We start from the raw sequence: 576,716 nt of genomic DNA, 5'->3' as shown, positions 1-576,716 counted from the left end.
GCTGATAAAGAGAGAAGCCTCTTGTGAAATGAAGTTGTCAAGAGGGACAGGCCGGAAACTTTCCAGGCCGACAGGACCAGGGAGTTGTTCAGGATGAGATCGTGTTGCAAACCCTGAGGATTCAAAAGTAAATCATTGCAGCTCAGAAGGAGGACCGGAAAGTCCGCCACCATCTCCAAGAGGGACGGAAACCAAATTTGAGATTGCCAAAAGGGGACTACCAAGACCAGGGAGGTCGACTGACGACGTACCTGGGAAGGAACTCTGTTAATCATGAGAAAATGGGGGAAGGCATAGTTGAGTTGACGTGGCCAATCCTGGAGGAAGGCATCTGTAACCAGGGCCGAAGGATCTGGTCGCCAGCTGAAGAAACGGGGCAATTGAGTGTTGAGGCGAGAAGCGAACAGGTCGATGCAGAAAGGGCCCCATTTTTGGGAGAGGGATAGGAAGACGGATGGAAGAAGCTTCCAATCGCTGGAGTCCTGAAGAAAACGAGAGCGCCAGTCTGCCACAGAATTGAGATCTCCTGGCAGATATTCTGCTGTCAAGCAAAGTTGATTTGACAGGCAATACTCCCAAAGGCTCTTTGCCAGCGCTGCCAGAGGTTTGGACTTGGTGCCACCGAGATGGTTGATGTAACGAACCGCAGAAACATTGTCCATGCGAAGGAGGATAGAACACCGAACTCTGTTCTTTGAAAGGCTTTGGATTGCAAAGGAGCCTGCAAGCATCTCTAAACAGTTGATGTGTAGTTTCGACTCCTCTCAAGACCATGTACCGCCAGTCGATATTGGATCACAGCGGGCGCCCCAACCCGACAGACTGGCATCGGATTCTAACACAAGATCTGGGGCCGAAGCGAAAATAGTTCGCCCGTTCCACGCATCTAAATGGTCTATCCACCATTGAAGTTCTACGCGTGATTCTAGATCTAAGGCGATAAGGTCGGCGTAGGCCAAGCCTTGGCGCAGATGCCTGATTTTGAGACGTTGGAGGGCCCGATAATGTAGGGGACCCGGAAAGATGGCTTGAATGGAGGCCGAGAGGAGACCGACTATTCTTGCCAGTGATCTCAGAGAGATGAGAGAAGTCCGAAGGACGGAAGAAATCTCCGCTTTGATCGAGGAAACCTTCGACTGAGGAAGAAACAGAGAGGCTGCGACGGAATCTACTCTGTAGCCTAAGAATTCGATGCTCTGGGAAGGAAGAAGCATAGATTTCTCGAGATTGAGTAAGAACCCTAGTTCTCCGAGCAGGGACTGAGTGACGTGTAGATGGGAGAGAAGAAGCTGTTTGTCTGTATCCATGATTAAAATGTCGTCTAGATAGATGATCAGTCTGATCCCCAGGGAGCGCAGGAAAGCTACAACCGGCTTCAGGAGTTTTGTAAAGCACCATGGTGCTGAAGAAAGGCCAAAGGGAAGAGAGGTGAAACGGTAGGTCTCGCTTGACCACTGGAATTGGAGAAACTTGGAATGAGAAGGATGAATGGGAACCGTGAGATACGCATCCTGAAGGTCCAAAGGAACCATCCAGTCGTGTGGACGAAGGGTATCCCTTAAGTGTAGGATAGTCTCCATTTTGAAGTGGCGATAGACCACAAACTGATTGAACCATTTCAGATTGATCACGGGGCGCAATTTTTTGTTCTTTTTCCGGACAAGAAAAATGGAACTTAGGAAACCTGTGGGATCGAACGGGGAAATGACAATGGCTTGTTTTTGGAGGAGGGACTGAATTTCTAACGAAAGGAGGAGGAAAAACTGTTTGGAAAGGCGGTGAATAGAGCTCTATAAGATAACCTTGAACCGTGTTTAGGACCCAGGGATCTGAGGTAATCGTTACCTCTGTGTCCACGACCTTTGGGACCTCTACCCCGCTGCGAGTAGAATTGTGGTTTGTATTCCTGGGCGGGATTGTTGAAGGAGCCTCTGGAGCCTTGATTGTTGTAGGAGCGGCCAGAAGAGCGACTCCTACCTCTGCCGGCCCGTCCAAAAATCCGAGGGGAGAACACCTTTTTTATAGATAATTGGGCTTTTTCTAAAGACGCGAAGGTGGACACAAACCTACTGAGGTCCTTGACAAGAGAGTCTCCGAAGAGGAAACCGTTAGCCTTAGCACCAGGGTCCTGGGGAGCCAAATTGGCCAGTTTAGGGTCTAATTTGATGAGAAGTCCTTTACGCCGCTCATGGGTAATGGCGGCGTTAGCATTGCCGAGCAGACAAAAGGCACGTTGGACCCACAAGGAAACCTCCTCTGCCGATAAATCAGACCCGTCAAGGCGAGCAGCTTTGGCCATGTCAAAAATGCGTGCTAAGGGACCCACAACATCCAGAAATTTATCCTGGCAGGTGGACCAGGCCTTGTCTACTCCTTTGCGGGGATCCTTACCGAATTTGGAGAAGAAGGTAAGTAAGGGTTGGTCGATGGAAGGGACCAAGGTAACCTTATCAGGTAAAGAGGGGTTGGGGCACTCAGATTTTAAACGAGAGCGGACCGCCACATCCAAAGGGAGACGTAATCTTGCGGGAAATGTAGTCTGCCACATGAGAGGAACACAGCCATTCAGTAGAATTAGGATGACGAATGGAAGCCGGGTCAAACATGGGAACCCCTTCGGAATCATAAACTGGTTCAAAAGTGAAAGAATCAGATTTAGATTTTTTGGCAGGAGGAGAGGGAGGGTCAGAGACATCAAAAAGATCATCTGCGTCATTCAAGTCATCGTCAGTGTCCAATATGGTGGATATAACCAACTTTTTTGGTGACTCTGCATGCTTTAATTTATGTTTACGCTTGCCCTTGGAACCTAGAATCCCCTCCTGAACAGGAGGCCTGGGAGGAGCTTGGTCCTCAGTCAAGCTCGAGGAAACCCCGCTAGTCAAAAGTGACGCAGAATGAGAAGCATGACAAGAGACAGAGGAGACCACCTTTCTTTTTCTGCTATCCCCCGCAGAATGGGCCAGAGCTTTGGACAAAAGACTTAACATTGACGATTCCATACCCTTGGACATACGTCTCATTGACACCTCCACTGCATTTTCCACAGAGGAATTAATGAATTTGTTCAAATCCTTTTTAAAGGCTTCGCCTTCGTCATTGAGTTGTAATGGCTCAGGAGAGCTATCTACTTCCATAATAGACAATGAGCAAAGCAACCAGAGGACAGGAAAGAGTTAACTAAGAAGAGGAGAGAGGGGCGTGAGGAGGAAAACCTCCCAGGGGCGTGTCAAAATGAGGAAGGTCTCTGGAGCTGCTCGAAGCGGTCGTTACGAGAGACCGGGAGCTCCGTGTCACCTTAACAAGCGGCCGGATAATAACGGAGGCAGCAGAAACGCTCCGAGCGTGACACAAGTATAACGGTGAGCGCTGCGCGAGGAAAAACGAAAGCGGGAGGAAGTGCGCAACAGCGCGTCTCATTAGCGGCACAAACGCGGGGGGAGCGCGGCGCGAGACCGTGGATGCAAGAGAGCGCTGCAGGGGCACTGAGGACGATGTCGGCGATAAGCCGGAAGCGTTAATAAAAGACAAGCAATATCGTGTACATAAACATTAAAATAAATGGAGGCAAAAGATAAGGTCACTTATCTGACTGAGAGTAGCAAGAAAAGAGAAATCTCCGTATTCAGATGTGACGTTTTATTAGTGACTGGTTACTGATTGGTTATTGTTTTCGTTTTTACTGTGTTCCCATTGGCCAGCCTTTTCTCGCTTGGCACCCTGGGAACTGTAGTGTTTCACTTATCTTGGCTGCTGTGTAATAAAGCAAGATAAGAAAAGCATAATAGGAGCCTCCGGTAAAATGAAGGATGGAACAGACTAACAGACAGGAGTGGAGACTGCAACAGGCAGAACAGAGAGACATGGAGTTAGGGAGACATGGACAGACACCGACAGCAGAGCCAGGCGGAGACCTGTAGATTGAGAGACAGGGATATGCACGCTGTGCGATATAGACACACGGGGACAGACTCATGACAAAATAGGCCCAGACACAGAGGGAGAGGAGGACATGGAATGACATCCGTATTGAAAAACAATTAAAAAAATCCTGCAAAACACAGAGAATCATGATGCAACAATGGGAAACACTGGAGAAAACACAGACCATGTATAAATAAGCATTGGCAAAGGAAATAATGTAATGTGTTAATTCATACAGCATTGGAGCACTGGAATGAAGGTGGAGAGATACACCCAAACAGCCAATAGCATTAGGTGAGAGAGAAATATTCCACTGGGCTGAGTAATGACTTGATTGACAAAGTATCTCACCAATGGCTGAAATAGACTGTTTGGAAAAAAAATAATGGTTGAAAGGAGTGTGGCCAAAGCTCACACTATGGGGCCGATTACGATGAGGCTTGTAAAGCCTCCGACCGCTCTGACCTGCTGTCGGAGCCTTTACTGCCGCATTGAAATAGGCCATTCGGTTTCCTTTTCGACCGCCTCATTACGATGGAGGCGGTCAGAAAGGAAACCGTCTGGTCATTCGGACAGGCTTCCGATGGGCTCAAAGAGCCCGTCACCAGTTGGATCCGGCCTGTAATCTCAAGGGCGGGCCTTTCCGCCCTTGAGATTATGATGACAGTTTCCGGCATGGTTTCCATACTGTTCTGTCCGACATGGAAACCATGCCGGAAAGCGTGTTTAGGGGCCCACAGTAGGGCCCCCTTGGGTGCAAATCCTCTGGTTGGAGGCCAAGGGGGCACCTATGGTGCCTCCCCCACATGTTGATCCCTGCACCTTGTGGCAGGCACATTTAGGTGCCTGCCACTGAATGCAGGGATGAACTGCACCACCCATTTCACTATGGGAACATGCATTACGGCTGGTTTATGGTCAGAATGCATACTCCGAAAGTGAAATATACCGAACAGTGTTCGGTCGCATCCGAATGGGACAGTCGGGACCTCCGACCGGGTGTCGGTCGGTCCCAAGACCAAGTGAGTGTCAGGCAGAAGTGATTCCCCCCCAACATCGTAATGACCCCCTAACTATATTGTTAGCAATCGGTTTGTGTGACAACTGCACTGAAAAAAAACAAAGCTAAAAGGGGGAAAACAAAAACACTGGGCAAGACATGTACACTGGGAAACAAAATAGTGAAACACAGATACCAAGGAAAACAGAGTCACTGGGAGAACCACAGTCATAAGGGGAAACACATGCTGAGTACAACCATGGACACTGGCGAAAACACAAGCACTGGGGGAAACTGATACAGAGGAAACATTCGAACTGAGGAAAGGATTAGCTATATGCAGGACATAGACACAATGCAAATAGAAGCACCAGAGAAAGGGAAACAATGTGGAAACACTGGCACTAGGGAAACAGAGGATAAACCCTTGGGAACACAGAAACCATGGCTCAACGTAAACATGGGTGTCGGGATACCACAGAAAACTGGCAGAAACTCAAACACTAGGAAAACAACAGGAAAAGCTAGGTAATGGTGGAACACAAACACAGGGGAAAACATGAATAGTGAGGAAAGAGCTGATATGGGGGCAAAGCACAGAACCCCGAAAAACAGAGTCTGGGAGAAGATAGACACAGGAAAGATGAAAGCAGAAAAATGTGGACCATATGAAAACAGGGACCTATGGAAAACAGAGGCATTTTTAAAATATAAATTAAACATCAGAAAGCTTTGAGATAAGTAGACACGGTGGAAACCTTGACCCTAGGGGGAAACACAGTTGAACATGCACATTTGGGACGACATGGGATCTAATAGAAATATAGTCCCTGGCAAAAACTTGCACATTGAAGGGAAAGAAGGACACTTGCAGGGTATAGGCATGTGGTAAAAGAGACCGGTAAAACATGGACACAGGGGAAATCATTGACCCTGGGGAAAACACAGACAGTCGATGGGCAAAGACATGCAGAATATTAATGGATACTTGAAAGTAAGTGTTTTGGACTCCATTAAATTTTACATATAATAAAACATTACAGGCATCTATAGTGGCACTGCAATTCAGAACAATTTTAGCTGTAGTAGGTTTATCTAACATATCTAGAGGTAAGTAATTATGGCAAAGAGTTTTTATGTTATTGTGAAGGGAGGAATATTGGGCATTAAACTTCTTTTTTTCGTATAATAAAGATTATCATAAAAGTTTTAAGAAAGGTCTTGAAGCATCCCAGTTATTGACAACCGAGGTATCATTAGATTTATTAAGGTAAAAAAATCTTTATTAAAAATATTTAAATTCGTGTAAAAATAATTTTCAAATAGGAGATTATTGTGAAATCTCCATCTGCCTATTTTTAGGCCAACACCAGTAATATCTAAAGAAGCAATATCACAGGCATGAAAGAAAAAGAAAAATGAAGACCACTTTAGCATTTTGTAAATAGGATAATAAATGTTTACAGACTAAAATACAGCTGACACTAGAAAGGACGCCATGAGCATTAGTGAAGAAAGAACACTCGGAATGTTCAGGGTTGCAGGTTCTCCAAACAACAAATAATGCTCTTGAAGAAATTGCATCCCTATAAGACTTTACAAAACTTATCTGGTTTGAATTTCAAATTTATTTTCTGTCAAAAAACAGGTCAAGAATCTGTTTAAAATCTCCTCTCAAGAAATTAGTTGTGTTATGCTAGCTATTTTAGTCTTATTCTAATTATAGAATAATTTAACAGGACCATAAAAAATAAGGTCAATCATGTAGTCTCTTAAATAATAACATGTAACAGCCAGCGATCTTTCCATCAAAGATTAATGCAAATGGGAACGTTTTTATTTTTAACGTTATCTTGCAATCAGAATTGGAATCTCTATATATAAATAGATACCAATGAAAAGAAAATGTGTTTTATAAATCTTTAACACTCGACCTAGATTATCTTTCAAAGAAAAAATTGTTGGAGCCATGGGTGGATAGCGAGAGTGATCTGGGCAACTCACAATATTCCTCATTTGTTCCAGATACAAGACTTGGGCACATATTGCTGAGCTTTTGCTCAGTTTTTGTGTGGGCCATCTGTCTATTCCTGACATGCAATGGAAAAAAATCCACATTTCATGATTCACCGAAATGAATGAATATATAGGTGCATATTTTACTTCTTTGCTACCAATTTTGAAAACGTTGTCATATATATTTGAACCCATAGTTTCATATTAATTCTATAAGGAATGTAACGCCAAAGTGCAGGGCTGCAAGTTGGCCGCATCTGCATGAGGCTCTCTTGGCCAAGGCAATTATCCGCCACTTATCCGACATGTGCATGACCATCAATCTTTCGGGAAAATTTGCCTGTCCTGGCAACCCACCTAGGGACTTATTACAATGTCGGGTGGACAAACCGTGTCGTAAATGGGACCGTCCGACCTCTGGTCGGGCGGTCCCGCCTACCTCATTAGAATGCGACAGAACACTGTTGGGTCGCATTCCATTTCCCTATGGGAGCAAGCATTACAGCCTGTAATGCATGCTCCCATACAGAATTGGGAGGTGTTGATCCCTGCACCCCGTTGCAGGCAACTCAAGGTGCCGGCCACGGGGTGCAGGGGTCAAAAGGGGTGCACCATAGATGACTTCTCGGCCCCCAACCGGAGACCACACACACAAGGGGGCCCTACTGGGGGCCCCCAAACACGCTTTCTGACATGGATTCTATGTCAGACAGGCTGGCATGGAAGCCATGCCGGAAACTGTGCATCGTTATCCCAAGGGCAGAAAGGCTCGCCAATTGGGATTACAAGCCGGCTCCGACTGGCCGACAGGCTCCATGAGTCCGCCAGAAGCCAGCCGGAATGACCCGCCGGTTTCAATTCTGACCAGCTGATACATAAGCAGCCAGTCAAAATTGAACCGACGATGGGGGTCGGAAAGCCTCAGACCGAGATCGTAATTGGCCCACTAGTGTTAGATTCCCAAGTTAGGACCATGTAGCAAAGCAGTTTATTTCTTACATTGTCCTAGAAAATAACATTACAGCAGTGAACTTTTGCACACATTTGCATGCACGACAATGTTGGATTCGTTTCTCTGAAACTACTTTGTATTCAGATCCAGCTTCGCACAACATTATCACGACACCTTGAACATCATGTACTAGGTCTCTCTACGCACTAGGTACAAAAGTGATCCTATCTTCATCCACGAGGCGACACGCACATAGCGAAGGCTGCTTTTAATTATAAATAATAGGTATACTGCTCGATTGGTAGAGGAGGCACTTCTGCTGACACTGAGGGTCTGTGCGTGGTGAGAATACACCACACACTGGTCTGACATTCTGTGAGGAGTGTCCAACTCGAGACCAAGATGAGGTCCTTCACTCTATCCGATCAGGTAATGTGGTTGGTTCATCACTTGGGGATATTCTTGGCTCTACACTCAGACATACTCTAGGTACACTCAGAGTAGGGTCCGCATTGTAGGGGTACATTAGATTACCGTATTTTGCATATATGCCTGCACATATTCATTGCTTCAGCACCATGGTAGACATGTATCTACTGTTCACTCTTTCGGTGCTTGTAATCAAGTTCATCTGCTGCTGTCTAATAATCCTTGCAGCACATATATTTTATACAAGAATAACATTGGTTCAGGAAATATTATTGGTATTCTCTGTATATTTCTCTGAGAAGAAGAGAGCACAAGTGACTGAGCGAAAGGTTCTGTACTGTTTCCACGATTCCTGAGGAATCAGGGTTGTCATGTTCAGTGGTTGCCAGAAACCATTCGCCACCTGGTAAGGTTAGGGGGGGCTACGGTGTTACTGTGAGCTAGCTGGTCTATTGGCCAAAATATCCTGCGGGGTGTCTGGAATCAGTCTTGACACCAAGCCCTTAGTTGTTGTTGTCCAAACAATGCGCAGATCCTACGCATTAGCAGGAACAACACAACATAGTGCTGCCCACGTTGGTTAGGCACTTATTTAATGGTCAGATCTGAGTAGTTCAGTCGTGCTTTCTCAGAGACCCCTATTAACAACCCCCTACTAACAATTAACGGAGATGTCCGTCTTGGGAAAAGGGACTCCACGTCAGCTGAGTAGGTATGACCTATGTATTGGCTAAAGGTTTTATCAAGCTTGGATGATTAAAGATATTTTCCATATTGTGTAAACTGAATCTCAGTAAATTAATTTTTATAAAATACCTTTTTACAATTAGCTACTGTAAATATTTCAGAAAATTGCAGACAGGCAGTTACTATGAAATTATTACAACATGGCCTTCTGATAATAGGTGAAGATGTTACCTTCATGGTCGAGGCACGCGAAGCATTCAAGACTGAGGTATTCTATTATTGGGTAAGATTCCCAGTTGCAGACACATGCACACAATTGTTTCATACATTGAAGATGAGACACCAGATGAATACTTTCCATACATGGACATAGAAGTCCCGTTGACTTACCAAGAGCATATAAATTGGTTTAAAGGCACCCTCCCCTATACTATATAAAAAGTGAGGCTCAGTCTGCTTAGTAAAGAAAGAGCAACCTGCTGGTCATAGCTTCGTGTACACCACATCCAGACATTCACAAGTTACCAGCAGCAGAAAAGCGCACACAATACAAACATTTTGTAAAAATTTACAGAAATCTTGCACCCTTCATAATGTGAACACTTATAGTTCAGTGAGGGCTGCTCAGGCTGCACAACCTCAATTGGCTACTACGGGTATCAGCCCTCAAACGCTGAATGTCGTCATGGGAAAGATTCCCACAAACAAGCACCGTTCGGGATAGTTCAAAATACAGCACAGCTTGAAGCGGTTTTTCACCATACGGGCCCACTGAAAAAACACAGAATGTTAACAATTTGCTTGCCAATGGGGATGGCTCCCCTGATAGAAGATTGTGCCACTTGGGGTACAATCTACGCTGCCGTTTACACCAGAACTCATGGTATTCCTTCAATAGCATTAATACCAGATGTATTGAAACAAGTATAGATTGAGTACGGGGCAGAACCTGCCCTGGACATAGGGATAAAACATATAGGCAATTTTGCCCAAGTTACTGCAATTATGTTCAGTAACACAAAAATGGAGGCAGCCGGGATGGCTATACGCCAACACCTGAGGAAATTCACTCCTATACAACAGGAGAGGTAGTTACCTAAGAGTATCGCAGAAACATACGCTTCTATATGGGAGCCAAACCTGAGAAACCAGTGGTTAAGGGTAATTCTGAGAAAGATAAATCTAAGGAAGCACCCGATTCTTCAAAAAAGAAATGGGATAATAAAAATAATCAAAATAAACAACGATGAAGATTTTACCCAACCTTGATGGTCAGAAAATCTGGATTTTATTAAAGACACGGAGGCTAATATTATTGCAATCTTCTTTATTTAGCTAACCGCAGCCATGTTAAAGAACTTTAGAATGTTGCAAAACAAAGAATTCCAACCCAATAAAGGCTAGAACATATATAACTCTTCCTTCTTTTTTAAAACACCCTTCCACTAAGATAAAAATAAACCAGAAAAAGTCCAGAACGAATTGGATCCACATCAGCATCCAACAGGAGGAAACCCAACTTAGAGCAACTTTCCTTTTATTGTTGAGCACGACCTACAAAATAAGCAAAAGAAAATGAAAAAAGGGTGGGAATAATATTAGCCTCCGTGACTTTAATAAACTCCAGATTTTCTGACCATCAAGGTTGGGGAAAATCTACATTTTATGTCAAGACCGGAAGCTAATCTTATTACAAGTTTAAAGCATTAAAGCATTTTTAATAGACATGAAGCAGCATTTTCAACAGGCCTAAAATAAAACTTGCGAAACACCATATAATTTGACCAATCAGCATATTTTAGAATATCATTCAAAGAGCCTGTAGTGAAGACAGGGTTCTGCTTGCACACATTGCTATGTTAGCATAAGCGTATTAGAAGTTTAAACGCCATTTTGCCACTTGGCCGCTTTTGCACACGACACTACATGTAACTGTTATTGTAAGTTAAGCTGCTTGCTTTTCTTCGCATGAGAACGGTCTGTTTTTCACATCCCGACTTACACCGCGACCTCAGTCTGTACACTGTGTGCAGACATCTGCAAGGTCAAAAAACAATGTATGCTCTTGATTCAGGTTGATCAGCCCACGCTCTAGACACAACATGCACACAGCTGCAAATATCACTCGGGTGCCTTTAATATTGCATTGCATGCATGATGCTGGCACTTGGAGAACATCTTTCCATCTACAGAGAGTGTTGCTGATTCTGTGATGTGATTCACCTCAGCTGATCTTGGAGGTATGAGGTTCCCTGTTCAAACCTAGAGACCTTCTATTATTATAAAACTTAGCTCCTAGCCAGGGGAGGGTGGTACACAAGGCGCTATAAGACCTGTTTCCACTATCATTATAACATGATTTCTCCTTTGGTGTTTTATGGAATTGTAACAATGCTGATTGTTTTATTTCTAATCATTTGCCTGCTTATGTTAGCCAAAATACTGCATCTTAGAGCACGTAGTTAAAAATAAACATTTTACACTTTTCCGTGTCTCTGATTACTCACGTTGTGGACTGGTATGAGAATAAAAACGAAAGTGTTCTTGATTCCCACCATTCCTGAGAGAACCCTGAGTCGCTTGTTCTGGGTTGTCTAATCATTGGTAGCTTCGCTGTAGTACGGAGAACGAATGAGACACTGATGCTAGTCGGATAGGAGTTCTGGGTACTGAGGTGAGTTTTTTGGTACACTACAATTCACTGAGGTCCTGGTTTCCTCTGCATAGTTCTGTGCATGAGCAGAATGCCCGCAACAAGCTTCCTTGCAAAAAGGCTTGAGATGCAGAAGCACCACGGACAGAGTGTGCACCAAACATACTAATATCAACATAAGACATTTTCATCACTTCTTTAACCCATCTTGCCAAAGTTGAAGATGAAACACCTTTGTGAGGTTTCCTGAAAGAAATTAGTAACTGTTTGGCATTAGATCTTAATGGAATAGTTTTCCTTTCCTACTCTTTGACACATCTAACAACACACAAGTTCACCAAATCATCAAAATAAGGATAAGAATGTGTTTATGAGTTAGTTTTGGTTCTGCTGTTTAAATAAAAACATAGACCCTTGGGAGAAAAAACTCTATTAGAGATATATAAAGCTTTGACATCAGAAACTCTTCTAAAAGAGACTAAACAGAGGAGGGTCGACAATTTGAAAAAAAGTAATTTAAGAGATAACAAATCATTTGAACCCACACTATCTAAGAGCTTTAAGACTTTAGAAACGTCCCACAGAGAGTTGTACCTAGAAACCGGTGGTTTAGAAATCCTAATTCTTCTTAATAATCTCTTAATGAGTACATTCTGACCTACAGAGTAACCATTAACTAAAACATGGCCAGCAGCAATAGCAGAACGATGGACATTAATAGTTCTATAGGCTAGACCTCTTCCGAACAACTCTGATAGATAGTTGGCTATTTCAACTACATCCACTGAAATGGGATCAAATTCCTTCTGACACACCAGCAAACCCAGTTATGTCAAGCCAATCTATATATTTTACGTGTTCCTGGTGCTCAAGATTCCTTGATGAGGTTAGATGCCTCTTCAGAAAGTCCTGGCACCTCTCATAGATTCCTGAAATTTTCCATGCTATCATTCTCAATTCCCCTTGCAGAACTAGATTGTGCAGTTCTCCTGAAGGACCTAGTAGAATTTCCGGGAATACCGGTAGTAAAATTGGATAATCTTCCAGCATTCCAACAACATAGGATACCATACTTGAGACTTCCAATGGGGGGGGGGGGTCACTAGAACCAGAGAGACTTTCCATTTGCTAACCATTGAATCTACTCGAGTAATCATTGAAAAGGAATCCTCCAATCTTGTCTGAATGCATCCACTCCTGCAGCTTCTGGATGCCAACTGTAAAAAATCTCTAGTTGGGTATTGAGTCTGCCTGCAAACAGGTCTACATGACAAGGACCCCAAATGTCCATCAGACTTAGGAAAATTTCCATTTTCAGGCACTAATTGCTTGAATCCCTGTGATTCCCTGAAAACCAATCTGCCTGCACATTGTTCAAGCCAGGAATGTGTTCCGTTTGAACTACAATATTCTGTTTCAGACAATATTCCCAAAATACTTTGGCCAGATCCACTAAATCTTTCGATTTTGGTCCTCCTAACTTGTTGACATATTTTAATGCTGAGACATTGTCCATTCTCAAGAGAGTCGAACATCGCAGAGAGTCTTTCTTAAAGCTTTTTATTGCGAAAGAGCCTGCCAGGAGCTCCAAACAGTTTATATGTAAACTCTTTTTTTCTTCCGTCCATAGACCATCTGTAGAAATTGAACCACAGTTCGCTCCCCCGCCTGACATGCCCGCATCCGATTCTATTACCAGGTCTGGGAGAGATCCAAAAATCACTCTCCCATTCCATGCTTCCATATTTTTTAACCACCACTCTATTTCTTCCCTAGCTTCCTGAGAAAGGGTTACTTCCTCTGAATAACTCAAGCCATCTCTTAGGTCTTTGCTCTTCAAACATTGGAATGCTCGATAATTCAAGGGACCAGGAAAAATGGCTTGAACCGTAGAGGATAGCAAACCTATTACCCTTGCTAGCATTCGAAGAGATACTTTCCCCAGAATTAGGATGTTCTTTAGCTCCTTTTTTATGCGTTTCAATTTTTCTCTTGGGAGTTTCAGTTGACCTTGCACAGTGTCTATCATAAAACCTAGGAACTGAGTAATCTGGTTTGGGATTAGGCAATACTTCTGTCTGTTTACTACAAAACCTAGATCCTCCAAAAGGTTTATTACCAAAGTAGTGTGTTCTAACACCCTTGATTTCACTGGACCCATTATGAGAATGTCGTCTAGATAAATAATCAAACATACCCCTTGTTCTCTCAGATAAGCTGCCACTGGTCGGAGTACCTTGGTGAAACACCAAGTGGCTGAAGAGAGGCCGAAGGGTAGGCATACGAATTCCCACATCTTTCCTTCCCATCTAAAGCGGAGATATTTCTGCTGATCTTTGCAAATATGGATTGTTAAATATGCATCTTTTAGGTCTAACCTTGCTAGCCAATCCCCCAGTTGCAAAATATCCCTTATTAAGTGTAGACCTTCCATTTTGAAGTGATGGTATACAACTCAGTCATTGAGACTCTTTAAATTTATAACGGGTCTCAAACCTTTCTCTTTTTTCTGGACTAGAAAAATATTGCTTACAAAGCCTTTTGTGCACTCTAGTGATTCCCTTATTGCACCTTTCTCTAGTAGGTCTTGAACCTCTTTGTTGACTAGTTCTGACCTACGGGGCGCTGCTACTCTTGCCGTTGGCCTTACCTGGTGCACCCTGTGCCCTGTGCGCTTCGCCCTGCTGATCTCGCCGTCCTCCGCCGCCGCCTTTAGCAACAGCGGCCGCTGAGCGGGGACGATACCACCTGCACTACAACTCCCAGCAGCCCGAGAGGGGGAGAGACCTGCCATCAGCGTTTCCCGCGCCAGGAGGCGCTTAAAGAACCGGCACTTCCACCGCGTCGCGGGACGCGCGCGGGCGGCGCCGGGCTAAGCCCGGGCAAAGGGCGGGCCGTCTGTGGCCGTCCGGGGCTGGACAGGGCTGGGCTGGGCCACCCCCTTAACCAGCTTCCTCTGCATTCGGGGACTATCTGTTGTTGTCGCTGGACAAAGCCTGTTGTAAGGTTTGGTTAACAATTGTTTGATATGTTGTGTTAACTGTGGTCATAACTGCCCCAAGTGATTTGGCTTAGTACTAGCTATGGCAAATAACCGCAGTAAGGGCTCAACTGTAGCGGGATCAGGGACTTTAGATGCCTTCTTAAAAAAAGCTGAACATGCTGTCTCTAAAGAAATTGAGATCGTTGAGAAAAGGTTGTCTTTAGAGCCTCTTACCCAGCTTCTGATATCTGTGCCCTCCCAGGCACCTCATCCTATTTCTGCTGGGACTGTTTTAGAGTTTGGTCATTCTAGCGATCAACTTTTGTTGAATGTATCTAGTCCGTCAGTGTCCCCCCCTGCCTTCCGCTCGAGGCAATCAAAGCCCCCCTCTGTTGTCCCTGTTAAAATACCCAAGGGCAAGAGAAAAGCTATTCGTCCCCCTACTGGAAACTGCCAAAACGCCAAGCAACCCAGAAATAAAGATCCTGGTGAAGGGTTGATTCATCCGACAGGTAGTTCGATGGTGGAGGCTACCACTCATTTAGGAAACGGGTTTACTGAGCCCATTGCTCAAGGGAGCACTGCCACCATGAAAGACATGTCAGTTGACTTGATTAAACGATTGGATGAGAGTTTGAGTAAGTTCATTTCGCCAGTCTTGGATAGACTTAGCGAGATTGACAATAGACTCACTCTTATCGAACGCCACATCGCTGGTCAACGTACTCAGGAGTCAAGGCACACTCCCTCTGATTTATCTCCCCTGGGTGAAGTTACCGCTAGAGTGTCGGACATGGTCAATTGTATGGCAAGTTCTGTGGCAGGCCCCACAATCCCCTCACCACCTGTACGGAGCACTAGCTGTGTCAGACCAGGGCTGAGGGACACTACTGATAGTCGTCCAGCACAGGGACAGTTGGCACACAAGGAACGTCCATTAAACTTGCCACCAGAGGCATGCCCATATACGATCATCTTGGCTAATGTCCCGAAGACTTGTGACGGCAAGGAAGAGCACTGGTCTTCCCTGAAAAATAAAACTCTTCACTTTTTGACGGAGAAGACAGTGCTGGGGAGTCATCTCTTTGATAGCTTTAAAATGGTGAGAAGGGTTCCGTGGGTGGGGAAAACCAACAAGACTTTGAGGGGTGATTGCGTTGTTGTGAATTTTAGTTCCCCTGACATAGTCGATCACATTTTAAGACAAGCAGGGTCTTTGAGAATTCAACAGAACCATATCTACGTTCTTCCATTGGGCTTTTTTTACCCCCCACCTTTCTTAGGTCAGGTCATACAGAGAGAGCGCCCTTTTCTGCAAGTTCCTGTAAGTAACCCACTGGTTTTAAAAAACAGATTTGAAGCCCTTAGTACCTTAGACACAAATGATTGACTTAGGGTTAATGGAGTCTACTTACATAATGAGATTTTTAGTACACTTCCCTCTAACCCTTTTGGGCTTTCATCTGTTAGGTCATCTGCTGTGGACCACAACGTTATTTTCACCGCCCCGACAGTTACTAACTTACCTTCACAGACAGAGGTTGCCATTGATGTCACACAGAGAGGTTCCAAGGTAGTTCCCGCAGTAAAGAGAGGTACAACTCCCACTCTTAGCTCTGAGAATTTGGGTGTCGAATTGCCTTCTCATGGAGTAGAGGTTGAGTCATTATCCCCTTCATGTGATTTGGTCAATTGTTAGCGAACAAGCGGGTGTAGTGGAATTTCCAGCAATCAATTTAATTTCTGTTTTATCTTGGAATATTGCTGGTCTTCGCTCTAAACGTGGTGATCAAAACTGGAGGGCTTTCCTCTCTGCTCATCATATAATTGCTTTACAAGAAACATGGGAGGCCACTGATCCTTATTATCTGGATGGGTACCAATCTTTCATCAAATACGCTATGCCATCTGTTATGGGGAGACCACGTGGGGGTCTTTTGTTATTATTTAGCTTAAAGTTGTTATATAGCACTGAGCTGATAGTAACCAATTCTCCTCATATTTTAGCGGTGAAAATGGAATGTGTGAACTTACCATCATTCTTGGTGGTCAACTTGTATAACTCATTTACAAGGTCGGACGAGTTAGAGCATCTCAAAACACTGTTCAGTTTTCTGGATGAGTATGATGCAATTAATGTTAAACCTTATTTTCTTTTACTTTTTGGCGATTTTAACATCCATGTATGTAATCTTAACTGTTTTGTAAATAATTATCATGACTCATGCTTACAAGAGGCTATCCATTTTGAACATTCCAAGGGTGGGAATTTCTTAGAGAATATGGTATCGTCCTTTTACCTTCACATGCCTGTTCAAGATTTGTTGGTCCCGGTTCACACGTTTTCAGGTCAAGGTCACTGTAGCACAATTGACTATATTTTTGTACCACGTACAATGGTGAACCTATTGGGTACCCTTCGAGTCACGCATAATGTCTTAAGTGATCACAACCCACTCATGCTGGAGATTAAAGTCAAGGCATTGAGGAAAGATATTCTCCTGCCTCTGATTTCTAACATAAATCTTGAGTCTACCAGTCAGGGAAGACGACTGAGATGGGAAGTTATTAACCCGGCCGACTTCCTTGTTAAGTTATATGAACGTAAAAAAGAGGACTTTAGCTTGTGTTTTTCGACATCGGCTCAAGCGTTGGTTATTCTGGGCGCTTTTGACAGAATCACTAAACATGTTACGGGGAATCTTACCACTCATGGGAAACCCAGGCCCAAGAAATTTAAAAACTGGTTTGACCAGGCCTGTGTTAGTGCTCACTCTGCCCTTTTATCGGCTCTTAAAGAACGCGGCAATAACTCAAGTAAGTTAACTGAGGCCAGAAGAAACTATAAAAAAGCGACTAAGGCCAGGAAAAGTGAGCTAAAAAACAAGGCATGGGACGAGTTATCAGATGCAAGCACTCAGAAAAACAGCAGCCAGTTTTGGAAAGTGATAAATAGCCCCCTTTTTAATGAGCAGGAGAACACTATCAAAGAATGTTTTATCCCGCCTGATAAATGGGTGGCCCATTTTAGTGGTCTATACTCGGAGATACAGGATGATAACCCAATAAACTACGCAGACCACACATTAGCCTCAAGAATCCTTTTTAAGGAGGAGGAAGTCCTAGAGGCCATTGAGGCAATGGCTTTAGGCAAAGCCCCCGGACCGGACAGAGTGCCTGCGGACCTTTATAAGGCTGACCCAGGGTTTTGGGCGAAAGTTTTAACTCGCGTTGTTAACGCTGCCTCTGAGGCCGGAGCTCCAAGATCATGGGGCAAAGCTGTTATTGTCCCTCTTTTTAAAAAGGGTTCAAGAGAAGACCCGGCTTGCTACCGGCCCATTTCTCTCCTGGACTCCGCCGTGAAAGTTATGGGTAAAGTTGTTCTTGCCCGCTTAACATCGTGGTTGGAGGAGCATTCTATAATTTCTGACCTACAATATGGGTTCAGACAAGGAAGGGGAACAGTTGGCCAATGCCTTAACTTGCATTTGATCATAGGAAAGTACACGGTCGCTAAGCAGGGGGACCTCCATTTAGCCTTTATGGATTTGTCCACCGCTTTCGACCTTGTTAATCGACAAAAACTATGGGCCTTACTAGCCACTCTGGGGCTTGACACAGTTCTGATTTCTTTCCTGGCTGTTATCCATGAGGACACCACTGCAGTCGTTCGTTACAGTGAAGACGGAAGTCAGACTGATGCCTGGCAGGTAAAGCGTGGTGTAAGACAGGGGTGTATTCTTGCACCCCTTCTTTTCTCGCTTTACATCAATAACTTGGGTCCGGTCTTAATTGCAACTAGTAAAGACATTCCGAAAGCCGGCTCCAAAATGATCCCCGCATTGCTATACGCGGATGACACAGTTTTATTGGCCAGAACCGCGAGAGGACTACAAGCGCTTTTAAATGGTTTTTATGATTTTATGGTCTCTTTAGACTTATTAATTAATTTTAAAAAATCCCACTCTATGTCGATTGGCTCGGGGAGAGCAAAAAGGGTGAAATTCTTCTGTAATGGGCAGGAATTAACCAAAGTTCACTCCTTCCCTTATTTGGGGATTGTATTCGACGATAGATCATCTTGGGTTATACAACGTGCTCAGAAAAAGAACAATTTAGCCAGAGCTACTGGCGCATTGCTGGGCTTTGCAAAACGCATAGGGTGTAAACCGCTTCCTGCTCTATTAAAAATTTATAGCGCAAAGTGTTTGCCCATGGCACTTTATGGAAGCGAGGTCTGGGGTTACAAGGCTGCTCCTAGCATTCAAGTAGTCGAAAATAATTTCTTTCGGAAATTGTTGTCTCTCCCTCCCTCTGCTCCTATTTTTAACATTCATGAGGACTTGGGGATGGGATATGTTGCTGACCAAATAGCTGTTGCACCGCTATTAGGTTGGTTGAGGGTTTGGGCACAACAGCCACCAAACCTAAACCAACAAATTATCGAAGATTGTCTGTCCTTGGAAAAAGCCCTGTCTATCCCGTGGCTACTTTACATTAAAAACAATTTGAAATCACTCGGCTGTCTGGATTTGTTCACCAGCCCTTGTGTTTTAAGTAAAGAACAAATTAAGGCCATTAAGCATCAGTTTTTGTCCAGAGCAATGTTGTCAAGGGAAGGTGAGGAACTGGCGAAACCGTTAGTTAGGAGGTTTGTTATGTTAAGTTCAGGGAGTGAGATTCAGCCCTATTTAACCTTCATTAACAAACCTTTCCACATGTTTTTGCTCTTAAGGTTTAAGCATGGTTTGCTCCCTTGGCTCTTGGCTTACCCAAAAGGATTTTTTAAAGAGGGAACTTTGGGGCCCTGTCCTTGTGACAACATTTCTGAACAAAACTTGTTGCATATGTTATTTTTTTTGTAAATTTTACTCTTCTCAGCGCAAAAAATTTATTCTGCCGATCTTGAAGAATTGTCAATTTAAGCAAGCAAGGCCTGCACTGATCTATTTACAAATGTTGGACTCTCCTTTGACTTGTTTCGGGGTTGCTTGTTTTATTGTGGGTGCTTTAAGAGCTAGAAACAGGGCCCTGCTTACATAGTCATCCACTAATGAGCATTGCTCATAATATGTTGTTGCGGTCAGAGCCTTTTTAGAAGACATGATTTTTTAGAACGTTTATTATCGAATGAATGAATTAATTGAAAAACATACTTTTATTGTATATTGCGCCAAATAGTATTGTATTTAATTTTTGTGTTAATTATTTTCTGTAATTGCATTTGCCTGTATCATGTATTTCTGTCCTGTGCTTTGATGGTTTTAATATTTTAACCGAATAAAGCAAAATTTTGACTTTGACTTTGACTTTGACTAGTTCTGATATTTCTTCCTCGAATCTTATGATTTCTGGGATATGGTCTTGTATAGGTTCCTCCACAAACTCTATCTTATATCTCATAACGGTCTCCAACACCCAAGGGTCTTGTGTTATCGATAACCAATTTTTTGCAAATTGAGCCAGTCTCCCTCCTATCTTTATAGGGGTAACAGAAGGGTCTTGACTTACCTGAGCCTCTTGAACGACGATCACCTTGTGTTCCTCTTCCTCTAAACCCTTGCCTTTGAGGGTAAAAACCTGCATATGAGTTTTGGGATTGATAGAGGTTAGGTCTAAATCCTCTCTGAAAGGAGGTCCTTGAATTTACTTGCCCTCGGCCGGGGAATCGACCTCTTGATAGCTCGGCCCGCCAAAAACACATCTGTCGAAGACTTTCTTGATATCTCTTTGACATTTTTGTAAAGAGCTAAAAGGTCCCACATATTTGGACATCTCTTTGATGAAATCGTCCCCGAAAAGTAGCCCATCAGCTTCTTGCCCTCCATCATTGTTGGCTAGTTCCACCAATTTCTGGTCAATTTTAAGAAGGATGTTCTTCCGTCTTTCAACAGATATGGCAGTATTGGCATTGCCTAGGAGGCATACTTCCCTTTGTATCCATTGCCTTATCAAATCGTCATATCAAAAATCTTAGTCAAAGGGCCAGAAAGGTCTAAAAGCCTGTCTTGGCACATGCATAATCCTTTGTCTAGCCCTTTTTTGGGATCTCGACCACCTTTGGCAATAAAGGCAATTATTTTTGGATCCAAATCAGGTGTTTTAGTGACTTTATTGGGCAACAATGGTCTAGGGCATTCAGATCTGAGGCGAAGCCTCACGTCCTTGGAAATTTGCTACCTTAACCAGAACTGCATATAGTCCTCTGCGTAAGCAGCTAGTGACCATTCTGGAGATAAGGGGTGTTTTAGTAGAGAAGGGTCAAACATAAGGCCCCCGAAGGGGTCCGTTAATTCTCCAAAATCCTCATCCTCCAAAACAACTTTATTGTTGTTCTTTGGTGGTAGAACCTCAGATCCCTCTGAGTCAAAGTCAGAGGAACAACTCAATTCAACTTCAGCGCTCCCCGAGGAGTCTTCACAATGCACAACCTTGTGTTTGCGAACATTAATTATTTGTGTTTCTTATTCATTAGATGGACCCTTTCCAGGGTCCCCTTGTGTGTCTTCAACACCACCAATCTTCATATGAACAAATATTTTCTTTGAATCAGAAAATTTACTCCTTTTGTAACTTGGACCTGCTGGTTATAAATGTTTGTGCTTCCTATTAGCGTTACCTCCTTCCTTAATTAGGGGGTCTTAATTGGCTGAACAAAATCTCTCCTCATCCGAAACTCTATTTTTATCTAAGGTAATATTTTCTAGCTTCTTATCCATTTTCCTCTCTAGGTCTTTGGAAACGTTTTCCAGCATTTCTTATAATTTGTCATCAAGAGACTCTTGTAAAGTGCTTAGGGTTCCTTGATTTAGTATATCTTGTTGCTCCATGGCAAGGAATAAGGTAAAATGCCAAATGGTAAAAGGTTAAAACAACTGAATTAAGAGGGCAGGGCAAGAGTACAGAGATGTAGTAACAACGCAGTAACAGATTAACTGACGAACAGCTGTAGTTTGACAGGAGTAACTGTCAAAGTTTAAAACGTCAAGGAAATGTTAAGGGCATATTATTCAATGAAAGGCATCCCAAAGTCTTAAATTGGCTGCCGAGACTATGTACAGACATAGTCTCAGCGCCCGTGATAGTCCCCTTTCTATTGTTCCCCTTTTTAATTTTTTTTATTAGAACCGGAACGGAGGACAAAGGAGGAACGGAAAAATGGATTGCCACGCAAGGCAAAGGAGCAGTGTCAGGGTTGAATGCGCTCTCCGCTTTCAAGTCCTGCTTTCGTTTCAAGTTGAAGCATGGACGGCAAGATTAATGGATGATCTCAGCTCCGTTCAGAGCTTTATTGAAGCTCCTAGCAACGCGGTTGAGGTACGCAGTTGGTAACCAGAGAGGTTGCCATGGTGCTCATATCATTGTCACGAGGACAGAAGCGGTGAGTTTCAAAAGGAAACATCAATAGAATAAACAACCCTGAGTGAATCTATTCTTTTCTTGAGAAAGAGGGGTTAGCAGGGGGTGTTTGAAGAGGGGGCAAGCCGGTTAGGGAACAAGCGGATCTGTTTAAAGAAAATATAAATACGAACAGAAAGGTATACAAGTATGAAAAACCAAAAGGCAAAAGGTATGAAAGAGAGGGGGGGTAAGAAGAAATCTTATATCCCTGGTATAATAATTAGAAAGAATAATACAGTACAAATATAAGTAATAATACAGCAGAGGTTAAGAGAGAATACTTATCTTGACTGCGGCAGCCAAAAAAAGAAGGAAGAGTTATGTACTTCTAGCCCTTATTGGGTTGAAATGTTTTGTTTTGCAACATTCTAAAGTTCTTTAAAGTGACTATGGTTAACTAAATAAAGAAGATTGCAATAAGATTAGCCTCTGGTCTTGACATAAAATCATGGAGTAGGTCTCTTCAACAGGAATACATCGAAAAGAGATACAATCTCAGAAACTTTGATAATATTAGAAAACCTGACACATATCAGGATACTGATACACGTTCCTCTCGTTCCTTTCAGGATCATTCTGAGAAATGCTTGGAGAGAGGAGTCAAGCCGAAACGGGAGCCACATTGCATTCAAGACTACATCATCACACAAGAAGATAAACACAAATCAACGAAACCTCAATTCAAAAATAAAAAGGTAGCAGGGATTAAGATTAGAAATTCCTGTGCTGCTGAGGACACTGCTTCTGAACAGGGAATGGGCAGTGACGATGCTGGACAGCGTAGCAGAGGTAACAATAGCTCGCCAGAACCTGATGGATTTTCTGGAAGTAGTAGCTCTGAATGAGTATATCATGGTGGAAATACCTGATACAAGCTTTAGTGTGCCACATCGTTTACATAGAATAACACTCCAAATAGAGGGGGACATACAAAGGCTGGTGAAGGGTCTCTCTTGGGAGGACCTGACATATGGTTACGACATTCTTTTGACTGAAAAGGATTGGCCACCTGAGTTCATAATAGATTGCCAATGGGGGAAGAAGTAATTTTACCAGCTTTCTCTGACCTCTTATCAGAATCAGTCAAAAATGTATACGTGCAGGAGTGGATGTAAGCTTTAGCGCCTGCTCTATACCGCAATCATGTTGGGTGGGATGATGAGTCTCCTCATCATGAGATCCTGTTAAAAACAATCCTTCAACGGCAGAGACAATACCCAATTAAGCATGAAGCAAAGAAACAAGTCAGGGAGATCTTAGATCAACTTGAGTACCAGGGTGCAATCGAAAATTGCACCTCATCTATAAATAATCCTTTGTTTCCCGTAATGAAACCCGACAATTCTTATAGTCTATTAGATTACAGACATTTAAATGCTTCCACATGCACATTTGCAGTACAGAATGCATATAGTGCCGCACTAATGAAAAACATTGTGCTGAAGAAATACAAAACAACTCTAGACATCTCAAATGTTTTTTTCTGCCAGAATATAGCACCTGGAAGTAGATGTTTGACTGCATTTTCAGCGCTAGGGTCTCGGGAGCAATTTTGTTGTTTACCACAGGGGTATAAGAATAGCCCTGGGCTGTTTCCAGCCAGATTAACAGAGTTACTTCAAAGATTGATGAGGAGTCATTGTCCTATGTAGATGATATTTATCTGCTGGACGATGAATTAATGGAACATTTGGCTAGAGTGAACAACATAATAGTGGGGTTTGCTTACCTGGGCTACAAATTTAATTTCAAGAAATCAAAAATAACCCACCTGAGTGTCTTGTTTCTAGGCTACAAGTTATCAAGTGAAAGGAAAACCCTGGTGACAGATTCTTTAGAGAAATGTGCATTGCTCCAACCTCCAGCAACTCTGAAAATACTACAATCCATTTTAGGATTTTTGAATTTTGGCAGAACTTATATTTTGGATTATGCAGAAAGGGTTAAACCATTCAATGAATAATTAGACCTGACTTTTCGGTGCAACACTGGACACAGGAACACACTTATTTTTTGGGTTCCTTACAAGCTGACATGCTAGTTTCCAGGCATTTACACACACGTGTCAGCACAACTAACTTGGTGATCCACGTAGTCGCTGGACCAACCGGGAACACAGATATCACTTTCAATGAAGGTGATACGGTACCCAAAGCATATGATTAACATTTGCATATGAACGCTTAAATGCATTTTGCACCCACTGAAAAAATTCTCACAGCTGTACAAACTGCTGTAATGAGGGAGAGAGCGCTGGGAAAACACATTATTGTTGTTACCCCAGTACTGACCCTAGAGGCCATTACTAAAGCAAGCGTTTCAAATGCTGAAGTTCTACATCCAAGATGGATTCAATGGGTTAACTTTCTCACTGCAACAGATGTAGACTACAAATTTGACACTACATTGTAAACACAAGCATTCCTGCAGTACAAACAAGATTATCCTCTGTTGAATGAAATAATGCCTCCAGATCGATTTGAATGTATCATTTATACCGATGGATCTGCTCAACCTGCCGGAGGATCGAAACAGCAATATTTCGCGGCATACGCAATTGTGATAGGGCTCATGCAGGACGGAAAGTTTCTCCTTGAAACACACACAAACAGTCCCTAGGTGACTTTACAGCACAGCTGGCAGAATTAAATGCCCTGATGCTGGCACTACAAAATACGGATCGCGAATTCCCCAAACATATCATGTGTGAATCATTTTACTGAGTGCAATCTTATAATGAATACCTTCACTATTGGGGCCAAAATGGGTTTTGAGATTCCAAGGGTTGCACAATCAAGCACAGGATGCTTTGGGAACAAGTGGCAAAGCTGAAAGAAGGCCTGCCACGGGCTCATGTTATTCATACATTGAGTCATCAGCATGTTGGTGTTCACATTGAAGGGAATTCAATGGCAGATGAAGCCGCCAAGGCTACAGTTCGTACTGCGGCTGTTGCTGCAATCACTCGTTCTAGTACGAGGATAGATGTAAGTTTGGGTTGGCCTTGCAGTATTCCTCACCCTACCATCCTGAGGGAAATTTAGTCATTGAAAGAAAAAAACGGGACTTAAAGCAATCCTTAACAGCTAGGGTACTAGCCTTGGGTGGCAGTTGGGCCAACTATACGGGTCCAGAGGGCACTGTTTGTGGCGAGGCTGTGGGTACCAGACCTCAATAGTGTCAGCATTGTGGCGGCTGAAACTTCATTTGACATCAATGATCATTTGGATGTTTTAGAGGACCTAAAAGAATACAGAGCAACGTCCAAGTTAAACGCTCCACCACTGGGGAAGTGAAAGCAGTATCAGCAAGACCTGCCTGGGTCCTGAAGACTTGGGACTTGCTAAGAGAAAAATAAAATTGTAAATTGATACTTGTATAGCGCACTACTCACCCGCAAGGGTCTAAAGGCGCTTGTACGAATACCGCTGTGGAACCCATCCTGGCTTTCCCTGTGAGGCGTCCACTCCTGGGCACCCCCAAGGTGGAGGCCAGGCATCCTTAGCGTTGTGGGGGCCGTTGTGGAGATTAAGCAAGCTATTGCCCAGAGTTGCAGAGTGGGACTCCATGATTGGAATAGGCACCGAGGCGAGAATGATCAGATCCGTGGAATTTTTGAGCCCAAGACCCGCCGAGGCGGGGAATTAAACCCTGGTCCCGGGCCAGACCTCTGCATCAGGGTCTGCTGCTCTAATAATTGAGCCACACTTCTCCAGAAAGAATTTGGGCCATTTTACAGAGCATCTCTACCTGTCCTGGCTGTTGAGGGTACAAGAACTGTACTTCTTCCTCCTCTTGCTGGTCGCCGAGACAAAGGGTTTGTCAGCATCGATCTGATCAAACCACACTATGTGGGTGGTTCTCAACAGCAGGCCACGTGGGTGTGAGGAAGACCATGCCCTGCTCCCTAAATATAATTCATTACCCTGAAGGGACCCCAACCTGCCATCCAAATCTACCCTTAAATGACCTCTTTGCACGACGAGCAGCTTCAACAGCTCCTTCCCTGGAAAACAAAAGAGGAAGGGGTTAAGTTTCTCACCATAGATACACTGATGACATAAGAAGGCTGGTGTACGAACATCAGGAGCCAATTAAAAAGTCAGGCCTAGAGTAAAGAGGACGCAGCCGGATTGGAAGAGGTGGACAGCAGGCTGAGCCTGGAAGATGCCGGGGAGAGCAGCGTGGCTGCCAGACGGTGTCAGGGGAAGGAGACACATTCCTGTGCGACCGACCTGGAGGACGCAGAGGAAGCCAGTAACACCGCAAGGAGGGGTGAGTGAGACGGTACATCCTCCACCACAACAGAATTGATGACAGAGAGTGAAGAAGACGAGTCTCCAGAAGACTGGAGTAAAGAGTGGTAGTCGCCCCGGGAGGTGTAAACACCCCGCCGCAACTCAGGAGAGTTGTGGCTTCTGCGGTACCTGTCTGGGAAGGAGGGGGGAGGTGGGAAGGACGGTCTGGGTTAACTTAAGACTTGGCACCGCAACTAACGCTGGGGCAGCAGTGCACCGCGAAGGTCACAATTTCTTTTCTTTTTTTCTCTTTCTTTCTTTCGTTTGTTGTTTATTTGGACCATAAAATTTGATTCAAGCCTAATGTTTGGCCTAAGGTGAAGGCCAACTGAATTGTGTAATTGTAGGTTTACCAACCAATAGTGAAGATGTTTACTCCATGATAAGCATATCATACAGTGAAAACAGAAAAACTCCCAGTGACCGCAGTTGAAAAGGCAAGAGGGAAATAGTTATACAAGACAACCAGGAGAGGGAGTTGACTCGGCATGATTTCACTTACCTTCATTGTGCACAATCCCTTTCCAAACTCCTAAGTGCCATCACGAGCTCCAGAAAAATAAAACAACCTAACAGAGAGAGAGAGGGAAAAAGAGAAAGAAAGGAAGAGAAGGGCAGAAGGAGCATATGATCTAAGCTTCACCTGAACAGGCGATCTCTGTCCTTAATAGCAAACCATTAGTTCATTTTACTTACTGCTCTCTCTCCCTGTTTTTCATGCTATCCCGGGACGAACCACCAAGGAAGTTCAGAACTGAAAAACAAAAGGGAAGAAGGAGAAGAAGAACACTGTTGAGAGAAGAGAAGGATCGAAATCATATCCAAACAACCTCACACACCAATTGCATTATTTTCTGTTATTTTTTGTTTGTTGTTTGGACTTCTCCCAAATAAACACCAAAATTGAGAGACACATCGGGCCTCCCAGATTAATTTTTCGACCATCCTTCTCACAGTGGGCTCCTGGGTAGCCGCCGATCCCCTCTCGCTACTGTACAGGAAGTTCAGATGGAAGCTATAATATCAAATGAAGACTCCACTTTCCAGAGAGAAGCAGTATTCAACAATGAAATGATACTTCTGCCTATTGAAACAACTATAACTGTACAATAAACTAGTACAGAAATGTTAATTCGACAAATTGACAACATCTATGTGAATACAACACAGATCGGGGCATCTCCTGGTTCTACAAAACCTGCTGAGCTGCCAAAAATAGTCTGGACGGCGTCTGGCTACTTTGTGCATTATGGCGATATTTCATTGGATCCAAGTGAACTTGAATTGCCAGCACCATCACTCCCTTTCAAGCTATGAGTTCATTCTTTCTATCTTTGGCTAAAAAGACATACCTTGTGCTCCCTGGATACTTCTCTGGGCTACAATTGAATTACTTTTCCTGGTACTATGGATTGGTTTGGTAACTGTTTTTTTTCTACTTCTGAATGGATGCTATCTCCCAGACGCTCTCCAGTTCAACACGTGAACTTGGTTCTTAAACCAACTGCATCATCACACCGTGAACTAAGAGACTTGCCCCTGATGAACCTTACAGCTGTTTCACTTCCGGATGGAATATTTTGGGACAGGATATCGTATGATGTATATGGTCCTACTGAACTTTTGCAAATTCCGTATTTGTTTAAAATTTCTTTAAATGATATCCTCACCTCTAGTACATTCTCTGATGATTGGGACTTTGAAACTGTGCACAATTTGCTTTCAGATCTAGAGCAACCTTCTGTATTTTCTAATGATGAATTGTATGATGTTACATCTAATTTTGGCGACATGTTCTGTTATCAACATTATGGTCACCATTTTGTACACAAAGCTAGTATCCCACGTGCAGTCTATAATTACACCCAATGGGAACACTGCCCAACATCACCAAAAAGTAGTTGGAAAACATTGCACAAAGGTTTGCATATTTTTCAGGGTTTGACATCTCTGACCCAGCCTCTTATTACTATAGGTTCACACCTACACCAGCAAAGAAGAATATGCTAACAAACACCAAGCTGATTTACTCTGCTTCCTTTATTTCCCAACTGTCTATACAGGGTTAAAACTTTTGGAAATACACAATAGATATGAAATCTGTCTGGGGAACAAGAGATTGGCAGATTCAGGGACATGAGGCCTTATTCAGAGCATGCCTCATACCACATCAAATGATTTTCCTGAATAAAACAGTGCAACAGACTTCCTGTCTTGGTTTAGCTAAGGTGAAATACTTGAACATGCCTCTAATTCCCACATATACACGTTTTGAGCATTGGCAACAATACATGAAGTACAGTGAGGATACGTTAGAAGCTATGCTCCGCAATGGATCATACTATACATTAGACCCTGATTGCAGGGTTGGTTGGTTTTGCCCCTAGACACACATAAATGTGAGTCTAGATTCCTAGGTAACTCGGAAGGGTTTAAGATCAACATTCCTGACCTACACTATGTACAAACAGATCACGCAGGGGTGGTGACATCATATAGTGTTGGGAAGTTAGGCATAGATTGGCCAAAGACCTCAGCACTTTCCTAGGTGAACTAACACTTTTCCCTTCTTTCTAATGACCTGGATCTCAGGGATTTTTTATTGGGTCCCAGAAACCCACATCAAAAGTGCTTCTTGTATTTCTCAGCAGAAAGCTGCAGAGAGATTGCACGAGATCAACAGGGTTAATATGTAAAAGGCTTTGGCTGTAGTTGACAATGGTATGACCACATTATCATCCAGAATTTATTCACTGGGCAACACTGTGTCTTTGGCATTTGAGATAATTCAGCAGGACATGTCTATTTTGCGACATGGACAGTTACAATTACAATCAATAGTAATGCTGAGCTGGACATTACAAACACTATGTTCTAGCCTCATACTGTGGCATACATAAACACTACCAGCCTGTTTTCTGACTATGATCTGAAGGAAAGACAGATAACTATGGCACGCAGAGATGCGAAATGCTCCGTGTTGCACATTGAAAAAATGTGACCAATTACCTGTTACTATGGGAGAGACACCATCTATTGACTGGATTATCCATGGGTATATCACCCTACCGTTCACAACTTTCCAATTCCAATATTGGCTCCAAAACCAACAGGTAGGCAGATATGAAGCGCTAGGGGAAGGTTATGTGCATGAGTATTGGGAGTTACCGTTCAGGTTTAAATGCAGGAAAGGGGACACAGAAGTTTTTCTAAGTGGTTCCGACTGTGAGGAAGCCTTAAGTAGGTCCTTGGTTTGCAAAGTTATTTCTCTTCACAGGGCATGCAGTGCTTCTGTTGCAAACTTGTCCTGTTCTCTGAAGGGTTCCCCAGCTGCTGTGATCTATCCGGTTTTCAAATTACTCTTGAATGGGAGCTACTTGATGCTGAATGATCAAGGTTGCTGGGGAATGGAGCTGGGCATCGCTTATCTGGTGACGGTTAATTCCTTAGTCACTTCTTGTACACAAGTCCTGGTTCTACCTGACCGCAAACTTAGAGAGACACCGCTGTGCCTCCTAAATGTGTCCAACATATGCATTGATTACTTTAGCAGACTGAAATCCATGCTTTTTCAACAGGATGTGGCCTTAACTTTTGCCAAAGAGATTTTTGATCTCCAGGTTGTTTGGTCCTCGTCTGAGATACAGACACTACTCCACACTAACTTCCCACTGAATGTTGGGGAGCTAGTCCATCGTATCTTTAACATTTCTGATACTAAGGGACTAGTGCATTTTTTTGAAATGCATCTGCTTTGTACTGGTTAGCACCTTTCAGACAATATTAGGAGTTATTTCATCATTCATACACTTCGTGATGGGAAGCGTTTTGGAGGGCTCTTGCTTGTCCTGTTACTATTGTCAGGAATCCTAATTTTAATTTCTTTGCTCAGCAACGGACATCCCAGTTTGATTCGGAATGGAGACAGCACTGCTGTTGCTATGATGCCATGAGCACATGGTTCACACGTTTGGCACACTTCACTACGAGAACTGAACGAGCACTGGTTATTGTCCTTCAGACCTGTTTGGCTTAACTGCATACAACCTGTATTCTACTGCCTGCTTTGCGGTCATGAATGCATATTGGACATATGCCTAGCCTCACAATTGGTTACATCATTGGACATTGATATGCTGCTGGACACCATAACGGACCATGGGTATTGTTATCCCCAGCATCTTCCATTGCTGATGAATGCATTTCTTGAGCCACCCTAGGATGCTTCAGCTCCTAGTGACTTGGGCAACAGCTCTACGAGACGCATACAGGATGCAGTTTCTCCCTCAGCGGCTGCTGTGGGAATTGGATGGCATCACCTTTGCTCCATAAATCTGCTTTGAGGTGTGCCTCTGAGATTGTTGATTGTTGTGTCTGCCACTCGGAACACATGAAATAATTGGTCCTTTTCCATGTGGGAACAATTTGTCTTGTGTTTTCAATCAAAATTCATCCAAAACAGTTTTGTTTTATTTTATTTTTCTAGGCTCCATGGCTTTCGGAGTGCTTAGGATTTCAAATAGTATAATCACTTCAAGGCTTTTCTGAATATTTTAAAGGGAAACTTTCTTTTAGACAATGTTCAGAGTAGTTTTAACCTTTTATTCCATTGTATGATATGCTGGCTTTTAAGATGGCTTTTATATATCGACCCTTAGGGTGAGGAGTGGGTGTTATATTCTCGAGTTAGGCCAATGTAGCGAAGCAGCTTATTTCCTATATTGTCCTAGAAAATTACATTTCAGAAGTGAACCTTTGCACACATTTCCAATTTTCTATGCAAGAAAATGTTAGATTTGTTTCTTTGAAGCTACTTTGTGTGACAGTGCTATCTACATATCCATAACATCACTAATCTAATACGCACATTGTGAAGGCTGCTTTTTATTATGAATAATAGTCATCCCACTAGATTGGTAGAGGAGGCATTTCTGCAAGGGACTTTGCATGGTGAGAATCCACCACTGACATTCTGTGAATGGTGTCCAACTCGAGACCAAGATGGGGTCCTTCACTCTATCTAATCAGGTGATGGGGTTGGATCGTCCCTTGGGGGATTCTTGGCTCTACACCCATACATACTCTAGGTACACTCAGAGTAGGGTCTGCATCATAGGAGTATGTTAGATTACCTTATTTTGCATATATGCCTGCACATATTCATTGCTTCAGCACCATGGTAGAAATCTATCTACTGTTCACTCTTTTGGTGCTTGTAATCACGTTCATCTGCTTCTGTCTACTAATCACTGCAGCACATGTATTTCATACAAGAATAACATTGGTTCAATAAATATTATTGAAAACATCCCACTGTGTATTCTCTGTATATTTCTCTGAGAATAAGTGAGCACGAATTCCTGAGGAAACAGAATTGTCATGTTCAGTGGTTGTCAGAAACCATTCGCTCCCTGGTAAGGTTAGGGGGGCTTACGATGGCATTGTGTGCTAACTGGTCTATAGGCTAACCTATCCTGTGGGGGAGTCTTGAAACCAAGCCCTTAGTTTATGTTATCAAAACAATGCGCAGATCCTACGGATTAGTAGGAACTACATGACACTAGCAGTTCCTGAATATGACACAGCTCGGACAAACGCCCTCAGAATTTGAAACTGACAACCAGCACCTTCTCATCGGGGCATGGGAGGCACCTACTAACCGAACTGTATACCCCCAATGGGAGTGTGGGTTCACATAGCATTGTAGAGTAGCCACAACATTGCCAACCCCAGCATTATGGATTGGCAGTGGCAGGTAGGAGAGTATTCTGTGCATTGACAGAGTAGCTTGTCAAGTGCTGATGCAGGCGAGAAGCAGTGGTGTGTGTGGCTGTCGGCTTTGGCCTTACTGTGACTGTGTTGCCAGTTCTGGTCAGGAGCATGTTCTGTCTGCCTGTGGGAGTCCCTATTGTGGAGATGCCAGTAACTAGCTGTCTGGTGTGCTGCAGATGCCACTCCCCCATGGGATCTGCTTTGGCCTGACACCCTTGTGGTTTCAAAAAGCTGCCATCTAGTTATTGTGTGGGACTACTATGGGGATCTGCTTGTGGCTTCAGGTTACCAACATTACTAGCACTGTCAAGGGGAGTCGTGCCCCCAATGTATGACTGAAAACGTGCCATCTAGACCTCCAACATAGGGCCCCAGCCACTTGTTTAACACACCATACGAATCTTTGTTTCTATAAAGCACCATTGCCTGGTGAGTGAATGTGGTGACTAGGTGTGCAGAGAGTCGTGCTTCGCTCTCACGTGCCTCCTGCAAGGCGTCTCCTAAAATCTGGGGTATTCACTCTCACCTGCACCTGACTGTGCTCAAAACTGGCCTTCACCTTTGGAAAGCAATACAATAAACAATTCGAATAGACAAAGACAAAATGCATTTCAAGATTCGCAATAATGGACTTGCTTCCAGGGGAGGTTTCCTCTCAAACAGCAGCGAATGGTGTCCCTGTGCAGGGCTGAAGATACCTTTGTTTGGAAATGAAGCATAGCCTCTTAGCCATAGATTCCATATTAGACACTGTGACCGACAGGCTTGATCATATGAATTAACGTCTTGACAAGCATTCTGATCGCAGTCGCAACTGGGAACAACAGGTCTCAAATGTTGAATGCAGCATGACCATCTGCAATGAAAAGCTGTTATGTATGGAAAAAAACACTTGAAGTCGTAACAACCAAAAGCAAAGATCTTGATGCCTGATCGAGGTAGAAATATTTTCAAATATATGATCTTCCAGAATCAGCCGCCATGGGGAAGATCAAGGAATCATATATACTAAGTAACTACAAAAGTGAAACTGCTATACTTTGTGTACTACTAATGAGTGATACTAGTTCCAATATATATTATTTGAGTGGCTGTGTGACTGTGTGTATCTGTGTGAGTGGATGTCTGAGTGCTGCATAGGTGTGTGAGGGGCTGTATGGGTGAATAAGTGGGTGTGTAAGTAACTGTATGGATGTGGCTGTGTGACTAGCTTTATTAGTGAATGAGTGGGTATGTGAGTAGCTATATGGGTGAGTGAGGTTCTGTGTGAGTGGATGTATGGGTGAGTGAGTGGGTGTGTGAGTGGTTCGATGGATGAGTGCGTGGATGTGTGAGAGTCTGTATTGGTGAGTGAGGGGGTTATGAGTGGCTATAAGGGTGAGTGAGCGGCCGTATAAGTGGTTATATGGGCTTGTGAGTGGCTGTATCAGTGACCAAGTGGCTGTGTGAGTGGCTGTATGGATCAGTAACTGTGTAAGAGGCAGTATGGGTGACTGAGTGGCTGTTTGAGTGGGTGTTTGGTTAACTGATTGGTTGTCTGAGTAGCTGTATGGGTGAGTGAGTGACTGTTGAAAGGTTGTATGGGTGAGTAACTGGGTGTGTGAGTGGCTGTATGGGTGAATAAGTGGGTGTGTGAGTTACCGTATGGGTGAGTGAGTGGCTGTGTGAGTAGGTATACGGGAAGTGAGTTGCTGTATGGGTGAGCGGGTGTGTGATCGGCTCTATGGAGTGGGTGTGTGAGTGGTTGTATGGATATGTGTTAGAAGGTGGTTTTGACCATGTGAGCCACCCAGATTGTTCGCTTTTCGAACACCTAATTGTTGAGCTTTTACTGTGGGAGAGCCTCATAAGTTGGAACTCACCCCCGTGAACTAGTGATGAAGAAGACTGCATGTGGATTTTACCGGTGACCCCTTGTTGAGAGTAGGCCGCTGAACTGCAGCCGGAGTAAGGGGCATCGGGCTGGTTACATGCAGACACGTGTACATGCGTGTGCGCTTGTGTAGGGGCTGCGCAGGGGGGATTCCTGGCAGGTACAGATAGAATTGTGTGGCAGGAATTATGCAGAGCTGGGTGGTAACCTGGAATAGGCTTTATACAATGGGAAGAAACATGTAGGGGAAAGTAAGTATACTTTACTGTTTTCAGTAAATGACCACTCCATTATTCTCCTGTGAGGATGGGGATCACAGGGGATAGTGTCACTTCCTAGGGCATACATATTCCAGACACGTACTAAAGTCTACTGTAACTTAGGTGAGAAGAAGCATTCTGCTGAGTCTTAAGCCATATCTGTACTGCTTTTGGGTCATCCAGAAATGTCATATTCCTCTGACTCCGCTCATAAACAGAGCCTGGCTGGATTAATGACCTTCCTCCCCAAACTGAAGCATCAGAGGCCTAGCCCTTCACGGCAAGCCTTCCAAGGGCAAGGGTCTCCTCTCCAAAAGGGAGAGAAGGTGGGTGGAGCTGCAGGTTATCCATCAGCAGTTGTCACCTGGTGCCAGGCACCAAGCTGCTCTGGAAAGAAGGTAGCAAGAGGGGAAGGGGGCTTTTCAGAGACTATGTGGCATGAGACCCTTGGACAACACCATTTTGAACTATCCCAGAGGCCTGGGCAGGAAGGAGGGAACAGGGGCAGAGAGGTGATGTGTCGCTGCCTGATAGGACATGTAGAGCCCCCTGCCAGCCCCTCCAAATTCTTTTAAAAGAGCTTGCCTAGGAAGAGGAGCTCTCTCTGGGGTGTGGTCTACTGAGGAAGACTGGTGCTAGAGCCTGGCTCCATGGGCAGTTGGAAGGAGGAACCCCCTGACTGTCCCAAGACCCTGAATTGTGCCAGGAGGGAAGTTTAGGACCAGGACCAGGAAGCTGAAGCCTGGGCCTCTGCGCAAAGAGAAGAGCAGCCCAGGAGGAGAGCCAGGAGAGAGACTGGTGCAGGGAGCCAGTGAAGACAGCTCCCTGCTGAATTCACGCTCCTCGGGACCAGGAGGGCAAAGGAAAGTGCTCCCAGTGGCTGGGGCCTGCCACCAGGAGCAAGAGGAGGCCAACATGATGAAAATCAGCCACCTGGGGGCTGAGCTACGCCCCCCAGAAGGTAGGCAACCTTTGACCTCTGGCTGGACTGACGACGAAGCATGTGGGGCTCCACCGCCAGTCCTGACTGGGCCCCCGGGGTGGGGCAGGTCCCGGGGGCTACCCCCACAAGAAGTTAAGTCAGTGAGCGCTATCGCGCTCCCCGTGAAAATGCCCCAGCGGGGTGCCAGGAGCCCACCCTGGCCCCTGACGAAGAGAAAGTCAAGGAGCCTCGTCGCGCTCCCCGTTAAGAAGCCCAGGGGGTACCAGGATCCTACCCTTGCCCCGAAGAAGTGAAAGCTGGGGAGCGCCATCGCGCTCCCTGTGAAGTGAGATCCAGATGCCAGGGACCCCCAACTCCAGGCCCTGCCGAAGTTGAAGTCGGGGAGTGCCGTCGCGCTCCCCGTAAAGAGTTCTGGGCCCGGGACCCCCAAGTCTGGGCCCCGGTGGCTGCAGTATGGAGGGGGGAGCACCATCGCACTCCCCCGATCAAGTGAAGCCAAAGCCGGAGAGTGCTGTCGCCCCCCCCCCATAGACCTCCGTGGCGCCTGGGACCCCCAACTCTGGGCTCCAGTGATGCCAAGAGGAGGGGGAAGTGTCCCCGCACTCCCCCGCGGCAGGAGGAAGGCATGGGGAGTGCCTTCGCACTCCCCCGAAGACCAGCCAGTCAAGATGCAGCTGCCGTGTCTGCTCGCAGGAGTGGGCAGACCAGATGAGGAGCGCTGGCTCCCGCGGCCGCACACAAGGGTGCAGGCTGGACCGGGAGCCAGCCGGGGAGATGTTGGGGTTGGGCTCTCTGGGCTGCAATCACCTCCCCATGAACGAGAGATGCTGGGTGCCTGGGTAGGACCGAGCCCCCTCGAAGAGGAGAGAGGCGGTTGGAGCTGCCGAGGTTGGGCTCCCAGAGCTGCCATAACTCACCTGGGGGTCAAGGTGGGACCGGGCCCCCCCACAAGGAACTGAAGTGGCATGAGGCCGCTCACCGGGCAGCGCGGCTCTCTCGGGGGCAGCGGGGGAGCCGCTGCTCTGTTATGCAGAAAAAAGTGCCCCATAATGCCCTGCAGTGCTCGTGAAGGCCTTCTGAGAAAAGCAGCTTGTTCTCGGCTTGTGGTGGCCCCAGGAGGATGGGTTCACCCCCAAATGCCTACAAAGGTGCAGGGGTAGCTGCAGGAGTGAAGTACTGGGTATTTTAGTCCCAGCGGTGCAGGGGCACACACCCTATGACTTCTGGGTTCTCCCTGTTCCAGACCTACAGAAACACAGAGTCTTCTGGGTGAAGTCAAAGATTCATTTATTGGCTGCAGACCAATTACAGGTATCCTAGAAGTACAACAGCGTGTATGTTCTCAGGAGACTGCTAAAAATAATAGAAACTGACTTCTCCTTAAGTACAGTTTTTCCTGCCTCAGGCATACATTCCTAGGTTTATGATACGGCCATATACACGTGTACATTACAAACGAAAAGGCAGAGTCATGATGACCATCCCACATTCCAGCTAAGCCAGCCCACAATTATTTACACAGCAAGGTTCAGATCCCACATCAGATATCGATAGGCCCCAATAAAACACGGGCAGCTCTTGTTGATAGAAACAAGTCATAAAGCAGGAACAGTCAGGTGTGAAAGAGATTAGCCAGAGGCTTGTGTGGGATGAAAGGACTTTATGGCGTGTCAAGCCCTGATGCTAATCACAGGTGGCCGGAGGAAGGGGAGCTCGTGAAACCAGTTTGACCTGGGGCAGCAGAGCCAAGCTGCCCAGGTCACAGAAGAGTCATGGAAAGGCAAATGTGCTGTGAGGCCCGTATTTGCTTCATTATAGCCTATGTGAGGGCAATCACAAGATGGCCACTGCTTCCAAAATGGAACCCGCGTAGTGATGCAGAATAACGTGTACACAGTGCATTCATAGCTAGAACGGTATACAAAGCACTTGTACATACCGCATTAACCATTTGCGGTTCGCTAATACCAGGATAGACAGGGGTGGGGCCCTGTCCCCTATGCGGTCACAGAGATTAAAGTACGACAGACCCTCCTTTTGCCCTTACATAGGCAATCACTATACTCATCTTACTCCGAGTCTAGGTCAATGTTCACAAAGTCATTGAGATGTTGCTGTAGCATCATCCTATTACTTAGCTCGTCCCTCGATACAGGTTTCCTTACACATAAGGTAGCACAGAGGCCACATATCGCAGGAGCACACTGTATGCACAGACAGAACAGGAAAAGAATCGCTAAGATCATTCCAATGACCATCAGAACTTTCCAACCCCAGGCAGATATCAGTTCCCAGAACCACCCCACCAGTGACCAATCTCCTTTATCCACGTGTATGGACTCAGATATTTTATGGAGTCTGGAGATGGCTTGATAGACTGTTGGAGCGTTATCTGGTATGAAAATGCAACAACTGGATTGGATAACCTTACATACCCCACCGCGGTCTGCAAGAATAACGTCTAGAACCATGCGGTTCTGCAAAGTCATGAGGCGATCCGCTTGGAGCTCAGCTGTCAAATTACCGAGGGCACCAGCCGTTACATTGACAGTGGATTCAACCACACGAGTCAGTTGTCTCAGGTTCCTACTATTTACCATAGGACCCCAAAACGGCAGGAAACCCAAGAAGAAGTCTCCCGCTTCCTGACCGGCAGTATCCTCCTTACTAATTACGCCCCTCACAACTCTAGTCTTGTGATAGTCAGAGGCAGCAGTAAATGTTGGCGGTAGCAAGTTCGCAATATAACATGTGCCCGAAAAATCAGGGGGCAGCCATGTATATGCTCGGTCATTACAGATGAAATATGTGCCTTTGGCAGCCAAAAACGCAGGAGAAAACTGTGATCGGAAAGTGTACGTTTCAGTACAGTCACTTCTCCCTAGTTGAGCTCTAGGATTCTGACCATTACCCTGTAAGCAGAACCGACCTATGTGGGGTACGACCCAAATTGGGGATGAGATTTTTCGCTGTCTTTCACCCAGACTAATACTATACCCCGTTGCGTTCCATCCTACATAAGGTCTCAATTCTTCCTTGGGTATGGACGAGTATGCATCGATATCTCTGCTCATATCGGCAACTCCTTTCATCAAAGCCTTATTATTGGTGATAGGTCTGATGGAACGCGGCTGTCGAGGGGAGTATGTATCTAGAGCATAGAGAAACATGGTCTGGAATGCCCATGACGATCCATTGTAACTGTACGGCAACAGTAGATAGGGAATACCCTTATTAATGGTATGTGGCATTAACCCACACACCCAGCAATTAGTTGTATTCATTACTAGTTGGTGTTGGTGCAAGAGCTGAATAAACGAGTTATTTACAAATTCTGATCGTCTGGTTTGCTCATGTTCAGGAAGAGGGTGAAAAGAGTGTGAGGAGGCAGTAGAAAGAGGTATAGGCTGTACAGTGGGTGCAATGGGCTCTTGAGAGGAGAAAAATACAAATCCAACGATGAACATTATTATACTACATAGTATAAATAGGCACAAAAATACAAAACATTTACTCTTTATAATTTTACACATCCTTGCTTTAAAGTTCATTTCCTCAACGGGTCTCTCCATCTTAAAAAACTCCATCCTCTAATCGGGCCGCTCGCGGCGGATGAGTTTCTTCTGCTAAGGAGTACGCCTGTCAGTCCAGGGAAACGCCCTAGACCAACCAGAACCGTTGACCTAACGTCTTCGGCCTGTACCCCAAAGTCTTGGCACCGCGACCCTGCGGCTGAACCCGGATGGTGGTTCGAAAAACAAAAATCAAGAAAGTCCTTCAGATGGGAGAGCTTATAATGTCAAAAAGAAAAGATAGTAAGGAAATCTTTATTTGTCCATAGGCCTTGGTCTCAAATTATAACGGAGACGGCCAGGTGCTGTTTGATCCTGGAACAAAAGTTCAGGCTCTGTGGTGTCCAATCGACTTGATGGTGGCACAGCTTCTTGCAAAATATCGTTACTCTCTTGGTCTGAAACTGTGCCCTTTATGCGTGCATCACTGAATGGTACAAAACGAGGTACAGCGTCTGTTTCAGAGTCGGCGATACCCTCCTGGACCCACTGGTCATATGGCAGGGGCAAGGGGACTACCTTGCAGTGGGTGCCATGGACCCAATTCTTTCTCCCTTTCACCCGGACCGCTGATCTCGTTGACAGGAGTACAAGGTGGGGGCCGATCCAACGAGGCTCGTCGTTGCTCTTGCGCTGGAAGTTTCTAATCAGCACCCATGTGCCAGGGTCGATAGGGTGTCCAGGAGTTTCAGAAGCTTGGGGAAGAGTATCATGCACCTGTTGATGTAAAACACGTAGTTTAGCAGTCAAATCATACAAGTAATCGAGTAGTACTGGATGCTCGATCTCACTGAATTTCGTAGGCCTTGGTACACCCCATACGTTGGCCGGGCGGCCAAAAACCACTTCATAAGGACTAAGTCCCACTCGTGAGTGTACGGTCATTCTGGTGGACAGGAGTGCTAAAGGCAGAGCATCAGGCCATTTAAGACCGGTGCTCGCCTGGATTTTGGCCAGTTTAAGTTTTAGAGCGCCGTTGTAGCGCTCTACTAATCCAGCTGATTGGGGGTGATTTGCAGCGTGGAACTTCTGCCTAATACCTAGTCCCTCACACACATTCTTCATCACTTTACCCACAAACTCACTTCCATTATCACACCACATCATTCTTGGCATTCCAAACCTAGGGAAGAACTCTTTCACAAGGGCTTTGGCTGTGGATAGGGCAGTGTTATCCTTTAGAGGATAGGCCTCTACCCATTTTGAAAAATCGCAGACAACCACCAATACATATTTCAGGTTGTTGCACCTTTCCATGTGGATAAAGTCCAGCTGCAAAACTTCAAATGGGTATGATGGGGGTGCAAAATGACCAGCTGGAGTTGGGGTTCCCCTACCAGGGTTATACTTCAGACATATCATACAATTCTTGACCACATTCTCTGCACACTTGGGAATTCCAGCATTCTGCCATACTGGAGCCAACAACTTACAAATTCCTTTCGTACTGATATGTGCCATTCCATGTGCCATTGTAACTACTGGAAGCACATATGCATCAGGCAACAACCATCGCCTATGTTCTGTCAGAAATATCCAACAACCATTCTCATCCAACTTACCCACACTTTCTCTCCACTTGCTTAATTCTTTCTCTGTAGCTTCAGCTTGAAGCGACTTCACACTCTCTATCGTGTTTTCACACATTCCAACATCATCAACCCATCTTGCGGGGCCTGCAACATACATTCTAGTCTTTACATTCTGTGCTGTTTCTTTCGCGATCTCATCAGCAAACGCATTCCCACGTCCAACATCATCTGTGATTTTCCTGTGCGCACTGCATTTCATAATCGCAACTTGCAACGGTAGGTAGGGTCAGTGACTCAAGGAGATCATTCACCAACTTGCCATTCTGAATTTTAGCTCCATGCGACGTCAGGAACCCACGTTCTTTCCACAATCGCCCGAAACTATGAGCCACGCCAAAGGCGTACTGGCTATCGGTGTATATATTCACTCTCATTCCTTCAGACAACACGCATGCTCTTGTGAGGGCGATTAATTCTGCTGCTTGGGCCGAATTATGTGGCACTCGTGCAGTTTCCACAACCGTATGTAAAGTCGTGATAGCATATGCAGCAGTCGTGTCACCATTAGGGAGCTTGAAACACGAACCATCCACCCATAAAGTACCATCACACTCAGTCAGGGGAGTATCTTTTAGATCTACTCTCCCTTTCGTCTCTTCTTCTGTTCTGAACAGACAGTCATGTTGCTCATTCTCATCTAGGTCTGCTGGATTTGGCAATAACGTAGCTGGATTCAGCGTGTTGCATCTCTTTATGTGTATGTGGTTTGCTAACAGTGTGAGCTCATAGCCTGATAATCGCGCACTAGTCAAGTGTTGTGTCTTGGTTCTGTTTAATAATGTGTCTACAGCATGTGGAACCATAACGATCAATGTGTTGTCCATTACCAAACCAGCAGATTGTCGGATAGACATAGCTGCAGCAGCTGTCGCTCTCAGACAGCTTGGCAATGCCCTTGCTACAGGGTCCAAGGTTGATGAAAAATATGCGCATGGGCGCGGTCTGTCACCAAAAGGCTGTGTTAACACTGATAATGCACAACCATCTTTCTCGTGAACATACAATGTAAAAGGCTTGCTGTAGTCAGGGGTACCCAACACAGGAGCTGAACATAATGCGTTGCGCAATTCCACAAAACTTTTCTGGCACTCTTCAGACCATGGGATAGGATTCGGTGTGTCTTTGCATGTTAATGCTAACAAAGCTTTTGCCAACAGGGAAAAATTTGGGATCCAGTGCCTACAGTATGAGGTAATGCCCAAGAAAGCACGCACTTCTCTCTGTGTTCTTGGCACACTCAACTGTGCAATGGCTTGAATTCTTTCTGGGGTCAGCTTCCTTCCCTCCTTCGACAAGAGATGACCTAAGTAGGTCACTTCTTGTCGACAATATTGCAGCTTTGAGAGAGACACTTTGTGATGGAAAGCAGATAAATGACGTAACAATGATAATGTGGCTTCCTTGCAGATCTTCTCAGTATCCGCGGCAATTAGTAAATCGTCAACGTACTGAATCAGGATAGCGCCACTAGGTAAAACAAGTGCATCAAGCTGCGCTTTCAAAGCTTGGCTGTATATTGATGGACTTTCACAGTAGCCCTGGGGAGCGCGTTTGAAGCGGAAGCTTCGGCCTCCCAGACTGAAGCCAAAAATGTCTCTGCTCTCCTCTGCAATTGGGATGCTAAAGAAAGCATTCTTTAAATCGATCACTGAAAACCATGCAGCAGAGGCTGGAATCATCGTTAACAAGGCAGTTATATCAGGGACAACTGGAAACTGTGGCACAACAATCTTATTAACCTCTCTAAGATCAATCACAAATCTATAAACAGGTGGCTGTGAAGGGTCCGTTCGTTTTAAGACAGGTAAAATCGGACTATTGCAAACGTTGCCTCTTGTCTCTTCAATTACACCCTTATTAATCAAGTCGCTGACAATGTCTAACAATGCTTTCTGGCCTTCATTAGAGATCTTGTACTGGGGAATGCGTGGCAGTCTGACATTAGCCTTTAAAGTTACCACGTATGGCAGTATCTCCAAGAGGCCCACATCATTGGGACCAGTAGCCCAAAGGACATCCGGAAGGGATGACAATTCTGGCGGCATTGTATTTTTAGACAAGTACATCGGGGAAATCACTTTCCTGCCTAATGTAAGTTGTACTCCTGACGGTGAACAATACAGTGTAGCATGCAATCTTTTTAGCAAGTCTAATCCTAGCAAATTTTCACCACAACCTGTTGTTAGGATCAGGGGTGCTTTCAGCTCGCAAGGTCCAACAGAAAGTGACATGGGACTAGAAATCGGGTTTCTAACTGGGGCGCCAGAAAAACCTACTGAAACATTTATATCGCCAGACAAAGGTGCGCCAGGGAGTTTTGAATGCATGATTGAACTCTTTGCAGCACCAGTGTCTAGCAGAAAGGGCTCCGTTACATTTGCTGTAGTCACCTCAACATACGGTCCGCTCTGATCCACTGGCACTGAAACAACTCCCTCTCTCTGTCTACGGCTGTCCTAGTAATCATTATTTTCTGCATCGCCGTCCTCTGCATAATAATCATTATTGTAGTACTGAGCTGTATTACTAGTCGCGTTGGCTTGCTGATCAAAGCTATTGATGGTATTTTGAGGCGGAAGAGGACGCGCGTTCTGGGGAACATTTCCACGCCCTCTGCCTCTAGGAGCTTGCTGACCACCCCTCCCTCTTGCGCCATACATATTGCCGTTACGCTGCATCAATTTAGGGCAACTATATTTAAAATGACCTTCCTCTTTGCAGTATGAACATTGGTTGGGACCCACAGGGACACGTGGTTGATAATACCCATTCATTGGCTGATTGTTCTGAAATTGTTGGGGTTGGTGGTAGACACCTTGGGGTTGGCTATAATTATTCTGACCTCCACGTGGCGGATAGGCCTGCTGTAAAAGGACCTTTGTTTTTAGCTCTTTCGTTTTCTTTTCTGTTCTATCTTTCTCGTCTTTATCTCTGTTCTCATAATACTGTGCAGTAGCCAGTATTTGCGCTGAAGAAGAAACAGCCCAAGAACTTTCTGAATCTTTTAACTTTTTACACAGGTCAGGAAGTAAATTCTGCACAAATTTATCCACAAATAACCGTTGGCCACCCTCAGTACTCATATCTTGCCCACTGTGGTCAACAAACGTTTCTTCAAACCTGGTAAAGAAGTCTGACACTGTCTCATCTTTCTTCTGCTTGCATGCAGATAGCTTGTCCCAATTTACGCGCATCGCGGGCATTATTGTCTTCATATACGTGATGATTCTACCAGGGAGTTCTGCTATTAAAGGCTCTGGTTTCGCGCCACCAATCTGTCTAGCGTCAGCAGCGATGATGTTAGCCCATGTGTCCCCTAGTTCTGCAGCATGATCCATATTACGAATGGATCCCCACAAAGGCTGTGGAACCACATTCCCAAACAGCATATCTATGTCAGCCAGATTCATTACACAGGATTCTGCAGTTTGTGACAACTCCTTATAATAACCGGTAGGGTTTTTACGGGGATCAGGCAATGTCTGCTTAAGTGCTAGCACCTCAGATCTTTTCCATGGAACATGTACCCAAATACGCTGAAAATGTGCTAAGACAGGTGGATTAGCATTTGGTTCAGCAGGTCTCCAAACCGGGGGAACCTCACGCATCGGATATTGGCGTGCTTTTACCCTTTTTCCCACAGGGACATCAGGTTCAAACAACGACTGTTGACAATCATCATTCCTGAAGGATAATACAACCGCAACTGCTTTATCTACATCGCGATCCACAATGGTACCAGTTCCAAAGTCAAATCTCACTCGACACAATTCCTGCGGGCTTGGGTCTCTACCACTATCATCCAATTCCTCACAGAGAATTTCGCACATTTTCTCAAAGACATACCTCTGTTTTGGGGCATCCCATTGATGAAAAACGTTGACAACTGATTCCACATCATATAGTGAAGGGAAAACAATCCATCTACGCGCCATGCGATCTATTACCTTTTTCTCATCGGGGTTAGGCAATTGACTGCGCAATTGCTTACGCTGTAAGCCAGGAGTCGCACCGGATGACTCAAAGAGAGGTGACATTAACGTAGTAACCACATTAGCCAAACGCTGTCGCGCTGAAGGAGAAGTTGAGGCGAAAACAGGGGGAGAAACAGAGGGGAGAAAAGAGGATGCAGAAACAGGTACTGGAGTGGTGCAAGGGAGAGTGTCAGGGGAGGCAGCTACTGAATTAGACAAAGTCGCAGGAAGCGCGGGGGCAGTTGGAAACACAACTGGCGGCCCTTGAGAGGGCTGCGCTATAGGGATAGGAGCCGGCTGCGAAGCAGCTGGCGGTAGCGGCAAAGCTTGCAGAATATTAACTGGAGGTGGCATATTCACAAGCTGGGGAGGCACCATGGCATTTTGAGCATACGGGGGTGGCGAACTCAACAAATGCGACATCAGGGGATCTTTCTCCTTTTCTTCTAACTCATTCTGTTTAGAGTGCGGTAAAGCTGGGTAACATTTGTCGATCCCTAACTTACGCTGTCTGTGCAACTGCTCATTCATCTGCTCCTCCTCATTGTCTTTGAATTGTACAGCTGCTTGCATTACTGTCATACCTTTCTCTCTCTTATTCTTTTTCGCTAGCTTAATTTCCTTCTGTTTGGCTTCCTTCCGCCATAAGCGGAAAGAATCAAACATCGCCGGCCGGGCTTTCTTTTTAAACAATTTAATTTCCAAATTATCTAAAATATCGGTATCGAAACTACCATTTTGGGGCCATTTTAAAACACCGTCTTTTCTGGTGTATTGGATCCATACTTCGTTATATGCAATGGGGCCTACGCCATGTTTTACATAGAGCTCATAAGTTGGAGTTCCAACCGGAGGAACCGGACATGATTCCTCCAGCTGGAAATCTCTTCCACAACCTAAACAAAACAATCTACCAAATATTCTAGAACCAGGCATCTTCGCTCACTAGTCTAGACCCAAAACGTCAAAGGATTATCGATTACGATAGTCTCGTGAATACACGAGTCCTCTGGCTTTGGCGTTTGCAAACTCCAAATTTCCAAATCAAAACGATCCCGAGGGATACCAAACAAATGGGAGACGCTCCACTTATACTTAACTGAATATTGATGATCGATGGCGTCACCAGAAGCCTCTCTCGATTGTTTCGCTCTATCAAAACTCGTCAAGGGTCCAAAACAGGTCGATTAATCAGGGCAGCAGTCCTTCGTAGCCGTCGGGACGCGGAGAACCTCGCAGAAAAGACTTTCGGACCACGTCGACATGCAGGGGTCGATGAAGTGGCGGCCTTCCTCCGGAATTTCCACACGAAGCTCCTCACGAACCTCTGGCTTGGACTGGTACCGCTGAAATCGTCCCGAGTTGGGCGCCAAACTGAAGTACTGGGTATTTTAGTCCCAGCGGTGCAGGGGCACACACCCTATGACTTCTGGGTTCTCCCTGTTCCAGACCTACAGAAACACAGAGTCTTCTGGGTGAAGTCAAAGATTCATTTATTGGCTGCAGACCAATTACAGGTATGCTAGAAGTACAACAGCGTGTATGTTCTCAGGAGACTGCTAAAAATCATAGAAACGGACTTCTCCTTAAGTACAGTTTTTCCTGCCTCAGGCATACATTCCTAGGTTTATGATACGGCCATATACACGTGTACATTACAAACGAAAAGGCAGAGTCATGATGACCATCCCACATTCCAGCTAAGCCAGCCCACAATTATTTACACAGCAAGGTTCAGATCCCACATCAGATATCGATAGACCCCAATAAAACACGGGCAGCTCTTGTTGATAGAAACAAGTCATAAAGCAGGAACAGTCAGGTGTGAAAGAGATTAGCCAGAGGCTTGTGTGGGATGAAAGGACTTTATGGCGTGTCAAGCCCTGATGCTAATCACAGGTGGCCGGAGGAAGGGGAGCTCGTGAAACCAGTTTGACCTGGGGTAGCAGAGCCAAGCTGCCCAGGTCACAGAAGAGTCATGGAAAGGCAAATGTGCTGTGACGCCCGTATTTGCTTCATTATAGCCTATGTGAGGGCAATCACAAGATGGCCACTGCTTCCAAAATGGAACCCGCGTAGTGATGCAGAATAACGTGTACACAGTGCATTCATAGCTAGAACGGTATACAAAGCACTTGTACATACCGCATTAACCATTTGCGGTTCGCTAATACCAGGATAGACAGGGGTGGGGCCCTGTCCCCTATGCGGTCACAGAGATTAAAGTACGACAGGAGCAACGCAGTCTCCCCCAGCATGGAGATGTAAAGTCCCCCCTAAGTCTCTGGGGACTCCATAGAAATAACCCCTTAAGGGCTCAACCAGCAGTCAACAGTGTCCTGGGGATGGAACTTTTGTTCCACAGCTACGGGTGCTTTAGGGACTGCACCAAGGTATGAAGGGCTGAGCTGGGGATGTCTGGAGAAGCGGGGTTATGTTGCTGGACATTCCTGCTATGGTGCCTGGCTGTATATTCTTAATCCTGTGAATATAACTGAGATGCCTTTCAGGGGGTTTTATTGCAATGCATTATAATGCTTATTAGCTAAGATAAGTACTGTCATTTTAAGTGATGCCTAAACATATATTCTTGCTGCTGCGTTAGGTGAAGAACAACCCAGACTGTTAGCTCCTAAGATGTAGAGGTATATACTGTATGGTCAGTATGTGATACTCAGTCATGGTTATATGTCACCATGGCAGTCTTGCCCATTTTAAATGCTTTTTGAGATAAAGGGGGTGGGTTGCCACTGGGTTGGTGCCGATAAGCAAGGCCCTCGCTCCAGGTTATGTTCAACCTACTGCATGAGGGGGCAAGATGATGTGCATACATTGGAGTTGTGGTACTAGACCTCACCCCCCCCCCCCCGCGGGAGGGGTGGGAATATTATGCAATGTCACAAAGTAATTCCAACAGCTTATGTATATTTGTAAATTGGTGCATAGTATTGAGTAGTGTGTGTGTTTAATACATTTACTCTTCCTTTTATAAAGCAAAGTACAGACTGGACAATCAATTATTGAGTGTCATTTCTGACTTCTGGTAAAAGGCGATTACTAGTCCACACCACCTCCCTTGAGTAAGCCTTTGACTGCTGTGCAACGCTACCCTCTGAGAGTCAAGCGCTACAATTGGGTGTTTGGTTCCCAGTGAAGGGCAAATGTAGTCATGTTATTTGTGCAGGCCTCACAGATACTGCCTCGTTTTCCAACAATATGTGATTGGGTGTATGAGTTGTGTGAGTGATTCGGTGGATGATATCATCATTGATGTCATTTGAGATATCAGTGATGTAATCGGCGATGGCACTGACCATGCCATGAGTGATGTAATATGTGAGGTCATAAGCAGTGCATTGCGGGGGCGTAAGTTATAGTTGGATCAGGTAACTATTACTGTTAAATGTCTATGGTATACTATAACATTCCTGGAACCTTTGTATTTTTTGTGAATTTCAAAGATTTTTTAATTTTATTTCCTAACTGTAACCTATAACCTTTCAGAGTGAGTGTGTGAGTGGCTGTATAGGTTGGTGACTGGGTGTGTTAGTGGCTGTATGGATCTGGAACTGGGGGTGTGAGTGGCTGTGTGAGTGGCTGTGTGGGTGGGTGTGTGAGTGGGTTTGTGAGTGGCTTGTGAGTGGGTCTGTGAGTGGCTGTATGGGTCTGTACAGTGATGGAGAAAAGGGGAGGGGCCTCTGACCAGCTCTCAGCAGCCCCACTGTGTGAGACTTACTGGTGAAAACAGGAGGGTTTCTTTGCCCCAACGATATTCAGCATCCAAGGGGACTTCATCTCCCAACCAGTAGTGCACCATGAGGTGTATTTGCAGACTATTGGAGAAAGAGGGTGGGGCCTCCCATCAGCTCTCAGCCATCCCACTTTGTGGGAGTAGGTGGTAACAATAGGGTTTCTTGCCCCCCAGAGATCCTCAGCATCCAAGTGGACTTCATCCCCAACCAGTAGTGCACCGGGAGGCATGTTTGCAGAGTGCTGGACAAAGGGGTCAGGGCCTCCGATAACCTCTCAGCAAACCCGTTGTGTGGGACTTACTGGTGGTAACAGGAGGGGTTCCGGGCCCCCAAGGAATCTCAGCATCCAAGGGGACTTCATCCCCCAACTAGTAGTGCCCCAGGAGGCACATTTGCAGAGTGAGGGAGAAAGAGGACAGGATCTCTGAACAGCTCTTAGCAATCCCGTTGTGTGGGACTTACTGGAGGTAACTGTAGGGGTTTGTGGCCCCCAAGGACCCTCAGCATCCAAGGAGACTTCATCTCCCAACCAGTAGTGAACCAGGAAGCATGTTTGCCGAGTGGTGGAGAGAGGGGGCGGGGCCTCTGACAAGCTCTCAGCAATGCCATTGTGTGGGACTTACTGGAGGTAACAGGAGGGGTTCTTGGCCCCCAAGGACCCTCAGCATTATAGAGGACTTCATCCCCCAATCAGTGGTGCATCAGGAGGCACGTTTGCAGAGTGGTGGAGAAAGGGGCCTGTTATGTGCCTGAGTTAGGCCCATGTAGCAATGCTGCACATTTTCTTATATTGCCCTCTTTCTGCCCAATAACATTTTACAATGACCTTTTGCACATATTTGCGTGAGTGATAAGGTTGGATTAGTTTCTGTGAATCTTCTGTGCTTACACATTTCACCTCACGTAAAATTATCATGCTGCCTCGAACACGGAGTACAAGGTTGTTGTACATGCTGTATAATGTCATTCTATCTTCATCCACAGGGTGACAGGGCTATTTGCATACCCATAACAATGCTAATTTGTGTATACATAGCAAATATGCTTTTATTATAAATACATAAATATGCATTTCTGGGGTTAGCCAGAGGAGACAATTCTGCTGATATTGAGGGGTATCTGCCTGCTAATGCTTCGCCAAGCAGCTGCCTAATATCTCGGTGAGTGGTATCCAGTATACTATGGGGTGCTTGGAATCAGTCTGGCCACCTCACCCAAGGTTTATGTTGTCCACAAACGTACAGATCCTAATGATTAGTGGGAATTACATGACAGGGTGAAGCCTCCGATGAGCTCTCAGCATTCCAACTGTGTGGGACTTACGTGGGGTAACAGGAGGGGTTCTTGGCACCCAAGGATCCCTAGTATTCAAGGGGACTTCATCCCCCAACCAGTAGTGGACCAGAGGCGTGTTTGCAGAATGGTGTAGAAAGGGGGCGGGGCAACCGAGAAGCTCCAGCAATCCTGCTGTTTGGGACTTACTGGAGGTAACAGGAGAGATTTTGGCCCCCAAGGAGCCTCAGCAGCCAAGGGGACTTCATCCCCCAACAAATAATGCACCAGGAGGCACGTTTGCAGGGTGGTGGACAACGGGGGCAGGGCCTCTGATGATCTGCAACAGGATTCGGGGTTCTAGAGGGGACGGGATCACGCTAAGCACCGTGGGGGATCCATGGATTCCCATGTGTTGAGAAAAAAACATTATAAGGCAATTTATTGGCCTTTATGAGTCCCTCTGGGACACCTCTAATATACCCATGGATTCAAAGTACCTGTACCCTAACCCCTTTATTCCCTTTGCACAGATATTCTCAGCCCCGGAAACAGTTTTCTGAAAAAACAAAATGGCAGCCACAACTTTTCTGTGAAGGTGTGACCATCCAATTTGGGCTTTGCTTTAGCGAGTAGATTCGCTGATCCCCCACGGGTGGATTCATGGAGGATTCACATCCCTATATATACAGTTTAAATCAAGTTAATATCTCTACAACTACTGAAAGGACTTACACCAAATCACAAAAAGTGTGATCTGGGGTACAAAATCTACCTTTCTGCCAAATTTAGTGTATTTGCGTCCAGCAGTTTGGGCTTTAGTTGTGTTCAAAGTTCCTATGGGAATTAACATAGGGAAATCCTTTTTTCTCAGCCCCACTTCACAAATTATCCTGAAACTTTATAGGCAGCAAGCAGCTGAAGTGAGCGTTGAACGTTTTTGGAAAATTTTGTGAAGATTCGTCAACTGGTGCCAAAGATATAGGCAACTGATAATCGGCTTTTTAATTGAGCTTAAAATCGGCTTTTTAATAGAACTTAAGTCATAACTATAACTACTATATATATTCATAGAAAAAAACAAAGGTTACAGGTATGTTATAGTTAGAAATTTATCATGAACAGGAGCAGGAAATAAAACAAATGGTCCCCAAAGGGACACATTCAGTACAAGGAAACTGTAGTTGGCCGGTGCTCCTGAGCAAAAAACGGAAGTGATGTATAGGGAGCACCAACCAATAAAGATCCAGCAAAGAAGAGCGATGCAGGACTGAACTAATGGCAACCAGCAGGCGGGATTATACTCCATATAGAGATTACAGCAGGTCTTGCAGACAGTGCATGCGCATTGACGCTCAACCAAAAAACCATAGAAATTCACAGAAAAAAACAAAGGTTACAGGGAAGCTATAGTTGGGAATTAACATTTAAAAAATCCTTAGAAATTCACTGAAAAAACCAAAGGTTACAGAGACGTTATTATAATAATACCAGTATTTGTAAAGTGCAAACAATTACCCGAGGGTGTCAAGGCACTGGGGGCCGTTGGGAAGATTAAGCTAGCTATTGCCCAGAGTCACTTGGTGCTGGGCTAACCTGCTGCCGGTGCCGGGGATCGAACCATGAGCCCCCATGTTCTGGAGTCAGGTTTCACTCATACAAAACGAGAGAAATTCAGCATTTATAGTTAGCTGAGCTAACTATAACTCACGCCCCAGCAATGCACTGCTTCTGACCTCACATATTACATCACTCTTTGTATGGTCAGTGACATCACTGATGACATTTTAAATGACATTACGGGTGGCCTGACAGGATTACCAGCCCCACACACCTCCTGCACATATACCTCCATGCACCTCATCCTCATATAGAGTATCATTATGCATTTTAAACATTTCCATTTATGTTTTTGTCTGCATGTACCTCTTATAAATATATTTATTTCCTGTGCATTTTGACAGGGCGTTGGGAACTGGTTTCCTCTATTCATATTTAGTGGAGGTGGGTGGGCAACATGAATCTGTAATAGCCTCAAGCTACAAAACTAATGTTACATGTAAGTAAATTGAGACATAACAAAATGTGGTTGTAGGGCTGAAAGGAGAGATGCTGAACTAAAGTGTATTGATGACTTTCTCAGTTCTATTTTGTGCAAACTTGATCCAGAGCTATTTACCTCTCAGGAATCCTGCAATGTAGGACTTACAGGAGGTACCACAAAGGCTTCTTGGCCCCCAAGGTCCCTCAGGAGTAAAGTGGACTTCATCCCCCAACCAGTAGTGCACCACGAGCCATGTTTGCAGAGTGGAGGAGAAAGGGGTGTGGCCTCCGAAGACATCTTAGCAATCCCACTGTATGGGACTTATTGGAGATAACAGGAGGGTTAGTTGACTCCAAAGGACATCCTTGGGGGCCAACTACACCTCCTATTACCTCTAGTAAGTCCCACACAGCAGGATTGCTGACATCTAATAGGATTCCACATCCCCTTTCCCCACCACTCTACAAATGCACCTCCTGGTGCACTACTAGTTGGAGGAGGAAGTTTCCTTGGCTCTTGAGGGTCCTTGGGGGCAACTATCTCTCCTGTTACCTCCAGTGAGACCCACACAGCTGAATTACTGAGAGGTTGTCAGAGGCCATGCCCCCTTTCTCCACCACTCTGCAAATGCACCTCCTGGTGCACTGTTGCTTGCGGGAAGAAGTCCACTTTAGCCCTGAGGCCCTCAGGAAGCAAAAGGACCTCATCCCCCCACCAGCAGTTCACCGTTAGGCATGTTTGCAGAGTGGTAGAGAACGCGAGCGTGGCATCTGACCCCCTCTCAGCACTCCCACTGTGTGGGACTTGCTGGAGGTAACAGGAGGTCTTGTTGGCCCCTAAGGACCCTCAACAGCCAAGAGGACCTCATTCCCCAAATAGCAGCGTGCCAGGAAGTGCATTTGCAGAGTGGTGGAGAATGGGGACGGGGTCTCCTGCAAGTTGTTGGGGGATCTTTCTATTTTTTATGAAGAGGGGCCACATGTCCCCCCTTCCCTGGGCCATTTTGTGGCCCTGGGACCCCATCCCCAGGGGCCTGCCCCCTTTTGAATGTTTTGTTAATAAAAAAGAAAGTGGGTGGCTTCGTGGCCCCCCTCCTAGGCCAATATCGCCCCGGGGACCCCATTCCCCGGGGCCAGGCCTTTATTTATTTTAAAACAATGTGGAGGGGGGCCCACGCGGCCCTCCTTCCTGGGCCAACTTTAGCCCTGGGGACCACATCCCCTGGGGCCTGGCCTTTTCATTGGGGACCACAGGTCCCAACTGGCTCCCCGTCTCCTGAGGGAGCCAGCACTGCTTTGGGATCCAGGGAGCTGTTGAACATGCAGCTCCCTGAATCCCAAAGCAATGTCTGTTTCCCTGCTCGCTTTACAGCGGACAGGGAATCATACACTGCTCTGCTTTCAGTAAGCGAGAGTATTTTTTCACTCGCTTACTGAAAGCAGAGCAGGTTTGCTATGGCTTGGTGGGAGTGGTTCTCATGCCAAGCCATAGCAAATTGCAATGTCCCTTGGGTGGGCACCCCGGAACATTGTTGGAGCTGGGCCTGGGGAGTGGTGTCCCCAGGGCCATTTAGGGCTCCACGATAGAGGCTGCGTGGCCCTCCTCCCTTATAAAGTAAACCCCAGGGAGGTGGTGGTCCCTGGGCCGTTGGTGCTCAACAGACCCCCTTCCTTACTGTATTTGTACCCCGGGGAGGTGGCGGTACATGGGCCTCCCCATACTGTTTTTTAAAATTATGGAATGTATGTGGGCCAGGGAAGTGGCGGTCCTTGACTGCAGTGTGGGACCGAATGGGCCCCACAAATTTTTATACAACAGTGCTCCAGGTATGTAGTGGTCCCTGGGGCTGCGGGGAGGCCATAGGGCCTCCCTCACATATTTTTTATATAACATTTGTGCCCCAGGGAGGTGGCAGTCCACCGGGCAGCGGGAAAGGTGCGAGGCTGCCTCACATATATTAATGATGATACTGCCCCAGTGAGGTGGCGGTCCCTGGGGCTTTCAATTGCCCTAGGAGGGGGGCCCCATGCTTACATTTGCACAATGCCCCCAGGACCTGGCCCACTTGGGGGTTATTTTAAAGCAAGCATGGGAGCCCACGCTTGCTTTAAAAACCTTTCATTTTGCCACAAATCCATGGCAAAATTTTAAAAATAAGCTATTTACCCCTGGTAGTATCCCTCAGGGCCTTCCACCATATCTGTGGGGGGAGGGGGGGCAGGGATTTGCTACCCAGCCCCCCTTTCTTTGATTAAAAATGTTTTCTGGGACTCTGCTTCAAGCTGAGTCCCAAGATGGCTGCTAACACTTCCTGGTGGAAATGTTGACAGCCAATCAAATTTTAGTAGGATTCAAAAGTCCACTGTAAGGACTCGCAACTCCAAATATCTATATTTTTAAGAGATAGATATCTCAAAAACTACTGAAGGATTTACACCAAATCACAAAAAGCACGCTTTCTGGGATTACATCTAGCTTTCTGCCAAATTTGATGTAATTCCATTCAGCCACTTGGGCTTTAATCGAGTTCATAAAATGAAACATCACCATTGACTTAACATGTGGAAAGCGTGTTTTGGGACCCCCTTTTTTCTCAGCCCCCGCTTGACAGATCACCCCGAAACTTTCTAAACAGCAGCTGAACCAAAAAGGGTACGTTTTGTGAAACTTTCGCGGAGATTCGTCAAGCTGCGCCAACGTTTTTGTATTCACTGCAAAAATCAAAGGTTACAGGGATGTTATAGTTAGGCTCAGATTTCATTAGTACAAATCCATATAACTTGCGCCCCCCAATGCACTGCTTATAACCTCACATATAACATCACTCATAACATGGCCAGTGACATCACTGATTATATATTTATATATATATATATATATATCCCAAAGTTTGCAAAGCAATCCACGTGCGCTCTCAGGAGAAATACCACAAAACGAGAAATGCAAGAAAGGGTTGTTTAATCCACAACGCGTTTCAGCTAGAAAGCCTTGTTCACGTGGAAGATCGTGTGAGACAAGGTAACTGATAAAGTTGTAATGCATAGACATCAACATAGGACAAAAGGAAAACCAATGTAAACAAAATGAAACCTAGGCAGACATCTTGGAACGTTGTATGCTGAATAGCAAGTAACTAGATTACATTCAAGAATTGCCGCGAAACCTAGTTGAAGGTAAGTATTGATGCAGTAATGCAGTCAAAATGAAGGTAAAATACCATAGGGCAATGCAACACTTAAATGCATGAAAAAATCAAGATTTAACAAAATCGCTGCACTTATTTAAGTGAGGGTACTGCTCAGAGACCAGTGCTGACATGTTGAAAACAGGTGTATGACTGTTTCAAAATAAATGCATAGTGCAAAAGAATGCCAGTGCCTAATTGTGTCATAAGTATATAGAAACAATGTTGCGGTTTAAGTGGCAGTAATTGCAGCGACCCAAGTGAGTTACTGTAAGGTGGCGGACACACAAGACAAGTAACAGGAGTGTGCATGCCATGGATCTCGGTCAGGTGCCCAAGAAATGGGGGTTAAGAGTTCGGCTCTGCCACGGTCATCCAATTGTAATCACAAAAAAAACGAAGTTCATCAGTTACCGTGCTCAAAAGTGAAGGAACGGAAGGAAGGGTAGGTGGCCCATGTGAGGTGAGTGCCAGTGAGGGGGCACCTTCCTGTCTTCCTGAAATGAAAAGAAACAAAAGAAAACACAATGTTAAAATTGCTCGAGCAAATACTTAAAAAGGTACAAAGTACACAATCTGATGAAGAGAAGAAATACAACCTAGGGTCTGAAAGACATCATAAATAGGAAAAGGGGAGAGAAAGCAAAGTCACATGTCACGTGTGCATTTCATGATGATACATAATTGAAATACAGTTTTTCCTTTAAATGAACAGATAATTCCTCATCATGATTAAGGCCTCCCGGATGTTTGGTTTGGAATTCAACTATATATTTGGATTCACGCTGCCTCAGTTTAAGTACCCTGTTCCCTCCTCTAGGATTTTTTGTGATTTGTTCTAGGATGAAGAAAGTAAGGAGTTCAGGGTTAGAAAAATGTTTGTCTTTGAAGTGACGGGCCACTGGATATTTTTCGTCTTTGTGAATTATGGCTCTGTAATGTTCCAGGACACGTTTTTTGGCAGGAAGCGTGGTGCTTCCAATGTACCACAAGTGACAGGGACACTCAATTACATAAATGACAAAAGTAGTGCTACATGTCAAGAATTCCCTGATTACTTTGGTGATGTCATTGTAGTTGATTTTGGTGCGGAACTTGCTGTTCTTACAGGCTTTGCAGTGTCCGCAGGGGAAGAATCCCTCAAGGCCATGTTGTTGTCTAGTAGGATAAAGAGTGACATCACTTCTCACTACCATGTCTCTGATGCTCCTGCCTTTACGATAGGTGATGCTGGGTCTGTTAGGGATAGTCTCACCAATGATGTTGTCACACTTGAGGATATCCCAATTTTTGGCTACAATTTTGTGTATGTTGTTGGAGTCTGAATTGAAAGTCATAATCATCCTGGTGGTTTCATTAATGTCGTCAATGGTTTCAACTGGTTTGTCAGAGATGGTAAGATCCCTGGGTATGGCATCTGCTCTTTCTTTAGCTTTCCGGAGAACCCAATTGGGGTAACCCCTGAGTTTGAAACGTGACAACATCTCTCTGCTTGTGTTTTCGTATGCCACAGAGGTGCTACAATTCCTCTTTGCCCTCAACAGTTCACCGTAAGGAATACTCCATTTGAGTGTCTCAGGGTGACTGCTGAGGGCATGCAAGACACTATTTCCTGCAGTTGTTTTTCTGAACAGGGTTGTCTGTATGGTATCATCAATAATCTCAACTCTGACGTCAAGAAATTCCACATTGCTTTTGCTGATGTGACAAGTCAAGACAATGTTATTTTCATTGATGTTAAGTTTGTCAATAAAGTTGGTGGCTTGTTCTTCATTGCCATTCCATATGACGAACAAGTCATCGATGTAGCGCATCCATGAGGTGATCTGGTCGAGATCTTGTTTGTATTCAGGGTTGGAAAATACTTGCTCCTCCCACAATCCCATAAAGAGATTGGCCAGACTAGGGGCAAAGCAAGAACCCATGGCGATCCCGACTACCTGTCTATATAATTCACCATTAAACAGGAAAATATTGTTAGTGAGACAATAATGGATCATCTCAATAATCATAGTGCTGTGGTCTCTGAGGCGTAGGGGTCTGGTCTTGAGATAGTGTTCACAAGCCTCTATGCCTTGTTGGTGGTCAATAATGGTGTAAAGTGACTGCACGTCTAGAGTGATGAGGCAAGAGTTGGTTTCCCATGTGATGTCACCTAACTTTTTAGGGAAGTCTTTCGTATCCCTGATGTAACTGGGTAAATTGCTGACATAGTCTCTAAGAAAATGATCGATATATTTAGAGACATGTTCTGATACACTGCCTCTGGAGGAAACAATGGGGCGCCCAGGAGGATTAATGGGGTCCTTATGAAGTTTTGGTAAAAGGTACCAGGCAGGAAGGATGGGATGATCATTCTACAAATAGGTGTATTCTTCCCATTCGAGTAAGCCCTTCTCTCTCCAAGTGTTGAGCTTGTCCCACAAGAGTGTAATGCTAGTGTTGTATTTATCCACCTTTATGTGTTCGTAATATCTGGTGTCAGAGAATTGTCTTGTGGCTTCTGTAATGTAGCTGTCCCTGTCTAGAATGACGATGTTGCCACCCTTATCAGCAGGGCGAATGATGATGTTACTGTCTTCAGTCAATGATTTGAGTGACTGCCTTTGTGTGTATGTTAGATTGTTACAGTAGTTTTTCTTCTTTCTATGTCTTAAGGTACATAATGACTTGGTAACGCAGTCGTGAAAGGTGTCAATGGGATCATAGGGAGATGTGGGAAAGAAAGTGGATTTCGGTTTGAACCCTGAGGAGGCATGATTATCTGTGGTGAGACCTGCTATGTCTGCAACTTGTGTTATACTGAGCTGTTCTTCATTGTAGGTGGTATTAATACCAGAACTAAGATCCTGATCGAGATGTATCATATCAGTTAGTAAAATATCGAGTTTGTACGCATATATATATATATATATATATATTACCTACTGGCGGTCGCCAGTAGGTAGTTATAGTTAGGACCACGTTTCCATAGGAAAACCTCAACATTCTATTTTGAATAACTTTGGCGCCGGTCGACGAATCCTCGCGAATTTCTCAAAATAGGTGGGGCGCTACGCTCCGCTCCTACCCTGAAAGTCTCGGGGGGATCCGTCAAGCGGGGGCTGAGATAAAAGGGGGGTCCCAAAACGCGTTTTTCCCATGCATTTTTCCATAGGACCTTTAGAACGAGCTACAGCCCGAACGGCTGAACAGAATTACTCAAAATTTGGCAGAGAGGTAGTCCCTAGGTCAAGGAAGTGCCTTTTGTAGGTTTGGTGTAAATCTGTTCAGTAGATTCTGAGAAAATAGCCTTTAAATCAATATATATATCTGAGCCCGCTTACGGTACGCTTACCGTACGCTTACGGTAAGCGTACGGTGGCGTGCGCGAGCGCGATTCTGATTGGCTCTTAGATCTTAGTAAACATTCGAATCGGCCGAAACCAGGAAGCGGCGGCCGCCATTTTCTGTTTCACTCTGAAAAAAAAAAGAGTGAAAAGAAGAAAAGGGGGCAATGAGGAGAGTTACAGACCCCCTAACATTTGTAAGGGGGTCAAAGAAGGACAGAAAAGTACAAAAAAAACATTAATTGATTTTAAAAAAAATCACGGGGTACGCTTACGGTAAGCGTACGGTAAAAAAAAATAAAAAAAAAATAAATGAAAATCAGATTTAAGAGTTTAGAAATTAGGGAGCTCTAAAAAGAGCTGTTGTGTTTATGGAGTCATTTTTTTAGTGGTACCTACAAGTAAGTACCGATGCAGAGTCTAAGGTTCAAGAGGAAGACTCTGTTCCCTTCATCATTGAAGTGCACACCATCTCCTCTATAAATGTCTTGCATGTTGTAACGCAAGTTGTTGTGGTAAATGGCACCCATACCATAGTCACGGAGGAAAGCAGAAACAGATTTGTTGACGTGCTTTCTTGCTTTGTCAATCTGCGGACAGAAATGATTGGACCAGTTCCATTTTTGCCTTTGGCATATGTTGGAAAACACAAAGGCAGTTTTAGGGAAAAGTGAAAACAGTTGTGCAAAGGTGTCCTTCATAAGCATTTCCAGACCTACCCCAGTCAAAGTGCCTAGGTCATTTCCACCACAGTGCACTATTATGAGGTCAGGGTGTTGGTTTTGCATGAAGGATTTCACCAATGGCATCAATTGGTGCCACTTTAACCCTCTCTGACCAATCCATTTAATGTCTACATTTGGCAAAGCAAGGTCTCTCACCATATCTGTTTTCTCTGCAAACTTTTCACTCCAGAAGACATAGCTGTGCCCTACAATCCACACTGTGAACATCTTCAAAGGAGAACTGGATGCACTCAGGAGGTGTCTTTCAGTAGAATGGCAATATGAAAAGAAAGACAGTTTGGAAATGGAGGCATACATATTTTTTTCAAAACAAAAAGAACTGATTGGCTGTTTCATACCATTCTAGAATAAAAACTAGGCTGTATGTGAAAATTAATAGAAGCATGTTTTGTATTGGTACAAAAAAATGTGTAACCAAAGAACAGTACTATGGATTTGCTGTTAGGTTTGAAAAGTCAAGCACTCTTGCTCTGTGGAATTGAAACATTGTGTGTCGAACTTCTGACCTAACTGCACACAGCAGTGTTCCATGAGCTGTTGCTATGGTAGCAGGCAGAAGTCAAGTTGGGGGAAGGGTACTAGGCAGAAGTCAAGTTGGGGGAAGGGTACTTTTGGAAAAGGGTTCGTTTTCAACCAATAGAAATGTGTCATTACATTTGAAAAAAAGGGGGAAGCACTGAGATTTGAAACTTACATGTATATGTGTGGAAAAATAGAGGGAAAGTTTGCCATTATCTGGTTCTGCTGAGAGGAGAGAGGTGAACACAACAGAGATCCTGGCTCTGATAATCTGCTGTTTGAGTGCCACATTTCTTTCACAACTAACTAAATTAAAAGGTGAGTTTACAGTTTGAGAGGGGATGTATGTGGTAACTTAAGAAATGAATAATAGAAATGGGAATTGTTTTTGTTGTAGTTACATAATGTGTCAGTCTGTAAAAGTGATTTCAAATTGAAAAAAGAGATATACACTTGCCCCCGAAAAAAAAAGAGCAGTAAGTGTGCTTTCAAATTGGCAAAGAAATTTCGTTTTGGCACTAATGTGAAAACATGACTCTGTGTGCATAGAAGAATTATAGGCAGAAATGTATTGCGTCTTGCTCTGGTGATTTCACAGTTGCAGTAGATGGAAAAGAGGAGCGAATTTTTGGGGGAAGAAGCAGAGGTTTAGCACACACCCATGTGCTTGCCATGTATAGTCATGCACAGTAATTAGAAGCGAGTGGGGTTTTCAGGTTTAAGTCTGTAATGCAAATACATTCAGCATCACTAAGGCTGGTTGCCCCTGCTGGAGTGTAGGCAGTCACAGAGAATACACACGGTGGTGGTCTGAAAAAAAAACAGCTTGGACATGTGCATTTAAATAAATTTAAAAAAAAGGTTTCAGAATGTGTCAGTCTGTAAAAGTGATTTCAAAGTGTAAAAAGAGATTTTCACTTGGCCCGAAAAAAAAAGAGCAGTAAGTGTGCTTTCAAATTGGCAAAGAAATTTCGTTTTGGCACTAATGTGAAAACATGACTCTGTGTGCATAGAAGAATTATAGGCAGAAATGTATTGCGTCTTGCTCTGGTGATTTCACAGTTGCAGTAGATGGAAAAGAGGAGCGAATTTTTGGGGGAAGAAGCAGAGGTTTAGCACACACCCATGTGCTTGCCATGTATAGTCATGCACAGTAATTAGAAGCGAGTGGGGTTTTCAGGTTTAAGTCTGTAATGCAAATACATTCAGCATCACTAAGGCTGGTTGCCCCTGCTGGAGTGTAGGCAGTCACAGAGAATACACACGGTGGTGGTCTGAAAAAAAAACAGCTTGGACATGTGCATTTAAATAAATTTAAAAAAAAGGTTTCAGAATGTGTCAGTCTGTAAAAGTGATTTCAAAGTGTAAAAAGAGATTTTCACTTGGCCCGAAAAAAAAAGAGCAGTAAGTGTGCTTTCAAATTGGCAAAGAAATTTCGTTTTGGCACTAATGTGAAAACATGACTCTGTGTGCATAGAAGAATTATAGGCAGAAATGTATTGCGTCTTGCTCTGGTGATTTCACAGTTGCAGTAGATGGAAAAGAGGAGCGAATTTTTGGGGGAAGAAGCAGAGGTTTAGCACACACCCATGTGCTTGCCATGTATAGTCATGCACAGTAATTAGAAGCGAGTGGGGTTTTCAGGTTTAAGTCTGTAATGCAAATACATTCAGCATCACTAAGGCTGGTTGCCCCTGCTGGAGTGTAGGCAGTCACAGAGAATACACACGGTGGTGGTCTGAAAAAAAAACAGCTTGGACATGTGCATTTAAATAAATTTAAAAAAAAAGGTTTCAGAATGTGTCAGTCTGTAAAAGTGATTTCAAAGTGTAAAAAGAGATTTTCACTTGGCCCGAAAAAAAAAGAGCAGTAAGTGTGCTTTCAAATTGGCAAAGAAATTTCGTTTTGGCACTAATGTGAAAACATGACTCTGTGTGCATAGAGGAATTATAGGCAGAAATGTATTGCGTCTTGCTCTGGTGATTTCACAGTTGCAGTAGATGGAAAAGAGGTGCGAATTTTTGGGGGAAGAAGCAGAGGTTTAGCACACACCCATGTGCTTGCCATGTATAGTCATGCACAGTAATTAGAAGCGAGTGGGGTTTTCAGGTTTAAGTCTGTAATGCAAATACATTCAGCATCACTAAGGCTGTTTGCCCCTGCTGGAGTGTAGGCAGTCACAGAGAATACACACGGTGGTGGTCTGAAAAAAAAACTGCTTGGACATGTGCATTTAAATAAATTTAAAAAAAAGGTTTCAGAATGTGTCAGTCTGTAAAAGTGATTTCAAATTGAAAAAAGAGATATACACTTGCCCCCGAAAAAAAAAGAGCAGTAAGTGTGCTTTCAAATTGGCAAAGAAATTTCGTTTTGGCACTAATGTGAAAACATGACTCTGTGTGCATAGAAGAATTATAGGCAGAAATGTATTGCGTCTTGCTCTGGTGATTTCACAGTTGCAGTAGATGGAAAAGAGGAGCGAATTTTTGGGGGAAGAAGCAGAGGTTTAGCACACACCCATGTGCTTGCCATGTATAGTCATGCACAGTAATTAGAAGCGAGTGGGGTTTTCAGGTTTAAGTCTGTAATGCAAATACATTCAGCATCACTAAGGCTGGTTGCCCCTGCTGGAGTGTAGGCAGTCACAGAGAATACACACGGTGGTGGTCTGAAAAAAAAACAGCTTGGACATGTGCATTTAAATAAATTTAAAAAAAAAGGTTTCAGAATGTGTCAGTCTGTAAAAGTGATTTCAAAGTGTAAAAAGAGATTTTCACTTGGCCCGAAAAAAAAAGAGCAGTAAGTGTGCTTTCAAATTGGCAAAGAAATTTCGTTTTGGCACTAATGTGAAAACATGACTCTGTGTGCATAGAAGAATTATAGGCAGAAATGTATTGCGTCTTGCTCTGGTGATTTCACAGTTGCAGTAGATGGAAAAGAGGAGCGAATTTTTGGGGGAAGAAGCAGAGGTTTAGCACACACCCATGTGCTTGCCATGTATAGTCATGCACAGTAATTAGAAGCGAGTGGGGTTTTCAGGTTTAAGTCTGTAATGCAAATACATTCAGCATCACTAAGGCTGGTTGCCCCTGCTGGAGTGTAGGCAGTCACAGAGAATACACACGGTGGTGGTCTGAAAAAAAAACAGCTTGGACATGTGCATTTAAATAAATTTAAAAAAAAAGGTTTCAGAATGTGTCAGTCTGTAAAAGTGATTTCAAAGTGTAAAAAGAGATTTTCACTTGGCCCGAAAAAAAAAAGAGCAGTAAGTGTGCTTTCAAATTGGCAAAGAAATTTCGTTTTGGCACTAATGTGAAAACATGACTCTGTGTGCATAGAAGAATTATAGGCAGAAATGTATTGCGTCTTGCTCTGGTGATTTCACAGTTGCAGTAGATGGAAAAGAGGAGCGAATTTTTGGGGGAAGAAGCAGAGGTTTAGCACACACCCATGTGCTTGCCATGTATAGTCATGCACAGTAATTAGAAGCGAGTGGGGTTTTCAGGTTTAAGTCTGTAATGCAAATACATTCAGCATCACTAAGGCTGTTTGCCCCTGCTGGAGTGTAGGCAGTCACAGAGAATACACACGGTGGTGGTCTGAAAAAAAAACTGCTTGGACATGTGCATTTAAATAAATTTAAAAAAAAGGTTTCAGAATGTGTCAGTCTGTAAAAGTGATTTCAAATTGAAAAAAGAGATATACACTTGCCCCCGAAAAAAAAAGAGCAGTAAGTGTGCTTTCAAATTGGCAAAGAAATTTCGTTTTGGCACTAATGTGAAAACATGACTCTGTGTGCATAGAAGAATTATAGGCAGAAATGTATTGCGTCTTGCTCTGGTGATTTCACAGTTGCAGTAGATGGAAAAGAGGAGCGAATTTTTGGGGGAAGAAGCAGAGGTTTAGCACACACCCATGTGCTTGCCATGTATAGTCATGCACAGTAATTAGAAGCGAGTGGGGTTTTCAGGTTTAAGTCTGTAATGCAAATACATTCAGCATCACTAAGGCTGGTTGCCCCTGCTGGAGTGTAGGCAGTCACAGAGAATACACACGGTGGTGGTCTGAAAAAAAAACAGCTTGGACATGTGCATTTAAATAAATTTAAAAAAAAAGGTTTCAGAATGTGTCAGTCTGTAAAAGTAATTTCAAAGTGTAAAAAGAGATTTTCACTTGGCCCGAAAAAAAAAGAGCAGTAAGTGTGCTTTCAAATTGGCAAAGAAATTTCGTTTTGGCACTAATGTGAAAACATGACTCTGTGTGCATAGAAGAATTATAGGCAGAAATGTATTGCGTCTTGCTCTGGTGATTTCACAGTTGCAGTAGATGGAAAAGAGGAGCGAATTTTTGGGGGAAGAAGCAGAGGTTTAGCACACACCCATGTGCTTGCCATGTATAGTCATGCACAGTAATTAGAAGCGAGTGGGGTTTTCAGGTTTAAGTCTGTAATGCAAATACATTCAGCATCACTAAGGCTGGTTGCCCCTGCTGGAGTGTAGGCAGTCACAGAGAATACACACGGTGGTGGTCTGAAAAAAAAACAGCTTGGTTTCATAATGTGACAGTTTGTTATACAGATTTTCACTTGCCCAAAAAAAATGAGGAGTTTGTGTGCATTCAAATTGGCAAAGAAATTTCGTTTTGTGACTATTGTGAAAAGAAATGTAGTAATATATTTAAATACAATAAAGGATTTTTTTTTTAGTTTTTTTGCAGGTATTGCTGAAGAACAGTGAACAAAATTTAAGATGCCTACAAAATCTCGAGTTCAAAAAACGCTAAAAAAAAAACTATATTTGAAGACAACTGGAGGACCAAAGTTAGTAGAAGATGCTGATGTAGGGAAAAAGAAAAAATCTTCTGGTAAGCAAAAAAAACAATTTATAAACAAATTATTCAAAACAAAGAAAAATGTACAAAATGTCTGTTGTCGGAAAAATGTAAAAAAACCTACAGAACAGCAAAAAATTGAGGATTTAGTTAATGCAAATATACCTTCTGCAATTGAAAAGTTTAACATAAACAGAAAAACAGCATTTAAAGAGATACGTAGAAAAATGTTTCAGAGAAGAGTTATGTCCAATTTGATAAAGGATATAAAGAAATATAAGCAAAAGGCTAAATATTACAAGAGAAAAAAAGAAATTGAAGCCATTGCAGCAAAAGCATTAGAATTAAAAAGGAAACTATTCATATTAATTTTGAATAGGATGCGTACATTAGATAAAATGGTTAATGTACTGAAATCACAAAGCAAAAGCAAAAGAGTAGTGAACAGAACAAATTTTTGTAAAGTGTTTTTAGGAAAGTGGATGCATAGCTCAAGTAGTGAACCTTTTTTTAATGAAGAGAGCTATTTTCAAAGTAATAGTTTGCTGCATGCAGTTGACACCAGAGGTCGTTCATACGAAGTAAAAAATGGTTGCATAATGGAGAAGGAGATAATGGTTCCAAGAGATGAGGTACAAGTGATGGCAGATGAGGCAATGGGGAGACGTCCTAAAGCCCCAGTGTACACTTGGAATTGTAGTAGTATTTGCACTGTGCGTCAGGAATCTATTGACAGATTTCGAGAGTTTCTAAGAGAATATAGTAAAAAAAGTGTAAAACAAAAGATTAAGGTGCTTCAAAGTCTGGATCCATGCAGAGTGAGAGAGAATACTGGTTTGCAGGGTCATTCTCTTGCTTGTCTATCTAGAAAAGTGTGCAATAGTGTTTTCCATCATTTTAGGATGCTGGCTGTTCATCATACTGAAATGAGAAAGTTTGTGAGACGGTTGTATTTTGCCAAAAGTCCAGCAATAAAGTTAAATGAATTGAATAGGGCTCTGTTCCGAGGAACGGTATCAGATGTAGAGAAGGTTGTTGATGAAATTCAGTTTTGTTACTTTGGTCCTGAACAAAACAGTGCAGAGAAGGACACAGTAAATGAGGCAGAAGTGGAAGAGAATGTAGAACCTTGTGTAAGTAAGACATTTAATGATCACATAACAAAATTTGCAATAGTCTCTAATGAAAGACCAAATGTTACTTGTATTTGTTGCCGCAGAACTCATTATAGAAAACAAACTAGGAATGTTGATCTCTACAGAAAGAGTGAAAATGAAGATAATTATAAGTGGATGGATTTTGCAACATATATATTTCTTGAAAATTGTTTTGAATTGGGTGAAGATCAGCGTATTTGTAAATACTGCTACAACAAGTTAGAGGAAAATAGAATGCCGACCAGAGCTGTACATAATAATTTAGAATTGGATGCTATTCCTGCTGAACTTTCTGAATTAAATACATATGAGTCTATACTCATTCAATGTGTTCATCCGTTCCAGACCATAGTACGTATGGAGCCCAAAACTGGTAAATTACCTCCTTCAGATTTACTGAGAGGTTTAAAAGGTAGAGTGGTGTATTTGCCCTTGGATTTGAAAAAAAATATGGAAACTATTGATGCGGATACTTTGGAAACTGAACCATTAATTATTCTGGTTAATGGTGTACCTACAAAGAATAAGAAGATTTGGCAGGAGCTGGTAGATGTGCGGAAAGTACAAAGAGCAAATTTGTATTTGAAAAAAAATAACAAATGGTATGAATCAATTTATATAGTAGAAGAAGAAGAAGAAGAAGATTTACAAGGAGATACAGAAACACCAAGTGGACAAATTGAAAAAGTGGACAAGTCAAAGGAAGAAGAAATTTATGAACATTTTAGCATACATCCTCTCCATTCGAAAGAAGTTATGGGAGACAATATTGATCTCTTTCAGATGAAGAAAGCAAAAGGAAATCCCGTGAGTGTATGGGAGGAGAGCTTGGAAGCTCGATGTTTTCCCCAGCTGTTTCCTAAAGGAAAAGGAGGACGATACGATGAACGTCCGGAACAGATTCCAGCTTCTGAGTATCGGACTACAAGACTATATGCTGAAGATCCCAGATTTCGACAAAGTATCCCTTATTTGTTCCATCTTTTATTTGAAAGCGACTTGTCTGCACTGTCTTATGCAGTAAATCACATTTTAAAAAGTGGAGTACATTTACAAAATGTGTCTGCTAAGGATTTTATGGAGAAAGTGCAGCACCGAGATGATCATTTGGAAACACAACTGATCAATCTGATGGCTTGTCAGCGTGGGACAAATGAATATTGGTACCGACGCCATGGTGAACTAAAATGCATGTTACGCAATTTAGGAACACCAACATGGTTCCTTACCCTAAGCTGCGCCGAGTACGCTTGGGATGATTTACTGGATTTTCTACGAGAGGCCAATTCAAACATTGAAAACATCGAATACAAGACAGCAGGAGAACTGTGCTCATTGGATCCGGTTAATGTTTGCAGATATTTCAATCATAGATTTGAGGCTATGATGTCCTTCATCTGCAATAAAAAAAATCCACCCCTTGGAGAAGTAGTGGATTTCTTTTGGAGAAAAGAGTACCAGGCAAGAGGTGCTCCTCATATTCATATGCTGCTGTGGATCAAGGATGCCCCAAAGTTTGGAACAGATACTGATGAAGCAGTGTTATCTTACATTGAAGAATATGCAACATGTGCTATACCTAAAAGCACAGAAGAGTACAAGTTAAAGGAGCAAGTTCTACGTTTCCAAAGTCATCGGTGTGGAAAATACTGTCGACGGAAATACAAGAGCAAAGAAAAATACTACACTAAATGTCGATTTGGATTTCCTAGACCTGTTCTTACAAATGGAAGAGTCAACAGTTTTATGTCAGCTGTGAGACATACTATCACAAGAAAATCACCTAAGAATACCTACAACCTTAAAAGAAAAGAAGAATCAAAAAATATAAATGACTACAACCCAGTCATTTTATCCATGTGGAACGCTAACATGGATATACAGTATGTTGCTGACAATTCCATTGCTGTTGCTCGATATGTAACGTCTTACATTACGAAATCAGAAAAAACAGAATTGAAGGAAATGTGGGAAGAGATTTCTCACGAGAAGACTGTCAGTAAGAAGCTGTACAGTTTCAGTTTGAAGATGTTATCGCATCGAGAAATTGGATCCTACGAATGTTCAGATAGATTATCTTCTGCAAGTCTCTACTCGAAGTCAAGAAGAATAATTTGGGCAAGTTTAGGCCTTGCAGCAATGAGAAATCGGGTACTGAAATCTGTTGGAGAAATTGAATATTTGGCACAGTTCGAACCTGAAAGTACAGATATATTGAAAACAAACATGTTGGACACATATTATCCCAAGAGAAGTCATCATCTGGAGAACATGTGTCTCTATGAAGTGCTGCAGAACTACATTTATTCACGGAAAGCTGCAGAAGACATCAATAATGGAAAATATAAAGTCGTTGGTGAAGAAGGATGTTTGGTGAAGCAAACCAAAGGAAGTTTGATAAATCACCGGAAGCTGAGTTGCGACACTACCGACAAGAAAGAATTTTACTACTTGGCTCTTTTACAGTTGTTTAAACCATGGCGTTCAGAGGATGAACTACTGGGAGAATTCCAGAGCTATGAAGATTCTTTTAATGCTTGCAAAGACAGCATACAATGCAGTACATTCTCAACTTATCTGCAAATGTTAAATGAAGAAATTGAACAGGAAACTACAATTGCAGCAGAAATAGCTAGAGACAGTTCTCAGGACAGCCAAAGTTCAGGAACATACAGTCAAGATCCCCTAGGACAACCAATCGTTGAAAATGAAGCATCAATAGCCATGAATGAAGTGGAAACGGCTATGAATCAAGCTCAAGAAGAATTTATAGACTTAGAAAATTTGGAAAGACAACTGAATCAAGAGCAGCAACAAATTTATGAAGAGATCAAAAACAAAATTGATCACGGATTTCTACATGAAAAAAAAGAGTGCTCATGCACATCATTTCATCCAATCAGGATGTATGTAAGCGGACAAGCTGGCACTGGAAAAAGTTTCCTAATTAAAGTCATCAGAAGCTACCTAAAGCAAAAAACAGATTCTACTTTGTCTTGTGTGGTTACTGCTCCAACTGGGTTAGCAGCATATAACATAAAAGGAATCACCTTACATCGTTTGCTAATGTTACCAGTGGAGCATGAGAACAAAATACAATTCAACAAGCTAACTGGAGAAGCATGCTTGGAAGTTTCAAGAGTATTGAAGAAGATGCAAGTTCTCATTATTGATGAGGTGAGCATGGTATCAAACTTAATGCTTGCCTTTGTGCATTTAAGAATGCAGCAAATTTTGAAGACAGACTATGACGTGTTATTTGGTGGAAAACACGTCATAGTTTTTGGGGATCTTTTGCAACTTACTCCGGTTAAAGGACAACCAGTGTTTAATACTGTGACACATGAAGACACGAAGAAGTCATTGGGAAGCATTGGAAATACAAATATTTGGTCCTTCTTTGAGTACAAGGAACTTACAACTAATATGAGGCAAGCAAACGATGAAGAATATGGAAGTATTCTGAAAGATATCAGGATTGGACTACTCACAGAAGTTGGGAAAAAAGCATTACAGAGTCGGCTGTTACATAACTTATTTCCAAAGGAAGAAATAGTTGCAGAGAAAATATACAAGAATATTGCAGAAAACAAAAGTGTCATCTGCTTAATGCCAACTCTACGTGAATGCTCAATATTTAATGAGGAGCTTTTGAAATTGGAAAAGGAAGAGATCAGGAAATTGGAAGCAGTGGACAAAATTGAGGATGGAAGAATTACTGTCACAGTAACAGGCAAACTGAAAAATAAATTGGACTCACTAGAGAAGAACATCTCCAAAACAGCAGGATTAGAAAAAAATCTATATGTTTGCATGAACTGTAGAGTGTTTTTAAGGAGAAATTTGGATGTTGAAAAAGGCTTAGTAAATGGAGCGATGGGAAGAGTTGTGGGTTTTATTAATTATCAGAAAAAAGATGGAATTGAATGGTTAAAAATAAAATTTGATCAGATAGAGGAAGTTAAAGACATTTGTCGTTGTTCAGTTCGTTTCATGCTTGTGAAAGACTTATATGTACGTAGGAAGCAGTTTCCGTTTTCACTAGCATATGCTGTAACTATTCACAAGTCTCAAGGATTGACTGTAAATTGTGCATTTGTGAACATTGGATCTAGTGTGTTCAAAGAAGGTATGGCATATGTTGCTTTGTCACGAGTCAAAACATTATCAGGTTTATTCATGATAGACTTCGATGACTCAAAAGTTAGTGCTGATACAAACTGTGTAAAGGAGTATAATAGATTAAGAAGAAGCTATGCTCCTCATTTAGGTCAGTATCCTGTGTTGGAGAAACGTGTAGTTTCTCGTAAAAGGAGAAATGAGAATATCTGTAATGAAGATGTAGAGAGGAGGAAAAAAAAGAGGAGTGATGTAATTGCAAGCAGAAAGAATAAGGAAAATGAAGAACAGGTTGTAGGATGTCATTTTGAAAATAGCTCTGGTGTCAACTGCTACGCAAATGTAGTGCTGAATGTTGCTTTTTATCTGGAAAGTTTGCAAGAGCAGATAATAATAAATCAGGGAAAAAGATTCTGTTCAGAGCTCAGTCTCCTTTTTCAAAAGCTGAGTAAAGATAAAACTCAAATAGAAAGTGCTACTGATATTAGAAAACTTTTAGATGTATGTTCAGGACGAACACAGTTTTCTCAAAATGAACAGCAAGATGCTCACGAATTTTTGATGTATTTTCTTCAGGTAGTGGAAGAAGAAGGAGTTCCCATTGACATTTTTGGTCTCTCTTATAAATGGGAAAATAGTTGTGATAATTGTTATAATATAAGTGGTTCTATTGTTGATAATGAAAGGTTTATTTATTTGACATTGCCAGAGAGTAAAACAGTCACTTTTGCAAACTTAGTTAAAGATGCTAATCATAGCATGAAATGTGGTGAGTGTAATTCTGACATGTTATCAACATTAATTTTAAGGGAATACGGACAGTATGTAATTTTAATGATGCAACGATGTAGAGCTGATGGATCAAAATTGGATACTTTAATAAAGAAGTTTACAGGACAGCAATTATCAATTTCAGGAAAAACTTTTGTAACTGTTGCAATAATTTTCCATGATGGACCTACTGTTACTTCTGGACATTACACAGTTTATCTAAAATGTGAAAAAGGATGGACACTGTGTAATGATTCCCAATTGATTTTCAAACAACGTTTGCCTTTTGATTTAGCAAATTCCTATCTAATCTTCCTGAAACCTAAATTTTAGAGAGACTTGGCAAGATCTGGACAAAATAATTTTACCATTTTACTGGATTACCATTGCAATTTTGTAGAAAAAATATTTTTAAAATTATCATTTGGCCTAAAGGAAAGATAACCAATTGTAATGTGGACTTTTTAAATTTTTAATGCAATTTTGAAAAACCAATAATTTAGAGATTATCGGTAACTTCTGCACATTTTAAATTTTGGAATGTTATTGGACTGCCATTGGAAATTTTTTCAAAAATGATTTAAAAAATTACTATTTGGCCATGTGGAAAAGTAAGCAATTCTATTGTGGACTAAATAAATTATTCAAAAAATTTTCGTGAACCAAAATGTTACAGAGAATCGGTGAGATCTGGACAGATTAAACTTTAGAATTTTAATGGTTTTCCCTTGGAAATTTATTCCAGGGAAAGAATAAAAAATACTATTTGGCCTAAAGGAAATAAAATCAGATGTATTTTGGAGTTATTTGAGATATATTATTGTGAATGTACTTCTGAAACAAAAATATCAGACGGTATTTTAAAGAAAAAAGTATTGTTTTTAGATGACATTTTTTTAGAATAATATGCATTTCTGTAATGATAAGTTTAAATGAGAAGAGATTCTGGGCTTTTTTAATACAATCTTTGAGATTGTTAATTTTTTTTGCCCGCTGTAAAATGATGAATGCAATTGCTTTCACAATTTATAGTGAAATGCAATATATTCTGAAAACAGCAAAAATAAGGCAAAAATTATTTTTTGGTAAAAAATGTAAATATGTGTACTGTATTATAAATTGTTATAAAAATATTAATACTTTTTTCTTTTTTTCCAGATCGATATAGAAAATTTTCGTAAACTACAACCATTTTAAAAACTATTTTTTAAAAAAACAAATGAATAAATTTTTCTTTGAGTGAGTATGGTAAGTCAATAGTAATAATTGTAGTCTCTCAAAGACCTTGTAATGTGATAAATTATTTTTAGTGTTTTTTTTAAAAAAAAAAAAAAAATTACGCGTACCGTACGCGTACGGTAAAAAAAAAAATAAAAAAAGTTTTTAAAAACATGTAAAAAAAAGATGAAAGATAAGGTTGGCTCTTAAAAGAACCGTTGTGTTCATGCAGGGACAGAGGAAAGAAAGATTGGGAATATTAGACAGTACGACAAGTGTGCTGATCTATTTTACTGTTCACCAGGGAAACACTAGTCTCCCTATAAGTAATTAGATCGTGACAAGTGGCGCACCGTACTTCAACCCTCGCAAACCGAGGATTAATTTCCAGAGGGCCAGCAAAAGGAGATTCTCCCCCCACAGATGAAGGGCTCACCTGACCTGCAGAAGAAGGAGTCAGCCCTGCAGATGATGGTCCAGGCTGAGCTGCTGTGGATGTACTGGCTCGTCTTTCTGAAGAGTTACCTCCAAAAAGATGACCATGTGTCCTTCTGTGTACTTCTTTGAGGTGCCTCATCATGGTGTGATTCCCAAAGGAATACTTCCTGTCAGGATTACCTCTAGAAAGTACACGCTTACACAGAATGCAAGTAACTAAGGGTGCATTCACCTTTTGCTGGCCTTCTGGAAAAGTAAAATAATCCCAAACATAAGAAGGCTTTACTTTCCTCGCTCTCTGCCTCAAGACAGTGCTGCTGGTGCTAGCCTCACTCTCAGAAGGGCTCTGCTGTTCTGCCATCGTATCCCAAAGACAAACCAGCTCCTTCTCCTAAGGGATCACAAGCAGAAATGAGGGGAATGGGTGTGGTGTAGGAGAGTTCTAGAACTGAAAGTAGTTTCAACCAATCAAAAGTTGTGTTTCATGATCACATGACCTACCGTACGCTTACGGTACGCTTACGGTGCGCTTACGGCAAAAAGTACGCGTGCGCGTAAAAAAGACACACGCTTCCGCACATGCGCATAACAGTCACTCCCCGGCACTACCGCGTAACGTGCGCGTGTTGCGTAAGCGCGCACGCGTCCCACGCGCGGCTACGCAAAGTGCGTTACTCTACGCAACCAGCGTGGATAGATTACGGACGTTGCGTAAACCGTACGCTTACCGTAAGCTTACGGTACGCGTAATAAAAAAAAAAAATAGAATTACATTTTACTTGTTTATTTTAAAAATTATATATAAAAAAAATATTAATAAATTTTTAAAAAAAAGCATAGTCTTTATAAAAGATAAATAAATTAAATTAAAAATATGTTTGAAAAAAATGAAGAATAAAAAAAAAAAAAAGCATTTAAAAAACCTTGCAAATTCACTGAAAAAACCATGGGTTTCAAACACGTTATAGTTAGGAATTAGCATTTAAAAAACCTTGCAAATTCACTGAAAAAACCATGGGTTTCACACACGTTATAGTTAGGAATTAGCATTTAAAAAACCTTAGAAATTCACTGAAAAAACCATAGGTTTCACACACGTTATAGTTAGGAATTAGCATTTAAAAAACCTTAGAAATTCAGTGAAAAAACCATAGGTTTCACACACGTTATAGTTAGGAATTAGCATTTAAAAAACCTTAGAAATTCAGTGAAAAAACCATAGGTTTCACACATGTTATAGTTAGCTGGACATTTTACTCGTAAAAAACCAATGAAATTTCCCCGTTATAGTTAGTTCAGCTAACTATAACTCGCGCGCCCGCAATGCACTGCTGATGACGTCACATATTACATCACTCATGACATGGTCAGTGACATCACTCATGACATCACTGATGACATCTCAAATGACATCACTGATGACATCACTGATGACATCATCCTTGTGATAGAGTGGCAGACCTCCTCTCACCCTAATATAACCTTTGATACACACATTCAAAAATAGAGACTAAAATTTTCAAAACAATGGACATACCAATACCAGTTACAACAACCTCTTCAGGAATTCTAAGATCCACATACACATCCACTCATTCACCAATAGACCAATACAGTCACTCATACATATACTCACTCATCATATGTACTCATACACCTATACATCCTGTTACACAATGCCACACATCCATAGAGTTACTCACACACATAGTCACTCATGCTAATAAAGAATCAAACATACATTTACTTGCATATATAGTTATACACACACCACCATACTTACTTCTACGGAAACTTACACATACTTAGTCTTTTAAACAATCACTTATAGAAACACATACTTATTCATACAGGAACTCTTTCAATCTCTCACTCTCACATATACTCACATATATACACCAATAGTCACATATACTAGTTTAAAACATATGTAGTTACTCATAAAGACACTATTGAGACAGTCATTCACTCACTAACACACCCATACACACACTCATCCACCCATACAGTCCTGCACACATGCTGTGTTCAACACATACAAACAGTGAGTCACTCATTCATGCACCGATGCACTACGTAATACCCCCCACCGAACCATGCAGACACTCAGACTGATACTCAAAAAAACAACTAATAACCTAAATAGGCACCCATGTAGCTACTCACCAACCCATGCAGCCACTTATACACAAAGTGAGAGACTGATACAGATATATACACATTTAAACATTACTCACAAAGCCATGTATTCACTAAGATACACTTAATCAGTCAGTTACACAATCAATTTTTCAAAAACAAATCATCCATTTAGACACTTATATACCCATTTATTCTTCCATCAACCTTGAGTTATACATAAATAAAAAAAATATATAATTTTCACAAAAACACACAATCACTGGATGATGTCATCAGTGATGTCATCAGTGATGTCATTTGAGATGTCATCAGTGATGTCATGAGTGATGTCACTGACCATGTCATGAGTGATGTAATATGTGACGTCATCAGCAGTGCATTGCGGGCGCGCGAGTTATAGTTAGCTGAACTAACTATAACGGGGAAATTTCATTGGTTTTTTACGAGTAAAATGTCCAGCTAACTATAACATGTGTGAAACCTATGGTTTTTTCACTGAATTTCTAAGGTTTTTTAAATGCTAATTCCTAACTATAACGTGTGTGAAACCTATGGTTTTTTCACTGAATTTCTAAGGTTTTTTAAATGCTAATTCCTAACTATAACGTGTGTGAAACCTATGGTTTTTTCAGTGAATATATATATATATATATATATTTATTTATTTATTTATTACCTACTGGCGGTCGCCAATAGGTAGTTAGAACCAAGTTTCTATAGGAAAAGCATTTTTGGGTTTGCTAATAACTTTGGTGTCGTTTAACGAATCTTTGCGAAATTCTCCAAAACAAAAGTCTATCCAGGCCAGCTGTCAAATCAAGGATACGATCTCCCCAGGAGCAGATGATCAAGTCCTCAAATCCCTCTCACCAAAGCCAGTGACAGGTGATGACAACTGCCTCTGTATTTAGCCAAGGGGGAAAGGGGAAGTGGAAGACAAACAAAAGAGAGACTGCCTCTGGACACTGGTGCTTCTACTGCTTTTTCTTTTTCTCGTGAAGGAACCTGTAAACACAAGCACACCAATTAAGTCTTCCCTGCCTCTAGTACTGGCTGAAATGGATTTTTCTATTTAACATATCAATTACCTGTGATACCAGAGATTTTGCCTCCCTCTATATTTGTTAGTCTATTGCTTATTTGATCAGTCTTAAGGATTGTTGGTAGAGAACTCTCACTAGAATGTTTGCTCAGAGAGCTTATATCCGCCTCAGACTTTTAGAAGAGTTCTCTGCCTCTGATTCTTTTCTTTAATAAATACAAAAGTTATTGATGCTCAGTCTTATACTTATTGCCTTGGCGCTGATTCACAGTACATAAGGTAGCCAGATACACAGTTCACAGTCTTTTGATAACTCTCGCAGTTCTGGTAATCTCAGGTGCTTAATATCCAGAACTCTATATGCTCGAGAATTCAGCTGAGTAATCTGTGCCTCCGTTGCATTGCAATTCACTAAAAAACTGCTTGTTGATCCATAGTTGAAGAAATGAACACTCTTACTTGGAAATGGAGAAGTTTTCTCTTCACAGAACAACTTCTCCGAAGTGACTGCATCCGCTGTCTCGCCCACAGGATTTCCACCGAAGGTTTCTCGTCAAGTAGATTATTTGCTGACTGAGAATCCACTGTAAATACCAAAAGCACGTCAGAAAATCACCGCGCTAAAAACATGGAAGTTATCATAAATACTTCCCTAGGAATGCGGTTTGGGCCCCATGAATTGACTCTCTCTGCAATGATTCCCAGAAGAAACGGGCGCTCTGTGGAAAAGCGACCGTTTTCATGACTGAAAACAGTTGAAGTGCGCCGCGCGAACCTCGCGCATGCGCATTGAGCCCTGAGACGAGTCTCGAGTCTATAACAACTAGACCGAGAACTCTTCCAGGAAGTGTACTACTGAGTCTAATTGAGAATGGAAGAGACTCTCAATCCACATAGAAGGGATCTCAAAGACGTCTTCCAAGTTGGGGTTAATCTTCGCCAGCGCGGATATTTCAAAGGACACAGTCTTTTAGCAAGCAATTTAACACCTTCAGAATCGTAGTTTAGACTACTCGGTGGTGTTGTGACACCAGCTCCTATCCTGAAAGTTTGGGGGTGATTCATCAAGCGGGGGCTGAGAAAAAAGTGGGGTCCCAAAACGCGTTTTCTTCATGTTGAATTCCATGGGAGATTTTGAGACGGGCTACAGCCCGAACTGCTGAACGTAATTACCCCAAATTTGGCAAAAAGATAGAGCTTGATTCAGAAAGCGACCTTTTTTTTTATTTAAATGGTGTAAATCCGTTCAGTAGTTTTTGAGAAATTCAAAAAATAAGAGTAAAAAAAATCAATTTCCTATAGGAAACTTTGGACAAGGCTACAGCCGAAACTGCTGAACAGAATTACCCCAAATTTGGCAAAAAGGTAGTGCTTGGTTCAGAAAGCGACCTCTTTTTAAATGGTGTAAATCCGTTCAGTAGTTGCTGAGAAATTCAAAAAATAAAAGTTTCGATATCTAGGGCAGTGGTGGAGTCGGGACCCCTCCCGACCACGAGCTTCATTCTAATTGGCTGCCATGACCACGACCTTCATTCTAATTGGCTGTTAACACTCCAAACCAGGAAGTGTTGGCAGCCATCTTGTGACTCGGTAGAAGCGAGTCACCAGAAAACAGAGAAACAAAGATATAAAACAAGAGATGGGGGAAAGGTAGAAACACCCTGACTCTCTAGGCCTGCTCAGGGGTCCCAGAAGGAGCCCCAGGGCCAAAAAAAGCATTAAAAAAAAAATGTTGTTTCAATGTGCGCTGGGGTCGCGAATTCTGCCAAAACTGTTTAAAAACAATTGCTGTCGTGTGGGCTAGGTCCCGGGGGCATTTCTTAAAAAATAATAGCGGGGACTCGCTTGGGCCCCCGGAGCACCAGTAACCACCACCTCCCCGGGGCTTCACTCATGTTGAGAGGGGGGTGCGCGGCCCTCCTCCTGGAGCCCGTGATGGCACTGGGGACCGCCATTCCCCAGGGCCGGCTCCTGCAGTGTCCTGAGGTACCCAACCCTGGGACACTGCTGTTTCCTATGACAGGGCGGGAGCCACGTGGCTCCCGCCCTGTCTTAGCAAACTTGCTTTGGATTTTGGAAGTGAGAGCAGGGAAACCTGCTCTCGCTTCCAAAATCCAAAGCCGATTGCTTTTCCACACGGGAAGCTGCATGTCAGCAACTCTCCGTGTGGAAAAGCAATGCCGGCTCCCGCAGGACGTGGGGAGCCGGCGGGACCGTGGGGGTTCCCAACGGTGAGGCAAGGCATCGGGGGATGGGGTCCTTGGGGCCGGAATTGGCCATGGGATGGGGGCCTACACGGCCCTCTTCTTGTTTGATTTTTAAAAAAAAATAATGAACATGTCTGCATGCTTCGTGGGAATGTGTTCCCTGAGGCGAATGTAAATTAGTGAAAGTGGACGTTTAAAAAAAAAAAAAAAAGTTGCGGCTCTCAGCGCGGCACTCGAATACTTCTTAAGCCTTTCAAACACCGAGGGGTATATTCTAAAGGACACATCGCCGAGTTAACAGCACTTTATCGCAACCAAAATGGTGATAAATTTAACGCACCATTCACAAGCTGGAGCAAACAGCCCATATCACCAGTTTACCAGCGATAGCAGCCTCACATCGTCATGGATGACCCCGGCAAATATTGCTAATGAGATGTAGAGTAGGCGTTCATGTGCAAAAAGCAGCTAACACATCACTTCACAAGTTTCTCAACCGCCAGCAAGATCGTCGAAGAGAGTACAAAACAGGAGATAAGGTGTGTTAGTGGTAGGAAGTTTACGCCTGTTCTGAGCTGGTGTACAGTCGGACTACAACCTGCAACATGAAAGGGAACCCAGCCCAGAGCCACACCTGAATGACAACAGATGCAATGGAGCCAACGATCATGCAGCTCGGACACCCAACACTGCTCCGCCACCCCTGCCACCAGCCCTTTGTCCTCCATCCCCCCTCACCCCCACCCCCCACAAACAAATGTGACAGCAACCTTAGGAAATCTGGAACGTAACAAATTGGCTGATGTTGCAGAATTATAATAAAGAAGATGCATGTGAGGTTGGACAAATAAGAATCTCAGTCATCTATGGATTTACATATAAAACATTTTCTTTAAACAAAACAACAAAATAAAGTAGTTACAGGCATGGCGTGTCATCCCTCGACAATTTGTGAACCACAGCCTGCAAAAAAAAAAAGAAAGATGATTGTGCGTCATGCGTCCATCAAAGGAGAGAGAGAGAAAGAATGAGAGAGAGGAAGAGAGAGAGAAAGAAAGAAAGAGTGAGAGAGACAGGAAGACAGAGAGAGAGAGAAAGAAAGAATGAGAGAGAGAGGAAGAGACAGAAAGAGAGAACGAGTGTGAGAGAGAAAGGAAGAGATATAGAGTGAGAGAGAGAGAGAAGGAGTGTGAGTGACAGAAAGGAAGAGATGGAGAGGGAGAGTGAGTGTTGACACTGTGGAGAAAATCCTCACAGCTCACCTTTCTGCCACCGGTGAGTCTCCATCCACATGCCAGGACATAGTGCAGCCCTCAAGTTTAGTCATCTGAAACATAGTATAGAATCAGTAATGGCAGAGTACATACAACTGCACACACGTAATTCTCTGTTTTGCCCCTGCGCACCCAGGCTGCTGCACCCCATCGACTCCTGCCGCCCAGAGGGGTCTGTCCGCCCTGCGCACTAAGGCTGCTGCACCCCATCGACTCCTGCCGCCCAGAGGTGTCTGCCTGCTGCTGTGCACCCAGGCTGCTGCACCCCATCCACTTCCACTGCCTAGAGGTGTTTGTCCGCTCCTGTGCACCCAGGCTGCTGCACCCCATCCACTCCCACTGCTTGGAGGTGTCTGCCCGCTCTTATGCACCCAGGCTGCTGCACACTATCCATTCCCACCGTCCAGAGGTGACTGCCCGCTGCTGTGGAAACAAGCCTCTCTGCTCACCTTCTGCCACCGGCGTGTGTGTAAGAGGGTCCACCACGTGCTGAAGCAACCTTCTCAGCCGTTGCGTACACGCGGTCAAGCCGAGCTCACAATTCAGAGTGGGTGTTGATTGCCAGGATGGCCATGCATCATCGCAGGCTGCAGACACGTTCACCTCTGGTGGCACTAACTCAGTGGAACTGAAGTCATCACATCGTGGCGGGAGGTCCGTGTGGGGGGGTCGTCAATCTGTGAATCACAGCCTGCTAGACAAAAAGCAAGATAAGATTGTGCGTCATGCATCCATCAAAGGAGAGAGAGAGAAAGAGTGGGAGAGAGGAAGAGAGAAAGAAAGAAAGAGGGAGAGGAAGACAGAGAGAAACAGTGAGAGAGAAACAGTGAGAGAGAAGGAGAGAGAGAAAGAGAGAAACAGTGTGAGAAAGAGGAAGAGAGAAAGCGAGGAAGAGTGAGAGAGAGAAAAAGAGAGAGAGAAAGAGAGGGAGAAAGAGAAAAACAGTGTGAGGGAGAGGAATAGAGAGAGAAAGAGTGTGAGGGAGAGAAAGGAAGAGATGGAGAGGGACAGTGAGTGCCCACACTGTGGACAAAACCCTCACAGCTCACCTTTCCACCACCGGTGTGTCTCCAACCACGTGCCAGGACATAGTGGAGCCCTCAAGCTCACTCATCTGAAACATAGTACAGAATCAAAAATGGCAGAGTTCATGCGACTGCGCATGCCTAAATCGCTGTCCCGCCTTTGTGCTTCCAGGCTGCTGCACCCCATCCACTTCCACTGCCCAGAGGTTTCTGCCTGCCGCTGCGCACCCAGGCTGCTGTTCCCCATCCTCTTCCACTGCCCAGAGGTGTCTGCCCGCTGCTGCGCACCCAGGCTGCTGCACCCCATCCACTCCCAATGCCCGGAGGTGACTGCTTGCCGCTGCGCACCCAGGCTGCTGCACCACATCCATCCCACTGCCCGGAGATGACTGCCCGCTGCTGCGCACCCAGGCTGCTGCACCACATCCACTCCCACTGCCTGGCCTACCACGTGCCGCTGCAAGCCCGGGGCCCGCGGACAGAGCACCCTGCATATCATGCAGCCCAGCTCCGCAGGCCTCTAGGTCTCACATTTGGTGCTGCATCTTGATTTTACCATGGCAGAGGACATACCAGTGCACCCGCCATCATCGCAGGTTGCACACCCGCTCAGCCCTTGCGGTGCCACTAACTCTCTGACCAGTGAGGCCACGGCACGTGGCGGTGGCCCCCCAGTTCGATGGCTCAGGCCTACACTGTGGTCCAGTGGGGCACACAAAACCTGTCCTGTCCAGACCACCGGGACGGGGCATCATCGCAGGCTGCACACCCGCTCAGCACTTACAGTGCCCCTACCTCAGTTCACCGAAAGTCACCCTCCCGTGGCGGTGTGCCTGTGTCAGTCGCAGTGCATCCGGTGCCACCAAGTCTGAAATGAAAATGGCGTGGAGCAAGTGTGCCCGGTCCTTTTTATTGGCAGGGTCACGTGTCCTGTGACACCTGTGCTTGATGGGTGTGGTGTGGGTGTAAACCAGCTGTCAGGGAGTGGCTGTGGTGTACTGACAACTAGACCTGTGAGCAGCAGATCACTACAATGAAAATCTGGGCCATGTAGCGTTGTTGTCCCTCCCTGTATGCGTAAGCGGAGTGGGCTGGCCTGGCTTATGCCAGTCCTGCTTGAGGCTGTGAACAATTACTCCGGAGCTCTGGGCGTGGTCCCGTCCTGGGCTGTATGAGGAATCAACTGATGCGGGTGTCCCTGTTGTAGTGCTGCCGCCACCCGGGCCGTAAGCGCCAATGTGTCCCCCTGTGACCCAAGTCCCAAAACATGGCCAACATAAGGTAGGGGGAATCACTGACCCTACATTCATCCATACTTCCACACATGAAAGATCGAGCACATGACATATCTGTGTGAATATGAATGTTTATTGCACATTCAGTGGAGTGTTGTAGCTGTAGCAATACAGGGCCATGCAAAGCCCAAATTTCAGTTTTTGGCACATCAAATCCCAGTGGGTCCACTCAGCCTTTCATCCATGTGAGGTAGATAAAATGAGTACCATTGAGTTGGGTAACAATAAACATCTGTTATTCAGCGCCAAGAGACCTCTGGGTGAACGTGCGCATTACAATACACATGTTATGTTATGGCACATAAAGGGCAGCCAATTAGAGCCAAGCTTGTGCTTGGGGGGTTAGGCTCCGCCAACATATGTACTTATCCAATCACTCCGCCAATTCCGAAGCACTTATAAATTCACTATACACTCTCCTTGCAGTACTCTAATGATCCAGTCTTTACTTATGTACTTATACAATGACCGAGACAAAGTTACATAACCAAAGTTTTCCCCACTGCCAGAGGTAACATGGTTGGGAGTGCTGTCCACAGCAGAATGTAATGTGGTAAGGCCCAGGGGCAGCATCATGCATACATAATGAACACACAGACACAGTTAGATAGATAGTGGAACTGGGTACGGGCACGTGCGCTCGCCCCCTTTTTATTACCAGGGTCACATGTCCAGTGATGTCTGTGCTGGATGTGTGTGGGGTTAGTGTAAGCCAGCCCTCAGGGAATGGTTGGTGCTGGCAACAAGTAAAACAGTAATCATCGGATCACACACAAAGATTCTATCATAAAGGGTCCATTACTTGTGCTGCACTAAGGTAGGGGCACCAGATGTGAAATAATACACAAAAGATTCTATCGTAAAGGGTTCATGACTTGTGGTACTCTGAGATAGGGGCAGCAGATCTGAAATCATACACAAAAGATTCTATCATAAAGGGTCCATGAGGAGTTGTGGTGCACTGAGGTAGGGGCATCAGAAGCATTCTGCGTGTGCACAGCTAGCGAAGATGCGTGGTCCGGGAGGGCCGCACTGGTAGCAATGTCTGTTGCCTACTGGACTGCATCATCTGCAATCACAACTCGATCGGAATTGTGAGCCCTGCTGTCCGCAAAGTAGATCGAAGGCAGTAGTCAGCACAGACATTGACGAAGGCTTTTTGTCACTTCCTCTTGACAAAATCCGAGGACATAGAGTACAATTCTGTCTGCAAATAATAAATCATGTCTCAATGTAAATTGTGAGCTCTGCTGACCACGGTGTGGGCGTATGGAACAAAAGATGAAATATGTATGGACTATATTGTTGAAATATGTAGGTTTCAGGGACGTTATAGTTAGTTGACTACTGGACTCTGAAATTAATTAATCAAGACTGAATTTGAATTGTGAGCCCTGCGAACCGTAGTGTAGGCCAGAGGCAGCGGCCAGCAAGGGCAGACAGCCACGTGGCGTTGACTTGAGCTGCACAGTTAGTGGCATCAGAAGCATTCAGCGTGTGCGGAGCCTGCGATGATGCGTGGTCCGGGCGGGCCGCACTGGTAGCAATCTCTTTTGTCTAATTAATTCTGCCTTAATAAAGCCACGTGGCATTGACTTGTGGTGCACAGAGTTAGTGGGACCTCTGGCGCTCAGTGTGTATGCAGCCTGCGATGATGCGTGGTCCTGGCGGGCCGCACTGGGAGCAATGTGTCTTGCCTATTGGACTGCGTCATCTGCAATCACTTTGCGGTGCTGTGCCTCTGTGTTCGCAGGGGGCCTGTGTCGAGGAGGCCCGCGGTCATGGTGGCAGCCACGTGGCAGGGTGAGGGCCGCCACTCTGGCAGACACGTTGGCCTTCACACATGTGAACCACGCCCAGAGCCACGACCTATTTATTCACACTTCTACGCTGGAGTGGCGTACGTTGGACCAGCCCACTGCGCTTCCGCTTACAGGGGACGACGACACAGGTACATAACCGAGATCTTCCCCACTGCCTGAGGTAATATGGTTGCGTCCACTGTCCACAACACTACAAGCACCAGCAGTATATGTACACATGGAGGTTTGTGCTCTGCATAATGAGGTCTGTCCAGCACATCACCGCTACACTTGGTATTGTGTGCATTATTATTGGTGGGTGACTTGCGTCCTTCACACATGTTTGGTTGCCACATCTCGCAACATTCAGCTATTGTGTGGCTGAGGGGCCATGCCGTTTCTGGAAGGTCTGCTGTCCTGTTGTGCGCTGCCTCGGTGGTAGTAGGGGGAGTGGTCTGGGGGGGAGGTCCTGAGGGTGGTGGCAGTGGGTTTTGTGGCTTTCTTGGGTGCCGGAGGTGCATGATCAGTAGCTCTATGACATGTGTTGGTCTTCAGATGTGATTCTGGGCGGGGCTCTATTTCACACTGTAGGTAGTCGTCTTACTTTACACCAGTAAAAGGCAGATGTTACATTCCTACTGCTAATGCAGCTTATCGCCTGTTTTTGGATCGCACCGCAGATTTGGCTGCTCGTTGAAAATATCAGGAAGTGGTGTTTTTGTGTTATTTTTGCACAGGAACGCCTACTATGCATATTATTAGCGTTAGTTGTTGCTCTCATTTGTGGGGATTGTTTTTGACAGAAGCTATTGCTGGAAAACTGGCGATATCGGCTGTTTTCACCAGGTTGAGAAAGGAATGATAATTTAAAATCACTGAAAAAAACTATAGGTTTAATGAACATTATAATTAGAAATTATCATTTAAAAAACCTTTGAAATTCACTGAAAAAAACATAGGTTTCAGGGATGTTATAGTTAGAAATTAGCATTTAAAAAAACCTTAAAAATTCACTGAAAAAAACAATAGGTTTAAGGGATGTAATAGTTAGTTGTACATTTCACTCGTACAAAACCAGAGAAATTTGAACGTTATAGTTAGTAGAGCTAACTATAACTCGCGCCCCCGCAATGCACTGCTGATGACGTCACATATTACATCACTCATGACATGGTCAGTGATATCACTGATGATATCACTGATGACATCTCAAATGACATCACTGATGACATCATCCACGTGATAATCTGATGCACCTCCTCACACCCTAATATAACCTTTGATACACCCACTCTAAAATACAGACTACCATTTTCGAAACCATAGACAAATCAATAGCAGTTACTATATACCCACTGACTGATTCCTAGCTATACACACACATTCATTCATTCACCCATACAGTTACTCATACATGCAGTCACTCATCAATACAGCACTATTATATGTACTCATACACCTATACAAACACTCATACATCGTCACTCATCCATAGAGTTATTGACACACCTAGCTAGTCATGTAAAGAATCAATAACACTGCCATTTACTCACCTATACATTTATACATTCACTATCTAACCTATTCATACAGATACTAACATATACTTACTCTCTTGTATAATCACTGACACAAGCACACACTCATTTATACAGCCACTCTCACAATTACTCTCACATATAGTCATTTATTTACTCAAACACTCACATATACTGCCTTTCACATATGTAGTTACTCACACATTTACCAATGAGACATACATTCACTCACCAACACACTGATACACAAACTCACTCACCTATACAGCTATTTCCACATGCACTATTGAACCCATACAACCAGTAAATTATCCACTCACACATGTAGGCAGAAAGTCACACACTGCCCCCACCCACACACACAAACACTGAGGCACCCATACAGATACTCATGCAACCAATAAGTAACCCATATAGACAGTCATGAACCTAATCATCAACCCATGCAGCAGCTTACACAACAACTGAGAGACTGATACAGACATTCACACAGTTTAGTCACTAACCCATGCATTCAGTAAGACACATGTAACCACTAACTTATACAGTCAGTCACACACCTATTAAATCCTCCACCCACACACTTATACACCAACTCATTCTTCAATACACCTTCGCATTACCATATATAAAATATATTTAAACTTTACAGAAACACACATTCACTGGATGATGTCATCAGTGATGCCATTTGAGATGTAATCAGTGATGTCGCTGACCATGTCATGAGTAATGTAATATGTGACGTCATCCGCAGTGCATTGCAGGGACGCGAGTTATATATAGTTAGCTCTACTAACTATAACGTTCGAATTTCTCTGGTTTTGTACGAGTGAAATGTCAAATTAACTATAACGTCACTGAAACCTATGGTTTTTTCAGTGAATATATATATATTCCCAAACGTAAACACGGCTACAGCCCAAACTGTTGAATGCGACCCCTTCTGATCTTGTGCTGGGATCTGATTGGCTGCCAACACTTCAAACCAGGAAGTGTTGGCAACAATCTTGGGACTCAACTTGAGCCCCCTTTCTCCACCACTCTACAAACTTGCCTCCTGGTGCACAACTGGCTGGGGGATGAATTCCCATTGGCTGCCGAGGGTCCTTGGGGGCCAACTACCCTTACTGTTACCTCCGGTAAGTCCCACACAGCGGCATTGCTGAGAGGTTGTCAGAGGCCAGGCCCCCTTTTTCCATCACTCTTTAAACATGCCTTCTGGCAAACTACTGATTGGGGGATGAAGACCTCTTGAATGCTGAGGGACCTTGGGAGCCAAGAAGCCCTCCTGTTTCCCCAGTAAGTCCCTTACAGCAGGATTCCTGAAAGCTAGTCGGAGACCCTGTCCCCTTTCTATACAATTCTGCAAATTCGACTACTAGCTAAAAAAAATAGAAATTCACCTATAAAACCAAAGGTTACAAGGACGTTATTATTAGGAAATAGAATTTGAGAAACCTTAAAAATTCACTTTAAAAACAAAGGTTACAGGGATGTCATAGTTAGGAACTAGAATTTTTTTTTTAAACATAGAAATTCACTGAAAAAAACAAAGGTTACAGGAAAGCAGTGCTTAATTTGAGCTAGTGGTTTTCGGTGCTCAGCACCGGCACTTATTTGTCAACACCGGCACTTATGACAGCTGCCAAATGGTGGCGCTATTTGTGAAATATAGAGATGAGCACAACAACAGTTGTTTATTGATCAAATCAACATTAAAACAACTAATACCTGCCTCCCAAACCATTCTTATACCTTTGGGAGGCCTCGACCAGTCTGAAGTATCACACTTGTAGCAGAGTGATGGCTAGCAGTTGTGTATGTATTGTCATTGGCACCTATGGCAGTGGCAATGGGTCGTGCAAGCTGGGGTGGCCTCCTAACGAGGGTCCTGGCACCTAATATTTTACACAGATTAAGCACTGCAGGGACGTTATAGTTAAGCTCAGATTTCACTTGTACAAAACCAGTGAAATTCAGCAGTTACAGTTGCCTGAGCTCACTATAACTTACTCACACAGCTATTCAAGCACCCACTCACTCACCCAAACAGTTACTATGCATCCACTTACCCACCCATAGAGCCAGTGATACCGCCACTCACTCACCCATACAGCCACTGACATACCCACTCACTCACCAATACAGCCACTCACACAGCATTTTACTCACTCACCCACATAGCTACTCACACACCCACTTATAGACTTTGCTTTGTTCACCCTAAGTTGGTAGAGTATGCCCGAACGTGGGTCCCTTGCTCACTTTGCCACTGGATTCAAGCTAGCCTGGCTGAAGAGGGGTGTTTTCCCAAAACCGGTCCCAGGATGCTTGTTTCCGGTGCAGGGAAGACCTGGCTTGGCAGTTTGGGCTGGACTGTTCCCATGAGGCACAGGGTCAAGGCTGATTTGCATATTGCTGGGTCTCAGCTGAGGCGGCGAAGTGAGCTAAAGAACGATGATGGATTCAACCCAGATCTGTGACTGGGGGTGAGTGTTTGAAAAGTTTCAGCACTCCGTCCATCATCTCTTTGTGTTTGCTTTGTTTGCCCTAAGTTGGCAGGGTATGCCCGGACATGGGTCCCTTGAACACTTTGCCACTGGATTCAAGTTAGCCTGGCTGAAGAGGGGTGTTTTCCTGAAACCGGTCCCAGGATGCTTGTTTCCGGTGCAGGGAAGACTTGGCTTGGCAGTTCGGGCTGGACTGTTCCCATGAGGCACAGGGTCAAGGCTGATTTGCATATTGCTTGGTCTGAACTGAGGTGGAAAGTGAGCTAAAGAACGATGATGGATTCAACCCAGATCTGTGACTGGGGGTGAGTGTTTGAAAGTTTCAACACTCCATCCATCATCTCTTTGTGTTTGATATATACGTTTAACACCCATAAACTCTTAAAAAATGCTTACACTAACTTGATGATGCCATCAGTGATGTAATTTGAGATATCATCAGGGATGTCAGTGATGTCATCAGTGATGTCACTGACCATGTCATGAGTGATGTAATTTGTGAAGTCATAAGCAGTGCTTGCAGGGGCATAAGTTATAGTTAGCTCAAATAACTATAACTGCTGAATTTCACTGGTTTTGTACAAGTGAAATTTGAGTCTAACTATAACATCCCTGTAACCTTTGGTCTTTTCAGTGAATTTCTAAGGCTTTTAAACTCTGTTTCCTAACTATAACGTCCCTATAACCTTTTTTTTGTGTGAATATCTATATATATGTATATGTTAGGGGAAGGGCATTTTTAGGGTTTAGTATGGGAGTCGGTTCTTAGTTGAGATGGGAATTTTTTGGGTTTAGGGTGGGTGTATGTTTTTGGGTGGCAAGGTATTTCTTAGGGTTTAGGATGGGCATCGGTTTTTGGGCCACAAGGAAATTTTGGGGTTTCGGGTGGTTATTGGTTTTGGGTGGCAAGGGATTTTTTAGGGTTTAGGATGGGTATGGGTTTTTGGGTGGCAAGGGAATTTTTAGGGTTTAGGGTGAGTATTATTTTTTGGGTGGCAAGGGAAGTTTTAGATTTTTGGTGTAGGTATAAGCTTTTTTGGATGACAAGGGAATTTGTAGGGTTTAAGGTGGTTATGGGCTTTTGGGTAGCAAGGGAAAGTTTAGGGTTTAGGGTGGGTATGGGTTTTTGGTTGTCAAGGGAGTTTTTAGGGTTAGGGTGGGTATGGGTTTTTGGTAAGGGTGGGTGGCAAATTCCGTTCCGCTTGCAGGGCAGGATTCATTCTGGCACGATGCTCCTGTCACAAAAATTAAACCTCATCAGGAAGCACTTACAGATATAAATAAAGCAGGTGCCCGAGTTGAAGCTCAAATTCAGTAACGCATTAATCAGCCCAAAAAATTTGTGAGCTAGGTCGAGGCTGGGCAGGTGTGCTTTTCTCCCCATATCTACCGTCAAAAATTATCTGTGATCCTTGATGGAGCTCTGTGCATCCATGACTTTCTCGAGCGCAATCCCCGTTTAGTTCCTGTGACCAGGAGCTTCTTTCTCCTCATCTGCTGCTCTGATCAGTCTCTGACCCTTTATAAACAAGAGGCATGTGAACTCGCATAGAAGCCCCACCTGTTTGGCTCTGCCCCACATACACTAGCAGTATGCAACGGCTTCCCGCCCTTTCCCCACTATGATGGACAGCTCACTCAAGGGACCCCGGCGCCTTTCGGCGCGGTGGCAAAGTTACAGACACACATGGTCACAGGAGACTACTCTTCTGGCCCTTTACGCAGCTGTAGTGTAGGAAAAGCACTATACATTTACCCAACGAGGTAGCACACACATGGTCACGGGAGACAACTCTTCTGGCCGTTTACGCAGCTGTAGTGTAGGAAAAGCACTATACATTTACCCAACGAGGTAGCACTTACTGATTAGCCAGTAGAAAGTACTCCAGTTGAGTAGAGGTATTGCACAAAACAGTGGCATCTTCTTGGATAAATATGCAGGGCAGGATTCCTTCTGGCACAATTCTCCTGTCACAAAAATTAAACCTCAGCAGGAAGCACTTACAGGTATAAATAAAGCAGGTGCCCGAGTTTAAGCTCAAATTCTGTAACGCATTAATCAGCCCAAAAATTCGTGAGCGAGGTTTTGGCTATGTTGATGTGCCTTCTCTCCATTTCCACCCTGAAAAGATAGTTGCCTGTAATCCTTGCTGGAGGTCTTCGCATCCTTGAGTTTCTCGAGCGCAGTCCTCGTATAGAATTTGTGAGCGTGGCTAAGCAGATGTACGTTCTCTCCATTTCCACCATGAAAAGATAGCTGTAATCCTTGCTGGAGGTCTTCGCATCCTTGAGCTTCTCGAGCGCCATCCTCATGTAGAATTTGTGAGTGTGGCTAAGCAGATGTGCCTTCTCTCCATTCCACCCTGAAAAGTTAGCTGCAATCCTTGATAGAGGTCTTTGCATCTTTGATTTGCTCGAGCGCAATCCTCGTGTAGTAACTGTGACCAGGAGGTTCCTTCTCCTCGTCTGCCGCTCCTGCTCTGACCCTTTATAAACAAGAGGCATGTGAACTGGACCAGAAGCCCTGCTCGTTTGGCCCCGCCCCACATACACTAGCGGTATGCAACAGCTTTCCGCCCTTTCCCCAATATGTTGAACAGCTCACTCAAGGGACCCCGGTGCCTTTCAGCGCGGTGGCAAAGTTACAGACACACATTGTCACGGGAGACAACTCTTCTGGCCCTTTACGCAGCTGTAGTGTAGGAAAAGCACTATACATTTACCCAACGAGGTAGCACTTACTGATTAGCCAGTAGAAAGTACTCCAGTTGAGTAGAGGTATTGCACAAAATGGTGGCATCTGCTTGGATGAATATGCAGGGCAGGATTCATTCTGGCACGATCCTCCTGTCATAAAAATTAAACCTCAGCAGGAAGCACTTTACAGAAATAAAGCAAAGAAGCCCTACCCCCGAAATCTCCGCGAGCACGCGAAATTCCGCATGTTCGCAGAGATTTTTTGCAGTTTCAGCGAATTTTGCGAAAGGCAACTTCGCAAATTCAGCCCACCTGGCAAGGGAGTTTTTAGGGGTTAGGGTAGGTATGGGTTTTTGGGTGGCAAGGAAACTTTTAGGGTTTTGGGTGGGTATGGGATTAAGGATTGAGTGTTGATGAGGGCAAAATATATATAATATATATATATACATTTTAATACATATAAATATATGTATATATAACAATATGCATGTGTTATACACACGTGTATATATATATATATATAAAAATATATACATACTTATATGTATGCATGTATAAAAATACACACAAATATATACATTTTCTAAAACATCTATGCTTTTACCATGCATGCCTTTTCAAATAAAATGTAAGTATTTCGCAGATAACTGTCATGAGTCATGTAATATGTGATGTCATCAGCAGTGCATTGCGGGGGCGCGACTTATAGTTAGCTCAGCTAACTATAACGGCTGAATTACTCTGGTTTTGTATGAGTGAAATGTCAGCCTAACTACAATGGCCCTGAAACCTGTGTTTTTTCAGTGAATTTCTATGTTGTTTTAAAATGCTAATTACTTACTATAACGTCCCTGAAACCTCTGTTTTTTTCAGTGAATTTCTAAGTTTTTTTTAAATGCTAATGTCTAACTATGCCTACATAGGTAGGACATGTGCAGAAAAAGGAAGAGAGGTGCAGAAAGAAGCAAGAGAAGTGCAGAAACAGGCAAGAGAGGAGCAGAAAGAGGAAGAAAGGTGCAGAAAGAAGCAAGAGAAATGCAAAAAGAGGCAACAGAAGTCCAGAAAGAGGAAGAAAGGTGCAGAAAGACGCAAGAGAGGTATAGAAAGAAGCAAGGGAGGTAAAGAAAGAGGCCTACTTTGACTGTACCTTTCCAAAGACTCATGCAAAAAGTAGCCTAATCATTAATCCTCCTCCCAAGATGCCTTAAACCTTACTTTTTTCTTGAAGGTTCACTATTCATCAACTGTTCAGAATGTTAGGCCTACCAAATGTAAAACAGCAATACTAACCATATCACTGCTGTAAGTCTCATCAAGTTTGTGAAGGTATGCATGCGTGTATCTGCGCTTTTACCTAGTGACATGTTACATAAAAAGAAACATATAAATACTTGAATACCCGTGTTTCAAACAGCATACTCTTTAAATTTGTGTACAAGAAGATGTATGTATTTCTTTCTGCTCATAATACAGGGCACATGGGTATTCAATAGTATATTTGAGGGGCTCTATAACACCTATATACATAAGACATGTCTGCCTGTGCAACCGAATGACAGAGCAGAACTGAGAAGATTTGACCACCTATAGGAGAAGCTACCCACTTTTTAAGCTACCATCTTCAGGTGCATAAAACATGTGAGAATACATGTACAAATAGACATATACCTCAGTCACGAGAGCACAAAGACCTTTAAACTTTACAGCTTGCACTTTCCATTTGAGTACAACAAGAGGCAAGAGAAGTACAGAAAAAGGCAAGAGAAGTGCAGAAAGAAGCAACAGAAGTGCAGAAGGAGGCAAGAGTAGTGCAGAAAGAGGCAAGAGAGGTACATAAAGAAGCAAGTGCGATGCAGAAAGAAGCAAGGGAGGTACGGAACGAGGCAAGAATGGTACAGAAAGAAGCAAGAGAGGTACAGAAATAAGCAAGATAAGTGCAGAATGAAGGAGCAGAGGTGCAGAAAGAGGCAACAGAGGTGCAAAAAGAGGGAAGTGGGGTTCAGTAAGAGGTAAGGGGGTGAAGAAAGAAGCAAAAGAGGTGCAGAAAGAAGCAAGAGAAGTGCAGAAAGAACCAACAGAGGTGCAGAAAAAGGCAAGAGGGATGCAGAAAGAAGCAAGTGAAGTAGAGAAAGAAGCAACCGAGGTACAGAAAGAGACAAGAGAGTTATAGAAAGAGGCAAGAGAAGTGCAGAAGAAAGCAACAGAGGTGAAGAATGAGGCAAGAGAAGTGCAGAAACAGGCAAGAGAGGTGCAGAAACAGGCAAGAGAGGTACAGAAAGAGGGAAGAGGTGTGCAGAAAAAGGAAAGAGAGGGGCAGAAAGAGGGAAGAGGGTTGCAGAAATAGGCAAGAGGGGTGCAGAAAAAAGCAAGTGAGATGCAGAAAGAGTTGTAAGGTGCAGAAAGAGGCAACAGAGGTTCAGAAAGAGGCAAGCAAGGTACAGAAACAGGCTAAAGAAGTACAGAAAGAGGCAGGACAAGTGCTGAAAGAAACAACAGAGGTGCAGAAAGAAGCAAGAGAAATGATGAAAGAGACAAAAGAGTTGCACAAAAAAAGCGAGAGGTGGAGAAAGAGGCAAGAGAGGTGGAGAAAGAGGCAAGAGAGGTGGAGAAAGAGGCAAGAGAGGTGGAGAAAGTGGCAAGAGAGGTGGAGAAAGAGGCAAGCGAGGTGCAAAAACAGGCAAGAGAAGTGCAGAAAGAAGCAACAGAAGTGCAGAAGGAGGCAAGAGAACTGCAGAAAGAGGCAAGAGAGTTGCAGAAACAGACAAGAGAGGTACAGAAAGAGGGAACAGGAGTGCAGAACGAGATGAGAAATGTACAGAAAGAGGGAATAGGGGTACAGAAAGAGGCAAGAGAGGTGCAAAAAGAAGCAAGAGAGGTGCAGAAAGAAGCAAGAGAAGTACAAAAAGAAACAAGAGAAGTACAAAGAGAAGCAACAGAGGTGCAGAAAGACGCAAGAGGGGTCCAGAAAGAAGCAAGAGAAGTGCTGAAAGAAGCAACAGAAATGCAGAAAGAGGCAAGAGAAGTGTAGAAAGAAGCAACAGATGTGAAAAAAGAGGCAACAGAAGTGCATAAAGAGGCAAGAGAGATGCACAAAGAGACAAGAGAGGTGTACAAAGAGACAAGAGGAGTGCAGAAAGAAGCAGGGAAGTGCACAAAGAGACAAGAGAGGTGTACAAAGAGACAAGAGGGGTGCAGAAAGAAGCAAGAGAGGAGTAGAAAGAGGCCAGAGAGGTGCAGAAAGAGGACAGAGGGTGCAGAAAGAGGCAAGAGACGTGCAGAAAGAAGCAGCAGAGGTGCATAAAGAGATATGACAGATGCACAAAGAGACAAGAGAGGTGTACAAAGAGACAAAAGGGGTGCAGAAAGAGGGAAGAGGGGTGCAGAAAGAGGCAATAGAGGTGCAGAAAGACGCAAAAGGGATGCAGAAAGAAGCAAGCAAGGTGCAGAAAGAGGCAAGAGAAGTACAGAAAGAAGCAACAGAGGTGCATAAATAGGCAAGAGAGGTGAGGAAGAATGAACCAAGAGAGGTGCAGAAAGAGGCAAGAGGGATGCAGAAAGAGAGGGGTGCAGAAAGAAGCAACAGAGGTGCAAAAAGACACAAAAGGGATGCAGAAAGAAGCAAGGGAGGTACAGAAAGAAGCAAGGGAAGTACAGAAAGAAGAAAGCAAGGTGCAGAAAGAGGCAAGAGAAGTGAGGAATAAAGAAGCAAGAGAGGTGCAGAAAGAGGCAAGAGAGGTGCAGAAAGAGGCAAGAGGGGTGCAGAAAGAGGCAAGAAACATGCAGAAAGAAGCAAGAGAGGTGCAGAAAGAAGCAACTAAGGTAAAGAAAGACAAGATGGTTGCAGAAAGAGGCAAGAGAAGTGCAGAAAGAAGCAACAGACATGTTGAAAGAGGCAAGAGAAGTGCAGAAAGAAGCAACAGAAATGCAGAAAGAGGTAAGAGAAATAAAGAAAGGAGCAACAGAGGTGCAGAATGAGGCAAGAGAAGTGCAGAAACAGGCAAGAGGCACAGAAACAGGCAAGAGAGGTGCAGAAAGAGGGAGGAGGGGTGCAGAAAGAGGCAAGAGAGGGGCAGAAAGAGGGAAGAGGGGTGCAGAAATAGGCAAGAGAAGTGCAGAAAGAAGTAACAGAGGTACATAAAGAGACATGAGAGATGCACAAAGAGACAAGAGAGGTGTACAAAGAGACAAGAGGGGTGGAGAAAGAGGGAAGAGGTGTGCAGAAAGAAGCAACAGAGGTGCAGAAAGAAGCAACAGAGGTGCAGAAAGAGGCAAAAGGGATGCAGAAAGAAGCAAGCGAGGTACAGAAAGAAGCAAGGGAAGTGCAGAAAGAAGCAAGCGAGGTGCAGAAAGAGGCAAGAAAAGTGCAGAAAGAGGAAGAGAGGTATAGAAAGAGGATAGAGAGGTGCAGAAAGAGGACAGAGGGTGCAGAAAGAGGCAAGAGAAGTGCAGAAAGAAGCAACAAAGGTGCATAAAGTGGCAAGAGAGATGCACAAGAAAGAAGCAAGAGAGGTGAAGAAATAAGCAAGAGAGGTACAGAAAATGGAAGAGATGTGCAGAAAGAGGCAAGAGAAGTGCAGAAAAAGGAGGGGTGCAGAAATAAGCAAGATAAATGCAGAAAGAGGCAAGAGAGGTGCAGAAAGAGGCAAGAGTGGTTTGTGCACCATTAGTACCAATTTAACACCCACATTTAGCAGTAAGCAACAGGTGACCATTACAACTTTGTAAAGAGCCTTCCACCACGCTTTAACACTTGTTGCTGCATTTTTGGTAACGTTTGAGCCGTTCGAGCTGGAAACAAGGTTTTTTTTTGTTAGAATCTGCAGATTATGTGGCAAATGCAGAAAATGTATAATTATTTGAAAATCGGTGCAGCCGAACAATGGCATAATTCCAGTGGCCCTGCTCATACATCTGACTAGTTCCAGAAGTGCTCCACAGTGGTTCCTTTTTTTCTTTTTGTCTCATTGAGTTTATAATTTAGCTTCTATGGAAACGAGGAAGACTAAACCTGAGTTTACCATTCCACAACACAGACTACCACACCACATAATTACTCTCTATAACACATAATCCCACTATACATAATTCCTATACACTAAATACCATATTCTTTCTATCCACATAATTTCACTCCACAACATACCACATAATTCCACTATACACAACGTACATCCACTCCACTCCCAAAAATTAGTAAAATACTTTTACATTTACAACGCCAATAGCTCTAACGCGCCCAAATGCGAGACCTATTGCATTGCAAATGCTTCTTTAACTAGTAGTCGTGTTTGCAGAGTGGTGGAGAAAGGGGCTGGCCTGCGACCAACGCTTAGGAATTCCACTGTGTAGGACTTACAGGAGGTACCAGGAGGGCTTCTTGGCCCCCAAAGTCTCTCAGGAGTAAAGTGGACTTCATCCCCCACACAGTATTGTGCTAGAAGGTGCATTTGCAGAATGGTGGAGAAAGGGGGGGCATGGCCTCCGAAGACCTCTTAGCAATCCCACTGTTTGGGACTTACTGGAGGTAACAGGAGGGGTAGTTGGCTCCAAAGGACATCCTTGGGGGGCAACTACCCCTTCTATTACTTCCAGTAAGTCCCACACAGCAGGATTGCTAAGTTCTCATAGCAGGCCACGCCCCCTTTGCCCACTACTCTGCAAACGCTCTCCCTGGCATGCTCTCGGATCGGGATTGAAGTCCACTTCGCTGCTGGGGTTCCTTAGGGGCCAACTAGCCTACCTGTTACCTCCAGTAAGCCCCACACAGTGAGATTGCTGGTCACAGGCCACACCCACTTTCTCCACCACTCTGCAAACGCACCTCCTGGTGTGCTCTAGGTTGGGGGATGAAGTCCCTTTACCTCTTGAGGGTCCCTTGGGGCCAACTAGCCCTCCTGTTACCTCCAGTAAGCCCCACACAGCTGGATTGCAGAGAGGTAGTCAGAGGCCATGCCCCCATTTTACAGCACTCTGCAAACGCGGGTCCTGGTGCACTGTTGCTTGGGGGATGAAGCCCAGTTTAGTCCTGAGGTCCTCAGGACACAAGTGGACCTTATCGCCCCACCACCAGTGCGCCAAGAGTTGCCAGTTTCTTTTTCTATTTTTATTTCAGGAAGGGGGGCTGTGTGCCCCTTCCCTTAACCCTTTTGGGCCTTGGGGACCCCATCTCCCTGGGCCAGAGCCATTTTTTATTAAAAGTAAAATAAAAAAGGGAGGGGGGCGCATGGCCCCCCTCCCGGTGACCCCATCATCTGGGGCGTGGCCATTTATTGATTTTAATTTATTTTCAGGCCCCAGGGACCCCACCCCCCGATGCCCGGCCATTCAAATTATTTTTTTTTAAGTGAGGGGGCCCAGTGGCACCCCTATCGGGCCATTTTCGGCCCTGGGGACCCATCACCAGGGCTTGGCCTCTTTGTGGGAACCGCGGGGGGAGCCTCAGTGCCCCTGTGGTCCATGCCGGCTCCCTGCCTCTTGCAGGAGCCGGCATTGATTTTGGACAGGGGAAGCTGCTGACATGCAGCTCCCCTTGCCCAAAAGCAATTCTGCTTCGCTTCTTGGAAGCGATAGCAGTCTTCCTGCTCTCGCTTCCATGAAGCAAAGCAGATGTTTGCGATGGCATGGCGGGAGCAGTGCTCTCATCATGCTATAGCAAACTGCAGTGTCCTGGGGTGAGCACCCGGGACATTTCTGGAGCCAGCCCTGCTGGATGGTGGTCCCCGGGGCCATAGAGGGCTACTGGATGGGGCTTCCATCTTGTAGATAGGCCAGGGAAGGTGGTGGTGTGCAACAGATCCCCACATTTAAATAATTAGGTGCCCCTGGAGGTGGTGGTCCCCGGGAAAGTGTGGGAGGGCTCGAGCCCCCCACACTATAATTTTAAAGTGGTCCCCCGGGCTGCGGGCGGGATGCATGGCTCCCTTGCTTTTATTGTGTATTGCCCTGGGGAGGTGGCGGTCCCTGGGACTGTGGGGGCATGTAGCCCCTCCAAATTTCATAAAACAAGCCCAGGAGAGGTGGCGGTCCTCGGTGCTGTGGGGGCAGCGTGACCCTCGCGTATAATAATTATTGCCCCAAGGAGGTGCCGGTCCCTGGGGCTACATGGGGGGCAGGAGTCCCCCATGCATGTTTTTAATAAAATAAAGCGCCAGGAGGTGGCGATCCCCAGGGCTGCAGGGGGCTGCGTGCCCCCGCATTTAAATGAGTATCACCCCAGGGAGATGGTGGTCCCTGGGGCAGCGGGACGCCCCCCTACATAACTTCTCATTGCCCCCGGGATCTGGACCACCCGGGGCTTAAAACAAATAAAGCGCGGGAGTACGTACTTTGTTTTTTTTTAAAATTCTGCCGGATTTGCGGACCCTACGCAAATACCGGTGAAAATTGTAAAAAATAATGCTTTTGTTGGCCCTGGGGGGCCCTATGGGACCCCCTGAGCAGGCCTAGGGGGTCAGGGTGTTTCTACCCTGCCCCCTTTTCTTGTCTTTAATTTTTGTTTTACCTTTTCTCTTGTGACTCTGTTCAACCGAGTCACAAGATGGCTGCCAACACTTCCTGGTTTGAAGTGTTGGCAGTCAATCAAAGTCTAGCTCGAGATCGCGAGGGTTCACGGATCCACTGCAGCTACCAGACACTAATACTTCTAAATTTATGAATTTCACAGGAACTACTGAACGGATTTGCACCATTGAACAAAAAGGTCGCTTACTGAACCAAGAGCTATCTTTCTGCCAAATTTGGTGTAATTCTGTTCAGCAGGACGGGCTGCAGCCTTGTCTAAAGTTTCCTATGGAAATTAACATGGAGAAAACGTGTTTTGGGACCCCCTTTTTTCTTGGCCCCTGCTTGACGAATCACCCCAAAACTTTCAAGACAGGAGCTGACCTGAGCGGGCTATTAGTTTTGAAAATTTGGCAAAGATTCGCCAAACGGCACCAAAGATATAGGCAAAAGAAAAAAGCTTTTTAAATAGAAAACAGGTCCTAACATAACTACCTACTGGTGACCGCCAGTTAGTAATAGCTTTATACTTTCCTGTTAAATACTTACTTCTTCATTGTAAATAAATGCATTGTAAAGGCATGCGTGCTAGAGACACGGTTGTTGTAATGACCGCATTGTTATGGCATGCATTGTAACTGCATGTGTGGGTCCATCATACGACCATCCCACACATATGGAAACCCGGTGTTTGGCCTTATACAACATCACTTCTAAAGCCTGAAAGACCTACTGCTACACCTAAGTTTCTCGGCCTCACTTCTTGAATTCCACAAGATCCTGAAGACCTGGCTTTTCGAGTAGCCCCTCTAGGTCTTAGGTCTCCTTAGACTCACATCTGCTCTGCACCAAGATACCTTCCAGGTGACAATGAGCTTTACAAATCTGCATAACATGACATAACAAAACATATCTAATAGAATCATAGTGTATAGAAAGCACAGCATTTTTAAATTGTGTTTTTTAAATTTCATGGTCTTTTTCTTATTGCTTTACTCGGGAATCAAAAAATGACCACCCTATTGACTTTGACAATGCTCGTTTATTCTTGTTTTTCCTTTTATATGACTGGCATGAAGGTTGCCTGGAGGGTGCAGACATCCCTCAATATTTAAGTCCATTGAGAAACAAAAATAGAACGAGCAGTAATAATTATTATGCTTAGTAATCAGAACACTGCCCAAGGCATAGATCTAACGAAAAACATGGTAGAACATTGGATCCGGTTAGCATTTCTTTGAGTAAAATAGGTGATTTCATGTGTTTTTAGAGTTTTACTGTTGTGGTGTGGGATTTAGTCCCTAGGTGGAAATCATGTTGAAATGTATTTATAACTAGAAAAATATGAATTAATGTTATTGTGCCACACTCGTCTTTTCCCTCTTTTATTCTAGTTTGTGCAAGTTTTTTCAGATACAGCTCACAATATGTTATGTTATATTATGTCATTTCTATTTGTAGGGTGCGCATATCACCCATGAGGGCACTAGTACAGTGGGGAGTGCTGGATTGTCTGGGGGCCTATTGGAAAAGTCAGATTTTCAGAGTCTTCCAGAATGCAAGGACGGAGCTGGCGGCTCTGATGTGGTAGGGGAGTTTTTTCCAGGCTTTGGTGTGTTGTAGGAGAAAGCTCGAACTCCGACTCTTGCCCAGCAAATGTGGTGGACATGAGCAAGGAGCAGTTGAGCCTAGCAGAAGTGTCTGGCCAGAGTATGAATAAGAACTCTGTTGTTGAGGTATGCTGGGCCTTAGTTGTGCAGTGCTTTGTAGCTTTTTAGGTCTGTGTGAGGAGCTTGAAAAGGAAGCACTTGTGGATAGGAAGCCAATGGAGGTCTTTTAGGTGTTTGGATATTTGAGTGGTGTGTGATAGTTTGAGTGTGAAAATTGCGAATGTATTCTTTATAACTTGGGCTCTTTTGGTGAATTAGGCAGTGATGCCAACTTAGAGGGCATTGCATTGTCGAGCCTACTGGTGATGAAGACTTGCATCACAGATCTGCAGGTGCCCAAAGGGAGTCATTTGAAGACTCCCCTTAACATTTTGAGGGTGAGGAAGCAGGTGTACGTGACTGTGTTGACTTGATTTGTCATGAAAATTCCGCTGTCAATCATGATACCCTGGTTCTTGGCAGCACTGGATGGGTGATGAGTTGGGTGTAGCTCAGTGGGTCACTAGACTGGGGACCAGAGAAAGGTGGCTTTGCCAAAAAGGACAACTTCTGTGTGACGAGGGGGAATTGGTGAAGGACCCCGGGGGCACCAGGTCACCGCTGCCGGTACTGACTCTACTCATACCTGAGAGGAGGGGCTTGAAGGACACAAAACCACCGGAAGCGGACACAGAAGGAGAGGGATGTGCAGGGAGCGAGGAGCAGAGCGAGAGCGAGGAGCGGAGCGAGAGCGAGGAGCGGAGCGCAGAGCCCGCGAGGTCCCTCGTGGGTTGGTGGCACGTACAGTTGGCCTACTCAGGCTTATAGACAACCGCCGGTAGGGATAGTGAGTGGGCAGGCTTTAACCCATCTCCAACGGGACACACCTGACGATAAGGCCCCGGGGACGACGGAATCGAAAAGCCCACACCCTAGAGGGAATAAGGGGTTGGGTACCCCCGAAACGCAGTTGCAGAAAAGGGGAGGGAAACCAATAGGAGGGAAAGGACAGATACTAATTGCCCGGTGTTTCTTTTTTCCGAGGGGACGCCTGGCAGGACCACGCCCGAGGAAACCGCCGACGACGCGGGGAGGCAAAAGTAGCTGGAAGAGCTCCAAAAGACCCCTCCCTACCAGACGCCGCCCTTCTTGATCTCCTTTTCCCCTACCCCTGGACATGTGTCCGTGGCAAAAATAAAGCAGAGAATCAAACATAAGCAGTAGCCTCCTCTGGTCTGTGGGGCGGGGCGTGACAGTGGTGTCAGAAATGGGATCCAGGACCGAACCACCACGCCCGCGCATGACTAAAGTCGTACCCTTTAATCACGGAAAGCCGCCCGCCTACCACCATGACGCAGCCCATAGGTCTAAACGAAATGCTGGCCCAACTGGCTGAGGGACAACGCCATTTGCAACTGGTCGTCGAAGCCCACTCTACGGAAGCTAAAAAGGACAGGGAGGTGTTACAAGAGGCCCTGCAAGCCCAAGCAGGTCTCTTGGTACAAAATCAGGCCGTCCACGATACTGCCATCCAAAAACTGACAGACACTATCGCCAGCGCCAAGGTGCATCCGAACGTCTCCAGCTCAGTACTACAAAACTACAGAACCGGCGAAGACCCGGACTTCTTTTTTACAAACTTTGAGCGGGTGGCGAGTACGGCCCAGTGGCTTATGGAACGCTGGGGCCAGTACATCGCCCCACTACTGTCCGGCGAACTACAAACAGCCTATCAAGCCGCTAACCCCTCTTGTATCACGCCCTACGATACCATTAAAAAAAACATCCTAGAACGCCTCGGATGCGACTAAGAACAGTACCGTAGTCGATTCTGAAAAGAGAAATGGCAACCCCAAGACAACCCCAGAGCGTTTTTTTATCGGATACAAGATCTAGGAACTCGATGGCTTCAGCCCCATGCGAGTAGTAAGGAAGAATTAGTGGACAGGATCCTTTTGTAACAATACATAGACGGCCTCCATACGATGACCCGGGCCTGGGTAAAACAACATCCTAACCTAACCGTACCTCATGCTATAGAACTAGTCTGCGCCCACCAATGGTCACCAGAGGTTCGACCCTTCACACCCCAAATTCTCACCTCCATCATACACCACTGGAGGGCGACCATCCCTAGCCATGTTCCCTCAACCCCACGCTCTCTTATCGATCCCCGACTCATACCTCGACCAGAAGGGAAAGAGGGTAGTCAGGGACCCCAATGCTTTCATTGCGCAGAATGGGGCCATATTTCCCGCAACTGTCCGCAGAAACCCACTTCCATCGAACCCATGGAAGTCGGATACGCCAGAGGCAGGGTGCTATGGGCAGGAGAGGGTGATGAAGCCTATCATCTGACCCTTAAGGTGAACCCCACCGATACCCGGGTCCTCATTGACTCTGGGTGTCGTCATTCTGTGATCACACAGGAACGGGTACAGGCACATCAGTGACAAGAGGGGGAAGGAGTCGTTATTACATGTGTACATGGGGACCAGAAACGCTATCCTGTGGCGACGATGACCTTAGGGTTTGGAGAACAGAGCGCCGTGATCCGAGTAGGGGTCATCCCACACCTGGTCGAGGACATGATCATCGGTACTGATTATAGGGGATTCTCTGCTCTCTTATCCAGGGCGATAGAGGAGAGAGAGACCCAACGATGGCTTACGGAAGCTGCATTGTCAACCAAGGACATAGAACCAGGTGTGTGCAAAATAAAGAAAACGCGTCGAGAAAAGAGAGAGCAAAATAGGATCACTGTATTACACGGCCGAGCTAACATCCCTTCTACCCCCTCAGGCGCAGACGAAGAACCAGGACCTACTGGCAGCTTTAGGGCCGAGCAGAGAGAGGATCCAGCATTGGGACACGCATGGGCACGGGCCATAGACGACAAAGATGATCAGGTAGGCCCCTGTTTTGTGATATCAAAGGGGTTGCTATACAGGAAGGTAACGAAACCCGATGAAACCCTCCAACAGCTCCTAGTTCCCCTACCGTTTCGCACTCAGGTTCTCTACTTAGCCCACAACCAGGCGGGAGGGGGACACTATGGTAGGGAAAAAACGGAGGAATACCTCTTGCGACGGTTTTATTGGCCAGGGGTCTTCTCCGACATAAGGAGGTACTGCGCAGCCTGCGTAAGATGCCAGGTGTCCAACCCCCCCCATATACCCAAAGCGCCTTTATGCCCTCTTCCGGTTATTGATGTCCCTTTTTCCCGGGTGGGAATGGATTTGGTCGGTCCCCTTATCACCTCGACCCGGGGATATCAGTACATCCTAGTACTGGTCGATTATGCGACTTGGTACCCGGAGGCCATCCCCCTTACCAGCATTTCCACGAACAGCGTCGCCCAGGCCATGTTGACCTTCTTCAGCAGGGTGGGATTCCCTAAAGAGCTTCTCACCGACCAGGGGACCCCGTTTATGTCGAGGTTGATGGCCCAGATCTGCTCCCTGCTAGGGGTATGCCAAATACGCACCTTGGTCTACCACCCCCAAACAGACGGCCTAGTGGAAAGGTACAACCAGACCATAAAGAACATCCTTAAAAAAACAGTGTCAGAGACCGGACGAGACTGGGACCGACAACTACCCCTGACATTGTTTGCCATCCGAACTCATACCCACTCCTCTACGGGGTTTAGTCCCTTTGAATTGGTTTTTGGGAGGAAACCCCGGACATTAGTGGACATGGCAGCAGAAAGGTGGGAAGAAGAGGAGGACGAAACAGGGCTCTATTCGACTATGCGACACAACTCAAAGACAGGCTTTCTTCTCTCTGGGACAAGGTGAGGCGTAATTTAGATGCAGCGCAACAGAAACAGAAAAGACAATACGACAGACAAGTGGTTCTTCGACACTTCACGGTAGGCGACAAGGTTTTACTCCTCCTCCCCTCTTCTGACAACAAACTCCAAGCCCGCTGGCAGGGCCCTTATGTTGTGCTTCCACAGGTCACACTCGTCACTTACTGCATAGCTGTACCCCACTCAAGTAAAAAGGGACAAATATACCACGTCAACTTGTTGAAAAAGTGGACCGCTGACCCCGAAGACAGGATTCAAACCCCTACGAATCTGTTTATTACCGACAGCAAACCGCTAGAGATTCCCTTTCCCCAGGCAAACGACACCAAGAACATCAAAAATATCCCCAAAGGGTTCTGCTTGACACCAGCCCAGAAAACCGACCTCTGGTCCCTCCTCGAGTCCTATTTAAACGTGTTCTCAGCCAAACCTGGGAACACTCCCCTTGTGCAACCCGACATCCTCACAGACAGGGCAAGCCCGATCCGGCAAAGACCCTATAGGATCCCCGAGGCCAGACGACAAATAGTGGAAAAGGAGGTAGCGGATATGTTGGAGAATGGGATCATCGAACCTTCCCACAGTCCTTGGTGTTCCCCTATTGTACTGGTCCCAAAACCCAATGGCACAGTACGCTTCTGTGTGGACTTTAGGCGCCTCAACAGCGTCTCCCGCTTTGACTCATACCCCATGCCCTGTGTCGACGAACTTATCGAGAAGTTAGGGAAGGCCCGATACATCAGTACACTGGACTTAACCAAGGGATATTGGCAAATAGCGCTCACCCCTCAGGCCCAAGAGAAAACGGCATTCGCCACCCCCTCAGGCTTATACCACTTCCGGGTCCTCCCCTTCCGCCTCCATGGAGCCCCTTCCACCTTCCAGCGCCTCATGGACATAGTACTTAGACCCCATCAAGACTATGCTGCCGCATATTTAGACAACATAGTGATTTACAGTACCACCTGGGGGGACCACCTTAAGCATCTTCAGGCCATCTTCTCCAGTCTCCGGGAGGCAGGTCTGACTGCCAATCCCGACAAATGCATGATCACTACTGACAACGTTCGTTATCTGGGCTACCATATACAAAACCGACAGATCCGACCCCAGATAGATAAGGTCAAGGCCATCTCAACACTAGAGAAACCAACCACAAAAAGGGTATTAGAGCGTTCCTGGGCTTAGTGGGCTACTACAGGAGATTCATTCCCCACTTTGCTGAAGAAGCGGCCCCCCTCACGGACATGCTAAAAAAGACAGGCCCTAACACCTTTACCACATGGACCCCAAAGCAAACCCACAGTTTTGAATGCCTCAAAAAGAGACTTTGCAACAATCCGGTACTTACATGTCCTGACTTTACACGCCCCTTCACATTGCAGACAGACGCATCTGCCCGAGGTCTTGGGGCGGTCCTTTCGCAAACAACCTCATCAGGTGAGCTCCACCCAGTGGTATACCTCAGCCGCGAACTAGTACCCAGGGAACTCAAGTATTCCACCGTAGAAAAGGAATGCTTGGCTATCCGCTGGGCAGTCCAAGCCTTACAATACTATCTATTGGGTCGACCATTTACCCTGCTGACAGACCATGCCCCCCTTGTCTGGCTGGAGAGACATAAAGACACCAACCCTCGCATCCTCCGATGGTTCTTAGCCTTGCAGCTTTTTTCTTTCCAGGTCTCACATCGGCCCGGTGCATTGCAGACAAATGTCGACTTCCTCTCTCGCGGCCCGATGGCTACATGGCCCGAACAGCCATGCCTGGAAGGAAGGCACTGTGACGAGGGGGAATTGGTGAAGGACCCCGGGGGCACCAGGTCACCGCTGCCGGTACTGACTCTACTCACACCTGAGAGGAGGGGCTTGAAGGACCCAAAACCACGGAAGCCGACACAGAAGGAGAGGGTCGTGCAGAGAGCGAGGAGTGGAGTGAGGAGCGGAGCGAGAGCGAGGAGCGAGAGCGAGGAGCGGAGCGAGAGCGAGGAGCGGCGCGAGAGCGAGGAGCGGCGCGAGAGCGAGGAGCAGACCGAAGAGAGGAGCGAGGAGCGAGAGCGAGGAGCGAGGAGCGAGGAGTGAGGAGCGAGAGCGAGGAGTGAGGAGCGAGAGCAAGGAGCGAGAGCGAGGAGCGAGAGCGAGGAGTGGAGCGAGAGCGAGGAGAAAAGCGAGGAGAGGAGCGAAGGAGAGATAACGGCAGAAACCAGAGGCTACGCCCGGACGTGCCCCAAGGAAGGACCCAAGGACGAGGCAGCCGGGGCCCATGAGCCGGGTCCCGGCTTCAGGCAAGTGCTAGAGGAAACCCGGAGGTCCCTCGTGGGTTGGTGGCACGTACAGTTGGCCTACTCAGGCTTATAGACAACCGCCGGTAGGGATAGTGAGTGGGCGGGCTTTAACCCATCTCCAATGGGACACACCTGACGATAAGGCCCCGTGGACGACGGAATCAAAAAGCCCACACCCTAGAGGGAATAAGGGGTTGGGTACCCCCGACACGCAGTTGCAGAAAAGGGGAGGGAAACCAATAGGAGGGAGAGGACAGATACTAATTGCCCGGTGTTTCTTTTTTCCGAGGGGACGCCTGGCAGGACCACGCCCGAGGAAACCGCCGACGACGCGGGGAGGCAAAAGTAGCTGGAAGAGCTCCAAAAGACCCCTCCCTACCAAACTCCGCCCTTCTTGATCCCCTATTCCTCTACCCCTGGACATGTGTCCGTGGCAAAAATAAAGCCGAGAATCAAACATAAGCAGTAGCCTCCTCTGGTCTGTGGGGCGGGGCGGGACATTCTGTTTCGTTGCTGTTGAGTTTGAGCAGTTCATTTTCATTCAGTGTGCTGCAGAGGACATGCAGTCGATGAACTTTGCTTGAGTAGTGGAAGTATCTTCTGATAGAGAGAGGATGAGCTGACTGCTGTCTGCGGAGGAGATGATTCTGAAACCAAGGGAGCATATGATACGGACAAATGGCGGGGGGTCTTGTAAATATTGAACAGTCTGAGGATATGGGAAATGCCTTGTGGGAAGAGGCAGATCATAGTGGATCCCTTGGATGAGTAATGCTAGCCGACTATTTAGGTACGTCTTGAGAGGAAGGTACTGATCCATCATAGTGCTAGGCCTGAATTATGGCCTTGTGGAGGGGTTTGCAGAGGATGGGGTGCGAGACGGTGCTGAATGCTGCCACAAGGTCTAATATAATGAGGGCAACTGTGCCCCCTTTGTCCACGACGAGGCAGGTGTTGTTGGTGGCAGCAATGAGGGACGTCTTGGTGCTGTGATTGGGTCTGAATCCTGAATGGGTAGGATCCAGGAGGTAGTTGGCCTGCTGGGCATTGATCAACACCTCCTGGGCTGTGGCTGGGTAGGGGAGGAGGGATATGGGCCTTTAGTTGGCCATAGTCAGGGGGTCCACTGAAGGACTCCTGAGGAGCAGCAAGATTGTGGTATCTTTGTCCGAGAAGATGGCGTTAGAGATTAATATGTTGAGAATGGGTGTAAGGGCTGTGCAGATGGGATAAAGCCCTCTGGCAAAGATGTGGTGTGGGTAAGGATCCAATGATTCTCCAGAATGGATGGAGTGAAATGGAGTGAGGAGTTTCTGTCATGGTGAAGGCTGGACAAGCAGGTGAGTGCAGTTTCAGGGCTGGGTTGTTGCTATCGTTGAAGTGGAGAACCTTGAGGGTGGGGTGGTCCAGTTGGAGAGGCCAAGTTGTTGTAGTTGTGGTTGATTTTGTTTGGGCAGTAGTGGGACAGTTACATGCAGAGTTCCTGGGTTGGGCTGATGGCCCTGGAGGTAGTGGATTGTGCCATGAATTCCTTCACTATGGCGAAGATTTCTTTGGTGGACTGTTTTGGATTTGTTCAGTGAGAGCTGCGCTCTTGGTTATTTTGAGGTGCAGATGGAAAATTAAGAGAGACAGTTTGTATGAGTTTCTGTCCTTGCTGCCTTAGGAGCAAAGCCACCATTGTTCCTGCTATTTGTAGTAATGCCTCAAGAACCGGAGGCCCTCAGTGTAACAGTTGACCTGCTGCTTGGATTGGGGTATGCGGGTGGTTCTCATATGAGCCAGGAAGTCTGAGTAGGAGGTGATCCACTTGTTGAGGTTCATGGTGGAACTCTCTAGGCCTTTGCGGTGTGGCGAGACGTTGAGACTGGAGCTCGGAAATCCAGAAGTTCCTGGGGATTTTGTTCCATTGGCTTTGGGCAATTAGGTAGAAGCAGCTCAGGGCTGGTTGAACAGGTGCAAGCTGAAGCAAATAAAGGAGTGTCCCACCCGTGAGCAGGGTGAGCTTGTCTATCATGATGTTGGAGAAATATATAAAGATGGGATTGAGGTGGTGTCCAGCCATGTGGGTGGGGTTGTTCCCCTTTTGGGTGAGTTCTAAGATGCTGAGGTCTTCCTGGAGAGTGTTTCAGTTGGGGTCGGTCTAGTCCTCTAGGTAGACATTGAAGTGAACAAACTGAATTGAAGAGTTGGATACAAGGGCCTGAAGGGTGATGAGGTCTGCAAGAATTAAACTAAAATTGGATCTGGGTCTGGGAGAGCTCCTCCGAGGGTTATGGTGTTTGAGGTGGTAATTTTGAAGTGCATGTTGTCTAAGCAGTTGCTTTCCTCAATGTACATGATGGTGAGTCTGCCTCTGGGTTCTTTAGTCTGTCTTGTACTGTGATTTTGTGCCCAGGGGAGTGACCACTGCTCTGTCCAGACTGATGCCGGGTTAAGTTATGTTTCGGTGTGCAACAAGGGTCCGGAGAGAGGTCATGCAGGTGGTCCCAGTCTTATATGGCATGCTTGGTGAGGGAGCGAGAGTTGAGATGTAGGCAGGTGATGGAGCGTGATGTGTTGTGCACACTGGTGGCAGGCTTGGTGGTGTTGGTTGTTGATGTGCTGTTGTAGGGAAGGCGGTGAGTGAGGTTCAGGAGTGTGGCAGGTGGAGCAGGAAAACGCACCTTCTATCAGTGAGGGTAAAACTTAGGATAGTACAGGGACAGGCTTCATTGGTTGATGGTGCAGAGGGTTTACACCAAGTAGCATTAGGGCTGCAGTTGGTGGCTAGTGGACAAGGGGTTCTGGCACTGGGCACAGACGGATGTAGATGGGCCTGACGTTGTTGTGCCTTTGGCATGCCAACAGCATTCCCTACATGAGTCCACACAGAGGCTGCCACTAAGAAGCTGACTGGGAGGGGGAGGAGATGGTGGTCTAGCATTGCTGGAAAGTAACAGGGAGGAAAAGAAAGGACGGGAAAGTGGAGCAGGGCACGCAAGGGAAGAAGGGCAGAAAAGCAGGAAAAAAGAGCAGAAAGAGATAGAGATGCACAAAAGTAGAGATGATAAAAGGCACAGAAAGAGGGGCAGAAGGAAAAAAGAAGGTGCAAGATGAGATAGTAAGTGGAAAAAGCAGCACAAAAGGGCAGTAAGGAAGTAGAGGCACAAAGTAGAGACAGAAGCGAGTCAGTGAGATTCAAGAAGTGGCGACTTCTGGTAACAAAAGTGGTGGTGCAGCACGGAGGCAAAAATAATAATAACAAAAAAACACTTAACTGTTGCTGCCACTCCCGGTTCCGCTACCGGCCGCCTAGGTGCTCCTCTGCTTCCTGTGGCCACACAGCACTGGCTCCCAGACTCCCCACCCAATCCAGATGCTGTTCTCATGCTATTACCCTGCATGAGAGCAGCACCCGGGATTGGCCTGAGCGGGGCTGGTTTACACTCGCTCAGTCACAGGGAATCTTTGCCTTTTTTTCACCCGGATGTACAACACAGCTTGGTTGGAGAAATCTAAGTTTGCACGTCTGATTGGCTGTCTTAAGACGGCCAGCCAAACTGACATGCGCTCTGACAGTGCCCACCACTCCTCCTCCCTACTGTACATGGAGGATGGCCCCGCCCCACCCTGCCCTACACTCGTGGCATTGGCTCACCCAGTCAGGGAATTAAAAAATTATAATAAAATTGATTGTTGTATTGTCATTTTATTTTTAATTAGCTGCTGCTGAGCAGTGGGGCGATGCTCCTCTGCCATGACGGAGGAGCCGCCGCTTGATTCAAAGCGAGGCAAGAGAGCGGCAGGAAGAGGCAAAAACATGGCACAAAGAAAGGGAAAGTGAAAAACAAGAGGTACAAACCTAGAGATAGCAGGAATCAAAGCAAGCTACAAAAGATAAGGGGGGCTAGGGGAGCAGAAACGTCGCAAGTTCGAAAGGGCATGGAAGTCCTATTTGGAGGACCGAGACTGTGGTGGACTCCAAGGAAGCCCCACTTAAGCAGAAGGGTCAGACAGTCCGGTAACCTCTTCCAGTCCGCCTTTCCTATATCCATTTGTTAAAGCTCAAATTTATTTTGTGATTTTAATAAATTAATATACAAAATGATGACCAAAAATAGTGATAAAACAGAACGATCTTCCTACCTGTCATGGCATGTTTAATCAGAGAAAATCGAATGCACAGAGACCCCTGGACAGGATATTGAGTTTCAAATAGTGTGCTACCGAAATATCGTAGATATCGACTAACCAAGTTATAGATTTTTTATACTTACCTTCACTATTGTGAAGGTGGTACTATATATGTAAGTATGGATATTCTATGCCTACTTCGACATCTACAATCGTTGACGATGTTATGTATGTCCTAAGTATCTACCTCCCACCACTATATTTTGGTAGTGAGTATTCTGGTTATAACATTTAGCACTCAAGTGATTTATTGTGGGACTCGGTGTACTCGGCGCAAACATAAACTGCTTCTCATCTGCGCCATTGTCCCATTGTCGCTTGCGTCGCTCGCTCTTGGATCCTGAGGCGTATCCTCTCTGGCAGAAGGAAGCCACTGTTAGTCACAGAAATTGCTAGCCCTGTGACAAAGTGCGGCAATCTTGCCAAGGTATAGTGAGGCCAAATTGCTATAACATTTGCAGAATATCGTTCAAAAGGGTTTTCATCCTGCAAAGTGGTGCAGAGTGGACATGGTTCTGTCGCCGTGCCAGTGTCCGGAAGGTTTGTGTTGGTGCGGCCTCTTTTAAAAAACTGCTAGTTTTTTGCCAACTTTCTCCAATCCACTTAGTACCTTGAGCTGTCCCTGCGGTGTTGTACTCTTTGGGCAATACTCTTTGGACAGGATGGCGCCTGACTACATGTTCTAACAACAGTGGAGTAGTCGTGTCAACAGTTGGTGTTCTACATGCAGAGCTGTAGTATTGTTAAAACATTTTTGCGGTACCCTTGCCAACGTGATGAGGACTTGCCACAGTGCTCCTGTCCTGGCAGTGCAAGGTCGTCTTGCCGAAGTCGGCCTTCGACTAGTAATACTGTACTATTGAAAAGGTGGTGTACCCTTGCCAGTAAGTTGTCTTCTTGCCAAAGGGTTGTTCCTTGATCTACGTTTTCCATTCTGCCCAAGGTGCAGTTTCTCACCATCCGTTTAATTTTTAGTTAAAAGCTGCTGTGTTGACATATTGATACATTTTTATGAAGTTCTTTGACTCTGCCATCATAACATTTAGCACCTCTCAAAGTGAAGGAACTTTCCTTGGTAGTTTAAATGTGGGACAAACATTACCTTTATAAAAAAAAACCGGATATTTCCCATCTAACCAGTGCCCTGCTTATTATATTGGTGAAGTCATGTTGTCTTGCTAGCATGTTGTTTCCAGAGTGCTGGAAGTTTGCTAATGTGTTGTATTGGTTCCACACGGGTATTATCTTGCAAATGGGCTGAATTCTTGTTGAAGGGCTATCCCTCTTCCGTGGCTTTGTGCTTTCGCCGAAGTGCTCTATTCTTGCCGGTGATTTGGTCTGTTGTTGATTCATAATGAAAAGCTGTAGTTCCTCTAATATATTGCATCTGTGTGAAAATGTGGTAGACTTGCAAACCTTTCTCATCTTGCCATCTTGCAGATGTGTACTCTTAAGACCCCTAACAGGGCCCAAGCTTGAATGTGACTGATAAGGTTGGAAAGGGGCATACAATAAATGCATTTGCAAACACGCATTGCCAATGCCTATAGGGCTGATGTTGGTCACAAGCCTTTTGGTTTTATCAATGCTTGTTGGGATTTTTGAGAAACATTATTGTTTGGGAAACTGCCCGGCCGTATCAATCTAAAAAAGAAAACATTGGCTAAAAGCAAGGGTATTTCTGGCCTCAAAAAGCACACATTGTCCCTAGCACGTAAGTAAACTGCTTTGTGTGTGTATGTGCTCCTTGAGAAAGGAAGGAAAATTGTCTGTCAGAGTGAAGTTAGCCAAAGGCTGGAGGAGGCTTAGGGGCTTATTACGAGTCATATGGTATAGGGAGCGTCAAACTCACGGGGGCGCTGCAGTGGTGGTCTTCCGTCCACCCTATTAGGACCAGGGCGGTTGGGCGTCCCTGGGACCACAGCAACCACCAGGGTTCAGAGATCCCTGGCAGCTGTGTGAGGGTCTTGAGGCCGCAATATGCTTGGTGGGGCACTTATGATGGTGCGACCACCATGAAAAGTGTTGCGGTGAGGAAACAAAGTGGGCCCTACAGGGCCCCCCGGTCCCTCATGCCATGTGGATGCACATAAGGAGGCACAACATGTGCCCCCCCTGTGTGCATGCATACCAGTACCTGCATGACATGGGCTGCAGCAGTTCATGCCGTGCAGCTACTGCTTCTGATGTTCCCATTGCAGTGCCAATTTCGTAGGCACCGCCCTAGGAACGCCAAAGAACTGCCCGTCAGACAGGAGAAAATTCCTGATCTGACGGGCGATTACTACACGGGGTTGGCGGTGCGGGAGTGGGATGGTCCCGCTCCTGCACCACCAAGCTCATAATAAGGCCCTTTGTCACTACCCTATGCTGTAGTGGGGGGAATAACAATATACATGGCACAATAACAGACAAATGTATGAAGATGGCTGGCTGAAAGCCTTGGTAAGTAAGTATAAAATACATATAGTTATTATACAAATGTTCTGACTAATGCTAGACCTAATAAAACAGCTCAGCAGAAACATGATCTTTTCTTTTAACTGTCAGGCAGAGCAAGCATTGCTGGCTGCTATAATTTGACTCCTATTACTTAGACTGGCATACAGACACACTGCCACATACTGTGCCCTCTACAAGCAATGAATATGAGTCACTGCCAAGCCAGTATATACTTCATCTAAGTAATCCAGATATCCGTTTACATCTGCCCCCACTGCCTGTGCCCTATAAGGTGGTGCTAAAAAAGAGCCAGGATATGTCTTGAGTGACCTATTGGCCTTGAGGATAATACAGAATGTTTGACCTTCCCTTGTGGAATAATGTGCAGGCCACAGTATTGGTGGGGTTGGCGAGGCTGGGATGGGGAACTTTCTGAGAGCAGTTCTTATTTCTGTTCAAAATAAAATCTGCACCTTTATGGAGGTATGTTTTACCTGCTGCTCAGCCACTGTGACTGGGGTGGGAAATGTTGCTGTGTGATGATGTTGTGGAATGTGGAGGTTTGAGGGTGTCAGTTGGAGAATGGGCTGAGCAGCAGGAAGGCTGCTCCTGGTGGGGCTCTTCATGATAACAGCTTAATAAATCATCTTACCTAATCTACACCTGGACTACTGGACATCATCTATATCACTACATTTTGGCAACGAGGAGGGGATACCCACTATTGGTGTTGTGTTTGTGATGGCTTTATGAGGATAAGTCATTCAGGTCTACCACTGCCATGTGGTTGTGGGATGATGTAGGAACATCACCCACTGTTGGTGTTGTGTTTGGGATGACTTTATGAGGATAAGTCATTCAGGTCTTCCTCCATTATGTGGTTGTGGGAGGGTCGTAAGTGAATCTCCCACTTGTAAGTGTATTGGTGATGCTTAAGTGTGCTATGATTAAAAGGGCTTTACTCCTTTTTTTGTGCTATGGGGTGGTCCCTACTGCTCCTTCGGTGTTTCATGTCGGCCTTGCCAGCTGGCATGTTTGTGGCATTAGGGGTTTGGTGGAGGAGCTGTGTTGTGGATGAGTGTATGGTGTTTTGTTAATGGAAAGGGAGAAGATGTGTGAGGTGTGTGTGTTTTATTTATTGAGTGCATGATCATAGTGGCATGTTGATGTGTACCACCTCCCTATATTTATAATGGCAATATGCTTGCACTCAACAAGTTGCTATCATGTATTCAGATTCCATTTATTTCTTCATTTTTATTTTATGGTGATAAGCATGAATGGTCTTTTACAAGTAATAACCTTCAAGCAAGTTCCTATTACATTTTGATGTCGTGATGTGATACTCCTAGGGTCTCCAATCTTCCACCCGACCGTCAGAAACATTGTGAGGCATTAGCCATTTTCTTTGCGTCTAAAGTATCCAACATCTACTCTAGTTTTCCAATATCCCCACATACTCTTGATAAATTGGAGAGTGGGCTTGAAAGGCCGGAGGTGGTAGCTTCCAACTCATCTGGTGATCTCAAAGCCTTTCCACTATTAGATCTTGCTACTGTTGGAAAGCTCCTTAACAACTTAAAATCGGGCTCCCCCCAGGACGTCGCTCCTCCGGTGGTTCTTAAACAGGTTTCGGAAACAGTATGCCCGATGATAATGCAGGTCATTAATCTATCCTTGACCTCAGGAGTGGTACCCCCTAACTGGAAGAGAGCAAAGGTCCGGGCTTTATTAAAAAAGCCTAATCTGGACCCGGAAGATCTGGCCAATTACAGGCCTATTTCGCTGCTTCCCAGTCTTAGCAAAATAGCTGAAAAGCATGTCAACCAGGCTCTCTCGTCATTTGTTGAGTCTTCGGGCTCTCTACATTCCACCCAGACTGGTTTCAGAGCCAAGCAGGGAACCGAAACGGCGTTGGTGGCGGTAGTCGGGGCAACCAGGAGTATTGTGGTTGCGGGAGGCTGCGCTGCGGTGATCCTGCTGGACCTCAGCGCAGCCTTCGATACTGTAAACCACTCTCTCCTGTTGCTTCGGCTTCGCCTTGCAGGGGTTTCAGGATTGGCTCTTAAATGGCTGCACTCCTTCTTATCGGACAGATACTTCTCCGTTTTTGAGGATGAGGTGTCATCAAGCCAGCTGCAATTGAGTCACGGCGTTCCCCAGGGATCATCCCTCAGCCCTACACTATTTAACATTTATATGAGACCGTTGGCTGAGGTGGTGCTTCCTTGGGGAATTCAGCTTGTCACCTATGCCGATGACACGCAGCTGGTTGTGTCCTTGTCGAGGGACGACGACTTACATCAGAGGATCAACAAACTAACCCGTGATTCACCAAAGTCCTGGAATGGATGACCTCGTCCTGCTTAAAGCTAAATAGAGCCAAAACTGATATCATGATGTTGGGCTACAAAGTCCCAATCAACTTGGACCCCTGGTGGCCGAACTGTCTGGGACCTCCTCCGAAGCCTAAGACCAAAATAAAAAGCTTGGGGGTCTGGATGGATTCCACCCTTAATTTCCAACAGCAGGCGAATAAGGTGGCCGCAACCTGTTATGGTTTGATGAGATCCCTAAAAAAAGTACTAGACCTTCTTCCCTTCGAAGCCAGACGCGTATTGGTCCAGTCGCTGATTCTCTCGCGACTGGACTATGCTAAAATGCCATCTATTTGGGGACATCAGTAGCTACTATAAAAACTTTGCAAGCTGTGCAGAATTGCGCAGCCCGACTGCTTATGAAAGTGCCCAAACGATGCTCAGCAAAGGCCTCAATTCGATCGCTCCACTGGCTCCCAATTCAGGATAGGATTGTGTTTAAGGCTATGTGTCTGGCACACAAGTCCATTCACAATATGGGTCCTTCCATTTTGGATCCTCTGTTTCATCGCCATCAATCAGTCAGATCTCTTAGATCCAATCAACGTAATTTACTCGTAGTTACCAGGGTGAGGTTGGCCCGGATGGGCGGCCGGTTACTCTCTGTCCAAGCGGCGAAAGGTTGGAATAAACTCCCCGATAACATCAGGCTTGAAGCAAATCACATCGCTTTCAGGAAGCAACTAAAGACATTTTTGTTCAACAATGTCCTCTAATATCCTGTAGGTCTTACAGCGCTGGGATGCTCTAGGGTAGCCATGCGCTATATAAGAAAGTATTCATTCATTCATTCATGTGTACCATCCCTTATTTAAATTTGCAACATGTGTGTGACTTCTTTCCACCTGTTACTCCATGCACTTTTCTTGCTTCTTGTTCTGCTATTTTGTAGACATACATGGAGTAGTTGCTAATGTTATTCTAGTGTTTGTAAAGAAGGGGTATATGTTATACCCGCTGCTCAGTCAGTGTGACTGGGGTGTGGAATGTTGATGTGTGATGATGCTGTAGAATGTGGAGGTTTGAAGGAGTCAGTTGGAGAATGGGCTGAGTAGCAGGAAGGCTGTTCCTGGTGGGGCTCTTCAGGATAACAACTTCATAAATCATCTTAACTTATTTACACCCGGACTATTGGACATCATCTATATTACTAAAAGGTATTTAGTTGGCGGATACTTTGGCTCATCCAGCGTCTCAAGTTTTCCAGAAAGTGTAGGAGAGTGAAAGGTATAGTTGGGTTCATGGAAAATCTAGCACATATCTCAGAATATTTATCATATGATGGTTTGGCAGCTGCAGGTGTATGTTAAATCGCATGCAGGAGATAGATGACCCCTGGGGAGCCACACAGGAAGTAGGAGCCACTTTAGAGCTAAAGGATCCCATGCTGACTTTCTTTGAGCTACAAGTCATAAAGCACAAGAACTAAGTCAGTGTCTGGCATTGAGACTGGTCTGTCGAGAAGAATGTAATGGTTCACAGAAAGAGCTAGCATCACCAGCAGGCAGGCCCTCTACCTCATCTTTCATCCAGACAGAATCATCAAAAAAAAAAAAAAAATAATAATAATAACAGTCTAGGTGCCATGGGGGCGTGGCTAAGCACGCGATGAAAGCGGACGTGCCCGGGTAGAGCTCCCGATCGAGCCCTCCTGCCCCGGGCCGTTTCTCCGCTGCAATACTCCTAAACGTTGCGGATTTGGTCGGCGGGCCATCCACGGAGCCTTCTCCGCCACCTGGCCGAGTTTGCGGCGAATCGGCGGTGGAACACCGCGCCGGCCCCGCGGACGAGGCCGCGACCGCACTGCAGGACGCGCGGCCGCGGCTCGCGGCTACGCAAGACCGGGGCGCTGCCCTGTCCCTACGACTGCGGCGAGGGCGGCCTGGCGACGGGGAGGCCACGCTTGGACCCACCTGGGGGACCCCCCTGTGACACCACGGAAAAGACGGTGACGGACAACGGCACCCCCCTGAGACCGCGTGCCCGCACCACTGGCGACGGGTGGGCCTGCGCCTGAACCCCAACGACGACTGCCTGCACAGCACAGGTAGCTGCAGCGTCCTACGAGGACTGGAGGTGCCATAGGGGAGCAGCAGCGGCAACCCCCCGGATCTGGGGAAACACGCACGGACCTGCCTCCCCGCGCCACACTCTGCCGGGACAGGAGACGCACTGAGGCGGTTCTCCTCTTGGTGACCCTGGCGCTTCAGCAACACGACGCGCCAACACACGCTGCCACCGCCCGCGGAGCCCTGGAACCGCTGTGGAAGCGCCGACCTGGGCCTCCTTGGCACGCACACACAACGCGACCCCTACGCCACGCGCTAAGGTACGAGCCGACGCGGGAAGAAGGACTCAAGGGGGCCCTGCGGACTGGAAGAGAGACACTGAGAGCTGACCCGGCTGAGACTGAGCCCCCCACTGGCTGAGCCCCTGAACGCGCAGCGAAGGCGACACGGCCTGGCTGGCCGAGGCGGTGAGACAAGGAGAGGTGGGCCGCTCCCATTCCGCTGGAGCAGGGCATCAACGGAGCAACACCCCCCCTACCCCACGACGACGGGGGGGACGTCTTCCGCACGCCGCTGGCTCCATGCCTAGAGGAGCGCGAACCCGCTCCGGACCGGGGTCGACGGCGGAGAGGAGGCGCCACGAGCCACCGAGGCCCGCGATGGATACGGACCATGTGACGGCGAAACTAGACAGTGTCCTGGCAGCTATGGAGAGGATGGAGGAATCGCTGCAGCAGACGCGCACCTCCCTGGAGACCCGCATAGACAGTGTGGCAATTGACCTGACGCACCTCAGAGCCGACCATAAAAAGCTGCAAACGCGAACCACCGCGCTGGAAGACGCCATGGCGGAGGTCGAGCCGGCGACGAAACGGGCCGAAGCCGGAGTGAGCGAACTTCTACACCGGGTGGAACTACTAGAGGGACGGGCTGAGGATGCGGAAGGCCGGGCACGAAGGAACAACATCCGCCTGGTGGGCGTCCCGGAACGATGGGAAGGGGCGAATCCTGTCCGCAAGGTCGAGGACTGGCTACGAGACCTATTACCGGACAACACGCTCTCCCCGCACTTCGTGGTGGAAAGGGCCCATCGCGTCCCCGCGAAACCACCACCTCCGGGCTCTAACCCTCGGCCGTTTCTCCTCCGAGTCCTCAACTACAGGGACCGCGATGCCATCCTGCGAGGGGCCAGAAACCTAGGGGACATTACCATTGACAACGCGACGGTGATGTTTTTCCCGGACTACACGGCGCGAGTACAGCGGCAAAGACACTCTTTCCTGCCCATCAAACGACGGCTGCGTGAAGCGGCCCTCCAGTACTCGCTGCTCTTCCCAGCCAAACTGCGAGTGGTGGCGCACGACAAAACCCATTTCTTCACGAGTCCCGAAGACGCGGAGGCCTGGCTTGATGGCGGAATGCCAGCCGCGCCACGACGGATGACGGGGGCAGGCGCGATGGAAAGATCGAGGGGACCAAGACGACGACGCCACCGCGGGTCGCCCACGCCGCCGCCAACCGGCGGGACACCGAGCCACTCCCCGCCAGCGGACCTTGTTCATCAGGAGCAGCGGGACGCCCTGCGCAGGGTGGCAGAGATCAGCAACTCTCCGGCGTCGTCGGCTCGGCCGGACGCCAGCCCGACGGCCCACTCAACGGACGACGAGGCAATCTACGGCATCCCGGACACACAGGACTCTGGAGGACCCCCGGAGGTCACACCGCAAACGGCGGACCTCTTTGGCTGAGGTGCTCCGGAAATGGGCTGCCACCTGACGTACATTGCCAACCTCCCGAACCCCTGCGGGACGACCCCTCACGGAACTGAATCTGCTGGAAGGGCCCAGGCACCTATGCTGACAACGCCGCGGGGGGGCCCGCCCATGGGGCCGGACACTGTAAGTACAATCTCTACTTATGGCCGCAAGGCCTACACACACCTGATTTACAACCACGCAGAGACGCCTTTTAGTGCCGCGTGCTCGGCTTGCTGCGGCTACTGGGGGGTCGCGGGGGGGACCGTGCCCGCGTCCTCCCCCTTCCCCCCCCCCCTCTCCGGGGGCATTCCAGCCCCCCGCTGACCTGATGGCCGGGCACGCAACTGCTACGGCCTTGAACTATGGCCATCGGACGCCCGCCGGCCGGCAGCAGCATGTACACAACGCCTGGGAGACATGCGAGGCGCTTCCGAACCTGCATTGTTTCCGTTGTTGTTCAGAAGATACTTTACCCACCCCCCGAGACTGTCTAGTTCGTAAGCTCGCTTGAGTGTTTGGACGGCGACCTGTTGTGCAGCCGAACTTTTGGTATTCTACAAGTTCTTATCTCTCTTTATTTCGTTGCCATGTTTCGCCTTTCTATGCACCCTTTCTTCCCTCTCCCCACACCCTGTTGGAGATCACGACACTGCATGCACATCACTAGCTTTAGTACGGGCTGCTGGCCCCGGGGGGCCCTTAAGATGGGGGGATGCGCTCTTGGGGGCGGAGGGAGACCCCCACACACAGGACAGTAATGGCTAGTACCCAAATATGCACCTGGAATGTCAGGGGGATGCACACACCGGCTAGGCGCTACCATATTTATTCGTACCTAAAGCGGCACAGGATTAACGTAGCGCTGCTCCAGGAGACGCACCTGAACGGCGCTGAGGTGAGGGCACTACACCGTAGATGGCGGGGACAACTATACGCTACGGAATACTCCTCATTCGCGCGCGGAACACTGATATGGATCCGCCCGGGGACCCCGTGGGAGGCCACAGACACTGCGATAGACAGCGAGGGCAGATACACGGCCGCGCGAGGCAGGCTAGATGGCCATCCTATCACGCTGATATCCCTCTACTCCCCAAACATCGAACAAGCAGGCTTCCTGGCGCGGCTATCAACGACTATGGCGCCCTGGCATGACACTTCGTGGATTATAGGGGGCGATTATAATTGCACCTTAGACACCACGCTGGATCGCTCCTTTCCGCCCCCCGCGAACGCCCCTACCAGGGGAGCCACGAGGGCGTTGCTGGAGTGGGCTGCGCAATGGGGCTTACACGATGTCTGGCGACAGCGCAATCCGGGGACGCGGTCGTACTCCTATTACTCTGGCGCTCACGACTTATACGTCCGCCTAGACCGCTTCATGGTATCCACAGACCTTCTACCTCATGTGACGGACGCGCAATACATGGGCCGCACACACTCAGACCACAACCCACACTTCATGTCCGTAGCCTGGGCCCACCCACACCCCCCTGTACCCACATGGCGCCTGCAGCCAGCGCTGCTACTAGATGCGGCTTTTCGCGCTGCCCTACTCGAGCGTACCGCGCAGTACTTCGAGGACAACACTGGCACAGCAACTGACTCGAGGGTGGAGTGGGATGCCTTCAAAGCCGTGATACGGGGCCACTGTCTGCGCACCCAGGGGCAGATCAGACACCAACTAGAGGGAGATCTCACTAAGCTGGAAACAAGTTTACTTGCGCGGGAGGGGGAGGCGGCGGAGGGAGACGAGGGCCCGCTGCAGGACGCCCGCTCGGAGCATGCACGCCTCCTGGAGCGACTTCGCCATGTCAACTATGCGGTACACTCGGCGAGGACTCACCGCCTTGGTGACAGACCAGGCAAGCTTCTGGCGTGGCTGATTTCGCGGGATGCCCGCTCCCAGCCGGTGACGGCTATACTGGGCGAGGGTGGGGAACTGGAGTACACGCAAGCTGGTATCCATGATACTTTTACTGCCCACTATAGCGCATTGTACCGCTCCCGACTCGCGGTTCCCTACGCTGCTATTACAGACTATCTCTACCCCCTGCCGATGCCGCAACTGACTATCGCTCAGCAAGACGAACTCGGCGCTCCACTGGAGGCGGACGAGCTTAGAGAGGCCATCTTTCAGCTCTCCAACGGGAAAACTCCGGGCCCGGACGGGCTACCGGCTGAATTCTACAAGGCTGGCTCGGATATCTTAATCCCGGAGCTCCTGCGCATGTACGCGGCGGCGGCGGAGGGAGCTGCCCTGCCCCCAACATTGAACGAAGCCACGCTGGTCTCTATACTTAAGCCAGACAGGGACGGCACGCGGGTGGGCTCTTACCGTCCATTGGCTCTACTAAACACAGACTATAAGATCCTTGCTTCTGCACTGGCTAGGAGGCTGGCCCCTCACGTACCCACTCTTGTACACCGGGACCAAAATGGGTTCGTCCCAACACGCCATACCTCCCACAACATCCGCAGGCTCTTCCGGGTACAGGAATACGCCACGCGGCAGTGGCCCAGGGCGGGATGCCTGATACTGGACTTGGAGAAAGCCTTCGACTCCGTCGAGTGGCCATACCTAAGGGCAGTCACGGAGAAATACCAACTGGGGGGCGGCTATAACGCCATGATCGCCCTGCTTTACAGTGAGCCGACCGTCCGGGTCCGCACGGGCCGCATCCTCTCGACCGCCATCTGAGTCCGCAGAGGCACCCGCCAGGGCTGCCCGTTGTCGCCGTTGCTATTTGCACTGGCAATGGAACCCCTGGCTGCGACACTCCGAGCACACGGGCTGGAATGGGGAATTCCATTGCCGGACGGCCTACACACGGTGTCCCTATATGCAGATGACCTGCTGCTATATGTCAGAGACATGACCGCCATCCCTGCTTCCCTCGCTGACGTTTTCTGCACCTTCGAAGCACTGTCGGGCCTGAGGGTTAACTGGGCCAAGTCGGGAGCCTACCCCTTTGGCTCGGAGACACCTGAGTGTGACGTCCACCTGGGAGGAGACAGGCTGCGGTGGTACCCCACCACCTTCCGCTACCTGGGGATACGGGTCTACAGGACCCCGGCGGACGTCCTGGATGGGAACCTCCTCAGAGCAATCACGTCCGTGCGCACGCAGGTTGGCTACTGGAACACCCTGCCCCTCAGCGTGCCTAGCAGGGTAGCACTGACCAAAATGATAGTGCTGCCTCGCCTCTTGTACTACTTTGCAAACCTGCCCTTGTATGTGCCCGTCAGAATATTCCGCGACCTGGAGGTATTGCTGCGCACCCTAATCTGGAACAAGGGGAGGCCGCGGGTAGCACTGACCAAACTGTACATGCCTGCTGACTCTGGGGGGCTAGCGGTCCCCAATATGGAGCTATATTATCTAGCAGCGCAGATGCAATGGGTGGCGGGGTGGCTGAGCGGCAAGCAACTAGAGGACACTGCTTCGCACGCGGCTGCTTGGACGCGGACGCAAGTCCACGCGCTGTTCCATCCGCTGACTCGTGCGCCCTGCCCCACCCAGGTTTATCTGGCGGTAGCGCGCAGGTGTTTCCAGAGGTGCCTTCGCCTCACGCGCGCGACCACACCGTACGCTCCGGAGTTACCATTACTGGGCATGCCTAGCCCGACGGGACCCCTCACGGAGGCCCATTTGGCAGGGTGGGAACAGGCAGGTGTAGATACGCTAGGTGACCTGTATGAGGACGGCGACTTGCTGACGTTTGCCGCCCTGACGGACGGCACGGCGCTCCCAGCAGGACAGTTTCTCCTGCATGCCTCCCTCATGCAGACGCTCTCGGCCTCTTGGGGCGACATGACGACGGAGCTACCGACGCATACCTTCATCCAATATCTGCATATTATGGGCAATGGCGCACATGTCATACACTGGCTGGTGCAGGCACTCCTCGCACACTCACGACTGACCACCTCGACATTAAGGGAACGCTGGGCGACGGACAGGGGCAGAGACTGGACAGATAAAGAATGGGCGATGATACTGGCCAGCCCGGTTAACGTTCCACGCAACCCCCGCTTCAAGCTCATACAATATTACATATTGCAGCGAGCGTATCTCACTCCGGAGAAGATCAATAAATATTTCCTGCGGACGGATGCCGCCTGCCCACGGTGCTCGTCACCAGGAGCGGACCTCTTGCATATGCTCTGGCACTGTGCTGACGTGCAGACGTATTGGAGCGACGTGCTGTCACTGATCGAGCGCGGCGCGGATGGACGGCTGCCACGTACGTGGGAAGCGTGTGTCTTGGGCCTGTACAAGCGCACAAAAGCGAATAGAGTACAGGCGCGCTTTTGGGACATGGGACTTGTTACAGCCAAACGCTTGCTCACCAAGCACTGGAAGGCGACGGCCCCTCCGCACATCAGGCACTGGAGGGCGTCCTTCGTCAACTGGGCGCAGGCGGAAAGTGCAGTGCTCCTCCGTGAGGAAACTGCGGGACTCAGGCAGTACCCCATCGCTCACCTTTGGGATGGCCTCCTCGCCACCTTTCAGACGGCCTGCCGAACCCGTGGGATAACCTAAACACCAGGCGGACACTGATACACTACTAGATCGCTGGCGACATGTCTGAGACCCTGGTGCGGTTAGCTCCTGGCCCCCTCGACCTGCATATTCCCCTGACACATCTCCCATGCCACGCGACAGGCTACTACTGTCGGATACTTCTTGCGCTGTGCTCTGGCGCACGCGCGGGACTTACCGCCGCTGCTACCCGAGAAGGCGCGCACACTGACGAACCCCCCCCCTCCTCTTCTCCCCCCCCCCTCACGACCGGCCACTCGACGCGCTCCCCGAGCGGCCGGCTACGCCCTGCTGGACAGCCCCTATCTCCTCATACATTGCTGCACGCGGATCTCCACTTTCCCCCCCCCCCCCCCCCCCTCACCCTTCTTCTTCTGGCCCCTACCCGAGTTCTCGACCCTGACCTTGATCCCTAAAGTTTACGTTGCACACCCGGGGCACAATTCGGCGACTGACTACACTCCCTAGCAGAGAATGTGTTCCATCATAGCAACGGTCGCCACGCGCACCCTTGCGAACTACGCTGCAACCTCCTTGATGCGCTCCACCCCACGCTGCACGCGGGCCACTGGGACTCCGATGCCCACAAAGCAGGGCACTTGACGGGCAACCAAGCACCCAGCACACATCCTTATGTGAGCCCAGGAGCTAGCTGACAACGCTACGCAACGGGCGGATGCGAAGCGCCCCTCTCACACGCGGACAATGCGCTTTAGCTGAGAAACAACGCGACACATATCAGAAAAGCACCACCGATTCGCTTACACGCAATGTACACACCTGAATCCTCTATCTAGGTACAACTGAGATCCGCCGCCGGACCTCCGGGTTGTCGGCTAAACGGCTGTGTTTAAACATTTGACAGTATGTACTCGAACATTGCTGACCTGATGCTCTGTCGCAGAATTGTACATTGCCAATTGATGCAACTATGGTTAATAAAAGTTATCAAAAAAAAAAAAAAAATAACAGTCTAGGTGCCATAGCTTAGCTAATACCCTGATTGTATAAAGGAAAAGTAACTTGTGGTTTCCAAGAATTTCTTGACATTGTTGGCCCACAGTCTTCTCCAACACTAAGAGGTCAGAAATAGCCTGGAGAAAGGAGTGCAGACCAGATTGGGGTTTTTCTAAAGTGAGATGTCTTTTTTCATTTGGGAAGGAGAATGCTCTACAAAATAGACAGGTTATTTCCAATGGAGGGGGTGCAGCGGGATGGGGGTGTTGGGGGATTTTGGCAGGAGAGACACAGAAGGGGAAGCTTTTGTACTAGCCGTGTACGTTCAGAATCTTTTGGAAGAATCAGTTGGTTTACGGGATCTGATTAGCACCACACTTCTCTCTTTTGGGACTTGAGAGTTCTGCCCACTTCGCGCTCTGCTCAGTGCAGAGAATTTGGCAAAAACTCAGTTAACAGTGTGTCGGGGTGTTTACTGCCCAAATTCATGCCACGATTTGTCTGCAAAACTGAAGTCAGCATTCTAGTTCTTTTTTACAGCTTTCTGCTGATAGCGGTCATGTGATCTGATCCGGACGCATTTCAGTGAGTGCACGTGTCGTGGGCACCAAGGAGGCTGTGTGTGAGTGTGCTCACTGCTTCACTGAGTTCGCTCCCAGCCGTGTGCGTGTTGTTGGTGCTCACCTTAGTGAGCAGTCTTGAAAGGGGCCTTTTTCTTAATTTGACTAGGGACCATGATATCTAAGCTGCACTACTGCCCCATCCACTCCTTCAACCCCGCTCTTGAAGCTGCTCTAACACCGAGGAACAGTGTCTCCACTTCTCTTGTGACTGTTCCCAGCGACTGTGGTGAGTCTTGCGGCTTCCATGAATTTATTTATTGTGAGAGATTTTTACTGATTGCTTCCTGGAGTGTTTTCCTGTCCTGCTTGCCCTGCCTCCCGTTGGCAGCTCGTGGGATATTTATGGGTTTTTGGCTGTGAAAAATGGTAGGCATTCCTGACCTTATTATCATTCAAGTAGTGGGTATGTTAATGACTCAAGATCTGCTTAGGAACAGTATTGGTATTGAGGGAAGTGGCATTGAAGACCGAAAAAACTAATTTAATAGGATCACTAGATACGTTTCCAGCTTTACTGATGAAAGACTCTGAATGCTTCTTTTCTGTTGAATAGTAGCAAGATTCAATTTTTTAGTGCACATTAAAATGAATGGTGTAGTGTTTGTGATATTTTGCGCACTAGGACCCCCGCATTTCTAGGTGGACTCTAAAAAGGAATTACATAGTCCACTGGGAAGCCCGCTCTCCCTGAGAGTTTACTAGGTACAGCAAAGTGTTTGTGCATACCACGTGCACCTCAGATTGATGCAAAGCAATCTACGGTTGGCATATGTGGAGTCCAAGCCCTGCTCCAACCCATACACAGTCATCAAAGAAGTTGAAGGCCCTGCAGAGGAGCACATCCAAAAAAGCCTGCCAAACCCGCTGGTAAGGCTGAAAGAAGAGTGAGTGCTCTATGCCGTAACACAGAGCCATCATCCATACAAAGTAAACTCTAAAAGCAGTGACAACCAAGTACGAAGGCAGAAACGTACTTACCGGTACAGTCAATTAAAGCGCCGGTCGACCTCGAATCGGACGATATGACCTGTCTGAACAGCACATGCTTTCATTGGAGACAGAAGGGAGCTCAAAGTATGATGCTGCCGGGGTTCTGAAACCACCACCTCCATTCGGCACAGCGAAGAAATAGAACATTAGGGCCAGGTTGGCTTCATGGATCAAAACTTGTCTTCTCCACTCTCGCTGACGGGTCTAATTTACCGACCCAAGCCTCCGCACCAACAAATATCAAAAAGGGTACTTTCTTGGGCAAGAGTAGCCCAAAAAATAAGCTGGGCAAAACTCCTCCAAGGTGCACAGGAAAAGGAGCAGCAAAAGGCCCAGACGCCAAATTTAAATTACCAGCTTAACAGCTTAAAGAGCAAAGAGTGAAGCCCAAGCCATCACTCCTTCAATTCAAGATCAGTATCAACAGCAACTCCAGCAACAATAACTCAACTTCACTTATTACCACTCACTACCACTCATGACCATTGCCTATCAATAATACACCTATATTCACCAGTATTCACCAGTCAAAACAGAATTCAAATTAGAATCCAATGAGACCAACGTCTCAGGCAGGACAGCCAGAGCAGCTTGCGCCAGTCCAAATAGGAACTTGACAAAGCCATAGCCAAATGAGGCAGCAGAAATCAAGAGAGCGGGCCAAAGACTGGGCACGTAGGGTAACGCTGCAGGCTTCAGCATTCCACACCAACTGGAAATTCTCACACAAGATATTTGCGGCACGCAGGAATTGGACAACCATCAAGATTGCCTCTGGAAAAATGAAGTGCACAGGATCTGCCAATAACAAAACAAGAGTAAAGCAGCAACAAGGAACAGTAAGAGGACTGAAGAACTCGCTAGAATCGGGCAATCCCTCAATAGGGAGTCCCCCGATACATCAATATTTCACAAGGCTGAAGCCAGAATCCAAAGTTGACCGTACAGAGTGAAGGGAGGAGGAAGAGGAGATCACCATCAGCCCTGACCAGGAGGCAGCAACCCTGGGAGAAGACCCCCCCCTTATCTCAAACCAAACAGTCCAGGACAGCCTGGGAGAATCAATAATCACAGAGATGGCGAGACTTGCAGAGACAGCAGAAACGGTCACAGTCAGTAATGGCACCTTAAACACTGCCAGCAAATACAAAAATCCCAGCATGGCAGAACACTGGTTAGAGCAAACCGGGATTATTGAGATCTCTTCAACCTTAAATGAAGGCGGAGCACCTAACAAATCGTAGGGCCCAACATCACCTAGCCATTTTCATAATAATAACGCTACTGAAATAGAGGCCCACATCTATCATATAAATGGCCAGTACCGGGAAACACCGGACTTTTCTATAAACCTCTATGGTCCGGGGACTAAACAAAATTTCTCCACACCTTCTAACAATGTTGGAAGGTTACAAACACCACAAAAATTAGTCGATCTCTGTACCCCAGATCCATCATTAACCGAGCTATTAAAAACAAAAGCAAGCTCAGCCAGCAAACTGCAATCAATGACAGAGGAACCCACGGGAGCCGCCACTGGCCAATACCCTGGAACACAGTATGACCTTTATGACCTTCAAGACTCAATAAACAAGGACGGTCCGGAACTCATCTTAAATACAATAAATACATCACTACTGGCAGCAGTAAAGGCTCTCACATGTCAATGTTTACCACAAAGAGCCGCTCCTAGTGTGATAACCCAAACGAGTTACAAGAACGTCGTAAGTGTGGGCATCTCACAAAAAGTAACGGACTGGTCTCACACACCACCGGGTGTCATGCTTCATCATTGACTAGTCCTCGCCCTCTAAAACCTTCGTTTGATACAGGGCGGGCATACACTTGACGACAAGGATGCACTTTCTAAATGACTGAGTGGGGGCCCGTGAAATTGTGAGTGAGGTTAAAAATCATTATAGTAGTCAGAAGTGATTTTAATGTGATTGAAAACTATATGATATTAAAAAGTATGTGACAGTGAATGGGGTAATTAGTGTCCCCTAACCGTCTTGTGGGTGGTCAACATGTTTCTGCCGGAGTGGCCCTGTTGGGTCCATGGCATTCATCAGGACCTAATTATAAATGGGGGCTCCGTTCTTACCAGGTGCTGGTAAGACGCTACCACTATGTGAGTGTAGCGAAGGCCACACTTCACTTCCTAGAATGCTTCCAAGGGTGAAGCCTATGAAAAAAATATATGTGAGAAACAAAGGTTAGTAGGAACTCGTTGGGTCGAACGTACCTCTAAAGAAAAAGGAAATACAATGCATGCATTGATATCTAGGAGTGAGAAAAGTGTGTGTGACTTTGTGACACTCTATTTGTGTACACATTTGTGAAACTTTTGAGGCTGAAGGCAGACAATGCTGCCGCCAATCTTACCCTAATCAGACAGACAACTTGTCCCAAGGGGGGAAGGGGGACGGGAGTAATCCACTGTTTGTCACTTCTGTAGGAGAGAAACATAGAACCTAGGTCTCCATCAAAACGTACAGAAAAGTTGCTGCACAGACAGAGTATTAAGTCTATACAAAAGAACTCTTATTGAGCAAAATTCAATGGAAGACATAGAAAACACACAGTTGGTATTGTTGGTTTAGTCGTTTGGGTGGAAATACACATTTATACGCACGCACGCTCATTAGTCACTCGAAACACTCATACTCTTACTGTGACTCGAGGTAGAAAGCTCCTGTGTCCTATGCGTCTGCTCGATCCTCCCGATTGTGAGAAATGGAGGGAGCGGAGGCCGTCTTATATATGAAGTTCTATTGAGTTAATTGGTAAATTGAACACAAAACAAATTCAGGTGCGGGGTTCCCGGTGTCAGAAGAGCGCCAAGCCTGTGTTAAAGATGTCGGTTCAAGGCGTGAATGAAAGAAAGGGCCCCATTCGTGGTGAGGCCGAGGGTGTGTCAAACGTCCTTCTGCAATTGGAGGAGGCACTGGGAGGAGGAGGCCCGTGATCGGGAGGCGGAGTGGTTGAGGGGAAAGGAGCCCGGTCATAGGACGCGCCCATGCCTGCCTGAAGGATTCCGTTTGATGAGAAATCCTATAAGGGGTGAGGCTAGCCAAACAAAGAGTGTGATAGGCTGGCTCGCTATTGGGTGGAATTCTGCACGTTTTCGCCAGCGCAATAGTGAAGAGCTCTTGTTATGTGCCCGAGCGTCTGTTGTTGGCATGGAGACGCTGTGTAGAACTGCGTAAACCAATATGTACTAAAGGGGTGAGGTTGGCCTAACCAGGATCGTGATTGGCACGACATCGGGCCGGGTATAGCATGTTTACCGCCCGCACAGTGGGGAAGAGCTGTCGATCTGTGCCTGAGCGTCTGTTGTCATAAGGTAGCACGGAAACGCTATACAAAGTTGTGAAAGAGGCGCCGAGCGCAGGGGCAGCAGATGAGAGTTTGACTCAAATATAGTTAGTTAGTTCACATACCTCGCTCCCGGGGTGAATATTTATCCTACTACCTTTTCGTGTTTTTGTTTTTGTTGTTACACGGCGCAGTGCACCTGTAAGTATTGCAATGAAACAAAGCAAACACTTCTCCAGATATTTAGGGGATATATTACCCGTGTTACATGTGGTTGGCCCTGCGCAAAACGCCTTAAACATATGTGAGGAGAAATGTCGCAAAGATAAGCGGCTGTGATGTTGGGGTATGTTCATATGTATCCAACTGAACTGTTGTGTTGTATGTCAAGGGGATTAGCTTAGACCAATGAATAAAGGCATATGATATGGCTTTATAGTTATATTATCTAAAGGGCTTATACCCAATTCATATCCCCTTTCTTTATTGTGTCAGCTGCAGCCATGGGATGTCATCATTGAGGCCTTTTTCGTGAGAGCGTAGGCGGTACACCCAACGTTGCTCTCTCACGTGGCGGGCTTTGGTGAGGTCAAATTTCCTTTTCTTCATGACCTCAAGAATAGTCCAGCGCAGATCTGAGTCTGTATGATTTTTTTCAGAGAAATGCTGTGTTAGCTTTGTATTCGTTTTTTTGCACCTGATTGTACTACGGTGCTCGTTAATGCAGATTTTTATTTTCCTTGTGGTCATCCCCACGTATTGGAGTTTGCAAGGACATGTTAATAAGTATACCACATTTTCTGTGTTGCAGTTGCTGAATGATTTGAGCTGCCATGGTTTGTTTGTGCCAATGTCCACTTCTTTGGTGTTTCTTGTGAGATTACATGACTGGCATCCACCGCAGGAGAAATGGCCTACTACGGGTGGTTGGTCCCAGAGTCTGAGTTGTTCTGTGTTCTCATTAGTGGTCATCTGGGCGTGGACCAGTTCGTCCCGAAGATTTTTATTGCGTTTGAAGGCAAACAAAGGGGGTTCCCAATGTTTCCCAGCGCTGTTAAGTATGTGCCATCTTTTCCTGATAATTTTTTGAACAGAGTTCGATACTGGTGTAAATGTAGTAACGCAGACCGGTCTGTTGGTTTTTTCTTTCTCCACGTTCTCCAGAAGTGCCTCCCTTGGGTTGTTTTTTGCTCTTTTGTTTGCCTTTCTCACCATTTTTCTTGGATAATGGCGTTCAATTAATTTCTTCTCAAGATGTTCTGCCTGTTCTTTGTAGGTGTCTTTCTCTGAGCAGTTTCTCCTTATTCGGAGGAACTGGCCAACAGGTAAGTTCTGATTGAGGGCCTTAGGGTGATAACTCTCGTACAAGAGTAGGCTGTTCCTGTCCGTGGGTTTGTTATGGACCTTGGTTGTTATCCCCTCATTTGTGAGTGTGATATCCAGGTCCAAAAAGATTGCGTGATTTTTATTGATGGTGTGAGTGAATTTGAGATGACTGTCTTGCAAATTCACCCAGTGTACGAAGGCTATTGCGTTCTCTTCTGTTCCATTCCATACAATGAGTACGTCGTCTATGTAACGTTTCCAAATCTTTATGTGGCTTCGAAAAGGGTTCACATTGGGAACCCCCTTTGTTTGCCTTCAAACGCAATAAAAATCTTCGGGACGAACTGGTCCACGCCCAGATGACCACTAATGAGAACACAGAACAACTCAGACTCTGGGACCAACCACCCGTAGTAGGCCATTTCTCCTGCGGTGTATGCCAGTCATGTAATCTCACAAGAAACACCAAAGAAGTGGACATTGGCACAAACAAACCATGGCAGCTCAAATCATTCAGCAACTGCAACACAGAAAATGTGGTATACTTATTAACATGTCCTTGCAAACTCCAATACGTGGGGATGACCACAAGGAAAATAAAAATCCGCATTAACGAGCACCGTAGTACAATCAGGTGCAAAAAAACGAATACAAAGCTAACACGACATTTCTCTGAAAAAAATCATACAGACTCAGATCTGCGCTGGACTATTCTTGAGGTCATGAAGAAAAGGAAATTTGACCTCACCAAAGCCCTCCACGTGAGAGAGCAACGTTGGGTGTACCGCCTACGCTCTCACGAAAAAGGCCTCAATGATGACATCCCATGGCTGCAGCTGACACAATAAAGAAAGGGGATATGAATTGGGTATAAGCCCTTTAGATAATATAACTATAAAGCCATATCATATGCCTTTATTCATTGGTCCAAGCTAACCCCCTTGACATACAACACAACAGTTCAGTTGGATACATATGAACATACCCCAACATCACAGCCGCTTATCTTTGCGACATTTCTCCTCACATATGTTTAAGGCGTTTTGCGCAGGGCCAACCACATGTAACACGGGTAATATATCCCCTAAATATCTGGAGAAGTGTTTGCTTTGTTTCATTGAAATACTTACAGGTGCACTGCGCCGTGTAACAACAAAAACAAAAACACGAAAAGGTAGTAGGATAAATATTCACCCCGGGAGCGAGGTATGTGAACTAACTAACTATATTTGAGTCAAACTCTCATCTGCTGCCCCTGCGCTCGGGGCCTCTTTCACAACTTTGTATAGCGTTTCCGTGCTACCTTATGACAACAGACGCTCAGGCACAGATCGACAGCTCTTCCCCACTGTGCGGGCGGTAAACATGCTATACCCGGCCCGATGTCGTGCCAATCACGATCCTGGTTAGGCCAACCTCACCACCTTTAGTACATATTGGTTTACGCAGTTCTACACAGCGTCTCCATGCCAACAACAGACGCTCGGGCACATAACTAGAGCTCTTCACTATTGCGCTGGCAAAAACGTGCAGAATTCCACACAATAGCGAGCCAGCCTATCACACTCTTTGTTTGGCTAGCCTCACCGCCTATAGGATTTCTCATCACACGGAATCCTTCAGGCAGGCATGGGCGCGTCCTATGACCGGGCTCCTTTCCCCTCAACCACTCCGCCTCCCGATCACGGGCCTCCTCCTCCCAGTGCCTCCTCCAATTGCAGAAGGACGTTTGACACACCCTCGGCCTCACCACGAATGGGGCCCTTTCTTTCATTCACGCCTTGAACCGACATCTTTAACACAGGCTCGGCGCTCTTCTGACACCGGGAACCCCGCACCTGAATTTGTTTTGCGTTCAATTTACCAATTAACTCAATCGAACTTCATATATAAGACGGCACCCGCTCCCTCCATTTCTCACAATCGGGAGGATCGAGCGGACGCATAGGACACAGGAGCTTTCTACCTCGAGTCACAGTAAGAGTATGAGTGTTTCGAGTGACTAATGAGCATGCGTGCGTATAAATGTGTATTTCCACCCAAACGACTAAACCAACAATACCAACTGTGTGTTTTCTATGTCTTCCATTGATTTTTGCTCAATAAGAGTTCTTTTGTATAGACTTAATACTCTGTCTGTGCAGCAACTCTTCTGTACGTTTTGATGGAGACCTAGGTTCTATGTTTCTCTCCTACAGAAGTGAAAAACAATGGATTACTCCCGTCCCCCTTCCCCCCTTGGGACAAGTTGTCTGTCTGATTAGGGTAAGATTGGCGGCAGCATTGTCTGCCTTCAGCCTCAAAAGTTTCACAAATGTGTACACAAATAGAGTGTCACAAAGTCACATACACTTTTCTCACTCCTAGATATCAATGCATGCATTGTATTTCCTTTTTCTTTACAGGTACGTTCGACCCAACGAGTTCCTACTAACCTTTGTTTCTCACATATATTTTTTTCATAGGCTTCACCCTTGGAAGCATTCTAGGAAATGAAGTGTGGCCTTCGCTACACTCACACAGTGGTAGCGTCTTACCAGCACCTGGTAAGAACGGAGCCCCCATTCATAATTAGGTCCTGATGAATGCCATGGACGCAACAGGGCCACTCCGGCAGAAACATGTTGACCACCCACAAGACGGTTAGGGGACACTAATTACCCCATTCACCGTCACATACTTTTTAATATCATATAGTTTTCAATCACATTAAAATCACTTCTGACTACTATAATGATTTTTAACCTCACTCACAATTTCACGGGCCCCCACTCAGTCATTTAGAAAGTGCATCCTTGTCGTCAAGTGTATGCCCGCCCTCTATCAAACGAAGGTTTTAGAGGGCGAGGACTGGTCAATGATGAAGCATGACACCCGGTGGTGTGTGAGACCAGTCCGTTACTTTTTGTGAGATGCCCACACTTACGACGTTCTTGTAACTCGTTTGGGTTATCACACTAGGAGCGGCTCTTTGTGGTAAACAGTTATAGTGGAGGCTGCCAGCTCCTAGAACCCCATGCCTCTCGTTCCCCCTCCACGGATCCAGTGGAGTCTTTTTGTGTGTTATCTCACATGTCAATCTCACAAATTAGAGATACAGGTGGACTTAATACACATGCTTGCTTAAAGTGTTTTGACAATCAACAAAAAGGTGGACATGATAAACTCAAAAATGGACCAGTGGTCTATCAGAGAAAAAAGTCGAGGGGGGACCACAAGTCCAACAAAAAACTTTAGTAAAGCAATAGTGGAAAAATTAGCCACCCTGCCTGACTTGTTAACAACCTTAATAAACTGATGATTGGGGGAAACATGGCGGCGGCGAGTTGAGCTGCCGCGGTGCTCCGCTCTTGAGTTCCCGTCCCGGCGTTTTAATTCTTTAAATGCAGCCGTCCGCACGAAAATGAAGTCAGCCTGTCTTCTAATGTCCTAAGCATTTTTGGAAGTTTCATTCTTGAGTGTTTTTGGATATTTTTGCCGCTTTGTCGGATTACCTCGTACTACTACGCTGAGCCCCATGTGTGTGGACGGGGCGTGTCTCAACTTTCTTGAGGCGGCAGACCAGGTTTCCTCTCCGCGTCTCCTGCAGCCTTTGACCTTTTTGGAGCCACTGCAGGCTGTTACAAGCTTGTGGCATTGGAGCCTAGCCGCCTTGGAGCTGCGACGGGGGCGAAAGACCCGCAGCCTCATCCGGGATTCCCGCGGTGCAGCCGCCAGCTCCCGCGATAGTGTACTGTGTGGACCAGGAGAGAATGGTAATACGCCAACAACGCTGACAGGAGGTTCCAGGGGGGCCGACAACGATACGGTGGCTTGCCTTGGGTCTGCAGGTAACGGAGCCCTGGTGGAAGTTTCAGGGCAAACAAAGAAGGGCAAGGGCAAGCGTGGGTTAATTTGTAAGGGGGCTAAGAAGAACAAAAATATAGAGACTGTAGGAAGTGAGCATGGCCCTGGCTCTGATTTAAATAAAGAGGGCGAGCAGTCTCTCCCAGAGTCAAATTTTACAAGTCCATCAAATAAAAAGAAAGTTTATTTTCTGACTGGGCAGGTTAAAGCTAAGAGAGCATACACGGGCAAAGCAGTTGGGACCTCTAAAGGTCCTAAGTTCATTAACAACACCGGGTCAAAGATAACCCCGTCTCTCCGATCCTATTTCAAAATAGTTCCACAGGTTCTACATCTTGCGGAGCAGCATCCTGTGAAAGATCTTTCGGGAAATACGCTGATCTCTATGGCATCACTAGACCCCAATGAGGCGACTCCTGTGAATCCTGCGGCTATATCTCGGAGTATGGCAGTGGTTTTGGAAGCTAGCATAGTCACCGTAGATGTGGATACTTTGGATGGAGTAGTTGAGACGGCCGAAAGTGTGGATGTAATGGCAGATGGTGCTTTAAGAGTATGTGTGTCTCCTACCTTCACCTCTGTAATTTCGGAGCCTATGCATATTCTTCCTTCTCCTGCTCTAGCTTTAGAACCATCAGCCTTAGTGGTTCCACCTAACTCCCTATTGGGGTCACCTAGTAGAGGGACATTACAGGACTGCGTGTCTGCTCTCTCCGGCCCTCTGGCTGAGGGTTATGATAGTACATCACTAGTTAACTCCCTACAGGGTATGTTTACATCTTTGTCTGCAGACATTAAAAAAGGGTTTGAAACATCAGCAGTGAACCAGTCTGAAATAAGAAGCTTCTGTGAGTCTCTTGACAGTAAAATCAGCGGTCTGTCTACAAGAACAGAAGTATTGGAAGATACTGTAACAGAACTGTCCCTGTATCTAGATAAAGCAAGGGCAGATATTATTAAGCTTAAAAAAGAGGACCTGATGTTGGCCAAGAGGATGGAGACATTAGAAAATCACGCTCGACGCAATAACCTTCGCATTTTGAATGTCCCGGAAGATAGCGAAGGCTCAGATATTAAGAAATATATCATCTCGCTGTTGAAAGAATCCCTAAGATTAGATCAATCAGTGGAAGAGCTAACCTTAGACATTCAGCGCATTCATAGAGATCCTTTCAGGAAAAATCCTCAAAGAACTAAACCAAGGAAGATCTTGGTGAACTTTCATACATATTCTCTGAAGGAGGCTATTCTCAATCTGGCCCTCAAGCAGAAATCTGTGAGTGGGAAGGGGTATAATTTTCAGATCCGCTCTGATCTTTCCAGGACCACCCTAGATAAACAGTGGGAGTTCGGAAGGAGGCTCGAAGCTTTCAGAGGCTATGGTGCAGTGGCCCAATTAGTTTTTCCTGCTGCATTGAAAATCATGTATAAAAACAAAATGCACAATATTAGATCGGTGCTAGCAGCAGACAAGCTACTGATGACTATGGGGAAAGATAAAGGGGGTCAGTGTAGGTGTAGTGTAAGTGTAGTGTAAGTGTAGGAGAAACTTCTATGAGAACAGACACTTAAATAATACAGGGCTATGTATGTACGGGCTTCTATATTATAGTATGCAGTAAGCAGATGGCTATTTATCTCTGTGTAGTGATTCTTTATTATTATTATTATTATTTTTTTTTTTTTTTTGTGTTGTAGGACGGGAACTCAGTGAGGGGCACTACCTTCTGGAATTTCCAGATAGATAGGGTAAGGGTTTCCCATGGGAGGGTGTGGGGTAGAGTGGGGCACGGGAAGGGGCTGCAAGGGGTAAAAATAAAAAATGTTTCCTCATTTTCGTTCTTGTTTTAGTTTGTGTTTTGAAAAGTTGCCATTGCTGGAGAGTTATATGGTCACTTCTTTATTCTCTAGTGAAGAATGCTGCTGGGTTTGTTCCGTTTCTGCTTTTGGATTATTGGGCGATTGGTATGGGGATGGTGATGGTGATGGCGGGAGGATTCCTATGTTATGAGTAAGTTGAAGATTATCTCTTGCATTATTAATGGCCTGCGCACTAGTCCTAGGAAAAATAAGATAATGCAATATCTCCGTGACTCAGATGCGCAGGTTATCATACTCCAAGAGACCCATCTAACTGAATGTGAGTTGCTCTCTGTGGTTAAAAAGAATAGGTGGATTGACCTCTGCGTAACGACATCGCAAACAGCACACATTAGGGGTGTAGCAATTTTTTTAAAGAAATCTGTAAAGGCGAGATTAGTTTCTAAGATGGTGGACTCAGGGGGTAGATGGGTTATTGTATCTGTAATTATAGCTGGATCTCCTATTACTATAGTAGGATATTATGGCCCTAACTGCGATGATCCTTCAGTCTTGAAAACCATCTTCTCCCACCTGCTCTCGTTTCCAGAGCCGACCATCATGGCAGGGGACTTTAATATCGTTTTAGATCCCATATTGGACAAGTCCCCGACCAGCAGAGCTATAACTCTGTCTAAAATCAGGTTCCTTCTGCTTGATAATATGAAGCAGCTAGGTTATGTGGATATCTGGAGGGTAAAATCAGGGCAACAAAGAGGTGTCTCATACCGTAATTATAAGTAGGCCTGGGCTAAATTTCCGTTCCGCTCGCGGAAATTGCGATAATTTGACATTTTCACGTTCCGCGGAGAGCGCGAAAATGTCAAAATTTCCGCATTCCGCAGCTTAGCGATAATTTGTTTCTTGCTCGCGCTGTAAAATAATATATTCTCGCGCGCGCGCGATCGCCTTACCTGAATCCCCGCATTCGCCGACAAGTTTTCCCGATCTGGTCGTGTTCTCCACGAGATGTTGGATTGTTGGTAGCCATTTGCGCTGTCTCGCGACAGTTCGCGCCCACAGTAACGTCATGCGTCGCGCGATCACGTCTTTCTTCTCGCGATCATGCACCGTGAGAAGAGTGAAAACAAGATGACCGCGCCCGCGAGCAACCGCATGGGTAAGTTGGCGAGCCGCGACCACGCAGAAAATACCGCAAACGGGCAGGAAAAAAACTTCCGCATCTTCGCGATATTTCCGCGTGTTTGCGGAGATTTTTTACATTTTCACGATAATTTGCGAAAGTCACTTTCGCAAATTCCGCCCACCCCTAATTATAAGTACCATCATCAGTCGAGAATTGACTACATTTTGATTAGTCAAAAATTGGTTAACTTGGTGCAAATTATCTCTTACCTCCCATTCCATCTTTCGGACCACGCGGCCGTTTATTTAGAATTAGGGGGCTTTTCTAAAAGCCCCACGAGAAGATGGACCTTTGATCGCTCTTTGCTTTCGTCATCAGAGGTTATTAACTCTCTTAAAACTGAAGCTCAGAGTTTTCTGGATAACAACATTGGTTCGGCTTCCCCGGAGTGTGTATGGGATGCATTTAAGGCGTTTTTAAGGGGCCTGATAACGAACAAGGCCACATACAAGAAAAAGATCTACAGAGAAGCAGTAGCCTCTTTGGAGGCTGGGATGGCCAGAGTGTAAGCGGAAATAGTCTCGCACCCGGACGTCCTTGCTAACACTCTACAGGAGTGGCAGAACAAGCTAGTTACTCTAAGAGGGGAACTGGGTTCAACTTTGAATTCGCGGGTCCTTGAGAGGTGGGAGGCGAGCAAATTAGCTCACTTCCAATATGGAGAGGGGGCACGGAAGTTGTTATCCTGGAAGGCAAAAACCGACCAGTTCAGAAACAATATAGATTCAATCATTTCTGGTGGTGTAACATATTCTGCTGATGAGGATATTAGAGGAGCCTTTCGGGACTTATTTTGCAACATATATCATGAAGACAAACATATTGAGGAAGTGCAAGTGGAAGACTGGCTGAAGGGAGTACCCCTTCCTGTATTGTCTCCTGAACAGAGTACCTCTCTGGATCGGGAGATTGCGCAGGAAGAGGTTAGACTTGCTATTTTAAATTGCAAGAAGGGTAAGGCAACCGGCCCAGATGGCTTGCCGTCTGAAATTTATATGGCTCTGGAGACAACAATTCTCCCTTTTCTTACAGTTTTGTTTAACCAGATTCTTCGGGAAGGATTGTCTCCTCCTACTTCATGGAATAGTGCTTCCATAACCCTAATATTGAAACCAGGAAAACCAGCTACCTGTTGCAGTTCATATAGACCGATTTCCATCTTGAACTCTGATTACCAAGTCTTTGCGTTAGTTCTGGCAAATAGACTGGGAGCAATAGCAACGAGGATTTTGCATTCAGATCAGAAGGGTTTTGTGAGGGGCCGTCAGCTGTATGAGTTGACATATGATCTTATAGCAGCCATTGATATGGCAACTATGGAGTCTCTCCCATTGGCTGTACTTACATTGGACGCCACCAAGGCCTTCGATAGGGTGAACTGGGTGTACCTGTCGAGGGTCTTGGGTAGGTTTAACATCGGGGAGAGATTCCGGCGAGCTGTGAATATTCTCGTCTTTTCCTCAGAACTACGTACGGCTTTCCCCTCAGTAATTGCTTTGGCTCATGATTTTGGTAAAGTATCAGGTTACGAGATCAATGCCTCTAAAACTGATATTATGGTCTGGAACGATCCTGAACCTGTGGCAGGGGCTCAGTTGAGCTCTATCTTGCGCTATCTAGGCCTTAAGATTGTCAAGGATATAAATAAAATTGTATCATCAAATTTCTTTAATGTTGCCAAAGAATGTCGAAGACTTATGCGATCTTGGTCTTCGCTCCCCCTATCAATTTTGGGCAGAGTAAACTTAATAAAAATGTCTATTTTGCCAAAAATTTCTTTTTTGTTTAACAGCATTCCCCTATTTTTTTAACCTTCTCTGATAACTAAACTTCAGAGTGATATTAGTTCTTTCATATGGAATGACCACACACCTAGGATTGCTTGGAAAAAAAGTAGGCGGCGTGGAGAGAGAGGGGGGTTTGGCGGCGCCTGATTTGCAACTATATGTGTGGGCATTTCAATTCTCCAATGCTAGGATGCTGCTAAAAATGCCCACAAATTCTGGAATTGGATGCATGTTTGCAGCATTACTTAGAGGAGAAGGTGTGGCCCAGCAAGGTTTTTTGTTTAAATTTGGTGATCCGAAATTTAAAAAAAAAGTGAAACTGAAGGTGTTGCGAGGTATGGCAAAAACATGGGTGAAACTTAGGTGCTCTATAAAGATTGGTTATTTTGCAAGTAGGTCACCATTGTTGAACTCACCGGGTAGCCCGGATTGGCTTTTTGATAGTCTTGCAATACCATTGAGAGAGGCAGGTTTTGAGGCTTGGGGGGACTTATTTGTGGAAGGTTGTTTGCTTCCATGGGAGGCTTTGCTATCTAAAATTGGGCCGGGCTTCTCTAGGTTTAAGTTCCTTCAGATTGCAATGTTGGGCACACTCACAGATCTCTGCTAGGGGCAGATTCGTGTTAGGAGGAGACAGTAATCTAGTGACGCACTTACTGGATAAGCCACCAGACAGAAAGGAGGTTTCACTATGATATAAGCTACTACTGGAAGAAGTTGATGGCAAATTCCAACTGCCAGAGTTGTTGTGGGCTTCCTCCATTACTGACCAGAACATCGAGAATCTGTGGTTTACATCTTTTTAGATCATGTGGGATATAGTGAAACCTGCTTGGCTTGGTAGGAATCATCTTTTTACCCTACATAGGGCCTACTGTTCGCCACAGAGACTTTCAAAATTCTCAAAAGACTCCTCAGTGGCATGTCCTAAATGTGGGCTGATAGCTGCCTCAGATATGCACATGTTCTTTGAGTGCCCCCTTCTGCTCCCTTATTGGAATGCGATAAGTCTCTCACTTTCAACTGCTTTAGGCTTTGAAGTCTTGATAAGTTCTCCTCTCGTAATATTTGGAGTTTCACCTGAGATTCGGGGTCCAGCGAAAAATCTTCTCTTCTACTGCATATTGCTGGCTAGAAAATAAATTTGTAGAAAATGGAAGGATTCGTTACCACCTACCTTGCTGGACTGGCGCACTTCAGTTCTACAAACCTCTAAAGTAGATTTAACAAGAGCTGGTAATCCTGACAAGAGAAGTTTTTGGCTTCTGTTGAATTGGGCGTAATCGGTACATCGGTCTGTGGGGTATTTTTTTTCTTTTTTTCCCCCCATGGTCCAATGATTATGCTCTTTGGAAATTCCATGTGTTGGTATACCCATCAGGGCGCTCTCGACATCAGCAATGGGTATTTGACTGCAGCAATATCACTCTCTCTTTTCCTTTTTTTGGTTGTCTTAAGGGGGCGCTATTGGAGTACCGAGACAATACTGGGAGGTGAAACCTTATAAACAGGTCTGCACCTCCACCAGTTCTTCTGTGACAGTATGTCTCTCTTCTTGCGCCTCTATTTGGTAACCAAGGGTGAAAAATGAGGACCAAAAACAAAAAAAAACTTAATAAACTAATGCAGTCAAGCTCGGCCAAGCAACACACAAGACAAGAACAACCCTGAAAAAGGTGAACCTCATTCTGATAATAACACTGAATGAACCAGAAGCAACAGATGGCACAGCAACTACAATCGATAATATGCCTCTGGGCAAGGTTCGACATGATGGCAGGTCACCAGATCAAAGACCAACCGAAGGACAGCTCACCAGACGGCAAAAGAAAAAATTACGGAAATCTCTGAAAACAAACAAAAAGAAAAGTGCAATGACATTTATACAAAAAAAGAATGAAAGGTCTATCGCAGTCAGGCAAACCTGCAATCAGTCAGACACTGGCACAGTCAGCCCCGACAAGGGCCCAATGATCTATCCCATTTTCAAAATGAGAGACCACATTTTAGCCAAGGCTTCACCGGCGAGTAATAGCCAGGAAAATTCTCTACCTACGAGAAGCCAGAAGAGGGCCCCCTGAAGTCGACTCTCATGCTACCCAATACTCATACTGATATCAATCTCCAAACACAAACTTATGCTGAGTTGGTGAATGCCAACCATAATAATGTCACCAAAAGAATAGAAGGCCGGGAGGCAAAGGTACCACCCAAGACCAGTAAAAACACAAAAATAGGACATAAGGTCACGGAAACACAACTAAGCAAGAAGATAGAAAAGTCGACACTAGCATTTGCTCAGGAATCTTGCCTATTGAAAGTTTACCCACCCGCAATGGAAACACAATGCAATGGCCGAAACACAGCAGCAACACAATCCACATTAGCATGGAAGACACCGCTGGACGACCAAAGGGCCCAGATCTGCGAGCAATCATTTAACAATGATGTGGCTGGGAAAACGCAAGCCACTCCGTACTGGAATAACGGCCAAAAAGGACTCCTAGACTAAACAACTGTGTATGATGGGCAGAGCAATGTGCTCAAGGGAAACAACCCAGGAACCGGTCATCTGCCAGACATGGAGTACACAGTAATCCTTACGCCTGAATTCGAGACAAGAGGCCCGGGCGACATCTTAAATTGCTTAAACATCCTACATCTCCTGTCGTGCATTCCCTCACTGGCCTACCTAAAATCAACCCATCTTGAATCTGTGCATTTTAAAAATTACCCCTGGATAAGTCACAGGGAGTCAACCTTAACAGAGTGGACCAATAAGCTAGATATCCAAAACATCATGGCAGAAAAAGATCTACTCAGGGATTGGGGTAACCGGGTAGACAAATGTCCAATTGAAAAATATCCCCAAATACTACTACAGAGGTTGCTTAAACAAACAGCCACAGCACCACAGAAAAGTATTCTAAAAGGTATAAAATCGACCCGAGCCTACATTGTGACAATAACATAAAAATTAAGCTCATACAGGGGGACGAAACCAGACAATGCATGGAGATAAGAGCACATCAGGATGCCATTTCAGAAGACTGGACCAGGATCTCAACGGCTTTGCATAACAACAGGATGGTAAATTCCTAACATAGAAGAAACAAGAACCAATCTCAGAGTAATAAGCTGGAACGTGGCAGGTCTTAAATCGACCCTAGGGTACAAGGAAGCCACAAATCTGTTCAAAACAGGAGATATCCTGTGCCTACAGGAAACATGGATGGTAACACCAAACCCCATTAAAGGCTTCCAGGCAATACACACCTTGGCCGATAAGAAAAACATCTTAGGAAGGCCGATTGGTGGGGTATCAATCTTTGTACAATTAAACCTGCAAGTACAAATTGAGGCATGGCCTACAAATTCCCCTGATGTCCAGATCGCCACTATAAAGGGTATAATATTAGAGGGTACTCCAACTACAATTGAAGTAATTAACCTCTATATCAATCCAAACAACAAGGTAAAAATAGCAAACACAAGGAGGATTACAGGTCTAATTAGAGAATACCTCTATGAAAACCCCGGCCACGATGCATCATCACCGGGGATTTCAACATGAGTGCCACCCGGACCAACGGCAAGGAGATAAAAGTCGGAACATTATGGAAGCCTGCATCAACTAATTCAACCTGGAGTCCGTGAACCAAGTGGGGCAGCAAAATATGAAGCGTCATCAAACTTTCAAAAACATCTCCACGCTCGACTACATCTTTCTGAGCCAAATCTTACTTAGGAGATGTGAAGAATACAAGGTGACACATAATACCACGAGCAACCACCATCCAATATCAATCCTAGTCAATATAAGCACAATGATGCATATTGAACACTTAACTGCGGGTAAAAAGCTTCATTCATACAGTGATTCAGCACCGATAAAATGCATCAAAGCGGGACTGATAAGCCAAGCGAGATACAACAATTGGAAGCAGGCCATATGCATGACCAGTCCTCAGGTAAGATGGTCGGAAATCATCTCCTCGCTATCTAATGCACTGACCAAAGGAAGGCAATCGACACATAAAGGAAAATGTAGTAGAAACAGGCTAGCCAACCTCTCTGGCCTCAAAGAATTTAAAGAAAGTAAAAAGCTGTGTTAATCACAAAACGGTCGAGGCATACATAGGTATCCGTTACACATGCAATTGCAAAGTCAAAGTAAATGTAAATTCAAAAAGTCCACAAATAGATCCAGGATGTAATTCGATTTTCATTATTTATTTTTCTTTCTTGTAATTTCCAAATGACATTACATAGACATAACAGCCTTAAAAAGCTGTGTTGCCAGGCAGAGCAACAGCATAGGAGAGAAAAATACTCACGAACAGAATCACTTCTGAAAATAGCTAGAATATCTCACAAACAAACTGTCTGGAAGTTGAAACAAACCATCACAGATGACAATTGGAAATACATCCATGCATTGCTTGCTCCCAGCAAGAGCAGGGAATTTTGGAGTCATGTCAATGGACTTAATGGCAGAAGTTACATAACCAATGCGGTACCTGCCAACGAATGGGCAGCTCACGCAACAAGGCTATATGTGGATCAGGACAAATTGAGGGCAAAAACAATGGAGGCTGAAGGCTCCCACCCTGGTGAACATGAGATCGAGGATCTTATCCCCACAGAAAAAGAAATTTTGATCACATTGAAGGGAATCATGAAGGATGGGGCTCCAGGGCCTAATGGGCTACCAGGAAGTGTCTTCAATGAAGATCGAGACTTCTGGGCCCCCCACATGCGTTGTCTATTCAATCCCTGCTATAATACTTCAGGAGTACCTGACTCGTGGAAAGGCTCTATCCTGCAACCCATCTATAAGAAAGGGGATGCTTCACAGCTGGCGAACTATAGACTAATCCTACTACAAGATGTGGACGGGAAGGCATACGCAAAAGTGCTCCTGAAAGAACTAGAGACATGGATCACAGAAAACCAAATCATACCGTAATATCAGTCAGGATTTCGGCCAAACTCATCAACAATGGATAAAGCCATTGCTCTAGCATACCTGGCAAATAAGGCCATAGAGGGCGCCCTCCCCCCCCCTTTACTCATGCTTTGTCGACTACAGTGTCGCTTTTGATGGTATTGATCGCATTATACTGTGGGCAAAACTTGCAACGTCGGGCATCCCGAGGAAACTCCTGGCAGCCATCATGTCTCTCCACACCGGCACTTGGGTCTGCACTAAACTCACACAGGCATTTGCAACAGCCAAAATCTATACAAACAAAGGGCTAAAACAGGGCTGCGTGATTGCACCGACATTGTTCAACTTCTATACTGCGGACTTGGGAAATGCTCTTTTAAAAACCTATATCTTCCCACCCAAATTGGGCCACTTCAGATTACCAATCATGCAATATGCAGATGACCTTGTCCTATTAGACCAAACCAGAATAGGCATGAAAAGGGCATTGGAGACACTACACCTCTATAATATGGAACACAAACTCCAAGTCAATGCAACTAAAACTAAGGTAATGGTCTTTGGTCATAAACCCCAAAAATCCTTATTGGGCTGGCATCTCGGCCCATTAAGAATTGTCACAGCAAACAAGTATACCTACCTGGGATTACAATTCTCAGATACTGGCAGAACAACACTACAGACCAAAACACTGGTGGAAAAAGCGGCCAAGGTCACACATGCCCTATGCAGATTACATCAGAAGCTTGAAAGCCATTCAACGGAAGGCATACGACGAGTAATGCAAGCCAAGCTAATTCCAACACGGATCTATGGCCATCTTGCCTTCCCAGGCCTGTTGACCGACAAATTGGAGCATCTGCACATTATGGCCTTTAGAAAGGTATTTAGGCTGCCATATTCAACAAGACGCACAATGATTCGACTAGAGTTTAATTTAACAAAAATGGACATAGAATGTAAAAAAGATATAGTGAAATTATATCATCACGCGACTAAGGCAAGTCCTGGTACTTTCAGGGAAGCACTTCGAATAGTCTTCACCGACAATACAAGTCATTGGGCAAGGTACCTTGTGTCAGCCAATAATACACTGTGCCTGCCAGCTGATTCTCCAACGGACACTCAACTGTCAAAGGCCAGCTTAAAAAATCTGCTAAAAAAGCAGAGAAAGATCAGAGCCATTTGTGGTGCAGATGGCTTGGTCCACTCACACGAAGCTACTCTATGCTAACCATACCTGAAAGCAGGTCTCGGCAGGCAAGCTCTTCAGAATGTTTTGAACGTGTAAGAACATGCAAGAAGACTCTAATGTTCATCTATACCACCACAGTGCCAATGGAGCTTGCACGAGTTGGGAAGTTCTTTGCAGTAGCCGGAAAGACTCTATGCCAAATGCAAGAACAAAAGACAATTGTAAAATAACACACTAGCCACACATCTCCTGCTGGTGTGCATCACAACTCTACTACCATTATTGTATCACTTTGCATTATGGCTTACCTTTTAGATGCACTTATAACATTGCACGGATTCACAACGTAAAAGCCATCAGCTGTCTTTTACAATCCTTTTGATCTCTGTATCACTTTGCACTTTGACTTATCTTTTAGATGTATTAATAACATTACACTGTTTTACGATGTAAAAGTCATCAGCTGTTTTTACAATCCTTTTAGATTTCCTCTTTTTAACCTAACCAAATGTTTTTTCTTCTTTTAAAATTATGCACGTAATATGTATCGCATTTGTAAATGATTTTAAGTAATCATACAATAAAGAATTTTAGAGTTGATGGCTTCATAGATGTCCTCTTAGAAGAAGATGATAAGAAATCAAGTTCCTTGACTGCAATAATGAAGAAGCCATAAGGCTTGGAGCCATCGATGGTTGTCTAGACTCTTTCAGAAGAAACATGCTGAGAGAGACACTCAGTTTAGAGAAAATATTAATGGTTGCAAGGGAAGAAGAGCAAGCATTTTGGCAAGCTGCTGATATGGAAGCAGGAACAGCACCTAATGAGTCAGATTTGATCATGAAAACCAAGCATGATCACAAAATAGATACAGCTAAACTGCCGCTCTCTACCGAAACACCATACGGAGATTGCCATATTGCTCGAGGAGAAAAAACCCGACGCAATCTTCCTGACAGAAACATGGCTCACTGTCCACTCCGATCCAGACGTGGTGCGAGCACTACCCGTAGGTTATCACATTCTCAGAGTGGATAGACCGGTCGGCAGAGGCGGAGGTCTGGCGATCATTCTGAAAAACCAGTACCAATGCCGTTTATCGGCAGACACTATCCCTGATTGTGAAAGCGCAGCTTTCTGCTTAGAGTTCGATGCAAACAACTCCTTCTCAGGCACCCTGATTTATCGCCCCCCGGAACCTGCAAAACTGTTCCACAGGTCCCTTCCAGAAATCATTGCGGAAAGAACCCTCACATCAGCCAACCACACGATTTTGGGGGACCTCAATCTTCATTTTAATTCCACTGCTGATCATATCGCACAGGACTTACTAGAAGATCTGGAGGCCCTCCAACTCACCCAGTTGGTGGCGGCTCCGACCCATGGAAAAGGCAATTTGCTAGACCCCATTTTCAGCAACTGCCTGGACCTAACGGTTGACCAACCCATTCCCCTTCCGTGGTCAGACCACTTTCTGGTCCCTTTCTCGTGGGCCACTCATAAAAATCCCCAAGCACCCCCTCAAGTGACCATCAGGAGGAACTGGTCAAAACTCCCGTTGGAATCCTGGCTGCACCAACTGGATTCCACTTGCCCCTCACCCTGCTCGGATCCTAATGTGGGAAATGACATCTATAGAGACTGGATCACCCGCTCATTAGACTCCACTCTCCCGATGCGTAAATCCTCCTCTAAGAGACTTCATAAATCTGCCCCCTGGTTTTCTGACTCTCTAAAACAGCTCAAACGCACTTGCAGACAAAGAGAGAGAGCCTGGCGCCTAGATTTCCTCCCAGAAAAGAAGACCTATTATAAAGAGGCCATCAAGGTATATAAAGAAGGGATTAGAGCAGCCCAGGCTACCTATTTCTCAGAGAAAATAATGGAAGCGAAGTCCAAACCCAAGGAAATCTTCCAAATCATAAAACAATGCTCTAGCGCCACCACGGCTCCCCCCCCTATCAAATCCCAGAAGCAATGCAACGAGCTTGCAGATTTTTTCCATAACAAAGTTTTAAAAATCTATTCCACCTTTCCACCTGCAGCCACCCCCCCGGAAGCGTTCAAACCACCTCGCCTCAGACCACCTCCCCGTCCAGGCCAGCCGTCGCTCGAGCACTTTCTCCCCCTCGACCTCGACACTTTAAGCAAAGTGGCCCGTGCGGTCAAGTCAGGATCTCCCCGTGACCCTGCCCCTCCAGACATCCTGATGCAGGCAAGCAAAGCCACCCTGCCTGTAATCTTGGATCTCTTGAACTCGTCCATCTCTGCATGCTCTGTCCCTACAGCCTGGAAGCAGGCCATGGTACGGGCACTGCTAAAGAAACCTAGCCTAGACCCAAACGATCTGTCAAGTTACCGTCCCATCTCACTCCTTCCTTGGACGAGCAAGGTGCTAGAGAAGCACATAAATGCACAGCTGGTGCAGTTCCTGGAGGATCACTCGCTGTTACACATATCCCAGACAGGTTTTAGACCACAACACGGGACAGAAACCGCCTTATTAGCAGTCACCGAAGATACTAGAAGGATTCTGGACCAGGGAGGATCAGTAGCAGTGATCCTCCTTGATCTAAGTGCCGCATTCGATACGGTCAGCTACTCCACCTTGCTGGACCGTCTCCATAACATCGGAGTTTCAGGTGACGCTTTAAGGTGGCTGGAATCCTTTCTGTCTGGGAGGTCGTTTCAGATCTTCGACGGTGTAACAGTATCCTCAAGCAAACCCCTGAGCTGCGGAGTACCACAGGGCTCTTCCCTGAGCCCTGTGCTGTTTAACGTCTACATGAGGCCGCTGGCAAGTGTCGTCGAACCGCATGGCATCAAAATCGTGTCATACGCCGACGACACCCAGCTGGTGGTCTCGCTGGCCACCGAGAACAGCAAGTGCTCCCCTGCCGATCTGCTACACTGCCTAGAGGACATAAAGGGTTGGATGACCAACTCCTCCCTTAAATTAAATGGAGATAAGACGGAGCTCATGCTCCTAGGCCCACCTTCTCCAGTCCCATTCACCTCCCTGTGGCCTAATGCACTGGGTCCCCCCCCCACCCCAAAGGAAAGCGTGAAGAGCCTGGGAGTGTGGTTGGACAGCAAACTCTCCTTCTCCACCCAGGCCACAAAACTATCTGCCACATGCTTTGGCCTTCTAAGAACCTTGAGGAAGGTTCTTCCGCTGCTGCCACTAGAAGCCAAAAAGGTTGCGGTCCAAGGGCTAATCCAGTCTCGCCTTGACTCGAACAATGCCCTATACATGGGGGCACCTGAGTTTACACTTCGAAAACTGCAGGTTGTTCAAAACTGTGCAGCTCGTTCCTTGCTAGAAATCCCGCGCACTCAGTCTGCTAAACCTGCTCTAAAAATTCTCCACTGGCTGCCAGTGAGGCAGAGGATAGCCTTCAAAGCACTGTGCCTGGCGCACCGCACCTTCTGGAACACAAGCCCAGCGATCAACAGAAATCTTGTCACCCCCTATCATCCCAACAGGAACCTACGTTCAAAGGAGGCCTTCCTTGCCGTCATTCCCAGAGTAAAGCGAGCCAGAGCAGGGGGAAGAATGTTCTCGCTGAATACCGCCAGGCTCTGGAACGACCTTCCCCTCTCACTCCGGTCCAACTCAAATCTTCTATCATTCCGCAAAAACTTAAAAACATGGCTGTTTGACAAACCCACTGTACCATAGCACCTCCTCCGTCACTTTCTGGTCAGCTTAGCGCTTGGACGCCCACGGGCAGCAATCGCGCTCTACAAATACCATTACAATTACAATTACAATACAAGTTGACGTGTCCGAATGAAGAAAACACTATGCTGGCGATGTGGCTTTTCATTTCCCTGTGAATATAAATGTCCAGCTATAGGACAGATATGCAAAGGCTGCAGGAAAGAAAAACACTTCATAATGGTCTGCAAAGTGAAAGAGAAACCAAATGCGTCACAGCAAACACAGAAAATGGACATCAGAACATTCCAGCAGCATTCCACCACACCCACATGGCCAAAAGGCAACATCAGTTGTGACAAGTAAAAACCAACCACAGGGGATCATCATCAAGTTCATCACATAAAGGCTCTTCCACAACATTATCAAACACTATCGAAGAAGACGGATGTGCATTGATGATATCGACTAAGGAATGACATGCACATGTAGGATTAGCTGCTTGGAAAGAAGATCAAAAGTCAAAGAAGAATTGCCAAAAGAAGCAAATAAAATTCATTTGGACACTGTCCTAAAATTACATTAAAGGTGAGCAGGTGTCTCCTGAATGCCACCAAAGTTTCAAAGAAGTAAAACATACAATTGAGAATGCAAACTGAAATGGCCTATTTTGACCCCAAGTTACCTACTGAGATCACATTAGATGCGAGTTCGGTGTGTCTGGGAACAATCCTTGCTCAATACAATGGCCATCTGAATGCCCAGAGAGACATTGTGGCCTATGCCAGTAGTAGCTTGTCTGAAACAGAACGTGCCTACTCTCAGCCGGAGAAGGAGAGTCTGGCTGTATTGGGGGCCTGCAAACATTTTCATGTGTTTTATTATGGTAAACGTTTCACTATCATCACAGACCACCAGGCGTTGCTAACTATCTTTGGAAACCCGAATGTTAAGATGCCCCCTCACATCCAGAGGTGGGGGTTGCGACTACAAGAATACGACTATGCGATTGTTCACAAGCTGAGAAAGACCCAAACCCTGCAGATTACTTTTCACGAGTGCCGCTACCTTGCCTCAGTTCGTCATACAAAGACGCTGAAGAGGATCTCAGATTCATTGAAGACGGCTGAAATGCCAGAAACCGGTCCTAGGAAGCTTGTTTCCGGTCCAGGGAAGGCATGGCTTGGCAGTTCGGGCTGGACTGTTCCCATGAGGCACAGGGTGAGACTGATTTGCATATGGCCATGTCTGAACTGGGGTGGCAGAGTGGGCTAAAGAACGGTGATGGATCAAACCCAGATCTGTTGACTGGGTGTGTGTGTTTGATTGGTTCTGATGCTCCGTCCATCACCACCCCCTTTTGTACCGCTTTGTTCGCCATAAGTTGGCAGGGTATGCTCAGACGTGAGTCCCTTGCTCACTTTGCCACTGGATTCAAGCAAGCCTGGCTGAAGATGGCTGAAATGCCAGAAACCGGTCCTAGGAAGCTTGTTTCCGGTCCAGGGAAGGCATGGCTTGGCAGTTCGGGCTGGACTGTTCCCATGAGGCACAGGTTCAGACTGATTTGCATTTGGCCATGTCTGAACTGGGGTGGCAGAGTGGGCTAAAGAATGGTGATGGATCAAACCCAGATCTGTTGACTGGGTGTGAGTGTTTGATTGGTTCTGATGCTCCATCCATCACCACCCCCTTTTGTACCGCTTTGTTCGCCATAAGTTGGCAGGGTATGCTCAGACGTGAGTCCCTTGCTCACTTTGCCACTGGATTCAAGCAAGCCTGGCTGAAGACGGATGAAATGCCAGAAACCGGTCCTAGGAAGCTTGTTTCCGGTCCAGGGAAGGCATGGCCTGGCAGTTCGGGCTGGACTGTTCCCATGAGGCACAGGGTCAGACTGATTTGCATATGGCCATGTCTGAACTGGGGTGGCAGAGTGGGCTAAAGAACCGTGATAGATCAAACCCAGATCTGTTGACTGGGTGTGAGTGTTTGATTGGTTCAGATGCTCCGTCCATCACCACCCCCTTTTGTACCTCATTGTGAGGTCAAGCACCCCAGCAACTCTATCTATTGAACAGATTATTGCTGCTACCAATGCAGATAAAGGCATGCTCATCATCAAAGACCTCTTTCCAACACAATCTTGGAAGAAAACTTTTCGACCCTTTGCTGATGATGTTGAATTTCAAAAATTCAAAAATGTACAGTAAGAGCTATCCATCACCCGAGAGAGTATAATATTGAGGGGCTAGAGAATTGTCATACCTGAGAGCCTGAGACAACAAATGATTGTGCTAGCATATGAAGGACATCATGGCATTGTAGCCACCAAAAGAGCCCTAAAAGACCGAGTGTGGTCCCCTCGCCTAGATGAACAAGTTGAGAAAGAGCCGTAAGTGTGCCACCTTAGTAACTACTTATCCCCCAAGGTGACGCAGCACCCACTGAAAATGCCTGACCTTCCTGCGCATGTCTTGTAGAGAATTGCAGTTGATTACTTTGGGCCTGTAGGAAATAGGCATCATCTCATGGTAGTCATTGCTGAATATTTGCATTTTCCTTTGGTGGTAGACTTATCGACAACCCATGACAAAATCATCAAACGGCTTGATGACATATTTGTAGCGTGGGGCATCCCTGCTATTCTCAAGTCTGATAATGGCCCACCTTTCAAATGCAAAGAATTCAAGGAGTTTCTTGTTTGACTCAATGTAAAGCATCAAAAGAGTACACCTCTCTAGCCAAACGGCAATGGTGTTGTTGGACGATTTATGGGCACCCTCAAGAGTGTAATTCAGCGAGCATTGATGGAGGGAATCAATCTAATCCAAGCCATGTGTCAAGCCCTTCGTAAATATCGATCAACTCCTCACTCCACAACTGGTGAGAGTGCTGCCAGTGTGGTATTTGGGAGAGCCATCGGAACCAATCTATGAATGCCGATAAGATTGGTGTCACAGACACTTCTCGAAAGTGCAAAATGAAAACATATGCTAATCAGTGCTGACATACACAGGAAACAGTCTTCAATAAAGGGGACTGGGTACTGGTTAGACAAAAAAAAGCAGAAAATGGAAACTCTGTTTGCCGTCGACCCTTTGGGGTTTGTCACTTGCAAAGGACAAATGATAACTGCATCATCCTTGAATGTCCATCATATGGGACTCGTCACACTTTACCACCTACCTCAATGTTCGACGACTCATGAATGTTCAAACTAAACATCTTAACCTATGTCATCGGTGCCTAATAAAGGTACATCTTAACTACCTCATACCACACAAACTGGGAGACCAGTGCAAGCGCCTCAGTGACTGATTGAGGAAATAATATTGTCTGAACTTTTTATTTAACAAAGGGAGAAATGTAGTGTCTTTGATATTGTGTATGCTAGGACTCTCACGGTCCTAGGCGGACTCGAAACAGGTTTGGTTTAGGTTTAGGGATTTATAAAGCGCATGGCTACCCACAGGCATCCCAGCGCTATAACAGGTAAGGGCAACTATCTGGAAGGAGAGTTATGGGAACAGACAAGTTTTAAGTTTCTTTTTAAAGGACTGTTCATTTCTGATCAATCAGAGCTCTGGGTCCATACTGTTCCAAAGTTTGGGCACGAGATGAGAGAACGATCTTCCACCCCACCTTGACCTCTTAACTCTGGTGGTGTTCATCAAAACATTCGACCCTGATCTAAGACAGCGGCTGGCTGAGTAGTGGGATATCAAGGTTCGTAGCATGGCCGGGCCTCGCCCATACATGGCTCTATGTGCCAGGCATAGAGACCTAAATTTAATCCTGGTCTGAACGGGAAGCCAGTGTAGCTCTCAAAGATGCTCTAGCTGACTGATTCCTGGGTACCTTAAGAAGAAGTCTAGCTGCCGCATTCTGTACAACCTGTAACCTATTAGTGACGTATTTAGGTGACCCAAAGTATAGCAAGTTTCCACAATCAAGTCTTGAGACAACCAAGGCTTGCACCACCGTCCTTCTCGAGTTCTCTGGGAGTAGGCTAAGGATTTTCCTTAGCATCTGGAGGATGCCAAAACATGTACCCGCCAGTTTTTTGGCTTGCGTCTCCATTGTTAAATTCTGATCGAGCCACATACCCAGATTTTTTATGGCGCATTTAGGGGTTGTGGGAAGGCCTCAATTTGCTGGCCAAGGGATCTCTAAGCGAGGGTTGAAGTTGCTGCCCATGATCATAAGCTCGGTTTTGTCCCCGTTCAGCTTAAGACTGCAGTCAGCCATCCATGTTCCTATTTGTTCCAGACACAGGGTTAGTTGCCGATGGTCGGAATTCAGGGAGTCTGCTATTGACACAACTAGTTGGGTGTCATCGGCATATGACACAATGGAGAGTCCAAACTCCTGGACTATCTGAGCTAATGGGCTCAAATAGACATTAAAGAATGTCGGACTCAGGGAAGATCCCTTCGGTACTCCGCAAGGTGCTGAGAGGGCTTCCCGACAAAATGTCGGCCTCCATGCACTGAAAGAATCTGTCGCTCAGAAACGAGGCCACCCATTGGTTGGCTGTACCTCTAATTCCAATGTTTACGAGTCCATTGACAAGGATTTTGTGGTCTACCTTGTCAAAGGCCGCGCTTAGATCTAATAACACAATAGTAGCGGCCCTTCCCTAATCTAGTATGTTTTTTAATTTTTCGGTGACAATGAGTAGAGCTGACTCCGTATTATGCTCTGGCCGAAAACCCATCAGGGTCTGATGTAGAATACCATGATCTTCCAGAGACTGTGAGATAGCACTGTTCACATGTTCTCCGCGATCTTTCCCAAAATGGGCAATAATGAGATCGGGCGATAGTTTGCCATGACCGTGGGGTCTAATTGAGTATTTTTTTAGCAATGGTTTTACGATGGCAGGCTTCCACTCTTTTGGTACTATCCCTTTTTCAAGAGATACAGAGATGAGACTGGTGAGTTGAGTTAAAACACAGCCCCCCACCCCGTGAACGAGAATGTGGGGCAGTACAGGTTCTATAGGGGACCCTGATTTGATGTTCCATTTAAACAGGAGTTACATAATCTGCTAGGAGGTGCTACGGTGTGGTTATGAAATTTATATGATGCAATGTGGGCAGAATGTGATCGTATGTTGAAGAATAAAGACATATGTTACAGAGTTACATGTCTGCCATGTTCATTTGCATTCCCTCAGCCTGGGGAAGATGCTACAAAAGGCATTGTCCTGCTCTTTATGATGTTTACTCCATTCAGTTCCTGCTGTCGTGTGTGCTTCTTTCAAGCATTAGTGGATGCATATATGGGCTGTGGAACCTCTTTAGGAATTTCCCGAAGAAAGCAGCCTACCACAAGTATGCTTCTAGAAGAGGCTGCGAACATTCAGAAACATGCTTTTGAATCGCTACTGTTCTGTTGTTATTTTTCACAACTGCTGGATTACTCTGACATTGACATGGGTTTTAGACTGTTGTATTTATTAATATGACACTTAACATTTTAGCATGTCTGTTTTATTGTAATTGAATAACCACGCTTAATTGTTTTCAAATATTTTGTCAATGCTGTTTTAGTTGCAAGTGCAATTATGGTTCAAAATATCTTGCTTCATTTAATTGTTGAATTTCTTTTGTTTTTTTCCGTTTCAATTTTTTTTGTGTGAGCTTCATTCTAGTCTGTCTTACTTACATTATTATCTATATCTATCATATACATTATTTTTATGACTCATTATATTATTTATTTTGTTGACTCTATCACCTTAGCTATATTATTTGGCACATAAGTGTAAAAAAGATAAAACGAGACAAACCTAGGGTTCACAGCCCCTGAAATCCAAACATTCACGTTTAGCTTTTTTAAGTAAAGATAACTCTCCCAAATTGGAGTCAAACTTTTTAGTAACTTCACAGGCGGCCATTGGGATGAGCAAGAGACTCTTAAACGAGAGATGCTTAAAAACGAAAGAATCCGAGGGAGATGGTGGAGAACTGAAGGCAGCAAGGAGAGAGTTACAGAATATGTTGGTGGCAAGCGGGGTTGGAGACCCTTGGAGGGTAATGCCCAGATGACTGTACCTTAGGGTATGAGAGAGAGAAGTGAATGAACCATTGTTGTACGTGATGTAACGTACGCTCGTTTCCACCGTAGTCCTGTTTCTGCTTGCATGCCGCCTGACGTCACCGGCCAATCCGGTGTCGAGGATGGCTGTGACGTCGGGGGGCGGGCAGGCAGGCAGAAGAGCGCGAGGACGCGAGCCGGCGGTTGTTTTCCCCGCTGCTCCTCGTGGGCCGTAATTATGTGCTAAGATATAATAAAAGAACAAAGCACCTATCCTGTCTGGCCTCCCTCATTTCGGTAACACTACAAATGGCGACGAGGGTTTAACTCGGACATTACGGCCCGCGAGTGAATCGATTGATGCCAGAGGTCCTCACGTGCTGTTCCTCACGCTGGTCTCGCCTCGCTGTTTCCCGTGCGCCAGCTTGAGGCTTCTGCTTTCTGCTGCCTGCCTGTGCCTCCTGCCTCGAAGCCCTGCTGGTGTGCTGCTGGGGGCTGTCTGCTGACCTGTGGTGCTGTCTCGCCCCGACGACTTCGTGTGCTGCGCTGGTGAGCTGCGGTGGGGAAGCGCTTTCTCTGCTGATATCGGGAGCCTCCATCTCCTGAGGCCGTGTCTTGCTGCAGTGCCTGACGTCTACATCCCTGCAGTCGTGGTGGCCTTCCAAGTTCGGTGGGGAGTGTCCAGGATCTGCGTTGCTGCCCCACGTGTACCTGATCTCCTGCCATGGCGCAACCCATCAACATATGTGTGCCGCCCCTTTTTCTGGACTCGCCTGGTAAGCCATGTATGAAGTGGAAGGGGTGGCTGCGCGCATTTGAGAATTACATCGTCTCCATTGACGGCGAGGGCTATAGCGCTGCACGCAAGAAGTCGCTTCTGTTCGGACTGTTGGGGAAAGCAGGCCAGGAGGTTTTTGACAGTTTGCCCGTTTATACGGATCCTCCGGGGGCCCTTGCCCCTCTAGACGTGTACCAGGAGGCGGTTAAGCGGCTCGAACTGCAATACTCTGAGGAGGGGAATATCATGGTGGGGCGCCACAAATTTGCCTTACGGAAGCAGGAGGAAGGTGAAACTATCGAGGAGTATATTGCCTGTCTACGTGTGTTGGCACAGGACTGTGAATTCGGGGAGATGACTGATACTTACCTCAGGGACCAGGTGGTGTTCTACTGCCATTCCAAAAAGGTGCAGGAGCGGTTGCTTTCTTGCAGGAATCCGTCGCTGAAGGATGTGGTGGCCATTGCGAAGGCCGTTGAACGTTCCATGGTGTCCACGAAAGAACTTGCGAGCGCGAACCAGGCTTCTAATGTGTTCTTGGTGCAGGACAAACATAGAGGTGCATCCAGGACCCCAGACAGGGTGGCGAGCGAGAAAGGGGGGGGCAGGAAGCCACTCGCTTGTTTTAGGTGTGGGTCAAGGGATCACCTGGCGGATAGCAGGACATGCCCTGCACTGTCCAAGAGTTGTTCTAAGTGCAGGAGAGTGGGCCATTTCGCGGCAGTGTGCAAGGCCAGGAGACCTGGTGGGAGCGTGAAAGTGAGCTCGGTGAGCGACTGCGATGCCGATACTGATGCGGACATTGTATTGTCCATTGATGCTGAGGATGGGAGAGTGAAGGGGCCTATTGGCTCCGTTCTGATTGGTGCAGTTGAGCTGCCGTTTACGGCCGATTCTGGTTCCCCCATTACCTTGATTTCCGACACCACGTACGAGTTGAAGTGGCAAGGTGTGAAATTGCATGAGACGGATGTGAACCCGAAGGCTTTTGGGGAGAAAGACATAGAGATGATGGGGTACTTCTGGGACTTCCTCACCTTCAGGGGGCGAACAGTGAGAACGAAGATCTATGTGGCTGAGAAAGGGAGGAGCCTGGTGGGGTGGAAGGACCTGGCCAAGCTGGGGGTGATGCTAGTCCCGGGGGCGGATGATCCCATAGTCCTGAGGGAGGATTGGGTCGGCTACGTGCAGCCGGATGATTTACATGTGGGCCTAGCTGAGGTCCTCGGCAGGTTTGAGTCTGTGTTTGAAAACAAAGTAGGGTGCGTGAGAGGATTCGTGCACGCCATACGACTGAAAGAGGGTGCCGTGCCGATGAAACACAAGGTCAGGGCTGTTCCTCTCTCTGTCAGGGGGGAGCTAAAGGCTGTCCTGGATAAGTTGAAATCGGAGGGAGTGATAGAAGAAGCAGGCGCATCAGAGTGGGTGTCCGCAATCGTGGTGTCCAAGAAGAAGAGGACAGGGGACATCCGGCTATGTGTGGACCTGCGATCTTTGAACAGGAACATTCTGGTGAACTGCCACCCCCTACCCAACATCCAAGAGATCCTGTCTTCTACGTCTGGGTCGCGATTTTTCACCTTGATTGATCTGAAGTCCGCATACCACCAGGTGTGCCTCACGGAGGAGTCCAAGGCACTTACCACCTTTGTTACTCCGTTCGGTGCCTACAGGTACGTCCGCCTTCCGTTCGGCCTCGCCTCAGCTTCCGGTGTCTTCCAAAGGTTGATGGATTTGCTCTTCGGCGACATGAAGGGGGTTGAAGCCTTCCAGGACGACATTCTAGTCCACACGGCGAGTGAAGAGGAGCACCTGGAGCTGCTGGGAGAAGTGCTGGGCGTACTACGCGACAAAGGGATGACTGTCTCCAAGGACAAGTGCAAGTTCATGGAGGGCAGGATCGACTACTTGGGACACGTGCTGACCGCGGAGGGCATTGCGCCAAAAGATGACCTGGTGAGGGCCATACGTGATGCCCCGTGCCCCGGAGATAAGGACGCCCTACGATCGTTCCTGGGGCTCAGCGAGTATTACTCCAAATTCATGCAGGGATATGCGACCATTGTGGAGCCCCTAAGGAAGCTGCTGAGGAAGAATGAAAAATTCACGTGGGCGCATGCCCAACAAGCTGCTTTTGATGACGTCAAGCAGGCCATCGTGGCTGCTCCCGTGCTACAGCCATACAACAGGGCATTCCGGAATGTGATTACAGTCGACGCAAGCGCCAAGGGTATCGGTGCGGTGTTTTGCCAGTTCCATGGGAAAACTGAGAACACGGTCGCTTTCATTTCCCGGTCGCTGAGTGACGCGGAGAAGCATTACAGCACCATTGAGAGGGAGACGCTTGCATGCGTATGGGCCGTGGAGAAACTGAGGAACTATTTGTGGGGCATGGAGTTCGAACTGGTCACGGACCACAAGCCTTTAATCTACATGATGGACGGCGAAGGCCGCGGCAACGGGAAGGCCAGCTCGAGGCTTTTGCGGCTAATGTCCAGGCTGCAGGAGTATCATTTCACCATCAGACACATCAAGGGCGGCCTCAACTGCAGAGCGGATTGCTTGTCACGCTTGCCGGTCAGCGGCGAGGGGGACGGATCCATGGATGACACGGAGTGCGTAGTGGCGCTGGTGGATGCCACGGCCATATGCGAAGGATCCGTTTCGGAGGAGGAATGGATGGCGGCCCAAGAGAAAGACACGACTCTGCGTAGGGTGATGGATCACATTATGGCTCGCTGGCCCCCGATCCGGAACTTGAACGGTGCGCTCAGAAGATTCCAGCAGGTTAGCCCCGAACTCTCCATCGAGGGCGGCTTCGTGAAAAGACATGATCTGTTTGTGCCGCCGGAAGGATTGAGAGATAAATTAATCCGGTTAGCTCACAAGGGTCACCCGGGCGCTACCGCCACAAGGACCTTACTCAAGCAATACTATTGGTGGCCAGGGATGTGCGGCGAGGTCAACAGTTTTATCGACCGGTGCGGACCGTGTTTGAGGGCCGACAAGCACTGGAAGACGGCGAGAAGTGCGCTGCAGTTGGTGGACATTCCCGCTGGTCCATGGATCAAAGTCGCTATTGATTTCGCGGGTCCGTTTACCCTGCTGCCCGACGATTGCAGACATCTCATCGTCCTTACGGATTACTTTTCCAAATGGATCCACTACAAGTTCGTCAGGGAGGTTACCACCGAACGTGTGATCAGGGAGCTGAAAAAGGTCTTCGCAAATGAAGGACAGCCGAAGATTTTGATGTCCGACAACGGCACACAGTTGGTCTCCAGGCAGATGAAAGACTTCCTGTCCAGATTGGGGATCAAGCAGGAGAAAACCCCGCTGTACAGCCCAAGGAGCAATGGGCAGGTCGAGCGCATGAATAGGTTCTTGAAGGAGGGTGTGCAGCAGGCAATTGCCTCCAAGTTGGATGTCAAGGCATTTCTGGCGGACAAGGTACACACATTTCACAACACGCCCAATGCAGTCACGGGGCACACTCCGTTCTACCTGATGAGAGGGAGGAGGTGTATGAGCGAGCTTACCCCCAAACTTGATAGGTGGTATGACATGAGGGAGGTGCCTGAAGATGTATCCGATGAGAGGCTGAGAGTTAAGGAAAGGATTGTGGCCAAACAGGAAAGCAACAAGCGGTACGCTGATGAGGTGAATAGAGCCAAAGTCAAAGAGGTAGCGCAGGGGGATTGGGTGTTGGTGAAGAAACCAACCAAAGTGTTGAAGGGAGAGTCTGTTTTCCAGACCCCTGCACGAGTTCAGGAAGTGACTAAGGGAGCTGTCTGTTTGGAAGGTGGGGGATGGCGGAGCAAGGACGACATTGTCAGGCTCAAGGCAGGTCAAGAAGAGATCATCATGAGAGGCAGCCAGGTGCATGAGAATGAGGTCGATGATGGTATGTACGAATGGCAGGTGCAAGCGGACATTGATGGGACCACTGAGGATGGTACGAGTCCGTGCCACGGCCTAGCGGGCGTGGATAGCCAGGGCGACAGCAGTCCCGTGTCAGTGAGGGATGACAGTCGCAATGTGATGAGTGCGAGCCAAGGTGGTATGGGCAACCGCAGCGCGGGGGCCAACATGCAAATCACTCCCCGCAGACCTGCAAGGCATATCAGGGCACCTAAAAGGTTCGAAGATTTTGTTATGAGATGATTGTATGTATAGTTCTCTATTTTGTTTAGAAAGGGAGATGTTGTACGTGATGTAACGTACGCTCGTTTCCACCGTAGTCCTGTTTCTGCTTGCATGCCGCCTGACGTCACCGGCCAATCCGGTGTCGAGGATGGCTGTGACGTCGGGGGGCGGGCAGGCAGGCAGAAGAGCGCGAGGACGCGAGCCGGCGGTTGTTTTCCCCGCTGCTCCTCGTGGGCCGTAATTATGTGCTAAGATATAATAAAAGAACAAAGCACCTATCCTGTCTGGCCTCCCTCATTTCGGTAACACTACAACCATACAGGGTAAGAAGCCTGATTGATCCCTCAAAGGTGTGTGAGGCCGTAGGAGAGATGGAAAGAGCAGAGTTCTAGAACGTGAGAGGAGATTAAAACATGAATTGTAAGAGGTACGTTTGTTGCACCCTCGGAGTGAGGGGAGGATGGGTGAATTATTAAGAGTGAGAATGAGAAAGATCAACCTTAGCAGACTAACTAAATAGCTAACGACCGATTAGTGAGAAGGAGACCAAAGAATAGGAGTAACATGGCTGAACACTATACAAACAGAGAGATGAGTTCTGGATAGAAGGCAATGAATGAAGCGTTGAGAGTGAGGGAAACAGATGAACAACATGGGGTCGAAAAGAGATGCATGATCCAGCAAGGGTGCTAGTTCCTAACAAGTAAAGTAAACCTAGAGATTCGCTGGTGACTCTGGATCTTTGAATGCAGCTTTTATTGGCATTGACTCCTTCTAGAGGTCACAGTGAAATCTGAGTGCATAGAAACCTACTGAGATGAACCCAGGAATTAAAGAGCAGGGCTGAAACATACTAGGACACCACAGTCTTCTGTACGGCAAAAAACATTAAAGGGGGACCTACCTAATTAGACAACCCCATTAATCACTCATACATTACTCGTTTATTCAATGTAGCACCTCGTTTTCTTGAGTTCTTGTTGATTATCTAAAATATGAGACACATACTGCACAAGTTGCTTGCAGGTGTGTGAAGATACCCAATAATTTGTCTGCACTTTTATCCCTGCATTATGGTGTGAGCTTTTTGGTATTTACTCTTAAGTGTCACACACTTTCAATTGTGGCTCGAGGTTTTTGTTATTTATTTTGAGGTGCCACATGCTTTGAATTGTGGTCATTAGTGGCTGCCTGCTTTGTGATTCTAAGGTTGCACATCTGTGGCGCCTCCTTGTCCATTCAAATGTGCTCTGGTGGTGGTGAATCCTTGATTTGGGGCATGACTTCTGCATGATCTATCATTGTTTTGCTTTATTGAAGTTTAATATAACTTTGCCTATTGTTGGCTGTTTTAAATCAGATGGTCTATGCGCTACAAATGTGTGAATAGCTTGGTTTAGTTATGAATCTGATATATGTGTACGAAAGCTGCACCAATACATGTACTTGAAATGAAGAACAGAATGTATGAAATGAGGATATGGTTTTTGTGAGGAAGAACAAGGCTTTTTTACTTGGGCAAATTAATTATTAACCTCGAGTGCTAGAACAATTCTATTAAGCTAGGGACAAACTGTTAACATTTGAAACCCTACTACATTTATTTGATGGACTTGATAAAAGAAATGAGATTTCGAGTTGCAGCTTTCTTGTGTGCTTCTTGAGTTTTGTTAGGCATTACTAACTGTACCTGATTTGGAAATATGATTAAAATATATTTCCATTCATGAATACAAATTCATGTTATGATGCCATCCTTCTCTTTCCCTTCCTTCCCGCCTCCCCTTCTAGGTCGAAGCCTACCAGTGGGCATTCTAAAAGCTTCCCTGGGATTTCATTCCGCCCAATGCTTACCATTGACATTGTAGTTTGTAACTCACATTTATTTTCTTTCTATTTGCTGCCTTTATTTATGTTAGGCTGTCCAGTATGTCTTCGTCACTCTGCAGGAGCAAAGATTCTTCATCATTGCTCCTTGTATTCTTCCACGAGTCATCACATTCTGTAAATAAGCCTTTACATTTTGTTCTTATCTTCTCACATTTGCTGTGCATTCAAAGACAGAGGTCAGACGTCATGCTCTGTCTTCCGAGGGAGATTGGTGGTTACTTTTCTTTCTCTGACTTCAAAGTAAGAGGATTTATGTGTCAATCTTTCCTTTTTAGGGAAAAAAGTGGTTGTTTTCTAGCACACAACAAAATTTAAATGTCTATAAATGAACTTCACAAATATTACAGAATATATCAGAATTAGGAAAGCACACATGAATCAAATTATTTAGTTTTTTTGTAAACCAAGTATTTTAATACGATCAAAAAAAATCAGTACACTAGGTGGTCATTTCAACACATTATTGTTTGTGCGCTGTATAGTTTTATCAGTAAAACTGTATGTGCAAATGTAAAGGTCATTTAAATAAAAAATGTGTTATCTGTAATGGCAGTGCGCTACCACACCATGCATATTCCACTCAATGCCACTCCACTCTGTACCACTGCACTCTATGCCAATCCACTCTGGATGCTCTACCACACTCTACGACACTCTACTCCACTCCACTCTACAACACTCTGTGCCTCTTCACTCTAGGTCACTAGACGATACTCCACTCTACGACACACCACAGTACTCTTCGCCACTCCACTCTTCATCACTCCATTCTGTGCCAGTCTTCTCTACTCCACTCTACGCCCCTCCACTGTATGCCCCTCCACTCTACACCCCCTTTCCTCTGCGCTCTACTCCACTCTATGCCACTCCACCACACCACACTCCAATCTGCGAAACTCTACTCCACTCTATGCCACTTCTCGCCACTCCACTCTCTGCCACTTCCATCTAGGTCACTCTACTCAACAATTCCACTCTACTCTTTGCCACTCCACTCTATGACTCTACTCCACTCTACAACTTTGCTACACTCTACGCCACTCCACAACACACTATGACACTTATTGGGGTATAAGTCAGTATGAACAGCCACTCCCAGGATAGGGACACTTTCAGCACAATGGGACTTAAGTACAGCGCACAGTTCCCTCCTTCTTTTCAGAAGATTGCAGTGAGGTGAGCAGGGCACCTGCATCTAGAAGGTGGTGGTCCTCCCCTCATCAGGAAGTATTCAATGACATCATATAACACCTGGATCTAGAAACCAAGCACTGCCACTCACAGCCGCAGGTGTGTCCTAGACGTTTCTGGATCCTCTGTGTAGCCAAGGCTATCCCTAGAGCTGTAGCCAGCCATAGTCTCATTTAAAGATGGCTGTGCTCCCAGCTCTCTGGAACAGGACCAGAGATATATCGGATGCATGCATTTATCTCCATTACATTGGGTGGATTTATTAGTCCCTCTCAGCCCTGTCTTGACTGTGGGAAAGGAATGCCAAGTTCATGGTGGGAGCAGCACCCCCAGTCCGGCCAACTTACTCGAAGCCAGCAACGTGATGGCAGTCTTGTCTCTAGAGATATACACAGTCCATGGTGGGCAACGCTCCTTAAGTCACCCACAATGACATACATGCACACTCTGATTCCTTGTGTGCAGAAGACCGAGTCCCATGGATTCCTGAGCGTTGTGCAAACACAACAAAAAAGAGGAATCCAGATCTCACTGAGAGTAAAGTAATTGCTTGGCTTTGGAACCACAAGTCGTATGACCCTGATAGACTCCCATTAGGCTGCATTACCACGTGCTCACTCACACCATGACCTGACTGGTCGTCGCTGTTAATCCCTGATAAAGAGTTGTCACGGTGCACAAAACATTGTGCTACTCAGAATACCTTGTTTGTTCGCAACATTTTACTCTGGATCAGTACACATGGGGCTTAATTCTAGCCTACCAAGATGGTCTGAGGTAGGGATTTTCTGACAGAATGTATTGCTTCTGGAGGTCTAGGCCAATTACAGGACAACATGTGCACAGGGGATTTGTTGATCCTTTCGGAGGCTATGCCGAGCTTATTGTGGAGGCTCAGATTGCTGCAGGCAAGAGGCAGATCGTACCCACTGAGCTCACAAGTATGAATGATACTATCATTGGAAGATGTGTAAGCAGTCAATGCTTTATAAAATAATGTCCCCTCGTAATCCAGTCATTTCTTGTCATTGCAACGCAATTTCGTTAATATGAGAGTAGAAACTATGGGAAAACATGCCCCGTAAAATGTGCCACCGAATAAACATTTATATTGGTAATGTGCTTGCCTCTCAGCCTCCATCAGCTCTCTTACTAGTAGACCTTCCCCAGAAGGAAGTCAAGGATAAGGTTTTATGTAATAATTTTACATCCCGAGTGGAATGCTTTAAAGGTGGGTTTCTGTTGCTGTAAAAATGTTGCTCTGGAAAATACAAGTCTCGCAAAGGTTAGCGTTGTTATCTGAATGTGGAAGCATCACAACGAGAATAAATGTACATACGCGTACAAATCACAAACGGAATGGCCTTTTGGCACGTGAATAATTGATATTATTTTTACTGAAATCAGTGGTATATGTTGTATCAACCACCTACGAATGCAAACTGGTGATGTACGTCACACACAGATAAAAAAACGCTGGTCAACTCACTGACCTAACTTATTGGTACGTTGTCCCTCTTCCTCATCACAGACTACATTATGAGGATGAGTAATGGGCGGAAAAGAAGTATCCCACTAGGCCTTTACATTTAATTACATATTTTAAACTCTGCCCTTGCCAGGTAGACATATAGTGTATTGGGGACGAGTAGAGTTGTGCGACGTCCGAAATGTTGCCTCGGCAAAGGCGGGTAAGCCTTCTTGAATTAATCAAAGTAGATTTCCCCTGCGCTTAGCCTGCACAGCTGGGCACATTTTGTAGAGGATTGTACATCATGTTTTGGGGTGCGGGGGACAGGCATCTCGAGTGTTGGAGAGGCGGGTAGTTGGAAGCTTGCTGCACAAGATGATAGGGTGGGGGGATAATTTGGGTGCTAGGGGGAAGTTTGGAGCATGGCATACTTATGGAGTAGACACACATACACTAACAGCAGGCAGACTTGAACATTACACACAGACACTCCACATATATGATGCAAGGGAAAGAGGACACCTCATTGACCTTTCTGCTGTGGAATGTAAATGGGCTGTGCAATACAGGGAAGAGAGGGGTTTGTAACACAACATGCTCCAGACATCATGCTTTTGTAGGAGACCCACTTGTTAGGAAATAATTGTGGTTTCTTAGGGAGGGGAAAATACACTGTGCTGGTACATGTAGGCTTTTCTAGGGGTGCACGGGGTGCATGCACCATGATTCGAAAATGTGTACCCTTCCACATGTTAGGTACATGGGAGGGCTCCCAGGGCTAGTAGGTTGTGGTCTGTGGCACCTAGCAAGGGGAGGAGGTGTGGATCGCTTCTTGGTATCTTCTGTCAGGCCTACATCCAGACAGGCTAACGGCAATGGGGAAATGGATCCTGCAAGTGGCAGATGTTTTTGGTGGAGATTGATAATCTTACACTGTGGGGTGACCTGGACAGAGTTGTATGGAGAGAGGCACGGCCTCAGGCAGACATCAGATTGGGGACATTCTGGATGCTCTGGGGTTTGTTGGCCCATGGAGATCTACACACCCACACAAGCACTCTTACTCGACTAATAAAATGGCATCTCTATCCAGACTTGGTTACTTTCTGGTCTCGGCAGGATGCAAGTCATTGTTGCAACCTTGGGTACCTGCCACAAGGTATCTTGGACGACTCCCCCTTAACTTCACCAGTCCCATCCTCTTACTCACAGGGGTTGGTCGCTTGATCCCTGTATCTTGGCGTACTGGGCCTCCAAGTGTTTAGAGCAGGAGGCAACCAAATTATATATTTTGCAGAGAACAAAGAATCTGTGCCCTCCACCATTACTGTTTGGGAAGCCTATAAAACAGTGGTAAGGCACCAGTTGTTAGCGCAAGTGGAGGGGCAAAAACTGGAGAAAGAGGGGTGCGAGTTGGAGGAGCAGTTGATGGAAGGGAAACCCCAATATGTGGACCAGCCCAACCTGTGATTAGTGACTGCTACTGACAACAAACGGGAGCAATATTGCTGTCTCATGCACCAAGAGCCGGGGAAATCTTTTGAGAGTAACATCATAAATTATATGAGATGTGAAATAAGGCAGGGAAGTTGCTGGCATGGCTCACAAGTCAGGGGGCAGGGCAGAGGTGGGTACACAAGGTGGCTACACCTGCTGGACAAGAGGCGGAATCTTGGTTGAAATAGCACAAGCATTTGCTGATCACCTGAGGAATCTCTATGCTCCTCCATCTAGACACAAATGACTTGGGGGAATTTCTGTCTGTCTTCCCCCTACCAATGCTGGGAGAGGAGGTTGTGAAGCTTCTGGAGGAAGGAATCCGTAAGGAGAAGATTGCTGGGCTTTCTCTCAGATTAACAATGTGAAGGCCCCCCTAGACCAAGCAGCTTCCCCCCTGATTTTTTTTTATGTGTTAGGAGCCAGGTAGTGAAGCAGCTACGGGCTATGCTTTGCGCGTTCAAACAGAAGGGGTGACTGCCGGAGGATCTGTGGCAGGCAACTGTGGTTCTTATCCACAAGAAAGGGCACCCTCCCACCCAATGTTCCTCCTATGGCCCAATTTCACTCCTGAACATGGAAGTGAAATTAATGGTGAAGGTGTTGGTGAACTGCTTGATGTAGGTCCTACATGAGATAGTGAAGCAGAACCAATCCGGTTTTATGCCCTATAGGTCCACCAGGCACAATCTTCAGCATCTGTTCGGCTGTCTGGCGAGGGAGGGGGGACTGGGAGAACCTGCAGCACCATTGACCCTGGACACAGAGAAGGCGTTTGACTCAGTGGAATGACCTGATCTACAGGCATTATTGGAACTGATGGACTTCAGCCCTTCCTTCCGGGCCTGGGTACAAACGCTCTAAACAAACTGTATGGCCCGGGTGTGGGTCAATAGGGTGCTCTCAGCAGAGCTCTTCCTTTGGGAGAGAGACTCGACAGGGATATCTCCCGTCCCCTCTCCTCCTTGCAATAGCAGTAGAGCCAGTGGCCTGGGATTACAGTGGGACCACAATTTGAAGCATGTGGTGTTGCTTTATGCAGATGATGTCCTCTGTACCTGGCGGACCCAGAAGACTCACTCAACAGGATTCTGTAAACCTTCTGGGTGTTTGGGTGATATTCGGGCCCCCGAATAAATTGGACCAAGTCCTGTATCTACCCCATGGCGGGATGGGCCCCCAGGAAGGGTTGGACCTGCCCCCTACCGTGGTTAAAGGTAGGGTTTTGATACTTGGGTATATATGTCACGCGAGATAGGACAATCTTTTATTCCCACAACCTTGGGAGGATACTAGGGGAATAGAAAAGAGATGTGAGACAATGGAGATGCCTCCCGCTATCCCTGCTAGACTGGGCCACCCTATACATGATTTACTTACTGAAATTCCCTTATGCCCTGAAGAACTCCCTCTTTGAGGTCCCTGAACACTTCTTCAAAACAGTGGAGGTGAAAAACGCCTTCTGCTGTCGGTGGGAGTGGTGCCGTGCATTGTGCTGGAGACCCTCACACACAAGGTGGAGGAAAGGGGATTGCCTTGCCAAATCTCCAATTGTATTATTGGACGACACAATTGGTGGCATGCAGTGAATGTTCATTTGCAGATCAGACTGAGCCCTTTGTTGGGACCGACAGAAGGTCTTTGGAGCTAGGGGGGTTTATGAAGTGAATCTATGGGAAAGGGAGCCTGCAGGGACTGCCAGCTCCAACTGCCATGGTAGGCCGTACCTGGAAAAAGGCGACTGTACGGCTGGGTTGGAAGTGAGTGCTTACCCTGGCGACCTCATTGTGGGAGGCTAGGGGATGAATAGAATGGCTGACACATTGTGTCATTTCCGGAATTTAAATCCCAATTTGAACTAGCTGAGGGACAATGCCTGCGATACCTCCAGGTGTGATATCGCCTTACGGCTTTCACTACCCCCCCCCCCGACTGAGTTACAAGTAGAGAGCCCACTATAATATAGGGTCCTGGACATCCCTTTTTCACCAACATGTGATCTCTGCTCACTATGGCACACTTCTGGCCAAACGTGCTCTCCCACTGCTGAGGCTGTGTGAGAGATGGGAGAGTGACCTAGGTAGACTCGTGGACAACACATGGGGGAAAGCTTCTGGGTAAATGGGAGAAGTGGTGATTCCAGAGGGGTTTAGGCTGATTCAATTTAAGATGGTCACAGAACATAATGCACCAGAACTAGGCTGTTTACAATGGGCAGAACGGATTCGGATAACTGCCTGCGGGGCTGTGGGCAGTGGAGCACACTAGTGCACACGGTATGGGAATGCCCCAGGATCCCCAAGTTTTCGGAGGAGGTCTGTAGTAAGATTTCTCAGACCCTGGGAGAAACATTATAATTGAATGCCAAATGTAGCCCTGATGGTGACAGGAAGAGGCGCTATACAGAAATGGGGCAGTCAGGGGAGCCCAACGGGACAGCATTGGGACTCTAATATGAACTGGTGCATGAGGGCGAAGGAGCAAATATATTTTGCATATGGTTGCCCGAACAAATTCACTTAAGTATGGAGGTAATGGAAAGGAATGGATGGCGCCTTATCGGACAATTAATGAGTTGCAAGAAGAAATACTCCCACTGGAGTCACAGGACCCAAGCCTGGTACTATGGGATTTGTCTATCACATGCTGTGACTGGATTGTATGTTTTATATTCAGGGACTGTATGGGGGGTGTTGCCAATGGTGGGGGGGGGGCGGGTGGCAGTTGGTATGAGAATAACATTTTGTCGTTTGTGCTAAAATGTAATCAAAAAATATATTTTTAAGCTCCTATGGCATTATGAGGTAAAATGGAAAAAAACAGAGCTGTTCTGAGCAGGGGGTCCTAAATTATGCTTGGTCCAGAGCCCCCAACATCTTAAATATGTTCCTGCCCAGGACCCCGCAGCAATGAGAGTAGGCAGGGCTCCAAGAACAGTTCAATGAAGCCGGCAAGCGAAGGTACTCAAAGCACTGAGGGGCATCCCAGCCCCGGCACCCCAAATCCCCATCTTCGCCCTTTCGTTCCCATAACACTGCAGGGGAGAGGGTGACTAGGGCCCCCAAAACACTGAAAGCAAGAGTCGGCCCCAGAACACGATATGACAGTCATCCCCTACAACACTCAGGGTAAGAGTGGGCCACACAACATGGCTGAACGTCTGCATACAATGTCCAACTTTCCATTATCACGTCACACAACACTTTGTGAGTCTGCAGTCACAATGAGAAGGCGTTGACACTTAGAATGTGTTGAGACATCAGAAAATGTTTGTTGGGTAGCGGTTGGCAAGCAGTCATGCAGTTCATTGTTGGGTGCGTTTACTTCTAAATTACCCTCCTGTAAATCAGTCATGAAAAAGACATAGTTCAGATGGAGTTTGAGCTTAGCGAGTGCCGTTACTATGCACTCTATTTACCACTTCCTAGAATAAATTGGCTCTTCACTATTGCAAACTTTGAAAGACAGTTTTAAAAAAATGCGCCATCACTGGTATCCAAATGGAATAAAATAGTCTTGAGCATTGAAACACCAATTTTAAATATTATATGCCACATATTCTGTCCAGTAACCACTTACTGCCACAGGATCTGGTCCAGTGGGCATATTTTAGCGAGGGGTAATCCCAGTTTTCAATCTAATCGAATGGACTAAAAACAAACATTGCATTCTAAAGGAAGGCAGGACCACAACATTGGCATTCCCCAGGAAGGGCAGCACTTTAGCTTTACCATCAGAATCAGTGCCACTCTAATTGTTTGACTAGTTGAAAACTTGGAATCAGGAGACAAAGTTCTAATCCTGTCCTCCCATTTGGCCAAATGAACGTTACTTACCTTCAGTAACGATGCATCTGTACGAGACATAGGTTAGTTGTAGATCCCCTATCCCAAGAAGTACAGCTGAAGTGTTTTTTTTAGGTTTACAAGCAAAGTACTTTGCAAACCTTGCATAGGTTTAAAAAAAACCTACACGAAGCTGAATTTCTTGACTACACAATTTTGCATGCCTCTAAAAATCACAATATCTTTCACCATGTATTCATGTTTGACTGTGCCTCTGAGGTAGAATCTGTGCTCTCTATGCAGCTCCCTCTGCATCACTTCACTCTACTCTACTCTGTGACACACTACTCCACTCTACTCCACTACCCCACTCCACTCCACGCCACTCTACTCAACGACACTCCACTATATGACACTCCAACTATGAACTCCACTCTAGGCCACTCCACTTTACTCTACAACACTCTACTCCACTCTGTGCCACTCCAGTTTATGCCACTCCACTCCACTCTATGATACTCTACTAAACTCTACTCTACCCCCTTGACTCTACTCTACGCCACGACACTCTAGGACACTCTGTTCCATTCCTCTCAATGCCCTTTCAGTACACTACACCTAGCTCTACTCTCTCTACGACACTCCACTCTATGCCACTCGATCCACTCTATGCCTCTCCATGAACTACACTTTACTCCACTCTATGCCAGTCCACTCCACGCCACACTAGTCTCCTCCATGCCACTAACTTTTACCCATGCTGAAACGCAGCCACAATGTTGTACAGCATGGCTAAAATAGAGGCTAGACCTAGTAGCTTTGCCAATGATTGTTTCCAAGATTTGGAAGGAACGGTGAGGAAAGGAGGTGTCTGGAGCGGAGCAGAGTTTGGCGTGAGTGATGACCATGTCTGTGGTTTTACTAATTGGTGTGTTCGTGCAGAAGAGTGACTGTACCATGTTTATGTAATGCCTAAACGTTTACAGACATTTACTTGGAGACCCATTACAGGGCTTCTTATAAAGTATACAGACCCAAGAGGACTGATTTTAGGTAAGAAGCATTTAATGAAGACAAGAGAACAACAGGAAGCACCAGTCACCTCACATCTCATTACAGAAGCAACTGCCAAACACAGAGCCCTCGAAGCAGGTTCTACACATCAAGTACTATGCTTATGTCAGAACAGGCCACAATGAAATATGAGCCAACCATTAGACATAACACACCCCTCTCTCCTAATAAATCAACAAAATAAATTATTGTTTAGAAAAGAAAATCAATGTAAAAAAACAAAGCTAAACAATAAAACAGCATGTAACTGAGTATAAGCATTTCAAGTACAGAATAACTAATGTGAGCAACAAATAAGGAGCATATACACACATTTCAAAAGATTAATTTTCCAACCTTACAAATCTAGACATGCTCCTGACTACTTCAAATACCAATACCACAATGTTTCATTTCACCTTTTGAATAACAAATGGACCAATGAATCTCGGTGTCCCCTTCCTCACATGTCCCACTTTCTTTATCAAAATTTGATCACCAATTTTCTAGTCACATCCTGGGACTAAATTTAGCATCATACCTAGACTTGTAATTGTGCTGATTAATTTTCTGCCTGATGTTAGTGCAGGAATCATGATTTCACTACCCACTGTCCCTAGAGGTCAACCATGCAGGATTGAGTTTGATACTGGGATCATCTATCTCCAAGGGAGATAAATGTGGATTCCTGTGTAATTCAACTTGGCATGATGCTGTGAGCCCACCATGTTTCTCATAAAACATCAGCAAGAGAATCCTTGTCATCAGTAGCACTTTGTGGGCGATTCTTAACCACTCTGTTCATCCGCTCAGGTAACTTCCAAAATGAATCATTGTATAATTCTTATAGGTTGCAGCTGTAATGATAAGCCATTGAAGAAAGCCAGTGAAAAGAAGAGTAAGTATTCCCACAACTGCGTTATTACAGGTAGGCACGAGCTGCAGCTTTGTAAAAATATGGTAGTCAAGAACAGGAAGAGTCAGCCCAATCCAAAATGGCTGCTCTAAGGAGCAGTGTCAGGATAAAATGAGATGCTTCTCACAAGCTGTCCCAATCCAATATGGCTGCTCTGATATGCACCGTCGGAATGAGTGTGATAGTCGTAGCCCACGCAGAATGTGTCAGAGTGCATGGAAGATGCTCCACACAATCTTACAAGCTGATGCTTTAAAGTGTGCACAAGGTACAGCACAATCAAGTCATGGAAGACCATTAATAAAGAAAAAATACTTTCCACCTTCTACTTCCTTGAGGAGAAAGGTATGCTTCAGATTGAGCTGTTTCCAGGTTGTGAAAGATCTGCCATGTACAATGTAGTATTCCGGTTCCTGGTGCCATTCAGGTGGCAAACCAATGAGTTTGGAAACAAATGGTGATCCCCTGAGCCGGTGAGGCTCCAGGTCAGTATTATGTCTCCTTTCAATGCATACAGATTTCAGAGGACTCCAGACTTCAGGTAAGAAGCATTTAATGAAGATAGGAAGATAACAGGAACCACCAGCCACTTCACAGTTCACTACAGAAGCAACTGCCAAATATAGAACCTTCAAAGCAGGGTCTACATATCTGGTTCCATGCTTATGTCAGAACAGATCAGAATAACATACAAGACAACCAATAGCTGTAACACATTAGTTATGAAGTTGCTTCTTAGCTAAGTGGGGGACTTGGCTCTGCCAAATCTGGCTTAAGTGACAGGAAGCTGAGAGGATCTTTCTTTTGAGAGAACTTTAACAGCCAAGGGTCCTCTTACCTCAGGATGTGCTGGACCCTTAACCTTCCAGAGGGTGGCCTGTGTAATACTAGGTGAGGGAATGTAACTTGGATTTCGACAGATTCGGAAGCACAGCACACAGCATGGAAACACTGTTGGAGGAAGCACAGTGAGACGCTTGAGGCGAGGGGCCTGTCTCACTAGAGGGCTGAGGCAGGACAATACGGGTGCAGCTTAGGCTGCCCGCAGTGGGCCTGCATGAGTGCAGGGTATAAACTTGGGGAAGTATGTGGTTCGTTGAATATGGTGGAGTTCTGGCAAGGGAAGCAGACAGACTGAAAGGGTTTTTGGAGGCCCCCAGACCTCCACGGTTGGCAGAGAATTGCGCTAGGTCATTGGCAGCTGTATTGTTGGACGGCAATAAGAAAAATTGGATTCCAGCTCTGGAAGAGGCTAGGTGCTTGTGCTGTGGCAGAGCAACACCTACATCGTCACTCCACCATGTTGTGCCACCAGGTTTGCTTCCTCATCTGCACTCCTGGTCTCCTCTGCGTTGGTCAGTTGATGGTGAATGAGTGAGGCAGGAGGCTGCTAAGGGAGGGTCGTGGCCATGGTTAACTATTCAGGTTGAATAAAACAATACATCTCACAAAAAGAGAAGGAACAAACAAATTGCTGTATTAAACACACTACTAAGGAGCGAATAGTATCCTGGTAGGAGCAGAAGGGGTGTTGGAGAGGTAACTCCTCCTACACATCCAACACTTATTTTTAACCCTGTCAAGTGGGACCACAAATAAAATGAGCATATTGGTATCCACTTATGCAGTTTTATCACTTTCTTTTTCTGCATTTTGGCATCCCTCTTTAGGAGTACTATCTCCTCTTTCTCTTTCCTCTCTTCTTTCTTAAAAAAATCAGCGCTCCACCCTGAGTGTTGGTCTGCACCAGGGTGCCTGTAGTGGCCCAATGATGAATCATGCCACTACATAGTGGGTGAGGGCAGTCTTCAAAGAAACCTGTTGGCTTGTTCCAAAGATTCTGGTTTGTATTAACATTTCACCCTCATCTGGTTTTCCCCTCCCCTATAATGTACACCAATTCAAATATAATACATCTTTTTATGTGGATACTATTCATTCCTTAGTAGTCTGTTTTATACAACAATTGTTTGTTCCTTCTCTTTTTATGAGATTTATAGTCTGAGTCAGGAGAGGTGGGGAAAGCTCTTTCTCTTGCCTCTTATTTTGTGTGGACATGAATAAAACAATAAGACATCTTTAGCCTGGGAAAATGCTTTCTATAAGAGCTTGTACAATGACTAAACCCAACCCATTGCGAAACAATTCAGTGTACTTAAATGCAACGAAAGGCTGTAATTCCATTCTCACTTTTTTTCAGAAGAAGGGCTTGGGGGATGGTGGTATTGCCCAGCAAGTGGCTAAACAAGAAGACTCTCCTTCTAATCCGTCCTATCCCCCAGAACAGAGCCTTGCAAAGGATGTCTCGGAAGCTTTCCTGGAGCAGTATCAAGGAGTGTGCCCAGTTGAGGAAGAGGAAATCCTTCCACTCAGTGGAGATTTCACCCTACCATTCGTGGTTAGTGATGAGATAAATAAATTGAGAGAACAGCAACACTCCTCTGTAACACTTGCAATCCCTCAAAATACTCAAAAATCAATGCCGAAGCTCTTTACTAGCACTCCTAACTTGAAGTCGCTCATGGTATCAGAAACTTCTGCTACCCCAGACCTAGAGTTCCTTCTAAATTTCTCATACAAAATGCCAGGAACCTAGTCCAACACTCAGAATCACTCAAGGATCCTGTCGTCCAGTCTTGAAATGCTGGAAATAATAGTTAAAAACTCTGACCATGTCCAAGATTTTCTCTTAGCAATTCTCAACTCATAAGTGGACAAACAAAATGAGAGGAGAATTCGAAAAACATGGTTGTGCACTCTGATACTGAAAAGAGGAGTCTGGATAGCCCCAGTGGCTTTAAAACATGTTCCTCAAATCGAAACATGAGGGAGAAGCCCTTGCTTTGAGATGTTGGCATGCAAGTGGGTAAACCTTAATCCAAGAAATTCAGTAAGGGCAATATGAGTAATAACCCTATTAAAAAATGAAAGTGGTCAGATATATTCTCTGAAAAAGCCTTTTGAACCTTCAGCTTTGGATACTTTTGATCCGAACATACTAGAAGTGGCTTCCAGCTCAAAAAATCATGTCTTTGCAATTTTTAAGGGTAAAGAGACTCGCTCAGGGTGTTCATCTAGTTCTAATATCGATTTCCAGTCAAAAAGGAAAAAAACAGAAACATTTTATTCAGCAGAAAAAGAAACAACAACGAAGAATCTCAAAATATCGGCAACAAACAATTTGTTTTGAGAACATAGAGGAGCTGGCCTTAGCAACCAACAAAGAGGATAACACTGGTTTAAGGACTCATGAAGAAATGTCGAAAATTTTGAAGGCCTATGGATTCTACCCAGGTGATGATGCTACATGAGCATACTCCTTATAATGGTCATCATGCTCTTAATATGTCTTTAGGTGGCCTCAAGCTCTTAATATGTCTTTAGGTGGCCTCAGTTATTTCATTAAAATGTTTTCATATTCCACTGAAACAAATACAATTAATGGAAAGCTGCTAGCAGGACAAGCTACAACCATGCTAGATTTTATTGCCATATTTGATCATGAAATCAATTTGAATAGGTCCTTTTTAGGTGTCGCCTGAGCCAGCGCATGCGCTGCACTGCGAGACATTTAGTAAGTGGCTTTTAAAAGCGCTGCCACACGCTTTTGCTGGCCTAGCGCTCGCGGTTCGCGCGCGAGCATGCACGCAGCTGCCAGCTTTCAGCGCTCGATCAGGCGCCATCTGGCTTTTCTTTATGGCTTTCTTTTGCCGCGTGCACCACATGCCGCTCTGTAAAGGCAGCTTGCCACGCGCCCCCAGTCTGAGCGGGCAGAACCACTGCGGCGCAGAGGAGGTGGGAGGCTGCTTTGGGCCGTACCATAAGCAGAGTCAGGCCGTCGGTTACCAGGTTACGCTTCCCCTCACTGAACAGAGCCCTGACATCAAGGCGTGGGCGGCGAAGGAGCTGGAGCCCCTTCCTCTCCTTTTGCTTGTTTGCCAGGCAACCCGTACCTAGCAGCTGCCATGCATTCCTCCATTGCCACTCGAAGTAGCCGCCCCTCGGAGCAAGCATCGGAAACCGGCTGTGGAGATTCACCAGGCCCCATAGATATGATACCAGTGTCGTCGCCTTGTTTTATTTTTTTACTGTGCAACTGGCTTGCTTTCTGATTGCCTTGAACAAACTGAAAAAGCAATGGAGATTTTGGAGTTAGCGAGATTCATTACCAAGACATGAATTGAAATGGAGACTGCATAGCTGTATCTGCAGAGCTATGGATGGCGCATACTTTGTAAAAGGCAAAGGCGTTGATTGATTTTGGCGTGATGTAAACGGCCATGGTCTGCCAATGTTAATTGTCGAGTTGAGCCTGTCGCGCTGACCCGCAAGATGCGCAGATATAACCGGCAAGAATAGTCTGGCACCGTCGGTGCATTTCTGGAGATTTATATTTCAGTATTTTCAATGGGCTATGGTTCGCTGTGCAGCACATTTCTTATTCGTTCTGAGATGGCTTTGTGCTTGTTCAAAAACAATTAGATTCAGGGCAGATAATCTGGAAATCCGGCTGCCTCTTTGATGTATTTTTCCCAGATTTTCAGGTCGAGAAGTGATCATTTTCAGATAAAGGCTTGACTCTCGTAACCATCCCGTGATTCATTCACCAAGCATGGCTTATTACTCGGCGGGTGATTTCATAGAAATTATAAATGGCTTTCAGCCATGATGGACATTTGCGAATCGTTTCATTATATTCCAGATTCAACTCTGTGTTTGGTTTTCGAAGACTTAAATAGTAAGTAGCCCTGCTAATGGATTCGTGGCAGAGCTTACGTCATAAACAGGCAGTAGCCCCGTCACCTTTCTTAAATAATTTGCACATTGTGCTGAGGTACCCAGGTTCCTCCTGATAAGATCAGAGTCTCAATTTTTTTTAAAGATTCTGAAGCAACAGAATTGAGCAGATTCCACTTCCCAAGCACAAGAGCAGCTTTTCAGTGTATATTTTAGTTTTATGAATCATTTAAAAAAAAAAAAGTTTTTTCATTCAATTTTTTGGGCTCGGATGCCCATTTAAGGTAGGCAGTCCCTTTTCCTCGATCACTGATTGTATCAGGTGGCTCATGGCAGAGACTGTAGACGATATGACTTGTTTCACTGTATATTGACTGAGCACGTGGAAGAGACCGTAATAGAAGCAAGTTCATACAGTAGGCAGCAGATAAAACTGGGGATAGTTTGAGACATAACTGCTGCAAGGAACCCAGTTTAGTTTTATCTTTTTATTTTTTAGCTGCATTAAGTCATCAGAAAACGTAGGCTGGAGAGAACATTTGCTGTGTGATAAATGAAACATTTTGGAATGACTCCATGAAAACCCATCTGTTCACTAGTAGTCGTCCCTGATTGATAGTAGCTTTACCCACACCACTGTGTGCTGTTGTCCTTGCCCCTACAAGAGCACATCTGTGTTCTATAGTAGATGCCTTTGAGGTATCTTTCTGTTCTATATGTTTTGACCTATATGAAACCATCTGTGTTTTATAGTAAAATCCTATAAGAGCCTGTCTGTTCTATAGTAGGTGCCTTAGTCGAACCTGCCTCTATTAAATTATTGTTTGCACATGAACTTATGTATTTTTTGTTTTTCAGTGTAATTGTGCTACAAGAACCCATCCGTTATTTAGTGGTTGCCTTGTGATGTTTTGCCAAGAGCCAGAGTAGACGATTAGCCACCCTCCAAATGAAGTCTTTGTTAGCGTTGAGTGTTTGTTAAAGAAGATCCCATATCCCATATTTAAGTGGGATGTAAAGACTCAAGGTGGCTCTTTGTAGTACTTTCTCCAATGAACGATGCTCTCTAAACAGCTTCAGTACATACAGACTAGCCACATCTGTGAAATGCTGTTCCCTTCAATGTGGCTCACCTCTGGTCCCCATTCTCTTGAGCAGGAAGGCCTGGTTTTCTGGGAAAAGACTGCCTACAGGCTGAACTAAACTGTGCACCTGAAGTCATTATTGAAATTGTTGGTTTTGTTATTAATGAGAGATGAAATGCTGAGCATTGTGTAGCAGCTGCCAACTTTGGCTGATGCCTTTGACTTGGCCCCTTGCCAGCTCCGAACCGTCATGGCTGACACCGATCGGCAGCCACCATCAGCACTTGGGCTTTGACCTGTTAGAGCTCACCTGGGGCATCCGTAAACAGACTAGAGGAGGCCTGGGAAGCAGCTTGAGGCGAGCAAGATCAATAAGGAGTTCAGGTGCTTAGCATGCAGTTCTATGGAATTTCCAAATTTGCCGACCGTGGAGTTTTTGCACTTTTGTAACCTTCATCTGTGCTATTAGCGAATGGCGTGCTGATGATGAGGGCTTTGTTGATGAATTGATTTCACAGCTTGCTGAATACACACTTCGAAGACTTAGTTAAAGATTGAAGATAAAAAATGAAGAACAAAACGCTATTTGGAGGAGCGACAGACGGGGGATCAGCGGTTGAGCACACAGGAGTTCAAGTAAAAGCTGAGGAGAGATGGGAAGAAATGGGGGTAGGAGAGGTAGGAGAGTAGTTGGGTATGGTGCAAAAGAAAAAAAAAAAGAAGGCCTGTGTGCACAGAAAACAATTTCGGTTGACATTTGCTGCAATATGCTTTTTGCTTCAGTACTAACATCTTTAGACTTACTGACCAAAAAAATGAAGTAATTTCGAGGTTGCATAGTGGAAGTTATATATCATGTTTCAATGTAAAGGTTTATTGTGTGAGGTGCCACTGACTGCAGGCAAATGTAAACATGGGCCAATATTTCAAATATGCAAAATGTGACAGAAGGTCTGCTTGCAATAAATCTAACCAATGCCAATTGCTCAGGGTAATATTTTAACTTGTTGCTCTTTTTCCCACCATGCTACCTCAGTTTGGACATGCCACACGATGCCACATAATTTCAGTCAGTATAATTTCACTCAATGCCAAACACTTCCAAGCCACACAATTCAACTCTATATATTTCCTTTCCACACCACATTGTTTGACTACAAACCACATATTTCAACTCAACAACACAATTACACAACACACCACATACATCCAATCCACACCACAGAATTCCACAACATGCCACAAATTTCAACAACACACCACATAATTGAACTCCACAACATAACACTCCACAACACAAGATGCCATTCCACATATTTCCTCTCTATAACACACAATCCCACTCCACATAATTGCAGTACACTCAATACCACATAATTACTATCCACATATTTCCACTGCACACCATGTCACATAATTTCACTATATAAATCAACTCTTACAATTTCACCACACACAATTCCACAACTAACTATTCCAATCCAACCCACATAATTCCATTCCACACCACATATATCCACTACACTTCAATCCAAAACACATGGGTAAAAGACATTGTCATTTACATCGCCAATACCTCTAACTCTAAAAAATGCAAGACCAATTTGCATTGCAAATGCTTGTTTATCTTGTTTTATAAATAAAGAAGAATTTAAGAAGGTGCAAAGCAGTGACATCTCTCTAGTAAATACTATGCATTCTTGTCTGGTTAACAAAGCAAGAGTGGTATTTCAGTCTAGTGTGCTGTAAAATTTGACTCTGCAAAATAGTGATTATTTTCGGTGTAGGGAGGTTGATGTAATTCCAGTACCCCTTAGGAGCAGGTTCTAACGTGAGGCTAGGAACTTCTCCCTAGAAGGAGGATCTACCATGGAGGAGAAAGAGTTGTATGTGGAAAATTTTGAACATCTAGTATTATCCCTAGAGGAAGGTGGGAGACGGGTCTCCCTGCTAGAGACAGAGGCAAAGAGTGTCCTCCTAAAATGCCAGGTATCCTCAGTAGTAATTGGGCCCTGGGACCTTTGATTAATAGGCACAGTTAATGACAGCTTAAAAGTGGTTTCCAGCAATGCTGCTGGTTTGTTGAACTACCCTGATAAAATACATTTTTCAAATGTCACAAGACCTGAATGTGATCTGAATCCAGGAAACCTGGTGTTCAAATGATTTTGATCCCGGAACGGTATTTTGTGCTCAGTTGCAATCTTTTGAACCCCAGGTTTCCTGGATGCAGATCACATTCAGCTCTTATGACATTTGAGAAATGTATTTTATCAGGGCAGTTCAACAAACCAGCAGCATTGCTGGAACCCACTTTTAAGCTGTCATTACTAAGAGGGGCATGCTAGGCATGGTGTACCTGTTCTTTTGGGCATTAATTTTAGCTGGAACTAGTTTCTCAGATTCCTCGACTCTAATCCAAGCAGTAAAACTCTCCCCGGTGCAAGATAAGATCGTGGGAGAGTTTGTCTTTTTTTGGTAAATGAATACATTCTACCTGACCCTGCGTATAATGCTCTCCTTCCCGCCCTATTATAATTAATAAATGAAGTGGTAGACCAGGCAGACAGATCGTACTAGTTGGGGGACATGAATTGTGAAGCATCTAACTACACAATTAGCCTATTCACTGATTTAGAGAAAGAAAGAAGATGCCTTAAATTTTGCTCCAGCTTCTTTACCAGAAAATATAAAAATAGATAAAAGAGGATTCTTACTCTTGGGTTTACTCAAGTCTATTTTGGAAGGTACCATTACTGACAGCTGTCTTAGTGATCACAGAACAATATCTTTTTTGATAGAATTCTGTGCCCTGGCAGTGGGTTCATGGAAGTTTAATTGGAACTCAACCAGCTTTGGGAAATGGTCAGGTAGAACCCATTGGTGACCTGTTTTGACCAAGAGATTAAAAGGGCTGTTGGAAGAGGTTAATATTATCAGTAGGTAATCTTGGAATGTGGATGTACTTTTTCAATACACTCACATGCCATGAAACTGTTTTTAAGTCAGGATCATCAAAGAGAGAAGGCTGCCCATTTCCATCCCACGCAGCAACCAGTTTTGGCCTTGAATAAGGAAAAAAATAGATTAATTAGTGATCAATTTACTTCTTTTTCGGTGGAAAGAGGGAAATTAATAACTCTCCTCCTAAAGGAGAGATGAAGATGATTAAAGGAGAGATTATAAAAAGATGAGTATGATCGTAAATGGATAGAACTCAGAGAGGCAGCCTTCCGTAAGGACATGAGAAAATATTGTGAAATTAAGAAGAGCAGTAGAGTAGCTATATTACCAAGTCACATGCAGCAAATAATGAGAAGGCTCCATATACTCAACATGTTTTCCCTAGTTTCATATGGGAACTAGCAGCTTATAGCCCACCCTCACTCTAGCAAATCAAGGACTACATTAGCTCAATGAGAAACTCCGGTACAATGGGCCCGGATGAAGTCCCTATCTCTATTATAATAAGAGAGATTACATTTTGGGCAATATTTCTGGCTCCTGTTTTTTACACTTTTACTCTTTTGCCATAGTTCCCTTGTTGGGGATCGTCATCGTCCCATTACATCACAAGCATTGGCAAACTCAGTAGGTCTTGCCTATGTGAGAGCTACTGGCTTTGCAATGTCTTTTAGCCATGTTGTACAGCAGTGTGCAGTTGAGTGGAGTGCCGCAGAGCGGAGTGGCATAGAGTAGAGTGGTGTACAGTACTGTGGCATAGAGTGCCACAGAGTAGAGAGGCATAAAGTATTGTAAAGTGCCATTGTGTGAAGTGGAGGGTGTAGAGTAGAGTAGAGTGGAGGGAGGAAGGGAGCATAAAGTTGAGTGGAGTAGTGTGGCATAGAGTGGAGTGATGTGGAATGGTGTAGAGTGGAGTGGCGTAGAGTGCCATAGAGTGCTATTGTGTGGAGTGGTCGCGTGGTGTGGACTGGAGTTGTGGAGTAGAGTTGTGTAGTGAAGTGGCATAGATTTGAATGGTGTGAAGTAGAGTGGCACAGAGTGTGGTTCCTTGAGTGGTGTGGTATGGAGTGGCGTAGAGTAGAGTGTCATAGTAGAGTGGCGTAGGGTGGCATTGAGTGTGGTGACGTGGTGAAGAGTATCTAGAGTAGAGTAGAGTGGAGTAGAGTACAGTGGCTTACAATGGCATGAATTATAATCAATACATCTCACAGCAAACTGCATCTGCTGTGCATGAGAGACCTAAAAACAGGCTATGGGGCACTGTTGGGTACAAGAAGCCCATCATGGAATGAAGCATCTACCTTGGCCTGAGGCCCACTCAGGGGAAATGCCAGTGTGGCTGAAAGGCCAGCACACCATTGAGGAACAGGCACAATTCACCTCTTTCTCCTTAAGTAAATTCTCTCTTATTTTATCAAGAAGTGGCCATCTTACAATCAAAGTCCCAACATGCACAGGGTCTCATGGTGTCTCAGCGAAGCATCCCTACGTCCAGGCCTCTGCCATTGCTCTGCACTGCTAGGACACTTGCATCACATATCTGTGCTTCTAAATAGATAAAGCATAGAAGAAAAGAAGTGTTCCTGTGTAGAACAGCACCACAGACTTTCCTTTCTGATAATCTCCTCCATCACAAAATGGTAGGACTCCTGGGCACAGTTATCACTGTATGTGAGAAGGTTACCCACAACACCTGTCCTTTGAGCTACAAAGCAGCATAAGAAAGAATTTCCTACTTCTAGGCAGCTTTAGGTCTGATTTTCACCCAGGGTGTGTTTAATAGTGGCGGCCATCCTTGTGGAAGTGAGCCTTTTCAGGGGTCCACCAGTGCAGGGGTTCGCCCTTCTTTGTCCTTTAGTCCTCAGACCAACAAAAAAGAGATTGGCACGGAAGCTGTAATATCAAAACAATAGTTTATTATCACTCAGGAGTGGGACTACATCGATACAGAACCCTCAGGCAATGTATGAGGCAGTACATGGAATACAGAAACCAGGATGCTTTTATACACCTTGTGTTGCAGTGTAAGCATGGAGACTCAGAAAGAGGTTGTACATGTATACACAAGAATAGCTATTCACATATATGGACATACAAAAATCACTTGGTCAACAGAGTGGGAGGGGAAACTAAACTGCTTACATCAGTTGGAATAGCCTGACAGTTACACTCTAAACAGATGCATTCTAGCAGCTACAAGCCTTTCTGAGCATGTGCAGTGCTCTAGCTCAGTACTGAAGGAGTTAACTATAGTTGATGACTCAGGCAGAATAGCAAAGCAGGCGACAGTGAAGATGGAAGGAGCACATGGCGAGCACATGGCTAACTAAGATTGATGCTAAAACAAAATGGCTTCAGCTCATGCTAACAGCGATTTCTGTCGATTTCCACAGATGACCCTTTTAGCCTTAGCTGAAGACATCTCTATGATTTAGAAGGAACAAAGAAAACATCTTGCACATCAAGTTTCATCATATCGCTAACTTCTTGGTCTAATACACATTGGGTGTTCATATTTTTGACATTGTGTTTGGTGGGTATACAAGCAGAGATACAAAGGGAACAAAGCATCGGGCCACATTGTATGCATAGACAGCATGACAGTAGGATCGCAAATAATATACATAGAATTGTCAACAATTTCCAGCCCCAGGTAACAAACAATGACCATAACCAGCCAGTTAAAGTCCATGTTCCTGAATCGGGATGAATTTCAGCAGCTCTCTTATGTAATTTAGAGATTGCCTCAAAAACTGAAGGGCATGATAAAGGATATAGACACGACTGCTCTCGATGATGCGACATGCACCACCACGATCAGCCAACACGACGTGGAGGACGATTCTATTTTGGAGCGCCACAATCCTCGCAATTTGCAGCTCTTCTGTGATGTTTCCAAGTGCCATAGCTGTTTGGTTGGTTACAGCCTCTACAACACGTGTCAAGCGTCTGATTTTAGGCAGCACCAACAAAGAAGAAGAACCCCAAATTAAAGTGAACATATTGCTGCAGTGCAATGTCAGTCTGATCCACCTCACCATGATTTATTGTCCTCTTAAATCTTTTTTTGGAAACGTCATTAAACAGTTTATAGTCTTTATGGTAGGCTACAGGTGCCAAAAACACAGGTGGTAGTAAAAAGGACACATAGCAAGTTCCTGACCAGCCAATGGGTAAATGGTAGTATCCTTTATTCCCACAGATAAAGTATGTATTGTGCGATGACGTAAAACTGCTGTTATTTACTCCAGTAATATTCAATACCAGAGTACAGTCGCTTTTCCCCACGGGAATACTACCAATATTGTTCACACACAGGTCTGCTCGAGCTCTATTAACAGCTATAACAAAAGGTCCATTACCCTTGGCAGTTCGAGTGTTTGGGAAAACATAACGTATGGAGGAATTTCCTCGGCGATACTCCTCCTTTTCCCATACAGTTCCTTTGGCCTGTGGATCGCCTTCCTCATCAGGGTAACAGGCTCTGTTTAGCTGAAAGTTCAATCTTCCTACACCATAGTCAGTGATGTTAGCAGCATGAGTAGCCCATAGCAGCGCAAACCTGACTCTGCAGGAGCCGTTGTGTGAAAATGGCAGAGAAATAAAAGGCGTTTCTCCCTTCTGATGAGCTGGCATAATTCCACATACCCAACAGTTGGCAATGTTCGTAGCATTATGCGTGTGATGCAACATTTGAATGAAGGTGTTGTTGAGATAAGACTGTCTATGTTTCTGCTCATGATAAGGGAGGGTGAAGTAGTGGTGCTCAATGGGGACAGGAGTAGTAGCAGTCAGGAGATTTCGAGCAGGAACTACTCCCTCTCCAACCTATGTTATCGTAGCAATGATGATAACAATGGAAGTAAAAGAAACACAAGGGCACCCAAAGCCTATCCGGGATTGTCCGACCGCGCTGTCCTGCAGACCCCCACTGAACGCATCTCTTTCATTGTAACGAGATACCGCATCACCGTGTTGACTCGATTGTACCTTCATTGCCCAAGGCTCACTCCTTGGATTCCCTAATTCGCTCAGGTCATCGAACCCAGACGAATTTCCATCTTGTTTTAAACTCCGCCAACCCGAGGCCGATCCTTCGGAACCTTGATTCGCTCATGTCATTGGACCCAGACGAATCACCAATTTTTGTAACTCGTCTCCACCCGAGGCATTTTTTTAAAATTGGCAATTCATACTAATTAGTCCTGATGATGATCCTAAAATCCCCCCGTTAAGGATCGAAACGTCGTCGACTATGTGGTTCACCTTACACTTAAACAATCTATGTGTATAAAATGTGGTGAAGGTGGCAAGTTTTATACTAAGATGTTTCACTACCTAGTATTCTCTGACATAGAAACATCACTGCAATTGCCTGTATGTTTTTCCGAAATATTATGTCCTCTTGATATGTAAGCCACAGGATACAGGCTTGTGTCCCACCAACATTTTGCTTACATCCCTTTGATCACTGCTAACTATTGTTTCTTATTAAAGTTGCCTTGTCCGGCTGGACATAGGCTATAATATAGCACCACTTTTAGCTATATTCATTGTTTTTTGTGAATATTTCTCGTTTTCAGGGACCAGTGTCTCTTATAATACGTTAAAAACAATGGAACTAAGCCCAATGATAAACACAATCTTTCGATCGCAAACTTTTGCATTTTTTACTCGGCAGGCATGTTTATCACGGCGTTAAACAACAAAGCATATGGAACCCTAAAGTCCTGGGCAGCCATTGGTTTCTTCACTGAGTTTGAGACGAGTATCCCTTTGTAGCTCAGGCTTCAGTAACCCAGGACGGTGGCTCAACCAGTCACTTTCAACAAATGAACTTTCTCTTTTCCGGGGTCGCAGCTGATATAGAGATGCACCAGGGATCATGTGGTCCGGGAAGACTTCCTCAGGTTCTTCAGGTGATGTAGCTTGGCCTCTCTCTGTCCAGAATGTCACAATAGTCTTTCAGCACAGCAGGTTCCACCAAGGTGGACGGTACCTTCTTGCAGTGGGTGGACCCAGTTCTTCCAATTGGTCACTCGAACTGTAGTTCTGGTCGCCAAGAGCACCTGCTTAGGGCCGCACCACCTCGGGGCTAGGGAAGTGGCTCTCTGGAAGGACTTCATCACGACAAAATCACCTGGCTGCAGACCATGGCCCTCACCCTTCGACCTGTTAGGAAGAGCTTCTCGAACCTGTTGATAAATAGAAGACAAGCTGTCAGTTAACTGAGACAAGTAGTCAATCATCAATACAGAAGACACATCATGATTAGGGCGTGGTTTAGGATTCCCCCAAATATTCATAGACCTTCCGAAAACCACCTCATATGGTGTGAGGCCAGATCGTGTATGTGGCACCGATCTAATGGATAGCAAAGCCAAGGGCAGTGCATCAGGTCATTTCAAAGATGTGGAAGCCTGTATTTTAGCCAACTTAAGCTTGAGGGTAGAATTGTATCGTTCCACTAGCCCTGCTGATTGTGGATGGAAAGGAGCATGGAACTTCTGCTTAGTTCCCAATCCTTTTATAAGGTACTCAACAACTTGCCCAATGAAATGGGGTCTGTTGTCACTCCACAAACCTCGACAAACGCCGAATCTGGGGAAAAACTCCTTTAATAAGCACCTTTGCTGTAGTAAGAGCAGTATTATCTTTTGTAGCATATGCCTCTATCCATTTACTAAAGGCACAGACCACTACTAGAACATACTTCAAGTCATTACAGCGTTCCAGCTGGATATAATCCATTTGCAGAACCTCAAAAGGTGCAGTTGGTATTGCAAACCCTCCTGTTGGAGTTCATGTTCCCTTTCCAGGATTATACTGGAGACAAATCAGATAAGACTGGACTATCTTTTTAGCCGTGCCGGCAATATCTGGATGACTCCAAACTTGCGAAAGTAATTGCGTTGCGCTATGGAGGATGCTCCAACATGTGCCGGCCCATGTGCCATATAAATCATAGGGTGCAAATAGGCTGTGGGTAGTTTCCACCTGGTCAAGTCTTGATTTCTTCAACAGCCCCCATCATCCAGTGTTCACTCCTTGGACCATTGGTTTACTTCATCATCGGAGGCAGATCACTGCATGTCCAGCACTTCTTGCCTGGCACCATGCCAACGTTCAGCCTGTGACTTAACCACATACATAGATGTATTACTTCGCTGCATTGCAGTCTCACGGGCTGTCTGATTCGCGAAGGCATTGCCCTGTCCTAGTTTATCCGTCACGTTCTTATGCGCACTACACTTAACAATCGCTACTTTCTCAGGGTATGTCAAGGCAGTAAGGAGATTATGTACTAATTCTGCATGCACTATTTGTGTCCCGTGTGATGTAATGAAGCCTCTTTCCTTCCAGAGTAGCCCAAAACCGTGAGCCACTCCAAAGGCATATCGGCTATCGGTGTAGATGTTAACAGACAGATCTGTGCTAAGCTCACATGCTCTTGTCAGTGCTATCAACTCATCTGCCTGAGCTGACTTCTGTGGGATGCGAGCTGTCTCGACAACCGTCTGAAGTATCGTAATTGCATAAGCAGCTGATGTCGTGCCATCAGGCAACTTCAACCAAGACCCGTCAACTCACAACTCCCCATCAACTTCAGAAAGAGGCATATCTTGTAGGTCAACCCGACCCTTTGTTTGTTCCTCAGTAAGAAATACACAATCATGAGACTCTTGTGACTGAGGCTGAGTAGCTGGAAATGGCAATATTGTAGCGGGATTTGAAGTCGAACATCTTTTCAGTGTGATATGAGGGGCTAAAAGTGTCAGTTCATATCCTGTCAAGCGAGCACTAGTTAAATGCTGCGTTTTCATTTGGTTCAACAGGGCATCGACTGAATGAGGCACTAACACAAGCAATCTGTGTGATAAGACTATTCCCTCACTTTGACGTATGGACACAGCTGTTGCCGCCACCGCTCGGAAACACGCAGGCAACACACGGGCGACAGGATCAAGGACAGCTGAGAAATATGCACTATGACGCTGCTTATCACCGTGTGCCTGTACTAAAACTGAGAGAGTGCAACCGTCCCTCTCGTGTTCATAACGTGTGAAGGGCTTAGTGTAGTCTGGTTTTCTTAATACTGGTGCAGAACAAAGAGCTTGACGTAACTGCTGGAAAGCATCCTGACATTCAGTAGTCCATGAGAGGGGCATTGGAGTGTCTTTAGTCAAAAGGGTCAACAAGGGTTTGACAATGTAAGAAAAACTAGGAATCCACTGCCTACAAAAGGAAGTAAGAACAATCAGTGCATGAACATACTTCTGAGTACGGGGCACAGGTGTGTCTAAAATGGCTTGAATGTGGTCTGATGTGAGTGCACATCCCTCCTTAGACAGAAGGTGACCTAAATAGGTAACCTGCTGTCTACAAATTTGCAATTTCTTCCGAGAGACTTTGTGATGATGAGATGCAAGGAATGATAGCAATGACAATGTTCCTTCTTCACACCCCTTTCAGGAAAAGAATCAAGCTGTCTTTTCAATGCCTGGCTATAGATTTTTTTTTTTTATTATTGTATTTTATTATTTTAGTACAGATACAGTAAAATAACTCAAACATACAATAGACCGAAAGGAAAAGTGCAAAATCAAACAATAGAACAGTAATATGGATCGCTAAGATCAAAAACAAATATTATGTCGAGGGTTACAATAGAGAGCATGGGGACATGGAATGTAGTGGCAGTGAAAGCGCATATAGTATATTAATCACATAAACAGTACATCTGGCAGGTATTCTGGCAGGGCCAGGTTAACGCCAAGAGCTGCAAATGAGGTGGAGGTTATTCGTCAGAGAGAACCTGGATGATTGCATATGCAGAACTGTCCATTAAAGATATAAAGAATACATACAGTCACCACTTAGTCCCCAGGGACCTCTGGTGTAGCTCGACAAGCAGCGTGAGATTGCGCAAACATACCCCAAAAACTCTTTGGTTGATTACAAGGGGGGGAGCAATTCATTGTACACATCAGATTGGGTGTTGCAATACACCATGTCTTGCTCCCACTCCGCAACTGTAGGCACCGGACCCTCCAACCATCGCATCGCTAGTCGACGCTTTGCAAGTATGAGACCCATTGCCACCAATTTGCGTGCTGCTTTCTTAAGAGGTTTGGTGTAGCCAAGAAGTGCTAGCAGGGGATCCGGAACAAGGGATAGTCCTAAAATATCATTGAGCTTCTGGAAAATTAATTCCCAATAATGAAACACTGACGTGCATTGCCATGCTAGGTGGAAAAAATCTGCTTGCGGGGCATAGCATCTCTCACAATTGTCAGTTTCCCTCAGACCATACCTAAAGAGTCGTGAAGGGGAATAATAAACTCTGTTTAGAAATTTAAAATGGACAATGTGGTGGCGGCCATTTAGGGATATTTTTCTAGTGACCTCGCAACAATAAAACCAGGTGTCGTCTGTGATGGGAGCTCCTATATTAGAATGCCAAGCTTGCCTTACGTTGCTAAGGGAAGACACCCTCTCGCTTTGAGCAAGAGTATAGAGCTTGGAGATGATCTTACACGGGGACTGAGCGCTTAGTAAAGCTGTCAGAGGGGGAATTACCAAGGGTTCCTGCAAATTATCCCCTAACACTGCCCTTAAAGCGTGCCGAGTACGAAAAAAGTGAAACTTGGTGAGGGCTGAGTGTATGCTATCTGTGCCTGCCAACTCCTCCCAGGCGCCCAATCGTCCATTTGATGTATACTTAGTTTGCGAAGGGAATCCCGGTATCCCTATCCGAGCTAAGCGCAAACCACTGGCACCAATCAATATGCATACGGGGCGAATATAATTGCTCCCCCTCATATAGCCTCAGAAGCGTATCCCACGCATGTACTATGGAATTGATTGAGTCTAAAACACCACTCCGTCTAATAGGGGCCTGCGTTAAGAGACGAGGCAATGAGTGGGGGGCAGCGACAACTTTTCGAAGTGAAGGTGAGGCAAATTTTGAGGACCATGCACCCAGCGATGGGCATGAGAGGCTTGCACAGCTCTATAATACAATTCGAAATTCGGGGCCCATGCCAATTTGATAATCAGGTACCGCAGTTCGCGAAACAACTGTGGAGGGACCACGATGGGTATATTCAGAAATAAAAAACAGTAGGCGAGGTAGAACAACCATTTTCATTAAAGATACTCTGCCAGCCAAAGACAATGGGAGTCATATCCATCTGTCTACGTCATCCCCTATCTTCTATTAGTGTACCATAATTGGCTCAAGTACCTCTTCGGCATCGGAGTGAACCTGGATGCCTAGGTATCGCACCGGTTCAGTAGTCCACTGGAGTGGGAACTCAAGCGGAAACTGCACCGTGGTAGGAGTCAATGGGAACAAAATGGATTTATCCCAATTTATCCTTAGGCCAGATAACCCCCCGAAGCGTAGTACCTCCCTTATCACAGGGGATAGGTGAGTCTCAGGGTCCCTAATGTATAGAAGTGTGTCGTCCGCATATGCCGAGACAATGAGGTTATAATGAGGAAAGCAAAGCCCTATGTGACTGTGGTATTCGCGCAGTGCCCGCAACAGCGGCTCAACAGCTATCGCATACAGCAGCGGGGACAACAGGCAGCCTTGCCTCATGCCACGGCGGATTGAAAAGGGGGCAGAAACCACATCTTCCGTGTGAACCCGAGCCACTGGGTAGTTGTATAACACCGACACCATTTGTAGGAATTCCGCTCCGACCCCAATGCGACGCAACACCGCATACATGAATTTCCATTCGATGGAATCGAAAGCCTTTTCGGCATCGAGGAAAAGCGCGGCGGCTTTGACCTCCGGGCGAACATACTGCAGCGCTCCAAAAACCTTGCGGAGATTTTGTGTGAGCGTGAGACTCGGGATGAACCCAGCCTGTTCAGGACCAATTAGTTGTGGGAGGAGCGGAGAGAGATGGTTAGCAAGGACCTTCATGTACAGCTTAGTGTTCACATTGATCAGGGAGAGCGGATGGTAAGAGGGGCATCTACGGGGGTCCTTGTTGGGCTCCAAAAGAGTAATAGTTAATGCCTCGCGCATAGATGGGGCATAATGCTGTTCGCAGCCATGTCGTGGAACAAAGTTATTATATGTGGAATGAGGAGCTCGCTGAAGGCTTTATAAAAGGAGACTGTGAGGCCGTCAAGCCCAGGTGCACTGCCCTCGTGCATCGAACCCAGAGCAAGACAAATCTCCGCCGCTTCAATGGGCCGCATCAAAAACTCTCTGTGCCAATTTTGTAGCCAGGGAAGCTGTATATATTCCTAGTAATTAGTAATGTCGTCATCACTTGGGGCAAGTTTGGAGCTGTATAGTTCCTGGTAGTAAGATAGGAATTGCATATTAATGTCAGTGGGTTGAACAAGGGTCGACCCGTCATCACCCTCCACCTCGACAGCATCACGCGTGTCCAGTTGCCAGCGGGACATTGCCGCCAGGACTGAGCCAGGCCGATCAGTCTCACCATAAGCTCTAGCGGAAGCATATTTGCCCATGTGCTTGACCTCGCTATCCACTGCCTCATGGAATTCTGCCAACGTGTGGTCTTAAGCAGGTCTCGCAACTCAGGGTCATCAGAGTGAAGCAGACGGGACTCTATATCGGAGAGCCGAGTCTCCAGCAACGCAATCCGATCGCGAATAGCACGGAGTACGCCCGCATGTTTACTAATAGCAATACCCCTAATGAAAACTTTGAATGCTTCCCACACTGTCATAAAGGAATCGACTGACCCCACATTTGTCTCGAAGAACCCAGAAATAGCCTCAAGCAGCTCGGAGTTTAAAACAGAGTCCAGCAATGAATAGGGCGGGAACCGCCACAAGAACGGGGGTGGAATATGGGGAGGGACCGCAACCGTAACCATAATCGGGGAGTGATCAGAGAAAGAGCGAGCTAAGACTGAGCAATTCAGCACCTTAGGCAATAAGGATTGTGAGATAAACCAGTAATCAATACGCGTGTGGATATCATACTGTGCTGAGCAATGTGTGTACCCCCCACTAGTCGTAGAACGAGAACTCAAGACATGTGCCAATTGGAGCTGCAGGGCAATATCTTGCACCGCCTTCGCCGATGCAGAGAGTGGGCGGCCGGGGCCTCTGGAGCGATCCAGTGTCGTATCCATTATACAATTAAAGTCCCCCCCCAGAAAATGGGCAAAGCACAATGTTTTTTAATTAAATCAAAAAGGGATTGATAAAACCCGGGGTCAGCATAATTAGGACCCTAGGAGTTGACTACAAGGAACCCCCATTGTGGGCTGTGACAGTGGGAGATGACGAATCTACCCGCAGAATCAGTCAATAAAGGTGCTTTTTTGAAACTAGCCTTAGGGTTAAGCCAGGTTAAAACACCCCTAGCATGGGAGGTAAGGCAAGCAGCATGTGAGACCCCCGCTAACTTTTTGCTAGCAAGGAGCGCAGCGCCCGGGGGAAGGTGCGTCTCCTGAAGCAGCGCCACATCAACCTCCTTGCGCTTTAAATAAGCTATAACCTTCCTCACCTTGTGCTGGTCATTTAGACCTCGAAAATTCCACGTCACAAGGGTCAGACTAGCAGATGATTGGGGCCTAGTTTGATGGTCACTCATATTGAACACAGACGCCAGCAAGGTGAATCGCAACCTTCACCACATCAAGTTCGATATCGAACATACAGACACCATTCGGGCACGTACTCCATAAAGCAAGGGGAAAAGGAAAGAAATACATACCCACCACATACAAAGTAGGAAAATTAGCGATCCAAACATGAAAAAAAGAAAAAGAAGGAAAAACAATCCACAAACACTTACCACCCCCCACCCACGCCTTGCAAACCCCAACTCTGCAAAGGCAAGCTTCAACGCACCCGAACAACACAATAAGGCAACCCAAACGAGAGGCAAACCCACCTGCCACCTCCTGAGATCCCCAACCCATTGGAAGCAGATCAGCGGTTAATGCAGTGGGGCGGATGTTGCCCAGCTACACACACTGAGCCAACCCACCACTCAAACACCGCCTGCAAGTAACAAATCCACCGTGACCTCAAAGAGGCAATCATAAAAAAATAGCGAATAACCAGAGCAACTTTGCCCAAGAGGGCCCAAGCCAACAGTAATAGAGCAAGTCATTGTGGGGTAGTGTGGTAACCCGGCCACTCACACCCGAAAGTCATGAAGGCAAAAAAGGCAGCACCCCGCAAGGGGGAAGGAATTCCACGCATCAGCAGAGCAGCACTAAGAGCACCAGTCACGTAGCAGGGCCAACAGATTAACATATGGCCACACCATTAACAGTAATTAAGGGAGGCATATATAGCACACAAATAAGACACCACACGTCTCTCAGTTATTATCATCCAGGGACCCAGTAGCGGCATTCTGTGAGGAAGATGCTTGTTGACTGCTCAAAGTTTGTTGGCTTTTTCCCAATCGCGGAAGGCCTTTTGCAGGGATTGTGGGTCGGAGTAAATCCTGGGCTTCCCATCAAAGAGGACCTTCAGGCGTGCTGGATATAGCATGGCATTTTCAATGTGGTGGTCTTGCAGTTTGCGTTTCAGTGTAGTGAACTGCCGCCGTGCCTCCTGCACTTTTAAGGTGAAGTCAGGGAATAGGGAAATGTCCGATCCCTCATACCGCAAGGATCCCAGTTCACGTGCTTTGCGCAATGCAGCGTCCCTGTCCCGATAATTTAAAAGTTTAGCAATGATGGGCCGGGGAGGGGTGCCAGGTTGTGGCGGGCCTGAGGGAGCAATGCGCCCTCTCAACGACGAATAGGTGAGAAAAAGTGTCAGCGCCCAGAAGAGAGGTCAGCAGGCGCTCTACGAACTGCTCCATGTTCCCTGTTGCTGTGGTCTCCGCCAGGCCAGTAATGCGTAGATTGCAGCGGCGTGACCGGGCCTCCAAGTCCTCCGTCTTGTCATGTAGGGCTGCAAGAGCGTGCTCCATCCGCTTTCGTACATCTCCCGCATCAGTCTGGGTCTCCTCTACCTCAGTGATGTGGCGCTCCGCCATATCCAGGCGCTCAGCATGTTTATCGACCCGCTCAGAGACCCGATCCATTCTGTAGGCCAGCGTGTCAATCTTAGAGTCTATGGCAGTGAGGCCCCACTGCATGGATGCAATAATCTGTTTTATATCCCCCACAGGATCGTCAGTGGGGGCGCCAGTCTCAGGGGGGGCCCATCTGCTCCTTCTGCCCCTTCCTCGTTACGCTGTTCGAATTGTAGTTTGGGTTGGGTGCGATCAACTTTCCCCACAGTGGCGATAGGTAGAGCAGGTAAGCGCAAAGCAGAGGAGGGAGGCGGAGGATCTCCAGACTAGGTGGCCCAACTCACCAGCGCTCGTCAGCAGGTCCCATCACAGCAGGAGGGAATGGCACCTGAGGAGATCCCAGGGTCAGCTAAGTAAATGGACCACCGAAGACAGGCAGGCGCAGTCCAAGAAAGCAGTAGGAACAGAAAGCATGGGTGCCCACCTTCAGGAGCGTCGCCGGGCGCCCCGAGCCAAGGGGTCAGGTAGGCAGAGGGATCCAATGCGGCGATCAGGAGGCAGCACTCCGCAGCAGATCCAGGCGCCACGCACCATGCCTGGCTACAGTATACCCCTGTGGAGCTCTACAAAATCTGATGGAACGATTATTGAAAGTGAAGCCGAACGAATAACGGCTGTCAGGATGAATAGGTTTCAAGAAGAAAGCATTCTTCAAGTCGATCACACTGAATGTAGTTGCAGTCGAAGGAACCATAGTAAGAAGTGTTGTGATGTCAGAGACTACTGGGTATTGGCGCACTGCAGTCTTATTAACTTCTCGTAAGTCATTGATAAACCTTTATATTTTAGTATCAGTGTCTTTTTTCATGATGGGAAGGATAGGACTATTGCAAATATTGTAAGGGACTTCTTCCACAATCCCTACTTTAATCAGATCTTGAACAATACGTATTAGTGCCACTTCACCTTCTCGAGATATTTTATATTGAGGCGGTCGAGGCAATGAAGCGCCCTCCTTTACTTGAATATGGACTGGTGGGATAACCATTTGTCCTACTTCGGTATCTGATGTAGCCCACAAGGTACTAGGTAGTGATGCCAAAGCAATATCTTCTCTAATGAGACAAGACTTCTCAACCATAGGATAGTTATCATTCAAAATAACACACACACCTTCTGGGGAACAACGTATTGTAGTACGAATATGTTTGAGCATATCGAGACCCACAATGTTGTCCGGCGTGTTAGGGGAAAGCAAAAAAGGACATGCAACAGTGAATTTATCAATATGAAATGCAAGTGGCTGTGACAGTGGGCTAAGGGAAGGTCTCATAGAATCCAATTGATGTTATTGTTAAGCCAGACAGGGGAGCCCTAGGAACCAAATGTTTAGGTAGGGCGCTACGAGGAGCTCCTGTATCAACCAGAAACCAATCAGTAGAACCCAAGACGTTTGCATCGACATAGGGACCCTGCTGATCTACTGGGACTTCAACTGGTTCCTTACCCCATCCTAGGCATTCCTATGCATAATTAGAGTCCTTCAAATCATCGGTCGGATAATCAGTCATTTGATATTGATTTTGCCTGTCAAATGTATTAGAGGAATTTTGAGTATGCTCAACTGCCTCAAACCTAGTACGATCATTCATACCGCCCCTATTTCCTAAGTTCCCTGGGTGGCTTCTCACATGTCCTCTACCACGCTGATACTGCTGTCCTTGCAAAAGGGGGCACTGAAAACGCCAATGTCCAATCTCCTTACAATAAGCACACTGATCAGAAGACAAAGTTGCTCGAGAGAAAGGGGTGCACCAGGATGATATATTGCATGTCCGCCTCTACCACCACCTCTATAAGATAGACCATACACCTGAGCTAACATAACCTTTGTCTTTAAATCTTTAGCCTTTTTATCCTCATTACCCTTTGCTTCCAATTCCTGCCGTTCATAATACTGAGCCATAGTCAAAAGAGAGACTGGAGAAGATGTAGTCCATGAAATCTCGCTGGCCTTTAGGCGACTAGCTATTCCTGGCAACATATTCGCTACAAATTTGTCAACGAACAGATGCTTGTCCATGTCATCTGTCAATGACTGCCCACTAAAGTCATGGAATGTGTCCTCAAATCATGTAAAGAAATCAGAAACCGATTCGTCCACTTTCTGCTTACAAGACGCCAACATAGCCCAATCTATCTTTTTAGGAGGTATAAGAGTTTTCAACTTTGTTATTATAGCCTTTGAGAGGTCTAATATCTCTTGTTGCGGTTTCTGTGCAGGTTCTCATGCTGCGTCTAGTCTCTCTATTTCTATCCAATTATCTCCGAAAAAGTTGTACGATCGTCTACTTTCCAAATCGATCTCCACATATCAGGGGGTAAGATAAGCCCAAAAAACATGTCAATATCAGGCAAAGTCATAGTGCAAGAACTAATAGCTCCTTCAACTTCCTCATAAAAAGCAGCTGGATTTTCCGCGGGTCAGGCAAAGCAGCTTTAAGAGCCATGACATCCGCTCTTCTCCAAGGATTATAAACCCAATTATAAACAGAATATCCCTTCGCATCAGTTGAATCTTTGTCACTTGTACCCGCACCCCTAAGAGGAACATATAAAGGCGCAGCCTCACGCATTGGTTTCCCATGAACTACAGAAATACTGGTTTCCTTATCTGTCCCTGGATCTTCATCATGTGACATGGGGGTCTGAAATGTTTGATCAGCTGGAACTGTACCAGCTTTCTTTTTCTCCTCTCGCAAACGGAATGCATCAGTTCATAGTTTAACCACTCGTCTAATTAAATCAGCCACCTGGGAAGGGAGAAAAAGACCATCATCGCATTCAATTTTTTATAATCAGATTTTATATCGGCAGGCTCTAGATCATTGGAATATTTCCTAAAACTAAGTATTACTTCCCCTGTAAACGACTCTGCAAAATATAACTGCTCAGATTCTGGCCATTGCTGAACCATCGCTATAAGGTCTGGAGCAGAGGTGGTACCAAGAGCTGCTTTACGAGCAGCGGATCTAAGAGCGGCCGCACGCTCAGCAGACAACAGAGAGCGAGTCTGGTGTCTACCTTCTACATCTGTCCCTTTCTGACCTGAGAAAGATGTACCGATATCTAAATCGTCCTCAGGGGCAGAGGGAAAAGTATTTGGAGACGGGAGATCGATCAAACAAAATTCAATCATCCTGAGGTTCATTAAGTACAGGATAAAGGGGGCGCCGGACAGGGTATTGGCCATTTACCTCTAGACGACGCTCCCTATCCTCTTTCTCTTTTATTTCTTTCATCTCTTTATTTTTCAGTTCCAGCGCTTTCATATAGATATTTCTGTGCTGTTCTTTATCTGCTATTGCTTGCTCTTTTCTCACTCTCTCATGTGCTTCTTTCTCCCACATTCGTACTCAATAAAACATATCCTGTCTGCTTTTATGCTTGAACACACATTGTTCCACATACTGAATCTTTCTAAGATCAAATGACCCGTTTAGTGGCCATCGTAAATCGGGATCCTTTTTTGTGTATTTATTCCACAATGCACTATACATTATGGAAGAAATACAGTGTTTAACGTACATGTACCTATTCGGCGTCCCTTCAGGGGGAGCCGGCTGACTTCGTTCTAAATCCATTTTGCTACCTCCAAGAAAGCAACACATCTTACGAAGCATGCTAGAGACAGGCATGCCAAAAATATTATAGTAAATATAATATTATAACAAAATGGTACTAATCACAAATACAGTACCGTTCCAAAATTCAAAAGTTAGAGAAAAATCTCCTCATTGCCTGGCTATGTATGTTGCAACGTATATATTAACCAAACCAAGCCAGAATCTTGGCCAAGCAAACCAGAAATCAAGAGTGCCGCTATAGCGACCTTACCAAGCAAAAAGTCTCCAGCCTCCAACTGTCAAGTTCTGAATTCGACCTAATGGTCACTGTGAGACAAACGCCAAAGGGATCTCAGCCGGGGGCAGGTCACCACCTGGAGGATCAAATCGGGAAAATCGGAAAAGCACTTTGGTCTGCAAAGACCTGGGTCCCCTCGTGCAGCGTACGTCCTCAGCGAGATTCCAAACCTCCGTCAAGACCACTCCGTCGGGCCGCGTCTCCGATTAGCCCCACGTGGCGGGTGCCAATTTGTGGAAGTGAGCCTTTTCAGGGGCCCACCAGTGCAGGGGTTCGCCCCTCTTCGTCCTTTAGTCCTCAGACCAACAAAATAGAGATTGGCACGGAAGCTGTAATATCAAAACAATTGTTTATTATCACTCATGAGTGGGACTACATCGATACAAAACCCTCAGGCAATGTATGAGGCAGTACATGGAATACAGAAACCAGGGTGCTTTTATACACCTTTTGTTGCTGTGTAAGCATGGAGACTCAGAAAGAGGTTGTACAAGTATACACAAGAATAGCTATTCACATATATGAACATACAGAAATCACTTAGTCAACAGAGTGGGAGGGGAAACTAAACTGCTTACATCAGTTGGAATAGCCTGACAGTTACACTCTAAACAGCTGCATTCTAGCAGCTACAAGCCTTTCTGAGCTTGCGCAGTGCTCTGGCTTAGTACTGAAGGAGTTAACTATAGTTGATGACTCAGGCAGAATAGCAAAGCAGGCGACAGTGAAGATGGAAGGAGCACATGGTGAGCACATGGCTAACTAAAATGGATGCCAAAACAAAATGGCTTCAACTCATGCTAACAGCGATTTCTGTTGATTTCCACATCCTGAGGTCTTCAGTGCTGCCTGTGCATTGGACTTAAATGCAATTACTTGCTGTTTTCTGTTCTGTAATACACTGTGGACTGTATAGCAAGCCATCTCTTAATTGCACCGGGGTAACCATGCAAACAACATATTTTTGCCCATGCACTATCAACTGTTTTACAAGCCTCCTCCTGCTTTCCACCTACTTTACTTACTGCAGTGATTCTATGTACTTATGTCTTGATTGGGTAGAGAGCTCAGCAAGTTATGTGGTTGCTGCTGTTGAAAACTGGATTTGATATGCAGGTTGCAGATTGAAATCCAAGAAAGTTCATCTTGCCTTTCGTCCATAGGAGGTACCTAAAGTAGATGAGAGGAACTGCACAATATGCGTTTGAAATAAATGATGCGACAGAGACAACTAAGGAAAGATTCAATGTCGCTATATTTAGGAGAGGAAAGAAACACTACTGTGAGGTTTGTCACTACCAATGTAGTCTATCGGAAGACCCATTGTTATAGCTCTGTATTCATACCCCAGCAGTCACTTTTAATAGTTTACAGTGAAAGCCCATTGCTGCTTCATAAAGCCTACAATTGGCGTACAAACTGTGCCATCTTTTTCCACATCATTTGGCAACCGGACAAGCCACGGAGGGATGAAATATATTTCTGCTGCCATGGGTTGGGTTGGGCCACTTTAGGACAGGCGCCAATTCAGCATACAGGCTTGTCAAGATATTATCCTAAGATGAAGCGCAAACACTGACAGATGTAAGTGGCTGAAAAGATGCCCACCAAAACCTGGCACAACTGCGTATTCACTTCTGGAGATGCCTGCAAGGATCTCAGTGGAGGGTCCAGAATGTTTATATATTTATAAGTGCCTAAGTCTGCAGGAATGGAGTCTGACCAATGTGCACCATTTGTACCACCACGGGGAAGAGGGGGCATGGGCCAGGTTTAGCATGATGAACGGCAACGCCCAAGAGAGAGACTGCATCAGAGGAACTGTTTGTTGGCCCTGAGAGCCAAGTAGCTCTTGGAAAAGGCAGTAGGATGTCGCCCATCAATGAAGGGCCAAATGCAAAGATGGATTCTGTGCAGAGAGCCAGTGCACGAGCACTGCAAGAACATGTCAGAGGGAGTGAGGCCTAGAGTACTTGTTTATCCATTGATTGTTGATTGTATGCCTATAGCAAAATCAATAGTACTGTGCAAAGGGACACCCAACTCAGAAATTAGGAGCAAGGCATCAAGATTGGCTCACTGCCTAATAGTCACGACCAAAGGGTGTTTAGAAACACATACAAGAATATAAAATCACTATGGAGGGAGCAGTGGGAATGGGAGGGGAAAGAAATAGTACCTCGGTCATGTCGGGAGCAGCGGATGGGTACGGATCAACTTGAATCAAGCTATGCTTGTTACCTGTGCCACAGAATGGATTAGGAGTGACGTTAGGCCAGTACTGGTCAATTAAGGAGTCTGCAAAGAAGAGGGACGCTGCAGCCAACAAATGGTAAGCAATGGGTGGACCCCAGGTCCTTTTTGCAGACAATAGTGCCTTGCAAGTGAGACACATGCACTAACGCATGCTCTCTCAGGCTCTACCTTATAAAGCTGTGTCATAACTTACCAAATAATTATAGACAAATTGCCTGTCTGGATGCAGTGGGCAAAATCTTTGTGAAAAGCATTATGGAAGCATTAAGGATCATTTCAGTAGAGCAATCTAGCTTAAGGAAAAAATGACTCTACAATAGATAGTATCTCTGCTCTTCATCTTTTAACTGATAGATATGTGAAAATTTGAGATACCCGGCTATATGCAGCTTTTATTGACTTCTTCACAGCTTTCAACAAAGTTAACCGCCCTACATTGTGGAGAAAATTACATGATTTTGGCATGCAGAGGACTCTGTTACATTTAGTTATTGAACCACATTCTGCCACCTGGCGTCAAGTACTGATTGGGGAGGACAAATGGCTATCATCTGTAATCCCCACGGAAACATAGCCCCAATGTTATTCTATAGTTCTGACTTATCTTTTTATCTAGGCCATAGTTCTAGAGAAGCACCCAAAATTGGGGGCACCCGGTGCCTTGCCTGCTATCCGTAGATGACATTGTGATCCTGGATCTAACACCAAGGGCTTGTATAGACGACTGATGACACCTCCAAAATTTGTCAGTACCATTTTCTTAAAATCAATGTATCTAAAAGTAAGCTCCTGATATTTAAGGGAGCACATTTTCACAAATATTCTAAATAATGCTGGCACCTTGGTGATAAAAAATTAAAGGTAGTCAAGTTGTTTCCTTTTTGGGAGAAAATTATGTCGAGCAGCTTGAATGACTCTGGCCATATTTCCCACAGCATCAATAAGGCTACATCACAAGCGATGGGATTTTTATAATACAGTGGGGAGAAGGCTTTTTGTGCATCTACTTTCTGTGTATAGGGCGAAAATCCCTGCAACCTTGCTATGCAAAATTCAACTAATTGATGTGAGGAAATTGAATTTTTTAGATAAGACAGAACACTTAATTCTGAGGAGGATTTGTGGTGTTAACACACATGCAGGTACCCCAACAATCCGAGTAGAATTTGGGTTAAAGAGTGCCTTTGTACAAGGCCTCATGGCAGTCAGCCTTTGAGAAGTGACACAATGTCATTAAGGAACCTTGTCTTTGAAGTAAGAAATCAAAAGTCTTTGTTCAACAGAAATGTTGTTTATACTTTAATCACGTTTGACTTCAAGTAGGAGTATTTATGTGCCTGGTCTGAGCAGCATCGAAGATCTTTTATCAAGCATGCCTCCTCTAACCTCAGCTTTCGCTTAGATTCCGAATATTGTGCAGATAAAAATGCAAATTTAAAGTGATATTGAACTCTTTAATTCCGAGAAAGCCACAGCAGTATTTTACATGGAACATTGACTCTGGTATCAGACATTGTGGTCTCTATTGCACTTTGATATGTTGCCATTAAAAGCTATAGCTGCCAGTTGGTCTTACTCGGCTAACAAAGACAAGGTATGTCATTTGTGTAATTATGGTGCTCAAGATCTAAAACATGCATTATTTATCTGCCCTGCACGGCTTCTCTGTGTTGTTAAAATATCATGTCTGAACAGCTGATGAAGCCCTAAACTTATTGTTTTTCCCACCTAATGAAATGTTTTGCATGCGAGTTTTTACATCTTTTAAGTGTTTCTTACATTTGTATTCAATAGGATGTCAAATCCATCTGTAAATATTCTAATATTGCTTCATCTAATGAAATGTGTGAATTACACAATTTAAAATGTTTATATATTGTTGTAAAACATATATTTGTATATTTTTGATCATATGGACCTCGATTGAGTTTTAAATCTTGAAATAAAACTTCACTTGACTACGAGGCGAAGTCCAAGCCACGTGCAGTCATTGACACAGGCCATCCTCAACACCATGTGGGTTATTGGATAGAGAGAAGCCACGTGAATCCAGACTCAGTGTTTGATATGCAGTCAGTAACTGAGCGCGGTGTTGGGAAATTAGTACAAGCAGTGGATCCTGCTTCAATGTCTTGGAGGTAGGGCTTTGACCCACCACCACTGTCAAATGGATGATGCTGGCGAAAAAGGAATTCAAGGAATAGCACATTGGCTAGATGAGCCTCCAAGGCTCTTGGAGGACACTAATCCAACACAAATTGTTCCACTGCATTTCCAGCATTGATGTAGGACATAGCCAGGTAGTTAGATGGACATGCCCCTCCCCAGGGCAAAAGCTCTCCGGATTGTTACCTCGCTTGTATGATTATAAGCCACGAGGGCCAGTAAGCAAAGTTCCAAGTGATTATATATGGGATAAACTGCTCCCTGCCATACGTTATAATCATATTGCAAATACACAGAGCAGTTTATTTATAAGGTCATGGAACTCCGGAGAAACCTGCAATATCCTTGGAATGGACAGCAGAGGGGAATGTATTCCTTCTAATTACATGGTCATGCCCTTGCCTTTCCCACAAACTACTTAAATTCTTGATGCATTGCTCTTTAATATGAAAGAGATAGCATGTTTGAAAACATGAGGAACAAAAGTTGAAACTCTTGTGCTAAATTAAACACACCAAATATCAGTTCGATATTTGCTTAAAAATATACAAGAATATGTAGTGATGATTTGCTAAACGGTACCAAAGATATTAGCAAAACAAGTTCTTCCTATATAAACTCAGACTCAAGTATAACTGCAGAGTGGTGTGTAAGCTACTTCTGTGGCACCAATTCTCTGAAGAATAATGTGCATGGACCCTAAACAGTGATCAGTGGAGGGAGAATAAGTGGAGCTTTGTCCCTCGGGGCTTCATTTTATCACGGTTTTTTTTTTTAAAGAAAAAACTTACCTTCGCACTTTGCAAGCAGGCACCGTTTTTAACACAATTATAAAAAGCTGCATCTTCGCATGCATTATTATCTTGAAGTATGTGGGTACATTTTGAATTATACTCAGGGAAGTTATTGCAGTGATGGGTTTTACATTATGATGCGGGAATCCATCCGGAATAGAGAATACCCGGCTCGGTACGCCGGGATCAAAACCGCCGAACTAGTCATAAGGCCCTGAGTTATTTGGCAGCTCAGTGAGTGATGCGCTTACTGTAGAGCTGTGTAACCTGAAAGCCACGGCTTGACCCAAGCGATGCGGTGATTTCCTCTTTCCGAAGAGGATAAGCTGACTAAAATCGAGAATGGTCAAGTTGAGCCTATTATTTGAAATGCGGCAAAAATTAATACATACCAGGGAAAGGAATAAATCGTGTTTTCAAAAGCGCCAGATGCGGCCCAGGAGCCCTATGTGTTGTGCCGCTAAAGGGGATTTTGTTTGTTCATTTGTTTAAAGATGGCGGGGGTCACGGCGTTGCACAATGTGGCTCTGAGGGGCCATAAACCACCTGTGTTGTATCCTGCGGCCCAGCTGCCCGATGGGCTGGTTACTGACACATATGGGCACGAGCAGACACCACCCCGCGCGGGCTTCAGAGACACACCCGCAGGCGGGTGTCCTCTCTCTGTATGGCAGAGTATCTCCTGCCATTTTGGCTGGAGAGCCATGGACGCGCCCGGCTACCACTCCCTCCCCCTGCAGAGCAAAGATTACGTAACTGGGATGAATACCCTATTCCTAAAGAGAATACCGCGGGTTAACCAATATAAAAACACAAGACATCACGTTTAGCACTTCCTTAGCCAAAATAACATAAGGGGCAAACAAGGAGAGAGTCTGACAAGGAAGCTTGAAACTGCATCACACCGACCCCTCAGGGCTTCTGGTCAGTGTCGGATGCAGTGCTTAATTTGTAAAACAATAAGGGCCGGACCCCAAAGTTGTGCTCAATTACCCGCGGCCGGTGCTATCGAATGTCAGGGGTGCGGAAGGCTGCATTGTCTTGATTCCACCTCATGCCTCTTTTTGCCCACCACCAGACACCCACTGTCCAATTAGCTCCATATTTCAGGTTCCTTTTCATCACTGCTTTCTTTCTTGGTCACTGTCTTTCTCTCCTTCCTTACCCTTTTTGTGTTTTTCTCTCTCTTGCTCCTGATGAAAGTTTGATGAGAAAAAATAAATACTTGTCTCAAAAAATTTGCGCCTAGGGGCCCTAACGGTAACCCCCCTTCTCAAATTAAACACTGCCTCTGCCTTACCCAAAATTTCAACCAGAAAAATCCCCCAAAATACATAAGGGACAATGGCCTATAGGCGAGAGCTGTTGAGAGGCCCTTTTATGGCACTCCCCAGTTAGGATAATGTGATCTGCCCAGGAGAACCAACTGCTTGCGGCCAAACTGCAAAGTCTTCACAACCATGCTGCTAGGATGTGTTTAAAATTTCAGAAACACGGCCACATGAAACCAGCTTGAAAACTCTCCATAGGCACTTGGTGATCATTGTATTGTATTGTATTGTAGGTAAATTTATAAGGCGCACAGCTACCCACCATGGGGTCTTCCGGCGCCAACAATAGGGAGGCTTACTGGAATAATTGTCTACTGCGCAAAGAGCCAAGTTTTCAGATCCCTGCAAAACTGTGTAAAGATGGATTGACATTTTAAGGAAACAGGAAGGGAATTCCAAAGCCTAGGGGCCAGATAAGAAAAGGAGCAACCCCCCATTCTTGCCAATTTGAATCTGGGGATCACGTAATTGCCCTGAGAGGCAGATCTAAGAGCACGCGAAGGGACACAGGGATGGACCCTGGAACGCAAGTATTGAGGTGCCGAACCATGTTTAATTTTAAACATGACGCACAGAGCCTTAAATTTAATACGGCTCTCTATGCGCAGCCAATGTAAGTCCCGCAATCCTGCGGTGATAGAGGATCTCTTCGGGACCTTACATAAGAGCCGAGCTGCGGAGTTCTGCACCAACTGAAGCTTCTTGCGTACCTCTTGTGTGCACCCCAAGTAGAGTACATTACCGTAATCAAGGCGAGAAGTTACCAGAGCTTGGACCACGGTACGTCTTGTTGGAACAGGAAGAAGCCAAAGAATTTTACGAAGCCACCTTAAGATGGTGAAACAGGTGGCTGAAATGCTGACCACTTGTTGGCGCATAGATAACGAGTCGTCCAGCAAGAAGCCCAGGTTGCGTATATGTGTAGCTGGTTGAGGTAACGGACCCATTACCAAGGGCCAGTGATTAGGGCCCCAGAGATGTTTATCCTTGCCCAGAATGACTAACTCGGTTTTATCCCCATTAAGCTTTAACAGGTTAGCCTGCATCCACTCCGCAACACGACCAAGCCCCTCCTGAAGTGTTGAAGAGGGGCATTCCTTATTAGAGGAGAGAGAGAAAATGATCTGCTTGTCATCTGCATAAGAATAAAGGGATAAACCAGCCTCCTCCACTATTGAGGCCAGGGGTCGTACATAGATGTTAAAAAAGCATAGGGCTTAGTGTGGACCCCTGAGGAACCCCATAAGCAGTTGTACGAATGGAGGAGGAGCAGCTTGATGAATAGACCCGAAATGAGCGCTGACACAAGAACGAGGCTAGCCAAGCCAAAGCTGGCCCAACCACCCCCGCCTTTTTTAATGCGGTGATAAGAATGGAATGGGACACCGTATCAAAAGCGGCGCTCAAGTCAAGAAGTATCAGTGCCATGGTTTCACCTTGATTCAGATGACTACGCAGAGTCTCGGTAACCCCCAATAGAGTGGTTTCAGTTGAAAAATTAGCACGGAAGCCTGACTGAGAGGAATGCAGATAACCTGTTGCCTCTATGTGTGCAGTTAGATGAGTATTAACATGCTTCTCCAAAATTTTTGAAAACATAGGTAATAGGGATATGGGCCGAAAATTCGCAAAGATTTTGGGGTCCGCCCCCGGTTTTTTCAAAAGGGGGATCACCATCGCCCTCTTCCAGTCAACAGGGACAGTGGACTCCCGAAGGGAAGCATTAAGCAATTCTTGAATCACCAGAAGAGGAGCTGATGCGAGTAGTTCAAGAATAGTAGAGGGCACGGGGTCTAAAGGGGAGCCAGATTTCACCTTCAAAAAGCACAGGCGTAGGGACTCCTGGTCCAGTAGCGGCCATGCAGAGATCACTTCCTTGGGAGGAGGGCTCTCATCATACATAATGGGAGAAGACCTGCTCCCAGGCAGTGGTGTATTGACTGCCAAGGAATTGTGAATAGTTTCAACTTTAGTAACAAAGAAGTCAGCGATCTCATTACATTGGGCTTCATCAAGTATTGGAGGGGCTGGAGAAGTATCTGCCCCTGCCAACTTTTTTACCATAGAAAAAAGGGGCTTAGGACGATTGGTGGCCTTGGAAATGGATTCTGAGACGAAAGTCCCTTTTGTCTTCCTGCAGGCGAGATGATATAGTTTTAAAGCTGCCCTATAGGTTAATTTACTCTCTTCAGAATAAGTTTTCCTCCAACACCTTTCCAGGTGTTTGCACTTGGCCTTCATAATTTTAAGATCCTGCGTAAACCATGGCGCAGGAGGCAAGTGTTCAAGAGGACGCTTAGTGCGAAGAGGGAGATGATGCTCGATGGCAGATGACAACCACTGTGCCACCTCCAGGTTCAGAGAGGATAAAGGGCCAGAAGTATCTGGACAGGTGGATGACAGCTCGGCGTTGAACTTATCCAAGTTCAGTTTAGACCAAACTCTAAATTTGGTGGCATTAGAAGGAGGAACTGGTGAATCACCGCTAACTGCAATAAGACTAAACTGAACAGCAAAATGGTCGGACCAAGTAAGGGGGAGGGGTGAAATACTGCAATCCAGCGAGATATTAGATAAAATTGGATCAAGTAAATGCCCTGCCTGGTGGGTGGGTCCCTGATTGCATAGCACTAAATTAATTGCCTCACAGTCGACAAGAAACGCTTTGCACAATTTATCATTGGTGTCTTCTAAATGAAGGTTAAGATCACCCACAATAACAAAGTTTGCCGCCTTCAGCACATAAGGAGCAATCAGCTCTGAAAAAGAAAAAAGCCACTGAGTGGATTTATCTGGGGGACGATAAAGGAGAATCCCTGACATAGTCATGTGAGGTGACAGTGCTAATTTAAACAGCCCAGCTTCGCAGTCTGGGAATGGTAGGGATTCTAGCTGACATGTGTAGGTGTCTTTAAATATAATTGCAACCCCCCCACCTCTCCCGGAACTGCGGTCTATTCTCAATATAACACAGCCTGGTGGAAGAGCACTGGCCACATCTGCACAGGAACTGGCAGGAAGCCAAGTTTCTGTGAGAAATAGAGCGTCCGGGAGAGCGGTGCTTAGGAGGTCGAATATATGTTCCTTGTGTTTTGGGAGGGACCTACAATTAATGCTCCAGAATTTAAAAGTGGGATTTACTGTCCCCCGTGGGGCTATTGCTACGGAGGGTACAGCTTGTATTTTATCTCTTTTGTGATTAAATGTAAAGTTACAGCCTGTGCAATTAGTCAATGGTCTGGCTGACAAGTCAAATGGCCGGCCAACACATTCCTTACCCCGTAAGTGGTACAGCTCCCCAGCAGAGTAAATGCGGCGAAGACTACCATCCCCCTCACCAGAGACATAGTCTCTGGCCGCTGGGCGCTCGAGGGCGTGGACGGGCGCAGACGGGCTTGCCTCTGGCGCGCCACAGGCGCGCCCGCTGCGCGCGCGCTGCGCGCTTGCATCAGATGAAATAAATAACAGCCGGTGTAGCGGGGGACGTGGCCCAATACGGAAGCGACCCACCAATCACCTTCGCAAGTTAGGAGCGAGTGATTGTGGGCGGCTACACCGTAAAACACAGCAAATGTTTCCACGTAAGTCCCCACAGCCCCACACAATAGGCGCGTTTCTTAGGCGAGTGAAATGAAATAAGGAACAAGGTTCCTCTGATAAAAATTTTAAGTGCAGGTATGAGGGCAATGAAGTTAGCACAGCGGCAGCGGCAAAGATCACAGAGGACCGCTGCACGCTTGCATCAGCTGAAATGAATAACAGCCGGTGTAGCGGGGGGCGTGGCCCAATACAGAAGCGACCCACCAATCACCTTCGCAAGTTAGGAGCGAGTGATTGTGGGCGGCTACACCGTACAACACAGCAAATGTTTCCACGTAAGTCCCCACAGCCCCACACAATAGGCGCGTTTCTTAGGTGAGTTAAATGAAATAAGGAACAAGGTTCCTCTGATAAAAATTTTAAGTGCAGGTATGAGGGCAATGAAGTTAGCACAGCGGCAAAGATCACAGAGGACCGCTGCGCGCTTGCATCAGCTGAAATAAATAACAGCCGGTGTAGCGGGGGGCGTGGCCCAATACGGAAGCGACCCACCAATCACCTTCGCAAGTTAGGAGCGAGTGATTGTGGGCGGCTACACCGTACAACACAGCAAATGTTTCCACGTAAGTCCCCACAGCCCCACACAATAGGCGCGTTTCTTAGGCGAGTTAAATGAAATAAGGAACAAGGTTCCTCTGATAAAAATTTTAAGTGCAGGTATGAGGGCAATGAAGTTAGCACAGCGGCAGCGGCAAAGATCAAAGATGCTTCCCAGTATCAATTCTGAAACTCTGAACATTAAAACAAAGTTCCAAGAAGATGCAGAGAAAAAGCTGGTAGATCATTGCATTGCCAACATGATTTTTCATTGGCCACCTCTTAGTGAACCCTTATTTATTAAGTTTGGAAATTTCTATAGTACGAACAAGACACAAAGGGCATCTCTGTGATTTACATGTGAACAGTTGTTCCTGCATACACGCAGTTTAAAAGAGAATAGTTGACTAGGTTACAATAGAAAAATCAAAATATACTGCTGGAAACATAGAAAAAAACACAGTTTATAACAGAGGTATACAGTTGTACCAAGGAAGGAGATGGCCAAGGCAAGACAAGCAGGGTGGCCTTTTTTCAACCAACATGGCCACCAGGTTTATGGCAAGATTGAGATCAGGGCAGCTCATGGCATCTCGAATAGTCATACTGAAAGTGTTCCTGGGGAGATAAACTGACATATACCTTTCTGAGGGCCGACTCCAGAGGATTGGGCCTTCCCCCAAAAGGTCTGCCTTCCTGTGTCCCATATCAGTATACATCTAGCCACCGGCACCCGTGTATCCAGACATGACCCTTGCTGGCACTGAAGTGCAGTGGGGCCTGGCAGGGGAATCCAGATGGGGAGAACTGATGCTACCATCCTGGCTCCTCTCCACTTCCAAATAAGCTGCATCTGCTACCTTTGTGCTTCTCCATTGCCACTACAGAACCTCACCAATACCTCGCTTAAAGTCATGCAACAGGTGGCATCAGCTTTGCCAAACCCTTCAGACATCAATTTCATGGTGGTCTATAGCTGAGAGTCCCAAGCTAGGGTGACCAAACCCTCCCAATTTGTGTGAGTTTGTCCCATATTTGAGTGGTTTGATACTTTGCCCGAAATGGGCTAGTGTGGGACTGTGGTAATGAAGAAGTCACGTAGTCCATGTATTAAGCAGGTCGTTTTATTCAAGTAAAATTTTACCAGGTAGAGCCCCACCAGGAGCAGCCTTCCTGCTGCTCATCCCATCCTCCAACTGACACTCTCCACATCCAGGCATCCTCACATGCCAATACATCACCATGCACACCAACACAGCACATTCACACTGGCTGAGCAGCAGGTATACAGGGACGCCAAATGTCCCTTGTTTTGGAGCTTCCAGGACAAGTAACACAACAGTGCATCAGGAGGATTTAACCTACCTGGTGGAACACAACGAGCTTCTGGACAAGATGTCGGTATCCTTCTCTTCTATCAGTTCCATGTGAGCTGCTAAGAGTACAGCACAGGAGGGCCCCGACACAACTCCAATTCAGGATCATCTATGCTTCTAAAGGTATTAACAGGGAAAATGGGCACTTATAGTTAAACAGCCCTGAATGTGTGAATGCATTCATTTCATTTAATTTCATTAGTCTTTATTTTGATATTTCATCATAAAAGACATACAATAACAAGAGAACAGATAACATGACAATCAGTCAAAATTAAAAATACCATCCGATATAAACCAGTTTGTTCATAGAACATATTACCATACAATAAAATCCAGATTATTTAAAAACGAATATAAAAATAAGAATTAATAGTGATAATTCTCAATAAATAAAAACCACACAATTATTGTCAATTCAATGACATCAATTATCAATATGAGAACAGGAAAACAACTCTATTAGCAGCAATCCGGAAGACCCCAAACTAAATTATTGTTGTTGGTATATTCCCAGCCCCTATAATCCACATCCAACCGAGAAATTTAGCAACCGCTATAACCAGAGGTTCCTGAGTGTTAGTTCTCAAAATTCTCAGTGCTTCAGAACCAACACGTGTACCTAGATTCCGGCAAATAGGTATCAGCCACTTGTTACGTGGGGCAATATAGGCTGGACATACAAAAAATATATGGGCAATAGATTCTTTTTGGCCCATACACCATTTACAAACATCATCCTGCATGCCTTTCCAAAATTAGCTAAAGGTTTTGATTGGAAGGCTACCAACCCTGAATTGGTGATATCATTTACGGTCACAAGACCTAGTAATAATATCCCAGTAGTCCTCCATAAAGGGGACGATCTTGTGTTCAAAAAATAAACCAGTCAGGGAGGTGGCCTCAGTCTTCATTATATATTTGTGACACACTAATGCCCAGTATGTTTCTCTAAAAACTTTTTTGTAGGAAATTGGCTATTAACAGGGTCAAACCACAAGTTACTCATCCCCATATCCGCCAAGAACGTTCTAACTTCTTTGAACCATGGGATGTTTCCTGAACCTGCGATTGATCTAACATCCAGAATTGCCCTGGCAAATAAATCAAGTTCTGGAGTAGTCCATATCCGCCGCCAAAAGGCCAGCGGCCTATATTTATTTATTTATCTTGTATAGCGCACAGATACCCCAACGGGGTGTCCCGGCGCTTGTGTGAGAGCGGATACAATGCTAGCTATTGAGTGGAAATTAGCAGAAAAGAAAGGTTTTCAGGGCTCTCCGAAAGGGAAGTTCTTCCCGAATGATCCTAATGAACAAGGGTAACTTGTTCCAGTAGGAGGCAGCACAAACTTGGAACGTTTTCCCCCCAGATCGAGCCTTTTTGACCCTAGGGGTAAAAAGAAGATGTTGAGAGCTCGACCGGAGTGAACGAATGTTACTGTAAGGACGAAGGCATGAGGATAAGTGAGCAGAACCCTTCCCATTGATCGCGCGGTGGGCGAGGGTGAGAGCCTTACATTCCGCCCTTTTATGAACTGGAAGCCAATGCAGCCTGAGTCGGTGGGGGGTGATATGTTCCCTGAGGGGAAGACCACAGACCAGACGAACAGCGGCGTTTTGAACTGTTTGGAGACGACGCTGAAGACCTCTGGATAACCCTAGATACAGGCCATTAGCATAGTCAAGATGGGAAGTGATTAAGGCCTGCACAATCGTTTTTCTGGTTTGGTTAGGGATGAAGTTGATAAAGTTTTTCATCATCCTCATTTTGGAGAAGCAGGCCACAGATACAGACTGGATTTGCTTCTGAAAAGAAAGGTCACTATCCCAAATGACTCCTAAGTTTTTGACAGAATATTTAGGCAGGGGGGGGGGGGGGCACTCAAATCGAGAGGCCACCACAAGTTAGAGTCCAATGGAGAGGGCTGATGAAAAAATATAACTTCGGTTTTGCCAGCGTTAAGCCGGAGGCAGTTATTATCCATCCAGCTGGCGATATTCCGGAGACAATTTTTTAGTGGGTCAAAGGTAGACTGAGAAGGGGAATCATATGAGAACAGAAGCTGTATATCATCCGCATAAGATGTGGCCTGGATTCCAGATAGGGAGATGATCTCGGCCAGCGGGGAGAAATATACATTAAACAAAAGAGGGCTTAATGAAGAACCCTGAGGGACGCCCCACTTAAGGGGACGACTGCTTGAAGTAAAAGGGGGAGTGAATACAGCCTGAGTCCGATTGGACAGAAAGGAGGCAAGCCATTCCAAGGCCTTGCCCTGAATGCCTTTTGCCTGTAATCGATCAAGAAGGACAGGGTGAGAGACGGTGTTGAATGCTGCCGACAAGTCTAGCAGCACCAACACCGCTCTAGAGCCCTCGTCTAGTTTCCATCTGATGGCGTCAGCCATCTCCAAAAGGGCAGATTCGGTGCTATGACCCGACCTGAAGCCATGCTGGGAGATGTGGAAGGCGCCGCTCATCTCCAAGAAACCAGCCAGTTGACCGTGTACAAGTTTCTCCAGCACTTTAGCTGGGGCAGGGAGCAGAGAGATGGGGCGATAATTAGCTGGTTCAGAGGGGTCTGCGGTTTCCTTTTTAATGATGGGAACCAGTCTAGCGTGTTTCCAGGAGTCTGGAAAGATACCTGTCTGAAGGGAGTCGTTCCAGATTTTGTTAAATAAAGGATTAAGCAGAGGAGCAAGGGATTTATACTGCTTCGCTGGCCACGGGTCTAGGGGGGAACCAGATTTGTCTATAGCGTGCCACATCCTCAATGGAATAACATCCCAGATCCATTAAGAGAGGCTTTAGTGGGATGGAACCAGGGAGACCTATCAGATTCCTTAAGAATTTGTTTTGAACCTTAACCAACATGGATAGGTCAGAAAAGCCCCATAGTTCTGCTCCATACAGGATTGCAGAGCTAATCCTAGAATTGTAGATTTTAAGGGCAGGACCTATCCTTTTGGTCAAGGACAAACGCTGTTCTTTAATTAACCCCTTGTGTGCCCGTGACGAGCTGGACTCGTCATGGGCCGCGGTTGCGCTGTGCCCATGACGAGTCCAGCTCGTCATAAACCCCGCCCGCTAATGTAACGGCCGGCACAGGGCGGGGAAAGGGCGTGGCACACAAGGGGTTAAGCACCCTGTCAGCTGGGCAAACTTGAGGGAAAAAACATCAATCTGGGGTTTCCATTTTAATTTGGACTCTAAAGTGATACCTAAATAGGTCATTACGTTAGTCTGAGCTAACTTGATATTATTCATAGTTACAAAACCATCCACTTGCTTTTTCTTGGTAAGGATCATAAATTTGGTTTTGTCGACATTAACCTGTAGATCATTGTCGAAACAAAACTCTTCAAATTTATCCAGTGCCCGTTGCAATCCTATCTGGGTTTTAGATAATAAGAGAGTGTCATCCGCAAACATAAGTAACGGCATTTTGATGCCACCCAGGGATGGAGCATCCGTTGGAAAAGTAGAAAAATACTCCATTACCCTGTTGATAAACAACAGGAAAAGTGTTGGCGCTAAGACACATCCCTGTCTAACCCCACGTGACACAGTGAATTTGTTTGTAACCTGCCCTTGTAAACCCCAGCGAACACGTGCAAAATTTCCCTCATGTAGCTTGATAACTAGGGTCAATAAATCCGAAGGCATCCCCATTTCGCTCAATGCCCTCCATAACTTGCTCCTAGGCACCAAATCGAACGCAGACTTAAGGTCAATAAAGGTGGCATAGATGGTACCACCGCCCAAACTCACCACACGCCAGTATGTCAATAAAAACCTAAAAACTTGCTCAATTGTGTCTACACATGGTCGAAACCCAGCCTGTAATGGGGACAGTAAATCATCAAGCTCCATCCAACTCTGTATTCTTAAAAGAACCATCCTTGCAACTATTTTTTGTATGCAATCGATCAAGCTGATCGGGCGGTAATTTCCTGGATTGGAGCGGTCTCCCTTCTTGAAAATTGGCAGGATCTCGGCTTCCCGCCATGAATCTGGAATGTGTGCCCCAGTAGCCATTGCATTCGCAATAAATACTATATAGGGCACCCAATTGACAGTATCATATTTATAGAGATCCACCGGAACACAATCCATGCCTGAGGCCCTACCACTAGGGGCCTTATTAAGGGCATCCTCTGCCTCCTTACTGTCAAACGGTATAATTTGTTTCTTTGTTGGAGAACAAGAATTAAACTCCAATAATGAGGCCGGCAGCAAGGGATCAGTCCCGGCCCCTAACACGGAAAACTGAGCACCAAAATGATTAACCCAGTCATCTGGGGAAACCTAATTTGCGGGGGATTGTGATTGAATACCCTTACCCCATTTAACAATATGCCAAAACTTGGCCAAGTTAGTCAACCTGCTAGCATCGAGAAGATCTTTCCAATGCTGCTCGTCCCATTCTTTTTTAGCACAGTGCAAGGCTTTCCTATAATTTTGCCTGGCCATCTTGATATTAGGCATTTGTTTAGACCTTATTGCCAGGGACAAGAGTTTATAAGATTCACGGCATGACTTATTGTACCATGATTTATCTCTACTCTGGCTCATTATTTTCTGAGGTCTAGTGGGGTTAGAAAAATGGGATTTCAGACTTAGAAATAGGTCTTCATGAATATTAAGGATGCTATCATTAATTTCAGCCTGAGTATTAAAAGATCGCAATGTGGCCAATGACCGTGCAACCTCTGATCTTATATTTTCTAGGGCTTCCATATCGTCAAACACTCTTGCCCATCGAACCCTACGTAAATCATTTGTTAGTAGGGCATCAGCAGTGGCCACCACTGTTGGTTCATTTCCAGCCGACATTACAGTAAGGTTAATACTAAGAAGCAAAGGATTGTGCTCACTTTCAGGACGATCAAGGATCATCATGTCATCCAAAATGGACCAGTGCTCAATCTTGATTAGAATATAATCAATTCTACTTTTATGCAGACCATTGTCAAAAGTGGCCCTACCCATTTTGTCTGACGTTGATCGTCCGTTGGTTGCTCTAAAGCCATGTTCCAGACAAAAGCCCAACAATTTGTAATGATCGCGGATGTTCTGCAGGAGCGTCCGGAACGTTGGTGAAAGTCCACAGTCGTCCCCCACGTTCCTCCGACTCTATCAAACACTAGAGTACGAAGGACCCGCTGGGGAAAACAGGGAAACAAAACAAGGATAGGTGGGGGAACACAGGCAGGTCTTGAAGGATGATTCTGGCAGCCGAGATAGCAGGAAGGTGATGGTTCTTTATAGGAAGGAATAAACGAGCCCCTCCGCTGTAACACAAAGGCAGGTAAATCAATATAACTACAGCACTACCTTGGAGCTTTCTTCACTTCATTCCCATCCACACACCTACCGGATGTAACGTCAGCCTCCTGGATTATGGCCTGCAGGAATAAGTAGGTATACCTCTGCACGACCCCCTTATGATCGGTTCCCAGAGGAGGACTCAGATACACGATGTGTAAGTCACTTTACAGGCTGAGAACAACAAAGATAGGTTTCATAAAGGATGTAAGGGTGTGATTCCTCATATGCTTATACAAAGTGTAGGAAGGTCAAGTACCGTGACTATTATGTAGGTAGGTGGAAAACCTAATCCACTGCTCAATGGTCCTCGCAATAAATCACCCTAGGATGCCTGATATGGGTCTAAGAGAACATAGGGTAGGGACAAGTAGTGGATGCGCCAAGGAGGCTCTTGATGCTAGAACTGGGGTGAGAGCACCAAGTCTGACTCCAACTAATGTACAAGACGTGGAGTCGCTCCAACAGGAGGCGTAAACATAACACAATACAAGCCTGATTCTGGAAGTAGCAGGCTGACAAAAAACACGACACAACACAAGCCTGATAGGCAGGAGTAGGGTTTAACAGGCTTACATACAACATAACACAACTCTAGCCAGAGGGGTACATTCTGGAGAGGGATATCAGCAAAGGAGCAGTGCGGGCTATGGGAATCACTAACCGACAACTTCAAACTCCGAGGTTAGGAGAGACGAGTGACGGGCGACCCCCGCACTGCTAAGTAACACTAAGACCTTACTTGGCAAGGCGCAACACGCTTGGACGCTCTGATGGAAGGAGCGCCACTAAGTTTCACCAGCGGGAACAGCGGTAGTAATCCCGGAGCCGGGACGCGTCTGCTTCGACGCGTCCGCGGCTTCGCGCTGGAAAACAGGAAGTACGAGTAACCGGAAGGCAGGCAACAACGATCAAGATGGAACTGGGGCTCAGAGCTAGAACGCGAAGCGGCGTCTGCACGCCCTTCGTCGTTTAAATACACACTGCACCCAGGGGCCGGACCGCGGGGCATGACAGCACACTCCCCCCACAACGCCCTCCCCCTGGTTTGGGTTTATGAGGGTACCTAAGGTGAAACAGCCGCACCAACCGGGGAGCATGCACGTCAGAAGCTGATACCCAAGAGCGTTCCTCCACCCCGTATCCTTTCCAATGCACCAAATACTGGAGGGTCCTACCCGATAAGCGAGAATCAATGACCTCCTCAACCTCATACTCGCCAGTATCTTGAACGGAGAGAGGAGCGGGCCTCTTGGGGACACGCGTACCAGGTTCAACAGGTTTGAGCAATGACACGTGAAATACAGGGTGGATCTTAAGGGACGCAGGTAGTTCTATCTTCACTGCCACCGGATTGACCAGCTTTACCACCTTGTAGGGTCCGATGTATTTGGGATTGAATTTGCGAGGACCACTGAGTCTAATGTGTTTCGTGGAAAGCCACACCTTATCCCCTGGAGCGTATATAGGTTCCAACCTCCTGTGCAAATCAGCCCCCTCTTTGTATCTCACTTTGGCCAACTCCAGATCTGTCAATGACTGCTCATGTATGTCGTGTAACTTTTGTACCAAGTCAGTGGCAGCGGGAGTCGGGCTGTCAACAGGAATCCCTAGAGGTAAGAACCTGGGATGAAACCCTTGAGAGCAGAAAAAAGGGGTCAGTTGGGTGAAAGAATGAGGGCTGTTGTTATACGACATTTCTGCCATCCACACCCACTCATCCCACTCAGCTGCAGATTGTAAAGCTTGATTCCTCACATATTGTTCAAAGCACTGATTGACCCTCTCTGTTTGGCCATCCGACTGGGGATGATGACTGGAAGAGAGTCTAACATCGATCTGTAACATCCCACAGAGATTCCTCCAAAACCGAGACACAAATTGAGCCCCCCTATCAGAAATTAAGACCGAGGGAAGACCATGGAGACGGACAATATGTTGCAAGAAGACCGAGGCCAAGACTGCTGCTGTGGGTAACCCCGTCAAAGGGATAAAATGAGCGGTCTTTGTGAAATGATCCACCACCACCAGCAAGGTGTTATTAAGTTTTTTGGTCAGCGGTAGTTCCACGATGAAGTCAAGGGAAACTGTGTGCCACGGGCCGGGAGGAGAGGCGAGAGGGAGCAGCAGACCCACTGGTTGTAGATGAGAAACCTTGGATTGTGCGCAGACATGACATGATTTCACATACTGTTCTATGTCCCTCACCATATTGGGCCACCAAAAACTCTCACGTATAACCCTGGTAGTTTTCTTAATGCCTGGATGTCCTGACAAAGGGTGTGAGTGATACCACTCCAATACCTGAGTCTGCAAGTCAGAAGTGGGCAACACCACCCCTCCCCGAACACGCACAAAACCATCCGTCTGAACCCACTCTTCCGCCCCCACAAAATCACGCATATTCACAGAGAGTTGACATTCACGAAGCCTATCCCGAAAGACATCCTCCTTGAGCACCCCCCCTACGAAGCACCTCTCAGGGATGACCAGGGGCACGGCAGTGGGCACTTCGGGAAGCTGAAAACCCAACCGGGACAGGGCATCGGCCTTACCATTGCTTCTCCCAGGGCGGAATCTGATGGAGAAGTCGGACTCACAAAAGAACTGAGTCCATCGGAGTTGCCTCATGGACAGGGCTCTGGTTGACTTCAGATATTGGAGGTTGCGATGGTCCGTGTACACAACAACTGGGAAACGAGCACCTAATAGGTACTGCCGCCACTCATCAAAGGCTTTCTTGATTGCCAGGAGTTCCTTATCTCCCACCGCATAGTTATATTCTGCAGGAGTGAACTTATGAGAAATATAGGCTACGGGATGGCACGCCCCCGTCTCCGGATTGGTTTGACTCAGGACCCCTCCCACTGCCACTTGGGAAGCGTCAACCTCAACTACATAGGGCAAGGCTGGATCCGGATGACGTAAGATTGGAGCGCGCGTGAAGGCCTCCTTCAAACTCCGAAAGGACGAGTCAGCAGCAGCCGACCAGACATATGGAACCCCCTTCCGCAACAAGGTAGTAAGAGGATGTGCCAACTCTGAGTACCCTTGAATAAAACGCCGATAAAATTGGCGAAACCCAAGAATTTCTGCAGGTCTTTAACGGTACCCGGTGCCGGCCAGGAAAGGACAGCCTCGACCTTAACTGGATCCATGCGGAGTCCCTGTGGGGAGACAATAAAACCCAAAAATGGCACTTCACGCGTATGGAAGGTACATTTCTCTAGCTTGCAATATAAGTCATGTGCCTGCAACCGTTCCAGTACTTGTCGGACGTGGTCAACATGTTCGTCCATAGACGCGGAGAAGATCAATAAATCATCTATATAGGCGATGACATGGCGATCCAGCATATCCCAGAGTACTTCATTTATGAAGAACTGGAACGCAGCAGGAGCGTTACAAAGCCCAAAGGGCATTACTAAATACTCAAACAATCCGTATTTAGTACAGAAGGCAGTCTTCCATTCATCTCCCTCCTTGACACGCACTAGATGGTAGGCGCCACGCAAGTCCAGTTTGGTGAAATATTTGGCATTGCGTACTCTGTCAAGGAGGGAGGCAATCAGAGGCAAAGGGTATCTGTTCTTAATAGTGACCTCGTTCAATCTCCTATAATCAATGCAACACCGAAGACCCCCCTCACGCTTAGGAATAAAAAACAGTGAAGAGGAGGCTGGAGATCTGGAAGGCCTGATAAACCCTTTCTCCAACATCATATCTAGATATTCTCGGAGATATACATTTTCTTTCTCCGTGAGGGCGTACACTCTACTGCTCGGGATACGGGCTCCTGCCTCCAGATCTATCCGGCAGTCATATACCCTATGTGGTGGAAGAACGTCCGCCTCCTTGGCATCAAAGACGGCGCTCAAATCACTGTAGCAGAGGGGCAACTCAGGTATGGGTTCAGTCTGATCTTCTACTACGGTCGGGTGCGCAGGAGCTGCTGCAATCCTAGACTCAGTAAGTGCAATTCGCCGAAACGTGAGAGTGGCGGACTGCCAATCAATGATGGGGTTATGTGTCTGCAACCAGGGGATGCCTAAGAGCACTGGTATTTGAGGGGAATGGATCAAGTCAAATTCGAGAGTTTCCTGATGGTCGGGATCTATATGCATGTGGAGACAGACCGTCCTGTGGGTAACCGGGCCAGATACAAGAGAACGCCCATCTATCGTAAAGACCGTATTGGGCACCTCTTTCTTGATGCAGGGAACTAAATTGTCCCTTGCCCATCTTTCATCCATAAAGTTACCCGAGGCCCCAGAATCGATCATGATGGCTACATGTAACCCTAGCTGTGCTACCGAGAGATAGGCTGACACATATAAATGTGTAACAGGTCTGGGTTCTAGTTCGGAGGTGGAGACTGTCAATTCAGATTCGCCCAAGATTCCTGTCTCCATGCATCCCAGGCTTTCTAGTTTCCCGAACTCTTGGTAGACGTTGGTTTAACAGGGCAGGACCGCAAAAAGTGGCCGGCCTTCCCGCAGTAGAGACAAAGTCTGTTGGTTCGTCTTCTTTGTCTTTCCTCTGCTGTTAACGGCCCTCTCACTATCCCTATTTGCATAGGTTCGCTCTCATCCAGCCCTTTAACCGCCTCTACTACCTTGGTCTTGGTGGGAACATATCGTGACTCTCCCTTCCCCTTTTCTTGCTTCCGCTCCTGAATACGATGTTCTATTTTTACCACAAGGTCTATCAACTCAGGACAGGCAGTGGGGAGGTCCACTATTTGCGAAAGGGCATCCTTTAAATCATCACGCAGCCCTCTGTAAAATAGGGTACCTCGCTTTTCCTCAGGCCAATTGGACTCCACCACCAGTCTTTGGAAAGTAGTGATGTAGGATACCAGGTCTTGGCTACCCTGTTTCAAAGCCAGTAACTCAGAGTCTGCAGAGTGTGTATATGTGTGTTTATCAAATAGTTTGCGGAACTCCCTCTTGAAAGCTTGGTAATCATACAACAAAGGGTCGTCACGGTCTACTAGAGGTATGGCCCAGTCTGCGGCTGCCCCACTAAGATAGGAAATCATGAACGCGACCCGGGCCTGATCAGTGGGGAAGCAGGTGGCTTTACAAGAAAAATGTAACTGGCAGTGACTGAGAAAGGCAGCGCACCGAGAAGTATCCCCTGAGAATCTTTCTGGCGGAGCTAATGGGATGGAAGTAGGGGTGGTGACCTGTATCACAGGGTTGGTGGCGTCTACTCTCCCTCCCGCGGCCCCCATACCTTGACTGCGCTGGAGGTTATCTAGTCTAGCGGACAGGGCCTGGGTTTCTGCTTGCAAGTTGCCGAGCATGCCTGCAACATCAGCAAGCGTGACCACACCTAGTTCCATAACGCTCGGGCAGAATATTCTATTGGGCTTCGCGTTCTGTAATGATCGCGGATGTTCTGCAGGAGCGTCCGGAACGTTGGTGAAAGTCCACAGTCGTCCCCCACGTTACTCCGACTCTATCAAACACTAGAGTACGAAGGACCCGCTGGGGAAAACAGGGAAACAAAACAAGGATAGGTGGGGGAACACAGGCAGGTCTTGAAGGATGATTCTGGCAGCCGAGATAGCAGGAAGGTGATGGTTCTTTATAGGAAGGAATAAACGAGCCCCTCCGCTGTAACACAAAGGCAGGTAAATCAATATAACTACAGCACAACCTTGGAGCTTTCTTCACTTCATTCCCATCCACACACCTACCGGATGTAACGTCAGCCTCCTGGATTATGGCCTGCAGGAATAAGTAGGTATACCTCTGCACGACCCCCTTATGATCGGTTCCCAGAGGAGGACTCAGATACACGATGTGTAAGTCACTTTACAGGCTGAGAACAACAAAGATAGGTTTCATAAAGGATGTAAGGGTGTGATTCCTCATATGCTTATACAAAGTGTAGGAAGGTCAAGTACTGTGACTATTATGTAGGTAGGTGGAAAACCTAATCCACTGCTCAATGGTCCTCGCAATAAATCACCCTAGGATGCCTGATATGGGTCTAAGAGAACATAGGGTAGGGACAAGTAGTGGATGCGCCAAGGAGGCTCTTGATGCTAGAACTGGGGTGAGAGCACCAAGTCTGACTCCAACTAATGTACAAGACGTGGAGTCGCTCCAACAGGAGGCGTAAACATAACACAATACAAGCCTGATTCTGGAAGTAGCAGGCTGACAAAAAACACGACACAACACAAGCCTGATAGGCAGGAGTAGGGTTTAACAGGCTTACATACAACATAACACAACTCTAGCCAGAGGGGTACATTCTGGAGAGGGATATCAGCAAAGGAGCAGTGCGGGCTATGGGAATCACTAACCGACAACTTCAAACTCCGAGGTTAGGAGAGACGAGTGACGGGCGACCCCCGCACTGCTAAGTAACACTAAGACCTTACTTGGCAAGGCGCAACACGCTTGGACGCTCTGATGGAAGGAGCGCCACTAAGTTTCACCAGCGGGAACAGCGGTAGTAATCCCGGAGCCGGGACGCGTCTGCTTCGACTCGTCCGCGGCTTCGCGCTGGAAAACAGGAAGTACGAGTAACCGGAAGGCAGGCAACAACGATCAAGACGGAACTGGGGCTCAGAGCTAGAACGCGAAGCGGCGTCTGCACGCCCTTCGTCGTTTAAATACACACTGCACCCAGGGGCCGGACCGCGGGGCATGACACAATTGTACGGCCGATTCAGACCATCTTTTTATAGGTAATAAATCAAGCGGATGAATATTCCACTCGACATCCTCCTCATCCATAATATTTTCCCCTTCATAATTTAGAGGTTCAAATGTACAATTAAAATCCCCCGCTATGATTGTAATACAATCTTGCCCCACTATATCAAAGAGGGAGTCAAAGTCAGCAAAAGTTTTCGAACTCTGTCCCCCTGGCATCCCTCGCATATATACGTTTACAATAAGAATATCCTTTAAAGCAGGACGATGTAATTTGACGGCGAGGATATCAGGGCTATTTGTGGGGATCTCCTCCAGATTATAATTGGTTGATTGCCTAACCCAAAGAGTAAGGCCCCCCGAGGGCCTACCTAGTTTCCCTCTCACAGCTGCTTTAAAAAAAATTAAAAAACCTAATCGGGGGACCGGTTCGACAGCCCAAGTCTCTTGAAAAGCCCAAATATCATACTCCTCCACGAAGTCTGACCACTCTGTAACCGGGAGTCTACGCTGTAAACCTGCAATATTCCAGGAAGCAAACATAAACAAGGAAGGATAACTACTCTGGCCTGGCAAAAGGTGAACATCCACAGACTGAATAGGGGCTTCCAACACCGCTTCACCCTGTGATAATTCCCTTCCCAATCCCAAGTCACACATAGGGATCATAGTGTCCGGCCTTACTAAGTCACCCACGGTCACTTTGAAACCACCAGGAGTCTCGCCATCAATATTTTCCAGCCTATTACCACCCCCATCATCACAAAGAGCCATCCCAACATTGGGTTCTGGGCTCCCTATAGAGAGGGAAAGTCAATCCACCTGATCCAAAACTCCAAAACGGTTATTTATGGGAATGTTATATATACAATCATTTAACCACCCCCTATTTCGCTCCCTGTTATCATGCACTGGGGCCAACCATTTCTGCCTTCCCAAATAGTTTCCATGAGGGTAAAAATAGGAAAGAGGATGGGACTTGATCAGTGCTTAATTTGTAAATTATTAAGTCCAAGTGCTCAAATTTTTGTAGGAGGCCTCACCCACTTCCCCCAGCTCCACCCATTTCCTCGATTGGCACCACCCATGTACTATATTGGCTCCACCCACATCTTCATCTGGCACTACTGAAAGCCAGATGTAATACCCGATCTCAATTTCAGCAAGGGAGTCTTCCTCAAGTAAGATTTTGATAGGAGGTTCCCCCGCCCCGCGATCATTTTGAAGGATGAAATCGAAAGTGCATTTAAAGCACTATTTGGAACAAATTGGCTAAAATGACAATGCCATCACTGAAGTCATAGGATTGTGAAAAATCCAATCATCACACAAACAACAAGCATAGCAAATGAGCCTTGCCCATTTTGGCGGAGGTGAAGAGAGTGTGGTATGTATGCAGTGGAGCAATTTTAAAAACCATGGTTGCAAACATATTACTAAAGCATACTGTGGTAGCTCTCTGTCATTTATTGACAGCACATTTTCCATTGAAATTGCCAAAAAATCCCACTGACATTCAGATTTACTAATAAAACTATGTATCATTCAAACGATAATGAGTAGAAATTGGGATTCAGAAAATATTTACAATTTGCATATCACCAAGTAAGTTGTCTGAATTAATTTCGATCCTATTAAATCAGAATTACAAAATAACGTGCTTCACTTCTCTAAATGCTAATATACTTCGAAATATTTGTGCAGTTCCTTGACCTTTACAGATAGTTTGTTTTACAAAAGCCACTAACTTTACTGTCACGGGTTAAAGTAAATAAGACATTCCGTTTAAAAATATTGAACATCAATTTGTCAGATTACATAGCCTGCCAATTGACCTGTTTAAACCCACAGCAAACCTGACAAGATGAAAAGAAAAAACAATAAAGGCATTTTATTTTCCATTCGCCTTTTGAACTCTACCTTGATTATTTGGGGAGTGATGAAACGGCACCCACACCCCTATTTCAAGCACCCATGGCCCAGGGTAGAAAGTATTAAAATGGCCCACATTAAGGTCGGACAATGCAAACGTAGCAGGTCATACTCACCACCACCAGTCCGCTCTGCCTGTGCCACCCTCTATCCTCGTGGCTCGACGACACTGGAAAGAGCCTCACACAGTCTTGGTCCAAAACTCGAGGCCACAGAAGAGAAGCACCCGGGGAGCACTGTGCATGTGTGCAAGTCAAGGGGCAGTCAGTGATGGGTTACATATTGGAAGTGAGGGGCTCCTGCATACTGGGGAGTCCGGGCACGCATTTGCATATTATTTAAAGCTTATGCTTTGTGCCACCCAGAGCATGGGCACTAAATAATATGTAAATACGTGTCAAGATGAGAGCGAGGCATGGAAGGCAGGCCGCATAATATTTAATGCTTATGCTCTATGCATGGAGCACAAGCATTACATAATATGCAAATACGTGCCAGGGTGATGGCAAGGGCAGGGGCCACGGGGGCAAGGCAGACCAACCACCACCTGCGCAGTTAAATTTGTAGAGCTTTCGCGCTACTAGATTGAATGACGGCCCTGGGGGTGGGGTGATGTTTATTTTAAAAAGAGAAAAAAGCTGTGCAGGCTTCAGCACTTGTGAAGACTGAGCATGCCGAGCCTGCGCTCTACAATGTGCTTGCTGTGGCGCCGGACAGAAGGGACTGGAGAAGGGGACGCTGGCAGCATTTTGGGCTTGGTGCTAAACAAAATAGGCCCCCAGTAACAAAACGATACCCTTGTTTCGAAACCAGCCCCGCTCTTCCAGCCTCCCAGAGGCTTACCCGGAGCTCTGCATGTAAGTGTGATCGCTCCTCAGTCCTGCTAACAAGTTACAATAACGCAGCCTAACTAGACGTGTACTCACTGGTGCGAGGCCTCCCAGACGCACTTCCTCTGGGTTCCTTCCTACAGAGCTCTGCACCCAGACGTGGCACACGTTAAATGAATTACCATATTAATCAACAGTGTAAACCAGCCATAGCAACCAGGGGCACGCTGTAGGTTTGGTTCAACTGAACTGCCTTAATAATGCCGGTGCATAGTGTGAGTGTGTGTGCCTAATGTTAAGGCTACAGCGGCGAATTTTGAAAAGGTTATGCTTACGCTGCCGCAGCTGAACATAGGCTCAAATCCAGCCCAACCAGCGGTTCACCCACAGCAACACTAACTAAAGGCATGGGTTTATTTTACCGTGGACAGTATGAAGTGCCGATATTGTGTGACAGACGTTGCCACCATGCGAGTTGGCACTCAGGAATGTATAGACCCGGCCCTCATAAATAAGTGCCGGTGCTAAGCACCGGTAAGCACCGGCACAAATTAAGCACTGGACTTGATACACGATGCCATTCCCTCAGTTCCCTGTTCACAGATAAATTTCACGGCTCGATTATCTCTAAAGTTGAGGACAATACAGTCACCTGTAGAATCCTTCTTTCGAGACCCCACCCAACCTACTCTGCGCACATGGATGATCTCACTGAATACATGTAACGGTAAGGGTCTATGTTTGTTCAGCCAATGTAAAGATTTGTTCTTAAGTTCATCATAAGATTCCTGGGTATTACTACCAAGCTCTGGAACCCCCGACAAAACCACTACATAGGGTGCACAATCTGGGGGTAAGTCCAAAAGGAACCCATTGGCCTTTGGTGCGTTTCGAGCACTGCTCATATGGCTCCCAAATTCCAAGCAAACCTGGGGGCAGGAGGATGGGACCCCCTAATCTCATGAGATATAATATTTTCCGCTACATCGGAATTTACGGGTGCATCAACCAACCTCACAATAGAAATATTATTATTAGGAGATGGTAAAATACTTGTTTGCACAACTGGTAGCCCTGGGTTATTTAAAGAGGATTGCTGACATGGCACCAACATTGGTGCGGATAAACTCTCCACCTTTATTATGAGTTTGTTCACCGCATCGCCATACGAGCCCACCCTCGTATCAATGGCTGGGAGTTTTACTTCAATACACATTAACTGCTCATTTAAAGGAGAGACAATTGAAGAAACCAAATTTCCCATTTCTTCCCAGAAACTAGCACCCAAAGTTGGGGATAAAGCATCCCTTATTTCGTTGGGTGGGGGTATCAGTACCAAACCCGGGGTGGGATTATTTATAGGAGGATCTGGGGGGTCGCTATACTTCCCTTTCCCTTTTTTTGTACCTTTGTTTAATTTACCAACTTTGGCATTTGTCTGTCTCAATAAGCCTCCACCCTGTTTACGTTTACCTACATGGGCACCTAGGGGGGAGGACACAGATTTGTTTGGTAACAATTGCGGTGTAGATCTCGTTGACACCCGTGATATCACAGAATTTGAAACAGAACTCTGTGGTAATCCCACAGTTGCCGCGTGAACAGTCTGATCATATGGGGACAGAACTAAATCAGCCGAATGGGACTGAATTAGGTCAATAGGTGAGGATTGGACCGGGGAGGGAACTCTAGCCAATCTCCCCAGTGAAGAACGTTTGGTATGCTCCAGTTCGAGAGACACACGGCGTTCTGCTAATGTAATCTCTTTATCCAAGACCGAAGTAGCTCTTATAATAAAATTGTCTAAAGTCCCAAGAACACCAATATTAGAGCCTCTCCCAGTCATATCACGGCTAGCGGCCATAATCAAATGATATATGGTTGATCAAATAGAGAATACAAAAGCACAAAATACTATTAATAATAATAATACACACAACCCCTAGCACCAGGGCACAAACTAATGTTTAAATAGATCCACCCTTTGCCCAGGTTTTTTACACCAGCCCGCCGGCTAGAAGGCCTCTTAATAGAAAGACAATGGACGTTTGAGAATCCCAATTTCAGGTAGGTTTAGGTGTGGCGATCACAGGACTCCTGGGACTGTATGACCTACACAAGCCTCCTGCGCACTATCTCAGCAGACACCCCAATCAAGCAGCTTTTCCAGCAGCTTTTCCACCTAATATCACCCTGTTATCAATGCTGATGTTATGTGGATCCGTGTGCGATGTTTAGAATCCTCGCACACTGTGCAACAATCTCAACAGTCAGTCCTTAAGTCCTGATCAGTAGATTAACACTCCCACATACAAACAGCAAGGGTGGTCACAGTACCTTCTTCACGAATCTATGTGTCAGCACCGGAACTCATGGATTAGGGGGTGGCCCTGTCCTGGCTCTCTCTGGCGATGACGGGCAAGGACGGGCTCGCCCTTGGCCCGGGCTTCGCCCGGGCGCTTCCCGCGCACGTCCCGCGCTGCGGGGCACCTGTGGGTGATTTCCACTCCCCCGGCGCTGCCAGATGGCGTCAGAGGCAAGCGCCAGAGGTGGGCTGCTGGATGGTGTAGTTTCCTGGCCGTTCCCCTCACGGCGGTTGAATAATGCCTGGTGAAACGCTGCTTCAGCCCTTCCTAGCCGTTCCCCTCACGGCGGCAATCAATTGAGTATGTGGCAGAAAGTTAGAGTTTCGCTGACTGTCGCGTCCCGCGCTGGGGGGCACCTGTGGGTAATTTACACTCCCCCGGCGCTGCAAGATGGCGTCAGAGGCAAGCGCCAGAGGTGGGCTGCTAGATGGTGTAGTTTCCTGGCCGTTCCCCTCACGGCGGTTGAATAATGCCTGGTGAAACGCTGCTTCAGCCCTTCCTAGCCGTTCCCCTCACGGCGGCAATCAATTGAGTATGTGGCAGAAAGTTAGAGTTTCGCTGACTGTCACGTCCCCGTTTCGCTGACTGTCGCGTTCAATACTGAGGGTTGTGTTGGGAATGTGCCCTTGGTGGTTATTTCTTCCACTCAACATGATTTAAAGTGCTCACATATTGTCAGATTAGGGCACACAGGGAGTGTGATTTGCCCAAGATCAAATACTTTGATAAAGTAGGAGAACCAAGACTCTAACACAGTACTACTTTATGGAATGTATATCACTGAACCACTGTTAGCCACAGGTTTCTGAGACAACCACAGCAACAAGACCACCTTGGTCGCCTCCATGGATGACATCCACACCCTACTTGATAAAGGAGAATTGGTTGCTTTGATCCTTCTTGACCTCTCCTCAACCTTCGACAATGTTTCCTACCACACAATCATCAAGATACTGCACAAGATCGGAATCATGGGAGATGCACCCATATGGATTGCATCATTCCTCATGGGACGCATGCAGAGAATCTGCCTCCCGCCTTTCATCTAGGAATCCATGAGCATCATCTGCGATGTCGCTCAAGGCCCATCCTTCAGCCCCACCCTCTTCAACATCTACATGACGCCTCTAGCCAAGATCCTCAGAACCCACAATATCAACATCATATCCTATGCCGACGACACTTAGCTCATCCTCTCGCTCTCAGCAGACCCCACCACCACCAAGACCAGCTTCCACAACTGCATGAAGAACATTGCAGCCTTGATGAAGGAAACCGTCTGAAGCTCAATACAGACAAGACCAATGTGCTGATCTTTGGCCACCATGCTTACCTCTAGAACGACACCTGGTGGCCCGCTGAACTCGAACCCACACCCACACCAAAAGACCATGCCCGCAATTTCGGCATCATCCTGGACAGCAAACTCACCATGAAAAGACACATCAACACAATCTCCTCTGTCTGCTTCCACACACTCTGCATTCTTTGAAGAATCTTCAAATGTCTCCCCACAAGCATGAGAAAAAGAATCATGCAACTCCTAATCACCAGCTGTCTGGACTATGGCAACGCACAGTATGCAGGAACTACCACCAAACTCCGGAGGAGACTCGAGACAATACAGAATTCAGCAAGCAGATTGACCCTTAACTCGCCCAAATAAGCCCACATCACCCAACACCTGTGGAACCTTCACTGGCTCCTCGTCTAGAAAAGATCTCAATTCAAATTACTGACACATGCCTACAAAGCCCTCCACGACCAAGGACCAGCAAACATGAACCACTGCCTGAACTTCCACTAACCATCCAGAAGCCTTCACTCTGCCTCCCTTGCCCTTGCACAGACACCGTGCATCTGCCGTAGCCACAGAGGAGGCTGGTCCTTTTCCCACCTTGCCACTAAGTCATGGAACAGCTTTGGGAATCCAACTTTGGGGGTCCTTTCCGGCTTTAAACTTCACCCTTGCTGATGGACTTCAGGAAGAGACTCAAGACCTGGCTTTATGACTAAGCCCATCAACCTAGCGCCTGGATACCCTCATGGATGATAAGCCGTGGTATACAAGTACTGATTGATTGGTTGATTGACTATATCACAATTTGGTGAATTTTGGTGAATATGTTTGAAATTGGTTGCTGTCTAGCACCATAACCCCTCCCTCATCCATGCAATATCCAGTCTAGTTTTCTTTGTAATTAGACACATAATAAGACCTTTCAGATCAATTTGAAGTCTCTTAAGCTTAGTAAAAAAAAAATAGAGCAGGAGAATGAATTCAAAAAGTGGTCGCCCAAGAGATCGCAGTTTGGTCAAATGGGGAGGTCAGGATTAAAAACCACATCTTCTCATTCCACAGATTCCATCTAACCCACTAGACCTGTAATGGGCCGACAGTGGTTCTGGTGATATGGCCAAGGGACTACCTTTCTCAGGATAATGGTATTTGGGACTATTCACAAACTGCACTTTGTAGTACATGTAGTAGTAAGACAATGGTACCACTAAATTACTGTAAAATATGACTAATAAACCCACAAGTGTATATCTCCACCCCCACCTCTCCTATCTTTTCAATGGGTACATCCTTACACATGTGAGTTTACTACTTAGGGGCCGATTCCGATGCGGTTGGAAACGATAAGAACGTTGGTTGGAGCCGTTCCAACTGCATTGGAACTGCCAGTTCGTATTCCTTTCCGACCAACCCATTTTGATGAGGTCGGGCGAAACGGAATTTGAACTGGATTTCTGAATGGTCTGCGACGTGCTTGGAGAGCCCAGCTCCATTTGGGAAATCCTCCATCAATCCCTCGGGCAGCTTTTTCCGGCCGAGGGATTCCGATGGAAGATTCCCACAGCCTTTCTGTGCCATCCTTTCTGACACAGAAAGGCTTTGGGAATGCTACTTTGGGGGCCCCAGTAGGGCCCCCATTGGTGCAAGGCCTCTGAATGGCGGTCTAGGTGCCCACCTGTTGATCTCTGCACCCGGTGACAGGCACCTTGAGGTAGGGATGAACTGCACCTCTGTGTTTTGCAATGATAGCATGCTTTTTGTTTGGAATACATGCTCACATTGGAAAGAATAGGATTGCAACTGAACAGGGTTTGGTCGCATCCTACATCCTGGGCTGGAACCGACAGGAGGTCGTTCGGTTCCAGTTCCCAACCGATGCCGGACGGCCTCCGATTTGTCCGACATCGGAATTGGCCCCTAAGTAATAATTGTGGGAGAGACCAGGGAGAATGAATAGAAAAATGGGCATTCTTACTCCTAAACAGAAGGGGTTTAGGGGGACCAGAGAGGAACATGCAACCATCAACAAAAGAGTAAGTCCTTTGCTATTCACAAACAACATTTCTTAAGTTACTACAGCCAAACAAAGTCCAGCACTGCACATAGCCAGCCCATAATACTGTAACACCCTCCCATAGAAAATAATAGAGCTAGGGACTTGAAATGAAACCCCATAAGAAATAATGTTACATTAAATTATTTTAGATTTAGTTAAAATTGATGTTCAAAAATCTAAAAATACTAATATTTTAACAACTTTTTTCAATTGATACATTAATGTACCATTATTTTTATTAAAATATAATTAAATTACTTGTAATTCATTCTATACATTACATTTAATAATTAATAATGTATAGTAAAAATTTTGTTTTCTTTTAGGAGGGAATTAATTTTTAATGTAAACGCCTGAAAACTGTTTTATTTAATGTAATATATTTGAAATAAAAATGTAATAAAACATTAAGTGAATAGTGCTATGGCTTTTTACATTTTTTCTCTACATTTAAAATAAATATATAAAATAATTTTCCCTTAATATTTAACATAAAATACTTTTCTAGTTTACGAATGACCATTTTTACTTTTCACTATACTTTACGATAGGGAGATGCCTAGTTGTGGATAGATATCACCCTTTGGGAAAGTATGGGAAAAATGTTAAACATTTATTGCATTTTACAATAAATGAGTAAAAAATGTTTATGTTAAATAATTCAAATTAATTATATGTGTGTTTTATATGTAGAACAAAATAAAAGAGCTACATTACATTGAATAATTATTAAATTATTAATATTAAATTAGAATTATTTTTCTGACTTTCCCATTTAAAAATAAATTCCCACCTAAAGTAAAAAAAGTAAAGGGATTTTTATAATGCATTTTTAATGTATAAAAGTGATGTATAGAATTAAGATAAAGTAATTTATTTATATTTTAAGAAAAATGATTTTTTATTAATGTAGTGACTCAAAAAAGGTTATTTTTTTATAAACTTTATTTATTCAACTTTTCACACAAAACCTGAGCGGTCATACATAGAGCTTACCAAAAAAATAACATCCAGCTAATTTCCATTTTACCTCTGATTCCTGTACACATTTTGCACAAAAAGTTATTAAAATATTTTATAATTAAATAATAAATGTATATTTAGATATTTGTTAACATTAAATTAATTCGTATTTTAGTAGTGTAAATAATTGAATTAATCAATAAAATAATTACATTTTATTTAACATTATTTTCTATGGGATTTTATGTTGGGTCCCAGCTGCTATTATTTTCTATAGTGGGGTGTCACAGTACCAGGGGTTGCCCATGTTCGGTGCTGGACTTACTACTGTTTTTTTTTTGGCAGTAATAACTTACACTCGTAAATTTGGCCCTTGCGTCTTGTTTCAGGTGGTGGATACAGGTAAGTCTACACTTTTAAGTAACTTTAAACTTAGATTTTGTGAATAGCCAAAAGTAGCAAAGTTACTCAAAAATGTAAGATAAATTACTTGTGCAAATTACTCAAAAGTGTAAGTTACCTTTGTGAACAGTCCTAATTTTCTTGTGGGCCCTGACAGGATTTATAATACAGTGGCTATTTCCTGTATATTTAAGTAAATTGGTAGAACTGGAATTAGATGTCCGGTCTCATTGATCCATTAGTAAAACATTCCCTCTCGAGGACATGTAGTAGTGGTGTCTATCCCCTTCCAGTGAATTGCCAATCTTGTTAACAGTCCTGTCAAGCTCTTTTCATAGCACTTGCTATCTATACTGAGCCTCTTTCTAAGTTCCCCCAATTTTGTCATCTAATAGGGAAAAGAAATCAATAGATTGTGAAAAGTTTTCTTTGGGGCATTAAGTTGTAATTGGGCAGTTTACATGATGAGCACTGTTGTTCAATCACAAAATAAACACCTGAGTCTAATATAGAGAGTAAGGAAGAGGACAAAGGAGATGGAGATAGAGAATTGGTGTAACTCAAACTTGTTGAGTATTCCCTTTTAATGACGAATTACCTCACCCCCCAGATGTGGCATGCTTCATCATAGGGAACCTCCTCACACCGTGATGCCTAGTCACGGTGCGGGCTACTACCCCCTCACTAGAGGGAGGAGCTCAGGGATGTTTTCAGAGGTATAATAAATACCTTTCTAAATAGTGTGAAGTGGGAACAGCAGGGCGTGACTGCCGATTATGTTATCTAAAACTGGCTACAAGGTACCCAATATGACTTATTCATGCATCCTTGGTTCAGGATAAAAATCAAGCAGAGGGCCTGGTGGGCGAAAATACGTCTGCTGGATCTTTCCAGAAAAGTAGGTCAACATGTTTCAGCATAAGACCCTCCTTAGAGGTGTCGCTGCATTCTTCAGGACCTGTATAGTGAATGCTCCTGCAGAAGTGCTCAAAGTGATGTAACAGAAATTTATCAAAATACAAAACCAGTGGTCCGGATGTATGTTCAAAGTAGGGATCCACTAGTAGTCTCCTGTTAGCGTCGGGATTATGGCCTCAACTCGGGTCGTGGCGTGAGGCTCAGAGTATATTCTCCCCAGCTGTAACTGTACATGGGCAGTCAAACAACGCAGTGGACTGGAACTTACATCAGTCTCCTCCTGACTTATTGAATTCCATAAGAGGCTGAAGACTTGGCTCACTGAGTAATCCCCCACTCTAGGCAGACTGTGCTCCAGGACCGGTATAGTGCCAAGATATCCTATGGGTTGATAGCGCGGTCTACAAATAATTGTAACATAACGCATCTCTTATTCTGCCTCCCTCCTAAGGAAGGAGACAGGCAGTCAGCAAGTGCTTCAGTACTTGGGCCCAGTCCTCAGAACTAGCAGCAACAGCTGATACATGGAGTCTGTTCTGACAGGCAGGCTCTAGTGTATTTGATGGTCTTTGTCTGGTCATAGCCCCACATGAATCCTTCGGCTTCATGTTGGGTGGCGAGCTTCTGGTTCACAGATGACAGGTCCTCTGTGGGCACTTCTTTGACGGGGATGGTACAGCTACAACTCAGGTCACTTTGATCGGCATGGTGCACTAAGCTCTAGGCAGTCATCACAGCGGTGCACTCTACTTCGCCCTCACCCTGTTCAGTCACAATGTTCGATGTGCCTGCAGCACAGTCCGCTTGGGCACTCTTTAAGGTAGGCCACAGTGTAGGCCACTTCAGAATCGCAGTCTGCCATAGCGGAGGAGCCTCTCCTGGCAGCCACAACAGAGGCTCAAAGAGGGGTGAGCTTTCTGCACCTGTCTATCAATAGCCACACTGAACAGCATGAGACAAAATACAAGAAAGAAACAAAAGGCTGGCCTCACTTAAAGGTCCCTTCACACTCTAAACAAAAGGGAATGCTGTCCCACCCCTCATTCCCATCATCTACCAGATGGAAGTGTTCAGGAGGACTAACCAGCAGCCCCTCTAATCAAATTTGTAAAGGGAGCCCAATCACCTCTTTCCCCATTCTAGTGTCTGCGTCTGTTTCCTCCAGCTTCAGGAATGTCTGCAAAAATCTCAGTGGCGGCTCCTCGGCTAAGGCGGAGGAGCGTCGCCTCGCTGAACAAAAGGAAAAATAAAATGATAATAACTACAGTTATTATCATTTTATTTTTCTTATATACTTCAGTGGCTCTCGGCCGGGCTGGCGGAGCAGGAAGACGAGTGGTTTGCACTCCTGAAGTGTGCACGACAGCTTGGCCGGTCCTCTTGGGCTGGCCAAGCAGTCCTGCGCACTTTGTATCTTCCTCACCAGGTTGCATTACACAGCCTGTTGAGAAACATGCAAACCTTCCCAGTCCTCGTCTGAGCGCCGAACCACAATGCTCAGACCAATCACAACGCTACATTGCAGCATTGTGATTGGCTCAGGGGAGGCTGGGAGGAGGGTGGGTGCTTCATGCTGCTGGCAAAGAGTGCAGGAAGATGTCGGAGAGACGGAGGACGAAGGAGAGGCAGGGGCCAGCGGCCGATTCAGGTAAGTGGTTTTTGGTTAGATTTTTTTAGTTTTTTTTTTTTGCTCCCCCTTCCACCTCCCCCCGCCTCACCACCTGGGTCTGTAAGCAGCTGCTACTGAATACACTCCTACTGTCTAGGCAAGCAACCTCACCTCCATCTTGTGAACGTGGTGAGCCTGGAGCTCCCAAAATGAAACCCACAGGCCTCCCTCATTCTGGTTCACTCATACACACACACAGGCCATAAACATAAACACAAGTATAACATGCACTAGGCTGTTAGAACTAGGACGCGGCTTAGCATATATAAGAGGAACTTTACATGACTGGGCCGGAGAGTTTCCAATCCAGAGATACAGCTAACAAGTGTGTTTATAAGTACTGATTCGCAATACACGGTACACTACCACTCTACATGCTAAACCCAAGAGAGGGATGGAAGAGTAGTCCCCTGCCAAACAAACGAGGGCATACTTGGTGTGCCATTCTCAGTTTAGAACAGGTCCAGGACCTCACTCGTTTCAAGAAACAGGCCTAGACCTTTTCGCACAAACTGGATTAGCCTGAAGCCAAAATTTTAAAAAACGGATGCAAGATACAGATGTTCACTTAGGACAGTGGAACAAGAATGTGCACCATGCAGGGAACATTCCCACCCCAACACAGGTACTGGCAAAACCATTAGGTATGGCGTTGGTAAGACGGCAACGGGTATTTCTTCTTTTTGCTTTTTCTTTTGCAAACATGCAATAGGCATTAAAAGTTGAAAAGCCATGAAAAATTAAAATGAAATCCACCCTTTAGAGGTGGCTAGCATATGTTTCAAAGAAAGTAAAACACGTCCCTTTGCAAAAAGAAATTAAAGAAACGTGAAATAGAGCAGAAGGGACCAGATGCAAGACCGGTTTTCGGGGTCGCAAAGGGGTTTAAGGCTGGTTTGCAACCGCAAAAAATGTGTGGCCCATGTACCAACCCAATTTTGCGAGTCGCAAACAATTTGATATGTTCCCTTCCTAATAGCGACTTCAAAAGCTATGAAAGAATGTTATGGTGTCATTCTATAGGAGCCAATGATTTGCATATATTCTTCGAATGTCTGAAGCGGAGAGACTTTTGGGGTGGAATCGAGAATGCTCTTAGGGGGATATTTGGTAGAGAAATAACCCTGAACTTGGCACTTGTTTTATTTGGCGAAGATGGAATAATTAGTACGAGGCTTATGAATATACACAGAGGGCCAATGCTATATCTGATCCTGATAGCCCAGAGAGAAATCTGTATAGAATGGAAGGAACCCCTGCCTCCAAAGGTGGAAGATTGGGCTACGGCAGCCAGCAGAATTGCCCGTTTGGATCAGGCAGTAGGGAAGGAGAATAACCTCAATATGTGGCTGGACTGTTTGACATGGACTTGGGGCTCATATTTCCCTTCTCGCTTTCTTGATCCCATGATAACACCATGGCACCAACAAAGGTGTGGGTCTAGTAAGGTTTACAGACTGAAGCGAATGCAGAGGCCGAAGGGCGCACAGGTAAGAAGGGCGGCTATACAAAGTATTGCAGACGCTTTTTGGTGATATGAGAAAAAAAAAGAATGTTTTGCAACTGCAATTGCAGTCACAAAACACTCGCAGTTTACCACTCTTCTCAGAAGGATCATAAAGCACTCGCAAAATGGCCCCCTTCTGGAATGCATGCGCAAACATTTTTTAAGGGCAGGCAGTGGTACCATGGTCCACTGCCTGCCCTTAAAAAATAAAAATGAAAAGTAAAATTTTTCATTTTTAAATGCATCCTGTTTTCCTTTAAGGAAAATAGGCTGCATTTAAAACAAGCATTTACAATGCAATGGTCTCGGCAATATTATAGGTAGAGCTATTGGTATTGCTCATTATTTTTTTATTATTTTTGTATCCCTAAATAAATGGCATTGTCATTTCTATTGGCATTAGCTTTTTTTGCATATGTGATACCTATTGCATTAGCAGAGAGAGAGTAGGTAGTGAGATAGAGAGAGAGTGAGGTATTGAAATTGAGAGTGAGGTAGATAGAGAGTGAGGTAGTGAGATAGAGAGTGAGGTAGATAGAGAGTGAGGTAGTGAGAGAGTGAGGTAGTGAGAGAGTGAGGTAGTGAAAGAGTGAGGTAGTGAAAGAGTGAGGTAGTGAGGGAGAGGGATGTTGTGAGGTAGTGATATATAAGCATAGAGTGATGTTGTGATGTAGTGAGATAGAGAGAGAGGTAGTGAAAGAGAGAGTGAAAGTGAGGTAGTGAGATAGAGAGTGATTGAGGTAGTGAGTGAGAGAGAGTGAAGTTGTGAGGTTGTGAGCTAGAGAGTGAGGTAGTGATGTTTTGAGAGAGAGAAGTTGTGAGGTAGTGAGATAGAGTGGAGTAGTGAGGTAGAGAGAGTTATGTAGTGGGAAAGAGTGAGGTAGTGAAACAGTGCTGTAGTCTTACACATAGAACTACACCATACTCTTTTTCAAATATTCATTGGGCTGTTGGCCTTTCCAGCTGTTCTCTGTGAAGTAAGCCAGCCCATGTACAAGTAATAAATAAAACCGACGACTAAAATCTATAGTAGTCTATTTGCACAATATAAGCGTATTTCCTAGTTTTTTTCTTGAGCAAGACTTAGAGTGGACATGGGCATTGGGGTCTATGTAACAGGTTCTTTACATTTTCTGTTTGGTCTTCTACTCGAAGCAGGCTTGAGAAGTCACGATTCCAAGGTTAAACGCTCAGGCATTTAATAAGGGAATCTGCCATCGGAGGTTCTTTCTGAATTCCTGAGAGAGGAAGAGGTAGAAGAGAGAGAGGGGGGAGAGAGAAACTAGAACACAATTTTATATATAAAAAAGTGCTCAAGAGTTAGTAGTTTTTAAGGCATACCAACCAATCAGCCATGCATTTGACTGAAAACCCCACGCTAAAAATCATTTTATAGCTGAAAGGAAAAATGGTGCTCATACAAGAGTGAAAACTGCCTATTGCACTTTAAGAATTGCACACTGCCCCAGTCCATAATGCCCTGCAGAATAAGTCAGTTCGTTTTTACTCTTTCACATAGCTAGGATTCCCAAACTTTCTCAGAAGCTACTTTAAAGTTTATTTTTAGGTTTCAATATTTTCATGGTCAAACACAAATGGCCTGGCAGTCAAATACAAATCAGCCACCGCAAGCAGTGGCAATCCACCCATCGGGTGCTATGGTGCTGGCTTGCGAATGCTTTGCCTACTTCCCTCTCTAATTAGACTGCTTGACCTTACAGGTTTTACCGGAAAACAAATGTCACGGATAGTTTAGTTATGTGTGGCAGCTGATGGAGCAGAGGAATCAAACTGCTGGCTTCACTGGCACTGCGCAGGTAAGAAGAGAGTGATTGCTCACAGCCCCGCCTCACACATTCACAATACATAGCTGATACCTGCAATAGCCACAGGGAGCCCAGTATGAGCCATAGCAGAGTTTCAGGACTTGTCAATCAGGCGCCCTTGAGCCCCATGAAAAGCCAGGATTGATAAGGAGGTCCCGCCTCTAAGTGTATCCTGGCTGCTCATTTGTCAGAAGCTTGGGAACCTAATACAAGGAAAAGGTTCCAATCGGTGTAACTTCCGCTTGTTTTTTCTGGAATGCAGAGCAGTTTCCACCAGGTTAGTCGAGGTGCAGCACTGGGAAATTACAATAAATGACATGCTGCATATTAACACTTTTTCTTGTGTGGTCTCGGCAATATTCTAGGTAGAGCTATTGGTATTGATCACTATTTTTTTATGCACTTCGACAGCCACAATTGTAGATATATCAGCCGGCACTAAGACAGGAGAGGCCCCGGCAGCGCTGGACGTCACCTGGACGAGAAAGGCCTGCGAGCTCCGGAGCACATCAAGAAGGTGCGGCCCCACTTATCTCCATCGCGCTCACGCCCGCCGCTCCTCCCGCACAGTCACTGATTCTCCTGCGGCGGCCCCAGAAGAGACGCGGAGGCCAGCGGGTAAGCCGGCACAGCTGGGTGCACTACCAGTGGCTCACATAGCTTACTCGTTGGAAAAGCCTGCATTAGAGTGTGTGTACTCCTCCCTGGGCGATTGGCTAACAACGCCCTCTTCGCCCGTCTTGCCCCTCAATCTCGCCCGGGTGCTGAATGCCTTGTTCGAACTATGCCCGCGGCTGGCGGTGGAGAAAGCTATCTTTCTTGCGGCGACCCTGAAAAAAGAGAAATGCAACATTCCAGCTCAGTGCCATGCTCGACTTGTGGCCAGCAGGTGACGCTCGCGCTCCACGTTAGTGATTCCTGGCCCGAAATATTTAGCCAACACAACTGTGGCTACTCTGGTTTCGTAGAGACAAAACCCCCCGAAAGAATGCTGCGCCGGTGGCCTTGTTAGCCCGGTTAACGGCGAGGTAGGCTCAATCGTTTCATCCCCTGCTTGTCACGTTCCTATAGTATCCGGTGCAAACGTCTGAGGCGGCACCGCCCCGACAGGGCCCGCTGTTGCTGAATCTCGTCCCGCGGTGCTTTTTTGTCTCGAGCAGATAGGGGCGTGGGCTCGACGTACAGGCGAGGGGGCTCCTTTTGTGGTGGGGGCTTGCTGCTTAACATATGGTTCGTGCCCCTCTTTGATAAAGATAAGCCAAACAAGGACTCCAGTGACAAAAAAAACACAGGGGTAGGCAAACGTTCTCACACCGAAGCACTGGCGGAAAGACGGACGTGCACAGAGGCACGTGCGCATGGAGACTAACTGAAAGTCAAGCTTGTACAGTCAGATACACTCAGAGACAGACACCAGCACAACAACACGGCGCCGAACGGATGGATCGTCACGGGCAGACAGACGACAGCAGAAAAATGGCGGATGGGAGTTTCGAAACTTTTTCGGATTCGGGGGCGTGTTCCTGCTGTTGTAAAAGGGCGTGGCTAAAAAGTGGAAAGAACAGCAAGGAACACGCACCCGAATCTGAAAAAGACGGAGCCTATTTGGAGGGACGGCTCTCTCCTCCAATGGCTGGCCTCCGTTTAGGAAGCCAGCCAATGGAGGAGAAGCTAAAAGAGAGGCGGGCTAAATAGCCACTCTGGAAAACATTAAATCTCCGACTTCCGGTTCTGCCTTCGGCAGACCGGTAGTCCTCGACCTAACAACTGCTTTATTTAAAAGCAGTCCCAGATATGGAGGTCTGCTGACCCCAGCAGTCCACCATCCCTGGGAGTGCCAGCCATTCCCAATGGGGTCGCAAATTGCATCAGCCTCATTAATATACACGAGGCATGCAATTTGCGACCCCATTGGGAATCGCAAACAATGTCTCCGACACTGTTGTACATTGATGTTTGCGACTTGCAAATTGTGACTCGCAATTTAATGTCATTTGCGAGTCGCAAACATCAATGGTCATACATCTGGCCCTGGGTGGCTTAAGTGCTGTGGTACAGAATGACTACTTGTCAAGTGCATGTGTACAGGATCACAAACAAATGTCACATAAAGTGAAGAGAACTGATGGCCGAAGAGAGCTGGCCCATTTAGCCATGCTCTGGTGGGCTGAAACAAAATGCGATTTACACTCGAACAGATGATGAAAGAGGACAGAACCAAAGCCCTTGTATGTATATACATGTATGTGTTTTTATTCATGTTTTGGAAAACACGAGGCCGCTGAGACACATGTAGTTGTCTCTAAGCTAGACCTAAAAATGCATGACTATCATTGAAGAATGTCAGGTAAGAAGAACTTCCTCATATACACCTGGACTGTAACTGTCCTGAAGCAGTTATTCTTCTCTACATCTGAGTGCTCAGAGGTAGCTGTTTTGAAAACAACTACATTAATAAATGATACATGAATACTGTGGACTGTGAATCTGCACATAGGGCAAGGCTGCAGGCTCTGTGTGAGTGGTCCAAGCATGTCATTAGAAAACCCAAGAGATTAACTAACAAGGGTGGTTATGGTTCTCAATAAAGATAGCAGGGGAATCTGTGTTAATAAAAGAAAAAAGGAAATCTCTAAAATATCAACTGAAGGGACATTATAATTATCTGTTCCATTGCATTATCTATTCCATCTATTGCTTGGTGAGACTGTAGCCATTTCACAGAGTTTGGTTTTATTGTGATATTTTCCTGTGGATCGTTTCAGTCTGGTACTGTTTCGGTCAAATTCAGCATCGGGGAGATTTTGAATGGTCTGGGAGATTCTAGTGAGTTCAGGGAGACTCGTCTCTTTGCACGCATACCAGCAGATCAGGTATAATAAGTGGCATAAATAATAAAAATATTTTAAAGGTTTTAAACAGCCAATGTACTAGAAGATAATGTCTTGCTGTAAATGAGTAATTCTGTGTTATTACAAAACAATCTCAATAATATGGAGAGGAGAAAAACGAAAAACAAACCACTGTAATGTGAATCAGTGATAGTTATTCATAATGGTTATGTGAATGGCATCCAGCCCACACCATTCCTAGAACTAGTGGTTTGACCATAAACTGAATACAAATGTTCACTGAGGAATATGTATATTCTTTTGACTCCGTAATATCAATATAATCCAATGTTTCAAGAAATGGTGTGTGGCAACATAAAAATAAATTAGCCCATAAATGTAAAAAAGTTTTCATGTGCTAATAACTTTGATGTGTTTAATCAATCTACATGGAATTTTGGAGGCTGTCCGCACGGTAACCCCAGTGCAGGAATCTCAAGTTTCATGCAGATCCATACGGGATGGGCAGTGGGGGCCGACACAATGAAAAGGGGGTGGTTGGAGAGGGTGCGGGGGAACGCAGGGAGGGGTTAGTAATAAAAACAACAAAAAAAAACACGTGAAGCTGCCGGCTGCATCGCTCCTCGTGCCTTGTTGTTCTGCTGCTTCCTGGTTCCAGCAGACACTGGAACAGCAGCAGAGACTCCCTGTGCAATCCTGCTATGAGAGCAGCGCAGGGATTGGCCTGAGCAGGCTGGTCTGATGCTCTGCTCAGGACAGAGAGTCTGTGCTGTTTCTTCAACCCGACTGTTCAATATAAAACCCAAGTGCGCATGTGAGTTTGTCCAGCCTGAGACATGAACACTTATAAGTGCACAAACCAGTCCTCCTACCCCCTCTCATGTCCCTGGCCTAACCCCTCCCTGCAAACGCCGGCAAATTAAAAATAAAGCGATTATAGTATATAGTTTTATTTTTCACCTGCTGGTTCTGAGCCAGTGGGGTGACACTCCTCCGCCATTGCGGAGGAGCCACCCCTGCATATGAGGGAGGACAAAGTTAAAGCGGGGGAAGAGGGATCAAAATATTATTGATTTGCTTATAATACTGGCACACTTTTTCAGATCTGCACAATGCTTGACAGATACTTACCATGTTTAGCTTACTACTGATATTTTGAGCTTCATGCAGATCTGTCAAGGAGGAATTGCGTGAATGGGGGAGCCGAAAAAGGAGCATCTCTGATTTTAAGTCCCATAAAAACTTTTGCAGTGCCCTACAGAAATAAACACTAAGCAAAACTGGCATGGAACTATAATTTTACAGAGGAAAGTGCCTTTGGTTCTGTTAAGTGTAAATCCATACAGTACGTTTAGAGATATTAGCATTAGAAAATGTGTTGATGGACCGAAGGGTTAACAATTAGAGGTAAAATAAATCCCCCCTCACTAGAGGGAGCTTTTTGCACACCTATTTTATCCAGTTATATCTGTAGTGTCATCCTCTCAGTTCTTGCACTCCCGAGCTCTGAGGTTGTCCATTCTAAGATGTGAGTAGTTCATTCAATCCTGTAGATGGTGGTCTAGCACTCTCCGGCTCTTGAGCTACACCGCTTTTGGCCATAAACGCTTGACTACAAGTCCTGGGAAATCCATACCTCTCTGGGTGCTTCATTATTTCAAGAGTAACAGACAGTGCCTCCCCGTTTCAGAGCACCCAACAATCTGAGTTGGACAAGTCTTACACAACTCAGAAGGAAGAACACATCGCAAGACAGACACCTGTGTGACTGTGCACTGGTGCATATTTACTAGAAGCCCTAAAAAAAAAACAACTATGCAACATGGGGTATTGGGTCCAGAGTATCCCATGTTTTCTTCTTATTTGCAATCGTTACACGTTCTTAAAGTTGTCCATACACATAGACCATGGCTTGCACTCACTCGCTTAGTCTCTGGAGTAATCCTTCCAACTGCTGGAACCCGGATCGAGTGTCAGCCTTGGCTCAACATGCTGTGATGCTGTGATTCTGGACAAATCACGTAATCCCCTCGTTCCTAAGTAAAGAAAATTGAATTAATGTGTTGTTTAATCCAATTGGGGCTCATGTAAAGCACTCTAATACCTTCGGGACGAGTTTGCATTCTATCCAACTACAAAAAAACAACAACAGCAATAGGTCTCGCAACTGCTTGATTTTGATCCATTCATTGTGAATGTCAATGCCTTTTATAATATTAAAAGGCATTGTCATTTACAATACCAATCATTTAAAATTTTCCAAAAGCCATACCTGTTGCAGAATGTGGTGTCCGTTAAGTGGGCGCCGCGATCACTATTAAAGTAAAAACAAAAAAGAGACAGAGCGCGGTGTCCCTGAAGCAGACGCCACGCTCAGTGCTAAAGTAAAAAAAAAAAAACAAACAGAGCACGGTGTCCCTGAAGCGGGCGCCCCACTCAGTGTTAAAGTAATAAAAAAAAAAAAGAAACCGAGCTCGGAGTTCCTGAAGCGGGCACCGTGCTTAGTATGAAAGTTTAAAAAATAGATAAATAAAACAGAGCGCGATGTCCCTGAAACGGATGGCGTGGTCCACATGAAAGTTTAATTTTTAAAAAAATGTGAAACTGAGCGCTGTGTCCCAATAGCGGGTGCTGCGCTCAGCAGCGCTGCAAATACAAAAAAGCAGCCGCCATTGTACCCGTCAGTCTGAATAAACAAAATAGTATTCAACCACTAAATAAAGCAGACCGTGTAAAGAGCCAAGTAAAAGGTCCAGTCCTTATGGGAGGTAACATATGCAGACAAGGCGGTACCAAAGAGGGACTAACAAGCGTAATAATGAATGGGAAGTCAGTGTTTATGAAGGACAATGACACAAGACAATTACAAATAGTGCATACTCTACAACAGCATGCCTCGCAGAGCGCGCAGCGCATGCGTCCTGCTGCTAGGATCGATCTAAAAAATAACAACTAATAACCGAACTGCACAAGCAAGCTCCTGTTTGCAAGGCATGTACTCAGGTCCGGCCCTTGCTGCAATAGCGCCCTGGGCGGAAGGAAGTGTGCTACTCTCGCTACCACTGGTGAACATAAAAAAATTAGACTGCATCCCCTTTTCACAGGTCAGTCCTTCCTTGGCTATATCAAAGCAGCGATTTGCCTCTGAACACGCATCTTCGCAGGTCACCTTAATCACCCACAACTTAGCTCCCTCAGACTGGTTCCAATGTTTGTTGGGGAGGGGAGGGGGTGTTGATGTGTTGCGAAAGGGAGTGAGACGTAGATAGGAGGGCAAGGTATGGTGTTAAAAACAGCGACTGCAGCACATTAAAAACAATTAAGGTAGGGGGCGTTCCTGTGTGCAGACAGTTCTCTTCACCCCTTTGATGATTGGCGGCCTGGGCCCAGTTCTTCCATGCCAAAAGCCAACCCTCCAACCATGCATGCAAGCACTTCCTTGTATCATATGAGACGAGCCCAACAAGGCTTGCAAGTCCTTCCATGAAATAAATTGCAGAAGGCAACCAGGCTTGCAAGCTCTGGTTCGCATTAATTTGGACAAGGCCACTGCAATGTTGTAAGGTACTCCAAGTATAAAACAAATAGGGTATTTAACTTAAGCATCCATTATTGTGAATTTTGCTCCCTTCTCTCACTTCTCTTTTGACACAAATTTGCATTTGTGCAAAATCTGGATAGTGTAACACAGTTGGTGCACATCTCAGAACCTCACACACCACACCAGTGCCCCCGTAGGCCACACCTCAAACCATGTTCTGTACCAACCCCACACACAAGCTCCAGCTAAAATGTGTCAAGATAACCTTGCATTCAAGATCCTGCATGCACAAAATGGAATAAGACAACCAGGCATGCACACTCCAACTCTCTCTAAAGTGTACAAGGCCAACAAAATGCTATAAAGCCAAATTAGTGGCAGCAATGGACTAGCTGAAACATACACACACTCTCATAGAGTTCTTAAACAAAAAGAAAATGTGATTAATGGAATGACACATTAATACGTCCATGCTTTGAGACAAACACACAAAGAGAAAGGAAAGCCTATGGAAGCTGATGGATAAGTAAGCAAATAAGAGTGACAATGAAGCCAACCAATGGTAAGCAAGAGGCAGCCTATGAGGTATGAAAAGATCTTGCAAGAGCTCACAAATGCAACAACCTAACAACTGTTGCATGGATAAACACTTAGAAGGTCCCAAAGGCGAGACCTATTGGCTATGCCAATGCTTGGTGTGGTTGTGTGTGTGGTTGTGTGTGTGTGTGGTTGTGTGGGTGTGTGTATGGATGTGTGGTTGTGTGTGTGAGTGTGGTTGTGGTTGTGTGTGTGGTTGGGTGGTTGGTTGTGGGGTTGTGTGTGTGGTTGTGTGGTTGTATGGGTGTGTGGTTGTGTGTGTGTGGTTGTGTGTGTGGTTGTGTGTGGGGTTGTGTGTGTGGTTGTATGTGTGGTTGTGGTTGTGTGTGTGGTTGTGTGTGTCATTTTGTGTGTGGTTGTGTGTGTGGTTGTGCATGTGGTTGTGTGTGTGTGTGTGTGGTTGGGTGTGGTTGTGTGTGTGGTTGTGGGTGTGTGGTTGTGTGTGTGTGGTTGTGTGTGTGTGGTTGTGGGTGTGTGGTTAGGTGTAGTTGTGTGTGTGGTTGTGGTTGTGTGTGAGGTTGTGGTTGTTTGTGTGGTTGTGTGTGTGGTTGTGGTTGTTTGTGTGGTTGTGTGTGTTGTGTGTTCGTGTGGTTATGGGAGCAGGTGTGGTTGTGGGTGTGTGTGTGGATGTGTGGTTGGGTGTGGTTGTGTGCGTAGTCGTGTGTGTGGTTGTGGTTGTTTGTGTGGTTGTGGTTGTTTGTGTGGTTGTGTGTGTGATTGTTTGTGTGGTTGTGTGTGGTTGTGTGTATGGTGTGTGGGTGCAGTTGTGGGAGCAGGTGTGGTTGTGTGTGTGCGTGTGGATGTGTGGTTGGGTGTGGTTGTGTGTGTGTGGTTGTGTGTGTGTGTGGTTGGGTGTGGTTGTGTGTGGTTGTTTGTGTGGTTGTGTGTGTGGTTGTGTGTGTGGTTTGTGTGTGGTTGTGGCTGTGTGTGGTTGGGTGTAGTTGTGTGTGTGGTTGTTTGTATGGTTGTGGTTGTTTGTGTGGTTGTGGTTGTTTGTGTGGTTGTGTGTGTGGTTGTGTGTGTTGTTAGTGGGTGCGGTTGTGGGAGCAGGTGTGTTTTGTGTGTGTGTGTGGATGTGTGGGTGTGGTTATGTGTGTGTTCGTGTGTGTGGTTGTGTGTGTGGGGGGGTTGTTTGTGTGTGGTTGTGTGTGGGGGGTTGTGTGTGTGGTTGTGTGTGTGTGGTTGTGTGTGGTTGTGTGTGTGGTTGTGTGTGTGGTTGGGTGTAGTTGTGTGTGTGCTTGTGTGTGTGCTTGTGTGTGTGGTTGTGTGTGTGCTTGTGTGTGGGTGCGGTTGTGGGAGCGGGTGTGGTTGTGGGTGTGTGTGTGGATGTGTGGTTGTGTGTGTGTGGGGTTGTGTGTGTGTGGTTGTGTGGGTGGTTGGTTGTGTGTGTGTGTTTGGTTGTGTGTGTGTGTGGTCGTGTGTGGTTGTGGGTGTTTGTGTGTGTGGTTGTGGGTGTGTGGTTGGGGGTGTGGTTGTGTGGCTGGGTGTGGTTGTGTGTGGGTGTGGTTGTGTGTGGGTGTGGTTGTGTGTGGGTGTGGTGTGTGTGGTTGTGTGTGTTGTGTGTGTGGTTGTGTGTGTGGTGTGGGTTGTGGTTGTGTGTGTGGTTGTGGTTGTGGGTGTAGTTGGGTGTGGTTGTGGTTGGGTGTGGGTGTGGCTGTGGGTGTGGTTGTGTGTGTGTGTGTGTGGTTGTGTGTGTGGTTGGGTGTGGTTGTGGTTGTGTGGGTGTGGTTGTGTGTGTGTGGTTGTGTGTGTGGGGGTGTGTATGGTTGTGTGGGTGTGGTTGTGTGTGTGTGTGGTTGTGGCTGTGCGTGTGGTTGTGTGTGTGGTTTGTGTGGTTGTGTGTGTGTGGTTGTGTGTGTGTGTAATCGTGTGTGTGTGTGGTTGTGTGTGTGGTTGTGGTTGTGTGTGTGGTTGTGTGTGTGACAGTAATACTAAAAGCATCTCAAAATAAAGGAACACAAACATCGAGTTTGTGGAAAGAGAAAGCATGTTGTAAGTCAAACGGACGCAGCAAAGCATTAACACAACAACAAAACAAACAAGATCACTTAGCGAAGACTGAGTGCTGATAATGGATACACACAGCCCAACATCTTAAGAGTTCGATTGCAGCCAATGTGCACTCAAACCTGCCCCCTCCTTGTGAGTTGCACCCCATATTTCATGAGTTGTAACTGCTGCACCCACCATAGCGCTTTGAGATAGGTCTAATCGATTATCCAGTCGCCAACATGCTGTGCTTTTAAACAGAATGTGCCAAAAGTTTCCAGCTTCCTCATCATGTCCTCATGGAAGCGCCAACGAAAGGACTCCCTGAATGGTGCAACGGACATGAAGCAGCCACTGCGATCAGAAATAAACACTGTGAACGTTGTCCAGTTTCACAGTAACATTTCCTTAATGTTCTTTAAGTCACAAAACAGTAATACTAAAAGCATCTCAAAATAAAGGAACAAAACATCGAGTTTGTTGAAAGAGAAAGCACATTGTAAGTCAAACGGGCGCAGCAAAGCATTAACACAACATGTTCTTTGATGTTTGATGTTCTTTGAACGAGAACATCAAAGGGGCGCCGCGAAAGTGATCGCGGGCGCTTAATGAGCATGACGAGGTTTACCAGCCTCTGCTCCTAAGTGCACGCCCGCGCACATGCACTGTAGCTCTAGGCTGGCCATGGTAGCATTTTTTTGAGCCCTCACAAAAAGTATTGCCAGACCAGCGCATGCGCTGGGTCAGGCGAGACCTAAAAATGGCTCCATTCTTCCATGGCTATCCCTCAGCCTTCCAGAAGCAGCATGTTTACACTTAGTTGTCTTGGCTCCTCTGAGGCAGCTGTGTGTTAAAAGGCTGCTGTTGAAGAGGCTGAGGAAGCACACTTGAGACAATGGAGCTTTTTTTTTTTAAATCTCAGGTAAATAATAGCTCCGGCAGCACTCTCAATTTTTTAAGGGGTGTGGGTTATTAATAGTCTTATTGCCCTTACCTGCAGGGAAACAGCAGCTGTTAATTACCCCAATCCACTATTTATGCACTCTTGTCTTTGGGTCTGGCCCATTACTACTGGGAGGGTAATTAACGGCAATTGCCCGCAGGTAAAAAGGCTTAATTATTCAGTGCATTCCTCAAGATCTATTCACTTTTGGCGATAGGGTTTATTACCCAACAAAGTAGCACTCATTTGATCTACCACAGAAGGATGAAGGGCCAAGTCATCATTGTCAAGAGTCTATGTTTTGGCCTTCAAGTTTCTGGAAGAGCAATTATTGCACTAAATTTCCATATTATATAGCAATGTGTATGCTGACCTTTTTGAGCAACCTTTCCACAAGCAAGACTACCAACCCAGATGCATTTTTTTGTTTGTGTCTACCAAAGAGCGCCGTTGTCTGGTTCTGATAGACATATTGTGGGCTTGCCAAGATCATAGAGGAGCTTCCAACCTGCCCATTACTTACCACTGGTAGGCTTTACTACACTCTAATTTCCCTGATTCCTATTCAAAGAAAGGTTTGCCTTATCCATCTTGTGTCTGACCCTCTCCTGGAGCATTGTCAAATTAATTGTATCCTTCAACTGCTCACTTTTAGGAAACTATTTTTTTCTCTTGTCTTAAGCATTACATGACAATGCATTTGTTTTCCAGTGTGTTTCTATCCCCCTACATGCTGCTCTCTATTTGCCCTTGTGCTTCTCCCATGCCCCCTTCATGATGCACTGGGCCTTTTGCACTTCTCCCCTGTGTCGCTTTTTTGCCCGTGTGCTTCTCCCCCAGCTCTATGTTGCTATGTCTCACCTGTTTGCTTTTCTCCCTCCTGTACTACACATTGTTTCTTTCTATCTCAACTGTTTCACCCTCCAACTACACCCTCTGTATTGCTTACCCCACCCGTCACTCCATTTTGCTTCCCCCCACTTGTGCCCCTGTATTGCAACCCCTGTATTGCTTCTACCCATTGCCACTGACCAGGATGCTTCCACCAACCAGATTAAAAAAACAAAAAACTTTTGCATGCTTTGTTAGGTCTCGCCTTGCTATCGCGCAAGCGATCGCACAGCGAGACTATTGTAAGGGGCTCCCAAAAGTTCTCCGAAAAGCGGATTGCATGGCGAGCACGCGCACGAGCACGCGCACAATCACGCGCATCGTGCCGCCATGCAATCCGTTTGGCATCGCAGTTCAAAGGGTCTGCTCCCCCGTCTGGAATGCGCTCCCCCGCCCCTGCCAAGCGCGTGCGCCACGCTCCGCCTGGCTTATCTTGTTTTAATAGCTCATTAAGCCTTACAGCAGCGTGAATCCCCTCCCCTATGCCCTCCCTTCTCCCACTCCCTCCTCGTCAGCTTCATTTTCACTCCTCTCGCGTGCATCTGTCTCTTTCTTCTGCCTGTTCCTCTCTCTCATCTCTTATCTTTTTCACTCTTTCCTTTCACTTTCTCTTTGCGCTTGTTTTCTTTGTTTAAGCACTCTACAAAAGTAAGTGTTTCTCAGCTGCTCAGTCGAGTACTTCTGCCTCCTCTATGTTCCCTCCCCAGCCCCACCTTCACTCCCTCTGTGTCCTTGCCCAGTCCTCCCTGTGCTTGTCCCCCCCCACCCCCTATGGAAGTGTGTAATAATACAGGTGTGCGGCGCACCGCGCTGTGCTCTAGTTTCACTCAATTAATGAGCTGCTTATTCCTTATGAAGAAAACAGATGTAGCGTTTGTGTCATGTGATCTCTGTTCTCGTGGCCGCCCCGTGTTGCTGCAACAAAACACGGAAAGTCTGTTCTTTTTAATGTTGTTCGTGATTTTTTTTACATACCGTCTTGATTACATGTAAGGAAAAAAAGTAAACATTCACAGTATTTGTGTTTATCAATGGTGCCAGAATCAAATTTTGCTATTCTACAAAAAGGCTTTCAGGGTCAGATTTTGATAGATCCGTTTCATATTACAAAGACAGAGAAAAGAAGCAACATTGCACCAGTACAAAGTTTTTCTAATATGGTCCCACGTGTCAGCAACGGGTGCCCAACTCACTCAGCTGTAAATCCCCCAAAGTGGCATAGCCTCCTGATAATATTCACCTGTGAGAAATAAAGGGGCTCGTTTAAAAATAAAATAAAAAATAAAAAAAGAATTAAGGATTACTCAGATTCAAAATATTGCCTACAATAGTTATGCATCTTAACTTATTGCACGATTAAATATTTCTCAATTTGGAGCATTATTATTATCAGTAGTAGTAGTAGCATTAATACTATTATTTAGTAATAATATACTATCGTTCGTTTCTTGGTTCCATAACACTTTAAGTGAAATATTTAGGTATGCATGCTTGTATAAAACATCTCCACCTGAAAAATGTCTAGGCGCCTGATTCACAAGTATCTCACGTCTGTCTTTCAGTCGCCTGAGGTAGAAACTCTGATGACAAAACTCAATGTCAATTAGGCTGTTGGTCAGGGACTCGGAACCATGCTTTGCAACTCTCTGAACCGGAGCTTCTCCCAATTCTACTCCCTCGCAGCGCTTTCCCAAGGGCATTTCCATAAGCGCTTCTCAGTGACGTTAGTTATATATGAACCGTAGTGAGCCTTCTTTTCCAGATAGCAGTAGTGAAATATATTGCGTTTATAGCGCCTATGTGGCTCAATGAGTTGAACTCTGCCTGTGAACAGGTGCGGTCTCCTGCAGGCTACTAATTCGAATTCCTCTCAACCTAACATTCTTCCGAGGCCAGTAGTAAATAGAGCAGCATAAATGGTCTGATAGCGCCGTCTGTTCTTTACAGTGCTTAGAAACGGCAGATGTGAGGAATGCAGCGCTATGTAAAATAAAATATTATTTTTCAAATAAAGGTTCTAGTGGATGTAAATATTAACATACTGCATATGCCTGCTCTTGGCAATGATAGATAACCAATTGGAAATTAAGCGATTTGAAATGGACGTGCTAATGTCACGCCAATCCTGTGCAAATTGAGAATGTCATTAACAGTCTAAAAATACAGGGGCAGATTTACAAGCCCCTTGCGCCACTTATGCATCACTTTTCCCATGTTAAAAGTGACGCAAAAGTGGCTCAAGGGGCTTGTAAATCTGCCCCACAGTTTGTGTTACAAAACACTTTTCAGAGTGACCAGGACTGCGTAGAAATGCTGGCGTTTGTGGGAGCGCGGAGCCTGCGGTAACCGAGCACAGAGGGGGTAAGTCCGTCTCCTACTGTGTTCAGAATGGTTCACTGGAGGTCCGTAGCCTGTGAAGGGTATAGCATGCGTCCCGCCCCCCCCCCCTTGCAAACCCCAGACACAATAGCCAACCTTAAGTCGTGTAACAGACCGATTGGAAAGAACCCTGGGCCCTGAAGTCTGCTGCGATATTTCCTGCTCAGGAGAGGAATAACGCCCCCCCATCCCCCCCCCGCCCCAGTGTCTTGCAGTTTCTTCTGTATTGTTCATTATAAAAGAGCAGACGAACTTGGGAAGAGTTCAGCTTTTCACAAACCTTGATTGCCTTTTGTTCTAATAATAACTCCATATTCCATGCAGTTCTGCCGTTTCTAAGCACTGTAAATCACAGTGCTGTTCTGCCGCTCCTTGGCGCTATAACATAGCACTCCATTTGCCGAACTCTGAAAGATGGGTGGCTGAGTTGGCCTTTCCAGTATTTTATTTTGTGGCCTGTTTCAGCGGTGGCTGTTCAGTGTGATTAGGATCACATCACTCCCACCCTGATTGAGCTCCAAGTTCCCCTTTCCTGCTCGCACATCTTCAAAGCTAGCTGCATCCTATACAAACCCATCACCACCAGCGTCGTCCCTTATCTTACAAACAAGCTCAACAGCTCTGCTGGCTCTCGGCATCCCATGGGCCAGGTCCCCATCAGAATAAGAAGCATTTGCAATGCAATAGGTCTCGCATTTACTAGAGTTTGAGCTATTGGCATTGTAAATGACAATGCTTTTTATTTACTTGTTGATTTTTAAAACATAAATAAAATGCATTATTATTTACAATGCCAATAGCTTAAACTCTCACAAATGTGAGACCTATTGCGTTGCAAATGCCTGTTTAAACGACTCACGTATAGACAATTACCAGTACACAGCCGGGAGCAGGAGTGTGATCCAGGCAAACAAAAACACCTCCCAAGCTGCAGCTTCTGACAAACTTGGATGGCCGTAGACAATGTGAGACTGGCTTCTGCTGGTACTTTAAATGCATAACACAAGAAGGATGCAGGTTTTTCTGCTCCAGTATTTAAAAAAAATCATTGTTGCTTCTTCCTGCACACGATCAACTCATGGAAAGTTATCATCAATTCTACGCACAATCACAGCTCAAGGAAAGGTTAGACTCCAGCGAGACTTTGCCTCATAAGCTGCTCTGCCATTTTCAAAGGCCATTTAATTGTGAGCGCTGGGATACCTCGGGGGAGGGAGGGGCGGGAGAGAGCGCTCTGCTGGAAAAGGAAAGAAAAAAAAACATACAAAGTAGAAATGTCAACTCAGCAGTTCGTCACAGTATTAGCCACACTTGAAAATTGACAAATCTTTAAGCAAAAAAACGGGATGGCAGCAAACAAAGGAGGAGCAATTGTCACATGTGGGGCTTGAAGAGTCCAATATCTAAAGAGTTTTGAGAATGAAAATCCGTGAGAACTAAATGGAGTTGACATTTAAAGTAACAGCTGAGCCCCTTCTGGGCTGCATTGAAAGGATATTGAAAAATCTATAAACAATGCCATGCGGCCCACATGGAGTGTGTACTTCACATAGGTATGTGTCACGTAGCACAGCATAATCACTGCAGCACAATAGCCTTTAGAGGCAAAGTAAACAGCAAATATGTTTGGAGGAACGAAACACACATTTTCTGTGGTTTGCAATGCCGATTACACACATTTGATAACTGATAAAGGAACTTGAATCAAATACTACGAGAGTCATTGGCTTGAACCTTACATTGCAGAATCCCGCTAAATCATTAATGATTAACTAATGTGGAACAAGCAGCCGAGCGGCCGCGAAAGTGAAAGTGATCGCGATCAAACATCAAAGCGGCTGTGCGGCCGCGAAAGTGAAAGCAAATGGTGTGCAGGCTGCCAAATGGTGCGCGCGCCCGGCGCACATGCACTGTATTTGGAGGCCTGAAAGCACTCGTTTGCACTTCCAGATCCCCCATTTACAAAAGCTCTCGCGAGAGCAGCGCTAAAGCGCTGGCTCAGGCGAGACCTAAAAAGTGTAAAAAAGAACAAACATTGGCATAGCCAATAGGTCTCGCTTTTGGGACCTTATAAGTATTTAGCTATGCAGCACAATATCCTTGGTGCAACAACATCAACTGTTGCATGGCTAAACACTTATAAGGTCCCAAAAGCGAGACCTATTGGCTATGCCAATGCTTGTTTTCTATTTGCTTATCGATCCAACTCGGACCGGGAAACAAAAATATGAAAACCTGAGTCATTTTGTTGGCAAGCTCATGCATTGTGTGCACACAGCTAAAAATGAGACATCATAGACTTTTATTTTATTATTCTTTAGCCATACTGCACAGCATCGGGGATGCTGTTGAGCATTGCCAAAAACCATTAGCAAAGCCAATAGTAACCAAAGGTGAGACCTATTGACCTTGCCAATGCTTGTTCAACAAGGGTTTCTAGTAAAACATCATAATAAGATTAAAATCATAGTTTGAAGAACCAGCATGCAAAGGGCTGTGGTCTAAAGGGTAGGACTGGAAAAGGTGCTCATGATGACGCTGAAGAGTTGGCAGCTGTATGTGTACAATGCATTAAGTGGATAAGCCATGGTATTGATTAGCAATACTTTTCCAGTTTTTGTGGTCTCACTACGGAAAGCCACAGTACTCTTTCACAGACAGCATTGCATACAATACGCCACAGAGTCAACCCATGGACCTGATTAGATGTATTATTTGTAAGTCTCAAGTACCTGATTTTTATTGGTAGACTTCCTCTCCTTTCTGTTTGCCCGCCCGTTAGCATACCCTCGTTTTTGATTGGCTATGGCGCAACCTTTCACTGTTGACGTCATGGAACTACTATTCACGAACTGTTAAAATAATAACTTGATTAGCACTTCATGGGAGTGCACGTCTTTGTTTTCAGGCAATTGCATCGCTCGCCGCCACTGGCAAGCAAGACTGCCAGTGCTTGTTTGTTTGTTCTCCTGGATTTTCGCAGATCCCTGCCCTGCCTCCATATCCAGCAACAGTTCTAGAGGTCTTGCTTAACGCATCTGCTGACCTCCATGACTGCACCACTCCAGGCTGCATTGCACCTCTCATTAGCCGGCTCCTTTGTGGTGCATAAGCACAGCCTGCTGCGAGCCGGACCACTGGGCATTACACGCTTGGCTCGTTTTATGGCCTTCTCCTTCTGTTGTCCTTTTGTAAACCCGGATCTTCAGGGCAGTAAATACAATAAAACAAATCTCTGCTTCACAGATTCCATGTTACAATCTCTTTAGAACAGGACCTAGGCAGCAGCGCCTGCAGGCAGGTTTGTGCACCGAGACATTACCTCAAAACAAGGATTTAGAACGTCCTGTTTAGCACTCCTCCCCACACGCTCCCAATTAACCAGACCTTCCGCTTATCAAGGGGTGGCCTCACGTTTGTTCTCTGGGTTCATCTTTTTGGGCACATGTATGCCCCCTTGCCCCCCACAGTGTTGGTGAGCTGTTTGGCCTCTTGTTTTTCGGCTGGCGCAGACCATGCCCTCAATCGCTTGTGTAAACGGGCACAAGAGACAAAGCTCGCGACATTTATTAATGAAATGCTCTAAATATGGAAATCCCTCTCCCCATCACAGGGCTCGAGTGACACAGAGATTTATTCCCCTGAGTGTTCTTTTATAGTGCACTTAATCAACATTAGGAGGTCTGCGGCGGTACTAATATGAAGAGCTTTCACATTACATTGTTCTCAGTTCGGCGGTAAATGTTTCCATATTACACTATCAGGTTTTTGCTGTGGATTTACTACCTGTAATTAATACCACTGCTTCAGATGCTACTTTACAGCTTTCTGTGAAGCAGAGAGTGAGCTATAAACTGGATAGTTCATCCATTCTGAGTAAACTAGAGGAGTTTCATGAAAGAGATGCTTGGTTTAGGTATTACATCACTAGGACGCACTTGGTACCAGTGCTGTCAAGGTGTGCTGTACGATGCTTCATAATTGTGTAGTAATAGACACTGAGTTTCCATTTTTATTTTTTATAACTCTTTATTGAACAAAACAACAAAAGCACAGCAGGACAGTTAGTCTTGTGACAGTGTCTAGGCACAGTGTAGATACATCTCACTTTCCGTGCGGCAATTCTGAACATTTCTACTATCTTATATCTAACCCTCTGCGTTTGGCAAGTATTGGAGCCTCTCCACCCTCCTGCGAAGCTCGATTGTAGGGGACAGGCATATTTCGCCTCTGTGCATGCCACCCATTTACAATCCCATTTTTTAGGGCACCCTCTATTTTTGAAAATATCCTTCTCTGCAATCATGGCCCCATCCATGTCGATTACCCACCCTTTTAGTAGTGGTGGTTCCCCAATTCCCCATTTTTGTGCTATATTAAGCTTCACCAGGGCCCACCCCAATGAAGCCCATGATTGTTCAGTTTGGGTCAAGTCCGTGGCCTCCCACATATTTAATAGGCAAAGTTTCGGGGTGGGATTCAGTTTTGTCCCCCCCCCCCACGTTCTCGATTCGTGTTGAGACCGCTTTCCAGTATGTTTGAATGATTGGGCATTCCCATATGGTGCGGAAGAAGGTGCCCTCCAGAGTGCATCGCCGGAGGCAGTGAGTATCAGTCCTCCTTCCCATCTTTACCAGAACTCTCATGGCTAGGTCGACTCGGTGTAGGGTCTTAAGCTGAGCCAGTCTCAGTCTCATGGGGATGGCAGTTTCCTGGGGGAAGTCAGAGCGTCACACCAGTCGCCGTGCTCTAAGACACCCACATCTGCCTCCCATTGCTGCCTAAGTCGTGTCAATAGATCCGGCCGATTGTTAATCAGGTTTTTGTATGTTAGGGAGATGGCTTTCTTAGGCATGGGGTCTAATATCAATCCATCTTCGAGAGGGGATGCATCGGGTAGTGGGCCTCCCTCAGGTATCACTGCTTTGAGGGCATGGCTAATCTGTAGGTACCTAAACGTTTGGACTGTTCAAGTTGATATTCTTTCTGGTGGTCCACAAATTTGACCAATCCTTTTTTGTTCCACATATCTCCTACTGACGAAATGCCTATCAGGTCCCATTTATCAAACCCGGAGCAGGTACTCAATCGGCCCAGCCACTCTGGTTCACAGAGTTAGGTTGCTAGTGTGATTTTCTTGTCCTAGCCAAGTTTTTTGTTGACTAAATGCCAGATTTCTATTTTTCGGGCAGTGGGTCCCGTTGGACCTAGTCGTTTGGGGTTTGTATATAGTGCTCTGTGTTATCCTCCCTGCCCCATTAGCCACCAATCCGTGTGAAGGCTCGACTTGGGCACCATATACCCAGCGATTAATCACTGTTTACTGTGATACACTGTAATAAAGCTTAAGGTCGGGCAGTGCATTCCCACCATCGTACCATCCTGCCATTAACTTCTGCAACGCAATACGCGGTGCCTGCCCATCCCATAATAGAGTATGCACCGTAATGTAAATGTTTGAAAAGTAGGAATCTGGGACACTATAGGGGGTGTTTTGCAGTGCATATATGAAGCGGGGTAGAGCTAACATTTTGAAATTTGCTGCTCGACCTAACAGGGTCAGCGGGAGGCCCTGCCAGTGTCTGACATCGGTTCGCAGACGTGTCAAAGGACCATGTAGATTGGTTTCATAGAATTTTGTAGGGTCCATGGTTATAAATATTCCCAGATAACAGAAGCCATCTGTTGTGACTGGGATGCCATAGTCATTCCGTAGTTTGGGTCTAGGGCCGTGCACTGGGAATAGTTGAGACTTGGACCAATTTATTGTATATCAAGAGTGGTTACCAAATATGCGGAACATATGAAGAATGCAGTGGATTGAGGACGCTGGCCATGCCATGTATAATAATATTTGGTCCACATAAAGGGATATTCTGTCTTCATGTAGTTCCGTCCATTTAAGTCCCCGTATCAAAGGGTCACCCCTAACCCAGATTGCCAGGGGTGCCAACACCAATGCAAAAATGGCAATAGTGGGCACCCCTGTCTGGTTCCTCTGCCCAACTGAATCTGCCATGAAGTATGACCGTTTACCACGAATTGTGCTGTTCGGTCTGTGTATAAGAGCTCAATCCACTTTATGAATTTGGGCCCAAAACCCATTTGTACCAGTAGAGCAAAAACATAGGGCCACTTGATAGTATCAAAGGCTATTTTGGCATTTAATGATAGCAGGACTACATCCTCTCTTAATGTGTCTTTCCTACCCAGAACGCTGTGCAGACGACGTAGGTTTAAAGCAGTGTTTCGGCCGGGCATAAAGCCCGACTGATCCGGATGCACCAGGTTTGTGATCAGAGGGATGAGCCTATTAGCTAATACTTTCGCAAGTATTTTGGCCTTCACAGTAAGGAGGGAGATGGGTCTGTACGCCCTACAATCATTTGCTGGTTTGCCCTGCTTGTGTATTACCGCTATCATGGCTAATCAGATCTAGGCTGGCAGAAGATTTTTTTCATAACTCTATAGGTACATTTGGTGGAGGTGGGGCATCAACTTAGTTGCAGCCAGCTTAAAGAACTCGATCGGGAGCCCGTTTCATCCCATTGCCTTACCCGAGTGTATGTCTGGGATCGCAAGCTGTATCTCTTCCACTGTGGGGTCTCCCTCAAGAGATTCTCGCTCTTCCAGTGAGAGGCAGTTGACCTGGATAGTGGCCAAGAGGTTTTGGTGGTCTATGAATGTAGCTGCAGTTACAGAAGTCTAGACTGTTTTGAAGTGGGTAGCGAATGACTCTGCTATATCTTGTGGATGGATTATGTCCTCCCCCTCGGAACCCCTGAGCTGGTGGACCCACCTGCTCGCCTGCTCCCTTCTTTCAAGCCATGCCAATGGTTTGCCTGTTCCCTCCCAATGTTCATATATCCTATGGTATATATTCTTTTGTCTGGCTCTAGCTTTCTCTGTAAATAGCTGCTGTAATCTAGTCTCTTGACCGCTAGCGGTTGCTGGGATGTGTCATCGGTAATCTAGGTCAGGTTAATCTCGCCTGATAAGATCTCCTCCTCTAATCGTTCAATACGCTTAGTTAGTTATGTTTTGTGATTCACCATTAGTGCCAGCGCTCTCCCTTTCATAACGGCACCAAATGCTCCCCATAGGGTCTGGGACGAAGCAACGAGCCAACATTTTCCGGGAAAAATAGGTCTACGTCTTGTAACAGTTCTGTTTTGATGTGTGGGATTTGTAGTGTCCATGGATTGATTGTGAGTGTGGTGTGTCTAGATTGGAGACCCACCGTTATTCTAGTCAGTACTGGGGAGTGGTCGAGATACCTCTCACCAAACAACGGGCTTCAGTGAAGTCAGGAATATCAGCAGCGTGGGTAAGTATATAATCAATGCGGGATTGGCTGTTATGGGTCCCCAAGTGGAATTTAAATTGGCTGGCCGTAGGGTTGAGTTGCCGCCATACATCGACCAGGCTGAGGGCTGAGAGAAAATCCACCAATTTGGACCCAGTGCCTGCGTCTCGGAGAGGGGGCCGCCGGTCAAGCAACCCGTTTAGTGCCAGATTAATGTCGCCCCCTATCACCAAAGTACTGATTGGAAGGTCTAGGATGAACTTGCTCAGATCCTGCAGTGTAGTTTGTTGCAGAGCTGGGGGAACATATATTGATAGCATGGTTAAAGGTTTTCCCTCCCAAGTTCCAGTGGCTGCAGCGAATCAGCCCTGTTCATCCGCCCACGTTTTACTAATCATGTATGGGCAGCTCTTACGGAGAAGTATACCAGTTTCCCGGGAATTAGGGGTAAACCCTGCATGCGTTTCGAGTCGATAGCCTCATCTGTCTAATGCTTTACATGTATTGCCAATTAGATGTGTTTCTTGCACTAGAGCTATGTCTGAGAATTGCCTTTTTATACATTGGAGGACAATTTCTTCTTTAGTTTATCACCCAGCCCATTTACGTTCCATGTAAGGAACTTCAGGTCCCTACCTAAGTTTCTCGTCATTGCTTTGAGAATGTGTTATTCGATGGTGCATAGTGTGATACATACATGAATCTTCTTGTCTCGGGTGTGTGTCAAGTTTGTTTTGACTATGCTTATTATTTTTTAATTTAGGTATATTGACTTGTCCCACCTCTTAAAGCGCTTTGACCGTATAGAGCATTTGTATGACTCTCTTCCATCTCTGAGTTTTTGCGCCCTAAGAGTTTGCTGTTGTGTGCCCGACCCTGACCATGAATCATGCAGTTTGCTTCGTTGATGTGCTAACATAAAACACTTAACTATTTTATTCCCCCTTCCCAAAGCTCCCTCCATCCCCCAACCTGCCTCCTTGCATAACAGAATCCAATGGCCCGCTTCCCCAACTGTGCAGAGTGCCCGTCGCCCTCCCAACCCTGTGTGGAGGAGTCGTAGGCTCAACTTCTCCCCCGCCACCAAGACAATCGAACTGTCTGCTACATAAGTCATTACATACAGTTAATTTATACTCATCTAATCTTCCTTTTGTCCATTACGGAGTGTTGCATCTTCTTTTCTTCGTGAGGTTTAGTTTCTACAAGTTCTTTAAGGTTATTGGAGTTTCGGCTGTCTTTTTAGTCTGGCCTAATTTACCGCTCTTCAGGCGTAATTGACTAAATCTTCCCTTGCTGAGTGAGGGACCTTGCTTTAGTGGTAGTTTAAGACCTTTTGAGTTAGTTCACGATCCTCCGGCTGCGTGCTGGTCCCCGTCTTCCTGAGTGAGGTCTTGTCTTTTCTGCGGCTTCACGACTCGTCGCTCATGTCAGTCCGAGTTCCCTCTAACTCCCACTGTCTGCCATCCATGAAGCCAGTCTAGGGCCTCTTCTGGCTCTGCAAAAAGACAGGTTTTGCCCTCTGCCTCCACTCGTAGCTTTGCTGGAAAAAGCATGGCATATTTAATATTTTGCGCCCTGAGAGCTTTTTTGCACATTGGCGGTGAAGTCAGGAAAAAATTATATTGTGCTGTTCTCATATTTGGGGGGCGGGAGCACTTGGAGCTGTTTGAAGGATAACGTCTCTGTCTCTAAAGTTAAACACTCTTGCCAGGATGGGTCGGGGGTGCCCCTGACTTGGGCCTTCCCCCTGGTATTCGGTGGGCTCGCTCAATAGAGAAGCAGTTGAAGAGGTTCTTGGGTTGCAAGTGTTTAGTCACTAGGTCTTCAACAAATAGGTCCATTGCTAGTCCCTCCGCCCTCCCTGGTGCTCCTAGGATGCAGACGTTATTGCATCTGGATTTTCTTTCATGGTCGTCGAGCCGCATTGTTAATAATTTTGTGCAACTTTGCAAGTCCGAGACTTGCTTCTTTAGTGTTGACGTGTCAGTGACGAGGTCTTGGGTGCTGTCTTCCACCTCCTTAACTCTAGAGTCCATTTTCCTGAGGTCTGCCCTGAGCAGAGATATATCTGTGGAGACGGAGTCCATGCGCCCCTGTTATGTGGTGCGAATGCCGTTGGTCGCTGCAATGACATCCTGGAGCGTAGGGGAGTCTTGTTCAGCTGGTTTCTGTTGGTTTTCCTTGTCCACTCCAGAGCACGCTGGTCCCCCTTTTGCAACTTCTGCCACGTAAATTTATCAATCTTCAGTTGGTGTAAGCCACGACCCCCTTTATTTGTCGCCATTACTTAAATAGGACCAATGACTCGATATGGATGGTTACTCACCGCCGCCCACCTTGGTGACTCTCACGTGACCAGTAGGTCGCCCCCTTCCGTCAAGCCCCGGTTCCAGAGTAGTGGTTTGTAGGGGATGATCGCAGGAGCGTAGGGCCCTCCCTCCTTGTGAGCCTGCTGTTGGTTTGTATGACTGCATTCCCAGGTTTTGTTGTGTTTGTTGCTATGAGACGTGACCTTAGCTGGTTGTCCAGGTGAGTTCAGGGTTTATTTTCCCCCTCGAGGTATCACTGGTTGAGTTTGGCTCCTCCCGATACTTATTGTTCCCATGTATTTGTGTCAGCCTCCTCACCTCCAACACTTTATCTCAGACTGATTTTGCGGTGCTATTTAAGGTTTGGCGACATGCAGAGCAGTTCATAAGTTCAGCTTCTTTGTGGCGTGTATTCTTTCTGATGGCTCACGGGGCTGATGTTCCCTTGGGCTGGTTTCAGGTCTTAAGAACATGCCCCCTCACTAGCAGTCCTGGAAGACAGTCTATTTTGAGGGTGCCATACAGGAATGCCAGTATGGAATCAGATGCAGTCTGATACGCCTCACCGCGGTCAACCAACTGTGAGTGGGTTGTGTTGAAATGCGGAGCAATTCAGTGATGTAGGCCCTCTGTGTCGTGTTTCCTCTCGGATTATGAGTGGTTATGTGGGTGGCTTGTGGGGCTATTATTCTGGGCCAGATTCAGTTGAAAAAGTTATGTCCCCTCACGAGTTGTCCCGGCGGCCGGTCCGCTTAGGGGGTGTGGTGGTGAGGCACCAGAGTAAAATCCGAGGCCGTCCGATGCGTCTCACCGCGAATGGCTGAGTGCGCCACGGTGCCGGTCTGCAGCTGGTCTGCACGCTCTTCAGAGAAAGACACACTTACTTATTAAAGCTGCCGGGTGCGCACATCGTTGCTCTTCAGTTCGCCGTCGCACTGGATCCCTGCTTTCACCTGCGCTCCCAGGCGGTCTCAGGGGAGAGTTCAATTCACGCTGTTGTGCGCGCAGACGCGCCCACGCCGCTTGACCGGTCAATGCCTCTCACGGTCGGGGCACCTGTTCACTTGACTCCGCTGCCGCTTGCTATGGTTAGGCCAGGGCTTTACCGCGGTTACAGGATCGGGTCCCCAGGCTCATCACTCCTTCTCTGCCTGCTGTATGACTTTAGCAGCCGGATTTAGTACAGGATATACACTGGGAGAGGACGGTCGGGCCGGAGCTGCGCTAGTGCGCAGCCATTGTTCCCGGTTGTTGGCCACGCCCCAGAGTTTCTAAACTTTGAACCTGATTTACTAAGGTAAACTGAGATGAAAGACTAACTTTACGACTTTCGGTATTCACAAAGGGAATTTACGAGTAGTATAGTTAGATTTTTGTCTCATTTAAACTTAAGTTTACCTGAGACCAAAAAGTTAATCTTAAGATCAAAACTTAAGTTTAACTGAGACAAAAGTCTAACTTCACTACTTGTAAATGCCCTTTGTGAATACAGAAAGTCGTAAAGTTACATTTTCTTCTGAGTTTACCTTTGTGAATCGGGCCCTAAGAGTACACTTGTGCTGTTATAGGGCAGAAACACGTTGACATATAAGAGACTGGTCTGAGCCATAATCCTCTGTATACCCACACATTTTTGTTTTTAGATGTACATGGGGTCCTCACCAAAAAAGGTGAGTGTGGGAGGGATGGGTGAAACACGAATCTAGGAGGCCTGAGGTGCTTCTCTATTTTGGCGTTTATTTATTTTTGACAAAAAAATTATAACGCGAGTAGTATGTCTTAGGAGGAAAGCAAGATAGTCCTCGGATTGTCATTAGGGTCTCTGGGTTCTTCCTTTTCAATGGTAACCTTCTTCTCTGTTTTTCGTTTTCCTTTAGGAGCAGACTTCCGTGGTTGGTCATACCCGGTTGTTCCAGAAAAAATATAGGGAGAGTAAGGTAAGTAAAGGTCTGGAGTATTTCACTTATGAGGGATAGAGGCCATTGCCACACCCGTGGGCATTGGGTATTAATCTATCTTCTAGTGTGAGTTATGAATCCTAACTGCCCCCCCATCATTTCCTTGCGGGCCCTAATCTGGTTCTGTCGCTATTACTGGTTTGTGAGGATGAGGGAGTGCACAAAAAGATCAAGTAAATACGTGTTTTATCCTACAACCTCTCTTTAGGCTCTGACATCATCTATACCTCTATACCTATATTTCTCAGGGCCCTTTAGCGCTTATATTGTCCTTTTATAAGTTCCTCACTAGAGGCTGTCTCTTTTGTCCTGATGCCCCTTTCAAACAAAAAAAAAAAACCATCTAACGAGATTCCGGTGGGAAAATGAAATAAGGAAAGCAACAATAGAGACGCGATGTGACGCCTTTTCCTGATGGTCCAGATGCTGCCCGACCGCTTGGTGACTGCAAACCTTTTCCAAACCACGGGCTATGATAGATGCTTGCACGATTTCTGGTCCTTTGATAAAATTGGGGACTGTAACGTGCTGAGCAGAGGGCTTTGAACATTGAGCTTTGGCCTGCTTTATTCGGACAACTTACGACAAATTTGATTATGCAGAGCCAATGAATTAGAGGACCCCAGATAGCCAGATTAGGTAAATATGATGTTCTGTGATTTACTCAAATTGATCTAGAAATTCTAAACTTTGACGAAACAAATGAAAATATAAATCATTATGAAAATATAAACAAATATTGAAAACATGAGTTTGTGGTGTTTAATTAAGGGAAATAAGGATTCTGAATCTGAAATGTGTTTTAGCTGGTTCTGAATCACCATCAACCAATCCAACGAATTGGTCCGTCGACCAAGTGGGTGGAGTGCCTTGATGTTTAGGATTAGGGATCTGTAGGCGACGATTGCTAATGTATATCTGTAAAATAACTTTTCTCTCCCTATAGGTTATAAGGTGTTCCCCCCACATGTCCAGCGTAAGAATTATATCATCCCTCCTGTGTGCAGACTCGTGAGAGAGAGACGTATGAGTGTTGGTGTTATGGGCCCCACCAATGAATGCGTGTGAGAATGAGGTAATGTGACGGCGGGTCTGCGACGCAGGGAGGACGGTTGTGCTCTTTCTAGTTCCCCCGGCTTTTACGATGGATCAGTTTTTCTGGTAGCAGAGTTATGGTTTTATTGTTTTGGTTTGGTGATTATTGCTTATTGATCTGTTTATTGCTTATTGATTTCTCATTTTTTACTTATTGGTTATTGATTGCGGATGTTTGGATGAGTATTGGTTTATGTATTAACACTCTATGTTGAGTCGTGTTGAGTTCTATGTTGTTTGACGGCTTCTGGGATGTAGGAAGTTTGAAACGATTCTGTAGTAGAGCAGAGGTAAGTGCTGTTCTCTGGAAAGACAGAATTGTTGTTGTTGCCCTGTAGGTACACGGGGAAAACGTGTGACGATTAAAGTTGCACGGCGCATTGTCTGGGTTTGATGGGTAACATTGTCGTGTGTTGCCGCTAGGGACATTTTCTGTATGAGGTGTCTTAATTCTAGAGATACGGTTAGCTAATGCTTGTTAGAAGGGTAAGGTAGAGGGATGTGCTACTTTATCAACGGAAGTAACGATTCCGTAGTAGGGCAGAGGTAAGCGCTGCTCTCGGGAAAGACTGAATTCTTGTGAGAAAGGTCATTAACTATACTTTTGTTAGCGAAACAGATAATGGTGGCGTTTTTATGTCGTTACTAACAGATTTGTAAGTCAGAAAGAACGCAAGAAAGTTTGCCGATAAATTTTGTAAAGGAGGGGTCAGCAGAAGCAGGAGTAGTGAGAAAAGCTGACATCAGAAAGACCGCGCTGGGATTGGCCAGTTGTAAAACGACGTAGACGGTCCTGATTGGCGTGTTAGTGTACGCAGCGCTAGGATTGGAGAATTACAGGGTGACGTAGACACTCTGGATTGGTGCGTTAGTGTGAGCCGCGCTGGGATTGGAAAATTACAGAAGTGACATGAACGCTCTAGATATGTGCGTTAGTGTAATCCGCGCTACGATTGGTTAAACAACAGAATCGTCGTAGGGAAAATCTAGCGGTGAAATTATGTATTACGGTCCACCAGAAAAAGAGAAAAAGTCCTGGTTTGGAAAGATCAAAGGTCTATTTAAAAAGTACAAACCGATTGTGACTAGAGAGGGACAGTTGCTTCCTCCACCGAAATCGCCTGCATCCTTTCTGGTTGCGAAATACGGATATCATACATGTATTTGGTTGGACAATTGGGCAAAGTATACAAAAGATGATGGAGTTTTAGCATTCCCGGAACATGGTTCATTTAATTTAGCGGTTTTGAGAAATTTAAGAGAAACAATGATGAATTTAGTACCGAGACCTAGACCAACTCAGTTTGAAGCATTGACAGAATGGGAAGACGAGATGCATGACAGAGAAAGGCAGAGGAGTGGCGGAAGGTATAAGTATATGTTTGGTAGATCATATGGACAGGAGAATCATGATGACAGAATGAGGAGATGGCTAAGCGCAAATATGACTGATGGTTTGTTTCCTGTGGGACATGCTGAAGAGGTTAGCAGTAGGAAATGTATAGAAAAGAGAAATAATATAGAGTCTGGAGGGTATGGTGTGCATGAATCGGAGGATGATGTTCTTGATGACATGTTTTATAAAAATCCACCCCGTATCAATCAGATCCCACATTATTGACACCAAGTGCCCCAATGAAAGAGACACCACAAAATATAAAATTTGAATCAATATCACAAGAGGTAGGAAGAAATAATCCTTTCAGAGAAATAGAGAAAGAACAACATGGTAAAACAGGTAATGAAAATTCAGCTGAATTAGCAAAAACCACCTTAGAGTTAACTGAAAAGATTAGGGAATTGACCAAAAACTTAGAAGCTGTAACCGTTCCTATAGGATCTGTAATGCCTATTTTTGATAAACAAAAGGATAGTGAGCATTGTCTGATGATTCCTTATAACAGTAATAAACAGACGAGAGGCCAAGAAAGAGCTCGGATGAGAATCCATGGAGACAAACAGTAAGTATTTCAGAACAAAGTACGCCTAAAAACTTGACAGTAAATCAAAGTTTAGTGGACAGAATAATAATGACAACAGAATCAGTTCCAGGATCACCAAAGGGTTCAGAACAACCTAGTAGCGAGAAAAGTTCAGTGGGACCCACTACAGAAGAATTAAGCGAATGGTTGAGGAGCTTACAGCGGAAGGATACAGAACCCCAATCTATAGATGTGGCCAAGCTGAAAATTGTGTTGGAAGAATTAATAGTAGGGACTATCCCCCCAGAAAAGTTAAAAGCGTATCAAGATGAAGAGCTATTATTTTTATGCAAAAGTATAACCTGGAGAGCAAGGAATCTACATGAAAGATTAGAAGAAGTAGCAAATGAAATGGGTATAGACTTTGAAAAGGTAAAGTCTTTACAAAAACCATACCGAGTAGATTTTTCAGAAAAAGATATTGAAAATCTGAACACTACAGGATGAACAACCCAGATTAAAGACTTCATCATTTTATTAAGAAAATGGGGAAATGTAGGTGGTTTCGGAAACGAGGTGATATCTCAGACAAAATGTTTGCAGCTTTTCCAGTAAGAGAAAAGGAAAAGGTAGTAACAGAATGTCCCATGAGAGAAATTCCAGATGGAGGATATGTACATGTACCTTGGACTAGACAAGACATTTTGTCATTCAAAAATGATTTCCCTCGATTGCACGAAAAGCCAGTCGAGTGGTATAGACAGGTAGATAGGTTTGTGAAGTCATCAATAGTTCTATGGATTGATTTAAACAGTCTTTTTGACATAATAGTACCAGCAGACTTATGGACAGAATGTAAAATAATGATTAGCTGGCCTACACAAGAGTACCCTAGAGACCCAAAAACAGGTGCCCCTGACCCTGAAGTAATGAAAAATATGAACAGGTAATTACTTTTCTGAAAAACAAAATACCCCCTAAAGAAACTGATTGGGTAAAAATTGACCGAACTCATCAAGAAGCAAAGGAGTCGGTATATGCCTATTATGAAAAAGTTAATTCTTGCCTTCAAGCAGTTTTGTGGTGATGAAAATTTGAGTGAAAAGGATTTGAGTCATTTTGTACATCGATTTGTATATGGGCTACGACCAGAAATAAGTGAAATGATTAAACAGCATACAGTGGATTGGCAAAATAAGAAAATAGACGAAGTACTGAGACATGCTAAATATTTTAGTGATGAGATTGAAGCTAAGCAGCGTAAATTAAAAGAGAAAGCTATGTGGGCTCAGGTAAAAGTGGCAGAAACAGGCAAATGGTGCAGGTATGAAACCTACATTTAATGTTGGAAAAGGGAAGGGACATTTTAATATAGATGAAGCCAAAAAGAAATGGCCATGTCATAATTGCGGAAGAATAGGGCATTGGCAATCCGAGTGTAAATTTCCCCTGAGTGCTAATGATGATAATGCATCATTGAATTCACAGGTGCAGAAAGAGGTGAGTTGTCAACCACAGCGACAGCAACAGTTTGTTGCCCAACCGAATCAAGCGCCAAAACCACCTTTTCCACAGAGCGAAAATCCTCAGAAATACAGTAATGAGACAGGATTGTACAACGAAGAACAGGTAACTAAGCTGCCGCGCACTAGTGCTGTTTCACAGTATTGGCTACAACGCGATGAGAGTGAGTCAGACGAAAACTATTGACGGTGCCGAAAGGAGGAAGAGGAGTGCGTACTTGGCGCAACTCTAGAAGTAGACCAGACAGGCCCTTTTGTGGATGGAAAGGTTAATGATGAAAATATTACTTTCCTAGTAGATACTGGTGCTACTCGTTCAACTGTTAGGTCAGCTGATGTTAAAAATCTTCCTCTCTTGGACGAAACAATCCAAGTAGTTGGAGTGTCCAACAGACAGATAAAAACGTATCTCACCGATCCAGTCAAAGTTAAAATAGGGAAATTTTCTGAAATGCACCGCTTTGTTGTGTGCGATTCAAGCCCTGTAAATTTGTTAGGGAGAGATTTACTGTGCAAAATGAATTGCACTATATTTTGTACTCCCGATGGTATAGCATTTGAGACTCCAGGTGAAGATGTACTGTATAAAATGTCTATGGCTAATATGGAACTTGAGATTACTGAGGCATTTGCTGTATTTGATCCTAAGGAATTGCCTCAAGAATTGAAAAAGACAGTAAAACCACAAGTGTGGGATCCCGTAAAAATTGCTGTAAAGGAAGGAGTAAATTACCCAAATGTTCCACAGTATAAATAGACACCTGAGATAATCACTGGAGTTACCCCTATAAAAGGCAGAATGATCAAACAAGGTATTTTGAGAGAAATAATGAGCAGTCCATGTAATTCACCAATTATGGGTCTGAAAAAGCCTAATGGAACATTTAGAATAGTGCAAGACCTGAGAAAATTAAACAAAATTGTTGTGTCATGTTGTCCTGTTGTACCGAATCCATCTGTGATTTTGTACCAGATTCCTCATGATGCAGAATGGTATACAGTAATCGATCTGTGACATGCTTTCTTTTCTATCCCAGTGCATCATGACAGTCAACCGATTTTGCGTTCCGGTTCGGCGAACGTATTCTGGCATGGTGCCGAATCCCACAGGGGTATACAGAGAGCCCCTCAATATTCAATCAGATAATGAAAAAGTCCTTAGAAGATCTAAAGATGCCTGAGAGTTCAGTACTGGTGCAGTATATTGACGACCTACTTGTGGCGTCAAAAACTCGAGAAGCTTGTGTGGTAGATACCATAGCATTGCTAAATCATTTGGCAGATGGAGGACTTAAAGTATCTCCGTCAAAATGACAATTTTGTCAAAAGGAAGTACAATATTTAGGCCCCAAAACCGAAAAAGGATCGAGGAAAGTGACTGCAGATAGGATCAAAATAATTAAGGGAATGAGAGCCCCAATGACGCAAAGAGAAGTGAGAATGTTCCTCGGAATGGTGGGATATTGTCGTCAGTGGATAAGTAACTTTTCCCTGATTGCGAAACCTTTGGTAGACCAATTGCATATTTCTCAGCTATATTAGATCCCGTAGCTGTAGCATTGCCAGGTTGCCTGAAAGCCGCAGCAGCCACTTGCAAAAGTTTGGAACAAAGTGAAGGGATTGTGATGGGATATCCTGTGAGAGTGTTTGTACCTCATGATGTGGCAATCCTTTTAACAAGGAGCCGCACCCAGTTCATGACACACAGTCATCTAACTAAATATGAGAACGTTATCCTAGGTGCAACAAATGTGAGCCTGGTGAGATGTCTGAATGTGAATCCTTCAACGTTACTGCCTGATGCTGAGAATGTGGAAGATGTGGAAGTCAGAGATGATGTGGATCATGACTGTTTGGAAGTGCTTGATTTATGTACCAAACCACGTCCTGATATAAAAGATGTACCTTTGACAGAAAGTGATTATGTGATGTTTGTGGATGGATCATGTTTGAGAACGGATGATGGAATTCTAAGTGCAGCATATGCAGTTTGCACAGTAGCAGCAGTATTGGAAGCGTCATACCTGAAAGGAGTAAAATTAGCCCAAGTTACCGAACTGTTTGCTTTAACAAGAGCATGTAAGTTGGGAAAGAATGTGAGAGTGACTGTGATAACCGATAGTCAATACGGCTTCGGTGTAGTGCATGATTTTGGCCAGATCTGGTCGCAAAGAGGATTTTTGACATCAAGTGGAACTCCTATGAAGAATACTGAAGTGGTTGGAAAATTGCTTGAGGCGATACAGCTGCCTAGGCAATTGGCAGTTGTGAAGTGTGCAGCACACACACAGTCTAATGACTATGTGTCAGCTGGTAACCAATTCGCAAATGATATGGCTCAATATTGCGCACGCAATCAGAATTCGATCAATCGGCCAAGAGAAAAAGAAATGAATTCATGTCCCTTGTTGTTTACTAACATTGTGAATACATGGGAAGAAGTAAGACAGTTACAAGAGGAAGCAGGAGATGAGGAAATGAGACAGTGGGTAAAAGCAGATGTGCACCAAGGGAAACAGATCATGTGTGGGTCTATCGGGATGGTAGACCAGTTATGCCTGATAGCATGGTGTCCGCTATGGCACGAATGTATCATGGTCAAGCACATGTAGGAAGAAACGCAATGATTAGATTGTTCAAGCAAACATGGTATAATGAAAAATTCAGACTTGTAGCTGAAAGCCTTTGTCAAAGATGCCTTATATGTCAGCAGTTCAATCCCGGAAGAAAAACAGTGGTAAGTCTAGGAACGATAGGTCGAGAAGGAGGGCCTTTCACCAGAATGCAGATTGACTTCATTGAAATGCCTCCCTGTAACAGGTTGAGGTATGTTTTAGTGATGGTCTGTCTGTTTTATAGATGGGAAGAAGCATACCCCACAAGGAGTGATGGAATTACAGTGGCCAAACTACTATTGAGAGAGTTTATCCCTAGATTTGGGTTTCCAGTCACAGTTGAGTCAGATAGAGGAAAACATTTTCATAATGAAATCATGAAGCTAATTTGTTAAGCATTGAATGTACAACAGAAATTACATTGTGCCTATCGCCCAGAAGCTTCTGGTGTTGTGGAACAAGTAAATAGCACTATTAAAAACAGATTGGGAAAAATGTGTTTAGCCACAGGTTTGAAATGGCCTGATGTCTTGTCTCTGGTACTCGTGACTATTAGATCTATTCCAGATAGAAACATAGGTCTGAGTCTGCACGAAATTGTCATGGGAAGAGCCATGCGACATGTTTTCATACCAGTCAACAAACTGTTGCCTATATCTGATGACTTGGTGTTGGATTATTGCAAGAGGTTGGCTGATTCCGTTCATTCTGTGTTCCCTCAGGTTGGATCGGATGCCACCACCCTTGAAAAGAAGCCAGCTCATGATTTGAGCCCAGGGGAATGGGTGAGAATTAAGGTGCACAGAAGACGAAACTGTTTGGTCCTACGTTGGGGAAAACCACGTCAGGTGATCTTGACCACAACAACAGCAGTAAAATGTGCAGGAGTGAAGAATTGGATACATGCTAGTCACACCTTGCGAATTCCAAACCCAGTGGATAACAAAGAAGGAGAGTACTTCGAAGAATCAGATACCAGTTCTGAATCTGATACTGAGGACTCAAGAACAAGACAAACTCCTGAAAGGGGGGAATCAGAATCAAATCCAGTTGTTGCCCCAGAATATCTTCCATTAAGAAGAAAGTTGCAGATTTCTGATACCAGCTCGGAATCGGATACTGAACCAGTACGAGTACATGAAAAGAGAAAGATAAACGGTGAAGAGATTGTCAAAGACATTTTTGATAAGGAGATTCCAAGTGCGAGTTCAAGAGAAATTCCACCTGAAGTAATAACATTAGATGGTAAGGTGCCAGATACAGAGAGTGAGGGAAAGATTTTTGTGGAAGAACCCCGAGGAGTTGTAGGGAAATCACACATCCAGTTAGAGGAAGGGACAGTTAGTCAGCAGGAAGATTGTGTGGAAGAGACAACGAGGAGGGACAGAAGTAGGGAACAAAATAGAAGTGGTGGAAAGGAGAACAGTTGAAGGAAAAAGTCAAGTTGAAACTGAATTGGAAGACAGTGATGAAGAAGTACCAGAAGGTCGAGTCCTAAGAAAGAGAGCATGGAGAACTGAGAAAAAGGAAAAAGGAAATAAACTGAAGAGATCAGCAAGAGATGAAATTTGGCCAAATAAAATAAGAGACTGAGATACAGATTAATAAGAGTGAATTAATCTAGAGCTGAACAAGTGAATGAAGTATCAAGCCAAGAAAAATTGAAAGAAGGGGAAAAAGCAACAGTGGAAGAAAATAAGAGAACGAGAAAACCTAACCAGAAGTATAAGTCGCCGGAATGGTCATATGTGGCACTGCCTGAAATAAAAGAAAAGGCGGACAGCCAAGGAGATCCAGAGGTGACTGTACCAGAAGTGGTTGAGGAAGACGAAGAATCGGAAATCCTGAGAGTTATCTTATCCGATATTGGAGAAGAGACGGATGTTCAGGAAGTTCTGTACCAAGATTATGAAAGGAAAGTAAAAGACGATCAAATGCCAAACTGAGAAGACCAAAAGTGACCCAAGTGGGAAGACAATAAATTACTGAAAAAGACATAACTGATAGAACCAAGTAGGTGCTTAGAGCCTTGGGTTAGACAAAAATTAGTTGTGAAGTAGAAGAGGCTAAATCAAAAGACACTGTTCATTTTTCGAAATGGCAAACACAGAAAGTAGAAAAACTAAATGTGTATTTCTTAGAAGATGGTTTAAAATGTGTTGTTGTACAGGATTACTAATGCTTCTATGGAGTGTATTGGCTTTAATAGTTTCATTCAAGGTTACATTAGGAACAATAGAAGGATATAGTGAGAATAAAACTAATGTAGAAAAGATTCAGAAAGTATACCCGACTAAAATAGATAGAAATTATTTACATAAAGACAGGTCTATAAATGATTTCTCTAACAATGTATTTTCAAAATTACTATACGAATATGTAAAGACGATGGACGTGAGGGACTGGTACGTCTGTATGCAGTTACCTGCATTTGTTTCAGAGGGAGTGACCTATCATCACCTCCCAGTAACATATGGAATAACATGTAGTATAATAGCACGTTTGTTTTACAAAATAGGGAAATTAGAATATTATTTTTCAGATGTAGATAATGTATTCTCACAAGTACCTGTAATTAACAAGTTGACTAAAGTCAAACCTGCAAAAGTGTTAGGTGAATTTTTCTTAGAAACTAAAGAACTAACATTAGAGTCCATATTTAGAAATAATCTAACTTGCAGCTTAAAGAAGGAGGAGAAAGTTTTCTTGGATATGGTTGAAGAAAGGAGATTGAAAATGCAAAAGAAAGTACCTGAGGGAAAAGAAGAAAAGACAGTCTGGGATGTTGAAAAAGAGAAACATTCGAAAAGAGAAGCTAGTCCAACGATGGCTTTAGATTGGCTTCAGAAAGGGAAGTTGTGTATTAGAAGGAATCAAACTGCATATGATAATTATTTTGTAGGTACGAGTGATTGCCATGATACATATCGAATCATGGGTGAATGGGGATTTAAAGGAGGAAATGATCCAGTTTTTCCTGGATTATATTTTATCTGCGGGAGCAAAGCATATTATCGTTTGCCAGACCATTGGTATGGCACTTGTTATATAGGCCTGGTTTTCCCAAAGATATTCCATATGGGAAGAGGAAGAGATGGTGTACATAAGTTAGGTAGTCAACTAACTCGTAGAAAAAGAGAATCTTGGTCAGAACTTGCAGGAGACATATTTGGAGCATTGATACCAGCAGTGGGAATATCTCTGAATGCACACAAAATTAGAAAATTATCCACATTAGTGGATCGCTGTCAACAACCACCGCCGGAGGATTCTTATTGGTAAATACAGAAATGATTGCCATGCGTGCCATAGTAATGCAAAATCGACTTGCCCTTGATATAATTCTGGTTAAAGAGGGTGGAGTCTGTGGAATGCTGAAAGTTCAACATTGTTGTACTTACATTCCTGATGAAAGTCAAGATTTAAAGACATACACTAAAAATATAACTGATTTGCATGAAGAAATTGCACCACTGGAGGTTGAAGGTGTTTGGGAAAAGATTGGAAAGAAATTTTCCTCTATTAAAGATTTCCTATCAAAATTAGGTAGTACATTTTTAGGTAAGATCCTATTTCCATTAACATGAGTGATATTTTAAGACTAGGATGTTTATGTTACAAAAGAAAGAAAATACGGAAAAACATAAAAAGAGAAAATTTGAAGAAAAGAGAAAATAAAAGACGAGAAAGAGAATTTGAAGAAGTAGAATTAGAAGAAATGAAAGATAGTATGTATAAAAAGGCAAGAGAAGAAGAGACAGATGAAACAGAAATGTGAACTAATAAAGTTTTGGATTCATTTATTTTTTTAGAGTTACAAATTGTTTGGTAGTGTGGTGATATAATCACCAAAGGGGGAATTGATGGAGCAGGTAGTACAGAATTGTGTATACCTCCTCTATTTTGCATGGAAATACTAATTAGATAATCTATTAATTATAATATTATTAAATGAGTGCTGCATGTATATTAATTCAAGATTATTTATAACAAATTATACGTGGGAGACTGCTATTTGCATGGCTTAATAACTCATGTAACTAAAATCTGTACGCATATTAACAGTAGCATATGTGATAATTAGATATCGCATGCTTTATGTTGCTTTTGTAACGTTTGCACCTTCGTGGAGGATCAAAAAGGTGAATATGATTGCTTTAAATGTCGCTATATGCTACATAAATACAAACACATAAAGGGATTAGTAAGGGGTTAACATTAGAATCATCATTTCTATATATTAATTATTCTTTTGTGTTTGTTTCACTTAAATTTACATCTGGGCCTAATCCAAAATGGCCGCTGTCACCGTACCCAGAAGTGGCCACCGTCTCGTGAAGCGTGGAGTCAACTACGCATGTCCGGACGGAATCGTGAACTTCTTAGCAACCTTTATACATCATGTACCCGGTCAAGGATAACAGTTTGGTGGTCTGCCAAGATAAGGGAACAATCAAGCATACAACAGACAGGAACAAGCTGATACTAATGTGAACTAGTGACCTCACAATTCGGACTGAACTGAGGCACTGAGAATAAGAATCGGACGATCCCAACCAGCCAACCACCACTGTTCTAGGCCTAAAAATGTATCTTCTTAACCTGATTTTATTATAAAAAGGGTAGTAGAATAGAGACGCGATGCAACGCCTTTTCCTGATGGTCCAGATGCTGCCCGACCGCTTGATGACTGCAAACTTTTTCCAAATCCACGGGCTATGATAGATGCTTGCACGATTTCTGGTCCTTTGATAAAATTGGGGACTGTAACGTGCTGAGCAGAGGACTTTGAACATTGAGCTTTGGCCTGCTTTATTCGGACAATTTACAACAAATTTGATTATGCAGAGCCAATGAATTAGAGGACCCCAGATAGCCAGATTAGGTAAATATGATGTTCTATGATTTACTCAAATTGATCTAGAAATTCTAAACTTTGACGAAACAAATGAAAATATAAATCATTATGAGAATATAGATAAACAAATATTGAAAACATGAGTTTGTGGTGTTTCATTAAGGGAAATAAGGATTCTGAATCTTAAATGTGTTTTAGCTGGTTCTGAATCACCATCAACCAATCCAACTAATTGGTCCGTCGACCAAGTGGGTGGAGTGTCTTGATGTTTAGGATTAAGGATCTATAGGTGACGATTGCTAATGTATATTTGTAAAATAACTTTTCTCTCCCTATAGGTTATAAGGTGTTCCCCCCACATGTCCAGCGTAAGAATTATATCATCCCTCCTGTGTGCAGACTCGTGAGAGAGAGACGTATGAGTGTTGGTGTTTTGGGCCCCACCAATGAATGCGTGTGAGAATAAGGTAATGTGACGGCGGCTCTGCGACGCAGGGAGGACGGTTGTGCTCTTTCTATTTCCCCCGGCTTTTGCGCTGGATCAGTTACGTGTTACTGAATTACTTCATCACAATTTGGGTTTAATACATACCAAAATGTGTTTTGCTGTTGCAAATGGCCAGAATCTGTGAATCTGGCATTTTTCAACTATGCATACTGAGCAAGAAACTTCGCGAAGCTGGCATAGTTGTAAATTTTGCCTTCTGCAAATTTGTTAGAAATATATTATTAAAAATCTGGATTTTGTGACTCATTTTAATTAATTTTAGTATTTTTTTTGGGGGGGGGATATTCTTGCTGTTGAAAGGTGAGACCTTTATTTTCTTTGAAATAACCGCAAACCCTACGTAGATTTGAATATGTTTTAATAGAGAAGTGCTGATTTTCCAACACCTTAAAACTATAACAATTGTTTAACCTGCCATACCCGTTTTCAAACTTTTACATACATTTAAAACTTACAACTAAACCTGGGTCGGTTTTCTGAATATCCTGAAATAACTTCATTAGTCATTTTCATGTTAGTATTGGTTAGTAAATACAAAATAATCGAATAAACTTCTATACTAATTCTAGTTGTACATTTATGGAAGGCTTTGCGTCACACACTGTGAAAAATGAAAATCTTGCCAATAGAGCATAAAAGTTAAAAAAAAACATCAAATTTGCGCAATTACAGATTTTTCAATTAGTGCCTGTGGAAAATCTTCTGCACTTATCTTCCAAACTGTGCACGACCAGGAAGGGGGTGGCACAAAGGCTGGACTAATAATCCATTTTCCCTATTAAACAAAGCAGTGAAGCTGGGAACAGATCTGCTCGTGTGTGTGTGTACCGCCATGCCAGCCCGTTTTAATATATCACTTTACAATTAGTTGGTAGGTAAACAAAGACAGCATATGCCAGCCTATTGTGACAGATGGCAAGGACAGCGGGCACACTTTTTTGCTCTTCATTTTCAGAGGTTCTACAAAAATATGAATAACATTTGCCATGTGTAAATTAGCCCTACGTGAAAGTGATACATTTTAGCTAATTTAAATATACATTTCCTTGAATACTGTGCATACATTACACATGGTACAATATGTGCATGTAAACGTATTTCATTAAGAGAAAGAAAGATTATTTGAGTATTATGGCCAACACGATCCGGTCGTGAGCATGAGCTGTGATCATCCACATGACCAAGTACAATGAGAAAGTGCTGGTCATGTTTTTAAAGCTCCAGCAGAAAAATTCACTTTTTTTGATGGGCCACTGCTCCGTCTTCAAGAAAAAATATTAAGGGTCCACACTCGTTTTATCCCATTTGCCAAGGTAACCCGTATTCCAGTTTCGACTTAAAGCACTCTACTGCCAGGGACAACATCTGCAAATATTGTGCTTTCATTTCTAAATCACCACACCTACTGCGGGATTTTATCTTTTGTATGTGCAGCCCATTCTTTTCATTTTACTCCCTTAAGGTAATGGAGGCAGGTATAGTGTGCACAATGCACACGTATTTTGCAATTTCCACTTCGAATTTGTTTTATTGAACATTCACAAATGGTGCTGCTGTACATTATTACTACTTTCGCTCAGAGGTAAGGCTATCATTAGTGCTGCAGGTATAGTGGAACTGAGGCCTAGGTGTGGCATGGGCCTACAGCACTCCAATTAGATCTTTATTTTACTACCCAGTGGGGGAACCTTCATACATCACTGCTGGCTTTCTTCTCACGTCAACCAACCACCATAATAGCTAAATCTAAATCTCCCCAGGCATCACACATCAAATCCAATACAAAGTCTGGTATTCCAAAAACATAAGTAACCCCATCTCACAGCAAATCTCCTAAACCAGCCAATCAAATACACAGTCTCCATCTGATGCACCAATCTATCAGACTTTGAATGGTTCAAGATGCACCCCACCCACTTTGTGACACTGATTGCTGTGGCAGAACACCTCTACTCACCCCCCCCCCCCCAGCATGACCCATCTTCCAAACCTGAACTTTGGTGGCTCTCCGACAGAACCCTCTTTTTTGCCCGCCCAGATGGAGAAGGTTGCGCACAAGTGTCCTATAAACTATCTCAGGCCCTGACTCACCTACAACACAGTTTGTCAATAAACAAATACAGACTCCTTGCCCCAGAATAACATATTGTTCTACACTTGAATTTTTCCGATTGTGTATTGGGGCAAGTGCAAAATACAATTAATTCAACATTTTATTGTTGCAGTGCTCGTTGGCTAAAAATGCATCTTATTATCTTCCCTTTTAAATCAAAAGTACACACGGTCAATTTATCTCCTAATTTGATGGTCCTATGGCAAATGTTATGGGATTGAAACTACCCGCGGCCTCCAGAATCTCTTGGTTTGTTTAGTCTCATTCATGTGTCTCTCGAAGGTGTAAATGTTGATTACTTCTTACATTCATTTTTGAAAGTCAGGGATGATGGAGTCTTTCTAATGGTTGGCTGGCATTACCCATGCAATAGCTATTATCACAAATACAAATGCTGTTTAACATAGGCCGTGTATCCCAACATCATCAACTGAGTTTCATATCGCACTATCTGACCACACGTTAAACAAATCCTTTAAGAAATAAAGTCCCCATAGGGTTGTATCCTTGGGCAGCCAGTGACCATATGAATATGATCAGATGTAGGCTCTTAAAGCCATGGACAGCTAGAGAGATGCTATTTATGTATTTTAGCGGGTTTCATATAGATGTCATCTAGGTTACAATAGAGTAGTAATATGAATTTAACAATATATGTGGCTGTGATGCCCCCCTGCAGAGATTCACTAAAGGTCTCAAGTGTAAGAACCATGTCTAACCATGCTGAGCACTTGCCTGCCCATTGCTCTATCCTATCTTCTTCTTGTATCATCGATATTTGATAATATGCCCAGGGAGAGACGGCAATGGGTTGCATGAACATGACACACAGGTTTGACACTGCTTAAGGAACTGGCATTAGGCTGCTATCTAGAATGGAGGTTCTGATAAAGGTATTTAAAGATTTAAAAGCAAGCAACTTCAAATCTGTCAGAGATTTCTACAAAACTCTTTCGTGAACAGTGTGAATAGAGTTGATGTTAGAATTTAAGATCCGAATTAGTCAACTTCAAATGGACATGTCTGCTTATGGCTTTTAAAAGTAAAGGGTTATTCCATATAGGTTGATAACAATGTAGGAATGGCATTTAAAATATATACTAATATGTTCCCATATCAATATATAGGTCTTAATTATTTCAAACTTTGCAGGCATGATTCACAAATGTAGGTTACACTTTTGAATAAGTTTGCACTTTTGAATAAGTGTACAACTTTTTGGTACTCACAAAATGCATTTTTATAGTAACTTACAATTTTGAAGTAACTTACACTTTGGTAGACAGTCCAGCACTACACATGGCCAACCACTGGTACTGCAACACTCTCCCATAGTAAATAATGAAAGTATGGAATTAAAATAAAACCCCATAGGATACAATGTTAAATGAAATTAAATTATTTTAAATAGTTAACTATATAAATTAATATTAAAATAATATATATAAAACAGAATATACATTTCGTATTTAATATCAATATAATTAAATAATTATAGTTACATAATAAACATGTGCTATGTAAACTATAAATTGTAGTAATTCACTCCAAGGCGGTTTCTTTGAAGGGTGAATTTATTTATCGAGAGACTACACAGCTGTAGGTCGTCACCTGCCATGAACAGCCTGGCAGCAGCAAGAGAACAGTTACAGAGTCAGACCTTTGAATGATAACATTCTCAGCATGCACCAGACACTGTGACATCACGGCATCAGCAGAGCAGCATCTTAGAATACAACATAAATTAATGTTAAAATATATAGAAATACAACATTAATTTATTTATTATTATTTAATAATAAATAATAATAAATAATTATTTAATCATATATCTTTATTAACAATGATGTTACATTTCACTGGCAGTATCCATTTTCAACATCTTAGGTATTACAGTGACGGGATGTGGGTAATCTAGTTCCGTCAGCGTATGTAGCATCACAATAACATGTGGTTGAATAAAGCTGAAGTAGGCTAAGGGGCGTGCCATCAATCAATGCCCCATACCATCTGTCATTGTGGAAATGAAACACATATCGAATAAAGAAAAACAATCAACTCTGCTCATCTCCCCGTCCCCTGCTTCCCTTCGTCAGATTAAGTCAAACAACCATATCTCGTATCACCCCAGTGATTAGCAGTAACCCCTAATTAAATTGAACAATAGGCTTAACAGCTGAGATACATTATTGCGATCAGTAGGGGCAAGGATAGCATTCATTTTGGTCAAATACTCATTCCATTGTTTCATAAGATTTCAGTTCCCGTCCTGTGCTCTGGAACCCGAACCGAGAGCTCCACATTTGGCCATCAGTCTCCATCCCTCTGGTACACTACCACCGGAGTAGCAAGTACACTCCTCTAGGTCGTTGCGATATGTCTTTTTGTGAGTACCGATGCCAGTGTCTGGAACCCACGCAACAGTTTTGTTCATTTCGTCACCACTGCAGGATGTAGTAGACATAACACGGGGATTACGGCAGAATAGTTACAGTGACATCTGAGATACAGGAGAGAACCGCTTGCCAAAACACCAACCACACCATGTGAAGGAAGTCAGCAATAACCTGTGAACATCTAGGACACCCCACTACCATGCCCGGGAAAAAAAATCTATCCTGTCTGGGGAAAGGTATGTGTGATGTAAGTAATTAAATTGTGTAAATTGAAATCATGAATTTCGTGTGGTTGTTCTAATGGAGCCCAGACATTTCCGCCATGTGGAGTTCTGCATTTTCCTGTTCAATTTCTGCGTATAACATCTCTAGTTTCACCCTATGTCTCCTATGAAAGGCTTCTTCAGAATTAGTGGAAGTGCTGCTAATTAATATTTCATATAATAAATAAGTACTATTTTTATATAGTTTTTCACCCATGTGCGTTCTGCTGTCTTGTCCACGCTGCCTTCTCTTACCCGTTGCCTAACCTAATCCCTGCCCTCTATGCTGCTTCTGTCCCCAGACACTGCGTGTTGTTCCCCCTAAACATGCCCTCTGTGTTGTTTTCCCCAACTCTCATTCTTTGTGATGCTTCACCCTCCCTTGTCCTTTGTGATACTTCCACCACTTAGCTGTCCCGATTGTCCCCCTCATCAACTCTTAAAAAAACAAGCATTTGCAATTATTATTATTTATAAGTTTTATATAGCGCTAGCTAGACCCGGGGGTATCAGAGCGCTTTACATACATAGGTGCATAACATAGCATGACAGAGGGATGCATACAGATAAAAGCCAATCATTATAAGTAGTCGTACATTGCATAGCAGGACAGAACGGTGTATGAGGATATAAGCAACACATTATAATTAGGCATGCAGTGAAGGATATAGGGGGAGCTCACGAGGTTGAAAACTGTCCGGTCTCCACTTATTCATGATGGACAAATAAGCAGGGAGTCAACTAGATTATTGGAGTCTTGGTTCGTTTACTGGGGCGGTACGGTATTTCTTGAGGAGAATGAGTTTCAGGTCCCTTTTAAAGCACAGGAAGGAGGGGTTGCAATAGGTCTTGCATTTACGCAAGTTTGAGCTATTGGCATTGTAAATGACAATGCCTTTTATTTATGTTTGGTTTTTAAAACATAAATAAAAGACATTGTCATTTACAATGCCAATAGCGTCAACTCGCGTAAATTAGAGACTCATTGCATTGCAAATGCTTGTTTCATCCCAGCTACTTGGCACTGCCCTCCATGGGAATTCCTACCTGGAGAATGACAATGCTGTCCAGAACTGCCCATTCCTTCCTGACTTCAGTGACCTTGCATGGCCTTCACTTTTACCCTTAGTTTAAGAGTACCACAGAATCAGTACTTTGAGGTTATTTTTTGCCCAAATATTCTTCTGGGGGACAGTTCCATGGATTTACAACACAGTCAGTAAATCAAGGCCATTACACTACAAGTCTTTGCTCATAGGCAGGACCACTGGAATAACGCACTATTGTGGCCGCCGCATTCTCGGAGTATTTACATATTTTCCACACTTGCCGCATGATTCAGATCTTCTCTATCAGTTGCAAACATTGATTCTAGCTCAGATGGATCAAAAGAGCTTTAAAAAGCATCAGCCGTGGTCCCCTGGGGGGGCAGACGCTTTGCAAAGATTAACTGTCACCATTTCATTGCTGACGGCTGTATTCGGGTGTTAGAGTGCTGCTAATGAGAAGAAACGTTTGCCCAGACAGTACTACTGTGTTGTAAAATGACAAAATATTGTGACAGAATGTGCCATATTACGCTGCATCATTGCACCTCTTCTGTGTCTGATTACGTTTGTACCTCTCCAGTCCCTGCAGCACCTGTTCTGACCTGGGTCTCAGGCTCTACAACAGCTCTGCTGACCTGGTTCTCTGGCTCTACAGCAGCTCTGCTGACCTGGTTCTCGTGCTCTACAGCAGCTCTGCTGACCTGGTTCTCAGGCTCAACAGCAGCTCTGCTGACCTGTCTCTCAGGTTCTAGGGTGGCTCTGCTGATCTGGTTTTCTGGTTCTACAGCAGCTCTGCTGACCTGTTTCCCTGGCTCTACAGCAGCTCTGCTGACCTGGATCTTAGGCTCTACAACGGCTCTGCTGACCTGTTTCTCTGGCTCTACAGCGGCTCTTCTGACTCGGTTCTCTGGCTCTAGAGCGGCTCTGCTGACCTTGTTCTCCGGCTCTACAACGGCTCTGCTGACCTGGGTCTCAGGCTCTACAACGGCTCTGCTGACCTGGTTCTCCGGCTCTACAGCAGGAGTGCTGACCTGGTTCTCTGGCTCTACAGTGGCTCTGCTGACCTGGTTCTCTGGCTCTACTGCAGCTCTGCTGACCTGGTTCTCAGTCTCTACAGCCGCTCCACTGACCTGGTTCTCTGGCTCTAGAGCAGGTCTGCTGACCTGGTTCTCTGGATCTACAGCAGCTCTGCTGACCTGGTTCTCTGACTCTACAGCAGCTCTGCTGACCTGGTTCTCTGGTTCTAGAGCAGCTCTGCTGATCTGGTTCTCTGACTCCAGAGCAGCTTTGCTGACCTGGTTCTCTGGCTCTAGAGCAGCTCTGCTGGCCTGGTTCTCAGGGTTTACAACAGCTCTGCTGTCCCGGCTCTCTGGCTCTAGGGTGGCTCTGCCGACCTGACTCTCGGGCTCTAGAGCCACTCTGCTGGCCTGGTTCTCTGGCTCTACAACAACTCTGCTGACCTGGTTCTCTGGCTCTACAATGGCTCTGCTGACCTAGTTCTCAGGCTCTACAGCAGCATGCTGACCTGGTTCTCTGGTTCTAAAGTGGCTCTGCTGGCCTGGTTATTTGATTCTAGAGCGGCTCTGCTGACCTGGTTCTCTGGCTCTAGAGCGGCTCTGCTGGCCGTAGAGCGGCTCTGCTGACCTGGTTCACTGGCTCAAGAGCGGCTCTGCTGACCTGGTTCCCTGGGTCTAGAGCGGCTCTGCTGACCTGGTTCAATGGCTCTACAGCAGCTCTGCTGACCTGGGTCTCAGGCTCTACAACGGCTCTGCTGACCTGGTTCTCTGGCTCAACAGCTCTGCTGATCTGGTTCTCTGGCTCTAGAGCGGTTCTGCTGACCTGGTTCTCTGGCTCTAGAACAGCTCTGCTGACCTGTTCTCTGGCTCCAGAACAGCTCTGCTGACCTGGTTCCTTTGCTCTACAGGAGCTCTGCTGACCTGGTTCTCTGGCTATAGAGCAGCTTTGCTGACCTGGTTCTTTGGCTCTACAATGGCTCTGCTGACCGGGGTCTCTGGCTATACAGCAGCTTTGCTGACCTGGTTCTCTGGCTCTAGAGGAACTCTGCTGACCTGGTTCTCTGGCTCTACAACAGCTCTGCTGACCTGGTTCTATGGCTCTACAGCAGCTCTGCTGACCGGCTTCTCTGGCTCTAAAGCAGCTCTGCTGACCGGGTTCTCTGGCTCTACAGCAGCTCTGCTGATCTGGTTCTCTGGCTGTAGAGCAGCTCTGCTGACCTGGTTCTCTGGCTCTACAGCAGCTCTGCTGACTTGGTTCTCTGCCTCTAGAGCAGCTCCACTGACCTGGTTCTCTGGCTCTAGAGCGGCTCTGCTGGCCGTAGAGCGGCTCTGCTGACCTGGTTCACTGGCTCAAGAGCGGCTCTGCTGACCTGGTTCCCTGGGTCTAGAGCGGCTCTGCTGACCTGGTTCAATGGCTCTACAGCAGCTCTGCTGACCTGGGTCTCAGGCTCTACAACGGCTCTGCTGACCTGGTTCTCTGGCTCAACAGCTCTGCTGATCTGGTTCTCTGGCTCTAGAGCGGTTCTGCTGACCTGGTTCTCTGGCTCTAGAACAGCTCTGCTGACCTGTTCTCTGGCTCCAGAACAGCTCTGCTGACCTGGTTCCTTTGCTCTACAGGAGCTCTGCTGACCTGGTTCTCTGGCTATAGAGCAGCTTTGCTGACCTGGTTCTTTGGCTCTACAATGGCTCTGCTGACCGGGGTCTCTGGCTATACAGCAGCTTTGCTGACCTGGTTCTCTGGCTCTAGAGGAACTCTGCTGACCTGGTTCTCTGGCTCTACAACAGCTCTGCTGACCTGGTTCTATGGCTCTACAGCAGCTCTGCTGACCGGCTTCTCTGGCTCTAAAGCAGCTCTGCTGACCGGGTTCTCTGGCTCTACAGCAGCTCTGCTGATCTGGTTCTCTGGCTGTAGAGCAGCTCTGCTGACCTGGTTCTCTGGCTCTACAGCAGCTCTGCTGACTTGGTTCTCTGCCTCTAGAGCAGCTCCACTGACCTGGTTCTCTGGCTCTAGAGCGGCTCTGCTGGCCGTAGAGCGGCTCTGCTGACCTGGTTCACTGGCTCAAGAGCGGCTCTGCTGACCTGGTTCCCTGGGTCTAGAGCGGCTCTGCTGACCTGGTTCAATGGCTCTACAGCAGCTCTGCTGACCTGGGTCTCAGGCTCTACAACGGCTCTGCTGACCTGGTTCTCTGGCTCAACAGCTCTGCTGATCTGGTTCTCTGGCTCTAGAGCGGTTCTGCTGACCTGGTTCTCTGGCTCTAGAACAGCTCTGCTGACCTGTTCTCTGGCTCCAGAACAGCTCTGCTGACCTGGTTCCTTTGCTCTACAGGAGCTCTGCTGACCTGGTTCTCTGGCTATAGAGCAGCTTTGCTGACCTGGTTCTTTGGCTCTACAATGGCTCTGCTGACCGGGGTCTCTGGCTATACAGCAGCTTTGCTGACCTGGTTCTCTGGCTCTAGAGGAACTCTGCTGACCTGGTTCTCTGGCTCTACAACAGCTCTGCTGACCTGGTTCTATGGCTCTACAGCAGCTCTGCTGACCGGCTTCTCTGGCTCTAAAGCAGCTCTGCTGACCGGGTTCTCTGGCTCTACAGCAGCTCTGCTGATCTGGTTCTCTGGCTGTAGAGCAGCTCTGCTGACCTGGTTCTCTGGCTCTACAGCAGCTCTGCTGACTTGGTTCTCTGCCTCTAGAGCAGCTCCACTGACCTGGTTCTCTGGCTCTAGAGCAGCTCTGCCGTACCTGGTTTTCTGTCTCTAGAGCAGCTCTGCTGGCCTGGTACTCTGGCTCTACAACGGCTCTGCTGACCTGGTTCTCAGGCTCTACAGCCATGCGCTAAAACCCCGAATACAAATACCAGACAAGCTGTAGCCATTGTGAAAAAAAATAGTGCTTACCGACTAATGAAGGAGACAATGTAACGCCGCAAGTAAAAGATCCAGTCCTGATGGGCGGTCCCATAAGGAGACAGGGCGGTAACAAGGAGGGGCTAAGAAACCTCATTATCATTTGGAAGCCAGCATTCACCATGGACGATGATGCCAGCCGATAACGAATTTGGATGGGGCTTCCACACCACTCCTAAAATATACCCTAATACAGCATGCATCGCAATGCGTGCAGCGCATGCGCTGCAACGCTATGCTCGACCTAAAAAGCCTTCACAGCATGCAAAAACCACCTGATTGAAACTGTTACCTTAAGTGAAACCATCTAATGAGCAGATAGTAGAATCTTCTCACGAGAAACATTGCAAGCAGTCCTTCGAATTAGATAAAAAAAGGCAAATAAGCTCTGAGTTCTTCGACTTTCTCAAATCCACACTTGCTGTGCTAGATTTAAAACAAGGCAACACTTACTAAAAAATTCAGGAAATTATGCAATTGTCGGAAGTAAATATAATGGCTTCTACGCTTTACAAGCACATGAAATTAAACAGGCATGCTATGAATAATGCACTCGTTCAGTTAATAACAAAACAGAATTGAAATTCTAAAGTAAAATGTACCAGTATATGTTAAGGTAAATTCAGGTATTAACATATTGAAAAATATGGAATAAAATTATCCCTCTCTTGTTGGTTACAGGGAGGCAAACCGCATTAGAATATTTTGATTTCAAATAGAAAATATCGGCTTCCCAATGATCATCATCCTTATCAGTGGGGGACAGTAATTTTAGTAGGGAGGGGGGATGGGGCACACATACACACGCACACCCATGCATTCACACACGCGCTTTTACAGTCACACATCCATTCACAACATTCCTTACCAAATATTTAAACATGCACACACGCATCAAAATTTTTTTTTTTTTTTTACAAATCACACTTACCTGCAGCTCTGCCTCCAAGGTCCCAGGATGGTTGGGACTGCTGCTTTCCCTCATTGGCTGACCTAAGCTCAGTCAATGAGGAAAGTGACCTAAGGTCAGCTAATGAGGGAAGGCAGCAGTCCCTACGTCATCACAGAGTCAGGTGAGGTAGGGTAGCAGTGAGACTATTGACCCCACCCCAATCTGGGTGAAGTGTCACTGATTGACAATCGACCCTGACTGACACTCAACCCTTTTCCATCACGTTTCTCATCTTGTTGGGACCGGGAGGAATGTCACGATTTCCAGAGGTCCACACCAATTGAAGTGCTGGACGAGGGATGGATTTGTCCCCTCTTTCTTCATGCATCTGTCCGGACTGTAGGATACATAGGTCTGATGATTTTTACAATGGACGAGACATCAGACATTTCATGATTGTTTTTATCTTTGTGTTTCTCCTATTGGATGGACTATTGCAGGAATTGTAATTCTATTCCTGATATCAATAATGGACAGAATTAGAACCCTTACCTTTGGATGACAAATACAATTCTCAAATACCCTGTGCCCTGAAGAAGTCCACTTTCATGTGGACGAAATGCGTTTGATGGTTTTTCTTGACACATACCTATGAAGCAACAATAGAGTGAAGATTTCTAATGACCTCTGGAATTTTGTGGATATGCTTTGAATTAACACAGACTTTGCGAAAGTGATGCTCCTCTGTCTTTTATATTTATCTGTTTTCCCTAACTTAGGTTGGCATTCTTTGGGCAGAGGGTGTCTACTGGGAGTGCACACAGTTATAAACAGATTCTCTCATTTAAATTTTTTCGGGAGAGATATCATCCAACATCCACTTGTGGTCTACTGCCTACTTATCTTCCTTTTATCACTCGACCCAGGGCACTTCAAGGCTTAAAGATGAAGCACCCATGTGCAAGGTAATGAGTGATGCTACCCCTCTTCACTGAGGGGGAGGGTCTCCAGGACCTTTTCTGAGCTGAGGAGGTCACGCCCACAGGAGCTGTGACATCCTCACCCCATCCATCCGCTTGAACAGTCAGTAGCCTGCGCATTTAGCGCATGTCTAGCTCCTGGCTACCTGACCTGAAAGAAGTGTGTCTGTCAGGCCAACCTTTGCTCAGCCTGACAGACACTCTTCTTGAGGGGCAAAAGGTGAGGGGCATGGCCCCTCCTCCACAATGGACCAGTCACAGCTGATCTTCAGAATCCTCACATAATGTATTAGAATAATTGTGGAGGGGGCCTCTATTTGCACAAGTCCACATTAGTAACTTGATTTAATAAATACACTGTAACCATAATCAATATTATTTCAGTTATTATTTCAAAAATATTTATTCGCCAATTCTCAAAGATTCCCAAAAGCCAAGACCAAATACAGCTCAGGGCGAAATGTAACCCATTTTTAAATCTCAGATTTCTTAACACCCTCCTTATTGTGAGTTATCTTTTCATAAATGATGCAAGAGGTGTAAGGATAGAATGTGCAATAGTCAGTCCCTGCTATATAACCCAAACATACCCTTTTGATGCTAGGAGGCAATCTAAAACCATTCTGTTCTATAGGAATATAATTTTGTGGGCCTCTAATGAGGGTTTAGCGAACATGCTGAATTTGACTCGGCGGAATTCCACTGAGTTACATAAAAGCTCGGCGAGATTCTGCGGATTTCCACCAGCATACGGAAATAGGCACGTTGTGCTGCTCACACTGTGATTGTGCGCCGGCAGAGCATTCCACACTGAAAACTCCGCGCAAATGTCACCACGCAGTGTGGCAGAGGGCATAGATACTCGAGTTGCTTTTGCTGCCACTTGAGAATATTTTCTCCTTGAGTAGCAGCATTCTGATCACGAATGGTTGAGACCACACATGTACCACCCATATTAGAATAATCTTGCTCGATGTCCTCCTAGCGACTGGAAATCATGCTAGGGGATGCCAAATCCTGCTCGCGCTCACCAACTTACCCTTCTGGAGCAACTCGCATGAAAATGGTCCGCCACATGGCGATTGGTGGAATTTGGCCAGAACTTCACTTTACAAGTGTAATGCAGAGTTGCCAAAATTCTGCCAATTTCACAGGTGGAACAGAATATTGCACCCACCCCTACATCCAACTAGTCTGTGATTAGTCTGAGCTCAATTGTGTTTGTATTTGCAACTTCTTTAATATTTGCAGAATTGTGTCTCGTGTCTCAGCTAGCTTGATCTACAAAATAACTGGGAAAGAGAATGGATAAGAATTGTGAGTTTCAGAAACTTCACAGCATCCCCTCCATCTCTTGAGGGGATAGGCAGTCGAGTTTTTGATGGAAGGGTTGTGAGGCATCCATAGAAAGGCCCTACTTAAGCAAATTAAACGATCGTACTCCTCGTGATGATGATCTTGATGGAATACCATGACAGTGCAAAATCAGAATTCATACAGAGATGAGTCAAAGTCTGTAGTCTCTACAACAGAGTCACATTCACTTCACCCTACAAAAACACTCACAATGTTCTCTTTGTGTTTTTTTAAAACCATTCCTTGATCTGATACCAAGATGAGTAATATCAGGGTGGTGACGAGCAGGAATTTTTTTTTACTTCTCCATGCCTTAATTATACAGAGGTAGGATTCCATCACATTCTGGGATCCAGGGGCATAACACAGGCCCCTGCGTTGCCGGGGGGCCCCCGAGCTGCAGGAGGCACCCTCAGCACAGTACTCAGGCCTCCGGATTAGGGCCCCTCGCGTACCTTGCAGGGGGACCCCCTCAGTTTTTGTTACTCCACTACTGGGATCCTGTGCTTATGATACTATAGGTCAAGATATGTTTTGGCTCTCCAAGGGCAGCCTGATTAAAGGCATACTTTCCCCTACATCAACAGGCACATGAGTGCTGATCCAGCAAGAAGAAAGATTAATATTCTACCTGTATTTCTCAAACGGCAGCACATAGAGACACTGTTGACAAAAACAGAGTGGCAGCTCTGTCCAAGGACGGCTTCCGTACAGTTTGGCCACTAAAGCACTCCCCATTCCACAGCAAGAGTGTATCCAACCAGCAGCCAGATGCTCAAGACAGCAACAAATATAGCTAGCAAGACCCATGGATAGATCCGGTATCAGGGAGCAGGCCACTTACCTAGTACAGAGTTGTTAAAGATGAGAGGCACGGGGCACAGCATTGCGCAGTTGTGGGAAGGCAGACAGAGGGAATGAGCACAAGTGACTTGACCCATAGGCAGAAGATGCTAAGGTTGAAAGGGGAGTCTTACTAGAGGATCGGGCCAGGTGTAGGTCTGGAAGCTGATGAGGAAGAATTGTCATCTCAACAGGCGGGGCAGCTCCCTTGCACTAAGAGGAGTGAGTCCAGGTGTCCATTTGACAGCAGTGCCTGAGAGAAGAAGAACTTGATATGGACCACACCACTGTGGTTAAAAGGTAGTCTCCTCTAATAGACTTGTGTGTTAATCTAGTCACCGGGTTGGAAGGGAATGTCATGCTTCAGTGAGACACTCAGGTGAGGAGACTTGGACATGAGAATGAAAACTGAAGAGGCAACATATAGGCTTCCTGCAATATTCACAAACTGCATCATCATTCAATAGTATATCTAATTTAGCTAAAGAGACTAGATAGTTAAATGGCAATATCATGGGATGGCCCATCACGATCTTGCAAGGGCTCAGCTTTTTTCTGGGAAGATATGGCTCTGAGGGATCATAAAACTAAAGGTAGGGAATTGGGTAATTTAAAAAATGTTTGTGAACAAATCTATCTTAGTTTTAAGGATGCCATTGTTCCTTTCTACTTTTCCTATAGACTCTTCGTGGTGCACAAAAAGGAAATGCTTGTCGATCCCAAAGATTTGCAAAGCTCCCCGACTACTGTGTAAATGAAGTGTGTCACCCAATCACTCATAATGTGATTTGGAATATTGAACCACAGGATAAATTCCCTGAGAAGGCACTTTACTACTGTGATGGCATCTGCTGTCATACCAGCATATGCCTCTACCCGCCCCAAGAACATACAAACTATGGGCAAAATTTAGGAATAACATGTGCACCTCTGCAACTGGATAAAATCCACCTGGAGGAGTATTTAGGGGAGGGGGAGCAGTGGGGGTGGTCTTGATCCCTTTACCATATTATATCACTGGCACATGCCACAGGATTGGCAATGACTTTGGGCTATAGAAGAAAAGAGGGGTGCATCCTAGTGGTTTGCTGGAGTATGTATCATGACAACCCTACCGACATGGACAGAGTAATGATACAAGCTTGCAAGGTTGGGGAGTTGAAATTTTGGAGTTGCCACATGCCCCATGCTGTCACTACACACCCCCTTTACATTTCTCTTTCATCCAATAGTGCGTTTCACAATCTGAAGCCTGATCCTGCAATACTGACAATTCATTTAAAGAAGGTGCAGGGAATAAATCAGTTTCTACAACATACATGGCAACATCAGCACTTTCATACAAAGTGGCAGCTCAGTTAGCTGAATGAGCAAAAGCATTTCCTTTAGACACATCATTATTGGAACAATGGTAGGCAGGGTATTTAAATCACAGCCCTTCATTTGGGCTGCTGCAAAGCATTCAGAAGATTTCACACATACTGTGCATTTTTAATGGGGTCCCAGAAGAGTTCAAGAACCCTCTTTGCATCCAAAGGTACCCAAAATCATGTGTCACTCCAAATGCATATTTTATGTCTGGGTATATGGTAACTGTTAGACCTGTCAGCCTTAGGATGGTCTTCCCCCAAACCATTTGCCTTCTCCTCTCCTGTTTTGCTGAATCCATTTTTGTTGGCTTTTGACTCTCTGTACTTTACCACTGCTAACCAGTACTAAAGTGCTTGTGCTCACTCCCTAAAAATTACGGTAAAATTGGCTTACACCTGATTGGCATATTTAACTTACTTATAAGTCCCAAAGTGTATACCATATGCACAGGGCAGGTAAAATAAATGCTTCTATTGAGCCTCCAGCACTTATTGTGCCACCCACATAAGTAGCCTCTTAAAACATGTCTCAGGCCTGGCATTGCAGCCTGTAAGCAGTTTTAAACTGCCAATTCGATCTGGCAAAATAAACCTTTTGCCAAGGCTAAAACTTCCTTTTAAATACATATGAGCCATCCTTAGGATAGGCTCTAAACAGCCGATAGGTAGGGTGCATTGTATTTGAAAAGTTGGGCATGTACTTTTAAGTGTTACCTGCCCTGGTAGTGTAAACTCACAAATTTGCTATTCACCACTTTGAGGCCTACCGCTCCTATAGAATAACAGTGGGTTACCTTATTACATTTAATAAGTGATAACGTTTGTTCAAGAGCGGGTAGAAATATTGCGTTTGGCTTCTATAAAATTGCAATTTAAAATCCTCTTTAATGGTAAAGTTAGATTTTGAGTCACAATTCTAAAAATGCCACTTTTAGAAATTTGGCCTTTCCTTGTCCTAATCATTTGGTGCCTGCCATCTGTTTCCTGAGTCACATGACTAAGTGTAGTTAGCAGTAGAACTTTGCGTATTTGTCCCAAACAGCCACACGATAGAGAGGCAGGGTGTTTGCAGGATGGCCCATACAAGGTGGGATGGAGTGGCGGAGCTGGGCATAGCCCCACTCGCTCTACAAATACATTGCCTCATCACTCACAAAGAACTTCTCACTAGCCTATTATAACTGCAGACAGACTGGGACCAGGGCAGAGAGGCAGGAAATTCCAGGCACTTCTATAGGGGGAAAACTCCAGAAGTTTCTTCCATTTCAAAGGGAGCAGAAGATATAAAAATGGAACCCTCAGACACTCTCTGAAGTTTTCTTCTGGACCTGCAGAAGGACTCTCACAGGACTGTCCTGCTGTCCGTTACCTACTGTGTACCTCAGAGGACTGCCCTGTGGCACCAAGAGGACCGTCCTGCTTTCTGAAGCCTGCCATGTGCCCTGAGAGGACAGTTGTGCTGTTTGAGACCTGCTTTCCTATTTTGAAATGAAGAATTCCAGATTGATTCTAAGGGCTAGTTGACTAACTTCTGATCAGAGCCTCAGGAACAGAAGAGGCTCCAACCATCTTGAACCTAAACATGGACTCAGCAGTGCGTATGACCGCAAATAAAATTACTTCTAAGCTTCTGAAACACATGAAACTTAGCATAGTAAGTAAAATACTCATTCAGTTAATATCAAAAAGAAACTGAAATTCAAAAGTAAATGCTTCAGTACATATTTAGGCACATTCAGTAATTAGTGTATTAAAAATAGAGCAGTAAATAAAATATGGAAAGAAATTCTTACAATTTCTCAAAAGTAAGGGGAGATTTCTTTGTCATTACTTTAATTATATGACTGGGATTGGAAGGTATACCTAATGCCTTACCCAGCGGGTCTGATTTGATTACTTTCTGTCACTCTGCAAGCATAACTATACCTAACAAATGAATCCGTTTGAGTTTGTAAAAGAAGAGGCAATATAATATCAAATTATTGCTTGGTAGCCTGTTTTTCCATATGTTTGCCCATCATATACCTAGATAAGTTGACATAGTATTTGGAGAAAGTCTTCACTTGAAGAATAGTGTTATTGCATGACTAGATAGGTAAAATAAAAGCCCTGGTTTATCTTCCACATCATATCAATAGTATCTGGATGCACTAAATAGCTGGCTGCCTTTTTTTAGCGTATAGTGAATTCATTTGGATCTAGTGTGGGTTAATTCAGCCCATAATGTATTGCATGAGGGGTGTTGGGGTGGGATTGCAGTTGCTGGATTTGATGCTTCTCCGAAAAAGCTGTCTGCCTTCTGAGTGCAATGTCCTTGGTATTCCTCAATTTATATTGTTTAGAGGTATACTGTATTATAAATCCTCTAATGGCTGCTCTGTTGGTGTCCGAAATGTTCTGGTCTGTGTGAGCAATGTCTGCAAGGAATGTCTTGATTTATACCCTTAGTTTAATGCACACCTCATCTTTTAGCAACACTCCATTGAAGGTCCAATTTGACCTCTCTGCTTTGCCTATATCTACCATGATACCTAATATTACTGGGGAGTGAAATGACACCCACATTTGGTGATTTTTTATTGTTAAACTTTCTAACAAGGTATGACTGATTAAAAATAGTAAATTTAGACATTTTGTTGTTGAACGGTAGGATAGAAGGAAAAAGTGTTGTCCTCAGAGTGCCTCCACATCCAAGGATAGGTAATGTCAAGTATTTCAGTCTTTAACAAGATACTGTTTCTAACACAAGTCATGAATGTCTATCATTTGGTATTCGTGGTGTGTAAGAGAGGAGAGCTAATAAAATTAAAATCGCCAGCCAGTGGTGGTTACTAATTTTTCATGAATAGGAGTAAAGAGTGTCAAAGTACCTTAATTCGGACTATTTATGGTACAGATGTGTAGTTCTGAATTGCCCACATTGATGGTAATTGTGGCCTAGCAGACATGGGTATTAGTGCTATTCTGTGAGATAGTAGCTGCTTGAAGGGTTGTGTAAAATGATTTAACACTTGTTTTCTGCTAAACATTACAATCTTGGTAGATGATCCTACCTTCCAGGAGACAGAAAATATTAGGCATAGAATGCTTTATCTCTTGTTTAGTTTTATACTCTTTTGCACATGCATTTAGCCCTTGAACATTTAGTGACAGAATCCTCAAAGAGTCAATCATAAATTTGCTCTATGTGCTTTCTGATAGTGGCTACCCATGACTTGGGGTGTGAAACAATTCTTGACTTGTTTTCTCTTTATCTGCCCCCTTGGAATTCCCCATACTCCTCCTCCATCCTTACTCTGTGCACAATGAGACCCATTGGGAGCCAATAACTAGGTGGGTCTCATGCACCCTCATTGGTCCTTGGGGGGAATGCTAGTTTGCATTTTGGCAAGTGGCATGACTGCTTCTGCTATTATAGTTCATATATTCAGTTCCCGCCCTGGGATTTATGATGCTGTCCAAGAGTTTGATTGTCTGTTTGGACCTTCATCATGAATGTCCCAACCTCTTCTGCTTCATGGAAGACCTGGATCTCCCCTTGTCATGCAGTTTTCAGGCTTGTCAGTTGCACAAATAATGATGAGATCCCCATTTTCTTCAAGATCAAAGTGGCAGGTTCTCATTTCCTCGAATTTCTAGGCAGTCTTGAATGACTAATCTGGATGAATAGAGAACGAGTACCCTGTGCGGGGTTGAATGTTTCTCTTGGTCCTAGCTATCTAGCTATAGTCAATATTTTATATTTGATCTTGAAAATATGATTAATGTTCATGGTGGGATACCTTGTCTCAGAATTACACTGGGAACCCTACAAGCTCTAGCCAGTGTTAGTAGCTCAGGATAATGTTCTTTATCTTTTTCCAGGGTCTCTTCCCTCAGCAGTTGTGCAATTATTTTGATCATAGCCAGTCCATCTGTGGTCCTTCGGTTCTTTCCAGAATTCCCACTACCCTTATGTTATTATTGCATCTAAACTCTAACTTTAATTCCAGGTTAAGAATATGTGTGTTATGTCGGACATTTTATTCCTGCATTTTAGCTTTGATTTCAGCAACCCGTTCTTCTGTCTGGGTGTCTCACCAATTGTACCAACTTTTTCAAATAACATTGACTTTTTCTATTTAGGTGTACAAAATGATGTGTACTCCTCCTGTATCCTTTTGATTTCTGTAACTTCTTTTAATATCAACTTCATAATATCTTTCGCAAAGGTTTTGTCTGGTTCTTTGTTTTTAATCATCAGGAGATTATGTCCCTCCATTTTTTGGATGAGACGCTGTTTTTTCAATCTCACTGTGGATTGCCTTTTTTGCTTTTTGCACCTCTATTCCTCTAGGTCACTGTTAAAAAATTAAGTCTGTGGAAAGGTATAGCAGTCGATACTGGTAATCTTCCTGTGTAGGTATGCTTTGGCTGTGTGATGGTTTACAAGGGACTGCATCTGCTTTCTTGGTCTGCCAGAGTGTCAATATTTCTGTTTCCCTTTCAGTCGTATGACGTTGGGTTTCCAAAACTGCAGCACGGTTGGGGTTTCTATGATTGTGAGTCATCGTAACCCTGAGAATTGGTTTGGTGTGGATTAATTCTGCACTCTGCTTGAGCAGCTGTTCCCTATTTACTCTTTGCTTAACTCGGGGGATCTCGGGAGATTCACCTTGCTAGTTGGGTCCGCACCTTGGGGATCTGCCTGGTTAATGGAAAGTGTGGGTTTCAATGTTGGTTAGGTCTTAGAGAGTTCTATAACATATTTATGAATTATTTCATCTTAGTGAGTTTGATCAGGTGTGGATGTTTCTTGATTAATGTGTCCCGTTTCAATACCAATTATCTCACTGCCTATGGGATCTTTCGTCAGTAGGAGCCATATTCAGACTACTGTATATGGGAAACAGCCATAACACATGCCTTACATCGCATGCCTTTACAACGTGGTTGTTACAACCACTTGCTGTAGGGGGTGCACTGATGTTGGATTTAGAATCCAACGCCTTCCCTGCTGTTGCACAAACTGGAGTAGGAATAGTAAATTATAATATTCCTAAATCCAGCGTGCCCCATACAGCAAGTCATTGAAATGACTTGCGATGTAATAGTTTTCGTTGCAACAATGTGGCTGTTGTAACAACCGAGTTGTAAAGGCATGCGATGTACTGCATGCAAAGTAAAAGTATATATTCCTCTATATTGAACACAAATCATTACTGGCAGACATCGATCAAAATTTGTGAATCTTCTACTACTGGTATTCGCTCTCGTTTGGTTTCTCGTAGAGGTTCAGCTATCTTTAATAATTGTGCAGTTTTATATTGTTTTTGTTTAATCCTCAAGGGTTGATACTAGGTCTAGAGATCAACCCTCTTCCCCCCACTTCTGTTGTCATTGTCTTTGTTCTTGTGGATTCAGCCTCGGGGGATGGTCATTGAAAATGCTGCCTGATATTATCAGGTTGTGTGCAGATGCCCAGATTTAAATGGGAAAATATAGGACTGCTGCAGCGGTTGCAGTCTCGCCCTCTAATGCATATGCCAGTGTCCTACCAGTACCTTTATGTATGGTCACAGTAGAATGGAAAAGTAAGCTTTGAATTCTGAGGGAATTGATGGCACCAGAACATACATGAACACAAATACAAGGGGATACTGGGATCAATATACAGCTAGTATGTGAAAAGGTCATCAAACACTGGCTGATTTGGGAACTGCAGCAATTTCACGCGTCAGTTGCAGACGTGAAGATCAATTTGTTGCCGAAAAAATTATTTTGTTACATATGTTACCATTGCTCATAAACAGTTTTTAAAGTTGATGGGTATAAATTGATTACATTCTACGTTTTGAAACATTTTTAGCTTCTATTAGAGACAGTACTGACTACCCAATAGGATAAACATTCTACGTTTTGAAACATTTTTAGCTTCTATTAGAGACAGTACTGACTACCCTAATAGGATAACAAAGGACCGACCTTACTTGCAGCGTCCATGGACCCTGCACTCCCCCTCCCCATTGTGGACTGCAGCTGCTGCTTCCAGGACTGAGGCGGCAGGATCCAGCCGCTCGCTCCCTTCTGAGAAAGCCTCTCGCCTTACAGCTTGCCCTACTCCACAAACATAGGCAGCTAGAGGCATCACTGATGGATGCCAGCTGCTGTGATGCTAAAAGGTGGGCTTGAATAAGTTCGCTGAAACTTAAGGATGGTATGGCCCGGTGTGCAGTGAACGGATTCAGGCGAGATAACCTGCTTTGTCATTTAAAATTTTAAGTCATTCAACTTTGCAACTTTACACACCCCTCATTTTTATTTAACCATTACAATTTCTTTGATTCTTCTGTTCGACATATGTAGTCCATTATCCAAAAATCCATACCATGTAAATGCATCAACTTGAAACTATGGTTAGCTTGATAGCTGAAATTACCACCAGGGTTGCTCTTTTTTTTCTTCTATAGATGGACCCTTTGTTCTGTTGCATCTCTGAGGTGTCACAGGGAGCATAGACCTGTGGAAAGGAAACAAAGCTGTTTCCATGTCACAGTCGCAAGAGGCATTTTTAAAACGACTGGCAGTGTGAAATTCATCACTTCTCTGCGCTACTTGAATACAGGAGAGCTGGAGGTGGGCATTATGTCTTAGATGAACTCAGGGCCTAAATTGGGATGAGAAACCTTGGAGGTCTCTCAAAGGGGGGTGGCCAATGTAATTAAGGGCGTGCCTTTAAAACACGTAACTTAAAAATCTGTGTTTAGCATAGTGTGTCGCCCGACTTCTATTTGCTGTTTCTGTCATTGCATCAGATATATGATACAACAAGTAACATCAGAACTACAAAAAGTCAGGAGTATTGGCTTTGTCAATGGTTGTTAGTTGCATAAGATAAACAAGCAGCAACTATGGCTTGTATATAATATTGGAAAGACATCCACTTAAAGCCCATATGACACCATGACAATGTTAATGCTCCTGAGTTTCAAAAAGAGAAGGAAAATCCAGAGAGAAAATGACTCTCTTTAAAGGATATCCCTTCCCCTCACCTGGCATGACGTCATGCCGTAACTTCTCCAGGGGTGAGAAGTGAGCAGTGTGACCACGAACACATCGATGGGCCTGCTGTCACTGCAGTCCGGGAAAAAATGGATCGCCTGTGCCAGGGCACAAAACAGAGCCGACAGAGACCAGTTTTGAGGCCCCCTTAAAAAAAACTGCCGGTGCTCAGACCCGGTGAGTCCCAGCCCACTTAAAGCACTGGGCGAACTGTTAATTACATAAGCATACTGTTATATCTTAAGTGTGTGGTTTGACAAGTTTTGAGTGTGTGTGATTATTTGAGTGAGTCCCGTTTATATATGTGTTCTGTGCTGCCTCACAACATGAGAGGTGTGCTGTAATGCGCTGGCTGTTACTGTGTGTATATGTCACATGGCTCACCAGGAATGCTGGTTTTAGATGAAGAGCGCTGGGTGGACGTTGATGCAGAATTGAGAGGAACAGTTGTGAGGATGGATCAAGGAGCGATCCGTTCAGCGAGTTCAGCAACAACTGAATCAGACTTGCCTGTTGTGCCTCTGTCTTCCTAACACTGAGTATGAGTGCTGAACTCACCTGATCCACACGATCACTCAAAAGGATTTCGTCTTGTGAAGAAACTATTCAACACCGGAAGCAGCGAGCAGCAGACAAGCGAGGTCTTCAAACTGTGGGACGCGCCTCTCTGAGGGGGCGTGAATATTATCCCAGGGGGGTACAAAAGGGGGTGGTGATGGACGGAGCATCAGAACTAATCAAACACTCACACCCAGTCAACAGATCTGGGTTTGATCCATCACCGTTCTTTAGCCCACTCTGCCACCCCAGTTCAGACATGGCCATATGCAAATCAGTCTGACCCTGTGCCTCATGGGAACAGTCCAGCCCGAACTGCCAAGCCATGTCTTCCCTGGACCGGAAACAAGCTTCCTAGGACCGGTTTCTGAAAAGGGTGGAAAGGGTATGACCAGACGTGGGTCCCTTGCTCTCCATGCCACTGGAAATCAAGCAAGCCTGGCTGAAGACGGCTGAAATGCCAAAAACCGGTCCTAGGATGCTTGTTTCCAGTCCAGGGAGGACCTGGCTTGGCAGTTCGGGCTGGACTGTTCCCATGAGGCACAGGGTCAAGACTGATTTGCATATGGCTGGGTTCAAACTGGAACGGCATGGTGTGCAAAAAAACAATGGATTTAGGCCCAGATCCCTGTACTGGGGTGAATGTATGACATTGTTCTGCATTCTGTCCATCAATTGTTGTTTTTGCAATTGTCACCCCAAGTGGAAAGGGTATGCCCAGACGTGGGTCCCTTGCTCTCCATGCCACTGGAAATCAAGCAAGCCTGGCTGAAGACGGCTGAAATGACAGAAACCGGTCCTAGGATGCTTGTTTCCAGTCCAGGGAGGACCTGGCTTGGCAGTTCGGGCTGGACTGTTCCCATGAGGCACAGGGTCAAGACTGATTTGCATATGGCTGGGTTCAAACTGGAACGGCATGGTGAGCAAAAAAACGATGGATTTAGGCCCAGATCTCTGTACTGGGGTGAATGTATGACATTGTTCTGCATTCTGTCCATCAATTGTTGTTTTTGCTGTTATCCCAGGGGGGCGCCAATGAGTCTGCATCCTTGACTCCATGATTAAATTAGGTGCCAATGACTTCCGGAGAATCTGACAGAGAAGCAACATACTGAAATCAACAGGAGAGGAAGGGAACTAAACAGGAGCACTCCTACTCCCCTCAGATAAATCGAACAATCACCAAAGGAGTGTGTCAAATTAGTAGAAGAAGGGAAGAGCAAGCATGTAAATAGTCACAGTAAATCTCTACTGTAGAAAAAAACTCTAGTTTTTTTTTAAAAAAAGCCCTCACTCACCAACCTGGTTGGTGACATGCTTCATCATAGGGCCCCACCAGGAGTGGCCGAATGCCACCCTAGTGTGCTGCGAATGTTATCCCAGTGGGGCGCCAATGAGTCTGCATCCTTGACTCCGTGATTAAATTAGGTGCCAATGACTTCCGGAGAATCTGACAGAGGAGCAACATATACAACATATACATTTCTAGTCATCAGGAAGAAAGGTTTTCAATTCTAGGAAGGACAGACGGGAGGCTTACTCTCTCTTTCGTCACCTTCATGAGAATAGTTGTCATTTATTTAACCGTAAAATGATAGTTCTCAAGAACACATGTATATTTAATTACAATAAAATATATAGTCCACCAGTCATGGCAATCAGTCCCATACATTATCCTCAGTCTACTCTTCATTTTCCTCTTGCTTCATGCGAACAAGCTCTGTCCTCTCCTCTCACTGACCATTCTTCTGCTCCAAACCTCATAAGGCAACGCAAACCTGTTATGTTATCCAGTTCAATAGTAACTTCGTTATATATCAGCACGTCATGCCCTTTATCAATCGCTGTCAGCAGTGCATCCCGAAACAGATTGGCTTTTCCTTATTATTTTAGACACTTTCCATGTTTTCAAATCCTCTGCCTCCTGCCCCAGAGTCTTTCAGACCACGAGGGATACACAACTATCATCATTACAGTGACTCTGCTTTGGTTGGTCTAGCAAAGATGTACCAGGAATGGGCGAGATGGGCATCTTACTATTGTGCAACTGGGTTATATGTCTTTCCACTCTACTGTGCCTTTTCCGCGCTATTCTGTGTTTGTTGATTGTTTACATGCTAAGCTATAACTGTGATGCACTTATTTGTCATCTGTTACGTTAAACATGGCAGAGCTATGATACTAATTGATATTTTTCTGCTTTTCTTAAATGTCAATAAACATGTTTTTAAAAAAATCAATGCATCTTGTGAACTTATGAATAATAGTTTCATCAAGTATAATGATACAAATTCAGTTACGTCAATATCCTTTAATCTGAAAAAGCAACTCCTAATTACATCATTCACACAAAGAGAGAATCTTCATTATAAGGTTGGTGGGTAGGATAATTCTCACCTCATGTCTTTAATAGAACTGAAACTTTCCCTCTTGATAGGAAATGTTATATTCTATGTCAAAACTGGAGGTATGGACAATGCATGTTGAAAGCCTAGTTACCACCAAGGAGACTTGGCAGCAATTTGTGCGTCAACGCAGAGTGAAAGGACAGGAATGCACCATATTTCATAAATAAGGTGCAATCCTGCCCTTTCACATTGGCGTAGGGCAGCGCAGCAAGAAGACTTGCGGAGCTGCCCTACGTGAATGCCTCATAAAAGAGGCACATTGTTTTTAGCCACACCTTTGACCACGCCCCCCAAGCTCACTGACCTTTGGTTTGCTAAACATTGTTTGATTTATTTATTTATAGAACTTGGTCCTCCTCATCATTGCCACCTATCCAGCGGCGGCCGGCTCAGGTAAGCACGGTGAGGTGGGAAAGTCGACAGACGACAGAATAGGTATAATTAAATAAATAAATAATACCTAGTTTGTCTGCTTCCCCCTACGATGCTTACCTGAGCGGGCCGCCACGGGAAAGTTGAAAATGATGAGGAGGACCAAGTTCTATACATTTTTGTCAGGAGGGGGTCCTTACACCTAAAAAAGTTTGACAGGGGGTGGTCTCGGTATCAGAAAGTTTGAAGACCTCTGTGATAGGGTGACTAGGGGTCCAGGATTTGCCTGGACAGTCCCGGGTTTTCACCAGCTGTCCCGGCAAATGTCGGCAATTTTGGCTCATGTACCGGGTTTTAGAGGGGGTTGACTGTAAACAGTGAGAGCCATTTTGGGGTGTTCTAAAGCTGTGTTAGTTAGCAGCTGTTATAAGTAAGCAATTTAAATAATAGGTATGATATTGGTTGTAAAAAATACATTTTATTTATTTTCTTAGTGCCTCTTCTGTGATCCTATGTTGATGAGAACCCTATGTCCTGAGTAAATCATCCAATGCTTACCACACATGTAGAATGAAAGATAAGCTGTCAGGTTAGAGAAACTACCTGACCCGCAGGAAGCAAGGTACACTGGGAAACAGGGTTCTCGATATTCATAAACTAATCCTCTCTATCTAGCTTTCATCCATGCAAGTGTACCTGGGAAGTGAAGTCCTCAATTTTGATTTGGAGATTTATTTTCATCCAGGTGTCTTCAGAGAGAAGGTATGGTTTTTTTAAACAATTGTTGGTAGGCTGCCTCCTGGTATATTCGATGTAAAGTAATCTGAGAGATGCTGTACTGGAAGTAAGTAACATACATCTTGGGACTAGTTAATTAACTTATTTTCCCAAAAGAAGCCATTACCCTTAGGATTCTGATGGCATTTCATCAATACTTCAACATCTCTACTGGTGTATTTAACGTTGCTGGAGTGACTACTTTATTTCTCAACTAAATGTCTTTTCAACTACATGTTTGAGCATTATGGATGCCATGTCACCACCACCATCATGTGCAAAATCCCAGCAGAACCACATAGATCTTGGGAAAAACAGCATCACACATTTATTGTATATATAGGAGCTTTAGATGGTCATGGATTCAGAGCCAGCAGGAAAATGTTTATACATTAACATTGCAGAGGAGTGGAAGGTCAGAGGGTGTTTGCACATTCACCAGAAGTAGTACCAGCAGAAAGAGAAGACATGTATGAATACGAGGAAGCCATAAAGAAATTATAGAAGCAGTTTTGAACTCAAAAAAGTTTATTGAAGATTTAAGTTGTTCCCCAGGGAAAAAATGACATGAACAAGCATCGATACACATATTGCTACAGGCCTTTAGCAGCTCAAAGTGAATTTGGCCAACTAACTGAATCTCTTAGTAGGGATTAACTGGTTGTGAAATATTTTGATAGAAAATCCAGGAAAATTGTTATCTAAGGATACCTTGCTGTAAGAAGCAGTTGACGTTGCCATTAAAATTAAGTCATAGCAAGGTGAAGTCAGGGAAATTAATCACACAAATAAAATGCTAATTGCTGTTGTTAAAACTTCACACAAATGACATTAAGAAAGACAATTCACAGATGAAGTCAACTAACAATGCATATTTCAGGTGTGGCTGACTCAGACTTTAGCAAATTCTAAATTTTGTTCTGCCGTTGGCAAGATGCGCAGCATATGTGGTATTACAGGACATTTTGTCAGGTTGTGCAAAAATACAGGGAGAAAAACTAATGTACGAATATTTGAAGACGACAATGACTTTTGACAATGTGAACAATTGCGTGCCTTCCATATGTGTACATGAAGTTAGTAATGAGGCAAGTTGGACATGGTGAACGACATTAAAACAGAATTCATGGTTAATGGTGAGATGGTTGATGTTTTGATTGTTTCTGGTGACAAAGTTACAGTATTGTTGAAGAGCTCAGTTGATGAGTTATGGTCCAAATGTAAAATAGAACCATTTGATGTTACACCTAAGGCATACAATGTTCAATAGTTTGATCCAGAATGTTACTTCTGCACAAATATTGAGTACACAAGGAACCAAATTGTAGGTAAAGTTTATGTTACTAGAAAGGCTCCCAGTATTTTAGGATTGCAACATCAAGCTACGTTGAAACCAGGCAGACTCGTGCAAGTTATGGCAGAGAGAGAATGAAGTTGCGAGTGTTGTGGTTTTAGATGAAGAGAATGTAGTGAAAAAAGTGGTGGTTGTTGTAGATAAACCATTGAGGTGGAGAGAATTCTACATAGATTTAGTTTTAGAATGGAGCTACAGCAGTACGCAGTACAACATAAGCTAAGATCTGTTCCTTCAAGCCTAAGACCAGACCTGACACAGCATCAAAAATATGGAAAAGATGTGCATTACAAAGATAATGGAAACTATAGAGTCATCACTTTGGTTTCACTTATTGTCGTCACAAAAAAGAGGTTTGAATTAATTATGATCTTCCCCTACATAAAATTGAAGACATCTTAACTAGAGTAATGAAAGGGATTTATTTCACGAAGCTTGACATAATATCAGCACCTCACCATGTTCCTTTAGCAGAGCAGTCAGTGGCGGCTGCCTCTGTACGGGGGTGGTGCGGCGGAGGGGCGGGGAAAGACATAAAAAAAAAGTACCTTCGCTGCCGCACGTCTCTCCTCCATCCACGCTCTCTACCACTGTAAGCATCCAGGCTCCTGGACTTTCCCAGCCAATCAGAACGCTGCAGGAGCAGCATTGTGATTGGTCTGAGGTGCCATGGCCACTCAGACAGCACCTGGGAGGATGGGCATGTTCTCCACTGGGCTGTGAAACACAGCCCGGTGGAGAACATACTACGTGTGCATGACTGTTTGGCTGCCCCAGAGGGCCAGCCAAACCGTCATGCGCACTTAGGGAGTGAGTGCAAACCACTTCTGCTCCCTCTGACGGCGGCAAGCCCAGCCAAGCCCCGCCCCGCCCTACCTGCCTGGAGTCATGCAAAGAAAAATACAACGATAATAACTTTTTATTATTATCATTTTATTTTTACTTTTAAACTGCCTTAGCGGAGAAGCCGCCAATGAGAACAGTGTTGGTAACTAACCTTCTCTATAAGGCTTGGTAGCATTTTTCAGTTCTGCAGATTACCTTTTTGTATTGGCTTCAGTAGCTGCAATATTTCAGAGAATAAATTATTAATTTGTTTAAGAGGGGCAAACATGATTTCTTATTTCTCAGTATGATATTCTCATTTTTGGTAAGGATAGGGAAGAGCATAACAAGAGCATAACAATAGAATTGAAAGAAGTTTTGTGAATCCTGAAAGATAGTGGGTTGAGGTTGAGAAAGGAATGTATACTTGTGAAAGTGAGAAATGTAATATTTAGGACATGTTTTGACATAGTATTAAGACCAAGGACAGTTTGATTAAGGCCAGTTAGAATGCATCTAGTCCTACCTGCAAGTGTGTTGTTTTTTTAGCACTGTTTGAGTACTACTCAAAATATATTAATAATTTAGCAGATTTCACAGAGAATTCGCTGGAATTCAAGTGGAATGAAGACCAAGACCAGGCTTTTACCAACATTAAGAATGATGTATGCAGTACACCCCTTCTCGATAGATTTGATCGTAACAAGAAGATTTGTATTATAGTGGATGCCAGTGAGAAAGGGTTGAAAGCAGTAGGTACATGAAAGGGTTATGGTGTGGAATCCACAGTCACTTTTGAATCAAGGGTTCTGAAGTATGTAGAAAAGTACTACTCAGTTAATGAGCATACGTTACTAGCATGTACATGGACTGTAAATACGATTAAGAATTTTGTATGAGGTAACAAGTCTACACTGAGGACAGAGCACAAATCTTTTTTGTATAGTTTAAGTGGTTCTAAAGTTCACTCATCTAGAGCTACAGCTATGATTCTCAGGCTTGTTGCTAAATTTCTAGGGTATGATTTTAATGTTGAATATGCAATAGCTAAATGAAACATGAGAGCAGATTGTATGTCTAGGTTTTCTCTAATTGAGGGAGCTGATTTGGAAGATGATTCAACAGAGTAGTGGGAGTGTACTATAGCAAGGATATCAGAATATCGTGACAATGGTATCATGGAAGAAGAATGGCCTGAGGAGCTCAAGGAAGACAAAGTTCTTCAGAAGGTGATATCATTTACTACTTCTGGGTGGCCTGGACAAGGAACGTTAACATTAACAGGTGATCTACCGGCTTTTTCCAAGGCAAGTTCAGAGTTTTCAATAGAAAAAAGGGACTCTTGCAAAGAGCTAATAAATTTGTTCCACCAAGTGCAGTAAGGAGTAACTTACTGAATGTAGTGCACTGAAGACTTGTAGGAATGTCAAGCAACAAATATAGGTTGAAACGTTGATGTGAAAATAGACCAGAATTTACAATGTACTACAGAAGGAAAGGGCTAGTGTGTAGAAATAAACCAATGGTGAGTATCAAAGTATATCATAAACCATGAAACAAGCTAGCTGTGGAATTTTTGGGTCTGTTCACAGGACTGAAAAGACACACATATGCTATAATGATTATTGACTATTTTTCCACATAGAATGATGTTACATTTGTGAAAGTAGCTTCCGCTCTATGAGTGATGAATTTTCTGAAAGATTGATTGCAAGAGGGAGAACCACCTGGAGTGTTTGTCTCAGACAATTGAGTTCAGTTTGTGTCATGTGAGATGATGCAATTTTTTCAGAAGTATGGTATCATCCCAAGGGAACGGCATTAGCAGAGACAGACCTCAGATCACTAAGAAAGTGTGTAAGCATGGCTGTGAGGGTCATGTTGAGTATTTCTGACTGTATGAGACAGATGTTGGTTGTGTATCACAATACTCCACATTTGGTTACAAAGATAACTCTCCTTAGTGCTCTGAGAATGCGTAAGGAATTATCTGAATTTGTTTTATCATGGATGCATCTTGTAGATGTGTAATGAGGTATCCTCAAACTATATCTCAAATACAGTGCACATTAACTCCAAAAGAGTGCAAGAGGCAAATACATTACACTATCATCATAACATAAAGTTCACAAAAGATTTGAATGTAAGAGTGGCAGATAACGTAAGAGTCAAGTTATATAGACTGAATGTGAGTTAAGGGTAGGTTTAAATTTGACTCACCTGAGAGGCTGAAAGAAGTTTCTCCTTCAGCTGTTAAGGGAGAATCTAACATGTGGTGGAACACAAGTCAAGTGGTACTGATAAAGGACAGTAAGCAGTTAAACAAAGGATATTCAAGAGGCTGCCAACTGCAACTTTCTGGAGCAAGTAGGAGCCAGAACCAAGGGAAAAGTGGAACATTTAGAGGAATGGAAATACCCCAGGAGGGAATGGTTCTGGGATGGTCAAATTGATTGCGGGGGGAGTCCTGTGTGAAGGATGAGTTATGTGTTGCTGTACTGCGTTTGTGTGACACAATATTTGGAAAAGATGCGCACAAAGAAGATAATTGAAACTATAGAGTCTTCACTTTGGCTCCACCTATAGTCGTTAAAAGAAAAGGGGTTCGAATGAATTGGGAGTATGCATTGACTTTCCCAGTTCGAATAGAAAAATGTGGGTGGATGGTCATCCCCTACATGAAATTGAAGACTTATTAGCTAGAGTACAAGAAGGGAATTTTTCTCAAGTTTGACCTAAGGTCAGCATATCACCATGTTAATGTAGCACAACAGTGTCAGTACCTAACTGCATTTATGATGCCTTGCAGCATTTTTGTTTTCAGTTCTGTACATTACTTTTTGGATTGGCTTTAGCAGCTGCAATATTACAGAGAAAAAATTACTAATTTCTTTAAGGGGAAGAAACAATTGCTTATTTTTCAGGATGATAGTCTTATTTTTGGTAAGGATAGGGAAAGATCCCGACAGAGTTAAAGAAGTTTTGCAAATCCTGAAAGATTGTGGGTTCAGGTTGGGAAAGGGGAAATGTATTTTTGCAAAGGGAGAAATTGAATATTTAGCACACGTTTTGACATGGTATTAAGCACAATGGGAATTTGATTAAGGCCATTATAGATGCATCTAACCCTACCTGCATGGAGGAGGTAATGTCTTTTATAGCTCTGTGTGAGTACTACTCAAAATATATATAAGATAGAACCTACTTCCAAGTTATTAAAGAAAAAGTTCAAGTGGAATGATGACCAAGACAAGGCTTTTACCAATATTAGGAAAGATCTATGCAGTGCGCCTCTTTTCAATAGATTTGATCCTAATCAGAGTATTTGTATGGCGGTGGATGCCAGTGATAAAGGGTAGGGAGCAGTAGTTGCACAAAATGGTAATGGCGGTGAGTTCACTATTGTTCGAGGAAGAGTCCTGCGTGGAGGAAGCATTAATTGTAGCCTTACTGTTTTTGTGTATTCTGTTTATGCACAGTCATAGTGAAATGGGGGAGGTGTTTTATATCGTAATTTTACGGTTTGACATGTTCTGTTTGTGTGTCTGTGCTTGTGTTTGAGTACGAGCCATGTTTATATATGAGTTGTGTGAATCAGAATTCTCATGTCATGTACTATGTGTATACTTTATGTGGCTCATGAGGAATGTGGGTTATGGATGGAGAGTCCAGGGTGGCTGTTGATGCAGAGAAGAGACAACCAGATGTGAGAAAGGATCAAGGAAAGGAGTTCACTGTCACACTTACAGTTCTGTAACACATACGTCACCTGTAATTTATGAAAACAGGTTCTACTCATTTTGCATTTTCATTTTTTTAAGCTGCAATGCTTTTGCATAATTTGTCTCAACAGGAGACTGTTCCGAGTAGAAAATATCTCACAGGAACTGTGAAACTGAAGTGTGCTGCAGCTGCAAGACATTTTCTGCTTAAATGAGTCTCCCAGTGGTATCAATGTGATTTTTTGCACACAAGGTATATCCTAATGCTCACATTTCATATACGATACTGGTCAACAGCATTTCGCATAGTATGAGGAATTATGTGAAATCGTCTGCAAAAATTACACAACAAAAAAATCCTACTGTAGCCCTCTCTGCTATAAGTCACGAAAGATCTTTCACTAAACATCTGTCTTTGCTGTTTGGTAGTCACATTTGATCCCAATAGCCAGAGTTGTGCTGCTGCCTGAAACTTATTTTACTTACTACACTTTGTGACAAGATGGAGTACCTACGTATTATATGTATGATAGGTAGAACTTTGTGCAGAACACCCCAAAAGTCTCCTCAGTAAGTTTAACCACCCTAGGCAGTTTGTTAACAGGCCAAATGTTAGTTATTCTTCAACTCATTTGAATATAATATACCACTTCCATGCAAGACAAAGTGAAAACTGCAACACCACAGCTTGCTAAAACTCAAATGTTGAACACTCAGGAAACCACCAATACCACATCTCAACACCCAACACTGGCAAATACCACAGAGCACTCTAGACAAGCCAAAGCCATATTCTCCTGCAACCAGCACAACACCGATGGTCAAAGAGACAGCAATGTGTTACACTTTAACACCATTAAATAGATTCAAAACTCATCTAAACGTATATCACAAATATGTTATGCACCTCTGAGCCCTGACTTCAAGAGCCAACACAACCGATGCTAAGCACAGTTGGAAGTGGAACATTCGATTACTACATGTCTCCCAACAATGCTAAATTTGTAAAAAAACAAAAAAAGTTTACTCTGAAGGTCAGGGTGCTAAATACCAAGGCTGTGCTGTCTTGAATCCCCCTCATGCCTGTATAATCCAGCTGTAGACGCTCATGACCCATTATCTCACTCTTGCAGGTTGTTTTTCATCCCTGCTTTCCCCGTTTGTCACTGTTTTTAGGTCTCGCCTAGCTATTGCGTTTACGCAATCGCTATGCGAGACTCTAGTAAGGGGCATTACAAAGTGCTTCCAAAAGTGGATTGCATGGCGAGCACGCGCACAATCACGTGCATCGTGCCGCCATGCAATCCGTTTGGGGAAGCGCTTCAGCCCACTGGCGCCCTCGGCATCATACTTCAAAGGGTCCGCTCCCCTGCCTGGAATGCGCTCCCCCGCCCCTGCCAAGCGTGCGCGCCATGCTCCGCCGCGTCTCGCTTGTTTTTTTAAAGCAGCCTGGCAACCGAACTTTATCATTAGCATTCGCTTGTTTTTTAAGAGCACTGGGCTTTTCACATGCTCTACTGTCTACTTGGTTTTTTGTGCTGCGCTTTTTAAAACACTACTTTTTGTGCCTGTGCTGCTGATCTTGCTAGTCCTCGGATTAGCTGGTCACCTGGCAAACGATCCAGATATCCGAGCGCACATATAAAAGGATTTACAGCCGGCAGTAAGTGTTGCGGGAACTTCGGAGATGTCAGGCTGCGGTGGACGGGTCCCAGATACTGCGATGCAGCACAGAAATGTGCTAAATTTCAAACATGGCCACAGGTCTATTAATTAACAGCATCACCTGACTATGGATGAAGTTTGTGTGATACGTTTACTATGTTTAGGGCACTGCTCACACGGCTTGTGTTAGGCACTGCCACGGCAGCCCTTGACAGGACTGCCGAATCCCTGCTCATGGCGGGCAGCGATCACTGCCCTGCTGGAAGCAGCACATCCCCGTGCCGCTGAAGCAGAGGGACTGGCATAGAAAGCATGAACTTATGGCATTTTTAAATAGTGTATATTGGAGAGACGGGCCTATGTAAGGAAAAGCCGACGCAGCAAAGAGAGCCACAACACTCCTCTCTCCCGTAACCATTAGAACGTTTGTGCGGCTCTTTTAGTCACCAACAGACTGTTGTGCAGAGGCTAATTAATGCAAGCTTCTCTCGTCAATCCCGCTTCTTGTTAGGCATACAGCCCTAGATTATTTTTGTTCCACACATCCTAAACTACAACCTTTAAAGTAACAAGCATTTGCAATGCATTAGGTCTCGCATTTACGCGAGTTTGAGCTATTGACATTGCAAATAACAATGCCTATTGGCATTGTCATTTACAATGCCAATAGCTTTAACTTTTGTAACTGCGAGACCTATTGCATTGCAAATGCTTGTTAATATTAGTAAGGTGTTATATACACCATTTGAAGGCAAGCAATACAAGAGCTACTTTAAATGAATGAAAGCAAAATAAAGACGACAAACAGAGAATCGGCACAAAACAAATGCATATTATTACATTTCTTAGCACTACCAGGGAAAGGACGTCAACATTGTTTATGACGTCAGTGGAAAGCTCCCTCAGTCGCACGGAGGGGCTGGGTAATGGCCCAGTACTTCACCAAAAACTGCAGGCCCGTTCATTGTGGCATTACGGTAGCACCCATCTCTTGAAGTGCAGAGTAACGGAACTGTGGGGAAAGCCTAAATTCCAGCTGTTCATTTCTGTTTTAAAGAATGAAATACCTGTATGCATAATAGCAAGTGTTGATCTGACCCTTGTGTATGGGGGCATAACCATTTCAATTTGAAACGGAAAACGAAATCGAAAAAAAAAAAAAAGGTAGTGAGAGTGTGCGGTTAAAACATCATGATAAATATTGTGATTAAACTAGTTAAGGTACATGTGCAAATCGCTTGGGAGGAATGGTATGAAAAAAACAGGATCCAAACAAGGAATGAGACGTGACCAGGGCATCACAAATATTGCCCTACTGAATGTCTTGCATGCCTATGTATCCTTTGTTCTTTCCATGAACATCTGAGTGGTACTTAGTCAATGAGCATCATGGAATCTATGCATTAAAAATGATATCATTACAATTTCAATAATACTCTACTTTCTCAAGTGTCGGACTACCGGAAGTGCCCTCCTTCTCATGTCTAGCAAGTGACAGGGATCCCAAGTCATGATAAGTCAGAATAACTAAGGCTAAGTGACATGCATGCTAATAGGGTTGTTGTGTGTGTAACCTAGGTACTTACACATTTCAACATTAGGTAACCCACAATTGACTGAACTGTTGTGTCGACAGAGAGAGGTGATACACTTTTAACAGTGAAAAGCCAATCCAATGTTTTTAATAAAAATAGGTACGAAACAGGTATGAGAGCCTTACACCATCTTTATGTGTTGCATGATATTGTTATACGGAGGCTCAACGGTCCCGGCAGCGGGACGTGAATTTAGAGAAGCCGGGCAGAGGACCGATGCCGGGTATTCTTCCTGCATTCAGGTGTAGACAGACATTTCTCTGTGGTTCCTTGGTGGTGTGGTAAGGGTACCCTGGCACCAGTGTTTAAGTTACCATTTTACAGACCTTTGGTTCGGGTTGATAACTTCACTGCCGAAACTACAATGCTAATTCTTGACACTTTGGAGTACAGTTTGCTCGCATTCATGCAGCTTGCGCGGCCCTCTTGATAACAGCTCGCGCTCCAGCATTTATTTCTTCATAATTTGAGATGCCGTGATAGAAACGGCATTCTGTGATTTGTGCGTTTGTGTGTGTGACAGTAACGGTGTGCGAGGAATTCTGCTTAGGGCAATATTCTAAATGCCGAAGCAATTTTTAGAAACTGCACTTGAGTGATCTACTTTTGATTACAAGGTGACGAAGCAGTGTTTCAAAACGGCATGGAGTTTTCGGTACAGTAATCGGAATCCATTATTGCTATGTGGTCATGATGTAAATCGGCAACAAAATGTTATACTGTCCTTGGAATCTCTCTTTGATATCGCTTCATTCACATTTCTGGCTCTATGATATCAGTTGCACTTGCGATAACAGCCATGGGTATACTGATTAGTGAAGCATGCCTTTATTGATTCCGTATTTTCTCATTGTCTTGTAGTAACAAGGGAGGGCACATGGATCTTAAGGATTACCCCCTGTGAAGCATGATCAACAAGCAGGAAGTGGGATAAGGGAGGGGGTGGCAAATGGTGTGCACTTTCGCGGCCGCTTTGATGTTCTCAGTGGCCGCGCTGCTCACTGAGAACATCAAAGCGGCCGTGAAATGATCACGCAGGCTGCCAAATGGTGCGCGCGCCCGGCGCACATGCACTGTAGTTGGCGGCCTGAAAGCACTGGTTTGCACTTCCAAATCCCCCTTTTACAAAAGCTCTCGCGAGAGCAGCGCTAAAGCGCTGGCTCAGGCGAGACCTAAAAATAAATATTATTAAAAAAAGTGTTAAACAAATAAAGTAGCTGAGTTGAAGTAATGTTTAGGGCCCACGTAATAGCCTAAATTAGCTCAGTGATCTTTAAATCACACTTCTGTTGAGTTGGCCTCCACCTGCGTTCAACAGTTTTGATTCAAATGATCTTGGGAGCAGTGCGTTTTAAACCATAAAGTGAGTTGTGAGCAGCAGAGGGCTTTTAAACTAAAACCAAACATAGGTGCCAAGCTTTCAATTTAATTATGCCTGACATTTCTGTATATGCAATTTTAGATCATAAGCATGCTTGCAAAAACTGTTGAAATTTGTTTAAAAAAATAAGACAATTTTGCATACAGCCAAAAGACAGATGTTACCGAGATGGACTGAGAACATGCGACCTGTCTGGCAGGCTGCTTGCAAACTATCAAGGAATCATTTCATCACAGCCTGCCCTCCCCGTTTGTCACACTCCACTAAAATATTCCACACATATAGAAAGCAGGGTACGCATCTGGGCACCAGTATTTCTCACATAACCATATAATGTCAGTCTCCACAGCCATTAAATACTTCTAAGAGGTCAAAGGGCAGAGCACAAGATTGATGCAGAAAGCCATTCTGATGAACTCTTGTGGCACTGACCTTGTAAGACAGCTGCTGGGATTTCAAACACTGTCACTGTAAGTTATAGACATGAACAAGAGCATGCCGCAGGGAAGCCTCCATTGCAGTGTGTCCTAAACACGAGGCAATCCCATTAGCAGGGTCACCTACTGAATTATGCATTTAATGTGGGTTAAAAAATAAATTCCGCGGTGGAAACCACCAGTTGAGTAAACTAGCATTTGCAATGCAACAGGTCTCACATTTACACAAGTTTGAGCTATTGGCATTGTAAATGGCAATGCCTTTTATTTAGGTTTTAGTTTTTGAAACATAAGTAAAACGCATTGTCATTTACAATGTAAATAGCCTCAAATATATTAAAATATACACATGCAGAGGGCTTTGTGCCAGCCCTTGCTCTTAATTAGAGGACTTTCTTGTCTAATTAGTATTGTTTTTTTTTCCAATGGATGTCCTCTGCATTCTTAGTTTGTCTTGTCTCTGGAGCATTCCATTTCTGCCATGTTTTGATCTGATTACTTATGACCTTCCACTGCTTACATGCAGGGAAATACTTTTTTCTTTAAACACTCCAATGTGAGTGCATGTGTTTTTTAGCTCCGGCCACCACTCCACTGTGTGTTCTTTGCACTCGCCCACAAACTCTGTGCTCTCTGTACTAGTTTTATTCCAAGTCCAATGGCTTCCCTCATCCCTCGCCACCCATCTCTGTTTTTTAAACGCCCCTTACCCCAACCAATCTGTTGCGGACATGCTCTTTACTGTTTATGCCACCAGCGTAGCTCCTCCACAGTTTCCAATTTTTAATTTAATTTTATTAACTATTTGGCCAAGCATTTGCAATGAAATAGGTCTCGAATTTGACTGATTTTGCGCTTTTGGCATTATAAATTACAATGCTTTTTATTAAAAAAAAACCTGCAATAATAAAAGGCATTGTCATTAACAATACCAATAGGTCAAACCTTTGAAAATGCGAGACCTATTGCATTGCAAATGCTTGTTATATTTCTCTCATCCTCCTTCTTTCCCCTTTTGTGTTATTCTCTCTCTTGCTCTGAATCAAATAATTTAGAGAAAAATAAGGACTGGTCGCTGGAAATAAGTGCTGAAGTGCCCCACCTGCAACCACTAGCTCAAATTGAGCATTGCCTCTCAACACCACAAATAGAACAGAGCTGACTAGACGTACCTACCTCACATTCTCATGCGACTAATAGACTCCTGAAGACCAAACAAATGACATGTAAGTACCAGCAACAAATCCCACATTTAACAGGACTCATCAAACACATAAACAACACACTCTCAGTCAAGGAGCAGGCAGCACAGACTATACACATGCCAGTTTGTTTCTCTTTAATAGCACTAAGTATTTTCAAAATGACGGCGCCTACAATATAATTCTAGTGCTAAACAAGCTAGGAAGTTGGCCCGCCAACCCTGCTGATACAACTGAACCCTCTAGATGAACCAGCATCACACTCTTATGCTATCAACAGAGGACCATCCAGATCTAAACAGCCAGAGCACATCCCTCAAAGAAACATGATCCTAAGCAACAAAGGGTCCTTTCCACTATTAAAACGCACAAGCTGCATGGGTTACAGCAACACTTACTGAAAGGAATGCACCCCTCGCACATCCCATCTCATCTTCACCCATTGCAGCGCCATATTCCATCTCACTGGCAGTGTGCCTTTCTCTGCTGACCACTCACCCATTACTGGTCCATAGATATCAACACCTCAAGCTCCTTGCCCAGCACCTTTCCCGCCTCCCCAAAACCTTCTGGCAAGCAAACAATCACCACAGCACCAAATGCTGACTAATTGGAAATATACTGAACTCAAGTCAACACCACAACTCGAATGGCATATCACCCTGAGAACACACCACCTTAACAATTTTCCCACGCCTGCAACTCTACACTCCTAAGAAAGCATGTGCATGTATGTGTGCATGCTATGACATGCCTGGCATGTTGTATTGCATTGTATTGTAGTTGCATTTACGTAGTGCTTACTACCCTTGATGAGACATTAAAGCACTTTGCGACTGGTAGCACGTTACTCCAGGACTGAAGGCTAGTGGATAATCCAGTGGTTATTGGTTAGTACTGGTTGTCATTAGTTGTTGGAATAAGTCTTGCACTATCAAGGAAACCATTACACTCATTTACTACAATTTAATTTAAGATGACGTTATTAGACGTTAGATGTGATCATTAGTGCGAGAATGTGAGTTCATGTACTCTTGCTGGTAGTGAACCCACTAACCAGCCCCCAGTGACTCCTAGGCTCACCAATTTGTGTGGTTAGTTTATAAATAATGTGCCAACAAATTAGCTGCTGTTAATTCTTCTTTTAATAATGGATACAGTACATGTTATCCTTCTCCATAAACATTGCGGTAACACCTCATATCTCAACAAGATGAACATTTACATCAGTTGAATCTAATTGTGCCATCCAATGATTTCAAAGACCCAATGCATTAGAACCACAAATCATCCATTAACCCCTTCGCTGCTAGGCCTTTTCCCCTCCTGTGCTAAGCCTTTTTTGGGCTATTTGGGGTAGTGCGCGCTTAGGCCCCTGTAACTTTTTGACCACATTAGGTATCCACGCCAAATTTGCGTCCTTTTCTTCCAACATCATGGGGATTCTAAAGGTACCCAGGGTTTGTGGATTCTCTTAGAGGGTTCCCAGAAATTAGTCAAAATACAGCAAAATTTTGTTTTTTTTGTGAAAAATGGGGAAAAGTGGCTGCAAATGAAAGCGTCTGGGTTTTTCTCTGCAAATGATATCAAAAAAGGGTTTGTGGGGCTCAAATCACAATTTCTCCAGCTTTTAGGGAATGACAGATTTTTGTCAGAAATCCAACATTTTTTTCACAGTTTTGACATTTTTCTGGGACATACCCTATTTTTGCTATTTTTTGTGCTTTCAACCTCCTTCCAGATAATGGTAGAAATGGGTAGAAAAGCAATAATGGATCCTGGAACGCTATACATTTTTGAAAAGTAGACAAAATTCTGAATTCAGCAAGGGGTCATTTGTGTAGATCCATCAAGGTTTCCTTATAGAAACTAACAGGTAAATATAGGAAAAATTAATAATTTGTTGAAAAAAGCAGCCTTTTGAGTCAACGTTTTCACCTGTAACTTCTTCGAATTATGACATCTCTTTGAAAGCAATGTACTGTTACATTTGGTGGATCTTCCTGGTTGTGGGGATATATAGGACTTGTAGGTTCACCAAAAGCCCAACGAACCCAGAGTAAAAAACTGAGCAGCATTTTGTAATGTTTTTTTTTTTTGTTCCGGGTATATAGCAATTATTGTGGGAAAATGTGTACATGGAAAAATCGGTATGAAAGACACCTATGTATTTCTGAAATGGGAACAAATTACAGAGTTTAGAAACAGTGCATATTTGGACATTTTCGAAATTGGGAATACTCATACTTGCATGACAATTATTGGTCATTTTTCAAAATTACTTTTTTTTTACACAATGTCTTTCATTTGGGAGGGAGAAATGCATCAAAATCAATAGGTAATAACAGTTGCTTTACAAATCTGAACTACCCTAAGTCTCCCGATAAAAATGGTACCTCACTTGTGTGGGTAGGCATAGTGCCCACGACAGGAAGTGGCTCAAAACCTAAGGTGAACACACCACATTTTCACCCTGAAAATTAACACTTTTTTTGCGAAGAGTCTAGCTGTAGTTTTTGAACCCTAGCCCTGTCGGCACCTAAGAAAACCTAGCAAACCTATACATTTTTGAAAACTAGACACCCAGGGGAATCCAGGATGGGGTGACTTGACTGCCTCCCACCATGGTCTGTTACCCAGAATCCCTTGCAAACGTAAAAAATTGACACAAAAACACATTTTCCCCTAATTTCTGTGATGGAAAGTTCTGGAATCTGCGTGGATCCACAAATTTCCACCCACCCCGCGTTCCCCAAAGTCCTCCGAGAAAAATGGTACCTCACTTGTGCGGGTCGGCATAGTGGCCGCGACTGGAAACGGCGCAAAACGCTACGTGGTCACACCTCAATTTTGCAGTGAAAAATGACTCTTTTTTTGGCAAAGTGACTAGCTGTAGTTTTTTAACCCTAGCCCTGCCGGCACCTAGGGAAACCTAGCAAACCTATACATTTTTGAAAACTAGACACCCAGGGGAATCCAGGATGGGGTAACTTGACTGCCTCCCACCATGGTCTGTTACCCAGAATCCCTTGCAAACGTAAAACATTGACAAAAAAACGCATTTTCCCAACATTTCTGTGATGGAAAGTTCTGGAATCTGCGTGGATCCACAAATTTCCACCCACCCCGCGTTCCCCAAAGTCCTACGAGAAAAATGGTACATCACTTGTGCGGGTCGGCATAGTGCCCGCGACAGGAAACGGCGCAAAACGCAACGTGGTCACACCTCAATTTTGCAGTGAAAAATGACCCTTTTTTGGCAAAGTGACGAGCTGTAGTTTTTGAACCCTAGCTCTGCCGGCACCTAGGGAAACCTACCAAACCCACGCATTTATGAAAACTAGACACCTGGCGGCTTCCAGGGAGGTATGGCTTGCGTTGATCCCCCAACGTTTCCTTACCCAGAATCCCCTGCAAACCTCAATTTTTGCTGAAACAATCACTTTTTTCACACATTTTGGGGTGGGAAAGTTGTGGCATCACCGGGCTCACACAAATTTACCACCACCCAGCGTTCCCCCAGGTCTCCCGGTAAAAATGGTGCCTCACTTGTGTGGGAGGCCCAAGTACCCGCGGCAGGCAAGGGCCCAAAACGTAGTGAGGCGACATCAAAATGGCCTATCGCAAAACCACCTGGTTTTGCAAGGGGGGTCACTTGGGTTTTTGGCCCGGTGCTCGGCGGCCATCTAGGGAAACCTACCAAACCCACGCATTTCTGAAAACTAGACACCCGGCGGCTTCCAGGGAGGTATGGCTTGTGTGGATCCCCCAACGTTTCCTTACCCAGAATCCCCTGCAAACCTCAATTTTTGCTGAAAAAATCACTTTTTTCACACATTTTGGGGTGGGAAAGTTGTGGCATCACCGGGCTCACACAAATGTACCACCACCCAGCGTTCCCCCAGGTCTCCCGGTAAAAATGGCGCCTCACTTGTGTAGGAGGCGCAAGTACCCGTGGCAGGCAAGGGCCCAAAACGTAGTGAGGCGACATCAAAATGGCCTATCGCAAAACCTCCTGGTTTTGCAAAGGGGGTCACTTGGGTTTTTGGCCCGGTGCTCGGCGGCCATCTAGGGAAATGTTAGAAATGAGGGGGCTCTGGTTGACGCAGGTTTGAACCCACAACAAGCAGGGACCCTTTACTTCTTGTCAGGGCGAAGGATGACTCCCCAGAATAACCCCTGCTCACCCTCTAGGTGCGTGGCGCGAGCAGTCTAGGCTAAGTCTCAGGCGTACACGGTTAAGCAAATGCAATTACACATACAGAAAACCCCTTGCATGCACCACAAACGGACACCAGTCAGGTAGTATGTAAAAATAAGCTTTTATGTAGATTCAGCAGATTCAATACAAGGCCCAGTAACGTTGAACTGGTGGGGCCACAATTCTTAGGAATACGGTAAAGTTCTCTTTGTTACGGAAAGTTCTTTAGGCGGGCACAAGGTAACTGTAGGCCTCAGCGCACATCGTGCTGAGGCGGCGCCCGGGAAGCACGCGGCAGATGACAGGGAAATCAGAACGTTGCGGACCCTGGATCCGATGCGAGCTTGCGGTCGAGTTCGTAAGTACAGTACCTGGTTTCTTGACGCAAAGGTGGGTGCGGGATTTCAGCGGCTCTTCGACAGAAGGGCGAGGCGGCGTCCGAGGCTCCCACACTTCACGATGGGTGTCTGATCTTCAGGCTCACGACAAGAGCGGGGTGTTGCAGGTGGCGGGTGAACAAAGCGGGGCAGCCGGGCACGCAGATACGTCCGGGCCGTCCGAGGCTTGGAGATGCTCACAAACGCCGATTCCGGCGGGAGGGTGAAGGTGCACAGCGAGCCTCCAACGAGCGAGGTGACAGGGGCAGCCCAGCACAGCGTAGGGGGAGCGGCTCCGATCGAGCGAGGCTCTTCCCAAGGCGGGGGCGGCTAAGCAGTCCTGGTCACGGCTCAAGGAGGGACTGGGGCACGAGGGTCACAGCTCCGGCGAGGGAAAGGACACCACAGTCCAGCGGCAGGCGAGTGAAGATCAGGTAGAGCCCAATGGTCCTGGGGCCAGTTCAGGGGGCAAGCTCAGTTCCAAGCCCTTGGAGATCGTTTTGGAAAAGCACAAGTCTTGAAAGTAAAAGTAAAGTAAAAGTCTTCAGCAACAGTTTCTCTTCTCTCCTTTGGCAGCAAGGTCACCACTGCAGGCCAATCCCCCAGGATAGGGACAGTCTTCCTCCTACAGCTTTCCCGGTGCCTCCTCCTCAGGCAGAGATTCTTCTTGGTCAAAAGCGGATCTAGTTTCCCAGGAGCAGGGCTCCTCCATTTATACAGCAAATCTTTTGTTCTCCCAGGCCAGGGGGGCCCTTGCCTAGTTCAGTCCGGTTTCTGAGCACTTTGTTTACGCGATGTAGGCTTCTTCTTTCAGAGTGCAGGGCAGAGTCATCAGACGCTCCACAGGGGGCGGAGCCGGCATTGAGGTGGCAGAGCACTGTCCTATTCAGAGCCTAGGAGTACTCCTCCCCCCATCTACCTGTCGATCGTCCTATTCACCACCAGGCTACCTAGCCCCGCCCATCTGGGTTCCCCCAGCCCTGTCACTCACACCAGCCAGACATCAGATACACATCACGCAGAGGCGGGCTGAAATGTTTAGGCAAGCAAAGGCCAGCTTTCTAAAAGCGGCATTTGCAAACCCGGAATATTAAAATAAACCTTGGGAAAAGATGTACCTTATTATTCCGAGTTCAGGCATACTAAACTCGATCTCCTACCATGTTCCCTGGGTCGGTTAGGATCATAGTAACAATCCAGGCCGCCCATACTGGCCTATGAGAACAGGGTAGCCTTGCAGTAGTGAACAACAAGATGGCGGTAATTCACTACTAGGACATGCCACGCATCTAGGCTTGTCCTACCTTACGCTCACAACGCACCCTGCCCGTGGGCCTACCAGAGGGGTGACTAACATGCAGCTAAGGGAAGGTTTCAGGGACCGGCAAGTGTGGGCACCTGCCACTCAGCATGTCAGTACCAGACTGCACGCAGGTTCTGCGATGGCAGACCTTAGACGTATTTTACCGGCCGCTTCTGTGGGTGGCACAACCAGTGCTGCAAGCCCACCAGCGGTGTTTGCCTTTACATGCCCTGGCGCTCCTGGCGCACTTTACTGGGGTCTGACAGTAAACCAAACGATCCAATCATGGAATCCAACCAACATATCCAATTTACATAGGGAGCACTCGCACCGCGAAACTGGTTGGCAGTGGCACAGCGCGCTGAGCGGCCAACACCATAAAATCACATGAGGCACAGCGACAAAAAGAGGAAGGGAGACTCACGCCAGGGTGCCAGGTCTAACACGTGTCCCCTCCAGCTGAAAAGTGGGGAGAACTACCCTACCCCAGGGAGTTCCTCATCACTAAGGCGGAAAAATCTGGACAGACCGTCAGCATTGGCGTGATCTGTACCAGGGCGATGTTCCACCGTGAAATCCATACCCTGTAGGGAAATGGACCACCTCAACAGCTTTGGATTCTCACCCCTCATATGCATCAACCATCTGAGGGGCCTGTGGTCCGTCTGAACCCGGAAGTGAGACCCAAACAAGTAGGGTCTTAGCTTCTTCAGTGCCCAGACCACAGCAAATGCCTCACGCTCAACAGCACTCCACCTCTGTTCCCGTGGAAGTAACCTCCTGCTAAGAAAGGCTACGGGTTGATCTAGGCCCTCCTCATTAATCTGTGAAAGAACAGCCCCCACACCATGCTCTGAAGCGTCTGTCTGAATGATAAACTCTTTGGAGAAGTTGGGAGCCAAGAGCACGGGCGCCGTGCACATAGCAGTTTTCAAGGCCTCAAAAGCTTTCTGACAGGTGTCAGTCCAAATCACTTTCCTGGGCTGCTTCTTCGAAATCAGCGCTGTCAAGGGGGCAACCATGTTGCCATACCCCTTGACAAACCTCCTGTAGTACCCGGTGAGACCTAGGAAGGCTCTCACCTCCGTCTGGGTTTTGGGCGCCTCCCAATTCAGGATGGTTTCTATCTTGGGCTGAAGGGGTGCCACCTGGCCACTCCCAACTTGGTGTCCCAAGTACACCACGGAACCCTGCCCGATCTGGCACTTACTCGCCTTGATCGTGAGGCCTGCCTTGCGCAGCGCCATCAACACTTCCCAGAGGTGACGCAGGTGTTCCTCCCAAGTGGAGCTGAACACTGCGATGTCATCCAGGTAGGCTGCACTGAACGAATCCAGCCCAGCCAACACCTGGTTGACCAATCTCTGGAAGGTGGCAGGGGCATTCTTCATCCCAAAGGGCATAACCCGGAACTGGTAGTGCCCATCTGGGGTGGAAAATGCTGACCTCTCTTTGGCCCCCTCGGTCAAGGCGATCTGCCAATACCCCGACGTTAAATCAAACGTGCTGAGGTAATTGGCAGCCCCTAACCGATCGATGAGCTCATCAGCTCTGGGGATGGGGTGTGCGTCAGTCCTGGTGACTGAATTGAGTCCTCTGTAGTCCACAAAGATCCGGAGTTCGGGTGTGGCTCCCGGCGCTGCAGCATTTGGGACCAAGACCACGGGACTGGCCCAAGGACTGCTGGAAGACTCAATTACCCCGAGGGCAAACATCTTGGAGACCTCCTCCTTGATGCATGTCCTCACCCTGTCAGTCACCCTGTAGGCCTTGTGCCGCACAGGTGGACTATCCCCAGTGTCCACATCATGGACGCACCAATCAGTGACACCAGGGACCAGGGAAAACAGATCAGAAAATTGTCCCAGCAACTGGCGACAATCATTCTGTTGCTCAGGGGTCAGGGTGGAAGAGAGGATGACACCATCCACTGACCCATCTTGCTCCTTGGCTGACAGGAGGTCAGGAAGAGGTTCTGTCTCCTCTTCCATCCCAGCATCTGTTGCCAAGAGCATGCCCACTTGGGACCTCTCCAAGTGGGGCTTGAGGCGGTTGACATGTAGGACCCTTAAGGGGTTCCTAGGAGACTTCAGGTCCACCACGTAGGTAACCGGACTCTTGCACTCCACCACCTCAAAGGGACCGGTCCACTCATCCTGGAGCGCACACGGCTCCACGGGGGCCAAGACCCATACTTTCTGTCCAGGCTGAAGCTCTACCAGAGTGGCATTCTGGTCGTACCACCGCTTCATCTCCTCCTGGCTGGCTTCCAGATTTGCCTCAGCAAGTTGCCTGAATCGCCTAGTCTGATTCCTGAAGGCCAGCATGTAACTATATACATTCTGGGGAGGTTTCCTGGGAGATTGCTCCCAGCCTTCCTTGACCAGACTTAGAGGTCCTCTGACTGGGTGACCATACAGAAGCTCAAAGGGACTGAACCCCAGAGACTTCTGTGGCACCTCACGGTAAGCGAAGAGAAGGCATGGCAAGAGGACGTCCCACTTACGCCTCATGGGTCCTTCTAGGCCCATTATCATGCCTTTGAGGGTTCGGTTGAATCTCTCAACCAACCCGTTTCCTTGGGGGTGATAAGGTGTGGTGAACTTGTAGGTTACACCACACTCTTGCCAAAGAGATTTCATGTACTTGGACATGAAATTGGTACCTCGGTCAGACACCACCTCTAGAGGGAATCCCACTCGGGAGAAAATTCCCATCAGTGCCCGTCCCACCACGGGGGCCATCACTGTCCTCAGAGGAATGGCTTCCGGGTACCGGGTGGCATGGTCCACCAGGACCAGGATGAACCTATTGCCCATCGCTGTCCTGGGGTCCAGTGGCCCTACAATGTCAATCTCCACTCGCTGGAATGGGGTACCGACCACAGGGAATGGCTGGAGTGGAGCCTTCTGCTTCCTTCCACTCTTTCCACTTGCCTGGCAAGTCTGGCATGTCCTGCAGTGAGTATCTGAACTCCTGCGCATTTGAGGCCAATAAAAGTGGGTGACAAGCCTTTCAAAGGTCTTGTCCTGCCCCAAATGCCCTGCCAATGGCACATCGTGAGCCAGCCCCAGTAGGAAGGCTCTGAAGTCCTGGGGTACCACCAGCGCACGGGCTGACCCAGGCTCAGCAACCTTAGGCTCGGTATATAGGAGGTCGTTCTCCCAGTAAACGAAATGTGATCCTGACTGATCACCTGCGGCCTGGTCTTCAGCCTGCTGCCGCATACCCACGAGAGAAGGGCACTCCTTCTGTGCCTTACAAAAGTCCTCCCTGGTGGGACCCCCTTCCTGCTGCCAATGGGTCAGCTCCGGCAGGTCTCCCAGTTCAGCTATCTGCTCCCCTGTAGGCTCCAGGGCATCCCCCTCAAGGTCTGCTTCCTCCTGGACCGTGGGAACTTCAGGGGCCGGGTTCCCGCACCCCTTGCTCCTTCTCTCTGAGGCCGGTTCCTGGGCCTCCCTCTCAGGCTCCAGGACCTCTTGAGTCCCTCTACTGGCTGCCATGGACCGTGTGGTGACACTGAGGAAATATGAATTTTTATGATCAATTGTGTCCCCTATCTTAGACCCCAACGGCTCCATGTACATGCTACAAGTACATGTATGTTCCCTCCACTTCAAGCTATGAAGACGCAAATACAATTGTGTCCAACGTTAACATGTCCTCTTTCAGATCCACCATGAATGGGTCGAATATTCCGTTCCTAAGTATGCCTTGCCACCGTCTTTATATGGTATACTTTTCACGTTTTTCAGCTCTGGCAAGGTAGGCCCTGAATTCTGCCATCGAGCCTTTTCCTGCTTTCTGCCTCTGAATGCTCCAGCCTGGACCTGCATCTGTATCCATGACCTTTGTCTTACTTCCTGCGCGGCTAACGGTGCCTGGCCCGGCCTGTTGCCTGCCAAGACTGTATTCAGCCTTCAAGTTATCTGCTCCGCTCCTCGAGAAATGCATTCCTGTCTCGTAGTTTAGGTAAACATCCTTCCAGCTACAGAGCAAAGGGCCCGGCCTTACTGTCTCCGTGCAAGTAATTCATGGCTTCTGTTGCCATGGTAGGCCCATGCCCCCTCGCATCTCATGTAGACACATAGACGCTTATACACGCACTAGTAGTCAGTATAGGATAGCCTCTGCCTGAGAGACCTTTCCTTCCACATAATACAGTTCCTTAAACACAAGATATTAGATATGATTTGGGATTAGGTTGTTCTGACATCCCAGACTTCTGTCTCCTCATGTAGGGCTAAATGTCAAGTCCCCTTCACCCTCCAGTTACACGTCAATCACACGTCATGCTGCCATGTGCGCACCTTTGCTATGTATTTCTGCTTACTTTGCAGGATTCTCTTATGGATCCACCCACCTGTGTCATCATCATAATGACGTATCTGGTACACGCCTATTGTAACGCCTTTTTTCATTACGTATGTGTATTCCTATCTCTCTTCTCAACTGTCACGCCTTCTGCATATGTCTTTACTGTAATGCATTGACTATATATATGACAACCTGTCAATAAAGTATTGCTCTATCCCTTCCCGAACCTTCGTGGTGACGGAACCCGATTGCCTGGTTCGAACCAATTCCTTTGTAAGGAATAAACCCATTTTATAACCTCAAATACCACGGATTCTGCCTCTTATTTTTACTGAGTTATTCTTATTGAATTTTACCGCATAAATTAAGTCTAGGTAATTAAAATTTACCACATAATTGGCGCCCGAACAGGGACACCTTCCCCACCTCACGCGCCGGAGGTGCGTTGCAGACCCGGTCTCCTGCCACAGCCGGACGGACAACTACGCGTACCCGCAGGATTTCCTGTATCTCCCTCAGGCCAACGGAGGTGACTGAGGCTGCGATCAACACCCAGACGAGGCGGTGAGGAGTGCGGAGGATCCCGACCAGAGCCTAGCTGAGAGAGCAAGATCCGAGGTATACAGAGGCCCACCAGATTCCGAAGTTCCGAAGTAACTAAGTCACGAGTCGAGTCCAGTCCAGTCTGGTCTAGTCCAGTCCAGACTTCCGAGGCCTTCTGTTCCGTTCCGTGCTTCCCGGTGAGTACCGTTGCTGGGGACGCATCTAGACGTGCGCATTGGTTTGCGCCGGTCAAGACGGGTTTGGGTACACAGATCCGGTCTGCACTGTTTTAGCAGTGTATCTGTACTGTTTAGCAGTACATCTAGTATTATGCAGTTAACCAGTTTTATTCTAATTATTATTGTTCGTTTTAAAGTGTTTTAATATGTTTTAAATGTCGTGGTATGAGTGAGTGTTCGATCTTCAGTACTGTGTTTATTGTATTAATTGTGTTCAAGTCCGAGAAAGAATCAAGTAGCAAGGTTTAAGATGCCGTTATTCTCGAAATTAAGACAGATAAAAACTAGAAAAGGGATTCTCGAGGAAGCCGTTCCCATTCCACCTAGGGACACTCCAGGGTACTTTATGTACCATAAACATGGCCTAGACGCCGTATTATATCTCGAATTGTGGGTAGACTACACCAAGGATTTAGCAGAGAATCAGAGATGGCCCGCTGCTGGGACATGGGATGCAGATTGCATCATGAGAGTAGAAGAAGCATTATGGAAAAAGAAAGCCAGACAGTCACAGAAAGATGCCATTGAATTATGGCGTAAAGAATCGCATAGACGCACAGAGAAAGCGCTCAGAAAAGAAGAGAAAAGTAGGGAGGATTCAGACAAAACCCGAGAAAATGTATTAATTGAGGAAGGTATCCGAGCAAAAGCAGAACAAGTAGACAGACAACGAAACACTCTTATGAATGGTATGTATCCTCTTCTGGCCGAGGGTTTACCTAAAGCCACCCTAGAAGTACCAAAAGATCTGCCACCTCCACTGCTTCCGACTAAATTGCACCCCAAGACCGCAAAGGACATTTTCCTTTATTCCTATTTAGACGATGTAGCCCCCGAATATGTTAACACTCCGCCGCCATGCACACCACCTGCTAATGGCGCTCGACTCCGAGATAATCCGCCCCCACTTCCGCAGCAACATACTCCTTCTTCCGTTCCAAATCTTCCGCCCGTTCCTCCACTTCTTCCTGCACCTATTCTCCCTACCTTACACCCAACGAATCCTTTTGGACCTAGCACCTCAGGAGGTGCGGCAGGAAGTTTTCATACGCCGCCATCAGTGCGTCGATTGACTTATAGGGATTTAGCACACCAACGTACACCTCAAACAGCGAATTATGACATATTTAAAGAGCCTCTTACAGATTGTAGATATGATCCAGTACCCGGTAAAGACGACAGAATGATGCTATCATCAGTACGTCTACGACGAGTTGCGAACTATTTAATGATACTACCAGGAATGATTGATCATCTAGACAAAATATATCACTTTGTCCAAACAGGGCAAGGTCCTGAAAGTATTGGCGAGGCCATGGCATACCAGAAAGTGGACACGCAAAAACTGTTGTTACGCTTCTTCATAAACTGCCTGATAAGACACAGAGATAGGCCAGGTGTAGACGCGGAAGAAATGAGAGCACTTAACAAATGGGGTCAGAATATAGCAGACGGAAAACATGATAAACAGAATAGTATAGAAAGCATGTACCGAAGGATCCGAAAAACTGTAGAACAAATATGTGAAAGAGAACAGCCTGAAAGAGAAACAGATGCAGATGCAACCGAGTCCTCCGGGGAGGAGGAACACCTAGAAATGACAACAGGACAATTACAACTACCAGCTAGAGAAACGATAGCTTACGTAGGTAAGGGAAGATCCTTTAATAATTCAATACGTCCGATACGTCCAGAAAGTAAGAGAATTTTTCAAGCAGCCATGTCAAATCCAAAGACCCCTGAACACTTGTTTCAGGCTACTGATAGAATACTTCAAGAACGAATGGGGCACCATGTACTCGATTCTATGGATGAACAAGAATTAGCCAGGTCAGCAGTACAATGGGCTGACAGTTCTGATAAATATAGTGATGATGCGCTAGTACATACGTTTTTGAATCTTTCACCAGACGAACAGCGTTTAGCTGGTATCTACATGATACAACACCTCCTTATATTATATAAAGGCCAACACTCCGATCCTGGTCCCCTACCTGATATACTGATAGAACTACTGATGAATAAATGGAGAGGTCTAGGTACCGATCTAATTAAAGTAATTCTAGAATATCGACACAGATATAGTGCCTTTTTGTGTCCAGAGCATGATCCAGCTCCCTCCATGGAAAGAAAGACGTATTACTTAGACAGACAGAATCCCTTACGCGAAGTGCATCCAGTTAGAAATTATGATAATACTTTTAGACGCGTGTTTGTGTACACGCCTATAACTAAAATAGAATTATTGGAAATGAAAAAATTATTAGTGTATGAGGCAAGATGGCGGCCGCGTGATTCCGAGTGAAGGTCGCTCCCGTTGCCGGGTCTGAACTGCTGTCTCTCGCATACCCGATTATGGTTTAAAGACAAGTCTTTTCCCCGGTCTACTATTGCGATTACTTGCTATTGCCCTTGCCGACGGATACTTCATTATTGCCGACGGAGCTGTTATCTCGGACAGAGCAATTCATAACCCGGAGGGGGAAAAAACACTTCATGCTCACCGTTCTCTGGGTCCACAAGCCCTGGCTGCGGGCGGTCTCCACCTCTCTGAGCCGTGCACACCTGAAGGCCTGGCGGGTGTGGCTCGCGGCAGGAAGGAAGAATGAGGATCTCGGGTTTGGTAGGATGCCTACCCGTAAAGACGGAAATTCTGCTGCTGCTGCTACTAAACTGCCAAATGAGCTGCCGACGGCTGGTTCTGCTGCTGGGGGTAAGAAAAATCCGGCTGCTGATAGAAAGGGGAAATCGGCAGGAAAGACGCCAGGGGTGAGTGCTAGTACGAGTACGAGTAAAGCCGCCCTGGCTAAAGGAAAGCAAGGAGGCAATGCGGACAGAGCCGCTGAGAGACCACTCTGTGATAATCCTGCCAAGGCTGTTAATCTAATAGGAACAACACCCCCTATTTTTGAAAGCTCTGTGCTGGCGAAGCCGTTAACGGTTCCCGGGATGTTTACGGGGAAGAACAAGGTTGCCAAAAATCAGTTAGAAGTATTTTCAGTGCCTGCTACGCAAACTGCAGGCTTGCTAGCAGAGGGAAATGAAAGTACTCTGGGTTCGGTAATCGAAATGAAGGAAGGGGATGCTAAACCGGCTGGCGGTTTGGACAATCTTGAATGCCCTTCGGGATTACCAAAAGTTGATACTTTTCAAGCAAGCAGTGGAGCAATTAGGAAAGAGAGATATGAAGGGCTAGATGACTCTGCCACAAATTCTCATACATTTCAAACCCCCATAGGCGAGAGGGTGGAGAAAATCAAGGGCCTCCCGATGGAACTGGTCGATGGCGACAGCTTTTTCTCTGTTGCAGAAGAAACGGAGGCTGAGCCTGAGGGAGAGTCTGAGGGAGAGTTGTTAATTGAAAGTTCCATTTCCAGTAGTGAACCCGAGAGCCTCCCGAGAACTGTGAGCACTTCGAAGAAGGCTTCTACCCGGGGTAAAAATCTTAAAATGGCGTTAAAGAGCGGTATAGAGGATGAGGATACCGATGGCTCAGAGATCAGCAGCAAACTTCAGTGGGACTATTCTCAAGCCGCAATGAGTTTGGCAGCTGTGGGGGGGGACAAAAAAAATGAAGTTCATATGGAATTCAACTCTCCTCCCTCTAACTCTGCAATTTATGCTCTGTTAAAAACAATACAAGTGGAGGCTCGACAAGAACACAAAAGGGCTCAACTTGCTACTATGAAGATCCAGGGCGCTATCCGAAGAAATACTAAAGCATGCTCTGAGGTTATTGCCCGGACTACCGCATTGGAAGAAAGAATTGTCGACCTTGAGGCAGGATTACTAAAGACTGATACTAAAACTTCCTCAAATGATGATAAACTGGCTGACATAATGTGGAAACTCGAGGATTCAGAAAATAGGCTGCGAAGGAACAACCTAAGATTATTGGGGATAGAAGAGAATGTTGAGGGTGTGGATATCAGAGGTTTTGTTTTGAAATTATTTAAAGCCGCCTTTCCTGAACTCTCCCAATGGGCATGGGACTCGGAGATTCAGAGAGTCCACCGGTTTCCCTTAACTTTGAAAAAGAGCCCTGAACCGGGAGCAAAACTGAGAGCAATTTTGATTTTCTTTGGGAATTTTCTACTGAGGCAAGCTATCTTTGAGAAAGCCCGACCTGATGCCAAAAGATCTGCAGAAGGGCACACTTTTTTTGTTTGCCCTGATTTCTGCCACTCAACAGTTGAAAGGAGATGGCGACTCCGATCACTGATTACTCCTTTTCAAAAGAAAGGGTGCGAGGTGTTCTTAATGAACCCCGCCCGTCTGAAGGTTATATTTTCTGGCAGAACACGGGTGTTTACTTCAGAAATTAAGGCTGAAGAATATCTTAAGGGACTTGGGGAAGGCTAGAGATCTCATTTATGTATTATACACGGGGTTTGTTCATGTTTTTGTCTCTATGGTATGCTGAATAGGGGATGTTAGAGGCAGGGAGCGGCCTCGGGTCACTCGGGCAGGGCAAGGGAAGCCATCATATGGGTCATCCGACCTATTTTGCCTGTTTTTGGGGGGGTAGGGGGAAGCCTTTGAGGGGGGAAGGGCTGCGGACAGAGATTTGTTTTGGGAGAAATCAGGATTTGATGGTCATGATAATTCAACCAAAGTTGGTTCTGTATAAGGGGTTTAGAAACAACGACTGGATGTATCTTTTTCTTTTTTTTTCTGTATGGCTAACCTAAGAATCTTATCAATAAATATTTGTGGACTTAATAATCCGTCCAAGCGACGTCGGATAAGTGAAGATTTGCGCTTTTTGCGGGCGGATGTTCTCTGCCTACAGGAAACACATGTGGAGGCCAGCCAGCATAAAGTTATGAAGATTGAGGGATTTCAACTTGTGTCATGGACTAAGCTTGAGGCTAAGACCAAGGGTGTGGCAATTTTAGTTAGACCTGGAAAGGTTAATATTATTCGTTCTGCTGCGGACAACCTCGGTCGTTGGGTAATAGTACATGGTAACTTTCAGGGCAAAAATATTACACTTTGTTCTATTTATGGTTCTGTTCTGGATGACCCTACTTTAGTTAATTGGTTCAGCTTAGAGCTGATAGGCTGGCCATCTCCGTTTATTATTTGTGGAGATCTGAATATCAATATAGAGTCTGGCACTTTAAATCAGTTAGAGAGTGTCTATACGGGGAGGAAGCCTAGGGTATATCGTGCTCTAAAAAACTTAATAGATCTGCATGGTCTAACTGATGCATGGGCTTTTTTTTATCCGGCTGACCCTGGCTTTACATATTTTTCTGCACCTCATAGGATTTGTTCAAGGCTGGATTATTTTTTTGTTTCACCTGTATTACTTCAGGGCTCTGGTATTTTTAGATTTCCACGAGTAATGTCTGACCATAACCCGCTCTTGCTTGAAATAAACACTATGGTCTGTAGGACTCAAATTAACGCGTGGACGTTCAACCGTGCATTACTCAGGGACATAGGATATATCGATAATATGTCTGTATGGATTACAAGGTTTTTAGAAGAAAACATTGATAGCACAGATATACAGAATGTCTGGGATACATTAAAGGCAGGGGTTAGGGGTGAAACAACACGGTATGGCTGGGAATCTCAAAGGAAAGAAAAGGCGGAACTGCAGCGATTATATACAGCACTTGCAGAAGCAGAGCAGAATCTGGTTGGTCAGATAAGGACGGGTGGTGATAGCGATGCTGCCCAAAATCGGATTATTTTAGTAAAATCAGCTATAATTGAAATCTCTCAGGCTAAGGCAGCTAGTAAATTCTTAATATGGAAATCCAAAATGTTCGAAAATAGTGAGCGAGCAGGGCACTTGTTAGCTTCAAGAATCAAGGAAAGAGAAATAGCCACGCGTATTCAAAACATTCAAGATCCAGATATTGGTTTGGTGTCGGGGGATAAGGATATTTTGTATGCCTTTCAAAAATTTTATCAAAATTTGTATAGGGAAGATATAAGTGATAATGATCTGCATCAGAGGAAAATACAAGAGTATTTACGGGAGGTTGGGGTTGACACACTACCCCCGGAAGAACGTGATGCATTGGATGCTGAAATAAGTATGGAAGAACTTTTGCAAGCCTTAGATCTGCTCCCGGGCGGGAAAGCTGTTGGTCCAGATTACATACCAGGAGAGTTCTATAAAGTATTCCGTCTTCAATTGACTCCTGTTATGTTGGCTCTTTTTAAGACAGTCCAGATGGGGGAATCTTCCCCTGAGTCCTGGCAAAAGGCCCGAATTATAACTTTCTTAAAAAAAGATAAAAATCCTACAGACATGGGCTCATACCGTCCTATCACGCTTATTAATAGCGATGTTAAAATCTATGCTAAGGTGCTTGCCATGAGATTTTCTGGTGTGATTAAGTCACTGGTGTCTGTTTATCAACACGGCTTTGTCCCAGGTCGGGAAACAATTAATCACATTCGTCGCACTATCACTCTTTTTGATTACACTAGGGTTACAGGGGACCCTATGGCCTTAATCTTGCTAGATGCGGAGAAGGCGTTTGATAGGGTCTCCTGGCCCTTCTTATGGGCGGTTTTAAGATACTATGGGTTTGGAGAAAGATTTATTACTGCAATACAAATTATGTATCGACAACCCACCGCGCAAATTTCAATTATGGGCTCGCAATCGGGAACTATTAATATTGCAAGAGGCACTCGACAGGGCTGCCCCTGCTCCCCTTTATTATTTGCCATTTATATAGATCCCTTAATTAGGAAATTTCTTTTGAACAACCGGATCAGTCCAGTAAGATCTAAGGGTGGGGAAACTAAGATACTGGGCTATGCAGATGATCTTGCTATTTTAACAGATTCACCCGAAACTGCTTTAGTGGAAATTCAAAAATTGACATTTCAATTTGGTAAATTATCTGGCTATCATTTAAATGAATCCAAAACCCAAATTATATGTAATGATAAGATCGCACTGGTGGACTATAGGGTTACTGAGTCTGCTAAATACCTTGGGATTTTTATAAATCCAAATCCAGAGGTGATTGTGGAGATTAATTTGAATCCTTTGTTGGGTAAGATTGAAAAGGATGCCCGGCGGATGAATAATCTTTATCTAACACTTATGGGGAGATGCAATGTTATAAAGATGCTTTTTTTGCCAAAGATTTTGTATCTCCTCAGAGCTATCCCCATCCTATTTGATTTAATATGGTTTAAAAAAATCGAACGTATTATTTCATGGTTTCTTTGGGCAGGGAAAAGACCCAGACGAGCCTTTAAATTTATGACTTTACCTAGAGAAAGGGGTGGCTGGTCCGTGCCCAATTTTCAGATTTATTACTGGGCCATTACCTTGAGACATATTCCAGTATTGCTAGATTGCCCTGATTTTGAGGAGCGGGAAAACTCAATATATAAACTGGTGTATGGAGAGGAAATCTCAGGGGTTTTATTTAAGCATATAGATTTTGCATACTTTAAACGTGTGAGGTTTAAAGGTTTATTTGCGGCTTTCAAAATTTGGACATTTATCCGCAAACTATTTAAAATTGGTAGAATACACTTATATACTCCAGTTATTAGTAACACTCTTCTGCCCCAAATCTTTTCTGATGGATACTTTAGAGAATGGAGGTCCCACGGGGTCAATAGGCTAGGGGACTTGGTTTCAGAGGATGGGGTACGGACTTTTGAATACCTCAAACAGAAATTCACTCTCGGCAATCAACATTTTTTTAAGTTTTTACAGATTCGGGATTTTCTTTCTCGGAAGATGGTTAGCTGGACTGCTATTTCGTTACTTGAGGCTATTAAAGGTGGGCACTCCACCATATCTTCAATTTATAAAATGATTAACGAAAAAAGAAAAGATGATTTGGATAAGCATTTTGGCAGATGGCATACAGGATTGCAAGTTGGGCAGGAGATCTGTGAAAAATCACTACGGCTCAGCTACATTTCTACTATATCTGCAAATCTCCAAGTTCAATGCTTTAAAACCTGGCATAATTTGTATATAACCCCGCAGCGTATTCATCAATGGGGGGGGGACCATGGGAGTTAATTGTCCCAGATGTGGTGAGTTTGCGGTTGATATTATTCACATGTTCTCTTCGTGCCCCAATTTGCTTCCTCTGTTCAATAAAGTTGAACGATGGCTGGAGATATTGTTTCACCGCGTAGTTCCACTCTCATCACAGGCAGTTATATTAGGGGTAACTGAAGTGGATATGATGCCCCATGAGCAAAAGTTATTCTTTGTCTCAATGGCTGTACTTCGATTATTTTTAGCAACTGTTTGGCTAGATCCATCCCCTCCATCGGAACATGAATGGTTTAGCAAACTTCTAAATACAGGGAAGTGGGAGTTGTTGGTTTTTAGAAGGAGAGGCCCAAGAGCCCGTAGAAAGGGGGAATTGATTTGGGCTCCCTTGATTAATTGGTTGGATTGTGTTAATCATTGATTCTTGAAATGTAGTATGATAGTAATGTATATTAATTATGTTTGTATCATGTATATTATCTAATTAGTTATGAACTCTACGGGATGTTTTCTCTCTTATTTCTTTTTTTTTTCATTTCTAGCTCTCAGCCCTCAAGGGTAGCTGGGTGGGTTCAGGGTGGGGGGTGGGCTATTTTGTAAAAATCAGAGTCATGATGCAGATAAATGTATTTGATGAAAATTATGGTTGAATGTATGAAGGATCGCTGTGTCATGTACTCGTCAATAAAAAATTTAAAAAAAAAAAAAGGAAATGAAAAAATTAGTGCCCAGCCATGACAGAGATCCAGCAGGTTTCCACCGTGAAATAAAAGACATGTTACTCATGGGTGATTATACCTATCCTGACATTATGAAAATATTAAAAGTATTATTGCCTGCCGGTATTTACGAGAAACTCAAAGAAAAAGAATGGGAGGTGGGAGAACAAAAGATTGATTGGACAGCATTGGAAAACGAAGAAAATGCCCGAACTGCAGGCCTAGGGCTTGGGGAAAAAAACTAAAGCGTTACCAGGATTATTAGTACAAGTATTGCCACGTTTATTAACTACGAAAAAGGAAGACTGGGGAGCAATCTCAGCTTGCAAACAGAAACCCGATGAAGACACTAGTGATTTTTATTCCCGATTTGAAAAATGTTTTGGTATTAATAGCGGTCTGAAAGCAAGTAGCGATTCATATCCACATCTTTTTGTAACAAAACTAGTCGAGAATTCCTTGCCTCAGGTTAAGAACAGAGTATTGAAAGTAGAGAGCTCTTGGCAAGCTAATACCCCGTCACAAATGTTACAAATGTTACAGTACCACCAGAATAGAATTAGAGAAGAACAAGAACACGAACAAAGACGTATGAAAGACACGAAAATGAAAATGCTCGTCGCCCAGTCAGTTCCAGCTGACAGTCATAAAAAGGGTGCGACACAGTCCAACAATTCAGCAGTTCCTGTTAAAGGGACATGCAACTATTGTAAACAGCCAGGTCATTATATAAACGATTGTGCAGTTCTGAAACATAATATCTCTACGGGTAAAACCAAGGAGAGACCGCGTCCGCCTAGACAGGATCAGATCCAACAACAAGTACCTCAGAATGTACAGCCTATGCAAGCTGCACAACAGACCGTAGCGGTACCACAGCCACAGCCTATTGCCGCAACACAAAACACGACACAACAGATGTACCAGTATGCACAAAATGACTATCCAGATTATCAGCGATACACATGAAACAGCCTAGAGAGGGAAGTTGGCTTACCCCTTATTGAGGTTCCCGTAGATCAAGAGGGTCCTTATGTACATAGTCAAGTATTAGGGAAAGACAGAAAGTTCTTAATTGATACAGGGGCAAGCAGAACAACTATAAGTCACGACGAGGTACCAGGGGCACCCCTCTCAGGCTCACAGAATATTTCCCTTGGATTTTCAGGAAAGCCTATTGTTAATGAAGTATCGCAACCTCTTCCTCTTGCAGTTGGTCCATTGACACGGACTACAGATTTATTGCTTACAAAATCATGCCCAGAAAACTTGTTAGGTATAAAGACACTAAAAGCTCTAGGAGCTGTAATATGTTGTTCCCCGGAGGGGGTACGACTATTTTTGCGTGACTTTAAAGGTCACTATGTATTTAGAGACATGGATCACCGGTTACAGAATGTCCCTGCACATTTATGGGCACAAGGCCCCACTGATGTAGGTTGTATGCACATTACACCATATCGAGTCACACTCAAAGCAGGAGTGGTATTACCACGAATTCGACAATACAAGTTACCTCCAGATGCTGTAGTGGCTTTGCTGCAAATCATTGACGAGCTCATTGCACAAGGAGTGGTTGTGGAAACCGACTCCAATGTATGTAATTCTCCTATTATTCCAATTCTTAAACGAACTGATCCAAATGCACCCCCAGTTTATCGATTGATTATTGATCTGCGCGAATTGAATAAATGCATTGTACCACAATATCCCGTGGTTCCAGATATCTCTTCATTATTAACAGCTATTGATTCAGAAGCAACGTTCTTTACTGTAATTGACCTCAAGAACGCCTTCTTTAGCGTCCCAATCGATCCGGAAAGCCAATATTTGTTCGGATTTTGTTTAAATGGACGAAGCTTCAAATTTGCACGTGCACCTCAAGGATTCACAGAAAGCCCCAGCATCTATAGCCAAGCACTGAAAAGACAACTTGACAGTATCCACATGCCTGTTAACACTACCCTGCTTCAGTATGTCGATGATCTGCTGATCACCGCCCGAAGCGAGCCCGAATGTGAAAAAGCATCACTGACGGTTTTACATTTTCTGGCCGACAAGGGGCACAAGGTGTCCCCTTCGAAGCTGCAATTCTGTGTTCAGCAAGTTGTGTACCTTGGGCACTTGCTGTCCAAGGGGGGGAGACAGCTCACACCTGATCGCATCCAGTTAATTGTAAACATGCCACCACCCAAGACACAAAAGGAGGTGCGGGCCTTTATAGGTCTCACTTCGTACTGTAGACAATGGATTCCCCAATATGCATTTCTAGTAAAGCCACTCATTCAGTTGACAACCCAGGAGGCAGCGACTTCGACTGTCCTCCCTTGGACTCAGGCACATACACAAGCTTTTGAAGACTTAAAGAAAGCCTTATGTCAAGCACCTGTTTTAGCGACACCATGTTACAGTAAGCCTTTTACACTTTTCGTTACAGAACGCGAAGGTACTGCCTTGTCAGTACTCACTCAGGAACAAGCAGGTTCACACAAACCGTGTGCTTACTTTTCTAGCACATTAGATCCAGTAGCCCAGGCTCTGCCTACGTGCCTGAAATCAGTCGCAGCGACAGCTTTAGCGATCAGACAAAGCGATTCCATAGTATTAGGACATCAATTGACAGTGCAAGTTCCACATTCCGTGGAAGTTCTTCTAAACCGAACTCAGACTCAGCACTTGACTATAGCACGACTAACGGGCTACGAATTAACATTGTTTCAGCCACACATAGAAATCAGACGCTGTAGTACATTAAATCCTGCCACACTTTTGCCATTAAGTGGAACAGACCCATTGGCACATGATTGCATTGAAGTCATTACTATTACGACGAAACCCAGACAAGACTTGACAGACGTTCCGTTACCAGATCCAGACCTGACACTTTATGTGGATGGTTCATGCATGAGAACAAGTATAGGAGAGTTAGTGGCCGCTTACGCAGTCACGACAGACACCGAAGTTATTGAAACGAATTGTATTGACACATTGTCAGCTCAAGCAGCAGAGCTCATCGCTCTGACACAAGCCTGTATTCAAGCCAGAAATAAAAGAGTCAACATATACACAGATTCACGTTATGCATTCGGAGTTGTACACGACTTCGGAGCCCTTTGGCGAGAGAGAGGTTATTTGACTTCTCACGGTGCCAACATTCAACACGGTCCCCTCATTCAAGCTCTGTTAGATGCAATACATCTGCCTACTTCGATATCTATTATGAAGTGCAAGGCCCATACAAAAGTCACCGATATCATTTCCCAGGGTAACGACCTAGCAGACCGAACAGCTAAGCAAACAGCACAGAATAGGACTCATGCAACTGACTTGACAAAGCCAATAGTTCCGACATCGACACATTGCATGACAGTTAAGGATCCCGCCCCTGATGTAATTGACATACAGACACATGCTACACCAGTGGAAATCAAGAAATGGACTGAACTAGGAGGGATCCAAACAGATCAGGGATGGATGACGAAGGGAAAATCTACATGGTTTCTCCCCGACTCCATGGTTCAAGTTATCATTAACACAATACATAGTCCAGCACATCTAGGAGAGAAAGCTATGTTAGACAGTATTCAAAACATTTGGTTTAATAAACACTTACGAGCTGCAGCCAAACAGAAAGTGCGTACTTGCATGATTTGTTGTCAGTTCAACCCAGGTAAAGGCGTTCCTGTAGAGCAAGGTGGATTTCAACCTCCTGATCACCCTTTTGAAGTCCTCCAGATGGATTATATCCAGATGGAACGGTGTCGAGGATTCAAATATGTCCTCGTAGTTGTATGCGCTCTTTCCCGTTGGACGGAAGCATATCCAGTCTCAGATTACACTGCCCCGACCACTGCCAAGCAGCTGGTTCGTGAATTCTTCCCACGGTATGGTTTGCCCCGTATCGTGTATTCAGATAACGGCCAACCGTTCTCATCCGAGTTAATGAAACACATTTCACTCCTGTTAGGCTATCAATGGAAATTCCACTGTGTCCGGCATCCCAAGGCAGCAGGTCTCGTGGAACGTCACAACCAGACTCTGAAAATTCGACTTTCCAAAATCTGCAGAGAGAAAGGCGTCGACTGGATAGTAGCCTTACCAGTTGCACTCTTTTACATGAGAATGATAGCACATTCTCGAACAGGGCTATCCCCGTACGAGGTGGTCTTCGGTAGGCCACCAAATATGTGGGGGACGCCTATACCTCGTAAAATCACTGATGTTGATTGTAATATGCTGACAGATTACCTTGCTTCCTTGATGTCTGCACTACAATCTTGCCGTTCACAGGTAGCTGCAGCCTTTCCCGACAACACCGAGGTGAAGCCCCATGAAGTGGTTCCCGGAGATTTTGTTTTCATAAGAAATTTCGACAGGAGGAGCCCGCTGGAGCCTCGCTGGCAAACGCCGAAATTAGTACTCCTGACCACGAGGACAGCCGTGAAGATCGAGGGTCGCAAGGGTTGGCTACATTCGAGCCATATCAAGAAATTTCATGGACTGCCTTCTGATTTGAACTCTCAGCCCTACCCTCCTCCACAGACTGATTCAAAACTCCCCCTGGCCGAGAAAACCGCTGCCCAAGAATACAAACTGAAACTAAGGTCTAGCAAGTCAGACAATTTGATTGTTTAAGTCCTCTCCTAGGTGAATCGGTTAAATTAGTCTCTGACATGTATCCTCTAGACCGAAATCGAGAGAGAGATAGACAGAAACAGCTCAAGAAACGTGCATATTGTAAATCACTTCATAGTCACTGTATAGTGACATTGTTGATTATGTTTTTTCTAAATCTTTTGATTATTGCTGCAAGTATACTGTTGCACATATACTATCCTATTTTCAAGCGTGCTCATTCTGCTTACAATGTTACTGCCGAACACTCTTTTAGTGAATTACCTCCACATGAGTTGCCCTATAGACTTGCGCTGCGCAACAACACATTCATTAGTATGTTACATCACTCCCATCAGGCCAACAACGCTACCAATTGTTGGATATGTGGCCGACTCCCTCCCTATCAGAAATACAAGGGAGTTCTGCCCCTCTTTCCTTATCCATTCACACACAATGGTTCCTGTGGCGCATGGTTTAGTTTGATTAATTCTTTAGATTCGAATACCGTAGTTTACCAGAGCAACTGGGTATGGGGAAACCTGAACTTAGTTTTGCTTAAAGCCTGCTACCCTAACAAAGAGGGACTTCCCAAAAGGGCAGGAACTAATCTAGAAAATGAAGTATATGGATTAGGTAACTTTACACTTAACCTCATGATTCTGAATGTTGAATCCGAAGCTGCACCAGTCTTGCCTGCTATGTCAGTATTACCAGTCAAAGGTGAATTATGTATAAGAAAGAATGGTTCAGTACACCTGGGTCATAGTAAATGTACTACTGTGATCGAATTCAGTGATAAAGGCAAGTCTACATTTAGAGCTTCCCGTCAATCCTACTTCATTTGTGGTCATACCGCATATATACGTTTACCTCTAGATTGGGATGGTACCTGTTACATTGCATTCCTTCTGCCACCTGTTTTCCTAGCCCCTCCTGATTATCATAGAAATACCCATCTAGTACACAATAGACCCCAGAGAGATCTCCCGATTGTCGACTACACTGAAACAGCATGGGAACAATATACAGACTTCAATAAAGGTCTCTTTCCCTACATAGGTGTTGTCTCTAATAGTAAACTGATACGCAGATTAACCAGAACCCTTGAAGCAGTAGTGAATGAAACTACCTCTGCCCTAGGCAACTTAACAGAGGAGCAGTCTGCGATGCGGATTGTTGTTCTCCAAAATCGTCTTGTCCTTGACGTCATCCTGGCCGATAGGGGCGGAGCCTGTAGAGTCATCGGATCAAGTTGCTGTGTTTTCATTCCAGAAAACGCGCCATCCGCATATAAAGCCATAACTCGTCTTCATAAGATTGCAAACCAGATACATCAGAATCCAGGCACCTGGACGTGGTCCGGTTGGTTCTGGAGCGTGTTGTCAGCCTGGGGATGGAAAGTCCTATCCTTCCTAGGTATTGGCCTTCTCATAGTATTCAGTTGCTGCCTGTGTCTACCATGTGGACCAGCGATTTGCGGCCTGTGTGCCACATCATGTATTCCACGTTCAAGTTCTAATTCAAAATCCCGGAAGAAGAAAGAAGAGCAAATGATGTTACATGAACAGATTGATGGATTCCTGAGGATCGATATCTCATGAAGGGTCCGTAGGGGACAAGGAGGGAATGAGGAAATATGAATTTTTATGATCAATTGTGTCCCCTATCTTAGACCCCAACAGCTCCATGTACATGCTACAAGTACATGTATGTTCCCTCCACTTCAAGCTATGAAGACGCAAATACAATTGTGTCCAACGTTAACATGTCCTCTTTCAGATCCACCATGAATGGGTCGAATATTCCGTTCCTAAGTATGCCTTGCCACCGTCTTTATATGGTATACTTTTCACGTTTTTCAGCTCTGGCAAGGTAGGCCCTGAATTCTGCCATCGAGCCTTTTCCTGCTTTCTGCCTCTGAATGCTCCAGCCTGGACCTGCATCTGTATCCATGACCTTTGTCTTACTTCCTGTGCGGCTAACGGTGCCTGGCCCGGCCTGTTGCCTGCCAAGACTGTATTCAGCCTTCAAGTTATCTGCTCCGCTCCTCGAGAAATGCATTCCTGTCTAGTAGTTTAGGTAAACATCCTTCCAGCTACAGAGCAAAGGGCCCGGCCTTACTGTCTCCGTGCAAGTAATTCATGGCTTCTGTTGCCATGGTAGGCCCATGCCCCCTCGCATCTCATGTAGACACATAGACGCTTATACACGCACTAGTAGTCAGTATAGGATAGCCTCTGCCTGAGAGACCTTTCCTTCCAGATAATACAGTTCCTTAAACACAAGATATTAGATATGATTTGGGATTAGGTTGTTCTGACATCCCAGACTTCTGTCTCCTCATGTAGGGCTAAATGTCAAGTCCCCTTCACCCTCCAGTTACACGTCAATCACACGTCATGCTGCCATGTGCGCACCTCTGCTATGTATTTCTGCTTACTTTGCAGGATTCTCTTATGGATCCACCCACCTGTGTCATCATCATAATGACGTATCTGGTACACGCCTATTGTAACGCCTTTTTTCATTACGTATGTGTATTCCTATCTCTCTTCTCAACTGTCACGCCTTCTGCATATGTCTTTACTGTAATGCATTGACTATATATATGACAACCTGTCAATAAAGTATTGCTCTATCCCTTCCCGAACCTTCGTGGTGACGGAACCCGATTGCCTGGTTCGAACCAATTCCTTTGTAAGGAATAAACCCATTTTATAACCTCAAATACCACGGATTCTGCCTCTTATTTTTACTGAGTTATTCTTATTGAATTTTACCGCATAAATTAAGTCTAGGTAATTAAAATTTACCACAACACACGCCCAATCCGGCATACCCAACATCTCCAGGTGAGCACTCCGCTCCACCTTAGCCCAAGGTGAGCTCTCCACATCGTTCCCTAACAAACAGTCTACAGGCATGGCGGGCCTCACAGCTACCTGAAGAGTACCAGAGACCCCCCCCCACTCAAAGGGAACCTGAGCCACCTTGCAGTGTCTCTCTGTGTTGTCAGCGGCAACAACGGGGTAGAATGCATTGGGGACCACCTGCTCTTGAGACACCAGGTGACACCTGACAGCTGTCACACTGGCTCCTGTATCTCTAAGAGCTTCCACTCTATGGCCATTTATGGTCACCCACTGCCTGTACTTCTTAGTGTTCTCAGGCAGCTGGGTTGGAGGGACCACTTCACGGTCTCCTAGCGAGACCAGGGACATCTCTGCGGGACCCCACCCACCTTGGACATCCCTCTCCTCCCCCAAGGCTACACTAGTCACCTGCCGGGGTGGAGCACCAGTGGGTGCTGGTTTACCAAACAATGGACACTTTACATCAGAGGCAAAATGCCCCAAATTGTTACACCTGTAACATCTGACGGGCCCCTTCTGAACAGGAGGACCTGTCGGGGCCCCGGTCGGTTTCTGGGGTGGGGGAGGCTGAGAACCCTTCCCTTGGTTCCCTTGGGGACTATTTTGGGGCCCTTTCTGGAACTGCTTCTGTTTACCCCTGTCCCCCCCACTCTTCTGCTGGGGACCCTGCCCACCTTTGGCGGAATCTCCCACGGTACCCTTGTGGACCCTGGTACTGACCCAGCGGTCCCCCTCCTCAGCAAGCTTCCTCGGGTTAGTCAGCCTACTATCTATCAGGTGCTGGCGTAGCTCAGGAAAACAATTACTGGACAAGTGCTCCCATGCCATTAAATCAAGAAGCCCTTGATAATCATTTACCTTACTACCCTTTACCCAACCATCCAGCGCTCTGCAAAAGAAAGTCACATACTCCACATACGTACTATTGGGAATCTTAGTGCAACCCCTGAACCTCTGTCTATATAACTCAGGGGTCAACCCATACCTAGTCATCAATGCTTCCTTCATATGGGCATAAGAATTATGAACATCAGCAGGTAAATCTAGCAGTGTGTCCCGCCCCTCACTCAGGAACCGTCCCCACAACCCCGCTCCCCAATCTTTCTCAGGGACCCGGTGGGAAGACATGGCTACCTCGTAGGCTCTGAACCACTGCCCGATGTCGTCATTCTTGAAGAACTCCTTCACTACATCCTTGGGAATATAAACTCTTGGTTCCGCCTGTACTGGCGGTGTGCTGCCACCAGAGGGATTAAGCTCCAAACTTTTTGCTTTCAGCTCCAGCTCCCTCAGCTTCATGTCATGCTCTAATTGTAGTTTCTTTTCCTCCATGGCTAATCTTTGTTTTTCCATATCCATCTGCCCATGAAGTTTTGCCATCTCCACCTCGTGTGCCCGGGTGGCTGCCCTGTCTGCCAACTCTTCTGGCGACAGGCCTCTGCCAAACTCATGGACACTTTCTGGTGGAACCATTTCCACCTGATTCTCTGGTGCCTTTGACTCATACCAGGCCCTCAGCGCCTTCACGAGTTGTTCCTTCCTTTTCAATCCAGTTTGGGCAATTCTGAACTTGGAGCAAAAACCTTTCAATTCTTCATTGGTATAATTCTGAAGTGCGCTTTCTTCCCAATCTATGTCCTCAAATCCAGAGATTATAGAAGCTGCCCTTCCGGCGGGAAGTGAACCAGGCATGGTTCTAACAACGGAGATTCTTGGCAAAACAAAAACAGATGCTAGTCTTGTGGCTGTGTTACCGGTCTGCTCTCACTACGGGGTGATCAGTGGTTCACTATACGCAAACCGCAAATGCAAATCTGTAAATCCCACCGCTGCCACCAATGTTAGAAATGAGGGGGCTCTGGTTGACGCAGGTGTGAACCCACAACAAGCAGGGACCCTTTACTTCTTGTCAGGGCGAAGGATGACTCCCCAGAATAACCCCTGCTCACCCTCTAGGTGCGTGGCGGGAGCAGTCTAGGCTAAGTCTCAGGCGTACACGGTTAAGCAAATGCAATTACACATACAGTAAACCCCTTGCATGCACCACAAACGGACACCAGTCAGGTAGTATGTAAAAATAAGCTTTTATGTAGATTCAGCAGATTCAATACAAGGCCCAGTAACGTTGAACTGGTGGGGCCACAATTCTTGGGAATACGGTAAAGTTCTCTTTGTTACGGAAAGTTCTTTAGGCGGGCACAAGGTAACTGTAGGCCTCAGCGCACTTCGTGCTGAGGCGGCGCCTGGGAAGCACGCGGCAGATGACAGGGAAATCAGAACGTTGCGGACCCTGGATCCGATGCGAGCTCGCGGTCGAGTTCGTAAGTACAGTACCTTGTTTCTTGACGCGAAGGCGGGTGCGGGATTTCAGCGGCTCTTCGACAGAAGGGCGAGGCGGCGTCCGAGGCTCCCACACTTCACGATGGGTTTCTGATCTTCAGGCTCACGACAAGAGCGGGGTGTTGCAGGTGGCGGGTGAACAAAGCGGGGCAGCCGGGCACGCAGATACGTCCGGGCCGTCCGAGGCTTGGAGATGCTCACAAACGCCGATTCCGGCGGGAGGGTGAAGGTGCACAGCGAGCCTCCAACGAGCGAGGTGACAGGGGCAGCCCAGCACAGCGTAGGGGGAGCGGCTCCGATCGAGCGAGGCTCTTCCCAAGGCGGGGGCGGCTAAGCAGTCCTGGTCACGGCTCAAGGAGGGACTGGGGCACGAGGGTCACAGCTCCGGCGAGGGAAAGGACACCACAGTCCAGCGGCAGGCGAGTGAAGATCAGGTAGAGCCCAATGGTCCTGGGGCTCAGTTCAGGGGGAAAGCTCAGTTCCAAGCCCTTGGAGATCGTTTTGGAAAAGCACAAGTCTTGAAAGTAAAAGTAAAGTAAAAGTCTTCAGCAACAGTTTCTCTTCTCTCCTTTGGCAGCAAGGTCACCACTGCAGGCCAATCCCCCAGGATAGGGACAGTCTTCCTCCTACAGCTTTCCCGGTGCCTCCTCCTCAGGCAGAGATTCTTCTTGGTCAAAAGCGGATCTAGTTTCCCAGGAGCAGGGCTCCTCCATTTATACAGCAAATCTGTTGTTCTCCCAGGCCAGGGGGGCACTTGCCTAGTTCAGTCCGGTTTCTGAGCACTTTGTTTACGCGATGCAGGCTTCTTCTTTCAGAGTGCAGGGCAGAGTCATCAGACGCTCCACAGGGGGCGGAGCCGGCATTGAGGTGGCAGAGCACTGTCCTATTCAGAGCCTAGGAGTACTCCTTCCCCCCCATCTACCTGTCGATCGTCCTATTCACCACCAGGCTACCTAGCCCCGCCCATCTGGGTTCCCCCAGCCCTGTCACTCACACCAGCCAGACATCAGATACACATCACGCAGAGGCGGGCTGAAATGTTTAGGCAAGCAAAGGCCAGCTTTCTAAAAGCGGCATTTGCAAACCCGGAATATTAAAATAAACCTTGGGAAAAGATGTACCTTATTATTCCGAGTTCAGGCATACTAAACTCGATCTCCTACCATGTTCCCTGGGTCGGTTAGGATCATAGGGTGTAACAATCCAGGCCGCCCATACTGGCCTATGAGAACAGGGTAGCCTTGCAGTAGTGAACAAAAAGATGGTGGTAATTCACTACTAGGACATGCCACGCATCTAGGCTTGTCCTACCTTACGCTCACAACGCACCCTGCCCGTGGGCCTACCAGAGGGGTGACTAACATGCAGCTAAGGGAAGGTTTCAGGGACCGGCAAGTGTGGGCACCTGCCAGTCAGCATGTCAGTACCAGACTGCACGCAGGTTCTGCGATGGCAGACCTTAGACGTATTTTACCGGCCGCTTCTGTGGGTGGCACAACCAGTGCTGCAAGCCCACCAGCGGTGTTTGCCTTTACATGCCCTGGCGCTCCTGGCACACTTTACTGGGGTCTGACAGTAAACCAAACGATCCAATCATGGAATCCAACCAACATATCCAATTTACATAGGGAGCACTCGCACCGATACACTGGTTGGCAGTGTCACAGCGCGCTGAGCGGCCAACACCATAAAATCACATGAGGCACAGCGACAAAAAGAGGAAGGGAGACTCACGCCAAGGTGCCAGGTCTAACAGGAAACCTACCAAACCCACGCATTTCTAAAAACTAGACACCCAGCGGCTTCCAGGGAGGTATGACTTGCATGGATCCCTCAACGTTTCCTTACCCTGAATCCCCTGCAAACCTCAATTTTAGCGGAAAAAAACACTTTTTTCACAAATTTTGGGGTGGGAAAGTTGTGGCATCACCAGGCTCACACAAATTTACCACCACCCAGCGTTCCCCCAGGTCTCCCGGTAAAAATGGTGCCTCACTTGTGTGGGAGGCCCAAGTACCCGCGGCAGGCAAGGGCCCAAAACGTAGTGAGGCGACATCAAAATGGCCTATCGCTAAACCACCTGGTTGTGCAAGGGGGGTCACTTGGGTTTTTGGCCCGGTGCTCGGTGGCCATCTAGGGAAACCTACAAAACCCATGCATTTCTGAAAACTAGACACCCGGCGGCTTCCAGGGAGGTATGGCTTGCGTGGATCCCCCAAAGTTTCCTTACCCAGAATCCCCTGCAAACCTCAATTTTAGCTGAAAAAAACACTTTTTTCACACATTTTGGGGTGGGAAAGTTGTGGCATCACCGGGCTCACACAAATTTACCACCACCCAGCGTTCCCCCAGGTCTCCCGGTAAAAATGGTGCCTCACTTGTGTGTGAGGCCCAAGTAACCGCGGCAGGCAAGGGCCCAAAACGTAGTGAGGCGACATCATAATGGCGTATCGCAAAACCACCTGGTTTTGCAAGGGGGGTCACTTGGGTTTTTGGCCCGGTGCTCGGCGGCCATCTAGGGAAACCTACCAAACCCACACATTTCTGAAAACTAGACACCCGGCGGCTTCCAGGGAGGTATGGCTTGCGTGGATCCCCCAACGTTTCCTTACCCAGAATCCCCTGCAAACCTCCATTTTAGCTGATAAAAACACTTTTTTCACACATTTTGGGGTGGGAAAGTTGTGGCATCACGGGCTCACACAAATGTACCACCACCCAGCGTTCCCCCAGGTCTCCCGGTAAAAATGGTGCCTCACTTGTGTAGGAGGCCCAAGTACCCGCGGCAGGCAAGGGCCCAAAACGTATTGAGGCGACATCAAAATGGCCTATCGCAAAACCACCTGGTTTTGCAACGGGGGTCACTTGGGTTTTTGGCCCGGTGCTCGGCGGCCATCTAGGGAAACCTACCAAACCCATGCATTTCTAAAAACTAGACACCCGGCGGCTTCCAGGGAGGTATGACTTGCATGGATCCCCCAACGTTTCCTTACCCTGAATCCCCTGCAAACCTCAATTTTAGCGGAAAAAAACACTTATTTCACACATTTTGGGGTGGGAAAGTTGTGGCATCACCGGGCTCACACAAATTTACCACCACCCAGCGTTCCCCCAGGTCTCCCGGTAAAAATGGTGCCTCACTTGTGTGGGAGGCCCAAGTACCCGCGGCAGGCAAGGGCCCAAAACGTAGTGAGGCGACATCAAAATGGCCTCTCGCTAAACCACCTGGTTGTGCAAGGGGGGTCACTTGGGTTTTTGGCCCGGTGCTCGGTGGCCATCTAGGGAAACCTACAAAACCCATGCATTTCTGAAAACTAGACACCCGGCGGCTTCCAGGGAGGTATGGCTTGCGTGGATCCCCCAACGTTTCCTTACCCAGAATCCCCTGCAAACCTCAATTTTAGCTGAAAAAAACACTTTTTTCACACATTTTGTGGTGGGAAAGTTGTGGCATCACCGGGCTCACACAAATTTACCACCACCCAGCGTTCCCCCAGGTCTCCCGGTAAAAATGGTGCCTCACTTGTGTGGGAGGCCCAAGTACCCGCGGCAGGCAAGGGCCCAAAACGTAGTGAGGCGACATCAAAATGGCCTATCGCAAAACCACCTGGTTTTGCAAGGGGGGTCACTTGGGTTTTTGGCCCGGTGCTCGGCGGCCATCTAGGGAAACCTACCAAACCCATGCATTTCTGAAAACTAGACACCCGGTGGCTTCCAGGGAGGTATGGCTTGCATGGATCCCCCAACGTTTCCTTACCCAGAATCCCCTGTAAACCTCAATTTTAGCTGAAAAAAACACTTTTTTCATACATTTTGGGGTGGGAAAGTTGTGGCATCACCGGGCTCACACAAATTTACCACCACCCAGCGTTCCCCCAGGTCTCCCGGTAAAAATGGTGCCTCACTTGTGTGGGAGGCCCAAGTACCCGCGGCAGGCAACGGCCCAAAACGTAGTGAGGCGACATCAAAATGGCCTATCGCAAAACCACCTGGTTTTGCAAGGGGGTCACTTGGGTTTTTGGCCCGGTGCTCCGCGGCCATCTAGGGAAACCTACCAAACCCAAACATTTCTGAAAACTAGACACCCGGCGGCTTCCAGGGAGGTATGGCTTGCGTGGATCCCTCAACGTTTCCTTACCCAGAATCCCCAGCAAACCTCAATTTTAGCTGAAAAAAACACTTTTTTCACACATTTTGGGGTGGGAAAGTTGTGGCATCACCGGGCTCACACAAATTTACCACCACCCAGCGTTCCCCCAGGTCTCCCGGTAAAAATGGTGCCTCACTTGTGTAGGAGGCCCAAGTAACCGCGGCAGGCAAGGGCCCAAAACGTATTGAGGCGACATCAAAATGGCCTATCGCAAAACCACCTGGTTTTGCAACGGGGGTCACTTGGGTTTTTGGCCCGGTGCTCGGCGGCCATCTAGGGAAACCTACAAAACCCACGCATTTCTGAAAACTAGACACCCGGCGGCTTCCAGGGAGGTATGGCTTGCGTGGATCCCCCAAAGTTTCCTTACCCAGATTCCCCTGCAAACCTCAATTTTTGCAGAAAAAAATCACTTTTTTCACACATTTTGGGGTGGGAAAGTTGTGGCATCACCGGGCTCACACAAATGTACCACCACCCAGCGTTCCCCCAGGTCTCCCGGTAAAAATGGTGCCTCACTTGTGTAGGAGGCCCAAGTACCCGTGGCAGGCAAGGGCCCAAAACGTAGTGAGGCGACATCGAAATGGCCTATCGCAAAACCTCCTGGTTTTGCAAAGGGGGTCACTTGGGTTTTTGGCCCGGTGATCGGCGGACATCTAGGGAAACCTACCAAACCCACACATTTCTAAAAACTAGACACCCGGCGGCTTACAGGGAGGTATGGCTTGCGTGGATCCCCCAACGTTTCCTTACCCAGAATCCCCTGCAAACCTCAATTTTAGCTGAAAAAAACACTTTTTTTCACACATTTTGGGGTGGGAAAGTTGTGGCATCACCGGGCTCACACAAATTTACCACCACCCAGCATTCCCCCAGGTCTCCCGGTAAAAATGGTGCCTCACTTGTGTGGGAGGCCCAAGTACCCGCGGCAGGCAAGGGCCCAAAACGTAGTGAGACGACATCAAAATGGCCTATCGCAAAACCACCTGGTTTTGCAAGGGGGGTCACTTGGGTTTTTGGCCCGGTGCTCGTCAGCCATCTAGGGAACCTACCAAACCCACACATTTCTGAAAACTAGACACCTGGCGGCTTCCAGGGAGGTATGGCTTGTGTGGATCCCCCAACGTTTCCTTACCCAGAATCCCCTGCAAACCTCAATTTTTGCTGAAAAAATCACTTTTTTCACACATTTTGGGGTGGGAAAGTTGTGGCATCACCGGGCTCACACAAATTTACCACCACCCAGCGTTCCCCCAGGTCTCACAGTAAAAATGGTGCCTCACTTGTGTAGGAGGCCCAAGTACCCGCGGCAGCCAAGGGCCCAAAACGTAATGAGGCGACATCAAAATGGCCTATCGCAAAACCACCTGGTTTTGTAAGGGGGATCACTTGGGTTTTTGGTCCGGTGCTCGGCGGCCATCTAGGGAAACCTACCAAACTCACGCATTTCTGTAAACTAGACACCCGGCGGCTTCCAGGGATGTATGGCTTGCGTGGATCCCCCAACGTTTCCTTACCCAGAAACCCCTGCAAACCTCAATTTTAGCTGAAAAAAACACTTTTTTCATACATTTTGGGGTGGGAAAGTTGTGGCATCACCGGGCTCATACCAATTTACCACCACCCAGCGTTCTCCCAGGTCTCCCGGTAAAAATGGTGCCTCACTTGTGTGGGAGGCCCAAGTACCCGCGGCAGGCAAGGGCCCAAAACGTAGTAAGACGACATCAAAATGGCCTATCGCAAAACCACCTGGTTTTGCAAGGGGGGTCACTTGGGTTTTAGGCCCGGTGCTCGGCGGCCATCTAGGGAAACCTACCAAACCCACGCATTTCTGAAAACTAGACACCCGGCGGCTTCCAGGGAGGTATGGCTTGCGTGGATCCCCCAACGTTTCCTTACCCAGAATCCCCTGCAAACCTCAATTTTTGCTAAAAAAATCACTTTTTTCACACATTTTGGGGTGGGAAAGTTGTGGCATCACCGGGCTCACACAAATTTACCACCACCCAGCGTTCCCCCAGGTCTCCCGGTAAAAATGGTGCCTCACGTGTGTAGGAGGCCCAAGTACCCGTGGCAGGCAAGGGCCCAAAACGTAGTAAGGCGACATCAAAATGGCCTATCGCAAAACCACCTGGTTTTGCAAGGGGGGTCACTTGGGTTTTTGGTCCGGTACTCGGCGGCCATCTAGGGAAACCTACCAAACCCACGCATTTCTGAAAACTAGACACCCGGCGGCTTCCAGGGAGGTATGACTTGCGTGGATCCCCCAACGTTTCCTTACCCAGAATCCCCTGCAAACCTCAATTTTAGCGGAAAAAAACACTTTTTTCACACATTTTGGGGTGGGAAAGTTGTGGCATCACAGGGCTCACACAAATTTACCACCACCCAGCGTTCCCCCAGGTCTCCCAGTAAAAATGTCGCCTCACTTGTGTAGGAGGCCCAAGTACCCGTGGCAGGCAAGGGCCCAAAACGTAGTGAGGCGACATAAAAATGGCCTATCGCAAAACCACCTGGTTTTGCAAGGGGGGTCACTTGGGTTTTTGGCCCTGTGCTCGGCGGCCATCTAGGGAAACCTACCAAACCCACACATTTCTGAAAACTAGACACCCGGCGGCTTCCAGGGATGTATGGCTTGCGTGGATCCCCCAACGTTTCCTTACCCAGAATCCCCTGCAAACCTCAATTGTAGCTGAAAAAAACACTTTTTTCACACATTTTGGGGTGGGAAAGTTGTGGCATCACCGGGCTCACACAAATTTACCACCACCCAGCGTTCCCCCAGGTCTCCCGGTAAAAACTGGTGCCTCACTTGTGTAGGAGGCCCAAGTACCCGCGGCAGGCAAGGGCCCAAAACGTAGTGAGGCGACATCAAAATGGCCTATCGCAAAACCACCTGGTTTTGCAAGGGGGGTCACTTGGGTTTTTGGCCCGGTGCTCGGCGGCCATCTAGGGAAACCTACAAAACCCATGCATTTCTGAAAACTAGACACCCGGCGGCTTCCAGGGAGGTATGGCTTGCGTGGATCCCCCAACGTTTCCTTACCCAGAATCCCCTGCAAACCTCAATTTTAGCTGAAAAAAACACTTTTTTCACACATTTTGGGGTGGGAAAGTTGTGGCATCACCGGGCTCACACAAATTTACCACCACCCAGCGTTCCCCCAGGTCTCCCGGTAAAAATGGTGCCTCACTTGTGTGGGAGGCCCAAGTACCCACGGCAGCCAAGGGCCCAAAACGTAATGAGGCGACATCAAAATGGCCTATCGCAAAACCACCTGGTTTTGTAAGGGGGATCACTTGGGTTTTTGGTCCGGTGCTCGGCGGCCATCTAGGGAAACCTACCAAACCCACACATTTCTGAAAACTAGACACCCGGCGGCTTCCAGGGAGGTATGGCTTGCGTGGATCCCCAAACGTTTCCTTACCCAGAATCCCCTGCAAACCTCAATTTTAGCTGAAAAAAACACTTTTTTCACACATTTTGGGGTGGGAAAGTTGTGGCATCACCGGGCTCACACAAATTTACCACCACCCAGCGTTCCCACAGGTCTCCCGGTAAAAATGGTGCCTCACTTGTGTGGGAGGCCCAAGTACCCGCGGCAGGCAAGGGCCCAAAACGTAGTGAGGTGACATCATAATGGCCTATCGCAAAACCACCTGGTTTTGAAAGGGGAGTCACTTGGGTTTTTGGCCCGGTTTTGGCCCGGTGCTCGGCGGCCATCTAGGGAAACCTACCAAACTCACGCATTTCTGTAAACTAGACACCCGGCGGCTTCCAGGGATGTATGGCTTGCGTGGATCCCCCAACGTTTCCTTACCCAGAAACCCCTGCAAACCTCAATTTTAGCTGAAAAAAACACTTTTTTCACACATTTTGGGGTGGGAAAGTTGTGGCATCACCGGGCTCACACAAATGTACCACCACCCAGCGTTCCCCCAGGTCTCCCGGTAAAAATGGTGCCTCACTTGTGTAGGAGGCCCAAGTACCCGTGGCAGGCAAGGACCCAAAACGTAGTGAGGCGACATCAAAATGGCCTATCGCAAAACCACCTGGTTCTGCAAGGGGGGTCACTTGGGTTTTTGGCCCGGTGCTCGGCGGCCATCTAGGGAAACCTACCAAACCCATGCATTTCTGAAAACTAGACACCCGGCGGCTTCCAGGGAGGTATGGCTTGCGTGGATCCCCCAAAGTTTCCTTACCCAGATTCCCCTGCAAACCTCAATTTTTGCAGAAAAAAATCACTTTTTTCACACATTTTGGGGTGGGAAAGTTGTGGCATCACCGGGCTCACACAAATGTACCACCACCCAGCGTTCCCCCAGGTCTCCCGGTAATAATGGTGCCTCACTTGTGTAGGAGGCCCAAGTACCCGTGGCAGGCAAGGGCCCAAAATGTAGTGAGGCGACATCGAAATGGCCTATCGCAAAACCTGGTTTTGCAAAGGGGGTCACTTGGGTTTTTGGCCCGGTGATCGGCGGACATCTAGGGAAACCTACCAAACCCACACATTTCTAAAAACTAGACACCCGGCGGCTTACAGGGAGGTATGGCTTGCGTGGATCCCCCAACGTTTCCTTACCCAGAATCCCCTGCAAACCTCAATTTTAGCTGAAAAAAACACTTTTTTTCACACATTTTGGGGTGGGAAAGTTGTGGCATCACCGGGCTCACACAAATTTACCACCACCCAGCATTCCCCCAGGTCTCCCGGAAAAACTGGTGCCTCACTTGTGTGGGAGGCCCAAGTACCCGCGGCAGGCAAGGGCCCAAAACGTAGTGAGACGACATCAAAATGGCCTATCGCAAAACCACCTGGTTTTGCAAGGGGGGTCACTTGGGTTTTTGGCCCGGTGCTCGGCAGCCATCTAGGGAAACCTACCAAACCCACACATTTCTGAAAACTAGACACCTGGCGGCTTCCAGGGAGGTATGGCTTGCGTGGATCCCCCAACGTATCCTTACCCAGAATCCCCTGCAAACCTCAATTTTTGCTGAAAAAATCACTTTTTTCACACATTTTGGGGTGGGAAAGTTGTGGCATCACCGGGCTCACACAAATTTACCACCACCCAGCGTTCCCCCAGGTCTCCCAGTAAAAATGGCGCCTCAATTGTGTAGGAGGCCCAAGTACCCGTGGCAGGCAAGGGCCCAAAACGTAGTGAGGCGACATAAAAATGGCCTATCGCAAAACCACCTGGTTTTGCAAGGGGGGTCACTTGGGTTTTTGGCCCGGTGCTCGGCAGCCATCTAGGGAAACCTACCAAACCCACACATTTCTGAAAACTAGACACCCGGCGGCTTCCAGGGATGTATGGCTTGCGTGGATCCCCCAACGTTTCCTTACCCAGAATCCCCTGCAAACCTCAATTTCAGCTGAAAAAAACACTTTTTTCACACATTTTGGGGTGGGAAAGTTGTGGCATCATTGGGCTCACACAAATTTACCACCACCCAGCGTTCCCCCAGGTCTCCCGGTAAAAATGGTGCCTCACTTGTGTGGGAGGCCCAAGTACCCGCGGCAGCCAAGGGCCCAAAACGTAGTGAGGCGAAATCAAAATGGCCTATCGCAAAACCACCTGGTTTTGTAAGGGGGATCACTTGGGTTTTTGGTCTGGTGCTCGGCGGCCATCTAGGGAAACCTACCAAACCCACACATTTCTGAAAACTAGATACCCGGCGGCTTCCAGGGAGGTATGGCTTGCGTGGATCCCCAAACGTTTCCTTACCCAGAATCCCCTGCAAACCTCAATTTTAGCTGAAAAAAACACTTTTTTCACACATTTTGGGGTGGGAAAGTTTCGGCATCACCGGGCTCACACAAATTTACCACCACCCAGCGTTCCCACAGGTCTCCCGGTAAAAATGGTGCCTCACCGGTGTGGGAGGCCCAAGTACCCGCGGCAGGCAAGGGCCCAAAACGTAGTGAGGCGACATCATAATGGCCTATCGCAAAACCACCTGGTTTTGAAAGGGGAGTCACTTGGGTTTTTGGCCGGGTTTTGGCCCGGTGCTCGGCGGCCATCTAGGGAAACATACCAAACTCATGCATTTCTGTAAACTAGACACCCGGCGGCTTCCAGGGATGTATGGCTTGCGTGGATCCCCCAACGTTTCCTTACCCAGAAACCCCTGCAAACCTCAATTTTAGCTGAAAAAAACACTTTTTTCATACATTTTGGGGTGGGAAAGTTGTGGCATCACCAGGCTCACACAAATTTACCACCACCCAGCGTTCTCCCAGGTCTCCCGGTAAAAATGGTGCCTCACTTGTGTGGGAGGCTCAAGTACCCGCGGCAGGCAAGGGCCCAAAACGTAGTAAGACGACATCAAAATGGCCTATCGCAAAACCACCTGGTTTTGCAAGGGGGGTCACTTGGGTTTTTGGCCCGGTGCTCGGCGGCCATCTAGGGAAACCTACCAAACCCACGCATTTCTGAAAACTAGACACCCGGCGGCTTCCAGGGAGGTATGGCTTGCGTGGATCCCCCAACGTTTCCTTACCCAGAATCCCCTGCAAACCTCAATTTTTGCTAAAAAAATCACTTTTTTCACACATTTTGGGGTGGGAAAGTTGTGGCATCACCGGGCTCACACAAATTTACCACCACCCAGCGTTCCCCCAGGTCTCCCGGTCAAAATGGTGCCTCACTTGTGTAGGAGGCCCAAGTACCCGCGGCAGGCAAGGGCCCAAAACGTAGTGAGGCGACATCAAAATGGCCTATCGCAAAACCACCTGGTTTTGCAAGGGGGGTCACTTGGGTTTTTGGCCCGGTGCTCGGCGGCCATCTAGGGAAACCTACAAAACCCATGCATTTCTGAAAACTAGACACCCGGCGGCTTCCAGGGATGTATGGCTTGCGTGGATCCCCCAACGTTTCCTTACCCAGAATCCCCTGCAAACCTCAATTTCAGCTGAAAAAAACACTTTTTTCACACATTTTGGGGTGGGAAAGTTGTGGCATCATTGGGCTCACACAAATTTACCACCACCCAGCGTTCCCCCAGGTCTCCCGGTAAAAATGGTGCCTCACTTGTGTGGGAGGCCCAAGTACCCGCGGCAGCCAAGGGCCCAAAACGTAGTGAGGCGAAATCAAAATGGCCTATCGCAAAACCACCTGGTTTTGTAAGGGGGATCACTTGGGTTTTTGGTCTGGTGCTCGGCGGCCATCTAGGGAAACCTACCAAACCCACACATTTCTGAAAACTAGATACCCGGCGGCTTCCAGGGAGGTATGGCTTGCGTGGATCCCCAAACGTTTCCTTACCCAGAATCCCCTGCAAACCTCAATTTTAGCTGAAAAAAACACTTTTTTCACACATTTTGGGGTGGGAAAGTTTCGGCATCACCGGGCTCACACAAATTTACCACCACCCAGCGTTCCCACAGGTCTCCCGGTAAAAATGGTGCCTCACCGGTGTGGGAGGCCCAAGTACCCGCGGCAGGCAAGGGCCCAAAACGTAGTGAGGCGACATCATAATGGCCTATCGCAAAACCACCTGGTTTTGAAAGGGGAGTCACTTGGGTTTTTGGCCGGGTTTTGGCCCGGTGCTCGGCGGCCATCTAGGGAAACATACCAAACTCATGCATTTCTGTAAACTAGACACCCGGCGGCTTCCAGGGATGTATGGCTTGCGTGGATCCCCCAACGTTTCCTTACCCAGAAACCCCTGCAAACCTCAATTTTAGCTGAAAAAAACACTTTTTTCATACATTTTGGGGTGGGAAAGTTGTGGCATCACCGGGCTCACACAAATTTACCACCACCCAGCGTTCTCCCAGGTCTCCCGGTAAAAATGGTGCCTCACTTGTGTGGGAGGCTCAAGTACCCGCGGCAGGCAAGGGCCCAAAACGTAGTAAGACGACATCAAAATGGCCTATCGCAAAACCACCTGGTTTTGCAAGGGGGGTCACTTGGGTTTTTGGCCCGGTGCTCGGCGGCCATCTAGGGAAACCTACCAAACCCACGCATTTCTGAAAACTAGACACCCGGCGGCTTCCAGGGAGGTATGGCTTGCGTGGATCCCCCAACGTTTCCTTACCCAGAATCCCCTGCAAACCTCAATTTTTGCTAAAAAAATCACTTTTTTCACACATTTTGGGGTGGGAAAGTTGTGGCATCACCGGGCTCACACAAATTTACCACCACCCAGCGTTCCCCCAGGTCTCCCGGTAAAAATGGTGCCTCACGTGTGTAGGAGGCCCAAGTACCCGTGGCAGGCAAGGGCCCAAAACGTAGTAAGGCGACATCAAAATGGCCTATCGCAAAACCACCTGGTTTTGCAAGAGGGGGTCACTTGGGTTTTTGGTCCGGTACTCGGCAGCCATCTAGGGAAACCTACCAAACCCACACCTTTCTGAAAACTAGACACCCGGCGGCTTCCAGGGAGGTATGACTTGCGTGGATCCCCCAAAGTTTCCTTACCCAGAATCCCCTGCAAACCTCAATTTTAGCGGAAAAAAACACTTTTTTCACACATTTTGGGGTGGGAAAGTTGTGGCATCACCGGGCTCACACAAATTTACCACCACCCAGCGTTCCCCCAGGTCTCCCGGTAAAAATGGTGCCTCACTTGTGTAGGAGGCCCAAGTAACCGCGGCAGGCAAGGGCCCAAAACGTATTGAGGCGACATCAAAATGGTCTATCGCAAAACCACCTGGTTTTGCAACGGGGGTCACTTGGGTTTTTGGCCCGGTGCTCGGCGGCCATCTAGGGAAACCTACAAAACCCACGCATTTCTGAAAACTAGACACCCGGCGACTTCCAGGGAGGTATGGCTTGCGTGGATCCCCCAAAGTTTCCTTACCCAGATTCCCCTGCAAACCTCAATTTTTGCAGAAAAAAATCACTTTTTTCACACATTTTGGGGTGGGAAAGTTGTGGCATCACCGGGCTCACACAAATGTACCACCACCCAGCGTTCCCCCAGGTCTCCCGGTAAAAATGGTGCCTCACTTGTGTAGGAGGCCCAAGTACCCGTGGCAGGCAAGGGCCCAAAACGTAGTGAGGCGACATCGAAATGGCCTATCGCAAAACCTCCTGGTTTTGCAAAGGGGGTCACTTGGGTTTTTGGCCCGGTGATCGGCGGACATCTAGGGAAACCTACCAAACCCACACATTTCTAAAAACTAGACACCCGGCGGCTTACAGGGAGGTATGGCTTGCGTGGATCCCCCAACGTTTCCTTACCCAGAATCCCCTGCAAACCTCAATTTTAGCTGAAAAAAACACTTTTTTTCACACATTTTGGGGTGGGAAAGTTGTGGCATCACCGGGCTCACACAAATTTACCACCACCCAGCATTCCCCCAGGTCTCCCGGTAAAAATGGTGCCTCACTTGTGTGGGAGGCCCAAGTACCCGCGGCAGGCAAGGGCCCAAAACGTAGTGAGACGACATCAAAATGGCCTATCGCAAAACCACCTGGTTTTGCAAGGGGGGTCACTTGGGTTTTTGGCCCGGTGCTCGTCAGCCATCTAGGGAACCTACCAAACCCACACATTTCTGAAAACTAGACACCTGGCGGCTTCCAGGGAGGTATGGCTTGTGTAGATCCCCCAACGTTTCCTTACCCAGAATCCCCTGCAAACCTCAATTTTTGCTGAAAAAATCACTTTTTTCACACATTTTGGGGTGGGAAAGTTGTGGCATCACCGGGCTCACACAAATTTACCACCACCCAGCGTTCCCCCAGGTCTCACAGTAAAAATGGTGCCTCACTTGTGTAGGAGGCCCAAGTACCCGCGGCAGCCAAGGGCCCAAAACGTAATGAGGCGACATCAAAATGGCCTATCGCAAAACCACCTGGTTTTGTAAGGGGGATCACTTGGGTTTTTGGTCCGGTGCTCGGCGGCCATCTAGGGAAACCTACCAAACTCACGCATTTCTGTAAACTAGACACCCGGCGGCTTCCAGGGATGTATGGCTTGCGTGGATCCCCCAACGTTTCCTTACCCAGAAACCCCTGCAAACCTCAATTTTAGCTGAAAAAAACACTTTTTTCATACATTTTGGGGTGGGAAAGTTGTGGCATCACCGGGCTCATACCAATTTACCACCACCCAGCATTCTCCCAGGTCTCCCGGTAAAAATGGTGCCTCACTTGTGTGGGAGGCCCAAGTACCCGCGGCAGGCAAGGGCCCAAAACGTAGTAAGACGACATCAAAATGGCCTATCGCAAAACCACCTGGTTTTGCAAGGGGGGTCACTTGGGTTTTAGGCCCGGTGCTCGGCGGCCATCTAGGGAAACCTACCAAACCCACGCATTTCTGAAAACTAGACACCCGGCGGCTTCCAGGGAGGTATGGCTTGCGTGGATCCCCCAACGTTTCCTTACCCAGAATCCCCTGCAAACCTCAATTTTTGCTAAAAAAATCACTTTTTTCACACATTTTGGGGTGGGAAAGTTGTGGCATCACCGGGCTCACACAAATTTACCACCACCCAGCGTTCCCCCAGGTCTCCCGGTAAAAATGGTGCCTCACGTGTGTAGGAGGCCCAAGTACCCGTGGCAGGCAAGGGCCCAAAACGTAGTAAGGCGACATCAAAATGGCCTATCGCAAAACCACCTGGTTTTGCAAGGGGGGTCACTTGGGTTTTTGGTCCGGTACTCGGCGGCCATCTAGGGAAACCTACCAAACCCACGCATTTCTGAAAACTAGACACCCGGCGGCTTCCAGGGAGGTATGACTTGCGTGGATCCCCCAACGTTTCCTTACCCAGAATCCCCTGCAAACCTCAATTTTAGCGGAAAAAAACACTTTTTTCACACATTTTGGGGTGGGAAAGTTGTGGCATCACAGGGCTCACACAAATTTTCCACCACCCAGCGTTCCCCCAGGTCTCCCAGTAAAAATGTCGCCTCACTTGTGTAGGAGGCCCAAGTACCCGTGGCAGGCAAGGGCCCAAAACGTAGTGAGGCGACATAAAAATGGCCTATCGCAAAACCACCTGGTTTTGCAAGGGGGGTCACTTGGGTTTTTGGCCCTGTGCTCGGCGGCCATCTAGGGAAACCTACCAAACCCACACATTTCTGAAAACTAGACACCCGGCGGCTTCCAGGGATGTATGGCTTGCGTGGATCCCCCAACGTTTCCTTACCCAGAATCCCCTGCAAACCTCAATTTTACCTGAAAAAAACACTTTTTTCACACATTTTGGGGTGGGAAAGTTGTGGCATCACCGGGCTCACACAAATTTACCACCACCCAGCGTTCCCCCAGGTCTCCCGGTAAAAACTGGTGCCTCACTTGTGTAGGAGGCCCAAGTACCCGCGGCAGGCAAGGGCCCAAAACGTAGTGAGGCGACATCAAAATGGCCTATCGCAAAACCACCTGGTTTTGCAAGGGGGGTCACTTGGGTTTTTGGCCCGGTGCTCGGCGGCCATCTAGGGAAACCTACAAAACCCATGCATTTCTGAAAACTAGACACCCGGCGGTTTCCAGGGAGGTATGGCTTGCGTGGATCCCCCAACGTTTCCTTACCCAGAATCCCCTGCAAACCTCAATTTTAGCTGAAAAAAACACTTTTTTCACACATTTTGGGGTGGGAAAGTTGTGGCATCACCGGGCTCACACAAATTTACCACCACCCAGCGTTCCCCCAGGTCTCCCGGTAAAAATGGTGCCTCACTTGTGTGGGAGGCCCAAGTACCCGCGGCAGCCAAGGGCCCAAAACGTAATGAGGCGACATCAAAATGGCCTATCGCAAAACCACCTGGTTTTGTAAGGGGGATCACTTGGGTTTTTGGTCCGGTGCTCGGCGGCCATCTAGGGAAACCTACCAAACCCACACATTTCTGAAAACTAGACACCCGGCGGCTTCCAGGGAGGTATGGCTTGCGTGGATCCCCAAACGTTTCCTTACCCAGAATCCCCTGCAAACCTCAATTTTAGCTGAAAAAAACACTTTTTTCACACATTTTGGGGTGGGAAAGTTGTGGCATCACCGGGCTCACACAAATTTACCACCACCCAGCGTTCCCACAGGTCTCCCGGTAAAAATGGTGCCTCACTTGTGTGGGAGGCCCAAGTACCCGCGGCAGGCAAGGGCCCAAAACGTAGTGAGGTGACATCATAATGGCCTATCGCAAAACCACCTGGTTTTGAAAGGGGAGTCACGTGGGTTTTTGGCCCGGTTTTGGCCCGGTGCTCGGCGGCCATCTAGGGAAACCTACCAAACTCAAGCATTTCTGTAAACTAGACACCCGGCGGCTTCCAGGGATGTATGGCTTGCGTGGATCCCCCAACGTTTCCTTACCCAGAAACCCCTGCAAACCTCAATTTTAGCTGAAAAAAACACTTTTTTCACACATTTTGGGGTGGGAAAGTTGTGGCATCACCGGGCTCACACAAATGTACCACCACCCAGCGTTCCCCCAGGTCTCCCGGTAAAAATGGTGCCTCACTTGTGTAGGAGGCCCAAGTACCCGTGGCAGGCAAGGACCCAAAACGTAGTGAGGCGACATCAAAATGGCCTATCGCAAAACCACCTGGTTCTGCAAGGGGGGTCACTTGGGTTTTTGGCCCGGTGCTCGGCGGCCATCTAGGGAAACCTACCAAACCCATGCATTTCTGAAAACTAGACACCCGGCGGCTTCCAGGGAGGTATGGCTTGCGTGGATCCCCCAAAGTTTCCTTACCCAGATTCCCCTGCAAACCTCAATTTTTGCAGAAAAAAATCACTTTTTTCACACATTTTGGGGTGGGAAAGTTGTGGCATCACCGGGCTCACACAAATGTACCACCACCCAGCGTTCCCCCAGGTCTCCCGGTAATAATGGTGCCTCACTTGTGTAGGAGGCCCAAGTACCCGTGGCAGGCAAGGGCCCAAAATGTAGTGAGGCGACATCGAAATGGCCTATCGCAAAACCTCCTGGTTTTGCAAAGGGGGTCACTTGGGTTTTTGGCCCGGTGATCGGCGGACATCTAGGGAAACCTACCAAACCCACACATTTCTAAAAACTAGACACCCGGCGGCTTACAGGGAGGTATGGCTTGCATGGATCCCCCAACGTTTCCTTACCCAGAATCCCCTGCAAACCTCAATTTTAGCTGAAAAAAACACTTTTTTTCACACATTTTGGGGTGGGAAAGTTGTGGCATCACCGGGCTCACACAAATTTACCACCACCCAGCATTCCCCCAGGTCTCCCGGAAAAACTGGTGCCTCACTTGTGTGGGAGGCCCAAGTACCCGCGGCAGGCAAGGGCCCAAAACGTAGTGAGACGACATCAAAATGGCCTATCGCAAAACCACCTGGTTTTGCAAGGGGGGTCACTTGGGTTTTTGGCCCGGTGCTCGGCAGCCATCTAGGGAAACCTACCAAACCCACACATTTCTGAAAACTAGACACCTGGCGGCTTCCAGGGAGGTATGGCTTGCGTGGATCCCCCAACGTATCCTTACCCAGAATCCCCTGCAAACCTCAATTTTTGCTGAAAAAATCACTTTTTTCACACATTTTGGGGTGGGAAAGTTGTGGCATCACCGGGCTCACACAAATTTACCACCACCCAGCGTTCCCCCAGGTCTCCCAGTAAAAATGGCGCCTCAATTGTGTAGGAGGCCCAAGTACCCGTGGCAGGCAAGGGCCCAAAACGTAGTGAGGCGACATAAAAATGGCCTATCGCAAAACCACCTGGTTTTGCAAGGGGGGTCACTTGGGTTTTTGGCCCGGTGCTCGGCAGCCATCTAGGGAAACCTACCAAACCCACACATTTCTGAAAACTAGACACCCGGCGGCTTCCAGGGATGTATGGCTTGCGCGGATCCCCCAACGTTTCCTTACCCAGAATCCCCTGCAAACCTCAATTTTAGCTGAAAAAAACACTTTTTTCACACATTTTGGGGTGGGAAAGTTGTGGCATCACCGGGCTCACACAAATTTACCACCACCCAGCGTTCCCCCAGGTCTCCCGGTCAAAATGGTGCCTCACTTGTGTAGGAGGCCCAAGTACCCGCGGCAGGCAAGGGCCCAAAACGTAGTGAGGCGACATCAAAATGGCCTATCGCAAAACCACCTGGTTTTGCAAGGGGGGTCACTTGGGTTTTTGGCCCGGTGCTCGGCGGCCATCTAGGGAAACCTACAAAACCCATGCATTTCTGAAAACTAGACACCCGGCGGCTTCCAGGGATGTATGGCTTGCGTGGATCCCCCAACGTTTCCTTACCCAGAATCCCCTGCAAACCTCAATTTCAGCTGAAAAAAACACTTTTTTCACACATTTTGGGGTGGGAAAGTTGTGGCATCATTGGGCTCACACAAATTTACCACCACCCAGCGTTCCCCCAGGTCTCCCGGTAAAAATGGTGCCTCACTTGTGTGGGAGGCCCAAGTACCCGCGGCAGCCAAGGGCCCAAAACGTAGTGAGGCGACATCAAAATGGCCTATCGCAAAACCACCTGGTTTTGTAAGGGGGATCACTTGGGTTTTTGGTCTGGTGCTCGGCGGCCATCTAGGGAAACCTACCAAACCCACACATTTCTGAAAACTAGATACCCGGCGGCCTCCAGGGAGGTATGGCTTGCGTGGATCCCCAAACGTTTCCTTACCCAGAATCCCCTGCAAACCTCAATTTTAGCTGAAAAAAACACTTTTTTCACACATTTTGGGGTGGGAAAGTTGTGGCATCACCGGGCTCACACAAATTTACCACCTCCCAGCGTTCCCACAGGTCTCCCGGTAAAAATGGTGCCTCACCGGTGTGGGAGGCCCAAGTACCCGCGGCAGGCAAGGGCCCAAAACGTAGTGAGGCGACATCATAATGGCCTATCGCAAAACCACCTGGTTTTGAAAGGGGAGTCACTTGGGTTTTTGGCCGGGTTTTGGCCCGGTGCTCGGCGGCCATCTAGGGAAACATACCAAACTCATGCATTTCTGTAAACTAGACACCCGGCGGCTTCCAGGGATGTATGGCTTGCGTGGATCCCCCAACGTTTCCTTACCCAGAAACCCCTGCAAACCTCAATTTTAGCTGAAAAAAACACTTTTTTCATACATTTTGGGGTGGGAAAGTTGTGGCATCACCGGGCTCACACAAATTTACCACCACCCAGCGTTCTCCCAGGTCTCCCGGTAAAAATGGTGCCTCACTTGTGTGGGAGGCTCAAGTACCCGCGGCAGGCAAGGGCCCAAAACGTAGTAAGACGACATCAAAATGGCCTATCGCAAAACCACCTGGTTTTGCAAGGGGGGTCACTTGGGTTTTTGGCCCGGTGCTCGGCGGCCATCTAGGGAAACCTACCAAACCCACGCATTTCTGAAAACTAGACACCCGGCGGCTTCCAGGGAGGTATGGCTTGCGTGGATCCCCCAACGTTTCCTTACCCAGAATCCCCTGCAAACCTCAATTTTTGCTAAAAAAATCACTTTTTTCACACATTTTGGGGTGGGAAAGTTGTGGCATCACCGGGCTCACACAAATTTACCACCACCCAGCGTTCCCCCAGGTCTCCCGGTAAAAATGGTGCCTCACGTGTGTAGGAGGCCCAAGTACCCGTGGCAGGCAAGGGCCCAAAACGTAGTAAGGCGACATCAAAATGGCCTATCGCAAAACCACCTGGTTTTGCAAGGGGGGGTCACTTGGGTTTTTGGTCCGGTACTCGGCAGCCATCTAGGGAAACCTACCAAACCCACACCTTTCTGAAAACTAGACACCCGGCGGCTTCCAGGGAGGTATGACTTGCGTGGATCCCCCAAAGTTTCCTTACCCAGAATCCCCTGCAAACCTCAATTTTAGCGGAAAAAAACACTTTTTTCACACATTTTGGGGTGGGAAAGTTGTGGCATCACCGGGCTCACACAAATTTACCACCACCCACCGTTCCCCCAGGTCTCCCGGTAAAAATGGTGCCTCACTTGTGTGGGAGGCCCAAGTACCCGCGGCAGGCAAGGGCCCAAAACGTAGTGAGGCGACATCAAAATGGCCTATCGCAAAACCACCTGGTTTTGCAAGTGGGGTCACTTGGGTTTTTGGCCCGGTGCTCGGCGGCCATCGAGGGAAACCTACCAAACCCACACATTTCTGAAAACTAGACACCCGGCGGCTTCCAGGGAGGTATGGCTTGCGTGGATCCCCCAACGTTTCCTTACCCAGAATCCCCTGCAAACCTCAATTTTAGCTGAAAAAAACACTTTTTTCACACATTTTGGGGTGGGAAAGTTGTGGCATCACCGGGCTCACACAAATTTACCACCACCCAGCGTTCCCCCAAGTCTCCCGGTAAAAATGGTGCCTCACTTGTGTGGGAGGACCAAGTAACCGCGGCAGGCAAGGGCCCAAAACATAGTGAGGCGACATCATAATGGCGTATCGCAAAACCACCTGGTTTTGCAAGGGGGGTCACTTGGGTTTTTGGCCCGGTGCTCGGCGGCCATCTAGGGAAACCTACCAAACTCACGCATTTCTGAAAACTAGACACCCGGCGGCTTCCAGGGAGGTATGGCTTGCGTGGATCCCCCAACGTTTCCTTACCCAGAATCCCCTGCAAACCTCAATTTTAGCTGAAAAAAACACTTTTTTCACACATTTTGGGGTGGGAAAGTTGTGGCATCACCGGGCTCACACAAATTTACCACCACCCAGCGTTCCCCCAGGTCTCCCGGTAAAAATGGTGCCTCACTTGTGTGGGAGGCCCAAGTACCCGCGGCGGGCAAGGGCCCAAAACGTAGTGAGGCGACATCAAAATGGCCTATCACAAAACCACCTGGTTTTGCAAGGGGGGTCACTTGGGTTTTTGGTCCGGTGCTCGGCGGCCATCTAGGGAAACCTACCAAACCCACACATTTCTGAAAACTAGACACCCGGCGGCTTCCAGGGAGGTATGGTTTGCGTGGATCCCCCAACATTTCCTTACCCAGAATCCCCTGCAAACCTCAATTTTAGCTGAAAAAAACACTTTTTTCACACATTTTGGGGTGGGAAAGTTGTGGCATCACCGGGCTCATACAAATTTACCACCACCCAGCGTTCCCCCAGGTCTCCCGGTAAAAATGGTGCCTCACTTGTGTGGGAGGCCCAAGTACCCGCGGCAGGCAAGGACCCAAAACGTAGTGAGGCGACATCAAAATGGCCTATCGCAAAACCACCTGGTTTTGCAACGGGGGTCACTTGGGTTTTTGGCCCGGTGCTCGGCGGCCATCTAGGGAAACCTACCAAACCCACGCATTTCTGAAAACTAGACACCCGGCGGCTTCCAGGGAGGTATGGCTTGCGTGGATCCCCCAACGTTTCCTTACCCAGAATCCCCTGCAAACCTCAATTTTTGCTGAAAAAATCACTTTTTTCACACATTTTGGGGTGGGAAAGTTGTGGCATCACCGGGCTCACACAAATGTACCACCACCCAGCGTTCCCCCAGGTCTCCCGGTAAAAATGGTGCCTCACTTGTGTAGGAGGCCCAAGTACCCGTGGCAGGCAAGGGACCAAAACGTAGTGAGGCGACATCAAAATGGCCTATCGCAAAACCTCCTGGTTTTGCAAAGGGTGTCACTTGGGTTTTTGGCCCGATGCTCGGCAGCCATCTAGGGAAACCTACCAAACCCACGCATTTCTAAAAACTAGACACCCGGCGGCTTCCAGGGAGGTATGGCTTGCGTGGATCCCCCAACGTTTCCTTACCCAGAATCCCCTGCAAACCTCAATTTTAGCTGAAAAAAACACTTTTTTCATACATTTTGGGGTGGGAAAGTTGTGGCATCACCGGGCTCACACAAATTTACCACCACCCAGCGTTCTCCCAGGTCTCCCGGTAAAAATGGTGCCTCACTTGTGTGGGAGGCTCAAGTACCCGCGGCAGGCAAGGGCCCAAAACGTAGTAAGACAACATCAAAATGGCCTATCGCAAAACCACCTGGTTTTGCAAGGGGGGTCACTTGGGTTTTTGGCCCGGTGCTCGGCGGCCATCTAGGGAAACCTACCAAACCCACGCATTTCTGAAAACTAGACACCCGGCGGCTTCCAGGGAGGTATGGCTTGCGTGGATCCCCCAACGTTTCCTTACCCAGAATCCCCTGCAAACCTCAATTTTTGCTAAAAAAATCACTTTTTTCACACATTTTGGGGTGGGAAAGTTGTGGCATCACCGGGCTCACACAAATTTACCACCACCCAGCGTTCCCCCAGGTCTCCCGGTAAAAATGGTGCCTCACGTGTGTAGGAGGCCCAAGTACCCGTGGCAGGCAAGGGCCCAAAACGTAGTAAGGCGACATCAAAATGGCCTATCGCAAAACCACCTGGTTTTGCAAGGGGGGGTCACTTGGGTTTTTGGTCCGGTACTCGGCGGCCATCTAGGGAAACCTACCAAACCCACACCTTTCTGAAAACTAGACACCCGGCGGCTTCCAGGGAGGTATGACTTGCGTGGATCCCCCAAAGTTTCCTTACCCAGAATCCCCTGCAAACCTCAATTTTAGCGGAAAAAAACACTTTTTTCACACATTTTGGGGTGGGAAAGTTGTGGCATCACCGGGCTCACACAAATTTACCACCACCCACCGTTCCCCCAAGTCTCCCGGTAAAAATGGTGCCTCACTTGTGTGGGAGGCCCAAGTAACCGCGGCAGGCAAGGGCCCAAAACATAGTGAGGCGACATCATAATGGCGTATCGCAAAACCACCTGGTTTTGCAAGGGGGGTCACTTGGGTTTTTGGCCCGGTGCTCGGCGGCCATCTAGGGAAACCTACCAAACTCACGCATTTCTGAAAACTAGACACCCGGCGGCTTCCAGGGAGGTATGGCTTGCGTGGATCCCCCAACATTTCCTTACCCAGAATCCCCTGCAAACCTCAATTTTAGCTGAAAAAAACACTTTTTTCACACATTTTGGGGTGGGAAAGTTGTGGCATCACCGGGCTCATACAAATTTACCACCACCCAGCGTTCCCCCAGGTCTCCCGGTAAAAATGGTGCCTCACTTGTGTGGGAGGCCCAAGTACCCGCGGCAGGCAAGGACCCAAAACGTAGTGAGGCGACATCAAAATGGCCTATCGCAAAACCACCTGGTTTTGCAAGGGGGGTCACTTGGGTTTTTGGCCCGGTGCTCGACAGCCATCTAGGGAAACCTACCAAACCCACACATTTCTGAAAACTAGACACCTGGCGGCTTCCAGGGAGGTATGGCTTGCGTGGATCCCCCAACGTATCCTTACCCAGAATCCCCTGCAAACCTCAATTTTTGCTGAAAAAATCACTTTTTTCACACATTTTGGGGTGGGAAAGTTGTGGCATCACCGGGCTCACACAAATTTACCACCACCCAGCGTTCCCCCAGGTCTCCCAGTAAAAATGGCGCCTCAATTGTGTAGGAGGCCCAAGTACCCGTGGCAGGCAAGGGCCCAAAACGTAGTGAGGCGACATAAAAATGGCCTATCGCAAAACCACCTGGTTTTGCAAGGGGGGTCACTTGGGTTTTTGGCCCGGTGCTCGGCAGCCATCTAGGGAAACCTACCAAACCCACACATTTCTGAAAACTAGACACCCGGCGGCTTCCAGGGATGTATGGCTTGCGTGGATCCCCCAACGTTTCCTTACCCAGAATCCCCTGCAAACCTCAATTTTAGCTGAAAAAAACACTTTTTTCACACATTTTGGGGTGGGAAAGTTGTGGCATCACCGGGCTCACACAAATTTACCACCACCCAGCGTTCCCCCAGGTCTCCCGGTCAAAATGGTGCCTCACTTGTGTAGGAGGCCCAAGTACCCGCGGCAGGCAAGGGCCCAAAACGTAGTGAGGCGACATCAAAATGGCCTATCGCAAAACCACCTGGTTTTGCAAGGGGGGTCACTTGGGTTTTTGGCCCGGTGCTCGGCGGCCATCTAGGGAAACCTACAAAACCCATGCATTTCTGAAAACTAGACACCCGGCGGCTTCCAGGGATGTATGGCTTGCGTGGATCCCCCAACGTTTCCTTACCCAGAATCCCCTGCAAACCTCAATTTCAGCTGAAAAAAACACTTTTTTCACACATTTTGGGGTGGGAAAGTTGTGGCATCATTGGGCTCACACAAATTTACCACCACCCAGCGTTCCCCCAGGTCTCCCGGTAAAAATGGTGCCTCACTTGTGTGGGAGGCCCAAGTACCCGCGGCAGCCAAGGGCCCAAAACGTAGTGAGGCGACATCAAAATGGCCTATCGCAAAACCACCTGGTTTTGTAAGGGGGATCACTTGGGTTTTTGGTCTGGTGCTCGGCGGCCATCTAGGGAAACCTACCAAACCCACACATTTCTGAAAACTAGATACCCGGCGGCTTCCAGGGAGGTATGGCTTGCGTGGATCCCCAAACGTTTCCTTACCCAGAATCCCCTGCAAACCTCAATTTTAGCTGAAAAAAACACTTTTTTCACACATTTTGGGGTGGGAAAGTTGTGGCATCACCGGGCTCACACAAATTTACCACCACCCAGCGTTCCCACAGGTCTCCCGGTAAAAATGGTGCCTCACCGGTGTGGGAGGCCCAAGTACCCGCGGCAGGCAAGGGCCCAAAACGTAGTGAGGCGACATCATAATGGCCTATCGCAAAACCACCTGGTTTTGAAAGGGGAGTCACTTGGGTTTTTGGCCGGGTTTTGGCCCGGTGCTCGGCGGCCATCTAGGGAAACATACCAAACTCATGCATTTCTGTAAACTAGACACCCGGCGGCTTCCAGGGATGTATGGCTTGCGTGGATCCCCCAACGTTTCCTTACCCAGAAACCCCTGCAAACCTCAATTTTAGCTGAAAAAAACACTTTTTTCATACATTTTGGGGTGGGAAAGTTGTGGCATCACCGGGCTCACACAAATTTACCACCACCCAGCGTTCTCCCAGGTCTCCCGGTAAAAATGGTGCCTCACTTGTGTGGGAGGCTCAAGTACCCGCGGCAGGCAAGGGCCCAAAACGTAGTAAGACGACATCAAAATGGCCTATCGCAAAACCACCTGGTTTTGCAAGGGGGGTCACTTGGGTTTTTGGCCCGGTGCTCGGCGGACATCTAGGGAAACCTACCAAACCCACGCATTTCTGAAAACTAGACACCCGGCGGCTTCCAGGGAGGTATGGCTTGCGTGGATCCCCCAACGTTTCCTTACCCAGAATCCCCTGCAAACCTCAATTTTTGCTAAAAAAATCACTTTTTTCACACATTTTGGGGTGGGAAAGTTGTGGCATCACCGGGCTCACACAAATTTACCACCACCCAGCGTTCCCCCAGGTCTCCCGGTAAAAATGGTGCCTCACGTGTGTAGGAGGCCCAAGTACCCGTGGCAGGCAAGGGCCCAAAACGTAGTAAGGCGACATCAAAATGGCCTATCGCAAAACCACCTGGTTTTGCAAGGGGGGGTCACTTGGGTTTTTGGTCCGGTACTCGGCAGCCATCTAGGGAAACCTACCAAACCCACACCTTTCTGAAAACTAGACACCCGGCGGCTTCCAGGGAGGTATGACTTGCGTGGATCCCCCAAAGTTTCCTTACCCAGAATCCCCTGCAAACCTCAATTTTAGCGGAAAAAAACACTTTTTTCACACATTTTGGGGTGGGAAAGTTGTGGCATCACCGGGCTCACACAAATTTACCACCACCCACCGTTCCCCCAGGTCTCCCGGTAAAAATGGTGCCTCACTTGTGTGGGAGGCCCAAGTACCCGCGGCAGGCAAGGGCCCAAAACGTAGTGAGGCGACATCAAAATGGCCTATCGCAAAACCACCTGGTTTTGCAAGTGGGGTCACTTGGGTTTTTGGCCCGGTGCTCGGCGGCCATCGAGGGAAACCTACCAAACCCACACATTTCTGAAAACTAGACACCCGGCGGCTTCCAGGGAGGTATGGCTTGCGTGGATCCCCCAACGTTTCCTTACCCAGAATCCCCTGCAAACCTCAATTTTAGCTGAAAAAAACACTTTTTTCACACATTTTGGGGTGGGAAAGTTGTGGCATCACCGGGCTCACACAAATTTACCACCACCCAGCGTTCCCTCAAGTCTCCCGGTAAAAATGGTGCCTCACTTGTGTGGGAGGCCCAAGTAACCGCGGCAGGCAAGGGCCCAAAACATAGTGAGGCGACATCATAATGGCGTATCGCAAAACCACCTGGTTTTGCAAGGGGGGTCACTTGGGTTTTTGGCCCGGTGCTCAGCGGCCATCTAGGGAAACCTACCAAACTCACGCATTTCTGAAAACTAGACACCCGGCGGCTTCCAGGGAGGTATGGCTTGCGTGGATCCCCCAACGTTTCCTTACCCAGAATCCCCTGCAAACCTCAATTTTAGCTGAAAAAAACACTTTTTTCACACATTTTGGGGTGGGAAAGTTGTGGCATCACCGGGCTCACACAAATTCACCACCACCCAGCGTTCCCCCAGGTCTCCCGGTAAAAATGGTGCCTCACTTGTGTGGGAGGCCCAAGTACCCGCGGCGGGCAAGGGCCCAAAACGTAGTGAGGCGACATCAAAATGGCCTATCACAAAACCACCTGGTTTTGCAAGGGGGGTCACTTGGGTTTTTGGTCCGGTGCTCGGCGGCCATCTAGGGAAACCTACCAAACCCACACATTTCTGAAAACTAGACACCCGGCGGCTTCCAGGGAGGTATGGTTTGCGTGGATCCCCCAACATGTCCTTACCCAGAATCCCCTGCAAACCTCAATTTTAGCTGAAAAAAACACTTTTTTCACACATTTTGGGGTGGGAAAGTTGTGGCATCACCGGGCTCATACAAATTTACCACCACCCAGCGTTCCCCCAGGTCTCCCGGTAAAAATGGTGCCTCACTTGTGTGGGAGGCCCAAGTACCCGCGGCAGGCAAGGACCCAAAACGTAGTGAGGCAACATCAAAATGGCCTATCGCAAAACCACCTGGTTTTGCAACGGGGGTCACTTGGGTTTTTGGCCCGGTGCTCGGCGGCCATCTAGGGAAACCTACCAAACCCACGCATTTCTGAAAACTAGACACCCGGCGGCTTCCAGGGAGGTATGGCTTGCGTGGATCCCCCAACGTTTCCTTACCCAGAATCCCCTGCAAACCTCAATTTTTGCTGAAAAAATCACTTTTTTCACACATTTTGGGGTGGGAAAGTTGTGGCATCACCGGGCTCACACAAATGTACCACCACCCAGCGTTCCCCCAGGTCTCCCGGTAAAAATGGTGCCTCACTTGTGTAGGAGGCCCAAGTACCCGTGGCAGGCAAGGGACCAAAACGTAGTGAGGCGACATCAAAATGGCCTATCGCAAAACCTCCTGGTTTTGCAAAGGGGGTCACTTGGGTTTTTGGCCCGATGCTCGGCAGCCATCTAGGGAAACTTACCAAACCCACGCATTTCTAAAAACTAGACACCCGGCGGCTTCCAGGGAGGTATGGCTTGCGTGGATCCCCCAACGTTTCCTTACCCAGAATCCCCTGCAAACCTCAATTTTAGCTGAAAACAACACTTTTTTCATACATTTTGGGGTGGGAAAGTTGTGGCATCACCGGGCTCACACAAATTTACCACCACCCAGCGTTCTCCCAGGTCTCCCGGTAAAAATGGTGCCTCACTTGTGTGGGACGCTCAAGTACCCGCGGCAGGCAAGGGCCCAAAACGTAGTAAGACAACATCAAAATGGCCTATCGCAAAACCACCTGGTTTTGCAAGGGGGGTCACTTGGGTTTTTGGCCCGGTGCTCGGCGGCCATCTAGGGAAACCTACCAAACCCACGCATTTCTGAAAACTAGACACCCGGCGGCTTCCAGGGAGGTATGGCTTGCGTGGATCCCCCAACGTTTCCTTACCCAGAATCCCCTGCAAACCTCAATTTTTGCTAAAAAAATCACTTTTTTCACACATTTTGGGGTGGGAAAGTTGTGGCATCACCGGGCTCACACAAATTTACCACCACCCAGCGTTCCCCCAGGTCTCCCGGTAAAAATGGTGCCTCACGTGTGTAGGAGGCCCAAGTACCCGTGGCAGGCAAGGGCCCAAAACGTAGTAAGGCGACATCAAAATGGCCTATCGCAAAACCGCCTGGTTTTGCAAGGGGGGGTCACTTGGGTTTTTGGTCCGGTACTCGGCGGCCATCTAGGGAAACCTACCAAACCCACACCTTTCTGAAAACTAGACACCCGGCGGCTTCCAGGGAGGTATGACTTGCGTGGATCCCCCAAAGTTTCCTTACCCAGAATCCCCTGCAAACCTCAATTTTAGCGGAAAAAAACACTTTTTTCACACATTTTGGGGTGGGAAAGTTGTGGCATCACCGGGCTCACACAAATTTACCACCACCCACCGTTCCCCCAAGTCTCCCGGTAAAAATGGTGCCTCACTTGTGTGGGAGGCCCAAGTAACCGCGGCAGGCAAGGGCCCAAAACATAGTGAGGCGACATCATAATGGCGTATCGCAAAACCACCTGGTTTTGCAAGGGGGGTCACTTGGGTTTTTGGCCCGGTGCTCGGCGGCCATCTAGGGAAACCTACCAAACTCACGCATTTCTGAAAACTAGACACCCGGCGGCTTCCAGGGAGGTATGGCTTGCGTGGATCCCCCAACATTTCCTTACCCAGAATCCCCTGCAAACCTCAATTTTAGCTGAAAAAAACACTTTTTTCACACATTTTGGGGTGGGAAAGTTGTGGCATCACCGGGCTCATACAAATTTACCACCACCCAGCGTTCCCCCAGGTCTCCCGGTAAAAATGGTGCCTCACTTGTGTGGGAGGCCCAAGTACCCGCGGCAGGCAAGGACCCAAAACGTAGTGAGGCGACATCAAAATGGCCTATCGCAAAACCACCTGGTTTTGCAACGGGGGTCACTTGGGTTTTTGGCCCGTGCTCGGCGGCCATCTAGGGAAACCTACCAAACCCATGCATTTCTGAATACTAGACACCCGGCGGCTTCCAGGGAGGTATGGCTTGCGTGGATCCCCCAACGTTTCCTTACCCAGAATCCCCTGCAAACCTCAATTTTTGCTGAAAAAATCACTTTTTTCACACATTTTGGGGTGGGAAAGTTGTGGCATCACCGGGCTCACACAAATGTACCACCACCCAGCGTTCCCCCAGGTCTCCCGGTAAAAATGGTGCCTCACTTGTGTAGGAGGCCCAAGTACCCGTGGCAGGCAAGGGACCAAAACGTAGTGAGGCGACATCAAAATGGCCTATCGCAAAACCACCTGGTTTTGCAAGGGGGGTCACTTGGGTTTTTGGCCCGGTGCTCGGCGGCCATCTAGGGAAACCTACCAAACTCACGCATTTCTGAAAACTAGACACCCGGCGGCTTCCAGGGAGGTATGGCTTGCGTGGATCCCCCAACATTTCCTTACCCAGAATCCCCTGCAAACCTCAATTTTAGCTGAAAAAAACACTTTTTTCACACATTTTGGGGTGGGAAAGTTGTGGCATCACCGGGCTCATACAAATTTACCACCACCCAGCGTTCCCCCAGGTCTCCCGGTAAAAATGGTGCCTCACTTGTGTGGGAGGCCCAAGTACCCGCGGCAGGCAAGGACCCAAAACGTAGTGAGGCGACATCAAAATGGCCTATCGCAAAACCACCTGGTTTTGCAACGGGGGTCACTTGGGTTTTTGGCCCGGTGCTCGGCGGCCATCTAGGGAAACCTACCAAACCCACGCATTTCTGAAAACTAGACACCCGGCGGCATCCAGGGAGGTATGGCTTGCGTGGATACCCCAACGTTTCCTTACCCAGAATCCCCTGCAAACCTCAATTTTTGCTGAAAAAATCACTTTTTTCACACATTTTGGGGTGGGAAAGTTGTGGCATCACCGGGCTCACACAAATGTACCACCACCCAGCGTTCCCCCAGGTCTCCCGGTAAAAATGGTGCCTCACTTGTGTAGGAGGCCCAAGTACCCGTGGCAGGCAAGGGACCAAAACGTAGTGAGGCGACATCAAAATGGCCTATCGCAAAACCTCCTGGTTTTGCAAAGGGGGTCACTTGGGTTTTTGGCCCGATGCTCGGCAGCCATCTAGGGAAACCTACCAAACCCACGCATTTCTAAAAACTAGACACCCGGTGGCTTCCAGGGAGGTATGGCTTGCGTGGATCCCCCAACGTTTCCTTACCCAGAATCCCCTGCAAACCTCAATTTTAGCTGAAAAAAACACTTTTTTCACACATTTTGGGGTGGGAAAGTTGTGGCATCACCGGGCTCACACAAATTTACCACCACCCAGCGTTCCCCCAGGTCTCCCGGTAAAAATGGTGCCTCACTTGTGTGGGAGGCCCAAGTACCCGCGGCGGGCAAGGGCCCAAAACGTAGTGAGGCGACATCAAAATGGCCTATCACAAAACCACCTGGTTTTGCAAGGGGGGTCACTTGGGTTTTTGGTCCGGTGCTCGGCGGCCATCTAGGGAAACCTACCAAACCCACACATTTCTGAAAACAAGACACCCGGCGGCTTCCAGGGAGGTATGGCTTGCATGGATCCCCCAAGGTTTCCTTACCCAGAATCCCCTGCAAACCTCAATTTTTGCAGAAAAAATCACTTTTTTCTCACATTTTGGGGTGGGAAAGTTGTGGCATCACCGGGCTCACACAAATGTACCACCACCCAGCGTTCCCCCAGGTCTCCCGGTAAAAATGGTGCCTCACTTGTGTAGGAGGCCCAAGTACCCGTGGCAGGCAAGGGACCAAAACGTAGTGAGGCGACATCAAAATGGCCTATCGCAAAACCTCCTGGTTTTGCAAAGGGGGTCACTTGGGTTTTTGGCCGATGCTCGGCAGCCATCTAGGGAAATGTTAGACCTGGCACCTTGGCGTGAGTCTCCCTTCCTCTTTTTGTCGCTGTGCCTCATGTGTTTTTATGGTGTTGGCCGCTCAGCGCGCTGTGCCACTGCCAACCAGTGTCACGGTGCGAGTGCTCCCTATGTAAATTGTATATGTTGGTTGGATTCCATGATTGGATTGTTTGATTTACTGTCAGACCCCAGTAAAGTGCGCCGGGGGCGCCAGGGCATGTAAATGCGAACACCGCTGGTGGGCTTGCAGCACTGGTTGTGCCACCCACAGAAGCGGCCGGTAAAATATATCCGAGGTCTGCCATCGCAGAACCTGCGTGCAGTCTGGTACTGACATGCTGACCGGCAAGTGCCCACACTTGCCAGTCCCCAAAACCTTCCCTTAGCGGCATGTTAGTCACCCCTCTGGTAGGCCCGCGGGCAGGGTGCATTGTAAGCCTAAGGTAGGACAAGCCCGGATGCGTGGCATGTCCTAGTAGTGAATTGCCGCCATCTTGTTGTTCACTACTGCAAGGCTACCCTGTTCTCATAGGCCAGTATGGGCGGCCGGGATTATTACACCCTATGATCCTAACCGACCCAGGGAACATGGTAGGAGATCGAGTTTAGTATGCCTGAACTCGGAATAATAAGGTACATCTTTTCGCAAGGTTTATTTTAATATTCCGGGTTTGCAAATGCCGCTTTTAGAAAGTTGGCCTTTGCTTGCCTAAACCTTTCAGCCGCCTCTGCGTGTTGTGTATCTGATGTCTGGCTGGTGTGAGTGACAGGGCTGGGGGAACCCAGATGGGCAGGGCTAGGTAGCCTGGTATGAATAGGACGATCGACAGGTAGATGGGTGGGAGGAGTGCTCCTAGGTTCTGAATAGGACAGTGCTCCGCTACCTCGATGCCGGCTACACCCCCTGTGGAGCGTCTGATGACTCTGCCCTGCACTCTGAAAGGAGAAGCCTGCATCACGTAAACAAAGTGCTCAGAAACCGGACTGAACTAGGCAAGGGCCCCCCTGGCCTGGGAGAACAAAAGATTTGTGGTATAAATGGAGGAGCCCTGCTCCTAAGAAACTAGATCCGCTTTTGACCAAGAAGAATCTCTGCCTGAGGAGGAGGCACCGGGAAAGCTGTAGGAGGAAGACTGTCCCTATCCTGGGGGATTGGCCTGCAGTGGTGACCTTGCTGCCAAAGGAGAGAAGAGAAACTGTTGCTGAAGACTTTTACTTTACTTTTACTTTCAAGACTTGTGCCTTTCCAAAACGATCTCCAAGGGCTTGGAACTGAGCTTGCCCCCTGAACTGAGCCCCAGGACCATTGGGCTCTACCTGATCTTCACTCGGCTGCTGCTGGACTGTGGTGTCCTTTCCCTCGCCGGAGCTGTGACCCTCGTGCCCAGTCCCTCCCTGAGCCGTGACCAGGACTGCTTAGCCGCCCCCGCCTTGGGAAGAGCCTCGCTCGATCGGAGCCGCTCCCCCTACGCTGTGCTGGGCTGCCCCGTCACCTTGCTCGTTGGAGGCTCGCTGTGCACCTTCACCCTCCCGCCGGAATCGGCGTTTGTGAGCATCTCCAAGCCTCGGACGGCCCGGACGCATCTGCGTGCCCGGCTGCCCCGCTTTGTTCACCCACCACCTACAACACCCCGCTCTTGTCGTGAGCCTGAAGATCAGACACCCTCGTGAAGTGTAGGAGCCCCGGACGCCGCCTCGCTCTTCTGTCGAAGAGCCGCTGAAATCCCGCACCCGCCTTTGCGTCAAGAAACAAGGTACTGTACTTACGAACTCGACCGCGAGCTCGCATCGGATCCAGGGTCCGCAACGTTCTTATTTCCCTGTCATCTGCTGTGTGCTCCCTGGGCGCTGCCTCAGCACGAAGTGCGCTGAGGCCTACAGTTACCGTGTGCCCGCCTAAAGAACTTTCCGTAAAACCAAGAGAACTTGACCGTATTTCCAAGAATTGTGGCCCCATCAGTTCAACGTTACTGGGCCTTGTATTTGAATCTGCTGAAACTACATAAAAGCTTATTTTTATATACTTCCTGATTGGTGTCCGTTTGTGGTGCATGCAAGGGGTTTACTGTATGTGTAATTGCATTTGCTTAACCGTGTACGCCTGAGACTTAGCCTAGACTGCTCGCGCCACGCACCTAGAGGGTGAGCAGGGGTTATTCTGGGGAGTCATCCTTCGCCCTGACAAGAAGTAAAGGGTCCCTGCTTGTTGTGGGTTCACACCTGCGTCAACCAGAGCCCCCTCATTTCTAACATTGGTGGCAGCGGTGAGGATTTACGGATTTGCATTTGCGGTTTGCGTATAGTGAACCACTGATCACCACGTAGTGAGAGCAGACCAGTAACACAGCCACAAGGCTAGCATTTGTTTTTGTTTTGCCAAGAGTCTCCGTTGTTAGAGCCATGCCTGGTTCACTTTCCGCCGGAAGGGCGGCTTCCATAATCTCTGGATTTGAAGACGTAGATTGGGAAGAAGACGCACTTCTGAATCGTACCAATGAAGACTTGAAAGGTCTTTGCTCCAAGTTCAGGATTGCCCAAACTGGATTGAAAAAGAAGGAACAATTTGTGAAGGCGCTGAGGGCCTGGTATGAGTCAAAGGCACCAGAGAATCAGGTGGAAGTGGTTCCACCGGAAAGTGTCCATGAGTTTGGCAGATGCCTGTCGCCAGAAGAGTTGGCGGACAGGGCAGCAACCCGGGCACACGAGGTGGAAATGGCAAAACTTCATGGGCAGATGGATATGGAAAAACAAAGATTAGCCATGGAAGAAAAGAAACTACAATTAGAGCATGACATGAAGCTGAGGGAGCTGGAGCTGAAAGCAAAAAGTTTGGAGCTTAATCCCTCTGGTGGCAGCACACCGCCAGTACCGGCGGAACCAAGAGTTTATATTCCCAAGGATGTAGTGAAGGAGTTCTTCAGGAATGACGACATCGGGCAGTGGTTCAGAGCCTACGAGGTAGCCATGTCTTCCCACCGGGTCCCTGAGAAAGATTGGGGAGCGGGGTTGTGGGGAAGGTTCCTGAGTGAAGGGCGGGACACACTGTTAGATTTACCTGTTGATGTTCGTAATTCTTATGCCCATATGAAGGAAGCATTGATGGCTAGGTATGGGTTGACCCCTGAGTTATATAGACAGAGGTTCAGGGGTTGCACTAAGATTCCCAATAGTACGTATGTGGAGTATGTGACTTTCTTTTGCAGAGCGCTGGATGGTTGGGTAAAGGGTAGTAAGGTGAATGATTATCAAGGGCTTCTTGATCTAATGGCATGGGAGCACTTGTCCAGTAATTGTTTTCCTGAGCTACGCCAGCACCTGATAGATAGTAAGCTGACTAACCCGAGGAAGCTTGCTGAGGAGGCGGACCGCTGGGTCAGTACCAGGGTCCACAAGGGTACCGTGGGAGATTCCGCCAAAGGTGGGCAGGGTCCCCAGCAGAAGAGTGGGGGGGACAGGGGTAAACAGAAGCAGTTCCAAAAAGGGCCCCAAAATAGTCCCCAAGGGAACCAAGGGAAGGGTTCTCAGCCTCCCCCACCCCAGAAACCGACCGGGGCCCCGACAGGTCCTCCTGTTCAAAAGGGGCCCGTAAGATGTTACAGGTGTAACAATTTGGAGCATTTTGCCTCTGATGTAAAATGTCCATTGTTTGGTAAACCAGCACCCACTGGTGCTCCATCCCGGCAGGTGACTAGTGTAGCCTTGGGGGAGGAGAGGGATGTCCAAGGTGGGTGGGGTCCCGCAGAGATGTCCCTGGTCTCGCTAGGAGACCGTGAAGTGGTCCCTCCAACCCAGCTGCCTGAGAACACTAAGAAGTACAGGCAGTGGGTGACCATAAATGGCCATAGAGTGGAAGCTCTTAGAGATACAGGAGCCAGTGTGACAGCTGTCAGGTGTCACCTGGTGTCTCAGGAGCAGGTGGTCCCCAATGCATTCTATCCCGTTGTTGCCGCTGACAACACAGAGAGACACTGCAAGGTGGCTCAGGTTCCCTTTGAGTGGGGGGGGGTCTCTGGTACTCTTCAGGTAGCTGTGAGGCACGCCATGCCTGTAGACTGTTTGTTAGGGAACGATTTGGAGAGCTCACCTTGGGCTAAGGTGGAGCGGAGTGCTCACCTGGAGATGTTGGGTATGCCGGATTGGGCGTGTGTCACCACACGGTCCATGGCAGCCAGTAGAGGTACTCAAGAGGTCCTGGAGCCTGAGAGGGAGGCCCAGGAACCGGCCTCAGAGAGAAGGAGCAAGGGGCGCGGGAAGCCGGCCCCTGAAGTTCCCACGGTCCAGGAGGAAGCAGACCTTGAGGGGGATGCCCTGGAGCCTACAGGGGAGCAGATAGCTGAACTGGGAGACCTGCCGGAGCTGACCCATTGGCAGCAGGAAGGGGGTCCCACCAGGGAGGACTTTTGCAAGGCACAGAAGGAGTGCCCTTCTCTCGTGGGTATGCGGCAGCAGGCTGCAGACCAGGCCGCAGGTGATCAGTCAGGATCGCATTTCGTTTACTGGGAGAACGACCTCCTATATACAGAGCCTAAGGTTGCTGAGCCTGGGTCAGCCCGTGCGCTGGTGGTACCCCAGGACTTCAGAGCCTTCCTACTGGGGCTGGCTCACGATGTGCCATTGGCAGGGCATTTGGGGCAGGACAAGACCTTTGAAAGGCTTGTCACCCACTTTTATTGGCCTCAAATGCGCAGGAGTTCAGATACTCACTGCAGGACATGCCAGACTTGCCAGGCAAGTGGAAAGAGTGGAAGGAAGCAGAAGGCTCCACTCCAGCCATTCCCTGTGGTCGGTACCCCATTCCAGCGAGTGGGGATTGACATTGTAGGGCCACTGGACCCCAGGACAGCGATGGGCAATAGGTTCATCCTGGTCCTGGTGGACCATGCCACCCGGTACCCGGAAGCCATTCCTCTAAGGACAGTGACGGCCCCCGTGGTGGGACGGGCACTGATGGGAATTTTCTCCCGAGTGGGATTCCCTCTAGAAGTGGTGTCTGACCGGGGTACCAATTTCATGTCCAAGTACATGAAATCTCTTTGGCAAGAGTGTGGTGTAACCTACAAGTTCACCACCCCTTACCACCCCCAAGGAAACGGGTTGGTTGAGAGATTCAACCGAACCCTCAAAGGCATGATAATGGGCCTAGAAGGAGCCATGAGGCGTAAGTGGGACGTCCTCTTACCATGCCTTCTCTTCGCTTACCGTGAGGTGCCACAGAAGTCTCTGGGGTTCAGTCCCTTTTAGCTTCTGTATGGTCACCCAGTCAGAGGACCTCTAAGTCTGGTCAAAGAAGGCTGGGAGCAATCTCCCAGGAAGCCTCCCCAGAATGTATATAGTTACATGCTGGCCTTCAGGAATCAGACTAGGCGATTCAGGCAACTTGCTGAGGCAAATCTGGAAGCCAGCCAGGAGGAGATGAAGCGGTGGTACGACCAGAATGCCACTCTGGTAGAGCTTCAGCCTGGACAGAAAGTATGGGTCTTGGCCCCCGTGGAGCCGTGTGCGCTCCAGGATAAGTGGACCGGTCCCTTTGAGGTGGTGGAGCGCAAGAGTCCTGTTACCTACGTGGTGGACCTGAAGTCTCCTAGGAACCCCTTAAGGGTCCTACATGTCAACCGCCTCAAGCCCCACTTGGAGAGGTCCCAAGTGGGCATGCTCTTGGCAACAGATGCTGGAATGGAAGAGGAGACAGAACCTCTTCCTGACCTCCTGTCAGCCAAGGAGCAAGATGGGTCAGTGGATGGTGTCATCCTCTCTTCCACCCTGACCCCTGAGCAACAGAATGATTGTCGCCAGTTGCTGGAACAGTTTTCTGACCTGTTTTCCCTGGTCCCTGGTGTCACTGATTGGTGCGTCCATGATGTGGACACTGGGGATAGTCCACCTGTGCGGCACAAGGCCTACAGGGTGACTGACAGGGTGAGGACCTGCATCAAGGAGGAGGTCTCCAAGATGTTTGCCCTCGGGGTAATTGAGTCTTCTAGCAGTCCTTGGGCCAGCCCCGTGGTCTTGGTCCCAAAGGCTGCAGCGCCGGGAGCCACACCCGAACTCCGGTTCTGTGTGGACTACAGAGGACTCAATTCGGTCACTAGGACCGACGCACACCCCATCCCCAGAGCTGATGAGCTCATCGATCGGCTAGGGGCTGCCAACTACCTCAGCACGTTTGATTTAACGTCTGGGTATTGGCAGATCGCCTTGACCGAGGGGGCCAAAGAGAGGTCAGCATTTTCTACCCCAGATGGGCACTACCAGTTCCGGGTTATGCCATTTGGGATGAAGAATGCCCCTGCCACCTTCCAGAGATTGGTCAACCAGGTGTTGGCTGGGCTGGATTCGTTCAGTGCAGCCTACCTGGATGACATCGCAGTGTTCAGCTCCACTTGGGAGGAACACTTGCGTCACCTCTGGGAAGTGTTGATGGCGCTGCGCAAGGCAGGCCTCACGATCAAGGCGAGTAAGTGCCAGATCGGGCAGGGTTCCGTGGTGTACTTGGGACACCAAGTTGGTAGTGGCCAGGTGGCACCCCTTCAGCCCAAGATAGAAACCATCCTGAATTGGGAGGCGCCCAAAACCCAGACGGAGGTGAGAGCCTTCCTAGGTCTCACCGGGTACTACAGGAGGTTTGTCAAGGGGTATGGCAACATGGTTGCCCCCTTGACAGCGCTGACTTCGAAGAAGCAGCCCAGGAAAGTGATCTGGACTGACACCTGTCAGAAAGCTTTTGAGGCCTTGAAAACTGCTAGGTGCACGGCGCCCGTGCTCTTGGCTCCCAACTTCTCCAAAGAGTTTATCGTTCAGACAGACGCTTCAGAGCATGGTGTGGGGGCTGTTCTTTCACAGATTAATGAGGAGGGCCTAGATCAACCCGTAGCCTTTCTTAGCAGGAGGTTACTTCCACGGGAACAAAGGTGGAGTGCTATTGAGCGTGAGGCATTTGCTGTGGTCTGGGCGCTGAAGAAGCTAAGACCCTACTTGTTTGGGTCTCACTTCCGGGTTCAGACGGACCACAGGCCCCTCAGATGGTTGATGCATATGAGGGGTGAGAATCCAAAGCTGTTGAGGTGGTCCATTTCCCTACAGGGTATGGATTTCACGGTGGAACATCGCCCTGGTACAGATCACGCCAATGCTGACGGTCTGTCCAGATTTTTCCGCCTTAGTGATGAGGAACTCCCTGGGGTAGGGTAGTTCTCCCCACTTTTCAGCTGGAGGGGACACGTGTTAGACCTGGCACCTTGGCGTGAGTCTCCCTTCCTCTTTTTGTCGCTGTGCCTCATGTGTTTTTATGGTGTTGGCCGCTCAGCGCGCTGTGCCACTGCCAACCAGTGTCACGGTGCGAGTGCTCCCTATGTAAATTGTATATGTTGGTTGGATTCCATGATTGGATTGTTTGATTTACTGTCAGACCCCAGTAAAGTGCGCCGGGGGCGCCAGGGCATGTAAATGCGAACACCGCTGGTGGGCTTGCAGCACTGGTTGTGCCACCCACAGAAGCGGCCGGTAAAATATATCCGAGGTCTGCCATCGCAGAACCTGCGTGCAGTCTGGTACTGACATGCTGACCGGCAAGTGCCCACACTTGCCAGTCCCCAAAACCTTCCCTTAGCGGCATGTTAGTCACCCCTCTGGTAGGCCCGCGGGCAGGGTGCGTTGTAAGCCTAAGGTAGGACAAGCCCGGATGCGTGGCATGTCCTAGTAGTGAATTGCCGCCATCTTGTTGTTCACTACTGCAAGGCTACCCTGTTCTCATAGGCCAGTATGGGCGGCCGGGATTATTACACCCTATGATCCTAACCGACCCAGGGAACATGGTAGGAGATCGAGTTTAGTATGCCTGAACTCGGAATAATAAGGTACATCTTTTCGCAAGGTTTATTTTAATATTCCGGGTTTGCAAATGCCGCTTTTAGAAAGTTGGCCTTTGCTTGCCTAAACCTTTCAGCCGCCTCTGCGTGTTGTGTATCTGATGTCTGGCTGGTGTGAGTGACAGGGCTGGGGGAACCCAGATGGGCAGGGCTAGGTAGCCTGGTATGAATAGGACGATCGACAGGTAGATGGGTGGGAGGAGTGCTCCTAGGCTCTGAATAGGACAGTGCTCCGCTACCTCGATGCCGGCTCCACCCCCTGTGGAGCGTCTGATGACTCTGCCCTGCACTCTGAAAGGAGAAGCCTGCATCGCGTAAACAAAGTGCTCAGAAACCGGACTGAACTAGGCAAGGGCCCCCCTGGCCTGGGAGAACAAAAGATTTGTGGTATAAATGGAGGAGCCCTGCTCCTAAGAAACTAGATCCGCTTTTGACCAAGAAGAATCTCTGCCTGAGGAGGAGGCACCGGGAAAGCTGTAGGAGGAAGACTGTCCCTATCCTGGGGGATTGGCCTGCAGTGGTGACCTTGCTGCCAAAGGAGAGAAGAGAAACTGTTGCTGAAGACTTTTACTTTACTTTTACTTTCAAGACTTGTGCCTTTCCAAAACGATCTCCAAGGGCTTGGAACTGAGCTTGCCCCCTGAACTGAGCCCCAGGACCATTGGGCTCTACCTGATCTTCACTCGCCTGCTGCTGGACTGTGGTGTCCTTTCCCTCGCCGGAGCTGTGACCCTCGTGCCCAGTCCCTCCCTGAGCCGTGACCAGGACTGCTTAGCCGCCCCCGCCTTGGGAAGAGCCTCGCTCGATCGGAGCCGCTCCCCCTACGCTGTGCTGGGCTGCCCCGTCACCTCGCTCGTTGGAGGCTCGCTGTGCACCTTCACCCTCCCGCCGGAATCGGCGTTTGTGAGCATCTCCAAGCCTCGGACGGCCCGGACGCATCTGCGTGCCCGGCTGCCCCGCTTTGTTCACCCGCCACCTACAACACCCCGCTCTTGTCGTGAGCCTGAAGATCAGACACCCTCGTGAAGTGTGGGAGCCCCGGACGCCGCCTCGCTCTTCTGTCGAAGAGCCGCTGAAATCCCGCACCCGCCTTTGCGTCAAGAAACAAGGTACTGTACTTACGAACTCGACCGCGAGCTCGCATCGGATCCAGGGTCCGCAACGTTCTTATTTCCCTGTCATCTGCTGTGTGCTCCCTGGGCGCTGCCTCAGCACGAAGTGCGCTGAGGCCTACAGTTACCGTGTGCCCGCCTAAAGAACTTTCCGTAAAACCAAGAGAACTTGACCGTATTTCCAAAAATTGTGGCCCCATCAGTTCAACGTTACTGGGCCTTGTATTTGAATCTGCTGAAACTACATAAAAGCTTATTTTTATATACTTCCTGATTGGTGTCCGTTTGTGGTGCATGCAAGGGGTTTACTGTATGTGTAATTGCATTTGCTTAACCGTGTACGCCTGAGACTTAGCCTAGACTGCTCGCGCCACGCACCTAGAGGGTGAGCAGGGGTTATTCTGGGGAGTCATCCTTCGCCCTGACAAGAAGTAAAGGGTCCCTGCTTGTTGTGGGTTCACACCTGCGTCAACCAGAGCCCCCTCATTTCTAACAGGAAACCTACCAAACCCACGCATTTCTAAAAACTAGACACCCGGCGGCTTCCAGGGAGGTATGGCTTGCGTGGATCCCCCAACGTTTCCTTACCCAGAATCCCCTGCAAACCTCAATTTTTGCTGAAAAAATCACTTTTTTCACACATTTTGGGGTGGGAAAGTTATGGCATCACCGGGCTCACACAAATTTACCACCACCCAGCGTTCCCCCAGGTCTCCCGGTAAAAATGGTGCCTCACTTGTGTGGGAGGCCCAAGTACCCGCGGCGGGCAAAGGCCCAAAACGTAGTGAGGCGACATCAAAATGGCCTATCACAAAACCACCTGGTTTTGCAAGGGGGGTCACTTGGGTTTTTGGTCCGGTGCTCGGCGGCCATCTAGGGAAACCTACCAAACCCACGCATTTCTGAAAACTAGACACCCGGCGGCTTCCAGGGAGGTATGGTTTGCGTGGATCCCCCAACATTTCCTTACCCAGAATCCCCTGCAAACCTCAATTTTAGCTGAAAAAAACACTTTTTTCACACATTTTGGGGTGGGAAAGTTGTGGCATCACCGGGCTCATACAAATTTACCACCACCCAGCGTTCCCCCAGGTCTCCCGGTAAAAATGGTGCCTCACTTGTGTGGGAGGCCCAAGTACCCGCGGCAGGCAAGGACCCAAAACGTAGTGAGGCGACATCAAAATGGCCTATCGCAAAACCACCTGGTTTTGCAACGGGGGTCACTTGGGTTTTTGGCCCGGTGCTCGGCGGCCATCTAGGGAAACCTACCAAACCCATGCATTTCTGAAAACTAGACACCCGGCGGCTTCCAGGGAGGTATGGCTTGCGTGGATCCCCAAATGTTTCCTTACCCAGAATCCCCTGCAAACCTCAATTTTCGCTGAAAAAATCACTTTTTTCACACATTTTGGGGTGGGAAAGTTGTGGCATCACCGGGCTCACACAAATGTACCACCACCCAGCGTTTCCCCAGGTCTCCCGGTAAAAATGGTGCCTCACTTGTGTAGGAGGCCCAAGTACCCGTGGCAGGCAAGGGACCAAAACGTAGTGAGGCGACATCAAAATGGCCTATCGCAAAACCTCCTGGTTTTGCAAGGGGGGTCACTTGGGTTTTTGGCCCGATGCTCGGCAGCCATCTAGGGAAACCTACCAAACCCACGCATTTCTAAAAACTAGACACCCGGCAGCTTCCAGGGAGGTATGGCTTGCGTGGATCCCCCAACGTTTCCTTACCCAGAATCCCCTGCAAACCTCAATTTTAACTGAAAAAAACACTTTTTTCACACATTTTGGGGTGGGAAAGTTGTGGCATCACCGGGATCACACAAATTTACCACCACCCAGCGTTCCCCCAGGTCTCCCGGTAAAAATGGTGCCTCACTTGTGTGGGAGGCCCAAGTACCCGCGGCGGGCAAGGGCCCAAAACGTAGTGAGGCGACATCAAAATGGCCTATCACAAAACCACCTGGTTTTGCAAGGGGGGTCACTTGGGTTTTTGGTCCGGTGCTCGGCGGCCATCTAGGGAAACCTACCAAACCCACACATTTCTGAAAACAAGACACCCGGCGGCTTCCAGGGAGGTATGGCTTGCGTGGATCCCCCAACGTTTCCTTACCCAGAATCCCCTGCAAACCTCAATTTTAGCTGAAAAAAACACTTTTTTCACACATTTTGGGGTGGGAAAGTTGTGGCATCACCGGGCTCATACAAATTTACCACCACCCAGCCTTCCCCCAGGTCTCCCGGTAAAAATGGTGCCTCACTTGTGTGGGAGGCCCAAGTACCCGCGGCAGGCAAGGGCCCTAAACGTAGTGAGGCGACATCAAAATGGCCTATCGCAAAACCACCTGGTTTTGCAACGGGGGTCACTTGGGTTTTTGGCCCGATGCTCGGCAGCCATCTAGGGAAACCTACCAAACCCACGCATTTCTAAAAACTAGACACCCGGCGGCTTCCAGGGAGGTATGGCTTGCGTGGATCCCCCAACGTTTCCTTACCCAGAATCCCCTGCAAACCTCAATTTTTGCTGAAAAAATCACTTTTTTCACACATTTTGGGGTGGGAAAGTTATGGCATCACCGGGCTCACACAAATTTACCACCACCTAGCGTTCCCCCAGGTCTCCCGGTAAAAATGGTTCCTCACTTGTGTTGGAGGCCCAAGTACCCGTGGCAGGCAAGGGCCCAAAACGTAGTGAGGCGACATCAAAATGGCCTATCGCAAAACCACCTGGTTCTGCAAGGGGGGTCACTTGGGTTTTTGGCCCGGTGCTCGACGGCCATCTAGGGAAACCTACCAAACCCATGCATTTCTGAAAACTAGACACCCGGCGGCTTCCAGGGAGGTATGGCTTGCGTGGATCCCCCAACGTTTCCTTACCCAGAATCCCCTGCAAACCTCAATTTTTGCTGAAAAAATCACTTTTTTCACACATTTTGGGGTGGGAAAGTTGTGGCATCACCGGGCTCACACAAATGTACCACCACCCAGCGTTCCCCCAGGTCTCCCGGTAAAAATGGTGCCTCACTTGTGTAGGAGGCCCAAGTACCCGTGGCAGGCAAGGGCCCAAAACGTAGTGAGGCGACATCAAAATGGCCTATCGCAAAACCTCCTGGTTTTGCAAAGGGGGTCACTTGGGTTTTTGGCCCGGTGCTCGGCGGCCATCTAGGGAAACCTACCAAACCCACACATTTCTAAAAACTAGACACCCGGCGGCTTACAGGGAGGTATGGCTTGCGTGGATCCCCCAACGTTTCCTTACCCAGAATCCCCTGCAAACCTCAATTTTAGCTGAAAAAAACACTTTTTTTCACACATTTTGGGGTGGGAAAGTTGTGGCATCACCGGGCTCACACAAATTTACCACCACCCAGCATTCCCCCAGGTCTCCCGGTAAAAATGGTGCCTCACTTGTGTGGGAGGCCCAAGTACCCGCGGCAGGCAAGGGCCCAAAACGTAGTGAGACGACATCAAAATGGCCTATCGCAAAACCACCTGGTTTTGCAAGGGGGGTCACTTGGGTTTTTGGCCCGGTGCTCGGCAGCCATCTAGGGAAACCTACCAAACCCACACATTTCTGAAAACTAGACACCTGGCGGCTTCCAGGGAGGTATGGCTTGCGTGGATCCCCCAACGTTTCCTTACCCAGAATCCCCTGCAAACCTCAATTTTTGCTGAAAAAATCACTTTTTTCACACATTTTGGGGTGGGAAAGTTGTGGCATCACCGGGCTCACACAAATTTACCACCACCCAGCGTTCCCCCAGGTCTCCCAGTAAAAATGGTGCCTCACTTGTGTAGGAGGCCCAAGTACCCGTGGCAGGCAAGGGCCCAAAACGTAGTAAGGCGACATAAAAATGGCCTATCGCAAAACCACCTGGTTTTGCAAGGGGGGTCACTTGGGTTTTTGGCCCGGTGCTCGGCGGCCATCTAGGGAAACCTACCAAACCCACACATTTCTGAAAACTAGACACCCGGCGGCTTCCAGGGATGTATGGCTTGCGTGGATCCCCCAACGTTTCCTTACCCAGTATCCCCTGCAAACCTCAATTTTAGCTGAAAAAAACACTTTTTTCACACATTTTGGGGTGGGAAAGTTGTGGCATCACCGGGCTCACACAAATTTACCACCACCCAGCGTTCCCCCAGGTCTCCCGGTAAAAATGGTGCCTCACTTGTGTAGGAGGCCCAAGTACCCGCGGCAGGCAAGGGCCCAAAACGTAGTGAGGCGACATCAAAATGGCCTATCGCAAAACCACCTCGTTTTGCAAGGGGGGTCACTTAGGTTTTTCGCCCGGTGCTCGGGGGCCATCTAGGGAAACCTACCAAACCCATGCATTTCTGAAAACTAGACACCCGGCGGCTTCCAGAGAGGTATGGCTTGCATGGATCCCCCAACGTTTCCTTACCCAGAATCCCCTGCAAACCTCAATTTTAGCGGGAAAAAACACTTTTTTCACACATTTTGGGGTGGGAAAGTTGTGGCATCACCGGGCTCACACAAATTTACCACCACCCAGCGTTCCCCCAGGTCTCCCGGTAAAAATGGTGCCTCACTTGTGTGGGAGGCCCAAGTACCCGCGGCAGGCAAGGGCCCAAAACGTAGTGAGGCGACATCAAAATGGCCTATCGCAAAACCACCTGGTTTTGCAAGGGGGGTCACTTGGGTTTTTGGCCCGGTGCTCGGCGGCCATCTAGGGAAACCTACCAAACCCATGCATTTCTGAAAACTAGACACCCGGCGGCTTCCAGGGAGGTATGGCTTGCGTCAATCCCCCAACGTTTCCTTACCCAGAATCCCCTGCAAACCTCAATTTTAGTTGAAAAAAACACTTTTTTCACACATTTTGGGGTGGGAAAGTTGTGGTATCACCGGGCTCACACAAATTTACCACCACCCAGCGTTCCCCCAGGTCTCCCGGTAAAAATGGTGCCTCACTTGTGTGGGAGGCCCAAGTACCCGCGGCAGCCAAGGGCCCAAAACGTAGTGAGGCGACATCAAAATGGCCTATCGCAAAACCACCTGGTTTTGTAAGGGGGATCACTTGGGTTTTTGGTCCGGTGCTCGGCGGCCATCTAGGGAAACCTACCAAACCCACACATTTCTGAAAACTAGACACCCGGCGGCTTCCAGGGAGGTATGGCTTGCGTGGATCCCCAAACGTTTCCTTACCCAGAATCCCCTGCAAACCTCAAATTTAGCTGAAAAAAACACTTTTTTCACACATTTTGGGGTGGGAAAGTTGTGGCATCACCGGGCTCACACAAATTTACCACCACCCAGCGTTCCACAGGTCTCCCGGTAAAAATGGTGCCTCACTTGTGTGGGAGGCCCAAGTACCCGCGGCAGGCAAGGGCCCAAAACGCAGTGAGGCGACATCATAATGGCCTATCGCAAAACCACCTGGTTTTGAAAGGGGAGTCACTTGGGTTTTAGGCCCGGTTTTGGCCCGGTGCTCGGCGGCCATCTAGGGAAACCTACCAAACTCACGCATTTCTGTAAACTAGACACCCGGCGGCTTCCAGGGATGTATGGCTTGCGTGGATCCCCCAACGTTTCCTTACCCAGAAACCCCTGCAAACCTCAATTTTAGCTGAAAAAAACACTTTTTTCATACATTTTGGGGTGGGAAAGTTGTGGCATCACCAGGCTCACACAAATTTACCACCACCCAGCGTTCTCCCAGGTCTCCCGGTAAAAATGGTGCCTCACTTGTGTGGGAGGCCCAAGTACCCGCGGCAGGCAAGGGCCCAAAACGTAGTAAGACGACATCAAAATGGCCTATCGCAAAACCACCTGGTTTTGCAAGGGGGGTCACTTGGGTTTTTGGCCCGGTGCTCGGCGGCCATCTAGGGAAACCTACCAAACCCACGCATTTCTGAAAACTAGACACCCGGCGGCTTCCAGGGAGGTATGGCTTGCGTGGATCCCCCAACGTTTCCTTACCCAGAATCCCCTGCAAACCTCAATTTTAGCGGGAAAAAACACTTTTTTCACACATTTTGGGGTGGGAAAGTTGTGGCATCACCGGGCTCACACAAATTTACCACCACCCAGCGTTCCCCCAGGTCTCCCGGTAAAAATGGTGCCTCACTTGTGTGGGAGGCCCAAGTACCCGCGGCAGGCAAGGGCCCAAAACGTAGTGAGGCGACATCAAAATGGCCTATCGCAAAACCACCTGGTTTTGCAAGGGGGGTCACTTGGGTTTTTGGCCCGGTGCTCGGCGGCCATCTAGGGAAACCTACCAAACCCATGCATTTCTGAAAACTAGACACCCGGCGGCTTCCAGGGAGGTATGGCTTGCGTGGATCCCCCAACGTTTCCTTACCCAGAATCCCCTGCAAACCTCAATTTTAGTTGAAAAAAACACTTTTTTCACACATTTTGGGGTGGGAAAGTTGTGGCATCACCGGGCTCACACAAATTTACCACCACCCAGCGTTCCCCCAGGTCTCCCGGTAAAAATGGTGCCTCACTTGTGTGGGAGGCCCAAGTACCCGCGGCAGCCAAGGGCCCAAAACGTAGTGAGGCGACATCAAAATGGCCTATCGCAAAACCACCTGGTTTTGTAAGGGGGATCACTTGGGTTTTTGGTCCGGTGCTCGGCGGCCATCTAGGGAAACCTACCAAACCCACACATTTCTGAAAACTAGACACCCGGCGGCTTCCAGGGAGGTATGGCTTGCGTGGATCCCCAAACGTTTCCTTACCCAGAATCCCCTGCAAACCTCAATTTTAGCTGAAAAAAACACTTTTTTCACACATTTTGGGGTGGGAAAGTTGTGGCATCACCGGGCTCACACAAATTTACCACCACCCAGCGTTCCCCCAGGTCTACCGGTAAAAATGGTGCCTCACTTGTGTGGGAGGCCCAAGTACCCGCGGCAGGCAAGGGCCCAAAACGTAGTGAGGCGACATCAAAATGGCCTATCGCAAAACCACCTGGTTTTGCAAGGGGGGTCACTTGGGTTTTTGGCCCGGTGCTCGGCGGCCATCTAGGGAAACCTACCAAACCCATGCATTTCTGAAAACTAGACACCCGGCGGCTTCCAGGGAGGTATGGCTTGCGTCAATCCCCCAACGTTTCCTTACCCAGAATCCCCTGCAAACCTCAATTTTAGTTGAAAAAAACACTTTTTTCACACATTTTGGGGTGGGAAAGTTGTGGCATCACCGGGCTCACACAAATTTACCACCACCCATCGTTCCCCCAGGTCTCCCGGTAAAAATGGTGCCTCACTTGTGTGGGAGGCCCAAGTACCCGCGGCAGCCAAGGGCCCAAAACGTAGTGAGGCGACATCAAAATGGCCTATCGCAAAACCACCTGGTTTTGTAAGGGGGATCACTTGGGTTTTAGGCCCGGTTTTGGCCCGGTGCTCGGCGGCCATCTAGGGAAACCTACCAAACTCACGCATTTCTGTAAACTAGACACCCGGCGGCTTCCAGGGATGTATGGCTTGCGTGGATCCCCCAACGTTTCCTTACCCAGAAACCCCTGCAAACCTCAATTTTAGCTGAAAAAAACACTTTTTTCATACATTTTGGGGTGGGAAAGTTGTGGCATCACCGGGCTCACACAAATTTACCACCACCCAGCGTTCTCCCAGGTCTCCCGGTAAAAATGGTGCCTCACTTGTGTGGGAGGCCCAAGTACCCGCGGCAGGCAAGGGCCCAAAACGTAGTAAGACGACATCAAAATGGCCTATCGCAAAACCACCTGGTTTTGCAAGGGGGGTCACTTGGGTTTTTGGCCCGGTGCTCGGCGGCCATCTAGGGAAACCTACCAAACCCACGCATTTCTGAAAACTAGACACCCGGCGGCTTCCAGGGAGGTATGGCTTGCGTGGATCCCCCAACGTTTCCTTACCCAGAATCCCCTGCAAACCTCAATTTTTGCTGAAAAAATCACTTTTTTCACACATTTTGGGGTGGGAAAGTTATGGCATCACCGGGCTCACACAAATTTACCACCACCTAGCGTTCCCCCAGGTCTCCCGGTAAAAATGGTTCATCACTTGTGTAGGAGGCCCAAGTACCCGTGGCAGGCAAGGGCCCAAAACGTAGTGAGGCGACATCAAAATGGCCTATCGCAAAACCACCTGGTTCTGCAAGGGGGGTCACTTGGGTTTTTGGCCCGGTGCTCGGCGGCCATCTAGGGAAACCTACCAAACCCATGCATTTCTGAAAACTAGACACCCGGCGGCTTCCAGGGAGGTATAGCTTGCGTGGATCCCCCAACGTTTCCTTACCCAGAATCCCCTGCAAACCTCAATTTTTGCTGAAAAAATCACTTTTTTCACACATTTTGGGGTGGGAAAGTTGTGGCATCACCGGGCTCACACAAATTTACCACCACCCAGCATTCCCCCAGGTCTCCCGGTAAAAATGGTGCCTCACTTGTGTAGGAGGCCCAAGTACCCGCGGCAGGCATAGGCCCAAAACGTAGTGAGGCGACATCAAAATGGCCTATCGCAAAACCACCTGGTTTTGCAAGGGGGGTCACTTGGGTTTTTGGCCCGGTGCTCGGCGGCCATCTAGGGAAACCTACCAAACCCATGCATTTCTGAAAACTAGACACCCGGCGGCTTCCAGGGAGGTATGGCTTGCGTGGATCCCCCAAAGTTTCCTTACCCAGAATCCCCTGCAAACCTCAATTTTTGCTGAAAAAAATCACTTTTTTCACACATTTTGGGGTGGGAAAGTTGTGGCATCACCGGGCTCACACAAATGTACCACCACCCAGCGTTCCCCCAGGTCTCCCGGTAAAAATGGTGCCTCACTTGTGTAGGAGGCCCAAGTACCCGTGGCAGGCAAGGGCCCAAAACGTAGTGAGGCGACATCAAAATGGCCTATCGCAAAACCTCCTGGTTTTGCAAAGGGGGTCACTTGGGTTTTTGGCCCGGTGCTCGGCGGCCATCTAGGGAAACCTACCAAACCCACACATTTCTAAAAACTAGAAACCCGGCGGCTTGCAGGGAGGTATGGCTTGCGTGGATCCCCCAACGTTTCCTTACCCAGAATCCCCTGCAAACCTCAATTTTAGCTGAAAAAAACACTTTTTTTCACACATTTTGGGGTGGGAAAGTTGTGGCATCACCGGGCTCACACAAATTTACCACCACCCAGCATTCCCCCAGGTCTCCCGGTAAAAATGGTGCCTCACTTGTGTGGGAGGCCCAAGTACCCGCGGCAGGCAAGGGCCCAAAACGTAGTGAGACGACATCAAAATGGCCTATCGCAAAACCACCTGGTTTTGCAAGGGGGGTCACTTGGGTTTTTGGCCCGGTGCTCGGCAGCCATCTAGGGAAACCTACCAAACCCACACATTTCTGAAAACTAGACACCCGGCGGCTTCCAGGGATGTATGGCTTGCATGGATCCCCCAACGTTTCCTTACCCAGAATCCCCTGCAAACCTCAATTTTAGCTGAAAAAAACACTTTTTTCACACATTTTGGGGTGGGAAAGTTGTGGCATCACCGGGCTCACACAAATTTACCACCACCCAGCGTTCCCCCAGGTCTCCCGGTAAAAATGGTGCCTCACTTGTGTAGGAGGCCCAAGTACCCGCGGCAGGCAAGGGCCCAAAACGTAGTGAGGCGACATCAAAATGGCCTATCGCAAAACCACCTGGTTTTGCAAGGGGGGTCACTTAGGTTTTTTGCCCGGTGCTCGGCGGCCATCTAGGGAAACCTACCAAACCCACGCATTTCTGAAAACTAGACACCCGGCGGCTTCCAGGGAGGTATGGCTTGCGTGGATCCCCCAATGTTTCCTTACCCAGAATCCCCTGCAAACCTCAATTTTAGCGGGAAAAAACACTTTTTTCACACATTTTGGGGTGGGAAAGTTGTGGCATCACCGGGCTCACACAAATTTACCACCACCCAGCGTTCCCCCAGGTCTCCCGGTAAAAATGGTGCCTCACTTGTGTGGGAGGCCCAAGTACCCGCGGCAGGCAAGGGCCCAAAACGTAGTGAGGCGACATCAGAATGGCCTATCGCAAAACCACCTGGTTTTGCAAGGGGGGTCACTTGGGTTTTTGGCCCGGTGCTCGGCGGCCATCTAGGGAAACCTACCAAACCCATGCATTTCTGAAAACTAGACACCCGGCGGCTTCCAGGGAGGTATGGCTTGCGTGGATCCCCCAACGTTTCCTTACCCAGAATCCCCTGCAAACCTCAATTTTAGCTGAAAAAAACACTTTTTTCACACATTTTGGGGTGGGAAAGTTGTGGCATCACCGGGCTCACACAAATTTACCACCACCCAGCGTTCCCCCAGGTCTCCCGGTAAAAATGGTGCCTCACTTGTGTGGGAGGCCCAAGTACCCGCGGCAGCCAAGGGCCCAAAACGTAGTGAGGCGACATCAAAATGGCCTATCGCAAAACCACCTGGTTTTGAAAGGGGAGTCACTTGGGTTTTTGGCCCGGTTTTGGCCCGGTGCTCGGCGGCCATCTAGGGAAACCTACCAAACTCACGCATTTCTGTAAACTAGACACCCGGCGGCTTCCAGGGATGTATGGCTTGCGTGGATCCCCCAACGTTTCCTTACCCAGAAACCCCTGCAAACCTCAATTTTAGCTGAAAAAAACACTTTTTTCATGCATTTTGGGGTGGGAAAGTTATGGCATCACCGGGCTCACACAAATTTACCACCACCCAGCGTTCCCCCAGGTCTCCCGGTAAAAATGGTGCCTCACTTGTGTGGGAGGCCCAAGTACCCGCGGCGGGCAAAGGCCCAAAACGTAGTGAGGCGACATCAAAATGGCCTATCACAAAACCACCTGGTTTTGCAAGGGGGGTCACTTGGGTTTTTGGTCCGGTGCTCGGCGGCCATCTAGGGAAACCTACCAAACCCACGCATTTCTGAAAACTAGACACCCGGCGGCTTCCAGGGAGGTATGGTTTGCGTGGATCCCCCAACATTTCCTTACCCAGAATCCCCTGCAAACCTCAATTTTAGCTGAAAAAAACACTTTTTTCACACATTTTGGGGTGGGAAAGTTGTGGCATCACCGGGCTCATACAAATTTACCACCACCCAGCGTTCCCCAAGGTCTCCCGGTAAAAATGGTGCCTCACTTGTGTGGGAGGCCCAAGTACCCGCGGCAGGCAAGGACCCAAAACGTAGTGAGGCGACATCAAAATGGCCTATCGCAAAACCACCTGGTTTTGCAACGGGGGTCACTTGGGTTTTTGGCCCGGTGCTCGGCGGCCATCTAGGGAAACCTACCAAACCCATGCATTTCTGAAAACTAGACACCCGGCGGCTTCCAGGGAGGTATGGCTTGCGTGGATCCCCAAACGTTTCCTTACCCAGAATCCCCTGCAAACCTCAATTTTCGCTGAAAAAATCACTTTTTTCACACATTTTGGGGTGGGAAAGTTGTGGCATCACCGGGCTCACACAAATGTACCACCACCCAGCGTTCCCCCAGGTCTCCCGGTAAAAATGGTGCCTCACTTGTGTAGGAGGCCCAAGTACCCGCGGCGGGCAAAGGCCCAAAACGTAGTGAGGCGACATCAAAATGGCCTATCGCAAAACCACCTGGTTTTGCAAGGGGGGTCACTTGGGTTTTTTGCCCGGTGCTCGGCGGCCATCTAGGGAAACCTACCAAACCCATGCATTTCTGAAAACTAGACACCCGGCGGCTTCCAGGGAGGTATGGCTTGCGTGGATCCCCCAATGTTTCCTTACCCAGAATCCCCTGCAAACCTCAATTTTAGCGGGAAAAAACACTTTTTTCACACATTTTGGGGTGGGAAAGTTGTGGCATCACCGGGCTCACACAAATTTACCACCACCCAGCGTTCCCCCAGGTCTCCCGGTAAAAATGGTGCCTCACTTGTGTGGGAGGCCCAAGTACCCGCGGCAGGCAAGGGCCCAAAACGTAGTGAGGCGACATCAGAATGGCCTATCGCAAAACCACCTGGTTTTGCAAGGGGGGTCACTTGGGTTTTTGGCCCGGTGCTCGGCGGCCATCTAGGGAAACCTACCAAACCCATGCATTTCTGAAAACTAGACACCCGGCGGCTTCCAGGGAGGTATGGCTTGCGTGGATCCCCCAACGTTTCCTTACCCAGAATCCCCTGCAAACCTCAATTTTAGCTGAAAAAAACACTTTTTTCACACATTTTGGGGTGGGAAAGTTGTGGCATCACCGGGCTCACACAAATTTACCACCACCCAGCGTTCCCCCAGGTCTCCCGGTAAAAATGGTGCCTCACTTGTGTGGGAGGCCCAAGTACCCGCGGCAGCCAAGGGCCCAAAACGTAGTGAGGCGACATCAAAATGGCCTATCGCAAAACCACCTGGTTTTGAAAGGGGAGTCACTTGGGTTTTTGGCCCGGTTTTGGCCCGGTGCTCGGCGGCCATCTAGGGAAACCTACCAAACTCACGCATTTCTGTAAACTAGACACCCGGCGGCTTCCAGGGATGTATGGCTTGCGTGGATCCCCCAACGTTTCCTTACCCAGAAACCCCTGCAAACCTCAATTTTAGCTGAAAAAAACACTTTTTTCATGCATTTTGGGGTGGGAAAGTTATGGCATCACCGGGCTCACACAAATTTACCACCACCCAGCGTTCCCCCAGGTCTCCCGGTAAAAATGGTGCCTCACTTGTGTGGGAGGCCCAAGTACCCGCGGCGGGCAAAGGCCCAAAACGTAGTGAGGCGACATCAAAATGGCCTATCACAAAACCACCTGGTTTTGCAAGGGGGGTCACTTGGGTTTTTGGTCCGGTGCTCGGCGGCCATCTAGGGAAACCTACCAAACCCACGCATTTCTGAAAACTAGACACCCGGCGGCTTCCAGGGAGGTATGGTTTGCGTGGATCCCCCAACATTTCCTTACCCAGAATCCCCTGCAAACCTCAATTTTAGCTGAAAAAAACACTTTTTTCACACATTTTGGGGTGGGAAAGTTGTGGCATCACCGGGCTCATACAAATTTACCACCACCCAGCGTTCCCCCAGGTCTCCCGGTAAAAATGGTGCCTCACTTGTGTGGGAGGCCCAAGTACCCGCGGCAGGCAAGGACCCAAAACGTAGTGAGGCGACATCAAAATGGCCTATCGCAAAACCACCTGGTTTTGCAACGGGGGTCACTTGGGTTTTTGGCCCGGTGCTCGGCGGCCATCTAGGGAAACCTACCAAACCCATGCATTTCTGAAAACTAGATACCCGGCGGCTTCCAGGGAGGTATGGCTTGCGTGGATCCCCAAACGTTTCCTTACCCAGAATCCCCTGCAAACCTCAATTTTCGCTGAAAAAATCACTTTTTTCACACATTTTGGGGTGGGAAAGTTGTGGCATCACCGGGCTCACACAAATGTACCACCACCCAGCGTTCCCCCAGGTCTCCCGGTAAAAATGGTGCCTCACTTGTGTAGGAGGCCCAAGTACCCGTGGCAGGCAAGGGACCAAAACGTAGTGAGGCGACATCAAAATGGCCTATCGCAAAACCTCCTGGTTTTGCAAAGGGGGTCACTTGGGTTTCTGGCCCGATGCTCGGCAGCCATCTAGGGAAACCTACCAAACCCACGCATTTCTAAAAACTAGACACCCGGCAGCTTCCAGGGAGGTATGGCTTGCGTGGATCACCCAACGTTTCCTTACCCAGAATCCCCTGCAAACCTCAATTTTAGCTGAAAAAAACACTTTTTTCACACATTTTGGGGTGGGAAAGTTGTGGCATCACCGGGATCCCACAAATTTACCACCACCCAGCGTTCCCCCAGGTCTCCCGGTAAAAATGGTGCCTCACTTGTGTGGGAGGCCCAAGTACCCGCGGCGGGCAAGGGCCCAAAACGTAGTGAGGCGACATCAAAATGGCCTATCACAAAACCACCTGGTTTTGCAAGGGGGGTCACTTGGGTTTTTGGTCCGGTGCTCGGCGGCCATCTAGGGAAACCTACCAAACCCACACATTTCTGAAAACAAGACACCCGGCGGCTTACAGGGAGGTATGGCTTGCGTGGATCCCCCAACGTTTCCTTACCCAGAATCCCCTGCAAACCTCAATTTTAGCTGAAAAAAACACTTTTTTCACACATTTTGGGGTGGGAAAGTTGTGGCATCACCGGGCTCATACAAATTTACCACCACCCAGCGTTCCCCCAGGTCTCCCGGTAAAAATGGTGCCTCACTTGTGTGGAGGCCCAAGTACCCGCGGCAGGCAAGGGCCCTAAACGTAGTGAGGCGACATCAAAATGGCCTATCGCAAAACCACCTGGTTTTGCAACGGGAGTCACTTGGGTTTTTGGCCCGATGCTCGGCAGCCATCTAGGGAAACCTACCAAACCCATGCATTTCTAAAAACTAGACACCCGGCGGCTTCCAGGGAGGTATGGCTTGCGTGGATCCCCCAACGTTTCCTTACCCAGAATCCCCTGCAAACCTCAATTTTTGCTGAAAAAATCACTTTTTTCACACATTTTGGGGTGGGAAAGTTATGGCATCACCGGGCTCACACAAATTTACCACCACCTATCGTTCCCCCAGGTCTCCCGGTAAAAATGGTTCCTCACTTGTGTTGGAGGCCCAAGTACCCGTGGCAGGCAAGGGCCCAAAACGTAGTGAGGCGACATCAAAATGGCCTATCGCAAAACCACCTGGTTCTGCAAGGGGGGTCACTTGGGTTTTTGGCCCGGTGCTCGACGGCCATCTAGGGAAACCTACCAAACCCATGCATTTCTGAAAACTAGACACCCGGCGGCTTCCAGGGAGGTATGGCTTGCGTGGATCCCCCAACGTTTCCTTACCCAGAATCCCCTGCAAACCTCAATTTTTGCTGAAAAAATCACTTTTTTCACACATTTTGGGGTGGGAAAGTTGTGGCATCACCGGGCTCACACAAATGTACCACCACCCAGCGTTCCCCCAGGTCTCCCGGTAAAAATGGTGCCTCACTTGTGTAGGAGGCCCAAGTACCCGTGGCAGGCAAGGGCCCAAAACCTAGTGAGGCGACATCAAAATGGCCTATCGCAAAACCTCCTGGTTTTGCAAAGGGGGTCACTTGGGTTTTTGGCCCGGTGCTCGGCGGCCATCTAGGGAAACCTACCAAACCCACACATTTCTAAAAACTAGACACCCGGCGGCTTACAGGGAGGTATGGCTTGCGTGGATCCCCCAACGTTTCCTTACCCAGAATCCCCTGCAAACCTCAATTTTAGCTGAAAAAAACACTTTTTTTCACACATTTTGGGGTGGGAAAGTTGTGGCATCACCGGGCTCACACAAATTTACCACCACCCAGCATTCCCCCAGGTCTCCCGGTAAAAATGGTGCCTCACTTGTGTGGGAGGCCCAAGTACCCGCGGCAGGCAAGGGCCCAAAACGTAGTGAGACGACATCAAAATGGCCTATCGCAAAACCACCTGGTTTTGCAAGGGGGGTCACTTGGGTTTTTGGCCCGGTGCTCAGCAGCCATCTAGGGAAACCTACCAAACCCACACATTTCTGAAAACTAGACACCTGGCGGCTTCCAGGGAGGTATGGCTTGCGTGGATCCCCCAACGTTTCCTTACCCAGAATCCCCTGCAAACCTCAATTTTTGCTGAAAAAATCACTTTTTTCACACATTTTGGGGTGGGAAAGTTGTGGCATCACCGGGCTCACACAAATTTACCACCACCCAGCGTTCCCCCAGGTCTCCCAGTAAAAATGGTGCCTCACTTGTGTAGGAGGCCCAAGTACCCGTGGCAGGCAAGGGCCCAAAACGTAGTGAGGCGACATAAAAATGGCCTATCGCAAAACCACCTGGTTTTGCAAGGGGGGTCACTTGGGTTTTTGGCCCGGTGCTCGGCGGCCATCTAGGGAAACCTACCAAACCCACACATTTCTGAAAACTAGACACCCGGCGGCTTCCAGGGATGTATGGCTTGCGTGGATCCCCCAATGTTTCCTTACCCAGAATCCCCTGCAAACCTCAATTTTAGCTGAAAAAAACACTTTTTTCACACATTTTGGGGTGGGAAAGTTGTGGCATCACCGGGCTCACACAAATTTACCACCACCCAGCGTTCCCCCAGGTCTCCCGGTAAAAATGGTGCCTCACTTGTGTAGGAGGCCCAAGTACCCGCGGCAGGCAAGGGCCCAAAACGTAGTGAGGCGACATCAAAATGGCCTATCGCGGGGGAGGAGCCTAGCGCGCAACCAAGATGGCCGCGTAGGTGCGAGGCTCCCGAGGACCTCCGCGACCTCCTGAATTAATCCTGGCTATATCCTGTCTTTTTTGAGGGGACTGTGTCGGTGAACCCGAGCTGAGGCGCCACCCGTTTTCCGTGTTCGAATCGGACCCCGAACACCGGCGGGAGCGCCGATCGACGGTTGCGGCCTTCCCCGCGCCGGCCCCCCGGATTGGAGTAGTGGGGCGATCCGGGGACAAAGTGAACAACAGCGGCGGGCACGGCTGGGCGGCTCGCGTACCCCGCGCTTTCACTTTCACTTTTGCGCCCTCCTCGCCTCCAGCGAGGTAGGGTCGCGAAGCGGGGTGCGGCGGTGTGGTCTTGTCCAGGTGCCCGGCTGACCCGCCAGCTGTGGATCGTCCTGCGGTGCGGTGGCCGCCCTCCCCCCCCGGACCCAGTGAACGGGTCTATCGGCCCTCTTGAGGAGATTGGCACGACGGTGGGAGAGCAAGCATGTCCACCAAACAAGATGGCGACCGGGCGAAGGTGAAGACAACCCGCCGTGGCCCGGCGCACCAATCCAACAGTATGGACCGCTACACTCTCCAGAAGGGATCTCCGTAGACATCGCGCACGTCCCCGGCGGGCCTGACGGAGGCGCCTGCCCAGCCGGTGGACCTGACCCTCCGGGACGTCATGGGCGCCATCGCGGAGATGAAGGCCTCGGTGGACCAGCGCTTCGACACCCTAGCGCAAAAAATAGACTCGGTCCTTGTGGATGTGAGCCTGGTGCGGGCAGACCTGTCTAAGACGAATGACCGGGTCGATTCCCTGACCCACACCACAACGGGCCTCGAGACAGATGTGGCGGCCCTCCAAAAGGAGGTGCGCCGGCTTGGCCAGGCGAGCGCCCTGATGGACCGGCGACTGGAGGATTCCGAGGGTCGGGCCAGGAGGAATAATGTTCGGATTGTGGGGGTGCCGGAGGGACGAGAGGCGGAGGCCGCCGACCTTTTTGTGGAAGATCTAATCCTCACCCATCTGCAGCCCCGGGGCCTGAGTAAGCTTTTTGCGGTGGAGCGTGCTCACCGGGTCCCTGGTGGCAGGCCGAAGACCGGTGCCCCGCCGCGGCCTATCATTGCCCGGGTTTTTAACTTTCGGGACAGGGACGCTATCCTGCAGACCTCCAGGCAACAGGGACCGGTCAAGCTTGACAACATGGATGTGCGTTTCTACCCAGACTTTACTCCGACGGTCCAAAAGCAGAGACTGAGTTTTCTCGGTGTTAAACGTCGCCTGCGGGACCTGAACCTAAAGTACTCAATGCTTTTTCCAGCTAAGCTAAGGGTGGAGGTGGAAGGTCGCACGCACTTCTTTGATCGCCCCGAGGCGGCTGGGGACTGGTTGGACACTCTGCCTGATGATCTGGGCCGGGGGGGTGGGGGGGGTGCGGGCGGTGGAGAGGGCCTGCCGGATCAGAATTAAGGGGTGAATAATAGGCCCCGCTCGGGACAATATTTCCTTACCATTTTTCGATCGTGTATGTTCCCCTCCTATGGAGGTCGTACGGGGTCTGTTGGGGGCTTCCCTCCTCCTCTGGGGTACTAGTTAGTCTTTCTCTATGGGGCGACAGGCACACTGCACTTTGGGGGGGCTGACTGGGCTCATGCAGGGGTGCAGGGAGGGGGGAGTTCTGTTGGGATGGGGGGGTGGGGGGGGTGTGTTGTTTGTTCGCACCGCAAGGCAAACCCTTTACTGTATAGCTGTACTCGAAATGCTCTGTGGGGGACGACTGATTGCTACTATGTATGATGGGGGGTAGGGACTTGGCTGTGTTGTCCTGGAATGTTAACGGCCTGGGGGACCGGATTAAGCGTGGTGTGGTCCTGCAGTTCCTGAAACGCATATCGCCAGATGTTGTCTTTTTGCAGGAGACACACCTTATAGGTAACTCCTTCCATGCCATGAATCGGCGAGGCTATCGTTTGGTGGCCCACTCGGGCTTCACTTCGGGGTCGCGGGGGGTGGGTATCATGATCAAGAACTCGCTCCCGCTGGAGATTGATGAGGTGCGCCATGACGAGAGGGGACGCTACACTGTCCTGGTGGGTCGAATGGAGGGTAGAGTGATTGTTTTCATGTCAGTGTACGTCCCGCCTGGGTTACAAGCTACTACATTTGCGGACCTGGGGCGCCTCCTCTTGGACCTCCCGGGTGGCCTGCTGGTGGTTGGGGGGGACTTCAATGTGGTAGTTTCTGGGTCTATGGATCGTCACCCCCCTAGGGACCTCCCCCGGGCACAGGCGTGGCTGTCCGGCCTCTTAGACACACTGGGCCTGGTGGATTGCTGGCGACTAAAGCACCCTACGCAGCTGCAATACACTTTCCACTCGGGTGCCCATGGTAGCCTCTCTCGACTTGACTACATCCTGGTCCCGGCGGCCCACGCTGGGAGGGTAGGAGAGGTGTGCCATCTGGCGCGGGGTATTTCGGATCACTCCCCATTACTGTTACATTTTGATGTCTTCCCGAGGGGGGAGGGCAGGGTGGCCCCAATCAATGCATGGTACTTGCGAGACCCCACTATTCGTGCCGACTTGATCAAATCCTTACAGCGATATTTTGACGAGAATGTGGGGTCTGTCTCTTCGGCCATCTCCCTGTGGGAGGCCTTTAAGGTAGTCTTCAGAGGGGAGGCCCTCTCCTTTATCTCCCATGCCCGGAGGCGTGAGCGGGAGGAGGTGACCCGGGTGGAGGCCGAGATTGTGGAACTGGAGGGTGACCTGGGGAGCGGGGTAACGGACGCCAAGTTGCATGTTTTGCACCTCAAGCAGGCGGCCTATAGGGCCCTCGTCACGGAGGCGGCCAGGGGCCTCAGTAGAGAGCAACAGGGACGATTGTATGATGTGGGCGATAAGGCGGGTAAACTGATTGCGTGGTTGGATAAGAGGGAGAGAGCGAGTCGTGTGGTTCCTTTGATTGAGAGGATGGATGGTACGCGTGTCACCGAGCCAGAAGCTATCGTCTCCTGCTTCGCGGATTACTTCCGCGAGGTGTACTCCCCGGTTTCCCCCTGCTCGGAGGAGGATTCCCATTCCCTGCTTCGGGACATAGCGCTGCCCTCCCTTTCGGTGGAGGACAGGGATTCGCTGGACGCTCCTCCCACCTCGGACGAAATTGCCCTGGCTATTCGCTCGGTCGCGTCCGGCAAGGCCATGGGCCCTAATGGTCTCCCCATCGAGCTTTACAAGCTGCGCCCGGACGTACTAGCGCCCCACCTGCGCGCGATGTTCCTGGCGGCCCACTTGCAGGGTTCCCTCCCGCCGGACCAGCGTCTGGCCACGATCGTGGTGATACACAAGGAGGGGAGGCCCCGTGAGCGGGTCACATCCTACAGGCCAATTTCGCTCTTGAACGCGGAACCCAAAATCCTCGCCAAGGTGTTGGCCAACCGGTTGGTCGGTGTGGTGGGCGATTTGGTCCACCAAGACCAATCGGGATTTATACCCCATCGCAACACGGCTCTTAATCTGCGACGCTTGCACGGGGTGCTCGCGCGTGCCCCGTTTGTGCGGGAGCCGGCCATCTTGGCATCCTTAGACGCCACCATGGCGTTTGACACGCTTGAATGGCCATACATCTGGGCGATGCTGGCGAAATTCGGATTTGGCCCGGGGTTCATTAGCTGGGTCAAATTGTTGTATTCGGGCCCATTGGCGCAGGTGGTGGTGAATGGGCGAGTCTCGGCCCCATTCGAACTGGGGCGGGGCACGCGCCAGGGTTGCCCCTTGTCGCCGCTCCTGTTTGCACTGGCCTTGGAGCCCTTGGCGGAGTGGCTACGGTGGCACCCTTCTATCCGTGGTCTCCGCTGGACCCCTGAGTATGAGGACCGCGTGTCCCTCTACGCCGATGATATCCTTTTGTATCTGGCCTCCCCGCGCAAATCGCTGATTGTCCTGGTTGATGTTTTGCGCTCCTTCGGGCGTAACTCAGGCCTTGTCATCAACTGGGCGAAATCCTGCGTATATGTGCTTTCCGGGGAGGCTCCGGCCCTACCGCGTGACTGCCCGATCCAGATTGCCTCCCAGGGGTTCCGGTACCTGGGTATATATATCACTCTAGACCCGGAGGCCCGCTATGAGCGGAACTTGTTGCCCCCCCTCCAGCGCTTGCGAGAGGATGTGGCGCGTTGGCGGCGTCTTCCGCTCTCGCCACTCGGCCGAGCGGCCTTGTTTAAGATGATGTCCTTGCCGCGCTTTCTGTACGCCCTCCAGAACACTATGGACTTGGTACCAGCGCGCTACTTCCGCGAGGTGGAGGGCCTGCAACGGCGCCTGTTCTGGGACGGGAGGCCGCGTATTGCTCTGGCCAAATTGACGCTCCCGTGGTACGATGGGGGGGTCGCCCTCCCGGACATTAAGCGGTATTACTGGGCCTCCCAGCTAGCTGCAATTAATCATGGCCTTTACGGGCCCGCCTTGAACCCGGCATTTGAAATGGACAAGATGCTCCTGCCCGGTGGCGACTATAATCGAGCGCTCTACTCTGGCACGCCCGACTCCCGTCTGACGGGACCGACGCGTGTCATGGTGCGTGTATGGCACGCGGCTAATGCAGCTATGGGGTGGAAGGACCGTTTGACCCGGGCGTCACCGCTGTATGCGTCTGAGAGATTGGGCTCCCTGTGGACATCGAAGGGCTTCGAGAAGTGGGACACGATCGGAATCAGCACGGTGGGAGACCTCTGGACGAGGGGGGGTTTCAAGACTTTTGAGACTCTGCAGACGGAGTTTCAGCTGCGAGGCAGTGAGTACTTTCGATACTTGCAGGTCCGCCACGCGCTGGCCTCCGTCTTCCCGGATGTTGCGTCCATTCCGGAGTCTTCCCCCCTGGAGGACAGGGTGCTAGATGGCCATGTACCAGACAGCACGATCTCCCTTATATATAAAAAACTGATCAATGACAGATCGTGCCTGCTGAATGGCCTCCGCGAGGCCTGGGTTGCCGATGGGCTGGAGCTGGACGACGAGGACTGGATCTCCGCGGTGGCCTCTCCGAAGGAGGTGGCCATCCCGGCTCGCCTTCGCTTCGTCCAGCTTAAGATCCTTCACCGGGTTTACGTCACGGGGCCGAGGCTTCTACGTATGGGCTTTGCTGGTGACGGATTGTGTAAGTGCGGCTGTGGTGCTTTGGCAACTTTCATGCATATACTGTGGGAGTGCCCGAAAGTGGAGCGATTCTGGCGTGGTGTGCATGAGGTTTTGCGTGTGGTTACGCGTGTCGCATTGCTGCCTGAAGCGAGGAGATGCTTGCTGAATGTGTGGGAACCAAATGATTATTCGGTCCCGCAGACGCGGTGGGTGACTCTGGGATACATGATAGAGAAGCGTGACATTGCCCAATTGTGGGGATCCCAGAGGCCCCCGGCGGTGTTGGCCTGGAAAGAACATATGGATTGGTGTATGTTTCGTGAAAAAGTAGTGTATGTGGCGAGGGGTAAGCCTGGGGCGTGGGTGAAAATCTGGAGCCCCTGGAACGCCTACCGTGGGGGTATTTGTGAGCCGCCACTGCTACCGGTAGCCTCGCCGGCCCCATCTCCTTAGCCGACCCCCTCCCTCAGCCGTGGGCACGTGGCTCCCCAGTCCCTGCTATACTCCCATTCCCCTCTTCAGAGTTTTGCTGCTGGTTAGGATCCCCCATTTACGGAGCACGTACTGTCACTTGGTTCGCGGGTTGCCTTGCGGGTGTGGTTTTTTGTGTTGTTCTGTTTGACAAAAGGAAACCGCATTGTGGGCTAGGAGTTATGCGGCCTACGCCATTGATTTTACCTGCTTTGCCAATCTGCTCCGCCGAGAGACTCTCACTGTATGTATGCTATATGCCTTTTGCTACTCTAGCGGCCGGCCGGCCGGATGGTTGTAGGCCCATGCCTGTAATTTTTTCAACGTGCAATAAACAGTTTAAAAAAAAAAAAAAAAAAAAAAATGGCCTATCGCAAAACCACCTGGTTTTGCAAGGGGGGTCACTTAGGTTTTTCGCCCGGTGCTCGGGGGCCATCTAGGGAAACCTACCAAACCCATGCATTTCTGAAAACTAGACACCCGGCGGCTTCCAGAGAGGTATGGCTTGCATGGATCCCCCAACGTTTCCTTACCCAGAATCCCCTGCAAACCTCAATTTTAGCGGGAAAAAACACTTTTTTCACACATTTTGGGGTGGGAAAGTTGTGGCATCACCGGGCTCACACAAATTTACCACCACCCAGCGTTCCCCCAGGTCTCCCGGTAAAAATGGTGCCTCACTTGTGTGGGAGGCCCAAGTACCCGCGGCAGGCAAGGGCCCAAAACGTAGTGAGGCGACATCAAAATGGCCTATCGCAAAACCACCTGGTTTTGCAAGGGGGGTCACTTGGGTTTTTGGCCCGGTGCTCGGCGGCCATCTAGGGAAACCTACCAAACCCATGCATTTCTGAAAACTAGACACCCGGCGGCTTCCAGGGAGGTATGGCTTGCGTGGATCCCCCAACGTTTTCTTACCCAGAATCCCCTGCAAACCTCAATTTTAGTTGAAAAAAACACTTTTTTCACACATTTTGAGGTGGGAAAGTTGTGGCATCACCGGGCTCACACAAATTTACCACCACCCAGCGTTCCCCCAGGTCTCCCGGTAAAAATGGTGCCTCACTTGTGTGGGAGGCCCAAGTACCCGCGGCAGCCAAGGCCCCAAAACGTAGTGAGGCGACATCAAAATGGCCTATCGCAAAACCACCTGGTTTTGTAAGGGGGATCACTTGGGTTTTTGGTCCGGTGCTCGGCGGCCATCTAGGGAAACCTACCAAACCCACACATTTCTGAAAACTAGACACCCGGCGGCTTCCAGGGAGGTATGGCTTGCGTGGATCCCCAAACGTTTCCTTACCCAGAATCCCCTGCAAACCTCAATTTTAGCTGAAAAAAACACTTTTTTCACACATTTTGTGGGTGGGAAAGTTGTGGCATCACCGGGCTCACACAAATTTACCACCACCCAGCGTTCCCCCAGGTCTCCCGGTAAAAATGGTGCCTCACTTGTGTGGGAGGCCCAAGTACCCGCGGCAGGCAAGGGCCCAAAACGTAGTGAGGCGACATCAAAATGGCCTATCGCAAAACCACCTGGTTTTGCAAGGGGGGTCACTTGGGTTTTTGGCCCGGTGCTCGGCGGCCATCTAGGGAAACCTACCAAACCCATGCATTTCTGAAAACTAGACACCCGGCGGCTTCCAGGGAGGTATGGCTTGCGTCAATCCCCCAACGTTTCCTTACCCAGAATCCCCTGCAAACCTCAATTTTAGTTGAAAAAAACACTTTTTTCACACATTTTGGGGTGGGAAAGTTGTGGCATCACCGGGCTCACACAAATTTACCACCACCCAGCGTTCCCCCAGGTCTCCCGGTAAAAATGGTGCCTCACTTGTGTGGGAGGCCCAAGTACCCGCGGCAGCCAAGGGCCCAAAACGTAGTGAGGCGACATCAAAATGGCCTATCGCAAAACCACCTGGTTTTGTAAGGGGGATCACTTGGGTTTTTGGTCCGGTGCTCGGCGGCCATCTAGGGAAACCTACCAAACCCACACATTTCTGAAAACTAGACACCCGGCGGCTTCCAGGGAGGTATGGCTTGCGTGGATCCCCAAACGTTTCCTTACCCAGAATCCCCTGCAAACCTCAAATTTAGCTGAAAAAAACACTTTTTTCACACATTTTGGGGTGGGAAAGTTGTGGCATCACCGGGCTCACACAAATTTACCACCACCCAGCGTTCCCACAGGTCTCCCGGTAAAAATGGTGCCTCACTTGTGTGGGAGGCCTGTTGTATCTCAATTCCTCAGGTGCATCTTCTCCTTAGCTGCTCAGCCAAGTTAAATGTGATGTCTGCGTGGAATGTTGGAATGCTTGATGACAGAGAGACTGGAATGTTGGTGTGCCTGCTTGTGTGGTGAGACTGGCAGTTGGAGAGAGTGGGCTGAGCGGCAGAGATGCTGTTCCTGGTGGGTCCTGTAATATACTTCTACTAAACCAACCAATAAACCTTCTACTTCTGTTATACTTACTGGCTACCTCTGATCATCATTGAATCCAACCTATTTACATTACAACAATGGCGACGATCTGGAAGAAACCCTGCGTGCTTTGGCCACAAGACTACAGCAAGACTACAGCAAGTGAGGAAACTTACATATTTACAGAACTTTATTTTACAAGAAACTACTCAAAGCTAAGCAACTTGAAAAAGAAAGGAAAAGAACGCCCCCAAGGTCCCACCAGTGTCCTTCACCATCTGGACAGCCTACCCAGGGCGCTTCACATTCCTCATACTTATGGATTTTTACTTCAAAAGAAATTAGATACTGCGTCAATTAATATAAGTTTAAGACTGGCTTACTTTCAGAATCCTGCGTACCGAACCGTGAACTTTAAAAAAAAAGAAAGAAAATGTTCCACGATTTTTAAACTACTGCCTTCAGCAGTGCCTAGCTACGTGTCAAACATTTTGAGAGACTACATTTTGAGAAACTTGATGTGATTTATCTGATGTCAGAAGACACCGTTTTTTTTTCCTCTGGCAAGGCTGCGGATATCACCATGGACATTAGTGTGGCATTAGATAATTATTTTAAGGTGTTGGAGACAGGCGCTCGTTGACTGACTGACGCGCTGGGCTGCTGGACAAGTGTTACGTGACCATGTATGGTGCTCTACCTATGTATTAGGTGAGTTTTTGTCCGTGTTAGTATCTAAACTTTGAGCCTTGTTGAGGGGGTGAGCCGTTAGTAATGCGTGTTGCCGTTTGAAAATGTTGCGCGTGGCTTCCTCAGCGCGCTCGAACTCACCTGCGTTCCCTCGTGAAGTGTCTCTGCTTCCATGTCTGTCGGAGCTGCTCCTTGACGTTTGTCTGCACGGACGTACTGTGAGCCATCCGGCACTGCGTCATGCAGCGTGCCGCCATATTGCGTTTCCACCAGAGTTACTCACCTTAGCCATGCTGTCTTCTGCAGTTCATTCTGCGGTGCTCCTTCTGCCAACCACGTTTGGAGGACAATAAAGTTTTTTCTGGGAAAACACCAGGACATCGTATCCGGTTTATTCTCCTAATGCCTGTAAGCTTAGATGTTCGGCGGAAATCGACTAGTGCGGATTTATGGACAGTCGCTTTGGTAAAGGAAAAAAATCTTCTGAACTGATCTAATTATTTTTCAATGAGAAAGCAGAGAGCCAACAATTGAAGCACACAATGCCGAATGTTTCCAGTCTGAATGATTTGGTATCATTGCAGTGAAATATCCTTAAAAGTGGAACTACGGTGACAACGTTATTTATTTTAGTTTATTGTGTTATAATGGACATCGTATGCTATATTACAATGTTAGTGACATCTTACAGTTGTGTGTTGTTCACCCTTCATAATTTTACTTGATTATTACTGTTGATATTTACGTCTTTCCTTATTTGTTTTTACTGACTTAGATACTTTCAGGGTTTTATGCATTTTCTTCAGGGTATTTGTTGTTGGGAGCTGGTCTCCTTACTCTAGTTACATTCTTCAGTGGGGTAGTGCGCACACCCTTCACACTGATTTCACCCTACACAGTGTTACGCTTGCATTACCCTCTACATTGTTATCTTTCAGTGATTACTTGCGCAGTGGGGTGTACCCATCTTTTGTTAAAAGGCGCAGTGGGCAGTGTACCCACATTTTTCTTTAGAAACTAGTAACGGGCAGTGTACCCACCTTTAGTTTTAATGTGCGATGGGCTGTGTACTCATCTTTTATTTTAATGCGCAATGGGCAGTGTACCCATCTTAAGTTTAAGGCGCAATGGGCAGTGTACCCATCTTTTATTTTAATGCGCAATGGGCAGTGTACCCATCTTAAGTTTAAGGCGCAATGGGCAGTGTACCCAACTTTTATTTTGATGCGCAATGGGCAGTGTACCCATCTTAAGTTTAAGGCGCAATGGGCAGTGTACCCATCTGTTGTTTTAATGCGCTATGGGCAGTGTACCCATACTTGATTTAAAATGTGTAATGGGCAGTGTATTCATTTTGAGTTTAAATGCGCAATGGGCAGTGTTCCCATCTTTAGTTACAATGCGCAATGGACAGTGTATCCATACTTTATTTTGAGATTCATAAGGGGCAGTGTACCCATACGCAGTGAAATCTATATGTTCAATATTTTGTAACGTTTTTTCTATCGCCTTGCATTTTTTTTCTTACATCATTTTTTTTTTGCTTACTTTTACTTCTATATCACACTTTTAATTCCTTTATTGTCTATTTCTTTTTTTTTCTTTACTTTACTTGTATGATGCTATAATCGAGTGTTTAACACGCAGGTTTTACATGCAACGTTTTACATGCAATGGTTGAATTATTTCTATTAATTGTTTTCCCAAGGGAAGGGGATGTGCTATATCTTGAAGTTTTTCATGTGCTATATATTGAAGTTTTTCATGTGCTATATCTTGAAGCTTTTCACACTGTTTCACCCTCCTTTCATTCTAGTCACTTTCTACTACTTATTCTCATTTTTTCTAACCTGTCACTAGACTTTCATGCTTCCTCTAATGTTTATTGTGCGCAACGATGCAAGTACCATCTTTCATACTTTCATGCTGCAAGGTTGCAAATTATTGTTGTTTATTCTTCTCCAAAGAAAGGGGATGTGTTGTATCTCAATTCCTCAGGTGCATCTTCTCCTTAGCTGCTCAGCCAAGTTAAATGTGATGTCTGCGTGGAATGTTGGAATGCTTGATGACAGAGAGACTGGAATGTTGGTGTGCCTGCTTGTGTGGTGAGACTGGCAGTTGGAGAGAGTGGGCTGAGCGGCAGAGATGCTGTTCCTGGTGGGTCCTGTAATATACTTCTACTAAACCAACCAATAAACCTTCTACTTCTGTTATACTTACTGGCTACCTCTGATCATCATTGAATCCAACCTATTTACATTACAACAAGGCCCAAGTACCCGCGGCAGGCAAGGGCCCAAAACGCAGTGAGGCGACATCATAATGGCCTATCGCAAAACCACCTGGTTTTGAAAGGGGAGTCACTTGGGTTTTAGGCCCGGTTTTGGCCCGGTGCTCGGCGGCCATCTAGGGAAACCTACCAAACTCACGCATTTCTGTAAACTAGACACCCGGCGGCTTCCAGGGATGTATGGCTTGCGTGGATCCCCCAACGTTTCCTTACCCAGAAACCCCTGCAAACCTCAATTTTAGCTGAAAAAAACACTTTTTTCATACATTTTGGGGTGGGAAAGTTGTGGCATCACCGGGCTCACACAAATTTACCACCACCCAGCGTTCTCCCAGGTCTCCCGGTAAAAATGGTGCCTCACTTGTGTGGGAGGCCCAAGTACCCGCGGCAGGCAAGGGCCCAAAACGTAGTAAGACGACATCAAAATGGCCTATCGCAAAACCACCTGGTTTTGCAAGGGGGGTCACTTGGGTTTTTGGCCCGGTGCTCGGCGGCCATCTAGGGAAACCTACCAAACCCACGCATTTCTGAAAACTAGACACCCGGCGGCTTCCAGGGAGGTATGGCTTGCGTGGATCCCCCAACGTTTCCTTACCCAGAATCCCCTGCAAACCTCAATTTTAGCGGGAAAAAACACTTTTTTCACACATTTTGGGGTGGGAAAGTTGTGGCATCACCGGGCTCACACAAATTTACCACCACCCAGCGTTCCCCCAGGTCTCCCGGTAAAAATGGTGCCTCACTTGTGTGGGAGGCCCAAGTACCCGCGGCAGGCAAGGGCCCAAAACGTAGTGAGGCGACATCAAAATGGCCTATCGCAAAACCACCTGGTTTTGCAAGGGGGGTCACTTGGGTTTTTGGCCCGGTGCTCGGCGGCCATCTAGGGAAACCTACCAAACCCATGCATTTCTGAAAACTAGACACCCGGCGGCTTCCAGGGAGGTATGGCTTGCGTGGATCCCCCAACGTTTCCTTACCCAGAATGCCCTGCAAACCTCAATTTTAGCGGAAAAACCCACTTTTTTCACACATTTTAGGGTGGGAAAGTTGTGGCATCACCGGGCTCACACAAATTTACCACCCTCCTGGCGTTCCCCCAGGTCTCCTGGTAAAAATGGTGCCTCACTTGTCTGGGAGGCCCAAGTACCCGCGGCAGGCAAGGGCCCAAAACGTAGTGAGGCGATATCAAAATGGCCTATCGCAAAACCACCTGGTTTTGCAAGGGGGGTCACTTGGGTTTTTGGCCCGGTGCTCGGCGGCCATCTAGGGAAACCTACCAAACCCACACATTTCTGAAAACTAGACACCCGGCGGCTTCCAGGGAGGTATGGCTTGCGTGAATCCCCCAACGTTTCCTTACCCAGAATCCCCTGCAAACCTCAATTTTAGCTGAAAAAAACACTTTTTTCACACATTTTGGGGTGGGAAAGTTGTGGCATCACCGGGCTCACACAAATTTACCACCACCCAGCGTTCCCCCAGGTCTCCCGGTAAAAATGGTGCCTCACTTGTGTGAGAGGCCCAAGTACCCGCGGCAGGCAAGGGCCCAAAACGTTGTGAGGCGACATCAAAATGGCCTATCGCAAAACCACCTGGTTTTGCAAGGGGGGTCACTTGGGTTTTTGGCCCGGTGCTCGGCGGCCATCTAGGGAAACCTACCAAACCCATGCATTTCTGAAAACTAGACACCCGGCGGCTTCCAGGGAGGTATGGCTTGCGTGGATCCCCCAACGTTTCCTTACCCAGAATCCCCTGCAAACCTCAATTTTAGCTGAAGAAAACACTTTTTTCACACATTTTGGGGTGGGAAAGTTGTGGCATCACCGGGCTCACACAAATTTACCACCACCCAGCGTTCCCCCAGGTCTCCCGGTAAAAATGGTGCCTCACTTGTGTGGGAGGCCCAAGTACCCGCGGCAGCCAAGGGCCCAAAACGTAGTGAGGCGACATCAAAATGGCCTATCGCAAAACCACCTGGTTTTGTAAGGGGGATCACTTGGGTTTTTGGTCCGGTGCTCGGCGGCCATCTAGGGAAACCTACCAAACCCACACATTTCTGAAAACTAGACACCCGGCGGCTTCCAGGGAGGTATGGCTTGCGTGGATCCCCAAACGTTTCCTTACCCAGAATCCCCTGCAAACCTCAATTTTAGCTGAAAAAAACACTTTTTTCACACATTTTGGGGTGGGAAAGTTGTGGCATCACCGGGCTCACACAAATTTACCACCACCCAGCGTTCCCACAGGCCTCCCGGTAAAAATGGTGCCTCACTTGTGTGGGAGGCCCAAGTACCCGCGGCAGGCAAGGGCCCAAAACGCAGTGAGGCGACATCATAATGGCCTATCGCAAAACCACCTGGTTTTGAAAGGGGAGTCACTTGGGTTTTAGGCCCGGTTTTGGCCCGGTGCTCGGCGGCCATCTAGGGAAACCTACCAAACTCACGCATTTCTGTAAACTAGACACCCGGCGGCTTCCAGGGATGTATGGCTTGCGTGGATCCCCCAACGTTTCCTTACCCAGAAACCCCTGCAAACCTCAATTTTAGCTGAAAAAAACACTTTTTTCATACATTTTGGGGTGGGAAAGTTGTGGCATCACCGGGCTCACACAAATTTACCACCACCCAGCGTTCTCCCAGGTCTCCCGGTAAAAATGGTGCCTCACTTGTGTGGGAGGCCCAAGTACCCGCGGCAGGCAAGGGCCCAAAACGTAGTAAGACGACATCAAAATGGCCTATCGCAAAACCACCTGGTTTTGCAAGGGGGGTCACTTGGGTTTTTGGCCCGGTGCTCGGCGGCCATCTAGGGAAACCTACCAAACCCACGCATTTCTGAAAACTAGACACCCGGCGGCTTCCAGGGAGGTATGGCTTGCGTGGATCCCCCAACGTTTCCTTACCCAGAATCCCCTGCAAACCTCAATTTTTGCTGAAAAAATCACTTTTTTTCACACATTTTGGGGTGGGAAAGTTATGGCATCACCGGGCTCACACAAATTTACCACCACCTAGCGTTCCCCGAGGTCTCCCGGTAAAAATGGTTCCTCACTTGTGTAGGAGGCCCAAGTACCCGTGGCAGGCAAGGGCCCAAAACGTAGTGAGGCGACATCAAAATGGCCTATCGCAAAACCACCTGGTTCTGCAAGGGGGGTCACTTGGGTTTTTGGCCCGGTGCTCGGCGGCCATCTAGGGAAACCTACCAAACCCATGCATTTCTGAAAACTAGATACCCGGCGGCTTCCAGGGAGGTATAGCTTGCGTGGATCCCCCAACGTTTCCTTACCCAGAATCCCCTGCAAACCTCAATTTTTGCTGAAAAAATCACTTTTTTCACACATTTTGGGGTGGGAAAGTTGTGGCATCACCGGGCTCACACAAATTTACCACCACCCAGCATTCCCCCAGGTCTCCCGGTAAAAATGGTGCCTCACTTGTGTAGGAGGCCCAAGTACCCGCGGCAGGCATAGGCCCAAAACGTAGTGAGGGGACATCAAAATGGCCTATCGCAAAACCACCTGGTTTTGCAAGGGGGGTCACTTGGGTTTTTGGCCCGGTGCTCGGCGGCCATCTAGGGAAACCTACCAAACCCATGCATTTCTGAAAACTAGACACCCGGCGGCTTCCAGGGAGGTATGGCTTGCGTGGATCCCCCAAAGTTTCCTTACCCAGAATCCCCTGCAAACCTCAATTTTTGCTGAAAAAAATCACTTTTTTCACACATTTTGGGGTGGGAAAGTTGTGGCATCACCGGGCTCACACAAATGTACCACCACCCAGCGTTCCCCCAGGTCTCCCGGTAAAAATGGTGCCTCACTTGTGTAGGAGGCCTGTTAGAAATGAGGGGGCTCTGGTTGACGCAGGTGTGAACCCACAACAAGCAGGGACCCTTTACTTCTTGTCAGGGCGAAGGATGACTCCCCAGAATAACCCCTGCTCACCCTCTAGGTGCGTGGCGCGAGCAGTCTAGGCTAAGTCTCAGGCGTACACGGTTAAGCAAATGCAATTACACATACAGTAAACCCCTTGCATGCACCACAAATGGACACCAATCCGGTAGTATATAAAAATAAGCTTTTATGTAGTTTCAGCAGAGTTAAATACAAGGCCCAGTAACGTTGGACTGATGGGGCCACAATTCTTGGAAATACGGTCAAGTTCTCTTGGTGTTACGGAAAGTCCTTAGGCGGGCACAAGGTAACTGTAGGCCTCAGCGCACTTCGTGCTGAGGCAGCGCCCGGGGAGCACACAGCCGATGACAGGGAAATAAGAACGTTGCGGACCCTGGATCCGATGCGAGCTCGCGGTCGAGTTCGTAGTTACAGTACCTTGTTTCTTGACGCAAAGGCGGGGGCGAGATTTCAGCGGCTCTTCGACAGAAGAGCGAGGCGGCGTCCGGGGCTCCCACACTTCACGATGGGGGTCTGATCTTCAGGCTCACGACAGGAGCGGGTGTTGCAGGTGGCGGGTGAACAAAGCGGGGCAGCCGGGCACGCAGATACGTCCGGGCCGTCCGAGGCTTGGAGATGCTCACAAACGCCGATTCCGGCGGGAGGGTGAAGGTGCGCAGCGAGCCTCCAGCGAGCGAGGTGACAGGGGCAGCCCAGCACAGCGTAGGGGGAGCGGCTCCGATCGAGCGAGGCTCTTCCCAAGGCGGGGGCGGCTAAGCAGTCCTGGTCACGGCTCAGGGAGGGACTGGGCACGAGGGTCACAGCTCCGGCGAGGGAAAGGACACCACAGTCCAGCAGCAGGCGAGTGAAGATCAGGTAGAGCCCAATGGTCCTGGGGCTCAGTTCAGGGGGCAAGCTCAGTTCCAAGCCCTTGGAGATCGTTTTGGAAAAGCACAAGTCTTGAAAGTAAAAGTAAAAAGTCTTCAGCAACAGTTTCTCTTCTCTCCTTTGGCAGCAAGGTCACCACTGCAGGCCAATCCCCCAGGATAGGGACAGTCTTCCTCCTACAGCTTTCCCGGTGCCTCCTCCTCAGGCAGAGATTCTTCTTGGTCAAAAGCGGATCTAGTTTCTTAGGAGCAGGGCTCCTCCATTTATACCACAAATCTTTTGTTCTCCCAGGCCAGGGGGGCCCTTGCCTAGTTCAGTCCGGTTTCTGAGCACTTTGTTTACGTGATGCAGGCTTCTTCTTTCAGAGTGCAGGGCAGAGTCATCAGACGCTCCACAGGGGGTGGAGCCGGCATCGAGGTAGCGGAGCACTGTCCTATTCAGAGCCTAGGAACACTCCTCCCACCCATCTACCTGTCGATCGTCCTATTCATACCAGGCTACCTAGCCCTGCCCATCTGGGTTCCCCCAGCCCTGTCACTCACACCAGCCAGACATCAGATACACATCACGCAGAGGCGGCTGAGATGGTTAGGCAAGCAAAGGCCAACTTTCTAAAAAGTGACATTTGCAAACCCGGAATATTAAAATAAACCTTGCGAAAAGATGTACCTTATCATTCCGAGTTCAGGCATACTAAACTCGATCTCCTACCATGTTCCCTGGGTCGGTTAGGATCATAGGGTGTAATAATCCAGGCCGCCCATACTGGCCTATGAGAACAGGGTAGCCTTACAGTAGTGAACAACAAAATGGCGGTCATTCACTACCAGGACATGCCACGCATCTAGGCTTGTCCTACCTCAGGCTCACAATGCACCCTGCCCGTGGGCCTACCAGAGGGGTGACTAACATGCAGCTAAGGGAAGGTTTCGGGGACCGGCAAGTGTGGGCACTTGTCGGTCGGCGCGTCAGTACCAGACTGCACGCAGGCTCTGCGATGGCAGACCTTAGACGTATTTTACCGGCCGCTTCCGTGGGTGGCACAACCCGTGCTGCAAGCCCACCAGCGGCGTTTGCCTTTACATGCCCTGGCGCTCCTGGCGCACTTTACTGGGGTCTGATAGTAAATCAAACAATCCAATCATGGAATCCAACCAACACATACAATTTATAAAGGGAGCACTCGCACCGTGACACTGGTTGGCAGTGGCACAGCGCGCTGAGCGGCCAACACCATAAAATCACATGAGGCACAGCGACAAAAAGAGGAAGGGAGACTCACGCCAAGGTGCCAGGTCTAACACGTGTCCCCTCCAGCTGAAAGGTGGGGAGAACTACCCTACCCCAGGGAGTTCCTCACCACTAAGGCGGAAAAATCTGGACAGACCGTCAGCATTGGCGTGATCTGTACCAGGGCGATGTTCCACCGTGAAATCCATCCCCTGTAGGGAAATGGACCACCTCAACAGCTTTGGATTCTCACCCCTCATATGCATCAACCATCTGAGGGGCCTGTGGTCCGTCTGAACCCGGAAGTGAGACCCAAACAAGTAGGGTCTTAGCTTCTTCAGCGCCCAGACCACAGCAAATGCCTCACGCTCAATAGCACTCCATCTCTGTTCCCGTGGAAGTAACCTCCTGCTAATAAAGGCTACGGGTTGATCTAGGCCCTCCTCATTAATCTGTGAAAGAACAGCCCCCACACCATGCTCTGAAGCGTCTGTCTGAACGATAAACTCTTTGGAGAAGTTGGGAGCCAAGAGCACGGGCGCCGTGCACATAGCAGTTTTCAAGGCCTCAAAAGCTCTCTGACAGGTGTCAGTCCAGATCACCTTCCTGGGCTGCTTCTTCGAAGTCAGCGCTGTCAAGGGGGCAACCAGGTTGCCATACCCCTTGACAAACCTCCTGTAGTACCCGGTGAGACCTAGGAAGGCTCTCACCTCCGTCTGGGTTTTGGGCGCCTCCCAATTCAGGATGGTTTCTATCTTGGGCTGAAGGGGTGCCACCTGGCCACTCCCAACTTGGTGTCCCAAGTACACCACGGAACCCTGCCCGATCTGGCACTTACTCGCCTTGATCGTGAGGCCTGCCTTCCGCAGCGCCATCAACACTTCCCAGAGGTGTCGCAAGTGTTCCTCCCACGTGGAGCTGAACACGGCGATGTCATCCAGGTAGGCTGCACTGAACGAATCCAGCCCAGCCAACACCTGGTTGACCAATCTCTGGAAGGTGGCAGGGGCATTCTTCATCCCAAATGGCATAACCCGGAACTGGTAGTGCCCATCTGGGGTGGAAAATGCTGACCTCTCTTTGGCCCCCTCGGTCAAGGCGATCTGCCAATACCCAGACGTTAGATCAAACGTGCTGAGGTAGTTGGCAGCCCCTAGCCGATCGATGAGCTCATCAGCTCTGGGGATGGGGTGTGCGTCGGTCCTAGTGACTGAATTGAGTCCTCTGTAGTCCACACAGAACCGGAGTTCGGGTGTGGCTCCCGGCGCTGCAGCCTTTGGGACCAAGACCACGGGGCTGGCCCAAGGACTGCTAGAAGACTCAATTACCCCGAGTGCAAGCATCTTGGAGACCTCCTCCTTGATGCATGCCCTCACCCTGTCAGTCACCCTGTAGGCCTTGTGCCGCACAGGTGGACTATCCCCAGTGTCCACATCATGGACGCACCAATCAGTGACACCAGGGACCAGGGAAAACAGGTCAGAAAACTGTCCCAGCAACTGGCGACAATCATTCTGTTGCTCAGGGGTCAGGGTGGAAGAGAGGATGACACCATCCACTGACCCATCTTGCTCCTTGGCTGACAGGAGGTCCGGAAGAGGTTCGGTCTCCTCTTCCATCCCCGCATCTGTTGCCAAGAGCATGCCCACTTGGGACCTCTCCAAGTGGGGCTTGAGGCGGTTGACATGTAGGACCCGTAAGGGGTTCCTGGGAGTCTTCAGGTCCACCACGTAGGTAACAGGACTCTTTCGCTCCACCACCTCAAAGGGACCGGTCCACTTATCCTGGAGCGCACACGGCTCCACGGGGGCCAAGACCCATACTTTCTGCCCAGGCTGAAGCTCTACCAGAGTGGCATTCTGGTCGTACCACCGCTTCATCTCCTCCTGGCTGGCTTCCAGATTTGCCTCAGCAAGTTGCCTGAAACGCCTAGTCTGATTCCTGAAGGCCAGCATGTAGCTATATACATTCTGGGGAGGTTTCCTGGGAGATTGCTCCCAGCCTTCCTTGACCAGACTTAGAGGTCCTCTGACGGGGTGACCATACAGAAGCTCAAAGGGACTGAACCCCAGAGACTTCTGTGGCACCTCACGGTAAGCGAAGAGAAGGCATGGTAAGAGGACGTCCCACTTGCGCCTCATGGGTCCTTCTAGGCCCATTATCATGCCTTTGAGGGTTCGGTTGAATCTCTCAACCAACCCGTTTCCTTGGGGGTGGTAAGGTGTGGTGAACTTGTAGGTTACACCACACTCTTGCCAAAGAGATTTCATGTACTTGGACATGAAATTGGTACCTCGGTCAGACACCACCTCTAGAGGGAATCCCACTCGGGAGAAAATTCCCATCAGTGCACGTCCCACCACGGGGGCCGTCACTGTCCTCAGAGGAATGGCTTCCGGGTACCGGGTGGCATGGTCCACCAGGACCAGGATGAACCTATTGCCCATCGCTGTCTTGGGGTCCAGTGGCCCTACAATGTCGATCCCCACTCGCTGGAATGGAGTACCGACCACAGGGAATGGCTGGAGTGGAGCCTTCTGCTTCCTTCCACTCTTTCCACTTGCCTGGCAAGTCTGGCATGTCCTGCAGTGAGTATCCGAACTCCTGCGCATTTGAGGCCAATAAAAGTGGGTGACAAGCCTTTCAAAGGTCTTGTCCTGCCCCAAATGCCCTGCCAATGGCACATCGTGAGCCAGCCCCAGTAGGAAGGCTCTGAAGTCCTGGGGTACCACCAGCGCACGGGCTGACCCAGGCTCAGCAACCTTAGGCTCTGTATATAGGAGGTCGTTCTCCCAGTAAATGAAGTGCGATCCCGACTGATCACCTGCGGCCTGGGCTGCAGCCTGCTGCCGCATACCCACGAGAGAAGGGCACTCCTTCTGCGCCTTACAAAAGTCCTCCCTGGTGGGACCCCCTTCCTGCTGCCAATGGGTCAGCTCCGGCAGGTCTCCCAGTTCAGCTATTTGTTCCCCTGTAGGCTCCAGGGCATCCCCCTCAAGGTCTGCTTCCTCCTGGACCGTGGGAACTTCAGGGGCCGGCTTCCCGCGCCCCTTGCCCCTTCTCTCTGAGGCCGGCTCCTGGGCCTCCCTCTCAGGCTCCAGGACCTCTCGAGTACCTTTACTGGCTGCCATGGACCGTGTGGTCACACACGCCCAATCCGGCATACCCAACATCTCCAGGTGAGCACTCCGCTCCACCTGAGCCCAAGGTGAGCTCTCCAAATCGTTCCCTAACAAACAGTCTACAGGCATGGCGGGCCTCACAGCTACCTGAAGAGTACCAGAGACCCCCCCCCACTCGAAGGGAACCTGAGCCACCTTGCAGTGCCTCTCTGTGTTGTCAGCGGCAACAACGGGATAGAATGCATTGGGGACCACCTGCTCCTGAGACACCAGGTGACACCTGACAGCTGTCACACTGGCTCCTGTATCTCTAAGAGCTTCCACTCTATGGCCATTTATGGTCACCCACTGCCTGTACTTCTTAGTGTTCTCAGGCAGCTGGGTTGGAGGGACCACTTCACGGTCTCCTAGCGAGACCAGGGACATCTCTGCGGGACCCCACCCACCTTGGACATCCCTCTCCTCCCCCAAGGCTACACTAGTCACCTGCCGGGGTGGAGCACCAGTGGGTGCTGGTTTACCAAACATCGGACACTTCACATCAGAGGCAAAATGCCCCAAATTGTTACACCTGTAACATCTTACGGGCCCCTTCTGAACAGGAGGACCTGTCGGGGCCCCGGTCGGTTTCTGGGGTGGGGGAGGCTGAGAACCCTTCCCTTGGTTCCCGTGGGGATTATTTTGTGGCCCTTTTTGGAACTGCTTCTGTTTACCCCTGTCCCCCCCACTCTTCTGCTGGGGACCCTGCCCACCTTTGGCGGAATCTCCCACGGTACCCTTGTGGACCCTGGTACTGACCCAGCGGTCCGCCTCCTCAGCAAGCTTCCTCGGGTTAGTCAGCTTACTATCGATCAGGTGCTGGCGCAGCTCAGGAAAACAATTACTGGACAAGTGCTCCCATGCCATTAGATCAAGAAGCCCTTGATAATCAGTCACCTTACTACCCTTCACCCAACCATCCAGCGCTCTGCAAAAGAAAGTCACATACTCCACATACGTACTATTGGGAATCTTAGTGCAACCCCTGAACCTCTGTCTATATAACTCAGGGGTCAACCCATACCTAGTCATCAATGCTTCCTTCATATGGGGATAAGAATTACGAACATCAACAGGTAAGTCTAGCAGTGTGTCCCGCCCCTCACTCAGGAACCTTCCCCACAACCCCGCTCCCCAATCTTTCTCAGGGACCCGGTGGGAAGACATGGCTACCTCGTAGGCTCTGAACCACTGCCCGATGTCGTCATTCCTGAAGAACTCCTTCACTACATCCTTAGGAATATAAACTCTTGGTTCCGCCGATCCTGGCGGTGTGCTGCCACCAGAGGGATTAAGCTCCAAACTTTTGGCTTTCAGCTCCAGCTCCCTCAGCTTCATGTCATGCTCTAATTGTAGTTTCTTTTCTTCCATGGCTAATCTTTGTTTTTCCATATCCATCTGCCCATGAAGTTTCGCCATTTCCACCTCGTGTGCCCGGGTTGCTGCCCTGTCCGCCAACTCCTCTGGCGACAGGCATCTGCCGAACTCATGGACACTTTCTGGTGGAACCACTTCCACCTGATTCTCTGGTGCCTTTGACTCATACCAGGCCCTCAGCGCCTTTACGAGTTGCTCCTTCTTTTTCAATCCAGTTTGGGCAATCCTGAACTTGGAGCAAAGACCTTTCAAGTCTTCATTGGTACGATCATGAAGTGCGCCTTCCTCCCAATCTATGTCTTCAAATCCAGAGATTACGGAAGCCGCCCTTCCGGCGGAAAGTGAACCAGGCATGGCTCTAGCAACGGAGACTCTTGGCAAAACAAAAACAAATGCTAGCCTTGCGGCTGTGTTACTGGTCTGCTCTCACTACGTGGTGATCAGTGATTCACTATACGCAAACCACAAATGCAAATCCGTAAATCCTCACCGCTGCCACCAATGTTAGAAATGAGGGGGCTCTGGTTGACGCAGGTGTGAACCCACAACAAGCAGGGACCCTTTACTTCTTGTCAGGGCGAAGGATGACTCCCCAGAATAACCCCTGCTCACCCTCTAGGTGCGTGGCGCGAGCAGTCTAGGCTAAGTCTCAGGCGTACACGGTTAAGCAAATGCAATTACACATACAGTAAACCCCTTGCATGCACCACAAATGGACACCAATCCGGTAGTATATAAAAATAAGCTTTTATGTAGTTTCAGCAGAGTTAAATACAAGGCCCAGTAACGTTGGACTGATGGGGCCACAATTCTTGGAAATACGGTCAAGTTCTCTTGGTGTTACGGAAAGTCCTTAGGCGGGCACAAGGTAACTGTAGGCCTCAGCGCACTTCGTGCTGAGGCAGCGCCCGGGGAGCACACAGCCGATGACAGGGAAATAAGAACGTTGCGGACCCTGGATCCGATGCGAGCTCGCGGTCGAGTTCGTAGTTACAGTACCTTGTTTCTTGACGCAAAGGCGGGGGCGAGATTTCAGCGGCTCTTCGACAGAAGAGCGAGGCGGCGTCCGGGGCTCCCACACTTCACGATGGGGGTCTGATCTTCAGGCTCACGACAGGAGCGGGTGTTGCAGGTGGCGGGTGAACAAAGCGGGGCAGCCGGGCACGCAGATACGTCCGGGCCGTCCGAGGCTTGGAGATGCTCACAAACGCCGATTCCGGCGGGAGGGTGAAGGTGCGCAGCGAGCCTCCAGCGAGCGAGGTGACAGGGGCAGCCCAGCACAGCGTAGGGGGAGCGGCTCCGATCGAGCGAGGCTCTTCCCAAGGCGGGGGCGGCTAAGCAGTCCTGGTCACGGCTCAGGGAGGGACTGGGCACGAGGGTCACAGCTCCGGCGAGGGAAAGGACACCACAGTCCAGCAGCAGGCGAGTGAAGATCAGGTAGAGCCCAATGGTCCTGGGGCTCAGTTCAGGGGGCAAGCTCAGTTCCAAGCCCTTGGAGATCGTTTTGGAAAAGCACAAGTCTTGAAAGTAAAAGTAAAAAGTCTTCAGCAACAGTTTCTCTTCTCTCCTTTGGCAGCAAGGTCACCACTGCAGGCCAATCCCCCAGGATAGGGACAGTCTTCCTCCTACAGCTTTCCCGGTGCCTCCTCCTCAGGCAGAGATTCTTCTTGGTCAAAAGCGGATCTAGTTTCTTAGGAGCAGGGCTCCTCCATTTATACCACAAATCTTTTGTTCTCCCAGGCCAGGGGGGCCCTTGCCTAGTTCAGTCCGGTTTCTGAGCACTTTGTTTACGTGATGCAGGCTTCTTCTTTCAGAGTGCAGGGCAGAGTCATCAGACGCTCCACAGGGGGTGGAGCCGGCATCGAGGTAGCGGAGCACTGTCCTATTCAGAGCCTAGGAACACTCCTCCCACCCATCTACCTGTCGATCGTCCTATTCATACCAGGCTACCTAGCCCTGCCCATCTGGGTTCCCCCAGCCCTGTCACTCACACCAGCCAGACATCAGATACACATCACGCAGAGGCGGCTGAGATGGTTAGGCAAGCAAAGGCCAACTTTCTAAAAAGTGACATTTGCAAACCCGGAATATTAAAATAAACCTTGCGAAAAGATGTACCTTATCATTCCGAGTTCAGGCATACTAAACTCGATCTCCTACCATGTTCCCTGGGTCGGTTAGGATCATAGGGTGTAATAATCCAGGCCGCCCATACTGGCCTATGAGAACAGGGTAGCCTTACAGTAGTGAACAACAAAATGGCGGTCATTCACTACCAGGACATGCCACGCATCTAGGCTTGTCCTACCTCAGGCTCACAATGCACCCTGCCCGTGGGCCTACCAGAGGGGTGACTAACATGCAGCTAAGGGAAGGTTTCGGGGACCGGCAAGTGTGGGCACTTGTCGGTCGGCGCGTCAGTACCAGACTGCACGCAGGCTCTGCGATGGCAGACCTTAGACGTATTTTACCGGCCGCTTCCGTGGGTGGCACAACCCGTGCTGCAAGCCCACCAGCGGCGTTTGCCTTTACATGCCCTGGCGCTCCTGGCGCACTTTACTGGGGTCTGATAGTAAATCAAACAATCCAATCATGGAATCCAACCAACACATACAATTTATAAAGGGAGCACTCGCACCGTGACACTGGTTGGCAGTGGCACAGCGCGCTGAGCGGCCAACACCATAAAATCACATGAGGCACAGCGACAAAAAGAGGAAGGGAGACTCACGCCAAGGTGCCAGGTCTAACAAGGCCCAAGTACCCGTGGCAGGCAAGGGCCCAAAACGTAGTGAGGCGACATCAAAATGGCCTATCGCAAAACCTCCTGGTTTTGCAAAGGGGGTCACTTGGGTTTTTGGCCCGGTGCTCGGCGGCCATCTAGGGAAACCTACCAAACCCACACATTTCTAAAAACTAGAAACCCGGCGGCTTACAGGGAGGTATGGCTTGCGTGGATCCCCCAACGTTTCCTTACCCAGAATCCCCTGCAAACCTCAATTTTAGCTGAAAAAAACACTTTTTTTCACACATTTTGGGGTGGAAAAGTTGTGGCATCACCGGGCTCACACAAATTTACCACCACCCAGCATTCCCCCAGGTCTCCCGGTAAAAATGGTGCCTCACTTGTGTGGGAGGCCCAAGTACCCGCGGCAGGCAAGGGCCCAAAACGTAGTGAGACGACATCAAAATGGCCTATCGCAAAACCACCTGGTTTTGCAAGGGGGGTCACTTGGGTTTTTGGCCCGGTGCTCGGCAGCCATCTAGGGAAACCTACCAAACCCACACATTTCTGAAAACTAGACACCCGGCGGCTTCCAGGGATGTATGGCTTGCATGGATCCCCCAACGTTTCCTTACCCAGAATCCCCTGCAAACCTCAATTTTAGCTGAAAAAACCACTTTTTTCACACATTTTGGGGTGGGAAAGTTGTGGCATCACCGGGCTCACACAAATTTACCACCACCCAGCGTTCCCCCAGGTCTCCCGGTAAAAATGGTGCCTCACTTGTGTAGGAGGCCCAAGTACCCGCGGCAGGCAAGGGCCCAAAACGTAGTGAGGCGACATCAAAATGGCCAATCGCAAAACCACCTTGTTTTGCAAGGGGGGTCACTTAGGTTTTTTGCCCGGTGCTCGGCGGCCATCTAGGGAAACCTACCAAACCCACGCATTTCTGAAAACTAGACACCCGGCGGCTTCCAGGGAGGTATGGCTTGCGTGGATCCCCCAATGTTTCCTTACCCAGAATCCCCTGCAAACCTCAATTTTAGCGGGAAAAAACACTTTTTTCACACATTTTGGGGTGGGAAAGTTGTGGCATCACCGGGCTCACACAAATTTACCACCACCCAGCGTTCCCCCAGGTCTCCCGGTAAAAATGGTGCCTCACTTGTGTGGGAGGCCCAAGTACCCGCGGCAGGCAAGGGCCCAAAACATAGTGAGGCGACATCAGAATGGCCTATCGCAAAACCACCTGGTTTTGCAAGGGGGGTCACTTGGGTTTTTGGCCCGGTGCTCGGCGGCCATCTAGGGAAACCTACCAAACCCATGCATTTCTGAAAACTAGACACCCGGCGGCTTCCAGGGAGGTATGGCTTGCGTGGATCCCCCAACGTTTCCTTACCCAGAATCCCCTGCAAACCTCAATTTTAGCTGAAAAAAACACTTTTTTCACACATTTTGGGGTGGGAAAGTTGTGGCATCACCGGGCTCACACAAATTTACCACCACCCAGCGTTCCCCCAGGTCTCCCGGTAAAAATGGTGCCTCACTTGTGTGGGAGGCCCAAGTACCCGCGGCAGCCAAGGGCCCAAAACGTAGTGAGGCGACATCAAAATGGCCTATCGCAAAACCACCTGGTTTTGAAAGGGGAGTCACTTGGGTTTTTGGCCCGGTGCTCGGCGGCCATCTAGGGAAACCTACCAAACTCACGCATTTCTGTAAACTAGACACCCGGCGGCTTCCAGGGATGTATGGCTTGCGTGGATCCCCCAACGTTTCCTTACCCAGAAACCCCTGCAAACCTCAATTTTAGCTGAAAAAAACACTTTTTTCATGCATTTTGGGGTGGGAAAGTTGTGGCATCACCGGGCTCACACAAATTTACCACCACCCAGCGTTCTCCCAGGTCTCCCGGTAAAAATGGTGCCTCACTTGTGTGGGAGGCCCAAGTACCCGCGGCAGGCAAGGGCCCAAAACGTAGTAAGACGACATCAAAATGGCCTATCGCAAAACCACCTGGTTTTGCAAGGGGGGTCACTTGGGTTTTTGGCCCGGTGCTCGGCGGCCATCTAGGGAAACCTACCAAACCCACGCATTTCTGAAAACTAGACACCCAGCGGCTTCCAGGGAGGTATGACTTGCGTGGATCCCCCAACGTTTCCTTACCCAGAATCCCCTGCAAACCTCAATTTTAGCGGAAAAAAACACTTTTTTCACACATTTTGGGGTGGGAAAGTTGTGGCATCACCGGGCTCACACAAATTTACCACCACCCAGCGTTCCCCCAGGTCTCCCGGTAAAAATGGTGCCTCACTTGTGTGGGAGGCCCAAGTACCCGCGGCAGGCAAGGGCCCAAAACGTAGTGAGGCGACATCAAAATGGCCTATCGCAAAACCACCTGGTTTTGCAAGTGGGGTCACTTGGGTTTTTGGCCCGGTGCTCGGCGGCCATCGAGGGAAACCTACCAAACCCATGCATTTCTGAAAACTAGACACCCGGCGGCTTCCAGGGAGGTATGGCTTGCGTGGATCCCCCAACGTTTCCTTACCCAGAATCCCCTGCAAACCTCAATTCATGCTGAAAAAATCACTTTTTTCACACATTTTGGGGTGGGAAAGTTGTGGCATCACCGGGCTCACACAAATTTACCACCACCCAGCGTTCCCCCAGGTCTCCCGGTAAAAATGGTGCCTCACGTGTGTAGGAGGCCCAAGTACCCGTGGCAGGCAAGGGCCCAAAACGTGGTGAGGTGACATCAAAATGGCCTATCGCAAAACCACCTGGTTTTGCAAGGGGGGTCACTTGGGTTTTTGGTCCGGTACTCGGCGGCCATCTAGGGAAACCTACCGAACCCACGCATTTCTGAAAATTAGACACCCGGCGGCTTCCAGGGAGGTATGACTTGCGTGGATCCCCCAACGTTTCCTTACCCAGAATGCCCTGCAAACCTCAATTTTAGCGGAAAAACCCACTTTTTTCACACATTTTAGGGTGGGAAAGTTGTGGCATCACCGGGCTCACACAAATTTACCACCCTCCTGGCGTTCCCCCAGGTCTCCCGGTAAAAATGGTGCCTCACTTGTGTGGGAGGCCCAAGTACCCGCGGCAGGCAAGGGCCCAAAACGTAGTGAGGCGATATCAAAATGGCCTATCGCAAAACCACCTGGTTTTGCAAGGGGGGTCACTTGGGTTTTTGGCCCGGTGCTCGGCGGCCATCTAGGGAAACCTACCAAACCCACACATTTCTGAAAACTAGACACCCGGCGGCTTCCAGGGAGGTATGGCTTGCGTGAATCCCCCAACGTTTCCTTACCCAGAATCCCCTGCAAACCTCAATTTTAGCTGAAAAAAACACTTTTTTCACACATTTTGGGGTGGGAAAGTTGTGGCATCACCGGGCTCACACAAATTTACCACCACCCAGCGTTCCCCCAGGTCTCCCGGTAAAAATGGTGCCTCACTTGTGTGAGAGGCCCAAGTACCCGCGGCAGGCAAGGGCCCAAAACGTTGTGAGGCGACATCAAAATGGCCTATCGCAAAACCACCTGGTTTTGTAAGGGGGGTCACTTGGGTTTTTGGCCCGGTGCTCGGCGGCCATCTAGGGAAACGTACCAAACCCATGCATTTCTGAAAACTAGACACCCGGCGGCTTCCAGGGAGGTATGGCTTGCGTGGATCCCCCAACGTTTCCTTACCCAGAATCCCCTGCAAACCTCAATTTTAGCTGAAGAAAACACTTTTTTCACACATTTTGGGGTGGGAAAGTTGTGGCATCACCGGGCTCACACAAATTTACCACCACCCAGCATTCCCCCAGGTCTCCCGGTAAAAATGGTGCCTCACTTGTGTGGGAGGCCCAAGTACCCGCGGCAGGCAAGGGCCCAAAACGTAGTGAGGCGACATCAAAATGGCCTATCGCAAAACCACCTGGTTTTGCAAGGGGGGTCACTTGGGTTTTTGGCCCGGTGCTCGGCGGCCATCTAGGGAAACCTACCAAACCCATGCATTTCTGAAAACTAGACACCCGGCGGCTTCCAGGGAGGTATGGCTTGCGTGGATCCCCCAACGTTTCCTTACCCAGAATCCCCTGCAAACCCCAATTTTAGCTGAAGAAAACACTTTTTTCACACATTTTGGGGTGGGAAAGTTGTGGCATCACCGGGCTCACACAAATTTACCACCACCCAGCGTTCCCCCAGGTCTCCCGGTAAAAATGGGGCCTCACTTGTGTGGGAGGCCCAAGTACCCGCGGCAGGCAAGGGCCCAAAACGTAGTGAGGCAACATCAAAATGGCCTATCGCAAAACCACCTGGTTTTGCAAGGGGGGTCACTTGGGTTTTTGGTCCGGTGCTCGGCGGCCATCTAAGGAAACCTACCAAACCCACACATTTCTGAAAACTAGACACCCGGCAACTTCCAGGGAGGTATGGCTTGCGTGCATCCCCCAACGTTTCCTTATCCAGAATCCCCTGCAAACCTCAATTTTAGCTGAAAAAAACACTTTTATCACACATTTTGGGGTGGGAAAGTTGTGGCATCACCGGGCTCACACAAATTTACCACCACCCAGCGTTCCCCCAGGTCTCCCGGTAAAAATGGTGCCTCACTTGTGTGGGAGGCCCAAGTACCCGCGGCAGGCAAGGGCCCAAAACTTAGTGAGGCGACATCATAATGGCCTATCGCAAAACCACCTGGTTTTGCAAGGGGGGTCACTTGGGTTTTTGGCCCGGTGCTCGGCGGCCATCTAGGGAAACCTACCAAACCCATGCATTTCTGAAAACTAGACACCCGGCGGCTTCCAGGGAGGTATGGCTTGCGTGGATCCCCCAAAGTTTCCTTACCCAGAATCCCCTGCAAACCTCAATTTTTGCTGAAAAATCACTTTTTTCACACATTTTGGGGTGGGAAAGTTGTGGCATCACCGGGCTCACACAAATGTACCACCACCCAGCGTTTCCCCAGGTCTCCCGGTAAAAATGGTGCCTCACTTGTGTAGGAGGTCCAAGTACCCGTGGTAGGCAAGGGCCCAAAACGTAGTGAGGCGACATCAAAATGGCCTATAGCAAAACCTCCTGGTTTTGCAAGGGGGGTCACTTGGGTTTTTGGCCCGGTGCTCGGCAGCCATCTAGGGAAACCTACCCAACCCATGCATTTCTGAAAACTAGACACCCGGCGGCTTACAGGGAGGTATGGCTTGCATGGATCCCCCAACGTTTCCTTACCCAGAATCCCCTGCAAACCTCAATTTTAGCTGAAAAAAACACTTTTTTCACACATTTTGGGGTGGGAAAGTTGTGGCATCACCGGGCTCACACAAATTTACCACCACCCAGCGTTCCCCCAGGTCTCCCGGTAAAAATGGTGCCTCACTTGTGTGGGAGGCCCAAGTACCCGCGGCAGGCAAGGGCCCAAAACGTAGTGAGGCGACATCAAAATGGCCTATCGCAAAACCACCTGGTTTTGCAAGGGGGGTCACTTGGGTTTTTGGTCCGGTGCTCGGTGGCCATCTAGGGAAACCTACCAAACCCACACATTTCTGAAAACTAGACACCCAGCGGCTTCCAGGGAGGTATGGCTTGCGTGGATCCCCCAACGTTTCCTTACCCAGAATCCCCTGCAAACCTCAATTTTAGCTGAAAAAAACACTTTTTTCACACATTTTGGGGTGGGAATGTTGTGGCATCACCGGGCTCACACAAATTTACCACCACCCAGCGTTCCCCCAGGTCTCCCGGTAAAAATGGTGCCTCACTTGTGTGGGAGGCCCAAGTAACCGCGGCAGGCAAGGGCCCAAAACGTAGTGAGGCGACATCATAATGGCCTATCGCAAAACCACCTGGTTTTGCAAGGGGATCACTTGGGTTTTTGGCCCGGTGCTCGGCGGCCATCTAGGGAAACCTACCAAACTCACGCATTTCTGAAAACTAGACACCCGGCGGCTTCCAGGGAGGTATGGCTTGTGTGGATCCCCCAACGTTACCTTACCCTGAATCCACTGCAAACCTCAATTTTAGCTGAAAAAAACACTTTTTTCACACATTTTGGGGTGGGAAAGTTGTGGCATCACCGGGCTCACACAAATTTACCACCACCCAGCGTTCCCCCAAGTCTCCCGGTAAAAATGGTGCCTCACTTGTGTGGGAGGCCCAAGTACCCGCGGCAGGCAAGGGCCCAAAAAGTTTTCAGTATTAACTCTAGACCCTGGAACACCAGTAAACTCTGGCAATGCCGGCTGCACCATGCCAGGGGCAACCCAGAGGTCATCACTTTCAAAGGGAAGCCTTGCAGCCCCAGCCTGCAGCCCAGATGCCTCTTGCCGCACTACACCAACGGGAAGCCTTGCAGCCCCAAGCTGCAGCCGAGATGCCTCTTGCCGCACTATCGGCACATCAGTCTCCTCCTCTAACAAAGGCACTTCATCCGCACTAAGAGTATCTTCATCATCCGATGACTCCATACGGAGAGAAAACTCACTGCCAGAATCGTCCCCTGCCTCCTCTCCCTCAGATGCAGAGTCAGTCTCTGAACCATGGTCAGAGGAAGACTCAAACAGCAAACCAACAACCTGCTGAGCAGTAATCCTGCGGCTAGCCATTATACTTACTAAGATAGAAGACTGCACAAACAAGTCAACAACAACCAACAATGTGCCAACCAAGTAAGTAAAGAAATGTGTACCTTTATCACAAAGATCAATGTACTCAAAAACTATACAATTCAATTACAAGAGACAGCTGCACTCACCAGAAACCAACTCTGCAGTGACACAGCAAAAACCAACGATATCAAACTAGAAAGAAGAAAAAAAAAACGAATTACTCACAAGACAACAAAATACACATCGAGCATCAATGCAAAACAAACATACTGCTATTATTATACCATTTGCAAAAAAAATTCATGCAGAGAAATCAAACACATTTACATTGTACAAAAAAAAGTCTCTTACCAAACTACACAAACAGCAGAACCACCAGTAACAACACGGCAAACTGAAAAGAGCAAAAGCCTTCACCTAGAACAAAAAAGTTTTTAAAAAAACATTACTATTGCAATTCACAAAAAAAATAACAATAAACATTATAACATGCTATGTTACTACCCAAATGGTCAATCGGGTTGTGTGCCAGGTGGGGCAGAAAACAGCAGGAAAAAAAAGGCTACTCTGTCCCGGGGCGGGTGGGCCAAATACATATTATAAAAATTGCACCCTGGAAGCGACTCTTGCCAAAGGGGTCACTTCCATTTTTATTTACACTAATTCCCTGGTGTCTAGTGGGCTTTTCTGCCCCCCCTGGGGGCAGAAACGGACTAAAAGTCGACCGATATGCCCCCAGGGGGAGGGGCAGAAAAGTCTTACCATACATTATGCCCCCTAGGAAGCGACCCTTGCCCAAGGGGTCGCTTCCCAACTGAATAAAACGACATCCCTGGTGTCTAGTGGGCTTTTCTGAAACGGACCGAAAGTGGACCGATCTGCCCCCAGGGGGGGCAGAAAAGTCTGAGCACAAATGATTCCCCCTGGGAAGCGACCCTTGCCCAAGGGGTCGCTTCCCAAATCAATAAAATGACATCCCTGGTGTCTAGTGGGCTTTTCTGCCCCCCCTGGAGGCAGAAACGGACCGAAAGTGGACCGATCTGCCCCCAGGGGGGGGGCAGAAAAGTCTGAGCACAAATGATTCCCCCTGGGAAGCGACCCTTGCCCAAGGGGTCGCTTCCCAACTGACAAAATAGACATCCCTGGTGTCTAGTGGGGCATCCCTGCTCCACGATCGCGACGCTGTGCGCGATCGTGGGACAGGAATGCCCAGCATTGAGACATCAGGGGAGAGGAAATACTCTTTCCTCTCCCTCGATGCCTCAAGGCCTGCGAATTCCGCCCCCCCCCCCCCGCCACACCGCAGCAAAACACTTACCCTCCACGTTGGACGCGCTGGAAGAAATGAATTCCAGCGCGTCCAACGCTTCCTGATGACGTCTGCGCGCGCTGTGCGCGCTGACGTCATCAGGAAGCGTGGGAGGGCTCGGGGGTGGCAGCGGAAACTCTTCCGCTGCCTTCCCCCTCTGTGGGGGCACGATCGATGCCCCAGGGGGGGAGCGCCAGCGCTTCCCCCAGGGACTGTGCTCATGACAGAGCGGTTCCGTCATGAGCACAGCCCAACCGATGCTCATGACGGAACCGCTCCGTCATGAGCATCGAAGGGGTTAACAAAAGAGATATCCAGTGAACCAGGTGAGAGTGTAGTCAAGTTGGTGCTGGAACCTTTTGAGGAGATCCAAGATATGCAAAATATGTCAAAGTGTTTTCAGCGCCCTACGGGATCTCCCCAAACCTCACTGGTGTAGTAGCAAAAAAATCTTGGACTGAAGGGCCATGCACACATACACTAATAGAGTTAATCCAGCCCTGTGGGACTGAAACCAAAGCATCCCAACTGTGCAGCAAAGCACACACAAGTCAGCCCAGGATAATGTGTTTATGCTCCCAAGACTATCCACAAGCACTAACAGGCCAAAGAGGTGTCAGACTTGCACATTACACAAACTGGAAACAGCTTACTGGTATGATTTTCTGAATACTTCACATTTCGTTTTTTCATTCTGTAATGGGGTTGTCTAATAATGCCCAGTACAGGGACTACATGTTTGATAAGCATAGACCTGGATACTCCAAAAGCATAGAAATAGAACTATAATTTAGCTTTGATTGAGGGGAACAAAATGACTTGAATGACAGCATTCAACATCATGGAAAATACAGACAGTATGGAATTACATTAAACTATTACGCACAGAATCATCTGTATACATTAAATTGCCTTCTGTTAGGGGCTGCTAGCTAATTCAAATGGGGACATATGAAAACTTGCCTCATTCTGTGTACAGTCAATAGCTCCAGAACATGGGTTAAATTTACTGAAATTTGATGTCCTATGACTGTCCCGGCAAATCAGGATGTCTGGTCATCCTATCAGTGGGCGGATTTTAGCTAAACTCAGCTTTCACACAGGGTAGGATAACCAGATTTTGAAAACCAAAACTGGGACAAGCCTCATACACAGAAGCAGGACTACAATTTTAGATCGACTGGTGTGCACAAAACGACTGACTTGACAGCACTTAACAATCAGTGGCAGCTAGCATCAATAAATTATGGTGAGCAATGATGGATCACAACTCACCATAATTATAGAGTAGGAGCACGACACGTGCAGCACTTCTCTGCCGGAATCCTGATTGTCCACGAGCAGGAAAGGGAAGGACTTTCTTCCTGCTCAGTGGAACGCGATCCAACCAATCCTGAAGCTGCTTTCATGCTGACAGCAGATCCAGGATTGGTTGGAGCAGGCTAACCCAGTGCTCATTTTGAGCCTGAGGGCCTATCCCAGCAATTTCCAGGCTGTTTCACAGCCCTTGGATTGCTGGGTCTACAGTACGCACATTGAATAGGATGCCTGTAGCCATCCGGTCAATCCGAAATACACATAGTAGACCAGTGCAGTCAATTCAATTCAATTTCAATCTTTATTCGATCAGGTTAAAATGATCATAAAAGCACAGATAAATACATAATCATAAAATTTTAAAAACAGCAAATAATTCATCATAGATTATGGAATAAAGACCCTACTACAATAAAATAATTTCATATACTAAAAACTATACAGTGAAGTTATCCCCTGACAAGCTTGAGGCTCTTGGTGCCCCCCACCCCTTCCTCTTTCTCATGCAGGCCCATAAGAATGTAGCTACTTAATAACAAACCAGGGGATCGGGTAGTGATTTTAAGAAATATAGTGCCACCCGGAAATGGTTAAAATTCCCTTGCTTTAAATTTGGTTTAAGGTAGTGTTGTATACTGGTCTTTAGTGTAATGCACCTTTCCTGCATCTCTGCCTTGCTGCTCAGCCAGTATGGATGTTCTGTGGAATGCTTGTGCGTGGTGAGGTAATAGAATGTTGGTATGCCCGAGTTTGGTGTCAGTTGAGAGGATGGGCTGAGAAGCAAGGAAGCTGCTCCTGGTGGGGCTCTCTACTTTACTCTGTACTGAAGACCTATTCTACATCTGGTTCTGTACTCTATGCGTGATACTTACCTACAACTAAGAACTGTTTCAATAAAGCACACATCTTTGTACTACACCTCAACTACATGGACTTATTACAGGTAGTCATTCCTTTCTTTCCCAGGAGCCTGCAAAATAAAACTAAGTGCAATTCAGTTTGTGGTGAGAGGATATCACATGGACACACACTTAAATCCAAGTGGTTATATGTTTTTTCAGGGTAACCTAACATCAAAGGGATCATGTTCATGCAGAACCTCAATAATATAAATCTATGCTGCGGCCTGGTGACATTTACTAAATAGGAGTACCCCCCCCCCCATTAGTGGAGGGTTTTGGCGGTATATACACACCGCGGATTTCTCTCTGATATTCCTTTCGCTTATACTCACAGTGCAGTCATTTGCAGAATGCAGTCCCACCCTCGGGCTGTACACAGCACAAGCTGATGCAATGGTAAATAATTAAAATGGCATTGACATGGCATTTTATTTATTTGTGATTGCCGGCTGAGCTCGCAACAGGTGGGGTGATGCCTCTCCACTCTTTAAAAGGAGCAACCCCTGTTACCAACATAGAAAACACAGACTGTGATGCATTAAGGGAAATTGAATACAACTTTTATACACAGGAAAATCTTTAACTAAATTGCTATCTAATAGAGCTTGTAATTTAATCCTGCCCCAGAACACAGGAACACTTATTTTCCTCTATATTTAGTCAACTGTCTCTAAAAATAGGGACATACGCTAAAATTACAAACATTTACCAGGACAGATGTTGAAAAGCCAGGATTTTTCTAGCAAGATCTGAGACACCTGGTTACCCTAACATTGGGCATCGAAGCTTGCTGGACAGACACAACAGGCTTCTGACTGCATTATGGGTGCATTTTACCTTGAAAGAGACCATAAGGGAGAGCAGTTGTTGTTGCTGTTTAGATTAAAAATGATGTGTAAATGTGGATAGCCTTCCTTGCTTCAATTCCCAGCTTTGACTAAACTTTTTTTTTATATAGAGACGGCATCCCTTAAAAGTAATTGGCCAGTAATGACTCCACTGGTTAGTACTAGCAACATCTTGCAGCGCTGCTGAGAAGTGTTCAGTGTTTAGCAAGACTGAGGTAATGGGCTAGATCACCAAAAAATCTTGTCTAGCACCGTAAAATATAATTGGTGCTAAATAGGGTATTAGTTGGTGAAAACATCTTTCACCACTTTTTTTAGAAAAATAGACATGAGGAGGTGGTAATGTGTGAGAAAACTATTTGTGAATATTTGTTGTGTTACATTTAGTGAGGATGAGACAGATGGCCACAAAGGAAAAGTAAATAAATCATTAATTTCCCCTCATCTTCGTTTGTCGAATCCCCCCCTAACCCTCCCCACCGCTCTTACCTGCATGGGCTGCACCTGGTTCCAATGACAAGCAACCATTTACCATTATCCAAGGAGGTAAAGTAGTGCATTCCAGGTCTTTAACTATTTAACACACTGTGGCAGACACTATAGGCAATATCACATACATTGATCATAAGGAGAATTATGTAAAGACATACATACTCTCTGCTATTGATTGGGTCTGACTGGTGTCTTAAATAGTTGAAGAGCTAGAACTGCACTAATACCCTCCCCCCCACCCCCACTCCACAGTGGTAAATGGTGACTTGTCACAGGAACTTTCAAGGCATTTTCCTTATTTTGCCTCAAAATGCAGCAGCGTTTTTACATATCTAAAGAAAACAACTGAAAAGAATACTGTAGCATGCATAAAGCAGCACAAAAAACAGAACACCTCAACACAAAATGCCCCACTACAAATATGCATAAACATTCTTGTTCCGTATTATTGTATTGTATTGTAATTGCATTTATATAGAGTTTACTACCCTTGACGAGGCGTCCAAGCGCTTTTTCGTCGAGTAGCACCCTACTCCGGGGCCCATAAGGATTAGTTTTGAATTAGTATAGTGAAATATGAAAGTAATTTAAGTGGTGGTTAGGTTAGTCAGTCATTTGGATTCGGAAGGATAGTAGAAGGATAGAGGAGGAAAAAAGGTTTGTATTTATATAGCGCTTGCTACCCCTGATGGGGTTTTGAAGCTCTTTTTTGGCGAGTGCACGCTACTCTGGAACCCATAAGGATTAGTATTGAATTAGCATAGTGAAATATGGAAGTAATTTGAGTGGTGGATATGTTAGTCAGTTATTTGGATTGAGAATGCTTGGGGGGGTCAAAAAGGGAAAAAGGTTTGCTATTATATACCGCTTGTAGCCCTGATGGGGTGTTGAAGCGCTTTATTGGCAAGTGGCACGCTACTCTAAACCCATAAAGGATTAGTGGTGAATTAGTATGGAGGAATATGAAATTTGAGAAGTGAACATGTTAGTCTTGTATTTTGAATGAAAAGGATAGTGGAGGGATAGAAGAGTGAAGGATTTAGATTGGGGTTTTTTTGGAGGTCTTAGTAGTAGGAGGAGGCTTTTGGATGAGTAAAAAGGGGTTGTGGAGGGGAAGAGTCAGAGGAAAGAGTTTAGACAGGTTTGTTTTGGGGGATCAGTATAGTAAACGAGGTGTCAGATGATGCAAGGAGGGGTAGAGTAGGGGAGTGTCTAGAAAGGGTTATTTTGGGGATCATAGTAGTGGTATGGGTTTGGGATAAATGAGAGAGTGGATGTAGAGGATATATTGATAGATGTATAGGGTGAGAAATAGGGTACTGAATTTGGAAAGAGTAGTAGAAAGAAGTTTGAGCTAGAAGATATATTGAGAGAAGTATAGGCTGAGAAATAAGGTAGTGCATCGGAAATGCTAAATTAGAAGATAGTGATGAATATGTAGATCCATAAGTACATTGATAGTATATAGCTGCATAAAGGAGGTTTGTATATGTAGATTAAAGATATTGATAGAGGTACAGGATGAGAAATAGGGTAGTGCATTGGATGTGCTTATCTCCGAAATCCCGTTTTCATAGGGTGGTAAAAGGTATTTGGAGCAAGCACTCTCTTAACTTACCCATAATGACATGGAAAAGCACCAGTCAAAAATGTTTTGTGATCTGGCCCCTTGTCGCAAATAGCTTTTGCAATGCCACTTTGTGGTGAAGCCCAACCTTCCTTAAACCACCTCTGAAATCGATGACAATTCCAGAAAATTCGAGCCAGGTCCTTCAGAGTTCCCACCAACCCCATTCCTGTCCAGTAATACCTCTGTTTGGTCAGGGCTGGTTGCACTGCTCTGCAAAATGAGATTTCCCAATTGAACGGTGAAATGGAATTTTTAATACAAGGAGCTCGGCTCAATATCCTGTTATTCTGGGCAAATCGCTTAGCCTCTTTTTGTGCCTAAAACAATGTGTAGCTTTTGGCTGTTACATAAAATGCTTCAATGCACATGAGCCACGTTCTCGCTATATAAAAATGCAAAAACAAAAAAATGAAAAAACATAATGGGGAGGAAGGAATTCCAGCGATGGGAGATGGCGAGGAGAGATCAGAAGGGTGGGTGGCCGGTAGCGGCGGGGGTCCTGGGAGTAGGCGTCTCTGAGGGTGAGAGTAACATGTAAGAGGCGGGTTTGGGAGCAGACCGTGAAATTAAGCGAAACCGATAAGAAAGGGCAGAGGAAGGGTAGATGGAGATAAGCCACGGCAGTGTGTGAGTCTGCATTTACATGGAGGTTAATTGGCAGGAGGCCCGGGGCTCCCAGGCTGCACTTTTATGAGAACAACTGGCCAGCTGTAAGGGCAGTACAGATGTTAAGTCTCTAGAGTGTCAGAGGGCCGTTCGGGATAGTGAGCAAAATATAATACTCCCCATATAGTATTATATACTATTCCCCCTGGAAGTCAATCTCACAATTCTAAATCGCTTCCTTTCCCCTCACCCCCTGATACAAATATTTTAAAAGACTTAGAACACATCTACCAATACATCAAACCCTGCACTGTGGGGGCGCTGCACATGTGTAAACGGATATCGGAAATAAAAGTTTGGTGTCTTTAAAAACTGTTTCGCTAGCGAAAAGCAACAATCTACCCGTGTTAGTTTTATAACAAGATGGACAACGTCTGTCCTGAGTGAGGCTACTACAAAATCCTTTCAAACTACAGCAATTAAGATCTTCCTGATGGGTCTGCGACTTTGCGATTCATATGATTTTATGATTTGCAGTCTTTAAAACTCGTTTATTTGCCCGTTTTGTTGCCACCCCCTATGTGGTATTACTGCCTCGTTTGCAGAGTCGGGAGGGCCTAAAGAAGGGGGATCTGGCGTGGACAGATGGGCAAGTCTGCCAGGTGAGGGTGGTGGCCGGTTTTGTTGCTATGTGCAGGCCGGCTTTGTGGTGTGGTGGTTTTGTGGCAGTGTGAGCGCTGTGGTTGTAAACACCTGCAAATAAAGACTGGACGGCAGCACCGGGCAGGCTGGGTGCTGTTTTCTCACGGTATGCAGCGTGGAAGGACCAACACACATTGTGGGTGGAACAGTAGGGATGTGTTCAGTTATTCTCGTTATGCTTGGAAGGAACATCGTGAATCGCATATTTTTCTAAAATTATCACTCGCATTTCCCACATCAAACAAAAATACAATCGGTTCTCTCGGCATTAGAGATCACCGAGACAGAATATCTGAAAAAGTCTAGAGTTGCACAATTTAAAAATGCGGCCCACGTTTATGCACAATTTAAAAATGCGGCCCACGTTTATTTTTTTACTACCCAATTCTTGAATGTAAGACGCTTTTATTTTTTCCTACCCAATTCATGAATGTAGGCCTCTTTTAGTTTTGTTCTACCCAGTTTATGAATGTGAGCCACTTTTAATTTCGTGCAGGACCTATTTTCACCCAGTCCGGCCCTGCTCATTTGTAGGACATTAAGGAATTGCCTGCAAACTTTGCGATTAGTTACAGTTTCCAAACCTAAAACAGCCCTTCAAATGTCCTGAAAACTTTTATCCATATATTTGTAATATCTGCACTGCACCTGGATAAGTCCTATACAGATAAGTCATTGTCTCTAAAGAACGTAAACAAACGGACCAACAATTACACAGAGCCAGTGAGCGCCCTACGAAAACTAACCGGAGGTCCGCAGAATCTCGTCAATGGCTTCTTTTAACAAGCATTTACAATGCAACGGTCTCGGCATTGTTAAAGTTAGAGCTATTGGAATTGCTCATGACATTATTTTTGTTTATGTTTTTGTTTTTAAAACATTTAAAGAAACTGCATTGTTATTTACAATGTCAATAGATTAATCACTCTCAAATTAGTATGGACACTCCCTTGAACTAAAAATGTGCAGAAAGAGCCCATTTTGGAACTGCCCAAGACCCGAATGTGTATTTGTCCGAGAGACATATGGTTTGGATTTGGTAGCAAACATCTGATGCCAATATGCAGTCTGAGTTAAAAATGTACAACTGGCAGGCAGTGGCGGGCATTTGTGAAATCACACGGCTTTTATGCGTCGGATTGAGCAGCCATGAATCCGATGACTACATCCGAATGCTTGATAATATGCCCCCTCTTTTTTTGGTAAAACGCGCGATAATTCTCTCTTTGCAGATTTTTCGTGTATACACAAACCTGCATATGCACAGACACGCACCCCAACGGTACGCACACGTCACATGTCACAAATGTCACAACCCGGGAGTGCTCCCAAACTGCTAACTGCAGGATTTGTGCACCTGCTCTCTGGGCATTTTGCGGTTTCTTTGCCCTCCACGGAAGACCCTAAGTGATGGCTGGTAGATTGTTCGACTTCAAAATTGATTTGAGACCTAAGGCGGTCTGACAGCCTTCACCAACTCACACACAACTCACACACAACTCACACACAACTCACGTAACCAAGTACTTCAGCTATTGACGGACCATAGAAAACTAAAGTTATTGAGAAATCTAGCAGAACTCAGTAGGAAATGTCAGATTATGCAGTATAACCTGCAGTTCTAAGGACACTGAATAAGTAAATGCGAGAGGGAAGGAATATAAGAGAAAACACCCAATTTACTGGGAATGCTTGGGTGCGTAAATTTCATGTGCATTCGTGTGGGGATAACGGGACAGAAGGGCTTACTTAACATGTCAGCAGGGCCACTGAAGTACACAACATAGATGATCAAATTATGCTACAGGTTTGACTGACATGAAGCAAGAGAATGCACATTATGCTAAATTTCCTGTGACTGTATTTGGCAACTTTTTTTCCATTTTAACACAGAACACAGCTGTCTAACCAAATGCTTGACCCCCTTAGTAGCAGCTTAACACCCGAACACAACAATCCGCAATAGAAAGGTGAACACTTAACCTTCGCAAACACACCCACTCTTCCACTGCATATAAATATATTTTTAGTAACTTTCCATCTACGTAATGCAGAAACAAATTTTTGATATAGAAACATTTTTGTTAAAATCTGAAAGTTATGCTGCAGATGTGGCTAGTGCGATAAATCCTTAATCATGTGGAAAGCACTGCAGAATCACAACTTCTCCTGCATTACCCAATACACACTTTCGAATGAGACATTAACCTGAAGCCTACCCAAGCATGGAATCGGCCCCACCATCGCCACAGCTCTCGTTTCCGAGTCTCCTGCATGAGGTGGCCTTCCACAGGCCAGGTATTTCCTGTAAATCATGGCCATGAATTTTTAATGGAAGAAAAAAGGACAAGCATAAAGAAGCACATCTAAAAACCTGAATAGAGACAGCAGGAGGTAGTCACACAAACCTAAGAAATGCAAGTCTTCTGAATTGTACTTTAGGAAACAAGACTTCGGGGTGTGAGGTGTATCGCTCTCAGCCTTCATCTGGAACCTTTAGAAATGTCTCTAGGAGAGGGCAAGGGGTACATTTACCCCATTTCACCCATCCAGTGAGTGGAGCTTTGGAAAGGCTTAAAAAGTGAAGGGGGGTTCTAGAAGGGGCATCACATAACAAATATATCTTAGGAATGCTTTCCAAGAGGAAAGCATATGTAATAAAGAGTGTGGCCTTAAAGGAATACAATTCATCCTATCAGCATTTTGGTGCCGCTCAGAGGGCCCTGACTCGGAGCCTCTGCAGCCCTTGCAGGATACCCGCACTGGTGATTCTCATGATGGAGATCCCGCCACTAGGTCGGAGATCCTGCTATGACTGCGGAAGCTTTGTGAATTGGACTCCCGAGTTTTCCGATACTCTAACAAAATATATATCACAATAATACACGCATCTAAAATAAGTCAGACCTATTGGTTTTGCCAATGCTTGTTCACAGAATCAGTCAAATGAACAATTTACTTTGTTGTAAATAATTCGAGTTGAAAAGGTTTCAATTCTAAAAGTATATATTAAAGATGACTGAGGTCTGTTGACAGGGCAGAGGCCGGAGGAATATTGAAATCTCTCCTGTTTTTGCCTCTGTAGCCTCTCCGAGATGCATTCCTTTTCTCCCCATATCTTTCTGAAATCCTCCATCTGCACATTTCACACCTCCTCTTTCCTCTTCATCATTTTCGTTCATTCCTGCATGCACTTCCTTGCATCGCCTCTTCACCCTCCCAATACACACACTAAGCACCCATTTGGCTGTAAGCAGTACGTTTCCATTTACTTATCCACTGTAAATGGATAGACAGCTGTGTACCTCCTTTACCCACTTCGGCTTACAATCTCATTTGCAATTGGCACTTGATGACCATTGCACTGTGCGAGCTGCAGAGTGGCCTAGGACCAAGAGCTTGTATTCTGAACACCGTTAGGCCCCACTGACCGGCATGGAGAGAAAATCGAACTTCGCTTTGCTTCAGAGATCTCAAACGCGGCATTACACACCCATCAACAACCTGGGTCACAGTAGTATATAGCCTATACGACTGACACCTAAAGCCCACCAAGTTAGCATTATATAGCGCTGTAAAGCGCTCTGACACCTTCGGGTAATGTTCGCGCTATATAAAATCGCATTAAATAAAATAAATAGAAAGTATACTAAATACTATTAGAGTGTAATTGCTGCGTGAAAATAAAAATTAAAAAAACGCGAAAAAGCAACACTTGGGAAAATAAACTAGTTAAACAAAATATAAACATGAGCTCTCACTGACATGGGTTGTCTTAGTGGACTGTACAGCCATTTTTCAGAAACTGATACAGGTTTTCTCTGTAAAGCTAAAGGCAGAACATAGGCCACGTTTCGCGCCAGGTTTTAACTACTGCCGGTCCAGGGCACGAAGGGACCCGCCCCTCTTGAAGACTTGGGGCTGAAAACTATGTGTGGCTTGCAAAGTCGCGTTTTACTCCTGGACAGAGCTATAGGAAGGCAATTCATGTGGCGGAGCAGTGGGCCTCACTCGAAAGGTGTCTGACAAGCGACAACAACCTGTGACATGTACTACAACATCATTAGTCCCCAACCTTCCCCGCGCTCTAACCCATAAACCGTCTGTGGTTCTCGTTTACAGCATCCCCTGGACAGCATATATTGTAATGCCAGTACCCTGCACCCTATCACACGGGACTGGCTTTAGGTCGTAAAACTGACCCCCCAAATCCGTGGCCCCTGAATTCATTCACCTATGTTACCCCCTCAACACCTGTTAGCCCCGCCCACAATGGTTACCCGCTCTCTTACAGCGTTAAGGTTCTCCGCGTTTATTGGTCGGTCAAACAGACACAATATGCCACCCTTGCGGATTTTCGCGCCGTTCTTTTTGTAGCCTTCGGTACGTCTGCATCGGCCAATCTCGGCGCTGAGTATTAGCGCTGATTCCCATTGGATGGCCGACCGGAGCAGTAAGCGTCTCTGGAAAATATCGTTTTCCGAACATTTTCTTCTAGGAAGAGAGATGTGCCAGAGGTCCAGCAAAACTAATGACTGACAGAGCCACTCGGGCGCCTCTTGGGGTGAAAAAGTTGTTGCCGTGTTTCACGAATGGACAGCGGTAGTTTAAGCATCCACAGCACTGCTACCAGACAGTTGAAGGAGGGACAGTTCAAGGTTAGTTCCCCAAAATGAATAGGTGCAGAAAATGTCACGGGGGTTCACTCCAGCAATTCAGGTAGCAAGAACATACGGAGACACCACCGCCTTTCTCCGAGGTCAAGCAGAAATGCCTCGGAGAAACGCAGCGGCGTTTTCGGATTCGGGGGCATGTTTTTCTTTCTCTCCTCTTGCCATTGGCTGGAATGTTTACATTCCAGAGGAGAGAAAGAATCGAAAAAACATGCCCACGAATCCGAAAGAGACGGGGCTTGTTTGGAGAGACAAAGCTCTTCTCCAATGGCTGCCCAGCATTTAAGAGGACAGTCAATGGAGAAGAGGAGAGAAGAGGGGCGGGTTCAAGCCCCACTACTCCAAGTCATTAAATCTCACGAGTGAGACTGCGCAAGCGCAGCCTTCGCTAGCCGAGACCTAAAAAGGAAGTGAAAATAATCCTTATGAACAAGTTCTTGCCTTAATTGAACATGGCTTATTTGTCTCACTTACCGCCCTCGGACTAACCACTATATTAGACTATCACTTGTGAAGTCCAGAGTTGATTGGTTATACTCTCATAAGTTATGTGTGTTCTTCTCCCAGCACGCTTTGTATTATGTAAATGTGATGTCCTTGATACCCCCTTTGTCACTGTTTACTTGCATAAAATGACATTGGTTTGAATCCCTTTCATATTTACCACTCTTCAATTTGTGAAGCACTGTGATACACTTTTGGGTCTTGTTCGCGCTATACAAAACTTTCTAAATAAAATAAATAAACTATCCCCTTTGCACAGTCATCGGGTGAGGAGACACTATGGCATGGACTGCACACATTTTCCAGTTCATTTTGTGGTGTCTCCGTGCAGCTGAGGCTCATTCTGGGGTGGAAAACCTCCCCAGGACATCGGTGGCTCTTTTTTTTTGCTGTAGAAGGGGAGGAGTAAAAGTGCCTCAGGCTGTGCTCGACCCCAAGCCCTGGCTCACCCAATACACCTCCACCTCCTCACAAGTTAAAAAAAATTGTAGTTGGTAGATCAGTGTGAAAGTTTCTTATATTAAAAAAAACACCTGGGTTGACCAGTGACTGCTTGCCGTGCCTTTGACATCCACTAAGCTTTTTTTCAGGGACCTGAGCCAGACAGTATGCATCATGGGAACTGGTCCAGACACATCTATTGTCAACACTCCAGGGGCAGCTTGGATAAGCATCAGTGATTAGTCCAAGAGGTGGCAGTAAGTCTAAAACCCATAATAGCATGACAGAGTAATAACACACAGGTAAGCAGTTTCAGTTTCTCCCGCCAGGCTGCGTAGTTGCGAATGTGGTAGCAAACACATGGGGAGACCAGGAATCCAGCCCCAAATCTGTGAAGACTAGAAAGCCCGGACGATCAGGAGCTGCAGGAGCAAAAGGTAAGCGACCTAATCCAGAGCACAGGGAGAACCCGTATGGAACTGGAAGGAAAATGAAATAAAGCTGAGAGAACAAGAGGCACCACCTACATGCGTTCCAAAGATTTAATAGCTTGTAATGGTTTGTCAAGCATGTATGTTGGCTAAATGCTTGTCTTTAGTGTGATGTACTCTGAGATGTGAGCATGAATGGTGACCCGTATGTATGACAAAAAGTTCCTCCCTGGCAGGTGGGGACCTCTCTGCTTTTAGTGGAGCTGAAATTATGGTGAGTTCATGAAAGTTTTTGATTTTTTCAAAATACATTAATAAAGCAGGAGTTAATTTCTCAAAAGCTAAAAAAGAAAATGACATAGGGAGTTTTCTCCCTGTGCATGGGACCATTGGGTCATTTCCTATCATGGAGCCGTCATGTCTCACATAGCGGTCTAGGGAAGACAAATCTAGTGATTGTTGCCCGACCTCCATACTGTGGGATGACTGTGACTATGACCTGACTGGCCCGTGGCAAATGGGCCACCAGGTCACAAGTTTTTGACAGCAGAGCTATTGGAGGTTCCACCGTCAAAAAACTGTGCTCCACCTAGTCTGAAAGGAATGGGGAACTTAAAGTTTAGCAGATTGAGAGCAAAGCAGATTTACAGCATCGCTCCTGCCCTGCCAAAGTCCAAATGATACCCAGGTGTAAAAAGTAGGGCAATTAAAATAATTACCAGCCCAAAAAGCAAGACGGGCCTAGCACCTTCCAAAGAAAGACATTCTACTACAAATAGTTTTAGAGCGTTTCTCCAGTAAAGCGATCCAAATGCAATTCAACATAGTTGACTAAATACGATGTTATCATGTAGAGCCAACTTCAGACATTCAATTGATACTTGAAAACCCTCATAAAAATGATACAAGCTAACAAGTATGCAATGAGATATCTAAATGTTGTCCTAGTTTCTCATGGTTGCTGGGAGCTTGGGAAAGAAACTCGTGAGGTGTGAGTTGAGCAGAGGCAACTGAAAATGGCCAGAATGCATTAAAATATTGTAAACCGTCATGAATCCAGAACTCAAATGTGAACTGGGCTCCATATCACAGTGTAACATCAGATTTAGTATGTCCAAATGGTTTAGTTCAATGCCAAAGGTTTAGTACCTATTTAATAGGGTTATCAACGCCATGCTGTTTGGTAAGAAAGGAAGAGGGACATTGGAAATAGCTCGACAGTGCCATCAGTGATTTATCCAACAGGTCCCCCCTAGTCCAAATTCAAGTAGTGGCCTACAAGGGCTGGCAATGAGCTAAAATCCACATGCAGCCTCAGAAAACATACCACATTTTAGGGACCTGTATTTTATGAGCAGATAGCCACGGTGACATTTCTTGGATGGAGGTTTCACCCAAAAAACAAGGCCCACTTACTTGTTCCCTGCGGAGAAACTCATGTTTGGTGAAAGGTACAACTATCACTCCAAATGGTGCAACCTTTGGAACCAGGAGAAATGGTTTGAACAGTTCCACAATCAAGACAGTCATCCTCAACTAACAAGGTCCAGGGTGAGCGGGAAAGAACCAGCTGAAAATGAGATGATTCGGGCTCCCAAAAAATGGGGAATGGTAAGAAATTAGTCGACGTTCTACAGAGTCAATATTCAAGTAGCATTGGAAGTTTCCTACAGGTTTTTGACCCTCTCAAAAACCAGATGTCTTCAATTTGGTTAAGGTCAGCCTGACTGCCAAGTCTTCATGTCTCAGCGGGTCTGATTATCTCAAGCATAGACAGAAAGCCATGAACAATAGATTTCGAAACCTAGCTTCAAAAGCAGAATGCCAGGATGTAAGAGTCAATCAAGTTTAAAAAGCATAACCCCTGCCACATAAGGTAGATAGCATTTCATCTGGCCTTTTTTCCCTGCTTTCGCAAGGGAGGAGATGTGCAGGTACTTACTAGTTGAGAGAAAGTGGATTTCTAGGGAGGCTGTGCAAGCTCTCTGTTTGGGTGCACCGTGAATTCCTGAAAGTTATTGCCAGAGTACAAAAGAAGAGCCCACAAAAGACTGTAGGATGCAAGCTGGGACTCACATATCACAGTATGGTGAGAGGTGGGGAGTGGAGGTGTTGGCTTGAGTGTCACTTTGTTTTGAGTGGCCATCTGTCTTCCGGCCCGTCTGAAAGCTGGACTGTCTATGTAGTCAAACCTCTTTTGCTAGTCTCTATCTAAATTTCCATCTGTGATGAAGGCTAAATGAATGCACACTGTTTTTTATTGGTCTGATGCTTTTCATGGAAAATTTGCTGAACTGTTTGACATGTATAACTGTCAGAAACTAGTCAGGCTTTTCCAAAGTAACAGTGCAAACCCATGTGAGGCTTGAATTTGGTTTAATAAAACGAAAAATGTCTCTGAAGGTGCAGTTCATTATGATGTCTCTAATTGAGCTGGCAGGGAAGAAAACAAAATAAAACACATATGGGAGATGTTCACAATTCAATCTAAAGTTTCTCCTTATCAATATATAATATACCTAAAGAAGAGCTGAATAGGGTTACCTTATCAGGTATTTTATGTTGTTATGTTATAGGGATTTGTAGAGCACATGGCTGCCCAAAGGCTTCCCAGCGCTAAGCATAAAATACGGTACAGACAGCAGGAGAGGAGATTAGCAGAACTGGTGAAAAAAACAGGTCTTCAGACTTTTTCTGAAGGTCGATTCTGTAGCTACGAATCTGAGTTTCCGAGGTAGTGAATTCCATAGCTTGGGTGCCAGATGTGAAAAAGATCTTCCACCCCATCTGGCCCTTTTTTTTCTGGTTGTTTTTAATAGGCGCTTAGTGCCGGCTCTAAGATGTCTGTTGGGGAGATACAAGCCCACCAGATTTCTCATTTTACAAGTTCCCTTGTTATTTATGGCTCTTTGTGTTAGGCAGAGTGCATTGAATTTGACTCTAGCCGCAACCGGGAGCCAATATAGAGTTTGTCCATGCTTTCCCACTGGTTCCTGAATTGGTATCTTACACAGAAGTCTGACCGCAGCATTCTGCATGAACTGTAGTTTCTTGAAGACTTATTTAGGTGCTCCCAGAAAGAGAGAGTTGACATAATCCAAACGTGATGTGACTAGATCACGGAATACTGGGGTACAAACCCATCTCAACAGTCATTAAAGATCGTAATCAAGCAAAGCATCAGGCTCTGGTATTTTCATTCCGACAGGGCAAAACTATCTAGAAGGAGTCATCGTACTTATCAAGCACATTCTCATTTTTCTGGAAGCTTACGTTTATGGCCCTAAGGCTGGGCGAATGGCCTTTTTTAAAGCATCTGCCACAATGGCAGCGCCCCTGTGTCAGTATCGAATGCAGGGAGTGCAGCTACCACTCCGAAAGCATGGAGCACATAACCTCCACATGCCCCGCTTTTCTCAACGACAGAAGGATGTTATTGTGGGAGGAGTGGAACAAACTAGGGCCCGCACTTGTCGTCAGGCCATAATAGCTGCTATGAACCCAGAAAACACAAAGTTGAACATCCGGTTCACTAAGTTTGTCAGCAGAGCAGCTAAATCGCTGGAGAAAGACATGACAGCAAATCTTCCTCAGGTTGGCCAAACCATCTCATCACATTAAAACAATTTTGTGACCTCCGGCTTATCCAGTGTGGCCCACTAGAACATTGTTTTCAGCTTTCAAACTAATGTTCATGTTCACTCATCTCCTTTTTAGACTTCTAAAGCTATGCTGCGACTGTTTAATTACCCAAAACCTTGAATTATACAGGCAACAATCTAAATTTTGGGACATTTTTAACCATAACCCCTTTTTAAGTACGATTATTGCCCTGTTTTTGTATCAACTTGTTTTTAAAAAGCTATATGGTTTTAACACTGTTATTGTTTTTAGTAATCAAACAATAAACTTTGAATAGAATAGAGCATGTATAACTGTCTTTCTTATCTGCATTCAGAGCAACCCAAAGCAAGTACCTGCCACTTTGTTTCCTTGGGTCTCCATGGTCAGCTCTTTATCCATCCCAAATCCGATTTGTTATAGCAGTACTTGGGACTGATGCGATCCCTAAACAACTTGGCCATCTAGTTAGAAGCCTGGGGACTCCTGAGTATCTAAGGACCATCAGATCAGTTTTGTCCCCATTCAGTTTCAGGTAAAGGCTTAGATTATGGTTCTTCAAGAAGATTATGTCTCAAAATTCCACAAAATCGACTATTATGAACATGTGCTGTCATTTTACTAAAAATGTTCAGATGCTATACCTAACATCATCCGTTTACAATAAGATTAGGGGACAATGTATTATTATAGTATTTCTCTTGGTCCCTTTGGGGCAATTCAACGGGTCCTTGAAAGATTTAGCCTTGGGCGAAGGGTATAGCATCAAGTTCCAAGAAAAAGACGTTGGCTAAAACCAACATTCAAGATGGTGAGCATTAACTTCTGTACTAAAGCAATAAAGCTTTGCTTGATTGGTGAAAATTTGCAACATTGGGCCCAGATTGTTAGATTTAGCTAGTGGCTGTGAAGCTCTTAAAGGAAAAAAAGACCCTCGTACAGCAACCCGGTCTAAAGAATTATACCCCTTATTTTGAATTTTGAAGTTGCTTTTATGTGTTAGTTTTGTTATATTTATGGGGGCTATTTACAGAGCCGCAGGCCAAATAGTACATAATCTCCGCTATTTACCCAGCGACTGGCAAAATAGTACATAATCCCCGCTGTTTAGCCAGCAAAGGGCTAAATAGTAGAAATAATGCACTTTTTGACCAGCGGATGGATAAATAGTGTGAAGGAGTTCTTTATTTACCTGGCCATGCTACCTTGTAATGGGGATGCAGCATGGGAAAAGAATTTAAAAGTTAGTGCATTACAGATGGAAAAACATTTAAATACATTTTAAATAAAAACATTTGTGTTATTTTAATATTCAAATAAGAAATGTAGAACTTAGACTTCTGTTTTATGAGCTTCAGGCTATGACACGCAGGTGTTTTGCACTGCAGTCTAGTCGTTTTTGACTTTCGGCAAATAAAAATTAATTTGGTTACATAGCATGTTACACAAATGTTATATTCATTTATGAAAATTCATTGATTTTGTAATGCTCATGGTCCTCCTTTTGCTGCTTTTTGAGGGCTGAGCTATTTTTTGGGCTTCTTATGTAAGGCCTAGTGCGAGATGTAGACTTCTTTTTAAGGAGGATTGGGCTTGCTTAGTATTTTAGACCTGGCAACACAGCAGTAGTTTACAAACCGCAGCAAATGGAATGCAGAGAGTAAGTTGGTATCTGGGCTACAGAGGGAGTGATACTTGCAGCAGACAATAGGTGCTTTGAGACACTTGCAGGCAGTACATTGGGTGAGACACAATAATGGGATTTTTGCAGATTGGGGAAGTGAAAGCAGGAGACAGGTAAGTAATGCATCTGGGTAGTTCACTCTGATGCCTACTAAATAAACACACCTTTTCATAGTATTCAACCAGCAGAGTGGATTTCTTCCATAGATGCTTATTGGTCCCATGTCATGAGCGACCCCTTTAGCCCAGTAACATTTTAGTCACCCGTAAAATGTATCTTTGGAATGGTAGTTTTGATTTTTAAGGTGCTGAGCATTGTTTTAATTGGGTAAGATTATGTCCCTACGGAGCCCTAATTTCTGTCCTTGGCAGTGCTGGGAAGGGCTAGATTGGTAAAAAGAGCCAGGCAAAGGAAGACCTAATCCACAAGGACCAGGATTACCAATTGCAGAGAGGACCAGGAACAAATAGATGAGTAATTGCATAACCGGGATAAACAGTACTAGGGGTGCACTGGTCAGGGTGAGAAGGATCAGGAGGATGTGGAGCAGGGTGATCTGAACACAGTACACAAGGGTCCAAAAGAACAGAAGGATCAGTGGTAGAAGGAACAGAATGCCCTGGACCATAACAATGAGGAGGGCTAGGATGGCCGGAGTGTACCACCCAGGTTCAGAGGTACGAGGATGCCCATGGCCAGGAGTAGCATACCCAGACAGACAGACCAAAGTGTACCATTACCAAAAGATCAATGGAAAGAAATAGCAGCGACAGGATGACCAAGACCACAGAGATCAGATCAAGGAGGACCATGGCTCCAGAAGTGAATGTACCAGGATTGAGAAGACCATGGCTGGAAGGACCAAGGCTAGAAAGAAAGGAGATCCTAGATCAGAATGACCAGGAAGGGCATAAAGAGCCAGGAAGTCCATGCCAGTGCAACTAGGATCAGAAGGTCTATGACGGTCAGACTCCAGGGGATCTTGAACCAGGATCAAAAGAACTACATGAACCCGTGTGACCCACAACATGGGTACTAGGAACATGAGTGCCAGAAAGATGAGGTACACTAGACCCAGGAGGACCATTACTTGTAGCGCCATGATAGAAGGGACCATGGACAGTTGGACAAGAACAAAGTGGAACAGGCAAACCGGGAAGACTAGTAGGCCTATGAGTGGGCTGGAGGGGGGGGGGATTAGGAGAGCGAGGGAAACCAAGGCTAGCGGCATCAGCACCAGGAGATCCGATACATGGGGTCATACAAGTACCAGAACTAAAAGCAGGGCTACATGAACCAGGGGGACCAGGAGCATAAGGACTAGGAACAGGAAAACCAGGGGACTAGATAAACCTAGGGAGCAGGGCTAGGAAGACTGATGGATGAGAATCAGGGTGAGGAGGATTAAAAGGTTTCAGGAACAGGAGCCTGTGAAACTGGAGACCTAGGATCCACGGGACTAGGGTTAGCAGTACATGGGAATGACGACTAGATAGACAGGGACCAGGAAGCACAGGGCCAGGAAGTTCTTAGGCTAGCATGAACTGGAGGTCAAAGTACGTCAGAACTAGGAAAGACTAGGAAAAGAGAGCTTTAAGCTTTTTGTTCTAAGTTCCCCACCCAACCCCCAAATAAAATGTTTTGAAGTCAGTAACCCCCTCAAAACGTTTATGATAAGGATTGGGCAGGGCAATGGCTGATTACAAGTGCCAACAAAGATAATTGGTTGCAGTCCTAACTGGCCTGCTGCTCTTGTTGCGGAGCGAACCGGAGTCCTCGTGGTCATCTGGTTCGTTTTCCATACAATTTCTTATTACAAGATTTCCCTGAAGAAGGGCTATTGCCTTAATTCTGAAATGCATTGGGAAGAACTTTTCAGTTTTACAAGAAATGTTGACTGTCTTGCTTGTTGAATAAATACGAATTTGACGAGCCAAAGGTGGAGTTTGGTTGTTTCCCCCTCGAAGATGGGATTACTTTGAAATGGAAATTTACATTTCATCTTCTATTGTTTAAGTCTTTACACTGTTGTCTCAAGCGTTGTTTAAATTGTGTTTACACTCTTTGAGTGTCTTTTTGTAGTGCACACGCAGGCCAGGACTTGGTCCTAGGTTTTTCTGTTCCTATTCAAATCAGGAGGATTGGGTGGACCCTCCTCTGCTGGTGCATACATCACTATCTTACTGTCGTTTACATTGTTGATTGGGTTTACTGTTTCATTTTACCGAGCGCATTAGGCTATTTCTATTTCACACTTTATCAGCACTTTCTAAAAGTGGCATTTTCAAACATGCAATTTAAAAACCAACCCAACAAAAAGATGTATTTTTAAATTGTGAGTTCAGAGACCCCAAAACTTTATATCACCATTACACTTAAAAGATATTTTAAGACAATTCCCACGTTACCCTATTGGAGAGATAGGCCTTGCACTAGTGAAATATGAATTTAGCAGTATTTCACTATTAGGACATGTGAAGCACACCAGTACATGTCCTACATTTTAAATACACTGCACCCCGCCCATGGGGCTGGCTTGGGCCTACCTTTGGTGTGGCTTATATGTAATAAAAGGAAAGGTTTGGGCTTGGCAGGTGGGTGGGTGCACTTGCCGGGTCGAAATGGCAGTTTAAAACTGCACACACAGACATTGCAGTGGGAGGCCCGAGACAGTTTTACAGAGCTACTCGTGTGGGTGGCACAATCAGTGCTGCAGGCCACTAGTAGTTTAATTTACAGGACCTAGACACACCTGGTGCACTCTACTAGGGACTTACTAGTAAATCAAATATGCCAATCATGAATAACCCAATCCCCAATACAATATACACTGGGAGCACTGGTCAGCAGTGGTAAAGTGCCCAGAGTCCCGAAACCAGCAAAAATGAAGTCAAAATAATACAAGAGGAAGGCAAAAAAGGTGAAGTCCAACAAGAATTGAGCAGGAGACCACTATGTTGTGAGGCAAGGGTTCGGCAGCAGCGTGGTGCGTGGCATCCTAGATCAAGTGACAAAAGGAAGGCTGTGTGTGTGTGTGTGTGTGTGTGTGTGTGCGTGTGCGTCTCAAGTCTGCATAACCTCTCTCTCTCGTATTTAATTAGTTTTAAAGCATCACTCATACCAGTGTAGAGTATCAGAGCACTTTACATTACACAGAGTCAATCAGTTATAGGTGGGTAAATCAGTGTATTGGAAATGTTTTTGTTTTTTAAGTTTTCAAAAACCTTAATTGAGAGAATGCTCGCCATGCAATTACAGCAATCATTGCGGCAGTGTTACAGTCACATATGCACGTACAAGTACATTTCTCCATCACTTTGTAAGTTATTATTGCGACAATACAGCAGTCCCGTTGGCATGTACATTGGCAGTGCACGTTTAAAAAGAAAGGCAGAGTTAAGAGAAATGCTGCACCTCATTTAACATGTTTGCTATTACGACAATAATGTAATCCCAATCACACCACATATACGGTTCATGTATTAACAGAGGGAAGACAGACCAGGAGAGGCACGACACACATTTTGTCCCTGGAAGGTGGCAGTCAAGGTACAGCCGGAGAGGCACTTAAGGGTTGACCCAGTGAGAGGGCCGGTCTAACGACCCCATCCCCAGCGTCGAGCATGTCACGTCTGGGGGAGTTCGATGGGGGGTCATCCAGGGCAGGCAAGTGGTGTAAATAGGAGATGAGAGGAGCCCAAATGTCCGGGGATCTGCTGGCATCAGATTCCAAAATTCACCCAGCATTGTCTGGCAATGGGCTGCGTCGCCCAACCAATTCTTCACCGTGGGCACCGGTCTGCGCTCCCAGTGAATGGACACCCTGCGCTTAGCCAGGGTGAGCAGCATCGCAGTAAGTTTGTGGTTGGTGTCTGATGTGTGTTTAACATAACCCAGGAGGCACACCAGTGGGTCAGGAATGATGCGTTCGAGTGTGATGTCGCTAATGGTAGTGCATACACCCTGCCAAAAAGCAGAAGCCCTGGGGCAAAGCCATGCCAGGAGGGCGAAGTCTGTGCCAGGAGTGTACACATCTATCGTGATCAAGTAGGCCAATCGTATGAAATTACACAGGGGAGCGACAGAGTCGGTACAGGTATTTAAAATGTATGAGGTGCAGGCGATAAATGGGAGAGAGGCGCTTAGTTTGGTTGCAGCAATATAGTCCGTGTTCCTGAGGTATGTCCCTGCCCAGGTCTGCGCTCCAAGTGGTGTGGGCGCGCTCGGTGCTAATAGAGGATGCGGCCACTGTGAGGGCATATAATCTGGTGACCATCTTGTGCGGTGAGGTGAAGGTATAAACAACTTCAAGGGCAGCATTAACTTGAGGGGCCTGAGGGAACGCAGGGTTTGCCTCTTTACAGGTCGCTCTAATCTGATAATAATACAAAAGCTTGCCCAATCGGGTGATGTTGTCCTGAACGGTGAAGAACGCATTATCGGGATAAACGTCCGCCATGACATGGAGACCTAAAAGGGCTGCGCGGCGGGCCTGCCAGCTGTCTGCAGTGGTGGGAACTCAGGATTGCTAGCAAGGTGCATGGAGGGAGCGTACAAAGTGTCGGCGCCAGTGTATTTCCGCAGTCCTTCCCAAGCCCAACGCAGACGCTCAACCGTGTCAATCTCACAACGTGAAGGCTTCGGGGGCGAAAAAGCGCAGTTTGAAGTGGCCAAGGGGCCGCAAGGTCCGCCTCAACAGGGGCATGGGGTTGGAAGGGCCCCCCATCGAACTCCCCCAGATGGAGCCAGAAGTGGAGGAAGCTAGCCTTGGCGCACAGCGCATAGAGCTTGAAGTCCGGGGTACCCATACCTCCGTGGATCAAAGGCAGTGGGAGGATATCATAGGTAATTCATGGCTGGCACCCGGCCCAGACCAGAGTGATAATGTTGGAGCGCAGCTTACGGAAAAACTGCAACGTGAGTGGAACCGGAATGTTTAAAAAAAAGATATAAAAATTTTGGGAGCACCACCATTTTAGCGATGCCAATGCGCTCCGTAAGCGATAAAGGACGTTTTTGCCATATACCGATCTTGGTCTCAAGCCAGTCCATTGCCCGGCCAAAGTTAGACCTCCAGAGTTCGTCCAGATCTCTGCTCAGCCAAATGCCCAGGTACCTAGTCAGGCCAGATCCCTAAACAAAGGGGTAATCCAGAGTGAAGGGTCTGGTAGCATCCGTGAGGGGAAAAAGGACTGACTTACTACAGTTGACTTGGACACCAGATAGACAACCGAATCGCACCACCTGCCACGTCATGAGCGTGAGATTAATCTGAGGATCGCACACATAGACCGTGACATTGTCCGCATACATAGAAATGACTAGGGCGCGAGTCGAAAACCCAATGCCACGCTGGGTGTGATGTTGATGGAGACGGGCCGCCAAGGGCTCCATAGCGATGGCAAAAAGCAAGGGGGACAGGGGGCATCCCTGCCTGGTACCCCACGAGATGGGGATGGAGTCAGTGACCCGCCCGTTCACTCGGATGCGAGCAGGGGGGGGGCGGATATAATAGTCGAATCTTGCAGACAAAATCTGGGCTAAAGCCCAAGCGAGGGAGAAGATAAAAAAGGAAGGGCCACTCAAGGGTATCAAATGCTTTTGTGGCATCTAACAGGGCTGCCATCGTCGGGAGAGAGGGGTTGATCTGGTTAAGAACTGAAAAAATGGTCCGGATGTTGTGGGAGGTGGCATGTCCCGGGATAAAGCCAGATTGATCCGGGCAAGCAATTAGTGACATGAGAGGAAGAAGACGGGTGGCCAGCAGTTTGGCATAGATTTTGTTGTCGGTATTGATGAGTGACAGGGGGCGGTACGAGTTGCAACACTCAGGTGATTTGTCTGGCTTCAAAAGTAGGGTAAGCAAGCCCTCGCGGAGAGAAGGGGGAATCTTTCACGTTCAAGTGAGTCATTGTACATGGCGGCCAGGTGCGGTACAATGAGAGGAGCATATTGCTTGTAGAAAGCAGGGGTGAGACCATCGGATCCGGAAGCCTTGTCACCCGGGAGCCCCGCAATAACTGTGGAGATCTCCTCAGTGAAGGGCTCGTCCAGGTAAGCTCGGTGATTGTTACTCAGCCACAGGAGCTCAATGGTGTCAAAATATTGGTCCAGGACCTCAGTGGGGGTACCGCACTGGCGGAATATAACTGAGAATAGAAAGTAGAAATTCTATCATTGACTTTCATACGGGACGTCTTTCTGCCAGATGCTTTGTCCTGTAGGGCAGTAATATAGGAGGAGGCGTGTGGGTGCCTGAGAAGGCTGGCGAGAGTCTTGCCAGGGCGATCCCCCTCACCGTACCGGCGGGCGCGCACCTCACGGCCCAAAAAGGCAAACTTCCTATCCGCCTCCTCATGGAAGTCAGAAAGTTTAGTTCGGAGCAGTGCTAGGGTAGCTGGGCAGGGGTCTTGAGACCGCTGGCAATCTAGGGTTTTTTTTCATTCTCCAGATGCTCGAGAGTGCCACGGATAGGTCTCAAAACCCAGATTGTTTGGTGATACACTCTCCCGGATTACAAATTTAAAGCCTTCCCAGAGGGTAGAAGGAGAATCCACCAAGCCAACGTTATGGTCAAAGTAGGCAATAATGGTGGCGCGAATTTCGTCATGAAAAACCGCGTCGCGGAAGGCGTTGGGGGGCAAGTGCCAGAAGAACATCCGACGCAGCGTTTGCGGTAAACACAAGTGCAAGCACACGGGGGTATGGTCGGATAATGTGCGGGCCATATGGTCCACAGATGTGGTCCAGGAGTAAACATCTCGTGTGGTGATCCAAAGGTCGAGGCGAGGCCATGAGCCCCTGGGGCCAGAGACGCAAGTCCCCTCGCGCCCAGCGGGGTGAGATTGTCACCATGCATCCAGTAGGGAGTTGTCAGAGATAATGGAATCCAGGAGATAAGTGGCCTGGGGGTGCTGAGGGTGATCTCCAGAGCTATCCAGCACATGCGCGGGAGCAATATTGAAGTCGCCACCCCATATCAGGAAACAGGGTCCCAAAGAGGAGATGAGCTGCCAGACATGCGTAAAGAAGTCAGGAGTGTCTGAATTAGGGCCATATAGTGCCACCAGGGCAAGGGACTGATTGAAGAGAGCCAGCAAGAATGACGCATGTGCCCTCAGAATCAACGATGGAATGCGTGGTGCGCCAGGGGAGGCCTCTGCAGCAGAGGATGGAAACGCTGCGGGAATAATTGGAGTAGAAGGAGGAGTGAGACGCGCCCCAGTGACGCAAATGTAATCTGGAGGCAGTTGCTGGGAGGAGGTGAATCTCTTGGAGAAAGCAAATATCCACCTGATGTCTGATAAGGTGTGCGTGCATAAGACGGGCTTTATGAAAGTCATTTAGTCCTCTTACATTCCAGGTCCAGAACGTGGTGTCCGTCATGTGGTGTCTAGGGGGGAATGAGTAACGGATCGCATAAAAATCAATGCAAGAGCGATTGCAGAGAATAACATGGTGAGTAGTACATGAAGAGTCATGTGCCGCAGTAGCATATCAAAGACAGAGCATAACAGTGAAAAAAAAAGGCCTCCACAAAGGCTGGAAGGCCAGGAGTGAACCTCGCAGGGTGCACACAGAGCTGGAGGAGGTGCTGAGATGAGCACATGAGGTGCTGACATGGTCGGGGAGCAAGCCCCTCAAAAATGCCTGTAGAGATTGTCCAGGGCACTGTAGGTACTAGCACACTCTGCCGTACAGTCTGCGCTGTCGTTGTCTCGCAGGCCGCCTGGACACTACTGCCAGGGTCCCGGGGTCCAACAGCCTGGGACGCCAGGCATGCAGGGAGAGTTTATGCAAAGCAATGCCAAAGTCCCTCAGCAGGCAATGGTGGAGTCCGGCGGAGATGAAGGTAGTCCCGGAGAGGATCAGAGCTGAAATCAGGGCTGCGCGCCCAACGCTGCCTGCCGATGTTGCGCCCCACCTGTAGTTGCAGTCCTCGGGGAGCAGGGCGCACCTTAGAGGCAGAGTCCAGCGGAGAGACGTGGGAGGCGTGGCGCCCTGTCACAAGGTCTGAAGCTCGCAGAAGGAGGTCCCCGAGCAGCCGAGAGGAGACCGGGGCCTCCGTTGCAGCCTGCGGCTCCCAGGTCCTGCGGTGCGACTCCCCCGCACCCACTCCGCCTGAACACGCCTCACAAGCTGCGTGCCACACTTACTTGCTCTTGGTGGACGCCGGCGGGGCAGAAGGTGCGCTGATAGCGCTGGGCGTCGGGAGAGTGGTCACGGCTGATCAGGGCACTCCGCAGCCGAAGGAGCTCCACGTTCACACACAGGCCAAGGCCACCCGCCACGCGCCCGTTCCGTCCACTACGGCACTGCTGAACGCCGACAAACAAATTAACTTGTGCCCCAGAGTGCAGGAGACAGGAATCACTGTGCATGAGTAAGCAGTCTCACGCTGGTCCAAAGGATTATGACGGATTCTCTGGTTTGGCCGGCAGAGCACACTTAAGGTGCGGCCATCTTGCAGCCGGCTAAGCGTCGCCCCCCCCTGCTGTATTGGAAATGTTACATAAGACAGAGGACTACACAGTGTAGGAGTCACATGTCATCCATACTGGTAGGCAGGACAGTTTAAGAGTGCTTTACCTGGAGAAGCACAATTTAAAATGTAACACCATGGTTGGGGGTTCTCTTTTTTATTTTATTTTTATTTTTACAGTTTTATATAGCGCGAACCAGACCCGTGAGGGTATCAGAGCGCTTTACAGGATTATGGGGGGAGTAAGATGTAGGGACGGGAGGGATCACACTGGGAGAGAAAGGGATACAGGGGGAGATTCAATTTCAAGTTCAAGCTACCTGTGGGAGAAAAATTAAAGTATGCAGAGTAACAATACAAAACAAAGTTTCCAATCCACGAGGTGCATCCTAGCTGCAGTTGACGCTACAAATGGGATAACAAGTTTAAGCGGGCAGTTATAGGGCACACGTGGCAAGTCTGAAAGTAAGGGGTTCACTAGATGAGGTATTTTCCCATTAAGAAAGTTTTGGTCTCCCTCTTAAAGTGTGCCAAGGACGGGAGTCTTCTAACGGCGGGTGGGATAGAGTTCCAGATTCTTGGAGCGGCTCCAGAGAAGGCTCGGTTGTAGGTTTTTTTCTTCCGGAATTTTGCTGGCTGCAACAGCAGGTTTTTGGCAGATCGGGAATTTCTGGCCTGTCTGGATATCACGAGTTTATGTGCAAGAAATGTCGGTGAGTTCGCGTATAGAGCTTTGTGAGTTATGCAGGCCAGTTTAAATTGTATTCTGGCCTCCAGGGGCAGCCAGTTCAGAGCTTTGAGGTGGGGAGAGATGTGGTCAAATTTTTTTGAGCCCGTTATGAGTCTGGCAGCGGAGTTGAGGCAGGCTTTCAGTGGGGCCAGAGAGTTCTTGGGTAGCCCTGCGAGAGTAGAGCATCCATATTCAAGCCTGGAGATGACAAGGGCCTGGGTAGCCATTTTAAGGTCGGACCTCTCGAGGAAGGGTTTTAGGTTTCTTAGGTAGCTCAGGTGGAATCTAGCCGTTTTGGCCATCGCGTTTATATGGCTGTGCATATTCAAGCTGCCGTCAAGGGTTATTCCCAGGGATTTTGCAGAGTCAACAATGGTAGGCGGGCAGTTTAGTGCCGTGATTGTCTTGATCCATTCCTGGATGTCTGGGTTAGGTTTGGGTGGGGAGATCAGAAGGAATTCGGTTTTGTTGGCGTTGAGTTTAAGTTGGTTGGCAGTGAGCCAATGAACTGTTAGCTTCAGTGCCATGTTTAGGGAGAGAATGTCCTGGGGGGAAGAGATTTTAATGTAGACCTGTGTATCGTCGGCGTACATAAGGTATGAGATGTTGGCGGCACGCAGAACCTCGGTGAGAGGTTCGAGATAAAGGTTGAAGAGGGTAGGGGATAGGGTTGATCCTTGGGGGACTCCCACGGAAACTGGAGATGGGGCGGATAGATCGCCATTGATAAGGACTCTTTGTGATCGGTTTTGGAGGAAGGATCTAAACCATTCAAGGACGGTGCCCTCCAGCCCCATCCTGGATTTGAGGCGTTCAAGGAGAATTTCGTGGTTCACCGTATCAAAGGCGGAAGAGAGGTCTAGAAGGATTAGGAGACAGGTTTTGCCTAGATCTAGGGCTTGGAGAGCGTCATCAACAATGTGGAGGAGGGTGGTTTCTGTGCTGTGTCCCGGTCTGAAGCCTGATTGAAAGTCATCGATCAGGTGAAAGTTGTTGATGTGATGGCTTAGCTGCTGTTGCACACATTTTTCCAGAACTTTGGCAAGGAGTGGGATGTTGGAAATGGGTCTATAGTTCTCGGCGGAGGCAGGGTCCAGCGTAGGTTTTTTTAGGATGGGGACAACTTGACCCGCCTTGAGCGAGTCAGGAATTGAGCCCTGTAGGAGGGAGGCGTTGATTATTGAGGTCCAGGAAGGGATGATGGCCTTCGAGGCGGCAGCTAGGCAGTTAGAGGGGAGAGGATCGTTAAAATGATTGTTCGGTTTAAGGGAGGCAAGAATTTTAGAGACAGATTGAACGTCATATAGATTAAAATTGGACCAGTGTGCTAGGTTTTGGGGTGAGGTTTGGGTGGACAACACAGAAGAAGAAGGTGGAGCTGGATGATTTTGATTTTGGTGGAGGGTTGCAGATTTAAGCTCATTTCTTAGGGCCGAGATTTTTTCACAGAAGAAGGAAGAGAATTCCTCAGTTGATATTAAGGGTTTCGGTATTTCTTTGGCAGTTTTCACTAGTTTGTTGGATTGGTGTTTGACCAGGTTGAACAGCTTGCGGGGCCTATTTTTCGCATTTTCCAGTTCAGTTCTGAAGAATTCTTTTTTAGTGTTGAGTATTTTCTTGTTGTAGGCATTTCTGGCCTGGCGAAGGAGATTTAGATGTGCCGCAGATGGGTGTTTTTTCCAGATTCGTTCAGACTGTCGCAGGGATCTCCTCTCCTTGTTGAGGGATCCATTGAACCAGGGGTTTCTGTCTTTGATCTGTGTTCTTTTTAGTTTTAGCGGTGCCAGGTCATCGAGAATGTCGGATATGGTGGAGGAGTAGTGGTCCGCCAGGTTTGAGACCGTTGTGCACTGTGGAGGGGGGGGGAGGTCAGATTCACAACGGGCTGCCAGTTTCTCGTGGTCAAGGTTCTTGGTGTCTCTGACCCATCGTTTGGGAATCGCAGGTTGGGGGGCCCATGGTTTGCGAGTGTTGGGCAGGAGGAAGGTGATGGCGTGGTGGTGAAAGAATCATAACGCTCTAATTTATACCTTGCTGTTTGCATGCAGTTTTTTGATGACTGTTATTAGCTCACTGTTCTATGGTAGAATGATAACTTAAAGAAGCACATAGGATATTAATCGTAAATAGCCATGAATTGCTCTGTTCAGTAATACAAAGGGGTTAGGATTGGGTTACCCGAACAGCACCAGCTGACAATAGGTCATTTATCTCCAAAATAAAAAAAAAGAAAATCCACAAGAGTGCCCTTTCTTTAGTTATATGAGCTAGGCTAAAAATGCACATGTTAATTGACACTGACAAATTTGTATAGATCTCTCACTCTAGAAAAGCAGCCTTTTGAGCCTATCTAAACATTTTTATATGTACAATTCGTTACAAAAAGTAGATATTTGGTAGAATGTGTTCTTTATATGCCAAAATGTTTTTATGAATTAAAATAATCTGTTGTGAACTATTACCTACTGGCGGTCGCCAGTAGGTAGTTATAGTTAGGACCACGTTTCCATAGGAAATCCGCAACATTCTATTTTGAATAACTTTTGCGCCGGTCGACGAATCCTTGCGAATTTTTCAAAATAGGTGGGGCGCTACGCTCCGCTCCTACCCTGAAAGTCTCGGGGGGATTCGTCAAGCGGGGGCTGAGATAAAAGGGGGGTCCCAAAACGCGTTTTTCCCATGCATTTTTCCATAGGACCTTTAGACACAGCTACAGCCCGAACGGCTGAACAGAATTACTTGAAATTTGGCAGAGAGGTAGTCCTCAGGTCAAGGAAGTGCCTTTTGTAGGTTTGGTGTAAATCTGTTCAGTAGATTCCTAGAAAATAGCCTTTAAATCAATATATATATCTGAGCCAGCTTACGGTGCGCTTACGGTGCGCTTACCGTACGCGTACGGTGGCGTGCGCGAGCGCGATTCTGATTGGCCCTTAGATCTTAGTAAACATTCGAATCGGTCGAAACCAGGAAGCGGCGGCCGCCATTTTCTCTCTCGCACTCTGAGGGCGGAGCTGATAAACAAAAGCCAAAAACATATAAAGGGGCTGTTTAGACAGCGCCCATGCACATAACCATGTTAGTTGAGTCTTCAAAGATCCCCCAAGGCAAAAAACGGTAATTTTTTATTTTTCGAAAATTTTGCCGATTATGCTTACCGTACGCTTACCGTACGCGTACGGTCAAAAAATTATTTTAAAAAAAATCCACACTGTCTCCACCCCGTGTGCAAATGGTGGCCGAAGGCCACCATTTGTGCATGGCATATCAGAGCACAGCATTTCCCCAAAAAATTTCAACAGATTACCTATCACAAGGAAACGCATAATATGTCCTCCATATGCGCACGGTGCGCGAAGCGCATCGTGCGTACATGGCCCATCTAGCGTAACGTGGGCACGCGGTGCGCGTAGCGCACCGCGTGCCCACCGTGCGTGCACGGCACTAACTGCATAAAGTGGGCGCGCGGTGCGCGAAGCGCACCGCGTGCTCACTGTGCGTGCACGGTGCGCGAAGCGTTAACTGCGTTAAGTCGACGCGCACACCACGAATGGCGTAAAGTAACTTAGCATTTAAAAAAACGTACAAATTCACTGAAAAAACCATAGGTTTCACACACGTTATAGTTAGGAATTAGCATTTAAAAAACCTTGCAAATTCACTGAAAAAACCATAGGTTTCACACATGTTATAGTTAGCGGAAATTTTACTGATAAAAAACCAATGAAATTCCCCCGTTATAGTTAGTGCAGGAAACTATAACTCACGCGACCGCAATCTTCTGCTGATGACATATGTGTCTTTATGAAAAAAAAATATTTGTAATATATGTATAGCTAAAAATTTATGGAAGAAGACATGGGCAAATAAGTGTCTAAATACAGTATTAGCATCAGCAGAGGATTGCGGTCGCGTGAGTTATAGTTTCCTGCACTAACTATAACGGGGGAATTTCATTGGTTTTTTATCAGTAAAATTTCCGCTAACTATAACATGTGTGAAACCTATGGTTTTTTCAGTGAATATATATATATATTAGTGCCAAAGCCCAGTTCACAGTAACAACCAGCATTTATTCAAATGAAAATGGCTGCAGCACATAGTCTCCAATCCGTACGCGTTTCGGCAAAAATGCCTTGATCAAAGGTAAAATGGTGATTAACTGCTCAGGTGCTTATGAATTCACTGTCACGTGACTCATCAAATACTACATCTCGCACGATGCAATTTTCCTCGTACTGCAGTTAAATATAACTCCTGCGTAATAGCGTCAACTACTGCAGTGCTGGTTTCAAAATATATTATGTTGTTGTGGAAAAAAAATCTTGAGCATTTAACTGCAATAGGGTTTTTAAATGCAGGGAGTTTGGAACTTGTCAAGACGAGGTGCGTGTCTGTTGACTCCCTTTCTCACCTCCGAGTACGAGGAAAATTGCAGGACGGTGGACAGTCTGCAGCTGAACACCCTTCTGTCGCCTTTGGGGACCACACATTACATTCTTTGCATTGTGTTAATTGTAGTCCTACATTTACAATGAGGAAAGAAAAATTACAAGTGAATGAAAACACTGCATCCCGTAGGCTTACTGAAACCTCCATTCTACTTGGTCTGGCAGTCATTTCAAAAGATTAATTAGCTCTTTACATGTGGTCGGTCTTTGATCGCCGCTCTGATAACAGCACTCCCTGCTGTGATATGCCACAACCGCTCTGCCAACTTCCGACCCTACTGCCTGCCCATACCCCCTCAATCAGATCTTCCCACTGATCGGTTTCAGTCTGGAGATCAAAGGAGCCAATGCGGATCATTTGCTTTAAATGAGTTAGCTATCTTGAACGGAAGGTCATAAAATCCAATTACTACATTTTTGGAAGTCATTCCACTGTTTTTTTCAATCTCAATATGCCTATCCCTGAAATTTTGGAAGTTATTGTATTTTCTGTCAAAAACACAAGTAGTGGCAAAGCCAATCAGTCTCGCCTTTTCGGCTTTGGCGATGCTGAACGATTGGCTTTGTCAATTATTTTTGCCGATGCTATTCAACATCAGCAAAAGGAGAAAAAAAAACGAGCATTGGTAAAGTCAATGGGTGTAGCCTTGTGCACTAACTCAAAGTGAAGGGAGCTGATGGGTAAGTTGGCTGACCTACTTCTCCATACTGTATGCTGTGCTTGGTGGAAGTAACACGTGAAGGCCAATTGAACAGTCAACAGGTCTCTCCTTTTTGACGTATTGGCTTTGCCAATGCTATTTGCTGATGCTGTTCTTTCTGCCAATACTGTGCATCATCAGCAAACAAACAAAAAAATAAAAAAAGTGTGCTGCTTTAAATATGCACAGGCGTCATGATGCATGGTCATGCATGCACTATGACGCTGCAGTGGCCAGCAAGATGTCAAATGGATGTGAACAAATGCATTGCCACGCAAGCACACACACGTGATGAGTCAGCCGCCATTTTGTTAATTATTTCATTTACTGTTCCAAGACGGTGGAAGCCTTGGAGCGGTAAATAAAAATAAATCAGTTTAAATGTGTGCAAAACTGCTTTTGGAAAAACAGCAGGTTGGCAGACAATGCCAGCTGCTGGGCTGTACAAAAAAATTAAAAACAAACTTCTTATTATTAGATGGCACAGGTGGGGCATGGTAACTAGGGTGACCAACCGTCCGTAAATTTCACGGACCATCCGTAATTTGGACCTCACGTCCGTTGTCCGTGAGGATACTTTATACGGACGCCTTTTGTCCGTAATTTCAGGCATTGCAGGGAATAGCACTGTTCCCTGCATGAAGCCTCAACTCCCTGATGGGGCCGCCTTGCACTCCTCCTCGGAGCACAAGAGCAGCCCCACCCGCCCATTGACAATCTGTATGCGGCTGATTGACACATACAAAATGACAATGGACCAGTCTGGGCTGGTAAAGCATGTGATGGGCCTCAGTCTAGGGCAGGGCATTTTGTCACACAGAAGAAATGTGCAAAAGCGCAAATGCTGCTACATGAGAATCCAGTTCAAGAAAAGAAGCTGGTGAAAGAAGTTGAAATAAGCATTGGCATAGCCAATAGGTCTCGCCTTTGGGACCTCATAAGTGTTTAGCTATGCAATAGTTGATGTTTTTGCACCAAGGATATTGTGCTGCATAAGTAAGTAGTTGTAAAGTTGTGAAAGCGAGACCTATTAGCTATGCCAATGCTTGTTTAATTTGAGAGAGATAGTTAGTGATTGTGTGAAAGTTAGTTATTTAGTTAGTGCGAAAGTGAGTGAGTGATCTAGTTAGTTAGTGAGAGTGTTTGAGTGAGAGAGATAGTTTGTTATTTAGTGAGAGAGTGAGTGAGGTAGTAAGAGAGAGTTTGTTAGGTAGTGAGAGAGAGAGCGTTTGTTAGTGAAAGATATTTTAAAAGTTAGTTATTAATTGAGAGTGAGAGCGTTAGTGATTTAGAATGAGAGACTTAGTGAGAGGAAGAGAGTTAGTGAAGTAGTGTGAGTGAATATGTTTAATTTTTTATTGGAGGTGTATAAGTAATAAGAGGGTGAAGGTTAGTTTGTTAGTGCGAGTGTGAGTTACTTATTGAGAGAATTAGTGAGTGAGCGAGTTAGTTAGTGTGAGAGAGTTAGTTAGTTTGTGAGAGAGTTATTTATGCAGTTAGTGATTGAGTTAGTTAGTGATAGAGTTAGTTAGTTAGTGATAGAGTTAGTTAGTGTGAGTGAGTTAGTTAGTGAGAGTTAGGTCGTTTTTGTGAGTGAGAGAGCTTGTTAGTTATTTAGTTTTTGAGAGTGGGATATGTTTTTAGTTAGTTAGAGTGAGAGTTAGTTAGTGAGAGTGCGAGAGTTTATTAGTGAGAGTGAGAGAGCTAGTTATTTTTTTAGTTTTAGAGTGAGATTTGGTTACATAGTGAGAAAGTGAGTGAGTTAGGTAGTTAGTGAGTGAGATGGAGTGAGAGAGTTAGTTAGCTAGTGAGAGAGAGTGTGGTAGTGTTTGATAGACAGTGAGTTAGTGAGAGTGAGAGAGTTGGTAAGTGAAAGAGATTTAGAATTTTAGTAACTTATTAATGGAGATTGAGAATTTGTGAGTTAGAATGAGAGAGATAGTTAGTGAGAGTGATAGAGTTATTGAATTAGTGTGAGTGATAGAGTAAGTGAGCGTGTTAGTGAGAAAGTGTGAGTTAGTAAGTTAGTGAGAGTGAGAGAGTTGTTTATTTATTTAGTGAGAATTAGATAGTTATTTAGTTACTTAGTTATTGAGAGACTTAGTGAGTTATTGAGTGACAGTGAGAGAGTTAGTTTGGTAGTTATTTGTTAGGATGAGAATGTAAATTGTTATTTTGAGAGCTGTTTGAAGCGAAGAATGGAGGAAGCGCTGAGAGAGTGTGTGTATGTATGAATGTTTGGAGGGGCCAGTGTGGTGAGAGATGGAAGTGTGTGATGGTTATTTTGAACTGTAGTTATTGGTGAACGTGAAATAGCACTATTAGTAATGAGGGCCACAGAAGGAAATATGTGGCAGTGGGTATTGTTAGTTAAATGTGGAAGTTGGCTAGAATCCGTTGTAATGCAAAAGTAGCCTGAAGGCTAAAAATCCCAAAGTAAATTTTGAAATTGTTTGTTGATAAATAACTGACAAAAGTTTGTTAGGTAACTTTTTATTGTTATTTTTATTTTGCTTACATTTTGTAATATAAAGTAAGTGATTCTGTAAAAAAAAAAGGTAGATATGTCGTATATGTATGCATGTATTTTAAACATATTTATTCTGGTGCAATATCTTTTAATATTTTAATCACGCCATTGCAAAATATTATTTGCCTGGTTCATAATCACATTTCAGAATTATGGCGACTGAAAATTATTTTGTGATTATATTCAACACTGACTTCGTGTTTAACATAAACATATGCGCTGATCTGTTATTGAGTGGACTCCCCTGAAGAACTCTGTCAACAGAAATACTGCGATTTCTTAAAAACTTAAATTAGGAAGCCAAGCACACATTAGCACCCCAAGAGACACGGAAGACTTAAAGAAATGTGATTGAGACGAAAGAAAATGATATATAAATGCCATGGCGTGTAAAAAAAATAAAATCATAAATAACCATGATCTCAATTCACGTCAGGGCTTCTGTGAATGCAAGTTAAGAAGGCGGCGTCCCAGGGGTCTCGTCCTCTTTGTCTTCTTGGACCCCAGGGAAGCCGCAGGAGCGTTGTGAATGAGAGGAAGTGTGGCATGGTGGGTTTCAAGGAGGCCATGCATAGTGTTAAGTACATGGTGGTTGCTAGCTCAGTTAAGTAACCAAACAGTGCACATATCTCAAGTTTACGGGTTCGTTTCCCGCTTACGGGCCATTTTGCTTGCGCAACAGCTTTCATATAATTATAAAGGTTGTGTGAGGAAGGTGACGAAGCCGCGATGATGGCCAGGGGCCAAGGTGGGAAGCAGAGTAGATTGGGGTGGAGCTCCAGTTACAGAGCATCGTCTCCGGACCAGGATTTGTGCTGCGACGTTGCGCGCTTTCTTAAGGATGCGCTTTTGAGGAACGATACCCTTAGAGCCTGCAGGGTTCTATGTGCCCTCTAGAGTCAAGAATTTGGGGTTAGTGGACTAATGTTCTTGAAAGATTAAAGTTGAAAAGCGCCATTGCGCATTCATTTCATTCCTCGCCAACTGCTGCTGTAGTTGTCCTCTCAGCTAGCTGAAAAGAATGGAGGGTTGTTTTTCCTCTTCCTCAGTAAAGTGCTGTCTTCCCCCAGGGACAAAGTCCGTGCTATTTAAATACCTAAAGAATGAACATTTAACTTAATAAGGTGTGGCAATGTCTCTAAGCACGTTTGTAACCCATGGTGAGAAACGGAATCTCGCCAAGGAACGAAAAGGTAGGAGATATAAAAATATAGGCAAGAAGGACCTCCATCCAACTGGAAGAAGGAACATCTGACCAATTTTTTGAGTGACTGACAGAATGAATGCATTTATGATTATCTAGGTGGCTGGTTGGAATGTCTTTGCCAATCATTCCTTATAATCTTTCCAGCGTTAATTCAGCTGCTAGTGGTCGCTATTGGACCTGTATGCGTTTATTCCCACTACTCCCAAGGGCTTAGTGGAAGTAAACCGATAATTACTCATATCTGGTGAAAGATAATCGGTAATATGCATGGCACTTAACAGCTGCGATGGTTATAGCGGCAAGTGGTGGCAGAGGACTCGCGGGGAGGAGGGCCCGCTCTTGAGAGTAGAGCGTGTGGCTCAGAGTGTGGCTCAAGTTATTAAGCAGTCGACTGCGGGCCAGGGGCCCCGGGTTCAAGCCCCTATGTAGGTGGGACGCGGGGATATCTACAAGTGCAATTCGGTACTTGGCAAACTCAATTATGCGTGTGATATATGGGGAGAGGTGATATTGGTAAATGCAAATCGGTATGGCTCTTGTTCTTCTCGCAGTGTCGCAAGAGGCAGCCGAAATTCGCTTGTCAAACGGAAGCATGGATGTGGCTCATTATTGTATGTTGGCACTTTATTGTATTTTGATGCTAACTGTGGCGGGACCTCTTTCGCTTAGTTTTTCAGTTGGGTAATTGGTTTGTTTCGGAATACCAGCGGCGTCTTGGTGAGACCAGTCGCATCCATTGCCAGGTGGGGTCTGCCGTGAGAGTGCGCAATCATGTCGTTATGTGGGGGATGATCTAATTTCAGGCAGATTCAGTCCAGTTTATTGCAGAAGTGCTATAGCGGGAAAGTTGAAAACGGAGCAAAAGTGCAAGCTAAGCTGTTAAGAAGGAACAAAAAAGGGAAAATAAAAACAGCTGTTTTAAAGAACTCGTGCTTGTGCTAGCTGGCCCCTAGCGGGAGCAGCGGCGCACGGCCATGCTAATTAAAAACAAATGGTCGGTGCGCCGCTGCTCGCTTCCGCAAGGTGGATGCCACCACAAGCATGAGTGTGCTTGAAAAGGAGATGACCAATTTCTAAAGGTCATCTCCTAGTGCAGCGCATTCGCGCTGCCTAGGAGAGACCTAAAAAGGGGCTAGAGTGCTTTCAAAGTCTCGTCGTTTTAGTACTGGTGCATTTTCAGTATTATATTCAAGGAAGTCATTATTGCTACTTTTTTATTTTATGCAACTAACAACCATTGACAAAGCCAATAGTTCTGGCTTGTTGCAGGTGTAATGTTATTTGTTGTTATATATCTGGATACAATGACAGAAGAGGCAAAATACCAGTCAGGCGGTACACTATACTAAGCACAGAGTTTTAGCTTAGGTGGTTTAAGCCCCGCCCTTAATTACTTCGAACACTCCTTTGGGTAGACCCCCCAGTTTTTTCATCCCACAAAACCCTGGAAACAACACCATGTCACAGTCACCTCATGGCCTGACACTGTGCATCATGCATGAATCATGATTCAGATTGCCTATGTACAGGGGAATAGGGATCCCTCCCCCACCTCAGCCCTTCCTTTAGGAACTACAGCAAGGGTGAAATTATTGATGAGCCTCTTCGGTCAGCAAATCTGCAGACAAAGGCTCAACTCATAATTAATATGAAAAGGTGGGTGAGTGAGTAAGTGAAGGGATTGGAGGGTGGATGGCTGGATAGATTAGTGAAAGGGTGAATGGATGAATGAAAGGGTGAATGGATGGCTAATGAGAGAAAGGATGGATGAGTGAGTGAGTGGAAGGATGAATGAGAGAAAAGGTAAAAGATGGATGTATGGGTGGACAGGTAGAATGATGGGTAAAAGGGTGGATGGATGGGTAAAAGGGTGAATGGATGAGTGAGCGAAAGGGTGGAAGATGGGCAAGTGAATGGGTGGTTGGATGAGTGAAATGATGGATGGATTGATGAATTGATAAGTGAAGGGGTGAATGGATGGACGTATGAGTGAAAGGGTGGATGTAAGGATGGATGAGTGAGTGAAAGGGAGGGTAGATGGGCAAAAGGATGGATAGATGAGTGAAGGAGTGAAAGGGTGGATGGATGAGTGATAGGGTCAATGGATGAACTCATGAGTGGATTAGTAGATGGATGGGTGGAAGGAAGGATGGCTAACTGAAAGGGTCGATGGAGAGAGAAAGGGAGGATGGATTGATGACTGAAAGGCTGAATGAGTGGAAGGATGAGTGACTAGGTAGATGGATGAGTAAGTGAAAGGCTGGCTGGATGGGTAAAAGGCTGGATGGATGAGTGAATGGATGGATGGGTGGAAGAGTGGATGGATGAGTGTAGCAATGGATAGGGTGAAATGATGGATGGATGGATGAGTGAAAGGGTGGGTGGATGGAGGGATGGGTGAGTGAAATGATGGATGGAAGGATACATGATGGATAGGTTTGTAAATGATTGAGTATGTTTGGATATGGATGGGCTTAATTATATTCTATTGTGCAACCTCCTCTGATGTGTCTGTAAAACTTACCTGTTGTCCAGAAGTTATGTCCTGAATTTTGACCTCCTGTCTTGAATTTTTGTCCTGAATGTTTACCCTTTGTCATGAATTTTTACACTTACCTTCCTGAATTTGCACCCATGCCAGTTGGTCACCCTAATGGTAACAATGGAGGAGTATTTGAGGAATAGGTGAATGTGGTAAGTGCAACTGGGAGCAGGGAGAAGTGGAGGGACTTGAAGCTGGACCTGGGAGCTGTGGCGTGGCATAAGTTGAAAAAAGAAACAAGCACTGGCATAGCCAATAGGTCTCACCCTTCGGATCTTTTATGTGTTTAGCTAGAGCAATTGCACATAAATAATGAAATGAAAATGCTGCATAGCTGATATTACAAGTACAATCACAATATATGTTCGAAACTCAGCACGTGCCATCTCTGGCAGAGTCTAGGACGGGTCCTTGGCGCCCCAATCACATGGTGGTCCCTGACATTGGGCTGAAGCTGACCCCCCTTCCCCTCCTCGCACCCGTGGTGACGCTGCTCCCACAACAATGTGGGTTCTTCTTGGGATGCCGAGGAAGAGCGCGGCAGTGTCGTCTATGTTTATACTTTGTATTAATCTGTCGGCATTTCAGAATATTTTATACTCAAAGTGTCTCCTTCTTTGTACTGCAAAATGAATTAAACGTCTCAAAATGGAGAAAACATTTATAGCGCTAAGAAGCCTGACTCCAACAATATTCTGCCATTAGTAGCAGTAGCTCTGTTGCCCACGGCTGCAGCCCGCCGGCCCCTGTCACACTGATTGGACTACCACGCGCCTCTTAGCAGAAAACGGCGAACCCTACAATCCAGCGCCTTGAGCACTTTCTATGAGCTAACGCGCCCTCTTAGCAGCAAACGGCGAACCACGCAATCCAGTGCCTTGAATACCTTCTGCGAGCCAATTCTTATCGATAGCACAATAATAAATATCACGTACAAAATACAACAGAGGCACACAAATGGCGAAGGCTGAAGTATAAGCAACAGTAATAACGACGATAAAAATAATAACAATGCAAGGATACTACTACTGCTAGTCCTGCTACTACGACTAATCACAATAAAACTAAAAATAAGAACAATATAAGAATACTGCTACTGCTTCTAGCACTACTGCTACGACTAATAATAATAATAATACAACTAAAAATAATAACAATACAAGAAAAGTCTGATGATGAGGAAAGGAAGGGCGAAGAACAGTAATGTAATAATTATTTTACATAGAGCTTCTGGCATTCCCCTCATTTGGCACTCTTAACTAATTCCTTTCTCCAGATTAAGGACGTTTATAACCAGGAGTAATTCTTAGATGAAATTGAGCCTCCTCTAACTCGAAAACTGTATTTGCAGTTTAGGTACAGTACATTTCCGATCCTCTCCTTCACCGGCCAATGGGTTAACCAGCTGGGTTCCGCTGGGTGGACCTGCCCCATCTGTGGAGCGGATAGGGAGATAGAAGAGCATGTCTTATTTTTCTGCCCGGCATACCAAAGAGCAGGAAAAGGTGGATAATCCCTGTTTGCCAGCTATTAGGTGTCAGGGAACATCAAATTGCCCTCCCTATCTTAAAAGACTGATGCCAGACAATGCTGGTCTTTGCTGTATCCTGCTTTTCAGTAGCTACGTGGAGGATTAGACTAAGGGCGTGCCCATAAATGGCTGTTTTGATATTTTAGCAGTCTAGGTTTTAGCACTGTGTAACCTAACACTGTTTTGGGAGGGAGGGTGTTTAGGTACATCTATCTGCCATTGGATTTCTATTTTTAATAACTTGAATTTTATTGATATTTTAACTATATGTTAGTTAATACTTTATGTGCAGTATTTGTATGCATCACGTGATTTTATTTCTTTGCTTGCACTTGTATGGCATATTGCTGAAATACAGTATCGAAATTAAAACTAGAAATAAATAACACATTAAAGCTGCATATAAAGTAAACCGGGTCGTATCTCTGTGGGAAAACGAATGACCAGGACAAATTTAACGCAGTGCTTGAGAGAGGCCAACAGAGGTCGCTACTTGCAACAACTGCTATAGTCGCTGAGGGACCGTAAAGCATGGTTATCTGCAACCTCCCTGCTCCTGTGGATTCTTCCAGGCAGCGAGCAATCATTAAGGATCGGGTTTCTTGTAGCATGAAGCCACCAGTCACTGCTGGACTTTGTTAACTATTGTGAGTCCTACTAAGATACGCAGAAGTAGACGCTGAACAATATTTAGTGAATTTAAGCACTTAAAAAAATTCAATTCGGCTAATCGTCTGGTTGGAAACTTAAATCTAATATTCAGCCTTATTTCCATTTTTGCATTTAACTTGATATCCGGGTCAAGGCAGCTGAAAGTACTTCCTGAGCCCGCGAACTGCCAGGGTGTAAGCCCGGACGTTCCTGGTGCTGCACCGCTAAGAACGTGGCCTATCTCCCCCCGTCCCGGCACGAGATGACAACACCTCCTGCAATTAAAGAACACTGGAGTAAGAACAAGGGTGAAGAGCTAAGCGGAGCATCCTGATAGATCTGTGGCATGGGGGTGCCAAAAATGGGAGCTGGGTAGGGAGAGCTGTTTTACAAACTTTTGGCCAATGTTATTGCCTTGTACTTTGGCCTGAAATGTCCTGCCTGCAGCGGCGAGGGAGAGATTAGCTTGAATGCTATGCAGCATTTACCTTCTGTGACGAGTGGGGGAAGGAAAGGGCGACGCAGATATAGGCAGAAAGGAGGCCGAATTAGACAGGGCGCAGTCACTGACAATCAACCTATAGTCTTCCCATATATATGCTGATTTTTACCATCTTTAGACCCCAGACAAAGTGACAAGGAGAAATGCGCCAGTAAAACCGTACTAGCTTTCTACATTGTTGTAAAAAAGACTATATTTTAAGATCGCTTAACAGGTAAAAAAGAGAGATGCCGTCCCTGCTCCCGAGGTATGATCCGCAGCAGGACCCTCTGTGAGGGGGCGTGGAGAGCAGATAATACCTCTAATAGTGAAGGTATAAGGCAGAGAGCGCAGCACAGCCTTAGCAGTGGGATAGCAGCCAGGATAACATCGGAGCAGCCCCTGCGCCCGGCCTCAAAACAGTAAAGTCAACTCAAGAATGTAGATTTACGTGCATCCCGCGAGTGATGTGCGCAGCTGGGAAAAGAACAAACACCAACCTCGGAGAGCTGGTGGGGCAGGCAAACACAGCACAGGGAGACGCAATATAAATAAAACAACAGCCACTAACAGATTAAAAAAAAGCCCCTCCGTAGTGGATCAGTAAATAAAATCCAAACTCATCTGTATATGCAGCATCACACAACCCACATGCCAGTAATACTAAACAAAAAAGTGCAGAGGCTGTCATTAAAAAACAGACCGTCTCACGCCGCCAGTAATACATCCAGTCCGGGGGGGGCGGTGCCAAAAGTGAACAGGGTGGTAACCAGGAGGGGCTAAAAAGCGTCCCTTACAATCATCACACTCCGTTTACCATAACTTATGACGCGAACCAACCAAAATAACGGGCAGAGCCGAAAGCCCACTTCTAAAACTGTATTGATTCCAAGAAGCCCTTGCAGAGCGAGCAACGCATGGGTCGCTGCAACGCCCGGCGAGACCTAAAAAAGCCAGGCAGCTGTGGAGAGCAATCGACAAGCTGGGGGTGGGGTAATGGGGAGCAAAACAGAGGCCACAGGAGAGGTATTTGAGGGGGGTGGGAAGCCCATGTGGGACAGAGCTATAAAACACTTGCACTGTAATTCCCTGATTTTGAGCATTTGAAGGGTACAAATCATCCATTCAGATGGATGGCTAATAAACTGTGCTCCAGGGGAGGGACAAACACAAGAAGAGGAAACTAAGCCTTCCAATAAGAAGCAAGCAAATGAAAGTGATAAGAAAGCCAATCAGTTGTAGGCATACTGTGAATTTTTGGTACAGTCCATAAGAGGTCTTTCAACAACTTAAAAGCTGGCTATAGGTGAGACCTGAAAGGAGCAGCCCAGTTGCGAATTGGAGCTGCTGTGCTCTCATAAAAACCCTTTTTCAAACAAATGGGAAAGGATGGAAGTTCAAAGGAGGAAGGGGGTCATTTAAACAGGCGTGGAGTAATGGAGTAATGGGGTGGAGTTTTTCATTAAAAAAAAGCTTGGCAGGACACGGAGGAGTGGAGGAAGCAACAGACACGCAGGGTTGGGGGAGCAACACAAAGAGCGTGAGCGTGGGGTTATGATGGGGGAAGCAGCACACAGGAGAGAGCAAGAAAGCACAAAATAAAAAATAAAAAAAGTAGTTCCCTGATTATAAGCAGTTGAATGACATGTCATCTGACAAAAATGTAATAAAGAAGAAAAGCTCCAGAGGCATGATAAACAAATAATAGGGAGGAAAGCTATTAGATACGAAGAAGGGAAATTAGTTAGACAAATAAGACTTCAATCAAGAGAAAGGGGCTGACCAAAAGCCCACTCTATGTATATATATTTAAATTATTAGAGGCACTAGCTATTTGACAACAGAAAGCAAGTACTTATGGCGATGCATGCTCTCACATGCGTCATCACTCTTTTGTAGCCCTATTGTGATAATTCATGCATGTTTATGCATCATATGTGGCAGCCATTTTGTTTTATTATAAGTTACTGTTCCAAGATGGTGGACACCATTCATGGAACAGTTAAATAAAAAATGAAAACAAATTAGAAAGTGGCTGTCCAGCATGAAATGCAGCTCCTGGCACCCCCGAAAAGAGTTTACAAAAAAACTAAATTGCGAAGCAGTGGTGGTGCAGGGTTGGGGGTTAAGTGAATGCCAACAAGCGCCGGAAGCAGCAAGGGGAGAGGAGCAACAGAGGAGAAGCTTTAGGGGTGAGTTTTAATAATAAAAGTAAGAAGACAAAGCGAGTGGCATAGGAGAGGAAGGGGAAGCAATGAACAAGCTTTGGGGGCAGCAACACAGAGCACATGGGGAGGCAGTAAGAGGGAAGAAGGACACTCAGTGGAGAGCTGGAAACAGTGGCGGCCAGTGGTAAACTAAACAGGTGCAGTAAATATTTAACCCACTGACAGGCACTGGTAAAAAACAGCAGTGCCTTAAGACTCCATGCCAAAACTCTCAATCTTGGTCCATTTTAAACAGTGTTTATGACGGGCCAATATTGAGAGCTCTTGAGTTGAGGCTCAAAGCATTGCGTGTTTCTCACGGTGCCTGTCAGTGAGTGTTGTCCAACTCCTTTCTACCAATCCTGGCACTGCTCTCATGCTGCTCAGACAGCATGAGAGAAGCACCAGGACTGGTTGTAGCGCGCGGGTTCGACGCTCCTTTAGGGCATGGGCTTGCTCTAAACCCAGCTATCTAAGGGCCTGATTATGAGTTTGGAAGTTTGAAGCTTTGGAATATTGGCAATACAGAGGACCTGCATTTAGAACGTTCCTGGTTTGCTTTCAAGAGAACACAAAATCTCAAAGACATGCTGGTCCATACCAGAACTTCAACAGAAAAACTAACTAACCAGACCCCCCTATGGGAGCTTCCCTCTGTCAAGGGTGTGTTGAAACTGCAATGCACAGCCACACTAAGGACCTCAAGATAGGTGATCTGACCTGGACCCAACGGCAACATACCAACTTCAATACAAAGAATTGCATCTACTTAATCAGATGCCCATGTAACTTGTACTATGTGGGAATGACAACCAGACAAGTAACAATTCGAATCAATGAACACAAAAGCAACATTCGCTGCGGCTGCAGCATGACAAAAGTGAGTAATCACTTTATAGAACATAATCACACAATTGACCAACTCGCATGTACTATCTTGGAGGCCAATACTGCTTGGAACACCACTACCCTGTTCCGCCAATAACAACGGTGGGTGTTCCGACTATGTTCTAACATTAATGGACTAAACGATGAGATCCCTTTGATAGAACTACAGACCTGAACTCTATCCCTTCTAGCAACACGTGCTACACCTATGATTAATAATCGTACATTCTAAGCATAGCCACATCATAACCTCCACCTCTTTTTGGCTATGAACTTATAAGTTGTTTCTACCCTTATGGCCTCTCCGACTATGCTTCCCCATCATGCCTTTTTAACCATGACCTTACCACATCCCCTGGTTTTGGCAGAGAACTAGTAAATATCTCTTCTTGCCCCTATGGCCTCATGCTTACTACCATTATCGTTCCTGCACATTTCTCATACTACTTTTATTTTTCATATTTACCATTTTAATCACATACACTACGTGGCAACTTAGTAAAGGTCACGAAATACTATACGGCAGTTCTCATTGCCAACAAACCGCCTCTTTTCCATAGTAACATCATGTAATGTACTCCATTCCAAGATGGCGCTTCCAATTCGAACCCTTTCATCCACACACATGTGAGTACATCGTCGCGATCAGCGCGCACTCAGACACGCCCATCCTGCCTCACCGAGTGCCCAACACAAATATGGAAGGAACCGCAATGAACACCCTCCAAGGCGGCGAGAGGTCTGCTAAAACCGACGTAACTGTAAGTACCATTTTCCTCCTGTGCCCCGCTTCCTCCAGTAACACCTCGGTGTGTATGCCCTGACTAATGCTGATTTCTCTGCACAGATTGCGATGACATACCCTCAGCCAAACCTTATGGGACATTGCGCTCACATTGAATAGGTAAGCAGCATCTACTCAATCAACCTTCAGTCAGCACAGTGTGGTCTGAGGTCTTGGTTACCCATATTCGTTATTTTACCCTCAATACTTTCACGAGCCCCAGACGGCCTTTCCAGTCCTATTACACGTTAACTTTACCTACTCTGCATCACTCTAAGAACTATGTGCCGCATTATTCTGCATTAAGTGTTCTATGATACTAGTACCGACTTATAATATTAATTGACATCTACCTATGTGTTTGTTTGTCTGTCACAACTTTATTATACCAGCCCACACCTGTCACCTGGTAACTGCAGGACTGGGTGAAATGAGTAGTTGGCTGCACTGTGAGCTTATGGTCGACCAATGGGGGACTTGCCCTTCACACAGAGATAATGCCCCATGAATGGGTTCCTCTGCATTGACTGTATGTTTTCTTTTCTTGTTACCTTGTCGTTCTAGATAGAATAATTCTACAACTCCAATGAGTGGCACTACAACATTTTACTATGCCACTGCACTAGAACTCACTTCACTTTCTTTCTGGTCCTGAAGAAGCACATAGGATCTCCTCCTGAGACCACCACACTGCATGAAACATGTTGACCTTCTTCATGTCCTAAACAGACATTGCACTTGTCTAGCTACTGAGGGCCATCATCACCCTCTAGCAGCACTCAACCTTTTTGTTTTTTAATGATGACAGAGGGGTTTCTTCCTAATAAACCTACTTTTACTCCCCTCTAGCCATCTTTTAATAGTGCTCTTAACACCACTTCAACTCAGACCCACACCCACCCATACGGCTATATCATTCAAAAGATCTCCGAAAAAGTGACCCTTCGGGGGACCCATAGGGCATTTCAGCGCCGGCCCGACGAGGAGCACCGCCCAATGATGAAGCATGACATCCTTTGGGGTGTGTGAGGGCACCAAGAAAAGGACATACTATCCCCTGTTATTATTTTAAAAGAACGGCACCTATCTCTCTCTTCCTTACTCCTACTTAGGAACTGTGACTCCCCTTAGCAATGATACTACTTTTAAGGAGCACGAGTCACTGGACCAAGAGCCAGCTCATTGTCCCCCCTTCCCCCCTTGTGATCATCGTGGGACTGCCAAAGGACCGCCTGTCAAACCATGAGAAAACTCCAAATCTGGCAGGTGATTGAGTTTAACAGTGTGGGAGCAGGGTAAAGGTGTGGCAGGACACTCCCACACCCCCACACCCATAATCAAGCCCTAAGACAGCTCGGGTTGGAGTGTTTAAAGTGTTCATGTCAGGCTGTCCATCACACGACAGCTTGCCAAAGTGGCATGCGCACTTTAAACTGAAGTGCACACTGCCCCTCCCTGCTGCCGGCCCCACCCTCTCAGGCTCGGCTGCTGCCAGAATGGAAAGTAAAATGGTAATAAATGGTGTTTTTTTTTACAATAGATACATCTAAACAGCCAAAAGCATGATCTGAGCTTCATCTTGCTGTGTTTGGGATGAGAAGCCCCTTTTATATGTAATAATTAGTAAAATAAATATGCCAGATAGCTTAGGCTGCCTGTCGCCTGACCTAAAAACATGACCCTAATGCTGTTGATATATCAGATGTTGTGTTACAGACTGTGTGCAAACGTTTGCTCACAGGATGTAATGAGATGACTGACCTCTTTTTGTGCTAAGATGATGCACAAAATGTACATGCTCTCAGAATAGTCAACATATTTTGCACACTAATCTTCTTTACAAGTTGCTATTTTGAGCGGTCGTTCAACTATTTTAATCATGAATTTCATGGCATAAAAGAGCAAGAACATTTGAACATAGACAAATATGTTAGTGAGGTATCTGCTATATGGTACCTCCACCTAATAGCAATTTATTTGGTCCACCATTTCTTCTAAGCTCCACCATTGTGTCCTTCTGAATCCCTCTTCCCATTCTTGGGAGTTTCCCATGTGTTAACATTCTTCTCTAGTGTCCCTAGTGGCATGGTCTGTTCTTCTCCCAACCAGCTTTTGGAGAACTAGCGCATGTGATTCCAGAGCGTACTTTGCTGCTCTGCCACCCGGTAGATCCAGGCTGACTATTTTCAAGGACCAGTAGAGGTACAACTCTGTTGTGCTCTTTGTACAACTTTTTTCTGTCTGGGAGATCAGCCCTATCCTCCGTTAAAGGCACACACTGACCCATTCTTCTCACTTGTCTTTGTCTGTCCCCTTCAGGGCTCCCTCCAATTGCCTTTAGTCTTCTGTCCATTTTCTCGTAGCCAGTCACTGGACTTGCTGACTGAAACACTACTGTACAACCTCATGACATGAATTATCAAGATGTCGGGTACAACTACTCTTCAGGAATTTCAATAGTCCCTGTGTCAAAATCATTGTCTTATTTGTCCGATCCTAATGTGAAAGGGCCAGTAATTATCTTATTTTGAACAAATATACATAAAAAGGGAGTGCTTAGGAAGTCCCCCCCCCCCAAAAAAAATGTATATCTAATTTTAAATGAACTCAATACAATGTCAGTCCAAATTCGTATTTCAATCATGCAACCTCTTTTTTCAGGTCCAGCCAATGCACAAAAATTGCTTGGGAAGCCAAGTAAGTATTATTCACAATTTGGCTTGATGCAGTGATCATTCAAACACCGAGATTCTTCACATAGATTTCAATATAATACAGGAGCTAAGGTATGATATTTAAAAGCAAACTTATTCTTTGCAAAAGTCAGCAGTAGCCCAACCAACATGTTTCGTCCCTAACAGGAACTTCATCAGGGATTAGAAAAATTATTGTTCTTCTTTCTTTTAGTGACACTTTTCTGGATAGCGATATCCCCAGAAATGCAGGGGTAGAGTGAATGTATCCCCAGTGAGAACTGATACATTAAGCAGAATGGCATCAAATCCCATCTACACAAATCCTTATCGTATTTACTGCTACATTACTGCTATTTTTTCATTCCGGACTCTTTGTGGCTCAATATTGGCAAATTTATCCAAGAAACATGGGGTGTCAGGGGTGATTTAGACACTGGAGGACAATCCACAGGGCCACCAGTGGAGATCAGGCGATGGTCTCCTCCCCCTTGGTAGAGAACCGTCCATGTGCTTGGTGGGGATCTCAGCACTGTGAAGGAAGCCACTGCCACAGCAGCTCCCCTTACATCACTGAACATTTCCGAGCAGGTGCCATGTTTAAAATGGCCACTCTTCAAACATTTTTGTATTGAGAAAATAAACTCCCAAAGCGGGATGTTTGTTTTCTCATTATGAAAATCAAATGGCACAAAGAACAAATCATTTTCTCCCTGGAGATAGGGGCAATCCTACATTTTCCATATACAGAAGGGAAAATGAGTGACCGTCATCTCACCCTCAATAGTGCAGGACGACCATCATTTTGACCTAGTGGCCCCTTTGGTGGATGGGTCTCTACCTCAAAGGTTTATACTGGCTAGGAGGTATGAGGGCCAGTGCAGATGCAGCACAGAAAATCTACTGACCCACAAAAAAGTCGTGCCTACAACATTCAATTCTTAACTTCCATCCCACTATCTGCCCTTACCCAAGCTGTCCTCACACCATGAGCTCAATGAGAGTTGGGGCCAGTGCAGATACTTAGAGTTCTGGTCTGGCTGGCTGACTGTGCCTGGCCCTCTGCTGCATATTTCTATCGGCCAGTGCATGCCCTACAGCAATCTATTGCCCTATGTACTGGAGGCTGACATCAGCAAGCTAATGTCACCCTTCAAAAAACTGCTTTCACATCAACATCAGTAATGCCAACGTTTTAAATTAGGGTTTTACAGCTCCACCTTCCATCTTCATTAAACCCATTATCACCTCACTATTCACTAGCAAAACCCCTCAAAAACTCAGACACACCTTTATAACCTCATTCTTCAAAAAGCATATGCAGTTCCAGAGGTCATGTCTAACTATAAAGCTATCTATGGTCTCCCTGCATTCTAAAAACTCTTGAATCTGTGGTCACCTCTCAACCCTCTTCATATCTTGAATCTAATTGCTTGTTCAGAGACTCCCAGTCGAGCTTCCCCAAGCAATGAGGCACAAAAAAGTTTGGAAAGTTTGGGGTATGTCCATTGAAACTAACAGCGGAAGTAACCAACATTTTTTGCACATTGAAAGGACCTGCTATGATGGTAGTTTCTTTCAAAGTGCAGAGGTGTCTGCTGGGCTGGTGGACAACTTGCCTGGCGGAACACCCTTGGAATGATGAGGATAAAATTGTTCGCCATCTCAATGGACACTACTCTGTCCGCCAAACTCTAAATCAGCCTCCATGCTCCTTAACAGTATGGAAGAAATAATCACTGCAAGGGATGTAGCCTGGACTGCAATGTTTTCACTGTTAGCATTCAACCCTTATCACACTTTTAAGATTTCTACATTGGCTATCTATAACAAACATTGACAAAGCCAATGTGTCTCGCATATGGACCTACTGGCTTTGCCAGTGCTTTTTTGGCAAAACTGAGTAGCATCAGTAAAAAAACAATGTGTTTTGTCTGTGTTGTTTAGTATCGACCCAAACAAAGGAGATGCAATGATGCTGCACATTTTTGCCACGTCATTCTCTAGATGGAAGGATGTATCATCACACAGGCACATGCCTACAGAATGACGAGGACGCCATTTAAAAAATATATATATTTACCCATATTAGATAGCTAACACCATTTTGATCAGCCAATAAAAAAAAAGTTGTAAAAATGGTGGAGGTGGGATTGGAGGAATTGTTGCTGGAGTGGGTTAGGTGAAAGCTAGGGGGAATGGCCAGTGGCACGAGGGAGAGAGCAACACAGCGTGTGCCAGGGGAGAAGCATAAGATGGAAAGAGCAACACTGGCGTGGGGGAAAAGCACATGTGGGTGAGAGCAACACAATGTGCATTGGGAGTACTGGTGAGGGAGAAGTACAGAGGAGAAAGACCCAGCGCCCATGACAGACAGCAAGAAAGAGAGATTGAGAAAGAGCAAAACGCACAGCAAGGGACGGGTATTTTTAGGATGAGTTAAAACACTTGAGGAAGAGACCTGGAAAACACATGCACTCTGATGGAGTGCTTAATTGAAAAGAAAAAAGCTTTGTAAAAGTCAAGTGGCCAATCAAGAGGATGGTATGGAGGCTATGCTCGAGAGAAGGGACCAACACAAGATGGACAACTAAAGCCATCAAATAAGAAGCAAGCAAATATGAGTGACAATAGAGCCAACCAATGGTAAGCAATTGGCGGTCTATAAGCCTCCGTACATTTTAGGTAAGCCCACAGTACATCTTTCATAACCAGACTGCTTGCGCTGTCGTGTAGGCCCAACCTAAAATGAGATCCTTATTTAAGGCACAGTGTATGTTCGTAAATCTGTACATGCTTGTCTGCCTGGTTACTTGTTTAATGCTTTTTAGCCCTGTCATCAGAGATCCTTTCCTACAAAATATGTCTAATGACGCACCTTTTCCTCTCCATCTATGGCTTCAGATCTATTGACGTCAGTCATCCTCCAGCCTTTTCAATCCCATCCATTATGTTTAAAGCCAGTCAGATGCCTAACTGGTTGTTGCTTACTCTGCCTTCATTGTCAAGGCCTTTCCACTTTCTGAGTCATTATTGCTTCTCCCTTTGCACAATTTAACCTTAGCTATGGTGTTTCTGCATAGAGCTAGGCGACTAAACAAATTAATAGGAAGAGCCGAGTCAAGGGTAAACTCAGATTTTAGAGTCCATTCATGAGGCGAGCACTGAAAATGTTCACTGTGTAAATCATATAACAAACATATCGTAATATATGTCAATGCCTCATGTGTTTTGACATGTGGAAAATTTGACATTAATATGTTACTTTACAGCACTACACAGAGAATACCAGTTACGTTACAGCAGATCACATTGATTTTTTTAAGGCACAGGGAGATTAAGCCTAGAACCACAGTATGCTAAGCCAATGCCAAGGCTCGAACCTGGTTCGCCAGATCCAAAGTCGGCAGGTCTGCCAAAAAGTCACACTCTGGGTAGGGATAAGGTAGCAGACAGAAGTCACTTGCAAGTTCGGCTCGTTATAGGCTCGAGGTTCTAACAGGGTCTCAAGCTGAGCCAGAGACATGCTTCAGGCACAAACCTGGTTCGAGCTTTCAGTGGCTCGCCCATCTCTATTTCTGCATCGCCTACATTGCATTACCTGCGGTGTTTATTTATTTTTATTTATAAAGGGATCAATTACACAAAGCTTCATTGCGCTGAGACAAAAACACATGAAAACCAGCAGACAGTGCGATTCAAGAGCAATAACCAAAGATATATGTTTTAAGAGTCTTCCTAAATGCTATTCCCTGCCGTGACACTAAATGCTGAAAGGAACTCTTCCCTCACACTAAGAGTACACAGGGAGAGGGTGTGTGCCAAGCGAGACAACTTGGAGAATATTGCTGAAGAAGGTTGGAAAGTTCACATTTCTCCAGGCCACAGAAGATTTTGTGGACAAGGGAGAAGCCAGAAAATTAAAATACCCCCCACTTTGAACCAAAGCTCAGATGGAACCAAGAGAGCAAAACAGGTGAGCGCGACCCTCCCTATCAGAGCTCCCTTGTCTCTTACCAAACATCTATCAATGTATCAACCATCGCACCTTCACATCCGGTCATCCATCCATTCATTCTTTCATCCATCCATCATTCAGTCTTTGACCATTTAATCCATCCATCCTTTCACCATCTTTCCCATCCTTTCACCCATCCTGTCACCCATCCATCATGTCACTCTCACTCACCTAGGCATCCTTTCATCCACCCATTCATCTGTTCATCCACCCACGCATCCTTTTACCCATCCACCCTTTCACCCTTCTGTCACCCACGCATCCTTTTATCCATTCACCCACCCATGCATCCTTTCACCCATTTGCCCACCCATGTATCATTACATCCACACATTCTTCTTTCACCCATCAACCCTTTCACCCATCAACCCTTTCACACACCCACTTATCCCTTAACTCATCACCTGTTTTACCCATCCTTTCACCCATCCACGTTTCATTTCACCCACCAATACATCCTTTCATCATCTACACTTTCACCCATCCTTTCACCCAACCACCCTTTCACCCATTCTTTTACACATCTATCCCTTCACCCATTCTTTCACTCACTCATGCATCCTTTCACCCTTTCACCCATACTTTCACCCACACACATATTCTTTTGCCCTCCTTTCTCCAATTCACCCATAATTTCACCCATACACCCTTTCCCCCTCCCATGCATTCTTTCATCCACCCACTCTTTCACCCACCCATGCATCCTTTTACTCATCTACCCTTTCACACACCCATGCATCCTTTCATCCATCATTTTGCCCTAGCATGCATCCTTTCTCCCACCCACACATCCTTTCACCCACCCACACATCCTTTCACCCATCGACCCTTACATCCACCCATTTCACCCACCCATGCAGTCTTTCACTCATCCTTCATTTTAACGTTCCATCCTTCTTTCCTTTTCCTATCAACTCGTCTTTCTTTGGTTATTTAGGAGCTTTTGTCTGCCAAGTTGCAGACAGAAGAGGCCCATAAAAAACGACTGCTCTGTATCTTGTACAGGGGGGCGGAGTTTCACGACGCCCCTGTTTGTGAATCAGCTAGAGGCCTTTGAAGCTCACCTTTAACTTGAGTTCCAGTCAGTGAAGATGCCAGTAAGCTGCTGATACTTGACCGAATTTCGGCAGATTCATGACGATCCTAACAGCAATGCTTTAAACTGGCTGAAGGATTTTCAAAAGATAAACAGGCACGCTCATGTACTGCCTATTGCAATATTTAGGTCTAGAATAGGTGTAAACGCCTGAGGCATTATAGATGTTTGGGAGAAATGGGAAAAACATTGTATAGGAGGCGAAGCAGATGAAAACGCAATATGGACTCGCCACTGACTTGTTTGTTCAGAGAGACCCCCATTCAAATACAAAACCAGAGACTCAGAGGCACGTCATCTAGAGAACCCACAGGCCAATATCCCAGCGGTTGTTATTTCCTATACCAGTTTTACTGGTATCAAATTTCAGGGACACTTGGTTTTCTCAAACAAAGTCCTGCTTTGTAAGTTTGTAATAAAATAATATTCCGAATGGAGCCAAGCAAACGTTGCGCCACCTCGAACTAATGGGCCATTTTTACAATGAAGTAACACAGCACAGTGACGCAAGCCATTCGGCTGCACCGTGCTGCGTTTCTTCAGAAGAAAAGGGATACGCAGTATTTACAACAATATGACTTATCTCTGAGCCCTCGCCTCGCCTGCGCTGGCGCACAATTGCCTACCATGCGCCAACGCAGACACCCTTGCACCATGGTGCAAGGGTGTCTGCATTTCAGGGGAGATTGTTTTTGTGCAGGAAGGTGTCCCTTCCTGCACAAAAACAATCATGAGAGGTGAGTTCCTCTTTCTGTGTGTGCAGCAAAATGTGCCACCTGTGCGTCACAGAAAGTGACGTACCGGCGGCACAAGGGGCTTGTAAATAAGCCCCATTAGTCTGTATTCAGTGCAACTGCTGCACCGTTTTTTTCCTTCAATGGCAGAGAGAGATCACAGTCAGGCAGTCGAGAATCTCAAAATGGCGAGCAGCCCTTCACCGGCGGAGAAAAGGCTAGGGGTACCTGAAAACTGGTGTCTCATGGGCTGCACACAAGGGTCTAAATGCCCTGTTAGTCCATTACATACAGAGCCTTTACAATACGAGAACAAATAAAACATTTTTCCAAAAACGTTTCAAAAAACCATGCTGAATACTTTCCAAAAACTTGCTATTGAAAATGCAACAGCTGTTAACTAACAATTGGAATGCTTCTATTATATTTAATTACCAACAAAAAAATAATAAGGCTTTTACTAGTCAAGGATGGCTCACAGAGCCTAATACAAATGAGGGAAATACTAGGACTGCCTGCTGTAATCAACATCTTTGCTGACATCTTAGCACAGACCGCAACTACAGAGAAACACTCCACTCACATGCATGCTTCTAATAGAGCAGAGATATTTATTCTCACCAGTTCACGATAATTAATACAGAAATAATTAGTTTTGTGTTACATTTAACATTCAATAAGTAGATGAGAACATTAAACAGCTTAATGACGTGATAGTGTGATTAGATGATGTGATGATAACAATACAATAGAAATTTCTGATTGAGAGTTTCACATTTTACGTGTTAAGGATAAAATAGCATATTAGAATGTGTTAAGTTGGCACTGAAAATGACAAAAGAAAAGTAAGTGCTACACAAGATTATGTTAAAATTGCATTTCATAAACCTCTCCTTTGTTGCATTTTAAACATGTATGCTTTGTTAACATATAATGTGCAAAAGAAATCTTACAAAATATATGTGAATGATAGTGCTTTTTAAAAATGTATGGGTATTCCTTACTTTACGCAAGGTTAATCAGATTGTAATTCCAGCTGTCCAATTGTGCCAAATCCAGGCGTGATACTATATCAGATTCCATGTGAAGCTGAATGATTTTCAGTTATTGATTTGTGTCAAGCCTTCTTCTCCATTCGCTTACACCAGGATAGCCAATTTTTATATACATTCCAGTTCGGAAACCGTGTCTTGGCGCCGAGTTCCACAAGGGAGTACGGAGAGTCCTTCCAGCTTTAATCAGATATTGAAGAAGAACCTGGAGTCATCATTGGTAATGCCAAATCACTCCGTGCTGGTTCAGTACATTGAATATTTGTTGGTAGCATCAGGTACTTAGGAGGCTTTTTATGTGACACCATTGCATTACTGAATCATTAGGCGGTGAGTGGACATAAGGTGTACCCAACAAAGTTACAATTTTGTAGAAGGGAAGTCCATTACTTGGGACACCACATTGAGAAGAGAGCCAGAAAGGTGTCGCAGGATTGGCATACTGCCATCCTGCAGATGAATTCACCAAGCATAGAAAAGGACGTTCTCATGTTTTTAGGAATGGTCGGCTATTGCCGGCAATGGCGACCAAATTTTTCATTTACAGCCAAGCCACTTCAGAGGCTTGCACATAAAGATGTCAGAGCCAGTTCCATGGGATGATGAATGCATGCACTCTATTAACAAACTGCGAGAGCATTTGTGTCGAGCTCCAGCATTGGTAAATGCCCAACTTTAACAAGAGGTTCAATCTGTTTTGCAGTGAGCGCAAGGGCTGCACATTGTCAGTTTTAATGTAGATGCATGGAACTGCACGCAGACCTGTTGCATATGTAGATCTTCGAGCTGTGGCATTGCCTGGATGTTTAAAGGCTGTTGCTCCCACATGTGTGAGTTTGGAGCAGCGTGAAAGCATTGTGCTGGGTCATCCGCTGAAAGTGCATGTGCCACATTCTGTTAAGATTTTGCTTAATCGCATTCGAACACAACATCTCACAAGTAGCCGGTTAACGAAGTATGAACAAGTGATGTTGGGGGCTGAGAATGTGTCATTGGTATGGTGTACGGGTTTGAACCCGGCTGCATTGATGCTCTTTCCCGGAAATGAAGTTGTGATTGATGATGCAGATCATGATTGGATGTGACTGAATTGTGCACAAAGCCTCAACCGGATATTCTGGATGTTGCATTGCCTTAATAAGATCATGTGATGTTTCTGGAGGTTGCTGAGTTAATTGTACTGATCTGGGCTTGCAGCATTACTGAACAATTAAGAGTCACTATTTTCTCTGACAGCCAATATGGATTTGGAGTTGTCCACAATTTTGGGCAGTTGTGGTCTCAATGTGGGTTCATGACTTCTGCGTGTTCGCACATTCGAAACAGAGAGAGTGTGAAATATCTACTACTGTCATTACAACTGTCCGCCCAAGTTGCTGTTGTAAAGTGCCCAGCCAATCGTCAGGGAAATGATTATGTGACGGTCGGCATCCACTATGCGGATGAGACTACATGCTATTGCGCCATAAATTCTTACATCTTCAATGGGGATCCAATAAAAGAAAAAACTGATATCACAGAATGTAGGCTGATGTTTTTGGTTGTGGAAACATGGGAGGAAATAAAAGCTTTGCAGGATGAGGTGCCAGAAACCGAAAGACAGGGATGGGTCAAAGCGGGTTACACACACAGGCAGGAAGATGAGGTGTGGGTATATACAGATGGAGGACCAGTTTTCCCTGATAGTTTGTTGTCACCTATGGCAAGAAATACAACGGTCCTGCACATGTTGGGAGAGATGCTATGATGTGTCTCTTTCGACAGACCTGGTTTATTCCTCGGTTCCGAGCTGTCGCAGAGGTGCTGTGTCAAAGGTGTGTAATACCTCTGTAACAAAATGTGGGAAACAAAACGCTAGTTACAAGAGGTCATGTAGGAAGATCTGGAGAACCGTTTCTCTAACAGAAAGCAGCTCAATTTTTATCGAGATGCCCTCTTGCAATGGATTGAAATATGTTTTAGTAATTGTGTGTCTGTTCTCTCATAGGGTGGAAGCATATCCAGCCAGACACAATGACAGCTTGACGGTAGCTAAATTACTACCTAGAGAGCTTATACCACGGTTTGGATTTCCGACCTCTTTGGAATCGGATAGAGGGGCTCATTTTAATAATGAGGTGATGCAAATGCTTTGTGCAGCATTAGAAACTGAGCAGAAGTTGCATTGTGCATATCGACCAGAGGCATCTGGAGTGGTTGGATAGGTTAATAGAATGCTCAAGCCCAGACTGGCAAAGGTGTGTGCGCCCACGTCTCTGAAATGGACTGATGCTTTGCACTTGGTGTTGATGAGTTTGAGAAGTACCCCAGACAGAAGAACCGGATTGCCCCCACCCGAAATCAATATGGGGAGGGCTATGAGACCACCTACAGTCCCCGGCCAACCAGTGAATATTCCTGATGATTTGGAACTTGATTATTGTAAAGGATTGACTGATGTCGTCCGTTCTGCGTCTCAGCAGGTTGGGGAAGTTGCCACCTCACCTCAACAGAAGAAGTACCTTAACCTTTGTCCCGGTGATTGGTTCTTGGTGAAGAAACATGTGCGGAAATAGTGGTTTGAGCCTCGTTGACATGGGCAATATCAAGTGATTCTTGTTACCACAATTTTCTGTCAAATGTTGTGGTCTGCCTAATTGGGTGCATGCTGCCTACACTTGACGAGTCCCATGTCCCTTTGAAAATGCGGTACCTGTAGTGGATGTACCGGTGATTACAGCGAGAAACCCAACTCAGTCACATAGTAGAGGGGGCGCCTGCTACTGGGTCTCGAAGCACTGGTTCAAATGAGGGTCAGAGAAAGTCAGTCCCCATAGGTGTTGAGGGTCACAGGAAAAGGGACCTGACTGGGTGAAGTGTTGATCCAACTGATGTGAACAGTGCAAATGAAACGCGAGTGATAAGTGGATATCGTTGGCCCAAGAGAACTGACAGATTGAGGCGGATTCTGACGGAAGGCAAAGTACCCCCAACTGTTATCGAAGTCTCGAGTCAAGCTGAACAAAGTGATACTGACGATGACAGACCAACAATGCGAAAATCAAAAAGAGCTAGAGTACCAGATCGAAGATATACTGCACCTGAATGGACTTATTTAGCAGCAGCTAATGACTGGGAGAAAGCATATCAAGCCTTTTGCTTCAAGAATTAAATCTCACAAAAACCACTGTGGTGAAGCAGTTGCAATAACAATAGAGATATCTTCCAAGCAGAGAAACAAAAGAAAGGTCTATGAATAATTGAAGAGACGGATATACACCAAAATATGCCAAAACCTGAAACCTGTGAACTGTAACAGTGAGAAAAAATGAAGGACAACTGAAGTAAGAGTTCAACAGAAAATACTTGCTGCAAACCTACATCATATTAAGCATTCTCTACAAATTTAACAAAAAATATGAATTCCCTTTCTAGAGAAATGGGAGATCCAAACCCAGCATCTTTAAAACGTAAAGGCACATGTACTTGCTTTGTAGCTGCTTACTCAATAATTATTGTGGTGTTACTTATTATTTTAAATCTTCCTCATCATATTTATGTAAAGCATGATATTAACCTCACTTCTAATACTAAACCATTGGGAGAGAAAAATGATGTTGTAACTAACGACCTAACTGACAAAACCTTACTTCATGATCAATCTATTAATGATTTTTAGGTCTCGTCTGACCCAATGCATGCAGTGGTCTGGCGAGACTTTTTGAGAGGGCTCCAAAAAGTGCTACCAGGCCAGCCTAGAGCCACATTGCGCGGGCGCGCACGCCTCGCTTGACCGCGATTACTTTCACTTTTGCGGCCGCTTTGATGTTTGATCACGATAACTTTCGCGGCCGCTTGGCATAGCCAATAGGTCTCGCTTTTGGGACTTTATAAGTATTTAGTTATGCAACTGTTGCATAGCTAAACACTTATAAGGTCCCAAAGGCGAGACCTGTTGGCTATGCCAATGCTTGTTTTCTAAATGTCTTTACTAAACTCCTGTATGAATATGTAGACACAATGGATGCTAGAGACTGTTATGTGTGCATGCAATTACCTACCTCAGTTTCTGAGAGGGTGACTTACCATCACCTGCCTCTAACTAATGGTATTTCTTGTAGTGTAATAACTAGTTTGTTTTATTGCAAAGGGCAATTTCAATATTACTATTCAAGTTATGATTGGGTATTTTCAGAAGTACCAATTAAGAAAAATATGAACATTGTACCAGATACACTAACTGCTGAAATAATGGGTTGAACTTTTTCAACCAACATAAAATATGTGTATGTATGCACATAGACATAATTTGATCTGGTTTTTGCATAATGTAGGAAAAGACTTTATCAATTCAGTTGAAGATAGATGTGGGGAGATAAAGAAAAAGACTGAAACACAATCAAAAATTCCATCTTCGGCACATCAGGAGGGTGAAATGAAAAAGAGTGATGCACACTGTGTATTGGCTCTGGATTGGCAACATAAAGGAAAGCTATGTATATTAAGACGCAGAACTGAATTTAGCAATACATTTGTTGGTTCCAGTGAATGTGACAATACCTTCCAAATTATGGAAGGATGGGGTTCGCACCTTGGAGGGGTAGATCCTGTTTTTCCAGGAGTATATTATATTTGTTGGAAAAATGCTTATTTCAGGCTACCAGACATTGGTACGGATGCTGTTATATGGGGATAGAGTTTCAAAAAATGTATCGCATTGGACAAGCAAGTGGAACCCGTTTAAGAAGGGGAATAAGTGCTGCTGAAATAATTGGGGATACTGTTGGTGCAATTATACCATCAGTTGGAGTGATTCTAAATTGTCACAAAATTTGAAAACCTTCTACTGAGGTTGATCGCTACAGCAGGAGGATTCCTTGTCATAGATACTGAAATGGTTGCTATCAGATTTATGGTGCTACGAAACAGACTTGCATTAGACGCTCTACTCGCAAAAGTGGGTGGAGTCTGTTGAATGCTAAAAGTTCAAAAGTGTTGTACTTATAACCCTGACAAGAGTAAAGACCTGCAGAGATATATTAGCCCCATGACTAATCTGGGAAAATACTTGACTGAACTAAAAGCTGATGGGGGTTGGGAATCAATTGGTAAAAGATTTACCTCAGTGGGAAAAGGGTTTGCAAATCTGGGAGGTAGTCTACTGGGAAAAATATTAACACCTATTCTAACTATTGCTATTTGCACACTAATAATAATGATATTGTTTATCAAATTTTTAAAACGCATATAAACAGAAAAAAAGACTAGGGCATTAAAGAGAAAGAAATCAGAAATTAAATTAAAACAAAGACAGTATGGTTACTACGATGAATTGAAAGCTCTAGAACAATCTAGACTAAAACTCATGAAGCCGACATTACTATCAATGTGACATCAGATAAGAGAAAGATAAGAGTGTGATGGATAGATTTTCCAACAAAGAGGGAATTGATAGAGCAGAGATATTTCATCTCACCAGTTCATGATAATTAATACAGACAGAATTTGTGACACTACTACATGGAAATGACAAAACATGTGTTAACACCACGTTTCAAGAAACTGCATATGTAGTTCTAATTTAGATACGGCATCGTAAAAGCATGTAGAATGTTAGAACTAGTTTTGTGTTACATTTAACATTCAATAAGTAGATGAGAAAATTAAACAGCTAAATGACGTGATATTGTGATTAGATGGTGTGATGATAACAATAAAAATAGAAATTTCTATGTGGGAGTTTAACATTTTACATGTTAAGGATAAAATAGCCTAATAGAATGTGTAACGTGGGGACTGAAAATGACAAATGAAAAGTAAGTGCTACATGATATTATATTAAAATTGAATTTCGCAAACCTTTCCTTTGATGCGTTTTAAACAGGTATGATTTGTTAACATATGTGTAAAAGAACTCTTACAAAATATATGTGAATGACAGTGACATTTTTAACATTTATGGGTATTCCATACTAACATGAATTAATTGTGGTGTTATTGAAGTAATAATTATTAGTTTAATTGAAAGATTAATTCATTACTATATGTAAAGCGAGATTCATATCTTAGCACAAATCCATCGTACATGAGCTGTATTTCATGGATTCTTCAACTTTGCACCTGGAACTTTGCACCTGGAACTGGTGGAGTATAATAGCACAAAATTTGGACTTGATGGTTTGGCATCTATACCCATCCTGCAGAATGGAGACTGACAATTTTGGACTTCCAGAAACAACGTGAACTGTGACGACATACTGCCATCTGCTGCTGGCTGGTATGCTAGCATAGTACAACCTTTTCGGTTGAAAGGGTTTGCGTCAGAACAACTGCGGCGTTGATGCAGCTGTGATTGACAGAGGCAGAGATTCTGTCTGAAATGAACTGGAACTGATCATTGGGAATTTACTGAATATTCCAAAAGAGTTGGCATGCGATGCAACTGATTTTCCCCTTTGATCAAATTTTGTTAAGATAATAATCTCCCTTTACTGAGGAAGATCAATCTCTTTAAATACTGAACTCACAGAGTTTCGCTAATGCTATATTAAACCTGATCTCATTTGAATTTAGTGTTGTATGTCATTTACTTGAACTAAAATAGAATTCAAAGTTAAGTTTTTATTAACTCTGCTGATTGTGACTCATTTGATTGTGTCTAAATTCAAATGCTTTGGAGATTTCATCCTAAATAGATGTAGGATCTTTCAAGAGTCCAGTATACAATTGTATTTTAGCAATTATCTTAGTCCCGGTCCTCATTTGATAATTACCCATCCTCTAAGGATTCCAGTCTCTTTCAGCACAGAACAAGATCCATCGGAGGATCATAAAGGATTTGCAATCGTAACAGGGGTAAATTTGGGAGTAGGAAAATTTGACAGATGATAAAAAAAATGATAAGAAGGGCCCAACACGTTTCACGCTACCACACTACCATCATGGGAACTTGCAATAGTGGACTGATACTTTAACAAAGCAAGTGAAAGTTCTTGATGCCTGAAATGGACCTCTCTGGCTACAGATTTCTGGCTGAGAGTGTGACACAGATATAGAGGTTTACGATGTTAAATCTGGCTCACCTCATAAGCCTGCTTGAGGTTTGCAGGGTTCTTGGAATGCTAACATACAACTGGTATTTTATTCAAAACATGATGCCTTTGACAAAGCTACTGAGAGAGACCTGCTAATGGAAGATGCCACATGCAAACAGACTGATGATCAGATGTCTCAGTTTCAAAGAGAAAAGTTGCGCTATTTGCTGATACAACTTCGAATGATTCTCTGCGCCCAGCCCAATCATCAGACCTACCCCACAGCGCCTTTAGACCCTCATGGGTGAGTAGTCATGCCCTTCAAAATTACTCAGCAAATATTTACGCATTCACACTTTCATCTTGCTGTTTACCCTAAAAAAATTCCCCCTGCAGCACAAATACAGGCAAGCCATTTTTCATTTCTCATTCACTCATTCATCGCAGTCCTTCACTCTGTAGGACCTGCAAGACCAACATGAACAAGAGCTAGCAGAAGAAAAGCCTTGGTGTGCTGTTATGTTCATACTGCTGCCCTCTAGTAACGCCATACAGCAACTGCAGCATAATAATTAGACTGGAAAGAGGGCTGTCCTATGCAAATAATGTCCTCCCAGGCTTACTTTCTTTTGAGACGGTCGCCGGCTTTGACCCATGATACTGCCTCCAACACATGGTTATCAGAAAATTTCAAAAGTAGCCTATTTATCTTAGGCTAAGGGTTTGCCACTCGAAGTCCGCACATGGGGATGTAACCCTCATTTAGCAGGGTCCTAAATTGCTTGCAGCATCCTCAATTCAGAACCTGGGCGTTCGTGGGCGTTTGTGGGTGTCCTTCAAAGGAAGGAAGGGGGTGTTTAAAGCCCTAGTGCCAGCCCAACCCAGCGCAGTGCAGCACAGCGCTGTGCTGTGCCGTGCCATGCCGCGCCATGCCGCGATGTGATGCTCTATCCCTTCACCTGCTGCAGTAGGCATGATGCAGACCTGAAGAAGCAAAGTCCTGACTCTGCCCTTTTCTGCTTCTTGAAGAAAAAAAACTTTCTAGCTTCTTATTGCACCTAATAAAAAGACTTTCACTTGCCTCAAACTTTGCCCATCATTTCATTAGCCAGAGCTCATACTTGACCTTTATTCCTAACCAACCTCACAGGCACCAAACCACTGATTTGAGACATCAGCTCACACCAAAATGAAAAATTATCACCATACAACCTATTTTACTATCAGTGTCAATCAATCAATCAATCAAACATTTGTAGAGCGCACTACATACCCGTGAGGGTCTCAAGGCGCTGGGGGGAGTGCTACTGATCGAACAGCCAGGTCTTGAGTAGCCTCCAGAAGGTCAGCAGGTCTGTCGTAGGCTCAGTGGGAGGGTGTTCCAGGTCTTGGCGTTGAGGTGGGAGAAGGATCTCCCGCCAGTGGTTGTTCTTCTGATGCGCGGGACGGTGGCGAGTGCGAGGTCGGCGGAGCGGAGCTGGCAGTTGGGCCGGTCTTGTGGAGTGCCTTGTGTGCGTGGATGAGGAGCTTGAAGGATATCCTCTTGTTGACGGGCAGCCAGTGCAGGTTTCTCAGGTGGGGGTGATGTGGCCGTGGCGTGGTACATCGAGGATCAGTCGTGCCGAGGCGTTTTGGATGCGCTGCAGTCGTTTGATGAGCTTGGTCGGGGCTCCCGCGTTGAGGGCGCTTCCGTAGTTGAGTGCTGCTGACAAGGGCCTGGGTGACTGTTCTTCTTGTATCTGTCGGGATCCATCTGTAGATCTTGTGGAGCATGCGGAGGGTGTTGAAGCAGGAGGAGGAGACGGCATTGACTTGCTTGGTCATGGAGAGCGTTGAGTCGAGGATGATTCCCAGGTTGCGTGCGTGGTCGGTGGGTGTCGGGGCTGCCCCCAGTGCCATCGGCCACCAGGAGTCATCCCAGGCTGAAGGGTTGGAGCCAAGGATGAGGACCTCTGATTTGTCCGTATTCAGCTTCAGTCGGCTGATCTTCATCCAGTCGGTGACGACCCTCATTCCTTCGTGGAGGTTGGCTTTGGCGGTGATGGGGTCCTTGGTGAGGAAGAGGATCAGTTGAGTGTCGTCGGCATAGGAGATTATGTTGAGGTTGTGCTGTTGGGTGACGTGTGCGAGCGGGGCCATGTAAATGTTGAACAGTGTCGGGTTGAGGGAGGATCCCTGGGGTACGCCGCAGATGATCTCGGAGGCTTTGGATCGGAATAGCGGGAGGCGGACGCTCTGGGTTCTGCCGGAGAGGAAGGAGGTGGTCCATTCCAGGGCTTTGTCTCGGATCCCTACGACGTGGAGGCGTGCGCGTAGTGTGCGGTGGGAGATGGTGTCGAAGGTGGCAGAGAGGTCCAGGAGGATGAGGGCTGCGGTCTCACCATTGTCCAGCAGGGTCCTGATGTCGTCAGTGGCGGCCATGAGGGCGGTCTCGGTGCTATGGTTGCTGCGGAACCCTGACTGGGAAAGGTCCAGGATTCTGTTTTCTTCGAGGTATCGGGTTAGCTGTCTGTTGGCGATCTTCTCGATGACCTTGGCCGGGAGCTGGAGCAGAGAGATTGGCCGGAACTTCTTGAGGTGTCTAGGGTCTGCCTTGTTTTTTTTTAGTAGGGCATTGATCTCTGCATGTTTCCAGCTCTCTGGGAAGGTCGCGGTCTCGAGGGAGAGATTGATGACGTTGCGCAGGTGGGGTGTGATGGAGCTGCTAGCTTTGTTGAAGATGTGGTGCGGGAATGGGTCTGACGGGGAGCCGGAGTGGATTGTGCTCATGGTCTTGATGGTGTGTCATCGATGCTCACGCTGGTCCAGGCTAGCAGGGGGTCGTGGTCGATGGTGTGCGGAGAGTCTGTTGTGTTGATGACTGTTGGGGCTCTCTGGGTGTTGAAGCTGTCATGGATGTCTGTTATTTTGCGGTGGAAAAAAGTGGCGAGGGAGTCGCACAGGGCTTGCGACGGTGGGATGTCGTTAGTGTTGGGGCTGGGGTTGGAGATTTCCTTCACGATGTTGAAGAGCTCCTTGCTATTTTGTGCGTTGTTGTCGAGGCGGTCTTTGAAGGAGGTCCTCTTGGCAGTCCTGATGAGGTGATGTGGTTTCTGGAAGGAGAAGTGGATGCAGCGGTGGTCGGTCCAGAGATCAGTGGTGTGGCTAAAGGAGACGTGGGGGCTTGCGGAGAAGATGTGATCAAGTTTGTGGCCGGCGGAGTGGGTAGGCATTGTGACGAGTTGCCTCAGTCCGAGGTTGGCGAGGTTATCGATCAGGGTTGTCGAGTTGCTGTCGTTGTTGTTCTCAAGGTGAAAGTTCATGTCTCTGAAGAGGATGTAGTCGGTGGAGGTCAGGGCGTGCGTGCTGATGAAGTCAGCGATGGAGTCACTGAACTAGGTAGGGGTCCGGGGGGTCTGTAGACGAGGGTGCCTCTGAGGGTGGAGTTGGGGTCTGTGTGGATCTGGAAATGCATGTGTTTGACGGTGCTGAGAGTGTCGTCGGTGCTGGTCGAGACCCTGATGCTGTTCTTGTGGACGATGGCGATTCCTCCTCCGGCTCTGTTGGTGCGGTCTCTGCGGGTGGTCTTGTAGCCATCTGGGATGGCTATGGCGATGGCGGGGGCTGAGGAGTCGTTCATCCAGGTCTCTGTCTGGAAGGTGACGTCCGGGGATGATGTGTCGAGCAGGTCTCAGAGTTCGACAGCGTGCTTGCGTGCAAAGCAGGTGTTCAGTAGGATGCATCGGAGGTGGCTGAGGTCTTTCTTGGCAGGTTGTTTGGCGGCTCTGAGGCTGGTGTAGCTGCACTTCCGGCAGGTGAAGGGACCGTGTGTGCGTTTCGGGGCGGCCTTGAAGCAGGTGTGAGTCCGTCCTAGGTTGAGAGCATGGAGTGTGCTGGCATCGTATCGGTGGTGGTCGTCGTGGCAGGTACGGGGACCAGGGGTTCTGGCGCTGGGCGCGGTCCGGGCTTCGGCGTGCCAGCGGCAAGTCCGCTGCGCCGCCGCCATATATGGGGATGTGGGAGGGAGGAGCAGCTGGAAGGCAGGAGGCAGGGCCAGCGAATGGGCAGTGAGGGGGCAGGGCTGCAGGGAAAGCAGAGGTGGGAACAGGAGCGGCGAGGGCACCGAAGGCAACCGGTCACAATCAGGGGCAGCGAGGGGAACAGAAGGCAAGAAAAACGGGCACAGATAAGAATGCAGGCACAGGGGGGAGACAGGCAACAGCGGTCACAGACACCAGAAGACAGTATGGGCTGTACAGGGAAAGACAGACAGACAGCGACAATGATACAAACCTGAGGCCTACCACTGGCCACCAGGGATGAGGCGCAGGTGGTAGCCTGCAGGTGGAGGAGGGCCTCGACTTCTACAGCAGTGGCAGCTGGGGCAGGGTCAGGACACACAGGCGGAGCTGTGTGGTGGGGGAGCGACCTACCAACAGGGTCAAGGGTCAAGGTCAAGTGTAGCACTTTCCTTGCATTCTGCTGCTCAGTTTTACCCCTGGAGGCCACATTTGCCTCTACAATATACCGAATTTAAAGGAAAAAGAATTATACATTGAAAAAGGAATATAAGGCTTTGCCCCATCGCACCTACTTGAGAAGAAGGGGCGTTGGCAGAGGTTCATGAGGGAAAAGATTTGTAATTTTGGGGCACACGTGCCAAAACTGTCCTCAGTTTTTCCATGTGAAAATAATAAAGTTAGCAAATGAAAATAAAAGCACTGTTTGAAAATGTACCACCTTAGAATACTATGAGAGCATTGGCAGGACCCAAACCCCCATCCTGTGAGAGCCTTCACCACCAGAGGCATAAGTCTTACCATTGAGGTATAGCTCCTTGATGATAAAGGTAATTGCAGTAGTAACTATAAGCAACCTACAGGCCCTGGAGTCGTTGCCTGGGGCTTTTATTGCACATGAAAAGGGTTACCATGATATAGGGACGATTTGATAGGCTATTGATATGGAAACCAGTGTGGTCCTGGGGGTAATTGCCTGACTTCCAACCAGACAAGCAGGGTTAAAATCCTGTGTTCGGCAGCAGATGATTGAAGGTGGCACACAGTGGTAAGTTGGAGGTTGGCCAATTGGTAAGTAGTGTATGTGTGTTGTGTAAGAGTGGAGTGATGCCTGCCAAATAGTGGATTGCAGAGTGGTTGGTGGGTGTGGCCAGAGCAAGGGGCAGAAAGAGTGTGACAGGGGAACAGGTGTTGAGTGAGGTGGAGGGTAGAGTGAGGAAGGGGGGTGTCGGAGTAGCTGAGGCAGGTTGGGTGGGGTCAGCGAGGAGTAAAAGAGGTGTTAAGGGGATGATAGATGGGTGGGGTCTCAGTGACTAAAAAGGTGTTCCTAGATGGAGTAGGAGCCTGGGGCAATCATCAAGAGGAGAGCTAAACATGATCACACGTAAAGTGGTTCCCTAGCCCACAGATGGCTCAATTACATAGGATGAGACTTATGGTGGGGTATCCAAAATGTCTTTTGCTGCACCTCCCTACATTCCTTGATTTGGGTGGGGGGGCAGTCAAATTTGGGGGGGCAGTATTAAAAGGGGCTTGGGGTGCATTATGAAGGGTGTAGGGGGCACAGAAGGACATGGCTTCTGGGTAATGTTTGGGGGGCTAACCACAGTTTTTATTGTTCTCTTCCTCCATTATGGGGTGCACCCCAAAAGAATAGGGCAAACCAAGGGACTAGAGTACAAACGGGTTTGTTGAACCAATACAATGAGGGGAACCCCTGTAACATGAATGGAGGTAGAGATTCAGGGGAAAAGGCAAAATGAATACAAAGAGAGGGTCTCTACCTATAATTTTCCAAACGTACAATGTATCGTTTTTAAATAGATCAACACTAGGACTAAGACAAAAGGAAGAAACAAACTATTAAATCAGAACATAATCAAAAAACAAATTAATAAGTGTAATAATATTTTTTAATTTTTTTAATTAAATCAATTTCAAACAAATGAATTCAGTACATAAACTGATGAATAATTAATACAAAAGAGTTTTCAGAATAACAATGAAGGTACTCAGCAAGGTCCCAGGCGTACTCAGATACTCAACGACTTACACATTCATACCGGGATCAATCCACAACATCAGCACTCAAAACACACATTCACATATAAAAAGAATACTCAATTAAAGAACAGGGCTCAATATGTACACAAAATCATATGAACATTCAAAATCGTATTAGGCGACATATGTTCAAATTTGAGGAATTGGAACTTGGGTGGGCCACATGTAGACGCCGACGCGCGTTTCGGTGAAAGCACCGAAATGTTGGTGCCACCTTCCTCAGGGCGGACAGAACCAAGGTCTTAATATAAGTATGTGCTGGGACCTATCAAAAAGTAATAATATTATTATATTGGGTACTTTAATAACATTGCTTATCCAAGTCAAAAACATATGTTAACCAAAGTCATTAGTCGTAGGTGTTGACAGGACAACTGGCGATAAATAGAAATCTTGATCCCTACACAGAGGGATAATTAATAAAAGGTGGGTACACTAGATAAACCACAACACATAATCAAAAGGAGAGAAAGTGTTCTTTTTTCAAAGAAAAAAGCGGGGAAAGAGAGCTAGAAAGAGGGGGGATAAAAAAGGGAAGGGGGGGAAAGAAAAAGAGAGAGAGAGGGGAGGGGAAAGAAAGAGAGAGGGGCATCAGGGGTCATTTGCGCTCACCTGTGAGATCACATACAAAATAAATGCAGGATAGCTCAGGTAGTGGTCAATCAATGCGTGAGCTGGAATACTTCTGCCAAAGGAAACATACAGAAAAAGAACAAAGAACAAAATCATGAAAGAAAACAACAAAGTAGGGCGCACAGGCCTTAGAGGGTTCAAGCTGTCAGAGCAGGTCATTATGGTGAAGATTCAAAGGGTCTACAGTCTTTAGGTACGGTACAAAAAATATGTGAATAAACGATGCGATTTTATATGTCTGCAAAAATGCATCTAGGCTGCAGGGAGCGCGGCGCTTGGGGTCGCGTAGAAAATTAAAGAGAGTAACGAGACCTAAAATGTAAAGACACTGACAGGATACAAAAAACTGATGGAAGCACATAAGTAAAGGCAAGAATGTAAAAGGTTTACCTAATAATCGAATATGCGCTCTCGGAATCAAGTGCAAGATCCTAGTTAAAGGAATTCCGGGTGCGAGAAAAAAGGTCTGCCGATCCTGCAAGAATTTGGTGACAAAAAGAATTAAAGAAACGCGGGTGCATTGCAAACGAAAGGTGAAAGAATAAGAAAACCAAATAATAAAATCAAGCAGCCTCTACCTGAATACACTGGGCTTAGAGAGCCTTGGAGGGATGGAATAGCATCTTCTTCGTGGAATCCACGGGAAAGCTCCTCGTAGTGAGATGGGACTGGGCTATGGGAATATACGTGAAAGTATAAACAACAGATAAGGAATAGAACATAGCAAGCGTGCTGGTGAAGAGGAAGAAGGATCGCGTCTATAGGGCGTACCTAGTGCAGCGGGAGTAGGGCCGGAGAGATGTCGATCCAGCGGGCTCTGAGCAGTAGCAAAAGGTTCAGGAAGAAATCATCAGTCCGGAGAGCAAACGCGCAAGGCAGGCGCTGTTCAAATGGGCCAATAGGCTAACGCGTCAAGGGAGAGACGCGTTATGCGAGATCCAGAGGGCTCTGAGCAATAACAAAAGGCTCAGGTGGGAATCATCAGTCCGGAGAGCAACCGCGCAAAGTAGGCGCTGTTTAAATAGGCCAATAGGTAAACGCGTCATGAGAAGGACGCGTTGAACGGGATACGCAAAGGGGAGGGGAAAAGGAGAACGAGTCTTTCTGGGAGGAGATACGGGACAAAAAAGTAAACAAAGGCGTAAGCCCGGTAGTGGGTCAAAGAATATAAATTTAAATACTAATCGAAATAAGAAATGGAAATGAGTGACATAGCGAAGAAGAAGTAATGGGATGCTACAGAGACCAACTATAGATTGAGTACATGTATGGAAATACATATAATAATGCAAATAAAAAAAACACAAATATATAAGAAAAATAAAGGCAAACGACTAAAAATTTCAATAGGGAGCATAACAGAAGGATCTGTCAAAAGGCCAGAAGATGGTAATGGTAGCAGAGAAGTAGATGGCAAACACACATATAGTCTGGCTTCTATGTGTAAATTCTTATATAGCATTCATGAAACGGAAACACAGTCTGGGGAAGATTTAACATATGGCATTTTCCCAAGGGATGGATTCGTTTAGGCCCCTATCCTTGGATTTAAGAACAAAAATCCAGAAGACTTCTCGTTTCCTCCGTGCATTGTTGCTGTCCGTTCCTATTTGTACACGGATCTTTTCAAGAATTGTCCAGCGAAGGTCAGTTTCAGAGTGATTCTTTTGGGCCCAATGGTCAACTAGGGGGGCTCCATGTTTGGACCTTCTGATATTGGATTTATGCTCACCTATACGTATCCTTACCTCTCTAGCTGTTTCGCCTACATAGGTGAGAGAGCAGGGGCATTGGATGGCATAAATACAATTGGAAGTCCTGCAGTTGGTCATGTCTTTCATATTGACCTTTTAGTCATTTATGCAGATATTATCGCCAACTATGGCGTGGGCGCATGCATGGCAGGTGCCACACTTGTGGTTTCCTTTAATAGGAGCCGATCCCTCAATAGACTTTTGCATCCAATTTCTGGCTTCAGGCTGTTTAGCTTTGACTATCCAGTTTCGCAAGTTCTTATTCCTGCGGAATGCAAAGAGAGGTTTGGGGATATGGGCGTTTTCCGAATCTAGATTGAGCAGATGCCATTGTGAATTAATAATTTGCCTGATTTTGTCATTCATAACAGAGTGTTTAGTGACACAAACCAGCTTGTCTGGCTGGTTTTGTGGTTTAGGTAGAAACATGGCGTCACGGTTATAGTAACGGGCTCTCTTAAGGGCATTCCTGACCATTCTGCGAGGGTATCCTCTTTGGATGAACTTCTCTTTCATAGTTTCAGCATGGACGAGAAAATCGTCGATAGTAGTGCAGTTTCTACGCAAACGTAGAAACTGGCTGAAAGGTATTCCGTCCTTCTGACTTCTCGGGTGATAACTGTTGAAATGGAGGAGAGTGTTCCTGGCGGTAGGTTTTGTGTAGAGAGAGAAGCAAATTTTAGAATCCCGATGTTCCACCCAAACATCAAGGAATTCTAATTTGGTGGTACTTGTGTGAGCAGTGAATCTAAGGTTGACGTCTGCTAAATTAATCCATTCAATGTATTCTCCCAGAGATGTTTGGTCGCCGGTCCAAATGAAGAAAATATCGTCAATGTACCGGGACCAGAGACGCACGTTTTCAAAAAATGGGGCAATTTCATTATAGATGTTACATTGCTCGAAATGTCCCATATACAAGCAGGCCACGCTCGGGGCACAGGCCGCCCCCATGCTAACTCCCTGGACCTGTTGGTAGTATTTTCCATCATATTCAAAGAAATTTTCTTCCAAGACTATGTTTAAACATTGAACCAGGAAGTGAGCATAATGTAAGGTAGGATCTTTTTGGATAATGTTGGTCACAACCCTACATGCCTCTGTCTGGGGGATGTTTGAATACAGAGATTCAACATCCAGTGTGACCAAGATTTCCTGTTGGGGGTTGTACTGTAGTCCTTCTAGCTTCGAAATGAAGTGTCCTGTATCCTTTATATATGACTGCAAGGATTCCACCATGGGTTGCAAGAATTTGCCGATATATTTAGATAGTGGTTCGGTGGCAGAGCCAATGGTGGAAACTATAGGTCTCAGGGGAGGATTAGTTTGATCTTTGTGTGTCTTTGGGATTCCATAGATTATAGGGATTCGAGTGTGCATTGGGGTGAGAAATTGTGCTTCAAGGGTGCAAATTTCTTCTCTCTCAACCGCTGCTTCCACTACTTGTAGAATCCTACGTTTCACTCTAGGCTCTGGGTTAGACATGATCTTAAGATAGTGTCTCGGAGATCCAAGGAGATCTAACATTTTCTCATTGTAGTTTCGACTATCGAAAATCACAATATCCCCTCCCTTATCGCAGGGTTTAACAATAAGGTCCTTGTTGGTGCTAAGGGATTTGAATGCAATGTTTTCTTCTTTCGTGATGTTATGTGTGGGAGTGGGGACAAATTTGATCGCCTTCTGAACCTTGTTCAGGACAGCTTTTTCGAAAAGGCTGACCTCCATTCCGACCATGTCAAGTCCTGAAGTGAAGGAGGAAGGTGGTTTAAGGCCTGAGAAGTTCTCAGTGTCTGTATTCAGGTTCTTGTCTGCAAAGTATTTTTTCAATCTAACCTTGCGAAAAAAAGTGTGTAGGTCTTTTAGGAGTTCGAATTTATTGATGCCAACAGATGGTACAAAAGATAAGCCCTTAGAGAGCAAGGACAAAGTGGAACAATCCATGGATGCGGATGAAAGATTAAAGACAGGGATTTTGTCTATGTTCTCCAATACTGACGTTGGCGAGTCTGAATGTATCTTTGAGGAGGAGCTTGCTCCTGGTATTGATTCCTGTATTGTGGATTCGAGGACGGGTCCTGATATTGACCTCTGTAGGGGGAGTTTAGAGGTTGGTTTTGGAAGCGATTCTGGAATCTTGGGCGGAAGTTGCCCCGGCGATTGCCTAAAAAACGATTGTCTGATGTCGATCTATCAGTTACCTGTCTAGATTGCGGGTTGCTGTAAATGGGGCCTTCACTATCTGAATCAGTGGTGTCAGAAAAAGTAATGACCCTCTTATGTCCCCAGGAGGAGTACGTACTGTTAGCGGTATTGTCTGCGTTGTAGAAGTTCTCAGTTAAAAATGGGTACACGCGCTCCTGAGAGAAATTCCTAATGTCCTTTCTTAGTTTCTCAGTTTTTCTCTTGAGGAGATACTCATTGAAGGAGTCAAGTTCGATCTGGATTTCTTCTAGTTTCTTCTTACCTTCTTCTACGCTATGCGTTTGTTTGAGTTTCTCCTCTAGTTCGCTAATTTCCTTATTCAATAGTTCAATTACTTCTCTCGCTGTTTCTATTATCAAAATCATCCAGTCCCTGGAACATCTATTAGAAATAAGTGACCACTTTTCCAGGAAATGTCTGATTTCGACAAAAAGGCCTGGGATGTTTCTGACTCGTAGGCCGATAGGGATAGCACCAGCCTTTAGATATTCAAGCATGAACTTGGCATGCGACTCTGTGCGTCTAGTTTTTTTCTTTAAGTTAAAAAGCTTGGTCCATTCTTCATTGGGACCTCTAGAGAGAGTGAAGGAACAATCCCCTTCTAAGGTCTGTCCCAGAAGGCGAGCAAAGTCTTCGTCCGAAAAGCCGAAGGACTTAATGCTGTCCATGGAACAGATGCAGGAGAGGGGGAAAAAACAAGGGGGAGGGAAGGGAAAAGGAGCGAGCGCAGAGAGGGGGAAGAAAAAGGAAAAGAAAAGAAAGGAAAAGAAGAAAAGAGAACAAAGGGTAAACAAATAGGGAATCTAGTGTAACCGTACAGGAAAATTAATTACTTAATTCAAAGAGAAAAACCCCACGGCAACAAGGGCCGGGAAAACTGAACCAATACAACGAGGGGAACCCCTGTAACATGAATGGAGGTAGAGATTCAGGGGAAAAGGCAAAATGAATACAAAGAGAGGGTCTCTACCTATAATTTTCCAAACGTATAATGTATCGTTTTTAAATAGATCAACACTAGGACTAAGACAAAAGGAAGAAACAAACTATTAAATCAGAACATAATCAAAAAACAAATTAATAAGTGTAATAATATTTTTAAATTTTTTAAATTAAATCAATTTCAAACAAATGAATTCAGTACATAAACTGATGAATAATTAATACAAAAGAGTTTTCAGAATAACAATGAAGGTACTAAGCAAGGTCCCAGGCGTACTCAGATACTCAACGACTTACACATTCATACCGGGATCAATCCACAACATCAGCACTCAAAACACACATTCACATATAAAAAGAATACTCAGTTAAAGAACAGGGCTCAATATGTACACAAAATCATATGAACATTCAAAATCGTATTAGGCGACATATGTTCAAATTTGAGGAATTGGAACTTGGGTGGGCCACATGTAGACGCCGACGCGCGTTTCGGTGAAAGCACCGAAATGTTGGTGCCACCTTCCTCAGGGCGGACAGAACCAAGGTCTTAATATAAGTATGTGCTGGGACCTATCAAAAAGTAATAATATTATTATATTGGGTACTTTAATAACATTGCTTATCCAAGTCAAAAACATATGTTAACCAAAGTCATTAGTCGTAGGTGTTGACAGGACAACTGGCGATAAATAGAAATCTTGATCCCTACGCAGAGGGATAATTAATAAAAGGTGGGTACACTAGATAAACCACAACACATAATCAAAAGGAGAGAAAGTGTTCTTTTTTCAAAGAAAAAAGCGGGGAAAGAGAGCTAGAAAGAGGGAGGATAAAAAAGGGAAGGGGGGGAAAAGAAAAAGAGAGAGAGAGGGGAGGGGAAAGAAAGAGAGAGGGGCATCAGGGGTCATTTGCGCTCACCTGTGAGATCACATACAAAATAAATGCAGGATAGCTCAGGTAGTGGTCAATCAATGCGTGAGCTAGAATACTTCTGCCAAAGGAAACATACAGAAAAAGAACAAAGAACAAAATCATGAAAGAAAACAACAAAGTAGGGCGCACAGGCCTTAGAGGGTTCAAGCTGTCAGAGCAGGTCATTATGGTGAAGATTCAAAGGGTCTACAGTCTTTAGGTACGGTACAAAAAATATGTGAATAAACGATGCGATTTTATATGTCTGCAAAAATGCATCTAGGCTTCAGGGAGCTCGGCGCTGGGGGTCGCGTAGAAAATTAAAGAGAGTAACGAGACCTAAAATGTAAAGACACTGACAGGATACAAAAAACTGATGGAAGCGCATAAGTAAAGGCAAGAATGTAAATTGACCATTGGGCCCAAAAGAATCACTCTGAAACTGACCTTCACTGGACAATTCTTGAAAAGATCCGTGTACAAAGAGGAACGGACAGCAACAATGCACGGAGGAAACGAGAAGTCTTCTGGATTTTTGTTCTTAAATTCAAGGATAGGGGCCTGAATGAATCCATCCCTTGGGAAAATGCCATATGTTAAATCTTCCCCAGACTGTGTTTCCGTTTCATGAATGCTATATAAGAATTTACACATAGAAGCCAGACTATATGTGCTTTTGCCATCTACTTCTCTGCTACCATTACCATCTTCTGGCCTTTTGACAGATCCTTCTGTTATGCTCCCTATTGAAATTTTTAGTCGTTTGCCTTTATTTTTCTTATATATTTGTGTTTTTTTTATTTGCATTATTATATGTATTTCCATACATGTACTGAATCTATAGTTGGTCTCTGTAGCATCCCATTACTTCTTCTTCGCTATGTCACTCATTTCCATTTCTTATTTCGATTAGTATTTAAATTTATATTCTTTGACACACTACCGGGCTTACGCCTTTGTTTAATTTTTTGTCCCGTATCTCCTCCCAGAAAGACTCGTTCTCCTTTCCCCCTCCCCTTTGAGTATCCCGTTCAACGCGTCCTTCTCATGACGCGTTTACCTATTGGCCTATTTAAACAGCGCCTACTTTGCGCGGTTGCTCTCCGGACTGATGATTCCCACCTGAGCCTTTTGTTATTGCTCGGAGCCCTTTGGATCTGGCATAACGCGTCCCTCCCTTGACGCGTTAGCCTATTGGCCCATTTGAACAGCGCCTTCCTTGCGCGTTTGCTCTCTGGACTGATGATTTCTTCCTGAACCTTTTGCTACTGCTCGGAGCCCGCTGGATCGACATCTCTCCGGCCCTACTCCCGCTGCACTAGGTACGCCCTATAGACGCGATCCTTCTTCCTCTTCACCAGCACGCTTGCTATGTTCCATTCCTTATCTGTTGTTTATACTTTCACGTATATTCCCATAGCCCAGTCCCATCTCACTACGAGGAGCTTTCCCGTGGATTCCACGAAGAAGATGCTATTCCATCCCTCCAAGGCTCTCTAAGCCCAGTGTATTCAGCTAGAGACTGCTTGATTTTATTATTTGGTTTTCTTATTCTTTCACCTTTCGTTTGCAATGCACCCGCGTTTCTTTAATTCTTTTTGTCACCAAATTCTTGCAGGATCGGCAGACCTTTTTTCTCGCACCCCGGAATTCCTTTAACTATGATCTTGCACTTGATTCCGAGAGCGCATATTCGATTATTAGGTAAACCTTTTACATTCTTGCCTTTACTTATGCGCTTCCATCAGTTTTTTGTATCCTGTCAGTGTCTTTACATTTTAGGTCTCGTTACTCTCTTTAATTTTCTACGCGACCCCCAGCGCCGCGCTCCCTGAAGCCTAGATGCATTTTTGCAGACATATAAAATCGCATCGTTTATTCACATATTTTTTGTACCGTACCTAAAGACTGTAGACCCTTTGAATCTTCACCATAATGACCTGCTCTGACAGCTTGAACCCTCTAAGGCCTGTGCGCCCTACTTTGTTGTTTTCTTTCATGATTTTGTTCTTTGTTCTTTTTCAGTATGTTTCCTTTGGCAGAAGTATTCTAGCTCACGCATTGATTGACCACTACCTGAGCTATCCTGCATTTATTTTGTATGTGATCTCACAGGTGAGCGCAAATGACCCCTGATGCCCCTCTCTCTTTCTTTCCCCTCCCCCCTCTCTCTCTTTTTCTTTTCCCCCCCCTTCCCTTTTTTATCCCCCCTCTTTCTAGCTCTCTTTCCCCGCTTTTTTCTTTGAAAAAAGAACACTTTCTCTCCTTTTGATTATGTGTTGTGGTTTATCTAGTGTACCCACCTTTTATTAATTATCCCTCTGCGTAGGGATCAAGATTTCTATTTATCGCCAGTTGTCCTGTCAACACCTACGACTAATGACTTTGGTTAACATATGTTTTTGACTTGGATAAGCAATGTTATTAAAGTACCCAATATAATAATATTATTACTTTTTGATAGGTCCCAGCACATACTTATATTAAGACCTTGGTTCTGTCCGCCCTGAGGAAGGTGGCACCAACATTTCGGTGCTTTCACCGAAACGCGCGTCGGCGTCTACATGTGGCCCACCCAAGTTCCAATTCCTCAAATTTGAACATATGTCGCCTAATACGATTTTGAATGTTCATATGATTTTGTGTACATATTGAGCCCTGTTCTTTAATTGAGTATTCTTTTTATATGTGAATGTGTGTTTTGAGTGCTGATGTTGTGGATTGATCCCGGTATGAATGTGTAAGTCGTTGAGTATCTGAGTACGCCTGGGACCTTGCTTAGTACCTTCATTGTTATTCTGAAAACTCTTTTGTATTAATTATTCATCAGTTTATGTACTGAATTCATTTGTTTGAAATTGATTTAATTAAAAAAATATATATATATTATTACACTTATTAATTTGTTTTTTGATTATGTTCTGATTTAATAGTTTGTTTCTTCCTTTTGTCTTAGTCCTAGTGTTGATCTATTTAAAAACGATACATTGTACGTTTGGAAAATTATAGGTAGAGACCCGCTCTTTGTATACAAACGGGTTTGTGACAGTTTCTATTACCAGCCACAGGGAGGCACCATTGTATCCTACTGCGGTTATGGTATTGGAAGGTACAACAAAAGGCATGTGGTAGTATTTTCGAAGGGGGTCTCCCCAAGATTTTACTGCCTCCCCTCCCCGTGTGGCATGTTATAGGTACCCTTGGGAAATTTCACTCGAAAACAGATGGTATAGAAATTCCCCCTATGAAATCTGAGAGCACTAACTTTTTCTAAATGAAGGGGGCAGTGGAGCAGACGAATGGGACAGGGAAAGGGTACCTGTGGCAACTGGTTGTATGGGCCATAGAAAATAATAGGCATGCAAATAGGCAGCAGTCCATGGATTGGCAGTGTCTGTAGACAGTTTGGCGTATTTTTTCAATGTATTTGTCCTCCTTATGCTTGGCATGATACACAGAGGGAAGGCCAGGCCTAACTGTTAGGTAGAAAATGTATTTATGATTTAAAGAAGTGTAGTCTGGGTGTGCTGCGAGGGGCTGTACAGAGCGGTAAATGCCTGTACACCCGAGCAATGTACATCCAACAGGTCATTTAAGACTGAACAGTGAGAGAAGCAGCTGGGTTACTGACGGTATGTAAATGAAGGGCACATAGGGAGGGTGTTTGTTGTCAATCAAAGGATTGAAACGTGGTTGGTGCACTACCAAAGCTGTGGTACCAGGAGGGATGATTTGTGTGGTAATGAGATGGTGCTATCCAGAGGTCAAAAAAGGTGTCAGAGACACAGAGGAATGAGGATCCTTGTCCCACAGTGAGAGGGTGGTCAAAAGTTCCTGCTAAAGATTTCTGTCCAATGGTGACCAAATATTGTGCAGCCTGGCTCCCTCTGTAACTTTTTCCCAGAATCTTTCTACCTGCAGTTGGCTGAAGCAAGCTTCCCAAAGCTTTTCTTGGCTTCATTCCCCCAAAGGAGTGGCTGACATCTCGGGCCTCAGGATACTCCCAGAGGGTGTGCTACTGACATTCTGGGAAAAACCTCACTAACCATGCATATTTATGCACCAAACATTGGAAATCCTTACACCTGCAAAGCCTCAAATCACACTTGTCAGCTTTAAAGTGGTGTAAGTGTTTTTATTTGAGGGAAATATTAATCTGTGCTTCCTCTCCCATCTGAGGACCACAGAAGTGCTGTTCCTCTCTCACATGTCCCTTCAAAGAGACCGATGACACACTCACAATTACTCAGCACACATTTACGCATTCACACTTTCATCTTGCTGTTTACCCTCAAAAAATTCCCCCTGCAGCACAAATACAGGCAAGCCATTCTTCATTTCTCATTCACTCATTCATCGCAATCCTTCACTCTGTAGGACCTGCAAGACCAACATGAACAAGAGGTATGTCAGCTAGCAGAAGAAAAGCCTTGGTGTGCTGTTATGTTCATACTGCTGCCCTCTAGTAACGCCACACGGCAACTGCAGCATAATAATTGGACTGGAAAGAGGGCTGTCCTATGCAAATAATGTCCTCCCAGGCTTACTTTCTTTTGAGACGGTCGCCGGCTTTGACCCGTGATACTGCCTCCAACACATGGTCATCAGCCAAATTCAAAAGTAGCCTATTTATCTTAGGCTAAGGGTTTGCCACTCGAAGTTCGCACATGGGGATGTCACCCTCATTTAGCAGGGTCCTAAATTGCCTGCAGTCATCCTCTATACAGAACCTGGGCATTCCTGGGCATCCTTTAAAGGAAGGCCAGCGAAGCCCAGCCCAGGCCAGCCCAGCCCAGCCCATCCCAGTGCCGTGATGTGATGCTCCATCCCTTCACCTGCTGCAGCAGGCATGATGCAGACCTGCTGAAGTAAAGGCGTGACTCTGCCCTTTTCTGCTTCTTGAAAAAAACAATCTTTCTAGCTTCTTATTGCACCTAATAAATATACGTTCACTTGCCACTTGCCGCAAACTCTGCCCATCATTTCATAAGCCAGAGCTCATACTTGACCTTTAGTCCTAACCAACCTCACAGGCACCAAACCCCTGATTTGAGATATCAGCTCAAACCAAAAGGAACAAGCATTTACAATGCAATGGTCTCGGCATTGTTTAAGTTAGAGCTATTGTCATTGCCACCTACAAAAAGCCACCCACACAGAGCCACACACACAGAGGCACACACATACACACACATAGAGCCTCCTACACACACACAGAGCCACCCACACACACACAGAGCCACACACAGAGAGCCACACAAATACACAGAGCCACATACACACAGCCACACACACACAGACATTAGGGGGTGAGTGAAACACTGTTTCTGTATTATAGGCGACAGACAGTCAATAACTAACACAGCATTCAAAATAGCGCTACCAACACCGACTGCAAAAATATGGCAACAAATAGTACAACCAAAGAAAACCTTAAGACTCCCTATGATGAAGGTGGTACGCAATTAACAAAAAAGCACAGTTCGAATACAAAAATCCCAGAGTGTGGGGGGAGGGGTTACGTGATTATTTTGTTGCAGATCGTGATGCATTTTGGTGAAGACAGATCACGCAAGCTTTACAGACCATATATCTCCAAATGCTCAGATTTGTTTGTTTGAAATTCTTCCAACCCTCTTAGCCAGCGGAGGGACAATGTAAAGGGCTGTTATTTACTAAACAGAGATTTCTAAAATACGTTTAAAGGGTAGAGGGACTCCCCGGTTCAGCCTTTAAAACATCCTATAATCCGAGTCTTTTTGGTTAAATGACACCAGCGGCGGATCCCGGTACTCACCCCCAAATCCTAGTCAGCCGCATTCTCCCTTCCGTGGTCCGTCCAGGAGCAAGATTCCGGGACCCGAAACTTTCTCCAAACTTCCCAAAAAACAAGCCTGGCCACCGTCAAATCCTCCTGTTGTCGTTTTCCCTCTCGGAACGCTGAAAAGCTCCAGACGGCAGAAATCCTGGAATCACTGCAGCCAGCCACAGCACAAGGGGTGTGATGGGAGGAACAGCGCATGCCCAGAGGAGCATGGCCTGTCGTGGCAACTAGACTCACCTCCTGCGGAAAGAAGCCCCAAACAAGCCCGCTGCGGAGTGCACCCTGGTGCCACTGAACCTGCTGCACTATAGATAGCTATGTCGGGTTGCAGCAAAGTTCTAAAGTTCTCAGTGTGCTAGCGAGTGTTTTGAAACCCGAATAAAGCTTCCTCTGGCAGGAGAAGTTTGGCAGGTATGCCCCGCCTCCTCTTCCGGTTGTCAGTGCTTTCTACTTGTGTGGAAATGCAGGTAGAGCGTTGGTTGAGTACATGCATCGCACCCGACATCAGCACAGCAGTAATTTGGGGTAGTCTCCGAGATTCCTGCTCTGAGCGAACTTGGTGGGCACGCTCCCAGTAATCGGAAAGCTTTGATTGTCATGCCACATGTATTCACGCATTAACTCGCGCCTTTTAAAAAAAAGCTTTTTGTTAAGTTTGTTTTTTAATGAAAAAATGTACTGCCTTAGTGAACAACTATCCCAGATCGTCAGGGAACCTTTTCTGTAGCATAACCATTCACTCTCTTCAAGAGTGTGTCCTACAACACAGCCAGGAAGAAGGTCTACCCCTTAGAGGCACAGCGGGTCTCCCTGCTCTGACAGTGAAGAGCCCCTGGGAAGTCTTGAGGGGATCTCGACCAGACCCGCCAGAACAGGGTAATCAAGTCCCCCGATGCTCTGCTGTTCTGTAAAGATACACCCCCTCTTCAAGCAAAGGGGGGCCCTAATGAGGCGGTGCCGCCATGTTTCACAGCCTGGCCACCCCAGTGGGCACTGCATGTACTCCCTTTATCTAGGCATTATTGGCCGATATTCTTGTGTTTTTGTGGTAAATGCCGGAAGGAAGCCCAGAGGGACCAACAATAGCAGCTTCACACGTGCCCTAAACAAACCGAGGTTGCTTGGCGAACGTTTTGTTCTACCTGGAGCGAGAGCTCTGCAGCCAACTGAGACCGCCATGCTTGCCCATGCTGGGAGCCATCATCGCCACCTGTGGCCCTCACTAGAAAGGAGGCGCTGCTTGGAACAGGACTGCACCGACCTTCAAGCCGCTACAAATAAACTGAACTGCCACGCGCGCCTTGAAGAGAAAAGCGCTGCGCTAGGCGTGGCGAGGTGGGAAGTCCGTGGTCTGGACCAACCACGCTGCATCCCGCTTCACATACCCCCATGCGTGCTTGCCGCATACCTCCAGCTAATCGCCGCAGCGCTGCCCAGATGTTGGTGGTAAACGCGCGCTCATTAGTGCAGGTTTATATATAGAGCAGGGGGAGAGGACGAGAACACCGCCGCCTTTCTCCGAGGCGAAGCAGAAATGCCTCGGAGAAAGGCAGCGGCGGTTTCGGATTCGGGGGCGTGTTTTTCTTTTCTCTCCTCTTGCCATTGGCTGGAGGAGAAAATGAGAAAAGTAGCAAAAAACACGCCCCCGAATCCGAAAAGGACGGGGCCTGTTCGGAGAGACAAACCTCTTCTCCAATGGCTGGCCAGCATTCAAGAGGCCAGCCAATGGAGAAGAGGGGAGAAGAGGGGCGGGTTCAAGCCCCTCTTCTCCAAGTCATTAAATCTCGCAAGCGAGACTGCGCAAGCGCAGCCTTCGCTAGCCGAGACCTAAAATTGATCACCATACAACCTATTTTACAATCATCAGTGTAGCACTTTCCTCGCATTCTTGCGCTCAATTATGCCCGTGGAGGCCACATTTGCACTCTACATATACCGAATTTAAAGGAAAAAGAATTATACTTTGATAAAGGAAGATAAGGCTTTGCCCCTATTGCACCTACTTGAAAAGAAGGTGGTTGGTAGTAGTTCATGAGGGAATAGATTTGTAATTTTGAGGCACACGTGCCAAAAAGGTATGCCATTTTTCTCCTCGGTTTTTCCATGTGAAAAAAATAAAGTTAGCAAATGAAAATAAAAGCACTATTTGAAAATCTTCCACCTTAGCATTGGCAGGATTCAAACCCCCCCTCCTGTGAGAGCCTTCACCACCAGAGGCACAAGACTTACCATTGAGCTATAGCTCCTTGGTGATGAAGGTAATTGCAGTAGTAACTATAAGCAACATACAGGCCCTAGAGGTATTGCCTGTGGCTTCTATGGCACATGAAAAGGATGACCATGATATAGGGATGATTTGATCGACTATGCATATGGAAACCAGTGTGGTCCAGTGGGTATGTTCCTGACAGACAACCAGGGTTGAAATCCCGGTTTCAGCAGCAGGTGATTGATGATGGTGGTTGGCCTGCCTAACCAATTGGTATGTAAAGTGTGTGTGGGTTTGTATTACTATCATTGTGGGGACTTTATTGCACTGTGGAGACCTGAAGCCAAGTCCCCACAAGGTAATGACTTCAGAAACATCTGTGCCAATTTTTACAACTTTTTAAAATTTGACCTTATGGGGACCTGTGTTTACCCATGTGTGTTTATTTTTATACTCAGCTCTGCCCCTGTAGACAGGAGGTGGTAGTGCAGTGTTAAACACACCAAGGAATCTAAACACACGTCAGTAACCTGATCCCTAGGTTAACTGAAGAGAGGAGAGTCTTGTTAAAGGGAGTTTAGCAAAACCATCAGCAGATATTTTACCGAACAGCCTTTTCAACTCATACAATATCTTTCTTTTTATTAAAACCATATATCAATCTAATCCTGTTAAAACTGGATTTTATGTTCTAATTATCTAATTAGTGCTGCTTGATAAAATTATTGTAACTCCCTGAATGTGTTATACATAGCAGCCAGGTGAAAAATTTATGAATTTAGCTAAACAAAATTGACGCCAAAAAGTTAAACATGATTATGTGCGTGAAACGAGCAAGAAAGTTCAACCGTGATACTTGCAATGATTTTCCCTGACATTAGTCTTTAAAACAAATATGTATAATTAAGAAAAGTGCCTGGCTCCCCTCTCTGAGATAAAATACAGTTCAACAGGAAAACTAGCACACAAATTCCTTCCACAAATGCCATAAGCAGCTGTATGCGTGATACCTTAACAGAGCTGCTGAACAAAGTAGCATCAAATAAAAAACAAGCATTTACAATGCAATGGTCTCGGCAACATTATAGGTAGAGCTATTGGTATTGCTCATTATTTTTTTATCATTTTTGTATCCCTAAATAAATGGCATTGTCATTTCTATTGGCATTAGCTTTTTTTTTGCATATGTGATACCTATTGCATTAGCAGAGAGAGAGTGAGGTAGTGAGATAGAGAGAGAGTGAGGTATTGAAATAGAGAGTGAGGTAGTGAGAGAGAGTGAGGTAGATAGAGAGTGAGGTAGTGAGATAGAGAGAGTGAGGTAGTGAAAGAGTGAGGTAGTGAGGGAGAGGGATGTTGTGAGGTAGTGATATATCAGAATAGAGTGATGTTGTGATGTGGTGAGATAGAGGTAGTGAAAGAGAGAGTGAAAGTGAGTTAGTGAGATAGAAAGAGTGAGGTAGTGAGATAGAGAGTGATTGAGGTAGTGAGTGCGAGAGAGTGAAGTTGTGAGGTTGGGAGCTAGAGAGTGAGGTAGTGATGTTTTGAGAGAGAGAAGTTGTGAGACAGGACTGTGAGGTGGGAGAGACTTGGAAGGGTGGATTCCTTAACAGAGAATGAGGCAGGGCAGTGAGTGAGAACAACCCTAAGAAAGACCTCTCCCCTGTCTGCGATAGTGGCAGGGGACAACCTTGGAGGGTGTGGTTCTTAACTAAAAGTGAGGTAGGGCCGTGATGTGGGAGACAGCCTCAAGGTAGATTCCTTTCAGAGAAATTGACAAGAAAACAACACATGGAAGGACGCATTCCTTATTTGAGGTAGGAGAAATTACAGGAGGGTTTAGTCGTAACTCAAAGTGAGGCAGGGCAGTGAGTGAAGCAGATGGAATCAAAAAGGGTGGATGCTTTGACGCACAGTGAGGTAGGGCAGAGAGGTAGGAGTAATTCTGGGCTGGTATATCTCTTAACTGTGAAAGCAGCAGGACAGTGAGGTAAGAGAATTCCTGGAAGGCTGCATGAAAGATGTAACTGATAGTGAAAGAGAAGAGATTCTCATGTCTTTCGGTGGAGGAGATCTCGGACTAACAGAGTCCAACGCCAGAGATGAAACGGCATTGATTAGAAGGACATAACTTATATGTGCATACGAGCTGTAGGGAGACCCTAAAGTGAGAGAGAGATGTCTGACTCCTCAACAGAGTGATCCTCCTAGACTGACAGGGAGGAGTCCCAGACTGATAACGGGTGACAGGGACTGCAGGCTGCCAGGGTGAAAAAATGCAGGCTTGGAAAGGATGCAATGTGAAATTGTGAACTGTGTGCATCAGGTAATGTAGGGTGTAAGAGGTAATAGTATGCATAGAGACCTAGGGTTATGGGTGTAAAGTGTCTGCTCTGATGTAGAGCCCGGGGAGGAACAATAATATCCTGGCGTATGTAGGGGCCCAGGGACCCTGGACTCACTGCAGTATACGTCGCTGTCTCCTAAGACTGAATCAGCTGTTTCCTTGCACCCATATTATCGCTCCATCACAAAACCCCACCCTCGTAGGTCTGTACTCTGCCATAAACTGAGCCTTCAACCCTGGGTTCCCTGCCCCCTACTCTCCAGGAGGGAGGCCCCATCCCCTCTTTCATTCAGGTAGTCCTACCCCCACTCTCCTGGCTTGAACCCTCAATACTCTCACGTAGGGGCTCCGCTTCCTACTCATTGGGCAGGAGCGCCTGCCCTCTCTTCCACTTTGTGTGTCCTTCACCCCTCTCTTAAAAGCCTGAGCCCCCAATCACTCCTCTAGTCTGAGACCTCCGTCCTCTGTCTCACTCAGAGAGCGCTCCTATTCACCCTTCAATAGCCTATCAGTCCCTACTGAGAGCCCTGTGCGTCATTCCCAGGACTGAACTCTCAAGTCTGGGAGGCCAAATCCCTTGAGTCTAAGTCTCTCACGGTAGGAGCCCCGAGCCCCACTCCACAAACAAGCCATCCATCCATCCTCTTACCCAGGTAGCTCTACACCCCTCTCAACCTACCCATCCAACCCTGCTGTCCTCTCTGAGGCGCTACCCCATCTGTGTCCAGCTTCACAGCGCTGCACTCCCTCTCTGAAGCGGAGCCATACATACTCGGATACCTCTACACCTCCTGTGGCATCAAACCTCCCCCAGTTCAACCCACGCCGAGAGATGCCTGCACCCTGCTCACCATCGCAGGCCCGCACGCCTCTCTCCTTGCCTTCCCCAGAACCTTGAGCCGCCTGCTGCTTCAGCACACCCGAGCGCATATGTCCGAGGCAAGGTACTGCTGAGCCACCGCGGAGCTGCAGGCCATCTGGGGAACAATAACTAGGCGAGTCGCGGCTTCTGTGTAGAACGAGGCCGCAGAGCATGAACAGGCCAGAGCGGCAGAGGCTCTTGCTGGGGTGAGAGCAATAGGAAAGGCCGAGGCCGTGGCCCGGCTCCTGCCGGCACGTCCTGGGACCCGGGGTGGGGGGCGGCTACTAGAACTGCATTAGACAGACCTCTCACAAAGCAAAGAAGGAAGGGACCGTGTGACTGACCGGCCGTCTGCATTCCAAGAGAGCCTGATAACACACAGGGGAAGAACTTAGAAGAGAGAAGAGAGGAGAACACAGCCAGCAAGATATACAGACAGAACAGCCAGAGGGCGGAAAGGGCGTAGGAACAAAACTCGGCCTCTACGACCTAGTGGGTGATCGGGGGACAAGGTTTGGGGTGAGGGGCAGAGATGCAAGGAGAAATCCCAAGGCAAGAGAAAGTCTGAGAGATTAAACGTGTCAAGGCAGGGAAGAGGTAAGGAATGGTGACTAATGAGAGGCTACAGTGAGGGAGCAGAAGGAGCAAGGCAAGCAGTCAAGAAAGACAGCCATAAAGAGAATAAGAAAGCTTAGACACACCATGTAACAAGCACACCACTGCCTTTCTCCGAGGCGAAGCAGAAATGCCTCGGAGAGACGCAGTGGCGGTTTCGAATTCGGGGGCGTGTTTTCCTTTTCTCTCCTCTTGCCATTGGCTGGAGGAGATAATTAGAAAAGTTGGAAAAAACACGCCCCCGAATCCGAAAAGGACGGGGCCTGTTCGGAGTGACGGACCTCTTCTCCAATGGCTGGCCAGCATTCAAGAGGCCAGCCAATGGAGAACAGGGGAGAAGAGGGGCGGGTTCAAGCCCCTCTTCTCCAAGTCATTAAATCTCGGACCGAGACTGCGCAAGCGCAGCCTTCGAGCCGAGACCTAATGAACGAATGCCTGCAAGAGATACAACGCGCGCTTGGACAAGCAATTTACAGGGTGCGCAGGTGATATCACAATGATTGTGTGAGCATAACTGACCCAATGCATGTCGTACTTTGCACATGTTTTCAAAATGCATTTCATAGAGCAGAATGCTGCTTGGTTACACAGTGTCCCAACGCTCTGCAAACGTACAATCCAGATAGACTGCATTGTTCTAGTGCCACATATTTCTTAGCATCTATCTGGATTGTTTGATCAATTGTTAAAAGATCGACCCTTGTTAAAACATCATTGTTGCCAAATCAAGCAGAGTGAGCAGTCGTTACATGCATTTCATGCTGCTATGCACAGCTTTTATTTGTGTATGATTTTGACTAAGCATCTATGTCTACAGCTGTCAGGCGTTTTTACTCACTAAAAGGGACAAATATTTTTCACATCCCTTCAAAAACTGAACACATATTTTGTAGTGTTTTCATAAGGTTCTCTCGTTGAAGTTAATTGAAGGTCTGGTATGTGGAATAAGGGAGGAGGTTGAAATCTAGTGTAATATGGGAAGGAATGGGATGACTTACACCCAACATTTTTAAATAGAGAAAAGCATAGTTGAGATTTAAGAGGGTGAAGTGTCCGCTGTCCCCAAGGATGCAAGGTTACAAGGCAGCAATAAATAAGATTCCTGCACAGCAGACAAAATTAAGAACAGACAAGCCTATTCAAATAATTTCACAGCTGAAGCCTTTCAATTTGCAAAGCAGGCTGCAAATATTACGTGCAGAGTTCCAAAATATTAGGAATTCATGCAAGATAATAAGAACGGCCTAGGACAGGGAGAGATAAGGACAAAGGGAAAGAAAGAGACATGGATAGAGAGAAACAGAAAGAGAAAAAAGGCAAAGAGCGATATATACAAAGTCAGAGAAAGAGAAGGAGGAATGGTGAGAGAGACAGCAAGCAGCACATAGATAAGTCAGGGGGTGAGAGAGAAAAGGAAGAAAAGAAAGGGACAGAGAAAGGTAAAAGGAGAGAGACACAGGAGAGACATGGAAAGAGACAGAGAGAGAGAGACATGTGCAGACATAAAAAAACAGAGATAGAAAATGCCAGGAAGAGGCAGAAAGACAATAGTACTTCTATAGATGGCTGATATGTTTGTGAACAGGATTCTCTTGCATTTATTGGGACTTTACAATCACGTCAGAACAGCCGCCCCTTTCATGGGATTGTACCCATTGGAGATAGCACCAAGTGGAACAATCATCTAAGCACAAATAAAATTATGCAATTCTCTAGATGTGTCTTTTTTTGTATCATTATGAATTTGCTGCTTTTGCCTCTTAATCTGTTCTCTGCTGCATAATCTGCAGATTTTAACAAAAAAATGTTTCTAGCTCAAACAGATCAAAATGTACTAAAAAATGTGATGATGTTTTCGACAAAGGTTACCTGGTCATCTTTCAGTTGCTGCTTTCTGTATTTGGTTGTTAAACTGGTAATAACAGGGTGAAATATTTGCACAGGCAGTGTTACAATATGTAAAAATTACAAAATAATTAAGTAACACTATCAAAAAATTGCTGCATTATGTTGCACAATTTGCCTTTTCTCACTGCATATTTAGTTAACCCTGCCGCATAATTAGGTGTGCCCGTCAAATAATTTGAGTGGCTCTCCTTACATAGCCTTCTATCATGCCACTCCCAACAGTACTTCCCAAAGGAGCGTCACCCTACTTCTTTCTCGCAGTGCGAGAAGGGGAAACATAAAATGGTATTATAAATACCATTTTATGTTTCCGCTTCTCACACTATGAGAAAGCAGAAGTGTTTGGTTAGGGTTGCGCAGGTGGGCGGTCCTGCTCCAGGGCAGGAGAGTAGTAGCTTGCCCACTGTTGTGGGTGCTGACTGTTTGGCCAATCAAACCTATCATACGCACTTTCTGTTTTCTCCTTGTAGGCAGCATGAAACGGCCTTCCGATAGACTTCTGTGGGGTCGGCGTCCCAGCCAATCACAGCTCTGCCATTCGTCGGCTCCCCCCTCCCAGCTGCTCCTCCCTCCCACCTCCCCTTCTTATGGTGGCCACTGCGCGGTGAGGAGAGCGACCCTTGACCCTTTGGCAGGTCGCTCCCCACACCGCACAGCACCGCCTGTGTGCCCGTGCCCTTAGCCCAGCTGCCGCTGCTGCTGACAGGGGTTTGAGACCCTCCTGCTCTCGCTCGTGCTCCCGGTATTTTTACTGTATTTGTACTGTATTTCAATGTATCTGTTGTTGTCTTTTCCTTCCCACCTGTGCACTCACTGTGCCATTTTGCCTTTGCCCACTTTTTCCTTTGGTACCCCTCACCGTTCTTCGCTCCCGTTTCCCACTGCTGTGTCCCCGGCGGCCCCGCCACCACGCTCTCCCATTCGTCCTCTCCCCCCTCCCAGCTGCTCCTCCCTCCCACTTCCCCTTCTTATGGCATCTGCTGCGCGGTGAGGAGAGCGACCCTTGACCCTTTGGCAGGTCGCTCCCCACGCCGCATAGCACTGCCTGTGTGTCCGCCCACGCCGCACAGCACTGCCTGTGTGCCCGTGCCTAAGGCACGCCTGTCTGTGCACCTCTGCGTCTGGACCACGCCCAGCGTCAGAACCCCTGGCCCCCGCGAACGCCACGGCGCCCGTCTCCGCTATGACTCCAGCACCCTCCACGCACTCAACGCCGGATGATCACACACCTGCTGCCTGGCCGCCTCAAAGCGCACCCAAGGACCCTTCTTCTGCCGGAACTGCAGCTTCACCAGCATCCGGCCTGTCAACCCACCTACCAGGAAAGAACCCAACTACCTCAGATGCATTCTCCTCAACACCCGCTCCGCCTGCAAACATGCTGTTGACCTCTGGAACCTACTCAATTCAACCTCCCCAGACATCGCCTTCCTGACGGAGACCTGGCTGAACACCTCCTCGGCTCCCAACATCACCATAGCCAGCCCGGAAGGCTACAAGATCACCCGCAGGGACCGCACCAACAGAGTAGGAGGAGGAATCGCCATCGTACACAGGAAAACTCTCAGAGTCTCGACCAACACCGACGACACGCTCAGCACCGCTGAACACCTGCACTTCCAGATCCACACTGACCCCAACACCACCCTCAGAGGAACCCTCGTCTACAGACCCCCCGGACCCCGACCACAGTTCAGCGACTCCATCGCCGACTTCGGCAGCACACACGCACTCGCCTCCACGGACTACATCCTCCTCGGGGACCTGAACTTCCACCTCGAGAACCAAAACAACACCAACTCCACCACCCTGATCGTTAACCTCGCCAACCTCGGACTCAGACAACTCGTCACAACACCCACCCACTCTGCCGGCCACACGCTTGACCCCATCTTCTCCGCAAGCCCCCACGTCTCCTTCAACTACTCCACCGAGCTCCACTAGACCGACCATCACTGCATCCACTTCACCTTCCGGAAACCCACCACGCACCACCGCACCCAACAGATGCCTCGCTGCTGCTGAAGCAAAGTCACCGAAGACCAACAAACCACCACCCTCGCCCAGAGCACACCCATCGACCCCACCGACCCCGACACCCACAACCTCAGACAGTGAATTGATGACTGCGCCAACACACTTACCCCGCTCAAGAAACCCTCCAACAGTCCCACCAGCAAGAAAGCCAGCTGGTTCACTGAAGACCTCCAGGCCTCCAAACAAACCTGCCGAATGCTGGAGAAGAACTGGCTCCTTAAACGAACACCGGACAGCCACGCAGCCCATAAGAACGCCACCCGCAGACACCATCAACTCATCAGATCCACCAAAAGGGCCTCCTTCAAAGACCGCCTAGACAACAACTCACACAACAGCAAAGAGCTCTTCAACATCGTGAAGGAACTCTCCAACTCCAGCTCCAACACCAATGACATCCCACCTTCGCAAGACCTGTGCGACTTGCTGGCCACCTTCTTCCATCGCAAGATCGCAGACATCCATGACAGCTTCAACGCCACGACCGCCACGACAACCACTGAGACCTCCGCCCCCACGACCACCATCCACACCAACCACCTGCTCTCCTGGACCAACATCAACGACGATGACACCATCAAGATCATGAACACCATCCACTCCGGATATCCGTCAGACCCATACCCACACCACATCTTCAACAAAGCCAGCACCGCCATCGCACCCCATCTCCGGAAAGCCATCAACATTTCCTTTGAGACAGCAACCTTCCCGGAGAGCTGGAAGCATGCCGAGATCAACGCCTTACTCAAGAAACCCAAGGCGGACCCCAAGGACCTCAAGACTTTCCGGACCATCTTCCTGCTCCCATTCCCAGCGAAGGTCATCGAGAAGACCGTCAACAAACAACTGACCCGCTACCTCGAGGAGAACAGCATCCTGGACCCGTCCCAATCCGGGTTCCGCAGAAACCACAGCACCGAAACTGCCCTAATCGCCGCCTTCGATGACATCAGGACCTTGCTAGACAACGGAGAAACCGTGGCCCTCATCCTCCTGGACCTGTCAGCCGCCTTTGACACTGTCTGCCACCGCACACTACGAACACGCCTCCACGACGCCGGGATCCAAGAGAAGGCCCTGGACTGGACCACCTCCTTCCTCTCCGGCAGAACACAGAGCGTCCGCCTCCTCCCGTCCACTCTGAAGCCAACAAGATCATCTGCTGCGTACCCCAGGGCTCATCCCTCAGCCCAACGCTGTTCAACATCTACATGGCACCGTTCGCCCACGTCGCCCGACTACACGACCTCAACATCATCTCTTACGCCGATGACACCCAGCTGATCCTCTCTCTCACCAAGGACCCCCACACCGCCAAAACCAACCTCCACGAAGGAATGAAGGCAGTCGCCGAATGGCTGAGGAACAGCTGACTGAAGCTGAACTTGGACAAGACGGAGGTCCTCATCCTCGGATCCACCCCTTCAGCGTGGGACGACTCCTGGTGGCCGACCACACTGGGAACAGCTCCAACACCCACCGACCACGCACGCAACCCAGGGGTCATCCTCGACTCCACCCTCTCCATGACTAAGCATGTCAATGCCTTCTCTTCCTCCTGCTTCAACACCCTCTGCATGCTCCGCAGTGCGCTTTACAAATGCCATGATTGATTGATTGACTGATTGCAGCGTTGTGATTGGCTTAGGAGAGGGAAGGGAGGCTGCCTGCTTCCTGGGACTCGAAGGGACGCAATGCAGAACCTGACCGGGCAAGCGAAGGTAAGTTTTAATTCTTTTTTTAAATTAAGCCTGTGCGACCCCCTGCAACCCCCTGCCTCCCCGTGACCCAGTGCACCCCCACCTGCGAGTCATGCTGGCCGTGACTGCTAAATTATCAGGTTTATGATTGTAAAACATCACCATGTTTGAGTGCAGGCTGATGAGATGCCTGCACAATTTGATTTGCATGTCAAAATCCAAATGACTGGCGTTGCTGGGTTCCTCTTTAGTTATTTTGAAATTTTTGAAGATATATAATTGTCTTGTGAAAACCTATCATGTTTTGTAACATTGCTTTGGGACTGGTGATATCATGGATGGATACCTGTATATAAACAGGATTTTCAAAGTAACGCCGATTTTTCCCACTCAAACTCAAAATAATTATCATATAAATCACCCCAAAAATTCTAACTACCAGCACAAGCAGTGCTTCTTTTTGATACTTATAATTCTTTTGTATACTGTTTTGTTCAATTCATATTTATGTTAAATCACTCACAAGTAAAAGCAACACAAAATATGCACCCACATTCAAAATGCTTGTGAGTTACCTGTGCAATGTTTCACAGAACACACAAGAAATGAATTTGCTTACAAAATGCTTGTAAGTTACCGGCTCCTACATATTTCTCAAGCAAAAACTACACAAGTGCGGAAGAGTAACAAGTGCAGGAAACTAACAGTGCGCCATAGGCCTCGGTAAGACTAGCTTTGCGTAATAAACATATTGTACAGCCTTAGCAAAATTGTATTATCCACTTTGCTCTAAAGATGTATTTTAACGATTATTGTTCATTCTGAACGTTTGTAGCTCTGGTGTTTAATACAAAGTGAGCAGCACTCCTTGTATAAACATTGTGACTCATAACAAATATCCAGCTCTTTTACATATGAAACCACAATGAACATCTTTGTCAAAAAAGAAAACTCACTTTATGTAAGTGATTTGTTATGTTTTATTAGCCCCAACATATTGTAATTGAAATGCTGTTACTTGAAATAGCTCCTGGTGTCTGCCCACCTTCACCAGTCGTTATACCCAACACAATGCCTATGGCTGACTCCTTGTCAATAGTGAAATGAGTAGTGGTAAAACTATCCACCCAGAAGCAAGTGTTGCCCCTACTGCCAGACCATAAAGCACACTGCATTTGTTCAGAATCCGTAAATGTTTTGGAAATTAAAGAAGTGTATGGTTTGTTAGTGGCTATCTGTTGCAAAGAGGGATTAAGCATCCAGTGGAAAAAATGTCCCTATTGCAGTTGAACCCATAAGGCATCCCATTCTAGTTCAGATAGCATGCCTAGACACTTCTCCTGGCGATGCAAAACTTGAACTGGTGGATCAGTGGTAGCATGATAGCTATGCACTTCTTGCTCCGTGAAAGAAAAATTTGTGACACAGCACAGGCCCAGAATAAAAGAAGGGACCAGGACTGAACTGTCTGTTACCACCTAAACAGGAATAACTTGGGAACTTTGTAATGAGATTCCACAAGAAAGGTTCATTCCTATTTAAAAGAGGTGTATTATACCAAATGAGACCAATGAGACCCTACATACCCCACGCTGATTGTCGTTCTTAACTGAGATAAAGTTAATTGACCCAATGGGCACCTAAATTTTGAGAGCTCAAGTTCCCACTATCAGGCACTCACCCCTGTCTGTTTTGTGTTCTAGGACTTGCTGACCTGCATTTGTAACTGGAAAATCAAAACTATGAGTTCCAGATTGCAAAGAATAAAACCGGGCGTTGATAGGTGACTCTTTGACAGTCCTGTGTTTGTGTTAATCTTCCTTATTAATCACGAAGATGTTTGATAGAACACAATGCAAGACATCACATGAGCAACAGTATTGGAACATTTTCAGACAGCCATTTAACCTATAATATTAAAATTAGGTGAAACGCACAAGGACATGCAAACCAGTTTACAGTCTGCCATTTTCAAAAATACTCTCTTGCTGATACAGGGATAGAAAAGGTATGATCACTATTATTATTTTTTTAAACTGCTTACAGATTTGAAATGCAACATTTTATGTTTCATGAGACATGTGAACTTAATCATTCTCCCAAAAATGCCTTTCATTTACTCATCATTTTTAGGTCTCGACCTTGCTATCGCGTAAGCGATCGCAAAGCGAGACTATAGAAAGCGGGTTTGAAAAGTGCTCCCAAAAAGCGGATTGCATGGCTAGCACGCGCACAATCACGCGCATCGTGCCGCTATGCAATCCGCCTTTTGGGAGCACTTCAAAGGGTCCGCTCCCCCGCCCCCAAGCGCACGCCACGCTCTGCCGGGCTTGTCTTTTGTTTTTTTAAACTTTAAGCGCGAGGCGCGCATGCGGCCAATGCTTGTTTAAGTCTCGCCACATATCTTGAAGGCAACTTCTCTGTCGCCCTCTGCAAACGTTGTGCATCCATTTTCTTGACCCAAGTTTTCAGGCGGCGTCTTTTTGTTTTGATATTTTTTTTCACTGAGTGAGCCCCCACCTCTCCTACACACTTTACTCCTGTTGGTACTTTACTCCTCTGCGAATGGGAAAGCCAGCTTCACAAACAGGGTGATGACACTGGCCCGGTAGTGCCCAGTAGGAGAAGCCCGGCAAATACAGGTCTTTTAGGGTCAGGATCCCAGGAAGGCAGAGGGGATGATGAATCTAACATGAAATAAGGTTTCTATCACTTAAGAAAAATAAATCATTTAAATATAGAGTTTTCTCACTGGGCAATAAGAATACCCGCCTTCTTTAAAAGTGCTCTGTAAAGAAAACCCTCACATACCGCCTAAGTATGCTTGCTTTGCCAAAATAGAAAGTCTGACAACTTTCTCACACAGTCATCCAGTAAGAGGTAAAATTCGATTTTGGGCTTTCACCCGAGACGTGGTAGTTTCCATACTAGCAGCCTCCTAGTGTCACATGGCGCTACACAAAAATGCTCACATAGGCTAGCCGTAACACACTTAACTTCATATTTGAAAAATACACACTAACATAATGTCGGAACAGTGACCCGGCGAGTTAAACGCTCGGGGCTGACATCTGCAGAGGTCTTTTGGTCGCAGTTTGAATCGCTGCCACGAAAGCCCGGCTTTTTTGGCCAACTCGTCACCATTCAGTAGGGTAAAAGAGACAGTGCTTGTTTTTTTTTTGCTGTTCTGTTTTTTATGCAACGCAAACTCAACCCAAAGGTATTTGAGTGCTTTATACGAGCACCAGTTACATTACACAATCTTTGGTAGGGGAGGGAGAATAAGTAATTTGGCCAGAATCACAAGATGTTGAGACAACTTCGCAATAGGAAGTCGGCAGCTTTGGCCATTATGCCACATCTTCTCCTTTAATTTCCACAACAGTAAATTGTACCCATATTTTAAAACTAAAAATATATATTTATTAAATGCACCAACTCAAGCTCGAAAAAAACATAAAGCAACACCATTTTGTCGATAGGTGTTTTAAATTATCACAAACGGTAACATTGACTTTAGGCTACCTTTATATTGTAAGGTAATTGTAATGCATTCATATTTTTTTACCAGAAAAAGAAGGGTGGATGCATAAGTAGTCTGGACTAGTGTGATAGGCTTGAATAGTTTCATATGCTGGGCAAGAAGACAACAACGGGATAATAAAGTGCAAATGAGGCTCGTAAAGATCGTTATCTTTACTGCAGTGGCATATGTGGAACACAGAGTGAGTGAATCAGTTGCCATAAACAACAGGATCTCAAACTACAAACTTCCCACAAAGACTACAACTAGCTTCCTGAGCTGCCAAGCTGTGCAGAGAGCACAGTGCGCGTATTAGAGCCAAGGGGAAACAAGCATTGAAAATGCTATAGGTCTTGTCTTTTATTATGTTAAAGCCATTTGTTTGCTATACAATACCATTAGCAAAGCAAATGGCTTTAACTTAATCAAAGGCAAGACCTATTGCATTGTTAGACTTAATTTCCAAGCAGACACATAAAGTTGACCAATCTCCATTTACAGATGTCTTGGAATAGAAGTTCCCTTCCCCCTGTCTTCTGCTTAGTAGAGAACACTCAAGGAATGTGTGTCTGGGTTATGAAGGTACAGAGCCCCTTCAGTGTCCTGTCTTCCTTTGCAGCCTCTCTCCTGCTGATGTGTGAGGTGAGAGTTTCTTCTGTCATGGCTGTGGACCAGGTATGAATGGGCATGAGAAAGAGCGCGAGCTCAACTCTCCCAGTTTCAGTGGTGCCTGTTTCACCACATGGCAGCTCTAGCAGGAGAGGGTGTTAGTTACATTGGGGGAGAAGAATAACCTGCCTAAGCTGATGTGTCTCCCATTCGCCCAAGTGGTTTTGTTTTGTTGTATATGTAGGCATGTTAGAAGCACAAACTGAAGCATCAAATAAACTGAACTCCTTCCGCACTATTTTTTCCACATTGCATTATTTTGATAGGGGTTTTCAAGCGGTGGCCGCGCTGCTCGATGCAGCGAATGCGTTTGACTCCCTTCAGTGGGAGTACATGTTCACCATCTTGCTGCGAATGGGCTTACCTCCGATTTTCTTAAAATAGGTTTGCCTCCTATATGATGCACAGGTGGCACGGATTTGTGTTAATGGCTGGGTCTCTGAGGCTTTCCCCATCAAACGCGGTACGCGGCAGGGATGCCCACTGTCCCCAATGCTTTTTGCGCGGGCATTGTAACCCTTGGCCTGTAAACTGTGGTAGCGACACGCCCAGGCGGCGTTGCGGTTTCGTCAGCGACCCTTAATGGTGTCATTATATGCTGACGATATGATGCCCTATGTGCACGAGCCCTCAACATACTTGCCGGAACTACTGAGTGAGTATGTCAGGTTTTCGGGACTAGGCATCAACTGGGCTAAATCTACTGTGTTTCCGCTAACAGCCGGTACCAAGGAGATTGAGATGGATTATCCCCTGCAATGGTCACACGACCCGGTGAAATACTTGGGCATATGGCTTCATAGGGACCCTGAGGTAGTCATTTCTGCTGATTACGGCCGCCCCGTTGATAAGATTACGGACCAGGCTGCACGCTGGGCTAAGCTACCTCTCTCACTTGCAGATCGCATTGCGGTCATAAAAATGAGATTTTTACCCAAACTGCTGTATCTGTTTATAAACATCCCTATCTGATTGAACGTTGCACTGTTCAACACGTTACAGTCGGTCCTGCTCGCGTTCGTTTGGGGAGGTGGGAAGCCCCGGTGTAGCTGGAAGGTGCTGACGCTGCCGTTCGAGCCAGGTGGATTTGAGGCCCCAGATTTCCATCTCTATTACTTATGCGCTCAGGTGCAGTTTGCGCACATCTGGTAGTTTCCACAGAGGTTTCAACCACACACAGCCATTGAGGCGGATTCTGTCCTTCTGGTGCCCCTGGCTGCAGCTGTCCTGATGGGAGGGGGGTGGACCACGGGGTGAAATCAGCCCGGTTCATTGCACGGCATGGGCGTGGAATGCACTTGCTAAGCGGGCGGGGTGGACTACCTCTTTGCCCCCAAATTACAACTGCAAATTGCAACTGCAACTGCAAGGGAACAAGCCGCCTTGCAAGTGCTGGGCAAGTGCCTTGCAAGTGTTACTCGCCTTGGGGATTTGTACAATCAGGGCGAGTTCCGGGCGCTTTCGGATTTGCAGAGTCGCCATGGCGCAGGCCTGATGCTGGGATTCACCTAAGTGCGGGTGCGACAAGCAATCCGTGATATCTACCTAGAATTCCCGGCTGAACCACGTACTCTGCGGGCACTGCAGGCGGTGCTAGCTGGGGAGGAGCGCGGGGGCCTGATCACAAAATTATACAATGCTTCTCTTAGGGAGACTGAACTAGCGGAGTCCCCCTCCTATACCAAATGGGTGGCGGTAGTGGGTACCTCCATGTCACAGGCTGAATGGAAATGTTGCTGTGTATTGACCGGACAACTAACGGTGAACTGTAATCTCCGAATAATCCATTTCAAATACCTACATCAACTCTATTACACCCCGCTTCAGCTGCGCCGTTGCGTCCTAAGGGAAAGTGCGCGCTGTGTGCGTTGTGGACAGGAAGACGCAGATTTCCTGCACTTGGCCTGGAACTGTGCAGGTATCTCCAATTTTTGGGCAAAGGTCACTCAAGTGCTCACGGATGTTGTGATGGAGCCTGTTGCATGTTTGCCTGCCGTATGTCTGCTGGGCTGGGTACAAAAGCTTAAACCATGTAACAGGCGACTCATGGCCATTTCCACATTGTTTGCTAAGCGAGCTGTAGCGCAGAGGTGGGGGGCTAAGGCTGTTCCAACAGTGAAACAGTGGATCCGGGACTTTTTGTATTGTAGGGACCAATTGGACACTTACGCGGAGGAATTACCGGAGGCCTCTCGCCCCAAGGATTTCTGGGCCATCCTTACGGGATATTTACTTGGAAAGCCAGACTTATGCTGAGATATCGTAAGAAGTGTTAGGCTGTTTATGGGGGGCGCAGGTACTGTTAGAAAATATTGCTGCATGTCACTCTGAAGGGTTACCCGAGTTTTATTGAAATGCTATTCACAGTGCCGAGGAGGAGGAAAGTGGGTGGAGGGATTGTTCTTTGTGGGTTAAGTTCTGTAACTGCAAAACGGCTTGTATTGATATCCTGTGACGGAAAAACAAAAGTGAAATGCTGAACCCTATGTCGGGGTGTCTTATGTGTTTACTGGCTACAAGCTAATCAATAAAGATTTTTTTTTTTAAACTGAACTCACTACAAATAAGCATGGCATGTAAGCTGAAAAGCAAGAAAAGGTTTTCTATGAGAAATAACCAGCGGACGGCTATTAACAATTTATCAAACAAACATCCATTTTAATTTGCTGAAGGTAGGCCTGCCTTCCTTCCCTTGTACAAATGCTTTGATAGTGCATACCGTTACTTCTTTAAACTGGATATAACAGTAACTGACTTAAAACTGTAAAATGTTAACACTCTGATGCAGGGCTTAGAAACTTGAACTAGATACACTTAAATGAGGGTGTTGCTTGAAAAGTGGTGATGCATGCTGTTAGAAAGTAGGCTTATGGTTGGCAAAGGGATGCACCCTGTCTAAGCAGGAACTACATCTACTCTTCACTTTGGCAATGCATTATAAATTGACTTGGACCACTGATTAACACTGACTACTTTGAAGTACAGAATATTACATTGGTGAGGACTATTTCCCCTTCTTACACTATTTGAACATACAGGTAGTTAATTCTAAAGGTATCAGACCGACGTTGTTTCCCATTCTAAGAATTATGAATGTTTGCAAATGTGTATCTTGCCTGTAACCCACGCTCCACTCTCACCCTCCCAGATTGAAAAGCATTGAAGTTTGACTTCATGAAGGGATTCCAATCTAGTGGTCGAATTGCAGTGCAAAACTGTAAAATGTGGGATCAATCACAGTTTTCCTGCTTGACCAAATAGTGCGATCTCAGACAAATACTTTATTTCACTAAACTCATTTTTGGTCATTATCACATAGGTGAGCACCTTCAAATATGACAGTTCAAGGTGTGTGCTGTTCAAAAAACCCTCAGGTGTTTCATTTAAAAGCCTAAAGTGTTGCCACAGCTATAATAAGAATCAAGTTCACATATAAAGGTATTTGACAACTGACTTACCTCTTAGTTCACTAACAGCATTATCACCAGATCAGGGAAAGTATATTTCTCAGTGCACGTTTACACTATCTACAATTTGGAAGACACTTTATCATATTCTAACATGATGTTTGTGGCATGATTTACAATCCAGCTATTTTCAAGGTTTGGCTTGTGCACTGGCTCTAAGAGCAGGGAGCCCACTCTTGGCTCTGCTCTGGCTCGGCTCTCCCTACGTTCTCTCTGGCTCGCCCACCTCTAGTCACACCACACCACCCTTCCCAAAAAGTTCTTAAATCCTTGGAGTCTTGCTCCTTCGTGTGAAAGAGATAGTAAGCAGAGTCTCTAGAGTGAAACTAAACACACAAAAAGGCATTTAGTCATTTTTTGCAATTGAGATATTAGTATCAGTTTAATGTATACACATAAAATATAATGCTGTAGCTCAAAATCTGAAGAAACAAGCAGAGAGATTCTACCATTCCCTGTAACAGTGCAAAAAATATCCATGTTGCCAGAAAAAAATATCCTTTACGTTGAAAAAATGAAAAGTCAGTAATTGTTGTTAAAACTACAAATGTAACTATGCTCTGTGACCCTCGTTTCACCTTGACTGCTGACTCTTATAACAGGCACAGTGGCATCACAACTCAACTGTAATAATTTATTACAGTTGAGAAGCTATACAATTTTGTTATACAGGTGATGAGAGACATCCCAACTAAACTGTATGTGATACATCACTTGACGGAGTGAAGGAGTTTGATGACCTGGGGGTTCGGCTGACAAACAAATTATCCTGGTCAGCGCAGATTACGAAAAAGCAAGGAACTCTTACAGCACAAAGCTATCATATTGAGGGCTTTAAAATCTTCGTATTATCGCCCACTGTCATCTGACTTGGAGATTTATCAAGCTAAAGCATTTAGCGCAACACTTTGTGGCTCTGAGGTTTGAGTCCTTGGTAATTTATCCCATTTGATAAAAAAATGAAAAAAGATATATGCGATCTTTCATGAGTCTCCCACAAAACGTCTCCTTGACTTCACTGCGATTAGATCTTGCGCAAAAAACATTGAGATATATCGCACATCTCGAACCCTTTTTTACTGGATAAGGTTATGGCCCAGTAAAGAAGTACGTAATTTTAAGAATGCCTCACCGAATTAGAAGCTATTTAAGCATGATTTGTGGGAAAATCCATTTTCAAGTCGCAAGTGAACGAATGAACAACTTAAGACCAGGTACTGAGCATATATCAGAGAAAAGTGTTACATGGAGTCCCGTGAGGGTAGTTTGACAGTAAAATGTCTTGATGTAAACTGTTTACCACTTTTTGACCTGTTTCTTGGTAAGATTGAGCCGTCTGAAGCAATGAGTTTTATATTTGAAATTTTTATATGGTATTCTTCCTGTCAACAAACTCTGCAGTTGCGGGTGTTCCCTCACACGAGTATTACTCATTTGTCCAGCTTATGCTTTCCCCTGTGAAACAGTAGCTCATTTCATGTTTTATGTACCAGTTTATGTTGGTGTTAGGAGAGCTTTGCTGACACCTATGTGTAGGAATCTGGGTGTGAGGGATTTTGAAGCAGCTCTAAAATTTCAAAACAGATATTAAAGAACAATATGTGTGTGCAATGGCCAAATATTTGCACAAGATTTGGACGGTGAGGTATGTGTTCTGCAGAGAGTAATTGCTGATCATATAAGGAACCAGGCATCACACACAGATTTCCCAATTCTAAGATATTTCATCAGCTCATGCACTGATTCTCTACACTGAGCTCCATCATACTAATTTTTGTGTCCTGCCTCACATGCCTCAAGACTCTGCCACAACTGCCCGCCATTTCTCAAACCAACTTCATAGTTATTTGACTAAGGGAATATGTGTGCCAGAATAACCATTCAATGGCAAGTGATGTGCATATTACTAAAGCACTGTTGGTGCAGATGGCTTCACAATGCCAGACATATGATTTACCTGAGTGATGAAGTAGCAGGCTTATTTATGCAAGTAATGCAATGACCTTAACCTTGTTTCATTTGAAAGGAATACCGTCCTCTGTAGCAGTGTCGCGGTAGGTCGTCGAGTAGACAGAATTACTGGCCTAATTGGGTTGGTTTTTCCTTTCAAATGAAACAAAGTTAACATATCTATACCATACTTAGGTTACTGAGGATTGGATACCAATTGACATACTAAGATTTCAACCATTGTGTAGATTAGGATAACTTTGGTCCTGACGAATTGCCAACTGATCATCTATGACTAACCCATGGCAAGAAACATGTTGACCTTTTTATAAGCTATCATAGATCATTGCATCTGGTGATAGCCACCACATTATTAACCAGACAAGTAGACTCGCCCCTTAAAACATTCTGTTTAGAGGACTACTTAGTCTATTTTAAACACGCACCACCCTACAGATATTTACTTTCATATACTAATCTACAGGAAAGGGCCCTATATCCGCATTTCACATATGGCATTGGAAAAAAAGATCTTCGACAAAGAGCCCCCTTATGGGTGCCCATCAGGGATTGCAGCGCCGGCCCAATGAGGAGCAAAGCCCTATGATGAACCATGGCATCCATTTGGGAATGTGAGAACTCATTTTCCTAAGGGAGCAGATCCTTCCCACTCCCCTATGGTATGACTGACTTCTTTCTTTTTCACTTACAAGGAACTATATACTCTTGTTACATATTGGATTCAAAAGAAGCACGTATGCTGGACCTACTAGCTTCCTACTGGGTCTAGCTCATGGGTCTCACTTCCTACTGCTCTTATGATTAAGGGCCAGCATACCTGAACCACTGCCTCACATCCCATGTACCCACCAGACAACTCCATTCCACCCAACTTGCCGTAGCTGCCGTCCCCAGGATCCACAAGACCAGAAACGGAGAAAGATCCTTCTCCTACCTCGCAGCCAATACCTGGAACTCCCTGCCCCTCCATCTCAGGCAATCCCCGTCACTGACCCAATTCATGAAAGACATCAAGCCCTGGATCTTTGAATGATCCTACACCCAGAAGGAACAGAAGCCCCCTCTCCCCCCGGTGGCTTGGGACCCTCACAAGTGAGTCGTCTCGCTATACAAGCCCCTGATTGATTGACAGATTGATTGATGATGTGCCACTGGCGCAAGAGCAAGACAAGACCTTTGATAGGTTTGTCAGTCACTTTTATTGGCCTCAAATGAGGAAAACCTCTGATGCGTTCTGAAGGTCCTGTCCTACCCGCCAGGCAAGTGGCAAGATTGTTTGTATGGGGGAAGTGCCAGGCCACCATAAAACCTTTCCCTGTCATTAGCACCCCCTTTGAGAGGGTGGGCATCATCAGTATTGGGCCTCTGGACCCCAAGATAGCCATGGACAATGGATTTGTTCTAGTTTTGGTGTACCATGCAACCCGGTACCCGGAAGCTATCCCTCTGACAACAGTGACTGCGCTCGCCGTGGCCATGACACTGATGGGGATTTTTACCCATGTGGGTTTCCCCAAGGAGGTGGTATCTGACCGGGGTTCCAACTTCATGTCTTACTACATGAATACCATGTTGAAGGAGTGTGGGGTAACCTACAAGTTCCCTCTTCCTTACAACCCCTTGAGAAGTTCAACCAACTCTAAAAGGTAAGATTATGGGTCTACCAAAACCCATGGGGAGTTAAGTGGGATGCCCTCCTGCCATGCCTTTTATTTGCATACAGGGAGATACTGCAGAAGGGGGTTGAGTTCAGCCCCTTTAAACTTTTGTATGGGTAAACTGGGAGAGGGCTTCTCAGTTTGGTAAAGGAGGGCTGGGAGCAAGCTCCTGGGCGAGCCCCCCAGGATGTGGTCAGCTACATGCTGGCCCTTCGCAACCAAATAGCCCACTTGCCCAGGAAAATTTGAAAGCTAGCCGGAGATATGAAATGCTGGTATGACCAGAATGCTACTCTGGTTGAGTTTCAGACTGGCCAAAAGTGTGGGTAATGGAGACCTTGGAACCCTATGGTCTGCAAGACTACTGGTCTGGGCCCTACGAGATCACCATGCTCTTGGTAACTGATGAGGGAGCAGGATGGGCCAGTGGAGGGTGTCAGCCTCTCCCCAACACTGACGCTAGATCAACAGAAAGACTGCCGCCAGTTCCTGGGACAGTTTGTGTCCTTTGTTCTCCCTTCCTTTTAATACATATGTCCCCCTAAGGTATGCTCTGGACAGCCCCAAGCCCAAGGTGTAGTGTATTTAAAATGTAGGACATGTATTTCTATGTTTTACGTACCCATTGTAGTGAAAACCTGTTGTTATAGATATTTTGAGCTTGGTGTCTCTGGACTCACTATTTAATATCACAACATATGGTAAAGTTGGATTTTAATTTGCAAGTCTGAAATGCCACTTTTAGAAAGTTGATTCCAGAAATCACACGTGACACTCATAGTGATTGAAAAAATATTAGTTACTAAATATTTTATTTCCTTTTATATTCAATTTTTTTTCAAAATATGTTGATTGATAAATCATTACAATAACAATCCAAACATTAAATGAACCATACAAAGACAATACAATATAACAGCAACACAAACATTGTAATATAGCCTTATAGCCCGCCGTAGCGGGCTATACCGGCTGTTAATGGCCCGCTGCAGCGTTAAAGGCCCGAGCCGAAGGCGAGGGACTTTAACAACAGCAGCGGGACATTAACAGCGGTATAGCCCTGCTACGAAGGGCTATAAGGCTATTAGAACATTCTGCCACTAGAGGGCAGAATGTTCTAACAAAACGAAGCCCTTCAGGGAGCGCGAGGGGATTCAAATCCCCTCCGGCTCCCTGAAGTCTTTGTTCACAGCCAGAGCTGTGAACAAAGACAATCATTGGAATGTTGGAGCTCCGGGCTTATACCAGCCAGTATTAGCCCGGAGCGCTCCATTGTCTTCAATGGAGCTGCCAACGTTCCAATGTTCTAATACACAATAAAATACACTAAATACACCTAATTTGAGCTCGCTCAAATTCCCTCAAAACTGAAGAAGAAAAAGAAAAGAAATAGAAAGAACCCAAGGGAAAGTTTAAAGAAATCACACAATTAAGAAGGAATGCAATACTATCCCAGGGAATGTTGGCCAAACAGTACGGTGTTCAGGTTGTGCAACCTAAAATTCAATTAATAGTACATTGTTTGTCAGCTTGACACCTTTCATTTGTTATTAATACTTATTTGGACACAACAACAAGGTCTACACGTTTCAAACCCAATATTAGTTTGCGGGTTATCCTCAGGACCTGGGAAAATGAGCTGCAAAAAAACAAAAATTGCATGTGTTACGCAATTGTACCTTCCAAGCACTCTCATACACCCTACTCAAGTAAAGACAATCTCTACCTTATTCATTCTCTGTGACGGCACCCATGGTGCTCCACAGCTGGTTTTTATTCCACAGACGTTAATTCTACTGAAACAAAAACAGTCCAAAAAACCATATTTAATATTTTGACCATTCTTATTTCATTACCAAACAAAGTCCGGAATGTTGTCAACCGAAGCTTCATTTACTTAAAAAATGTAGCATACTGTCCTGATTTGAAAAATCCTATAAAGGACGGCAGCGGACAGAGCGGATTCTGGCACACCACTGAAACTAATGAAAAAGCAGACTTAACTGAAATGCGATCAACTATCACAAAGCAGTGCCCCAATAGCTCTAAACCAGATGTAACATACCTAAATGGTTGCCGTTTTTAGCGCTGTCTAGTGTGCAGTCATTTTCACATTGGTTAAGCCAGACGCAATTTGTGGCGGGGGGGGGGAACGTGCAGAGCGCTTAAAAACCTCAGACTGAATCGGATAAGGCAATTATTTGCAAAGTGCGTATGAAACGCCGAATGATTCCCTACCTTAAACTTCTTCTTTGCCACCGCCGCCAATTGCCTTTCTCTCGTGAGAGTCGATGTGTTTGTTCAGAGAGCAGGAGCCTTTATTCAAAGTCATTGCTACGCAAATGTCATGTGACGTCATCAGTAGCCGCCTTGTGTCTCGAAGCATGTTATCGATTGAATAAACTTTATTGTTCAGATCCACGGAACATTCATAGTTTATAACAATTGAAAGGTTTTTACGAAATAGCAATGCTAACCTGTATATAAAAATTGACATTTTGGTAGCCGTTCATTTATTATATCATGTGCCGCAGCATTATGGAGTAATTTTTGAAGATGTTGGTGAATCATTGCAGCAACAGTCCATGTTTATAATATTGAGCAATCGCTGCGATGGCACATTGTGCTAATCCCTGGCAGTGCTCTAAAATTGGGATCCATATTTTTGATGTTAAAATAATCTTTTAGTCTGTAAATTAAAGGCAGTGCTCCAAAATTGAGACCTTTCCTACACATTCCTACGATTCATGATCATACTATTGAAAGCTCGTTGCGATGGCAATGTACGCCAGTAATTGGGATCTTTTCTGTAACAATCCAAGTTTATCATATTGGCAAATCGTTACGTCGTCAAATTACATCAATACATGACAGTACTTCAGAGCATAATACTGTTGTGATAGCAATTGGTTATCAAGATAAAAGAAACTTCAGTTCCACACGCAGCATAGTGGATCGAATCAGAACAAACAACCCAATCATCCAAAAATGGGTCCATCACCTTACTTGTACGGGCCCTTCTTGAAACACTTGAAAAAATTGAAAGGCAAATGTCCATACTTTGTTACAAATTGTAGATCTCGGACAGTTTGTTAAGTCCGTCAACAGCCGTATTATAGTTTACCATCAGCATTGCTTCTCTTTGCAACATTGTCCTTTCAATATCACCTCCTCTAGGGTTTATCTCAACTTTAGACAGAATAGTCCATTTAAGATCATTTATGTCATGGTTTTTTGACACCCAATGGTTCACCAGGGTGCATTAGCCACTGTTCATCGAATTCTGGACATATGTTGGGTCATTCGCTGCCGAACCTCTTGATTCGTTTTGCCGATGTAAAGTTTTGGACATGGGCATACAATTCCATAAACTACATTCTTACTTTTGCAGTTAGTGAACAGATCATGCTTCCACTGAATACCATTAAACTTAAAGAGGGCACCTTACATAGTTTGTGAGCAGCAAGAGCAAGTTCCACATTTATGATGTCCTGTGACTGGAGGTAGACCCAATTGTGTTCTCAACGTGTTTCTATTGAGTGGCTTTTGTGCCGCTGCATGTACAATAAAATTATCCACACTTTTATGTTTTTTTTAGAGCAAACAAAGGTTTACTCCATGATGTGTGTATCTTTTGTACTAGGTGCCAATTTTGATAAATCACCCTTTTGAGGAAATTAGTCAGAGAGCAGAATGTTGTGACACAGACCATCCGGTCGGTGGGCTCTTTCTTCTTTTTTTGTAATAATGTTTCTCTCGGTGTCCACCATGCACGTTTCATTGCCTGTTTCAACAGTTCTTTAGGGTAATCACGTGATTTGTGTTTTTCTAAAAGGTTGCCTGCATGAAACATGTATTTGTCCTTAGTTGAGCAGTTGCGCTTTATCCTCAAAAATTGACCAACTGGAAGGTTGTCACGCAAACTGCATGGGTGGTGACTCGTGTAGTGGAGCGCTTTATTTCTGTCAGTTGGTTTTATATGCAATGATGTAATTAGTGTGCCATGAGAACTATACACTTCAACGTCCAAAAATGTTATGGTGCTGGGACTAGAATGTAAGCTGAATTGAACGTCCGGTGTGCGCTGGTTCAGCTAGTTGTGGAACGTTGTTAGTTCAGATAAGGTTCCATTCCAAATTGGGAATATATCATCGATATAGCAGACATACGTTGTTATCTGGGTCCAAAAGGGGTTGTTATTATAGATGAACCGCTTCTCATATTGTTCCTATAACAATACTGCAAATTCGGCGCAAAGGGATAGCCCATGGCGGTCCCTTTGGTCTGCAGGTAGTAATTATTTTTGAACTTGAAATAGTTCTTTTTTAAGGCAAATCTCGCTAGTTCCATTATAAACTCACTTGGGACTCTTACTGGTCGGAACCTTTGCGCAAGAAAGATTTCATTGGCATTTAATCCTTCCTCCTGTGGTATTTGGGTGTATAACGACACCACATCTAAGGTCAACAATAGTTGATTTTCTGGTGAGAATTCCACTGTTTGAATTTTATTTAAGCAATCCGTTGTGTCCTGTAAATGAGATGGTACCTCGGCTATGAAAGGCTTTAAAAAGTAATCGACGTATTTGGGCATCGAACCACACCCAGACACGATGGGACGTCCCGGAGGTTGTGTGTAATTTTTATGGATTTTTGGGAGTATGTATAACAGGGGAACCCTTGGATATTTTCTAATCAGATAGCCAAATTCCTAACTTCCAATAATCCAAAGATCCAGGGCATTACGTAGAATCTCAGAAAGTTCACCTTGTATATCTGATGTGGGATCTGTCCTAAGTCTCCTATAACATTGTATATCCTTTAGTTTTCTCAAGACTTCTGTCTGATAGTTGCTGGTACTCATGACTACTATTGAGCCACCCTTGTCCGCTGGTTTTATCGTTATTGAATTGTCTGATTTCAGAGTAGTTATTGCTTCTTTTTCAGCTTTTGTAATGTTGTATTTAACAAAATCCTTTTTATTCTCAATTAGTGTAATTGCTGACAGAACTGTACGATCAAAAATTATTATCTCTTTGGGTATTTTATTTGCGGGTGGACAAAAGGTTGATTTTTCACGGAATACGGTTACCTCTGTATTGGGTAAGTAATCATTTTCCAGGAAAAATGACTTCAGTCGTATTTTCCTGCAGAACTCAATGGTTTCCATTTTCATTTTAACCAGATCAGTAGTTCTAATGGGGACAAATGATAGTCCTTTTTAGGTCTCGCCTAGCGACGCAGCGCATGTGCTGCATGCTTGGCGAGATCTATTGTTGTCGATTCCTTTTCGGACGGGGACAGGAGATGTGCATGTGTGGACAGTAGATGTGCACGCTTACGGCTTGCAGCGTTAGCACAACGCGCGCATGGCGCGCTTCCCCTAAATTAACTTCATTCACTTGCAATTGTCCTCTTTCGAGTATTACTGACTCAATATTTGTAGCATTTACATTTTTCCGCATCGCGTCCAATAGCTTTTGGACAGCGGGCTGCTAGATTTCATGCCGCTTTTCCTTTTGCGATACGCGGCCGTTTAGTTTGCCTTTGTGTCTTCTAAATGTAAGTTTCTACTTTGCCATACCACATTTACTAAGCAAGCTGAGGCGTTGCGTTGCTGATATAGGAGTTCTTAACTTTAAACGTTTTTCTATTACCAGATTGTAGCGTCTTTATAGCACAAGCATTAGAATTTTATTCTTTTATACGTGCCTTCTATATTTCTGTGCAAGCCTTGGCGTTTCATTTTTAACCATATTCCTTCTTAGATGTAAATGTTGTTTTCCATTTCGCACACCTTGTAATTCAATTCTTTAATACATTACTTCTTCAATATTTGTGATACTTGCAGTTTACCTCATCTCCCCCAATAGCTTTTTCGTAACAAGCTGTTGCATCTTATGCAGCTTTTACTTTGCCGATCCGCCAGGCTCCGGTTTTTGTTCGTGGTTTCTAAACATTTCAAATGCTTTCGTTTTACCAGCAGCAGCTATTGTAGCAAGTTCACTCATGCTACGGTTCTGGTTGGTGTTCAACTGTGTGTGGCTCTCACCTACTTATATTCTGCATTTTACAAACTATCAATAGAATTAGCATTATAGTACATCTTGAAAAAATCATCTCATATTATGCATACCTGGTATATGTTTCCTTTCTCATTGACCTTACTTGTTATGTATTCCTGCTCGGTGTTGCTCTTAATTGAAATAAAGTACATTATGCGGCGTAAGTTTCATCTCTATACTGCATGTATGCGTCTATTCCGCTACAGCCTAACATAAAGTACCGGTCATATGGCTAAATACTGAAAATACATTTAGGGAGGCGGGGGAGTAGCGTGCGCACTGTGAATCCTAACGCGGTAGCATTTACAAACAATGCAGCCACGGGCACATAAGATGCATTTACGAAGGGATATGCAAGTTTTTATGTATGCAGAAGTTGTAACACACCCTTAACGCATCCTCAGGAGGTTTGTAATATCAAAGCTAGCATCTGTTTACAGTCCCCTGACTAGATACTTCACACCGGTCAGACACATGTCCTTTAGCACTTTGTTTACTGTCTGGGAGGCAAGTCTCTCAATCTTATCTATAACACCATCTATTGTTTCTGGTAAATTAGCCTGTGAAAGCAAAGTGATTTCGCTTGTAGACCGTATGCTGTGACTTTTTTTTAGGGTTTGGGAAACCTTTATTTTAAGATTAGCAGCCAAGCAAACCCCAAACTTAAATGAGCCTCCACCGGCTACTCACCTGTGGCTACAAACTATTGCATTGCGGAAACATATTAAAGGCACGCATTAAAATGTAATATGTTGTAGCTGGTATTTGGCCCAGCTCATTGCAAAGCAGACCCACGAGGTGCAATGTTATACAAATGCAATGGCATTTATCAGAAAACACCGCAAATATTAATGAACAAATGTCCGTGTACAACCATTCCTTGGGTAGCCAATGCCATGGCACCTCCTTCACACTTAGCATTTGGGCAATGGCTAAAGGAAGGAGGGAAAGCTGTACGCACCATCAGGAAAACGTAGTACGTCAGTGCCTGCCCAAAACACGGAAAGGGTCACCTAAAAGGCGTAGGTGAGTTAAAACACAGTATTTATTTTTGGGCACACTTAGTATTTTGCAACAACCTACAAATAAAGTAAGGGGTAAAGAAACAGCAGCACGCAATCTGCGCACTTTTCAATCTAGTGCGTGCTTTCAAACATTTTTATTGCAGTTCCATGTTACCGCATATGACGTTCTTTTTATTACTGCATGCATTTGCAGAACTTTTTGATGCATTCAGTTTAACCTGTGGCGCTTCCTTAAATTGTGTGAGTGTTACACCTATGGAAGACTTTTGTAATACTTTTAATGTGTATGTGATTTCAGCACTATTTATGCTTCCAGTTTCCTGGACACTAGCAGCTACACTTTTTTACGGCGTTTTTGCTCACTAAGCCGCGGCGTCCATTATTTGTTTCATGTTTCTGATATTTGCATTTTACTTCATCTCCCACAATAGCTTTTTTCGTAACAGGCCGTTACATCTTATGCTGCTTTTCCTTCGCCAATCCGCCAGGCTCAGGTTTTAGTTTGTGGTTTCTGAACGTTTAAAATGCTTTCGTTTTACCAGGAGCAGCTATTGTAGCAAGTTCACTCATGCTACGGTCCCGGTTGGTGTTTTACTATGTGTGGCTCTTGCCTACCTGTATACCACATTTTACAAGATATCAGTACAAGTAGCATTACCATAAGGCTTTTAGTTCAAAAAAGGCCAAACACCAAAAGGGCAGATGGGAAAGAGCCTTAACGTTTTACTAACCTGACGCTATACAACATTGGATCATAGTACCACATTCATGCATAAATCAATTCCCTCTGGTAAATTCTCAATCGAATGCAAGCTAAAACCCACGTAAGTCCGGGAAAAGTTATTTCGCTCGGCACGCCTCAGTCCCAAAGGTATCCACGGGACCCAGAAATCGTGCAAGTAAAACGATCAGCAGTCGCCCACAGAGTCTCAGAAACGCACTCCTGGAACGCACACACACTACCCTCATCTAAATTCCCCTTTTATAATAAATTCTAAGATAACCTGCAACATTTTCTAAAATCTAATCACTCTGATTGGCTAAGCCCCTCAAATTTGTAATATGGGACGTTGTTCCCAGGTTTCTTGGTTCTCAGGGAATCAAATATGTCATCCTTTGGCTTGTATAGTTCTCATGCGAAAAGTTCCGAAGTATCAACATGTTGACCTCTGAGTATAGGTTGTCATTGTCTTTTCTGTCATTCACACTAGCTGAATTCTGGCAATCCTCCACGTTCCTATCCTTGACGAGGAACACAGTGCCCAAATGGAAGGACGCCTGGAGATCTTCAGAGCCATCCGAGTCTGCGCAGTCATTGTTTCCCTTGTCTCATCCTCTCTTGTTTTCTTATACATATTCTCTTTCCACTCTTCTAATTCTATATCTCCCATTTCTCTTTCCCTTGTTTCTTTCTCTCTTTTCTTTGCAACTTCTCTTTTTATTTTATTTCGCAACTTTCTTCTTTTTACACACACACATCCTAATCTCACAATCAATATTAGTATTACTACACAAGTCATTGGCATTAGAATCTTACCTATAAATGAACCAACTATTTTTATTAAGAAGCTTTTTATAGCAGAAAACCTTTGACCAATCCTTTCCCAAACACTTTCAACCTCCAATGGAACAATTTCCTCATGCAAATCTGTTATATTCTTAATATATTTCTTTAAATTTTGGCTTTCTTAAGGAATGTAAGTACAACAATGTTGCACCTTCAGCATTCCCCAGACTCCTCCCTCTTTTGCCAAAATTATAGCAAGGGCATGTCGATTTTGCATCACCATGGCTCTCATGGTGACCATTTCGGCATTTACCAGTAAGAACCCTCCAGCAGTGCTTGTCGATAAGCGATCCACTACTGTAGACAATTTTCTAATTTTATGCGCATTCAGAGATATTCCAACGGCTGGTATCAGTGCTCCAAAAATATCCCCTACAATTTCTGACCAACATTCCCTCCTTCTACATGTTAGTTGCCTACCTATCTCATGCATACCATCTTTTCCCCTTCCCACATGAAATATTTTCGGGAAGACCAGGCCTAGGTAACACATGCCATACCAATGGTACGGCAACCGATAATACGCTTTGTTCCCGCAGATAAAATATAATCCAGGGAATACCGGATCGTTTCCTCCTTTAAATCACCATCCTCCCATGATTCTGTATGTATCATGGCATTCACTCGCACCTATAAAATAATTATCATAAACAGTTTCATTTCTTCTGATACACAATTTCCCTCTCTGAGGCCAATCCAAAGCCATTGCTGGACTTCTTTCTCCCTTTAAAAGGTTTTCTCTTTCAACGTCCCAAACTGCTGACTCTCTCTTATCCTCAGGTACCTTTCTTTGCATCTTAATTCTCCTCTCTTCCACCATGTCCAAAAAGGTCTTTTCTTCCTTTCTCAGACTACAAGTAAGATTATTCTTAAACACTTCTAAAGTTAATTCTCTAGTCTCTAGGAAATATTCACCTAAAGGTTTACCAGGTTTTATCTTATTCAGTTCAGGAACTATGGGTACTTGTGAGAAAACATTATCTACATCAGAATAATGGTACGCTAATTTCCCTATTTTATAAAACAAACTCGCTAATACACTACATGTTATCGCGTATGTCACAGGAAGGTGGTGATAGGTAACACCCTCTGACACTGACGCAGGTAACTGCATGCAAACATAACAATCTCTAACATCCATAGTTTTCACATATTCATACAATAATTTTGAAAAAACGTTATTAGAAAAATCAGTTATAGACCTATCCTTATGTAAGTCTGTCCTATCTACCAATCTAGTTGCATGAGTACCATAAACCCTTTCTATATTAGTCCTATTTTCTGTGTGATTCTCTAGCTTCTCAAAGGTTACTTTAAACAAAATTATTATAGCTAATATACTCCACAGAAGCATTAGTAATCCTGTACAACAACACACCTTGCACCATCTTCGAAGGAACCCACATGAAGGTTTTCTACCTTCTGTATTTGCCATTTCGGAAATGATCAGTGTCTTTTGACTTAGCCTCTTTTATTCACAACTAACTTTTGTCTAAACCCAAGGCTCTAAGCGCCTACTTGGTTCCCTTTTAAGTTATGTGTCTTAGCCGGTAATTCAATCTCTCTGCATCTTCTTTTGCCACTTCAGTCTGGCATTTGATCGTCGTTGTCCTTGTTTTCACAACCTTGATCCAGAACTTCCTTAACATCCGTTTCTTCTCCGATATCAGACAAGATAACTCTCAGGATTTCCAAATCTTCTTCCTCTTCCACCACTTCCTGTACAGTCACACCTAGGCTTTCTTGGCTATCTGCTTTCTCTTGTACTTCAGGAAGTGCCACATACATTCATTCCGGTGACTTATACTTCTGGTTGGGTTTCTTAGATTTCTTCTCTTTCTTCAAGTGTGTCACACTAGTGTCTCCCGTTTTCTCTTGGCTAGACACTTCATTTACTTGTTCTGCTTTGGGTGTTTTTACACTAGTCAATCGATATCTCAGTCTTTTTATTTTGTTTGGCCAAATTTCCTCCTTTGCTGGTCTTTTCAGCCTAGTTCCCTTCTCACCTCGCTCGGTTTTCCAAGCTCTCTTCCTCAAGACTCGTCCTTCTTGTACTCCTCCTTCACTTTCTTCAGATTCGGTCTCGATTTGACTTTTACCTTCTTTGAGTTTTTCTTTCACGATCTCCTGTTCCTTATCTACAATTGTCCCTCCTCGTGTTTCTTCCACTCAATCTTCCTGCTGACTTACTGTCCCTTTTTCTACCTGGATGTGTGTAGTCCCTACACCTCCTTGGGGGTCTTCCGCAACAATCTTACCCTTCCTCTCTGTATCTAATTCCTCACCTTCTAGTTCTATGACTTCCGGTGGAATCTCTCTCGTATTTGCATGTGGGGCCTCTTTATCAAGGATCTCTTTGTCAGTTTCCTCAATATTTTCCTTTACCTTCTCCTGTATTCTCACATGTTCAGTATCTGATTCAGAGCTAGTATCATAAATTTGCAGTCGTCTCCTCAATGGCAAATGCTCTAGCTCCACAACTTGGCTTGGTTCCAACTCTCCCCGTCTCGGAGTTGGTCTGGTTCTGGTTTCTTTGGATTCTGACTCCGAACTGGTATCCGACTCTCCTAAATATTCTTCTTCAGGTCTGTTTGCAGGACTCGGGATTCGAAGAGTATGACTCGCATGAATCCAATTCTTTACTCTGGCACATTTCACAGCCGTCGTAGTGCTCACAATCACTTGACGTGGTTTTCCCCAACGTGGTACCAGACAACTTCTCCTTCTATGCACTTTGATCCTCTCTCCTGGGCTTAAATCATGAGCTGGCTTCTTTTCAAGGGAGGTTGCATCCGATCCAACCTGATGAAACACAGAATGAACGGAATCAGCCAACCCCTTGCAATAATCCAACAAGAAGTCATCAGATATAGGCAGTAGTTTGTCGACAGGAATATAAACATGTCTCATCGCTCTACCCATAACAATTTAATGGGGACTCAATCCAGTATTCCTATCAGGAATTGATCTAATAGTCATGAGTACTAGAGGCAAGACATCAGGCCATTTTAAACCTGTGGCCAAACACATTTTTCCCAATCTGTTCTTAATGGTACCATTCATCTGTTCCACTATCCCAGAAGCTTCTGGACGGTAGGCACTGTGTAGTTTCTGTTGTACATTTAATGCTTCACAAATCAATTTTATGATTTCATTCTTAAAGTGCTTTCCTCTATCTGATTCAATCGTTACTGGGAAACCAAACCTAGGAATGAACTCTCTCAATAGGAGTTTTGCTACTGTAACCCCATCACTCCTTCTGGTTGGGTACGCTTCCACCCAGCGTGAAAACAGACAAACAACCACTAGAACATACTTTAGTCGATTACATGGGGGCATTTCAATGAAATCAATCTGCATTCTGGTGAAAGGACCTCCCTCTCCTCCTACCGTTCCCAAGCTCACCACTGTTTTTCTTCCTGGATTATATTGCTGACATATGAGACATCTTTGACAAAGGCTCTCCGCTACAAGCCGGAACTTGGCATTATACCATGTCTGTTTAAAAAGTCTGATCATAGCATCTCTGCCCACATGTGCCTGTCCATGGTACATCCGTGCCATGGTAGAGATCATGCTATCAGGCATAACTGGTCTTCCATCCTAATAAACCCAAACTCTGTCTGCCTCTCGTGGTGCACATCCTGATTTTATCCACTGCTTCTTTTCCTCTTCTCCTGCCTCTTCCTGCAACTGCCTCACCTCCTCCCAAGTATTCACAGTACTAGTAAAAAGTTAAGGGACATGACTTCATTTCCTTTTCCCTGTTCCGATTAACTGAATTTTGGTTACGCGCACAATATTGTGCTAGGTCATTTGCGAATTTGTTTCCAGCCGACATGTAGTCAGCACCCTTTGAATGGGCTGCGCATTTGACTACCGCCAATTGCTTAGGCAGCTGTATCGCCTCAAGCAATTTCCCAACCACTTCAGCATTTCTTATAGGAGATCCACTCGACATCAAGAACCCTCTTTGGGACCAAATCTGCCCAAAGTCATGCACACCTCCAAATCCATACTGACTATCAGTAATCACAGTGACTCTCAGATTCTTTCCTAATTTACATGCTCTCATCTATGCAAACAATTCAGCAACCTGAGCGGATTTCACTCCTTTCAGACAAGACGCTTCTAATACAGCCGCTACAGTTCATACTGCATACGCTGCACTCAATATTCCTTCTTCCGTTCTCAGGCATGACCCATCCACAAACATCACATAGTCGCTTTCTTTCAGAGGCACATCTTTTATGTCCGGACGAGGTTTGGTGCAAAAGTCAAGCACTTCCAAACAATCATGAGCCAAGTCATCCTTCACTTCCACATTTACAGCATCAGGCAGCAGTGTTAAGGGGTTCACATTGAGACACCTCACAAGACACACATTCGTAGCACCCAATATGACATTCTCATATTTTGTTAGACGACTATGCGTCATGAATTGGGTGCGGCTCCTTGTCTAAAGGATCGCAACATCATGTGGTACAAACAGTCTCACAGGGTATCCCATCACAATTCCTTCACTCTGTTCCAAACTCTTACAGGTAGCAGCCACTGCTTTCAAACAATCAGGCAATGCCACAGCTATGGGATCTAATACAGCTGAAAAATATGCGATGGGTCGTCTCAGTTTTCCATGCTTCTGTACCAACACAGAAAGTGCACACCCATCTCTCTCACTTCAATAGAGCTCAAACTCTTTCTCATAGTCAGGCATTCCAAGAGCTGATGCTTCACACAAGCTGTCTCTCAATTGTTTAAAAGCCTTCAATTCCTCTTTGTTCAATTCAAGGGGGTCTTTCACATCACTGTTTGTCAAGCGTACCAAAGGTTTGGCAATCAATGACAAGTTGCTGATCCACTGATGACAATATCCAACCATTCCAAGAAACATTCTCACTTCTCTTTGAGTCATTGGTGCTCTCATTCCTTTTATTATTCTAATCCTGTCTGCAGTCACTTTTCTCAGACCTTTCTCAATTTTATGACCTAAATATTGTACTTCTTTCTTGCAAAATTGTAATTTCGATGGGGATACTTTAAGTCCTCCATCTGCCAAATGATTCAGTAATGCAACTGTATCTACTACAGAAGCTTCTCGGGTTCTCGATGCCACCAGTAGGTCATCGATGTACTGCACTAGTACTGAGCTTTCGGGCATTTTTAAGTCTTCCAGGGATTTCTTCAGGATCTGATTAAATATCGATGGACTTTCTGTATACCCCTGTGGGATTCGGCACCATGCCAAGGTACGTTTGCCGAACCGGAACGCAAACATTTGTTGGCTGTCAGGGTGCAATGGAATTGAAAAGAAAGCGTGACACAGGTCAATGACCATGTACCATTCTGCATCATGGGGAATCTGATATAGAATCACTGAAGGATTTGGTACAATGGGACAACAAGGTACAACAATTTTATTCACTTTTCTCAAGTCTTGCACTATCCTGAAAGTTCCGTTAGGCTTTTTCTAACCCATGATTGGTGAATTACATGGACTACTCATTATCTCTCTCAAGATTCCCTGCTCAATCATTTTGTCTATTACAGGAGTTACTCCTGCAATTATTTCTGGTGTCAATTTATATTGGGGAATATTCGGGTAACTTATTCCTTCTTTTACAGTTATCTTTACAGGGTCTACTCTTTTCATCAACCCCATGTCTTCCCCCGTGAAATCCCATACTTCGGGCTTTACTGTTTTCTTCAATTCCTCTGGGTCAAATACAACAAATGCCTCAGTAACTTCGAGTTCAATATTTGCCATAGTCATTCTATACAGTACATCCTCATCAGGAGTTTCAAAAGCTATGCCATCAAGAGTACAGAAAATCGTGCAGTTCATCTTACACTACAAATCCCTCCCTAACAAATTTACAGGGCTGGTGTCGCAAACAACAAAGCGATGCATATCAGTAAATTTCCCTATTTTAACTTTAACAGGCTCAGTAAGATACGTTTTTATCTGTCGAGCTACTTCTTTTTGGCTTCGTCTATACTAATCCGTCCCTTTCCTTTTCCAATATTAGGTTCTTGTCTCACAGGACCCATGCCATTTGCTTGTTCAATCAATTGAGCTTCTTGCCTTTCCGCTACCTTAACCTGTGCCCACATGGCCTTCTCCTTCAGCTTGCGTTGTTTTGCCTCAATTGCGTCACTAAAATATTTCGCATGTCGCCGTACTTAATCTATCTTTTTATTTTGCCAATCTACCGTATGCTGTTTAATCATTTCGCTCACTTCAGGTCTCAACCCATATACAAATCGATATACAAAATGACTTAAATCCTTTTCACTCAATTTTTCATCACCACTGTATTGCTTAAAGGCTAACAACAATCTTTCATAATAGGCATGGACAGATTCTTTAAATTCCTGGTGAGTTCTATCAATCTTTACCCAATCAGTTTCTTTTGGAGGCACTTTATTTTTCAAGAAGGTAATTACCTGTTCATATTTTCTCATTACTTCTGGATCAGGGGCACCTGTTTTAGGATCCCTAGGATACTCTTGAGTGGGCCAACCTACCGTAATTTTACATTCTGCCCATAGATCTGCCGGCACAATTATATCGAACATACCATTCAAATCTATCCACAGCACTTTCGATAACTTAACAATCCTTTCTACCTGTCGGTACCACTCCACCGGCTTCTCCCGGAGCCTGGGTAAGTCGTTTGTAAATGACAAAATATCCTGTCTACTCAAGGGGAAAATGCACATAACCTCCTCCTGGGATCTCTCTCATGGGGCATTCTGTTACCACTGTCTCTTTTTCTCTTACCTGGAATGCCGAAAAGGTCTTATCTGTTGCATCATCCCTTTTCAGAAACCACCTACTTTTCCATCTATCTACATCACCCCATTTCCTTAGTAATTTAATCAGTTCTTTAATTTGAGTTAATCTTCCTGCAGTATTCAAGTTCTCAATATCCTTTTTGGAGAAATCTACTCTATATGGTTTCTGGAATGATTTTATTCTCTCAAAATCAATGCCCATTTCACTTGCTACTCTTCCAATTTCTCATGCAAACTCCTCACTCTCCAAGTTATACTTTTACAGAGGAACATTAGCTCTTCATCCTGATATGCTTTTAATTTTTCAGTTGGAATAGTGCCTACTATTAATTCCTCCAAAGTTATTTTTAATTTTGCCACATCTAAAGGTTGAGGTTCTGTATCTTTTCGCTGTAAACTCATTAACCAATCGCTCAGTTCCTCAGAGTGGGACCTACAGGAATTGTCTCATTTCTTACTCGCTCTATACTTCTTTCTGGGGTCTCTGGTGCTGATTCTGTTGTCATCAGTGTCTTACTTGCTGGACTTTGATTCATTGTCAGATTTTTAGGTGTACTTAACCCTGAGGTTCCTACCAATTTTCCCCATGGATTCTATCCTGAATCTCTTTTTCCAGTCTCAATTTGTTTATTATTATTGTAAGGAATTGTTAAACAATGCTCGCTATCCTTCTGTTTATCACTGGTCCTATAGTTACAGGAACAGTTACGGCTTCCATATTTTTGGTCAATTCCCTAATTTTCTCAGTTAATTCCAGGGTAGTTCTAGCCAACTCAGCTGAATTTTCATTTACCATACTAACAGGTTGTGCTGTTTCAGAGTCTCTAAATGGATTATTTTTACCTATATCAGGTGGCATTTGCTCAAAAGTTTTATTTTGCGGTGTTTCTTTTGCTGGCGCACTCGGCGTCAGCAACGTGGAGTTTGGTTGATACGGGGGAGGATTTTTATAAAACATGTCCTCGAGCACATCATCCTCCGACTCATTCACACCATACTTGTAACCTTCTGACCCTGTAGTGTTTCTTTTCTCTGTACACTTTCTACCACTAGTTTCTTTGGCGTTTCTCAAGGGAAACATCCCATCAGTCATGTTCGCACTCCGCCATCTCCTCATTCTGTCATCATGACTTTCCTGTCCACATTGTGGTAAATAAAATATTACGCTCTATGTATTTCAGAATATCAATAGGATCATGCATAAAGCAAGAGGCTGAGTCTGTGGTATCAGGTTCTAAAAGGGCTTTATTCCAATAACTCGAGTCAAAGGGAGAATATTACCATCACCAAAAAAGGATCTGGAAAGGGACTCAAAAGTATTCTCAATATTCTCAAAACATTATTCACAGAGTACAGTATATATACATTTCTCAATTGTACGTAAGCAAAAGAGCAAGAGAGAATGAGATAAGAGCATGTGGGCGTGTAAGTAGGCGTGAAGGTGGGCGTCCATGTGGGCGTCCACTTGATGATAATGGGTAATTTGTCATGTGTGGGTGGATACCTGGAGGGGGTTGCGTGATCTGCTGGAATTGTACTGGAACTTTGCCTTACTTGTGCTCAACTCGAGCATGACGTGTAACTGACGTAGGGAGGGTTGCTATGCAACCGGACAAGTCTGGAAGTGAGGCCTTCAGTTAGTGAGGCCTTCAGTGTCAAGACGACCAGCACATCTTGTATTATCTGATATCCGATGTCTGGAGCAGGGACTGATTTGTGACATAGGTTGCTCATCACCAAGAGCCGATGTGGCATCTATTTCTTCATTTACTTCATTTACTGCAGAAGCCTTACATGGGGGCTATGGGCTTTTTACTGACGTGAGCTTTGCAATCTCACAAAGAGAGACAGTAGGGCTGGGCTCCCTCCTTGCAGATGGGTCGCGTTCATTCCTCCTTCACCAGGCAAGAATGTGGTTTCAGTAAGAGTAAGCAGATAACCGTGCTCAATACTGTCTCGACACCTCGGTCGGGGCCCCTTTGGCTGAGGCCCAAGTGTGCAAGGCCAAGGATACGTAGCTGTAGCTTTCAGAGCGTTCTGAGGCATGAAACCTCTTTTTGGCTCTGGCAGAGCCATAAACATGAGCTTCATGAAAATGCAGGAAAACATGATGAAAAACGTGTAGGCCTCAATACAGATTTGTCGTTTCTCTCATGGGAGACTGGATGATGGCAGGCCACGTTATAGCATAAGCATCATGATAGAAAGGCCATGGAGGGGAAATACATAGGTTACATGTATGTGCATATAAGCGTTCGGGGGGGGGGCACATGGGGACACATAGGCCTCATAGATTTTTATTTTCCTCATTCCCTCCTTGTACCTTAGTGAACCCCCTATGTAACGTCTATTTTCATGAGACAGTCGATCTGTTCTTGCAGCATTATTTTTCCATTTTCAATGCTTTGTAAATAGGGATGTGGAACACATGCAGTAGCACACAGGCCACAAATGGCCGGGCCACACTGCAGACATAGGCAACAACTGAATATCATTAATAGTATCAACCCACAGACGGTCAACACTTTCCATCCCCAAGCCGATATTAATCCCCAGAGCCAACCGGACCATGTCCACGTGCCTGGGTCTTGATGTATGTTTTAGGCAATCTTGTGGAGCCTTGTTATTGCTTTGTATTCTTTGGCATCACCGTTGATGGATGTCATTAAGGCAAACCATGCTCCGCAAGAACCATTATGGGAGAACGGAAAAGGAAAAAGAGGCAACACTCCCTTTACCTTCTGATACGGGGGAAATCGGCCACAGACCCAGCAGTCTGATGTGAATGGTGCAGTATCTGAATAAAGGTATTGTTGCGTAAGGCAAGTCGATATGATAGCTCATAGGATGGCAGATCACTAAATGTGTGCTTTATGGTATCATTAGTGGAGGAGTGTAAAAGTGAGGCAATAGGAGGAAAAATAGCATGTAGTATTAAGCTGATACATATTATCGTGATGCACATCTTGCTCTTTTTTATCAATGTTATTGTCCAAGATCTTATGCAAGCCAGAATACATGTTCAACCGCTTCACCACCTAGTGGACTTAATTGATCAAACGGGTTCTGACTTTTTAGATCTAAGTTTAGTTTTGTGGAAACTGCTGGGGAGTCTCCTCTAGAAAATGGTGTTCAAAATCCAAAATCCAAGTTCAAAGTCTTTTTCCTTTGTAAAAGAGTGGTGAAGGTGCAACCATCCTTTCCGCCCTTTGACTTTAACGGCCGTCCCCGTGGTCCAGAGCACTGACTTTGGCGCCTTCCATCCAGGAGCGATGGAGTATTCTTTGACCTGGGTGTTGTCAGGGAAGGCGGCAGCAACCTGCGAACAACAAGAGAGTAGTGCAGACATCAAGGAAGCCAGGTAATCTGTCAGCATGTTACTATCAACATCAGTAATCTTTTTAGGCATTGGAGTGCCCCACATATTTGGTGGTCTACCAAAGACCACTTCATAGGGAGATAAGCCTGTTCTAGAATGAGCTACCATTCGCATGTAAAAGAGGGCAACCGGCAGGGCTACCATCCAATCTACACCTTTGTCTGCGCAAATTTTTAATGTCTGTTTATGTCTTTCTACAAGGCCTGCTGCTTCAGGATGTCGCACACAATGGAATTTCCAGGTATACCCTAACAGAAGGGACACCTGCTTCATTAGTACCAGGACATATTTGTAACCTCTACATCTGTTTATTTGGATATAATCCATTTGGAGCACTTCAAAAGGGTGGTCAGGTGGATGGAATCCACCTTGTTCCATCGGAATGCCTTTACCTGGATTGAATTGGCAACAGATCATACATGTTCTGACCTTTTGTTTCGCTGCTGCACGCAGGTGCTTGTTGAACCATATATTCTGTAAGCTATCTATCATTGCTTTCTCTCCTAAGTGTGCAGGACTATGTGCGGTATTTATAATCACTTGTACCATCGAATCAGGAAGAAACCATGTGGATTTGCCCTTATTCATCCAACCCTGATCAGTCAGTACCCCTCCTTGTTCCGACCATTTCTTTAATTCGTCCATAGTAGCATGTGTCTGTATGTCTTGTACATCCTTGGAAGGATCCCTAACTGTCATGGCTTTGGACAGTGATAGTATCTGTGATTTTGTCATGTCTAGTGGGGTCTGAGCTGTCTGTTTAGCTGTTCGGTCTGCCAGATCATTGCCTTGGGAAATGGTATCTGTGGCTCTAGTATGTGCTTTACATTTTAGGATAGCTATGGCTGTTGGTAAATGTATTGCTTCCAGTAGGGCTTGAATAAGGGGGCCATGCTGTATCTTGACCCCATGAGAGGTCAAGAAACCTCTTTCTCGCCACAGAATCGGTGTAAATGTTTACTCTCAGGTGCTTAGCTCTTATGCACGCTTGTGTCAGGGCGATGAGCTCTGCTGCTTGTGCTGACAATATGTCTATTCTTTTAGTCTCTATTATTACAGTATCAGTAGTCACTGCATATGCTGCCACTAATTCTCCCGCCCCTGTCCTCATGCATGAGCCGTCAACTTATAGTGTTAGGTCGGGGTCTGGGAGTGCAACGTCTGTCAAGTCTTGTCTTGGTTTAGTCACGGTATGTATTACTTCAACACAGTCGTGTGGTGAAACGCTTTCTGTACTGGAGGGCAAAAGGGTAGCAGGATTCAGTATGTTGCATCGTCTGATCTCTATGTGTGGTTGAAATAACGTTGGCTCATAGCCTGTCAGTCTAGCTACAGTCAGGTGTTGTGTTTGTGTCCGGTTCAAGAGAACCTCTACTGCGTGTGGTACTTGTACTGTCAGAGGGTGGCCCAGCACTATCAAGTCACTTTGTCTTATGGCTAAGGCCGTTGCTGCAACTGATTTTAGGCACGCAGGAAAAGCCTGTGCTACTGGGTCTAATGTACTAGAAAAATAAGCACAGGGCTCGTGTTTTCCTGCATGATCTTGTGTTAGGACAGATAGTGCTGTTCCATCCCGCTCTGTCACAAAAAGCATAAACGATTTGTTGTAATCAGGGTTTGCTAAAACTGGTGCTTGACATAAAGCTCTCTTTAATTCTTCAAATGCCACAGTGTGTTCTTGTGTCCAAGGGAGGACTTTAGTAGAAGCTGTATTAGGGGCTTGGACTAATTCCCCTGAAAGATCACAATAAAACATGAGAAAAAGGGGAAAGCACCATACCTATTTCCTCGGCTTAATTTCTAAGGGGGCTAATTTCTAAGGGGCTTGCGAGAAGCGAACCTCCTCAGGGGCCAGCAGAAAGCCAATATTCTCCTCCTTCCCCCCCTTTTTGACAGGAGGAAATCTGAAACAGATTTCACTGCTGTCAAACACTATCAAACCCTGTGTCTTGTCAACACTATTAATCCCTGTGTGTAGCTACTGGGCGTAAGCAAAATTATAGGAGATACACAGCGTATTTGAAACGGCGAGAAATCCTTCAAATTAATGTACAAACCTCATTGTGTTAGCTCATAAGCTGGCCAAATGACATCTCATATGCAAATGTCCCTATTACATGAACCTACACCAACCTGAAGTCAATATTAATGCTAGGAGGCCCTAATAGGAATGCTAAATTACCTAAATATTCGGAAAACCAAGTTTAAGAACAGTTGTTAATGTTGATAATTAATAATTCATCTGCTAAAAAAATCAGTCATTTTGCAATAATTTCCACCTATACAAAAAACAGCCTAATTTAAAAAACAAGTCAACTTTTGGGGCCACCACTTACAAGAATGAGCTTACTAAAGCAAACTTTAAAAAGGAAATCCTGTCGGATATTTTCTCATTACCCTAAATACCGAGCCTCATTTGTCACTCTGGGGTGGCAGTGTGTGGTATTTCTCATGACATGGCATTGAGGGGTGTTAGCATCATAGCTTGGAATCTTGACGATGTCATGGACTGTTGTACATGGTAATGTTCTGAAAATGTTCAGTTACTGTATTGACTGCTGGCTGATGGATGGGATCTTCTCTGTTGGAATAAACAACTCATCTGCTATTCAATTGTCTGCCTACTTTATTGTGCAAGATACTTCACTGGCGTAGTCGGCATTGGAATCCACAGGAGAAGATCTCAACACAAGATTATTTATTTTCTTAAAGACTCTGATTTTTTTTTAAAGAAAAAAAACGAGAGGAAGAAGAAAGCTCCGTGAGTGATTATGTGTTTTTTAAGTGCACATTTTACAAGCTGCAATGTGTTATCTGCCTAGTCTGGGAGTTTAAATGGATCAGTTGTCAGCGAGTGGACACTTCATAGCGTGGATTTTGGCTTACTTCCTGGATTCAACTTTAAAATCTACTTCCAACGCTGGATGTTTGCTTCTACATAATTCTGGGCAACCATTGTGTGACTGGCTTGGCTAGCGGATCATTCATTTCTAAAGTGGATTGTCGTTCGGCATTATTTTGTCATCTCGAGGTTGCCCCCACGCACGCTTGCGTTAGCGTGCAACGTGATGACAACGCCAGTTGCTACGCAAGCGTGCGTCGGATCCATTTTGTTTGGGGTTGCATAGCAACTGGCGTTGTCATCACGTTGCACGCTAACGCAAGCGTGCGTGGGGGCCATTTTGTTTGGGTTGCTTAGCAACTGGCAGCGCTTCATTCGGACGTGTTTCCCTAGCTCCAACAAGCGTCGTGTGGATCGGGACCTAACGTAAAGGTTACGCTGTATCCGGCAGGTCTTTCTGGTTTTAACAGCCTTCGTGTGGGTTGGGAGGCCAGTGGCACTTGAACTGATCGACTTTGAAAGCGCATCAGTTTTATTATTTAAAAAAAAAAAAAAGTCTGTTGATAAAATGTGTCAGGTATATTTTAATGAATATTGTGCATATCACCATAACATTGTTTTTTCCTAATATTGTGATTAACACTAAAACAGGGAACTTTAAGACATTCCGTTCTATTTTATTTTGCCAACTGTACAGGTGCAATTGTTACTGGTTCTGCGTGATCTGTTTTATTTACGGTCTTTTGTGATCATGCAGAATGTTACTGCTGCACCATTTTTTCTATTGTGTCCTGGTTCTCCTCCAATCAAATGGAAAAAATGGAAGGTTGTTTTTGAGAGATATGCCAGGGTCTGCGGTCCCTCCTTAAGCGCTGAGAGAAGGTCGTCCCTATTACTCCATTGTTTGGGGTCTGAAGGTCAGGATGTCTTCGACCATTTACCTGAGCTGTCAGCTTCTGATGCCAGCGGTTTGAATGACTATGAGATTTGCATTAAGAAACTGGACAAGCACTATTTGCCCAAAGTCAGCACGATTCTTGAGAGGTACCAGTTTGCAAAGAGGATGCAATCTACTGATGAGACTATTGAGGATTATATTACTCAATTAAGAAAGCTTGCCTCATCGTGTAAATTTGAGAATTTAACTGATGAGCGCATCAGGGACCAGTTCATGTTTGGTTGCAGCATAGAAAAAATTAGAGAAGAGTTGTGGTTAAGGGACGAACCGACTCTTGATGAGGTGTTAACTGTTGCCACACGTATTGAACATTCCTTAAAATGTGTTGCGGTCATTAAGAAGGATGTAGAAAAAGGGGCTAATATTGAGATGGTTAAGGTCAAAGCAGAAAAAAGTAACACTAGTGATAGAATACATCCTGATAAAATGGGGTTAGAAAGAAAGTGTTACAGATGTGGTAAAGCTGGACATCTAGCTAACGATAAGAAATGTCCGGCTCTCAGTCAAACATGTTCCAAATGCGAGTTAAAGGGGCATTTTTCTGCTTTTTGTAAAACAAAACCCAAAACTAGGGTCAAAGAAGTAGAAATATACCAAAGGGATTGGGGTGAATCTAATTCCGAAGATTTAGTCTGTGGTCAGATTGTGGTGCAGGTTGAAAGCAAATCTGGCAAAAAGTCATGTCCGTATGATGAAATTGTTGTAGAGGGTGAACGCACCAAGGTATTGTTTGATTCGGGTGCGAAGATTACCATAGTATCTAATGAATTTTATGACTCCAAGCTTAAGGGAAAGATTACACTTATGAAACCAGATATTATTCCGCTAGCATATGGGGGGGAACCCATAAAGATACATGGATACTTCAATGGTTTGATTGAATATAAGAATCGGCTGATTGCTGGAAAAATTTATGTTTCAAAGCGGGGAGACAGCATCATTAGTTGGTTACATCAAGGGGATCTGGGAGTATTTCTTGATCCCAATGCTGATCCTCCCATATAGTTGAGGGATAGAATTCAATCAGTAGGTGGTAATGTCAATGACATGTACGCGGATAATCTGAAAACTGAATTTCCGAATGTATTCAGAGAAAGTTTAGGTTGCTTGAAGGGGTATCAGCATAAAATTCAGCTAAAGGATAATGCAGTTCCTGTGTATTGCAAGGTGAGAAGTGTCCCACTATCTGTAAGGGAAGACATGAAAAAGGAAATTCAGAAACTAAGGAGTTGTGGGATTATTGAAGAGGTTGAAGGATCTGAATGGTTGGCACCAGTCGTTGCAGCACGCAAACCTAATGGGAATTTGCGTCTGTGCATCGACTTAAGACAACTTAACAAGTGTGTTGTTGTGGACAGGTATCCATTACCCAATATTACCGAACTATTGACTTTACTTGATGGGGCAAAGGTATTCAGTACATTAGACCTTACTTCAGCGTATCATCAAATAGAATTAGATGAGTCGTCCCGAGATTGTACATCTTTCATCACTCCATTTGGCACCTTTAGGTTTAGAAGAATGCCTTTTGGTTTAGTATCCGCCTCCTCAGTTTTCCAACGTGTGATGGAAAGGATATTGAAGGATCTACCTGGAGTATGTGTTTACCAGGATGATATCTTAGTTTTTGCAAAAGATGATTTGGAGCATGACTCTAGATTAAGATCTGTGCTGAAGAGTTTGAGCAAGCATAACCTCACTATCAAGGTGGAGAAGTGCAAATTTAAGTCCGATACCATTAACTACCTTGGTCACAGCATTTCTGGGGAGGGGGTAAAACCCAAAACAGAGTTGGTTGAAACAATCTCGAAAATGAGTTCTCCTACCAACAAGCCTGATCTAATGAGATTTTTAGGGATGATCGAATATTATGCTAAGTTTGTAAAGGGGTTTGCAGTGGCAACTGTAAACATGAGGAAATTACTGCGGAAAGGCGAGGAATTCTTGTGGTCAGGCCGGTGTGAAGATGAATTTGTGGCCATAAAAGAAAAGCTTGGGGTAGCTCCTTCGTTGAAAAGTTTTGACCCTTCTAGTAAAACCATTTTGGTAACTGATGCGAGTGAGAAGGGGCTGGGAGCTGTTTTAAAGCAGTGTGGCGTTAATGGTATGCAAACCATAATGTTCTTGTCTAGAAGTCTAAGAGATCCTGAAACACGATATTCTGTTGTGGAGAGGGAGGCGTTAGCTGTGTTTTGGGCCGTGAAGAAACTGAAGAAGTTCTTGTGGGGACTAGATTTTGAGGTCCATACTGATCATAAACCTTTGATTGAGATTTTCAGCAAGAAAGGATTAGATCTTGTTTCGGGTAGAATTACTAAGTGGGTAATTGGTTTACAAGAGTATAATTTTAGTATCAAGTTCATTCCTGGGATTGATAATGGAGTTGCTGATGTTCTGTCACGCTTAGTACCAAGTAGTAGCTTGCAGGATAATAATCCAGCGGATGATGATGACGACGAGATAGTCTGTGTTGTGGAACACAACATAATTTCAGAAGCAAGATGGTTGGAAGAATTACAGAATGATGTGACACTGTGTGAGGTGATATCCTTATTGAAGAAAGGGTGGAGCTCGAATAAAGATGTATCAGATGTTACAAAATGTTTTTGGGGTATACGGAATGAATTGTCAGTGGATAATGATTTGTTGTTTCGGGGGACAAGATTAATTCCTCCTACTAGTCTCAGGAAAGAATTAGTTGACTCTGTGCATGGGGCCCATTCAGGGTTGACTAAGTGTAAGGAAAGACTTCGTATGTCTTATTGGTGGCCTGGCATGGACAGAATGGTGGAGCGGGTCATTAGAGATTGCGTTTTTTGTGCCATCAGTGACAAGTCTAAGTGTACTCATGATCAACCTATGGTTTTGAGAAAACGCCCGAATGGTCCGTGGCAGGAAATTGCTTTGGATATTGTTGGTCCAATACAAGGGAAAGGAACTCTAACATATTTGTTGGTTGTCATCGATATGTATTCAAGGTGGCCTGAGGTATTCTTTTTATCTACCGTTAATACTGGTAGTGTGATTGAGTGTTTGAAATGTTTATTTGCTAGGGAAGGCTTACCTAGGTCAGTTTTATCTGATAATGGTGTCCAACTAGTTTCAAGGGAGATGGAACAATTTTTATCTTCTAGAGGGATTGTTCACAAAACCGCTTCTCTCTATCACCCAGAGGCCAATGGGATGGTGGAAAGATTTAATAAAGTTGTCAAAGAGACCATTGCATTGGCAAGGTGTGGTGGTATGGATTGGAAAAAAGAAGTAATTGGGAAAATTGAAGAGTATAGATTATCTCCACATACAACTACGGGGAAGACTCCTTTTTTATTGTTTAGGGGTAGGCTTCCCAATACGTGTGTTGAGCCTTACTGGGTTAATAAGTATGAATTATTAAGAGGTAAGGAGAAGGAGTGTGATGCTGAAGAAATGTTGAGAGTAGAAGAAGAAAAAGGTAAACTAAGAAAAGCATATTTTGATCAAAAACATGCTGTAAAGAAGACTGTGGTACGAGTAGGTGATTGGGTCATGATCAAACGTCCTGGTTTGTTAGGAAGCTCCTTGTCTAAATTCATGAAACCTATTAAGGTCATCAAAATATTTGATAATGCGATTCAAACTAAAGATCATCGTATTTGGAATCTAAACAGAGTTGTTGTGTGTAGTGGGGTGTTGAAAGATGGTGGGAAGTGTGATTCAAATAAGGATAATTCCATCTCTCGTCATATTGGTGATGAAGTGAGTGGGGATTTGAATTGTCCTAGGAAATCCTCCAGGGTGTCTAGGAAACCTAGTCACCTTGCTGATTTTATTTAAGGTTTATTGCTTAGTTCTTTACTGTTTTATTTAATGTGATTATTTTGTCTTCTTTTGGGGAAGGGAGATGTGTGGTATTTCTCATGACATGGCATTGAGGGGTGTTAGCATCATAGCTTGGAATCTTGACGATGTCATGGACTGTTGTACATGGTAATGTTCTGAAAATGTTCAGTTACTGTATTGACTGCTGGCTGATGGATGGGATCTTCTCTGTTGGAATAAACAACTCATCTGCTATTCAATTGTCTGCCTACTTTATTGTGCAAGATACTTCACAGTCCTTATTTAAAACAGGCCTTTCAAGAGGTAAGAAGCGAGTGCACAGATCATAATGGTTCCTTAATGTCCAATCTGGAAACATATGACCGAGGCTGCCTGTCTATAAGAGAAAGGCAGTCATGTGATACATATTTAAGTCTTGCATAACTATTTTCTTCTTTTATTCATCTCCAATACCAATTAGACATACACTGATAACGTGTTGTCCGCTATTTTGACAGCATGATAAAAGGTAATATCATGTCTGTGAAATTTAGTAATTGTGAACAAGTTCCAGCCAAGCGCAGCGCAAAGATATACGTCGTCACGTCCATCTCCGTAACGCCCAGGAGAACTTGTATTAATGCCAAACATACTGGTCAATACAACACAAAAACAAAACATATATAAAATACATATGCCAAGCCATCAGTATACCAAGCACAGAAAGCATAGACAATTACACTAACATATATAAATGAGCAGCGATGCGCAATTACAGTACCTACAGCTCAGAGGCGAACATTCTGGCCTGCTTAATTTGTCAGGCTTATAATCAATAACTTATTTACCTGCCCTATACACCCCCATCTGAAATCACCGTGTCAAGTCTGACACACAGAATCAGCAAGAATAATCAAAAACGAAGAACACACGAACCTGTTTGTTTTTTTTTTTCATAAAAATGAGCTATGCATCTTCGTCAACACAATGTACCCTAATGTCCCAGACGAAGACGCACCTCTCATCTCTCCCCACAGACTTTTAACCACTGGATCATTTATCCAATGCAACTGGTGGCAGCTTGTGGCCACAATTCAAAAATGTCTGAATTTGAAAATCGTTTTTATATAGGCACATAGCCCTTAAAATTCCAAGCAAGAGCAACATTTTACTTTCTGGCCAGAAGCAATATAACATTTGCTAAAAAATAAAACAAATCTTCTCCATAGACATTTCCCCGGGGCACTGGTTTAGCACAGAATAGACCAAGGGAATCTTTCTCGACTTGCATTTCTCAGCTGCCCTGTCTTATCAGAGAAGCTAAAAATAGCCCCTCAGCGCGGCCTGAGCCTGGGCTGCCAGCCAACTTTTTTGTTGTTCCGCTCCTCTCACCGGCCCCCACCTACACTGGCTACAAGGTCAGAATCTGTCTCCGATTTCTGTATCACATACTGCTCTACACAGCCCCCACCTTCTCCTCACTCTGAAGCTGTCAAAGACAAAAAGACTACTCAATTCCATAAAAACTGCAATAATTCGCCCAATTGAAAAATTATTTTTATATACAATTTGCTCTCAGGGGGTCATAATCTTACCGTCTTGACCCAGCACATTGGCTCACTGGACCACCAAGAACACAAACCTGGATTCTGGAACAATTTTGCAAATTCGAAATACCCACAATTTTTCTCAAGCTAAACTTTTCACTAATTATTTTTCATTAACACTTTGTACATTAGGGGTGTCATCAAATCACAGGTGTTGCTCCTTCTCTAGCTACACCCCTCTCAATTTCCTATTGACAACGTAGTCAAATGTTGGACCATGTAAACACCGGCTATGCGCTGTTCGTTTGGTGGGAGGCTCAAGAACCTTTAGGCTACTATATCATTATTATATGTATCGTGGTACTTGCGGTGGCACTCTAACTGGACCTTCTACTGGGGCCACTCTTGCTAGGTCCTCTGAAAGGACGGGATAAATACCAGCAACGTCAGTATTTCTTTCTCTGTCAGCCTGCGCTCATTTTACCTGCTCCACTTCCTCCTGTAACATCTCTTCCTTGGCTTTTCCAGACTCCAGTCTACTTCTCTCTGCTTCGTGAAACACTTACTCTGTCCTCCTATGTGACTCCTTGCGCCAAAACTCAATGGCATCTTTCTGTTACTGTCTGGCTTTCTTTTTCCATAATTCTTCTTCTACTCTCATGATGCAATCTGCATCCCATGTCCCAACTGCGGGCCACCTCTGACTTTCGGCTAGATCCTTGGTGTAGTCCACCCATAAATCAAGAAATAATACGGCATCTAGGCCATGCTTATGGTACATAAAGTACCCTGGGGTGTCCCTAGGTGGAATGGGAACAGCTTCCTCGAGTACCCCTTTTCTAGTTTTGATCTGTCTTAATTTTGAAAAGAACGGCATCTTTAAACTGTGCTACTTGATTTTGAACACAATAAATTACAATAAACACAATAATGAACACTCATTCATACCACAATTTTTAAAACATATTAAAACATTTAACATTTAACGAACGATGATAACTAATAGGAAACTAGTTACTGACATAATACTAACACTAGAGAATACTGAATTATATGCAAGACATACTAGATATACTGCTAAACAGTACAGATACACTGCTGAAACAGTGCAGACCGGATTTGTGTACCCAAACCCGTCTTGACCGGCACAACCTAATGTGCACGTCTAACTGCCTCCCCAGCAACGGTACTCACCGGGTAGCACGGAACGGAAGGCCTCGGAACTGAACTGGACTAGACCAAACTGGACTGGACTGGACTCGACTCGTGACTTGGATACTTCGGAACTTCGGAATCTGGTGGGCCTCTGCATACCTCGGACACAGCTCTCTCGCAGGTGGGCTCTGGGTAGGACAATCTGCGTCCACCTAAAAATCTGACAATGAATCAAAGTCCAGCAAGTAAGACACTGATGACAACAGAATCAGCACCAGAGACCCCAGAAAGAAGTATAGAGCGAGTAAGAAATGAGACAATTCCTGTAGGTCCCACTCTGAGGAACTGAGCGATTGGTTAATGAGTTTACAGCGAAAAGATACAGAACCTCAACCTTTAGATGTGGCAAAATTAAAAATAACTTTGGAGGAATTAATAGTAGGCACTATTCCAACTGAAAAATTAAAAGCATATCAGGATGAAGAGCTAATCCAGTCTCAATTTGTTTATTATTATTGTAAGGAATTGTTAAACAATGCTCGCTATCCTTCTGTTTATCAAAGACAGGCATCACTGGTCCTATAGTTACAGGAACAGTTACGGCTTCCATATTTTTGGTCAATTCCCTAATTTTCTCAGTTAATTCCAGGGTAGTTCTAGCCAACTCAGCTGAATTTTCATTTACCATACTAACAGGTTGTGCTGTTTCAGAGTCTCTAAATGGATTCTTTTTACCTATATCAGGTGGCATTTGCTCAAAAGTTTTATTTTGCGGTGTTTCTTTTGCTGGCGCACTCGGCGTCAGCAACGTGGAGTTTGGTTGATACGGGGGAGGATTTTTATAAAACATGTCCTCGAGCACATCATCCTCCGACTCATTCACACCATACTTGTAACCTTCTGACCCTGTAGTGTTTCTTTTCTCTGTACACTTTCTACCACTAGTTTCTTTGGCGTTTCTCAAGGGAAACATCCCATCAGTCATGTTCGCACTCCGCCATCTCCTCATTCTGTCATCATGACTTTCCTGTCCACATGGTCTACCAAACATGTAATTATACCTTCCGCCACTCCGCTGCCTTTCTCTTTCATACATCTCGTCTTCCCATTCCCTCAAAGCCTCAAACTGAGTAGGTCTAGGTCTTGGTTCTAACCTCATCATCCTTTCTCTTAAATTTCATAATACAGCTAAACTGAATGAACCACTTTCTGGAAGTGCTAGAACTCCATCTTCTTTGGTATACTTTGCCCAATTATCCAGCCAAATACATGTATGGTACCCATATTTCGCTACCATAAAGGATGCGGGCGATTTCGGTGGGGGAAGTAGCTGTCCTTCCCTAGTCACTATTGGCTTATCCTTTTTAAATAGGTTCTTGATTTTCCCAAACCATGACTTTTTCTCTTTCTCAGGTGGATCGTAGTACATAATTTTCTTATCCTGTACCGCTATATTCCTTGACTCACTTCTCTACGACTATTCTGTTTGTTGTCCAATCCCAGCGTGACTCACACTAACGCACCAATCCGGAGCGTCTACGTCACTCTGTAATTCTCCAATCCCAGCGCGACTCACATTAACGCACCAATCCCGTGCGTCCACGTCACTCCACAGCTGGCCAATCCCAGCGCGGTCTTCCTGACGTCAGCCTTTCTCGCTACTCTTGCTTCTGGTGACCCCTCCTTTACAAATTTTATTGGCAAACTTTTCTTACGTTTTTTAAAATCAAAATCTGTTAGTAACGACATAAAAACACCACCATTCCCTGTTTCACTAAACCAAAGAGATAGTTTTATTCAATTACACAAGAATTCTCTCGAAGGCAGCGCTTACCTCTACCCTACCATAGAATTATTTGTTTTGCCGATAAAGTAGCACTTCCCTCTACCTTACCCTTCTAACAAGCAAAAAGGCTAACCGTTTCTCTGGGGATAAAACACATGTGGAGACTACACTGCTCCTGAGAATTAAGGCCAGAGTTTCACAAGAGAACCTGTTGCTATTGCACTCACGCACATTCACACAGAAAATGTTCCTAGCGATAACACACGACGATGTTACCGAATCAAACCCAGACAATGCGTTGTGCGGCTTCACTTGCCACACATTTTCCCCGTGTACCTACAGGGCAACCAGACAATAGTGCGACTTCACTTGCCACATGTTTTCCCCGTGTACCTACAGGGCATTCAACTTCCTACATCCCGGAAGTCTTCAAAAACAACACAGAACGTGACGCGACTCAACATAGAATGTTAGTACATAAATCAATAATCAATAATCACCAAACCAATGCAATAAAACCATAACTCTTCTACCAGAAAAACTGCTCCAGCGGAAAAGGGCAAATTTACATATCCTCCCTGCGTCACAGACCCGTCGTCAGGCTTATTCATTCATACACTCATTCATTGGTGGAGTCCATAACACCAACACTCATACGTCTCACTCCGAATCTGCACACAGGAGGACAGAAGAGCTGGACATGTGAGGGATACCTTATTACCTAGAGGAGAGAAATTCTTTACAGTATATACATATTTTACATCAGTACCAATAGAATCCTAACCTTAACATCAAGGCACTCCACCACTTGGTCGAGGGAACAATTAGTTGGACTGGTTGATGGTGATTTAGAACCAGCTAAAACACATTTAAAGCTTTGGAACCTTAATCAATACCTTATTTAAACTCATTTTCTGTTAATCAATGTGTAGTTTATCTAATTAATTCACTTTCATTGGCATTGTCAGCTTTTAATCAAATCTGCATAATTTCATTGAATATTTGACACCAATTGACATACAAGTATATTTACCTAAATTTTGATATTGGTGACCATTTCCAAAACCTGCCAGCCCTGCATAAATCAATTCCCTCTGGTAAATTCTCAATCGAATGCAGGCTAAAACCCACGTAAGTCCTGGGAAAAGTTCTTTCGCTCGGCACGCCTCAGTCCCAAAGGTATCCACGGGACCCAGAAATCATGCAAGTAAATCGATCAGCAGTCGCCAACAGAGTCTCTGAAACACACTCCTGGAATGCACACACACTACCCTCATCTAAGTTCCCCTTTCATAATAAATTCTAAGATAACCTGCAACATTTTCTAAAATCTAATCACTCTTATTGGCTTAGCCCCTCAAATTTGTAATATGGGACGTTGTTCCCAGGTTTCTTGGTTCTCAGGGAATCAAATATGTCATCCTTTGGCTTGTATAGTTCTCATGCGAAAAGTTCCGAAGTATCAACATGTTGACCTCTGAGTATAGGTTGTCATTGTCTTTTCTGTCATTCACACTAGCTGAATTCTGGCAATCCTCCACGTTCCTATCCTTGACGAGGAACACAGTGCCCAAATGGAAGGACGCCTGGAGATCTTCAGAGCCATCCGAGTCTGCGCAGTCATTGTTTCCCTTGTCTCATCCTCTCTTGTTTTCTTATACATATTCTCTTTCCACTCTTCTAATTCTATATCTCCCATTTCTCTTTCCCTTGTTTCTTTCTCTCTTTTCTTTGCAACTTCTCTTTTTATTTTATTTCGCAACTTTCTTCTTTTTACACACACACATCCTAATCTCACAATCAATATTAGTATTACTACACAAGTCACTGGCATTAGAATCTTACCTATAAATGAACTACCTATTTTTATTAAGAAGCTTTTTATAGCAGAAAACCCTTTACCAATCCTTTCCCAAAAACTTTCAACCTATTGCATTGCAAATGCTTGCTTCAAGATGTATTGCTCCACATCGGAGAGGACACGATCCGATAGATTAAAAATGGGTGAAGAAGTTATGTTTTGTAATATTGGTTCCTGGTCTTCATTTCCCATCCTTGATTTTGTTATCTGTTCCGGGCGCGCGGTTGCTGTTGGCCTCTGCCTAAAAAAGGCTGTTGCTATTGGTTATTTTCGCGTCAATTTTGTTGCTGATTTCCGTCTGAATTATCAGTGTCTCCACCAGAGGATGAAGATGTGTCTGAAAAGGAAATAAATGTATTCCTTCATCGTCCTTGGAAATCAGTTAAATAGCATCTTGAATCAGGACGCGAGTAAAAGTCAGTTTACAAGTATGGATATGTTGTTTCCAATGAAAAGTTATTTTTGTCTTTTTCCAATTTTATGGCTTTTTGGTTGATAGTAAAGTCCTTGAACTCCGCTATATTCTTTTCTACCTTTGCCAGTAGTGTTTTGGACTCTGTAATTAATTGGTTGTTCTTTATATCCTGTTCTAATGTTGAAATTTCAAGGAGTTTTTGTTGTGACAGCCGCTGCGCTGTTTCCATTGTTAGGACCATAAGGTCTCTGCTGCACTTAGTTTCTATACAGCTGTAATCTTTTTTGTAAATAGGGTCTTCAGTAAATATTAACGGAATGTTGCGGATTTGAAGACCAGCTGGAATAGTCCCTGCCTTTCTGAGATTCTACGTAATGCCCTGGATATTGGGATTATTGGAAGTAATGAATTTGGCTATCTGAATAGAAAATTTCCAAGGGTTCCCCTGTTATACATACTCCCAAAAATCCATAAAAACGACACAACCTCCGGGACGTCCCATCGTGTCTGGGTGCAGTTCGATATTAGAGCCGATCTCCAAATACGTCGATTACTTTTTAAAGCCTTTCCTAACCGAGGTACCATCTCATTTACAGGACACAACGGATTTCTTGAATAGAATTCAAACAGTGGAGTTCCCACCAGAAAATCAACTATTGGTGACCTTAGATGTGGTGTTGTTATACACCCAAATACCACAGAAGGAAAGATTAAATGCCATTGAAATCTTTCTCGAGCAAAGGTCCCGACCAGTAAGAGTCTCAAGCGAGTTTATAACGGAACTAGCAAGATTTGCCTTACAAAGTAACTATTTCAAGTTCGAAAATGATTGCTACCTGCAGACCAAAAGGACCGCCATGGGCTGTCCCATTGCGCCGGAATTTGCAGTATTGTTCATGGCACAATAGAAGGAACGGTTCATCTATAATAACAACCCCTTTTGGACCCAGATAATAACGTCTGTCCTCTATATCGATGATATAGTCCTAATTTGGAATGGAACCTTATCTGAACTAACAACGTTCCACAACTGGCTGAACCAGCACACACCAGACATTCAATTCAGCTTACATTCTAGTCCCAGCACCATAACATTTTTGGACGTTGAAGTGTATAGTTCTCATGGCACGCTAATTACATTACTGCATATAAAACCAACAGACAGAAATAAAGTGCTCCAATACATGAGTCACCACACACGCAGTTTGTGTGACAACCTTCCGCTTGGTCAATTGTTGAGGATAAAACGCAACTGCTCAACTAAGGACGAATACATGTTTCATGCGGGCAACCTTTTAGAAAAACTCAAATCACATGGTTACCCTAAAAAACTGTTGAAACAGGCAATAAAACGTGCATGGTGGACACCGAGGGAAACATTATTACAAAAAAAGAAGAAAGAGCCCACCGACCGGATGGTCTGTGTCACAACATTCTGCTCTCGGCCTAATTTCCTCAAAAGGGTGATTAATCAAAATTGGCACCTAGTGCAAAAGATACACACATCATGGAGTAAACCTTTGTTTGCTCTAAAAAAAGATAAAAATGAGGGTAAGTTTATTGTACGTGCAGCGGCACAAAAGCCACTCAATAGAAACACGTTGAGAACACAATTGAATCTACCTCCAATCACAGGACATCATAAATGTGGAACTTGCTCTTGCTGCTCACAAACTATGGAAGGTGCCCTCTTTGATTTTAATGGTATTACGTGGAAGCACGATCTGTTCACTAACTGCAAAAGTAAGAATGTAGTTTATGGAATTGTATGCCCATGTCCAAAACTTTATATCGGCAAAACAAATCAAGAAGTTCGAGCGAATGACCCAACATATGTCCAGAATTCGAAGAACAGTGGCTAATGCACCCCTGGTGAACCATTGGGTGTCAAAAATCCATGACATAAATGATCTTAAATGGACTATTCTGTCTAAAGTTGAGATAAACCCTTGAGGAGGTGATATTGAAAGGACATTGTTGCAAAGAGAAGCAATGCTGATTGTAAAATATGAAACTGCTGTTGACGGACTTAACGAACTGTCCGAGATCTACAATTTGTAACAAAGTATGGACATTTTCCTTTCAATTTTTTCAATTGTTTCAAGAAGGACCGGCACAAGTAAGGCGATGGACCCATTTTTGGATGATTGGGTTGTTTGTTCTGATTCGATCCACTATGCTGCGTGTGGAACTGAAGGTTCTACCATCTTGATAACCAATTGCTATCACATCAGTATTATGCTCTGGAGTACTATCATGTATTGACGTAATTTAACGACATAACGATTTGCCAATATGATAAACTTGGATTGTTGCAGAAAAGATCCCAATTATTGGCGTAATTTCCCAACGCAACAAGCTTTCAATAGTATGATCATGAATCATAGGAATTTGTAGGAAAGGTCTCAATTTTGGAGCACTGCCTTCAACTTACAGGCGAAAAGATTATTTTAACATCAAAAATATGGATCCCAATTTTAGAGCACTGCCAGGGATTAGCACAATGTGCCATCGCAGCGATTGCTCAATATTATAAACATGGACTGTTGCAGCAATGTATCACCAACATCTTCTAAAACTACACCGTAATGCTGCGGCACATGATATAATAAATGAACAGCTACCAAAATGTCAATTTTTATATACAGGTTAGCATTGCTATATCGTAAAAACCTTTCAATTGTTATAAACTATAAATGTTCCGTGGATCGGAACAATAAAGTTTATTCAATCAATAACATGCTTTGAGACACAAGGTGGCTACTGATGACGTCACATGACGTTTGCGTAGCAATGACTTTGAATAAAGGCGCCTGCTCTCTGAACAAACACATCGACTCTCACGAGAGAAAGACAATTGGTGGCGGCGGCAACGAAGAAGTGAAATGTAGGGAATCATTCCGCGTTTAAGGCGCACTTTGTAAATAATTTCCTTATCGTATTCAGTCTGAGGTTGTTAGGCGCTCTGCACATTTTTTCCCCCGCAGATTGCGTCTGGCTTAACCAATGTGAAAAGGATTGCGCACTAGACAGCGCTAAAAGCGGCAACCATTTAAGTATGTTACATCTGGTTTAGAGATATTTGGGCACTGCTTTGTGATAGTTGGTCGCATTTCAGTTTAGTTGGCTTTTTTATTTGTTTCAGTAGTGTGCCAGAATCCGCTCAGTCCGCTGCCGTCCTTTATAGGATTTTTCAAATCAGGACAGTATGCTACATTTTTAAGGCAACATTCCGGACTTTGTTTGGTAATGTAATAAGAATGGTCAAAATATTAAATATGTTGTTTTTGGACTGTTTTTGTTTCAGTAGAATTAACGTCTGTGGAATAAAAAACCAGCTGTGGAGCACCATGTGTGCCGTCACAGAGAATAAATAAGGTAGAGATTGTCTTTACTTGAATAGAGGTTAATGAAAGTGCTTGGAAGGTACAATTGTGTAACACTTGCACTTTTTGTTTTTTGCAGCTCATTTTCCCAGGTCCTGAGGATAACCCGCAAACTAATATTGGGTTTGAATCGTCTAGACCTTGCTGTTGTGTCCAGATAAGTATTGATAACAAATGAGAGGTGTCAGGCTGACAAACAATGTACTATTGATTGAATTTTAGGTTGCGCAACATGAACACCGTACTGTTTGGCCAACATTCCCTGGGATTTTATTGCATTCCTTCTTAATTGTGTGATTTCTTTAAACTTTCCCTTGGGTTCTTTCTAGTTCTTTCCTTTTTCTTCTTTAGTTTTGAGGGAATTTGAGCAAGCTCAAATTAGGTGTATTTAGTGCATTTTGTTGTGTAATACAATGTTTGTGTTGCTGTGAAATTGTAAATATTGTATTGTCTTTCTATGGTCCATTTAATGTTTGGATTGTTATTGTAATGATTTATCAATTAGCATATTTTGAAAAGAAAAATTTAATATAAAATAAAATAAAATATTTACTAACTAATATTTTTTCAATCACTATGAGTGTCACGTGTAATTGCTGGAATCAACTTTCTAAAAGTGGCATTTCAGACTTGCAAATTAAAATCCAACTTTACCATATGTTGTGATTTTAAATAGTGAGTCCAGAGACACCAAGCTCAAAATATCTATAACAACAGGTTTTCGCAACTAGGGTACGTAAAACATAGAAATACATGTCCTACATTTTAAATACACTGCACCTTGGGCTTGGGGCTGTCCAGAGCATACCTTAGGGGGGAAATATGTATTAAAAGGAAGGGAGAACAAAGGACACAAACTGCCCCAGCAACTGGCGGCAGTCTTTCTGTTGATCTAGAGTCAGTGTTGGGGAGAGGCGGACATCCTCCACTGGCCCATCCTGCTCCCTCATCAGTAACCAAGAGCATGGTGATCTCGTAGGGCCCAGACCAGTAGTCTTGCAGACCACAGGGTTCCAAGGTCTCCATTACCCACACTTTTGGCCAGTCTGAAACTCAACCAGAGCAGCATTCTGGTCATATCAGCATTTCATATCTCCGGCTAGCTTTCAGATTTTCCTGGGCAAGTTTCCGGAAGTGAGCAATTGGGTTGCGAAGGGCCAGCATGTAGCTGACCACATCCTGGGGGGCTCGCCCAGGAGCTTGCTTCCAGCCCCCCTTTACCAAACTGAGAAGCCCTCTCCCAGTTTGCCCGTACAAACATTTAAAGGGGCTGAACTCAACCCCCTTCTGCAGTTCCTCCCTGTATGCAAATAAAAGGCATGGCAGGAGGGCATCCCACTTAACTCCCCATGGGTTTTGGTAGACCCATAATCATACCTTTTAGAGTTCCGTTGAACTTCTCAAGGGGTTGTAAGGAGTTGGGAACTTGTAGGTTACCCCACACTCCTTCTACATGGTATTCATGTAGTAAGACATGAAGTTGGAATCACGGTCAGATACCACCTCCTTGGGGAAATCCACATGGGTTAAAAATCCCCATCAGTGTCATGGCCACGGCGAGCGCAGTCACTGTTGTCAGAGGGATAGCTTCCGGGTACCAGGTTGCATGGTACACCAAGACTAGAACAAATCCATTGCCCATGGCTGTCTTGGGGTCCAGAGGCCCAATAATGATGATGCCCACCCTCTCAAAGGGGGTGCTTATGACAGGAAAAGGTTTTATGGTGGCCTTGTACTTCCCCCATACAAACTATCTTGCCACTTGCCTGGCGGGTAGGACAGGACCTCCAGAACGCATCTGAGGCTTTCCTCATTTGAGGCCAATTAAAGGGACTGACAAACCTATCAAAGGTCTTGTCTTGCTCTTGCGCTAGTGGCACATCATCAATCAATCTATCAATCAATCAGAGGCTTGTATAGCGAGACTACTCACCCGTGAGGGTCTCAAGCCACCGGGGGGAGTGGGGGCTGTTGTTCCTTCTGGGTGTAGGATCATTCAAAGAGCCAGGGCTTGAGGTCTTTCTTGAATTGGGTCAGTGACGTGGATTGCCTGAGGTGGAGGGGCAGGGTGTTCCTGGTATTGGCTGCGGTTCTGGTCTTGTGGATCCTGGGGACGGCGGCTACGGCAAGTTGGGTGGAATGGAGTTGTCTGGTGGGTACATGGGATGTGAGGCAGTGGTTCAGGTAAGCTGGCCCTTCATCGTTAGAGCCAGTAGGAAGTGAGACCCATGAGCTAGACCCAGTAGGAAGCTAGTAGGTCCAGCATACGTGCTCCTTTTGAATCCAATATGTAACAAGAGTATATAGTTCCTTTTAAGTGAAAAAGAAAGAAGTCAGTCATACCATAGGGGAGTGGGAAGGATCTGCTCCCTTAGGAAAATGAGTTCTCACATTCCCAAATGGACGCCATGGTTCATCATAGGGCTTTGCTCCTCATTGTGCCGGCGCTGCAATGCCTGATGGGCACCCATAAGGGGGCTCTTTATCGAAGATCTTTTTTTCCAATGCCATATGTGAAATGCAGATGTAGGGCCCTTTCCTGTAGATTAGTATATGAAAGTAAATATCTGTAGGGTAGTGTGTGTTTAAAATAGACTAAGTAGTCCTCTAAACAGAATGTTTTAATGGGCGAGTCTATTTGTCTGGTTAATAATGTGGTGGCTATCACCAGATGCAATGATCTATGATAGCTTATAAAAAGGTCAACATGTTTCTTGCCATGGGTTAGTCATAGATGATCAGTTGGCAATTCGTCAGGACCAAAGTTATCCTAATCTACACAATGGTTGAAATCTTAGTATGTCAATTGGTATCCCATCCTCAGTTACCTAAGTATGGTATAGATATGTTAACTTTGTTTCATTTGAAAGGAAAAACCAATCCAATTAGGGCAGGAATTCTGTCTACTCGACGACCTACCCCAACACTACTACAGAGGTCGGTATTCCTTTCAAATGAAACAAGGTTAAGGTCATTGCTTTACTTGCATGAGCCTGTTACTTCATCACTCAGGTAAATCATTTTAGGCTGGTAACCACATATATGTCTGGCATTGTGAAGCCATCTGCACCAACAGTGCTTTAGTAATACGCACATCACTTGCCATTGAATGGTTATTCTGGCACACATATTCCCTTAATCAAATAACTATGGAGTTGGTTTGAGGAATGGAGGGCAGTTTTGGCAGAGTCTTGAGGCATGTGAGGCAGGACACAACAATTAGTATGACGGAGCTCAGTGTAGAGAATCAGTGCATGAGCTGTTGTAATAGCTCAGAATTGGGAAATCTGTGTGTGGTGCCTGGTTCTTTATATGAGCAGTAATTACTCTCTGCAGAACACATACCTCACCCTCCAAATCTTGTGCAAAAATGTGGCCACTGCACACACATATTGTTAATTAATATCTGTTTTTGAAATTTTAGAGCTGCTTCAAAATTCCTCACACCCAGACAGGTGTCAGCAAAGCTCTCCTAACACCAACATAAACTGGTACATAAAACATAAAATGAGCTACTGTTTCACAGGGGAAAGCATAAGCTGGACAAATGAGTAATACTCGTGTGAGGGAACACCCGCAACTGCAGAGTTTGTTGACAGGAAGAATACCATATAAAAATTTCAAATATAAAACTCATTGCTTCAGACGGCTCAATCTTACCAAGAAACAGGTCAAAAAGTGGTAAGCAGTTTACGTCAAGAAATTTTAATGTCAAACTACCCTCACGGGACTCCATGTAACACTTTTCGCTGATATATGCTCAGTACCTGGTCTTAAATTGTTCATTCGTTCACTTGCTACTTGAAAATGGATTGTCCCACAAATCATGCTTAAATATGTTTGAACCAGGGTAATTTACAACCTGCATCAAAGTCTTTTAATTCGGTGAGGCATTCTTAAAATTACGTACTTCTTTACTGGACCATAACCTTATCCAGTAAAAAAAGGTTTGAGGTGTGCGTTATATCTCAATATTTTTTGCGCAAAATCTAATCGCAGTGAAGTCAAGGAGACATTTTGTGGGAGACTCATGAAAATCGAATATATCTATTTTCATTTTTTTACAAATGGGATAAATTACCAAGGACTCAAACCTCAGAGCCACAAAGTGTTGCGCTAACCGCTTTAGCTTTATAAATCTCCAAGGCAGATGACAGTGGACGATAATACGAAGATTTTAAAACCCTCAATACAATGATAGCTCTGTGCTGTAAGAGTTTCTTGATTTTTTCGTAATCTGTGCTGACCAGGATAATTTGTTTGTCAGCCGAACCCCCAGGTCATTAAACTCCTTCACTTCGTCAAGTGATGTATCACATACAGTTTAATTGGGATGTCTCTAGTCACCTGTATAACAAAATTGTATAACAAAATTGCATAGCTTCTCAACTGTAATAAATGATTACAGTTGAGTTGTGATATCACTATGCCTGTTACAAGAGTCAGCAGTCAAGGTGAAACAATGAAAGCTGGCTTTTCATTTTTTCAACGCAAAGGATATTTTTTTCTGGCAACATGGATATTTTTTGCACTGTTACAGGGAATGGTAGAATCTCTCTACATGTTTCTTCAGATTTTGAGCGACAGCATTTTATTTTCTTTGTTTACATTAAACTGATACTAATATCTCAATTGCAAAACATGACTTCCTGTTTGTGTGTTTAGTTTCACTCTAGAGACTCTGCTTACTATCTCTTTCACACGAAGGAGCAAGACTCCAAGGATTTAAGAACTTTTTGGGAAGGGTGGTGTGGTGTGACTAGAGGTGGGCGAGCCAGAGAGAACATAGGGAGAGCCGAGCCAGAGCAGAGCCAAGAGTGGGCTCTGGCTCTTAGAGCCAGTGGACAAGCCAAACCTTGGAAATAGCTGGCATGTAAATCATGCCACAAACATCATGTTAGAATATGATAAAGTGTCTTCCAAATTGTAGATAGTGTAAACATGCAGTGAGAAATATACTTTCCCTGATTTGGTGATAATGTTGTTAGTGAACTAAGAGGTAAGTCAGTTGTCAAATACCTTTATATGTGAACTTGATTCTTATTATAGCTGGGGCAACACTATAGGCTGAGGGTTTTTTGTACAGCACACACCTTGAACTCTCATATTTGAAGGTGCTCACCTATGTGATAATGACCAAAAATGAGTTTTAATGAAATAAAGTATTTGTCTGAGATCACACAATTTGGTCAAGCGGGAAAGATGTGATTGATCCCACATTTTACAGTTTTGCACTGCAATTCGACCACTAGATTGGAATCCCTTCATGAAGTCAAACTTCAATGATTTTTATTCTTGGAGGGTGAGAGTGGAGCGTGGGTTACAGGCAAAATACACATTTGCAAACATTCATAATTCTTAGAATGGGAAACGTCAGTGTGATACCTTTTGAATTAACTACCTGTATTGTTCAAATAGTGTAAGAAGGGGAAATAGTCCTCACCAATGTAATATTCTGCACTTCAGAGTAGTCAGTGTTAATCAGTGGTCCAAGTCAATTTATAATGCATTGCCGAAGTGAAGAGTAGATGGTACTAATTCTGCAAGAGAGCAGCAGGAAAATGTCTATCACTGCCAACTTTTCAGATAAAAATGAAAGTGCTATGACTACAGATAAAACTGCAAGTGAGGTAAGTTGAAACAGTAAAATGCTTAGACATGGGTTTCACACCCTGAGACTAATACACCCTGTAGGTAATGCAAATCATCTTGAAGGTTACCCTCTCTTTTATAGACAGCTATTGTAAGGTATGAAGAGCAGGAGTGATGAGGACAGGGGGTAGTCAACCTATCATTTAGAATTCTGTTTTTTATGTAATTGAGGCAACTTTGCTTCCCCTTATCTAATCCTGAACATAGTGAGGTATGGAAAACTCATTTTTTTTACATTTCTTGATTCCACACTACAAATCAATTGTCTCTGGATGAAAGGATCCATTGGGAGACTAAATAGTATAAGGAATCATGTAAGTTCCCTAGAAACAAAATACTGAAAGCATGCATTTGCCTGCACAGACATTTCTGGGATATAACACACACAACCCACACTCTCAAATCAGGATTTAATTCAACACCAAAATATATTTACAAGTAATATCCTGACCATCCTGACCATAACCTGACCTATTGCTAATACTTGTAGTCTCTTATCACATTCTCTGAAGCACACGTACAAAGAAGAATTGTTTTGGTGCACAAAGGTATCCCTTTCTGCACAAAAACAATCCTTCCTACAATGCAGACACCCTTGCACCATGGCATAAGGGTGCCTGCATTGGTGCTAAGCAGCCACAAGTGTGCCAGCGCAAAGAGATAGCCCAACAGTGCCAAAGTTTTGTACATATGATGGAGTTCAGCTCTCTCCCCTTCACTCAACGCAGTGCAGCAACTTTACTTGCTGCATTCCGTTGAATAAAAAAATGAGCAAATCTGGGCCTTTATATTCATAATTTGGTGGGCATTCATTCAGCTTTTTTCAAGTTCTATTGAGAAAAAGTTGCCTCAAGAGATTTCTATATTTTTTGGAAATGTAAATGGGATTGTAACATGTCTTTTAACAACTCTTTTGACCAATCTGCTTCCTTAATGTGACAAATGCCTTTCCCTACACCACCACCAATTTGTGGCTGATCACGCCACTTTCACATTTTCTCCTACTTGTCAAAGAAGAAAAAATACACTCAATTTGGGTTGGGAAGTTGCCAGCAAACATTTAGCGGCTTATTTATGAGAGGCTTGCACTGCCGGAGTGTCACTTTTTTTGACGTGGCGACAGTTCAAGCCTCTCAATCATATCTATGAGGAGACGCAAAGCCACCCTGCCTGATTACTTAGTTACAAGCTGCAGCTTCTAAAGTTTTGAGATGTTAAATCTGCACCCCCCTTCTCTGTGAACTGAGAGCAGGCTTTTCTTTTCTTATTTAGTAACTCCTTTGAAGTTCAAGGACACACAAAGCCAAAAGGTTTTCGATATGATAGGGAGAACATGAGTCTACAATAGTATTTCAAGGCCTTCCTGTTGTTGCAGGACAAAAATAAAAAAGAGTTTCAATGCAGTACGACCCTTCTCTCCTGTATTTTTATACTTTTAACGGGCAGATGTATGAAATATGCTCGGATCTGTATATTAGTTCTTCAGATTGCCCTCGTTTGTAGGACATCCTGACTTTCAGGTGTAAATTTGCCAATTTCTGTACTTTTAACTTTAATTTTTATTCTTAAAAATGCATTTAGTTAAACATTGACAGACGCATTTCTTTATCTTTAAAGAGTGACATTGGTGAGGTCCGGCATTGAGGTAGTAATTTAACAGAAGCACATGAGTTCGACTCACCTATTTAAGGAACAACTTTTAATAAGCTATTACCATACTCAAATATAAATATTTTACCCGCCCAAAAAGGTGAACGTCCGAGCTGGCCTGTTGTGGATTCAAAACAATGATCTGCATGGTAGAGGCATATTTCACAAGTAATATGTTACTGTGACTGGAACTTGCAGTCTGCGGGATAAATATAGGTACCAAACCCCTAGGTGTATATTTACAAACATTTTGCGATGGGTTTAAGTCACAAAAGTGGTGCAAATCAATGTAAAACATTTAGCTGAAATATACTTTCCTGCGCATAAGTCACCAGAAAGTAACGCAGAGCTGCACCTAGCTCTGTCGGTTCTTTAATTAGTATCAAGGAGGCATTCTTTGGGTGGAATATGGGTTTTCCCATCAAAGAATCTTTTCTGATGCAAAACCTTACCTACTACAAAAAGTGCACAGGGTTTTGCATAAAAAAATAACACTGTTTTGACATTGGCATTATCAAGGATAAATGCTTTTATTACTCCAATCTATCCTGCTTTTCATGTGCGCTCCATTGTGTAGCACACATACAAATTAAACATGTTTAAAAGTCGCCTAAGCATTGTATTTTGTACTGGAAGGGCACCC

This window comes from Triturus cristatus, chromosome 1_2 (assembly GCF_964204655.1).
Source record: "Triturus cristatus chromosome 1_2, aTriCri1.1, whole genome shotgun sequence".
Taxonomy (NCBI): domain Eukaryota; kingdom Metazoa; phylum Chordata; class Amphibia; order Caudata; family Salamandridae; genus Triturus; species Triturus cristatus.
Note: the sequence above shows the minus strand (reverse complement) of the source record.